This window comes from Orcinus orca, chromosome 4 (genome assembly GCF_937001465.1).
Source record: "Orcinus orca chromosome 4, mOrcOrc1.1, whole genome shotgun sequence".
Taxonomy (NCBI): Eukaryota; Metazoa; Chordata; class Mammalia; order Artiodactyla; family Delphinidae; genus Orcinus; species Orcinus orca.
Window position 1 is genome coordinate 50,616,309 of NC_064562.1, and position 576,716 is coordinate 51,193,024.

At 37.0% G+C, this 576,716-nt stretch overlaps 4 protein-coding genes, 1 non-coding gene and 1 pseudogene across 18 annotated transcripts; 3 read left to right on the plus strand and 3 right to left on the minus strand.

Annotated features, from left to right (window-relative positions):
• Positions 1-7,931: 7,931 nt before the first annotated feature.
• AFP (alpha fetoprotein) lies at positions 7,932-26,501 on the minus strand. Its single transcript, XM_004283558.3, has 13 exons — positions 26,351-26,501; positions 24,142-24,353; positions 22,917-23,049; positions 21,619-21,716; positions 18,221-18,350; positions 16,191-16,408; positions 14,472-14,604; positions 13,838-13,935; positions 13,120-13,258; positions 11,272-11,495; positions 10,012-10,144; positions 8,433-8,487; positions 7,932-8,061 (listed from the first exon to the last, which is right to left on the minus strand). Exons 1-12 carry the CDS (start codon positions 26,498-26,500, stop codon positions 8,443-8,445), a joined length of 1,713 nt encoding a protein of 570 aa, XP_004283606.2. The 5' UTR covers position 26,501; the 3' UTR covers positions 7,932-8,061; positions 8,433-8,442.
• Positions 26,502-38,618: 12,117 nt separating this feature from the next.
• On the minus strand, positions 38,619-55,614 carry ALB (albumin). The gene is made up of 15 exons (XM_004283559.4): positions 55,472-55,614; positions 54,709-54,766; positions 53,729-53,861; positions 52,188-52,396; positions 51,501-51,633; positions 50,569-50,666; positions 48,941-49,070; positions 47,688-47,902; positions 46,237-46,369; positions 44,807-44,904; positions 43,280-43,418; positions 42,176-42,399; positions 40,863-40,995; positions 40,154-40,221; positions 38,619-38,794 (listed from the first exon to the last, which is right to left on the minus strand). Exons 1-14 carry the CDS (start codon positions 55,548-55,550, stop codon positions 40,180-40,182), a joined length of 1,824 nt encoding a protein of 607 aa, XP_004283607.1. The 5' UTR covers positions 55,551-55,614; the 3' UTR covers positions 38,619-38,794; positions 40,154-40,179.
• Positions 55,615-181,954: 126,340 nt separating this feature from the next.
• On the plus strand, positions 181,955-341,827 carry ANKRD17 (ankyrin repeat domain 17). Of its 11 annotated transcripts, none has more exons than XM_033412517.2 (34): positions 182,005-182,908; positions 254,503-254,656; positions 260,038-260,194; positions 263,385-263,532; positions 263,795-263,942; positions 265,099-265,332; positions 268,496-268,590; positions 270,529-270,766; positions 272,127-272,318; positions 272,671-272,804; positions 275,017-275,104; positions 276,410-276,537; positions 276,790-276,933; positions 277,472-277,574; positions 279,069-279,821; positions 284,092-284,240; positions 291,259-291,370; positions 291,502-291,647; positions 294,947-295,089; positions 295,855-296,068; positions 296,571-296,746; positions 297,835-297,997; positions 300,301-300,396; positions 301,920-302,036; positions 312,723-312,894; positions 314,038-314,485; positions 315,144-315,299; positions 317,155-317,304; positions 318,661-320,297; positions 326,776-326,973; positions 339,014-339,262; positions 339,770-339,948; positions 340,351-340,515; positions 341,224-341,827. In XM_033412517.2, exons 1-34 carry the CDS (start codon positions 182,498-182,500, stop codon positions 341,281-341,283), a joined length of 7,857 nt encoding a protein of 2,618 aa, XP_033268408.1. In that variant the 5' UTR covers positions 182,005-182,497; the 3' UTR covers positions 341,284-341,827. The 11 variants fall into 11 exon arrangements, with proteins under 11 accessions (XP_049565548.1, XP_033268411.1, XP_033268408.1 ...); XM_033412518.2 differs by having other exon boundaries at positions 284,095-284,240; XM_004283561.3 differs by having other exon boundaries at positions 272,695-272,804.
• Positions 320,566-320,638, plus strand: TRNAV-CAC (transfer RNA valine (anticodon CAC)). Its single transcript has one exon. It is a non-coding gene; the product is annotated as a tRNA-Val (tRNA).
• Positions 341,828-347,131: 5,304 nt separating the features above from the next.
• On the plus strand, positions 347,132-437,187 carry LOC101280361 (cytochrome c oxidase assembly protein COX18, mitochondrial). 4 transcript variants are annotated; one of them, XR_007477306.1, is made up of 9 exons: positions 347,132-347,632; positions 348,230-348,330; positions 350,415-350,578; positions 351,487-351,608; positions 353,186-353,293; positions 357,779-360,434; positions 361,239-361,347; positions 401,318-401,476; positions 432,952-437,187. XR_007477306.1 is itself a non-coding variant. In XM_004283563.4 (6 exons), the coding sequence occupies exons 1-6, from the start codon at positions 347,213-347,215 to the stop codon at positions 357,950-357,952; spliced, it is 1,089 nt and encodes a 362-aa protein (XP_004283611.2). In that variant the 5' UTR covers positions 347,132-347,212; the 3' UTR covers positions 357,953-360,889. The 4 variants fall into 4 exon arrangements, 3 of the variants coding, with proteins under 3 accessions (XP_004283611.2, XP_049565558.1, XP_049565557.1); XM_004283563.4 differs by lacking the exons at positions 361,239-361,347; positions 401,318-401,476; positions 432,952-437,187 and having other exon boundaries at positions 357,779-360,889; XM_049709601.1 differs by lacking the exons at positions 361,239-361,347; positions 401,318-401,476; positions 432,952-437,187 and having other exon boundaries at positions 347,467-347,670; positions 357,779-360,889.
• Positions 354,306-355,387, minus strand: LOC101280618 (heterogeneous nuclear ribonucleoprotein A1-like; annotated as a pseudogene).
• Positions 437,188-576,716: the final 139,529 nt, after the last annotated feature.

A 576,716-nucleotide genomic window follows, 5' to 3' on the forward strand; every position in this document is an offset into this window, starting at 1 on the left:
GGATGCTAAAGTCACTGGTGAGAAATTATCAGGCTATGGCATATTTACAGTTTCAAAGTATAACTCCATAGATTACTTATTAATTACCAAGGAGAAAAGACATCTTTACAGATGGATAAGTAAACAGCGGTATAGAGAAAGAGAAGAGGTGGGGAGAGAAAGAGAGAGATACAGGTAGAGATAAAGGTGGAGAGAGGGGGAGAGAGATAGAGACTGAGATTTAGGCAGCTGGTTTGGTCAGCATCTTTGGTTGCAGCCAGTGAATGTTACTGATCTTGCTGACCTCTAATTGGCCTTTTGTCAGGGTATAAAACCTGTTTCTGGGTATATTTCAACTATTAGATCAGCTTGCTGTTAATTTTCTTCTCAGATATGTTACTTATTACTTCTGATATCCATTTCATGCCTGACAATTGTGGGAGGACAGCTCCAATTCATCCATTTCACAAATCTCATCCCATATCACTGATAAGAATGTGATTTTTTGTGATTATATGAAATAAAATAGCAGTCTGTGCCTAGTTAAAAACTTAATGTATTTAAACCAGTTTTCTTCCTGTCATTTTGAATTTGCCTGGAATTATCTAACTGCTAATCCCTCATTAATGAGTAATAAACTTTGAAACTTACTCAGATAAATATGCCTAAGAAGTTTTGCTTCAAGAATACAGACACATACATGTACATAAGGACACTGGGGGAAAAAAAGAGGGAGACAGCCAGCAGAACATTCAAAATCCTGAGAAAATCCTAGAAACTAACACAGATGGGATCAAGCTGACGGAGAAAATAAATAAGTGGGAAGCAGCCACATAGCACAGGGAGATCAGCTCAGTGCTTTGTGACCACCTAGAGGGGTGGGATAGGGAGGGTGGGAGGGAGACACAAGAGGGATGGGATATGGAGATATATGTATACTTATAGCTGATTCACTTTGTGCTACAGCAGAAACTAACACACCATTGTAAAGCAATGATACTCCAATAAAGATGTTAAAAAAAAAAAAAGGAACTTGAGTTCAAAATATGGAAGATGAGACCAACGCTTCCCAAGGGCATTTCAGAGAAGCTCTAAGTCTAAAGATCAGATATAGGCTACAGGGCAATAATCCAGAGAACAAGCTACAAAGCAACATTCTGAACAGTTAAATTAGAAGCCACCACTTCTCCCTCCCCTTCTGTACCACCACATACACCTATATAGCATACTCAGGTCTCCGTGGTTGGTATCTTTTACATCTAGGTCAAAATCTAAAAATGATTCTTTCTTAATTTGGGTTCCTCAAATGCAGAACTCCAGGCAAAGACTTTTAATTTATTTGGAAGGTGATTCGAGGAGGCACAAGTGAGGAAGTGAGACCAAGAAGAGAAAAAACTAATAAAGGAGGTGTTAATGAGAAGAGTAACAGTGTAGGCAACTGGATGTAATCCTATCTGAGAAGTGGAAGATGATTTCCTAGAATTGTCCTGCCAGAGACTGGGAAGCTGGGGCATTTATGCGCTGACTGAGGTATATGTGACCAAGAAGAATAATCATGAAAACCCTAAGGAGAAAAAAAAACTACTGGGGTGAGGGGTTGTACAAAGCAGCACTACCAGATAATAAAACACATTCTAAAACAGTGTGGTAATGGCAATCAAGAGAAACACACATACAACTAAAAATCTAAAATTAGATTCAAATGCCTATCCGTGCACAAGGAAAATTCCAAATAGATCAGAGGTCCCAATGCAAGAAGGGGGAAAAAACGGTAAATGTACTGGATGAAACCCAAGTGAAGTGGGGAACTTTTTCCTATGATGCAAAATTCAGAGGTAGTAATAAATTCAACTACACACAAAGAAATTTTAAGGCTCTACATCGAAAAATACTGTAGGCAAAGGAAAAAATGCTGAAGAAAAATGAGAAAAGATAGCTGCGATCTATACCAGAATATACAAAGAGCTCCTGGAAATCTGAAGGGGAAAAAAAGACCAACAGGGCTTCCCTGGTGGCGCTGTGGTTGGGAATCCGCCTGCCAATGCAGGGGACACAGGTTTGTGTACCGGTCTGGGAGGATCCCATGTCCCGCGGAGCGGCTGGGCCCGTGAGCCACGGCCGCTGAGCCTGCGCGTCTGGAGCCTGTGCTCCGCAACGGGAGAGGCCACAACAGTGAGAGGCCCGCGTACCGAAAAAAAAAAAAAAAACAAAAAAACAACAATCTGATAGAAAAATAGTAAAATGATATAAACAGATATTACACAAAAAGGAAAAACATTAAAAAGGGCCTTAAACCTAAAAAAGATGCTCATAACAGGAGAAACAAACATCTATAAAACACCACAGCACCATTCCTCACCTATCTGACTGGCAAAACTCTAAGTTTGACAAAATACTTTGAGGATAAAACTGTGGGAAATACGTCCTCTCATCCACTGCTGGTGGGAATGCAAAATGGTGTTGTAATACCTACTGAGGAGAATTTGGCAATATCTAAAAAAATTATGTATTTGTCTTTTGAGCCAACAAATTTCTAATAGGTACCTATGCTAAAAATACACTACCAATATTACTAAATGATTAAAGCACTAGGTTATTCATTGTGGCATTATTTGCAATAGCAAAGGATTAGAAATGATCCAAATGTCAATAAAAGGTCAATTAATAAGCTATAACATAATCACACAAAGAAATTCTGTTAAGCTGTTAAAAAAAATTGAGGGAAAAACTTGTGCATAATATGGACTAATCACCAAGATTGCATTTTTAAGTGTAAAAAGGTATAGAACAATATATGTAAGTATGTAACCCCTTGTGTAATATAGGTAGAATGGTGCAATAGAAATATATATATATATTTGCTTAGCTGTTAAAAATAAAGGCGAGAATGGATAACCAAGAGTTGAGATAAGCTGTTATCTATAGAAGAAAGGGAGAACAGAACAGAAGGAATAGTGTCTAAGTCAGTTCAGGCTGTTATAACAAAATGCCATTAAGTGGGGAGCTTATCAACAACAGAAATTCATTGCTCACAGTTCTGGGGGCCAAGGGTCTGAGATCAGGGTGCCAGCCTGGTCAGGTTCTGGTGAGAGCCCTCCTCTGGGTTGCAGACTGCCAATTTCTGGTCGTGTCCTCACATGGCAGAAAGAGGGTATCAGGGTAATGCTGGCCTCACAGAATGAACTGGACAATATTCCCTTCTCTTCAATTTTTTGGAAGAATTTGTGTAGAGTTAGTATGATTTCTTCCTTAAATGTTTATTTAGTAGAATTCACCAGTTTTCTGGAGTTTTCTTTATGGTAATGATCTTAACTAAATGTTCCATTTCTTTAATGGATATAGAAATCATCAGATTATCTATTTTTTTCTTGAATGAGCTTTGGTAGTTTGTGTCTTTCAAGGCATTTGCCCATTTCATCTAAGTTGTCAAATTTATTGGCAAAATATTTTTCAAAATATTCCCTTATCATTTTGATATCTGAGATGATGTCACCTCTCTCATTCCTGATACTAATAATTTGTTTTTTTCTCTTTCTTTCCCTAAAATCCAGCTAGAGGTTTATCAATAGTATTGATCTTCTCAAAGAACCAGGATTTGGTTTCATTGACTTTTATCTATGTTTTTTCTCTTTTCTATTTTATTAATTTCTATTAGTTCCTTTCTTTAGCTTGCTTTGTTTTAATTTGCTCTTTACCCCTTAAGGTGAAAGCTGAGTTCATTGTTTTGAGAACTTCCTTCTTTTCTAATCTATGTTAAGTGAAGATAACAGAGTGTTATAAATTATAAAACAGAGTGACTTTGGTGCTATAAATTTTCTTTAAGTACTGTTTTAATGGTATCCCACAAATTCTGACATGCTGTGTTTTCATTTTAATTCAATTTAAAATATTTTTTAAGTGTCCTTTTAATTTCTCCTTTGATTCATGAGTTCTTTAGAAGTGTGTTATTTAGTTCATGAACACTTGGGGATTTCCAGATATCTTACTATTATGTATTACCAATTTAATATTATACCATCAAGCAATTCTCTGGACTCTCCCTTAACTCTTCGAAAGTAGCATCATTGGGAGGAGACAAATTCTTTCTATGGTAATCTACCAGTCTGGGGGCAGCAGGGCATGGCAAGGGAGAGGTTGGAAGAGTAATTTTCAAGAGTGGCTGGTCTATATTCACCTGCTTTCAACAGTTTGTTACCGCAGCAGGAGTTTAGTCCTGTCCTAATACTATCCTGTAGACACCAGGCTTTTTGGGTTTTGCAGATGTAATTAAGGATCTTGAGATGAGGATTATCCAGGCGGGCCCTTAATCCAATGACAAATGGATTTAAGAGAAGGGCAGGGGGAGATTTGAGACAGAGAAGAGGGAGGAGAAGATGCAGACACACAGAGAGAAGGTGATGTGAATATGGAAGCAGAGACCAGAGTAAAGCAGCTCCAGGCCCAGGAATGCTGGGACAGCCACCAGAAGCTGGAAGAGGCAGGGAATGGACTCTCCGCTAGAGCCCCAAGGGGAGCAATACCCTGGTAGATTTCAGACAGCTGGCCTCCAGAACTGTGAAAGAGAGAGAAAACTGTTTTTTTAAGCAACCAAGTTTGCAGTAGTTTGTTACAGTAGCCACAAGACCACAAGACACCAACACATACTCATTACACACACACACACACACACACACACACACACACACACACCAAACCTGAAGTCTTGAACCTCCTCAGTGGTTTCTTATGTTTTTGATGTTAATTTCTCAGACCCATGCTTCTTCTCCCCAGTGTGGCTTTTAGAAGATGAAGTTAACAACCCCTCTAGATCACCAGCTTATAATAAAACACAGCCTGTGGCATGTGTATTCATTTACTTATCCGTCAAATATTCATATAATGCCTATTATGTTCCAGACACTGTTCTTATGTTGAGGATAACAGAAGTGAACAAAACAGAAAAAAAAATCCCTCTCCTCATGGGTTTTACAGTAGTGGAGGTAGACAGAAAATAAACAAAATCTACTATATAAGAGATGGTGATAACTGGTGGGGGGATAAGGATAGGTGTACGATTTAAAATAGGACAGTCGGGGCTTCCCTGGTGGCGCAGTGGTTGAAAGTCTGCCTGCCGGTGCAGGGGACGCAGGTTCGAGCCCTGGTCTGGGAGGATCCCACATGCTGCGGAGCAACTGGGCCCGTGAGCCACAGCTACTGAGCCTGCGCGTCTGAAGCCTGTCCTCCGCAACAAGAGAGGCCGCGACAGTGAGAGGCCCGCGCACCGCGATGAAGAGTGGCCCCTGCTAGCCGCAACTAGAGAAAGCCCTCGCACAGAAACAAAGACCCAACACAGCCATAAATAAATTTAAAAAATAAAATAAGACAGTCAAGGAAGACTTTTCATTTAGCAAATGATAACAAGTAGAAGCCTGAGGAGGTGATGGAGTGAGCCCCACACGTATCTGAGCGCACAATTTCCAAGCAAGAAGAATCTCAAAGGCAAAACTCTGAGCAGGAAATTAATTGGTAACTTGAAGAATATCAAGGAGGCCACTGTGCCTAAGCAAAGAGACCCAGTGGAAAAGAAGAAAGAGAAAAGGGTGGAAAGCTATCATCATGTAGAGTCAGTGTAGAGACTTTACTCTGAGTGAGATGTGGAAAAAGTAGTATAATGTACTTAGATGTAAAGGAGTGTCTCAATTACTGTGTTGAGCCTAGAGCAGGGGGTGAGGCAAGGGTACCTGTAAGAAGACCAGTTAAGCTATTGCAATAATCCCTATGTTGTATGATTGTGGCTTGTACTAGTGGTACTGGGAAAGAGTCAAATTCTGGATGTACACTGAAGGTAGAGCCAACAGGTTTTGCTCATAGATTGAATGTAGGGGTGATATGGAAGAGAGGAACCATAGATGACTCTAAGGTTTCTGGCTTGAGTAAGCAGAAGGAAGAACAAGACAGAGGGAGACACAAATTTGGGATGGGGTGGAGTTCAGTTTAAAAGGTGCTAAGTTTGGATTGTCTCTGCATTATCAACATGGAGACGTCAGGGAGGAAGCTGACCCGAGAGCCTGGAAATTAAAGGGAAAAAAAATCCAGGCTGGAGATATAAATACGTGTTTTCAACATCTAGATGGTATTACTGCATCAAGTCTATATGAGATCACCTAGAGGTAAGTTTAGATTCAGGAAGAGCAGCCCTGGGACACTGCAACATTTAGTGGTCAAAGAATTGCAGAAAATGCAGTGAAGAAGATTGAGGAGATTCAGCCAATAAGGTTGGAGGAAAATCCAGAAGCCAAGTAGAAAAATACTTCAAGGAAAGGGGAGTGATCAATTGTGTCAAGTTCTCCCGAGAGAAATCAGGCAAACTAAACATTGAGAATTGACTACTGGATTTTGCAGCATAGAAGCCACTGGTAACTTTGACTAGAGAAGTTTCTACCTTGAGTTTTTATTTATTGTTTGCTTAACTTATTTTTTCTGAGAAGTAGAAATGTTCTACAATCTCCAATTTACTATTGTATTTGTGTCAATTTGTCCTAGTGTTTCCAATCATTTTTTCTTTATATATGTCAATGAAATATCATTTGGCTCATAAATTTTCCAAACAGTTTTATCTTACTTGAACTCTCCTCTTAACAGTAAAAGATTATTTTTCCTGTTAAATGCTTTATGTTGAATTCTACTTTATCTTACTGTGATCTCTAAGTTAATACTTCTTATAATTACACCACAATCAGGCAAAGTCCACAGATGTTCCATCAAAATTGAAAGAAAAATATAAAGGACAAAGTAACTGAGTTAGAACTGAAAGCCCATTTTATTGCTCTGAGCAAATGTTTTCTCCTGCAGCAGACGCCAAAGCATGAATGTGATTTTTAGATTTCTGTTCAAAGCTAATACAATAAACAGCCTCCCTACTGGTGGATTGATCTTTTTGTCACCACTTACTGACCTTGCCCCTCTCTACTCTTTCCCCTGCCCCTACTTCCCATCCTCCATATCTCATGAGTTATCTCCTTAAAAGCTAATCACTCTGCTTAGATATTACTCTGGTCCCCTGTTACCTATAAGACATCATCCAAACCCTTTGGAATAAAACCCATGAGAATCCACTCAATCCTATATAGCTTGAATGTCTTGCTTGATCTTCCATGTCTATAGCCTTCTTCCCCATCCTATACTCCCCTAAAATCATTCATCATCATTTGTCATAGGCCATGTTTTCCTCTTTCATGTGTTTGCCTTCTCCTTTACTTGAATGGATGAATGCCCACTCATCTTCTAAGATGCTTCTTAAATGTTTGTCTCTGCCAATGTGACTTTCCCCAGTCACAATTGGTCTCACCCACCCTTTGATTCTCTCAACATGTTGTTGCCTCTATAATGGCCATAATCTTGTTGCATTGCTCTTAGTTTCTTCCTTCTTTACTGGAGCAACTAGAGGACAGTGACTGCACCCAGAACAGGACCTGGGACACAGTGAATGCTCAATAAGTACTTGCAGAAAAAAAATAATAATAATTGATGAAAGTGTTAATTATATTCAATCAAAACAACTACAGTACAGTTAACATTTATGTTTTAAAAGGTTTATGAACAAGACTAAGAAAAAAGTAGATGTTAAATTTTGAGTAATATCATTCTTGATGGATCCTATAAAAACAATAATTTCTTTTCTCATCTCCAACTTATGTGTTAGAATACTTAAATGATCATTTAATGAACAGTGTGCCCTAGAAGCACCAAAAAGTGCTTCACTTGGGAACATGTTTTTAGTTCACCACGTAATATAGCCTTCAAGGTCGTAAATCCATCCTTGAGGGGCTTTAATCTCCTACAATGACCAATATTCAGTACTTTGTGACCAGAATCTGCTTCAGACAATGGTATACAAAACTCTTTGAAGAAATTATTTATAAGTGTTCATAAATAAGCAGGCTAGGAAAAAAGAAACATTTGGAGATACTTTATTTTTATGATAAGGAAATTTCACATAAAAGTCTTCATCGTTTCTTTAATTCACAAAAAGCACAAATCAGTTAGAATTAAAGGGAAAAGTTCACACCAAACAATAAAGACTTTTGGTTTTTTCTCTTCCCCCTGTAACAAGAACAAAAATATAAGTACTAATTTAATTAATAGATGCAGGATGTAACTGGTTTTATTATTTTATATTATATATATACATATATTGGATCTATATCAGATAAACTGATAGGAAGGCCTTCTAATGACATTCTCTGAAGCCTTTGAAATAACCTTAAAGAATTTTGAGTTAGTTGAATCACTAATATAACATTGAGGGCATTATTTTGTTCCAGGGTTTTTAAAGAAGTTTTTTTTTTTTTTTATTGAATTGCATTTATTTTTAAGAAAAGTATTTAATGTTAGCTCTTAGGATGTATTTAACTATGGATCAATATTTGGGGAGAATCAACATTATAGTTAGCCTTATCTGAATTTTTTGTTACCTGAAGTAATTTAAACTCCCAAAGCAGCACGAGTTTTTGAAATCAGTGCTGGACCCTGCAAATTAAAAAGAATCATCAACAAACTAGTGAATATATAAAAAAAAAAGAAGCAGACTCACAGATATAGAGAACTAGTGGCTACCGGTGGGGAGAGGGAAGGGGGGAGGGGTAATATAGAGGTAAGGGAGCAAGAGGTACAAACTATTAGGTATAAAATAAGCTACAAGGATATATTGTACAACAGAGAATGCAGGCCATATTTTATAATAACTATAAATGGAGTATAATCTTTAAAAATTTGTGAATCACTATATTATAGAGCTGTAACATATAATATTGTACATCCACTCTACTTCAATTAAAAAAAGAGATAAATAAAAATAAAATAAATCAGTCAATAAGAATCATCAGATAAAAAAGTAGACCACTGTGCCAGTTGTACAGTTAACTCTCCACTACCTATGGGTGAATTCATTGGTTTATAGATTAACCAAGTTAAAAATAAAGATATACAACTCTGATGTCAACAAGCTAGGACAATAGAAGGCAGAAGGAAAACAACTCCACTCTTATCAACAGGAGGTATTGTTTTTCCTATACCAATCTCCCAACTTTTACAAAGCCTCATCCCATCTCTCCCCTTTCTCTACAAATCAGTCACAGAAATTAAAAGGTTTGCAGAGAAAATACTGCTATGCTACTATTTGTTAATGTTCTCTGCATGTAAATGAACGTGTTCTCAAAACAGAGGACATTAATCTTTTTGTACCATATTTATCAGAAATGGTTTACATAAAATCTATTTTACCAGTTTTGTTTTATCTTATTTCATTATCTGTGTCCCACCCCCTCCTACCAAAAACAGACACATACTAATAAGTACACACACTCAAACCCATGTAATTATATTATCTATTGAAAAACTCAACATTTCTAAATATTATCAAATAACAAAATATCTAAACTTCTACATCATGAGATAGTCAAATAAAATTGGCAAAAAGGCTGAATTATAGAATATCTTTTTAAAATATAGTGATGCTGTATTCAAATATATTTAGTAATACAAGCTAGAGGCTTACAAAATGTAGTCAATTTACAAATCCAGCTAAAATTGCTAAATAATTATATTAAGATAATACCTAATTACTACTCTGTTAATATTCAAAGGCTTGCTCCTGAGTTGAATATATTTCCTATAAATATTCCCCCAATATCCTATGTGTACAATTCATTTGCTATTAAATCCTTTTAATCCATTTAGCTCAATTGATAAATTTTAAGCCAGAAGCTGTCTAAATTATCAGCAGTTAATTATATATTCATTTTTTAGTTTTCTCCACTAGAAAATAAATCAAAATTACTAATTCTCATAATACACTCTAAAATTACACTTCTCCTAATATTTAGTGAGAAAACTGTGATTATTTTTAAATATTATAAAGTCCTTTAATTTATTTCTAAATTAAATATTTCTGGCATTATTTTAAAATTATAAATTAGTGGGATACTCTTTTCATTATTCGCTACAAAAAATTCCATACCAAATATTCTGAGTGTAAACATGAGCTGCACATACCTCTTCCTCAAAGCAGACTTCCTGCCCTTGGCCTTGGCAGCACTTTTCCAGGAGGCCAGAGAAATCTGCAATGACGGCCTCAAGTTGTTCCTCTGTGATTTGTGGCTTTTGCTTCACAAGGTTAATGAGAAACCTATGATTTAAAACAAAACAATATAAAAGAGAAGTCTGCTATGCAATGGTCTTTTTCTAAAGCCTTCCTAGGAGAGAACTTTCAGAGCTCTGGCAACCCTTACCCTAAACCCTCATTCCATTAACCCATCACCAGACTCACCACATATATCTTGGCTAATACTTTATTAGAAAGACTGAGGCGAGAAACATGCTAAATGTTCCATTGGTCTGGATTTGTGCAGGTTATAGATGAAACACTATTTCACAGTTCCACCTTACTTATATGTAGTGAAGTAGTCTTTTTCTTATTTGCCTAAAAAATTCTTTCCAGTTCTCTCTTCTAAAATATGTCTTATCCATACTCAAAGGCTCCAACTTCCAAACCCTTGTCATTCACATTATCACACCCCTAACCTGAGCACTGTCTGTCCTAATTGCCTGTAATACTCATTTGGTAATACATTCACGCTGGAATTAATGTTGATCCAGGGAATAGGGGAGGCTTGCCAGGCGGCATTCTTACTGTACCTAGAAACATGCCTCAGATTGTGACAGAGAAAAAAGGGATGAACAAGTTTTCCAAAATGAAGGAAGACCTTTTACAAAGTATGGGAGTATGAAAATGCATGGGAATTTGGAGAACGTGAGTTACATTGACTTGCATTACTATCATCATTACAGAATGCCTCCCACAATGAACTGAAATGTGTATTCCACTTCATAACACCCATATTGCATGGTTGAATCAAATGTTATGATTATTCTCTTCAAAGAGTAAATAGTATGGAAAAAAATTCAAAAGTGTTTATTCATTGCTTGGAATGGAAGTACCCAAGACTTACTGCAAAGATATATCCTAATTACCTGAAATAGATTGCCCCTTTTCCCTCGATCCCAAGATGCATCACAACAATAGTTTAAAAGGAGACTATTGTTACAAACAGGAAATTATCTGCCCCAGTGAATTTTTCCAGACTAGAGGCTATGAAGACTCTGAGACAAGACTATTCTGAAAGTCACTTTAAGTGCTTTGGAGTAATAATTTTCTCCTGGTGAGCCCAAGGGTGTTGGGTGTGTGAAGTAGAAATCTCCACCACTATTTAGTGTTGTCAGTCTTCTCCATGCTAGCAAATACCCATTTCTTACTGTTGCTTCATTGTTTGCAGTGCTACACCCTGAGCTTGGCACAGATCCTTATGGAAGATGAACTTGTCATCAGAGAATGGCGGAGAAACGTATGTCTCATCCACCACCAAGCTGCTGAAACATGGCCTCCTGTTGGCGTATGAAGAGGTGCAGCACTGGCCAACCCCAGGGTTTACAGGAGTCTCTTCATGTCTGATACATAAAAGTCCAATAATAAGGTCAGCCTAATTAGGAGAATGAGAAAGAAGAAAGCAAGGAGAGGGAGCATCAGTCATAGAATTGATTCAGGAAAATTGTTGCAATAGTGTTTAATGTCCAGTAACTTATAATTAATTTACAGGAAAATTTGCTGTGTGTGTAGGGATCATATGCTGCCATATTGTAGATTCTTATTTACCCATTTGTTTGGGATAAACTTCAGCATTTAGTGACCAATGTTCCGCAAGTGATGTGGAAGAGAGCCACTTCAGCTATTTGTGTCAGCGATTTAAAACACATTTTCAGTTACATACAGACTTCTGAAGGGGAAAAGTCTCTGAAATCAATACGTGGCCTACATTTTCCATGTATATTTAGTTGAGCTTTCCATTTTATTTTTGGGATTCAGAGAATCACTTTCTGAAGTAAAAATAGCACAAACCTAACCCTTTCACATATGTACATACATACATACATACAGCTAACATGTAGTTCTAATTGTAAAGAAATAAGATGTGTGTGTGTGTGTGTGTGTGTGTGAGTCTGTGTGTCCTTACGGCTTTCCTAATGTAGAATTGGCCTACCTTCCACACTTCAGAGATATTTCTTAAACGCCTAACAATAACTTGTAACAAGGGCCAACATATTTTGTGGGCATACTATGTATCAGGCTAGTACTGAGTGAGTCACACGGATTACCTCGTTTAAGACGGCCACCCTAACTTTATTCTCAAATGTCAGATGAAAAGTCTCAAGCTTAGTGAGATAACTAGCTTTCCCAGAGTGACAAGACTCACAAGTGGTGACAGTGGGCTGGGAATGTAGGCAGGAGGCCGCCAGAACCTATACTCCTGAACCATTACACCATCCTGTGCCCCTGCATCCTCCCAACATGTGGGAGTCAATAAATGACAAAGATGATGCTTAATCACAGGAAAGTTTCTTTTCACTTCTAACCTTTGACAAAAAATTCCAGGACATGAAGACTGACTAGCAAATGACTCCTCATCATCAAAAAGAGGAAAAGTGAAAAAAAAAAAAGATACACAATTTTATTCACAATTGTGACTTCAAGGGAAAAAATAATAAAAAAAATTCAACCTGTAATCATATGTATGACATTAAGAAGTAAAGATTATTGGCATTACCAACCGGAAAGTCATTTTACTATTCAGAACGTGGACCTACCTGTTCTGTATGCTGCACCCTGTCAAGGGGAATAAATTGTCCCTAATATCATCATAAAAAATTAAACTATAAAAGACAAAAACATAGGTATGGCTAAAAACAAAATAGCATATTTTAATCTGTCAAAGTTGAAGCTTTTTCTGTTTTAATATTAAAGTAGGTATTTGGTGAAATTATGAACTGAGTGATGTGTCAGTCTTTCTGTCTCCCCTGTACATAAAGCTTGCTTGTTTGTTGAATAGACTCACTGCACTTCTACCAGCCATTCTAGAAGGACAGGAAGCTTGCCCACATGCCAACCATTCAGAGCTGGGTTCTTACACCCCTTCAACTGCAAGTAATCCAACAAGTCCAGGAAAGCCATCTCCACATTGGTTTTTCCCATTTCCCCTAAATGGGAATTATAAGGCTATTTCAAGCCCAACAGGGCAGAAACAGGATGGGACTAAACAAAACACTCACCGCTCCCTCACCACAGGCCAATTGTTTGTCCTCACTGAGATGGCAACAAGTGGCTCCCGTGGTCGCCATTTTCCTGGTCAAGGTCATCAGCTCAGCTGAGGTCAGCTGAGGGGCCTTCTTGGTGTAAGCAACAAGAAACCTGAAAGAAGTATTTTTCACCAAATCTTACTGAGTCCTTCAGGAGTCTCTGGACTCTCATTCCTTCTCAAAGACCCTCTTTTGGCATCAGGGGACATGAAATTAGCTCATTTGTTTCACCCACATGTACCTGGACCGACGCTGGAGGTGCATTTACTCTGATAAGCATTCCCTACCCTCTTCTTACACCAACAGATCACAACGGGAAAATAAACTCTGGGCAGCAGGCTGACTCCTATTCCCAACCTCAGAATTTCCTCGATATGCACTTTGATCTTTTGGCGCTTTAACTACGACAGGCTATGATACAATGGGTATCTTTACTGCAAAACTCTGCACGGTTTGGGGAACCCAAAGCCAGTACCACAGATCAGGCTTCACAGGCCATCTGTTGCTCCTAAAGAGAGAGAACTGGGGAAGGCCACCTTCTGGAACTGGAAACTGGGTGATCAGATTACAAGACCTCCAGTCCAACATAGGGGCTGGAATTAGGGTAGCCATGGGTGATTAATTGAGATGGGTCTTTCCCTCACTAGTTAATGATCTTAAATCACTCAAAATACTGTTTAAAAAAGCATACGCATTTTGTAAGTAATATTCTCCTAATTTCTGGAAGAGGCCGCAGCTTCGCTTTGCCAGCGCTTGGCTCTCCTGGATATATTTCTCTAACTCTTCTTCCTGAAAATACAAGCGTTATTACATACATTTTTTTCTCTTTCTTCACACATAACTTTGTATGTAAAAATTGGCCAGTAATAGTTTATTCTATTTTGATACCAATCTTAGAGAAACCACTTTTAGGGGGTTTTTTAATATTAAAGATGAATTGTGAGAATTAAGGCAAATGAACTTTAGGGAGAATAAGTTTAAAACTTTGTGAATCACCAAGTTATTTGATGGCAGAACTCAAACTTTGGGTAAAAAGTTACAATTCTTTCTGTACAAGATTCTTGCCTTTCTGGAGTGGAGCTATTCAAAAATGAATATTATTTTTATTCTGTGCATCAAAGAACTGTTGGTTAAAACATTCTTATTTCTAAAATAAGCCAATAGCTGTTGACTACTAGTTAATCACTACTTAACAGCTAGATAGCTAGTTAGTAGATATAACTAACTGCTCATTAGTAATTAGATGCTTTCAAACAAACAGCACTTTTAATGCATGATATCCATCTAGTTTTCCAGATTTTCCTTAAAAAGCTAGAGCATTTTACCCCTTTATCCTGGCATTCAGGAGGGTTTCCAGACTGTGAACATTTCTCCAATAACTCCTGATATCCTCTAGCAACTCTTAGAATTATTGGGACAGCAAGCTTAGTATGTCTTCTTGAATATTCATAAGTAAATCTGAAATATGGGTGAAAAAAATCATGTTATGGGAATTAAGAGACAAATTATTCCTGTGTTATATGTCATGCAGAAGTTAAAATGCAAATAAATAAACCTAGAAATCAAATATTATTTCAACTATACGCATGGCAAAGCTATTAATAAAAATTATAATCCCTCAAATTGTTCTAAAACGGTATTTTGTTTTCTTTTGCACTATTCACTTTCAATAATGGACATGAAATCTATCCATACAACAAATATTTTTCCACTGCCAAGTCTGTGCAAACAATTTCTTTAAGCAGTATGGATTCAATAATGTATAAGATAAAATGTCTGACCTCTCAAAAGCAGGCATTATAGGGAGACAGAAACCAATAAGAAATAAGTCATCCAATCTTAGGTAGTGATAAATCAATGAAGAGAAATAAACCAAGGTAGACAAGAAGGAAAGGGGTGACAATTTAGAGTGTGTGGTCAAGAAAAGTCTCTTTGAGTAGCTCTTTCAGGAGAAAAACCTGGGTGAAGGAAGCCACACAAAGTGTCTGGGGGAAGATCATTCTCGGCTGAGAAAATTTCTACTGCAAAGAACCTTTCCAATTGAAGAACTGCTTCTATTAAATAAACAATTAGCTTCAGAATGTATGAATGGGTAAATTTAAAGAGAATTCTTGACTTTATTAATTGTATTCCCAGGTTGTAGAAATAGGTCATATTAGTTCTTCCTCCAATAATGTCAGTACGGGTTTCTGAAATCTGGACTTTGTTCTTGTTTGCATAATTTAATTTAGTGGTGCAAACAATGTGTGCATGTCTAATTTTAATCAACAATAGAGTAATATCCTCCAGGAATATTAAAAAGAAAATTGCACCATTCTTTTCATTACTACATTAAAAGCAGACTCAGATTTAGAAGGACCTTTGGAGATCACTAAGTATAGTGTCCTAAGAGCTGCACAAATCCCTCCTCTAATAGTGTCCACTGATACACACTGTACAATAAAGGAAAATGTGTGAACTGCTTGCTCCCCTTAAAGGCAAATAGAATGAGAACATGTCTTGTCAGTTATAACTACCATACTGCAAATGTCTCTAAATGTGTTTTCACTTCCTTAAAAAAATAAAACATGTATTCAATAAATAGCAAATAAACTGCTACAATGAAAGCCCTTCTATCTACCATTATCTATTAAGTTATATTTGGGGGAAAAAGTTTTTAAAACATGCACAGTGAAAAAGCACATTCTTAATTATGAGCCCTTCTTATTACAAAAATATCCATATCCTATTCGGAAGTCCAATGGTGGTCTTTACATGAGTAATTCATACAGGGATGACAATGCTTCTGATGCCAGAGAAACTGATACAAAACAAAATGCATCCTCATAAGCAAGCCAGTTAATAACAGCAGTGGTGAAAGTCTCATCAGTATAAGATAGACCCTATTCCTTATTTCCTAGTTATTTCCTCCTAACTATATTTTGGCTTAGAACATTCTAACATTATCCTCATATACTGAGTTCAGAAACTATTTCAACAACACAAAGCTGTCAGTCACATCATAATTTTTACTTGTGTGAACAGACATGTACAGAGTGTGTTACCTTGCCATGTAGAGATCTTTTTCCCTTGAAGAAAGTTGGTTGAAATCTGTCTCTCCTAAAAACCTATTTAGAGTTGGAGATAAGCCTTCAGGTTTGTCATCATTTTCTGCATGAATTATGCAATGACCAAGTTCAAGTGCGGTGGGTAATTTGCAGCATTCTGCTATTTTGCTTGACAGAATATCTTGCTGAGAACATATGTAGGACATAATTTTTTCCTGTAATAGAAAAATAAAGTCTAAGTTTTAAACATTTGTTCTTTAATTCAGGACCTCGTGGCCAGTCCTAGGAAGGAAAGAAGGAAGGAAGAAGACATTTACCTTGTCTCCCATTTTAGTGCTTTCTCCCTACTCTACCTTTCCTCACTCCTTTCCACCTAGCCTTGTTTGTTCAATTCTTCTTTTCATAGTTGTCACCTAAAATCTACTATTTTATTCTAATAGCAAGCTTTTAAAAACAAAAGACAAATGTACTCCTCAAACGAAATGACATGCACGTTGATGCATATCTTTCTATTAGTACTGAAATTTGGTAGTAAACATTTGTTTATATAACCCTGCAGTAACCGATTATGACCTCCAGAGGGCAGTCTATAGATAATGAAATGCACGTAAGTGGCCAGAAAGAAGCCGAGCTTACACGTAACTGTCAAAGGACTGAAAATTCTGTGCATTCTCACCAGAAACAATTAGAACCCATTATTCAGCCATTAAAATCCAACTTATATACCATACTTTTAATTTTTTTTTTCACTTTAATGGAAAAGGGTGGTTTGAAGTCCAAAAATTGAAAAAACTAAACTTTAAAAAATGAGTATACAAATTAGTAAAATAGTCAACTGAAACTGATACAACTCACATCAAAGAAAAATAAAATCATTCTTATTACCATTCCTAATATGAAGGTAAATGCTTCTAAAAGGAAAAATAAATGATATAGGAAAATTTGTCTTAGAGGCAGCCCCAACTACTGACAACAGGATTCTCTGCCTGGGCCCAAAGACTCACCCTCAGGTCTCCCCTACAGCCTTGGCTTCTTGCTGGTTTTCAAGTGTATCTCAGCCAAATTGCCGTGGACTGGCTGAAAGGAGCATTCTATCCTCACTTTCAACCTTCTGGAAACCATATTCCAGCCCTGGTTTCAAGACACCGAAATATCTAGGAGCAATGATTCTAAGCCTCCTTGAAGAAGAAGGTGTATCACAGGGGACCAGAGAGGGAATAATTTGGGGATAGACAGGCCTCCAACATCTAGGAAGCCTAGGGTGGCCCGAAATAGACCAATGCCACACTGCTTAAACCGCAACTGACTATGGCATGCTTGAGGATTCTGTTTTGGGGGTATTTGGTTTTGGTTTTTAATTCCCCTAGAGCCCTTAGTCACACCTCTCCACGATGGCTAGCTTTTTACCGTATAGAACAATATCTTGTGTTATTTTTTATGTTTCTTTTATTATTTTGTTGTATTCATGTAATAGCTCTATGTATATGATATAGAGTGCCTTCCATGTGCCGGGCATGGCGCTGATGGCCTCTGGAAATAACAGTAAACCAAAGACAGTCTCTAACCCCAATGAGGTCACATGTCTTATCTCTCTTATCAAACTATACATTTCTTAAAACCAGCTTGTGCCTTCCTAACAGGTATGCCTCACAGTGGCTAGCACATAGAAAGTATTCAATATATATTTATCAAATGAAAGCACAAATGGGTGAAAAAACAAATATATTAAAAATAGAGTTTTCCCCAAAAAATTCTGTGTGGAGACCTCCAGAGAGGTTACCATCTCCTTTAGAAGTAAGAATGAATGGGCACTGGTCTAGGAAGACGGGCGCATCCCTTAAGTGAAAAGCAGAGTCAACAAAAGAGATTCAAGTTTTACTGTTAAGAAGTCTGTAACTTCACTCAGTCAGCTAGTTTCCACATTCTATGACCAACTCATGGCAGACACCCTTCTCCCATTTAGAATGAGAGCAAAAGAAAGAAAAGGGAGTGGGAATATCTCTTTTATAGGAGGCAAGACTCTTCACCCCATCCTGCAGACACTCCAGCACATTTCCTCTGCAGCATTCCTCGTGTACGTGGGCCACATCCACGACCAGTCTCTGAATTTCAGTAAAATTAGCTTTGGGAAACTTTTGACTCAGTTTAGTAACAGTTCTAAGGGGAAAAAAAAATTAGAATCAATCTTGGTTATCTATCAAAATTAAATAACGACAGGAATAAAGACGCAGACGCAGGGAATGGACTTGTGGACGTGGGAGGGGGAAGGGTAAGCTGGGACGAAGTGAGAGAGTGGCATGGACATATATACACTACCAAATGTAAAATAGATAGCTAGTGGGAAGCAGCCGCATAGCACAGGGAGATCAGCTGGGTGCTTTGTGACCACCTAGAGGGGTGGGATAGGGAGGGTGGGAGGGAAACGCAAGAGGGAGGAAATATGGGGATATATGTATATGTATAGCTGATTCATTTTGTTATACAGCAGAAGCTACCACAACATTGTAAAGCAATTATACTCCACAATAAAGATGTTAAAAAAACTTAAATAACATTTATAGAGTATTAGTATAGTTACAGCTCCAAGGATAAAAGACCAATATGTTCTCGTTTAAAAAGAAAAGGAAAAGTGTTATGTCTTGTTAATTCTAGCCCAGTCTTTCAAGGCAGTGGCTCTATAAACTGTGATCTGGCCCTACAAAAGGTTTAGAAGTGATTTATCTTTTCCTAAAACCTTTCCTGTGAATTTTAATGATATCTATCTTTTTGCTGTTCAACCCTGATGCTGAGTATTGGGGGTCATTGCTGTGAGAGGGTGGGAAAAAATTTAAAAGGATAAACAATTAAGAAATGGAAAATTCTATGAGAACGATAATCATTCTTTTACCTGGGAGAAAAAATTACTTCTTAGAATATAGGGAAGGATGCATATGTGCATATCAACGGGACAAGAAAGTGAAGCAGACTAAGCACTCAAATGTGTCATCATGCCAAGACATGTAGTGTGACCCAAAAAGGAGGTAAGAAACAAAAATTCTTATTTCTTCTGCATAGTTCATACAAATTTTAAGAGATGTCTTGGTGAGACCACTGTGGCCTAGAGCAACTGGTATTTTTGCTGCTACTGATAAAGACGGATTTTCTTTTTAAATTGAGAACATTTAAATTTAACTACTTATGGATAGCAAATGATAAATAATGTCATTATAATAAAATCTTAACTTACATTGTATTACTAAGGTAAATTTAACTAAAGCAAATCATGAATCAATCTTTAAGTTTCTAATAGAGTTGGAGGGTGATTAAAGCATAATCTGACCTCTTCAAAGAAGAATCAGTCAGTCTTGGAACTAAATCCATGACTAAAAACTTTAATCTGTCTTCACTATGTACAATATTTTTAAATGTGTCATTTAACAAGCAAACAAATAAATAAACTTTAAATGCATGCACTTAATACTCTTCAATTAGCAGGTCAGATGTTTTTCTAGGCTAGAAATGTCTCAGCATAAAAGTTGAAGAGTACTTTAATTACAGTTATGTAATTTAAAATTTCCTAGTAACCATATTAAAATGTAAAAAGGAACAGGTTAAATTTACTTTAATAATATGTTTTTTAACCCAATATATCAAAAATAATATCATTTCAATATGTAATCAACATTAAAACTTTTTTTAACCATTTTTTATTGAAGTATAGTTAATTTACAGTGTTGTGTTAGTTTCAGGTGTGCAGCAAAGTGATTCAGTTATATATATATATATATATATATATATCTGAATATATATATTCTTTTTCAGATTCTTTTCCATTATAGGTTATTAAAAGACACTGAATATAGTTTCCTGTGTTATACAGCAGGTCCTTGTTGTTTATAACATTCAAACCTATTAATGAGATATTGTACATTTTGTTTTTCATACTAAGTCTTTGAAATCAGGTTTTACACTTAGAACACAGTTCCTCATTTGCACTAGCCACATTTCAAATGCTCAGGAGCTTCGTGTGGCTAGTGGCTGCCATACTGGCTAGTGGGGCTCTAAACCACTGCTAATTCTGATTCCTATGCTTGACCTCAAAGTCTCAGTTGTCAGGACACAGACAATTAGAGATCACTGACATAGCAGACAAGTAGGTGTAAGGGAAATAAATGATGACAAGGATCATCAGCTGTATAAAAATAAATAAATAAAATAAAATGAAAAAAAAAAGAAAGAAAAATAATGAAAAGGATCTAGAAAAACTTTGTTCTGATGACCAGTAGTGTGGTCTTGGGTAAACTGTTTTAATCTGTCTGGACTTCGGGTTACTCGTGTAAAAATGAAGAGGTTGAACTACCTGATTCAATTGTTTGGGCTTTTTTTTTAATATTCCTCTCATCCTAACAACAAAGATAGATAGATGAGATAGGGATAAATTAGATAGATGAAAGATAGATAGATGATAGATTAGATAGATAGAGTCAAGGGAAAAGAGAAAAGGCAAATATGCTGAGTGTAAGAGTTAATGCAGTCAGTTGAAAAACTCCAAATTTGCCTCTGAGCTTTTTAGCAGCTGGGACAAGAAAACAGACTTCAGTGAGTTACATGCTTTCATCAGTTAGGAAAATACATGCCAGTTCTTCAGAAATGACTATTTTGTTTTCCTCTGGACAATGGATTCTAATATTATTGCCTCAAGTGAATAGTTTCATAAAAAGCAACAATTGGCACAATGGACTTTTATAGGAAGATTAGGAAGCAGAGTTAATGGAAAGAATTTCTTGTTAAGCCAGAAATTTTAAATGATACTTAGAGAAGGCTAATCTACCTTGTAGAGAATCTAGGAAAATGTGGTATATCTGCTTAAGATCATTCCATCAACTTAAAAAAAAACAGTTTAATAACATCTGGAGATCATAGATCAAAACCATTGTGTCGGGTACTGGGAAGAAAGCAAACTTGTTACAAGAACCTTAAAATCTCTTACAGATACAAAGCATACAAACAAGCACAAATGAAAAGAGAAACAACTGGAATTTTTGAGCACTTCTTTTAGACCATAACACACATCAAAAAGCATATATCTCAATGAACTAATGCATAAAAAATAATAAACGGTAATACTTCTCTAAAAAAAAAAAGTGTAGTATAATTATGAGGTGTAAATTGATTGCAGTCCAGAACTTGAGTATCTAGAAGAATAGGTAAAAAGCATAAATCTCCAAAGTCTTCTCAAGTGTTATCTCATGTAGACTTTAATAAGTGTTAAGCAGCAGACTGATCTGTTCCTCCCAATCCTAGGATTTCATGATTCTAATCACATTAGCTCTCATCAAAGGAGACTTCATTCTCTACAACAGTAACAATGTGAAAAATGGACTCAAACTGCAAAATGGGAGTTTTGCAGATCTCACCTTCTTCCCTAGATAGACCTTAAACTTACATGGCTCGGAAGGTTCGGGGTCCAAACTTTCTCATTACTGCACAGATATGTTGATTTAACAAGCTGCTTTCTCTTAATTCTTTTGTAATTGATGCTGCCTAGATAGAAAAATGAGGTGTCAAGAAAGGATGTATTTTCCCTTATAGGCTCTAATAATTAGAAAAACAACAGATACAACTAAAACATGAAACTCTAAAAATTTTTGCTAAAACTTATAAATGCAATATATCTTTAACTTTATTCATTTTTAACTTTATTCATTTTTAACTTTATTCATTTTTAACTTTATTCATATTTAACTTTATTCATTCTTTCTTTTAGATGGGTTTATATACATCTATGCCAGGTAGAATTATTAAAAATATCTTGAGGGCTTCCCTGGTGGCGCAGTGGTTGAGAGTCCGCCTGCCGATGCAGGGGACATGGGTTCGTGCCCCGGTCTGGGAAGATCCCACATGCCGCGGAGCGGCTAGGCCCGTGAGCCATGGCCGCTGAGCTTGCGCGTCCGGAGCCTGTGCTCCGCAACGGGAGAGGCCACAACAGTGAGAGGCCCGCGTACCGCAAAAAAAAAAAAAAAAAAAAATCTTGAAACAGAAACACTTGTAACTTTCATACTTGAGATAATGAATAAACAACTGTAATTTTGAACAAATCGAAGCCTGATAATTTCTTAAATGTCTTCTCAGTAACAAAACGTAAGATTGCATCACAGCCTGACATTCTGGGAATAGTCACAGTTCTTAGGAATTTTGTTATAGGACTTCAGGCAGCAAGTAATTAATCGTGGATGTTGTTCCAGCTCTCCAAAACCTAAGAAAACTATTTGCATCTCTAAGTTTCCTTGTTTGTTAAATGACAATAACACTTACACCTCAAATTTGTTCTAAGGTTTAAAAGAAATGATTAATATAAAGCACTTATCATACTTCTCGTTCACCTTTTTTCTCTTCTTCTGCTCTTTTTCCTTCTGCCCCATCTTCTTTCACTTGCTTCCTTCACCTCTTACTCTTCTCTCTTTCATTTATGTTATCACCTCTACCTCTGTCTTTCTTTATCGCACCAAACTCACTTCCTTAATAATAAAATGATTGTTGGCTGAATGAATGGATAAAGGAATGAATAAAAAAAGAGCAAACCCAGCGTTTTTAGCCCAAAGAATAGCAGAGTGCTGAAATATACTCTATTCTGAAAATGATACTCTGCCCACAAAGCATATTTCCATTTTTAACTTTGTTTGGTTTTAGTAAGTCATAGCCAGATTGAAGTTATTGGTTCAGATATCCACCCAAATACAATACCTTTGTTTGGAAGCATTCAACTGCATTTTCGGCTTTGCAGCAAGGTAGAATTACTTTGTCATATTGAGCAGCCAAAGAAAGAATTGTAGGTGCATATAGGAAGGGGTGCCTTCTTGCTATCTCATAGACGTATCTGTGAAATGAAAAGGATCAGTAAGATTTACAAACACGTTAAAATAGGACTGCTACTGCTTGGCACTGGACTCTGGAATTGTTTAAAGGTTCAGAAAATAGTCATATTTTTTTCCACTTGCTGTCAAAATTTTCCTCACTAAAGATCCTCCAAGAAAAGGAAAAATATATTATGAGATTATAAGAGCAAACTAGGCAAAAACACTGACTATGATTCTTACAAAAGTATCCTTTTCAATAAGCCTACACAGATATGTTTCGGGGGTCAACAAGGCCACACCTCCACTAAGTAAAAGAGAAAGGTGGAATCTTTTTTCTCATCAGTGCAGAACGAGATTATCCACCCTGGCAGTCAACATAGCAGAGATGTTCTAAGGGCAGCCTCTATATTTCTCTGGATTAGGCAGCAACGTGGAAGGTAGAAGTGATTAAGAGTTAAACACAGGCTTCCCCAACAGAGAACCTGGGTTCAAATCCCAGCTTGGGAATGTACTAGTGGTCTGCCCTCATCCAATTGTCCTAACCATCTAAGCTTCAATTTCTTCATCTGCAAAGTAGGAAGAAGAAAAGGAATGAAGAGAAAGACGACAAGGAGATGATAGGCTGTTTGTGAGCATTAATATGCTCATACATGCCAAGCACACATGTTCCTAAAACATCCTAAATGCTCAATAAATGTTAGACATGCTTATGTACCTTAAACATTCCTGGATCACTAACATTTTCTATTTTCAGGCAATTTGGTGAACACAAAACACCAAATATTTGGCTCTAGAAGGAGTCATTTTGTGCCACACTGATATATTCTTGGGCAAGCTAAAATTAGCGAGAAAAAATAAGGTGTATCTAAGAGACTAAAGGAAAAACTGGTGGGTCTCCTGTGTGGTCTATACCCATCTATCTACGTGCTGTGGAGACAAAGTTACACTTAATGTTTCTCACCTAATCTCGTAGGTCAGGAGCTCAGCAGATGCCACACCAAACATTATTTCTCCATGTTTTAGAATACAGCCACAAATTGCAGAATTTGTAGATTCTGCTCAGTACTGCACTCTTTCTGGGGTCTTATCTGCCTTTAAAATCGGATCCTTACCGGTTCATAAATAGCTCCCTGTCTTCTTCATATGCTTTACAACTTGTGACAGGTTCTGGAACTTGGAAAGGTGGGATGGATGCTGGAATAGCCTTTTTGTGTGCTAGGAAACAGTCATGTCTTTCCTCTCCACTTTGGCTGCAGCAGTCCGAAAGCCCATACTTTCCAGGAATTTCCTTTTCATGGCAAATTTCTTCCAGAAAGGCAGATACCTATAAGATTTATTTTTAATGAAAGACAACTAACTTTACCTCAAAATGCTGTAAAACACATGAAAAGTTTTCTAATATTTAAAGTCAGAACGGTAGATTAGGAAAATAATTCCCCCTACAAATTCCAATATATTTAGTTTCAGCCTGATGGGATACCTTTCTTTTTTTTTTTTTTTTTTTTTTTTTGATACCTTTCTTTTATGTGTTTGGAAAACGGAATTTAGTTTTCAACCTTAAATAATACACATGCCTATTAGACAAAATTATTTTATCTTAAAAGGAGGACATAGATACTCCATCTGGCATTCTTATTATGAGACACTAATATAAAATTGGATATTATTTTCCCATAAAAATCGAAGTATTTTGAAACTGAATAAAAATAGCTTCCAATACTTTTAATGGGTCTAATTATAGATTTAGCTAAAATGTTTTAGGGAATTCCCTGGCAGTCCAGTGGTTAGGACTTGGAGCTTTCACTGCTGTGGCCTGGGTTCAATCCCTGGTTGGGGAACTAAGATCAAAAAAAAAAAAGAGAGAGTTTTAAAATGTACACTGTAAATGCTTAAAATCTTTCTTGTTTGCCTTAGCTTTACCAAAATCAGGTGATGACACCACTAGTCTGATGAATGCCTCTGAGGAATACGTGTGTTTCATTCATCTCAGGAAACTTTTAATTTAGCTTTTATAACTGCTAATATTTAGAGAATCCTGGAAATCTTAACTAAGACTTCCAGTTCCCAATCCACCTAAAAAATCATGCCTTTAAGTTTACAATGGTACATCACTAATCTGTAACATCACCTTGGCTGTCTCATTGGATGTAAAGTTGCAATATAAAATGTATTTTGCTTACTTCACATGTCAGGCTAAAAATAGAGATGCCTATAAGGGATTTTTATTTAAGTCATCAATTTCAGAGTTGTGAAGTACTTTATATCTTTAAAAGGGCGTCTCCTTTGCAATATTGCAGATAGATCATTTTTTGGCTACTTCACGAGCTCCATCATGACAGAGGATTCTCTGGGCATTTTGTCCCAGAACTGGTAGCTCTAATCATTTTAAAGTTCTTAATTCTTTTCTATATTGAGATAATAATAAACACTAATAACTGTTATTTATTAATCTGTTACATTAGGATATCCTATAATAAAAAAAGTAGTCACTGTTTATCTGAAATTCAAATTTAAGAGGGCTTCATATTTTGTTTTCGTTTGTTTGTTAAATCTGTCAACCCTAATCTATGCTATGCACCTCACATTCACTATAGTGTACAGTATAATGAAGTCACTAAGGGTGTTAGTTCTGGAGTCAGATGACATAATTTAAATCCTGGTTCTGGACTCCCTTAAGAAAGTTGTTTAACCTCTCTGTGCCTCATCTTCTCCAACTGGAATATTAGCATCTATCTCCTAGGATTATGATAAAGATTTAATAAATTAATATTTGCAAACAAAGCTGATATTCTACCAGTGAGCCCCAGCCAGGGTCTCTTGGCTCACTGGACATTGATTCTGATTCATCAATGCTATGCTCCATGTCACAAAGTATTTTGATTATCAATGGATATGTAACACTCCTGAGAATAATGCCTGTCACATTGTGTGCTTAATAAAAATTAACCCCTGCTACCATTATCATATCAATCTCCATGACAACCCAGAAATGGAAGCTATTATTATTCCTCACTTTATATATAAGGAAACTAAAGCTCAATGAAGTTAAGTAATACGCCCATGGTCACCCAGATACTCTGATTTCAGAACCTTAGCTCTTAGTCACCATGCTTATATTGTCTCTTTACAATAGACACCCATTGTTTTCTCCTCTGCTCTCTCCAGCAAATCAGAATTAACCTAAACCTCCTTTCATAAAACAGGTCTTGAGATATTTAAATGTATTTATTTCTTATGCAGTCCCTGCATCTTCTCTTCTGCATGCTGAGTTTTGGTCAAATATCACAGTGCTTTTTAAAAAAATTATTATTATTCACTCACCTGGTTTTCTAAACACCCTGCAGGCTGCTCACTGCCAGTGGATTTCTCTATTACAGTCAATACATCTTTCACCATTTGACTTACTTCCTTGTAAGTGGCCTCTTGAACAAACTGGGCAAAAAATATGGTAGCTCTGAAACAAAAATACATATGAATGCTTAAGGAACAGACATATCAATCTTTTTCTCAAGGTTAGTTTTTGTTTGTTTTTATTGTCTGTTATGTTGTGACCTGTTTAGGGGATGACTTTTGCTAAAAAAGTATGTGAAATTTTAGCCATCCAGGAAGAAATGTCTGTCTTCTTGTCCCCTTCCCCCATAAATATACATATATCTGTTAACAATGAAAATAAGTGGATTTCCCCTAAGAGTGGTTCCTCCTTTTGTGGTCATCCACCCACTGCAATATCTCCATAATTGAAGGTATTTATATCCTTTGTAGTTTTTTGTTTTTTGTTTTTTTTAAGCAAAGAATTGGTCATTAGACCTCTACCTGTGTCTACTACCAGCGTGATCAAGGTCTGATCATGGATTGACCCAAAGCAATGCTTCTGCAGGTTTCTGTGTGCAACCAGTATCTGTAACACACGACTTTAAATTCCTTATTAGAAACTTCAGAAGTGTGGAACAGAAAGATATCATTCAAGAGAACAACATACCTTCTACAAATAACCAAAAATAGAACATTTTACCTCCAACTATTTGCTACTAGGATTAAATAGTATTCAGAATAGAGAATATGGTAATGTCATCCTATTGGTATTGATGAGAAAAATTCCTGAATTCATACATAGTTGCCATCAATCAGACATTATTCTTCAGTTTCTAAAATCTGATTTTGTTTGTCCCATCTCTTTACAAGGAATCTAGAGTTTGGGGTTAACATCTAAGGCATGGAGTAACAGTCCAACTTCTTCAATATCAATTTGATATTCAATAAATAACTTTTCTTAGCATTGTCTAGTTTGCTTTCACACTTTTAAAACCTCATAGGGCTATCCAACTTTATTCAATTACCTAACTAAAATTTTCATTGCTTTGCATATTTAAAGTGCATTTATACAAGCAAAACTTACAGGTCAACTAAATTCATCTCTGCAGAGCATGGGGAAGAATCCAATATGGAAGCTGGAAAGCAAGATAAACTTCATGAGAAATGATATTTTCAACGGCAATCAGGAAAGTAATCGTTTTTAGATGTAAATGTTTGTGTCTAAGTTAAAACTATACAACTTTAGAACTGAGAGGACATTAGGAATCATGTATCCAAGCATCTTAATTTTGTACTTGAGAAAACTAAGAAACTAAGGAATAAGGTTAATGAGAATGATTTATAATAGACTTAACACTAAAATTCAGATTTTATATCTTCCAATTTCTTGGAACCATTGAACCATTCACAGGTAACGTTAAGCACTGCCATGATTTTGTAAAACTCTTGTACTCTTATAAATATACAAGTTTATCATTCATTTAATGATATTCACCAATTAAATATTTTTCCTCTGTGTCGAACAGTAAGTATGATAAATAAATCAAGGCAAATGAATAAAAGCAAATTTAAGAATTTTCATATAGGAAAAAGACAAAAGAAAAGCACAAAATATCTTACCTATTCCATATGCATTTTTTTGCATTGTTCTGGATTCAGTAAAATTTAGTAGAAAAATTAAAAAAATTGATACCTCCCACTTCATGGTTGCTAGCTATTTCGTTGTTGGTGATGATGATGGGGGCAGAATATTGAAAATCATGCTGAAATTCTTTTATAGTCTTCTCTAGCAATGCCTGTTAACTAGTAATCTTCTGTTGGTATATCTGTTACTTTATTTCCTTATGTTCCAAATGGGATGACTTGCTAATAATTAACAGCACAGGGATTATTTGTGTTTTATGTTCAAGGACACAGACCTCTTTTGGGTGGAAAAAGGGGGAAAAACTTGCAAATTCATTCCACTTTGCAAATATAACAAATATTCTTCTCAAACTACAGAGTATTCAAGGAGGTGACTTTTCCCTAAATTGCACAACAGAAGTTAACAGGGCCATAGACAAAAGACGTCAGACTTTGTATGAAATTCAACTAAATGCACTAACTCATTACTGCCATATTATCAGTAGGGCAGTACAGTGTCATGGTGCAACATGAGGGCTTGGGGACCAGGGTTGAATTTTTGCGCTACCACTTATTAGCTACATAACTTTGGATGAGTTGTTTAATTTTTCTGAACTTTATTTTCATCATCTATAAAATAATGAGAGTGAAAGAATTCTTTCATGATTAAATAAATTAATGAGTTGAAATGGCTAAGAATAGGGCCTTTTGCAGAATGACACTTAATAGATGGGAGTTTTATTTATTCACTCAACAAAAAGAGGAAGTCTGCATACCAGGCACTGTTCTTTGATGGAAATAATCAGCAACAAGAAACAGGCACCACCCCTGTTCTCACTGAGTTTACGATATAACAGGAGAGACAGACAGTTATTATCAGCAATCACAACATGGTGTGATAGATGCAGTGATAAGTAGAGTAAGAAGAGGAACACCTGACATCCTTGGACGGAGTCACGGTAGGCTTCCTGGAGGAAGCAACCTCTTAGTGGGGACCAGTAGAAAAACTGAAGGTGGGCCAAACAAAGAGGGAGGGAAGTGTCCAAAGCAAATTTAGAAAGCCGTGGAAAGGCCCACTAGTGAGGGCCAGCACAGTGTATTTAAGGAACTGGAAGAAATGCAACTGCAATGAGATACAAAGTTTAAAGATGAGGAAACTTACTCTATAAAGGGAATTTCTGGCAAAGTGAGTGGGGCCACATCTCAAAGACCTTTTAAATCAAGTTTACACTTCATTCTAAAATAACAGAGACTACAAAAGGGAGCTAATAAAAATCACATTTGTGCTTTGAAACCATCTCTTTGTTATAAAAGGAGACAAGATTGTGATAAGGAGAACTGTTAGGAAGTTTTTAGAATAATATGGTCCAGTAAGTGCCCTGGATGAGGGTAGTGTTAACAGGAATGAGAGCTGTGGATGAATGTAAGTGATATGAATGAGTTAAAATCAAAAGGACGTACTTACTGAACGTGTGTTTAGTTTTAAATATATCGAAGCTTAAGGCAGAGTGACCAGTCCACTCTGGTTTATGCCTGTTAACTTAGTGTAATTATTAAGCAGAACACCCTGGTTTGCAAGTTTGAAGTAAGACCTCCACTAGAGAAGCTGATAGGCCGTTGAATAGTACTTCTTAACCTCTGCAACAAGATCAAAGCTGGAGATGGAGATTCAGGAATCATCAGCTTTTAGATAGTTATTATAGCCATGTGATGGGATGAGAAAGAGAGATGGTAGTGAAAAGAGGTACCCTGAGGAACACCCAGTTTTAAAAGACAAGCAATAAAGAGGAGCTGTGAACCAGGGTTTGTCTACTAACTGCAAACAACCCATGATGTATATGTGTCATTGCTCAAAGTGTTGTCCAAAGTGCACAGTTTACATCAAATGTGTTTCCATTGCTCTAATTCTGATGGTTTACTTTTTAATAAATCTATGAAACTGCTCAGAAACAGCTTAGCATGGTAAACTGGACTTTTGTATCAGGCAGATGCTAATCTTGGCTGTAACAATTATTAGCCATATGACTTTGGGCAAATAATTTAATCTCTTTGATTCTTAATTTTCTCACGTATATAATGAAAATGATAATGTTCACCTGAAGTTTTTTGTGTATAGATGGAGTAATGTATTTAAAACGTTTGATACCTAACATTTTTAAAAGATAATTTTTATTATCATGTTAGCATTGCTATTAGTGTTAAATATTAGAGGTACTTTTCTTCAAAGCAACTAAGCTATACATGTGGTTGCTAGAAAATGCCTTCTCTTCAGACGATACTGGACTACTTATTCCTTCTGGGCTCTATTTTGTTCTTTGTTGGATTGAGTGGTTGGTTGTTTGAAAGCTTGGCGGGGAGGGGGACTGTGGTTAATCCCTCTTCCCCTTTCTCAACAATGCTTGTAAAACTTTTATCCATCCTTTAAGGTCTATATCAGGTAATTTTCCATGACTGTATCTCTGATTACTCCCTAATTAGAGAAGAATGCTCTCACTTTTGGCGACCTATAACACCTTTTAGATTTTTTTCTCTTGGTACTTTTCATTTGACCTTACATCACAGTCATTTGCAAGCTTAGGCAGTTCTTCCTGAATAGTTGACTTCTTGGATTCAAGGACTCACCTTCACGACTCCTGCAGTGCCTAGCACAATGTCTGGCACAAGGCAGAACCTTTATAAGTAGAAATTGAGTGGCACTGAATCAGATTTTTGCAGTCAGGATTTAGGCACTCACCGTCCTCACTCACTCATTTGACGTATATGAATGACACATCTCTCATACCCTTCTATCCAGAGATCACTGCTGAAATGTTTACATTCATATTTTCTCTGATAGTCAGGGTCTAGAGGCCCTGAGATAGATATGAGAAGAGGACAGTACCTAGGATCATGGTTAGGTGAAGATCCTCATGGAAGATGACGAGTCTGTTTGCAAGCCATAATGCTTAAAAACACACTCCATAGAGCGAGCACATATAAGCCAAATTCTAGCAGGAAGAATGTTTCCAAAGTCCTCCAGTCCAACAGAGTCTTCTTGTCACCTAAGATTTAATTACATTTAGCCCAATACTGATGCCGCCTACAGAAAGCCACCAGAATTACCACCACCACCCTCTCCAGATTTCTAAGAATTAAGGAGTAGGGAAGGACTACTTGCATTTATCCTGGGCACCTCTAGCTCTTATTTTCTTGTCCTGCTGGGTTCTCTTTACCTGTGCTTTATCTTCTCTCCTACATATGCTATCTCTTATCCTGAACCTTATGTTGGATACCACTCCGTCGCTTTTGTAAAGAACCCCCCAACACAAGTGTGTATCAAGATATTTGAAATCAAACATGAAAAGTCCTTTTCAGGTTGTCGCAACACCACCTGACATCTCATGTAGAGTGCTGACCAACCCCTTCCTTTCCTGGTTTCTCTTCCCTCCTCCTTTCTTATCTTTTCTCAGCTGGCCTCAGCCCCTCCCCTCCTCTTCCCATTACTGTTTTCAGGCAGAGAAAACCATCTCTCCCTTTGTTTAACGTGAGCCTATCTAAATCATACTCCAGGGCAGAAGTCACTTTTCACATTTGCTGGCCTCCAAAAGTTATCGACGTATTTTGCAAAGGAAGGAAGGAAGTAAAGAAGGAAGGAAGGGAGGGAGGGAGGGAGGAAGGAAGAGGGAACAGTTTTCCTTCATCAAAGGGATTTTGCCTCTTTGGGCAGGGGGAGGCATTTTTTCCTCTCATCCACACCAGGAACAGAATGAGAGGGATCAAAGTCAGAGAAGACAACAACCTGCCTGCCAAACTTGAAAAGACAGAGTGCCTCAAAGTCAACAAGGTGAAGTAAAACATCAGTATAAGTCAAGCAGAGATACAGCAAAGTAAGTCAGGGGCCAATCATAAATTAATGTCACAAAAATCTATGTTCTGTTTACATCATCTCTCCTTATATGGGTGGACTGCTCCTGCTAGCTTAAGCAAGGGTCCTTAAAACAGCAGAACTGGTCCACATACCTAAATAGATTATAAACTATTTCAGGGAAACATACTTTGAGAGCATCTCCCAAAAGTCCTAGAACAATAAATTACACAGAAAAAAAAGCACTTTCTAAATAATTTGTTGTAATGACATATACTTTCTCTGATGAGGAAATACTTACACGACTCCCCTCTTCCCAGGTGCTATAGTCAAGGCAGAATATGAGAAATAACAAAGGGGTTCTCTGGCCTTATGCCATCATCAGCATAACTGCTGGACACTCCCTTTCCTTAGCAAGGTCGAGAGATGGCTGATCCTCATAGGAGATTCAGAAAAATCCCCTACATGGTCCAGAGGTTTCACACACTCTTATGGACTGAATGTTTGTGTCCATATGTTGAAGGCCTAACCCCCAGTGTGATGGTATTTGGAGACTGGGCCTTTGGCAAGTAATTAGGCATAGATGAGGTCATGAACAAGGGGCCCCAGGATGGAATTAGTGTCCTTATAAGAAGAGACACCAGAGAGCACTCTTGCATTTGTGTTTTCTCTCTCTTTCTCTCTCTCTCTCTCTCTCACCTGTGAGGACACAGTGAGAAGGTGGCCATCTGCAAGCCACCTAGTGAACACTCACCCGAAACTGAACCCTACTAGATACTTATCTTGGACTTTCCAGCATCCGGAACTAAGAGAAGAATAAATTTCTGTTGTTTAAGCCACCGAGTCTACAGTATTTTGTTATGGCAGCCCAAGCTGACTAAAGCACACACACACACTCGCACACCTGTAAACATGCATTATTTTCATGAGAAATATATAGAATAAAAAATAGAATTATTATCTATTGTTCTTAAGCCAATCATACTGCACCCCAGAACATAAACTACCTCATTCTAAACAGGTTCTGTTTATTTAGAGAAACATGGCTTGCTTTTGATGTTCCTGAAAAAGAATGAGAACATATGTGCTCTCCAGTATTCTGTGGGAGGAAAGAAATTTGTGAGTGGATTGTGCTGTGGCCTCACAATTTCTGTCATGAGAAAGGTAATAAAATGGGTCAGAGCACATCTCCATTCCCATCCTCAATCCCTCATAATCGTTCTTGCACTGAATCAGTTTTACCTCAAGCAATGCGTCTGTCGTTCACCCCATCACAAAGTTAGGGAGGCCAGCTCTCTTGTCCAAGACGGTTCTGAACGTCGTTCTGAACGTAGAAGAGCCGATCCTTCAGCACTGGGAAGAAGCAGTGGAGTGAATATCTGAATATGGCTGCGGAGTTCTACATTTTTTTCCTTGTTGCAATTTACAATAAAAAAGAAATCAAGGGAGCATCTTTCCCACAGTGCAGAGGCATTCTTAGTTTGGGCACACATTCTTCTTACCAGATGCTGGAGCTAACTCTGCGCTCTGCTTCCTTACAAGTTCTGCTTCAGTGCCCTGGAGCTGAGCCCAATGACATGGGCTAAACTTATCTGAAACTTTAGGGTGTTCATCTGCCTTGTTGATGCCCCTTCCTTCACTGGAAGATGTTTGTGACTCCTGATACTCAACTGTGTGGCTTCTCAAATCACCAACCGAATAATTCCATCTGAGGTGGGTGAGGATCCAGCCCACCCAAAAAGGATGGACTTCCTCTGTCTGTCACTTACAACACCCTCAGTGGTCCTACTCTTTGTTCTCCATTCATAGTGCTCCTTAATTCAATTCTTCTCTTGAGATTCTTTTTTTTTTTTTTGCGGTACGCGGGCCTCTCATTCTGTGGCCTCTCCCGTTGTGGAGCACAGGCTCCGGACGCTCAGGCTCAGTGGCCATGGCTCACGGGCCCAGCCGTTCCGTGGCATGTGGGATCCTCCCAGACCGGGGCACGAACCCGTGTCCCCTGCATTGGCAGGCGGACTCTCAACCATTGCGCCACCAGGGCAGCCCTTCTCTTGAGAATCTTAAGTTCAGCTTTTTTAAGAAACCAGTTCCTAGAGTCCAGGTATCAACTGAATGAATGAAGAAATTTGCAACAAACTCAACTGAGTAAGACCTGGGAGGAGATAAAGAATAAATATTCTAAAAGTGATCTGTTCATTTGATGCAGCATTTTTCAGAAATTTTCCAAGTAATTGCTTATAGTCTAGTGCTGAAGAAATTACACAAGTTTCACACGAATTAAATAAAATGGAAAAAAATGGTTATTAATCCACATATATATCAACCATCATATGTAACATTTTATGGATATAAAATTTTTCATTAGTCAGAAAAAGATCTTACCCTTCCCAAAAGATAGATCTCAAAGTGCTAAAGCACTTTGTTTGGTGTCATCAAATATTCATGTATTTATTCAACAGTTACTCACATAAGAGAGATAATTAGGATACTTTTGGATTAGTTGGACTGATGCAAAAGTGACACCATCATATGGAACATTACCAGGTCTATCAGTTTTAAATATGCAGTTCTTGATTATTTTAATTTGAGGGAATTTTCATTATTTAACATTTTACAAATAAAATGTATCACTATTATTATATTAAAACATAAACTTTCATGATTCAAATTAACATAAAGTTCAATTTACTATATCTACTATTTTGGAAGCCCAGGAAATTGCTGTAAGTCAGGATTCTGTGATTTGTAGTTTAGAATATTTACACCCCATAGCATGTCAATTTATTCATGTAATTTTTATTGAATATCCATTATATATCAGGTTATGCTTAGTGCCAAGGGAGATGCATGGACTTCTAATTCATGGTCCCCTCTGGTGAGAAACAATATCTAGTTGAAGAGAGAGACATATAAATGAATTGATACTATTAAATGGGCCTGCTCCCAGGAGTCAGAACCATGTGTGTTTAAATTCCAGCTCTAGGACTCAGATTTCACATATTTAAAATGGATATAAAATCTACTGTTATTATAATAAAATATAAATCCTGTAATAAGTCAAGTTCAAAGAATGAATGGGGCATCAGAGAAGGAAATAACTAACTCTATGCAGGGAAATTTCCTCAAAGAAGGTGACCTTTGAGTTGAATTAAGTGGATAAACAAGAGAGGGAAAGACATACCAGGTAGAAGGGAAAAGCATGCATGAAAAAGCATGGTGTGTTCATGAATACTATGAAGTGGAAACTGATTAGAGTATCAAAGGAAAGGTGAAAAAAATATTGAAACGATAGTGAGTCACTTAATAAAGTGACTAAGAGGAACAAAAAGAGTTGTTAGATGAGACGATAAGGTAGAAATGATGTGATTCATGTGTAATTCCCATATATCCAACACATCAGTTATAAAACAGCAGTCTTATCACACTCTCAGCTGCCCCTTCATAAACCAAATCTCTAAAATGTTAACAATAGTAATAAAAATAACTGAGCTCATGTTGTTCAACTCTGGAAGGCACCCTTCACATTTTATTCTATGGTAATGATGTCCTCTGGACTTATGCAGCACCAGCATGGGTCTATGTGAAGTATACTAATTTATCAATTAAGATTTAGAATAATGAGTAGAGAAGTGATACTTACATACTTCCTCATTGTCTGCTCAGTGAACATGAAGATTCTTCCTAATGTCCTGGCACCATATCTTCCTGTTCAGGTCCAGGTACCACCTCTGTTTTGGTACTATCTTCTGTATTGTCAAAGGCATCTCCTTCCTGGCTAATTTTACATCTACCGTCTCAACAAAAAAGGTAAATATGTTGTTATTTCTCATGATGTGATGGCTCCTTGGAGCTTATTTGCATTGAAACAAATAAATCCTCTTGCCACTATAGTTCTCAATTCATTTCTTTAATTTAATCTGGTTACATTGTTATTCATGATGATTTAGCATCCAGCATATCACCATGAATTCTGGCTTCCAATGACTCTCTTAAATGTTATTATTGTGCTTCACTGACGATAACCACAAAGGCAAGTCTCTGGTTATCTTAGACTCACCATTACAACTTTCTTAGCGTACATATAGATCAACACATCTTCCAACCATGTTTTTTCCTGAACTCTTAGATCATAATCACTGCATTTTTAGAACGTGATCTCTTTCAATGTTAACTGCACTCCTGGCTTCCACACACAACCATCAACTGGGAGGATGGGTGAGAGACCTGGGGTGAAGCAAGGAGAGTGATCCTATCCTTGCAAGGGGTGTTTGGCAGGGCTCAAGAGCAACCCAGGGGAGCACAATGTAACCACGGTGATGAAGGCAAGAGAGGATGTTGACTGGCAGGGTCCAGGGGCATTATGGAGGAATGATCTCCAAAGCCCTTGGAAGAGATAAATATATCCACCCCTAAAGACTATAGGAGGCTTTATGTGGAGATTGTGGAGGAATTGGAGTGACCACCCTGGGTGCCAGCATCAGGGAGCACATTGAATAAAGGACACCTGCCAGACCCCTGCCACCTTTGTGTACTGTAAACAGAGGCTGCCCTATGGGGACACAAACAACAAAGAGCTGCTGGATGGGACCACACATGCAGCTCAAGCCTAAGGGTCAGTTAACAGCCCAGACCCCAAACTCCTCTTGTGTCCAATGTGAGTCACACAAAACTCATCAGTCATAACCTTACTTAAGTGGGTAGAGGGGGAATGGAGTTGACCTAAGTAACGCTGGCAAATGATATTTTGACTGGAAATTGTGCTTGCCTGGCCAACCTCTCAGAACTACAGAGGGCCTTGGGCTCCTGGATCACTCTTAGACTCAAGTGTCTGAATTCCCCTCAGGAATCTGATTGACCCTGTGTGCAGCGGGGAAGCAAGGCTCTTGGAGTTCTGCATTCTGGAGAGTCTTTCTCCAAAATTTTCAAGTCCGCTTTCAGTGCCTGGGCTGCAATGCCATCCAGACAGGGCATGTAGATCCTGGTCCCATGTGGATCCAGTTCTGTGGAAATGTCTTAATCAAAATTTTCAAGGTCTGACTCCAGGATTTTCCAGGAGCCCACCATCTCCATTTCTCTCCTTAAAGGCTCTCTTTGAGCTTTTTGATGATAGCAACAGATGTGGAAAAACATTTGATACAGTCAACATCAGGTCAAAACAGGGGTTGAGGGCCAATAGGGAGGGAGTGTGGAGCTTTTTTTAACTTGGTACAAAAATCTTTGTAAGCATCATACTTAAAACTGTAAAGCATTATTATTAGAGACAAAATAAGCAAGTTGTGAATAATGTACAGTATGAAACCAACTTTATAAAAATTTTAAAAATACACAAACCAGTAAGGTTATAAATGATTTTTAAGTATGTAATTGATAGACAATGATCTAATATCAGTGGCAACCTCTAGGAACAGGGAAAACAGGCTCAGTGTTGAGTATAACATCTTAATTTTTTATAAGAAAATTTCACCTTCTAACTGTTGCACTTCCTCAGTTCAAGATATCTTAATTATCCATTAGTGTACCTTTGTCCAGACTTCTTAATCCTCTCTTCCAATAATGCTTCTCCAAACTTCTTAAACTTCTTATATTCTTCTTGTATTGTCATCCTAAACTGTCTTAAATTTCTTCTAGGATCATTTTTTTTCCTAATTCAGTTAACTACCCTAGTCCTCCTTATCCATGGCTTCACTTTCTGCCATTTCAGTTTCTCAGGTCAACACGGTCCAAAAACATTTAATAGAAAATTCCAGAAATAAATTATTCATAAGTTTTAAATTGCACACTGTTCCAAATAGCATGATGGGATCTCATGCTGTCTGCCCTGGACATGAATTATCTCTGTGTCCAGCATATCCCACCTGTTAGTCACTTAGTAACCCTCTCAGTTATCAGGTCAACTGTCATGGGATCACAGTGCTTGTGTTCAAGTCGCCCTTATTTTACTTAATAATCGCCCCAAAGTACAAGGGTAATGATGCTGGCAATTCACGTCTGCCAAAGAGAAGCCATAAAGTGCTCCTTTTAAGTGAAAAGGTGAAAATTCTCAACTTAATATGGAAAGAAAAAGAATTGTATACCGAGCGTGTTAAGATCTATGTTAAGGACATATCTTTTATCTGTGAAATTGTGAAGAAGGAAAAAGATATTCATACTAGTCTTGCTCTCACACTGCAAACTGCAAAAGTTATGGCCACAGTGCGTGATAAGTGCTTAGTTAAGATGGAAAAGGCATTAAAATTGTACGATAAGGTATTTTGAGAGAGTGACGACACCACATTCACATAACTTTTATTACAGTATATTGTAATCATTGTTCTATCTTATTATTAGTTGTTGATAATCTCTTATTGTGCCTAATTTATAAATTAAGCTTTATCATAGGTAGGTATGTACAGGAAAAAAACATAGTATATATAAGATTTGGTACTCTCTGCAGTTTCAGGCATCCACTGGGAGTCTTGGGACTTATACCCTGCAGATAAGGGAGGACTACTATATCCTTACAATCCTCTCTATCTTTTTGGTCCCCCACCTTTATAGTTGAGTCTTAGTAGTAAGAAGAAGCCATGTTTTGTATGCCTTACCTATACCACAGTTTCTATTCTTTTATCCAGAATTATCATAATGTTAAAATATTACATTGAATGCTTATAATCCATAACTCAGAATAGTATTAATGTTTCTTTTACATAATTAACCCATAAGGAACTAGAAGTCCTCCACTGAAATGGGGAGAGAACAGTGGAACTTTCATAGCACCTACAAAATTTTCAGGATGGCAACACATCTTTGAAAAATAACAGTCATGGACAATTATGTTAGATTCTTTTTATTTTTTTATTAATTGTAGCACAGAGAAAAGAGGCAAAATATTTAAAGAAATTTGTGTTCTTAAGACAGGGTGTTGGTTAACACCAACAGAAAAGAAAAACAGATGAATAAGCTCTGAGTTTTCATTTCTCTTTCTTTCCTCTTACTCTCAGGGTAGGCTGAAAAACAAAAAGATAAATATAATTACTGTTTATAAAATGGCATGTGTTTTTTCAAATCTCTTCAAATGAATGCCAAATTGCTTAGATTGCCTTTCCGCAATTTCCACCAATGAAAACAATTCAAGCCTGTCCTAGACTCATGGCAGTTGAATTCTTCTGTTGGACTAGGGGAGAGGACACAGCAATAAGGATTGTAAAGTCCTCTCTTCATCACACAGGCTTTTCATCATTAACTCTCAGGGTCATTTACTTAACTCCTACTTTTTTTTTTTTTTTTTTGCCACAACACACAGTGCGGCTTGTGGGATCTTCGTTCCCAGACCAGGAATCAAACTCGTGTCCCCTGAAGTGGAAGCATGGAGTCCTAACCCTGGACTGCCAGGGAATTCCCGACACCTACTTCTTACTTAAGTTAATTACAAACAAAAAAGTTGTCTTCTCAAAGTTAGACCTCTAGGAAGAAATCTTGCCATTTAGGACTAAAACAAATCACATTTTGAAATGCCCAAATTTGCAAAGATATGAAGCTGGTTCCTTTCCTGCATGCACAATATGAAGGTTTTACCATATAGGCAAAGAGCAAGTTAAAATCTAATAGTGGAATAAACATCACAGTTTAAAAAATATGAAAATAATTCATGCTAAAAAATAATTGGACAAATTGTTTCAAAAAGGAAGTTCATTCTATTTTTTATTATAATTTCCCCCAAAATACTACACCAAAATGGGTAAAACATGTTTATGTTCAAACACCTAAATTTTAAAGTGGGCCTTTTTGTCATAGAAGAGAAATTCTCTTAAAGCTCAGCATGTTGACACATTGGAAACTTAGTAGCAAATTATTTACTTGTAATAAAAGTTCACATAAGGTAGACCTATCATATTCTCCAATGAAATGAATTTGTTCTTGAGCTATATGGTTGAACCATATGAAATCATTGATATTGAACTGTTTTTGTACATACAAAAATGCACTTTCATATGGTCCAGCCTATTGCCTAAAGTTTCCCACTCCTGAGCCAGTACGTAGTAGAATGACTCTGTCTTCTGTGTCACATTGGGTCAGAACAGGCCAGTGGTTAACTCTCAAGCCCTGGTTTGAATCTTTAATTTTGGCTCCGTGGTTGGGTAGTCCTTGGGTAAATTATTTAACCTATTTCTTGATCTATGCCTTCATTTTCTCATCTGCAAAATGGGAATAATAATGGTACTCAACTCAGGCAACTATTTTGAGAAGTAAAGAAGTTAGTATATATAATCAGTTTAGAACAGTGGTTAGCACTGGTCAGTTGATCTTTGCTATTTTAATAACAACTATTAAAATTAGTTTTTTAAAAAAATCTAAAGTGTAGTTACCTGAGATGCTTGTGGTTGTGTTCTTTTTAGGCTATGGCTTCTCGAGTTGTAACAACAAGTTTTGGACCCTAAATACAAAGAAACGACAGACGTGGGGAAAATATTAGCACCACTATTAGGGTAAAAAAGTAACATTTATACAGCCATTGGTGATTACAAAGTAATTTTATGTACATCACATCCCTTAATAACAGTTTAGTACTAGAATCTCTAGAAGGAAGCTCACCAGCATCATTGCCCCCAAAGGAATAAAAAAATTACTGTCCAGTCATAGGGGGAATAGTAAATGATTCAGACATCTAAATATAAATTTCCACACTAACCTGTAAAATAAACATTCAGATTCAACCAAATCACAAACAAGCATTTTCAAGAAAATGTTTAAATAAATTAATGCTTTGGTTTGATGATGTCTCTACCAAAACATCTCAGGCTTTAGAAATATTTCTATCTATATTCATAAACATCACAACTTTGGAAACAGAACAAACATTACAAACACTTAGTAATAAACTACAGTGCAGCAGGAGATTTAAAAGAAAAAAGAGCTATTTCAGTCATTTGGTAAGACAATTGTATGAAGAATAAGATTCCTGTTCTACATGCACATGATGTCTTTCAGATACTTCAACCACTAACCCCTAGCTTGATCAAATGCAACAGCAAAGGAAATTAGACATGTGAAAATGAAGGCAAACAACTCCAGTACCTCCAGAGCAAAGCAGGCCTCTTTGTCATCGGCTGCACAGCACTTGTCTACAAAAGCTGCAAAATCCCCCATAACAGTTTTCAGTTGTTCCTCTGTTACCTTGGGTTTGTGTTTTACCAGCTCAACGAGTGCACTGCATTTGAATGAAAACAAAAAACAAACAAACAAAAAAAACCGGAAAAAAAGTTTACTCTCTACAGAAAAATGGAGATGGTAAAAATGGTATCGCTGCTACTTAAGATGCTAAGTCTTAGAGCCAGACAACTCTGAACCTGAGGCCCAGGCTTACCATTATAAGCTTCAATATTCTTATTTGCATAATGAGGATAATAAAATCCACCTTCGCAGGGTCAGTGGAAGGATCAAATTAAGTAATCAATGTAAATTGCTCAACATTTGTAGTGTCAGTAAATCTCAACAAATCATTCTTCAGTAAATCACTGGAAAGGATGATGTCATTGCATTTATATGGTTATTCAGATTTTGGAAGTAATGCCATATGGAAGTTTTAAAATTTGAGAGTTAAAAATGATCCTGAAAAACTTACTTATCTTGGGCTCCATTTAAAAAGTTTCTAATCTGAGAATCTTTATATTTGGTTATTGTAATCTGCCCATTCAAAGTTAATAATGGAGCGGCCATAGGAAATAAAACTATCCAATTCATGGGAGTGGGTGGTTCTCTTTCACTGACATCTACAGAGACAATAGTGCTAGAGAAAGAGTCATATGGGCATGACAGGTTTTGCAATATGACTTTTAAGTCTATGTCCATGATCAGAATCCACCAGAGATAGTAGCAAATTTATGTTGCTAAATTTCATGCAATTATAACCCCTTGTGACAGCAATAGGGAGTCATGCCTCAGAACTTTAAATCCCAGATATTTTTAATCCAAGTTCCATTCTCAAAAGTCAGGTCTTGAGGGGTTGCCTTGTCTGTGCGTTGCCATAGAACAAACTGAAAATAACCATTCATGCCTAGAATTAAATTTTCATATGATTTCTACTAACTAATTTGCTATCTGCAAAAATGCATCAGTTCAGTTTTTTCTGCTGGACCTAGCCTAAGCTGTTATTCTACTGCAGCTTTTATCATAACACAAGATTATTCTGAATAGTACTGTTTTTTTTTTTCTTTTGCTAAGAAAACAAAATGCTATCCATTCTATTCTTGACACTTTTATCTGCTTAATAAGGTCAATATTTAAGTATTTAAGGTATATAATCACTACTTAAGGAAAAGTTGCTCATTTTAATTTACAATTCTCACTATCAAGACTACCAACACATGCAGTAATGAAGTACTCCTCACATTTGTTTCTTGATTTGTTTCTCATTCTCGGGAAGTGTGCATAAATCTGCATGGAAGGTGAATGTTTTCTCATCAAAGGCTTTGGGTTCATATGTTTCATCAACTGTCAGAGCAGAAAAGCATGGCCGTCTGTTCACCAAGGACTCCGTGCAGCATTTGGTAACTCTTTCGCTAACTGGTGTCTTCTCGTGCAACACGCACAACCGGTTCAGGACCAAGGACAGCTAAAATCAGGCAGGAGAGCAGAAGTTCAAAGGAAGCATAATGAAAAGTTTTCCATGAAATTCCTACCTTCCAAAGGACCAAAACAAATGTTATATTTTAACTAGCAACATTGAATCCTAGGTTGATTTGAGAAAACGATTTGCTTATTTTTAGAACTACAAATAATAAGGGACTTTGAAGTCTTCTCTTTTAATTAAATTGTCTACATTTTAAGAATAATTTATTGAGAAAATAATTGATTAAATAATTTGAGGTGAATCCTGATATATGTCTTGGAGTAGGGAAGAAATAGTGTTATACTGATACATTAAAGATCCAATGATGCAAAGCAAAAATAGAGGGTAGGGCTTCCCTGGTGGCGCAGTGGTTAAGAGTCCGCCTGCCGATGCAGGGGACATGGGTTCGTGCCCCAGTCCGAGAAGATCCCACATGCCGCGGAGCGCCTGGGCCCGTGAGCCATGGCCGCTGAGCCTACACGTCCGGAGCCTGTGCTCCGCAACGGGAGAGGCCACAACAGTGAGAGGCCCGCGTACCGCAAAAAAAAAAAATTTAAAAAAAGATCCAAAGAAAGTAAAAATTTAGAAAATTCCAGGATGGAACATTAAAAGTTCACAGAATTTTTTCAAAACAGTTTATCATTTTTGGAATCTTATCTAAAACCTCTTTCTGATGGTCAGGATAATACAGGTGACCAAATCCTGGCTGCCATTACCATATACACAAAACACACACACACACACACACACACACACACACACACACACACACACACACAAACACACACACATTAGCCCACCCTTGCTTCTGAAAGTTAGCTTTGTCAATATCTAAAAGCAAAAGTTCATCATTATTAATTTTATTATGTTCTAAAAGACTCACATAGTCTTCAGCACAGGACATTCTTTCTGATTCAGGATTCTTACAACACTTAGAGCCCACTCTTCCTAGGTTTCTTGAGACCTCCACGAGAGTTGGAGTTGACACTTGGGGTACTTTCTTGGTGTAACGAACTATGAGCCTATAACAACATAATCCATGTGTTTTCAGCCAGGCAAGAAACTGTCTTTTTCTAACACGTCAGGTCAAGCAGAGATCACTTAGCCAAAATCCACTAAGATGGTTTTCCATTCATAAAATTATCATCTCCAGGTTGGCGGGGTAATGTGGGAGAAGACCTTGTCCTGAGCAACTAATTAAGCCTAGCTTTGAATCCACCTGTGCTGTATAATCTTAGGAAAGTGGCTTACCTTATTGTAATTCAGTGACATTAAGATATTTATTAATTGCTTCTTTCTTTCAATAAAACCTACTGAGAGCTTAACATACATCAGCACTGTACTAAATTTGAAAGACATGGATGAAATTTCTCACCCATGAAATGGAAGGAAATATACCTGACTCAAAAGGGATAGTGCAAGGATTAAATTAAAAGGAACAAAGCATGCAATCAACCTGATGTGGTATCTAGCATGTAATAATCATTTACTAAGAATGCTAATCACCATTGAAAGCCAATGTATGACCATAATCTACTCAAGGGAAGAGACTATGTCTTGTTCATTGTTGTTATTCCTAGCACCTATAGGTAGAAGAGTGTTAACATGTGTAAGCTGAACAACAAATAACTAAATGATGTGTCCCTTCCTGTCTTAACTTCCACAGATAAGGCTCTATTTAATTGGGACATTAATCCATCATCTTATTAAGCTACTGCTACTGAAGATCTACTATTTTCTGCTCTGTGAAGCATTGCTATATTTTGTTTGCTCATAAACTATTTCTTAACTTTCAAATGGCATCCTCAGTTCCTATATCCCAAGATTTGATATTTTTCCTCCCAGACTTAAGAGCCCAATTTTTTAAAGTGCACTCAAATATAGGCCTCTTCATCCCATCAACTATTTTATTTCATTTTCTCTGGTCTTTCTTGATGGAGAGTGATTAGAAATGATACTTTATTTTCAAGATTAAAAGTTCTATGATAGGGCTTCCCTGGTGGTGCAGTGGTTAAGAGTCCACCTGCCAGTGCAGGGGACATGGGTTCGAGCCCTGGTCTGGGAGATCCCACACGCCGCGGAACAACTAAGCCCATGCACCACAACTACTGAGCCTGCGCTCTAGAGCCTGCAAGCCATAACTACTGAAGCCTGCATGCCTAGAGTTCGTGCTCTGCAACAAGAGAAGCCACCACAATGAGAAGCCCGCACACTGCAACGAAGAGTAGCCCCTGCTCTCTGCAACTAGAGAAAGCCCATGTGCAGCAAGGAAGACCCAAAGCAGCCAAAAATAAATAAATAAAATAAATAAATTTATTTTAAAAAAAAGTTCTGATAGGTGGTCTATAAATTGGCTTAAATATTTATTAAATGAACATGAAAAATTTAGTCAATAAGCAAAAATACTTACGCATTTTGGAATTGATACTCTCCAAGTTTTTCAAAAAGTTCACAGTTTTGTTTAATTAAATTCTTAGGCTCCTCCACAAGAGGCTGAAGTTTCTCAAACTGAAAAATAAAAGAATAGTGTTTACAACATTCTCCCTGAGGACCAGATGCAGGTTGTGTTTCATCCTTCTAGGCATAATGAGATCCTTCCTCCTTTCTGCCCAAAGCCATGAAAATAGATTTTTGATGTCAAATCTATTATAATATGTCCAAACCGTTTATTTGATGAGACCGTATGAGATAAGCGATTAAGAACATTCAGACTCTGGAGTGCAGCTGCGGATGTTTGAGCCAGGCCAACCTGACTCATGTTCTAGTTGTGCAACTTTACTTCCCATCTCAAAGCTTTAGAACCCTCATTTCTAAGATGGAGACGAACATGGTACTCACCTCAGAGAATTGCTCTTGTAGACTACCTGAGCTAATGAAATTAAAACATAGCCTGGAATATAGTAAAAACTCAGTAAATGATGGCTATGATTGTAAGTATCATCATTATTAAGCCATCTCTCCAGTTGGACCCTGAGCTTTCTGAGATAAGAGATTTTACCTTGGTCATCAGTTCCTGTGTGGCACTTGGCATATAACCAGTTTCTTGGTAGAGGAAAAAAATGACTTTCCTCTGATTCTTAAGTTTGCGCACCACTATATGTGCTAGGAGTACTAAATATCTCAAACATGATAAAATTCTATTTTAGCATAGCTAAATATGCTAAATATTCTCAAAACAGATTTCCTCTCCGCACTTAATTTCTTGTAAAACCATTCTTAAACTGTCTCAAAAAAGGATTTGAAAATATTCTAAAGTACTAGATTTCACAATCTTTCTTATGATACTAATTCTTGATACTTAATAAAATTGGAATCAGGTTAACTTTCTTTATATCTAAGTTAAATCTCTTAACATTTAAATTTACTTTATTTTGTTCTCAGGAGTGTAAAAAGGAGAAAAAGCATGGTCAAGATTTTGTGAAATTAGGGCTTCCCTGATGGCGTAGTGGTTGAGAGTCCGCCTGCCGATGCAGGGCACACGGGTTCGTGCCCCGAAGAAAGATCCCACATGCCGCGGAGCGGCTGGGCCCGTGAGCCATGGCCGCTGAGCCTGCGCGTCCGGAGCCTGTGCTCCGCAATGGGAGAGGCCACAACAGTGAGAGGCCAGCGTACCGCAAAAAAAAAAAAAAAAAAAAAAAAAGATTTTGTGGAATTAGAGATTGCTCTCTTTGATCTTTCTATTTAAGGCTATTATTCCTATAATGTTTAAAAGCACAGAGTTGAAACCATCTTAAGAAAAAATCTAAATTGCACTATGTAACATTCTTGCGTTATTTTTCTTTCCTGTTATTAGAATCATCAGTTAAAGAGCTATATATTTTTTTCCTTCCAGAAACCTACCACTGTGGCATAGCATGCAGGAGGATCATCTTTGGCGCAGCAATCCTCCAGTGTGGCTTCATATCCCTTGGCAATTCTCAGCAGCAATGAGACAGAGTACTCAGGATGCCTTCTCGCATACTCATACAAAAACCTAATTAAGATGACAATAAAATAGATTTAGTTGGACAAATGAGCAAGACAAACTACATAATTGGGACTTCCCTGGTGGCCCAGTGGCTAAGTCTCCGCACTCCCAATGCAGGGGGCCCGGGTTCGATCCCTGGTCAGGGAACTAGATCCCATATGCATGCTGCAACTAAGAGCCAGTGCAGACAAATAAATAAGTAAATAAAACGTCAAAAAAAAACACCCCATAATTAACCACAAAATTAACTCATATCATAAAGGTCTGAATTTGACTAAACGCCATGCAGTAAAGCTTAGTGGCTAAGGACTTGGGAGTTCAGAGTTAAAGCTATCAAATCCTGGCTCTGCCACTTATTTTATTATATCACCTTAGGCAACTTATTAAAACTATCAAGACTTTGTTTCCTCCTCTGTGGAATGGGGATAATAATAGTACCTATCTCATAAGGTAAACTGTAGGAAATAGATGACGTAATCTATGTGAAACACATGCGGTCTGGCACATATTAAATGTCTGAGGAATGACACCCGTTACTATTAGGTATAATTTGTTTGATTCGGACTATACCTCAAAAAGGTTCTGATAGATTAATAGAGATATTTTCTTAATTTTTTTCCTCTCTGTATGAGTAAATTCTTAATGGTTACATAATTTTATGAAATATTATTTAATGCACAGAATACTATTATAATTGAGCAATAAAAATGCAAAGTTTATCACTACACTTACTGACTTTATATAATCATCGATTTTGTCATTTAATTGCTGTCATTTAACGCTGCCTTGCCATGCTACCAGACTTCAGGTCTTTTTAACCAAATATAAAGCACCTGGTAACATTCTACTTCTCTTTATAGTTCTTTGCTGACATCAGATATATCAATAGATAGGTAGATAGATAGATATAGAGACATAAAGATGTATTACATATATTCACAGATATATAAGTTCAAGAAATATTCTTTGAATGAATGCATGAATGGATAATATGTATATAATTTATGTATACACAAAATATTTCTACAGGTATTTCCAGAAATATTCCTAAGGAGTAAGGAATGAAATGGGGGTGTAAAAATGAACTTTTATTATTACTTTGTACTCTTCTCTATTAATTGAGCATCTGCTATATGCATGTATAATTTTACAACAATTTTTAAAATTAATTTTTTCCAAAAATGTTTAAAGACTGGGAGAAGAAAGAATAAAGAAACATTGTAGGCAACATGAAGATTGTAGCAATTCCAAAGGAAAGCCTAGAATAATTTCCTAAATCCTGAGACCATATAAAACTATGAAAGATCATTCCTTATCCACTTACGTGCCCAGGAAGACATCTTTTGCTTCATTATAGTTTTTGCAAACTTCCTTATCTTCAGCAAAATCAGCAGCTAATGGGGACAGGTTTTCAGGCAACTCATCTTTTTCCACCTCTGAAATGCAGTGGGATTTTTCCAACAGAGGCTTATCACAGCACTTCTGCAGTTTACTGGAGATTGTAGCTTGATTTTCACATATATACTTGGCAAGATCCGCCTACAAGCAAGTTGATGGAAACTGTTCAACGTAAATTGACTTTGCTGTGCTTCCTCCCTAGACTTTTACTATGTTGGCAGAACAAGTTCACTTTATTCTAAGACCATACATATACCAACCTGCGTTCTGTGAATATTTTCAGTCTGTGCTGCTAAGTCTAGAGACACAGATAGAACTACTAAAACATTTCCACTTGATTTGAAAAAAACTAGTCAGTAATAAGGTCTCATATCTGTTATTTATTAATTTTATATTTCTACTGTTAAAGCATTTAAATTTTAAACTAAAACTCAGTACTGTTTTGCCAAATACTCCCCACAAATTAAGTGCAGGCATCTTGAAACCAAAACACTAAAGTGTTACAGATTTTTGAAAAATTAGTCAAGATCATAGTCACAGACCCTACTTACACATGTAAAATATCTGCCTTAAATTTTCCAGAAAGTGTACTAAGAGATTAGTATTCTGGTATTTGGTCATATTTTTCAGTTTGAGAAAAAGATATGCTAAATATTTGTATTTTTAACACGGACAGTTGAGAGAATATAGAGCAAAAAGTTACATAATTTCCAAAGGTCTCTTCAGATTCTAGCCTTTCTCCAACTCCTCCCACCTCCTTAAAAAATCTTCTTACAAATCTACCTTTGTAACTGTCTTACTTCAGTTTTAAGCTTTTGTTCTCAGAATATGAATGAAAGGGATTACAAATTACTGAATGAGTTTATCAGATCACTTACTGAGTAGGAGAAAGAAAGAAAGAAAGAGAGAGAGAGAGAGGAAAGAAAGAAAGAAAGAAAGAAGGAAAGAAAGAGAGAAAGAAAGAAAGAAAGAAAGAGGAGAGAGAGAGAGAAAGGAAGGAAGGAAGGAAGGAAGGAGAGAGAAACAAAGAAGGAAAGAACCGCAAGGCAAGGCAAGTATTGAGCAGATTAGAGCATAGAAAACTATCTCAAACCACTCTCAGTTGTTCTGATGCTAAACAAATTGATTCTACCAACTTAAGCAAGTAAGTTACCAAAAGGTATACTGAGGATTCTTTACCCTGTCATCTGCACATTCAAGCAGGTCACCATGGCAGCATTCCTTGTGGACTTTCGTAAGATCTGTCACTATCTTGGAAACCTCTGCAAAATCAGCCTTGGGAAATTTTTGGCTCAGGCGAGCTACTGACCTAAAGAAGAAAATTCTCCCATCAGAATATTAACAGGCAACATTTTATATCAAAGTACTAGGAAAATACTACGTATAACAAGAAAATTTAGGATAAAATAACATAGAGAAATAATTTGTAAGATTTATTAGTTCTTATTTTAATGCTAATTCTGAACCAAATTGTTCTCTTAGGGCAAAATGTTTCCTTAGGGCCTACTTATCCATCGTAGGAGTGTGTATGGTTGTTAGAAGTCCAGCAATTCATGAAAGCAGAAATCAAAGAGGGATTCTAAAAATGGCAACATGCTGAGAGGCATCAGGTTTGGAGCCCAGAGCTGACTTCCAGATCTGGCTTTATAGCTTATTGACAGTGTGACCCTAGGCAAGTTACTTAGCCTTTCTGAGCTTCAGTCTCTACAGAGTCACAACAACATGCTAAACCAAAGGATTGTTGTGAGGATTAAATTAGATAATACATATGAAAGCATTTTATGAACTGGGAAGTGCCATACAAATTCCAGTTATCCTTTTTTTTATTAACTAAAACACATTCTTCCTGACTTCCAAAGGTCTCTGAGAAAAGAAATTTCATAACTTCTACAAAATTAGAGAGTTTTGATTCAGCATATTCTTACCAAGAAATTGATTCAGCATAATCTCTCAGCTCACTGACAAGATGTAAAAGGCTAACATCCACAAGCTTTCCCAAATCATTTCGGAGTTGCCTAAATCTGATAAAAGACACTTCTTCCCCCAAACTAATCATAGCCTGTTTAACTATGTATCATTTCATGTTGAGGTTGTTTCGTTTATTGATTTGGTTGCTTTTGGTGGTATAGATGGTAGGGATGACAGGCAAAGATAGTTCGTTCAAGTGCCAGTTTCTAGAGAGTTTGCAAAATATCTATTTTCATTTTATTTCCTGTTCGTGTTGACTAGAAGGGAGGGATTGGTGACGGGGGTGTGGGAGATGGAGAAGGGGAGTTCCTTGGCTCAGATACTGAAGGATGATGCTTCTAGAGCTAGCTAATAATATAAAAACAGAGGCCCAGGAAAAAACAAGACATTAAGCGCAGAACTGGTGCTACAAGAAAGTGAGAAGAAAACCTGATGGCTGAAATTAATTATCAGAACATAAAAAGACAAGCAGACACTTCAGATAATTGGGTGGAGGGGAGATAAAATTAAATAAAAGACCCTGACTACAGCTTTATAAAAACAGTGGACCATTATACTAAGATCACAGTCATTATAAATACATGGGAGTTTAAACACCTGTCCTAGAAGAACAAAAAAGTCCTCTAGATTCTTTGACTACTTAGAAAAGATATGATAAAAAAATAATGACAAATTGTTACTGATGCTCTGGTTTTCACCTCTGTCAAATTTCTACCTTTTAGACAACCAAAAAGATATATGCGAAAGCACTGCGTAAAATGACATGCAAGTGTACAGTTTTGTCAACTGAACCATCATCATTTGCATCATTATAAAAATGCAAACTAAGTTTAACATACCATGCTTTTAGAGCTCTTTCTCCGAATTTTTGGATACTGGTACACTTGAGTCTCTGTCTGGCAGATGAAGCCAGTACTTCTTCTCTCACAGTTTCAATCTGCAAAAAGAAACAATTTTGGAAAAATTAGAAAAGAAAAATTTTACGCAGACCACCCCTTCATAAGCTCAGATGAGACTATGCCAAATTGAATTTTAAAGAGAGAATTTACTCCTAAATTCCCAAGTATCGCTATTGGCAAATAACTATTTTGTTCTGTAGGAAGAGGAAAAGTCAGTCTGCTCATAGTGGAAACTTCCAGGTAGTTAAGAACCAGCATGGAGCCATTGTTAGGGAAAAGGGAACGGAAAGGAAAAGTGGAAGGACAGAGTACGCTAATATCCCAGGGAACAGAACTTTGCTGACTTCTTAATTTTGCATATAACCCCTTTCAATGCCTCCTCCACCAACTCTCATAACATCAATAAACTCCCTATAAAAGAGAATGCAGTGTAAATATTCATGGAATGAATGAATAAACCCAGGCTTCTAGATGCAGTTAAATTCTCCCTTACTTTAAGTTCCCTTCCGAATAAAAAAGTCTCATGAAAAGAGAAACAAAAACTGTGTTCCCTTGCTGTGTAATTTTAAACATGATTTTCCGTATTTCACTACAGCAACTTGCACTATTAAAAGAGGCAGGATATTTAGACACATACACAGCGATTCCCTCTACCAGATCCACTTAGGCAAATCTTAGAAGGAGGAAGGTGGAAGACATAGGCCTTCAAAAAAGGTGAAAGATCTTTAAGGGGGAAAAGACGGAGGAAGGCTTTTTTGACCACGTAAAGAAGTTTCTATTGGAGGGTTAGGTTTCCGAAATCTAACCATAAGATGTCCCCAAACTGAGATTTGATTATGAATTGATTCTTCTATTCTTCTTCTGGGGAATACCTTTGGTATCAGGCAGGCACCTTTATCAGCAGCTTGGCAGCATTCTGCAAAAACTCCTTTATATTGATGAGCAAAGTAAAGGAGTTCTGGGGCATAAAAGTAGGGGTGTCTTCTGGCAATTTCATATAGGTATCTAAATTTTTAAACAAAAAACAGACAGCCATTTTTCTATAGCAGACAGTATTGCAGGAAGACTTGTAATCTACATTCGCCCCAGAACCTCCAAAATCTGAAGACATCTAATTTACCAGTTAAGCTCAATTTGCACATAATGAACTTGCTTTTGTCACTCTTTGAGTCAGTGAAAATGTTAAACTCATACATATATATACATATAAATATACACACATGCATAAATTAAATATCAGTGATACGTTATTGACTAAAATGAACTAAATTCTGAGAATACTAAATATATATATATCTTTATAATATTTTAATACATGTCATCTTCAAATATTTTCATACAGATAATATCCTGTTTTGATGAACTCCAAAAGATCTTTGATCGACTTTTTCAACGTGTAGAATTTTGTAGTATCATATATTATTTCTTTGAAAATTGTCATTAGAACAGAAGCTTCAAGTCTTACTGTTGATAATATTTTTCAAAATAGTAATTGTTATAATGAGTCTTGACCTATTCCATAATTTTTAATTTTGAAGCTTAAAAATCTGATTACTTACTTTCCCCAAAACTTCTGTTCGTTTTCCTTAAACTCGGTACACAAAGTCTCAGGGTCTGGTTTCAACTTAGGGAGGTCTGGATTATCATCTTTGTGTTTCAGGAGGCATTCATTTCTCTCAGGCTCTTGTTTCCCACAGCAGTCGGCCATTTCACCATAGGTTTCACGAAGGGATGCAACTGCACACAGTTTATCTCCAAAGAGAGTGTGCTAAGTGAAAGAGAGCAGGTGTCAAATTGCTGGGCAGACTTTTGTTTTCCTTATACCCAAAGAATAGTATAAGGAATTAATATCTTGGTAAGCCTTGGTTAGTAAATCATATAAAAATCCACATTTTTCTCAGATTTAGAGACCTTCCCTTGATTTGACCATCTAGGGTCAAATCTAGGGAAATCATGTGTGATTTCCATAAGAATTAACTGTCACACTATCACTTATAGTGGATAAAACAGAAGGGCAAAAAGGCAATGACCTTAATGAATGAGCATAACTCCTATTTCCACCTGAGGCTAAAGGCTAGGAGAACAATCATTATAATAAAAACTCAAGGAAAAATATCCTCTAAGTAGCAAGTGAATTCACATTAGGGAGGGAAGTGTTCATATAGTTTCTCATTTGATCTGCTCCTTTTTGAGAGGTTCAACTTTTTAGTAGATACCATTCAAAACTGAGGAGTAACATAATCTACCATGCATTAGTTGTTATTGTATTAAAATATAGATTTTTTTTATTCTAGAAATATTTGCCTCAATGCATATTCCATTAAATGAATCCTTTCTGTCCCCATTAATTTTTATTATGAAAGTAACTATAACTTTAGGGAAAATATGCTGCTCAAGACAGAATTTATTAATTTTTTTAAAAAGACACACTTTTTAAAATTCATATTTAGAGCAATATTATTGTGTGTAGCTAAAGAACTGATTCTGCCTTGAGGCAGAAGTACATATAGAGAAAAATAAGAGGAAGAAAGGCTTTAGTGATAAATAAAAAACTGCCTTGTCCCCAGAAAGGTATATATAGATTAAGTGGTGAGAGAAACATAAAGCTATCCTTATATTAAAGACCTATCTGAAAATATCACAAGTTCAAAGTTCTCATTTTTTATTGTATGTAAAAATATGAATATCCCTAAAATGAGGAATACATAGCTGTACTATTATTTCACCCGGGTAACAAAGTTAGCACAGAGATCAGGTGAGTACTTTCTGAAGATAAAAACTATACTATCATTATTAGCCTCTATGAAAAGAAATCTAACTTCAAAGTTTAAAAAGAAACTTCTACAAATAAAAAATTTCCATTTAAAAACACTATGACTCTTGTGTGTGGTTTCAACAAAGAAATGTTTTTAAAATTGTGGGTATACTAGAATATATCTATCATTGAAGAAACAGTGGCTATACCCACTTTTGAGCGTTGCTTACAAATACGGTCGTTTAGTAATAATTGAGAAAACTAAAGTGGTATTTGTTTTCTTTGTAAACATTCAAGATTACGTAAAGGAAGAAGAAATACTATTCAAAATCAGAATATACTTACAAGTGACTTGTCACAATTTGCAGCTGACTCATCAGCAACGCATGTTTTTGCAAAGTCAGTTATTTCATTCACTAATTTTACATGCTCATCAAACGGGCTCTGCTGAAGATACTGAGAAAAGGCAATCAGCACCCTGAAACGAAGGACATAGAAAAATGTAGCATAATAAAATTTTAATATACAGTAGGTTGCTATGCTAGAAAACAAAGTGTGTCTGTATATGTTCTATATTTTACACATCTTTCTTACTATTATCCAGAAAGCCTGTTCACATCAGCTATTATCTGAGGCCTAACCAGGTATGTGTGGCTTTCTAAGCAAAGATGATTATATTGCCACCACGTATAAAAATATGTGTGTGCATGTCAGTAGATGCATACACATAGAGCAAGCAAGCAAAATGTATTCTAAATAGACCTAATTGTTAAGACTGGGGCATTACATAGGCCTTTTGACTATTTAAAACAAAAAACAAAAACCACACACATATCTTATTTAATCAGGCTGTAGAATAAGGTAGACCTTGAAAAATAAACTATTTTCTCAACTTTTACTAGATTAAAAAATATTAAAATCATCTCAAGAAACCACAGAACTATTTGCTAGGTAAAAGAATTTAGTAAGCAAGTTGTGAAAGGAACTTTCCACCATGCAGTTTATATAAGAGTTCCAGGGCTACACTGTCCAAATAGTTGCCATTAGCCATAAGTGACAATATATATTTAAATAAATTAAAATTAAATACTGTTTAAATTTTTGATCCACAGATGCACTTGTCATATTTAAAGTACTCAATAGCCACATGTGGCCAATGGCAGCTATATTGGACTACACTGATATAGAATATTTGCATTAATGCAGAAATCCTATTGGACAGTACTGTTCTAGAATCTTTGATGACAGTGGAATATAAGGACTTCAAAATTATAACCAATACTATTAGAAACGTTAAATGTTCATTCTTAAATATTTTAACTTACAGGCCTTTGAAATTTTCTTCTCCCAAATCATTAAACCGATGAGCAATCTCACTCTTGTCTGGAGGAAAAAAAGGGAAAAAAAGATTTGCTTTAAATTCTAAAGAAACAACTGGTTAAGATATTATTTTTTATGTTTCTCTCCATTTGACTTAGGTATTCATTTGCTCCAAGATATTGAGCTCTGACTCCCAACAGAAAATCTTAGGATGATGGTGAACTATTGCTTCTGCATTTAAGCAGAAGAGTTATTTAATCTCAAATGATACTATTTGAAAAATCATTAAATATTTATAGCTTCATATTCAAACCTGGATAAGATCTAATGCCTTTGCAGTGTCTATTAACAGCCACTGAGAGGACAGTCTGAAATGAAAAATATAAATACAAGTTCTATTTATAAGATTAAAAACACAGGTTTTATATTTTTCTGTATAAATTAAGGTACAGTGGATAGACCTTTGGGAATCTGGAGTTTTGAATTCTATCTTCAACTATATTCTGTGAAGTTTAATTCACTCTGCCTAAGTTCCCTCATGTGCAATAGCAAATAACAGTTACTAAACAATTCTCACTATTCGTTTCACCTAGGATGTTAGAAATGTAAGATAACTTCTTAAGGGTTCACAAATACAAAATATCATAACAGTCTAGAAAATAAATGCTAAAGGAAAACTTACTTCATTAAAGATTCAAGGTTTACTGAAACCTTCTTTTACTAGGAAAATAAAATAAAAGTTGAACAGTAGAAAAATAGAATTCTTACGTGTATCTCGACGAAACACACCCCTGGAATAAGCAGAGCTGAAGAGAAAGATAAGGGAAATAAAAGTCACCCACTTCATTGTGCCAAAGCCTTGTGGGGTTGATAGAAGAGAAAAGGTAGGATGAATAGAGGGAGATCAGCACTAATATACTTCTTTAGCCAATAATTGTAGATTATTAACTAGACTCATCTTTGTATTTCATTGGCTCACAACTGATTACAAAAGTAATAGTATTCTTGCCAAAAAAATTGTTTGACTAAATCCGTTGCGTATGTTTGCGATCTGGAACTGTTTTCTCCACAAGACCTTGTCAATTCATTAGTTATGTAAAACACCTTATCAAATTTTACATAAGAGTTTAAACAATTTGATTACCGTGTTCTCTGTGATTTACCATTTGAACATTTGAGTTTTCAGTATTTGCAAAAATTTAACCAAACCAGTAACTTAAATAGACATGGGGAAGAAAATGGACACAATGGCAGTAATGATGATCTTTGCCATCATAATATACACAGGACAGGCTGAGCCTGATTACACCTTTAGTGGTTATAAGAATACTAGATCTTCTTTACTAGGCATCATATTTTTTCCATCCCTATTTCACGCTTTTTTCCTTTCTCTCTTTTAATAAAAAGAGAAGTCACATGCTCTTTTTTAATGTTATTTTAAATTTCAAAATAAATTTAACTTCATGTCTAAAAACAAAGCAAAACAAAGATAATTTTTTTTAAATGTTTTTTCAAACTTCCTTTCTTATTCTCCCCACCCAAGATTCTGATCTCTACCTCTGAATGACTATTCTCTCTCTGCCCTTTTGCTCTAAAAGATGAACTATGCATTTCAATCAGTGGGAAAATTGACCCTCTCTGATACTACAGAACAATAATTAGTACCAAGCCAGTCATTTCATTTAATTAAATAACCGAGTTAATTAAAACTGTCAGTCATTTTGCCCTATGGCACATATAGACTCAGAGACTAGTAAATACTCAAGAGAAGAATTATTTTTCCTATTCAGTTATATGGTGAACGAAACAGACTTTCTATGATCTTATTTTATTTTATTTCATTTTCAGGGTACTAATTAAATAATCAAGCACAGAAGAGGAGATAATAGAAAAACAGGTGATAGATTTTTAGATAGGTGACCGAGATAGGTAATATACATACAGACGATAGCTAGCTAGCTAGAGCTGATAAGAGTTTTTTTAATGGCTCGAGGGAGTCCGAATCAGGGAGCCAGACTTGTCTTTCCAGCCATAGATGAACAGAAGTAAACGAATATCTGCCTATGGAATTATTTCCATTGGAGACAACCATTTCTTTGAAGCCTGATATTGTATACTGTAAAAGAATGAAGGAAACTATGCTGATTTTCTGAATAAAAAAATAATTCCTTTTTGGGTAAATGAAGTCAACTTTTCTTTTAGCCTCCAAGAAAAAGTAGGCACTTTTATTTGAAGTCAGTATTCAACCCTGGCCTTTTCCTTAAAATGAGTCTTCTGGGAAAGCTTGATCAAACACACAATCCTTATCATTGGACTTAATTGTATGACTAATTCACAAAATCAGGCCTTTACCATTCACACATATACTTTGTGCATATTTTTTTATTTAACAAATGAAGAGAATAATATTAGTTTTTCCACCTACTTTGCACTGTAATATTATACAGTACTATAATAGTAATATAGAAAACCAAAAGAAAATCAAATTCATTATGATTCTAGAAACCTAAAATTGATATTCCTATATTTAATGAAGATTGCATAATTTTCAAATATAAAACTGAAACACCTGAAAGAATCTTACTAAGAGTATCAATAATGCATTTTCCATATGTGTATCCTTTTTAAAGACTAGCAGATGGTTGAGAAATTAAAATATTTAATTCTTAACACTATCTGTTTAAAATTTATCTTAATTAATAAGTATCCCTTGAATATTTGCATTTTGTGGGTTCCCAAAGTAAGGATACCTACAGTTTTCTTCGATTAATTCTGCATGCACATTATAAACTGAAAGAAAAATGAAACTACATAATTGTTGGTTATTTCTAAATATTCTCTTCTTCAAGCTTTTAAAGTCATATTTAGTTAATCATCAAAGGAGTCTGGCATGGGAGTAAATGCAAATATTTAAACCAAGAGTTAAAAATACGTCTTACAGATTCTAGTTTCTTTTTATGGAAAAAGTTTAAAGAGAGAGTGGTTAAGATGATTACTTCATATGCAAAGGTTAATAACGTACTGATCATTTAGAAGAGAAAAAAAATACCTCAGTTGAAATATAACTGGGAATTAAACCTGAGCCTTTATCCCTTTCGTCCTTTATTTGTGCATTCATTTTGACAGGATAGAAAAGGCACAGTTTTGAAGCAAATGAAATCTTTCTTGAGACCAGTCCCCTACTTCTTTGCCCTGCTAATCATAACCTTAAACCTACAGCCTCCTACCACACTCTGAATTCCTGAAGTTTCTCACCAAGTCATCCAAACCAGCTTTCCTTCCAACTGTCCATCTTCTTGGTCCAGCCCTTATGCCATCTCCTTCTGTGATAGATTATTACTTCTGGGTTGTCTTCTCTTAGAAAAAAAGTGAAACATATGCATTAAAATGTGACAACAATGTCGGATAATAGCCTCAGTATTTTAATAGAGACTTTCTAGAAACACTTAACCCAAAGTCATTCCAAAATAAGGGAAATTTGGATCTTTTTGGAGAGAAATTCAAGAACAAAAAAATCTCTTCTTAGCATTTTTCCTATGATACTATGGACATATGTGTGGATAGGTAGGGTAGATCCTACCTATCATGAAGGCTCTGGACTGCTTTCTAAAAAATACGAAGGGTAGAAAAGTAAAAGACCATTAAGCATCAAACTAACTAATTGAAACATGGTAAGCAATTTAATTTCTTGTTCACTTGTGAAGATATATTTCCCATTAATAAATAAGAAAATAAATTGTCCAAATTGTATGAACTTATATAGGCATCTAATGCAAACAAAAAATTGTAATGTAATCCAAATATCAATTGTCCCCTCATGTCCCTCCATAAACAGTTGCATTAGTGAGAAAATTCTTTGCTGAAAATTTCATAGGAAACAAAGAAAAGAAAGTTCACATTATGAAAACCACACTAGATCACCATTGTTGGCTTGTCCCATCCCTTAAGTTCTCTCTCCGAAGCTCCCATGGCAGGAGGGTCCCTTTTCCACCTTTCTTCATGTTACTCTGGGCCTCTAGAAATTGCATGTACCTTCTCTCAGATTTCCTAACCATTTACTTCAAACTTCTCAACTCTTTACTATGCAGTTTAATTCAGCTCAGTGTCAATTTCTAGCTCCAAACTTGAACACGCAGATCTAGTTATATCTTTATGCTATATGGGTCAAGTTGAATTAAATCATCTTTAAGGACCCTTCTACCTTGAACATTCTGTGATTTCATATTCCCAATGAAACAGTCATAGCATGAGAAAAGGGTCTGACTGTTAGAATGAATATAACAAATTAGGAAATTGGGATACAAATCTGAGAATTGGTCCATTGCTAAGCTGCCCAGTGGCTCATCAGGCATTACTCTCTATCCAATTCAGGTTAACATTTTTAAGAAATGAAAAGATCATTTAACTTGTCTAAATTATGGAAATAAAATGACACTTTCTCATATCTTTCTAGCATTTTTCCAATCCAAGAAAAATATAGCTAATGCCTGAAATCCATGTTTATCCATTCTTTGTATAAGTTAACAACAAATAGTCTATAAACATAGAAATTGAAATTAATACTAGTGACTCCTATCTCATAATAGTAGCTACAGATGGACATCAAACAGAAATTAATACATTGCTGAGAGTTTAATAGTGCTTAGTCTCTTCATATTCTATATATTTTTTCAAATATAATTCAAGAGACTTACCACCTAAAAAGATTAGTTTAAAGGTACAAAATGGAACTATTTTTAACCTCTTGTAAAACAATAAAGGTTGTGTAGCTAAAATATTCTTATGTTAAAATGTCAGTGGATCAAATTTAGGAAGTTTTCATTAAAGGATAAAAATTGTTTTCTCCTTCATGTCTTCTAAAGCTTAAAATTAATCAAATGTTTTGTAATCTTACAGTGCTGGACTTTAGCTGAAACTTCTCTGGCTGGCCACCCAACTGAGCCATGAAATTTAAGTCTTGAAATTCTCGTTACCTTTTTAAGCATCCATATATGGGTTAACATCAAGAAATGAATTATTTGATCCAAAAAAACTTGTAACTTTTAAGAAATATATCAAATAAATAATTGGCCTAATCTTTTTTAAAGAGAAATTCATCTCTAGCCTAATTATAATAAACTATACAATGTAAATATTTTGAAAATGATTTTAAATATAATTATTGCACATATAAGCAATGAATTGTTCAAAATTAGTTTTTCGTGATATAGACATTGAAAAGAACAAAATTCTTTTATTAGAATAGTATTTATAGGTTTGAAGTTTCTGTTTGCAAAAATAGCTATTTGATAATAATATGTTGCTATAAAAATATGCATTCAAATAGCATAAAGAAGTAATTTCAGTAACGTATGATGTTGACAATGGCAATTTCTTTCCAAAATACTTTTGATTCACAGTTGTGAGATATGCAGTATATTTAATACATGTAGCTTAATTATTAGATGAAATATATACAATTACTATTTTAATTTTTATATTTATATTAGATATTCATTCATTCATTAAAATTATATAAATTGGCCTCTCAGCATTTAATGTCTTGAAGGCAAATGCTGTTATTGATGAGTTCAAATTTCTCTTTGTTATTACATGGAAAATTGGCAAAAATTGCACATCGAGAAGCATGGTATCTAAAAGCAAACATTGTCCTAGCATCAACAAACCCATTATTTATTTAGGAACACCAGTGTTCTTGCTGACGGCACAATTCTGAAAATAATGTTTCAGACTTATTTTATTACTTATTATTTTAAGCAGTACCACCTAGTCTTTCATTCATGTGAAAGAAATGTATCAAATGCTCACTAAATGCTCAAAATGTATTGAATGCTCACTAAATGCCACGCATTTCCTAGGCTATGAGGATACAAAAGATTAATAAGATACAGTCCCTGACTTTGAAGTTCTTGAAGACCTCCCTAGGTCTTGAAGCCCACAGTTTAATAGGGAAGGTAGAACCAAAGAAAGATAATTACACTGCAACATTGTAAAGTGCTGTGCATGTAGAACACAAAGTACTCCTGAGGTGCTAAAGAAGTATCAGAGGAGAAGCTCTAAATTTAAGGGCAATCCTGTCCATAAATAAGAGGTGTGGGCTCTAACCTCTTCAGGTAACTATGCAACTCAACAGACTGCAAAGCTTCAAATTTGCATTCTCTGGGTTCAATTTTGTCTATGAAGGAAACTTTGCCTGAAGAAATGGAATGAGTAGGTAGAGGGCTGAGGGAAGTAAGGAGGGTAAGAATATGTGTAATTTCTAAATGTTTGATAAAATACCAAAATGCAGAAAGCAAAGAGTTAGACCTGAATTTAAAAGACAATGAAATTTCCTGTAGGAGTAAGAAAGAAAAGAAAGGCAGGCTGGTAATCAGAAAAAATAAAGCAGAATTTTCAATTATTTGGATTTGCAGGCAAAGCTAAGGATGAGATTGGTCATTATAATATTATAAACCCCAAAGAAATGTATTGTTCTGGTAGAAAGCTACAAAACTTCTATGGGGAAATAATTCATCTAAGATGACTGACAAAGTCAGTAGACCACCCAAATATTTAGTGATAAAACAGTGTTCTTGATTCAAGCCATATTTATTTAATAATACCATGTGCCTGGAAGTCTGAGAGGGCTTTCCCAGCGATGTGAGTGTTAAACTGAGAGTTTTTTAAATGGGCATAAAGAAAGATGAAAGAAAATAGCCTTCCAGGCACAGGGGACAAAATATGCTTGAGAAAAGAAAGAGCATGAAAGAAACTGAGAAAGGCTAGAGTTGAGGGGAAGCACAATGTGAGATGAGATATGAGAGTAGATGGTTTGTATGTCATCTTAGCTACAGTAGTATATTTGGTTTTCATTCTAAAAGCAATGAGAAGTTGAATGATTTTATTAGCCCAATGATATAATCTGATTTATGCTTCAGAAAATTACCCTGGTTGCAGTGTAGGGAAGAGACTAGAGAAGGCAAGAGTATATCTATGAAGACTAGTCAGGGGATTAATGCAATAGTCCCAGCAACAGATGGTGAGATCTTGGCCTATAGCAGTGGTATAGAAATGGAGAGAAACGGACAGATTGAAGAGATATTTAGGAGCAGTACTTGTCTTGGACCCAAAAAAGAGACCGCCTTCTATAAAATCCAGGCTTTAGAAGGCCTCCTCCAGCTTCTTCCAGCTATGTTCTGCCCCAGCTATGTTCTGCTTCCAGCTATGCTCTGCTCACAAAACCGAGGGTATGTCTTCCTCCTATTCTAGACCATGATTCAGGCACCCTAACCCTGGAACTCCCAGTCCAAACAGCTCTGAACCTCTTCTAGGGCCAGAGAGTTCCCTTACATGAGTATATCTTTCCATGGGCAGACCATATTACTGATGTATTTACTCCTAGGTCTGAGAAATGGCCAAGAGGCAGCTTTTGAAGGTGGTATATAATAAGTTGGGATATAATAAGTGGAATTTCCACATGCACATAAATAACGTCCCTTCATAGTATAGGATAAAGCCAGGGATAAGCAGAAAAGAGAGGTGGGCGAGGGGTGGGGGGTGGTTCTCTCCAGCACAAAACTCCAAGGAGAAAAAATCAGCAGGACTGGATGGATTGAAAATGGTTGGTAAGAAAAGTAGAGGTGTCATGATGATTTCTAGCTTTCTGCCTTGTACAATTCAATGTTTGTGGCATGACTCACAGGTCTAAGGAGCACTGGACAAAGACCAGAACTATGTAGGAATATCATTGGTATGATTTGGACATGTTTGATTTCAGGCATGTTTGAGACATCTAAGAAGAGATGTCAAAGACAAGAAAAAGAAATATAAGGAATCCAAATTGGAAAGTAAGAAGTAAAGCTGTTACGGTTTGCAGACACCAGGATACTATACATAGAAAATCCTTAAAATGCTACCAAAAAAACTACTAGAGCTCAACAATCAATTTGGTAAAGTTGCAGAATACAAGATTAATATACAGAAATCTGTTGCATTTCTATACACTAACAATGAACTACCAGAAAGAGAAATTAAGGAAACAATCACATTTACAATTGCATCAAAAAGAATAAAATACTTAGGAATAAAGTTACCTAAGGAGGTGAAAAACCTGTGCTTGGAAAACTATAAGACACTGATGAAAGAAATTGAAGATGACACAAACAGATGGAAAGATATACCATGTTCATAGATTGGAAGACTTAATATTGTTAAAATGATCATACTACTCAATGCAATCTACAGACAATGCAATCCTTACCAAAATACCAATGGCATTTTTCACAAAACTAGAACAAATAATTTTAAAATTCATATGGAACCACAAAAGACCCCGAATAGCCAAAACAATCTTGAGAAAGATGAACAGAGCTGGAAGAATCACACTCCTAGACTTCAGACTATACTACAAAGCCACAGTAATCAAAACAGCATGGTACTGGCACAAAAACAGACACACAGACCAATGAAACAGAGTAGAGAGTGCAGTAATAAACCCATGCACTCATGGTCAATTAATCTATGACAAAGGAGGCAAGAATATACAGTGGAGAAAAGACAGTCTCTTCAATAAGTGGTATTGGGAAAACTGAACAGCTGCATGTAAAAGAATGAAATAAGAACATCATCTAACATCATATACAAAAATAAACTCAAAATTGATTAAAACCTAAATGTAAGACAAGATACTATAAAACTCTTAGAGGAAAACATAGGCAGAACACCCTTGGCATAAATTTTAGCAATATTTTTTGAATCTGTCTCCTAAGGCAAAGAAAACAGAATCAAAAATAAAGAAGTGGGGCCTAATTAAGCTTAAAAGCTTTTGCACAGCAAAGGAAATTATCAATAAAACAAAAAGACAACCTACTGAGTGGGAGAAAATACTTGCAAATGATATGACCAATGAGGGATTAATATCCAAAGTACATAAATAGCTCATACAACTCAATATCAAAAAAAAACCCAATTAAAAATGGGCAGAATATCTGAATAGACATTTTTCCAAAGAATACATACAGATGGGCAACAGGCACATGAAAAGATGCTCAACATCACCAATCATCAGGGAAATGCAAATCAAAACCACAGTGAGATATTACCTCACACCTGTCAGAATAAATGTCATCAAAAAGACCACAAAAAAAAATGTTGGCAAGAATGTGGAGAAAAGGGAATACTTGTACATTGTTGGCTACACATTGTTGGGTGCAGCTACTGAAAAACATTATGGAAGTTTTTCAAAAAACTAAAAATAGAACTACGATGATCCAGCAATTCCACTCCTGTGTGTCTATCCAATAAAAAAAAAAAATTTAAAAAAACCACTAATGTGAAAAGGTACATGCACCTCAATGTTCAGAGCAGCATTATTTACAATTGCCAAGATATGGAAGCAACCTAAGAGTCCATCAACAGACAAATTAATAAAGAAGATATGGTATACATATACAATGTAATATTACTCAGCCATAAAAAAAATTTTGCCATTTGCAGCAACATGGATAGAACTGGAGGGTATTATGCTTAGTGAAATAAGTCAGACAGAGAAAGACAAATACTGTAGGATATCACTTATATGTGTAATCTAAAAAATAAAACAAACTAGTGAATATAACAAAAAAAGAAACTGACAAATATAGAGAACAAACTAATGGTTACCAGTGGCAGGAGGGAAGAGAGGAGGGACAAGATAGGGATAGGGAATTAAGAGGTACAAACTACTATGTAATAAAATAAATAAGCTATAAGGACATATTGTACAGCACAGGGAATATAGTCAATATTTTATAGTAACTATAAATGGAGTACAACTTTTTAAAATTGTGAATCACTATGTTGTACACCTGAAACTTGTATAATATTGTAAATCAACTATACCTCAATAAATAAAAAAATATTAAAAATTAAAAGAACACTGAAAAAAAAAAAGATGTCAAGCAAGATAGTTATAGAGTTTGGAGGGCAGAGGCAAGGCCTAAGCTTGGAATATTACTTGTGAGTCACAAAGCAGTACAAGATTGAGATAGGCTAGGAAGAGAGTAACATGAGACAAGGAGAGGCCCATTATGGAGTGGAAAGATCAAAGATCAAATAACAGGTGGCCAGAGAAGAGGAAACAAGTCAAGGCATTGTTATACCAGGGAATGTAAGGGAAGAGAATGTCTACTAAAGAGTTACAAATGTTACTGACAGGGATAGTAAACAAGAATTGAAATAATATCTATTGCAAGAGCATTACCAACGTCCTTAATAGAGCTGTTTGATGGAATGATGAGCCCAAAAACCACACTGGAGTGGCTGGAAAGGTAGATGGGAGGAGAGGAATAAATAACTACAGTATAGATAACTCTTCCAAGAAATCTGGATGTTAAGGGGGGCAATTGGAGAAGGTTGAGGGTGAAAGAAAATTTTCACTGATGAGCATTTGGAAGCCAATGACAAGGGTTTTACTGATTGTGGCTTTTATTTACTCTGTAAGGAAGGGATTGCTAAGAATGAATGGCTTGGAATTGAATATTTGAGGGAAATTGAGAAGTTGAAGTAGTCATTAAAAAAAGAGGGCATGCACTAAACAGAGAGACGTATTACATGGGGCTAAATTGAAAAGTAAGAAAGTGTATTTGTGGCACTCATCTCCCTCTGCAACCCCTTACTAGGGCTCATGATAAACCCTCTCTCCCATTCCACAGCCCTCTGCACATCTCAAATGCATGTCTTAGATGCACCCCAGCATTACTGTTCTCTTAGGTTCACCAAGCCCCCCACTGGCACCCCACCTCTACTCTGTGTGCCTTCTCTCTAACGAACACCCCGTGCCAAAACTATCATTTCTGATTTTGTAGGCAAATTCAGGTGGGTGTTAAAGATCAACAATCTTAGTAAACTATAACTCCACAAAATCTAGAAGTCTCTCCTTTATCTCAACCCCATGCTCCCAATCTCCTCAGCACTCTATTTCCTCCCCAAAACCACCCCTAAACTTCTTTGAAACAAAGGCATTTTAGAAGTACTGCTGTTCTGTTGGTTAATTCCTGAGTGGAATCTCAGATAGGCAACCAAGTGAAGAGCAGAACCTGAGGCAGAGGTTCCATGGTTCTTCAACTCTCACCATGTAGGTCGTATCCCACTAGGACAGAGGTTAATTGACCCTTGTAAATAGCCTGTAAGGCCTGAACTTTGGTGCTTGAACTTTGGAATATCTATTTGGTTGTTCAGAAACTTATTTTTCCCTTTTTCTTTTTTGGATCATTAAGGTTGTTAGATCAGTGTTTCCTTACAATTGAAACGCTGCAATTTATATCCTACATGCCCAGTATAATATATAATAAGGTCTTTGAAGGGATACCCCATGTATTATTATGTTCACTATATCTAACACCAGATCCAGTGCATACTTTGGATATGGAAGCCATTCAAAACTTTCACTGACTGTCAGTTTAACTTGACTGAGCAAGAGTCAATTGCACTCCTGTGGTAAGAGGCCATGAGCAACTTGATATTGATACCGTATGTCCTCCCACATTTTGTGTTTCTCATTGGAATGCAATCTGGGAATTAGTTTGGTTACAGGGATAAAATGGAGGCAAACATGTTAGCAAACGCTGACTTACTTCAATCCTGGCCAACTAGAAAAGCTAACACATTCTGCCATTAGGCATATGGAGATGTATTTACATAGCCTGATGATATATCCCATTGGTCCAGCAGCCACATTCACTGTCCAGAGTGTTGCTCAATTCTTAACCTGTTGCCGTATGGCTGAAACTTCTTTGTACTCCCCACCCAAATCCAAGTCCCAAGCCAATACTAATTCCCATTTATAATCTTTTGTGTGCAGTTTAGGTGAGTAAACAAAAGGGGTGCTAGAAAAGTTCAAATATGAAACTCTTTCCAATTATTCAACCACCTTGTTACGCAAGACCACCTGTAGAGAACTTGCTCAAGGCCACTTACTACACTGGTGCTATTGCTTCTTCATTAGCCATATTAAACTGATAGCTACAATAACCTAAATCAGTCCATTCAGAGGTTGTTCTTTGGTTCATTTTGACTATACCTTAAAATTGTGAGCACATTTCTGGGAAATATCAAATATGGAATGTGTCTGCAAGGATGAGGAGAAGAAGGTATGAGTAATATTCCTTTACTCAGTAGGAAAAATCTGGTGTAGTCAGACATTAATACAGATATCCTTTTTTTAAATTAAAAAATATTTTTATAGCAAAAAAAAGATTAGATTGCATGGTATTTCTAATATTCTTTGCTATCCACACACTGGGGTACATCTAACCAACTTGTGCATATGTTGGAGTCTCTCCATCTGTAGCCATGATCATCTAAGAAGGATTTCTATACCCTGTGAACTTGAAATTATTTCCTAATGCCTGATGGCACAATCCAAAATCTATATTAGCTTCCTCCTTATTGCCAAAAGGCTCTACAACCCATCAACTAAAATAAGATTCTTATTTTCAACTATCTTTAGAACAGTTTTTCAAACAGGGTCACAAAATACATTTCGTGCCATGACCAATATTTTTTAGTAAAATAAAATGAACAGAAATGATCAGGGTGAATTACATAGAGTAGGATAAATATCATTTTGTGAAATGTTTGCTATATATGTCATTAGTTCATTATGTAAAATGCATGTCTTACTACAGTCACTGTAAAAACACTTGAAGATCTATTCCTCCCCTTAAAATCCACTTGACATAAGCTCAGTGTGTATGTTCAAAATCAATTTGTCATCTTCCCACCACAACCCTCATTTAATTTTCTTCCAAATTTACCCACTTGACTTATTATTCCCTAATTCTCCATGTCACTCATTTTTATAACCTTATAGTAATTTTAATGCCTCCTTCTCCTTAACCTCAAGTATCCAATCTGTCCCTAAATAGTTCTGATCCATTCTTTAAAATCTCACATTTATCCTTATCCCCCAAACACTGACACAACTCTGGTTCAGGCTTTCACCAAACCATGCCAGAGTTATTATAATAAACTCTTAATTAATGTTCATACCTGGAGTCCTTATATGCTCTGATTAATCCTAAAACTTTTCTCTCCTTAAAGTCTTTTTACATTACATTGCATTTTAAATAAATTCCAGGCTCCTTACCCTGGTAGTTAAAATGTTCAGGAATCTGATTCCACTAGTTTATAACATCCGTGAAAGCAGAGGCTTTATCTTTCTCCATCACTGCAGTATCCCTAGTGGATAGCACATGATTGGCATATAACATGTGTTCAATAATATTTGTTAAATGGATGAGTAAATGAGTGAACAAATAAAAGAAGGATCTCTGTAGCATAATCTTTTATTTCTCTTGCACATATAAGTTCCCCTATTAAGACAGTGATATTCAGTGTAATATTTTTGGCAACCCTATAAAATATATAACACCATAATGGGTGAGAAGATTGTGCAAGGTGCTGCAAGGTCATCTTCATCTTACCCAGCATACCAAGCTCATTTCCAGACCAGGTCTCTGTTTATTAGGCAGTCTCCCACCATGATGACTTTCCTCTGCTTTCTATTTATATAAATCCTCCTCTTCAGAGCACACCTCAGAACTTTCTCTCCCCCAGTCTTACAGTCTTCTCACTCTCTTCTGATAATTTCTATTACTTTTATTAGTTCTTAGTCATACCTCTTGAATTTTATGGTTTTACTAAATTGTAATTATTTTATAAGAGTAAAGATTTGCCCTATTGTATTTATTGTATTTATTGTATTCTCCACAAAATCTCGGTCCAGTACTAGACGAGAGTTGTTAAACCCATTAATTAAATTTAATTAGTAAAAATGTGCAAAATGATTGTATTGTGGAAAAAAACTAAGGAATGTTATTAAATATCCATCTCTAGCAAATTTAAGAGACACACAAGAAATCACATACATTCCTGGCATGTAGTATTTATGAGTATTCATTCACAAATGTTTGTTGAGTGAATGAATGAGTAAAAAAACAAATAAACAGTTTCTAGTCTAGTGTCCATAAACTCTTTGATATCCATGAAAGCATAATGAAAGTCCATGGGCTTATTGTCAATATTGCAAATAATAATAATAGAAATTTTGTGTTTACTCACGATGAGACTGCAAATACTAACTAAAATCTCAAGTGCTTTTACGTTAGATTAGAGGTATATCAACTGTACCGAAGCACTGATGAGTGTGTCAGGAGAAAAATGCAGCAGTTTATTTAACAAACATTTATAAAGTGCCTACAATGTGCCAATGTTGTAGCAGTGCTCAGATTAGCTCATTTCCCTCCTCAGAAGAACGCTGTAAGGGCAACACTGTTATTATCTCTATTTTTCAACTGAAGAAACTGAGATTGAGTTAAAGTAACTGAGGTTAAGTAACCTGCCCAAGGTCAACAGTTAGTGAGCAACAGAGCAAGAATTATGAACTCATGCAGCATGGGGTCAGGAGGGTATAGATCTAATCTATGTATAGATCTAATCGATGATGGCTTTCAAAAAATTAGAGCAGTTGTTCTCCACTGATAGTCCCTAAAAGCTTTCATTATATATGCAAAGCTACATCCATTGCCATTGGCAGTAGAAATACTTTTCCTTGAGTTTGAGCTGCAGAAGCTGGCATGAGGATCTACCCTTTGTGTTTTATGCTTTATTCTTTGTTCTCCTAAAATAAGGTCTCTGTCATAGAGGCCTTGCTTTTTACCTTTCCTGTAACAATCCCAGTGGCTGCAGCAGCAAGATAGGCAGTTGGTAGAGGTGGCAGTGCAAGATAAAGAGGAAAACAGACACCGGCCACCACATTGGAAATTAGACAGTAAAGTATCCATGAATATTTCAAATTTCAGATAATCTGGCAATAAATTAAAGCTAGAATCTACTCTTTCATATTATTTTACTTTACTATGTTAAAAACAGGCATATAATCTTTATCTTAAAATATTTTAATTCACATTCTTTTCAATCATTGCTTTTCCACTTCTAGAAGACCTGTAGAAAGAATACTCTTTCATAACTCTGAAAGCAAAGTCCTCTAAGCCACAAAGTCTTGCTCATCCTAGGAAGATTAGATTTGAGGTTGTTTTCAGTTTAGTTGTACTAACGATTGCCTTTCAAGCCCAGTAGGTTAGATAAGACATCTGTGGAATTTGTTTGGAGACAAATGGGTGCTCAGATACAAAACTGCTGGATTAAGCAGAGGCAGTGTGGAATGGGATGATAAATACAAATGCAAGCCATGTAAAGGTGGCAACCAGAAAAAACAAGGTATTCATGGTAATGCGCATCCTTTCAGTAATAATTATTTGGGAGGTTTCTGGATGAGATAATACAGCCACTGCATAGAACTGTTATTGCACATTTCTTTCTCTTTGTTATTCATTCATTCAGTTCATTCGAATGAATATCTAGTGTCGGCTATATTTCCCACATATTTCTAGTGTCTATGCCAGGTACTGTATGAGGCATTATCATGTGTTCATTAAGAGCAGACTTGGGAACAGACTTCCCAAGTTTAAATGCCAGCCCCACTACTGGCTATGTAGAATTGGGCAAGTTACTCCAACTCTCTGCGCCTTGATTTTTTCTCTTCCAAATTGGGATAATGTTAATTCATGGGATCACTATGAGGATTAAATTAGTTAATGCATGTCAAGTGTAAACAGTGCCTGGCACATATAGGCACTCAGTGAATTTTAGGAAAAGCAGGTTGGAACCAGCACAGGCTCATACCTTGAGTGTGTTCAAATGAAATTGCACCTATAGATGTACATGCAAGAGCACTTTAGCTAAGAAGGCAAAATAGCATATGGCTAACTGTAGACTGGCCTTTAGAGACTCTGAAATTGTCCACATAGGGAAGGTCGCAGAAAGTTCTGTAGGGCAGTGTGGTCAGAGGTGTGACTTAATCTAGGTCTTAGAGTATGGGTTCAACCTGGACATTTTGCTATCCTCATTATTCAGACCAATACAGTTTTAAGAGACTAAAGCAAAATCTTAGGACTAGAAAAGTCCTTATAGATAATTGGTTCCATGTCTTTTGTTTTACAGAAAAGAATATAAAGGCCAGTTAGCCAGCTCATCAACAAATTTGTTGATGACCTACTATGTGCCAGCCTCTACTCTAGGTGCTGGAGATTCACCATTGAGCAAAACATACATATTCCTTGACCTCAAGGAGCTTACATTCCAGTAGAAAAGACAGCAAGTAAACAAGTAAATAAATAAATAGCTAATTTTATGTACTGATAAGTTGAAGATAATAAAATCAGATACTGAGAAAGAATGTGATTAGTGAAGGGCTATGGTTTTTCCAAAGGATGTCAGAGAAGACCTGTCTGAGGAGGTGACGTTTCAGTTGAGATCTGAATGATGACAACGAGACGGGCACGGTGAGATTAGGGCTGGGGGCAAGGGGCATTCAAAGTAAAAGACACTGTAAGTGAAAAGGCTCTAAGAGGGGACAAAAAGTAGGCCAGGATAGCTATAGTGCAGTGAACAAGGAGAGAGTAGGAGATGAGGTCCAGAAAGAGGCAGAAGCTGATGCTCTAGACCTCAGTAAGGAGCCTGAACTTTATTCTGGAGGTTGTTCAAAGTCATAGGTCAATTCTTAAGCAGCAGCATGACAAGATCTAATCTAAGCTTTAGAAAGATCACCGTCTAGGTGTAATAGACCACACTGGGCAAGAATGGAGGTAGGGAAACCAGCAGGCTTGGTAGTAGCCCAGCAAGAGATGATGGTGGTTTAGGTTAGGATTATAGCAAAGGAAATGGTGACCAGTGGTCAGATTCTGAATACATTTGGGGAGTAGAGCTACCAGTTCTTACTGATAAATTGGATGTGCGGTGAAAAAAAGACCCAATGACTCGTAGGTTTTGACCTCAAGAACTGAAGAATGCTGGAGCCATTTGTGGAGATGGGGAGGGTTTGGGGGACAGATGGGGGAGAAGAAGGTGGGAGAAGACATACAGGTTTAAGGAAGGTAATTGATAGTTCTGTTTGGCCTTGTTAAGTTTGAAATATCTGTTAGACATCCTGGTAGAAATGTCACCAACAGTACTTAATACAGCTAAATATATGGTGAGAATTCATTAATTGTTGATAGATTATACATATATGTGACAATCAAAACCAGGCTTACCTTGATAGAAAAGATAATAAATTTCTACTTTTACTTATCTGCAGTCCCACTGAGTTGCAAATGGATATTTCTAAGCAATATCACTTGGTTATTCTCATGAACAATTATTGGTTAGTCACATACACTCTCTGATTTAATGATACAATATCTACCTTGGTGACCATACCGATATATCTTGACCCTACAATTTGAATATTCTTGTGCAAATAATGAGATAGATTTATAGTTGTATTTAATTTGGACAAATAATTAATTCAAAATCTTTCTTGAGAATATACATTGTATTAGAAACAATATTGGTACTTTATGATATGCACAAAAATATCAATATGCACAGTAATTTCTCCCAAGGATTTTACAAATTAAAAAGCCAAGGCAAGCCAAAAAAAAAACTATAATATAAGGCATTCAGCCATGAATGCTAAATAAAGATACAAGCAAAAAGCACTTCTATTCAATCACAGTACTTTAAAATTTTAATATATAGAACTATCCGACCCCTTAAACTTTAGAATCATCTCTGACTGTAGTGAATTTCTTTTGCATACAAAAATCATCCTGTAGAAATCCTTCAATATATTAAAGAATGAATTCATTTAAAGATTTTTTAAATTATAACATCAGGCCATTCATCACGTTGAAGGCCAACGACCTGATGTTTATACTTTAATCCTTTGCCACAGATAATTTGCAAAACCTAGGCAGACAGCAAATACTTTACAACTCTGATCAACAAAGAGTGAACTATGTCCATTGAAAAGTATACTCTGGGCAAATGAATTACAGAAAGTCCACACAAAGAAATGACCTCCAGGGAGTAGCCTAGCTTTGCGGAGAAGGAGAAATGCTGAGTCCAGCATCTGTGTTATCAATCAGGGAAATCTTACCTGGTAGAGATTCAACAAACAAGTCCCATTATTCTATAATGTGGGTGACAGCTAACAGCTCTGAAAAGCTCCAATGGTAAATACAATAAAACAATCACTAACTTAGATATGACAGTGATCTAATTTGGGGAAATATTTTTTTTTTTACATCTTTATTGGAGTATAATTGCTTTACAATGATGTGTTAGTTTCTGCTTTATAACAAAGTGAATCAGTTATACATATACATATGTTCCCATATCTCCTCCCTCCTGCGTCTCCCTCCCTCCCACCCTCCCCATCCCACCCATCCAGGTGGTCACAAAGCACCGAGCTGATCTCCCTGTGCTATGCGGCTGCTTCCCACTAGCTATCTACCTTACGTTTGGTAGTGTATATATGTCCATGCCACTCTCTCACATTGTCACAGCTTACCCTTCCCCCTCCCCCTATCCTCAAGTCCATTCTCTAGTAGGTCCGCGTCTCCATTCCTGTCTTACCCCTAGGTTCTTCATGACATTTTTTTTCTTATATTCCATATATATGTGTCAGCATACAGCATTTTAAAATATTTGTTATGTCTCACATGTTCTGCCAAGCCCCCTTAACACATAAGTGAAGAGGCATTTGTAAGGGACTACATGATGAAGTAAAACTAGGGATTATAATATCAGTTTTCTACAATACCTCACATCACTTTACCTCTTCCAATATGAAAAGTCTTAAAAATATGGCAGTGGGTGCCATACTACACACAAATTAGCAAAATGATCTCAGAGACATTAAACTTAGTTTGTAGAAGTTCTTTCTCCCTCTGACCTGCTGTCAAAACCTCATGATGTACAAGGAGAACACACAACTCTTATATGACACTCCTATGTTCAGAGAGAAGCGACTAAGCCCACAGACTGCTTGGGTGTGATCATCCCTCTGCCATTTACTAGTTTTTGCCATTGGACAAGTTACTTCTTTATGCCTCAATCTCCTCAACTATAAATTGGGGATGTGAATTTGTTTTAAAGGATTCAGTGATTTAATACGTGTAAAGTGCCTAGAAAGTACCAGGCACATAGCAAGTGCTCAATAAATGTTGGCTATTATTACTATAGCTTTTATTATCACTATTATATGTTGTAAATACACAAGTACATGTATATGTGGAAATTATGGTGTCCAAAAAAAAAAAGTCAAGCAAACAAATGGGAGTGAAGAGTCCAAGATATTTAGCAAAGAGGATATGCTTTAGGTGGAGAGACAGAAAGAATACACACAGCTACTCACATATATCTTATTCATTACTGATGTCTGCTGAGGTGATTCTAGGAAATATTTGTAAGGTTAACCTACACAATCCTTGTAAAGAACCTTTACATTTTCCCTGTTTCAAAGTCTTAATACAGTTAAAAGCAGCCAAGGTTAATCTGGAATCCCTAAGGGGAAAAAAATTAAAAACCGCTAGAAAATGTTTATTTTATTTCATTTTAGGTATGCATGTTACATGCCTAGAATAGTACCAGGCACCTAGCAGAATCCTGATATAAGATGAGTGTTAAAACAGGAGTCAGAGTCAGTTCTGAACTCTGCCACTAACAGGCTGTGACCTTGAAGTGAATTACTTTCCTGTCTCAATTTTACAGCTACAAATGCAAGAGATAATAGTTACTATGTATATTCATAAGTTTCCTCTGGTCTTCAGCACTTAAAAACTTCCCATTTAAAAAATTTTTAAATGAATTAAGTCTCACTATTAAATAGTCCTACTTTATCATTCTCCAAAACATCACAGGAGAGATTTCTCTAAAGATCCTTACCTTCTATCTTAATTTGACAAACAAACAAACAAAAAATGCCTCAGGATGCCCTTATTTTATATGAAAATTCCCAAAATTTGGGGTGTTGGCACTACTATCACTGGATATTTACCTAATACTCACACACTGAAGATGACGTGTCCCCATAAAATAAAATATCAGTACCTATGTGGTGGGATAGCATTTGATCTAGTAAATTCTCCTCCTTTTTTCAGAAAATGTTGATTTTTGTCATAAGTAGTTAGGATATTCTGTGCTAAATGCTTTAGAGGAGGATGTAAAAGGATGAAAAGCATGGACAAAGAGTTCTCTTTAATGTTGGCTTCTAAAACTTAAGCTCTTAGAGGAGCTGAAAGTATTACTGAAGTAGACAAAATGTTTGGGGGAAGTACTTGGGGAAGAGCAAAGGACATGAGAAGAGACAAGAAATAATCTATCAGGCTGGGGAGAGGAGACAGACGTGGAGGGAAGTAATAAGAATATGGTCCCTGGTAAATATCATATGATATCACTTACATGTGGAAACTAAAATATGATACAAATGAAGTTATTTACAAAACAGAAACAGGCTCACAGACATAGACTTACGGTTATCAAAGGGGAAGGGGAGAGGGGATAAATTAAGAGTTTGGGATTAACAGATAAAAACTACTAGGTATAAAATAGATAAACAACAAGGTCCTACTGTATAGCACAGGAAACTATATTCAATATCCTGTAATAAACCGTAATGGAGAAGAATATGAAAAGGAATATATATACGCATATATATGTACATATATCACTGAATCACTTTGCTGTACACCAGAAACTAACACAACATTGTAAATCAGCTATACTTCAATTAAAAAAGAAAAAAAAGAATATGGTCCCTCAAAGTCAGAGAGAAAGGCTTGTCTTAAAGGCTCTCTTTTTCTCCAAGAGTGTAGGAAAGCTTTAGAAAAATTAGTATCTTGAGAGAAAGACAGACCCTGTATTCTATTCAGAAAGGGTTTGGGAGGGAGTAAGACCCCAGAGAGGAAATAACTGTGAGACGTGTCTTAAGCAACCCCAAAGTGATGGAGATGAAAAGTACTCTACTTGAGCAGGTTCAAAACTGAAATACATTTGACTTAGAAAAAATTCAGGAAAGTTACATTCTTACACAGCTGCTTTACTTACAAACACACACATGTATTAAGTAAATTAAAACTAATTTTTCTTTGAAAATTGATCTATATCTCCCCAAATTTTTAGCAAATGTCAGGGATATCACAAGTGCATTATAAACCTAAGAACCTAAAGTAACATGTATAATTTTAAAAATCACTTAAATAGATTAATTATTCAGGTTCATTTTTGCTGTTATTTATAAATCATATAATTTTATGAAAATAAGTTATATTACAAAGATTTTCAGAAGAAACTGGATGTAAGTGCCATGTTCAAAAGGTCATTCATTTTGCTTAAATTATCAATATCTCTAAATACACATATTTTTCAATATATAGTGACAATATTGCATATAATTGCACGTATTCAATATCTACACATACAATTTTTCAATAGTTTCTACTAGTTATTTTCTTTAAACAACGGGAGTCAGATTTCTGATTCAATCTGATGACCTGGATTTGCTACATGTCTTTCTGTTTTTATGTCACTGTTAATTGTCAATATATTCATAGAATTTAATCATATACCCTAGTAGGGATTTTTAGAGAAATCTGTAACTAATTTTGAAATATATTAAGCATTCATTGTTTTAGTCAATCATTCCACAAATATTTACTGCACGCCTATAGAGTACCAGGAATTATGCTAAGGTATAAACAAAGCACCTTGTTCCCAATACACCACTATTGAATAAAGTCAGTAATAAATATTTTCAACATGTAGTTTTTAACATGTTTTCATAAAATCCAGTGTGAGTGGAGACTATAGTAACGTGATTACACTACTAGAATTCTGTAGTTTACAAAAATCTTGGGAAATTAGAAATGTTAGTGAAATTTCATTAATTTGAAAAATCTGTAGGAATAGCTGCTTAATTTACCTTTTCAATTACATATCTTACATGAAATTGAAATGAAACAAAAACTGATCCTCTCATATTCCATTTGATTTACATTATTCATCCATTTTAATATGCCATTATTTATAGACATGATTTAACAATTTAGTAATAACTTTCCAGAGGAGAGGAAAGAAGAAAAAAAGAAAGCACCATTAAAAAACACATATCATACACTAGCAAAAGTAAAATAGATAGCTAGTGGGAAGCAGCCGCATAGCACAGGGAGATCAGCTCGGTGCTTTGTGAAAACCTAGAGGGGTGGGATAGGAAGGGTGGGAGGGAGATACAAGAGGGAGGAGATATGGGGATATATGTATATGTATAGCTGATTCACTTTGTTATAAAGCAGAAATTAACACACACAAATTAAGTAAAGCAATTACACTTCAATAAAGATGTTAAAAAAAAAACACATATCAGTTCCAAGATGCTCCCTAATTTTAGATATGTTACAACAATAAAACAAGTAATCATCTTAGATTAGGAAACTAAGGTATTTTAAAGGCCATTTTTGAAGTTAGAATCTTATTTCCATTCAACAGGATTTTTTGTACTACTCAGAGTGCAGAATACAAATTTAAATGGACTGTTCCTTGAAAATTAATAGACTTAACTTTTGTCAAGGAAATATCTAAAAATGCAGGAAGTGTCACTGCTTCAAATAACAAATTTATTTGAACCTATGAATTGCTATCAGAGTTGGTCAGCTGATTTTAATACCTAAGAGGTCACACATACCTCCTCATACACTCTTACCAATTCTGAATATACATCAAATTCATAGATCATTGTAGTATTTGATGTTCTGGTCTCAAATTTTTAAAATTTAAGAAAATTTTATAATCAATTGTAGCAAATTTTATGTTTATAAGCACATATGATAGCAAATTTGCTACACCAACAGAGAAATTACAGAGCTAATGAATTCACACGTTTAAACAGAATTTAATTTAATTTTATTCAAATTAACACAAAAGATGGTATTCTGGGTGCTGGGAAAAATAAACCAAGCAGTATGTGATATCAGCCAAATAATTAGAGAATCAATCAAAGTAGAAAAGTATATCAGACCTGATTCATCAAACCTAGTCACAATGACCCTTCCATGTTAAATACCCTTTTAAAGATCAAAATTATATGAGAGAACATATAGTAGATCCTCAAAACTGTCTTAACTCTGAATTTGCTAATATCACAGTAATGAGTTACTGGACAAAGAAACTAGAAACCCAAAAAGCAATATTGAAATATATATGGGGCTGGCTAGACCTTTTAGGTGATAGGCTGGCATATAGTAAATGCACAACAAATATTTGACTTATTCAGTAAATAAGAGAATAAGTGAGTGACTCACTCAACATCCCAACACCCTCAATTAAAATGTATGTCTTAGCACAAGTATAAACTTGTACATGCAAAGGACCTTCAGAGTTGTTTGAAAGCAATCAAAACTGTGAATGTTAAATCTGCAATTTCTAAATATCTATCATTACAGATATGTATTAAATTTAGGAGTGACATAACTGAGAACTAAAATATTGCCTGCCAAATCAGTAAACAAAGGATGTTGCAGCCATCAAGCCACTATATTACAGCCTCCTGGGGGGTGAGCCCTGAAGGAATTCAGGATGGAGACAAACAGGGCAGTCCACTGCCAAGCCCATCTAGCAGTCACCTGCTACAACCACCACCAATGATGCACCTGAGGAAACCCAGGATACTGGCCCAGATAGCTGAGGTGCCTATCAAAGGAATTATTTCAATGAGCCGAGACTCTTGCATCTTCCCATACATAGAAAAGCACTAAATTCTTCAACTCAAGATATCTGGTTTTCTTTTATTAACAGTAATATTTTGATGTTCCACCTACCTGGTCCTTGTTGCAAAAACTCCTATTTATCCTGGCTCCCCCCTTGTCTCTTCGGAGCAGTCTCTCAGAGCTATCTGAGATGCTGTGTCCCAGGCTTAAGACCTCAGATTTGTTCACCGAATAAAATATAACTCTAAACTTTAAGTTGTGCATTATGTTTTAAGTCGACATAACAGTAAATTCATTATCTGAGGGTCAACAAGAGACTCAATTGGCTCCAAAAAAGAACTAACATAAATCAAAATCTCAGGGAAAAAAATACTTTTATAGAAATGCTCCTTATAAGTAATAGCTCTCCCTTAATACAACATAACCGTTGCTGCCTATCCCCCAGTGTGGCACGCAAGATTTTGCATGGTAAATTGAATTATACTGAATTAGTTAATTTACACACTTAGAAGTTTTCATGGTGAAGCAAGCATTGCAATAAAATTACTTTTCTAGTGTTTTATCTAATAGAGTGAGATATTCTTTTTTATAGATATTGCTATAAATTGAGACTTTGATAACATGTATTCCTGTTGCAAAATGCCTTCGACTGCTACTGCTCTATCCCCAGTATTCTGTGTTTTCCATAATCCACCAATCTTTTTCCTTTTCTTTTTGTCAAAGAGAGTAGAAATATTTCATTTAGTTGGATCCATCTTAAGCATCTGTAGCTTTACACTGTTCTCCCTCTTAACAAGAATTTTTATTTTGGCGCTCAGACAACTCACACACAATACCAGAAAGCAAAATTCAAAGTAAGCCTAAGGCAGCATCACAAAGCTAGAGGCTTTGAAATCTGGAATTTTGAAACTGCACATTAATAAGATTTTCTGCATACATAAAAATCTAAATGCATAAAAATAGAGCACCTTGAATCAGAGAAAGACAATAAATGCAAATCAGGGAACTCGAGTTTTACTTAGGTTTTCTTTTTTTTTCCTTTATTTTTATTTTTTGTAATTGAAGTATAGTTGATTTACAATGTTGTGGCAATCTCTGCTATACAGTAAAGTGACCCAATTATATACATATAGACATTCTTTTTTTATATTCTTTTCCATTATGGTTTATCACAGGGTATTGAATATAGTTCCCTGTGCTATACATTAGGACCTTGTTGTTTATCCATTCTAAATATAATAGTTTGCATCTACCAACCCCAAACTCCCACTCCATCCCTCTCCCTTCCCGCCTCTGCCTTGGCAACCACAAGTCTGTTCTCTATGTCTATGAGTCTGTTTATGTTTTATAGATAGGTTCATTTGTGCCATATTTTAGAGTCCACATACCAGCGATATGATATGATATTTGTCTCTCTCTTTCTGACTTACTTCACTTAGTATGATAATCTCTAGTTGCATCCATGTTGCTGCAAATGGCATTATTTTGTTCTTTTTTATGGCTGAGTAGTATTTCATTGCATGTATGTACCACATCTTCTTTATCCATTCATCTGTCGATAGACATTTAGGTTGTTTCCATGTTTTGGCTATTGTGAATAGTGCTGCTATACATGAACATAGGGGTGCATGTATCGTTTTGAATTATAGTTTTGTCTGAGTATATTCCTAGGAGTGGGATTGCTGGATCATATGGTAATTCTATTTTTAGTTTTCTGAGGAAACTCCATACTGTTTTCCATAGTGTCTGTACCAACTTACATTCCCACCAACAGTGTAAGAGGGTTCACTTTTCTCTACACCCTCTCCAGCATTTATTTAAATAATAGACTTTTTAATGATGGCCATTCTGACTGGTGTGAGGTGTTATCTCATTGTAGTTTTGATTTACGTTTCTCTAATAATTAGTGATGTTGAGCATCTTTTCATGTGCCTACTGGCCATCTGTATGTCTTCTTTGGAGAAATGTCTATTAAGGTGTTCACCTTGGGTCAGTTGAAGCTCTTAGATCTCAGTTCAACTTGGTGGGTCTTTGTAATCCAAGGGACTCAAGCAATCTGGATATTTCATGATCCCAGCTAGATGAGAGTATACCCATCAGTAACAAATCTGTAATGGATTTACCTGCCTAATAGGAGTTTATTTAAAGTGATGTTGGACAAGTAATTCAACTTCTTTGGGTCTCAATTTCCTCATCTATAAAATGGAGCGATGGGGCTGGATGATTTATAAAGTTCCTTCTACAATTTCGATTCCTCTGAAACCACTATAAAGTGCAGATTTTTCTCTCTATGTCTAAAAATGAACAAGTCCCTAAGAGTAAGTCTGTGTAGCATCAGGCACAGGAAATGAGTGTTTACTCCCAAAAAGAAACACTTAAATAGCACTTATGATGGACCTTGCTCCGATCATTTTACACATAAGCACTCATTTAATCCTCACAACTGAGGCAGGTATTATTTTTATGCCCAGTTAACAGGTAAGGAGCATGGAGCATCAGGTTAAGTAGTTCACCTTGTTCCAGAGTGCACAGCTAGTAAGTAGTGGGGTCAGGATGCAAACCCAGGCATTTTGACTTCAGAATCAGTGCTCTTTGCCATTCACTCTGCTGCATGCCTGAGACTCACAGAGCCCACAAACTTTATCCATATACTTAACACTGATTATTACAGAATTCTTCCAGATTCCCTACACATTAACTAAGGTCAGGGGACAGGGCTGACCACATGTGTGTTGTAGGAGCTCTGGAAGGAAATGTGACTTAAAACTCCTGATGTTGCAAATTTAATTTAACAGTGGTTAAAAGTAACCTATTCTTGAAAAAAAATATTATAACCCTGAAGTTCCACTCAACATTATAATGACATTTGCTATTAATTCCATTCAATATTATCTTTAGTTAGAAGCATAAATGAATATGGTTTAATTTTATATACTTTAAGCCTTGCTATTTAAACTCACAAATAAAAAAAATTACTTGTTAGACCATGAGTATTTATTTTTAGTTTGAAATATGATCCACACAACTTAATTGAACAGGCACTAGTCTTTTATTCCAGGACCTTATAATAGTAATAATGCTATATATCAATGCAACATAATTTCTTGTATAATGTTAAACATAACTATTTCAGTAGCTCTGGGAGACCATGAAAATAGTACAGAGAGAAGAACAAACATGTCTAAGGTTCAAATTCGAGTAAGTGGTACCAAGACACAAAGCCTCGTTCTTCTAAGTTGAGGTCTAGTAGCATTCCATTATCCTAGTCCTCATTTAAAATACCTAAAATAGATAATCAATGAAAGAATAGAAAGATTTACCAACTACTACCCAAACATCTAAGAAATACATATGTCAAAAAAAATATTTTCAGGGCTTCCCTGGTGGCGCAGTGGTTGACAGTCCGCCTGCCGATGCGGACACAGGTTCGTGTCCCGGGCCGGGAGGATCCTGCGTGCCGCGGAGCGGCTGGGCCCGTGAGCCATGGCCGCTGAGCCTGCGCGTCCAGAGCCTGTGCTCCGCAACGGGAGAGGCCACAACAGTGAGAGACCCACGTACCGCAAAAAAAAAAAAAAAAAAAAAAAAAATTTCAGAGCAACATTTCCCAAAGAAAACAAACAAACAAAAACAACATGTTTTATTTTTGTGGCAGGTGAAAGAATAAAATCAGAAAATAACAATAACAATTATGGTTTGTTTATGCATTGTAAAGTAGAAAGGCAAGTCTGTCCTTTTAGAAACTTTAAAAGAAAACTGAGAACCTATCACAATAAAACTGGGAAAGGGGAACCTGAATGAGCTTTAGGAGTTACTTACTAAGTTAATGTGCTTGCACACTAAGCATCTATTAAATGAGTTTTCATGAAGTTCAATCTCAACCAATTATTGTTTATATGGTCTCATTGAAAGAGCAGTCATTGTTAGCCAGTGCATAAAAGATCTCTTCAATTAAAAGCAAGATATCTGATTTATAGATATTTCCACTTCAGCAACTAAGACACTAAACAGGAAAAAGTCTAAAGTTGAGTTTAGCAATCAAGTTGCAAGCCTAATCCTGTTGTTTGGACAGAGACCTTTGAAGACCCCTAATAACTGTGTTAGGCCACCTGACATTGAGTTGAATAAACTGAATTAAAATTAAACTCCAAAAAGAGCAATTTAAAATTGCGGGGCATGGGAAAAAGCAAACATAAAATACAGTCACCCATCTGTAGAACCAAGTAATCTATAGTGGAACATGATTACCTGAATCTTGAGATAAACATTAATGATTAAAATGTGGATGATGGGTCTCAGATTTATAAACTCTTGTTTCCACTGAAAGAGAGTCAAGGTTATCGCTGCGTCTCTCTAAACAAATTCTAAAGCCCACGCATGGTAACCTTTGAAATTTTAACAGAGCATCACCAGGCTTGCACTGATTGCTTCAGTTTACATGCCACTGGTCATAGAACTTTGAACTGGCCATTTTTGTTTGGAAAACTTGAAGATACTGTATCTCTTTAAGTTAAACAAACCCTTGGACATACACACACGCTGTTTAATGAGCGTTGTCCCTTACAAGTGGAAAATTGCCCTGGTAAGGAATTGAATGGAATAGTACAAACCAAATGGAATAGTCCCCAAGCTGCAAAAATACTCAAATTTTCTATCTTCTCTCTCACCTACACTCTATATGAAAAAAATCTTTGCCTTTCTTTTTTATTTTTCAAGAGAATGGTCCTATATGATCTGGAGTTACACCTATTTGAATTTAACCTTAAAGGATCTTATTATATCATAGATATTATAAAACTTCATTCTTTTTGCTTTACAATATCCTTTATTCAGACACAGAGGTGTTTCTAAGCAAATTGCTGGTAGTGTAATTCTATTTTTCTGTTGAATTTCACAAAAATATCATAGGCATATTTTTAGAGGAAAAGATATAACCCCACGGTAAACTAAAGCTACATTTAATTCTTTAGCAAAGAAAGTTTAAATTATTTAATTAAATAAATGAAATTAATTTCCCACAGTGACAAAAATGTTCAGAATATTAATAATATTATTGCTACGTAATTACTACACCTCAGAATAAAAATATCAAACAGAAAATAAACAGCTGTGTTAAACTCTGACAGTATTCATTTATTTTTCTTTTATTGAGGTTTTAAACACATTGGCTTTTGCTTTTTGTCTAGATTTTTCTACTGCTTCAGACTAGGCTAGAAGTTGGTAGAGGTTAGAATATGTTCAAGTACTGTCAATGCAAAAATCACCCAATCCAAGCCCTACAATGACACTGTGGCCAATCATAGTGACAATTCAATGAATTACACTTATTGCCTTTTCGTTTCCTAAACTTTTAACTCAATCATGAGCAAAGATAATATATGAAATCTGAAGTTCAGCCTATGCATCCATTTGATATAGGGCAAGTTGTGTGACTAGCCCATAATGCGAAAGGAGCAGAAACTCAGTGGGAGATCTTTCTCTCTATACCTCAATCTAACAGAAGCATTCTCAAAACATGTTGTTCAAATGATATATACTCACGTTGCTTATCCTGCAGTAAAGAGCTTTTTAAAGGCATTTCAATTTGCATGCCACTGGGTGGAGCACACCCTATCTAGTGTACTACAGGAACGTCACTCCCAATAGTCTTATACCTAGCCTAATTCATATGTTTGTGTTATACCTGCCTGGTCTTTGTTGACAGTTGATTTTCTAACTCTCTTTTAAGCCGGTTCGTACTCCATTAGAGCAAAGAGAACTTCAGGAAGATCCTTTTTTATCATAACAACTAAGGAGAAAATGATTGCTTTAAAATCTAGGAATATTTACAATTTCATAATTCCCCCAATTAAAAAAAAATAAGTATAGTCAAGTTGATCAGGGAGTGTCAGGAAGCCTGGAGCTCTGCAAGCCTCATTCCTACTCTGGCAAAGGAGTCCTTGGAGTACAGGATGCCTGGATAGTAGCAGAGGTAGGCCTCCCTGTGGGTAACAGAAAGATAAAAAATAATGGAAGTCCTGAGGCCTCCCACCCCTGTAAGTCACATGAATTATCATGTAGAGCTCAGTTCTTAACAGGAATTTTCAGCACATCTTGTAGTCAGATCCAACCTAAAGAAAAGTGTGTCATAGCCATGGTTCTCCCATGCACAGTTACCTGATAATGACTCCTGTGTGAAAACTACTCATTTCCTCTTCGGTTTCCTCCAAATGCGTTCTACCTCCACCACTGCTCTGAACTGCCTCTCAAGTAGAGTATTCAACCTCAGTAGGAAAATACTTGCTACATGTTTCATGCATATGAAAGGGCCCAGTCAATGGCACTTGACTCGCCTCTTTCACATTGACTTCCATAAAATTACATTATTTTAGTTCCTCATCTTCTTCTTGAGCCAATTGTTCTTTCTTATTTGCTTACAACTCTTCTTTTATCATCTAACAAAGGGCTCCTTCGTCTTCTATTGAATCAGTCAGAAGTCATTTAGTTCTTTCTTTTTTGGTCTCTATTTACTCTCTCTATCTCAGTTTTATTGTAGTAAGTATTAATGGACACACATACTTCAAACCACACGCAATCCTGCACATTACTCCCACAAATATCGTCCTAGAATATCACGTGCAATCATTGCTCTCCTTCCACTCAAAGATTTGTAATGATTCTCTATTGCTGAAAAAATTAAATCCAAACTAATACTGTGCTGGACCCTGTGCTTGGTACACAAAGGGGAGTGGGGACAAAGAATGTCACCTGCAATATCAGTAAACAAAGGATGTCATGGCCATTAAGCTATCAGCCAGTGCAGCCGCAAACCCATCCCAAAGGTGCACCCTGAGGGGATTCATGATGGAGAAAACAGGATACTGGCCCTAGACATTTAAGGTACATATGAAAAGAATGATTTCAATGAGCCCAGACTTTGCATTTTCCGTACATAGAAAAGTGCTAACTTCAGATGTCCTGTTTTTCTTTAATTAACAGCATTTTTTTGATGTTCTGACTACCTGGTTTTTGTTGCAAAAACTCCTAAATATCCTGGTTCCTCCCTTACCTCTTCAGAACAGTCCCAGAGCCTGTCTCCCAGGCTCAAGTCCTCAGAATGTACACTGAATAAAACATAATTATCAACTTTTAGGCTGTGCTTTTTTTTTTTCAGTCGACAGAAGCAGCAACTCTTCAGCCTAGAAATGAGAGCCTCTCAGAATCTGAATCACTCCACCAACTTGGGATGAAAAATGCAGGCTCTCTTAGGGCATTGAAAATTCAATGGATTGGTGAAATACAAGGTGCCAAAAAAAGAAGATTGTACATAACTGGTGTTCAGTAAATGCTTGTCAATGAACTAGAGAGCCAGGTTTCAATTAGGGGAAGGAAGTATATAGAAGAGAAAAGAAATAGGATTAAAAGATTGGAGATCCAAATATGCCAAATGGATAAAAGGGGTCAATAAGAGGAAATAGTGAACTTAGAGAGGGCGTGAGCTAGACGAAGGTAAAAGAAGTAATATCCATAAACAGCTGGATACCAGTAGTGATCCACAAGGATCTCCTACAGGCAAGGAGAGGAGAACCTTAGAATGAGAGAATACAATTATTTCTGAAGCAAATGTTAAAAAATAAAGCCAATTTACTAAAGGCAAGAAGGTAGAAGCAGATAAATAGACATAGACATGAAAATACAGACATATTTAATGACAATTTAAAAAAATACTTTCTTTCTGGCTTCCTTGTATATGATCTTCTCCCTATTTAATGTCTTGAGAAGGATTAAAACTGTTATATCAGGAATGCAAAGAAAAGCAGTGTTAATATTCACCTATCATTATAGGATTTTCAGGAGACACAATAATCTTGAGAAATTTTTTCCAGAGAGAAGGATTTACTCTTTAAGCTTGTTCATCCACATATTAAAAACAAAACTTGTATGATTTCAATCTACATTGTCTTCCCCCTCCCTTTTATAAGCTTTAGATAGAAAGAACTCTGAATGTGAATAAGGGACATTCCATTCTACCCAGGAATGAAATGGAGAGTCTTTCCAGAGGAAGAATAGGAAAAGCAAAAGGGAAATTCATGGCTAATGTCACTCTGATTACCTGTAACAGAGAAGTGATGTAAATTCAGATACATTGAGGAGTAAGCCAAAAGCAGTTTGTACTGCTTCCCATTTGGAACTCTTAAAAAAAAATTTCCCTCACAAAGTATCTATGGAGCAAACATGAGGGGACCCTCACAGAGCAGAAATTAACATAATTGCATAATGATAGAGTTCTTTAATATGATCTACAACATTGTTTCTTACTAATTTTTAATCATATGTTCATGGATAAAGGAGAGATAGTGCACTAAGCTCATGGGTTTGAAGTCGGGGTAGGACAACCATCTGCTTTGTATCCGAGTGTAGCCAAACATGGTCCTCGCAGAGCTCTATCATAGTTAGGTGCAGACAGCTGAATTTTAGCATTTTCTCCACTGTGTAGATAGTATGCTGTAGAATCTTGTGGAATAGGAGAGTTAAATGCAGGAATATTGGAAAGAGGATTAACAGCACTCCAGAGCAGTAAAATTTAAACACATATACGTGGCAGATTTGGAAAGCTAAATTTAATCATTTCTTTAGGTCAGCTTTAAATCAGAAAAGAAATGAAGTGTGGAACAGTGACCATCACACTGACTTTCTTGGTCTGTCTAGTGATAAGAACATGGTGTTCTAGATAGGTCTCAAGCAGAGGGGCCCAAAACATTAGTGGTAACAGTCCCTTTGGCAACTGTTTAATCAGTAAGTTCAATGTCACATGGAAAAGTTACCTAGAACATTCACAGTGTGTCTTATTCCAGAGAACCCACCCACACATGTTTGTCTACTATGTGCTCTGCCACAAAATTTTACCACTCCTACCAAGAGCCTGTTGACCCAGCCATGAAGTACTAAGCACGGGATTAGAGGTCACACATTACCAAGATAGAGCTCACTTCCACAACAAAAAATAACCTAGGATAAACATCCCTTCCTTCTACTTTTTCCATTCTTATTCCTAATATTGTCTCATCACTCTGAACAAAACACCATGTCTCCTTTATTTCAAACAGACCATTGGCATTTACTTACAGACAAGATACAAAATTTACTAACTTCCTTTTTTTCTGATATGAGCCTCTTTCTCACTTGCATGGAGAGAATTTCCTCTCTCTGACCCTTTAGCTACTGCTAAGTTCGATGTTCAATGGGATTTTAAAATATCTGGCCTTGCAGGAAAGAGCATAAATGGGGAATAACCAGTATCATTTGCCATTCTGAAGCCACCAGGTAAATGTGAACCCAAGTAACCATGTGTGATCCCACTACCATTCTAGGGGAGTAGGTCTCAATCTTTCATGTGTTTAAAATCATCAGTGGGGTAGTAGGATGTCTCTTACTAAATCATATTCTTCCAACAACATTCCACACTAAGAATGATTTAATCCCAATTTTCAAATGATCTTCCAAAATGTACAACTGTCATTCTATGCAGATGATATGATACTATATAAAGAAAAACCTAAAGACTCCACACAAAAACTACTAGAACTGATAAACAAATTCAGTAAGGTAGCAGGATACAAGATTATACAACATACAAAAATTATACAAGATTATACAACATACAAAAATCAGCTGCATTTCTTTACACTAACAATGAAATACCAGAAAGGGAATGTAAACAACTAATCCCCTTTACAATTACATCAAAAAAATAAAATATTTACTTAGGAATAAACCTCACCAAGGAGGTGAAAAGCTTATATGCTGAGAACTAAAAAACATTAATAAAGGGAACTGAAGACGATTCAAAGAAATGGAAAGATATCCCATGCTCGTGGATTGGAAGAATTAATATTGTTAAAATCTCCATACTACCCAAAGCAATCTACAGATTTAATGTGATCCCTCTCAAATTACCCATGACATATTTCACAGAACTAGAACAAATAATCTAAAATTTATATGGAACCATAAAGGAACCAGAATTGCCAAAGCAATCCTGAGGAAAAAGAACAAAGCAGGAGGACTAACCCTCCAGACTTCAGACAATACTAAAAAAGCTACAGTAATCAAAACAGATTTGGGTTTTGGCACAAAAACAGACATATGGATCAATGGAACAGAACAGAGAGTCCAGAAGTAAACCCACACACCTATGGTCAATTAATCTGCAGCAAAGGAGGCAAGAATATACAATGGGGAAAGGACAGTCTCTTCAACAAGTGGTGTTGGGAAAGTTGGACAGCCGCATGCAAATCAATGAAGTTAGACAACTCCCTCACACCACACACAAAAATCAACTCAAAATGGTTTAAAGACTTAAATATAAGACATGACACCATAAAACTCCTACAGGAGAACATAGGTATAACATTCTCTGACATAAATCAAACCAATGTTTTCTTAGGTCAGTCTCCCAAGGCAATAGAAATAAAAGCAAAAATAAACAAATGGGACCTAATCAAACATATAAACTTTTGCACAGCAAAGGAAACCATAAACAAAATGAAAAGACAACGTACAGACTGGGAAAAAAATATTTGCAAATGATGCAACCGACAAGGGCTAATTTCCAAAATATACAAACAGCTCATACAATTCAATAACAAAAAAAACCCAACAAGCCAATTGAAAAAATGGGCAGAAGACCTAAATAGACATTTCTCCAAAGAAAACATACAGATGGCCAATAGGCACATGAAAAGATGCTCAGCATCTCTAATTATTAGAGAAAAGGAAATCAAAGCTACAATGAGGCACCACCTCACACTAGTCAGAATGGCCATCATTAAAAATTCTACAGGGACTTCTCTGGTGGCGCAATGGTTAAGAATCTGCCTGCCAATGCAGGGGACACAGGTTCGAGCCCTGGTCTGGGAAGATCCCACATGCTGCGGAGTAACTAAGCCTATGTGCCACAACTACTGAAGCCTGTGCGCCTAGAGCCTGTGCTCCACAACAAGAGAAGCCACCTCAATGAGAAGCCCACACACTGCAACGAAGAGTAGCCCCTGCTCGCCGCAACTAGAGAAAGCCCGTGTGCAGCAACAAAGACCAAACACAGCCAAAAATAAATAAATAAGAAAAGAGTCTACAACTAGTAAATGTTGGTGTGGAGAAAAGGGAACCCTTCTACACTGTTGGTGGGAATGTAAATTGGTGCAGCCACTATGGAAAACAGTATGGATGTTCCTCAAAAAACTAAAAACAGAGCTACCATATGATCCAGCAATCCCACTCCCAGGCGTATATCCAGACAAGACTATAATTTGAAAAGATACCTTCTCCCCTATGTTCACTGCAGCACTATTTACAATAGCCAGGACATGGGAGCAACCTAAATGTCCATCAGCAGATGAATGGATAAAGATGTGGTACATATATATAATGGAATATTATTCAGCCATAAAAAGAAATGAAATTGGGTCACTTGTAGAGATGTGGATGGACCTAGAGAGTGTCATACAGAGTGAAGTAAGCCAGAAAGAGAAAAAAATATATCATATATTAACACATATATGTGAAATCTAGAAAAATGATATAGATGACCTTATTTGCCAAACAGAAATAGAGACATAGATGTGGAGAACAAATGTATGGATACCACGGGGGAAAGAGGTGGGGTGGGAGGAATTGGGAGATTGGGATTGACACATATACACTACTGATACTGTGTATAAAATAGACAACTGATGGGAATATACTGTATAGCACAGGAGACTCTACTAATGCACTGTGGTGTCCTAAGTGGGAGGGAAATCCAAAAGGGAGGAGATATATGTATATGTATGGCTGATTCATTTTGATGTGCAGTAGAAGCTAATACAACATTGTAAAGCAACTATACTCCAATAAAAGTTAATTTAAAAATAAAATAAAATAGAAAAATTAAAAGTCTACAACTAGTAAATGTTGGCATGGAGAAAAGGGAACACTCTTACACTGTTGGTGGGAATGTTAATTGGTGCAACCACTATGGAAAACAGTATGGAAATTCCTCAAAAAACTAAAAATAGAACTACCATATGATCCAGCAATCCCACTCCTGGGCATATATCCAGACAAAACTATAATTCGAAAAGATACATGCACCCCTATGTTCATAGCAGCACTATTCACAACAGCCACGAAATGGAAACAACCTAAATGTCCATCAACAGATGAATGGATAAAGAAGATGTGGTGTATATATATATAATGGAATATTAGTCAGCCATAAAAAAGAATGAAATAATGCCATTTGCAGCAACATAGATGGACCGAGAGGTTATCATACTAAGCTAAGCAAGTCAGAAAGACAAATACCATGTGATATCACTTATATGTGGAATCGAAAATATGACACAAATTTGAAACAGAAACAGATTCACAGACATAGAGAACAGACTTGTGGTTGCCAAGGGAGAGTGGGTGTGGGGGAGGGATGTATTGGGAGTTTGGGATTAGCAGATGCAAACTACTATATACAGAATGGATAAACAACAAGGTCCTATTGTGTAGCATAGGGAACTATATTCAATATCCTGTGACAAACCATAATGAAAAAGAATATTAAAAAGAATATATATATATATATATATATACAACTGAATCACTTTGCTGTACAGCAGAAATTGACACAACAATGTAAATCAACTATATTTCAATAAACTTTTTAAAAAAACGATCTTCCACATCTAAATGCAATATTGCATCAATTCAATGGGATACCATGCCCTATACAAAGAAAGAAAAAACTCTTATAAATGCATATAAAATTATCTCTAAGGTGTACTGTTTAGGAAAAATCACAGTGTATAATAAAATAAAATAAGAACAACAGTTTTTAAAAGTAGTGTGTCAGGAGGGACATACAGGTATTGACTCATTCATTGTAAAAACCATGTGGCTTGACTCAAGTGATCTGGAAGGATATGCAAGAAAATGGTAACACTAGTTAACTCCTGGGATGCTGGAGCTGGATGACTATGGAATGGTTATAGAATGGATACTTTTCACTGAACATTTGCTTATGCCTTTGTAAAAATGTGAATCATGTTAGTGAATTATTCATTCAAAAATAATTGAAACTAAAACTGAATAAATATTTAAGACTTGAAGTAGTCTTGTGAATCTTAGTACTGGTATATTTTATTGTATCATCATAGTAATCCTAGGAAAGTATAGACGACATTCGAAATCACATATTTCATAGACCTTCTCATATAGTTGTCACAACTGACTATAGCAGCTGAGTAGAAGGCGAAACTGCAGGAGCATCCTTCAGAAATTACATCTAGCTTTAAAGTTTTAAAATCCAACATTAACTCTCAATCATTGCACATAATATTTTTCATTTTATAAGCACTGGAGAAAGGTAGAATTGATATTAAAGAAATTAAAGAAAAACAAACAGAAAATTTACCCTTTGCAAAAGGAATCATTTTCATTCTAGTTGGAAACTAGACAATAAGCTATATTAATGTACATCTTATTGGACAGCCCCTCTAAGATTATGTGGTTCTCTCAAGCACACACCATCTCTTACTTATCCTTGTAGCACCCAGTAACTAGAAGAGTGATTTTTAAGTTATGGTCTATGGGCCCTGCGGTGCTTCAGATATTCTGCAAATATTTGATTTTATTTACTTCTTTTTAAATACATATATAGCTTAAACTATGTGTGTGTATACACACACACACATAGATATGTGTGTGTGTTATATACATAATATATAAAATATATATTATATATATAAACACATTTTATTTAATGTTTTATATCCAAATTGGAGACTTTGGAGACAATGAAAATATTAACTTCTGGGGACTTGTCTGGTGGTCCAGTGGTTAAGACTCCATGCTTCCACTGCTCGGGGCATGGATTCGATCCCTGGTCTGGGAACTAAGATGCCACATGCTGCACGGTGCAGCCAAAAAAAAAAGAAAAAGAAAGAAAATATTAACTTCTATGGCTAGGCCAGCTTATTTTTATATAAATCTAGGAAAAAATCTTCTCTATGCATATATTAGAACTTTTTGAAAATGTCAATGCTTAGGAAGGTCAAAACTTTACAACTGGTGTTTTTCTAAAATTCAGAACTGGACATATCCATGGTATGTAAAATTCTATGGAAGATTCATTCTGTTCTGCTGCTCTCCAAGCTGGATGGGCAATTTCAAACTGATTCTATCTAGTCGCTCTTGGGTCAAGGAAAATATTTAACTTCAAGTCACTTCAACCCTTAAAGTGGCTAAAGTCTTCACCCTTTGGGGAGTGTGTGCATTACAGGTATCCTGGGTCACTGTCAGGCAGAAGATTATCTGATGGGGGGCTAAGCAGAACTTCAAGGTACAGAGGATGTTACTCCAAAGGGGATAAATGTTGGAGAACTGACTGTTTTGACGGCTGGTTTTGACCAGCGACAACAATAGAACATGGAACTCATCCAGGTTCCATGAAGCTTCCTGATGCTAGAACATATGAGGGAGACCTGCTTTGGCTGGTTGGTGTGAGGGGGTGGAGCATGACATTCCTTCTCTTACCTCTTCCCTAGTTATGAATAATTACCTCCTAAAGGTAGGGAAATTTGCTCTTCAGCTATGCATCCATGTCTTTACATACTTTTGTACCTCTCCTCCCCCTCAAAACTAGCATACAGGCAAAAAAGCAAAATATCCTTGAGTTACAAGTTAAATAAGGCTGTGAGCCCTAATTGAGGAATTTCAGGGGAAGGAAGATATAATTAATACTCAGAAATGCATGTGCCATGCTCAGATAAATGTCAATAAAGCTTTAGGATATCTGCCTACTTTTCTCGAATCATAATAATCACATGTGTGGAGACCAGTGAACTTCCAACAGGAAGCATCATGAGAGTATCATAGTTTTATCACTTACTGTAAACGTGGTATGTTTCTTGTCTGTTATATTCATGATAAATAAGGTAAGTAATTGTTAGATATTGTTAGTGATGTAGTTATAAAATGAAGTTATTCTCTTATTCCTATTAACCACAGTTATTTTGAGGTTGCAAATCATGCTGTTTCTCTTTTTGCTTTATTTTTAACTATTACCATTTGCAACTATTTTTCCTTTTTCCCCAGCTTTACTGAAGTACAATTGACAAATAAAATTGCAATATATTTAAAGTGTACAATGTGATGATGTGATGTATGTATACATTGTGGAAGGATTTCCGCAAAAAGTTAATTAACACAACACTTCACATAGTTACCTTTATTCTGATAAGAATGCTTAAGATCTACTCTCTGCAAATTTCAATTATATAATAGAGTGTTATCAGCTGTTACCAGTATTATACCCACTGTGCTGTACATTAGATTCTCAGAACTTATTCATCTTATAATTGAAAGTTTGTATCCTTTGAACAACCTCTCCCCATTTCCCCACCGCACCCCAACACTGACAACCACCATTCTATTCTCTCTATGAATTTGACGTTTGTTTTTTTTTTAGTTTTCACCTCTAAGTGATACCAGGAAGTATATCTTTCTCGGTGTGGCTTATTTCACTTAGCCTAAGGCTCACCAGGTTTATCCCTGTCATTGCAAATGGCAGGATTTCCTTTTTTATTAAGGCTGAATAATATTCCATTTTATATATATACATATATATATATATGTATATATATATACACACCACATCTTTATCCATTTATCTTTCAGTAGGCACTTAGGTTGTTTCCATGTTTTGGCTATTGTAAACAATGCTGCAATGAACGTAGAAGTACAGACATCTCTTCAAGATAGTGATTTCCTTTCCTTTGGATATATAGCCAGAAGTGGGATTGCTGAGTCATATGGTAGTTCTATTTTTAATTTCTTGTAGAACCTCCATATTGTTTTCCATACTGACTGTACTAGTTTACATTCTCACCAGTAGTGTACAAGGGTTCCTTTTTGCCACATCCTCACCAGCATTAATCTCTTGTCCTTTTGATAACAGATATCCTAACAGGTATTAGTTGATATCCGACTGTTGTTTTGATTTGCATTTCCCTGATGATTAGTGATGTTGAGCACTTTTCATGTACTCGGTGGTTATTTGTATGTATTATTGAAAAAATGTACATTCAGGTCATTTGCTCATTTTTTAATTGGGTTGTTTGGTTTTTTGCTATGTAGTTGTATGAGTTCCTTGGATATTTCGGGTGTTAACCTCTTATCAGATATGTGCTTTGAAAATATTTTCTCCCATTCAATAGGTCACCTTTTCATTTTGTTGATGGTTTCTTTTGCTGTACAGGAGTGTTTAAGTTTGAGGTAGTCCAACTTGTTTATTTTTGCTTTTAGTGTCAACTCCAAAAAATTATTGCCGAGACCAATGTCAAGAAGCTTATTCCGTATGTTTTCTTCTAAGAGTTTTAAGGTTTCTGGTGTTACATTCAAGTCTTTAATCCATTTTGAGTTGATTTTTGTGTGTGGTGTAAGATAGGGGTCTAATTTAATTCTTTTGCATGTGGCTATCCAGTTTTCCCAACACCATTTGTTGAAAAGATTATCCTTTCCCCATGGTTGTATACTTGGTGGCTTTGTGGTAAATTAATTGATTATATACATGTGGCTTTATTTCTGGGCTCTCTATTCTGTTCCATTGATCTATGTTCCTGTTTTTAATGCCAATACCATACTGTTTTGATTACTATAGCTTTGTAATATACTTTGAAAACAGGAACTGTTTGTCTTACTCAAGATTGCTTTAAGTATTCAGGATCTTTTGTGGTTCCATACCAATTTTAGGATTTTTTTTTCTATTTCTGTGAAAAAATGTCATTGGAATTTTGATACAGATTGCATTGAATCTGTATGTAGATCATTTTAGGTCATATGGCAATTTTAACAATATTAATTCTTCCCATCCATGAACATGCCTCCACAGAGAATGCTTGCTCTTCCACTTAACAACTGCTTCTTTGTTTGTTATGGTTCTGTGGGACTCACAAATGCAAACCCTATTGGCTCTCAGGGCTAGGTGGTTTGGGGGCATATCTCTTGGGTGGCAACCTTAAAAGTTGAGGCACTAGATATGTGACCTAGACCCTCAGCTCCTCAGGGAGAGGCTGAGAATTAGGGGTCCGCTCCTGATTGTTGTGCCAGGTGGGGTTTATGGTGAAAATGTGTCTTAGCCTTTCCTACTCCTGTGTGTAGCTGTATATTCAGTGTATCCATGGGAAAGTCAGATCTTGCCATCTTGGTGATGTCACTCCAGATACTTGTAACTATTTTTCTTGAAACCTTGCAACAAAAGCCCTTCTAGACATAAATCAAGGACGAAGCTAAAAAAGACTGCAACTGGGCTTCCCTGGTGGCTCAGGGGTTGAGAATCTGCCTGCTAATGCAGGGGACACGGGTTCGAGTCCTGGTCTGGGAGGATCCCACATGGCGCAGAGCAACTAGGCCCGTGAGCCACAACTACTGAGCTTGCGCTTTTGGAGCCTGTGCTCCGCAACAAGAGAGGCCGCCATAGTGAGAAGCCCGCACACCGCAATGAAGAGTGGCCCCCGCTTGCCACAACTAGAGAAAACCCTCGCACAGAAACGAAGATGCAACACAACAAAAATAAAATAAATTAATTAATAAACTCCTACCCCCAACATAAAAAAATTAAAAAAAAAGACTGCAACTGACATTCATGAGCTCCATTACCCAGGCTTATGTTGGATCAAAACAGCCTTATTGCTCTCATCAATTGACTTTATATTATTAAATATTTTAATGTGAATCTGCAAAACAAATTTATACTAGGAGAAAACTGCTTTTGTCTGTGTGTAAATTGGGGTTTCAATATACAAAGTACATTATATTCATATATTGTTGTCAAAAACATTTGAAAAACACTGGCCTAGGTCAATAACCATGACAAAAAACAGGTTCAAAATAAATTTAAAATTCCCTTCTTATCTAAGTAAGACCAGTTTAGCCTCAACAAAATTCACAGTCATGCAGTATGGTTAAAAAACAAAATCTGAGAATTTATAGGTTGAAGAGTAGTCTTGCAAATATTGTTACTTCTACCTTTAAGTAAGGAGATAATATAAGAATTACAAGAGTCCTTGTGAAATAATTTGATTTCAAGAACTTGATTTTAATAACCATGGATGTACAGAAAGAACTTATCTTGTTCATGTACAGGTTAGCTGTGATAATCAAGTCATAAATAATAGTCTTAGTTATATTCAGTAGCCCTTAATGTTACTGCAAATTTGGTAGAACATATTTTACCATTTTTAAATATATGGCACTTACCTATAAATGAGAAAATGTTGACATATGGTATTAATAAACTGGGCTCTATAAATATAAATTCTCATAAAGGAAATAACTTTCTCAGGTTATTTCACAACTGTCATTCATTCATTCAATGAATATTATTGCTGCATATTAATTAAAAAAACACTCCTACTGTCATGAAATTTACAGTCTAGCACAGGTAGACAGACAATATTAATGTAATAAATAAGTAAATTACATAATATTTTAGAGGGTGCATAGTACTATGGAAAAATTAAAATTAGAGCAGGTAAAGGGAGATTGGGAGTGCAGGCAACATAAGATTGCTTGCAATTTTAAACAAGACAGTCAGAGTAGACTTCACTGAGAATGTGTTATCTGAGAAAATACCTGAAAGAGATAAGGTAGGTGCCACATACGTATGTGGGGAATGAGTGTTCAAGACGAAGGGAACAACTAGTGCAAAGGCTCTTGAGACAGGAGCACCCCTGATGTGTGGGAGGAATATTAAGACAGTCAGTGTGTCTGAAACAGGGTGACCAAAGAGACAGGGACTAGAAGGAGAGGAAGTCAGACAGGTAATGACAGCAGATAATATAGCATTCCACTGGCCATTGAAAGGATTTCAAGTTTCACCCTGAGTGAAATGGAAAGGCAATGTAAGGTTTTGAGCAGAAAATATAGCAAACAATATTACTCCTTCACAATAAATATTACATAATAGTATATGTAATAGCAAATTATGAGGTTCTATATGAATAAAATGCCTTATAAAATTCTTCCTCTAAAATCTTAAATTCTGGGGAGCTTTTATTCTAGACACTATTATAAAAACTATTGAGTAGTCACTGTGTTCTAGGTGATGTTCATTAATTAATTCAACAAATATTTATTACGTGCCTACTGTGTGTCAGGTGCTACTCAGGCCCAAAGATAGGCATCATGGACATAAACACAAAAGCGTATAAGCGCACAGGGGTGGGGAGAGGGAAGGATGCTCCAGAAAAGCATCAAGGTTTAAATTCTAGTTTCACCATTTACTGGCTGTGTGACCTTGGCTAAGTTCCTTAACCATTTTCAGATCCAGTTTTCTCATATGTAAAAGAGAGTAATAAAAATATTTCTCACACTATAGGGTTTTGTCAACATTATTCTGGTTGCTATACAGAAAGCAGCTATTAGGGAGAGTTGTTAGGAGATATTGCAGTTGTTTAAGGGAGAGTCCAGGGTAGTGGTAGAAGTGGTGAGAAATCATCAAATTCAGGACATATTTTGGAATTAAAACCAACATGACTTGATTGATGGATTTGATGTGGCATGTAAGGGAAAGCAATGAATCAAGGATAATTGCTATGTTTTGGCCAAAGCTACTGAGTAAATGATGGGTCCATTTCATTGGGTTGTTGAGACTGGAGATTTGGGAGAAGGAACTGAGTTCTATTTTGGATATGTTATATCTCAGTTACCTGTTAGGCATCCAAGAAGATTTCAAGTAGGCATTTGGATATATAAATTTAAACTCAAAGGAGAAGCCAAGGCTGAAGATTTAAATATGGGATATGCCAGATGGTAATTATACCATGAGATAAAATTAATTGCTTAGATAGAGAAAAAGAAGAAGACCAAGGACTGAGCTCTGCGTTACACCAATAATCCAAGTTCAGATATAAGGGGGGAGTCAGCAGAGGAAAGAGAAGTGGTCGATGAAGTAGGAGGAAAACTAGAAGAGTGTGATGTCCCATAAAAAACATTAAGGATAAAGAAATGAACAGTTATCTCAAATCCCCCTGAAATTTTCAGGAAAATGAGGCCCGAGATTTGACCATTAGTTTTGAAAAGATGGGGTCATTGTTGATTAGTAGTACTTCCAGTGGAGTCATGTGGCTATCAGCCTGACTGAAGAGAGAACTGGAGCGGGAGTTAAGAAGTAAATGTGGAATAATAAGTAAAGACAACTCTTTTTTCCTGAATTTTGCTATAAAGGGGAGCCAAGAAATGACGCTGTAGCTAGAAGTCTTGGGCCAAGTGAGACTTTTTAAAGATAGTGGTGATATTTATATTCTGATGCGAATGATCCAAAAGAAAGGCAAAAACGAATGGTGCAGGAGAAAGGATCTAAATGAAGGAGAAAATCCTTGAATAGGCCAGATGTTATGGGATCCAGCACACAAGCTGAAGAACAGTCTTTAGACAGGAGCTAGGATAGTTCAGCCACTGAATAAGAGAATGCAAAGTTTAAGAACAGGTGAAGACAAGATGGTAATTTTGGGGTTGGAAAGATGAGGTAGTTGTCTTCTGATTGCTTCTATATCCTGAGTGAAGTAAGAATCACGGCCATAGCTTAGAATGATGGGGAAGAGGGAAGTATTTGTTCTGATTCCCTGATATTTTTTTCTTCTTGGAATCTTTGGCCACTTCATATGCATGTGGCCTGAGCAATCATACAGGACCCTGCACCCAGAAGGAATCCACACTTGGTTTAATGCTCTGCTGCTGCAGTCTTGAAATTCTTAATAATTTTTTAACAAGGAGCCCCATAAGTATTTTGATTTTTCACTGAGCTGCAGAAATTAAATAGCTATCCTTGCTGGGAGCTTTTGAATCTTTGTCACCAGTGTTCTAGAATTTCATGAAGTATCATGGTATGAGTTTTTTTCAGCCATTGAACTGGATCATAATTTGGCCTTTTCAAAACAGTAATTACAGTTGACTCTTCAAGAACACAGGGGTCAGGGATGCTGACCTTTGGCAAAAATCTGTGTATAACTTTACAGTCGTTTCTTTTTATCCGTGGTTCCTCATCTGCACATGAACATCAACCAACCATGGATCGTGTAGTATTGTACCATCACTACTGAAAAAAATCAAATGTAAGTGGACCTGCACAGTTCTAACCTGTATTCTTCAAGGGTCAGTTATAATGTCCTTCAGGTCTAAGGAACTTCCTTGCATTGCTTCAGTGGCAATTTCCTCTTTTCCTTTTTCCCTTTATGCAAATCTTATAGTTTGAATATTGAACCTCTTGTACAAATGCTCTAGTTTTCTCATCATTTCCCTCCCATTTTGTATGTCCTTGTAGTTTTGTTCTACTTTATGGGCTACTTCCTCAACTTTGTTTTCCAATCTAAATTCTGGTTTTTCTTTTTCCTTCTATCATATTTTAAATTTATTTCTAGTTTTTCAGTTCATGTTTTGATAGTCTCTTGTCTCATAGTCTCTGTGTTATCTTTTCTAACTATAGATTTTTGCTTTGTTTTGTTTTCTTCTGCTACTAGTATTTTCTGTATCCTCTCATTGTGTTTGTTTGTTTGTTTGTTTTCTCATCTCCCATGTAAGAGACTCCTCTCAAATGTCTAGTGAATTTTGGTTTTCCATACATATTTTAAAATTAGACAATAAATATTATTTGGAGATTTTGTAGTCTTTGTGGAAAGTATTGACTCTGCGCTTTGCTTCAGGGTGATCATATAATCCAGACATTTTGTTGTCCTTAACTCTTGGGTCTGTTTGCTTCTTCAGAGAGAAATTTTCCTAATTTCCTGCTTAGATATAGAAGTTTGGCAACCAGTCTTCTAGCCATCAGCGGAGAAAAGGGAGTTGGGATCTCACTACTTAAAATGCTGACTTTCATTTATGTTCCCTATTTTCAATACGGCATCTCATCCTTGCTTCTATCTGAGTTCAGAGATTTTCTGGTTCAGCAACTTTATTGACTAAATTTTCAGTAATTTAGTATAATAAGGGAAGGTTTGTCACCTGGATGCATAGAGAGAAGGGGGATCTGAAGAGATAAGTGCTCTCTAATTTCATTTAATTCTTCAGTTAAACCAACCATCTTTCATATCTACCTTTAAAGTTACTAGTTTCTTCCATTTATGATGATAGCCTAAATTCTGTAGCATATATCAGCTTGATTTTTATTGGCCTGTATACAAGTTTGCTGGGGCTGCTGTAACAAAATGCCAAAAAGTGGGTAACTTAAAGCAAGTAAAATTTATTGTCTCACAGTTCTGGAGGAGGACAGAAGTCCAAAATTAATGTATCAGCAGGGTCATGCTCTCCAAGAAGGCCCTAGGAAAACATCTGTTCCAGGCTTCTCTCCTAGCTTCTGGTAGCCTCAGCAATTCCTTGGCTTGTAGATATATTACTCCAGTTCTCTACATTCCCCAACACATTCTCCCTATGTGTTTTCCCTCTGTATGTGTATGCCTTTGTGTTCAAATTTCTCTTTTTTATAAGGACACCAGTCATGTTGGATTAGGGTCCATACTAATGAACTCCTCCTAATTTGGTTAAATCTGCAAAGATCCTATTTCAAAATATGATCACATTCTGAGGTATTAGGGGTTAGGACTTCAAGATGTCATTTATTTATTTATTTATTTATGGCTGCATTGGGTCTTTGTTGTTGCGTGCAGGCTTTTCTCTAAGTGGCGAGCGGGGGCTACTCCTCCTTGTGGTGCGTGGGCTTCTCATTGCAGTGGCTTCTCTTGTTGCAGAGCATGGGCTCTAGGCGCAAGGGCTTCAGTAGTTGTGGCATGCAGGCTCAGTAGTTGTGGTGCACGGGCTTAGTTGCTCTGCGGCATGTGGGATCTTCCCAGACCAGTGATCGAACCCGTATCTCCTGCATTGGCAGGCGGATTCTTAACCACTGAGCCACCAGGGAAGCCCCAATATGTCATTTTTTTAACAGACACAGTTCAACCCTTAACAGCCTCTCTCCCCATTTTTCTTAAATTTCAGCTTTTGCCCGTCTGTTAAATGTTACATCTTTTCTATCCACTTTCCAGATCTCAAAATTTTGTTGCCTATTTCTTATGCACTGTTACTTACTTCCCAGTTCTCTTTGTCCTTATGAATTTATGTTTTTGTTATTTCTTTACTGTTTTGATAGAGTAGAGATAAATGTGTGTGCTCAATATTCTACATGTAACCAGAATCTCCAGAATAATCTTTTTGAAACTTAAATCATATTATATTGTTAGCCAGCTTACACCACCCAAAGGCTTCTTGTGACTTATCATACTCCACAAGGATCAGCCCCAGATAATCCTCCCAAGGCATCTCCTACCACTCTCCCCTCACATGCTCCACTCCAGCCATACAGTGTCCTTGCTATTCTTCAAAATGGCCAAGAATGTTCCCACCTCCAGCTCATTCCCACCTCCCACCTCCTTTAGATTTGCTCATTTCTCTTCTGTCAGATATTCACAAGGCTTGCTCCATCACAGGACATTTCTATTATTCAAGTCTCCTTCTGAGAAATAAACCCTCCTGGACCACTGTCTCAGTTTGGTTTCTCCCAAAACAGATTCTGAGACCAAGACCGGATGCACAGAGTTTATTTGGAAGGTGATCCCTGAAGGCAGAGTGAGGAAATCAGAAAGTAGACAGGGAAGAGAGAAAAACCAGTGAAGGACATGTTGATGGGTAGGTTACTACTGTGGGCACATGGGGCTCAGTCCCACTGGAGCCCCCTTGAGGGCCTGAGTGGAGCACACTTCAGAATTGTCACCAGCTCTATCCCTCATTAAATGATGATTGTCTCTGGGGACGTTAACCTCTAGTCTGTCCCCATGTACTCTCACAGCATGTACTTGAGGGTGCAGCACATATTAGGTTCCCAATAAACACTGACTGAATGAATAAATGGGATGTGTATAATTTTATGGAGAACCTGGATAGAATAAGAACAGAAAAGAGATCTAAAAAGATTTTAAAAGCATATTAATAATTTTTAAAACAAGATACAAACTAGTGTTAGAGTGTGCTTCTGTTTGTTTTTCTTTAGAAAAGATAATACGTATACTATTATTTAGGGCACTAATCTTCTATAACAAAGAGACCTCAAAATACAGTGGCTCAGCTAAAATATAAACTTAATTCCTCTAAAGTAACATTCAGATATAAGCAGTCTGGGACTGATAAGGTAGCCATCCTTGACATGATACCACCCAACTCTGGACTCAAAGCAATTGTTCTACTCTCCATCCTCCAACTAGTGGAAAATGGGGAAAGAGCTGGGGGGAAATAGGCTCATCCCTTTGAAAGATGTATCTAGAAAAGGCACACTTTATCTTTTACTCACATCCCGCTGACATATAGTCACATGGACAAACCTAGTCCCAAGGAAGGATGGAAATGCAGTCATTAGCTAGGTGCTCTCAGCTAAACTTGAGAGTCTATTATTACAGGAAGAAAGGAGAATGGGTACTGATGTACAATTGGCAGTTTCTCACAAAGAAAAATATATTTACATATGAACAGAATGTTTCTGGAAGAATAATAATTTCTGGGATGGTGAAATGGAATCCCAGAAGCTAGGTTAGAGACAAGCTTACTTGTTTGGTAAACAATTTTACGTGATTTGGAATAATTACCATATATGTATATTTCTGTAGCAGCATGAAAACTTTATTTTCACTATACTCAGATGTGTGATAAAAATATAGCTTTTTTGTTTTCTGTAAGTATCATGAGTTCTTTGCCCAATGAGTAGTAGGAAAAGGGATAAATTTTTAATTTTTGAATTACAGTATCTGTATTAGTCAGACCAGGCTGCCATAACAAAATACCATAGACGAGGAGGCTTAAAGAACATAAATCTGTTTCCCCACAGTTCTGGAGGCTGCAAGTCCTAGATCAGAGTTCCAACATGATCAGGGGCTTGTGAGAGCTCTTTGTGGCTTGCCAGTGGTCATCTCCCTGTGTTCTCACATGGCAGAGAGAGGGAGGCACTAAGTGTACTGATGTCATTATGAGGATCCCTCCTTCATAACCTCATCTAAACCAAATTACCTCCCAAATGTCCCATCTGTAAATATAAGCACATTGACGGTTAGGGCTTCAAGAAATGAATTTTGGTGGGGGACACAATTCAGTCCATAGCGGTGTTTTTATTTCTCCTACTTTAAATAATCTGCTTCAGAACTCAGTCTGTTTTGTTTTGTTTAAATGGCTAGTCTTTCAAGTTGCCCTCACCCCAGCATCTTCCCTAAATGGCATCAAGCTGTATGAATGAAGAGGTTCATGTGCCCTTGTGGCATTGAGGAAAGTGGGAGGTCTGCACATGTACTGTAGACGTGCACTGCCCCTGAGGTGTGGTCGGTAAGAACCCATCTCTGGACCCCTTGCTGTCTGTTCCTGAGTCTACAGCTATGGAGAGGGAGGATTAGAATTGTGCAGCATACCACATTTTGGCCCGTCCATACTGTTCCACCCATTTACTCTGTTAGGGCTGCCCCATGTGGAGCAGGGCCTCCCTGCAGACCAGTGGACACCCAGCTGACCAGAGGAATGGAGCAAAAACCCCTCTGCTCTCAACACCCACGCACCAGAATAAATGTCCCTATGCCCTCAAATGATCTAACACATCTCCCCTCCAGGATTTCAGCCTGGAGAGGGGAGGTCAGGACAAATGTTATCTCGTGGCTCTCTTGATATCTACTTCTCACAATCTCCTGGGGACTGAATAGGCAGATTCAGGCTTTCCTCTTTCTTCAAATCCCTCTTTGACTCTAGAATAGTAAGCCTCATGGTATAGCCATCATCATTAGAGGCAGTATCATTTCAAAGCTGGGAAGAACCTCTATGATCAGAGTCCGTCAGATCTGGTTCTTGTTATTCATGGGGACTAAGAACTTGGAAAACTCTTTTTTCTTTCTCAGCCAAACCTAGATTTCAAACCATTCTAAGAATTCTTCCTGGCAGAAAAAAGTTGTACCACTCTATTTTGTTTTTACATGTTATTTAAAATGTGCAAAATTACATAACAGTAAAGAAAATAATAAAATGTATGCATCACCCAGGTTCAGAAATTATCAATATTTTTGGTGTTGTTTAATCTGTAACTCACCTTTTTCTAATGAATTATTTTAAAACAAATTTTACATATCATATCATATCATTTTTTCTTTCCCTTTACATTCTTTCCATAAGTCCAAATTCCACCAACCCCCTAAAAATAGTAGTTAGGTGTTTTAGGCTAACTAGGAAAAAATGTTTGCATGTGGAAATGCACAAGAAAAAACTTTCCTGGCAAATTAGAGAATTGCCAAATTAAAAGACACATGGTTTACATTGTTAAGTTCTTTACATTAAAAATATGTTTTATTTCATTTTTAATAGTAAGCCCTATTTTATAATTATCTTCTCACTTTGGTTTAATAACTTTCACTTAAAAGGCTTTCATGTTTAAAACTTAATCCTTTCAGTGACCAATTTATAACTGACTCACAGTTAAAGTATTTGAAAATTTAACTTTTCCTTTTGGATTTTCTCACTTGAAAGTATAACGCATGTTATGACATTAAGTAAAGTCAGAATGGAAATTATATGTGTACTGTGAGTATAATTTTTTTTTTTTAAGTAGATATATGGGGGGAGAGAGTGTAAACTAGAAAGCAAAGGAGTGATGTGATTACATTTCTAGAACTGAACCATAATTTTTCTCCCATTGAAGTATCCAGATATTCTATAATGTAGTTATAGCACTTCTATAGAAAAATTATACATTCTAAGGATTTTCTTTATATAAATTCCTAATATCTTGCTTTTCATTTTATCTGTTGTCTCATCAATTTACAAATTATTTCCAATGTTTACCCAGTTACACTGTGTATACCAAGAGCTCCAGATGGCTTCTTACAACAGTTAAAGCAATCTTGTTTCTATTAAACACACTCCATGAAAATTTTCAAAAGATAAATGATGCAAATGCATTTTGACAGGGCGACCAAACACTAGAATACTTAAATCTCTCATTTGCTCTTTGGGGTATGTGGGAAGGCTCTGCAACATTATTTAAATGGTGACAAAATTCTGTTGAATATACAAAGGGGATTGAACAGGGAGTTAGGGAGCCTGAGTTCTAATCTCTGGTCTGCTTTAAACTGCTCTGCAATTTGATGGTTTTCTAACCTATCTGATCCTCAGTCATCATCTGTAAAACCTGAAGATTACCAGCCTCTCCCACATCACAGTGCTGGTAGGCAGACAAAGTTAGAGTACATTAATGTTACTTTAACTTAATTGGTTGTGAATCACAATCCAAAGGCAACTGAAATTATAATTGTGGCAAGTGTCTGACTAGCAGCAGTATTAAACAGGCCTAATTTAATTCTACAAGCTTAATGCAAATCAGAGTTTGAGAGGAAAAAGAACAAGTTTAGCAAGAAAGCAATAAAAAGAAGAAAATAAGTTGGAAAATACCAGAGTACTCAAAAGAAAGGCATGGAATTTTCAGAAACATTATCTTTAATTAACCAAAAAGTTCTACATTAATTACTATTAGTAAATTGTTTCCCCAGATGTCTGGTCCTTTAGTAAATGGTTGCCCCTAATGGTGGTTTCAATTTGTGTGCTCTGCTATCTTCTTCCAGCAATACATGCACATGTAGCCTTTTGGTTCATGGACAACAGTCCTGTTTGCAAACCCCTTTGGCCTATTTCAGGTGCTCAGATCAAGTTTGTGGAACAGAACTGAATTAATTACACAGGTCTTTGACTGCTACTTAGCATATAGGCTTGTGCAAAGAAAGCTACCCAGTTTCAATAGGGGCCAGGAGTCCAACAGAATTACTGCTGCTTCTTGCAGAGTTACTTAAATGCCTAATGCATTTTAAATGATCCATAAATTATAAGGCAAGAAATTTGCAAGTAATGTATTCATATAAAAGAAAAAATAACACTGTAAAAATTTTTTTTCTTTGACTTCTAGGAATCAAAAATCTCTCAAGGTGAGTATAACTCATGCACTTATAATATAAAAATATCTTATTTCCCTAATTCTTAGATACCTTAGAAAGAACTTAAAGGTAAAAATATTACACATCTAAAGAGTATTTTTGCATTGCCTTTGTACACCATTAAGCAACTTGAATTATTTTGTCAGCCAGCTAATATTTTAACCACCTGTGGCTTTCTTGGTGTTTATCCAAATATTTGTTTTTTCACGTAATGTTCACTCCATGGCCATGGTAGCTTTTAAACATTAAGTTCTTCTACCTTTGGACTTCAGGGCATTAATAGATGATAGGCATTTCTGCTGTGTTTTCTATGAGGGGAAAATTATTCCACAGTGGTTGGTATGTATAATTATAATAAAAAACTAGCATTTACTGAGCCCTTATCATGTGCCAAGAACTGACTTTTACAAGTATTATTTCACTTAACCCTCACAGCAAAGAAAGGAAATTGAGGCTTAGAGGAGTTAGGTAAATTACCCAAGGCCATAGCCCCTGTTAGTAAGTTAGTCAGAATTCAAATGGAGATCTGACTTAAGCACCATGCTGTTAGTTCAAGAGCAGTTCACTAAATCTTGCAGCAAATTCAGTTTTAAGAATATAATATATACTAAGAAAGACTTGAATAGTATAGCCTTTCTAATCCTTCTATATATAATTATTATTTTACCTGTGCCTAGAGCTATAACAAAAGAAGGAAGAGGAAGAGGCGGAGGAGAGAAAAGTGGGGAGGGCCGGTGGCGGGGAATAATTTTTTAATTTTTCTCCACTGGAAAATAAAAGTTAAATTCCAAAAATGGATGATTTGGATCATATTAGTTGGTTCTCAAACGATTAGCTCTCAACTCCAAATCCATTCTTTTTTCCTGTATTTTGTAAAGCTGGGACTGAGACTCTGAAAATTGCATTTCTCTCTCGTCAGCTAATTCCTGCTAAAATCTGCCAAAGGGAGCATTAGAAGGAAATTAGAAAGCAGAAGGAGGTCTAATATATGTAATGTGGATAAGAGCAGAAGTTGCTGGAATATGAAAGATGCAACAGATAAATTCATTAAACACAAAACATGGTTCTTTAACAATATTAACAAAATGTCCAAATCTCTGACATAATTGATCAAGAAAAAAGAGAGAGAAAGTGAATGTCAAATTTTTATGTAGCATACCTTAAACTAAACTAATATTGTATGTCAACTATATTTCAATTAAAGAGAGAGACAGAGAGAGCAAAAAAATATGAATTTAAAAAAGAACACATAACCAAAGTTAAAACAGAGATTAAAATAATAATAATGGAGATTTCTGACTCTGGGCATGACAGACCAGGTGATTTAGCTCTTAATCAACAAAAACTCTAACGTCAGTGGAAAATGGACAAAGGGAAAATATGAGATCATCAGAACATATGATAGAAAACTTCAAACATACACAGAATAGAAGAATAGTATGGGACCTAGACTTCTGAGCAGTGGGTAGCGCTACAGCTTCTCATATTTCTGAAGCAGCACAATAATGTTACTTCTGGGAATATATAAAGAAAGTGGGAACCGGAACGGATTGCTGTTGTCAGGATAAAAGGCCACTGCTATAGCAAAGCTGCCATGAACAGCCAGCTAACAAGAAGGAGCAAGCAAAATTATAAAATATCAAAAATATATCATTCACAGTGATAGTGAAAGCATGTGACATTTGTGTACAATAGTGTACAAACTTTCTGAATACAATATGGCAATATGAATCAAGAAACATAAAAATATTCACACCGGGGGCTTCCCTGGTGGCGCAGTGGTTGAGAGTTCGCCTGCCGATGCAGAGGACACGGGTTCGTGCCCTGGTCTGGGAAGATCCCACATGCCGCGGAGCGGCTGGGCCCGTGAGCCATGGCTGCTGAGCCTGCGCGTCCAGAGCCTGTGCTCCGCAACGGGAGAGGCCACAACAGTGAGAGGCCCGCGTACCGCAAAAAAAAAAAAAAAAAAAAAAAAAAAAATTCACACCGTTTGACGTGGTAATCCATACTTTGCAGTTTATCTAAAGACAGGATTCAGAGATGTGCCCCCAAATTTATGTTCATGGTGGTTCAAAACAGTATTAAAACTTTACTACATGAACATACATGTCCTATGCAGATAGGGTCCTCCTTTTCACCAGAGTTACACGAATACTTGCATAAGTAAATTACATTTACATAGAATGTCTTTAGCCCAGCTTTTAATTAAGAAATCCAAAAACACTAAAATTCCCTGCTCCCTCCCAAAATCAGTCAAATAAAATGGTATCACAATGGTCATTCCAAATGCAAGATGATAAAAATAGTTCCAGAGATTGGTCCAGCAATTTGTATTTCACAAAATATCCATTTTAAGCAGCCTAATAAAGTATAATTAAAAATTAGAAGGTGATAACTGGTCAGAATAGCCATCGTTAAAAAGTCCACAAACAATAAATGCTAGAGAGGATGTGGAGAAAAGGGAACCCTCCTACACTGTTGGTGGGAATGTAAATTGGTACAACCACTATGGAGAACAGTATGGAGGTTCCTTAAGAAAATAAAAAGAGAATTACCATATGATCCAGCAATCCCACTCCTGGGCATATATCTGGAAAAGGCGAAAACTCTAAATCAAAAATATACATGCACCCCAATGTTCACTGCAGCAGTACTTACAAAAGCCAAGACATGGAAGCAACCTAAATACCCATCAACAAATGAATGGATCAGGAAGATGTGGCATATGTACACAACGGAACATTACTCACCCATAAAAAAGAATGAAATAATGCCATTTGCAACAACATGGATGGACCTAGAGATTATCATTCTAAGTGAAGTAAGTCAGACAGAGAAAGACAAATATCATATGATATCACTTATATGTGGAATCTAAAATATGATACAAATGGACTTATTTACAAAACAGAAACAGACTCACAGTCACAGAGAACAAACTTAGAGTTACCAAAGAGGAAAGGGGGGGGTATAAATTAGGAGTTTGGGATTAGCAGATACATACCACTGTACATACAACAGATGAACAACAAGGTTCTATTGTATGGCACAGGGTACTATACTCAATATCTTGTAATAACATATAATGAAAAAGAATATATATATATATATATATACACACACACATATATATGTGTGTGTGTAACTGAATCACTTTGCTGTATACCAGAAACTAACACAACATTGTAAATTAACTATACTTCAATTAAAAAACTAAAAATTTAAATGAATAAATAAAAACAATGGGAAATATTCAAGTAGTTGCTCCTAGTAAACAGGATCATGACTTAATATTGTTCTGCTTTATATTTTTCTGTACTTAATAATAATCTATTATGTTTTCTTTTTTATTGTACTAAAATGCACATAACATAAAATTTATCATCTTAACCATTAAAAAAAATAATTAGGAAGGTGAAATTGGAAAAGCAGCAAGAAAAGAAAACGCATAGTCACATAATCAACCATAGATCTTAGACTAAAGATCTAAGAATTAAATAAATACAGGGAAAAAAGAGAAACTAAATAATTAAACTTGACCAAGGAGTCTGCCTAAATCACCTCCTCCAGGAAACCTTCCCAGACAATTTGTAATTTGAGGTAGTGACCTTGTGAGTTCCCATTGCCCTTGTGCTTTCCCCTAATTCATCATGCTTACAGTGCTCATAAGGTGATGGTTTATTTATTTCTCTTAACCCCCATCCAATGGTGTGACCCTGAGATTGAACACTGTTTCTTTATTTCTGTGCTACCAATACCTGCCCAAAGAAGAATTTGATAAATGTTGACTGAATGAACTGGGGATAGAAAAAGTAGGGAGAGAGGATACTTTTTCATGAAAAGAGGACTGATTTACAGAAATGATAACAAAGTTTAGGGATAAATTCATATTTCTTTTAATAAAAAATATGAATTGCTAGGTTTCTCGGTTTATGAACAAGTTAAGGCCTGTGCTGAGTTTCTTCCGCTTGCTTCTCCAGATCCACACTATGCCCTTCTCCACCCTCATCTGTGTCACACGAGACTGACGTGCATGAACTGCAGCAGCTGAATTGCTTGTCCTCTAGATTCCAGGGGATTCTGTCAATAGAAAGCCCTGGTGGCAGATTGGGGTTGGTAAGAGAATGAGGTGAGGATATTAATTTCCCAGGCTCCCTGCCTGCTGGTCACCATGAATGGGCTGTATCTCTCTGTAGAAGCTTTAGCCCTGGTCAGGCAGTCCTCTCCCTATAGGTGCCCTCTCTCATTCCTGGTATCTGCTCCCTCTTCTTGCTTCTTGAAGCCTAGGAGAAGTACCATCCCCCCATTTTGCTAAACCAGGGATAGTTTGCTTTTCTAAACTCTCCCCACACCTTTGTAAGCAGTCCTATTCTCAATTGCCTACTTTGAGGTGTCTGCTGATTCTTGCCAGGACCGTGACTATTCAAAGGCCTTAGTTCACAATTCTCCACAAGATCTCAAAAAAGGGACAAACTTTATGGTTGACATTAAGATCGTCTAATGAGTTTGGGGACTTTTTTTAATCCAAAGATATAATAATAAATATCAAGAGGATTTTTTGAGGCAGTGTTAATTAGCAGAGGAGTTTTACTGTGGGCAATAGTTAATCCATCTGGGAATTACTAATATAAACCATAGTTAGAAAATAGCAGAAAACAATCTATCGGTTATAATCCAGGAAAATCATCATTATTACCAAGATACCATTATAAAAATGATGCAATTTAATCTTGAAATTTTGAAGAATAACTAAGAATCACTATACAATAAATTCTCCATTATGCTATCCATTTTTATATCTTATACTCTCAGTGCTTAGAAACAGCACCTTGTACATAGAAACTGAGAAATCATTTATTGGATGAATTAATCAGAAACAACACTGAAAACAAAACAGGAAATGTCATCTTACACTTGCATAAAGGGGAAAATTCCACACTGGAAATATTGAGGCATTCTGGTAATTACCTAACAATAAAAACATAATGGACCTGAAAATGGACCCTGAAAATAGTAAATACTCATGAACAAATAAATGAAAATGATTGACTGGATTTGTACGATGACAATAGATGCCATTTGTTAGACATCTATACCCTGTTAAGTAATTCACGTATGTTAGCTTCAATTGTCACATTACTGCCCAGTGGAGGTGGTCAAGGAAGCCTTCTAGGAGGTAAAATTTGTGTTGACTCAGAAAGGTGGAGCAGGAATCATCCATGAAGATGAAAGGACAAAGAATGTTCTAGGTAGAATGCCATCATACACAAAATCACAGAGACAAAGAGAGTAGGATGCATTTCAGGAACTTCATATATTTCAGTAATGAAGAAAGGGTGAAGACTGGAGACAAAGTGGGATTTTATCATGAGGACCACAGGGATCCATTATTTTTACATAGCAGTGTCATTATCTAATGTTTGTTTTAGGCTTGTGTTTGGAGCAGCAGTGAAAAGATGATTGTTATAAAGATTAAATAAATAGTAAAGGTAACTAATCAGTGTACTATAAAGCACTGTCCAGACACTAGTTATTTTTCTCAGGTGGTTGCTATACTACTTTCTGCCCTCTGCCCAACTGTACCAGCGTACTTTCTCAATCTCACCTATGGCTCTGTGCCCCATTAGCTGTTCAGTCTGTCAGGCAGTCACCCAAGGCGTTGGGTGGTAGGCGTTCAGACCTACCAGTCTCCTGAAGCTGTGTATCCTTTATCTGACACGTTGCTCTACAACACTCACTGGGATGAGAGTGCCACCTCGTGTTGCATCGCTGACTGTTCAAAATCCCCAACAGGCTTTCTTTTCACTTGAACTTCTTGTGGGTAAGGGTACTGAAGCTTCCTCCCAGGAGTAATTTGGAAAACAAAATTGCTAACAAATAGTTTCCCAAAAATAACAGAAAAAGAGCCCAAGACCTTTTCAATACAGTAATAGTGTTAATGCCTGAATTTAGTAGATTTGTCCCTACATGCTGGAAAATGCTTAACCTATGTCCTTTGAACTCTTGCTATATTTGTTTTTTAAAGATTTATGGGTTTTTAAAAAAATTATGTTTTAAAATACAGCTGAAATTATGATCTGAGAGCTGACATAGGTTAAGTAGAAACCTACCCTGCTCTCTCATACTCATTAATAAGTTCTGAGAAGGGATTCCAAGAGGTTGTTTGAAAGTACATTCCTTGATGCCCGCAAAAGAGGCTACAAGCCTTTGCAGGCAGACCAACTATTTAAACTATTTTAAAAGAATTATTAGAGAAAAAAATTTTCTTAAATTCCTGGAGAATGACCATGCCTAGATTCTTTTTGCCTCCTCCTCCCCACAGTTCTCCACAGGCACTTTTGCTTTACTTTTCTCCTCTTCTGGAGAAATGAGCTCCCATTTTTTTCTCATATTTGTTGAAAAATGAGCTCCCAACATCTGGGAGCTTATTTCTATTTTCTTAATCAAAGTATAAACCAATATACTGTCACTGTACACACATGATAAACATGTAATGCAAATTGACATTCTGTCCAAGAAAATAAAGCCTATATTTACTGAGCATTTTCTATATATTAACTCATTTAATCCTCACAAAAATCTACTAATGTAAGTATTATTGTTCCCATCTTAAGATTGAAAACTGAAGCTCAGAGAGGATTATACAAGTTTCCACATCGGGAAGTGGTACAATCATTTCAAATTCGGGTCTCTCTGATTCTAAACTCCTATGTCCATAATCATTATGCTTTATTGCCTCTAACCATAAAACTCCATAATTATAAGGATATACTAGTGCTGACTACCTCTTAAGTACAACCCAAGATAAACAAATTATGTGTAAATGTCAAAACTAATATAAATTTGGAAGTAAGATGATCATTCCAAACTTACCACAGGACTTCCCTGGTGACGCAGTGATTAAGAATCCGCCTGCCAATGCAGAGGACACAGGTTCGAGCCCTGGTCCGGGAAGATCCCACATGCCACGGAATAACTAAGCCTGCGAGCCACAACTACCGAGCCTGCGCTCTAGAGCCCGTGAGCCACAACTCTGAAGCCTGTGCGCCTAGAGCCCGTGCTCTGCAACAAGAGAAGCCACCGCAATGAGAAGCCCACGCACTGCAACGAAGAGCGGCCCCCGCTAGCCAAAACTAGAGAAATCCTGTGCACAGCAAAGAAGACTCAACACAGCCAAAATTTAATTAATTAATTAATTAAAAAAAAAAACTTACCACAAAGTTTCAGTATCAGGACTATGTGGTACTGGCATAAAGGTAAACATATAAATTAAGGTAATAGAAATGAGAGTCCAGAAATGAAGCCACACAGCCATGATCAACAGATTTTAGGCAAGGGTGCCAAGACCACTAATAGGGAAAGAACAGTATTATAAACAAATAGTGTTGGGACAAATGAATAGCTGTATACAAAACAATGAGGTTGGACCCTTACCTCACACTAAACACAAAAACTAACTCAAAATATATCAAAGACCTAAATGTGAAAATTTAGGTCTTTAACCTAAAACTGTTAACCTAAAACTGTTAAATTTTTAGAAGAAAATAGGCATAATCGTTTTTGTGCTTTTTTTCTTAAACATCTTTATTAGAGTATAATTTCTTTACAATGGTGTGTTAGTTTCTGCTTTATAACAAAGTGAATCAGTTATACATATACATATGTCCCCATATCTCTTCCCTCTTGCGTCTCCATCCCTCCCACCCTCCCTATCCCACCCCTCTAGGTGGTCACAAAGCACGGAGCTGATCTCCCTGTGCTATGCGGCTGCTTCCCACTAGCTATCTATTTTACGTTTGGTAGTGTATATATGTCCAAAAAAATAGGCAAAATCTTCATGACCTTGGATTAGGCCATGGTTTCTTCAATACGACACTAAAAGCATAAGTGACAAAAGAAAAAATAGATAAACTGGACTTTATCAAATTAAAAACATTTGTGCTCCAATGGACACCCTTAAGAAAGTAAAAAGTCAACCCACAGAATGAGATAAAATTTTGTAAATCGCATATCTGAGTTGTACTGAAATATAAAAGGAACTATTACAACTTAATAGTAAGAAGATAAATAACCCAGTTCTAAAAGAAGCAAAGGATCCAAATAGATGGTTCTCCGAAAAAGATATACAAATGGTCAATAAGCATATGAAAAGCTGCTCAATATCATTAGCCAATTGAATTCAGTTATTAGTTCTAATAGTTTTTTGGTGGAGACTTTAAGGTTTTCTACGTATAGTATCATGTCATCTTAATTTTTCAAATTCTTGATTGCAGCACTGGCAGTATCTACTTTGATGACCCAGTTCTGCAATATGGATTTGGGTGTAGTTCCTGGAAATTCAGATAAAATCTCTCTTTCAGCACTAGCAATGTATCTCTAAGTAAGCCATTAATATCCTATAGGATAATTCCCTTTTTACATAGTGTGTATTCTGTTGCCTCAAACTGAACCCTGACTAATATACTACCTAATTTACCTTCAAAATCAAACCGGACAAGGACAATACAAGAATGGAAAATTGTATTAGGATGCCATTTATAAGTATAGATGCAAAATCCTAAATAGAAAATTAACAAATCAAATTCAGCACTGAAGAGCTAGAGCTAGAGGTGACCAAGTAGGGTTTATTCCAGGAATTCCAGAATGGTTCAAGCTCAGAAAACCAATTGGTGTGATTTACCACATTAATAGATTAAAAGAATAACATGACTATTTCCATTGAGGAAAAACTGCATTGAAAAAGTCAATATGCATTCATGATTCTTTTTTAAATAGCAAACAAACAATAGAAGAAAATGGGCTTAACTGAAGGTCATTTAATAAAAACCTTCCATAAGCATCATACTTCATGACCAAAAAACTAGAAATATTCTCTTTAGGGTCACAATACACAGATGCCCACTAAAGCCCCTGCTTTTCAATAATGTACCAGAGCTCTCAGATAATGAAATCAGAAAAGAAAAATAAATAAGAATTATAAAAATTGTGAAGAAAGGATTTCATCAATATTCTTCTTTACTCTCATTGTGCAGCAACAAGCCTATTACCCTTCAAAAATAGAATAAATCATCTCTGCAACATCCAACCACCTTTTTTCCTTCTTTGTCAAGTGGAATGAATTGTGGCCAGTTAACTCTTTCCACCTTCAGTTCAATTAAACTTTACTTTTCCCCCTGGTATAACCATTTATTTTAGATATTAAGACCTCTAAACCATTAAAAATTAGTGTTCTGAAGACAGGATGCAAAAAATGTATAAGTAGGGCATTAGGTATCTTTTTGTGAACCATCACTTATAGTCATTGATTCTCAGACCCATGCATTCTGACTCTCAGAAAAACTGTACCACGTATTTTTTGCTGGTGTCAAGCATACAATACATTATGCAAAACAACATTCTGACCTCTCAAGATATTGCATTCCCACCTAACACCATAAGTTAGGCTTCAGTAGTAATTTCTAACAACCTATAAGGCAGATGGTAAGGAATAAACTGTAAACTATAAAATCAATTCCTTGGAGGCAATGCTGTGTGGGATAAAATGACAGTAAATAAGATAGTCAGAAACTCCACGCAATCAGGGTGCTACCAAAATCATGGCAGAGAGAAATACAATCTATATCCTTTCTAGCTACCTGCTCTCCACCTACTCTACTCGTTTATGGTACTATTGCAGGAAGACCCTAAGTGGAGGGCTCTTGGGATTCCTACCTCCTGGTATTCATGCTGTTGTATAATCCTCTCCTCTTGAGTGTGGGCAGAGTCTGTGACTTGGCTCTAGCCAGCAGATTATGGCAAAGGTAATGGAATGGCACTCCTGTTACTACATTATATTATATGGCAAAAGATATCATTTTCATGATTACATCATGTTATAAAAATCTCTACCTTAACACACTGGAGCAATGGACTCTCCTTGCAGGTAGGACTGGCTACATAATTTGTGGGGTCCAGTGCAAAAGCAAAATGTGAGACCCCTTGTTTAAAAATTATTAAGGATTTCAAAACAGCTACAGAAGAGCATTAAACCAAGTGTGGGCCTTCTAAGCACAGGACCTTAAGTGACAGCATAGAACACATGCCCAAAAAAGCCAGTTTTGTTTGTGGATTTGATGAAGTAAGTGGCCATGTTCATGAAGACTACATGCCAAGGAAATGTGGATAGCCTCCAGACAATAACCAGCAAAAAGCCAGGGCCTTCAGTCATACAGCCAACAACCTGAATAAGCTTAGAATTGGATTCTTCCCCAGTCAAGCCTCCAAATAAAAATGTAGTCTGGCCAACACCTTGATTGCTGCCTTGTGAGACGCTGAGTAAAGGACTCAGCTAAGCCATGTGTAAAATTCTGACCTATGGAAACTGTGAAATAATAACTATGTTGTTATAAGCCGCTAATTTTGTGATAATTTTTATGTGGCAATAAAAAACTAATGGATTTATCACATAAAACGTTGAGAATAAGTGCTGCTGTTGGCAAGTTAGGCATTCAGCAATGGTAACCAAATCAGCCTTCAGAAGTAAACACTGATGTTGCTACATCCATGCATAGCCTCTTTTCCTGAAGGATTGGGTCCATTAGAAGAGGTCTATCCATGTATTTTTCTTCTCAAACCTCCTTGTCTCTAAGATTCCTATCTTCCTCCTTCCAGGTCCATTAGCCAATGATGTTGAATGAGTATAGGTTCATTACCCAGGCCACACCTGCCATGAAGTCTGGAGATTTACCTGAAATACTCAACATTCCACCCATTAGGAGGAATTCCTTCTTATGTTCCTTTAGTGTCAACTTTAAGTGGAGTTGTAAGGCAGTAGCAGTTTACTTCCACTTGGTGCCAGAAAATCATGTAGACTAATCTGTTAACCAGAGTCAAATATTTAGGTATTAAGAAACTCCCCACAAGAACTTAAATGAGATTGAGGGGAAAATGACAGTGTGGCAGATAGCTGGCTAAGAATGTGGGTTATCCGCTTGTGCAACTTACTTGTGTCTTGGATATTCTCAGGCTTGGTTCCTTTTATATCACTTCCATTTGATGATAGAATACTTCTGGACATGACCAACTGTTGGGTTACTTTGATTTGATAACACATGGTTCATAATGGGAAGCTCTGATCAAGTAGTCACTTTGCCTTATGATCAAGGATTTACTATTTACCTTTATGGTAATCATGCCCATTTGCCTCTATTGATTAAGTGCTTCTAATTAACTTTTGCTAACCTAGAATCTTTTCATCCTCACTGAAATGGAGGGAGTATATAAGATGCTGGCATTCTCCTGCTCATGTATTTCTCAAGGATTTGGTAAAGAAATTGTCTCTGGACCCACTTTAGGAATACAGTTAGGAGTGAGGAGAGTAAGATGCATATAACAAATTAATCCAACACGTCTACCTCCCAAATCTTTAATTCTTTTTTCTTTTGTTCTTTATGGTATGTCAATTTATTTTAATATGAACTATAGTCTAGATTTAAGTCAACTAAAACAGAAAACAGTTAAAACCACTCCCAGACGTTTAAGCTAGTGAATTAGAAATCAAATTTCTGAATAGGGTACCCTTATAGGTAAATTGCTAAATCTTAAATTATATTCTTCCTTTTTATTGGTCTAGCATGCTCAGATTCCATTATCATATGTACTGGTCAGATTTCTTTTAGCTAATTTTCAGTCTATGCCCTAAGTTAAAAATTTGAGAATGTCATTTCTTTTTTTTTAAACTCTTTAGCATATTTAGAAACAACACTCCCTGCCCACTCCTGGTGCTCATCTATAACAGTCAGCATTTTTAGTTGGAAACTAAAAATAACCAAGTTCAACTGATTTATGCAAAATAGGAAACTATTAAAAGGATTTGTGGTAGCTCATAGAATCATTAGGAAGCCTAGACAATTAGAGACAGGGCTTTGCACCAAAAACAGTGCCAAAAATCACATCATACAACAGGTTTAATGAGAACCCCACTGTGATTTCACCAAACAACAGTTGTTGAAGCCTACATAGTAAACAGAGCTATCTTTGTATACTAAATGCCACCCAATAGCATGGGTGCCACTACTGCTATAAAATTTAATCTTGTGCAGTGACCTACACAGTGATCCAGAGTTCCTCTCACCTGATTCATTAACTCCCAATTCCAAGTACCCGGGCAAGATCATGTGTCCACACCCTAGGTGCAAGGGAAGCTGAGATAGCAAGTATTTGACATTTTTAGTGTTTATAGTGGAAAGTAGGCTCTGCCTCCCACCATATTAACAAAATAGGAAGTTCCCAAAGTATAGGAGGGTATGAGTACCAAATGTCAACTATGATTGAAATTACACATATTATATGTACTCTGTGATCCACAAATTCTGCCCCTAGAACTCCTAAAGAAATTCTCACGCACATACAAGACAGGAACAAGGATGTTTTCTGAAGCATTGTATGTAATAACAAAAAAGTGTGTGGGGGGACACAAATGCCATTGGTAGCGGATTAGATAAATAGGTCGTGATATGTTAAAATATTATGTCATTTTTTAAAAAATTCAGGTATTGTAAAACTACCGTGTCAGATACAATACTAAGCACTATGGACAGAGACTGGGGTGGGATGGGGAGAGGTTTACAAATATGAATTTCAAAAGACTGCTTATGAGATGTTCCCAATGAAGTGGAAGTATAGACACATCAGTATATCACTGGTACATATGTAATGTATCAAAGGATCAAATGGATCATGCTGTGATGATGCAGAATCTGTCTGCATTAGTAGGAGAGGCATCACAGAGGAAGAAGATACATATATAAGTTAGGCCTTAAAATATGTACAAGAGTGTATGATGTAAAGGAGGAGAGTTCCATTCCAGGCAGTACAAATTTTACTTGTAAAGTCACTAAAGTTTGTTTTTCTGAAAAGTGCTTTTAAAGTACTTGACACTGTTCAGGAGATCTAAATAGACATTTCTCCAAAGAAGACATACAGATGGCCAACAAGCACATGAAAAGATGCTAAATATTGCTAATTATTAGAGAAATGCAAGTCAAAGCTACAATGAGGTATCACTTCACACCATTCAGAATGGCCATCATCAAAAAGTCTATTATTTAAATAAATGCTGGAGAGGATGTGGAGAAAAGAGAACCCTCCTACACTGTTGGTAGGAATGTAAATTGGTATGAGCCATTATGGAAAACAGTATGGAGCTTCCTTTATAAACTAAAAATAGAGTTAACATATGATCTAACAATCCCACTTCTAGGCATATATCCAGACAAAACTCAATCCTAAAAGATACATGCACCCCAATGCTCATAGTAGCACTATTTACAGTAGCCAAGACATGGAATCAACCTAAATGTCCATCAACAGATGAATGGATAAAGGTGATGTGGTATTTATATATATATAATGGAATATTACTCACCCATAAAAAAGAATGAAATAATGCCATTTGCAGCAACATGGATGGACCTAGAGATAATCATATTAAGGGAAGTAAGTCAGACAAAGAGAAATATCATATGATATCACTTATATGTGGAATCTAAAAAAATGATACAAATGAACTTATTTATAGAATAGGAACAGACTCACAGACATAGAAAGCAATCTTCTGGTTACCAAAGGGGAAGGAGGGGGGTGTATATCTTAGGAGTATGGGATTAGCAGATACAAACTACTATATATAAAATAAATAGACAACAAGGTCCAACTGTCAAGCACAGGAAATTATATTCAATATCTTGTAATAAACTATAAGGGAAAGGATCTGAAAAAGAATAAAGATATATATAACCCCTTCCAGCTACTCACCAGCTTCACCCAGCTACTTTCCTACCTTGCCCAGCTACCCGCCTACATCACCAAGCAGCTACTCACCAGCTTCCCGAAGCTACTTGCCCACCAGCCCTAACTATTCTCCAACCAGTCCTAATTACACCCAGATGTCACCCAGCTATAGCCCAACATCCCTCAGTTACTCACCTACTAGTCCCAACTACACACTGAGGAGCCCCAACTACAGCCCAACTGCTCCAAGCTACTCTCCGACTTCACTCAGCTTCTCCCCGACCTCGCCAAGCTACTCCCCTTTGAGCCCACGATACACATTACAGTCTCCCATCTATACCCCAAGTTCGCCCAGCTACAGCCCCAGCCCTCCCAGCTACAGCCCGACCTCTGGCAAAGTACACCCCAACCAGTCCTTCCTACAGCCACAGCTCACCAGAGTACACCCGACCTCTCCCAAGTACTCACCTACAAGCCCAAAATATTTGTCCACCTCCCCCAAGTACTCTCCTACCCCCCAAGTACTCACCCACCAGCCCCACCTACTCTCCTGCTTCCCCCAAAGGCTCGACCTACTTGCCCACCTCCCCTAGCTACTCGCCCACCAGCCCCCCCATAGCCTCACCAGCCCAGCCATCAGCCCAGATGACAATGATGAGGAGAACTGAGGGTGAGCAGTGGGCAGTGGCACCTGGCAAGGTAAAGGGCGGCTTCAGGATGCTCTGCATTCCTCCCCTTCCCCACGGGGTGCAGGCCCCAGTCCGGCTCCTTTGTACATAGCTCCTTGTGACAGAGTTTCCTGTTGAAGTTCTGGTTCCATTTCTGCCAGGGCTTTTGTCTTGCTCTCCACTTGTGCTGTCTCAGAACCCACTCACCCGCTGTGGTGTTTTCCTTCCTGCCCCACCGACACCAGACCTGTCCCCAAATCCAGGATCCTTCTTGCATGTGGCTTGATTTGGGGTAAAGGGTATTTTAACTTCTTAGGGGTAGTTCCTACTGTGGGTTGTTACATCTGATCCTCCTGAAGAGCAAAGCAAAAGCTACTCTTTTTATTATTTTATTTTTTGAAGTTTAAGTAAAGTTTACTAATTTTGACCAAAAAAACCCACACAAACACTACACATAACACTCCAATTTTTGTCCACTTAAATCTCTGCCATTTTATATTACACCATTGAAAATGTTTCCTACAAGTAAAGCAATTATAATTTGGCCAATCAAAGATAAATAATTCATTCATAGAAAACCAATCAATAATAAAATTGATGCCAAAAAATTAAACAACCTATAAAAAAATGGATAAAGTCCTAGAAATATACAGTGTACCAAAACTGAGACATGAAGAAATGGAAAATCTGAACAGACCAATTACTAGTTAGGAAATTGAATCAGTAATCAAAAGCCTCCCAACAAAGAAAAGTTCAGGACAAAATGGCTTCACTGGTGAGTTCTACCAAACATTTAAAGGAGAACTAATAGACTTCCCTGGTGGCACAGTGGTTAAGAATCTGCCTGCCAATGCAGGGGACATGGGTTCGATCCCTGGTCCAGAAAGATCCCACATGCTGCGGAGCAACTAATTCTGTGTGACACAACTACTGAGCCTGCGCTCTAGAGCCTGTGAGCCACAACTACTGAAGCCTGCACGCCTAGAGCCTGAGCTCTGCAACGAGAAGCCACCGCAATGAGAAGCCCACGCACCACAACAAAGAGTAGCCCCCCCCTTGCCGAAATTAAAGAAAGCCCGCACGCAGCAATGAAGACCCAATGCAGCAAAAAATTAATAAATAAATTTATTTTTTAAAAAAAGAAGAACTGGGCTTCCCTGGTGGGGCAGTGTTTGAGAGTCCGCCTGCCGATGCAGGGGACATGGGTTTGTGCCCCGGTCTGGGAAGATCCCACATGCCGTGGAGCGGCTGGGCCCGTGAGCCATGGCCGCTGAGCCTGCGCGTCCGGAGCCTGTGCTCCGCAACGGGAGAGGCCACAACAGTGAGAGGCCCGCGTACTGCAAAAAAAAAAAAAAAAAAAAAAAGAAGAACTAATACCAATTCTTCTCAAACTCTTTCAAAAAATAGAAAGCGAGGGGACACTTCCAAACTCATTTTATAAGGCCAGCATCACCCTGATATCAAAACCAGACAAGGATATTACAAGAAAAGAAAATTGACCAATATCACTGATGAATATAGATGCAAAAATCCTCAGCAAAATATTAGCAAATTTAATTCAACAGAACAGTTAAAGGATCATACACCATGATCAGATGGCATTTTTTCCTGGGATTCAAGGATGGTTCAACATACACAAATCAATCAGTGTAATACATCACATTAATAAAATGAAGAATGAAAATCATAATGATCATCTCAATAGACGCTGAAAAAGTATTTGACAAAATTCAACATCTATTTATGATAAAAACTCTCAACAAAGTAGCTATAGAGGGAATGTACCTCAAAATAATAAGGGCCATATATGACAAGCCACAGTTAACACCATATTCAACAGTGAAAAGCTGAAAGCTTTTCCTCTAAGATCAGGAAAAGGACAAGGATTCTCACTCTCACTACTCTTATTCAGCATAGTACTGGGAGTCCTAGCCATAGCAGTTAGGCACAAAAAAGAAATAAAAGGGAACCAGGGAAAAAATAAAATTGTCTCTATTTGCAAATGACACGATAGTATATATAGAAAAGAATATATATATATATATGTATATATACACACACACACATATATAAAGAACAAAGCTGGAGACATCATGCATCCTGCTTTCAAACTATATTACAAAACTAGAGTAATCCAAACAGTATGGTATTGGCATAAAAACAGACACATGGATCAGTGGAACAGAATAGAGAGCCCAGAAATAAACCCATGCATATATGGTCATTTAATTTATGACAAAGGGAGCCAAGAATATACAAGGGGGAAAGGCTAATCTCATCAATAAATGTTGGGAAAACTGGACAGACTAATGCAAAAAAAAAAAAAAGAACCTATATTTCTATCTTACACCATTCACAAAAATTAACTCAAAATGAATTAAAGATTGGCTTGGTGCTTTGTGACAGCCTGGAGGGGTGGGATAGGGAGGGTGGGAGGGAGGGAGACGCAAGAGGGAAGAGATATAGGAACATATGTATATGTATAACTGATTCACTTTGTTATAAAGCAGAAACTAACACACCATTGTAAAGCAATTATACCCCAATAAAGATGTTAAAAAAAAAAAAAAGATTTGAATTTAAAACCTGAAACCATAAAATTCCTAGGCAAAAGCATAGGGGGTAATTTCCTTGACACTGGTCTTGGTAATAATTTTTTAGATTTGACATCAAAAGGAAAGACAATGATAGCAAAAATAAACAAGTGGGATACATCAAACTAAAAAACTTCTGCATAGCAAAAGAAAACATCAACAATATAAAAAGACAACCTATGGAATGGGAGAAAATATTTGCAAATCACACATCTGATAAAGCATTAATGTCCAAAATATATATAAAGTCATACAACTTAATAGCTTAAAACCAAACAATCCAATTTAAAAACAAGCAGAGGAACTGAGTAGACATTTTTCCAAAGAAGATATATAAATGGCCAACAGGAACATGAAAAGGTACTCAACATCACTAATTATCATAAAAGTACAAATCAAAGCTACAATGAAGTACCACCTCACACCTGTTAGAATGGCTATCATCAAAGAAATCAAGAGATGGACAGTATTGGTGATGATATGGAGAAAAGAGAACATTTGTACACTGTTTATGGGAATGTAAATTGGTGCAGCCACTATGGAAAACAGTAGAGAAGCTCCATAAAAGATGAAAAATAGAACTACCATATGATCCAACAATCCCACTTTTGGGTGTATATTGAAAAGAAATGAAAACAGAATATTGAAGTGATGCCTGCACTCTCATGTTCATTGTAGCATTACTCACAATAGCCAAAATATGGAAACAACCTAAGTGTCCATCAACAAATAAACGGATAAAGAAAATGTAATATATATAGAATATATGCATTGTTTATATACACACACACACACACACACACACACACACACACACACAATGGAATACTATTCAGCCATGAGAAAGGAAATCTCTCCACTTGTGATAACATAGATAGAACTTAAAGGTCTTATACTAAGTGAAATAAGCTAGACAAAGACAGACAAATAACTGCATGACTGCATGGCATCACTCATGTGGATCATGTGGAATCTTTTTTTTAAAAAAAGTCAAATTCATAGAAACAGAAAGTAGAAAAGTGGTTGCCAGGAGCTGGGGGGTGGGGTAAATGAGGAGAAGTTGGTAAAAAGGTACAGAATTTCAGCTATAAGATGAGTAAAGCCTGAGGATCTAATGTAAAACATGGTGACTATATAGTTGATAACACTGGATTGTATAAATGAAATTTGCTAAGGGAGTAGAAATGAAATATTCCAGAAAAAATATTAAAAATAAATCTGTGTGGTCAGGGCTAGATTAATTAACTAAAAGGGGGGGAATCCTTTCACAATGTATATGTATATCAATTCATCACAATATACAATTTAGATATCTTACAATTTTATTTGTCAATTATACTTCAATAAAGCTGAATTTTTTAAATGGTAATAAAGTTGAGTTACTTTTCCACCTTAAGCAATAAAAACTTTTGAAAATGTTGCCATCTAGTGGTGTCAAACAAAAAAAATAATTAATAACTAGTAAATCGTTCAACCACGTTTCCTAGGAAAACTTTCCTTAGCAGTTTTCAAATAAGCAAATGCTACTCTTGTGCCTCTGCTTTAAGAAGTACTCTGGACTTAGGCTATTGGACTTTAAAATTTGGCTTCATCATTTACCAGCTGAATGGTAAATGCCACAGGCAAGATGCTTAATTTCTCTGTAAAATGCACATAATAGTAGTACCTACCTCCCAGAATTAAGAAAAATTAATAAGAAAATCCATATAAACTTGTTTAGCACTCTGTTTGGCTCATAGTATGCACCCAGTAAGTAGTCATTATTATATTACTTGATGGGGAAAGAGTCGCGAACTATTTGGGTTGTCGGTGAGAATGAAGTTTGAGTGATACAGCACTTAAAACTATGGCACTTTATATTGTCAAATCTGGTTAGAGTATTATACTTCTTTCTTGAAGCAGTAGAAACATTGGTATATCGTTGCTATCTAGATGGCAGGTGTTAATGACTGGTATTCTCTAATTTTAAAAGGTCCCTGGGGTTTCCCTGGTGGCTCAGTGGTTAAGAATCTGCCTGCCAATGCAGGGGACACGGGTTCGAGCCCTGGTCTGGAAAGATCCCACATGCCACGGAGCAGCTAAGCTTGTGAACCACAACTACTGAGCCCATGTGCCACAACTACTGAAGCCCACGCGCATAGAGCCCATGCTCCACAACAAGAGAAGCCACTGCAATGAGAAGCCCGTGCACTGCAATGAACAGTAGCCCTGCTCGTCACAACTAGAGAAAGCCCGCGCAGCAACGAAGACCCAACGCAGCCAAAAATAAATAAATTAAATAAATTAATTTTAAAAAAAAAGAAAAAAAGGTCCCTGAATCTGACCATAATTGTGACTTACTGTCAAAATATTTATAAACTATAATTTATCCCTGATTTGGTCTGTTGGCTATTTTTTTAAAAAATGTAAATCTTTCTAGGAGAGCACAAATGGAAGTGGAAGAAAGGCAGCTTCACTAGTTGGTTAAAAAAATCGAGGCTCGGACTTCCCTGGTGGCGCAGTGGTTGAGAGTCCGCCTGCCGATGCAGGGGACACGGGTTCGTGCCCCGGTCTGGGAAGATCCCACATGCCGTGGAGTGGCTGGGCCCGTGAGCCATGGCCGCTGAGCCTGCGCGTCCGGAGCCTGTGCTCCGCAGTGGGAGAGGCCACAACAGTGAGAGGCCCGCGTACCGCAAAAACCAAAACAAAAAAAATCGAGGCTCATATAAGATGCAATCATCTCTAAACCTGCCTGTCATGAAGGTAAGGCTGATGGAACTGGTCCTCTCTTTATTATATCCTTTGAGCTATAGTATTGCAATGACTTATTTTATTCTTCAAGACAGTCCTTACAGCTTATTTTAACTTGATTTCACCTATCCAGTAATGCATAGTGTGATTTTTAAAATATATTTGACTAAAATGTCCCCTGAGATCTCCAAGGATATGACGACAAAATAGTTAGATCACACCACAATTGAGAATTTACAGGTATGCAACCAACAATATTCATAGTATTAGTTAGTGGATTGGAGTCAATCTGAGAGGTAAAAATCATGCCACGAGACTCTGTCATGAACACTTTTTTCTCAATATTTTTATCAAAAGCCTGATGAATAAAGCATGCTTTGTTTAAGTTGCAGAAAACTCTGGGTGGATAGATGTGGCAGGCAGCCTCTAAGGTGACCCCAATTATTCCTGCCTCCTGGTAGTCACACCTTTGTGGGATCCCCTGCCCTTGTGTGCAAACTGGTCCTAATAACTCACTTCTAATGAATATAATACAGCAAAAGTGATGGGAGTTGCTTCTGAAATTAGGTTACGAAGAGATTATGGCCTCCATTTTGCATGCTTTTTTCTTGCTCTCTCTTGCTAACTTGCTATGATAGAATCCAGCTGCCCTATGAAGAGGCCTCCCTGACGAGGAACTGAGAGAGACCTCTGACCAACAGCCCTGGAGGAAATGAATTCTGCCAAAAACCACACGAGTGAGCTCAGAAACATATCTTCTCTTAGTTGAGGTTTCACATGTGACTGCACCCCAGACACCTTCATTACAGCCTGTTAAGGGACTTCTAGTCAGAGGTAACCAGACAAGCCATGCCCTGGATTCCTGACCCACAGAAACTCTGAGATAATATTGTTTTGTATTTTAAGACATTAAATTGTGGGAATAATTTGTTATACAGCAATAGATAACCAATTCACTTGATCAGGGGTCAGCAAACTACAGCCTGCAGGCCAAATCTGGTCTGACGCCTGCCATTGTATGGCCCTTGGGCTAAGAATGGTCTTTACATTTAGAAGAGTTTGGTTTTTTGTTAATGAAAGAAAAAAATGATATGTAACAAAGACCCATGGCCCACAAAGCCTAAAATATTCACTAGGTTTTTCAGAAAAAGCTTGCCAACAGTAAATAATATGACCCATAGCAGAATCAAGATTCAAAATGATTACCTTAACTCACTAAAATAAAGAAGTGAAGGTAATGAGATAAAATTTAGCAGTCATTAATAAAAAGTTCCGTCCTTAAATTCAAAAGCTCAATCTCAGAAATATAGGATAGTGATCATGTGAATAGAATTAGAATATTTTAGTGGATCCCGGTCTCACAAAAAGCAAAAATATGGTGTGGATACTTCAAGTTAATATAATCCAAGATTGCATTAACATAAATATAAATCTAGTTCACAGAGAAATATAACCTCAAGACTACTCAACTCAACACATGTGGTGTATTTTAACATGGATCATTTTTAAATTGATTAGAGACAGTGGAGAAGGCATTTGTATTTATTTTGGTGGAAAAGCCTTTTAAATTTACTTTCTTAAATAATTGCAAGATTTTTTTTTCATCAACATGATAGGTGGAACTACTAGTATCCAAATTTATGTATTTTATCTGTATTAATCTCTCTCCATATTTTTTTTTACTTGAATCTTCCTTTGATGCCTATTTGTAGTTTATGTTGAATAACATGTTTATAATTTTCATGGATGTCTTTCCCTTCCTCTTACATACCTGTGTTTGACTATGGAGGTGGCCGATGTTTGGTGTATTTAAGAGTATTATGTCCTATATATCTTTTATAACCTCTTAAAATTGGTCTATCACTGTCTATCTGTTTTCATATCCTGTATACATCTGTGCCCACAAATGTATCCCAGAGCTTTGAGGTAAGAGTCACTGCAGAATAAAATCCATCTAGAAACAAACAAAAAGCAGATCATTCATTTAAAACTAACTCTAAATTCACATTTATACTCATCATGAATGAGAAACATAGAGACAAACCAAATATGTTTCAACTTACTTGAATTCAGTTTTGAAGACTGACTGGAGATATGACGTACCCAGAGTCACAATTAACTCCACTCATTCCATTTTTACAGTAAAATCTACTCTCTCCTGGTTTTTCTACCAGTGTAGTTTATTTTAACATCATAGTCCACGATTCCTTGTTTTCTGTTATTCCTGAGAAATTGCTCTGAACTGATAGGGAGTCACTGACTCAGATCCAATGGCTCCTTCAGCTTCCATACCAGCCAGTGGTAGGACAATCAAGGAGGACTGGGGATTAGAGCCTTTGACGCTGAACCCTGGAAAGCAGAATGTGGAGGCACTACGAGAGTTCCTCTTTATTTTTTATTTTATTTTATTTTTAGCTGCTTTGGGTCTTTGTTGCTGCAAGCGGTCTTTTCTCTAGTTGCGGTGAGTGGGGGCTACTCTCCGTTGTGGTGTGCGGGCTTCTCATTGCGGTGGCTTCTCTTGTTGCGGTGGCTTCTCTTGTTGTGGAGCAGGGCTCTAGCCTCGTGGGCTTCAGTAGTTGTGGCTTGTGGGCTCTAGAGCACAGGCTCAGTAGTTGTGGTGCACGAGCTTAGTTGCTCTGCGGCATGGGGGATCTTCCCGGACCAGGGCTCGAACCAGTGTCCCCTGCATTGGCGGGTGGATTCTTAACCACTGAGCTACCAGGGAAGCCTGAGGGTTCCTCTTGAGAAGAGTATTTCTCCCTCAGAATGAGTGAAAAGTGACTGCCATTTTCATATTCTAGAGGGAGGTGCAGACTTTCACTAAGCTGACTCAATGATGAAAAGACAGAGATTAAAAGAAAGAAAACACAGAAGAGAGAATTGTAGTGATAACACTTCTGCTTATACTGAATCACTATTTGAATAAAATTTTACTTAAGTACTTAAGGTTAAAATTTAAATCTCAAACATATATTTGGGTAATGCTCATATTTGACTCTATTTTGTTCTACAAGTCCATAACTGGTAGCCTTCCACAATAAACTTCACTTAATATTTAAGTCAAAGATCATGATAATCTATAAAAACTTCTCACTGTTAAGGAGGTGGATGGAAATCATTGTGTTAAGCCTCTTAATAATGAGTGTCTCCATAAAAAATTTATTTCTTATAAATTTTAACTTGACTATGAGAAACTAGGAGATGCAAAAAAATTTATTTTAAGTTGTTTCAATAACTTGGGAAAAAGAAAGGGAAAATCAAGAATGAAGTAAACCAGCAGAATAACTTGCTTGTTAAAAAGGAAATTACAAGCATATATAACCAGACTTTCTATTTGTATATTAGTTACCAAGTAATTTACCAGAGATTATTCAAAGTCTTTAGTATGGTTTAGAAGGTGACTTTCAATGCGCAATATGTTTTCACTTGTCTGAGGATTAGAAAGTCACAGGTCCAGAAAAGACTCTTTTTGGTATGCGATATATAGTTATGTGGTTATTGCATCTTTATTTTGTTTTTTGTTTCTTTTAATATTTATTTATTTGGCTCCTCCAGGCCTTAGTTGCAGCACGTGGGATCTTCATGGCCCCATGTGGGATCTTTAGTTGCGGCATATGAGCTCTTAGTTGCGGCATGTGGGATCTAGTGGGAGTGTGGAGTCTTAACCCCCGGACCACCAGGGAAGTCCCTGCACCTTTATTTTGAATTACAATTTTCTCTGTTACTGTGTATTGGCCTTAACAGATTCATAGGTCAATTAGAAATGAAAATGACTCTAAAATTAGTATTGCTTAATATACATTTTATCATTTAATTATTATTAAATATGCTATTATTTGTATTACGAATATCATTATTATTATAACATTTTATATTTATATAATGCAGAAATTTTTCTCCTGATTTTTATTAAGTAAACAAACAAAATGGCAGTAGAAAAAAATGTATATTATTGGCATGTCCCTCTAACACAGTCACTGTTTCTTTTTCCTTGTTCCCTTATTATTGTGCCCATATTCATCTATATTTTAAATTGTTGCTTTTGTGATAGACAAAATGTTACGCTTTAACTTTTTATTTAAAATTATAGCAAAACAGCTTTTCTCCCTGCTGCATGGATTCATAATGATCTTCTTAATGTGGTGATGTTCAAAGATTTCATAAAATGAAATAGGGTGTCACTTGTGGAACTCCAGGTGATTAGTCATGTCCACAAGGTGCCACTTACCTTGGTAAATTCTTCACTATCCCCTCATTTTACAGACTGGGACACCCAATTTGTTCCCTGTCCCAGAAATTGATTGAGTACGGGGCCTCATTCATTCTAACAAACATTAAAGAGACTGACATATGATGAAACTAGAATAGCCATTTATTAATTTACAATGAGAAGTAAAGAAGTAAAGATGCAAGCCTACCTTCCTGTGTTTGCTTTGACCTGCCTGTCACATTCTATCCGTCTAGGCAAACTCCATGAGATGTCTAATGATAGGGAGGTAGTCTGATTAGAATGGACTACAGACAGAAAAAGAATCCCTGAGTAATTTGAATGCCTGTCCCCATAACTGCTTTAAGTACTTCTAAGCAAGATAATAATGTCCTAATCAGTGCTGAATGGGCATGCTCCTGTTTTGTCTTCAAGACCTCTCCTTTTTTGTTGTTGTTTCCATTGCTGAACAACCTTATCCTCAGTTGGCACATTCTTTCATTAAATGTGCCAGTAAGTTCATTCAGGTTACAATTATATACTTTGGACTTGAAAGCCATTCTCCTTCTTCTGCCCTGATCTATTATGCTTTGATTTTACTGCCTACCTCTTGCAAACAACTTATTTTTCTTTAATATTAGTTATTGAGAAACACCTATTGTTCCCATATACCCCAAATATCCCTTATAAATGGCAACATAGTATTCCATTGAGTTCCTGCACCATAATTTATTTAAGCAATTCTCTATCAATGGCCATTTTGTATTTTTCCCTTCCCCACCCTATGAAATCATAATGCACATCCCTTTTTCTTCTTTGGCATTGTTCACAAGAATAAATTCCTATGAGAATTAGAGAATCAAAGGGAGAATACATTGCATACCTTTTTACATTTATTGCCTAATAACTTCACAAAATGGTTTGAGTAATTTATGCTGATACCAGCAAAATATAACAATTTCAAAATAATCTCACCATTTTTATTTCTCTGAAATTAAACATAGGAATAAAATTATAATATGTTGCTATTTCAAATCGCATTTTAATTACTACTGAAACTGGTCATTTTTCATGTCTCATTATTAATCTTTTCTTGTTAACTGAGTCAAATTATACTTTTTGTTCTTTTTTTGAGAAGTTGGTATTTAGCTTATCACTTTGTATAAACAGTTTATATGACATATTGTTTCTGTCAATATAGAGCCTAATATTTTCCCAATTATTATTTTAATTTAAGATGTCCAGATATGCTTTTCTGTGTTTTATAAATCTCTTCAAATTGTGTTCAGCCCATTTAATGTATTTTGATATTTATTTTTTGATAAAATCTTCCTCATTCACTTCCCTATTGTTTCAAAATACCTCATTTGTCATATGTTAAAATAAATGATTACATATAGCTAGTTTTGCTTTTCAACATTGCTTACAAGATTTATCAACTATCTTTAATAATGAATAAATCCCAGGAGCCTCACATTTCACCCTGCACTACATAGAGTTGCCCATGAAAGAAACAGCTCAATCGCAAATCAATGCCAAAAATCAAAACTTCTTCCTTGGTGAATTTTGATTGAGGCTCATATTAAAAACTCCTGTTTTCTTTATTCATTATGTTTTAATATTTATGACTTGTCTCTCACAATTGAAGTAGTATGGGCCTCAATTTCAGTTGTTCCAAAGAATTACTGCCTATCTTTTCGAAGTGCTCTCCACAAGACCTCTAAAGTGATTTACTTAGATTGAGTCTTCCTGGGTTTCTTTTTCTGACTACATATCATATCATAATATATTATTATATCACATTATAGTATATATTACATTACATTTCCAGTCACTTAAATTCTTTTGCATTTTGATTTGCAACTCAGTAGTCTAAGTGTGTCCTGATAGTTACACATATTGAAATAAGTTAAAGATAATATTCTTCAAAGTATGGTAAATTCTCTCTGTTACTTACATCAGCTATCAAACTCTACAGATAGAAAAATGAAGGGAAGGAGGGAAGAAGAGAGGGAGCAAAAGAGAATGAGAATAGAATTTACAGTTATAGTCATATAATTTTTTACAGCATATAAATGGAAACGTTCCTTTATTATTTGTAAATGACTGCAGTTTTCACTTCCAAGATGCAAGGCTCTCTACCATTCTTGATAATAAATACTATGCTATGTTCTGATCCCACTTAGACATTCTGTGATGTAAGGTATGACTATATATCTTCCAACCTTTGTATTCCCAAATTCTAAAAACAGGAATGTACAGATTTAGATATATGCTGCCAAAGGCAAAAAAGAGAGCCTTTCAACTATGCAAAGACAAGTCCTCTCCTGTTAGTCTAGTCATGTCTGTTTCACTAAAACTCTAATGTGTATCTCTAGATTGTCACAATGTACATCGGTAACATAGTACATGTATGGGGAAACAAAATAAAAATTTAGAACAGAAGACCCTGGATTAACAACTTTGAAATAATCAAGGCATTTTGGAGGGAGAATAACTAGAATTATAAGAAGGAAATATTGTTACAATTTCTCACTCTGTAATATGAATAAAAATAGGGGTGGGGTAATGGGGATGGGGTGGAGAAAAAGTGGAATGTTATGATACTTACACTATTCCTGGGTAAGCCCCATGACTATGTTTAAATGATCACTGGTATTCATCCAATGTAGTCAGATCACTTTGGAGGACAATGATATTTAAGTCTTTACCACCCTCAACAAACATACTTGAGGGTGGAATTTCACACTTAGAGATTAACAGCAAAGTTTTCTAGTTAAGACACTTGGTCCAATAGTTGCCTTTGTTTGCAACAAAAAGTATTATTTACCATGTGAACATGGAACGAACAGAAAGTATTAAAAGTTATAGATTGTCACAGTTGATTTTAATATTTTGGGTTTAACATGAACCCTAAAATCCTAACTGGAAAAAAAACTTTTTTTAAAAAAAAGGAATCTGTCAAAAAATATACATATATATGTATATAATACGAGCTTTGGTAAAGACATATAACTTAATTCTCAAAAAAATATGGTTTTCCCCTAAACATCCTATAGAAAGTAACTGATTTTTCAAAAATCTATTCATGTTTTTAAAATATAAAATCTTAATAGTCATGCCATAAAATTATCTGAAAAAGATACTTTCTGCTTCTTTAAATATATATGACCTTCAGTTAAAGAAAACAGAAAATTCAGCCTTTAGATCTTATGCACTATTGAATTTTTTCATTAATGCTTCATCATACCCCTTTCTACTTGTTCTAATTTCAAGTTGAAGGTTGAGGTAGAAGGCAGAGAGTAGAAGTTGCATAAACTGTTGCCAACTGAATCTCCTTTTTAAAGTGATTTCAACAGTAAGTCCTTATTCCCAACCACCTAAGATCTAAACTATATCTCAGGGTCCTAGAGCTTCCATAATCTGGACCTAACTTTCCTGCTTTATTCCCAATAATCCTGAGTATTCTTCTTCTTTTCTGGTTGGGCCTATTAAACTCATTCATTCAATAAATATTTGTTTAGTGTTTACCATGTAGTAGACACCAAACCACAATGTAGTGGTGGCACAGGCTCCAGAACCAGACAGATCAAGTTAAAACACAGGTTAAAATACCACTTGCTGTGAGGTTTCTTACTGTGTGAGGTTCCTTAACCTCCATTTGCCTCTATTTCCTTATCTGTCAAAAAGGGGTAATATAGTATCATAATTTTATTGTAAAGATTAAAGGAAATAATACATATCAAGTGCATAGAACAGTTCCTGACACATAGTAAGCCCTCAAAAAACATTATGTGTTATTAGGTAGTGTATAGTGTTTAAGGAAAACAAAAATTAAAACAAAATTTTCTAAGTGTTATTCCCGGGGAAGTACAGGGTGTTCGGGGCGGGGGGGGGGGCAAAAAAGGCAACTGCATTGACAGGAAAGGTTTCCCAGGGAAGTGACATTGAAGTTGAGTCCTGAAATATAAGTTGGAGTCAGCTTGGTAATAGAAGAAAGCAGTACTCTAAGCAAGAAGAACTATATGTGAAAAGGCCCAGGAACGCATTAACATGGTACTTTGGTGAAACTAAATGAAATTCAGTAGGGCTGAGGAATGAGAGATGAGGTCAGAGAAATGAGGGAGGATCCGGGTCACAGATTCTTTGAGTTTCAACTCCATACCAAGAATAATAAAAGGAATTTGGGGATTTTAAGAAGAAAGGCAATATGACCCTATTTGTGCATCAAAATAGGTAGCAGCAGAGTGAAGAATAAATTGGAGAGGAAAAGGAGAACAGGATAGTCCGTTGTGTCTTACTGTCATGACATGCTCTATCGTCTTTCATAGGCCATATGAACACCATAGTCTTTGGAAAGCCTTTCTTCACTTCTTGAACTCTCACTGATCATTTTCTTCCTTCTAAACTCCAGTAGCACTTTTTTTTACTGTGACAATGCACCTTTAATCCATAACCTAACTACAAGGCTATTATCTGAGGGGAGGAAGGCAAAGGGGAGGACTAGTCATCTGTCTTTTCAAGCACAGCTCCAAGAAAGACTCACAAGCTCTTCAGGTCTTGCAGTTTGGATTCCTAGAAAGCAGATTCTGAGTTTAGTGGACAGTGAGTACTCGTGGGACTAAGGAGTACCCATGGGGTTGACACCTGTGGAAGGGAGAAGAGGAAGCAGGAGAGGGGAGAGGGAGAAGCGAGTAAAGCTCCACCCAACCCCATTGGAAGCTTTGGAGCTAGAATGGTCTTTCAGATGGCAAGGCCTTTATACTCAATCCACTATTGGATATAGGACTTCCCAGGTGGGTCTCTGGAACTGAGGCAATCTCTGAAGGTGCTGAAACATGATGGTTATCTGTAGATAGCCCCTTCAGTAGCTGAGGCATCAGGCCTTCATTGAAGGGATATAGGTGGTGTATCACAATGTCACCACACTGGGATAAGATAGCCTGGACTGCTTATCCAAGAAACTTGACCAAAAATCTTCACCAGACTTCCATACATAGTTGCCTAATTATACCTCCTTGTAGCTATGCCCTCCTTCCCAGAAGAAGGATGAGTTTTCAGTGTAGACAGACAAGTGGAGAGGAAGACTGTGGAAGAGAAGAAAAAGACAAAGAAGAAGCTAGAACATTAGGGGGAACATGCCCAGGCATATATGTTAGCTAGGTATATGCTGTTAGAGGGCTATTGTCATCAACTAACTAGAGACACACAATGCTGTGAATTCCTGGAGCACTTAGACACTGAACTTCACTTGAGTGTAGCATTCCCACGGGCCATTGAACAGTTTTACCTGATGCTCTCATTCTTGAGGATATATAGAAATATAAAATATTTGGTCTATTAAATGGTGCGCTTGAAACAGGGAGCAGATAATAACTGTGAATTTACAGTTGACTGCATGATCTATTTTGCATCTGTGGCTCAAATCCAAAAGCGTAAAGGGAATGTACTTCACTCTTAGAAGATTTCTGCCCTTTAGAATTCCATAGATGAAATCTTTATGGCAATCTCTCAACTCTCTTTATTCCTTTGTTGGGGCCCTGGTACTCTTTAAAGAGAATAATGAGAAACCCCAATTCTGCCAGGGTCTATTGCAACTCCAAAGCTGCGCCGGTATGAGGCTGTCCACCCCCAAGGCTTTAGACCAACTCAGAAGGAGCATGAAATCTAATCCACATTCAAGAGAGCATTATTAGGGAAATGGTCTTTTGTATACACTTGGAGGAATTTAAGTATTTGGTGATACTCTTTAGCCATTAGAATACTCTGGTGTTTTATTTTGTTTTGATTCTCCATGATCTAGATATGTCAAAAAATATGGCCTTATATGATTGCCTGGGTTTTGTGGCCCTAGGACCACTATACCATCTTCACCTCTGAGGAAACGCCAGTAAATGTATCTCTGAGACCTTTGGGTTTGAATGTCTATGTTGGATTGTGTGAATTTAGCTAATGCTGAAAACTACATTACTCAAAATTCTTTTCTCTCTGTGTTACTAGGTTAGAGTTGACCAAAAGAGGAACTGCATGCGATTTAAAAGGCAAAAGTGAAGCAGAGGCCATTGCTGTCAGAAAGTCATTGTTGTCAGACATGGTGACAACAGACACAGAATATTAGCAAGTCCCACCTTATCCTCCCCTGTATTTGGTTCATCCTCACAGCTGCTGGCCCTGCTGGCCAACAGTGACCCCAGGCTCTCCACCAGGTATTTGACTGTGGACCCACAGAGGCAGTAGGTACATGAAGGCAATAACTTCCCAAAGGCAGCAATTTCCATAGATCCCACCTCAAGTTTCCCCTTCACTGCTGCACTTTGGCAGCCTGAAGTACTTGGCTTCTTGCTTTTCCCTGCAAACTTCAACTTGTCTACCAGACAGATATTTAGAAGGTTCTGACTGGTGATGATTTCTCTGGGTCTCTGACTCCCCTCTTCCTAAATTTCATTTCCACAGCTCCTTTCACTTTTAATAAATCCCTTATTCCCCCAAATTTATAGAAATTCTATTATCCTGAAAGAACCCTGAATGATACCCTTTCTAGCCATGTAAGTTAGAGGAAAGAGAGATGTCAGTGATGTACAAAGGGAAATTACCTTTCAAGAGTGGAAGAGCCTCTTCACCTCAGTCTCAATCACACCCTACCATCCGTCTCCTCCTCTCATCATAAAGAGAGGCCTCCATCATCTCCATGGAGGAATCCCTGCCTTAAGGGTACCTCAGGCTGAGATGAACTCTGCCTGTTCTTAACTTTCTAGAGAAAGTTATCTGTGACAATAATTAATTACTCAACATATGAAACTGATTCGCTCACTGTAAACACTGTCTTTAAGATGTGAATACACTTATTGAGAGGGCATAAAATTGCTCCATAACCTGATGTTCTTAACAAAGAACAGCACAAATGAAAAGAGAGCTAAGCATATGTCAGGTGCTGTGTGTGATATTCTTCTGGGAAGTCAAACTTTATATCATGTATATATCAGGTACATATAAGGCAAAAGAAATCTATGAATTTATTGATGGACAAGGTTAATCATGTCTGAGACTCTTTGCTCAAAGGTTGACATGGCCCTAGAACCACAGCTAGAAGAGAAAGACTTTATCAGAGGGCAGCAAGAGGCAGACATTTGGGCCAAACAGCATCCGAGGGATCTCCAGAATGACTAGAAGCAGCCTTGAAGAATCAAGGTGTTGTTTTTACAAAAGTGAATCAAAGACAAATGTTGACCTGGCTAGATGCTGGGGTCCATTCAAGACCCCAAACATGACCCATAAGTATATATGGTAATCCTCTTTTCTGACAAAATGTTCTGATGTGTACCACTGCTTATAAGATTTGCATCTAGAATCAAAGCAGGCTCAAAATACCCTAGGAAAAATTACACCTGATCCTCAGAGCTCATTAAAAAACTGTTACCATGGTCCATCATAACCCTTCCCCTTCATATAGATTTAGTATAATTCTTAGTGCTTCCACCAAGATGGGGCACAAAGTATCCTTTACATTAATCACATTCTTCTTCAGAGCCTGTGGCCTTGCTAATTAAGGAGGTGTTCCAAATCCATAAACTACCTGACAATTTAGAGGGATACCATGTATTGCAATTATCGTGTTTCTAGGGTGCAACGTCTGAATTCATCCCTCTCCTACTCATTATCCACAGATGAAGATGAAAAAGAATGATCCACCAGATACAGAAAGAAAGAAAATTTCCATGGCTACATATCAAATAAGCAATATGACTAGGCCACTCATCTCATAACAGAGAAGTTGGCCTTTGACAGTTTTTATATCCTTTCTTCAACAAATATGGGTTTCATGCCCACTGCTTTCCTTTAGGCCTAGCATCACCATAACCTTTGCTGCAAGTCAATTCCTGGAAGAAATCCAAAATACCCAAATGAGTTATGGACATCTCCTGACACAAGAGAGATGGTTTTAATACCCACCATTACCCAGTCACTAAAGCATGTGAATCTTCAGTTTCTACAGCCAGCATTGTCCAGACATAACATGTGGGTTGGCAATTGCTATGTTTATGACAACCCTGGTCAAATCCTCTGGTCCACTTCCCACTGTCCATCTGCCTCAAAGAAATTCACCATGCCTTGCATTATAAGACAAATTGTACGGTCATCCATCCTCTATTTCATCATCATAACCATAACACTTTTCACCTCCTTTCTTCAGATAAGTCCTCACCTTTTACTCCAATTCCAAACTTTAGTAAAGAGCCCAATACAATAACCAGGACTTATCCAGAAAACTCCTCTGTATCCTTAGAAGCTTCTCTTGAGCTCTCACTTTATTCCCTTTCTTTAATTGAAATTTGTCCCCTGAAGATACCCCTTCCTCTAAGACCCTCTCTAGTACATGTTTGTTGGCAGGTATAAGAGAGAGTTCTTGTTTAATGGCTTCTATTTTCTTCGTAAAATAGGAGATGAGATCATCAAATAGATGATCTTCTAAAAGATCAAGGAACAATTGGAGGGGTCAGAGATTGGACCAATTCATCAGCAAGTCCTATTGGCTCTGACTTCAAAATCTATCTTAAATCCAACTCCTTCCAGTTACCTCCACCACTAACATGGCAGTCTAAGTAGTATTGTATCTTGCTGAACCTACCAAATCAGCATTCTGACCAGTCTCCCTATATCTTTTTGGTCTCCTCCACATAAGCAAGTAGGATGATCTTTTCAAAACACAAATCATTGCACTCTCTGGCTTAATACACTTCAATGGCAACCCATCGTTCTTTGGTTAAAGACAAATTCTTACCATAGCCCTCCTTTACTTCCTTGGACATTACCTGCTTCTTAGACTCATCTGGCAAAATGTTTTTCATAGCTTTCTGACACAATGGTAACAATAGCCTTCTTTCAACTACTTGAAGCCACAATAATTCCTTTTACCACAGGGACTAAGATTGGATGTACTTCATCCTTCCTTTACCTGGTTAATTCCTCTTTTCCCTTAAGATCTCAGATCAGCCATAATTTCTCAGGGAAGCACTTTTATACTCTCTTATAGTGTTATGTACTTCATCCTCATAGCACTAAACATAGTTATAGCTTTCCATTAATTATAGTTATAGTATTATATTTATATTTGTTTAAATGGGATAGTTGTATTATTATGTTATATCTAGCATTAATTTCCATTATTTAATTTTTGGGTTAATGTATGATGTCTTTCTCCCACTTAGCTTGTAAGCTTAATAACAATAGGGACCATGTCTGTTTTTGTTCACTATTGTATCCTCAAGCTCTAGCCTGCTGCCTAATACATATATGGTAGGTGCTCAATGAGTATCTTTTAAATAAATGAAAGCTTAAATTGACAGTCTTGAACACTAAGGGAGGCAATACAAAGAGAAGACTCTGTGGCTCTTCTCATAACAGATGTGTGCCACCTATTACTCCTATTACTACTTTCTAACCTACACAAGAACAAGCTTCCTGACCCATAAAATGGGGGTCTTCCACTTCCAGGTTTCCCACCCCTGCATCCCAAATTCATTTTCACTAATCCCTGTGCACATGTCCCTAGAACTTCACTCAGAACCCAATTCCTTTGCAACTTATCCCAACTGCCAGAGATAAGGAGCCAAAATACACAGTAGGGAATGATCTGGACTTTGCCATTATTATAGCTAGTCCTGGTACTTTGTTTGGTATATAGTAGAGGAAAACACAAATGAACAACCACTGATGTGAATCCCTCATGTAAGGTCCAGTGATTTGGGTTGAGGCATTACTCCATGATCAAAAATGGGGGGTATGGTCCCTACAGAAATGGGGATTGAATCCTTACAGAAAAATTAAAGTGAAGCAGTTTGAAGTGGGAATGATTATTAGAACACTCTTTTGAGAGCAGGCCAAGAATCAAAAAGAAGAAACCAAACACCAAAGTCTAGTTCAAAGGACAGGAGCAGAACTATAAATTGGGAATGGAGCCACAGTCAAAGGCCAGATGGACTATGGAATGAATGATTGCACATCAGGAACCTGGGAGGTGTCTACACAATAATTATAGTGAACAGATCAGAGCAGGCAAATGGCTGGGGCCATAAGGCACAGAGATGGAATAGAACCTCCTACTAAAGAAAATTGACTCCTTCAAAGGCAATCCTTGGAAAGTCTTCCCTTCCTTGAAAGGCCAAGCCTGGGTGTTTGTGTAGTAGTCAGAAGGAAAGTCACCTCGTAATCAGTTTCCTTTAATTCAGGCCCCCTCACATATTCAGCATGTGACCCACACCCAATAACAATTAAGCTTCAGAAATAGGTAAACTTCTCTGGTAACTAACAGGGAGCTTCAAGTAATCCAGCCCTTCTCACACTGAGAGTGACAAATCCATTAACCTCATTGCCATGTTACTCCTTTCTCCCACTGTTTTCTTGTGTTGACAAAATCATGACCTCTGATTTGTCTTCTGGCTTTTAGCTAAACATTCATTCCTTGCATCTGACAACAGATTCAGTTTCAGTAACTTTTCTCCAGGTTTTTGACTTAGACAATGCTTTATACTTATTTTTTATTTTTTATCTCTTATTTCTTCTAGCTACTCCAGATAATTAATTAACCTACTTGATACTGTCTCTGGAGTCCTTTATCTGGCTTAAAATTTAATGGCTGATGTCTCTATCCAACCTGTCCTAAACCTTCCCACTCTCAGAGTAGCAAGAACAAGATTTATAGAATATACAACTTAATGTGCATTTAGTTATTATCTTATAAATAATTGTGCAATTCCTTGCTGTTTCCTGTATATAGGCCATATCTCACTAAATAAATTTCTTGAGGAATAGGATTGATTTTATACTACCTCTCTAGTGCTTATAATGCTGAGCACCTAATCAATATACTGAGGTTGCAAATAAAAACTAAGTGTCCATCATCGGATGAATGGATAAAGAAGATGTGGCACATATATACAATGGAATATTACTCAGCCATAAAAAGAAATGAAATTGAGCTATTTGTAATGAGGTGGATGGACCTGGAGTCTGTCATACAGGGTGAAGTAAGTCAGAAAGAGAAAGACAAATACCGTATGCTAACACATATATATGGAATTGAAGAAAAAAAAATGTCATAAAGAACCTAGGGGTAAGACAGGAATAAAGACACAGACCTACGAGAGAATGGACTTGAGGATATCGGGAGGGGGAAGGGTAAGCTGTGACAAAGCGAGAGAGAGGCATGGACATATATACACTACCAAATGTAAAGTAGATAGCTAGTGGGAAGCAGCCGCATGGCACAGGGAGATCAGCTCGGTGCTTTGTGACCACCTAGAAGGGTGGGATAGGGAGGGTGGGAGGGAGGGAGACGCAACAGGGAAGAGATATGGGAACATATGTATATGTATACCTGATTCACTTTGTTATAGAGCAGAAACTGACACACCATTGTAAACCAATTATACTCCAATAAAGATATAAAAAAAAAAGAAATTAAGATTTCAAAAAAACACAACAAAAACAAATTGTAGATGAGGTACAATGGGTATGGCAATGTTTAGCCTCATTCAAAGAAGCCATCCTGAGAAGTTAAATGTTACCAGATCCCATTTAACATTTCTACAAACAAACTTGATAAAATACTAATAGTCTTAATAAGTAAGATAGTTTTAAAAATAATGTGTTCATTTGTTTTTAAAGAATGTGTGTTATATTCGGGAGTGGTCAAGATGGTGGAGTAGGAAGACCCTGAGCTCACCTCCTCCTATGGGCACACCAAAATTACAACTAATTACAGAGAAACTATCAATAAGAATGACCTAAAGTTTAGCACACACACATAAAAAAGATTTTTCACAATAAAAATGTAAAGAAGGAACCACAATGAGACAGGTAGGAGGGGTGGAGATACTATATAGTCAAGACCCACATTCCTGGGTAGGTGAGCCACAAATGGGAGGATAATAACAGTTGCAGAGTTTCTCCCCAAGGAGTGAGGGGACTGAGCCCCACATTGGGATGCTCAGAAGGGGGTCCTAGACCAAGAACATGAGCCACCAGAACATCTGGTTTTGAAGGCCAGCAGGGCTTTCATACAGGAGAGCCAGAGGGCTGTAGGAAACAGACTCTGCTTTTAAAGGGCTCATACAAATTCTCACATGCTCTGAGACCTAGTGTAGAGACAGTAATTTGAAAGTATCCTGAGTTAGATCCACTTGCTGATCTTGGAGAGCCTCCCAGAGAGGCAACAGGAAACTGGGACTACACCTGGGGACACAGACACTGGTGACATCCATTTGGGGATGCTCATTCTACCATGAGGACTGGTGCTAGCAAATGCCATTTTTGAGTCTTCCCTCTAGGCTATTAGTGACAGGTGCTTACCCACTTACCAGTGGGCTGGCAAGAGTCATGGGACAGCCAGGTATGCCATGGGTTTGCCCACCAGTAGCTGGCAGCCTCCACATGAGGCAGGCCTGGCAACCAACAGAGCCAAGGACCAGCCTTGCCTACCAGCCTGCCCACAATAGGCAGCCTCACCACAACAGAAGGATCCACTCAACTCACATAGGAGGCACCCCTACAGCATATAGCTCTGGTGACAAGAAGGGAGTATGTTGTTGGGCCTCATAAGATGTCTCCTATATAAGGCCACTTCCACAAGATTGGGAAATGTAACTGACTTACCTAATATACACAAATAAACACAGAGAATTAGGCTAAACGAGGTGACAAAGGAATATGTAACAAATGAAAGAACAAGATAAAACCACAGAGGAAGAACTAAGTGAAGTGGAGATAATCTACCCAATAAACAATTCAAGGTAATGATAATAAAGACACTCGTCAAACTTGGGAGAAGAATGGATGAACACAGTGAGAAGTTTAACAAAGAGTTAGAAAATGTAAAGAAGAACCAAACAGAACTGAAGAGTACAATAACTGAAATTAAAAATATGCTAGAAGGAATCACAGTAGATTAGATGATACAAAGGAACAAATCAGTGAACTGGATGATGGAACAGTGAAAATCACCCAAGCTGAAGAGAAAAAAGAAAATAATAATTTTTAAAAATGAAGGCAGTTTAAGAGACCTCTTGAGAACATCAAGTGTACTAACATTCACATTATAGGGTTCCCAGAAGGAGAAGAGAGAGAGAAAGGGGCAGAGAACATATTTGAAGAGATAATACCTGAAAAATTCCCTTACCTGCAAAATGAAACAGACATTCAGGTACAGGAAGCAAATAAGATCAGAGAGTCCCAGATAAGATCAACTCAAAGAGGTCCACACCAAGACACATTGTAATTAAAATAGCAAAAATTAAAGAGAGAATCCCAAAAGCATCAAAGGCAAAGCAACTAGTAATGTACAAGGGAATTCCCATAAGATTGTCATCTGACTTTTCAGCAGAAATTTTGCAGTCCAAAAGGGAGTTGCACGATATATTTAAAGTAATAAAAGGAAAAACTACAACCAAGAATACTCTACCCAGCAAGGCTATCATTCAGATTTGAAGGAGAGATAGTTTTACAGACAGCAAAAGCTAAAAGAGTCCAGCACTACCAAACTAGCTTTACAAGAAAAGTTAAAAGTACTTCTCTAATTGGAAAAGATCATAACTAGAAATATAAAAATTATGAAATAAGAAATCTCATTAGTAAAAGCAAATATGCAGTAAAGGTAGTGGATCAACCACGTACAAATCTAGTAGGAAGGTTAAAGACAAAAGTAGTAAAATCATCTGTATCCACAGTAAGTAGTTAAGGTAGTAAAAAAATAAAAATATGTAAAATATGATGTCAAAAACATTAAACATGTAGGGGGCAAAAAAATTCAGGGTTGTTAGAATGTGTTTGAACTTAAGTGATCATCAACTTAAGTTTGATCATCATCATCATCAAAATAATCACGTATATATATAGACTGCTATATATCAACCTCATAGTAACTACAAATCAAAAATCTGTAACAGATTCACACACACAAAAGAGAAAGAAATCCAAACACAGCACTAAAGATAGTCATCAAATAACAAGGCAAGACACCAAAAGAAGACAGGAGCAGAAAAGAACTACAAAAACAACCCCAAAACAATTAACAAGATGATAACAAGTTCATACCTATCTATAATTATTATAAATGTAAATGGACTAAATGCTCCAGTCAAAAGACATAGAGTGGCTGAATGGATTTAAAAAACAAACAAAAAACAAGACCCACATATATGCTGCTTTCAAGTCTAAACACACACACAGGCTAAAACTGAGGGGAAACAAAAGGAAAGGAAAGCTTGAGTAGCAATACTTACATCAGATGAAACTGACTTTAAAACAAAGAGTGTAAGTGTAACACGAGACAAAGAAAAACATTACATAATGATAAAGAGATCTATCCAACAAGAAGATATAACAATTATGAATGTAAATGAACCCCACATAGGAGCACCTAAATACATACAGCAAATATTAACAAATATAAAGGGAAAAATTGAGAGTAATCTAATAATAGTAGGGGACATTACTACTCCACTTACCTCAATGGACAGACCATCCAGACAGAAAATCAATAAGGAAACACTGGCCTTAAATGACCCATTAGACCAGATGGACTTCATAGATATATATAGAACATTCTATCCAAAATCAGTGAGACAGACATTCTTTCCAAGTGCACAGGGCATATTCACCAGGATAGATCATGTCCTAGACCACAAAACAAGTCTCAGTAACTGTAAGGAGACTGAAATAATATGAAACAACTCTTCTGACCACAAAGATATGAGACTAGAAATCACTACAAGAAAATGCAAAAACAAAAAAACAAAAAAAAAATGTGGAGGCTAAACAATACACTGCTAAACAACAAATAGGTCACTAAATAAATCAAAGAAGAGATTAAGTAATACCTGGAGACAAATGAAAATGAAAATACAACAGTCTAAAATCTATGGAATGCAACAAAAGCAGTTCTAAGAGGGAAGTTTATAGTGACATAAGCCTACTTTGGGAAATAAGAAAAATCTCAAACACACAACCTAGGCTTACACTTAAAGAAACCAGTAAAAAAAAAAAAAAAAAAAAATAGAAAAGGCCAAAAAACTAAGAGTTGGTTCTTTAAAAAGATACAAACATTGATAAACCTTTACCCAGACTGATCAAGAAAAAGAGAGGACCCAAATTAATAAAATCAGAATTTAAAAGAAGTTACCACAGCCTGCCATGTCCTGCCCACTGCCTGCTGCAAACAGTGGAGTGTTGCTCTGTGGCAGGAGAGGGAGATGCCATGTCCTGAGACCTGCAAGAGTCCTTAGGATGGACTGACTGCCAAGTGAGGGTTCTTGGCTTCACGATGCAGGAAAGAATCCAAGAGCTGGCCAAAGAAAAGTGAAGGTACCATTTTAAGCACTAAGATGTCATTTGATCTTCATAAAATCAACTTTGAGATCTCCTTTTGTGAAATGTCAGTTCAAGTCATTTGACCCATTTTTTCCATCTCACCACATTTGGAAAAGCAGAGCTCTGGAGACTCCCTCTTGTGAGAGCACCAGAATCACAACTAACTGCTGAACAATCAACGACAGGAAGACACTGGAATTCACCAAAAAACATACCCCACATCCAAAGACAAAGGAGAAGCCACAATGAGATGGTAGGAGGGAGTCAATCACAATAAAATCAAATCCCATAACCGCTGGGTGGCTAACTCACAAACTGGAGAACAATTATACCACAGAAGTCCACCCAATGGAGTGAAGGTTCTGAGTCCCACTTCAGGCTTCCCAACCTGGGGGTCCGGCAACAGGAGGAGGAATTCCGAGAGAATAAGACTTTGAAGGCTAGTGGGATTTGATTGCAGGACTTCAACAGGACTGGGGGAAACAGAGCCTCCACTCTTGGAGGGCACACACAAAGTAGTGTGTTTATCAGGACTCAGGGGGAAGGAGCAGTGACCCCATAGGAGACTGAACCAGACCTACCACCTAGTGTTGGAGGGTCTCCTGCAGAGGTGGGGGGTGGCTGTGGCTCACTGCAGGGACAAGGACACTGGCAGCAGAAGCTCTGGGAAGTATCCTTGCCATGAGCCCTCCCAGAGTTTGCCATTAGCTCCACCAAAGAGCCTGTACCCTCCAGTGCTGAGTCACCTCAGGCCAAACAACCAACAGGGAGGGAACTCAGCCCCACCTATCAGCAGACAAGCAGATTAAAGTTTAACTGAGCTCTACCCACCAGAGCAACTTCCAGCTCTACCCACCACCAGTCCCTCCAATCAGGAAGCTTGCACAAACCTCTTAGATAGCCTCATCCAGCAGAGGGCAGACAGCAGAATCAAGAAGAACTACAGTACTGCAGCCTGTGGAATGAAAACCACATTCACAGAAAGACAGACAAAATAAAAAGGCAGAGGACTATGTACCAGATGAAGGAACAAGATAAAACCCCAGAAAAACAACTAAATCAAGTGGAGATAGACAACTTTCCAGAAAAAGAATTCAGAATAATGACAGTGAAGATGATCCAGGACCTCGGAAAAACAATGGAGGCAAAGACTGAGAAGATGCAATAAATGTTTAAGAAAAACCAAGAAGAATTAAAGAACAAACACCTCAAAGAATTAAAGAACAAACAAAAAGAGATGAACAATACAATAACTGAAATGAAAAATACACTAGAAGGAATCAATAGAATAACTGAGGCACTCCATAAGTGACCTGGAGCACAGAATGGTGGAATTCACTGCTGTGGAACAGAATAAAGAAAAAAGAATGAAAATAAATGAAGACAGCCTAAGAGACCTCTGGGACAACATTAAATGCGCCAACATTTGCATTATAGGTGTCCCAGAAGGAGAAGACAGAGAGAGAAATGACCCGAGAAAATATTTGAAGAGATTATAGTTGAAAACTTCCCTAACATGGGAAAGGAAATAGCCACCCAACTCCAGGAATCACAGAGAGTCCCAGGCAGGATAAACCCAAGGAGAAACACGCCAAGACACATAGTAATCCAATTGACAAAAATTAAAGACAAAGAAAAATTATTAAAAGCAGCAAAGGAAAAAATGACAAATAACATACAAGGGAACTCCCATAAGGTTAACAGCTGATTTCTCAGCAGAAACTCTATAAGCCAGATGGAAGTGGCACAATATATTTAAAGTGATGAAAGGGAAGAAACTACAGCCAAGATTACTCCACCCAGCAAGGGTCTCATTCAGATTTGACGGAGAAATCAAAACTTTAAAGATAAGCAAAAGCTAAGAGAATTCAGCACAATCAAACCAGCTCTGCAACAAATGCTAAAGGAACTTCTCTAAGCAGGAAACACAAGAGAAGAAAAGGACCTACAAAAACAAACCCAAAACAATAGAGAAAATGGTAATAGGAACATACATATTGATAATTACCTTAAATGTGAATGGATTAAATACCCCAACCAAAAGATAAAGGCTTGCTGAATGGATACAAAAACAAGACCCATATATATGCTATCTACAAGAAACCCTCTTCAGACCTAGGACACATACAGACTGAAAGTGAGGGGATAGAAAAAGATATTCCATGCAAATGGAAATCAAAAGAAAGCTCGAGTAGCAATACTCATATCAGATAAAATAGATTTTAAAATAAAGAATGTTACAAGAGTCAAGGAAGGACACTACATAATGATCAAGGGATCAATCCGAGGATATAACAATTATAAATATATATGCATCCAACATATGAGCACCTCAATACATAAGGCAAATGCTACCAGTTATAAAAGAGGAAATCAATGGTAACACAGTAATAATGGGGGACTTTAACACCTCACTTACACCAATGGACAGATCATCCAGACAGTAATTTAATAAGGAAACACAAGCTTTAAATGACACAAGAGACCAGATAGATTTAATTGATATTTATAGGACATTCCATCTGAAAACACCAGATTACACTTAATTCTCAAGTGCACACAAAACATTCTCCAGGATAGATCACATCTTGGGTCACAGATCAAGCCTCAGTAAATTTCAGAAAACTGAAATCATATCAAGCATCTTTTATGACCACAACGCTATGAGATTAGAAATAATTCACAGGGAAAAAATGTAAAAAACACAAACACATGGAGGCTAAACATACATTACTAAATTACTAAGAGATCATTGAAGGAAATCAAAAAATACCTAGAGACAAATGACAATGGAAACATGACGATCCAAAACTATGGGATGCAGCAAAAGGAGTTCTAAAAGGGAAGTTTATAGCAATACAATCCTACCTCAAGAAACAAGAAAAATCTCAAATAAACAATCTAACCTTACACCTAAAGGAACTAGAGAAAGAAAAATAAACAAAACACAAAGTTAGTAGAAAGAAAGAAATCATAAAGATCAGAGCACAAGTAAATGAAATAGAAACAAACAATAGCAAAGATCAATAAAACTAAAAGCTGGTTCTTTGAGAAAATAAACAAAACTGATAAACCTTTAGCCAGACTCATGAAGAAAAAGAGGGAGAGGACTCAAATCAATAAAATTAGAAATGAAAATGGAGAAGTCACAATGGACACTGCAGAAATACAAAGCACCATAAGAGACTACTACAACTCTATGCCAATAAAATGGACAACCTGGAAGAAATGGACAAATTCTTAGAAAGGTATAATCTTCCAAGACTGAACCAGGAAGAAATAGAAAATATGAAGAGACAAATCACAAGTAATGAACTTGAAACTGTGATTAAAAATCTTCTAACAAACAAGAGTCCAGGACTAGATGGCTTCACAGGTGAATTCTAACAAACATTTAGAGAAGAGCTAACACCCATCATTCTCAAACTCTTCCAAAAAATTTCAGAGGAAGGAACACTCCCAATCTCATTTTATAAGAACATCATCACCCTTACACCAAAACCAGACAAAGATACTACAGAAAGAGAAGATTACAGACCAATATCCCTGATGAATATAGATGCAAAAATCCTCAACAAAATACTAGCAAACAGAATCCAACAACACATTAAAAGGATCATACACCATGATCAAGTGAGATTTATCCCAGGGATGCAAGGATTCTTCAGTATACACAAATCAATCAATGTGATACACCATATTAATAAATTGAAGAATAAAAACCATAAGATCATCTCAATAGATGCAGGAAAAGCTTTTGACAAAATTCAACACCCATTTATGATAAAAACTCTCCAGAAAGTGGGCATAGAGGGAACCTACCTTAACATAATAAATACCCACGGCAAACATCATTCTCAATGGCGAAAAACTGAAAGCATTTCCTCTAAGATCAGGAACAAGACAAGGATGTCTACTCTCACCACTATTATTCAACATAGTTTTGGAAGTCCTAGCCATGGCAATCAGAAAAGAAAAAGAAATAAAAGGAATACAAATTGGAAAAGAAGAAGTAAAACTGTCACTATTAACAGATGACATGACACTATACATAGACAATCCTAAAGATGCCACCAGAAAACTACTAGAGCTAATCAATGAATTTGGTAAAGTTGCAGGATACAGAATTAATGCACAGAAATCTCTTGCATTCCTATACACTAAAAATGAAAGACCAGAAACAGAAATTAAGAAAACAATCCCATTCACCATTGCAACAAAAAGAATAATATACCTAGGAATAAACCTACCTAAGGAAGTAAAAGAACTGTACTCTGAAAACTATAAGACACCGATGAAAGAAATCAAAGATGACACAAACAGATGGAGAGACATACCATGTTCTTGGATTGGAAGAATAAATATTGTGAGAATGACTATGCTCCCCAAAGCAATCTACAGATTCAATGCAATCCCTATCAAATTACCAGTGGCATTTTTTACAGAACTAGAACAAAAAAATCTTAAAATTTGTATGGAGACACAAAAGACCCCAAATAGCCAAAGCAATGTTGAGGGGAAAAAATGGAGCTGGAAGAATAAGCCTCCCAGACATCAGACTATACTACAAAGCTACAGTAATCAAGACAATATGCTACAGGCACAAAAACAGAAATATAGATCAATGGAATAGGATAGAAAGCCCAGAGATAAACCTGCACACCTATGGTCAACTAAACTATGACAAAGGAAGCAAGGATATACAATAGAGAAAAGATAGTCTCTTCAATAAGTGGTACTGGGAAAACTGGACAACTACATGTAAAAGAATGAAATTAGAACACTCTCTAACACCATACTCAAAAATAAACTCAAAATGGATTAAAGACCTAAATGTAAGACTGGACACTATAAAACTCTTAGATGAAAACATAGGAAGAACACTCTTTGACATAAATCACAGCAAGATCTCTTTTGACTCACCTCCTAGAGTAATGGAAATAAAAACAAAAACAAACAAATGGGACCTAATGAAACTTAAAAGCTTTTGCACAGCAAAGGAAACTATACAAAGATGAAAAGACAGCCCTCAGAATGGGATAAAACATTTGCAAACAAATCAACAGACAAAGGATTAATCTCCAAAATATATAAACAGCTCATGCAGCTCAATATTAAAAAAAAACAACCCAATCAAAAAAATGGGCAGAAGACCTAAACAGACATTTCTCCAAAGACATACAGATGGCCAAAAGGCACAAGAATAGCTGCTCAACATCACTAATTATTAGAGAAATGCAAATCAAAACTATAATGAGGTATCACCTCACACCGGGTAGAATGGGCATCATCAGAAAATCTACAAACAACAAGTGCTTGAGAGGGTGTGGAGAAAAGGGAACCCTCTTGCACTGTTGGCGGGAATGTAAATTGATACAGCCACTATGGAGAACAGTATGGATGTTCCTTAAAAAACTAAAAATAGAATTATCATATGACCCAGCAATCCCACTACTGGGCCTATACCCAGAGAAAACCATAATTCAAAAAGACACATGCACCCCAATGTTCATTGCATCACTCTTTACAATTGCCAGGTCATGGAAACAACCTAAATGCCCACTGACAGATGAATGGATAAAGAAGATATGGTACATATATACAATGGAATATTACTCAGCCATAAAAAGGAACGAAAGTGGGTCATTTGTAGAGACGTAGATGGACCTAGAGACTGTCATACAGAGTGAAGTAAGTGGAAAGAGAAAAACAAATACTGTATATTAACACATATTGTGGAATGTAGAAAAATGGTACAAATGAACCGGTTTGCAAGGCAGAAATAGAGACACAAATGTAGAGAACAAACATATGGACACCAAAGGGGGAGAGAGGGGGGCGGGGGGCAGTGGTGGTGGTGGTGGGATGAATTGGGAGATTGGGATTGACATATATACACTAATATGTATAAAATAGATAACTTATAAGAACATGCTGTGTAAAAAAGAAAAAATAAATTAAAAAAAAATAAAAGAAGTTACAGCACAGAAATACAAAGGCTCATAAGAGATTACTATGAACAATTACAAGCCATTAAAATGGATAACCTAGAGAAAAATGGATGAATTCCTAGCAACATAAAATCTCCCAAGACTGAATCAGAAAGAAATACAAGATACAAACAAATTACCAGTAATGATATTGAATCAGTAATCAAAAAACTGCCAACAAACATAAGTCCAGAATGAGATGGCTCTACAGGTGAGTTTTACCAATTTTTTAAAAAATAAATTTATCTATTTTATTTATTTATTTATTTATTTATTTATTTATTTATTTATGGCTGCATTGGGTCTTTGTTGCTGTGCACGGCCTTTCTCTAGTTGTGTCGAGCAGGGGTTACTCTTCATTGCGATGCATGGGCTTCTTTTTGTGGTGGCTTTTTTTTTGTTGGAGCACAGGCTTTAAGGTGCGTGGGCTTCAGTAGTTGTGGCATGTGGGCTCAGTAGTTGTGGCTCATGGGCTTTAGAGCACAGGCTCAGTAGTTGTGGCGCACGGGCTTAGTTACTCCACAGCATGTGGGATCTTCCCGGACCAGGGTTCAAACCCATGTCCCCTGCATTGGGAGGCGAATTCTTAACCACTGTTCCACCAGGGCAGTCCGAGTTCTACCAAATATTTACAAAAGATTTCACACCTATTTTTCCAAACTATTCCAAAAAAATCGAAGAGAAAGGAACACTTCCAAACTTATTCTATAAAGCGAGCATCACCCTGATACCAAAACCAAAGTCACCACAAAAAATAAAATTACAGCCCAATGACACTGATGAACATAGATTCAAAAATCCTAAACAAAATATTAGCAAATTGAATTCAACCATACATTGAAAGTATTACACACAATGATCAATATCCAAAAATCAGTCAATGTGATAAAGCACATTAACAAATTGAGGAATAAAAATCATATGATCACCTCAATAAATGTAGGAAAACCTTTTGACAAAATTCAATGTCCGTTTATGATAAAAACTCTCATAAAAGTTGGTATAGAGGGAATATAATATAATAAAGGCCATATTTGACAAACCTACGGCCAACATCATACTCAGTGGTGAAAAAGAAAGAATTTCCTCTAAGATCAGGCACAAGACAAGGATGCCTACTCTTGCCATTTTCATTCAACATAGTATTGGAAGTCCTAGCCGCAGCAATTGGACAAGAAAAAACAAACAAACAAACGAAAGGAATCCAAATTGGAAAGGAAGAATGTAGACTGTCACTGTTTGCAGGTGACATGATACTGTATATAGAAAATCCTAAACCAACTCCAAAAAACTATTAGAACTAATAAATGAATTCAGTAAAGTTACAGGATACAAAATTTACATATTCAAAAATCTGTTGCCTTTCTGTACACTAACAATGAACGGTCTGAAAGAGAAATTAAGAAAAGAATCACATTTACTATTGCATCAAAAAGAATAAAATATCTTGGGATAAACTTAACAAAGGAGTCAGAAGACCTATATTCTGAAAATTGTAAGATACTAATGAAAGAAATTATAGACAACACAAACAAATGGAAAGATATACCATGAACATGGATTGGAAGAATTAATATTGTCAAAATGACCGTAATACTCAAGGCAATCTACAGATTCAGTGCAATCTCTACCAAAATGCTAATGACGTTTTTCACAGAACTAGAACAAGTAATTCTAAAATTTGTACAGAACCACAAAAGACCTCCAGATAGACAAAACAATCTTGAGAAAGAACAAAGCTGGAGGTAATCATGCACCCTGATTTCAAACCATACAACAAAGCCACAGTAATCAAAACAGTATGATACTGGCACAAAAACAGACACATAGATGAATAGAGAGGCCAGAAATAAACCCACAGTTATATGGGTGATTAATCTATGACAAAGCAAGCAAGAATATGCAATGGGGAATAGACAGCCTCTTCAGTAAGTGGTGTTGGGAAAACTGCACAGCTACATGCAAAAGAATCAAACTGGACTACTTTCTCACATCATATAGAAAAATAAATTCAAAACAAATTAAAGTCTTAAATTTAAGACCGGAAACTATAAAACTCCTAAAGGAAAACATAGGCATTACATACTCTGACATGAATTTTAGGGATACATTTTTTTTGGATTTGTTTCCTCAGGCAAGGGACACAAAACAAATGGTACTACATCAAACTAAAACACTTTTGCACAACAAAGGAAAATATCAACAAAATGAAAAGGTCACCTACTGAATGGGACAAGATATTTGCAAACAGTGCTGTCTAGTAAGGAGTTAATATCCAAGATATAAAAGAACTCATTCAACTCAACATCAAAAAAACAAACAATTTGATTAAAAAATAAGCAGAGGACCTGATAGTCATTTTTCCAAAGAAGACAAACAGTTGGCCAACAGACATGTGAAAAAATGCTCAACACTGCTAATCATTAGGGAAATGCAAATCAAACCACAATAAGATATCACCTCACACCTGTCAGAATGGGTATTATCAAAAAGACAACAAATTACAAGTGTTGGCATGGATGTTGAAAAAAGGGAACCCTTGTACACTGTTGGTGGGAATGTAAATTGGTACATTCACTATGGAAAACAGTATATAGCTTCCTCAAAAAATTAAAAATAGAACTAACATACAATACAGCAATTCCCCTTCTGGGTATTTTTTTGAAGAAAACAAAAATACTAATTCAAAAAGATATATGCATCCCTATGTTCATTGCATTATTTTCAATAGCCAAGATATGGAAGACATCTAAGTGCCCACTGATAGATGAATGGATAAAGAAGATGTGGTATCTATATACAATGGAATATTACTCAGACATTAAAAAATGAATTATGCCATTCGCAACAAGATAGATGGACCTGGAGGGTATTTTGCTTAGTGGAATAAGTCAGTCAAATAAAGGCAAATATGGTATGTTATCGCTTATATGTGGAATCTAAAAAACAAAATAAATGGACCAATAACCAAAAAGAAACAGAGTCATAGATACAGAGGACAAACAGAGAGGCTGAGGGGATGAGTGAAATAAGTGAGGGAGATTGAATGGTACAAACTTCCACTTATAAAATAAATGAGTGATGGGGCTGAAATGGGCAGTGTGGGGAATATAGTCAATTATAATACAATATTTTTGTATGGTGACAGATGGTAACTCGGCTTATCATGGTGATCATGTTGTAATGTATAGAAATACTGAATCACTATGTGTGCATCAGGAGCTAACACAGTGTCAATTATACTTCACAAAGAAAACAAACAAACAAGCCCAGAAAAAGTGATTAGATTTATAGTTACTAGGGGCAGAGGGGGAGGGGAAATTGAATGAAGATGGTCAAAGTTACAAGCTCCCAGTCATAAGACAGACAAGTACCAGGGATGCAATGTCAACATGATTAATATAATTAACACTGCTGTATGTGATATATGAAAAGTTGTCAAGAGAGTAAATCCTAAGAATTCTTATCACAAGGAAAATTTTTTTCTTTATCTTTTATTTTGTATCTATGTGAGATAATGGATGTTCACTAGACTTAACTGTGGTAATCATTTCATGATGTATGCAAGTCAAATCATCGTGCTGAACACCTTAAGTGTATATAGTGTTGTATGTTAATTATATTTCAATAAAACTGGAAGAAATAAAGAACATGTGTTATATCCAATCATAGAAACTTACAATTAGAAACACCCTCAGAAGTAATTTAACATACACCTTGATGAATTACAGACTATCTCCTTGATATTAATCTTGATCTCTAAGCCTATGGGGACAACAATAAAAACATAACTAACTGATAGAAGCCAAGAACAGTTTCCCTGAAAAAAATGACATTCAAAGCAAATTTTGAACTACACATATGAATTAGCTAGGTGAAAAAGGGGTGCACAAAATATAGGGTAAAGCCTGGGGGAGGAGAGACAGAAGCAGCTGCTGAGTTTCCACAACGGAAAGAAGGCTTGTGTGGTTGAAACAGAAAGAGTAAGGAGATGGCACAAGATGAGCTAGAAGCAGCCAGATTTTGAAGACCTTGCCAAGGATTGTGGACTTTATCCTATGAACAGAGAGCAGTTATTGACAGATTTTGTGAGGAACATAATATGAAAGCTTTCTGCTTTTTAAAAAAGTCACTTTGGAATTTTGCTCCTTGGCAAGACAAGTAACCAGTATTAGATTTACCCTTCTGCCTGAAGTAAGCATAGAAATTGCATTGTAGTAACATGGATGAACCTGGAGGACATTATGCTAAGTGAAATAAGCCAGACACAGATAGACAAATATTGCATGATCTTACTTATAGAAGGAATCTAAAAAAATGTTGAACTCATAGTAATAAAGAGTAGAATGGTAGTTAGCAGGTGTTGGGGGAAAAGGGAAGATGTTTGTCAAAGGATACAAACTTTTAGTTATAAGACAAATAAGTCCTGGAGACCTAATGTTCAGCATGGTGACTAGAGTTAATGTATTACATACTTGAAATTTGCTAATAGAGTAGTTCTTTTTTTTAACATCTTTATTGGAGTATAATTGCTTTACAACAATGTGTTAGTTTCTGCTTTATAACAAAGTGAATCAGTTATACATATACATACGTTCCCATATCTCTTCCCTCTTGCATCTCCCTCCCTCCCCCCTCCACCCTCCCTATCCCACCCCTCTAGGTGGTCACAGATTAGCACAGCTAATCTCCCTGTGCTATGCGGCTGCTTCCAACTAGCTATCTATTTTACGTTTGGTAGTGTATATATGTCCATGCCACTCTCTCACTTTGTCACAGCTTACCCTACCCCCTCCCCAAATCCTCAAGTCCATTCTCTAGTAGCTCTGTGTCTTCATTCACATCTTACCCCTAGGGTCTTCATGAACTTTTTTTTTTTTTCTTAGATTCCATACATATGTGTTAGCATACGGTATTTGTTTCTCTCCTTCTGACTTACTTCACTCTGTATGACAGACTCTAGGTCCATCCAACTCACTACAAATAACTCAACTTCGTTTCTTCTCATGGCTGAGTAATATTCCATTGTATATATGTGCCACATCTTCTTTATCCATTCATCTGTTGATGGACACTTAGGTTGCTTCCATGTCCTGGCTATTGTAAATAGAGCTGCAATTAACATATTGGTACATGACTCTTTTTGAATTATGGTTTGCTCAGGGTCTAAGCCCAGTAGTGGAATTGCTGGGTCATATGGTAGTTCTACTTGTAGTTTTTTAAGGAAGCTCCATAATGTTCTCCATAGTGGCTGTATCAATTTACATTCCCACCAACAGTGCAAGAGTGTTCCCTTTTCTACACACTCTCTCCAGCATTTATTGTTTCTAGATTTTTTGATGATGGCCATTCTGACTGGTGTGAGATGATATCTCATTGCAGTTTTGATTTGCATTTCTCTAATGATTAATGATGTTGAGAATTCTTTCATGCATTTGTTGGCAATCTGTATATCTTCTTTGGCGAAATGTCTATTTAGGTCTTCTGCCCATTTTTGGATTGGGTTGTTTGTTTTTTTGTTACTGAGCTGCATGAGCTGCTTGTAAATTTTGGAGATTAATCCTTTGTCAGTTGCTTCATTTGCAAATATTTTCTTCCATTCTGAGGGTTCTCTTTTGGTTTTGTTTATGGTTTCCTTTGCTGTGCAGAAGCTTTTAAGTTTCATTAGGTCCCATTTGTTTATTTTTGTTTTTATTTCCATTACCCTAGGAGGTGGATCAAAAAGGATCTTGCTGTGATTTATGTCATAGAGTGTTCTGCCTATGTTTTCCTCTAAGAGTTTGATAGTTTCTGGCTTTACATTTAGGTCTTTAATCCATTTTGAGCTTATTTTTGTGTATGGTGTTAGGGAGTGTTCTAATCTCACACTTTTACATGTACCTGTCCAGTTTTCCCAGCACCATTTATTGAAGAGGCTGTCTTTTCTCCACTGTATATTCTGGCCTCCTTTATCAAAGATAAGGTGACCATATGTGCATGGGTTTATCTCTGGGCTTTCTATCCTGTTCCATTGATCTATATTTCTGTTTTTGTGCCAGTACCATACTGTCTTAATTACTGTAGCTTTGTAGTATAGTCTGAAGTCAGGGAGCCTGATTCCTCCAGCTCCATATTTTGTTCTCAAGATTACTTTGGCTATTCGGGGTCTTTTGTGTTTCCATACAAATTGTGAAATTATTTGTTCTAGTTCTGTGAAAAATGCCAGTGGTAGTTTGATAGGGATTGCATTGAACCTGTAGATTGCTTTCGGTAGTAGAGTCATTTTCACAATGTTGATTCTTCCAATCCAAGAACATGGTATATCTCTCCATTTGTTTGTATCATCTTTAATTTCTTTCATCAGTGTCTTATAATTTTCTGCATACAGGTCTTTTGTCTCCTTAGGTAGGTTTATTCCTAGATATTTTATTCTTATTCTTGCAATGGTAAATGGGAGTGTTTTCTTTTTTTTTGCGATACGCGGGCCTCTCACTGTTGTGGCCTCTCCCACTGCAGAGCACAGGCTCCGGACGCGCAGGCTTAGCAGCTATGGCTCACAGGCCCAGCCGCTCCGTGGCATATGGGATCCTCCCTGACCGGGGCAAAAACCCGTGTCCTCTGCATCGGCAGGCGGACTCTCAACCACTGCACCACCAGGGAAGCCTGGGAGTGTTTTCTTAATTTCACTTTCAGATTTTTCATCATTAGTGTATAGGAATGCCAGAGATTTCTGTGCATTAATTTTGTATCCTGCTACTTTACCAAATTCATTGATTAGCTCTAGTAGTTTTCTCGTAGCATCTTTAGGATTCTCTATGTAGAGTATCATGTCATCTGCAAACAGTGGCAGCTTTACTTCTTCTTTTCCAATTTGGATTCCTTTTATCTTTTCCGACCACAATGCTATGAGACTAGATATCAATTACAGGAAAAGATCTGTAAAAAAGTACAAACACAGGGAGGCTAAACAATACACTACTTAATAACCAAGTGATCACTGAAGAAATCAAAGAGGAAATCAAAAAATACCTGGAAACAACTGACAATGGAGACACGGTGACCCAAAACCTATGGGATGCAGCAAAAGCAGTTCTAAGAGGGAAGTTTATAGCAATACAATCCTACCTTAAGAAACAGGAAACATCTCAAATAAACAACCTAACCTTGCACCTAAAGCAATTAGAGAAAGAAGAACAAAAAAAACCCCAAAGTTAGCAGAAGGAAAGAAATCATAAAGATCAGATCAGAAATAAATGAAAAAGAAATGAAGGAAACGATAGCGAAGATCAATAAAACTAAAAGCTGGTTCTTTGAGAAGATAAACAAAATTGATAAACCATTAGCCAGACTCATCAAGACAAAAAGGGAGAAGATTCAAATCAATAGAATTAGAAATGAAAAAGGAGAAGTAACAACTGACACTGCAGAAATACAGAGGATCATGAGAGATTACTACAAGCAACTCTATGCCAATAAAATGGACAACCTGGGAAGAAATGGACAAATTCTTAGAAATGCACAACCTGCTGATACTGAACCAGGAAGAAATAGAAAATATGAACAGACCAATCATAAGCACTGAAATTGAAACGGTGATTAAAAATCTTCCAACAAACAAAAGTCCAGGACCAGATGGCTTCACAGGCAAATTCTATCACACATTTAGAGAAGAGCTAACACCTATCCTTCTCAAACTCTTCCAAAATATAGCAGAGGGAGGAACACTCCCAAACTCATTCTACGAGGCCACCATCACCCTGATACCAAAACCAGACAAAGATGTCACAAAGAAGAAAACTACAGGCCAATATCACTGATAAACATAGATGCAAAAATCCTCAACAAAATACTAGCAAACAGAATCCAACAGCACAATAAAACGATCATACACCATGATCAAGTGGGGTTTATTCCAGGAATGCAAGATTCTTCAATATACGCAAATCAATCAACGTGATACACCATATTAACAAACTGAAGGAGAAAAACCACAGGATCTTCTCAATAGATGCAGAGAAAGCTTTCAACAAAATTCAACACCCATTTATGATAAAAACCCTGCAGAAAGTAGGCATAGGGGGAACTTTTCTCAACATAATAAAGGCCATATATGACAAGCCCACAGCGAACATCATCCTCAATGGTGAAAAACTGAAACCATTTCCACTAAGATCAGGAACAAGACAAGGTTGCCCACTCTCACCACTATTATTCAACATAGTTTTGGAAGGCTTAGCCACAGCAATCAGAGAAGAAAAAGAAATAGAGTAGTTCTTAAGTGTTCTCAGCACACACAAAAAAAGATACCTGTGTGAGTTAATTGATATGTTAATTAGCTTGATTGTGGTAATCATCTTTCAATGTAAGTGTTTATAAAAACATATTGTACATCTTAAGGATATTAAATTTTTGTTAATCATACTTCAGTAAAGCTGAAAAAAAGAAAACAAGAATTTTCTTATTTAAATGCCTTTAATAGATAACTGACTCCTTAAAAAAACATATTGTGAGGTTTATTTGTTTATTTATTTATTTACTTATTTTTGGCCACACCGTATGATATGCGGGATCTTTGTTCCCCGACCAGGGATTGAACCCATGCCCCGTACAGTGGAAGTGTGGAGTCTTAACCAGTGGACTGCTAGGGAAGTCCCTGTGAGGTTTATAAAATATGTAGAAGTAAAATGTAAGGCAAAAATTGTAAAAAGTCCAGAAAGGGAAAATACAACTATACTTCTATTACACCTATTATCTATTACTTCTATTAAAGATTTTTACACTATACATTAAAGAATATAATAACATTTGAAGGTACAATGTGTTAAGTTAAAGACGTATAATATAAACCCTATATCAACAACTAAAACTCTGTATCTCTTTATTGTGAATAATAAAGAGTTACAGCTAATAAGCTGACAAAGGATATAAAATGAAATAAAAATTGTATAATTGCTCTAAAAAAGTAGAAAAATAGGAAAATGGGAAGAAAGAACAGATGGGACTAACAGAAAACAGATACCCAGACCATATATTTAAATTCAAACATTCCAATGATCACATTAAATGTAAATGGTCTAAATAGTCTCATTTAAAAACTGGAGATTGTAAGGTTGGGTAAAAAGCAAGATTCAGCTATGTTAACATATAGGTTTAAAATAAAAGGATGAAAAAACCACACCATGCTAAGACTAATCAAAAGAAAGCTGGGATGGTTATATAAATATCAAACAAAATAGATTTCAGAGCAAATATTACCAGAGTTGAAGAAGGACAAAAAATGAACAAATTCCTTGAAATACATAAACTACCAAAGCTCATTGAAGAGGAAACAGATAGGGGGCTTCCCTGGTGGTGCAGTGGTTAGGGATCTGCCTGCCAATGCAGGGGACACAGGTTCAAGCTCTGGTCTGGGAAGATCCCACACGCCACGGAGCAACTAAGCCCGTGTGCTACAACTACTGAGCCTGTGCTCTAGAGCCTGAGAGCCACAACTACTGAGCCAGCATGCCACAACTGCTGAAGCCTGTGCGCCTAGAGCCTGTACTCCACAACAAGAGAAGCCACTACAATGAGAAGCCCGCGCACCGCAACGAAGAGTAGCCCGCTTGCCTCAACTAGAGAAAGCCCACATGCAGCAATGAAGACCCAACGCAGCCAAAAATAAATAAACAAAAATAAATTTTAAAAAAAGAAACAGATAATCTAAATAACTCTATAGCTATTAAAGACATTGAATTTTTAGTTAAAAACCTCCCCACAAAGAAAACCCTAGGGTCATATAGTTTCACTGGCAAATTCTACCAAATATTTAAACAAGAAATAATACCAATTCTACGAAACTCTTCCAGAAAATTGATGAGGGAATACTTCCCAAATCATTCTGTGAGGACCACATTACTCAATACCAAAACCATAAAATTACATTATAAGAAAAGAAAACTACAGACCAATATATCTCATGCTTATATGTGCAAAGCTTCTTAACAAAATGTTATCAAACAAAATACAATAATATACAAACGGATAATACATCATAAATGGGGTTTATCCCAGGAATGTAAAATTGTTTTAATATTCAAAAACCAACCTATATAATTCTGGGTAATAACTGACTAAGAAAGAAAAACTACATGATCATTTCAATAAATACAGAAAAAAACATTTGAGAAATACAAAATACATGCCTGGTAAAAACTCTCGTAAAACCAGAAACAGAAGGGAACTTCCTTAAACTCATAGACAAAATATATGAGAAACCTACAGTTAACATTATACTTATATATAACATTATACTATATATAATATATATAGTGAAAGACTGAATACTTTCTTTCTAAAATCAGGAACAGGGAAAGGATGTTTATCTTACCACTTTTAATCAACATTGTACTGCTGGTTCTAGCCAGTGAATTAGGAAAGAAAAAGAATTTTAAAACATCTAGACTGGAAAAGAAGTATAACTCCCTTTATTCACAGACAACATGATTTCTGTGAAGTAAATCCTATGATGTGTACAAATAAGTTACTAGAATTAATAAGGAAGTTTAGCAATGTTTCAGGATATCAGATTCATATACAAAAATCAATTCTATTTCTATATAGAGCAGAGCATCATTTCATGCACTTATTTGCCACTCATGTATCTTACTTAGTGAATTGTTTATTCAATTATTTCACCCATTATTAGAAGGTAAACATACACCTACAATATGACCCAGCCATTTCCGTGTCCTATGAAAATATTCCTGGTCATGCCCTAATCTCAGGAAACTGTACATGGCAATACGTAACCTTACATGGCAAAGGGGACTTGACAGGTGTGATTAAGTTAAGGCTCTTGAGATGGAGAGACAATCCTGCCTTATCCAGGTGAGCCCAATGTAATCTAAGGGTTATTTTTTATTTATTTATTTTTTTGCGGTACGCGGGCCTCTCACTGTTGTGGCCTCTCCTGTTGCGAAGCATAGGCTCCGGACGCGCAGGCTCAGTGGCCATGGCTCACGGGCCCAGCCGCTCCGCGGCATGTGGGATCTTCCCGGACCGGGGCACGAACCCATGTCCCCTACATCGGCAGGCGGACTCTCAACCACTGCGCCACCAGGGAAGCCCAATCTAAGGGTTCTTAGAAGATGAAAGAGGAAGGCAGAACAGTCCCAGAAGATGTGATGATGGAAACAGAAGTTGGAGGAATGCACTTTAAGGTGGAGGAAGAGGCCACATGCCAAAGAATGTAGGCAAACTCTAGAAGCTAGAAAAGCCAAATAAACAGAATTTCTCCTAGAGCATGCAAAAAGAATGCAATCCTGACAACATCTTCACATTTTAGCCCAGAGAAATCCATTTCAGATTTCTGACCCCCAGAATTATAAGATGATAAATCTGTGTTGTTTTAAGCCACTATGTTTGTGGTAATTTAATACAACAGCAGTAAGAAACAAATACCCTTGACTTTCGAGGAGATGCTTTCGTGGAGCTTCTATTTTTACTTGAATAAATTTATATACTGTAGAAGAACAGAATGAAATTGAGAATTTACCTATTATTGTGCAACATCTATATTTGATATTACATTCAAAGAATCATGAATAGAGATCATTTATTTGATGAGATTTGTCTTAAAAAGGATACAATGAGTGGAAGCAGGGAAGACAGTATCTGAAAACATTTGGGCTGAAATATTTACACATATAATAAAACAAAATCCAACTCGAGAATATAGTCCATTTGGCATAATTTGCTCTGAGTTTATCAGATACTTATATTAACCTATATAAAGAGCATATAAAATACTGAGAGCATCCCAAATAAAAATAGTGAGGTGAACAGAAGAGTCAAATAAAAATACTGAGGTCAACAGAAGAGTCAACTGAGAGCATCAATAATTTAAAATTCATTAACTGTAAAATACAATGTTGAAGAAGTTTAGAGATATTTTTATTAAAAATTACAAACATAATGCCATGTTAAAATACATTCTTCACTAGGGCTGGGTGCCAGGGGAAATCGGCAGATGTTGGTTTAAGGATACAAACGTCCAGTTATAAGATGAATAATTTATTCGAATCTAAGGTACAGTATGGTGACTATAATTAACAATAGTGTGTTCTATACTTGAAAGTTGCTAAAGAGAGTAGATCTTAAATGCTATCACCACAAAAGGGAAGGTAATTATGTGAGGTGACAGAAGTGTTAACTAACTTTATTGTGGCAATCATTTCACAGTATAAATGTGCATCAAATCATTCCATTGTACACCTTAAATTCACAAAATATTATATGTCAATTATATCTCAGTGAATCTGGAAAAAAATACATTTTTCAGAAGTGAAAAAATACATGGTATGAGACAGATATAGTTGAGAAACTGATTAAAATACATAAATATTATAGAATAATTATTGGTTGCTATTATTATTATTTTTTTTTTTGCGGTACGCGGGCCTCTCACTGTTGTGGCCTCTCCTGTTGTGGAGCACAGGCTCTGGACGCGCGGGCTCAGTGGCCACGGCTCACGGGCCCAGCCGCTCCATGGCATGTGGGATCTTCCCGGACCGGGGCACGAACCCGTGTCCCCTGCATCGGCAAGCGGATGGTTTTTATTTTTAATGCACTAATAATCAGTATTAAGCAGTTTTTAATTTTCTCTAGTGTATCCAGATTTATTTTTGAAAATAGTTTTCAAACAGACTATTTTATAGGCCCAACAATATAACAAAATCAATTTGTTGTTTAATACATATTTTTAAATATTATGTAAGTTTAACTGTTTAATGCTCTATTTCAATTTTCTTAAAAGATTTTTTTGATGTGGACAATTTTAAAGTCTTTATTGAATTAGTTACAATATTGCTTCTGTTTTATGTTTTGGTTTTTTGGTCGTGAGGCATGCGGGATCTCATCTCCCCGACCAGGGATTGAATCGGCACCCCCTGCATTGGAAGGCGAAGTCTTAACCACTGGACCACCGGGGAAGTCCCTCCATTTCAATTATTAAAAGTGTCTCAGTCTGGACAACATAAATTTGTTGTTGTTAGGTCTAAGAGTGACTTGTGCCATTCCACTGCCACCACTTTGTTCTCAGACCAATGTGTTCTGTTATTAGAATGAGTATCTGAATCCTTTAAGACAGTACTTCCCAACTTGCTTCTTACATCATAACTGAGTTCTTCAATAGACCATCCCACCATTCTATAAAGTCATTGCTTTATAGTTCAGTAATCACATGGATTTATAAACCATTTAAAACCAGTGGCCACATGGTTGTTAATGGTTGTTATTCTTTTGCTTTAGTTCATCTACATTAAAATTAGTTCTTTGGACAGATGCAATGTTGTATGAGATTCTCTAATGCTGAATAAGCCATTCTATCATTTTATAAATAGCATTGCTACAGGAAGTATGGCAGGCAAGAAAAACAAATATAGCTGCACAATAGTGATCCATTCTATGAAGACAAATTGATTCCACCTATATATAGACAAAGTCTAATATAATCAACCTGCCACCAGGTGGCTGACTGGTCCCCCTGGTGTATGGTGTTGTTTCAAGTGCTCAGCATTGGCTTTCTGCTCCTGGAAGATTAGGCTCTCAACTATAGCAGTAGATAGATCAGCCCTCTGGAAGAGAAGTCCATGTTTTTCTGAGATCATAAATGACTTCTATCTCTGTCATCATACTTTGTTCAGGGAACCATTGACCAAGCAATGACTAGCTGGAGAAAGAGGCTAACTAGTAGCCACGTAAGAGGTCACATTGGCTACCTGATTAATGATAAGCCTCCCCTGCAGAGGTGACCTCTTTTGCTGCTGCTGCTGCTACTGTTGTTAGCATTTACATGAGATATAAATATGCTCACACTCTGTTAACATTACAGGAGGTCCATCTACGTACTTACCATCTACGTACGTACAAATGTACTTATCCCTTAATCCTTCGGTCTTATTTTTCCCATGTCCCTGTATGTCCAGCCAGACCACTAACCACTACCCATAAATAGACAGAGTACACTGCTTTTCCAGATTGAAAATGACAAACACTGATTAAAGTTCTTCCCCCTTGGAGTTACCTTTGAGTGAGATTTTAATGCTATAGCAATCTGCTTCTGGCAGGGGCCAGCTCATTTTCCAGAACCATCTGCAAACCAGGATTGAATTTTTTCTTCCTGAGTCAACTAGTCATAGAGAATTCCCTATGTGGTCACAAGTGTGGGTTGATAGAATGGTGGCAATGTAGACAGAGTAGGCATCTGGTAATGTGAGGCACCTACTTGGTCATGTCATTTACCAGTGGCTTCAGTGACTCCAATCTTCTATATGTCATTTCCAGTTGATGTTAAAGTGATTCTGGTTATATACAGCTTTATGGTTTGGGTTTGTTAGGTTAGATAAAACCCAGTTGGTGATGGTCATCCCAGACTTCACGGGCTTAAATTCTCATGGTAAGGTGTTTAGTCTCTACTAAGGCTCACAGGACAAGCCCAGGAATATTCCAAAAGGAGAATAGTTGATTATATGGCACTGATTCAAAGCCCTAGTAGGCTACACCATGATTCTTCTCCTGGCTCCAAACAGCATCTTGATCTGTTATAGACTCTAAATCTGTTATAGAACCTTAATCTACAGCCTAGACCAGCTAGAAAGTTCTCTTGCTTTGAGGATATTTCAAAGTTGGTAACTCATTAAATAGATTGGAGTAGCACATCCAAATGTAGTATACTGTACTTATAAAACTCAAAGAGGCTCATCAAGTGCTTTCTTAGTTATATGGGGAAAAGGTGCACCACTCTTCCTATTGTGCTGGAGGGAATATCCTGAGATGCTGAGACCACCTGACCCTCAGAAATTTCAGTGAGGTCACAGTTACCTGTATTTTCACTGGAGTTTACCTCCCACTCCCTGAAATCCAGTCACCCATTACTATGAGTATATTATCAAAGTAGTTGGCCAGTGTGTTGTTATGTAGGATTATGAGATGGTGAGATAGTAAAGGTCTGTGCAGGCTAGAATGTAACCCAGAGCTAGAGAGCTGAAACAGATCAATGAAAGTATATTTGTGCTCCTTCAAGGTAAAACCAAACACTCTTTTGGAGTCCTCTTCTTACTGAGATAGAAGGAAAAAAACAATTGCCAGATTAATAGTTATATTATAACTGATAGAGGCTATGTTGATTTGCTTCATTAAAGAGAGCATGTCTGGGGCTTCCCTGGTGGCGCAGTGGTCGAGAGTCCACCTGCCAATTCAGGGGACGCAGGTTTGTGCCCCGGTCCGGGAAGATCCCACATGCCGCGGAGTGCCTGGGCCCGTGAGCCATGGCCGCTGAGCCTGCGTGTCCAGAGCCTGTGCTCCGCAATGGGAGAGGCCACAACAGTGAGAGGCCCGTGTACCGCAAAAAAAACACCAAAAACCAAAACAAAACAAAACAAAACAAAGAGAGCATGTCTGGAACAGCAGCTGTAACTAGAGTCACTACCTGATTATATTTACAGTAATCCACTGCTATTCTCCAAGACTCATCTGTTCTACATAGGCAAAAGAGGACACATAAATGTGAATAGAAAGAAATCATTGCCACTACATCTTTCAAGTCTTTTATGGTAGCACTAATCATGCAATTTTCCCAGGAATGCAGCTTTACTTTACTTCCATAAGTAACAATTCTAATTGGTGGATCACAGTGGCACTCCAAGTCCTGGGGATTCAAGTATGCTAAGAGTCAGTGTCCTGGGTATTCCCTTTTCTCAATGAATAGCTTCCAAGTATTGATCAGCTATTGCTACATAACAAAATTTCCCCAAAGTCAGTGGTTAACAACAATTATTTGTTCTTGTTCACATTGGTGGGTCAGCTTCCCTAGACTGGATTAGATAGGTTGAAGAAGTATACACAAATGCCATTATGTTATCCTTAAAAACCCAAAGAGGCCCCCTGGGTTTGCTCTTCATTTTTACTGGTAGCTCTGTTCATCTCAGCTGGGCTTATTTACATATCTTAAGTTTAGCTGAGGTGCAAGTTTGCTGGTGTGGGTCTGTTCCACTATCTCTTTTTCCTTGAATATGTGAACTAGCTAGGATGTGTTCTCATGACAGCAATAGAGAGGCAAGAAGTCAAGCAGACATGTACAAATGACACAACGTTACTTCCATCTATATGACCTGGCTAAAACAAATCATATTGCTGGGCCCAAAGTGAGGAAGCAGGAAAATACACTCTGGCTATGGTAAGGACATAGCAAGGATGTGGCTAGAGATAGGGTTAAAGAAATGGGGCCAAGCATCAGTAAATATCCATGGGTCCCTTATAGAAAGTAAGGAGAAACATTTGCAGCATGTACCTGTGATGCGTTTATCTTCTTCATGTGACCATTTCTTGGGGTTCTTAGGGACTGTAAAATGACTCAGGTTTGGAGATTAGGTAAGAAGCTTCAATTTTCAGTATGTTTTAAGTTATATCCAGGCCACCATTTTGCACAATTCAAGGGTGCACAATTCTCACTGTAGTAGGTCTTGTACTCCAGGAGATACCATCTATATAGACTACAATGTAAATGTTGCTAAGAGCTACGTGCAATGTGGTAACCCTGACTATTCTTGTAAGCTGCCTATCTATTTAAGTCCTAAGGAGCTTCATGGTCAATTTGCCATTACCAAAGGCCTTTCATTCTGAATTCCACTGTAGTCTTACAGTTACGGCAATCACACCTACCTTGCCTCTGTTGCTTAAATGCAATAAATTGGTCTGTACTACTATAGGATTACACCATTTCTATTAAAATCAGAGAGCCTTTTTCAATAGTATTTGTAACCCCCCACTTTATCCCCAGACTTTAGATGATGGAAACTAGAGTGTTGAGCTTTTCAAGACTACTGACACTTCTGTCACTACCTTCTCAATATCTTGATGAAGGGAGTATCCTCTGGGCTCTTCTGGGAGACAATGGAAAGTAGGAGAAAGAGTGAACATGATAAATCACTCAAGTTTTCCTTTCTCCTTAAATCTTTCTATCCCTTACTCTACGTTTTGCTAAGGAACTTCTGATATCTCAAATCCACTTAACATTGTCCACCAGCAAAAATACATTTCAGTCACTCAAGCAAACAAATGATTATAATCACTCCAAAGTGACTACATCTAAAATAGTTATAACCACATGGAATTGAGAATCCTGTATCAATAAGTTTGACTCTATCTAAACTTGTATTCTTTTTTCATCTTTATATGTATTTCCAGTTTTCTGGAGCATATCAAAAGCTTGCCACTGTTACACATAGACCTCTTAATGGATTATGACTCTAGTTATAGATCTGGTCTGGATCCAAGAAGTGGTAGAGATATGGCATGTGGTAGCTCCCTCAAGTGGGGTTGCTACAGAGATTTTAGGCACGGAGAGGACAGTCTTAACATAAAGGGAAGAGGGCCTGCTGGTAAAGAATACATGGTGAGGTTTGATGTTTTATGAACCTCAGGGTTATCTCAGTTCACCCAAATGTTCTTAGGGTCTCACTGTATCCCAAATAGTCCCTGATTTTTATATATAAGCCCCAGAAATACTGTAAATCCAACCTTCATTTTAATCCTGCAATTTGGAAGATGAGACTCTACATCTTATTTTCAGATATGATTGCTCTGGACCTAAAGATGCAAGTTTCTTTTAGGGCAATTATAGAAGCTCCCTAAAACTCTAATCATGCCTGGAGCCTGGAATTTAAAATCCTGGATTTGTCACGGTCTTCATTTAAGCTTTGTTTGGTATAGTTAAAAGCAGACAATCCACTCCACAAACCTGTATTCCTCATTCTCATTATATTCACATGGTTTGCCAAAGTCTTGACATCAGTAGGCACTACATTCCAGGCAATCACAAGTGAGCATCTAAGCAACAGATTTCCTGAGTCCCACCTACTGACGCCAAAAGGATTCTTGCCTGTTTAAAACCCACTCAGGTCAGATAACCAATCACAAGTTCACATTCTCTTGAGGATGTTGTCTATAGCCACTCTGGTACTACTCTATTGGTCAGAGTTAAGTTGAAGAGAGTAGAATATACTGTGCTTTAAGCAGAAAGGGATATATTATAGGACATTAAATAGCTTATAGAATTATTTTGATGGACAGATGAAATGGATTTTAGGTGAGCTTCCAGAATTACAACCTAAAGCCACACCTCAGAATAAGGCCACCAGAGGAGCTACTGGTCCTCCCAAAACCAGAAAGGTGCCTGCCTGTCAAGTTGAAGTCACCTATATTATTAACTTATATTATTTTCCTTCTCTCTGAAGAACTTTTTAAAACAATTCTTACAAGGCAGGTCTACTGGCCACAAATTCCCTCAATTTTTGTTTGTCTAAGAAAGTGTTTCTCCTTCACTTCAATGATAATTTTGTGGGGTACAGAATTCTAGGTTGGTGTTTTTTTCCTCTCAATGCTTTAAATATTTAACTTCACTCTCCTTTTGCTTGCATGGTTTCTGAGGAGAAGTTAAATGCAATTCTTATCTTTGCTCCTCTATGGGTAAGCTATTTTTTCCCTCTGGCTTCTTTCAAGATTTTTTCTTTAACCTCTGATTTTCTTAAGTTTGAATATGATATGCTTAAGTGTAATTTTTTTGTTTTGTTTTTGGTTTTGTGTGTGTGTGTATGTGTGTGTGTACGTTTTGTTTTGGCATTTATCTGCTTAGTGTTCTCTGAATGTTTCGGATCTGTAGTTTGGTGTCTGACATTAATTTGGGGGAAGTCCTCAGTCATTATTGCTTCAAATATTGTTTCTGTTGCCTGCTTTCTTTTCCTTCTGGTATTCCCATTACATTCATATTACACTTTTGTAGTTCTCCCACAGTTCTTGGATAGTCTGGGATGGTTTTTTTTTTCAGTTTTTTTCTCTTTGCTTTTCAGTTTTGGAAGTTTCTATTGTTATATCCTCAGGTTCAGAGATTCTCTCCTCAGCTGTGTCCAGTCTCCTACTGAGTCCAACAAAGACATTCTTTATTTCTGTTAGAGTTTCTGATCTCTTCTGTTTGTTTTTGATTCTTTCTTAGAATTTTCATCTCTCTGTTTACATTATCCATCTGTTCTCATGTGTTGTCTACTTTGCCCAAGAAAGCCTTTAGCACATTCATCATAGATTTTTATTTTTATTTATTTTTAATTAATTTTTATTGGAATATAGTTGCTTTACAAAGTTGTGTTAGTTTCTACTGTACAGCAAAATGAATCAGCTACACAAATACATATATCCCCTCTTTTTTGGATTTTCTTTCCATTTAGGTCACCACAGTACATTAAGTTCCCTGTGCTATACAGTATGTTCTTATTAGTTGTGTATTTTATATGTAGTATCGATAGTGTATATGTGTCAATCCCAATCTCCCAATTCCTCCCACCCCACCGTTTCCACCTTGGTATCCATACATTTGTGCTCTACGTCTGTGTCTGTATTTCTGCTTTGCAAATAAGATCATCTATACCATTTTTCTAGATTCCACATATATGTGTTAATATACAATATTTGTTTTTCTCTGATTTACTTCACTCTGTATGACACTCTGTAGGTCCATCCACATCTCTACAAATGACCCAATTTCGTTCCTTTTTATGGCTGAGTAATATTCCATTGTATATATGTGCCACATCTTCTTTATCCATTCATCTGCTGATGGACATCTAGGCTGCTTCTGTGTCCTGGCTATTGTAAATAGTGCTGCAATGAACATTGGGGTGCATGTGTCTTTTTGAATTATGGTTTTCTCAGGGTATATGCCCAGTAGTGGGATTGCTGGGTGATATGGTAGTTCTATTTTTAGTTTGTGAAGGAACATCCATACTGTTTTCCATAGTGGCTGTATCAATTTCTTCATAGATTTTTTAAATTCCTGGTCTGATAATTTCAACATTCCTGCAAGGACTCTAGTTCTGATAACTGTTTAGTCTCTTCAAACTATGTTTTTTGCCTTTTAGTATGCCTTCTAATTTTTCATTGAAAGGTGGACATGATGTACCAGGTAAAAGGAATTTTTCTTCCTCAGGAAAGCTCTGCCCTCCCAAACAAAACACAAGTCCCTAGGTCAGGTTTCCCTTGTAGCAGTTATTTTATTTGTATATCTCTCACACCACACTAGACTATATTTTTCAAGGTATAAGGGCCCATGTTTGTGTTGCTCACCATTTTCTTGCCTAACATAGTGCATGGTGCATAGTGGGTAGGCAACAAATACTTGGTGAATGAATGAAAATCCATTCTAATTTTGCATAAATTGTCCGTTTTCAACTCAAATTCAAAAAAAAAACACACACAGAAACAATAGCAACAACAAAATAAAAACAGGTTAGGGACAAGTATAACGGAATAATACTGTGCATAAGAGAAAAAAATTTGTGGAAACTATGAGGAATTGGAAGACAGCATTATCTTGTGTAAAGGCATTCAAAATTCAAATAACTTTGTAATGCTGTGAGGACAAAAAAAAGTATGTCCATATACCAGTTTTGATTATAGGCTGTCAGTTTGCAGTGCTTGCCTTAAATAAATTGATATATCCATTATATATTCACTATTGGTTATAGGCTGCCAGTTTGCAATGCTTAAGTTGATATATCCATTATATATTCAATACAAATGGCATTTAATGCCCTGAGAATATGCTCACATATACTAAGTAAAACAAAAACAAAAGCACGCTAAACAAGCAGCAGCAGCATTCTCGTTTTATTTAAAAATACACCTAGGGCTTCCCTGGTGGCGCAGTGGTTGAGAATCTGCCTGCTAATGCAGGGGACACGGGTTCGAGCCCTGGTCTGGGAGGATCCCACATGCCACAGAGCAACTGGGCCCGTGAGCCACAACTACTGAGCCTGCGTGTCTGGAGCCTGTGCTCCTCAACAGGAGAGGCCGCGATAGTGAGAGGCCCCCGCTTGCCACAACTAGAGAAAGCCCTCGTGCAGAAATGAAGACCCAACACAGCAAAAATAAATAAATTAATAAACTCCTACCCCCAACATCTAAAAAAAAAAAAAATACACCTAAAAAACACTGAGAAGAGTTCGATTAAAATGTCATCAGTGGCTATCTCTAGCTGATGGAATTAAATGTTCCTGTGTGTGTGCTTTTCTATATTTTGTTAACGCTCTACAATGAATATGCATTGTTTTTGTATCCAGAATTAAATTGTTTTTACAAGGTAGAGAATTAACTTGGGTGGCAATGTAGAGGATAAAATGGAGTAGAGTAGGATCAGAGGCAGAGAGATTAATAGACTTTTGCAATAGAATGGATGAAAGATGGTAGAAGCCAAATTAAGGCAGTGGTTGTGAGGCAAAGAAAGTAATTAGGTAGTAAGAACATAGAACATAGAACGAATGAATAGGATTTGGTAACCTTGGATCCATTTAGGTTGGAGATAAAGGCTAAGGAAACATTAGTTTAAACACTGTAATTCCATTGGTAACCCTGGATCTATATGGGTTGGGGTGGAGATAAGGGATATGAATTCATTAGTCTTATATATGGTAAATGAAATTGTGAACTTAAATGAGATTACTTAGGGACAGTATATAAAATAGAAATAGGGCAATGGCCAGAATCATGGGGAACTCTTAATATTTAAGAACCAGATAGAGGAAGAAAGGCCTATAAAGAATAAGCAGGATTGATTAAAAAGGTAAAGCAACTAGGTTATCATGGAAACTAAGGAAGGAAGGAAGGAAGGAAGGAAGGTTCAAGTAGGAATTGGTCAATGATGCTAGTGGAGAAAGCAACGTGCTTGCTTCTGAAGTTTGCTCCCTGTGAAAGGACCTCAATTAGTTCTGGGTCTTCCTCTACACTTGGGGAGATTGAGTGACTTATAAAATTAGTAAATTTGTGAAGAATGTCTGATTTAGCTTTGTCTTCCAACCTCAAAGAACAAGGTTGTCCAGAGACCAAATTCCCATTTGATCCTCCATGCTGTCCCTGTCAAGTGTTGTTGCTAGGAATTGGAAGTATAAATCTGCCTAATTCTGGGGATCAGTTGGCAGGCCGATTTGGTTTTCCCACTACGCAACATCAACCAACTTAACTTTATCTGTAATAAAGTGATATTTTGGCCCCCATTTCTATCCTTTGCTTTATTTCCCAAATTGTTCAGAACCTAGGCAAGAAGAGGGGGATTAGTTTACTGGGACCCACTTGGAAACTGCAACAATTGATGCCAAATTCCACACCAGGTAAGGTAGGGACTGGGAGAGGCTAATGTCTTTGGCAATTAGGAAGTAATCATAAATCACTATCTTCTTAATAAAGTCAAACAATTTTTCAAGGAAGGCAATTGAGGAAATGTCTCCATGGAGATTTTGGTGGGACAATGTTAACTACTGCCCCAATCCTTGTTTTGTAAGATTCTCTAAGAATGGGACTATGCCACCCAGGGGACTATATTAGTCAGGGATATTTTAGTTGCACATGTATAAAACGTACCTTGAAATAGCTTAAATGAGAGCAGCAGGTGTGGGAGGGAAAAAAGACAGAACTTAGTGGCCACTTAATTAATGGACAATGGGTTAGTCTACGATCCTGGATTTCAAATGCTATCTGGACTCTAGTCTCTATTGCTTATAATGCCTTGGTCTGTTTTTTCTACAGGCATACATTGCTTTGTTACATTTCACTTTACTGCATTTTGCAGATACTGCATTTTTTAAATAAAAGGTTTGTGGCAACTCTGCACTGAGCATACCTATTGGCACCACTTTTCCAATAGCATTTGTTCCCTTTGTATCTCTGTGTCACATTTTGTAATTCTCACATTTCAAACTTTTTCATTATTACTATATATGATTTGGTTATCTGTGAAACTACTTTGATGTTACTACTATGACTTGCTGAAGACTCAGACGATGGTAGCATTTTTTAGCAGTATTTTTATTTAAGGTATAATGCTTAAACATGCTTAAGACATAATGCTTTAATATGTTTAACACATAATGCTATTGCATACTTAATAGACTAGAGTATGGTGTAAAAATAACTTTTGTAAACACTGGGAAATCAACAAATTCGTGACTCGCTTTATTGATATTTGCTTTCTTGTGGTAGTCTGGAACCGAACCTGCAATACCTCCAAGGAACACCTGTATGTGGTTAGGTAGGTTTGCTCCCTGTTGTGCCAAAGATGGTAAGTGGCAGCTCTAGCCTCAGTAAAATTGTCATATATTACTCTGGAGATTGGCTTGGCTCATGTACCTATCTTTATGACAGGGGAAGTCATATAACATATACATTACATAAAGGATAGGAATCTCCTGAAAAGATGGACATACAAATGTGTTGTTCACTACGTTCTACCCTTGGCTACCCGGCACCTATACTTGTGCTTTCTTCAGTACACAGAATTTTAAAAATGCCCTAGTCTAAGATAATATAATTATACCATGGACAACTGAAATACTCTCTTCTCCAACAGGAGACATGCCAAACTCTCATCCAATTTTTCCATCTTGCTCTTGGAAACCAAGAGTTCTAGGTGATATGCATTTCTTAAACCAGGTTTGAATGTAGCACATCATGGTACAGCATGATAAAGATAACTTTATTAGATATTGGTATACACTTAAGGAAAGTAAGGGCACTCTAATTAGCCAGTAGATGAGGTTCTTGGTTAGTTAATACGTCCTTTTTTTTTTTGGCTGTGTTGGGTCTTTGTTGCTGCGTGCAGGCTGTCTCTAGTTGAGGTGAGTGGGGGCTACTTTTTATTGCGGTGCACAGGCTTCTCATTGTGGTGGCTTCCCTTGTTGCAGAGCAGGGGCTCTAGGTGCACAGGCTTCAGTATTTGCGGCATGTGGGCTCAGTAGCTGTGGCTTGTGGGCTCTAGAGCGCAGGCTCAGTAGTTGTGGCGCATGGGCTTAGTTGCTCCGCGGCATGTGGGATCTTCCCGGACCAGGGCTCGAACCCGTGCCCCATGCATTGGCAGGCGGATTCTTAACTACTGCGCCACCAGGGAAGTCCAGTTAATATGTCTTGAGTTTGTGCTCTGGAAGGTGCTCCCTGATCCCTTGCCCATACATAAGAGGGTACTGGAATTAAGCAATCATAGGCCTTTGTTTGCAAGACTTGGTATTTTTTGTCTATACAAGTCTCTTACAATCTTAGTTGGTTGCTGGCCACCTTGCTTTTTGGTAACTCTGGTTTAGAAACCAAAAACAGAGATGGTGTGTTAATCTGTTTTCTGTCCCTTAGCAATGTGTTACAAGTTTGGAATGCAATGTCTATCCTCCAGTCAACTAAATTAACTATGTATTTCTAATTTGGCCTTTGCATCCAAAATCATAAGCTGAGCAATGAGTTTAGGGATAATGCAGCTAGGATTTATCTCTGTCCACTTGCCTCCAAGTTGCATCTCAGGGAATGGTTCCTCACAATGGGACTAATTTGTCAAACTTTGTCAGATAGGATATACACAGCAAGAGATGCATGAGGTGATCAAGAATCAGGCTTTTTTCAGGGTTCCAATTATATCTTTTACTGAGTTTTCAACTCCTTAGCTGTTTGCACTAACTTTAGCTCAGGACAGAGAATATGGGTTTTCCAAACCTGTACATTGCAGGTTTAGTTGATTCTCAGTCACATGGATTACTGAGTACATGCAGAAAGGGGGTGTCTTAGAAATATACAGTTGTTCCTCAGTACTCAAAGGTGACTGGTTCCAGGACCTGCCACAGATAGCAAAATCTGCGGATGCTTGGGTCCAGTAGTCAACCCTCCAGATCTGTGGATTCTGCATTTGCAGATTTAACCATGTATGTGGAGTCCCCCAATACTGAGGGCCACTGTATTTATTTTTAAAAATTCGCACAGTTTAAGGGTTAACTGTATTCTTTCTTCTGCATTCATATAGGCAGCTTGAACTGAAATGTATCCCTTTCTTGTAGGACCTTGCTAATGGATACACTGCAAAATCCTGACATTTTTCTACCAATTCCCCTAAAACGTTAACCTTGATATAGATACTGTCTAAGATCTAAAATTTAACAATTTGCTTGCTTGCTACAACATAGTAAATATTAACGAACCTCCTAAGCCAAGGAATCATTATCACTGTGCATGCCACCTAGACTTACCAGTTTTACATTTCAGGGTGTGTCATTTGTTGACACTGGTATTATTTTATATACTAGTCAGGAATAAAAACCCAAACCTTGCCATTTTGAGATTTCTTACTCTTTTCCAGTTTAACAGTCCGTTTGAATTTCACATCAATTTTGGATGCAAGTTCAGGGAATTCAAAGTTTAACATATTATTAGGCTTTTCTCTCTCTCTAAGATTTTATCTGGTTGCTGGAGGTAAGTCCTTCACTACCATGGCATTGCTGGAGGGGCATCTGGCCTGCTTGCTGTCTAAATTTGTTGCTGTAAGGTCTATTGTTGATACAATTTGCAATCTATTCTCTCAAAATGTGATTGTTTTTCCTCTGCCCTTACTTTAGAATTTATGGGTGTTAGTGTCTTTTCAATAGGATCCTCTATCCAACCCATGGCTTCATACCACAGCCTGTGCCATGAGTTTCAATCACCCTGTACTGCAGCAAGCCTGTGTAAAGCAATTGCGCTCTTACTGTGAATCAAATTTACATACCTCTTAAGGAATTCTGTATCTCCTTTTCAGTTCAGTGTAGTCAAGGAACATGCAGGAGTGGGAGTGGTTATCAATGCTGCCTGGCCATCTGCTTAAACATATTATGTTGCCATTTCTACTTGATTGTAGTTGCCTGTGTTGGGCAAAGTTCCAGGTGGGAAACAGGGCCCAAGCAACAAGCTCCCTGTTTTTGAATTCCGAAGTCTTCCTGGCAGTGTCTATCCCTTACCCCTTAGGGTTTCAACTCTGAGGAGAGAGCCAAGAAATATGTCTCAATTCATGAGCACTTTTTTCCTCTTGCAATACCATCAAGACTGCCTCTACTGTCTTGTAATGATTTCTTTCTCAGACATGTTCGTGCCACATGGCGACCAAAGGCCACAGATAATTTAAGCTTTTGCTTAACTTCAGCCAGAGTGAGGTGCCTCCTTCTTAATAATGCTAGCCAAAATGGTGAGGTTGTCTCTGATTGGCTCCTTTTGTTAACCTGCCCATTCCTAAACAAATCCCTATGACTGAGGAATTATGGTACTTTGGTTGGCTTGATTCATGGGCCCACTCCTGTGGTATGGGAGTTAAGACCAGGAAATGGATGGTTGCACCTGGAGAAACAAGGGTAGATCTATATTAGTTAGGACAAATTCTCAAATATCAGTGGGTCACACAAAAGAATGCATAAGAGGGGCTTCCCTGGTGGCACAGTGGTTGAGAATCTGCCTGCCAATGCAGGGGACACGGGTTCGAGCCCTGGTCTGGGAATATCCCACATGCCACGGAGCAACTAGGCCCATGAGCCACAATTACTGAGCTTGCGTGTCTGGAGCCTGTGCTCCGCAACAAGAGAGGCCATGGTAGTGAGAGGCCCACGCACTGCGATGAAGAGTGGCCCCCACTTGCCGCAACTAGAGAAAGCCCTTGCACAGAAACGAAGACCAAACACAGCCATAAAATAATTAATTAATTAATTAAAAAAAAAAAAAAGAATGCATAAGAACTCTAACACAAGTTAATAGGGAGGCAGCTATCCTCCAAGTGAAGATTCAGGAAACCAGAGTCCTTCCACCTTGTGGCTTCGCCATCTTCTACACATGGCTTCCAATACAAATGCCTTAAGTTGCTGGGGAATGGGAGATGCTGGAGAACTTTTCATGTGATATCTTTTATGGACCAGAGATGCAATAGGAGCTCATCACTTATACTCACATTCCACTAGTTAGAATCTAATTGGCACATCTAACTGGGAAGCCTAATTGCAAAGGAGGCTGGGAAATGTAATCTAACTCTGTGCCCAGAAGAAGAATCTAGTGACTGCAAGAGTCCACTATTCTGATCACTAAATATCCATTTTACCTCTCTTCCCAAACAAAGAACACATCCTACTCCAATAAAGACAACCTAGAAGTTCTATCCAGTTACTAGGTCGGGCTTAAAGTCTAGTTTTTAGGTAATGTGCAGTCCTCTTCATTAGGTCCAGATACAACCTATGAATTAAAAAACACAAGTTATCTCTAATATCACCCCAAATTCCAGGAAACATATTGTACAGTGGTAGATCAGAAACAGGTAACTACAATATGCTCTCATTAGGAAAAGAGAAAACTGTCAGACACTAGGCAATATAGATACATAACAATGATGAAATACTGAGCAGGCATTTTGTGGTCCATCTGCTGTGAGTGGAGGAAATTTTGATGAGATCGCAATTTAGTTTTGGAGAGGAATTTGTCCTCTGTCTTCTGTATGGCCCAATACTGGCCTCTGAAATGTTTTCTGCCCATTATTACCCATGGCCACGTCCTATGTGAGTATTGGGGAGTTGTAAAGCATTTATGCTCTATTTTCTAGTTATGCAAGTTTGGGATGGAACAGCTGCCTCAAGGTTTTAACACTTGAACAATATTTGAATCAAGTTCATAATTTGATCAGTAATAAAATTCCTTCAAAAATTTAGTCCTATGATCTATTTGCCTCCAGTAACTACACCCAAAGTTCTTACATAATTCTCTAACCCAATTTATTCCTTTGCTTCCTTGCCCCCGTGTCAGTTTCTCAAGAACTTCATCCCAGCCTCCTTGAGGCCATCGAAAATAACAGCCTTGGATGGGAAGGCCAAAGCCTTGATCTGATTTTTGTTCCGGCACTAAATCTTGGGAGGACTGTACTCAAGGCCTCTTCTAGTTTCATTTTTTTACTGTTCCAGGTCAAGAATTCCAAATATTCCTATGCACTTTCATTTCTGCAACTGTTTCCTGAGCTTATCTCTTTAGCAAAGTCTTGCTAAAAGTAAAATGCTAAAATGCAAAATACAGTATTACTTATACTCTTTTGAACTATTTCCTCTTATTATTGAGATTGTACTGAGCTACAGTCTCAATAGGTAGGTAATAGTTTTACTCCCCATTTTGCCACTGCGAAACATGGGTCTCCTTCCAGCCTCTGATACCAGTTTCTCCAACATCTGCTGCATCATCAGTAAGCCAATACAGCATATTTTATAGCATAAAAATATGGGGTACTGTCTAAGCAGTACCCCACTTCCAGCACCAATTTCTAGGTTAGTCATAGTCATTCTAGCTCCTGTAACATGAATTCTCAAATCTCAATTTTCTCTCTTACAGGAAGTCCAAAAAGCAGTGTTTCTAATTTGGAGGTGTCTGTCTTCCAAGTAGTAATTTAGCCATTCATGCTCCTTCTCTCCTCTGGCCATCTTCAAAATACAGTTTTTAAGATCACCATACTCACTAGCTTCAAGTTGATGGACAAAGAGTGAAGATGGAAGGACTTCATTAAGCCTGAAAATGAGCATGTCACTTCCTTTTACACTTCACTGGCTAAAAGTCATTCAAATGACCACAAATAACTAAAGGGAAGTTGGGATATTTAGTCTAGCTGTTTGCCTAGGAAGAAGAAATAAGTTTTATGAATGACTAATCAAGTCTCTGTTACAAGGTTCTAAAAGGAAAAAAAATGCTACATAAAAAGAACAGAAAGTCACTCCAGGGGCTTTGTCCATTCTAATAGGTGTGACCTTATTCTAATAGTTCCAACAAAATAATCATTTCCCTATTATATAAAAGAGTAAGAATTCACTTTGTTGTAAATAATGGGATTACTTCAAACAGAGTATTTGTGATAGTGTGATAGGTACATAAGTCAGACTGCAGAGGGTTAATAAGTGAAATTCAGATAACAAAAAGAGACATTGAATGTAGAATACTCTTTAAAGCTTGGTTGTGAAGGAAAGCAAACACAGTGGAACCACAAATGTAGAGGATTGAAGACAGAAAAGATAATTGAAGAGAACTCAGGGATTGGAACTAGAGTACAGACGGATAATTCATCTTATATAAGAGCTGGGAGTGTCTCATTCCTGATATTGGAGGAAAGGAAGGATCCAGAAGTACCTAAGTTTCTAGCATTTGGAAAATTGAAGGAGTTTGTGACTAATAGCATCGATCTTCTTGTGAAGTTTGAAGTAAAGTCACATAATGAAATGTGGTTGGGATTTAAAGACTGCAAAAGTATTCTGGTGGGAAGGGAGAAAAAGGTACTGAAGAATATATAAGTAGGAGGTTAAGACCTAAATCTGTAGTGTTAAGATACATAAGGTAGTGTACTGTTCTGCACAGAACTTAGCAACCGCTGTAGGAGAGGAACAGGCAGATGATTAGCACTTCGTGTGTATATTTACTATAACACTTATTACACTGTAAAGCCCCAGGAAGCAGAGACTTAGATTTTACAAACTATGCACACAGTAGGCACATGATGAATTTTTGCTTCATTTTATAAACTATGCACACAGTAGGCACATGATGAATTTTTGCTTGAATGAATTGATTCAATCATTGCCAATTCTGCCATAGTACTCTGTAGAGTACTGGCAACTGCCCACATTTCATATGGTATGCCAATGCTAAAAAGAAAAAAAAAAGGCTAAAAAAATTCAGGCATACTCAGCTAAACTTAGCAGTCTTAAAACGGCAACTATGTCAGCTGAGACATACTTTTTATCTTGTGCCAGTACATCTTTCTTTGATGTTTCCTTCATTTTCCTTATGCTACTGTGTTATTGAACCTGAAAGGGATAAATCTAAGTTCAATAAGCTACGTTATTATTCCAAAAGTCCTGAAAGTTCTTCAGACACCTACAACTGAACTCACAACCCCCATCACAATATTCCTTTCAAGAGATTCACAGACAAGGATGACTACTTATGATGCTTACTTCACAGATAAAAAGCTGAGTAGGTGAGGGGTGGAAGGACAAAATCGGGGTCATTCACTGAATCGTCAGCAGAGTCTGGCACAGATTCTGCTTCCTTCTCCTGTCTTCTCCCCTTGGAAACTTCAGAGCTATAGTGATCTCAGACTTCACTTAGTCGAACTCCTTTATGTTACACAGGTGTAAACTCAGGTTCAGGAAGTCTGACCCAAGACTTAGTCAAAGTGGGCTCTTTCCTTTACACGACGCCATCTCTCAAGATCCACAGCCCTAACTCACCATTTGGCGGTAGAAAAAAATGGCCAGAAACGAAACTACGTACAAGAGTCCAGAACCAGGCTCCACCTCCCGGATCAGGCAGTCCGGGCCTCCAGCTAACAAAGCGTCTGGTCCGTGCTTCGGTATGGGTTCCCCACCCGGCCCAGGCTGCTCCTCTCCAGCCTGCCCGCCCGCCCCCAGCACCGCAACACTGCCCGCCCGCGGGGGCCCAGGACCCGACCCTCGAAATCTCACTTTCGTGTTTCGGCCACCCGCGCGCCACCGCTCAGGCGACGACTGATGGCGTCATCCGTACTTCCGCCTGCGGCTGCGTTCTAGTCATCAGCGAGGAAGGAAGAAGGGAGGTCTGAAGGGCTGTGTGCGGGGGAAATAGCGAGGAAAGAGAAGCAATCCGGGTGTAGCGGGCGCTACGGCAGTAACCGCGGCCCTCCTCTGTCCCCGGCGTCCCCCCATCGGAAGTCGCCCTAGGCACACTTCCCCCGACTCTGGGTAGTCTCCCCTCCGCTTGATCTCCCGACACCCCGGTCTCCCTCTTCGCCTCTAACCACCCCCTCCTAGCTCCCTCACGCTCCCTCCCTCTCCCTCCCTCCCATCGTCAGGCTCCCCGCCCTTAGTATCGCGAGACGAGGTGAGAGCTGGCGGAGCGGCGGCGGCGGCGGCAGCAGTAGAGGTGACCGAGGCGGTGGCGGCGGAGGCGGCACCAAGCGCTGTGTTGGTCCCGGTGCGGCCGAAATCGCGGTAGAGCGTAGCCCCCACGCCCCTCCCCCGTCCGCGCCCTCCCTCTTTCCCCGGAGATGGAGAAGGCTACGGTTCCGGTGGCGGCGGCGGCGGCGGCGGCAGCTGAGGGAGAAGGGAGCCCCCCGGCGGTGGCGGCTGTGGCGGGCCCCCCCGCGGCTGCACCGGCGGCGGAGGTCGGCAGCGGCGTTGGCGGCGGCGGCGGCAGCGGGGCTTGCTCGGCCTCGTCTCCTCGTGGGATGGTGCGAGTCTGCGACCTGCTCCTGAAGAAGAAGCCGCTGCCGCAGCAACACCACAAGGCCAAGCGTAACCGGACTTGCCGACCCCCCAGCAGCAGCGAAAGCAGCAGCGACAGCGACAACAGCGGCGGCGGTGGAGGCGGCGGCGGAGGCGGCGGCGGCGGCGGCACCAGCAGCAACAACAGCGAGGAAGAAGAGGACGACGACGACGAGGAAGAGGAGGTTTCTGAGGCAAGGGCCTGGTTTCAAGGGAAGGAGGGAGGAAGGGAGCGTAAAGGGTAGGGGCCAAAGGTGGGAGGGGACTTGCGGTGGGACAGATTCCTGTGGGCTTGATCTGTCTTAGGGGCCAGGCTTTCCACTGCCCCCTTTCTTTCCCCGGCCGAAATTGTGAGGTGTGGACATGTGGGGGAGGGTAGCTGACACGTGGGGGTGGGAGGACCACGGAGTGCACAGAGTTGGTGAACAGCACGTTACCCTGGCATGGTTCACTCGGTTTAGGATGGAGGGAATCGCTTAGATTCCCTCTTTGCCCAGCCGGCGGGGTCGGCCTTGGGCCAGTAAGGCCGTGTTACTCCTGGGGCGGGGGCGGGACCAAAGCTGGAGGGGTAAGATAATAGGTAGATGAGTCTCGTGAGGAACGACTAGGAGGTTGGTACATTTCTCCCACTTGTGAGGTGGAGGGGAGCAGTTTTGGGGGGAGGCAAGGTTGTAATGGACTCAGTGCTAGGTATTTGTGTACGTGAGAGACACGTGAGAAGCTGTACTTTTCCATACTGTTCTGCTGCAGGTTTTTTTTTTTTTTTCATAACTATTGTGGCTGCTGAAGTAACCTTCACTTCCTCAATCTCTCAAGGATTTTGGATGAACTGATCTTATGTCCATATACATTTATATGTAACTCGGTGGATGAAAAATATGTTTGATCCTTACATGTACATACTCTTATATTTTCAAATGCTTCCTTGGTGAGGAAGAATTAAGCTAGGCCCTGTTGCTTTCCACATAACGTCAGGCAGCTGAAGAGTCTGCTTTGGAGCCAGGCTTGGTTGTGGTGAGTTGGAATAGGAAGGCCTCTTGGTTTGTCCTAGTGATCTGGTTTCATAATAACTGTTTATAATTTTTCCTGGGTCCACAGACAGGCGGCGTTGCAGGACCTCATTCTTCAAAGAAGACCATTTAACCAAAACTCAGTAAAACATACCAACCATACTGAGAACAAGCGAAGAAGAGTTAGCCTTACTAGTTAGCAGCTCTTTTGTAACTCTTTTGTCCACTCCCTGAAATGGAAGCTTGAAAATCTTGATCTGAAGAAAGAAGTTGTAACTTAAGGCAGCAGAAGGAAAGCAGCTTTAAAGGCTGATTATAAATTAACTTATAAGAGAGAACAACTGAATTATCTAGAAGTACCACTTGCCATTTATTCTTTTCCACGAGCACAGCTAATTTTGGTAAAAGGCTGGTTTTTCGAAAATTGCATTATTGGAACTTGGGTTCCCTAATTTCAAATAGGGAAATACCTTTTAAAGAATTTGAGACTTGTCTGTTAGTAGAAGACCAGATTCTCTTTGACCTCAGACTGGATGAAGTTATATCGGTAGAGATGTAATAAATAGTTCGTGCGTGTATACCAAAAAGATGGACACTCCCTGCTATTTCATTTAGCCTACTGAATTCTAAGGGTAGGTTTGTAGTGATAGATTTTGTGTTGACCTAGTTGGGTGTTTCAGGATAGTGTGTTGCTCAGCCTGCATATGAAACAGTGAAGAGAAGGATGTGACAGGATCCTTATTTTCAGTAAAATCTATTATATGGTAGTTAGAATCATTCAATTGTATTATTTTTACAGAGATGAGAAACATTTTAGAGGTAATCTCATCTAACCCTTTTATTTTAAAAATGAGACTTTTTTTTTTTTAAGGAAACTGGTTGTGGTGGTAACAGCAAAAATGATTCAGACCAGTATACTTTTCATGACAATTTATTCCCTGTATCTCCCTCCTGACCTTTTTCAAAAACTAGGCGGTCAATTGCAAGGTAACACAATCATGCAGCTATGGGCAAAATACCAATATTTTATTAAGATTTTAAATTCTCAGATAAAGTATCAAGCTCTGGTTTGGAACTTAATATGAAGTTGAGTGCAGTACTTACTGAAATATTATTCTCTAAACTTCACATACCTAGATAGTTCTGTCAATTGGAATTGAGCCAAATAAGCAAAACTTTTAGTAATTCATTAAATCATGTAGAATAGGCTTAAGTTTGTAGGTGTGTTAGTTGTGTGAGTTGGGTTTGTTTTCCTTGGAAGATAGGAATGATATATGTTGACTGATCAACTAGGGGAGTGTTTTCTTTGTTTTTAATATGCTTTATTCTGTCTTCTGTACAGTGGTGTAAACAGTGGGTTTGTCATTTGTTATGGAGCTGAGTCAGGAGAAATAAGTGGAAGAAAGCACAACCATTTGTATAAATCTATACAGGTACATGATGAGAGATAAGCATGCAGGAGGACAGTATGTCTCTGCACCTGCCTCCATCCTTGACCAGAATAGAGAAATAAATAAACGTAATTGTCACTGTACACTATAAGCTAAATGGATGAGTTGTGCAGTGTTTTTCATTTCATTACCATTTTATTGACATGTTAGCAGAAGTTTAACTTTCTAGAGCTAGGAAATCTTGTGGCTAATACTTAATTGTACTTACTTCCTTTCTGTTATTGGCTACACAATGAAAAATATGGATAACGTCTTTGAGATTATTCTTCCAATAAAAAAATCATTGAAAGGTTAAGAAGGAGTAAGAAAGGTTATAGTTTTGGGATATTTATCCTACAAAAGTGGAGGATAATTTAACAAGAATATATATGTTTACTTTGATGAAACGCTAGCTGGATATTTTGTATATCTGATGAAAGAGGGAACACTGGAAGGAAAGGAGATTCAATTTAAATAAAAGCTTTATTTGAATGTTCAAGAACAAGAATCTAATTTTTACTAAACGTTAGCGTAGGTTATTGAGAATTGGATTTTCTCTTCAGTATTTCAGAATAAGGATAATCATGTTTTAGATAATTTGTGTAACTTCAGATATTCCTTTACCCACCTCCCCAATCTGATGCAAAACCTTAGATCAAAAACTGAAAATTGCAGTAATTTTCTCAGCTTTCAATGGGTGACTAACCAATATGGAAAATAGAAATGTATTTCCTAACATAAAAGTTGTGATGCACATCTTTTCCAATTAGTGGATTTCCGATTAGATGGAGCTTGGATTCATATCTTTGGTCCATCACACACTACGTTTGTGATCTTGGGCAAGTTACATAACCTCTCTCCTGTTTCCTTATATGTTAATGGTGATAATAGTAGATTCTATCTTATAGCATTGTTTTGAGAATTAAATGAGTTAATACAGTTTTCATGTATTCCCATTTTCACCCTTAGGTGTTGTCATATTTGTTTCATTATTCATAAATGTTTGGAGTTTCTACTATATGGTAGGAGTTTTACTGTACTGAGTAAGCAACGGTGAGCAAAACTATTTTAAGACATTGATTTAAAAATATACCAATGATTAAATATAAGTTTGAGGAAGTATGAGAGTGAAAGCAAATGGTTAAATGTATATCCTGAATAAAGTATATGAGAAGTATACAGATGTTCGGAGGGGATATTCATACTCATTTTAAAGGCAAAGATACTGCGTTAGAAGGGTTTTATTTAGGTAACTTCATTAGGGTCACGTAGCTGATAAGTGGCAGAGTGGACTTAACCTGTGTTTGTTTGATTCAAAGCAAAGCCTGCCTATTCATTCACTCATTCACATACTCTGGTATGCCGTATGATGTTGAGTACGACATCAGTGATGTTGGCATTTCAGATGAGTTAAAACAAATTCAGATGGCATAGGGGAAGATACTTTTTGGCAGTAGGACAACCACTGAAGACAAATTAGCTACCCTGAGCTTTGCTTTTCTTGTTCTGAAAAGCTCATTAAAAAAAAAAATACAGAGAAGTACAGATAAATATATTCATATTTCCACCATTTAGAATTAACAGTTGCTAACAGAATGAAACTTTATAGTGAAAACCACCTTGTTTAGAGGCAATCTTTTTGCTTCTCCCTGCCTTTCAAGACTTGCGCTTTTTAAGGTTATCTTAGAAAAAAAAAATTTCCTTTTAAATAGGAGATGTTAATTTAGGGTCTGGATAGGCTGTGAATACCCTGGAGTTAAACTCAAGATTTTGTTGAAGGTGCTTATAAGTTGTTGTTGTTTTTCTTCTTTTCTTCCCTTAACCTGTAGTATGTGTGTAAAACTTTCATTAGATACCATACTCAGAAGTATATGACCACCTCCTCCCTCCTTCCTACCTTGTTATTTTGAAACATTCTCACTGCGTGGTTGTGGGAAATCAGGCGAGCATTTATATGGATTGTTTAGAATTGGGAAACTTGCTTCTAAGGTAATGTGGTAATGAAGAAGGCATATTTATGTTGTGAAGTAGGGGGTCGCAGATTTATCTGTTCTTTCTGGTAAATTAGCCCTATGCCTACTCTCTCTTCTCTTAAATTCTCATATTTTGCCTTTTAATCGATGAAGCATTTTCATCTAGTCTGCTATGTTCTGTCAGATCCAAAGACAGAAAACTTGTCTTACATATCTCTCTATCTCCTACTGCACTGTACCATGTGTGTTATTAATAAGTCATAGCGTCTTACCTTTGCTAGGATTTGGTGAAGTCAGATCTCCGAAGTAAAAATAGTTTATAAATATATCTTATTTGGTTACTTTGGACATATTTGGTACCTCAAGTCTTTTTTATTTTTTTAAAGATTTCTTCTTTTTTCAAAATATTTATGTATTTATTTATTTGGTTGCATTGGGTCTTAGTTGCGGCAGGCGGGCCCCTTAGTTGTGGCTTGCGGGCTCCTTAATTGCGGCTCGCCGGCTCCTTAGTTGTAGCACGTAGGCTCCTTAGTTGTAGCATGCGAACTCTTAGTTGCAGTGTGCATGTGGGATCTAGTTCCCTGACCAGGGATCGGACCCCGGGGCCCCTGCACTGGGAGCGCAGAGTCTTATCCACTTGCGCCACCAGGGAAGTCCCTGGACCTCAAGTCTTAAGGTAACAGAACTTGGTTGCAGCTATTTATGGTGGACCCCTGTCAGATGCTTTTATGGGATTCTAATTACTCAGTTTAGTCTAGTCATTAACCTCACCAACCTAATTGGAATTAGTATTGTGAAAGTTTTAACTGTTGAATAATCATCAAAGCAGTACATTTTGACTCCCAGAAATTCACTAGACTATTTGCTAGACTGCTTCTACTAGCATCCAGATTAGACCATCAGTTGACTAGGAGGTTGATTTTTAGGCCCTTGAGAGTATTTGCACTTATGACAGTATATTCTGTATTTTTTAAGGATAATTTAGTGGCTTAGGAAATGTGGATATAATGAGCTTCCTTATAATTTTTCCGTACTTGACCATAGACAAAAAGGAATTTTTACTTCCTAATGGTATGTGAATTAGTGCCTGCTGATACCACTTATATTTTTGTTAGGACCGATAGGGGGCACCAACATCCATGGTAACCTATTCCAAATCTGACTAACTTCCTTCAGCTTTCGCCTTTTGAAAAAAAAAAGTCATTAGGGAATAGAAGGTGATGGGTAGATATGAATACTCCTTCGAGTGCTTGGAACCTTACCTTCCTGGTAGAGTTATGCCTATCCATTTGCCACCCAGAAGCAAAATACCCTTCCTGACTTAACGTTGTTTTTACTTCTTAACTTTTTTTTTCTTTTGTCTTTAGAAACTATTCTTATCCAATCATGAGGGGAAGTGGAATTGTAGAGCATTATAGGTATCATTTTATCATGATTTGTAATTTAGGGTTTTAATTATTGAAAAGGGACATGCTGGAAATTTTATCTTCCCCAAGAATGCTATGAAAAAATCAATATAGACTTAATTATTGAAAGCATAACTTAGGTTGACTTCTGTCATCCTGCGAAACTCATAAACATTACCTGATCTTTTTAGAGTTGACTTTTTACGTTTACTTCAGGGTGAAACTAGAGATAAAAGAGGGTCAGGTGGAAAAACATGTAAATATCACAGTACTTTAGGAATTCCTTTTGGAGCCAATATTATTAGTGTTCTTATAGATAATTTTGATATATAATAAAATCTCTCAAAGTATGCAGATAGATCATATTGAATTGTACTGATGGGAATGGACAACAAGATTATTGAGAATAGATTGAAAATTTTAAATAGGTTTATATGAGTCATGGGTAAAAAAATGTGCTTTTTTGATTAAATGGTCTGAAACAAAGCATGCTTTTTCAGTAAAAGTTCAACATAACGTTAAACAAGATTAAATAAGGTATTAGAGATAACCAAAGTCATAATTCTAATTTTAAATAATGCTAAGATACATCTGCAAAAAATAGATTTTATATATTTCTGCCTGCTGTACCGTGAAAATGATTACTAAAACTAAGGAAGTTCTAGAGAGAGAGTTTAAAAATGATTGGAGGGTGAGGGATGGAAGCCATGATCAAGGAGGACTGCTGATTATCCTTAATTATATTCTCATTGCTCTTATTATTTAATGTTCAAATTAACCAGTTACTCAAACTGAGTCACAACATGTATTAGTGTTATTTCAATTTTGAAAATAAGTAAACTCATTTCTCATTTCTTGAGATTATTTGAAAGTATAGACTAGACATGGCAAATTTATGAAACTAGTTTATAGCTGTACATCTCCAGTAGGGTGTATTCCCCTCCCGAGCTATCATTTGGTCTCATTTAATCTTTAATTTTTTAATCCTCCCTGCCCCCCAGTAAAAAAGAAAGGAACAGAAAAGAAAAAAAGAAAAGTGGAGAAATAAAAGACCTATCCTAAAATTAATTCTTGGCTTGGTCTTTCCTCGTGGAGTGTTTTTTAATTAAAGAACATTTGAATGAAAAATATTTCAGAGAGATCTGTGGAAAAATTGGTTTCATCAGTTTTGAATTTGGAATAAAAAAACATTAACATGAAGTTCTGTTTTCCTTTTCTTCTTTCCTATTGCCCTAAATCTGAAACCTGAGAAGAAAAGGAAGTCTTCCTGTTTGTGTTATACCAAATCTGTTTTCAGTTTAGTCTTTAACCCCGTTATTGTCTTTTCCCTTCTCTGTGCCACATTTCCCTCTTGTTTTTTATATGAAGTTAATAACAAAAATAGTCCTGTTGCAAAGCCTCTAGTGTAGTTCTTACTAGTGTGAGATTTGGTATAGGAGTTGATTCTTTTACTTGCCAAACATTTATTGTGTATCTACTATGTGTGGCTGTTTTTACTATATAATAATCTCAACCATTTCCTTCTCAGGGAATATGAAAAAGTTAGCTATATTTAAAATCATAGCTCTATATAGTTAGTAAAACTTTTAAACTTGCACACGTGAAAACTTAACACAGTGATGGAATTCTGTTTTTTATGATTTTTAGAAGATAAGTATCACTATTAGTATATTTTTCTAACTAAGTTTATTTAAGAGGCATTATTGAGACCTAGCATAATCACTTCGGAATTTTGAGGGTTTTGAAGAAATTGAGACATTATTCCCAGCTTCATAAAATTTAAATCTTGTTGAGACAAAATTAATAATAATTTAAAACTGTGAGGATGATTTTAATCCTGTATGATTACTTTACTTGGGAGTCTAACAGTTTTCAGTGTATCTGTGTGCCTTTAGAATTGGTCTCATTATAGGGATTGTTCTGTTTTTGCATACTGATAGTGTAGACTTTACATCTTTTATGAGTGTCTCTTGGAATACTCACTAATTTGGTGTATTTTTTTTTATTTAAAAATTTTTTTTAAGATGAGGCCTGTTATGTGATACTTTTATAGAGTGTCCTTGACTACTAAGTTACACCAAAGAAACATTCATTCTAATTTTACCCTGAAGATTTTGTAGTAAGAAAAGAGGTAGCTATACTAGTATACTTATGGTTGCTGCAGGTAGAGATGGGTTAAAATATGAAAAATTGAGTTACAGGGCAATGTCAAATGCAATGTTAAATATCTTTTAAATTAGATCTTAAATACAGTGTTTCTATAATTAAACATTATTAATTAATTAAGCATACATATTTATAGAAACTTACACATATTTGTAGAAAATTTGACAAAATCAAAAAATATCTAAGGAATACAAAAATCACCTAATCTTTTTTCCAGAATTAATCATTATTATTTGAAATCATCTTTGCATTCTTTTTTTCCTCAGATAATGATTACATATTTATTTAACTATAAAAACTAGTGATGCTTGTTTTGTAAAAAAAAAAAAAAGAGTCTTCTAATACATGAAGTTTTTATCCAACTCTTAGAGTAAATGCTGCTAACAGCTTGGTGTATATCAAATGGTCTAGTTTCTTCGTTGGTGAGAGTGAGTTGAATGAGAGAGATGGTGTGGGTGTGGGTATGTGTGTGTGGCGGGGGGTGTCTGAGAGAGTATGTTAGGATTTGGCTCATTCTTATTTACTTATGAATGTTTCACAGTATGATGTTCATAATTTATTTGATCTTTTATGTTGGTAGACAGATTGTTTTCAGGACATTGCTATCACATACACATTGCTGAAGTGAACATCCTTTTACAGTTATTTTTGAGACAAAAGTATTTCTTTGGAATGGATTCCTGGAAATGGAATTTAAGGGCCAGAGGTTATTCACGTGTTAATTTGATAAATGCTCCCAAGTTTTACTTCCATCAGCAGTGTGTAAGAATGCCACTGGATTTGATCATCTTAGTTTTTAAAATCTGTTAAACAAAAAATAGTGTTTTGTTTTTGTTTTCCTTATTACTGTTGACATTGAGCAAATTTTCCTGTTTATTTTTTAATTGGAATTCTTTTGAAAATTTCCTGTTTTATCTATTATTACAGTTGTTACTTATTCTATTAGAGTTTTTTTTTCTTAGTGATTTGTGATGCTGTTTATATTTATGGGTATTAATCCTTCATGGTGTTGTTGCAACATATTCTCTGTTTACATTATTTTCACAACATAGAAAATTTTTTATTTTTTTGTAGTAAGATGAATTATTCTTTTATGACTCCTTCTTTACCCCAGTATTTAAACAAAATTTCTTAGATATTTTCTTTTGATACTTCTATACTTTTTTTCCCAAAGATACATGGATATCTTTTTGGATATAGTATTTAATTGTTTATCCATTTCTTATTTACTCTTTTCATCAGCATTTGACCTTGCTGACCAATCCTTGCCTCTTAAAAAGTGCTATTCTATTTGCTAATGTAATACCACCCTCTCCTCTTTTTACATTACTAGCTGCTTTTTTTGGTCTTCTTCCTTCCTCCCACCCCCTTCACTGTACATCCTTTGGTTATTTAGTACATCATTGCTCATTCCTGGGCCCTTTTTGGTCTTTTATCTGCTTACTTCTTAGGTGATTTTATCTAGTTTTGTGTCTTTATATATGCATTTGCTAATGACTCTCAAGTTTATATCTCCAATATAAACCTTTCTTCTTGAGTACCGGGCTAAAACTTCTGGCCACCCAACAGTTGTACAAACCTTTCTTCTAACACATAGTCTTCTTTCTTCCTCAAGAGAATCAATCCAAAGTCCCATCTGGATACTACATATAGCTCACAGTGTAGGATATCTACATAATGCTTGTCCTCTTAATTCAGTCCAGTAATCTGTAAAATAATAAAAAACGTATCTATCCTTCCTTTGCCCAACCCATTGTACAGTGGTGAATAGGAATAGGATAATCATAATGACAGCTTCTTTGGAGAAGGAAGGAGTAAGTAGACAGCAGTCATTGGTCCATAGTAACGATGAAATCCTTCTGGACAGGAGAAGACTGCCCTGGCAACTATGTAAAATCCTTGTTAAACTCTGATTTTGCTCTCTGGGAGGAATGCCCTTTTGAATATTGTGTGTGTCCTTGGCTTTGTTCTTTGGTGATTATTCCTTGTTATCTTCCTTTGCCACATCCGAAGTAGTAGGCATTTGAGATTGAAAAACTTTTATAGCACTGTACCAGTTGGCATACATTTAGGGGCTGCAGGGTTACTTAAAGTTCAGTTATAGAGTTTTATAGGCCAGTAATGTGGTTTGATGGTAAATCTGTCTCAAACATTTAATAGATTTCTGTTCTGTTTTCTTTAAGTCAGTACCATGTGATATTAACTACAGCAGGTCTCTTTTTGTCATATTTATTTTGAAATCAACTCATTCTCTTACTTCTCTCTCTACTAGGCCTTTTCCTTTCTCCCTGTGTTACCTGGCTACCTTGAGGGCATCTGAAATAATAGGCTTGGGTGACATATCAGTCAAGATTTAACCAGAGAGGCAGAACAAGTAGGAGGTTTATATATGCTAGATAGATAGATAGGTAGAAAGATAGATAGATAGGTATATATTAAGAAATTTATTACAAGGAATTGGCTTACACAATTCTGGGGGCTGGCTAACAAATCTAAAATTTGTAAGGTAAGCAGTTGAAAAGGTAAGAGCTCAGGCAGGCTGGAACACATGGGCATATGCTGAAGCTGTTCTCCATAGGCAATTAGAAAAGGAAGGTCCGGTGAAGGGATAGCAGCTATAGACTCAGCTGGTATTTGGAGTCACATTTGTCAGGAAGAATCCAGTCTCTTTTAAGAGCTCAGCTGACTAGGTCCAGCTCACTAAGGATGATCTCGCCCCCCACCTCTAACAGCAGCACCTAGATTAGTGTCTGAATAACTGAGAGAAAGTATTTACCAAATGGCTGTTGCCCTTCTTTCCTCTTAGTTTACCCTAACCAACTTGACACATCAAAAATCATCATAGGTGGGAAAGAAACACCCTGTACCTGATCTTTGCTACTGTCTGACAAAGAATCTTTGAGGTCAGAAAGTTAACTCCTTGTGTTTGGAATGCAGAAACAACTGCCTTTCCCAAACCTGAGAGACCCCAAATTAGACTGTTATAGAGTAGGGTTTGCTACTGAGAGATCTTCTCAGAGAGGTCTCTGCTTACAAACTGCCTTATTCATAGTTGAGTTGATCTTTCTAGTTATTCTTTAAACAGCTAACACATCAATATTTTGAGTTTTTCTAATTGCTTTTCTTGGAGCTCCATACCTGGTAGTCTTGTGATGTGCCCTACTCGTTATTGCAGGCAAGAGTTTTACAAGATGCTTTGCTACTGCATAAGACTTGCTGGCTTCCCAGCCTGATATGCTTCCTTGCTACCTGTCTTCTAAGCCTTATCAGAATTTTTAGGAATTTGTTATTGCAGCATTCCACTACTAACTTACTGTATTAGTTACGGTATAGGATGGGTTATTTGAACAAAGAGACTCCAAAATACATGAAGTTCAAACAGGGTAGATTATGTGATAATCTGGGGGTAGTCCTTCATGTCATTCGTAGATCTAAGTTTCTACTGTTTTGTTACACCATCCCTTAACCTGTGCTGTCTAATATGGTAGTAACTAGCCATATATGGCTACTGAGCACTTGAAATGTGGCTCTGGATTTTTAATTTTATTTAATTTTAAATTAATGTAATTTAAATAATCATATGTGGCTAGTGGCTACCATATTGGAGAATGAAGATACAGAATGTTTCCATCATCACAGAAAGTTTTATTGAATAGCTGTGCCTTAGAGTGTTGACTTCATCTACAAGTTCTAATGTGGTTTACCAGCATTATGTCCATGTTCACCCTATTGTGGGCTGAATTGTGTTTCCTCACAATTCATGCTGAAGCCCTAACCCCCAGTATCTCAGGATGTGACAGGTTAAATCAGGTCATGTAGGGTGTGCTCTAATCCAGTCTGACAGGCATCCTTATAAGAAGAACAAATTTGGACATAAAAAGAGACACCAGGGATGTGTACACAGAGAGAAAAGGCCATGTGAGGGCACAGTGAGAAGACGGCTATCTGTAAACCAAGGAGAGAGGCCTTAGAAGAAACCACACCTGCTGACACCTTGATCTTGGACTTCTAGCCTCAGTAACTGTGAGAAAATAAATTGCTGTTGTTTAAGCCACCCGGTCTATGTATTTTGCAAGGCAGCCCTTGCAAACTAATACACAACCCATGAGAAATAAGAACTAGAAAAGTGAGCACAGATAGCTTCCTTTTAAGGAGTTGACCAAGAAATTGCAAACATTACTTCCTGTTATATCCTGTTGGCCAGAACTTAGTTATATGTCCATACCTAGGACCTAGCTCTTGCTCTATGGCCATTATACCCAGATACAACTTGTGGGAGAAGTGTTTTACTAAAAGAAAAAGGGGAGTGTGGATATTGGGGGATAATTAAAGACTTACACCAATATAATTCTAGGATTACATTGTCCTTATGGCTAGCAATATAAGAAAAAAAGTCACTTCTGGCTCCTGAAATATTCTTTTTGGCCTAGTTTGGGTCATGTGTCCATTCCTGAACCAGCAACTTCTACTACGGAAGAAGATTTCTTTGTTCAGGCCTACATCATGTCTTTCCACTCCATCTTGGAGGTGGACTAGGAGAGGTCATTCCCACCTGAGCCATCTCTCTCCATCTTTGCTGCCATTACCCTAGTGCTGGCTATTATCTTACTTAGACTTCATAGCAGCCTCCTAATTTGATCTCCTAGCTTTCTCTTCTGGTCTCACCATACTCCATTTATTATTCATGCAACAACTAAGCTAATCTCTCTGAAATGTAAATTGTTATTTGACTTCTCATCTCTCTTAGAATAAAGCCCAAACTTCTAACTTGGCCTTAGGATGTTATATTGACTCCAATAAATGATTGTCTTTTGTCTCTTTTTCAGTATTTATATCTGTCGTTTGTTTTTCTTCTCTTATTGCATCAGATTTGAACAGGCCCAAAATGTTGAATAAAAGTGGTAATATAGGCTATCCTTGTCTTTCCCTTGTTTTAATGGGAGTGCTGTTGGGTCACTATTAAGTATAATCCTTTATCAATTTAGTATATCTCTTTCTTTTACCCTACTAAATATTAGCAGAAATGTATACTGAATTTTATCAAATGCTTTTTTGGCATCTATTGAAAAGATCATTTCTTCCTCTCCCTCCAATCTCTTCATATAATGAATTGCGATAATAAATTTCCTAATTACCTGTGTTTGAGATACTTATTATGATGTAGTTTTCTTTTAACATACTGTTGGGTTTGATTTCATTAAGCTTTTGATTTATATTTTCTATGGAGATTATTCATTTCATATTAGATTTTCAAATTTATTGGGAGAAACTATAGATAATTTCCTTCTTACATCAGTCTTATAAAATTTGTGCTTTATAGATTTAATTTATATGCATCCTTTTTCCTTTCAATCTTATATGTTGTATTTTTAACTGTTTTTGCCATTGAGTTGTTAGAAGCTTGATCAAGTGCTTTATTTGATCTCTTTATAGTCAAGTAATTTTTTAAGTGGCTTAAGTAATTTAGTGTGTACTTCTTAATTGTGTATAATTTAAACAATTTAATAACAATACAACAAACATTTTATTGTTTTAAGCACTTAAGTGTACAGTTCAGTAATGTTAAGTATATTCACATTGTTGTATAACAGATCTTCAGAACTTTTTCATCTGGTAAAACTGAAATTCTCTACTCATTAGACAGCAACTTTCCATTCTCCTTTCCGCCAACTCCTGGCAGCCAACATTCTACTTTCTGTTTCTATGAATTTGACTACTTTAGATACTTCATATAAGTAGAATCATATACTACTTGTCTTTTTGTGACTGGCTTATTTCACTTAACATGACGTCCTGAGGTTCATACATGTTGTATCATGTAACAGGATTTCCTTCCCTTCTAAGACTGAATATCCCATTGTATGTATATATACCACATTTTGTTTTATCCATATATCCATCGATGGACATTTGGGTTGCTTCCACCTCTTGGCTTATTGTGCCTGTTAATTTTTACACTCAATTCTTGTAATTCGAATTTATACTGGCTTTGGAGGAAGACATGAACTTAGTCTTATGTTTCCAAATAGTTAATCAGTTGATTTAGCTATTTCATCATCTATCCTTTCCCACTATTTGAAGTACTACCTTTATTTCATATATTTAGACAATAGAACAATAGACTGGGTTATATCTGCTCAGTATGGATATCTTTATATGTATTGTATTTGTATAACCTTAAGGCCCACGTACTAAAATTAGTTGTTTGTACTAAGCAATTTCCTGTGCTTTTTGACAAGTAGCTAACATCTGTAGGGTTTTATGGTTAACAAAGTAATGTTCCATATTTTTCATCTTACTTAGTGGTCTTTTGAAAAAAAAAATATATATATATATTTTTTTACTGCCTGTTAAGCCTGTAAGCAGGGTTGGCTTCTTTCCTTCCTTTCTTCCCTCCCTCTCTTCCAGATTTCTACTAAAGAAGTAAAGGTGCCTTCAGCACCAGCATCTGTACCATGTTCTTATTGATTTGTGATGTCATTAGCCTTAACTAGGCTGCCTTTGGACTTGAACACCTCCATAACACTATTAGGGCAGGATCTACAAACTATGAATGTGTTTTAGTTCTCTTGCATTATCATTCTGGTGTTCTTTAGTTTTGTTTCAATATTTTAAAAATATATTTCAAATAAACCAGGAATAATTTAATACTTATGCAGCTGCTATTCAGGAAATGCCAAAATAGCAGAGCTGCTATATGACCTGAGATAGATGTTTTAATTCTATTGAAGAGATGATACATCTTTTAAACTGAACCTATGCTAAAGTATGTAGCAAAGTTACTAAACTATGACTGATGTTTGTTTATTTAATGTTGGTGGAGTCTTAAAGGGAGATTGCATTATCTTTTTTTTGTTATTAAATCATGTAGTAAATGTAAATTGTGTACTTGTGTAAACAAATTTTTGTTTTGCATAAATGGGGTCATTATAAAAATATTACGAAAATTTCTTTTTAAAATTAATGGTCTTATCATAGACTTTTCCCATATAAATACACTTATCGTTTATCTTATTCTTCTTAATGGCTGTGGAGTGTTCCCTTGTCAGGTATCATGACTTCCCTGGTTTTATTGAGTGTTTTGGCTGTGTCCAGTGTTCTACTACAAACAATACTGCAGTGGACTCTTTTTGATATGTATCTCTGTGTATGTGTGTCTGTATTTTGGTAGGATGTATTCCAATGGTGAAAGTGCTAGACCAAGGGTACATGGGTCTCTTCCTGTAACTCCCATTTTGTTATGTGTATGAGCACTGTATTTTTAAAACTACAGTGGTTTTGTAGTGGTTTAGTATGTTTTAGGATGTGCTATGTCAGATGTCAGCTTTCAAGCCCCATTAATATCTATTCTCTGTGGATGTCACTCTGTTAGCTGCTTTACCCATTAAGAGCCAGATAAAATATCACCTCTTCCCTGAAAGTATTCATAACACTTAGAACATTGGGTAATTATAACCTCAATAACTAGTATTTTAATAACTAGTATTTTAATGAGTGCTTACTATATACCAGGCACAGTTCTAATTGCTTTATGTATAGTATCTCATTTAACCCTCACAACTCTAAGAGGTAGATAATAATATTATCCACAGTTTGTAGTTGAAAAATATTCAGGGAAAAGAATAACTTGCTCAAGGTCACAGTAAATGATGGAAATAAGATATAAACATGGGCAGTCTCACATAAAAGTCTGCTTTTTTTAACTTCTATAGTTCACTGCCTCCCTACTACTCTTTCATGGTCTCCCTAGTAATTGCTCAAGAGATGTTTTGTATAAATTGTAGAACTCACTAGCTTATTTCATGTTGCATTTTGGTCATCTTTACAGATCTGTGTGAATGACATCTTTTTCTAGTTTATGACTTACCCCTGGGTCATTATACATAAGCAGTAATAGTCCTGGTACGTTTAAGAGTCGGTTAGAACACCATATTATAAAACTGCGCCCCACACCCTTCAAAAAAAAGACTTTATAGGAGTGTAGTTAATGTTGCTCTGTTCTGTTACATCTTGTTGTTTCCCTAACTCCATCTTGGGAAAAATTCATGTGATTGATCTTGAGATGGATTTCATAGATTGTGAGTGAATCGTATACTATTCTTCCCCTTTTCTGGAACGTCAAGTGAAAATAGATACCTTGTAGGTGACCTCTTTTATAGTAAGTTCTTAAAATGTGAAGTGAGAAGAATGCTGTCTTAGACCCTACTACATCTCTCAATTCATGCTGTCAAGTAAGTGTGATGTGCAAGCTAAATCTCTCAGAGCCTCACCTAAGAGGGACATCATAATACCTTCCTTTGCTGGGGGTCAGATGAGCTAAGTGTGTGCAAACATTTGTGAACTATAACAGTCTCCGTAAATATTAGTTTTTAAAACTGAAGTTTGAGGAAGAATGGAGAGTGTTGTAAAAATGGGGTTACTGACTAGTAATATGTTTGGTTGTTTTTAAAAAATACAATTTAAAATCTGTAAGTTAGAAAAATCTGACTCTTTTATTTTCTTTCCTGACTCCATTTAATTTGATTATTTTATTGAATTCATAGACTGCCAATAAAACTCTTCAGCTGTAATTGTGCATGTGGGTTAATTTATTTTAGGTGGAGCCAGTGTTAGCATAGGAAGTGGGATTCTGTAATGAAGATTCCACAAATAATAGTTGTGTGGGTTAAATGATCTTTTAGGATTATATCCTGGATTCATTAGATCTTTAGTATTTAAATAGAATATATTATTAAATTCCCCCAGAATTTAAAGTTTTTTTACTACTTAATTATACTGTTAATAAAGAGGGACAGATAAGAGTAATGGGAAAGTCAACATCCTTTTCTTACTCTTTTATCTCCTTTTCTGGGAATGATGAGGCAAGCCGTATTCGGTGACTTCTCTGCTGTAGGCTTAGCAGGTGATTCAGTGGTTCTAGATAAAATGGCCAGGTATCAAAGCAAAGATCTGACCATGCTGTTTTCTTAAGTCTCAGAACTTTTTTTTTTTAATAAATTTATTTATTTTATTTATTTATTTTTGGCTGCATTGGGTCTTCGTTGCTGTGCACGGGTTTTCTCTACTTGTGGCGAGTGGGGGCTACTCTTCGTTGTGGTGTGCGGGCTTCTCATTGCGGTGGCTTCTCGTTGTGGAGCATGGGCTCTAGGCGCGTGGGCTTCAGTATTTGTGGCACGTGGGCTCAGTAGTTGTGGTTCGCAGGCCCTAGAGTGCAGGCTCAGTAATTGTGGCGTGCTGGCTTAGTTGCTCCACGGCATGTGGGATCTTCCCGGACCAGGGCTTGAACCCGTGTCCCCTGCATTGGCAGGCGGATTCTTAATCACTGCGCCACCAGGGAAGCCCCTTAAGTCTCAGAACTTTGAAAACATATCCCTAACTTACTTTGTGGATTGTTCTTTCACTTGTACCTTTCCTTCCTTTTTTTTTCTTACTCTGCCCAGTATTACCACCTCTCAGTTCAAGATCCACTCCACTATTCGACCCAGTTTGCTGGCTCCAACCCAAACTCTGGTACTGAGTTCTCTTAGCCAGAGCCGTGTTCTGGAATATATTTTAAGTTGTTAATGTGTTTTAGGTATGTGGGAGGTGTTTTGATACGTAGAAGTTCTTGCCTACTTTATCCTTATCACCAGATCCTCTTATCTTGTATGCCAAGACGTAAAAAACATGGGCTTGGTATTGCAGCTTTTTGTCTCCATGCATGAGCAACTTCGTTTTGTTTCCCATGGAGCCCAGAAGAATAGCAAGGGTAGCCATTCATTGGCTTAGACAGCCTTGAATGTTAAGATTCATAAATCTTAATCAAATACTAAGGGCTTCTGACCTTAGTACTAGAAGCAGAAGTTTCCCTGAAAATCTTAATTGAAGGGTCAGATTCCAGTTTCATTAAACCCCAGGCATGTGAATACTTGGCAATTTCTGTGCCTGACATAAAATTACATTCCATTATAAAATAACCCATTGCCTTTGTATTTGTTTTCCAATATTTCTCCTGGAAAAAAAACATTATATGGAAAAAGTTTAAAATCAAGTTGGGAAACTTTTGCATCCTGCTTTAATACTTTGTGACTTTGGGAAAATTACTGTTTAACCTCATTTTCTTCATCCATGTTGGGACTAATAATTTTTTCTAACAGAGTTTTTCTAAAGAATGGAGATAATCTCTATATCTAGTACACTGTCTTATATGTTGGAGGTATTCATTACTTAGTTTTTTTGTATTTAATTGTTAAATGTAATTCTTGAATGAAGTTGTCATTGTTCTTTTCCAGTCAGGAGCAGTTTTCTTTACCTTTTTTAGGTCATGGATTTTAGTTAGATTCTGATGAAAACTGTGGACCCCTTCTCCCTCATATGTACTTAAATATATACATACAGCATTTTGCAAATTTCAGGAGGCTAGAACTTTTGAGGCATAGGTCTATGAACCGTGAATTATTTACCGTAGGTGATGAGTACTGGATTTCATCTTTCATCCACTGAGGAGTTCAATGACCTTCTGTGCTTTTTATCACCTCTAAAATTAAAAAGTAAACAACCCCTTCCATACCTCTCCTCAAATAATCATATCAAAGCTAAAGAATTTTTCTTCCAGAAGTTGACACTATATAACCTTTCAGAGAGTTTTCTTTGGATATATAATAGATTAGAACATTTTAAATCACTACCAGTCTTTCCTCCTTTGTTCTTTTTGAAACCATTGGAATCTTGACTCAGAAAAAACTAGTTAAGAGATAATTGGTTTCTATATATGCTTTTCTTTCCCTAGAGGTATGAAGGATGTCTTAGGAAATGATAGGATGCACTTAATAAAGTTTATAGCTATTTCCTCATTCTGTGTTTAACACCAAACTATAAAGCTTTAATTTTATTTCTTCTGGCTTATTTTACAATTTTTGTCTTAACTTTTCTTTTAAATATGGTGCATTGAGTACATTCCTTTAACTTTCTTTCTTCCCAACATCCCACTTATATGGTTTAAAGATTGAACTAAACCACAGTTTTGAAAAGCAAGGGACAGATGTTATTACACTGGTCAAACTACCTTAAAGAGGAGTAAAAGGACTTCATTAGCTCTGTAGCGTTATATGTGCTCGGATGTGTGTGGGGAAGGAGGGAAGATCCATCTTTAGGAATGGATAAGTCCATATTTGAATAATATCATCAGTACTGGTTTTCTTTCAACATTTTAGTCTCTCTTTTCTTCTGTATTAGTTTTATTTTCAGCCAGGCAAAGATGGCTGCCAGAGGAGAGGGGGGATGGGATATTATTCTAGCCAGACCTGGGTCATATGGCCACCCCAGTGGTAGCTGGGAAGACTCACCTCCACCCAAATCACATGTAATATTTTCCCCACGGACAAGAGGGATTATATTACTAGAAAAAGGGACTGGGGAGAATGTGTGTTGAACAGTAAAATTGCAGTTGACAGTCCACTACAGGTACCATCAGAGGACAAGAAATTATGAAGAAGATAGGAAGTTCATGGGATTGGCTTGACAGCAAAATCTCAAAGGAAACTGGAACTCAAGATACCAGAGGTAAGCTCAGGATTTCCTAGGGGAACCTCAGAAAGACTCCAAGCTTGGAGTCAACAAGTACAGAGAACAGTAGTGGGCAATTGGGTAATAATCAAGAATCTTTTAAAGAATTATTTTCCAAAGTGCTGCATTAGTTGGACCTCCTTCCTGCCCTTTCTCCAGTCTTAACAGCCCTGGTGGCAGTCATGCCTGCCCTCAGGCCAGAAGTCTAAGAACTGCTCTCTTTTAAGAAAGTAGATTAGCAATTCAGTAGGACATCTGAGGTGTTGGAACCTGAGAGAGAAGCAGAGGCACTGAAGCATGCCTCTTCAGAGAATAGCAGTTTTGGCGGATCCCAGCAAGTTTAACTTCCTGTCTAGGTACCTTTCTGGGATACCTGCTTAAATAGTACTACCCTCCCATTTAAGGGAGACACCATTTGGGAAAACAAATTCGAACAACCTCAGAGAGAGCCAAAAATAATCTTTTTTATGCCAATATAAACAGACAGACAGTTGAGGAGAATAAAGATGGAAGAGGATTAAGATGAAAGAAAGAACAGCTGACCTCAGATAAAATTCAGAAGAAAACTTCAAAGAAAAAAAAGTGTAATATGTATTTTACTAAGATTCAAGAACATGTTGCAATGATTAATCATAGTTTCATTGAAAAAGTGGCAGAGAACCAGGACAGAGTTTGAAAATTATGAAGATAAATTTTAATGGATGGGTTAAATAACAATTTAGCATGAATCAAGACTGAGTTGTTGATTTGGAGCCAAAGAGGAGGAACTCTGTGTATGTGAAGAAAAAAAAAAAAAGAAAGAAAAAAAATCTGGAAAAATTGAGAGAAAAAGTGTACGGAAAGTACATCACAAAGTTTTCATATCTGTAAATATGAGTTCTAGAAGTAAAGAACAGGAAGGTGGAAAGGAGAAAAATATTGAAAGAAATCATTGAAGAAATATCATGAGCCAGAGAAAGATAATGAATTTCAGATTAAAGGAACCCATCTAGCACCACACAGGATGAATGGAAAAAGACCTATATCTAGACACGTCTGGCAAAATTTCAGAACTCTAAGGATAAAAAGAAAATCCTCAGTTACTGCCAGAGACAGGGAATAAAAAATGGAAAATCAGGTCTTCCCTGGTGGCGCAGTGGTTGAGAGTCCACCTGCCAGTGCAGGGGACACGGGTTCGTGCCCCGGTCCGGGAGGATCCCACATGCCGCGGAGCAGCTGGGCCCGTGAGCCACGGCCGCTGAGCCTGCGCGTCCGGAGCCTGTGCTCTGCAACGGGAGAAGCCACAGCAGTGAGAGGCCCGCGTACCGCAAAAAAAAAAAAAGGAAAATCAAATAACTGAGTTCTTAGCAGCCGTGCTGAACGCTTGAAGATAGTGAAGCAGTATTTTCATCATTTGGGGGAAAATACTGAACTTAAATTTTTTATAGTTAACCACATTATTTATCATATGAGGACAAGTATATTTTTATATTTAGAAAAACTATGTACTTTATATGAAAATATTTGAGACACATAATACAGTGGAAAATATAATCCAAGATAGAGGATATGGTGGTAGGGCAGTGTCGGGGGGAGGAAACTGGTAGCTACAGTGGCAGTCTTGGACCTTCAAAAAGAGCCAAAGAGAGGGCTTCCCTGGTGGCGCAGTTGTTGAGAGTCCACCTGCCGATGCAGTGGACATGGGTTCGTGCCCCGGTCCGGGAAGATCCCACATGCCGTGGAGCGGCTGGGCCCGTGAGTCACGGCCGCTGAGCCTGCGCGTCCGGAGCCTGTGCTCCGCAACGGGAGAGGCCACAACAGTGAGAGGCTCACACACCACAAAAAAAAAAAAAAAAGAAAAAAAGGACCAAAGAGAGCTAGAAGAAAATTCAAGTGCTGCCACTCTTAGAAAACATGGACAATTCTATTTCAACCAGTAATGTCTAAATGATATAAAATTACATTCTCTTCAGTGATTAGTATTTACTTAGTCACATTATAAATGTAGTTAATTAATTTTTAGTTTTTAGAATCAACCTAGAAAATATATAAGATAGACTTGATTATAGTTATGGAATAGTTAAGGAGTATAGTTATAAACCTTTATAATATAAAAATAATATAACCTATAAAATTGCGAGATAGAGGGCAACAAAGGAAGGGTTAGTGCTCATTTCTTCAATGGACAGTCAATAGATAGCACATAAAAATTGGTAAATCAAGAAACAGAAGTAAAATGATGTTAAAGTTAAGCTTGTAACCGCACTGGAAGTCAGTTAACAGCGTTAACAGTGTATTGCCATTTTGTTTCAGGCCAGTAACAAAAAGATTTACTGTTCATCTTGTGCCTTTGTGGCCTTTGAATTTTTTAAAAATCGCACTTTCATGCATCATATTTATAATACTAAAAAGATTGCAGATGTGTTTCATTTATCTACTTAAATAATAATACTTTTATTTATAAAGTGCCATTCCAGGACCACATGGTTTTTAGAAATTCTGTGAGGTAGGTAGAAATGGAGGACATACGGAAATTAATTCCAAGAAATTGGAAAGTTGCATAGAATACAAATATGAATACTTTTATGTAAGATGCATAATTATTTCTTGACTGGCTTACACTCTTTATTTTGTATGTCAATTCCGGAGTCCTTTCCATGATTCTTTTTTTTTTTTTTTTTTTAATTTTATTTATCTATGGCTGTGTTGGGTCTTCGTTTCTGTGCGAGGGCTTTCTCTAGCTGCGGCAAGTGGGGGCCACTCTTCATCACGGTGCGCGGGCCTCTCACTATCGCGGTCTCTCTTGTTGTGGAGCACAGGTTCCAGACACGCAGGCTCAGTAATTGTGGCTCACGGGCCCAGTTGCTCCGTGGCATGTGGGATCTTCCCAGATCAGGGCTCGAACCCGTGTCCCCTGCATTGGCAGGCAGATTCTCAACCACTGCGTCACCAGGGAAGCCCTTCCATGATTCTTTTAAAAAAAAAAGTTTGTTAAAAATTTGGATGTATGGGAAAATTCTGAGTCCTTCTTCCCACCAGTGCCTTTAAATAAGATGACATTTTCTCTGACATACTGAAGACTGGGATTAGAAGCCTGGTTTTTCCATAAGAAGAAAGTCATGTGATCAAGGAGAGCTACAGCTACTGGCGGCAGGGTATATCTTCTGGAAAAACTGGAAGAAAAGATGGGAATAGAGATGGCCTTTTTTATCTTTCTGAAGATAGAGCTTATCTTATGTCCCTAGCTGGACAATATTTGTTGAATGAAAGAATTTATTTTGATGCCACTTCAACTTAAAGATAGGTTGGCATCCTGTTCCTACTGTACATAGGTAAAATGTTTTTTGAAAGCCTAATTTTAGGAGTGTTGCATCAGAAACGTCTTTTGGGAAGCACATTTCTAATTGTATGTTTGTCATATTTGATTTTAAAAATCATGAAATATTATGCTGTTATATGCATTTAAGTACTGAAAGTGTAAACTGCCAAGACCCTAAGACCTAAGTACACTATCTATAATGATTCTACTTAAATTATACAGTTTTCTAGGCAAGCTGGAGTGCTTAAAAAGAAATCAAATTATGCAAATATATACCCTTAAAATAACTTATGAGAAATACTTTAAAAACTAAGCATTTTACTGGAAATTGTGGAATTTGTGTTAGAGAGAGATGGTTTACCTGAGCGTACAAAAACGAATATTAAAGTATAAAATTATATTTGGCAATTCAGTTATGCTTTTAAACATTTTGTAAGCTATTGGTTTTTCAGTGGCTACCCTTTAAAGAATATTAACTGCCTTCACTGAGAGACATTGGCATATATGTTCTTGAAGAGGATGGGAATTCTCAAGTAATTGTAAATATAGTTGACTCTGTTAAGAAATTGATGAAAGAGCTATTGAAAGATATGAATGTGGGTTAAATTTGGTTTCATAAAACATAGTAGTGATTTCATAAAACATGCTAGTGTTTATCTGTTACACACATAAAAGTTGTTATATGTTAACTTCTGTTTTCTTATCTGGCGTTAGTTTTTATTAGATTTGGTAGTAAAACTGAATATCTGAAATTTGTGGGGGAAGTTGAAAGTAATGGTAGTAACATTGCTTCTAACATAGCTGGGTTGTGAGATATCTTCATGATGACCAAAGAGTCACAGTTACATTGACTGAAATCAGTATTTCTTTATATATATATATATATATATATATATATATATATATGGGGTTTGTGTTGGGATCTCTGGTCAGGATCAAGTTAGTGGAAAAGGGACCACATTTTGCAATTTTTGGCCTAGTTTTTTGAGGATATAGACCATTTAATGTAATACATTTCCTAGGAGATGGAATTATGAGTCTGAAAGAGTACTTGCAATAATTGCTTGCAGGCAAACCATTCCAGATTTGTTATGAATAGACTAGGCTAGAAACAGCAGAGTGGTCATTGGCATCATGAGAAACCAGACTGATTGGAGCTTGCTGCCAGCAACTCTAGGCCATCAAGCAACCAGAGAAGGAGTTGAGATTCCAAGTTTCCTTGGGTAGTTTTTGCATCCTGATTATTTTCCATGCCTTTGATACTGTCTTAAGTGACCTGGAGCTGTTTCTTGTGTCCCCTAGAGCAGGGGTCCCCAATTCCCGGGCTGTTAAGAACGCAGGCCGCACAGCAGGAGGTCAGTGGCGATGAAGCGGAGCTTCATCTGCCACTTCCCTTCACTCCCCATGGCTGGCATTACCGCCTGAACCATCCCCCCGCTCACCGCCAGGTCCTCGGAAAAATAGTCTTCCACGAAACCGGTCCCTGGTTCCAAAAAGATTGGGGACCGCTGCCCTAGAGTAGGACAGTCGTCCTTCCAGAAGGGTGGTAGAAATTGGTTAACTCAAAAAAATTGGCTTTGGACTTGTCTCTTGTTGTAATTTGCATTTTTATCCCCAGGCTCTCTACTCTCCCCACCACTGTGCTTGTGGGGTTGGGGTAGGGAGGTAGGCTCTGTGTGTGTGTGTGTGTGTGTGTGTGTGTGTGTGTGTGTGTGTGGTATATTTATTTTTGTTGGTAGATACTTGTTGCTTTGGAACAGAAGAAATTGAGAGCACTGTACTATCAGTAGATTTAGCCTATTTGAAACAAAACCAAAAAATGTTGAAGGAAGTTATTCCTATTATATATGTACTTGTTTATTCTTATTTGAAATGTTGTACAGACAAATTTGGGAGGTGAATGTTCTCCAAAAACAATAAAAATCTTGTCAATTTTGTATACATAGAACCTATTGTGAAATACTAGGAAAAGAATGAATTCATGGTGTGACCTAGCATCGGTAGAGACAACAAGTGCAAGTGTCCAGCAGGCACAACTGTAATTGCAGATGTGAAAGGAGGGAAAGCTGTTTTGTTTCTTACTTTGCTTAGTCTGTTACTTATATTTGGACAAGACTGTGGTTGTATTTAATTCTATACATGGGACACATCTGGATGAAATATTTGTTTAAATATAATAATACTTTCTGTACTGTTCTGAATGGAGTTTTGAGTTTTATTTATTAGTTAGATTAAAGAAAAATGGAAAGGGACTATATATCAGAGAAGATGAAAAAATCATTGAAGATTTTGATTTTAGACTTTGTTGAAAATCAGGATCAAGTTTTTCTAGATTATAGACTCTTGAAGGTGCAGTAACTATTTGTCATTCTATATCCATTGTGTAGTATAAAGCCTGTCACCTAGTAAGCACTCAGTAAATATTTGTATAAATGAATGATCAAAATAGTAATGATCTTTCAAAAGAAAGTTTACTAGGGCCTTTTTATAGCATTAGCCTTGAGAAAAATTTTATTTAAGCAATAAATATCCTTCCTCACATTTAGAATATACTAATGGATGGCCTTTTCATGATTTATATATTAGGTTATAATTTTATATATCCTTACTTAATCCTTTGTTACCTAAGCCTTTTAGGTGTTCCTCACACATCTAGAAGCCTGTCCAACTATTAACATTTATTTTGGAGGTTCTGGTGAAGTTTTAATCATTCTTATTTTTAAACATTATCATCAAAATTTGACCTGGGGGCTTCCCTGGTGGCGCAGTGGTTGAGAGTCCGCCTGCCAATGCAGGGGACGCAGGTTCGTGCCCCGGTCCGGGAAGATCCCACGTGCCGCGGGGCGGCTGTGCCCGTGAGCCATGGCCGCTGGGCCTGTGTGTCCAGAGCCTGTGCTCCGCGACGGGAGAGGCCACAACAGTGAGAGGCCCGTGTACCGCAAAAAGAAAAAAAAAAATTTGACCTGGGATACATGTCAAGAAACTGTGATAGAAGCTGTTTAGTGCTCTTTGTGTTAATAAAAACCTATCTTCTTCATCTTAGTTTGCGTTCGATTTTTTTTCCAAGAATGATGGAAGGATTACTTTAGAAATTTATGCTTTAGAAATGAATAGTTTGAAATAAATGTGGAAGGCAAACAAATGAATACCCAACAGTATTTTATTAATTTAGTTTAGTAAGAACATACCCAAAGAATTCTGGATCTTTATGATACTGAATTCCGGCAGAAACTTCACAACTTAAAGAGTCCATTAAACCTGGGTGGAATTTGTATTTAACCGAAGTGGATTTTTTAAAAGTGTCATTTGATTCACCATTCTTCTCTGTTCTCCCAAGTACGTACATATAGACAGAATCTGCATTGTGGCTCCTTATTTTGTTTTTTGGGGTTTTTTTGTGGTAAATAAATTCTTAATCTGTCAGGGAATTAATGTATTTTTTTTGTTAAGGGAACAGAAGTTAGATGAGAGGAGATGTAATTTTCATTTGCATTTCCTTAAAAAGTGGAAATGATGAGGGAGTAAGGATAAATCTAGAATCATGTTTTAAAACATGCTTATTTCTGATCTGGGTTTCACTTAATAGACTTTGTATCATTAATACTTACTATTTGTAGGGAAGCAGGCAGTCTCATTCACTGTCAGAGTGTAAATTCAACCTTAGAGGGCAATTTGGTAACATAAAGTTTTAAATACATGTACCCATCAAGAAATTTACAGTACAGTTATATTCAGGTATGTGCAGAGTATGTGTGCCCTTTTTTTGGGGCATGTTCATTGCAGTATTGTGAAATGTTGAAGCAACACAAATGCCCACCAAAAGGGAACTGATTAAATAAATTATAGTATAGTTTTTTAGTGAAAATTTGAGCAACTATCACAATCAAAGAGAGAGATACATGTACTAATCTGAAACAGTTATGGAGTATTACATTTTTAAAATGGAGATGAAGAAAAGTATGTACAATATGCTTCCATTTGTATAAAAAATAATCTACACTAAGATAAGCTTTATATATGTAGGTTATTTCTGGAAGAATACACTAGTTGTGCTTTTAGGAGTTGGTGAGAGATAGGTTTACTTTTCCCTATGTTCTCTTTTATATAGGAATGTTTTCCATGTACATGTATTACTTTGCAGATAAAAACCATAGTTTTTTTTAAAAAAGAAAGTAATCTGTGGTGGTAATGAAAAGAATATTACTGTGCTACATTAGACATATATCGAGGGCTTCCCTAGTGGCGCAGTGGTTAAGAATCCGCCTGCCAATGCAGGGGACATGGGTTCGAGTCCTGGTCCGGGAAGATCCCACATGCCATGGAGCAACTAAGCCCGTGTACTGCAACTACTGAGTCTGCACTTTAGAGCCTGTGAGCCACAACTACTGAAGCCCACGTGCCTAGAGCCTGTGCCCATGCACCTCAACGAAGACCCAACGCAGCCAAAACTAAAAAAAATAAAATAAATAAGTTAAAAAAAAAAGACATATATCGAGAACCCCCAGTCATATTGTGGCATGATTTGGTTTAGGAGAAATATAAGGTAAATTCATGGTGATAGAGTTATTTTAATAATGTATATAGGGTATCAGAAATTTGACCATATTTTGTTATCCTTTTAATTTAAATTCTGTTTAACTCTTTAATGTATGTATGTCACTTATGCTTGGTCCAGGCTATTTTACATTTCTGCTGAAATATAACTTACGGAGTAGAAAAGAGAAAAAGAGAGATGTTATAAAGTAATGACTACATTTCACACATTTTGAGAGGTGAAGTTGGTTCAGATTTTGTTTTCCTAGTAGTTTGTTTTTATGTAGGCGGGTGAAATAATTATATTTATGCTGCAACCAATTATTTGTCCTTGTTTTGTTTGAAAATGTGGATTTTGATAAGTCTCGCCCTTCCCTAAATAGAAAAAAATATTTGATGGGAGCAGAACTTCTTTACAAGGAATATTTGATTGAAAAAAAAATGTTTTATGTGGAGGAACAAACATCAACAAAATGTTAAACCATACAAAATAGGGTTGCTTGCTTGTCAACATATTTCTCTGTGTGTGTGTGTGTGTGTGTGTGTGTGTGTGTGTTTGGTTTCTTTGCTCCTCGTTCAAAGAAATCAGTGCTGGTCCTAAATAAAATTGTAACTTTCAGAAGATTCCTTTATGCAGTCTTGGTATTTATTAAGCTTCTTCTGTCCTTTTCCCCCACTTTTTATGGGAGGCTTTTCTCTTCACTTTGGACGTTTGAATCTTCTTATTGTAGTAAGTATTTTCCTTTATGATTTAAGTCACTTACATCTGTTAGTTTGTATTTGTTTGCGTAACTGTAAGTAGGTTAACTATCATTTACGCTTTAATGCTTTTGCCATAGGTGAAAATTAAAGATTTTGAAATCCATTTTAGGCAAATGGGAAAACAGGTTTTTTTGCCTACAAATTGAGGTTGAACTAGAAGGAAAGTGGCTTACTATTAGGATGTAGGGTCTTATAGCAGATGTATATGAATCTCCTTTCACACACCCTTTTGCCCAAAGTATCCTATGCTGTGGCATAGGTCCTCATATTAACAAAAGAACCAGAAAATAAAATTAAGAATAAATAATTACTTTGCTGTATAACAAAGAATTACAGGGACTTCCCTAGTGGCGCAGTGGTTAAGAATCCGCCTGCCAGTGCAGGGGATACGGGTTCAATCCCTGGTCTGTGAAGATCCCACATGCTGTGGAGCAGCGAAGCCCGTGCGCCACAACTACTGAGCCTGTGCTCTAGAGCCCGCGAGCCACAACTACTGAGTCTGCGTGCCACAACTACTGAAGCCCGTGTGCCTAGAGCCCGTGCTCCTCCACAAGAGAAGCCACGGCAATGAGAAGCCCACCCACCACAATGAAGAGTAGCCCCCATCACTGCAACTAGAGAAAGCCCGCGCTCAACAACGAAAACCCAATGCAGCCAAAAATAAATAAATAAATATATTAAAAAAAAAAGAATTACAGAAATTCTCAAATACAGATTCTGTTTATATTCAACATTTCTAATATCTTATTTCAGTGACCTAAAGATAATAGTCACAGAACACATGTTCTTGTCATCAGAAATAATTCCTAGTGGTAGCAATAATTTAAAAGGGATTAGGATACAAATCTGGATATCAGATGATTCCTATATTCATGCATTTGTTATTTAATCAACAAATACTTAAGTCCTTGCTCTATGCCAGAGACTGTGCTGGCCCTGGGTATACCTTGGCAAACAGAGCATTGCCTGCTTTCATCAAGCTTGTGATCCGTAAGGGAGAGACATGATAAATGATATATAAATATCTGTAATTCTGTAAGAAAGCCATAATCACATCTTTATTACTAAAAACTTAACAGTATATGTCAGAAAACATAAGGGAAGCACTGTATAATCCTAGAACAGGAGGGAAGGAGACAGTGAATGGTTTGATTGACTTGAATCTTAGGGGGCCCGATTTCTTGTCAAAGTTGGAAAGCCTGTTCTTGGCTTATGGGAAATAAGAATGTATGAACATATGAGTTCCTTGAATTCAAATCTACCATTACTTGCTTCTGTTGGAAGAAGGTTTGAGAAACAGAAACTTCGTTGATGACTTCTTCTAATCTAAGGATGAAGCAGTTTATTTGAAGTATGGAACGGATTGAGCTGGAAGGAGGAAAATAGTAAGATCAGTTTTCTGGTTCTTCATAAGCTGTGTCTTAACAATGGATATTATTTTGTTTGAGAACCTCCAAATACCAGACACACTTATATATAAATGAAAGCGCTGTATATGGTCTGAGGGAAAACATTTTTAATATCATTTGTTTTCCATTAATTTCACACATCCTTTGAAGTCAGACCCTTCTGGGTTTGAATCTCAACTCTGCTATATAACTATGTACTGTCTGTGGCTTGATTTTCTCATCCGTAAAATGAGGGTCATATCATCTGGAGGAAGTATAGTAGATGGTTCAGAGGACAGACTCTGGAGTCAAGTACCTGGGTCCATATCTTAGCTTCTTAATTAGCTTAGTTGCGAGTAAGTTGGGGAAGTTGCTTAACTTCTGTGTACCTCAGTTTCCAGAATGGAGATAATAGTAGCTACCTTTCTTTTAGGATTATTGTGAGATTTAATGAGTTAATATATACAAGGCACTTAAAGTGGTGTATCACATATAGTAAGCACAAGGTAATTATTAATGTTATTATTTTGAATTATTATCACCTAGGGTATTGTGAGGGTTAAATAACATGTTTATTTGAAAAACAATGACTTGTATATTGCCTGACACAGTGAGGATGTCTCCTAAATATCAGAAACTGAGTAGTAGATACTTTATCTCATTTAATCTTCTCATAAACCTGTTTAGAAGAAATTTTATCTGTTTTGTTGACTGTACCCAGGACAGTTTCTGATATACAATAGAAAATCCATTGTTGAGTGAATGTTATCCCTTTTTACAGATAAGTAAACTAAGGCCCAAGAGAATTACAAAATCTTTCTACTAAAACATGGCATCACTTTGAGGAGACATTACTGGAAAGGCCATTCATATCATCACTGAGATTTGACCATATGTGAATGGTCTTCCCTGTCGTTTTCCTTTCCTTTAAAAAATTCACTTTCTCTAGTTAGGTTAGGAAAATTTAGACTAGAAGAACTGTTCACCTTAGAGTTATAATTAGATTGGTTAACCTAATTGAGGGATCACTTCAAGTTCAGTTTGTATGGTACTCTCACAAGTACAGGGTTATTTTGTTAATACTGCAGAGCACAAAACATTGTTCCTCTCCCATTGCATTTTGTATATTATATATTATATAAGGAAGAAATTTGACAAAGTAAAAAATTTTACTAAAGTGAGGGTCAATTACAGTGATAAATATAAAATTAGCTCTACTGTTACTCACCCGCTTTATTTGCTATTAAATGATACAGAAACAGTGTTTCTGAATTTCATTCATCTGAAATATTTTAGTCTCTTGTAGTATTTATGATAAGGTGGGGGGGAGGCCATTTCTTTGGTTAGTAAATGAGGTTAAAGACATTCCTAGAAAATGCATATAACCGTGATGTGTTATGGTTTGCTTCAGTGATTGTAAATCTGTTGAATGTTAATCTCATTTCTCTTAGATATTTCCAAACAGATTAGTTTATAGAAAACCAGTTTACCATTAAAAAACTACATTAAATTATTACTTTCGGCACCCTCAAGTCAGCACCTGTAATATATGTGTTACATAATACATATGGCTGATGTAACAAATTCCTGATTTGGTATTACCTTGCATCCTTCTTTGCGTATTTGATACAGCCATTAATCTTACTACAAGGCTTTACTAAGGATAAATTGCTACGTAACCCACTTCAACTTCTTTTGTTCAACCAGGAAGCCAGACGTGTTTAAATAGGTTTTAAAAAAATGTTATTATTTCTTTTTTGAAATTTTAGAGTTTTAAAATTTGAAATGGTAAAATAAGAGACTTTATTTTGCCTGTTGAAATTACTTGACAGAAGTTTGCTTTGGAATAGAGCTTCTGTATCTTTAAAAAATACACAGTGAGTCACCCCCTGCTCTTTTGGTAGATGCCTGGCTAGTGAACAGCTAAGCTGCTTTAGGCATGTAATAGAACATTCCATTTCCTGTTCCCTTGCTGACACAGAGGAGTGTTCCTGCTGGCAATGATCTAATCATAGTGCAGTAAGAAACATGGCAGTTTGATAAAACATGGTGGAGACAGCGGCTGAAATGGAAGCATATGTTCTAGAAGACATTCTTGAGGTAGGGCTAGGTTTGTAAATGAAATGAAAGTTGAAATCTGAACAAAGAAATCTTATCTGCCAGAATTATTTTACAGATGAATAGATTAGAGGAGAGAGCAAAGAGAGGCAGAGCATAAAAGCAAGATACGGTCAGACCTTATTCTGTGTGAGAATGTGCCAATCTAGTTCACATGATTACTAAAACCTTATTTTGTTTAAACCTAATGTTTTGTAAATTGTAGATATATGTTTGATAGGGGAAAAAAGAAAAAGAAAGGAAGGGCCTCGGACTTAATAAAAAGCCTTGTGCTGGTGGTGACCTTTAGATTAACTCATTAGAAGGTGGGGTCTGCAAAGCAGCTTTGAGTAGGTTTAGTATCGTATGTCTTAGAATTCATTTACATATCTAAGCCCAAAACTCTGCTTGCAGTTAACTATTAAAAACAGCTGGTTATTTTAGTTTCTAGGGTAAAATTAAGCATATATATTAATCTAATTGCTTAATTTAGCTGGTACATTCTGCTTCTAGGTTTTTCATGTGACTTCATTATAAAATTATTAAATTAAAAATTAAAAGACTGTAAAATTTAACTAATGCTTGAGAGCTCACAAAAATCTGCATTTTGAGTCATGAGAATTTTAAATTATGTTTTCTTTTTTTTCCTGTTTGTGTCAGTGTTATAGAACCTATTTGCGTATAAATCAGTTCAAGAAAATACATGTCAAAGTGAAACTATAATTGGTTTTGGCCTTGGATGTAATATACCATCAAATATTTGTATTTATAGATATATAGATATTTAAATCCCATTTTCTTATTTTGGGGGTTGTAGGGTTCCCCCCCATTAAAAAAAAGTCTAATTTTCATGATGGTGAGTGGTATTCCTAATACTTAGACTGTTAAGATAATTCGTTAAATATTTTACTATCTTCAGGAAGAGAATTTGTTAGGGGGAGAGGGCTTGGGAGAATAAGCTGCAAAGGGAAGCTAGGCGGGGTTAACAAGAGAAAAAAGCCTATGCGCATTATAAAGTGCTGCATGATCAATGAGCATTTTCTGGAGTCCCTCAGTGTATGCTTGGAGCTGACATTGCAGCAAGTCTCATGGTTGTTCTGCAGAATGAAAACTGATTCCATTGTATTATCTAGCTCCTTGCAGACACCTGCCAACATACTCTTTACCCCTCTCCTAAGAGCTATTGTCTGAGTTGAATTCTCTGGTTAATTTCCATTCTTTTCATTTCTTTTTCTTTTTTATATTTTGATAGAATTAGTGAGTCTCCTTAGAAGTGGTATGGTGTATCTTATAAATAGTGATATATACTTTCATCAAGGCACTTCAATAATTAGCAGTGGTCACATGACTATTAGTGGTTCAGATTAAACAAGTCTAATTATAAAGTTCTAGTGGGACATATTTATTTGCTTTTTAAAAATTTTGCTTTGGATTTTAAAAGAAGCGTACCTTATAGATTTCAGTAAATTTATATATTTTCTTTGGTCATTTAAAATTTCAGCATATGACAGATTTTAGAAGTCTTACTTATTTTCTGGGAAAACCCACTTGGGCATAGTTTTATGCCTTAAGTATAGGTTTTTTCTAATACTATCTTAAAAATTGGCTTTTCATTATTCCCACTAAACACAGAAGTGTTTAATGTCATGTTAAGATTTTATGTTGCCTAATTTGTTCATAGTCACTAGTTAGTTACAGAGGTTATTTTACCTCTGTAATTTTTATTGTTTGTCCTAGTTTTCAGTTTCTCTTAATTTGGTTCCTATACACCTGTCGCATTAAACCATACTAAGTGAGTTTTCTCTTTATTTAATATTATTTTATTTAACTGAGTATTTGTCAGTTACTGGCAGACTAGAAGTGAAAATTTTCCAACTAGTAATAAAATATTCTTTTCCAAAATTAAAAGTGCTCATAATGACCTAACGCTAAAAATAAAAGTTTAAAAAGAATAGACTTGCTAACTCTGAAGCTAAATATACCATATTCTAAAGTACCTCATATTGCAAGTGGATAGATATATTTTATACAGTGAACTTCCTAGAAAAAAATTTTTAATGGGTTAGCTCCTTGTGTAAATATCTAATAATGAAGTTCATCTATATGTCACATTGACAGTTTTATTATTGTATCTAATATTGAGCCAAACAAACTTCTAATATGTGAAGTTTGTCACCATAATTTTCATCTTTATGACTGTTTATTGAGCATCTGGAATTTTATATAGATTTTTGATTATTTATATTAAACATTGAATTCCTGCTATTTTTTTCTTCTTTGAATGTAACTTGGTCTTTTGAATCTTACATTTTTAAAAGGTGCTTTTATTTAAGTTTTAATAAAAGGAAAACAAAATCAATATCAGTGAATTAGTGCAGATTAATTCTCATAATGCTATGGTTTACCTTTTAAATTGTGATTGTTTATTATATATACCCCTGTGTATTTAACCTCAATTTTTAGATGATCATCAAAATCTTGAGTAAAATACTGTAAGTTTCTAAAACTTATAGTAAAACTGGAAAAGCTTGATTTCAACTTATATCATTGCTTCTCAGCTCTCCAAGATAATGGATTTAATAGAATAACTTGTTTGTTTTAATTATGCAAATAATCCAGTCAGTAATTTTCTTCTCCAAACCAAAGTAGTCAAAGTGTTTCTGTTCCTTTTGCCCACCTTAACTAATACTCAGGAAAATAGCCAAATACAGATGATGGAAAAGGGCTGGGAGCCTACGTAAATATCTCTTTTTTTGTATTGCTTATGTTATTTTTGCTGATTATAATTTTAGAATTTTGATGTTCTTCCTCTAAGTCATATATAATAATGAATCTTAGTACTCAGAAAGATCAGTAAGAAGAAAAAGTCCTCCAAACTTTTTTTGGAAGGGTATATTCCAAATTTGTGTGACCAAGTGCTGTGTATATAAACCTTAAGTTTATACATAAGCTTTTTAAATATGAAAACATAAAACATATGAAAGTTCATTTCAGAATCTTGATTACTATATATTCTGGTTTCATTGTTTCTATTTGAACCATGTTTAGTGGTTTTTCTATAAGAATTGCTTTAGAAATGAGAAATTTTCACAAATCTTTTAATTTTAATCAAATTCAAAATACTTTCTTCAGGTTGTAGCACTTGATGTATTTTTCCTTTAAAAAAGTAGCAAGTTTTTGAAAATAAAAATATTTACAGGGCTTCCCTGGTGGCGCAGTGGTTGAGAGTCCGCCTGCCTATGCAGGGGACATGGGTTCGTGTCCCGGTCCGGGAGGATCCCACATGCCGCGGAGCAGCTGGGCCCATGAGCCATGGCCGCTGAGCCTGCGCGTCCGGAGCCTGTGCTCCACAACGGGAGAGGCCACAACAGTGAGAGGCCCGTGTACCCCCCAAAAAAAAATATTTACAGTGTTAAGTATAATAACTCTCATGCCCAATCTTGTTCCTTTGTCAGCTAGAGCCAGTTTCTAGCTTCATCTGTACTTGATTTGACAGGTTGTAATGCATAATCTAAAAGCCTTAAATCTCTATCGTTGTTCCTTAGAGATTCAGTGGTTGAGGATTTGGCTGAACTGTTTAGGGTGTAACTAAATTAAGGGGCAGATTTAAACATATTAAGTAGGTTTATTATGGAACCATTTCTTTCTCTGTATTTATCTTGACATCAGAGGGTTTTTAATAAAATAAGCTTGAAAGAGTCACAGGGACACTATTGTTTCCTTTTGATTTGTCACCATTATGGACTAGTGGTAAATAGTGTATTTTCGTCTAAACAGGGGAAGTCCATTTGCTATTTATCATAAAAATTATTTTTAGTAATGATATAAAATCTCTGTGAAGTAGACTCTTTTGACAGTTACTTCCTATATTTCTTTTTAGTCTATAAAATAGATTGGCTTATGTAATGCACATCATTTATATATTTTATCAGTAAGTCTTCCATGGATTTCTAAAGTTCTGTATCTATATAGTTAGTATAATACTGGTGACATTTTTCACTAGGAATAGTTGGAGTTACTCTTAGGACATAAATATAATTTGATCTGGAGACAGAAAAGTTTAGCTAAATATGTAAATTATTTGAATTAATGTAAGTAACATTTTCCATTCATTAAGAGTCTTTGGAAAGATTAGACATTTGGGGCAGATTGAATCTTATAATTTCGCTCCAGCATTGAGCATCTTTAACATGCTAGGCACTTGAAATTCAATGAGCTTATTAGTCCAGCTAACTTTGCTTCATAAAAGTAAAAATTCGGAAGATAGAATGTCTGTCATTGGTATTTAAACATTCTTGGATTCAGGATGTGTATAGATTTGTATTCGAATACTAGTATTTTACTTCATTTGTTCATCTGAATAGTTTGAAACCCATGTTTTTAGCATTCTGAATTTTTTAGTACGCAAATATCTTTCTTTAAGCACCTTTACGTTATCTTTTTTGTGCTTATCTAATTGTTATGCCTATTTATGAATGTCAGGCTGTCTGGAAAGTCCCCTAGATCCCATTTTCATCTTTTTATCTGTAAAGATTTTTCTATTACCAATTCAGTCAGTATGTTGCTATACATAATGTGCATGTATGTATGTGTATGTTCATGCAACACACTCACATATATGCTTACATATACTCTGTATACACACATCCATGTTCATGCTACATTATGCTTTATGAATACTCTTATGTATATATGTGTATTTTCATGCAACACACTCAGATATATGCTTACATATACTCTGCATACACACATTCATGTCCCTGCTATATTATGCTTTATGAATACTCTTATTTGAAAGTCGAGTCTATCTTGAACAGAGGGGCAGAAGTTGCAGCATTGCTTTCACACACCAACTTTGGGAGAATGCATATAGGAGTAGTAGAAGATGACTAAGAGATACACTTATGTTAGTTAATAATCCCTCTAAAGAAGACTGATATTTTAGTGGAGTATAAAGGCTTCAAACAGCTTGCAAAAAGATAGTATAACTAGAGGTATGTGAATTAATCTGTTATTACTCTCACATGAGAGTAAAGGCAGGGTCATCCAAATGCCACTGGTCCCACATTAATCCAACATAGTCCAGTGGTTAATGTGGAGGATGCTGTGCAGCTTGCATTAGGAAAAGTCTACATCATGTATTACCTGCATATACATGTAGCAACATTGGCACTTTTCCTGGTTCTGAATTGTTGGGGGCCCTGTTCTGACCCTTGACTGAAGAACTCAGTCTGATGTGAAATGACTTGATCACTACAAACTTGCTGAGTATCAAAGTCCTGCTTAATCATTGGTTCGGTTTTAATATATAGCTTCCAGATTTGCCAAGACAAACGTCTTTCAGGAGGTGTTTGTAAATGTATGTGAGATAACTTTTGGTTTAATGAGTGGTTAGATTAATATTGGCCATTAATATTGGTCTTGGATGGAATCACGCTTCTAACTAACTGGCTATATGTCAATAGATAGGTATATGTTGTACGTAGGATGCCCACATAATTTTATGGTGGCAATAGAAATTGACCACATTAGTTACAATTTGTTGAAAATTTAAGTTATTATACAGAGGGATTGTGTCATTACATGTTAACATAATTTTATTAAAAAAAGCCTGTTATCCAAAAGAAAAACAACTGAGAAGAATGGCCTTATTTTACATTTTTACAAATATCTTTTAAGTCTGGCTTAATAGAAGATAACGGGACTCATATATCTGCTTTTATATTCAGTCTGTTGCAATGCATTATTTTGGAGGAAGTCTAAGAAGAAAATGTCACGTTTATATGAGGGTTAAAAAAGGGGAAGAATATTTTAATAACCCTTTTGATAATTGTGGATATTCTTCTTTGATACCACTCCTAAAACTACTCAAATGGGGGTTTCCTGGAGGTCAGTTGCAGTGTGTAATCTGAAACATTATCAATGAATTTTCTGAACTCTGTTCAATTAAAACCCACTGTTTTTTTGTGTGTTTTGAATAGATCTCTTGGTGCATGATTTTGTAGCGCCATACATTGGCAATTGGAAAATACTGATTTACTGACTTCCAAATATTGCTGCATTTTATTCTGCAGTAATAACATTTGCTAATATCATCACCACTGTTGTCCTTAGAAAAGTAAAAAAGTGGGAAGCTGTCACATTTGATGACAGATATGTTTTCCAAAATTGTAATGTATACTTGAAAGCTTATCACTGATGACAAAGAAAGTGAGTTGTTTTCCTTGAAATGATATTGGTGTTCGTGAAAAAAACTATTGGTTTAGCTCACATTTATATGTGTTTTCTTGAGACAACTACAGTACCTTGGTATGCAGCAGAAATGTTTCCCATTTTGTTACACAGAATATTAAAAAGTAATATACTCAAGGTTGAAAATTTAAAAATTAGTACTTTTTACTGCTTCATAATGGAAACTCACCTTTTTTTTTCCTTCATTTAATTATGAGTGCATGACAGAAGAATATGATGATTCATGATATGGCCATGATTTGTGTAAAGGAAACAGCAGTTTTACCCACCATTACTTTTGTATCATCAGTACAAGTGTCAACACAGTGAAACAGGCAAATAACATTTTAGTACTGTATTATAAAAATAGTTTTAACTTCAGAGACCCTCTGAAAGAGTCTTGAGGATCCCCATGGATCCTGTGGACCATACCTGAATAACTGCTGGTTTAGAATATTGCCCAACTTTACAGTCAGTAATGGCATAAAACTAAGATTTAGATTTAAGTCTATTTGATTAAAATGTTTTCTTTTACCATTTTATCAAATTTCTTAATTTATCACATAGTCCCAACTTCTCTAATCACTTTGTCACTCTTTCTAGGTTTCTTTTTCCTTCAACTACAATGTAGCAGATTTAAGACATGGGAAACATTTTGTAGAAAAAAATTTAAATACTGCTTTACAATTATAAGCCCTAGATTAGTCATTCAGAATTTATGAAAAAGGATTTTGAGGATTCCCGAGTCAAATAGTGAGTGAAAGAAGCTAGACATAAGTAGAAAGTGGTTTTGCTTGAGGAATAACATTCTGTAAGTAACACTTTTGATTTTGGTAAGGATAATTAAAAACTTGAATGGGTTATAAATTTCATCAAATGTCATATGTTACAGTTCTAAATGATTAGGAAAGGACTTTATCAATTATAACTATTTGAATATTCCTATCTTAGCTAGTAGAAACAAGTATATGAAGTATTTGTCAAATTTGAATATTTTTCTTTTTGAAGGTTTTAGGCTTCTTTTCTATATTCTGTCACAGGGGCCAGCTGGTTTTCATGCAGTCACAGAAGTTCTTTCTTTGAGACTAGTTCTATTTTATATTGTCTATGAAAATGAAAAATGAGATTAAGATAATATATATCTTGGTTATCCAAAGACTAAGCTGTTTCAAATTCCTTTGCATAGTAGCAAATTAAGTCATTTAAAATCTACTTCATACTTTCCTCTTGTATTTATATGTACTGTGTTTTTGCCACAATTTAATTTTGAAATTGGCACTGAAATCATGTGGTCCCATAGGAAAAGATGGTCAGTTACATCTGCACATCTCTGTCTTTACGCTTCTTAAGTGCTGCAACTCTTCTCCCAAACTCCAAATTCCAAGGGACTGTTGAGATGAGGAACAATGTTGAGCCAGTGTTAAACTGCTTGTTGGTGTTTTCTGCTCTCTGAATTCCTTCTTTAGTCTCAGACCTTTTATCATTTAGCCTCTTTCTCTTAGTTTTGATACCTGCTGCCCACTTTATTTTGATTTCTTATTCCTGCTACAGATGGTCTAGATTCTGCTCTTCTACTTGATGTTTGAATAAGCCTAGCTCCTTGATTACAGACCTTCTCATTTGTTGACCTTCTCCTTTGTCTAACTAGTGTTTATCCTTAACTGGTTTTAACCTTGAATTTGTCCTGTTGCCATTTCCCTAGTCTTTGTCACATGTTCTACATTTGTAATTTATGCACTGTCATCATAAAAAGATCAACATGTATTTGTATGAACTGTTTAAGCAAGTTTGAGAAATACAGTTTCTGAATTCTTATGTTCCATAGGAAATACTGGTTAAGATTTTCCAAAAACTTGTGCTGGTGTTTAAGTGTTCACAGACATTGGAAAGTTTTCCTTTGTATTATTTTGTCACATTTGTACAATATTTGTTATCTTCCCAAAATATCTTTCTCAGTTTCTTTTTCCTGATTTTCTTGGTTTTATCTATGAAATAAAGTAAATGGTGATAATAGTAGATGGAAAATTGCTTTCTTCTATGAAATTTTATTTATTTAAAAAAACAAAAGATTAAGCCCTATAAATGTCATTTGAAAAAAATCTTGTCAGGTGGATCATCATTCTGTAAATATTTTATGAATTACAAAGAATATATCTTTTATAAAGTGTGATAGGTAAGTGAGAATGCTGAATTATATTGACATTGATTTTTAAGTATTTCTAGAGTATATTTAATAGGCTTCCTTTTTCATTGTCTTGAGCTTATAGTGTTATTATATGATTTTCTGTGTATAGTTTTATTCTTGGTGTCTTCCGTGACTTAACATTGTATCTTGAACACAGTAAATGCTTGTTTCTTTTTTTTTTTTTTTTTAAGAAGATGTTGGGGGTAGGAGTTTACTAATTAATTTATTTATTTTTTCTGTGTTGGGTCTTCGTTTCTGTGCCAGGGCTTTCTCTAGTTGTGGCAAGCGGGGGCCACTCTTCATCTGGGTGCGCGGGCCTCTCACTATCGCGGCCTCTCTTGTTGCGGAGCATAGGCGCCAGACGTGCAGGCTCAGTAGTTGTGGCTCACGGGCCCAGTTGCTCCGCGGTATGTGGGATCCTCCCAGACCAGGGCTCGAACCCGTGTCCCCTGCATTAGCAGGCAGATTCTCAACCACTGTACCACCAGGGAAGCCCTGTCATTTTAATTTGAGTTATACAGTGAAGGAATTACCCTCCTATCTTTTTCTCTTGGGAAGTTCTTTGAACTCTTAGCTTTGGTTAGGTATATACATGGAATGAGGAAGAAGAACTAAAAGTTAATCACATTACTGAAATCAACCCAGGTGATCAGTAGGTTGGAGTTCTAAGACTTAGAGTCTTCGTATATTACTTGAAATAATTTTTTTTTTGTTCTCGCGCTTCTTAATTTCTAAAGTTAAATTGTACCATATAGTTTCTCTAAGATCCCTTCTAGATATAAAAGTCTTAACTAGAACTCTAAAGACAGTGGCTTCAGTAACGTCTAAACAAAAAGTTTGAGATGATGGTGTGTATCTCTCATGTAACTATCTTTTATTTGACATTCTTATACCCACCCAACTTTATCTTTACCATACTTAATATGAATTGTTTGCCTTTACATTGTATTCTAATATTCTGTTAGTACTTACATTGTTTACCTGCTACCCTCTTCAACATCTATTCATTATTCAAAGTCCTACTCCTTCCCTAGGGTTTTCTCTCTCTAGCTTTCCTTTCAAGTTGATTGTCTACTACCCTTTTCTGCTCTTAAAAAGTAATGCGAAACTGTGTACATTTAAAATATTTTAATGTCTCTGTAATGTCCTTGGTAAATGTTAAATTCTTTAATATGGATACCTTGGCTCTTTTTAAATTAAAAAAATTACTTCTGTATTTATGTAAAAGATATTTCATCCCACAAAAGAATTTGAAGTAGCTTATAAAAGTATATATTATAAAAAATAAAAATACAAAAGGCAGAAATAGTAAATGAAGACCAGAGGTAAAAGTAGTACACAGAAAAGCATATACAATATATAATTACTAGACTTAGATTGAATTTACTAGCAACCAGAGCCAAATTAGAAACTTGATGAGTTTTGAGGTTTATGTTATTCATAAACTGCACAACCATACTACATGATCTGGATAACTGGTATATTTCGTGCAATTTAGGTCTCAAAAAATTTTTTTCTTTGGGCCCCTGTATTGGAGGAACTGCTTGTTGTAATAAATAACTTCATCATTCCAAAAGTAAACAAGCTTTATATTGTTTCTACAGAATGTAAGCGAAGGGTTTTCTGTTAAAATTCAGTTGGGTTAAAAAAAAATAGTACTGTAGCCTGAGTACTCAGTTTTCTGGTGGTCTGGTTTGTTTCAAGGATAAAATTTAGAACATCCGGAGCAGAGGTTGCAAACTCATGGTTTCTTGGCTATATCAGGTTTAGAAATGTATTTTGTATAATGTTGGCCCACATGATGGCCATTTATTTACATTTTCTTTAATTATCTCATAACTTTTGTGTAGTTTTCACTGTTCAGGCCTTGCAGATGTTCTGTTAAATTTGTCCCTGTAGGGGAGGAAAAACTTCTCTACCCTCTTAGATTCAGTGACTGAGACCTGCAAATTAAACTGATAGCAGATTAGCAGGAGAGAAGATTTATTACACATGCACATGGGGGGGCCTCATAGAAAAGAAGTGAAAACCCAAAGAAGCAGTTAGGCTTGGGAGCTTATATGCCATTTTAACAAAGGGTGATAAATTGTGTCCTGACTAGCCAAAGGAAAAAGAATTTGGGCTTCTAGGGTGGTAAATTGTAGGAAGGTAACTATATGGGAAAACTAATTGGTAGATAAGGATTATTTATTGAAGTTTCTTATGCAGACTTAAGTTGGAGCCATCACCAGTGAAGAGTCATCTCCAGTGATTGAGTCTTTCTCCTCTTCCTGGTTTGGGAGAGGGCAGGAGGGTATGCTTCACAAAGGGGACATTTGTGTTCTTTTAGGCAGAAAAGGGTAGGGCATAGAGTTCCTTCTGCATCTGCCTCTCAGTTGCCTTCAGTCAAAATAATCCTTATGCCAAAGTGGTATATTTTGGGGTGGCATATTCTAATGTCCTTTATCCCCTAAGTGTTTTATGTTTTGTTAAATTATTGTGAATGATAATTCTTTATATTTTATTTGGCAGTTGCTTATATATAGAAATGCAATGGACATTTGTATATTGACCTTGTATCCTACTGGCTTGCTAAATTCACTAGTTCTACCAGGATTGTTTGATGGTAGGATTTTCTACATACATGGTCACCACTGCAAATTAAGTCAGTTTTTTCTCCCCTATTTTTATGCCTTTAATTTTTTATTTCTTCCTTTATTGCCCTAGGTAGGACCTCCAATAAAATGCTGAATAGAATTGGTGGTCTGTGGACAACACTGCCTTGTTCCTGATGTTAGGGGCAAAAGTTTAGTTTTTCCTAATTAAGTATGATGTTATCTATACTCATTTTTTGATTCTCTTATCTGGTTGAGATGTTCCCTTCTATCCCTAGTTTGCTGGGAATTTTTATTATCAAAAATAATATATATATATTTTTTTAGTTGACGCATTTCAGTTTATTTCACTGAATAAGGTATTTTACATTTATTGATAACTCTCTGCTTTGTTCCAAGTTACTTATGTGGCTTACAAAAATACATATGAAATAAAAGAATCAATGGAGACAAAAAAAAGAGCATGTTAAAATGTAACTATAATACAGTTGACCCTTGAACAACACAGGCTTGAACTGGGCAGGTCCACTTATACATAGATTTTTTTTCAATAAATCCATACTAAAGTATTGATACTACATGATCTGCAGGCAGTTGAACAGTTGGTTCTCAGATGCAGAACTATGGATACAGAGGGCCTACTGTAAGGCTTCTGACTTTCAGCTGCGTGGGAGTCAGCGCAGCTAACCGCCCGCCGCCCCACCGTGTTGTTCAAGGGTCAACTGTACTCAAAACATGTACTGTGAGCACCTCTAAGGTGGGTTAGTGAGAGCTGAACTTGGCACCTAGGTTCAAAAGATATTGAATTGTCGGGCGTTCTATCTGTTTCTATTAAGATGATCCTATGATTTTCCTCTTTTATTCTGTTATTGTGTGAATTATATTAATTGACTCTTGGATTTTAAGCCAACTTTGTATTCTTGGGATAAACTTCATTTGGTCATGATGTATGACCCCTTTTGGATATGGCTGGCTTTGGTTTACTAGTATATTATTAAAGATTATTGTTCTTCACAAGGCATAGTGGTCTTTAGTTTTCTTTTCTTAAAAAACCTTTGACCATTTTTGTATTAGAGAAATGTTAGCCTCATAAAGTGATTGGAAGTATATCTTTCTCTTCTATTTTCTGAACGCTTGTTTGAATTGACCAGTGAAGCCATCTATACCTAGTGTTTTATTTGTGGGAAAATTTTTAATGAAAAGTTCAGTTTCTTTGATAGAAATATAGCTGTTTAGCTTTTCATTGTCAGTTTTGATAGTTCTAAGTATTGTAAGGAGTTTGTCTATTTCAATCTACGTTGTTGAATTAATTGACATAGAGTTGTTCATAACAGTCTTGTACTCTTTAAATGACGGTAAGATCTGTAATAATCTTCCCTCTTTCAATCCTGATATTGATAATTTGCATTTTTAATGTTTCTTCTTTTCTACTGTGAGTATCAAAAGCTATAAATTTCCTTTTCATACACTGGTTATACCACACATTTTTATGTGTTGTGTTTTCATTATTACTTAGTTCTAAATGTTTTATAATTTTCCTTGTGATTTCCTATTTGACTCATTCTTTTCTCAGCTGGGGTTTCATGGGAGAATTACACTTTAATGCTTAAGACATCTCTTTTCTCCTGTGCCTGTATAATGATACTGTTTATATAACATACTTGGGAGAATTGAGAAAATAGTCATTCAAGTCGTTTTTGGTCATCTGTGGTTCAGATGAGGAACTATTTTTGAGAACGGTTCTGTGGATTATGTAAAAGTGTTTTATTTCTAAAATGTTGGGGTGTTGTAGGTTTCCAGTTATGTGTGGCCAGAGAATATACTGCACTCTGATTTCAGTTCTTTTAAATGTATTGAAACTTGTTTTATGGTCCAAAATATGGTTCATTTTGGTAAATATTCCATGCATACCTAAAAAGAATATATTCTCTGCAGTTGTTGGGGTGAGTGTACCATAAATGTTAATTCGATTATGTTAATTAATAATGTTCAAGTCTTTTATATCCTGACTGATTTTCTGTCTACTTGTCTACCAACTACTAAGACATGAGTTTTGAAATTTTCAACTATAATTATGGAGAGTCTCGTGTTTTCTTTCTGATCTGTCAGTTTTTGCTCCATTATATTTTGGAGGTTGGTTATGAGGTACATAAACATTTAGGATTATTATGTCTTCTTGCTAAATTGATCCTTTTATGTAATTAAATGTTCCTCTTTATCTTTGTTAGTATCCCTTGTTTTGTCTAGATTCTACTTTGTTGGTATATCTTTCTCCATTCTTTTAACCTCTCTCTGTCTTTATATTTAAAGTGTGTTTCTTATAGACAGCATATAGTTATCTCTTGCCTTTTTATCCAGACTGTCAATTTTGCCTTTTAGTCAGTGTATTTGGTCCATTTTCACTAAATGTAATTATCAATATTTTATGTTTGAGTCTACCATCTTGCTAATTGTTTTCTACTTGTCCCATTTGTTATTGCCCCTTTTTCCATTGTTAATGTATTTTATTAGATTGAGTATTTTTAGTATTCCACTTTATTACCTCTGTTGCCTTAATACCTCTTTTTATTATTTTTAGGTGGTTGTTTTAGAGTTTGCAGTATACGTATTTTAACCCATAGCTGCCTTCACATAATAATATGCCACTTAACACATAATGTTAGGAATATTATACCAGTTTATTTTATTTCTCTCCTGTGTCTCTTGTGGAATTATTGCCATATATTTTATTTCTACATATGTTGTGAATCTCCAGAATAGATTATTATTATTTAAAGATTTTTTTTAATGAGGAAAAGATACGCATTTTTGTATCACTCTGGTGTTCTTCATTACTTTGCACGAATTCAGTTTTATTGGGTATCTACTTGAATAATTTACATCCACTTGAATAATTTTCCTTAATGTTTCTTATGGTGCAGGTCTGCTGGCAACAAACTTTCTAAGGTTTTGTCTGTAAATATCTATTTCCCCTTAGGTTTGAAGGATATTTTCACTGCATGTAGCATTGTAGGTGTTGTAAGATTTTTTCCTTTATTATTGATTTTCAGTGGGTTTATTGTTACATGCCTTGGTGCAGTTTGCTTTGTGTTTATCCTGCTTGAAATTTGTTGAGTTTATCCTGCTTGATATTTGTTGAGCTTATTGAATTTGTGAGCTTATATTTTTCTCATTTCAAGAATTTCTCAGCAATATTTCTTTAAGTATTCTTTTTTTTCTGTCCTCTTCCTCTCTCTTCCTCGGAATTACACACTGTTACATCCTGCTAAAGGTAGCATTGCCTCTGTACATTTTTTCAGTCTTCTTCTCTTTGAGCTTTAGTTTGGATAGTTTCTATTGCTCTGTCTCAGGTTCATTGGTGCTTTACTCTGCAGTGTGATTCAGTTAATTTTCAGTAACAAATACTGTGTTTTTCAGCTATGGAAATTCTGTGTGATCTTTCAATTTTATATTTTTTATTTCTGTCTTCAATATGTTCACATTTTTCTTTGTGTCTTTGAGCATATTTTAAAGAGCTTAAGAGTCTTGTTCGCTAATTCTATGCCTGTCATTTTAAGGTCTGTTTCTGTTTATCTGTTTTCTTTTCCCCCAGTTATAGGACATACTTTCTTGCTTCTTTGCAAGTCTAGTAATTTTTATTTGGTGTTGGACAGTGTGATATAACATTGTCAAATGTCTAAATATTATTGTCCTTTAAAAAGTATTGAATTTAATTTTGGCTAGCAGGTTACTTGCAAATAAGCTTCATTCTTTTGAGGCTTGTTTTGAAGCATTCTTATCTAGTATTCTATACTCTAAAGTTAGAGAAGCCCTACTCATTCGTATGTGTGACCTTTCTGGATTCTCTACCGAGTACCCCAAGTGTTCAGTGAAATCCCTCTCCTCTGTCTGGTTGAATCTTTTGTATCCCAGCTCTGTGGGAGCCCCTGTGGTTGTTAGATTACAGGTCCGTAGTGGTTCTGTTCCCGGTTCTTCTCTCCAGTTTTCTGCCTTACAAATTTTAGTTTTCTCAGCTTCTCCAACCTCTGGTCTTTGTCTCCTGAACTAAATAGGACTTAAGTTCTCTGCTTTGTTTTCCTCAAATACTGCTGGATATAGCGGAAAGATGGAGAAGTAGTGTTCACTTCTTTCTTTTCAGTTATCATACCCCTCTTTGCCTGTTGTCCATTGTCTTAAAAGAGATGGGAATCTTAGTCAAGTGCCAGTTATTTTGTTGTAACTGTAAACCGTATAGTCACTATATTTAAACTTCTGGGTTGTGGAGAGAATTATACTAAAATAGACTAAGTTATGGCAAATTTGCAATGAAATATCTTTCATGGCTAATAGAGTGCCACATCTTATAGTCTTTCTAGCCCTCATCTGTTTAGTTGTAAAGTCATTTCATATTTTATACATGCAATATTTACTCAGTGTCGAGCAGTTCCATTGCAGGTACTTGTGAAACAATTGACTGCCAATGTTAACTGTTGATAGAGTACTGTGTTTATATACCAGCATCTAATATGCTTATGTTTCATAGTACATTTTAAGGAGGCCTAAACATACTTAGTGAAAAATTCCAAAAATTGCTCTCAGCTGCATTTTGAAGCAATTTAAAATAAACTGTTTCAGGTTATTACTAATGGCAAACACTCTATTGTCAGGTCTTTAGGAATGAGGTGGAAAACTTTATTAATTATAAAATCGTATAGAAAACTTGGAAATTGTAAAATGGTTCAAAGAAAGTTAAAATGAACAATGTTATATTTTGGTATGTTTCCTTTCAGTCCATTCTTTATGCAAATACAGATATATGCACCTTTTTAACAAATTGGGACCATGTTATTTAAAAATATTATATGTCTTGATTATTTTTTTCCCCTCACACCTTATTTATATTTTGCTGTGTCCTTAAATATTTGCTGAAAATATCAAATAAATATGTCAAATTGACTTTTATTTCTTCTTTTGCTATTATAAATAATACTGCAATGAGTATTTTCCTGTGTTTTCCTTTAGATTTCGGAAAACTTATTGTACATTTCTAGATCAAGGGGTATGGATTTTGAAACTTTTTTGTTAATTACATTAATATGTATTTAGTGTAAAAATTTTGAAGCATAAAGGAAAAACATAAATATTTGAATATTTGTATCTGTCTTTTTGCTCACATCTGGTTTATTTTTACTAGACTTTAGAATTTTATGTCCTTTTAATATATATACCTTGAGCTTTATTCTATTTTATTACTTTTTCTTGAAAATAATTCTTTTGGTGATTGCATAATATTCTAGCCTGAGAATATAACTTACTGTGCATTTATATTGTTGGATATCTGGGTTAGTTTTTCTACTGGAAATAAATTTTTTAAATGTCCTTTGGCCATTTTGCTAAGGAAATGTGGCTTTATTTTTTGAGAGAATCTTTATGTATTGATGTGAATCTTTGTCAAATGTGATGAATTTTTTCTGAGTTATTTACATTTTTTTGGTATGGTTTTTCTTTTTTTTGCGATACGCGGGCCTCTCACTGTTGTGGCCTCTCCCATTGTGGAGCACAGGCTCTGGGCGCGCAGGCTCAGCGGCCATGGCTCACAGGCCTAGCTGCTCCACAGCACGTGGGATCTTCCCAGACCGGGGCACGAACCCGTGTCCCCTGCATCAGCAGGCGGACTCTCAACCACTGCACCACCAGGGAAGCCCTCTTTTTATTTTTTTGCAAAACTTTTATATAAGTGTATCTTTTTCTTTGAATAATTTCTCTTATTTTATATTTAAAAACATCTTTCCTCTTCTGGAGATCAGATAATATTTGTCTATATGGTTTTTAATCCAGTCTTAGTAGAATTTATTTTATATTGTGATACATGATGTGATGAGATAAGAATCTTAACTTTTTACCCTAGCACCATTTAAACAGATGAGTAGTGAGGTCATTTTATATTCCAAAATACCTGTTCTTTACAGAATCAATTTCTTTTTTACTAGGACTGACTAAATCCTATGAGTAATCCTTGAGTAAAAACAGCTTGACATTCAACAAACCTGTAGTTAAACTTGAACACTAGTTCCCCAAAGGTATACATTTGGCATTACAGTTGTATTCCTGATACAGTCCAACCTCTGATGGAAAGGAGAGAGTGATCATGGTGTTGGTTGAGGTGGGGGCATCTGAAAGGTAGAGGTGAATGCCTGATTACAAGACTACTGTGATCCAGTTTTATTCATCAGTGCCTAGCATAGTGCTGAGTACATTAGAGGTATTTTGATGTGTTTATTTAATAACTGAGCTTCACCCTTAACACACCTCCCAGGACACCAACCCTGCTTTCCTGAGAGTGCAACAGGGAAGAGCAAAATCTGACTCTGTGTTAGATCTGTTTCTTTTACTTTAACCCTTGCTTTTCATTGCTTTCATTATTATAGTCATACATAATGGCCTGCCTCAGAGAACCCTGCCCCTCTGCCTGAATGTTAAACTAAAGTGCCTTTGTTCAGCTCACAGGGAGACAGTCTGACCCTGCCCACCTGTGAATGGAGAGAAAGCATGAGAAAGAAAGGTTCTGATGTCTTTTATGTGATTTATAAAATGTTTGGCTGTTTTTGAATGTAAACAAAAGCTAATGGCAGTTAGAACAACTAAATGCCTTTCAATTAAGGGAAGTTATTTTTGTCTTCATATAGTAAACTACTTTCATGATGGAGTTATTAATCTTTATCTTTTAAGCAGTGGTTTAACCTTGGTCTTGCATTTGTATTACCTAGAGAGCTTTTCAAAATTTTTATGCCCAAGCCAATACCCCCGAATGATTAAATCAGAATATCTGAGGATGTGGCCCAGGCATTAGTACTTTATCTGTTAATTCTAGTGTACAGCTAAAGTTGAGAACCACTGCTCTAAGAGTGTGGATAAAGAAAATATGAAGTGATATGCCCCCAAACTCTCCAAATGTCTTAGTCAATTCAGGCTGCTATAAGAAAGTACCATAGACTGAGTGTTTTGTAAACAGCAGAAATTTACATCTCATAGTTCTGGAGGCTGGAAGTCTGAGATCTCAGGGTACCAGTGTGGTGTCAGGTTCTAGTGAGGACCCTCTTCCAGGTTGCAGACAGCCGATTTCTTGTACTCATGTGGTGGAGAGCAAAAAGAGGAAGCAAGTTCCCTTATGACTCTTATAAGGGCACTAATCCCATTCATGAGGGCTCCATTCTCATGACATATAATCCTGATTACTTCCCAAAGGCCTCACCTCTTAATACCATTACATTGTGAGGTAGATTTCAACATATGATTTTGTAGGGACACAAGCATTTTAGTCCATAGCATCGAGGAACTAAAGTTGCTTCTTTATTAAATGTTGAATGGAAGCAGACCTTTGAATTGGCTGGCACTTTCTAAAAAAATTCAGGTGGGGAGATTCTGTAGTCTATTATGATAGACTTTTTCAATATTTAAATAATCTGGACAAAAATGTTCCTCCTGTCTTTATTTTATTTTATAATATAAGCCTATTTTGTTCTGTAATCAATGCAGACAAGAGACAAAAGCTCTTCTGTGTTCTTTTTTAGGATTCTGAAATTCATGATGGATTAAAAATATAAGTAAATCTTTGTTAGCACAAGAACATTTTTAGTGTTTAATGTTTTTCTAGCTTCAAAAAAGGATATATACTAACTGTATGAGTTTTCATTACAATAATACTCCTCTAGGTGAAAAAGATAGACTTCATGGATATACTCTGTTCTCAGAAATTTTTTTAAGGCAATGAAAAAATATGAAAAGCATAGAGACATATTTCAGAGTCTCAAAATAAAGGACTTGTCAAAGTTAAATATATTTAATGATATAATAGTCATTCAACAAACATTATTGACTGCCTCCTAGGTGTACTGCTCTTGGCTATAGCAGTGAAAAAGACAGATGAAGGTCCTACTTTCTTGGGACTTATATAAAAGACTGGCAGTATATAATTTAACTAGAAAATAAATAATACAATTTAATATTATCATTAATACTATTAAAAAATGAAGTCAAGGTGATGGGGGTAGACCATGACAGAGAGGAGGAGGGTTCATAGGGTCAAAAAGTACTGCTCTAAGGAATGACAAATTTAAATAGAAACCTGAATGTTCAGAAGAAACTAGGCATTTGAAAATCTCAGTGAATTCCAGGCAGAGGGAACTGTAATTGTAAATTTCTGGGGTATGCCTCTACAGTTAATGGGATTTTTTTTGTTGTTTTGTTTGTTTGTTTGTTTTGCTGTACGCGGGCCTCTCACTGTTGTGGCCTCTCCCGTTGCGGAGCACAGGCTCCGGATGCGAAGGCTCAGCGGCCATGGCTCACGGGCCTAGCCGCTCCGCGGCATCTTCCCGTCTTCCCGGACCGGGGCACAAACCCGTGTCCCCTGCATCGGCAGGCGGACTCTCAACCACTGCGCCACCAGGGAAGCCCTACAGTTAATGTTTTGAAGGGGATTAGAAGAGGTAAAATTAATGAGGATATTTATATAAGGTAATGGAAAATTGAGAAAGTGTTTTCTTCAGGTAAATAGATGACTTCTTGCTGAAAAGTGCCTGGGAGCCTATTTCTTTGTCCTGCTGGAGTTCCCCCTGCCCTTTTCTTTTCCTCCCACTTTTCTTGTCTCCCTCTCCTTCTGCCCCCCCCCCCTTCCTGCCCTACGAACATGCATGGGCACCTGCAGAGGGAGGCTACATTTTTTAGCGGCCTACGGGGAAGGGCCCGGGGCAAGTGTGGAAATAATTTCTATAGCTGTAGTATAATTGCTGATGTCCTGTTGCCATAATTTGAGGCAAATGGAGCCATGAATAGAAGGGGATGTGTTGGGAAGAGAATGGGGAATTTTTAGAATGTACTATAGCTACTTTCTCTTGGATTTGCTCACAGAAGAGTTTGTTAAGTTTTTGATAGCAGACTCTTCAAATTCTTATATATCTTTTTATGTAAGTTTTAGGTCACCTTCCTTAGCTAGTATATTTTACCTTCACAGTTTTAAAACTTTGTAATTTGTTTTGTTCCTGACTCATCTCATTTATTATGTAATTCATTGGAGAATGTATTGGGGTATCATTTTGGGAAAGGATGGCTTTGATTTTGTTGGGGGATATGTGGTGGGGGCCGGATGTCCAGTGAAAGGAATTTTATAATTTTGGTTTAATCTCCTTTGTGATTTGGGGTGAAGCTGTAGTATGCTAAAGTAAATTATCTTAATTTTTTTTCTTTCTCTGATATTAGACTATTTATACTAAGGAATTACGTCTGAAGTTATTAATTATAAATCATGTGCCTTTCAACATTCAAATTGTCTTTTTTCTTTTACAAAAATATGGATTTGGGATGAGATTTTGCATATGCATATATTTCAAAGCCATTTTGCCAGCATATCTTATAGACAACTTAGACACATTTCTTAGGAAGTCTTGAGCTTTTGAGTGTCAAGTAGACATATTCTTAAATAATCTAACGTTTTATCAAATGGAACATAGTGCCCATAACTATTGAGTTAATTTGTTGGGTGTACATTTGCAGTGCAACAAATGGGATTTTCATTTGCAAAGAGAAACTAAAGTAAATGATGTGTTTGGGTAATTTAAGGAGTTCGGTGTATAGACTTAAATATTTTATTGCTACTTAAATAATAATTTATATTACTTTATTATCATGACTCTGTAATGGATCAAAGTCAGTGATATTTTAGTAAAACTGTTCTGCTCCATTGAATGTTTATTTAAAGCAAATGAATGCTCACGTACAATTATTAAATAGATGCAATGACCATGTTTCAGTTTGCTTGGGACAATTCTAGTCTATATTTGTTTTCCTGGGGTAATTTCAAAAATGTGTTGATTTAGATCATACATATGGATATCTAAGGTGAATGATGGCAGTAATATAAGGCTGAGGGTACTTTGGTTCATACATGGTTTTTCCAATATTTTTAGGTTTTGTACCACTGGATAATAGAAGCTGAATGTAAAGTATACTAACACACTTGAATACCCCAAGCCAAAGAGTAAATAATGTATTTAATGTGATTCTCATCCACCTGAATTTCTTTGTCTTGGCTTAGTTTGGCTAAATGTTCTTTCTTGAAAGTGCTGTAACAGGGTTCTCTTTTCTTTTAAAAGTTAAGACATATTTCTTTATTTGTAGCGTTCTGATTAGAGTTGCTTAAGTTTTGAGTGGAACGTCCCTAGTCCTATTTTTTCCCTAAATCATATTATTTTTAATGTGCTATTTTGCAGAATGTGAGGTTCGTCAGGATGCATTTATTGTGTTATAGCACAATTGTCTATGCCATAAACATTGCATAAACCTTGATTTCCATAATGTAAACGGTATTTACTATATGACTATAAGAATATAAGACCAGTGGTATTTGCATAATAACTGCTTTTCCATCTTCTACCACAAGAACCCTTCTTACTGTGGGTAGGATATATTAGCAACAGAAGAGCTAACTATTTCAGAGCTGCTCAGTTTAGATTGTTTGTTGGGGAGTTGGAGGCTAAAAGGGTGCTATTCAGAATGCATCCTGAGTTCTTGATAACCAGCAGAGAAATAGAACATTTTAGTTAGAGAACGCTTACAAAGCTTTTTCTGAAAATTGAATGTATTAGTTTCTTTCAAACATTTTAAATGTTGTAAATAAAATATGCTATGTTTGTGACATTTGATGTGTGAAGTGCTATGGTAGAAATAGATTAGTAAAGACATAGATCCTATCAACCAGGAGTTACGGATCTCATTATTAAGACTCACATCCAAATTAATTAGCTAAGAAAATCTAGTGAGTTGAATTGGCCGTGAAGATTCTTTTAATAATGTAAACGATAATTAATTTTTAATCTTTGTAATTTAAGATATTTAAATTTCATATTTGCGTTAACTCACTGCAAAATAGTCCTATTCCGAGGATGGAAACAAAACTTTTGTGGAAACACTATGTGACACAAACTGGCATGCCTGCTACTTCTTGTCTGCCAGCAGACAACAAAATCAGTGAACTTAAAAAGTAAGATTTCACTGAGGAAACCAAGATAGGACAAAGTTTGAGTTTTTTTTCCTAGGCATGTATTTTCATGATTGTGATTTTATGTATGTCTAGTAAAATTATTCCAGAGTAAGAGTTACTTAATGACAGCTTGAAAAGAGCAGTATAATTTCCAGAGGCCATTTGAGTAATTTTGTGAACCTTTTATCAGGTCATGCCAAAAAATCCTCACAAACTTAGTTAGGGAGAGCTCTTAGTACATTTCAGTCCTTTGAAATGGTTCTTGAGGTCGGTGCTAAGCAAGGAATTTAGTTACTTGAAACAGCTACATAAGTATAAACTTTAGGATATAGAGGATCTACTTAAATGTCTACTTACTTTATGAAGTAATTTTGAAAAATATTGATTCTTGTCCACACTAACATTTTATGAAATAATTTTATTCATTATTCTTCACATATACCTTGACATACATGTCTTTAACACAATGTTTTGGGTCATTAGCACAGCTTGCCAAAATACATCTTTCTTTCAGTTTAAGATTAGTGAGATAAAGTACTTTCACAGCTGTCTATAATGACTGAATCTAAAGCCACAAACACCTATTCTTATAGCTTAAGACAGTTGGGGTTTTCATTTTTCCTCTATGTAGCTATGTATTCTTGATTGCTACAGTGAAATCATTTACTGAGTAGTTTAAAATGTGCTCTTTGAAAGGTTTCTTTATAATAACATCCATCCAGCATTTAGAATTGAAGACTGGGAATAAAGTTTTAACCTTGTTATATTTCTTTGCCTTAAAAAATTATCATGTGAATTTTGTATATATTTATATCTTAGTCTTGCACTGTTTTGGACTAATGTGTCTTCCCCAAACAAGGAAGCATGACAAGGTGATTGACCGTTTTTTTGAAGCATTTTTTGGTGTGGGTGGAGGAGGGTTAAGCATTGCTTTACCCTTTATTTGGTTGTATAGTCTATTTGGCTTCTAATATAAATTCAGATTTTTAGGACTCATTTCTATGCAAAATACAATTAATTTTAAAATTAAAAGGTATCTTTTTGTAAGTTCATTGAGATTGATAATACAGATGTTCTAAAGCCTCACCTATGAAAGGGTTACCATTTTTTCTAGTTTCAGGATTTTAAAATTTAGTGAAAATCACAAGCGAGCAGAAGTAGTGGCTTTATTCTTATTACATGGCATAAAAAATGTACCTCCTTTTAAATACTACCTCGACTCAAATAAAGTAAAATTAATAAAGTAAAGTAAATAAAGTAAAATTAATGGATAACGGAAAGTATTATAATAGGTAGCAGTGATCTGTTCCAGTTATTACTGAAATTTATCAAATATGGTACAGAAATATTTATGAATTTAAGTGAGCAAGTATCTAGTGTCCTAATGTTGCTGCTGCTCACCATTGTTTGATATGCCAAGAATATTCTTTTTTTTAGATCTTACCCAAATATTGGAAATTATTCATTTAGCAATTATTTTATTGAGTACCTATTGTGTTCTTAGAGCTTTGGTTACATAAGTCAGTGAAATATAATAATTTTTCCTACCTTGGGACATTGTAAAGACTTTGGCATTGCTTTAAGTGAAATGGGAGCCATTGGCCAGTTTTTAACAAAAAAGTCATAAATCTGATTTACATTTTAAAAGGAATTGGCATACTTAGAAATCTGACTTTTAATTATTTGTGCTTGATTAAGTTTTAGGTTTTATATATATATTATTTATTTAAATTATATGTATAAAACCTAAAACATATATAACTTAGATAGGGTTCAGTCATTTATTTGGATGATAGTCTGTCCCCTCCTCTGTTGCTGTCCATTGTAGAGTATTATCTCTGAGCAGTGGAGGCAGTGAGACAGTGAAGATAGTAAAGGCAAGGCTCTGTACGTTCCTCTGAGAAAAAATACAGGAGGAAGAAGAGCTTTCTTTTCTTGGAGATGGGGAATACAGAAAGATGTCAATTTAAGATATATTTAATTGAGGTGCCTGTAGCACATCCAGATCAGTGGAAACTGATATTTGAAATTATCAGTTAAAACGTGTTTGTAGGGCTTCCCTGGTGGCACAGTGGTTGAGAGTCCGCCTGCCGATGCAGGGGACACGGGTTCGTGCCCCGGTCCGGGAAGATCCCACATGCTGTGGAGCGGCTAGGCCCGTGAGCCATGGCCGCTGAGCCTGCGCGTCTGGAGCCTGTGCTCTGCGGCGGGAGAGGCCGCGGCAGTGAGAGGCCCGCGTACCGCAAAAAAAAAAAAAACAACAAAAACGTGTTTATAGATGACGTTACCTTGTTAACTTACCTAACTTAAACATAACTTAAACAAACAAAAAGACTCATGATGAAACAAAGGGGACATATTAGTATTTAAATGAGTTAGTCAAGGAAGAGAAGCTCAGAAGGGCGTGATTAGAAAATACTTGAGATGGTGGGCACATTTATTTGTGAATTGGTCGGGAAAGAAATGATCCAGAAGGGAACAGATAGACTAAACGAAAGAGGAAAGGTTTAGGATCCTAGAATGCAGTTAAATACAGATTTAATAGATAATAGCAAAATGATAGAATTATAGAGGCTAGATATTAAAATGTAAAACTTCAGAGTTAGAAAAAGGTGTAAGTGTTCAATGTATAACCATGAGAATAGGTTATCATTGATTAGGTGATGTTTAAGATCCTTTCCACCTTCAAAAATTTAGGATTCTTAGAATGGAGCATTCTTTTTTTTGTTAAATATAAAAGAAATATTGATACTAGAAATCTTTCTTTTTAATTGACTTTTTAACCTTCTCATATTTGATGTTTATTGAATAGTAAAATTTTATCATTTTTAAGCATACAGCTTTGGTACAGTATGACTTTCTGTCAATTATCATTCCATTAACTTTATTTAAAATTCCTATGAAACTTCAAACTTATTTTGACTTTGATTAAAAGTTTCTGTGTTCTTTGACTAATGGAATTAAACTAAAAATAAAAAAATGGAAAGATCTCTGGAAAACCCCCAAATATCTAGAAATTAAATAACATACCTTAAAACTAATACATAGGTCAAAGAGGAAGCCACATGGAAAATTAGAAAATATTTTGAATTGAATGAAATAAATCAGAATTTGTGGTATGCAGCTAAAGCAATGCTTAGAGGGAAATTTATAACATTAAATGCTTATATTAAAAAAGAGTAAAGTCAGTGACCTCAAGCTCTTCATTAAGAAATTGAAGGACTTCCCTGGTGGTGCAGTGGTTAAGAATCCACCTGCCAATGCAGGGGACATGGGTTTGAGCCCTGGTCTGGGAAGATCCCACATGCCATGGAGCAGCTAAGCCCATGCACCACAACTACTGAGCCTGCTCTCTACAGCCTGTGAGCCACAACTACTGAGCCCGTATGCCATAACTACTGAAACCCACACGCTTAGAGCCCATGCTCCAAAACAAGAGAAGCCATCACAATGGGAAGCCCGCACACCACAGCAAAGAACAGCCCCCGCTCGACGCAACTAGAGAAAGTACGCACGCAGCAATGAAGACCCAATGCAACCAGAAGTAAATAAATAATTAATTTAAAATAAATTTAAAGAAAAGAAATTGAAAAAAGAAGAGCAAATTAAACCAAAGCAGGCAGAATGCAAGCAATAATAAACATAACAGTAGAATATAAATTAACTAAATAAATAAACATAATAGTAGAAATTAATGAAATTGAAAATAAAAACAACAAAGAAAATAAAACTGAAAGTTGGAAGTAGGTTCTCTGAAAGAATCATTAAAAGTGATTGAGAGAAAGAGAGAGAGAAAAGACAAGCTATCCCATCCATATACATTAAAAGGTTAATAAGGGAGTATTATGAATTACTTTGCCAGCTAATTTAACTTAGATGAAATGAACAATTCTGTGAAAAACACAAAATATCAAATTTCACTCAAGATAAATAACCAGAATAATATTATATCTAACCAGAATAATATTATATCTAACAGAGAAATAGTATTTCTAATTAAAAACCCTCCAGCAAAGAAAACTCCACATCTGAATGGCTTCATCTGTGAATTATATGAAACATTAAAGGAAGACATAGTTCAAATTCTGCAGAAACTTTTCCAGAAAATAGATGATGAGGAGTCACTTCCCAACTCATAAGACCTGCATTATTACCCTAATACCAAAACGCAAGCAAAGATATTATAAGAAAAGAAAATTATAGACCAGTATGCAATGAACCTAGATGTAAAATCCTAACAAAATATTAGCAAACAGAATCTAGCAATATATAAACAAGATTATACATCATGAACAAATGGTGTATATTCTAGGAATGCAAAGTTGATTTAACATTTGCTAATCAATCAGTGTAATTCACTACATTTATATACTCAAGAAAAATTATTTTATAATCTCACTATATATACAGAAAGAATTTGGGAAAATTCAACATGCATTGTTGAAAAAATTTTCAGCAAAAATTTTCAGCAAAATTTTCAGAGAATTCTTGTGTTTGCTGAGAATTTTTTTAACCTCATAAAGGGTATTTATGAAAAACCTGGAACTAACGTCATACTTAACGATGAGAATGAATGCTTTTCCCCTAAGGTTGAGAACAAGGCAGAGTTGCCCATTCTCATCATTCCTACTCAACATAGTGCTAGAGATCCTAGTCAGGTAAGTTTAAAAAAACTTTTATTCAGCAATAAAAAGGAATGAACTGCTAACGCATGCTGTAGGGTAGATGAATCTTAAAGCCATTGTGCATTTGTGAAAGAAGCTGCACTCAAAACTCTGGATGATTCCATTTCATTCTGTAAAAGAGAAAATGAAAGTAACAGAAAACATGATCACTAGGGGCAGAGGGTAATGGTAAGAGATTGCCTATAAAGGAACAAGAGAAATTTTTGAATATAAGAAATATTGTCTATCTTGTTTATGGTGGCAATTACGTAACTAGTTGTCAAAATTCACAGATTTATACAACTAAACATGGGTGAATATATTCGAAATTATACTTCAATAAACCTGACTTTCAAAAAAATTTAATTGGGTACAGAAGGGAAAAAAATGAAGGGAAAGAATATAATATTCTCCTGATTTTTCTTCTCTTGGGAAACCAAGCAGTTGCTTTAACTGAATCTTACAATGACTGACTTTGATGCCAAGGCTTTTTTCATTCATTTAAAAATAATTGGGTTGCATGTGTGTTTCAGACTGAATTACATATACCATCAAGTTAATCCTATATACCTCAAAATAATACAAATTATTATGGTAGTTCTTTTGGAATTTTTGTTAGAAATATGGAAATGTTATTCTTGATATTTTTCTTTGAAGATCTAAAGGTTGTTTTTAAATTATTTGCGAAGATTACATAATAGGAAACTACGTGGTCTTTTTTATTGTTGTTTTTAAAGGTAAGCAATATAGAAGGGTACAGACAAGTAAAACTGTAAAATTCTCATTGATTTCACTCTTTGATTACACTGTTAATCGCTTGGGTTTATATATCTTGAAATGTTTTGTTTGTGTTCTTGTACACATACATTTTGTTTTTAAAATCAACTTAAGCAGATGCGTACCATGCCTGCTTTACTGAGGCATTTTTCACCTGATGTAATGTTGATATCTTTCTACATCAGTATTCATGTATTTATTCAGGAAATATTTTTATGTTTACGACTCTGTTCTAGTTGCAAAGGACAGAGCAAGGAACAAAATGTGGTCCTTGCCTAAGTGAATTTATATTCAAGTAAGAAGAAGATAATAAACAAGTTGGGGGGAAAATGTCACTATATTGTTAAGTTTCATAAAGATAAATAATGAAGTGTAAAGAGATGAAAAGTGAAGGGACAGAATGAGCAGGATATGTACCTTAGATAGTCGTGGTGTAGGCTTTTATATGAGACCTACTTTATTCTTTAGATGGTTATTTATTATTTCATAGTATAATTTATTTAACTTATTCTGTTGATGGGCATATGGATTACTTAGATTTTTTTCTGTTATAATCAATACTTTAATGAACATCCTTGTACATATTTTTTCTTACATGTACAAGTATTTCTGTACACTAAATTCTTAGAAGGAAAACTGCATTTTAAAATGTCTATTATAGATTCTGCCAAATTATTCTCCAAAATAGGCATTATCTGTCAATGGATAAAGAATAATACCACATTTTAATTTGTATTTACCTGATTCCCAGTGAAGTTGAGCATATTTATTGGTCATTTGTTATGTCTTGTGTAATTGCCTACTCATATCATTTTGCCCATTGCGGGATTTGCCTTTTTCTTACTGAAATTTTAGGATTTCTTTATAATTCTGTTTATAATATACTCATCATATTTTATAACATTTTCTCCTAACCTGTCTATTGTCTTACTTTATGGAATCTTTGGATTTTTCATTTTTATACTGTCAAAGTCTATCAGTCTTTTCCTTCCTAGCTTCTAGGTTTTGTGTCTTTCCAGAAAAGCCTTCTTATAGTAATTTAGTCTCTTATATTTTCTTCCACTACTTCTTTAGTTTTATTTATGTTTCTAGTAGATTTTAATTCATCTGGAATTTTTAGAATATATATTCTGTGGTTGGGACCTAACTAATTTTTTCAGTTTTGTAACCATTCTCCCAAAATAATTTATTGAACGATATGTCTTTTTTTCCACTGACTTGATATACAATCTCTATCATATTTTAAAAGTCCAAAATATATTTGTTCTGGATTTAATACCTCATTGTTTTGATGATTGTCATTTTATATTTGACATCTGGTAGGGCACCCCTCCCCATTGTCTTTTTCAAAAAAATTTTGGCAATTTCTGTGTATTTTCTCTTCCAGATGAACTTTAGAATCAACATGTCAAGTTCCATTAAAAATCCCTTTGGGATTTTGATTGGAAGTGCATTGAATTTACAGATTAATTTGGGGAGAATTGACATCTTTACACTATTGAATCTTCCCATCCAGGAACATGGTATGCCTCTCCATTTCTTCAGGTGTTCTTTTATGTCCTTTAGTAAAGTTTTATCGTTTTTTTTCATGTAGGTCTTACATTTTTCTTGTTAGGTTTACTCCTGGGTATTTTGTAGTTTTTGTTGTTATTGTGAATTACATCTTTTCTTCCATTTTGCACTTTATTTTTCAATTGGTTATTGCTACTATATAGGAAATCTATTGATTTTTGTACGTTGATCTTACCATTTACTTAATTTTCAATTGATTCTCTTGAAATTTCTAGAAGGATTATTATGTTTTCTGCAAATGATGGCATTTTGTTGTCCTTTTTTCAGTATTTACTTCACTATTTTGTTTTTTTGTTCGTTTTGTTTTGTTTTCTGGTCTTATTGCATTGGTTAGGTTTCCAGATCTTTTCCCTACTAGTTCTGATTTGGGCATCTTTTCTGATTTAAATGGAATGCTTCTAATATTTAAACTTCTACATTTATATATGCCTTAGATTTCTGATAGAAAACATTGTCAAGAACAAAAGTGTCCTTCTTGGCTTACCAGGTATTTCCATGGTAATAGATATTGTGTTTTATCATGTGTTTTTGTTGAGATGATACATTATTCTTTTCACGTCTAACATTTTAATGTAGTGAATTACATTAATACATTGACCTAATATTGGTAATGGTGTTTCTCATTTTTAGTATTTATTCAGCAAGTATTTGGATACTTGCAATATTGGATATTGCATTGTGCCAGGAACTTTGCCACAAACTTGGTGATAGCACTAAGTCTGAATGGTTCCTCTCTTTTTTATATGGAGAAGAGAGATAATAAGCAAGTACCCAAGGACAAGATAATTTTAGACTGTGGTAGTACTGTGGAGGAAATAAAGAGAATGGTATGGTAGAGAGATGAGGAGAGTACCTCCTTTGATATTATTATCATCTGAGAAGGTAAAATATAAACTTAAGACCTGAAGAATGATGAAAGCATTGGGAAAAGCATTCCAGGTAGGGGAAGATCACACATTAATTGTATTTCTTAATGTCTTCTTGATCCCCTTTCATATATGTGTGTGCTGTACTTTTTACACAACTGCTGAATTTTCTAATGGTGTTTTATTTAAGTTTTTGTTTTGTTTAGTTTTTTTTTTTCTGTTTAGGTTTGCTAATAGGGTTATTTATGCTTATGAGCTAGGGAGTTTCACCATCTGATTTCTGGACTTCGTAAATAAGATAATAATGTTCTGTTCCTTCTTAAAGGACTACCCTTAAGATTTCTTCTATGGATATATTCTATTACATTTCTACCTTTTCTTGAGGTAATTTTGATGATTTCTTTTCTTAGAAAACCATCCATTTTGTTTAGACTTTCACATTTATTGATGTATAGTTGTGCTCAGTTTTCTCCTTATATTTTTTTCTTTCTCTGATTTTCTGTAATCAGACTTGTCAAAGGCTTGTTTCTTTCTTGTTAGACTTACCCAAGAAGCAATTTTTGGGTTTATTAATTACTTTTGTATCTCTCTGAATTACTTCATTTCTATATTTATCACTATAAATTATATTGATATATTTTGATTTGTATTTTATTTTTGAAGCTTTTTATGTATTTTAAACCTTTCTTGTGCTCTTCTGAATACATTTATGCTCTAAATTTTTCTGTAAGGATTGCTATGACCAAATTCCATTGGAAATAATATGCTCACAATTTTAATTTTCTTTTCCTCCGTATTCTGAGAGTTCACGAGTAGGCTTTTTTTCTTTTCTTTTTAAATTTTCAAGTACAGTGTTATTCTTTTATTGATAATATTTAGTTTCTTTTAGCTTAATGGACCAAGAATGTAATTAATTTAAAAAATGTATTAAAAAAATCTGTTGAGATTTTCCTTTGCTTAAGATATGATCAGGTCTATTTTACTATGAAATATAAGTATAGTTCATTAATTCTATTTCTGAATTGTCCATATCTTTGCATAATCTACTTGATTTCCTCATTTTCTGAGAAAGATGTGTGTAAAGTTTCCCACTAAGTTGTGTGAATTTTCAAGTTGCTTACATTTCCAGTATTTTTACTTTATATGTTTCTGTTATATTGTTAGGGTACAAAGAAGTTGAGCTATCACACACTCCTGGTGTATTGTATCTATTATCATGATGAAATGTTTTTTTTCTATATAATGCTTTTTGCCTTAAATTCTTCTTTGACTGATATTAATAATGGCACCTTGGACTGGGATTGCTTTTTCACACCTCTGTTTTCAACTTTTATGACAAAATTTAGATCTCTCTCGTAATAGCATATAGTTGAGTTTTTTCCTTTTTTTTTTTTTTTTAAATCCTAATCTACATGTCAGTTTTAAAATAAGAGGAATTTTCCCATTCACTTTTATATTAACGTGGTCTTTTGGTCTTTGTTCTTTTTCCTAACATTGAAGATTATGGTGAAGATGTATTTTCTTATTATCCCACACCCCACCCCCTTGTCTTTAACTGAATTGGAGTTTTTAAAATTCTATTTCCCTCCCAGTTTGAAAAATATGTTTTCTTCCTGTTCTTCAGCAGGCATTGGATTGCATTAAACACTGTTTGTAACTAGTTGCTCCCTTTCCCTTAACATAGGCTTTTGACATTATTTCATTCAAACTTGACTTTACTGTTTTTTAAATAATTTGAAATTTTAGTAATATATTTGTTTTAATATGCTTTTACTTTTTTAACTTTAAGGAATTATTTATTAACAACTACCTGAAATGTTAATGAAAGATTATATTCTACTAATTTCTTTTCTAACTCCTTAGTCTTATGATTCCAAGGCTGTCCTTTTCTTGGATTCATTTTTGTTGTTAAGGCATACATTCTCTAAATTCAGAAATGTTTGTGGCTTTTAAATTTTCAGAGTGCTTACATCTCTAAAAAAATTACCTTGTTCTACAGTTTAGACTTTTTAGAAATAATTGTGCTTCATTTCTTTTCGTTGTAAATTGTCTTCTAGCATCTAGTTTTGTATCTGGAAACTCTAATATCAATCTGAGTTTTAATTCTCTTATTAACAACACCCCCCTGGAATCTTTCTAGGCTTTATATCCTTGGAATTCTCAAATTTTACCAGGTCATGACTCTGTGTGTAGGTGTGTAATCTGTATGTGTGTGTATATCTGCATGTGCATTTTAATGCCATCCTACAGGAAATTGTTTTATTTTGAGGCTCTTTTTATGATAATTGATGAATAATGATAAATAACAGAAGTAGGCTAAATTTATAATTACATTACATTGTATTATTGATATCGAACTTAAGGAAACCCTTGAAATAATCTATAACTAATTCTGTTAGCAAAAAATCTACTTAAAAACTCTAGATTTGAGAATTCCATACAATTTTTACTTATTTTAAACATTAATAATTTGTTCACTTTATAAAGTTTATAATTAATGTCAAAAATTTCATATTGTATTGATGATTTAATACTGAGTTGTTGCAGGCAGGTAAGTACTTTGAAGCGTAAGAAAAGACGTCATGTCTTGTATTAGCTCTGTGAGAACACTGCTGTGTTTTGCAGTATACCGCTGATGCTTAGCACATTCCTAGATCTTAACTAAAATTTATTAGATGGATAGATGAGTATTAATGAAAGAATATAGGTATAAATCAGTGTTTTCTTAATGAATAGACTTCTGAAAGCTAAATTTATTTTAGTCAGGTTCACTTTAGTTTTATTTGCTTTAATCGCAGGATACTAATACCATAATGTCAGACTATTAATTGATACTCTTTTTACAAGGACTTTAAGTGGGCTTTTATTTTATTTTCTTATTTTATTTTAATGTATACATAAATCAGTGTTCAGGGACTGCAGTAGTACAGAAAAATTATACCCCAAGTGTATTAATTTTGGAATAATTTACTCTTTATTAAGAGTTGCAGTATTTTAGCTGAATTTTACCCTATTTAAGACTATAGAGTGGGGTGAATTGGGAGACTGGGATTCACATATATACACTAATATGTATAAAATAGATAACTAATGAGAACCTGCTGTATAACACAGGGAACTCTACTTCACTTTGCTGTGCAGTAGAAACTAATACAACATTGTAAAACAACTATACCCACTCCCCCAAAGAAAGACTATAAAAAATACAGAGCAAAGAAATTTTTATTAGATTTTAGGACCATGTACAGAAGAAAATAATTATGATGTACAGAAGAAAATAATTATGATGACTATGATGATGACTGTTTCTTATAATAAATATGTGTTTGTATTCAAAGAACTTGGAAGAACACATACCATATTTTTCTGGGCTTGTTTGAGAGACATAGTGTAAACTATTAAGAATTTATTCAATCAGTGTTATAAAATTATCATAGATTCAAATTAATCTCTTTTTTAATATTTACCTTTCTATATACAGCCTTTTAATATTATTATCATCTTGAAGTTCAGATTACCAGCTTGACATTCAATGATAAGTGGAGGGTGGTTTCCAGAACAACAAAAGCAGTAATAAATTGGTGGATAGTGATGAGATGGGAGGATGGGGAGTGTTAAAGGTTAAGAAATCCAAATTCTGTAGTTGCTAGCATTCTCGTTTTTTAAAGTATGTTTACTCTGGAAGACTGACCCTTTTTCCTATCCCCACCTTGCATAATCTTTCATTTGATATATTGATCAAATGATTGATAATTCCTAATTGGTTTCTTTGTCTCTGTTGTCCTGTCTATCCAAAACCATCTTTCACGTGGCCTCTATCTTTCTAGAACGCTGAGTATTTATTTTAATGCTTAAACCCTTCAGTAAGCTACCATATAAATTCTGAACTTCTCAGCATGATACTGAAAGACCCCATCTTACTCAAGCATTATTCTTTTTACTATTTTCATTCAGAATTGTCTTTTCCTTCCTCTGTACAATCACTGTATTAGTATCTATTTTGTACTGTTTTCCAGTCTTGTTTGATATAGTTAGCTATTTGTACATAGAGTTGCCTTTCTATATTTATATTTGTGGAAGGCATTGATTATTAAAAAAATCATTTTGGATTACCATTCTCCTGTGGCTGTCCTACTGCTTTGCACATAGTATGTAATTGGCAGTGAACATTTGTTAAATTGAATAGAGTTTGTATATATGATGTCTAGTTAATCAGAATATACTGTATCCTTATTCTTTGGAGTGAATACCAGTTTATTATACTACCAAATGGACTGCTCTTCTCTTATATAGCAGTGATAATACATTTGTTCTGAAGAGGAGTTAATTTGAAATGTTACGCTAATTTTCACAGTTGGTCCAAATGACGCTACATTTCCACATTTTCATGTGACTTTGTGTTTTGAATATACAAGGATTGGGAATGCCATTAATAGCATAAACAAATTCATTCAGCTCTGACCATTGTTAAAAGACCTTGCTTTTTATTGTTAAGCATTTGTGTTAAGTTTATTTTGGGGAGAAAGCAAAAAGTACTTTTTTGGGGGGGCTTCCCTGGTGGCTCAGTGGTTGAGAGTCCGCCTGCCGATGCAGGGGACACGTGTTCGTGCCCCGGTCCGGGAAGATCCCACATGCCGCGGAGCGGCTAGGACCCTGAGCCATGGCTGCTGAGCCTGCGTGTCCGGAGCCTGTGCTCTGCAATGGGAGAGGCCACAAGAGTGAGAGGCCTGCGTACCGCAAAAAAAAAAACAAAAAAAACTTTTTTTGAATTTTATTTTTTTTATATATACAGCAGGTTCTTATTAGTTATCTGTTTTTTACGTATTAGTGTATACATGTCAATCCCAATCTCCCAATTCATCCCACCACCACCCCATCCCTACTTTCCCCCCTTGGTGTCCATATGTTTGTTCTCTACATCTGTGTCTCTATTTCTGCCCTGCAAACTGGTTAAAAAATACTTTGTTAATTGAATAGTATTACCATTAAATAATTTTTTTAAACAAAAGCAACCTCTGCAGTAAAACATCACCTTTAATCTTTAAAAACTAAAAGGATTTAATGTGCACAAAAGTATAGAGACTAGTAAAATAAAGCCTCTATAAATCTCTTTTTCAGATCACCAGTATCAAGAATTCGCCACACCACTTTGTTTTAAATTCCTGACAATATTTCTGTATACTACAGTATGCATCTCTAAAAGATAAGGGCATTTTCTTACCTAACCAGAGTAATTCCTTTATACTATTTAATGCACAGTTCATATTCAGATTTCTTCATTTTCCTTGAAAATTTCAAATAAGGTCTATATTATTTTGATGGTTATGTCTCTGGAATTTCTTTAATTTAGAACGGTTCTTCCCTTTTACTGTCTCTGTCTCTGTCTCTCTTTTAAAACATGTTCTAGATTTTAGTTTAGTCTGTGTGCTTCTGTTTAACTCAGTGGTTCCCAGTTTCCCACCCCCAGGGTTTTGTTTTTTTTTTCCTCCAGGGGGACATTTGGCAATGTCTGGAGGTATTTTTAGTATCACAACCTGTGATAGGGTTGCTACTGGCATCTAGTGGGTAGAGGCCAGGGATGCTGCTGAACATCCTGAAGTGTATGTATAGGACAGCTCCCAAAAACGAAGAATTATCTGGCTCAAAATGTCAATGGTGCCAAGATTGAGGAGCCCTGATTTAAATTTTTCCTGATATTTGCCTTAATAATTTTTATAAACTGGAAGTTATTTCAGGGAGGCAAGAGTACTTCATAGGAGGTACTGTGTATTTTATGTTGCATAAATCAGGGGCATATAATGTTTAGTTGTCTCACTTTTAGTAATTAAACATTGGGTTCAGGTATTAACAGCTTTATCCCTTAAATATAGAATTTAAAGTCAGCTTTTCTAGAGCAGAGTCAAACAACAGCCTCTTTTTCTGGTGGAAAGAATATTGAACTTGTTAATTGGATAACTGATCTCTTGGTGTTAGATATTTAGAAACTTGCTATTTATATACAGATCCTGTGCTTTGTTTTTTCATCTGTAGCAATGAATTGAACGTGGTGATATCTAAGACCCTTGCATTTTGATGGTTGTTTGTATTAGACCAGAATTTGATGCACAAACACCATTTCATAAAATATCCAGCTAGTCAAAACAGCACATCCAAAATAGTTTAGATATAACTTAAATTGTCATGCTTTGAATATTGATAACTTTGACATTATTTCCCTTAAGGATGAATAAACTTAATAAGGACATCCCTTTCCTTCTGTCTCTCCACTCTTCAGGAAAGTTATTTATACATTTCATTTAAGGAAAATGTTTCAGAATATTTATGTGAATTTCTTATTCAGACCATTTTTAATGTTCCGGAACTTGGCCATTATTCAAAATGAATTTTTTTCTATAGAAATAATATGATAAAAATGAGTTAGGTTTCAATGGGAAAATGCATTTTAGTTTTCAATCTGAATTTCCTCAACTAAGGACATGTTAAAGAGGTATATGCCCATAACTTAGTTGACATTTGAATAAAGGATTACTTATTTTTGTATTTTTATAAGACTGCATCTCCTTATATCAGTCTCTCTACTTGTTCTGTAATGTAGCACAAGAACTTTTCCAGGTGGGAAAAGAGGAATTGGTGTTAAAGGAGGAAGTCCTCTTCTGCTACCTCTTCAGAACTCCTATGGCTCTTTTTTTTTCTCCTTTCTTCATCTTATGCACTTTCTACCTTGTATTATTGTTATTGTATAATTTTACTCTCACATTAAAGAAACAAGCTCCTAGGTAGTAGGCTTAATTTTACACATCTCATAGTAGTAAACATCAGTATCTCTTGTACAAAGACTGTTTGTAATAAAGGTTTAATAAATCAATGAAGATAGCATTTTTCCCTACCTGCTACCTAATATTTGATTTTTCTATATCTATAAAATATACCTTTAAATTTATTTTTTGTAACTACCTCTCCCTTCTCCAAATACACTGCAACATTTTAGAATCTGAAAGGGAAGGGTCCCCAAATCATCTTTTATTTATTCAAGAGTTATTTGAGTCCTGACAATGCGATGAGCATAGTTCTAGTTGCTGTATATATATCAGTGCTCCAAAGTGCCTATTTCCATGGAGTTTAGAAAGACAGTAAATATATATAATAAGTCATGTGAAAAATTCATGAAAAAATTACGCAGAATAAGCATCTAGAGATGGCTGAGAGACTTGCTTAGGTCTCACAGGTAGCAGATGAAGCAGAAATGGTACCTAGGTCTTTAGATCCTAACAGTATCCTTGAAATTAGTTTATTCTTCATTAATCTTAAACTGGGGGGGGGGTGGGAGAGAATATAATAGACATCCATTCCTATTCTTTTCTTTCATCCTAATGTCTTTTTAAAAATCTATATATAGTATTTCATAGTCACTTGAATCTACTGATTTTTAAGTTATCAAGTTTTTCACATATCAAGAATAGTGGGCTTTAAAAATCAATATGAAAACTTTTATGGATGGGAATTCCCTGGCGGTCCAGTGGTTAGGACTGCGGGCTTTCACTGCTGAGAGCACGGGTTGGATCTCTGATCAGGGATCTAAGATCCCACAAGTTGTGCTGTGTGGCCAAAAAAAAAGAACTTTTATGGAGACGTTTTAAATCCATAAGAAAACATATTTCTTCTGCACTTAGTATCCCTCATGAAAAGATAGAGATGCATTTTTCTTAGTAAATTTTCACCAAACTTAGTTAAGATACAATGTGGCATAAGGGGACCTTGTGTCAGCAAATCACTTTTGATTGAAATTTAATACCTTCTGTGATCTAACTTGTAGCTTTCCGACTTTTCCTATAGTAAACCCTGTATTCTAGCATATAGAAATTTTATGCTTGTCTACCAGTGCTACATTCCTTCTTCTCCTTTTTTCTTATATCAATTAGTTATTTTGGTCAAAATCCTTTCATATTCTTTCTGCATGCATTGTCTCCTTCAAACAGTCTTAGTACCTTTGATCTGTACTTTTGGTTTGGCACTTTGCACTGCTCTTTGATATCTTTTGTTTTCTAAAACCTTAATCTGAAACATTTAATTTTTCACCTGTTCATTTTAACCTGTGTTCATTTTTCCATGATTATTTCCTCTCTCTTTTTTTTTTTTTTTTGTCTTCTCCCATTGGATTGAAAAATTGTAGATATTTTAACAGAGAAAATTTCATTGGGATGCAACTTTTTCTCTAGAAAGACTCATCGTCTGGACCATGGTTAAAGATAGGAGGACATAGTTTTTACCAGGCTATAATATTGAATCACATGTGTCTATGACCAAACCATGCTGAAAAGTCCCCTTCCTAATGTATAACACTTAGGCTTTCACTACTGCCTTTAAAAATAAAGTTTAAAAAACATTATTGTTTTTTTCTTAACTCCTTCCTATCATATAGATTTTTAAGGTTAATATATAGCAAAATTCTTGAAAATTTTCAAATATTTACGGAGATTATTTTCAGAGTATTCGGTGTCTATTTATATTTGAAATATTAGAAATCTGAAATGTTATTTCATATTAAACTGCATTAGCTTAATGGAAATTTAGAAAGAAGCATATTATTTCCCCCTAAATTTAACATTCAGTATTAAATATGTATTGATATAGGATTTATGCCTGGTTGCTAGACAGGTGACTTTTAAAGATGGAACAATAGAGTTCTGGTGTTACGTTGGTTAAGAATTTATTTCTGAAGTTTTTAAATCTTATTTCTGACAGCTAGATACTAGGCATGAGGGTAATTGTATTCTAGGTTATTAATAACTTTTATATCTATTTTAGTTATTACAGTGTTAGAAGTACTTTAGACTTGTGAAATAAATTTCACCTGATCATGTTAGTGATATTTTATATAATAATTATCAACTTTTTATCAGCAAACTGTAAAGAATTATATCTTTATACCTATTTGTAAGTAGCACTATGACAAGGGATGTCAAAACAAAACTTTTCCCCATGTCTTAAGAGTTGCTATTTTCTAATTCTTTACATTTCTTTTAATTGAATCTGGTGTATGTTACTGTATCAGTGGTTCTCAGTGTATGGTCTGCAGCCCTCTCAAGTTCCCAGAAATCATTTCAGGATGTTCAAGAGGTCAAAAATGTTTTCATCACAATACTAATATGTTACTTGCCTTTTTACTGGGTTGATATTTGCACTGATGATACAAAAGCAATGGTAGGTAAAACTGCTGGCCGCTTAAGGCCATGGCACAAAATTGTGCTAGTATCATTGTAGTTATCACTGCCATATATACTCACAGTTAAAAAAATAAAATGAAAAGCCAGTTTCACCTGAAGAATAATCTTGATAGAGCAATAAATATTAATTTTTTGAAATTTCCACTTTTGAATACATGTCCTTTTAATGTTATTGTGTGACAAAATGGGAGGAACACATAAAGCACTTATGCATATGAAAGTATGGTGGTGTTTGAGGGAAAAGCACTTGGGCTTTTTTGAGATGTGAGGTGAACAGTCCACTTTTTTTTTTCATGAAATGTCTTTTTTTGCTGGAAAAATATAAAAGACAGACACACTATGCCTATCAAACTTGGGCATTTGGCAAATGTTCTCAGAAATGATCGAAGTGAGCCTTTAAGGGAAACAATCAACAGTATTTGTCACCAAAGATAAAATTAAGCTTTCAAGCACAAACTAGAATTTTGGAAATTTTATTTGCCTGGGCTTGACAGCGTTCCAGTACTTAAAAACTTTTGTAATGAAACCAGTAGTGATATTAATGTTTTGATTTTTTGATATTGTAGTTTGATTTCAAATACAGTAAATATTAATAAATATAACCCTTATATGACGTCCTTGGGAGCAGCACTACTTTATAGGTGTATAAAGGTGTCCTGAGAACAAAAGATTTAAGAACAGCTAATTTAGGCCCTCTACCAAAGTCAAAGGTTTCATGTCTAAGTATTAACCTCATAACCTCTCCCATACACTACCCTTCCCCCATGAAATTAGAATAGAAAAGAATACATATGATTTCAGTAAGAAAAGAAAATAGACTACATATGATATGAATAATATATTCTTAAATTATTCTACAAATGTAATTTTCTCCTTTAAACTGTGGGCTTATCTATCCCATTGAAATTATTCAGGATTGCATTGTATTTATCATTGATTTTGATGTTAAAATATTTTTCTCTTCTCTTCCTTTTTCTTCTGTTTATTTCTCTTCCCACTTTCCTTTTCTTCTTTCATTCCTCCCTTTCTTCTTTTTTTGGTATTTGTTTTCTAGGTGGAGTCTTTCATTTTGGATCAGGATGATTTGGAAAATCCAATGCTGGAAACGGCTTCCAAGTTACTCTTGTCAGGTACTGCTGATGGTGCAGACCTCAGGACAGTAGATCCAGAAACACAAGCTAGACTGGAAGCTTTACTAGAAGCTGCAGGTAAGTCTGCAAACTCTACATATATAATAAGCCTAATTTTCCAAAGTTCTACATAACTCTTAAAAACTCCGGTTATTATAAATGTCTGATGTTGGATATTTAGTATAAGACTATTAATAAAGGTTAATGGATTACTTTCTAGAGCATAACATGCAACATTTCATACAAGCATAGTTTCATTACCAGAATAACATTGACAGGTTGTTGTAAACCTTATAAACAGAGACTTCTTTTTTTATTTTTTTGGCTTCATTGGGTCTTCGTTGCTGCGCGTGGGCTCTCTCTAGTTGCGGCGAGCAGGGCTACTGTGTTGCGGTGTGGGGGCTTCTCATTGCGGTGGCTTCTCTTGTTGCGGAACACGGGCTCTAGGCGCGTGGGCTTCAGTAGTTGTGGCACATGGGCTCAGTAGTTGTGGCTGATGGACTGTAGAGCACAGGCTCAGTAGTTGTGGTGCACAGGCTTAGTTGCTCCGTGGCATGTGGGATCTTCCTGGACCAGGGCTCGAACCCGTGTCCCCTGCATTGGCAGGCGGATTCTTAACCACTGCGCCACCAGGGAAGTCCAAACAGAGACTTCTTATACAGTTAGTTTTCATTAGTCCTGAGTTCCATCTTTGAAAATTCACCTACTTTATAAAATGTATTTATACCCCCAAATTATAGTGCTTTCTCAGTCTTTCATAGAAATGCACAGAACGGTGAAAATTTTGAGTTGTTCTGCGTGCATGTTTTCCGCTGAGGTGATGCTCTCTGCCTTCTTGTTTCAGCTCTCATACTGTAAACAAGTGTCCTTTCCATGGTCTACTTAGTGCCACATTTTCCACATTTTTGTGCCTTTTGTTGGTGATTTCAAATGGCCCCCAAGTATAATGCTTAAGTGCTATCTAGTGTTCCTAAATGTGAAAAGGCTGTGATGTGCCTTTTGTAGAATATACGTGTATTATTAGGTAAGCCTTTTCAGCATGAGTTATAGTGCTGTTGGCTGTGAGTTCAATGTTAATAAATCAAGTATAATATATTAAATAAGATTGTATTTAAATAAAAACACACAAAACAAGCTTATGTATTGACTGGTTAATGCAAATGCTGTGGCCAGAGACTTCAGGCACCTAGCCCTGTATTTCCCCTTGGAGCAGTGGTTCAGTATTCATTAGTTCAGTGCTCCCAGTGACTTTACAGAACATAACTACCATGAATAATAAGAATTGACTATGTGTAATTCCCTCCACTTTTTTGTCACAGATTGTCTTTTAAAACCTTGTAAAGTGAATCATCATTATATTTTTGTAAAGTGGATCATCATTATATTGTCTTCATAAGAAGTGTTTTAATTAGAGTTTATATACATAACCAAGAGTAAACATCATAATATATAATATGCCTTAAATATAAGGGAATAGTAACTCTAAATCTCTATGATCATTTAAAATAACCATATTTTCTTAACTTTCCTAAAGTGGACATAAATATATGGTGAACATTAATTGTTCATGGCTTGAGCACCCTGAACCAATGCTAGATTTTGTACATTCAATGCATATAAACTGATTTCATTATAGCATAAAACTGACCTATTGCTGTTTGATAATGCTTTCAATAAATATCTCATAACACAGCATCTAAATATTTGAAGGACTCATGGTTAAGTTTGATTTCTATCCTGGGTAAAATTCTAGAATGGATTATTAAGGGAATGTTGACCAAATACAGATGAAAACATAGTAGGGGCACATGCAAGGTTCTTTCCTTGAGTATGGAAAACTGTACAGGGTAGCAGTGATATAATTTAGCATTTGCCTGAAATTTGATGTTGCTTTAGGAGTTTACCTGAGAGAAATGAGGATTGTGAAATTATTTGAAAACATGTCATAAGAGGAACAGGGAATATTTTTCCTGAAGATGAGAAGACTCAAGTTGAATATAAGGGATATTTGTTTTCTGTGGTTCGAAGAGGCAGAACCACGCTTAAAGATGCTACATGAAGGTAGATTTCAGCTGAAAGGAGCTACTTTTGGAGGTAGAGTTCCTTTTTATAGGATGCTAATAGTTGCTTCATTTTTCTCATTTCTGTGTTTATTCCCTTTTTTTTTTCCGTTTTCTTTATAATAGCTAACAATCAATCAAGATGTCAGCTAAGCTGAGTTCTCATCTGTAGGCTGTAGAAGAAAATCCATTTCCAAGTTTATTATTGTTGGCAGCAGAATTTAATTCCTTGGAATTGTGGAACTGAGATCCTGATATTCATACAGACTGTCAGCTGAAACTGCTCTCACCTCTTTGAGGTCGCCCACATTCCCCCCATCTTCACATCAGCATGGCATTGTGGAATCCTTGTGCTTTGAATCTCTGATTTCCTTTTCTCCAACCAGCCAAAGAAATCTCTTTGGTCTTCCTGGGGTCATGTGATAAGGTCAGGCCCACCCAGATAACCTTCTTATCTTCAGGTCAACTATGCTATATAGCATAACCTAATCATGGGGATAAAATCTATCAAATTCACAGTCCCAAAGATTATATAGAGTGTGTACACCAGAGCTGGGTAATCTTGGGAACATTTTAGAATTCCTAGTATACCAGTGATTGGACAGAAGCCTCTCCATTTCTTTGAGAACCCCCAAATGTCAATATCTTTAAGTCTTTTCTCTGTGGCTGTTTAATTTCTTGAGAGACACATCTGCCTGTTTCTGTCTAGTGAATTATAAATGCTGGCTGCCAGCATTTTGGGAGCTGAGAGTAGAAAAGGGGCTAAGGATCTCACTGTTTATCATGCATATGTTCACTTAATCCTCATTTTCAATTTAGTGTTATCTCTTCCTCATCTATACCCAATATCTTCTAGCCCAGGGTCTTTCTGGTTTAGTCTCTTTAGAGAATAATTATCTGGCTGTGCAGTTTGGGATGGAGTCTTAAATGTCTGACTGCTCCTCACAGGTGTTCAGCCAGTCTCTGTTTTCCAACCCAAGCCTCACCCCTGAACCTGGAACCTATATGTAACTCCTGAGTCCTATTGGGTTGATCACTTTGTTTCTCGCTTATTTCTATGTTTCTGCTTATTCTGTTCTGCTAAGTCAGTTAATCTCCTCTTTACTATGTCTTCATGAATATTAGCTTTGATTTACAAATTTCTTCTAGTTTTATCAAAGATGGAGTTCCTATTGTATTTTAGTTCTCCTTTGAGTAAGTTCTGAGAAGAAAAAAGGGGGAAATAATTGTCTTGAAATCAAAAATCTAGATAATCATTTAATACACCTTTTCTCTGAAATTATATGGTTCTGTTCAATTGATTAAATGTCATAACTTGGAAAGAATAATTTGGTCATCGTTATCATTTCTGTTATTTGATCTTCACTGATTAATATCTGATAATTGAATAAGACCAGTAAAAAAGATCACCATAATCCAGAGTAGCTAGATAAATTAATTTCCAATCACTGTTTATTTATTTGAAAGGTTACTATGTATTTCTTAGGTTACTTCCTAGTTATTTTTACTAAAATAGTTATCTTTACTTATGAAGATATGAGAAGTTCATAAAAATTTAATATGGAATATTTTATTTTAAATGTTATTTTTTTAAAAAACAGGGATTACTTTCTTCTGATCTGGACATATCCTCTTGTTTAGTTCTTTTTTGTCACTGACAAATAGTTGTTACATAGCCAATCTGAGTTGGCTAAAATATTGGAGCTAATTCTCTCATGTGAGAATGCATCTGTGATATCTCAATAATGTTAGGATACTTAACTAACCACAGATATCTTATTGAATAAATACTACTATAGCATGTTCAGACTACAGTTGGCTTTTAATATTAGTGACACAAATTATGCAGTAGGTATCAGTCTTACCAGATTAAGACTGTTTTTATCCTTTGTATGTCTTGATTGTAGCAGACACTAAATTTGACTGCTCTGAACATTTGTTATATCTAAATATCTAAAATCAGAAATGCTTTTTGCAATATTTATTCCGTAAGATGTAATATTTCATATCTTGGATTTGTCAGAAGGAAAAGCAAATGCGTATAAAGTTGTTTTAAAATAAACTTCAAACACAAACTTATATGATATTATTGAGCCCTTCCACTATTAAAAGAAATCTGTACAGATATGTTTATTATCATTTGGGAGATCTTTTTGGTCTTTGTCTTAGTTAAATAGTTTGTTTTAAAACCTCTTTAAAATAGTGTTTCTTAAACATTAATTGCGTTTGAATCACTTGGGGATCTTTTTTTAAAATGCAGGTTATTGATCAGTAAATTTTAGGGTCTCAGATTCTGCATTTCTGACAAGCTCCCAAGTGACAGTAATGCTTCTATCAGTAGTTCATGAACCACATGTTGAGTAGTGGGGTTCTGTAATATCCATTATAACATTAGTTGTTTTATCTTCAAGTTAGAGCAAAGGTTCTTAATCCTGGCTGTGCATCAGAATCTCCTTAGAGCCTTTAAAGTATGTAGATCCCTAGGCCTTCCTTTTACTTACTGAATTATATCTTTAGATATAGGAGAGTTCAGCATCTGTACTTCTGAAAGGCTCCACTGATGGGCAGCCTGGATTAAGCAGCACTGAGTTTAGAATGTTAGAGATCAGCTTTCTTTATAGTGATATGTAGAGTAGCAACAAGTTGTGTTTCATGTACATGGTAACTAACCATTTCTGCTTTTGAAATTTTAAAAAAAATTTGTCTATTCTGAATATTTTTTAGATATGGTGTTTTTAGACATGATTTTGGGTGTATGTAATAAATTGTAGTCGTAATTTGAAGCAAATAGGTACTCATAGATAGGTTATCTTTTATATAGCCTATAATGTCTTATATGGCCATTTTTTGGTCACAAGTGGTAGTAGCCCAACTAAACATTCTTAAATGAAAATGGGCATTTACCAAAGGTATAGGTATGGTGCTGGCTTCTGGCACTACTAGTGCCAATGAGTCAAATATAACTTTATCAGAACTGTCTCCTTCCTATTTCTCTGCTCTCCTCTCCTCTATGTTGACTTACTTTGGGCAGTCTTTTTCTCTTTGTGGTGATAAAAGTGACCAAATAGCTCATGACCCACGATTTAGCAACCTTTGAGCATACGTTCTTCTTGCAAACATATGGCAGAAGTCTGAGTGAGGACACCCGACTGTCCCAGCATAGACCAACGACCCATTTCTAGAACCAGAGAGTCACAGAGTTGAGCACTTATGGACCACATGGAAGGAATAAGACTAATAGAAAATTGGAGAACAGTGATTTCCCAGAAGATTCTGGCCAGGCAATATATATGTCCAGTGTATCATTTGGAGTTTAACATAAATAGAGTTAAGTAACTTGAATTTTGCTTTGTTTCTCCTTTTGGGTATATCTGAATTGGTGTGAAAATAATATAATAGGAATAGGCAAATTATCTACGGCTGATGGTAAAGCCTTTGCAGATCCTGAAGTGCTTCGGAGGTTGACATCATCTGTTAGTTGTGCGTTGGATGAAGCTGCTGCTGCACTTACCCGTATGAGAGCTGAAAGCACAGCAAATGCAGGGCAGTCGGACAAGTAAGTGTATTTCCACTGTGATCAGTATAAAAACATTTTCTTAAAAATAATTAAAATAGCTAACATTTACTGAGTATGTATTTTGTGCCTGGCAGTATGCTAACCACTTTACCTGTGATATCTTATTTATACTCACAAAAAGCCTTAGGCATGGATTTTGTTTTTATTCCCGTTTTACTCATGAAAAGCAGAAAAGAAGTAATTTAAGATTGAATAGGTAACAAGTAGCAGAGGTAGGACGTCAGTGTCTGTCTGACTACAAGGCTGACTTCTTAGCCAATATGTTATAAAAGACCTTTTGCTTATTTAGATTTTGTTTTCTTTTAATGTTTTGGTGACAAAGAAGTAAATGATTTCTAATTAGTCATGCCATTTTCTACTTCATGTGCATAGTTCTGACCATTTTAAAGGGCAGGGTTTTTATTTGTTTATTTGTTTTATGAATGTTCAAAAATGTCAGAGATCTAGTTTCCATAACTTGAATGTAAGTGAGTTCCAGGGATGTTATTTTTATTTGTCCTATAATTCCTTTTATATAACATTTCACATTTAGTAAGAACTCAGTAAATATTTTCTGACTTGGCCTTTAAAGTTTTTCTGATGATGTTATGCAATAAAAAACAATCACACCATCTTGTATATAAAACAGTTATGGGTAGTATAATGAAAAATACAATGCCAAGGAAGCAGCTGGAAAAGAACCATTAATACATGTTACTACTGTCTTCACCCTTCAGAGGCTTCTTTTTTTTTCCATTAACTGAAAAGAAGCCATTAAGCCATTTTATTTACAGCTGACTCGAACAACACAGGTCTGAACTGCACAGGTCCACTTATACACAGGGTTTTTTTCTTTCTCTTCTTCTTTCTTTCTTTTTTTTTCCTTTTGGCCATGCCACATGGCTTGTGGATCTCAGTTTCCCGACCAGGGATTAAGCCCAGGCCACAGCAGTGAAAGCCAAATCCTAACCAGAGAGCTCCCAGCACAGGTTTTTTTCAGTAGTGAATACTACATTGCTGCACAGTCTGTGGTTGGTTGAATCCATGGATGCAGAAACGTGGATATAAAGATATGGAGGAACTGCATTTATGGAGCGCAGACTGATTAGTTATTTGCAGATTTTCAGCTGAGTGGAGTGTGGTTACCCCTAACCCCTGTGATGTTCAAGGGTCAACTGTATTTTAGCAGTTACCTTTAAATAGTTGAAAAAAATGAGAATACTCTTTTATATATGAGTTTAGAGAATAAAAAATAGCATTCAAGAATTGTCTTATATAATAGTGTTTTTATGCAACATCTTTTAGTATTAACAAGAATGTGAATTTGCTGTTTCTCTTAACTCTGTTTGTCTTCATTCATCTAAGTTTTCTGTTTTTATTAATTTATTTTACCATCCTTCTCATAGATTGACTCTCCTTCTTTAGTTAACTTCCAGTTCTATTCCTTAGTTAATGTTCAGTTTTACTAGCCTATGATATTATTGATATTCTCCAGATATTTTTTAATGTGCCTTCTGGGACTGGCAAGACACCTTGAAGAGTATATTAAAGCTAGTTCAGCAGGAAATAGAATAGAAAAATAAAGAGTCATAGATTCTTTGGCACTGACACTACTAAAAGTGATCAGCAAAACACTAGGCCATGTTTGTGACAGTCATGTTTGTTCAGCAAAGCTTGAGAAACAGTGGAGCGCGGTGGGTGTTTTGTGACAGTACAGTTAACAAGTAGACAAAATATATAGTATGGCATACAATGATACGATTATGGGCAGAAGAAATTGAATGCGGAAGTGCTAAGGCAGTGTTTGGGGTTAGGGATCATGTTGCATTTTTAATACGGTAGTCAGGGAAACCCTCATTTAAAAGGTGGCTTTTTAGCAAAGACCTGAAATAGATAAGGCAGTGAGCTGCGTCTGGGAGAAGCTTTTTTGTCAGAGGGATAGCAGATACATAAATCTTGGAGTTACAGCTTAATTAGCATTTTTGATGAAAAACGGGAAAGCCAATTTGGCTAAAGCGGAAAGAGTAAGTGAGAATAGTAGGTGTTGAAACCAGAGAAGTAAAAGGAGGAGTTTGAGATCCTACCACTGGACAGGTCTTATAAGGATTCTGACTTTTACTGTGGGTAAGATTAAAGGCCAGTGGAGGATTCTGAGCAGAAGAGTGACAGGTCTACTTCCTTTTAAGCAAGATCTCTCTGGCTCCTTCACTGAAAAAAGCCTGAAGGAGAGCAAGGGTAAAAGCAGGGAGACTGCTTAGGAGACTTCACCATAATCTTGGCTAAGGATGATATTCTTAAAACTGGGGGATAGTGATAATATAGGTATAGAAAACAGGTTATCCATGGATGATGGCTTTAGTACCTGAAGTGACAGGGCCATGTTTTAAGAGGAGGTTGTAAGAATTGAGGTATATTTGAAATAAAGAGAATATTAATGAAGAGACTCGGAATTAGTGTTTTTCTAAGAATGGATTTTAGCCGCAAGTGAAGGGATCTTTAGAAATGTCCATAGTTGAAATTCTTTTGGAAGATTTACAGGGCAAATGCTTTACTCTAAGTATAATTTTCTGTTGTTCCACCACTTTTTCCACTCTCCTTTTGCTTGAATTAAGCCTTTGCCTTACCTGGATATTTTTCATACTTCCCCAAAACATGATGGCATAAGTAAATACTTCAAAAAAAAGAATCTCCTTCTCAGTTATTCATAGATTAGTCAAAATTACATGCTCACAACTTTCATATCTGATTTCCCTTTACTTGATTGAAGAACTTAGGCATTTATAATTAGTAAAAGTTTTACCCATTTCATTAAACCTTATAAAATTTTTCTAGTGACTAAACAAACAGAAGTGTAATTATAACTTGTATTTCCTTCATGTGATTTTTCTATACAATTTTATGTTTTAAAATTTTGAATTTTTTCCCTACTTATAGTAAATTAGACTTTATCTTTCAGTTACATGATTGAAAACATTTTGTAATTGGGATAATTTTAATTCAGTGACTTTTATATGTAGATTTTAAAAACTCAGTGAACTGAATCATTTAATTTTCTTTTTGTTATGAGTCATATTGAAATAATCATTCTTTTTAGCACTACTGTCCAGATTAATTTGAAAAAATCAACACTTATGCTGGGCAATTTTTTATATTCTTATATCCTGATATTACAATATTCTTCCCCCAATAGCCGCAGTTTGGCAGAAGCCTGTTCAGAAGGGGATGTAAATGCTGTGCGAAAGTTACTCATTGAAGGGCGAAGTGTAAATGAACACACTGAGGAAGGGGAGAGCCTCCTTTGTTTAGCTTGTTCTGCTGGATATTATGAGCTTGCACAGGTTTGTATTATCAAAATAAAGCTCACAGTTTTTTGATTGTTTTGTTTTAATTTGGCCTGTGTATTAAGGGAATAATAAACTAAAATCAACCATCAGGCTCATTTCAAGAAATAGTTTTGTTAGATACATTTTTTTTGTTTATTGGCTCTTTTGTTTATTGGCTCTCTAACATGACTAGGTAGGTGTTAACATAAATATATGTTCAAAAACTTCTGATGAAAATATCATTTTCTAATATCCTTTAAACTTTTTCTTTCATAAGGTTTTGTTGGCAATGCATGCCAACGTGGAAGATAGGGGGATCAAAGGTGACATTACACCTTTAATGGCTGCTGCTAATGGAGGACATGTCAAAATTGTGAAGTTGCTGCTAGCTCATAAAGCTGATGTCAATGCACAGTCTTCAACAGGTTATGCATACTTCTTTTTCAGTTTTTAAAATTAACACCCTCTGATAGTAATTAATTCACATGAAAGTGATCATTAGTGATGCTTTCACAATTATCAGTGCTGCACATTTGTATATATCTGTGCATTAGGCTTAAAGTACATAGAATGTATCTTGAATGAAATTTCTCCTGTTTTGTGTATGAGTGCTATTAACTGGCCTTGGTTCTTTTATATTAAACACTGGCCCAGTTAAAAGGACCATCCTCTTGGAAGTGGAGAGGATGGTCTCCACCTCTCAAACCCAAGTTTCCTATTTATCAGGGGAAAATGGAAGGGAAGATAGGGAGAATAAGAAGGATACGCAACAGAAGGCAGGTCTGTCTAGTGTTAATAAATTGCGGCCTATAGGAAAAGAAAGTATTATGAAAACATTATGTTACACAAGAGACAATGTTAATCTAAATCAGTTTTTTTTTCTTTCAAATTTGGGCATAAATGGATTTGTGTAAAAGCTCTAAAATATATGAAAATATATTTTGTGCATTTCCTTCATGCAAGATTTTTAAATTTATTAAATATTTTAAATAATTTTAAAGGTCTGCATGTTCTGGTTTGCGGGGGTTTTAGGAATTCTTATTTTACCCAGAAGTTAACTTTTTTTCCCATGTAAAATGGGAGATTTTTATCATTAAGAGGGAATGTTTTTGAAATTATTTTAACTTTGGCCACCAGTTAACTGATGTGTAAAGTTGTGGTGAAAACAGTACGTGATTAAAAGGAACGGTAGGAGGTATATCTATATATGATGAATAATTATAATCCAAAGAAAAAATAAAGCTTCGGAACCATTTCTCTGATTAAAGTTAGAATCAGTGTAACTTTTCCCTCATGTGGGAGGTTAGTTTCAGAATTGCTCAGTTCTTTTATAACTCTACAATTGTGATAAGTGTATCTGATTTTCCACATGTGTTTGACCCTGATTTTTAAATGGAAAGAATAGGGAGTTGATTTCAGTAAGATAAAATGTAATGAAGAAAAGAATTATATATATAAGTGTAATAGCTAAATTTATTAAGATTATAGTCTCTCATTTCATTTTTGTCTTTGATACTAAATAAACCTCTGTTTTATTTTGGTATTTTATGTTAATGTCTTTGTTTTTCTTCATTCAAATAGGCAATACAGCACTTACATATGCTTGTGCTGGAGGTTATGTAGATGTTGTAAAGGTGCTCTTGGAATCCGGTGCTAGTATTGAGGACCATAATGAAAATGGTCATACTCCTCTTATGGAAGCTGGAAGTGCTGGACATGTGGAAGTAGCCAGATTGCTGCTAGAAAATGGGGCTGGCATTAATACGCATTCCAATGAATTTAAAGAGAGTGCCCTTACGTTAGCTTGTTACAAAGGTACAGTAAAGAACTTTTTTTTTTAAACAAAGTTTTTAAATTCATGAAATGACAGTTACTTCATATAGAATGGTTAGTCACTTAAAATAAAAAATAAAATATGGTAATAGTATATAGTACGTTATAAATAAGTGTTTAAAGTGTTTTAGAGTTTAAAAGTTTAATATATAAAGTTTATATATTAAACTTTTACAATATACACTCAATATTATAAATATTGTCAGTGAAAAATGACTGTTGATCCAGTTGTTTTATTAGAAACATTATTTAATTTTAATATGCACTGTACTTTTTAATGATTTTGCTTCTCAGAGTATTTTGCCTGGTTTACACAAAAGAATCCTATTGAATCCAGAAGTGTTTAGCCTGTAAATTTAAAGTAAATGCAATAAAAGCTAGAATGAGAGGCTTCCCTGGGAGTCCAGTGGTTAAGACTCCACACTTCCACTGCAGGCGGCGTGGGTTAGATCCCTGGTAGGGGAACTAAGATCCCACGTGCCGTGCGATATGGCCAGTAAATAAATAAATAGAAGCTAGAATGATTTATTAACAAGAAGATGCTTAAGCTATTTCTCATGATACCAAGAAGAAAGGAAAAGAATTGAAGAGAAAGGAGGATATATGAAAAGGAAAATAAAAAGTGGTGTGGAGGGAGTTTGTATTCAAAAGAACAATTTTAGAGTATCATTAACACGTTTAATAAAGTTAGAGGGAAGAGCTGGTTGAAATTGAGAATACCTACCAATATATAGCTGTACAAAGGGGGTACATAGTGTTCTAAATGATGTCAATCAACCTGAAAATATTGATAATAGAGTAAAATATCTTCTTTGGGGGGGGCAAGATAATTGTCTGGAAAGATACTTGGTCCTCAGCTAGTTAATCTAGATTCTAAAAAGACAGCCACAGAGCCAGACATTTTTCAGGATCAACCTTTTTGACAGATAAATTGCTATAAACTAAGAAACTTTTTTTTTTTTAAAGAAGATGTTGCAGATAGGAGTTTATTAATTTATTTTATTTATTTTTGCTGTGTTGGGTCTTCGTTTCTGTGCCAGGGCTTTCTCTAGTTATGGTAAGCGGGGGACACTCTTCATCGCGGTGCATGGGCCTCTCACTATCGCAGCCTCTCTTGTTGCAGAGCACAGGCTCCAGATGCTCAGGCTCAGTAGTTGTGGCTCACGGGCCCAGTTACTCCGCGGCATGTGGGATCCTCCCAGTCCAGGGCTCAAAACCGTGTCCCCTGCATTAGCAGGCAGATTCTCAACCACTGCGCCACCAGGGAAGCCCTAAACTAAGAAACTTTTTAAAAATAAAATTTCATGAAATTTTATACCTGCATAGCCCATTCACTTCAATGTTTTCTACCATCTGCAGCTGTGTCATGATTGTATCATAAAATAAGTGATACATTTTTGACCCAGAGGCATCAAGAAAAAGCTCTTGCAAGGCAAGGTATAAAAGTTAAGGAGGAAAAAAAAAAAAGTTAAGGAGGCACTCACTCTCGATGGCTGAATCTTCACGTACACTAGCTTGTGAGTGAATGTCTCCTTAAATTTTGCGCCCAGGGCTTTGATACCTTCACCCTTGTGTTGGACCTCCTGTTGTTTTGTTTCATTCTATCAGTACTTCAGAGTGGCCAGGGTTTTGTGAGGTCTTTTGGAATAACTTCACTTAAAAAACATGGCTAAAATACTCCTTAGACACATAAGTGACTAAAATTTAAGTTAAATGTAAAAATGTGCTCTAAAGGACTTTTGATTTTTTTCGTGTTACAGATAATTCAGATTAAGGGTACTTAGGAAGCACAGCTGAGGTCTCTTACTTCTCCAGTTCTGTTTAGTAGTTACGCAGAGGTTGATCTTCATTGGGAGGGGAGAAATTAAGCCTTGGGGCAGCCTCTCCAGGGCAGGCCGATTGGGTGGCTCTGTCTTACCTTTCCATCAAATACTTTTGAAACGGGAACTAGCTCCATTTTACTACTGAGACCCAGCTGGCCAGTGAGCTTTGAGATGGGGCTATATATAACTACTCTTCCCTCTCTCCTATGCTTGTAGCCCCACCCTGCTGAGGTTGGGGCTTGCAGGCTTTCCTTAGAGAAACTGGATATAGAACTGAGCTGGTGGAGAACATCTCTACTACTTCCAAGGATCCATGGACACTCTTACTTTCCCCTATTTCTGGTGAGGTCTCTTAGGATACAGATTGACAAGGAGGAGATGGGGAAGGGATAGAATTCAGGCTGAGACTTAAACATTGATGTGGATCTTTGGGAAGGGAGAATGACAGAGAGGAAGGAGAGATAGTTTGTTAGCAAAAACAAGGTATGGCAGGTGCTACACTTATTCACCAGAGTTAATTTTAACTGTTCGTGATTCTGCCATCCACTCCTTCCTCCATTTCCAGTTGACTGAAAATTGACTGCAGCTCATTTCCAGATGAAGTTGGAAAAAAATTAGTCACTTTTCTACTGTTTCTTACATAGTATCTGAAGTCCTTTTTAAAATATAATTATGTTCATTGTAACTACTCACAAGGTAATCTTTATCTGAACTGAAGCATATGGTTTATTTGAAACTACATAAATATATGTGTGTGTATATATATGTGTATGTATATATATGTATGTGTATGTTTATATCTAAATAAATGAATAAATATAAATGGTGTTGTTTCAAGAATATTTTTATATATATGGTTTCCAACTTACAAGCAGGTTGTTCCTAAAATGTCTGTGAGTTAGTTATGGAAACTTAAAGCTCATTTCCTCATAGAAATAACTTCAATGATGATTATCATCCCAGGCTACTAGTTCACAAAAGCTAGTTTAGTCTATAGTATAAATAAAATAACTACGGCATGCCTGGGCCCTAAAAAGGTTGTAGAGGGGATATTCTGGGTGTTGCATTTTAGGGCCACCTTTGCTCACCTACAGCAAGGATTTTAGTAGTAGCAGTTTCTAGGGTAACAGGGTAAGGAGTAGAACAGCACAGATCACTTATATAATTTGTGTTGGGCAGTTGAGGGTGGCTTGTAGCTGACTTTAGTATTATGGTAATAAATGTATTGCTGTAAGTTAAATACAACTTTTCAAAATACTGTTAATTTTATTTTTGGGGAATAATAAAATATTTTTAAGTAATCTTATAAACTTTTGGTTTAGGACATCTAGAGATGGTGCGATTTCTTTTGGAAGCAGGCGCAGATCAAGAGCATAAAACAGATGAAATGCACACTGCTTTAATGGAGGCTTGCATGGTAAGATTGGTGAAATACATACATGAAATATATTTATATATTAGGTAGAGACAGAGTCAGTGTATAGTGAGTGCCGTTTCCTTGGGTTCAAAGATTCTGTTTATCATGACTTCTGGATCAGAACCTCAGCTATCTGAGTTATAAGAGCCAGTCGTGCAGTATTAACTTCTACCAGAGGTGCTTTCTGAAGCTTTGTAGCACTACCTTCATTTTCTTAGTCTCCCATAGTTATACTGGTTTTATGTAATTGGCACAAAAAGTGACTTTTTAAAAGTTGATCAAGGATATTAAAAATGAGAACATAATCCACAGAGTATGCACATAATACTAAGTAAAACATGTTCATCAAACCCATAATTTAAAATTTATGAAAAATTTGAAATTAGAATATTATCTGCATTACATAATTCTCCCTCTGTCATTCTCCTTTCCCAAAGATCCCTTTCCAGAGACTTTCCCTTCCCAAAGATCCTCTATCATGCTCTTTTCTCAGCCTTGAATTCCTTTTTTTAAGAACTTTTTTTTAATTTGTACTTGAGAATGCGTAATAATAGTACTCTTAAACTTTTGTATCTCAGTCTATGACTTGTGGCACAGAAATGAATCAGAATAACATTATAGGCAGATTTATGAGAAAAACACACCAAAGATAAAGCAGACCCCAAATTTTAAGTTTCTTGTCTCAACTTCCCTTCAGAGAATGATTATTGAAAGGATGTTAAATTTTAATTACTAATTTTAAAAAAATTAGGTAGCCATTTAAGACGAGTTATTTTTTGTTTTTCTTATTGCCATACCAGTGTTTGCTTTAGTAAATTATTCTTTTGATTAAACAAATTTTCTGGGAGGGTTTTGAGTTCCCCATCTGTTAAAATAATATCCTTCTCTAGGGTTGTTGTGAGTATTAAATGACATAATGTGTGTAAGGAACTTAAAACATCCTTGCCACCGCCATTAGAGAAACAAACTATATGTAGATTAAAAAATTAAACTGGAATATTCTGTAGACCTACTTTGCATGCAATATAAGTAAGTGTTATAAGTAGATGAAAGACACTAGTAGGGGCCATACGTTTTGGAGACATGCTAAGAGACTGAGGTTTTAAACTGGACTTTAAAGGAAATGTAGGAGTTGACTACTTATGGAAGGAGAAAATTCTGAGCTAAAGGAACAGCAAAGTAACCACAGGGATAAGACATTAAAGTTGTGTAATATGGCAAGTACCAAGGCAAAAATGGGCATGACATGTTCAAAAGAAGATGAAATGTCTGTGAGGTAATACAGAAGGAAAAAATGTATCAAAGGAAGAAAGAATGGAAAAGTGAGCCTTGGGGTTGCCAATATTTAGGAAAACTGTGAGAAAGGGAGACTGGTAAAGAAGACAGAAGATATTAAGAGAGAACTTCTTTTTCTTTTTCTTAATTTTCACTGGCATTTGATTGTCAAACAACAAAGGAATTACCATGTACATGTTGTGTTCCCTTTTCCCATCATGCTCAATTCCCCCACTCCTCTAAAAAGTATTGGATTTTTCTTTCTCTACCTAGCCAAAACTTTGCTTATCCTTAAAGTTTCTATAAAAATCCTACTTTCCCTTTCTAAACTTTATACTTTTAGCATTTAAGCTTATACTATGCAGTGTTGATGTTATCTCACAGTAATCTCTTATCTTATGTGCTTACTGTTTTTTTTTTCTGATGGTTAATAAGCTTTTTGATTGAAGATATTTTTCTACATATTTTATATCCTCAATTGCTATTTACTACTAGAGTAAACTGTAGATATGTCTTAATTAATGCTTGCTTACTCACCTGTTAAATGTAGATTTATTCTTATTTGAATTGAGATCAGTAAACTTCATTGTATAGCAATTGAGAAGTATTTTTAAAGATTTTTTAATGGTGCTGATTCAGTTTTTTTAATTGCATTGTAATCAGGATGGCCACGTTGAAGTAGCTAGGTTACTTCTTGACAGTGGTGCCCAAGTGAACATGCCTGCTGATTCATTTGAATCACCATTGACTTTGGCTGCATGTGGTGGGCACGTGGAACTTGCGGCTTTACTTATTGAAAGAGGAGCTAGCCTGGAAGAGGTCAATGATGAAGGTTATACACCATTGATGGAAGCTGCTCGTGAAGGACATGAAGAAATGGTGGCGTTACTTTTAGGCCAAGGTAACCAATACCAATCAAGACACTAACGCATAAATGTGTAAAATGTAAGATTATGATTTTATAAAATTGAATTTATTTCATTTTTCTAGTAGATTTGTAATGAGGTGCTATCACAAAAACTAAAGATGAAATATTTTCTTTGAAAACAGCTCTCATACTGTACTAAATAAAATCAAATGGACTTCTTTACTATTTAAGAGCTTTCAGAACCATTTTGTGCTGTGTGAATAAAAATAGAGAGAAGTGGGGGTGGGATAGGGTTGTAGGTTATGTAGGGGCATGTATGAGATTCAGCATTTCTGCAGCTAATATATTGAGAGAATGCCTCTTAGGGCAGAATACCTATTAATAAATATTTGATGTTTCTAGTGTTTCATAAAGTACACTATGGGAAATCTTGCCATAAGGACTAACTTGATGAGAATGCAACAATGCATGTATAAGAAGCTGTCAAGGAGCTCAGTACACTGTGGGCTTCTCTTTTGGGGAAAGTGAAACAGTTACTTGACTGTATTAAGATACCTTAACTTTAGAAGTAATCTCGCATCTCTATCCATATTGGTAGCCTGGTTTTATATCTCTTTTAGTAGTAAAGGTTTTGTTTGTACAAATTTAGGAGGAATGGCACATTTTTAAAAAACCTTTTACTGAGAGGTAATATTGACTAGAATTTTAAAAGCATAGTTTTTGGAGCAGACTTTTTAGTTTGAATCACAAATCCACTGCTTGCCGATTTTGTAACTTTAGGCAAGTTTCTAACCTTCTGTGTCTCACTTTTGTTGTCTGTAGGGTTGTTGTGAGAATTTATAGATGTGTTTAAAGCTTTTAGAACACTGTTTGTCATATAGTGTCTGTTAAGTGTTAACTGTGGTGATGGTGGTTGTAGTGATGATGATAATGTTGTTGTGACCTTGGGCAAGTTAGTTAATCTCAATTTCCTTAGCTGTAAAAATGGAGCTAACAATAATATGTAAAATGCTTTAAATATTACCTGACAAATAACAGCATATTGAATATTATCTATTATTATTTTCATCAACATCTTTATCATCATTATTTTGAACCTTTATAACTAGGGGATGTGGTTTATTTTCTAAGGCCTTAAATCACATGACTTGTACCTTCTAGCTGAATAAATCTTATTCCAGCAGTGTACATCAAATATGGACTAGTGGATGTGGTTTTGATAGTTTTCTTTATTTTTAACTGCCTCCTAGAATAGGGGAGAGGTACTTCATCATTTAGTAAATTAATATAAATGTTCATTTTTGAAGTATAGTTTACTAGGAAATAATAATGTTTTGCTTATCTCTGGAATAAGTTAATGACTTTCTTTAAATAATTAGAATCTTTATTTTAGGAGCAAATATCAATGCACAGACAGAAGAAACTCAAGAAACTGCCTTGACTTTGGCTTGCTGTGGAGGCTTTCTGGAAGTGGCAGACTTTCTAATTAAGGCAGGAGCTGATATAGAACTAGGGTGTTCTACCCCTTTAATGGAAGCTGCTCAAGAGGGTCATTTGGAGTTAGTTAAATACTTATTAGCTGCAGGTAGGCATTTTTGCATTTGGGAGTTTTTTTACATGATTTATTTAAGTAAAAATATTACAATGCAAATAGCTTTTTTTTGATGTATGATGCACTGAATGTGTATAGAAAAATAATGTGATAAATTTTTTAGTGTATTTTGAATAATTTACCTTATTGCTGTTTGAAATATCTGCAGTTTTAATTTTAAGCAGTAATCTATTTCTAATTTTTTTTCTTTTTTGCTTTTAAAGATGCTGACAGTATTCTCTATTTCTAGAAATGGATAAGGCTGTTTTGTCTAATTTGAGGAGATATGGCTTATCTAGAAGAAATTTCAGTATCCACATTTGTGTCTTATGATTCTTTTATTAAGGCTGTGTATCTAACACTACTGCAGGAGCTAATGTTCATGCAACAACAGCAACAGGGGATACAGCACTAACATACGCCTGTGAAAATGGTCATACCGATGTAGCTGATGTCTTACTTCAGGCAGGAGCAGATCTGGTAAGCTATGTCACTTTCTAAATCTTAATATTTAAAGCTAAGACAAGAAATTAATTGAAAGGAGATTATAGACAAAAGGTGTTTCTTTACTTCTGATTTTATGTTGGCCTTTTTGCCATTCTTTATCTCATTTAGTCATATTTTTTTCCTATGCTGTTTGGTGTCCATTCTTATTTTCCTTGTTAGCAGGACTATCCAGTCTACTACTCCTTTTCCCCTACAAAAAAGGGAAAATTTTGTGTTTGATATGTTAACAATTAATCATAATAATTAATACAGATCTTCTCTTAAGTACTTAGCTATTTTTAGAAGCTTTTCTGATCTGTCATAAAAAGGCAAATATGGCTTAGAGGCATTTCACTGTAGTTTAGGAAATAAATTGTACCTATACCATCAAAGCATTATTAAGTAAAGGAGTTAAAAAGATAAGTATTCAGTAAATAATATTTTCCCTCAAATAACTTTTTATTTAGTGAGAAGGATGAAATACTGAGGTCATTTTTTAAAATATTTATTTATTTATTTATTTTGGGCCGCATTGGGTCTTCGTTGCTGCGCACAGGCTTTCTCTAGTTGCGGCGAGTGGGGGTTACTCTTCGTTGTGGTGCGCAGTCTTCTCATTGCATTGGCTTCTCTTGTTGCTGAGCACAGGCTCTAGGTGCGTGGGCTTCAGTAGTTGTGGCACTCAGGCTCAGTAGTTGTGGCGCACGGGCTTAGTTGCTCCATGGCATGTGGGGTCTTCCTGGACCAGGGCTCGAACCCGTGTCCCCTGCATTGGCAGGCGGATTCTTAACCACTGCGCCAGCAGGGAAGTCCCTACTGAGGTCATTTTAAGGTAGATTACAAAGAGATGTCATAGGGAAAGGACAGACAGTAAAAAAGCTCAGAAGAGGTGAAGACGTCATCTGAGATGTTATGTTTGGGGCTGGGTAGGGTTTAGAAAGGTAGATACTGCGCTGTTGTTACAAAAGAGATACTCCAGTTGGAGGAAATAGTATGAGTACAGCCTGAGACGTAGGGAAGAAAAAAGCAATTGTGTGTGGGGAAAATAGTCATTCTTCCAGTTTAGCCTGTGAGGGAGTAAGAAAGGTAGGTTTTAGTTAAAACATAAGCACCCGTGTGTTCATGGGGCTGAGATTAATAAGCAAATGTGTTTTCCTGTAGAAGTTCATAGTTTATGACAGAAACTCACATGCAGGCAGAAACAGGCTCCTCAATTAACTGATTTCTTAACTTAAACTTTACTTAACTTCTCTTTCCTCATTTAAAAAGGAGAGGGTTAAATTAGATTACTATTGTGGCCTCCTTCAGCTCTGTCTGTGTTGGTACAACTCTTGGAGAACTTATGACGCACGTTATATTCTAGCTAGTCATGCGTATATTCTTCTTATTAGGTTTTGAGCTTCTTCAGCTTAGGAACTAAATTTCCAGTGTTTACTACAGTGACTGTGAAACATACAGCAATGTAATCTTGCTTAGTTAATTGCAATGAAAACAACTTAGTGTATGACTTAAGAGAAGAATCATCCGATGTAAGTGTAAAAAATATTGGCATGTAAAATGCTTTATAAAAGGTGTTTTTTTCTCAAACCTTTATACTGTAAGATCTGAAAATTTTTCCTATGCTGATATTCTGAATTGCAAAAATGCAGCTGGTTCTCCATCCTTTTGAAACCCAGAAATCTCTAGTAATATCTTATAATTGATGGTATTAAATATCACTAGCCTTGTTATTTTTATGTAAGATAAAATAGAGTTAATGGGAAGTCTGTAAAGACAGAGAGTGATATACTTAGAGAAATTCATACACGTAGGATACAAACTTATAAAAAGAAAATCACTTGTAGTGGATTAGGATAATGTTGATAATGTTGATTGTTTGGAGAGGGCTGTGCTAAAGTGCCATTCATTGTTCAAGTTCCACAGTCCTTTTTGTAGAGAGAAGGAAAAATTACCCAGGTGGATTTAGATGAGGGTGTAACAATCACATGAATATAACCCCAGTTCTTAATTTATCTATATTTCCATAGAACATGTTTCTAATTTGAGATTGTTTAAATTAAAGAATGTATTCCTAGATTTACTTCAAAGCATGTTATTTAATATATTTAGATTCTGAAATTAGTTCAGTTCTCTTCCTTTTGATTTTCATGAAAGGGAATAATTGTTCATTAGAAATTAAATATCAAGTAAGTCTGTGGTTTTTAAACAGGAGCATGAATCTGAAGGTGGAAGAACTCCTTTAATGAAAGCTGCAAGAGCTGGTCATGTTTGTACCGTTCAGTTCCTAATTAGTAAAGGTAGGTTTGTGTAAGGCAGTAATTTTTTTCCACAGGTATCTATCCCCTGCCCTTGGGTATTAAGAGATTTACAGGTAAAGAACATTTTGGAGGTGTCACATGGTGGAGGGATGCTACTGAGATTTTTGTGAGTGGGTAGTTGATAAACATCCTGCAACACATAGAACCATTCCAAACTGTGAAGAGTTCTGATACCGAATACCACCCTTGTTAAAAAAAGTTCAGTACAGAAAAATTTCTCTGTGTAAAAAACTTTGAGGGTTTAGATACCTTGAAGTCTTTTCTGTTTATGTAATAATATATCTCGAAACCTGGATTTTTATGTTGTTTCTGCCACTGATTAATTTGAAGGCAAGTCACTTTTCTTCTTTATATTTCCTTGGGCCTAAGTTTCCTTCTTTGTAAAATATAGAGAGGTGTTCATAAATATAGCATCCCCCCAAAAAATCAAAATTGAAATGGAACAAATATGCCAAAAATGCATTTTCATTCATGGTCATTTATTCTACTTTGAATACCAAAATCCTTAATAACAAAGGTAGCCTAAAGTTTGAAATCGTTTGTAGGTAAAGAAAATAAATCAGAAATAACTTACTGGTCAAAGTATTTTAGGCAATTTGAACACTTCCTTGTGTTATATGTTTATGAATAAGACATAGTATTCTCAAGAATGAAATTATTTTCAGTTATTATCTCCTCTCTTCTTTAATTTTAATGAGTTTGATTCCAGTTTCTTCCTGGTATTTTATTTCCATTTCCCACATGCATAGCACAGTGCTCCAAATCAAGGATGAATTCATATTAAGGGGAAAATATACCTGTTTTCATTCTCAGATATTTCCCAATGAAAAAAGATTATACTACTATTACTTACTATTTTTTGTTAATTCCTTCCATATTTGGCCCATAGAGGGCAGTGTGGTTTATTTTTTAATTGGTTTTTAGTCATCTTTCCCACTGAAGATATTAAAATGTAGATAAAATTTTATATTTTACTTTTTTAAAACAGTGATTATATTAGGAATAATATATACTTTTATCATTTAATGGTTCATACTGAAACATTTATGGATGAAATTATATCATGTTTGTCTGGGATTTGTTTTAGAATAATTCAAGATGGGAGAGGAGAATGGATGTGGGTATATGTGAAATGAGATTGACCATGTTTATAATCATTGAAGCTGGGTAATGGGTATGTGGGGCTTCATTATACTCTTCTCTCTACTCTTCGATTTTGAAGTTTACCATAATTTAAGAAACAACACTCTATTAACATGATTTTTCATGCCTTGTCTGTTTTAGGAGCAAATGTGAATAGAACCACAGCTAACAATGACCATACTGTACTGTCCCTGGCTTGTGCAGGGGGTCATCTGGCAGTGGTGGAACTACTTTTGGCTCATGGGGCAGATCCTACTCACCGTTTAAAAGTATGTAACTCAAATGTTTCAGGTAGCATTGTGAATTAATTTTCACTCTTGAGCATAACAAATTATTATCTATAAGTTCCACTCGTATTGGCATTCTAAATGTGTTCATTTTCTTCTGTTTTTAGAGAAAAGTGTTCTTTACTAAACCTAAAACTTTAATGTGTCTGGGGCCTGTTGGCTATATCTTCCTTAATGTTTCTGTAAATTAACTTTAAAAAAAATTTTTTTCCCCTTCCATATTCACTTTTTTAGGATGGCTCGACTATGTTGATAGAAGCAGCAAAAGGTGGTCATACAAGCGTTGTTTGCTATCTTTTGGACTATCCTAATAACTTGCTTTCAGCCCCTCCACCAGATGTCACTCAGTTAACGCCCCCATCCCACGATTTAAATAGGGTAAGCTTCTAAACTAAAGCATTTTATGTTATATCATCCTTTTCCCTTTTTCGGTCATAGTTCAAGATTAAACTAGATTGTTTTTTGTTACAATATGTAGTTCTTTTTATAGATAACATACTTGATATGGTTAATGAACCTCTGATGTAATATTCAGATTCTAGATTGATATGATTTTGCTTTGCTTTCTTACTGTGGCCAGAATAATCTTTTGATTTCAAAGTTCATTAAAAAAATGTCATGGAGGGAATTCCCTGGTGTCCAGTGGTTGGGACTCAGCGCTTTCACTGCTGGGTCCCGGGTTCAGTCCTTGGTCGGGGAACTAAGATCCCATCCCGCAAGCTGTGCAGCATGGCCGGAAAAAAAAAAGTCATGGAAAATAATTTGATACCAACACATTTTAAGTAAATATGTCGCCTGAGATTGTCATATGAAAAAATATTTTGAATGGATCTTTGTAACTTATTCTTCATTTAAAGCAAATTATGTAATGGAAGGTGAGGAAAAGCAGATATATAATCAGTTTCATTTGTCTTAGGCTCCTCGTGTACCAGTTCAAGCACTGCCCATGGTTGTCCCACCTCAGGAGCCTGACAAACCACCTGCCAATGTTGCCACTACTCTTCCCATCAGGAATAAAGGTCAGTTATACTTCTAAAGACTTAACAAGTTGTCCAAGTAAAAATGATAAGATTGAAAAAAAAAACCAAAAACTGGCCATTTAAAATTATTATTCCACAAAAAATGAATTTTACTAGGTCGGCATAATTGAAGATTTTTTTTTTAACAATGAAAAAAGCATGTTATTGGGAGAGAACATAGTTAAGAACACTAATTTGTGCTGGAATCAGAAGTATTAGCAGTAGAAATTCAGATGCTCATCTTTGATGCAATTCTGATTATCCATGATTTCCTCTAATAACTAGTCATTTCTATTCATGTTAAAATGTTAGGCTGCGTATAATTGGGTGACATTTTTGTAAATTACTAAAATTTCTGTAGTGATATGAGGCATAATATTAATAAGCTAGATCAAAATTAAATTTTATTTTAGAATAACTGGTTTTAATATAGATTTTATATCTGGAATACCTTTTCTCAACCAAGAATTCAAAGTTACTTCAGATATGGTTGTTTGTTGCTCTAGAACTCTGAGGTCCATATTTGGTTTGTGGAAGTTACATCATGCATGTTCATAAGTTATGTCCCAAAAGATTACAGCTACCAGTTTTAATCAGTTTTTCCTTTTAGAAAGTTTTACCTGAGGAACCAATGTGGTTTTAATTTTTTGGTTTTTGGCTACCTATATTATTTTACCAACAAGAATACTAAGTATTTCCACCAGTTGTTTTCAATCACCACTACCAATCTAGAGCCTTGGCACCTTTTTCAGTTGGTATAGCAAGCAAATGATTGCTATACCAATAGCCAGATATGTTTATTCACCTGGCTGTCAGAAGATACAGTGGATGTCATAGTTCAGCATCTTTTCTTCCAGGGAAACTGAATCCCATTTCTCTACTGGCCAGGTAGCTTTGTGAATATGTGAATTTCTATCTTACCTTTATCAGTCTTGAAGATGGTAGGCCCCAACAAAGACATATATTTTAGTTGGATTTTAATTTCCTGGTACTTCTCAGTGGTTTGAGTACTCTTTGTGTGTATGTGTGTGTGTTTAAAAGGCACAGACTATTAAATGTAGAAAAACCTTGACTTAGAGGTTTAAGTTTTCCCTACATCTTAATAATTTAGCATTATTTTTCTGTTCTTATGATAAGTTTTTACATCTTTATGACCAGATGAGGTATCTATCTACACATAGCCTTAGATTTTACTTTAATTGTACCACTTAGGTATCACAAACCTGCATCCCTCTATTGTCTAATTGTAACCATGTGATATTTTTAAAATTCTGAAATTAATTTCCCAAAGATTACTCTATGCACATAAAATACATTCATTTTATATTTATGATAAAGAAGGTGGATTTGTTTTTAACTCCTTAACAGTGCATTTTCACCTTCTATGGATATATTAACTTGGTGCATAACTGTTGGCACTAAACCTCCCAACAGTAACTCTGTAATGAGGATGCCATTCATGTGCACTTCTGAGGGGGTTTCTTTTTCACACAGCTGCTTCTAAACAAAAGTCCAGCAGCCATTTGCCAGCAAACAGCCAGGATGTACAGGGTTACATCACCAATCAGTCTCCAGAGAGCATTGTAGAAGAGGCTCAGGGAAAGTTAACAGAACTGGAACAGAGGATAAAAGAAGCCATAGAAAAGAATGCACAGCTGCAGTCCTTGGAACTGGCTCATGCTGACCAACTTACCAAGGAGAAGATCGAGGAGCTGAACAAAACAAGGGAGGAACAAATTCAGAAGAAACAAAAGATTTTGGAGGAACTACAGAAAGTAGAACGAGAATTACAACTGAAAACTCAGCAGCAGCTAAAAAAGCAGTATCTAGAGGTTAAAGCTCAAAGAATTCAACTTCAGCAGCAGCAGCAACAGTCTTGCCAACATCTGGGACTGCTAACTCCTGTTGGGGTTGGAGAACAGCTTTCCGAGGGAGACTATGCACGGTTACAGCAAGTGGATCCCGTTTTGCTTAAAGATGAACCCCAGCAAACTGCTGCTCAGATGGGTTTTGCACCAGTCCAGCCTCTGGCCATGCCTCAAGCTTTGCCTCTGGCGGCAGGTCCCTTGCCTCCAGGGTCCATCGCAAATCTTACAGAACTGCAAGGAGTGATAGTTGGACAGCCAGTACTGGGCCAAGCACAGTTGGCAGGGCTGGGGCAAGGAATTCTGACAGAAACACAACAAGGGTTAATGGTAGCCAGCCCTGCTCAGACCCTCAATGACACGCTGGATGACATCATGGCAGGTGGGTTATATTGTTATGAGCAGGTATCAAATATGATTTGCTTAAGGCGAGTAAGAGTGTGCCAGAATTTTTTGCCGTTACCCAACTTGAGAACTATTTCTGGACTCTTGAACCATGTATATCTTTAGAAATATTAGTTCAATCTCAGACGTTCTCAGATGGATACAGGTCAAATTAAAGATTAGCTTATTCAATGCAAGTGGCTGAAACTTTCTGACTCAGGTGGGTAGGCTGGGAATCTAGGTTTTTCGGTAGTCAGGTTGATGTTTGATTTTTTTGTTTGTTTTTGGTTTTGTTTTTTCTCTTTAAGTTCAGAATACTGATAAAATTTTGGCTTTTTTGCTTCTGTATTCACACCAATAAACTGGGAAATTGGTAGAAGTTGAAGTGCAAAACTAGTAGGATATATCAGAAAGCTTATTTGTGAACAGAAATACTTTATATCCTAATGGATCAGACTTCAAACCTGATGGATATTAAAAAAAAAAAAGTAAATACTTTTACAACAATAATAAAGTACCAAACCAAATAAGGTTTGATTATACTGTATGTCAGTGATTTATCCCCTGTGAATGTTCATGTGTAGTTTCTTTCTAATTGTATTATGAGCAGGTGTGGTCCCTTGATAGTATCATAAATGATATATCTTTAAATGGGTAGGCAGAGAAATTTTTTTCCATTTTAATTAGATTCATTGGCAAAAAGAAATATTTTAGGGGTTGTTTTAATGGTTCTAGTTTGGGGTACTTAGTTTTTGTGAGTTCTGTAACAAAGTAGTAGAATGAGATTTTACAGGATTATAAGCCATAAGAATACTGTACTGAAAAGAATAATTTTCTTCATTTAAAAAAAAAGTAAAGAAAAAAAACAGAAAAAGAAGGAACAGGGGAAAACAAAGGGAGTAAATAGGTGAATTTTGGTAATTTTCATCTGCTCTCTTCCCCCCTTTTAATTCTTTGGTCTATACTTAAAGGATGATTGAATTTTTTCTAATTTTGAAACTGTGTTTAAGTAGCATTATATATTATGATGAGATTATACATAATTTAACTTTAATCTTTTAAAAGAATAAAAGAAAATGAAATTGTATAGTGTTCAGATATTTAGCTAACATTCAGAAACTAAGAAACCAGCTAATGAGACAGACTTTATACTTAGAAATTGCTCTAAAGTTTCCTAGTCTTCTTTTAGTATCACCTCAACAATAGTATGTGGAATGAAAGTCTCTGCTAATCTTAGAGGGTACAGTAACTACATCGGAAAAAATGCTATTAATTGTTAGTAAGAACTACAAAGCTTCTTATATTAAGAAGTATACATTTTTCCTATAGATTTGAAAGTTACTACTAATCACCATTAGTGGGTTATAATAATTGGGAATGTAATTTTAAAAACAGTATATATCTTATGAAAATTGAAGCACAGTAGCTCCAAATGCCAAATTTGATATTACCTTCATGGCCATTAATCTAGATCATAATGGTGTTCTTTATAATATGTCAATTCAACTACCAAAGAATGTGTAGAATTGAGTGTTATTTATTCAATTAAATGAAGAATGGACATTCCATACCAATGAATATTAAAAATTTTTTGATATGCTATCAGAATTTACCTGATGTTCTTGGGCATAGTTCAATAATGATTTGCCAGTTGTATAATTTTTATGCTGATCAGAATTATCGGAGGTTTGTAAAGTAGTTTTTCTGTCGATTTGTTTACCAAACGAAAACAATTAAATTCTCCCTATGTGTTCCAGGTGTTTTCATATAAAATTATTTTTTAAAGCTTATAACTTCTTAGGAAATATGACAGATACTTGTCATATTATAAAAATACTTTACCTGTTTATTCTCATTTATATGGGGAGAGGAGAGATGGCCACAAGAAAGAACAGGATTAAAAACATCCAGCTACCTCCCTGCAACCCATTCCTGCATCATGCATGTGCACGTGCACAAACATACACATATACACTCACTTCCACAGCCTTTAAACTTCTTCTCTAGTAATTGTTATTTCAGTTGACTAATGACCATTTCCATTTCTTTCTTTGGGTTTTTTAATATCTTACAACTTCATTAGGCTCAGTCTTCCTTCTCTCCTTCAGCATAATGTCTGTTCTTTATTCCTTAGTCCCCATTTATTAGACTGCTTTTATAAGATTCAGTCTCTTTTTCTCTAGTACTTGGCTGGTCAGAATCTTCTATCTTCCTTGGTTTCTGTACTAGCCAAACCAAAATCAGTTCCCTATTTAACCAGTCTTAACAACTTGCCTTTGCTGTGCTGTCAAGTTCCCTCTTTCCTTACCTGACGTTAAAATTTCTTTGAGCATCTGGTTTTCCCTCTCTGACCCTAAAATGAAGTTCCACACGTAAAGATCTGGTCTGTACCATGGTTCCTTCAGGTACCTACATATTTACAATTGTTACTTTTAATTTTAGAGAATGGATGAGTGACGGGCAGCTATTTAGTTTTAGTAAACCAATATCATAGGTACCCCAAGGGAATTAAATGAGAGAATTGATTTTTCCTATCTCCTTCTAGAAGAGGTGATAAGAAAAACCAGTTTGACCAAAAATAAGAAAACTAATATGTTCTTTAAAAGAACTTATTCAAATTGAAATGTAAATTATAATTTAGTCATTTAACAATAAACTTAGATTTTTTTGTTCAGTATCATGAAATAAAATTCAGTTTTTTGGACAGATTGGTGTTCATTCTGTTTAAGCTAATTTTGTGTTTAGCATTTTCATTTGTGAAAATCAGTCTAATCAGAGGAGAATATGGAACCCATTTTAAGAGCCATAGATTTTATATGGTTTTGAAATTTATATCTAGAATGTGTACATTTGAATTGTCTTGATCTTTTTCTTAACATACAAAACTATCAACGTGGAGTAACAATATCAAGGTCATTAGATGATTAACATGTTAGTGTTGAATACATGCCCTTTTCTATTGATCTGGATCCCTAAGGATTCAAATAGTGTGTTTTGTTTTGTTTTGTTTTGTTTCCTCCTTTGTTCTTCCTTTGGCTTTTAAGTGGACTTAAAAATGTATAATTTTAGAATGTGTGTTGCTATAATGTATAGTGTATGTTTGTGCCTGAACTAAGGATTTCATGTAAAATAGATTTCTTAATTGACAATTGTGTTTATAATTGTTATGATAAGGTCTATTTCAGTTTTGTTCTTGGTAGGAGCATAACCTCTTTTGCCTGGTTTCAGATCCAGTTGTGAATCATGATTGTTTTCTGTCTCATGTAGTTGATAACTACATTGGTAACATACATCCACACTACTGTTGATCATTCAAAGATTAATGCCCAGACTCTAGTGCTATAGCATTTTTAATAAGGGGGAAAAAGGATTGATGTTCACATGGCAACTCCAGAAGTGAGTTGATGAGGGAATAAAGTACCCTCAACTGCTACCACCTTTGGAATTCTCCCATCTCAAGTACTGACCTAATTAGCCCCTTCTTAATTTGCTTATTTTGATGAAAATAATATCATGGCAAAATTATACTTAGAAGAACTAACAGTAATCTATATTTGAAGGCTGATTGCATGCATACATTTTTTTCTACCCTAATATTTTAATTTTGTCCTCCTAAGTCAGTGTGATTGCTAGATTGATTGGTGAGCATTTTACGCCCTTCAGAATAATTCTGTATGTGAGAAACTGTTTCTGTGTGAGGATCAAATTTTTATATATATATATGCTGTCATACTGAGGGCCACCCCCTGTCTGCAGTTAATAAAAGAATAGGAAGTATTTTAAATATTCAATAGCGAATGTCCCCAAACAGTGATATTACTTTCATTAGTTATAGAAAATAAGGTGTGAAACTGGCAGGTAAAAGACACATTTTCTCCTTCTTAACTTGACTATTTTAACTTTTATTCCTTTTCTGATTAAGAAGATATAATGGATAACCATTTGCATATATATTTAATTTTAATTCATAAAAATAGTTTTGTTTTCAGGGTTATTTTGAATTAAGGTTTTGTGATTACATACCATAAGAGGGGAATTTGTTTTTCATATGGTTTATTGTTTAGCAAATGGGTTACTCTCAATATATATTTAAATTTTGGTCTGTTGTCCAGTGTCAGAAATAACCAGGAAAATGAGTTATTAGTGCTATAGCAGTCTACCTGTAGATATTTTGTTTTTAAAGATATTTAAATATTTTCTGACAACTATTTCTTGCTGTTACCTAACAATGTTTCATCCTCATTAAGTACAGTTATTTTGTTCAACAGCAGTCAGTGGAAGAGCATCTGCAATGTCAAACACTCCTACCCACAGTATCGCTGCTTCCATTTCCCAACCTCAGACTCCAACTCCAAGTCCTATCATCTCTCCTTCAGCCATGCTTCCTATCTACCCTGCCATTGATATTGATGCACAGGTAAGCTCCAAACTCAGGAGTGATAGTTTTTAGCTGGAATTATATCATCATTAGAAACATTAATCAGTTATTTAAATCATCTTAGACTGCTTTGTCTCTGGGCAAAGACCTGAGCCACAGTTATAAATTAGAATCCACATTTAAAGAAATAAAATACCAAATACAGATTATTACTGATAATTATTGTGAAGATCTGGTTTCTGATATCATCAAGTAATCTTTTTTTCTTAAACTTTAGTTTAAAAAGGGATGTAAAAAGAAAGAACTTATTTAAGATTATGTATTTTCTTCTAAACTTAAATTAGAAGATGTGTCTTAAAATTCATATTGGATTCCATCTATATAGCATATATACTCAGTTACATTTATATTGTCTTTGAAAATTCTGATCTTGCTGACTGAAATATGTAGTAAGTCTATGTGTCTGTTTCTATAACACTGTTAAGTTTAAAAAACAAGTTTTTTAAAAGAATTAGTTTACCATGAAATGTCAGAGCAAAGTGAGGTTGGAAAAGAGAAGGTAGCTTGTGTTGTGTCCTGAAGAAATGCCAAGCAGCCTAGCTTAGAAGACTGCTGAATGAGGTAAGGGTATGTGGCTTTCTTCAGGACTGAGAAATGTTTGAAGTTTATTTAGTTTTGTGTTTTGATTAATGCCTGATGGAGAGACTAATGTGAGGGTGGTGGTGTACGTTATAAAACTTGCAGTTTTATAAATGATCACTTCTTTATAAGCATCAATTTTACGGAGGGGGATGGGGGGGAGAGAGAGAGAGAGAGAGAGTGTGTGTTTGTGTGTGTGTGTGTGTGTTTGTATTATTGCATCCTTAAGGGCCTGTACTATTAAGCTATTGAAATAAAGCCTCCTTTTCATTAAGATGTTTCTTGGTAATACTATGAAAAAGGAATTTCATTTCTGTTCTTATTTGCTTTCCTTATTTTATATGAGCTAACTTTTTTTTGAGCACCTAAAATAGTTAGGGGCTTTCTTTAAGGAATAACTTTATTCAATCTTCAGATTACACATACAAGGTAGCTACTCTTAAACACCCATTTTCCTGCTGAAGAAACCTAGACTAAGAGAGAGATTAAACATTTGGCTTACAGTCACTTCATTTAACTAAGAAATGGTGGGGCTGGAGTCAAACTTAGGTTGGTTTGACTTCAAAGGCACCCTTCCAAATACCATACTATAGGACTTCATTTTTAGTCTCATAAAAAAAAGTAGACATTCATTTGGTGAACCACAATGGTTTACATTTCATATTGATAGCATTGTAGAATTGGATTGAACTTTTTATTGAATTTGCATTATTTTCCTCTAATCTGTTTTGCTCTGAGTCTGTTAATGTTTTAACCAGAAGTATATTTTCTAATTTTGTGAGATCAAAAATTGATCCATAAGCAAAAGTAAAACTTCACCAAAATATAAAGTGTTTCTTCTTTTTTTTTTTTAATGCTTTAAAATAAAACAGCCACAGGGACTTCCCTGGTGGTCCCGTGGTTAAGACTCTGCACTTCCACTGCAGCGGGGCAGGTTTGATCTCTGGTTGGGGAACTAAGATCCCGCGTGCTGCACGGTGCAGCCAAAATTAAATCAATTAATCAATCAGCTACAGAAAAGGTTCCATCAAGTATGATCATGATTTTATTGAATTTGAGATTATAGTGATAATGAAATTTTACCTGACTATACCACTCAACCAACCATAAATTAATTTCTGAGAAGTTACATATAAATACTTTTAAAAAGTTAATTTGAACAAACAATGTACATTTTAAATGTAGTAGACATACTTATGTAAAAAGATTTGACTATGGCTCCTTAAAAATCTGCTTCTTTATCTGGTCTTTACATTGAGGCTTTTCAGTTGGGTTAGCCTAATATGAGTTACAATACTTTTCATGGAGTTTACCATAACTGCTTAGTTAGAAATTTCCTGTTTTGGAACACATAATACAAAATAATTATTTGGAAATAATTGTTCACCATTTTTTCTTTAACCTTCAGTGTTAGTTTTTTTAACTTACTAGTTTTTATGATACCAAGAAGGTACTTAAAGTGATAAATAGAAAGATTCTTTTATGCTTAATCCACCTGAAGTTTTTTCTAGATTCTCAATACAAATTCCATGACATTTTACGTAATGGATATTTTGGTTTATGTGTGACAATGCTGTGCCATTACAGACAGGTGATATGATGAAGATTCTTCCTCTATTTTGAAAGATTAAAATTCCTCTAATAATTGGATTTTCCAGTTGTTTATTTAACAAAACTTAACATGTACATTCTTTTTTTTGTTTTTTTTTGCGGTACGCGGGCCTCTCGCTCTTGTGGCCTCTCCCGTTGCGGAGCACAGGCTCCGGACACGCAGGCTCAGCGGCCATGGCTCACGGGCCCAGCTGCTCCGCGGCACGTGGGATCTTCCCAGACCGCGGCACGAACCCGTGTCCCCTGCATCAGCAGGCGGACCCTCAACTACTGTGCCACCAGGGAAGCCCAACATGTACATTCTTACTCTTTACAGATACTTACTTCTTTAACTTAATCTCTGTAACAATTCCATGAAGTAGGTACTGTTGCTATTACCATTTTACAGGTAAGGAAAGAGGCCTTGCCTAACAGCCAATTTTTTAGTGGAGCCAGCTTTCAAAGAAACAAAAAAAAGACTCTGGGTCTAAAATCTAGAAAATGGGTCTGCCTAGATAGCAAAGGGTCATGTGTGTTTAATCTTTACATCTGTTTAGCATATTTCCTTGGCCATACAGCATATTTACCACAAATCTTAAGGAAGAACAAAAGAAGTGTGATTTTTTTAATGCCTCAGTATATAAGTCTCTTTTTTTAAATGCTAATGATTCTTGAAAAATGGTCCTTTAGTTGATCATTATAGTAGGGAACTAATATTTTAAACAAGGATTAGCTGGAATCGTACGTGTAATTTCTGGCCCTTAAAGAATGCTGACGATAAGAGTTTGCATTCTTTATAACATTCCTCAGATCTTACGTTCTATAACTAGAAATCACCCTTGGTTTGTGTGCCACAGGCTCTCCGCCTCTCATGTAATGGTCTTATTGAATTAAGTTTGGATACTATCAAAACTTTTAAGATTAATGCTACACACTGTGCTGTTACCAAAATTTATTTTAGGAAACATCAATAAATGATAGTTTGAAGTAATTATTTGGGACTGTTTTACTATGCATTCTGATAACATAGCTCTAATCTCTTTTTATTTTGCTTGAGTGGTGTAATAAAACTTATACCTGGGTACTCTAGATATGGAAATTAGGAATCACATATAGATTTTTAAGAACTGTGGTTTTATATGAAACAATAAATCTGGTTGAAGGTTAGAGCTGAATCCCCTGAATTAATTAAATATTTTCTGTATTTTATAGTGTGAACTTTTTATTAACTCTGCTAGCCGAAAGTGAGAAAGAATTAGTTGTTCTCTTCATAGGTTCTAAAACCTGTGTTCTGGCATGAACTGAACTTGTGTTCCAGTTCTGAACTGCTTGACATTTTATTCTCAAATTTCTAAAGGCTTTCCTTAAACTTGGAATAACTTATTCTAGCACATCTCAAAAATGAGAAAAATAAATACCTCCTCATGTAATTTTGCCTTTTTTTCCTGTTTTTAATAATTAACATGTATCCATTATCTTTTAAAGAGGTAGATGTTAAATTTAACCTACATATCAAGACTGAAATTGTAGAGTATGTAAAATTATGTTTTACCTTTAATGGTATAAATGTCATTGGTATTTCTCTTTTCTTCTGTTTTTGCAACATGGAAAACAGTTTCACCACGATTTAATGAGAAATTAAGGAGCCCAGGAAAAAACTCATTTAACTCATAATAGTAATATGAAATACTCTGCCATTAAAGCATTCTACTTTAAAATGCATGCGTTCGACTTGTTTATATGAAGTGTTTTAAATAGGTTATTTACTGTCTTACTGATTTTTCTCATTTATTGAATGCCCTAAAGTGCCATCCTTTTTAATCTTATACATGACCCCTAACGTGGTTAGAGAATGAGATATTTGGGACTATGGAGGTCTAAAAAATATTCAGCCCTTTAAATCCTAATAGTTTTCAAAGTAATTTATTTAATTACTTTAAATGAAATGAATAGATATACTTTTTTATAGTTCAGATATTTTTTTTCACTTATATTCTAGCTCATTAAAAGCTGCCTTTTCCTTTGATATTTCATTTGTCTTATGATTCTTGCTTTTTTTTTTAATCTTATAAAATTGAATAGTCATGCTGGTAATTTACAGAATATTTTTACATTGAATATAATTTTATCATTTTTTATAAGCCTGAATCATCATAACATGTTATGATACAGAATGGTATATTTTATGATATTGTGAGCTAAATGGAAATTTTCTTTAGAATATAAACCTGGAAAGCTCTTAACAAAGCTCTGGGCATCTTTTTCCTTTCCAGGTTTCTCTTAGATATATGACCAAGAATGTGACTTGGTAACCAGTATAATAACATAACTTTAGTGTTACTTTGCCTTCTAGAAAGTCATCACCTACATTTCATTTCCTTGATTAGAAATATTCAAAACACCTGTTTTCTTTAATTCAAAACTACCTGTATCTTATCAGTAGTTAATTTTAACCCAAACTCCTACTTCAGTTAAATTGTTTCTTGATATATTGCAAATCAGGATATTTCTTACCATTTTGGGAATGTGTAGTATATATTTGGGGGGGCGGTGAAAGTCTCACTTCAGAATCTTTAAATTCTTTCATTATTGTCTTAAAAAGATTGTTGTAAAATATTAATTGCTTTAATTTCACCTTAATGCAGAAATATAGTGAAGTTACCTACTTTTAAGTTGCCCAGGGAATTTGACTAACCTCCCCCTCTTCTTCAGCTTTAAATATCTTTTCCTTCAACTCTCACATTGTTCATATTTCTCTCTTAGTTTCAACCTAAATTTGCCCTGTACAGTAACCTGTAAACTCCTAGTGAGCAGAGACTGTATTTACTTACCTTTGTCAGCGCTAGAGTATCTAGCAGAGTACTTTGAATATAAAAGGTGCTTAATAAATGTCAATTGAATTGATGTTTTATAATGTGGAAAAAACCCAAATTTTACTGATCCTCTAAAATTTTCCATGCTTACCTTTTCCAAATTTTGTTTGTCTCTTCATTCTCTATTACGATTGGCACCAGTTTCCTAAATTACTCTTTAACCCCTAGAAGACTTCTAGAAACCTCATAAACTTTATCATAAAGTTGACTCTTTGTAATAAAGATTACTCTTCTACTGATTGTCTATACTAACATAGAGAACACATAATACAGATAGACTTAGCATTCTGTTCACCTCAGTCAGCTGTGCCTTAGGGCTGCTCTCTGATGTAAGAGGGTAAGCAGCATTTTGTTATCGATGATCTTCTTGGTTTTTTTTACACCAGTCTTTACCCATTGTTAGCATGTGTGACCATCGGAAGGTTATTTCTCTGACCTTTGTCTCCTTTTCTCTGAAATCAGATTCCTTCCTTATAAACCTGAAATAAATATAATATTATATAACACAGTAAATATATATTTCATTTATGTAATCCTTTGTTTTATTAGTGATAGCTTTTATTCTATGACCCTTACAGCTACTGTCATTCATTCAACTTAACTATCTTTTATTGTTTCCTAGGCAAGACATCACTAATAGGTAGAGAATGCAAACATAAATAAGACATGTTTATTACCTTCCAGGAATTTATAGTCCCCTGAGGGTGATAGACACATAAGTAATATTAACATAAGGAAGATTGGTGATAAATGCTGTAATAGAGGTGAATATGTAAAAGCGGGAAGATGGCTTAGACAGAGCTATACAATAAAAAAATAATGCAAGACTCATATAATTTTATGTTTTCTGGTAGCCACATACTATGATAGAGTGTGACCACTGGTTAAATCTATTATTGGTCACTATCACTGGCATAAGTCAGAAGTAAACTGTATATAAACAGTGTCATGTCTCAATTATAATTGTGTTTGTCTTTCAAAATGCATTGTATATTATATTTTTTTGTTCCTTTAAATTTTTAGGGGCCTTGTTCCTCGAATGCAGTTAAGTTACTTGGAAATAATTTTTTCATTTCAAGACTTGTTTTTCAGCTTTGTTAGATGGGTCCAGAGTAGCTAATTTGGCCTAATGGCTAAGGATTTTTCTTGATATTCTGTGTGTTTTGAGGGTCTTTCTGCTCTGGCTGTGGGAACCAAACTATTCCCAGTTCTGTGTAAGCTCTAGGTGTTGTTCAGTCCCTTCTGGTAGTCTTTCCCTGGCCTCCAGTAATTTTTCTTATGCATGTATGTTGATCAGAGCTCAGCTGAAGACTCAAGGGGAGCCCTCTGCAGATCTCTGGAGTGCTCTCTGTATGTAGTGCCTTCCTCTCCAGTAGTCTACCCCATGAATTCTAGCCACCTTCACTTCTCCAAACTCTCTTTTCAATGCAGGGAGAATGCCAGGCTCTATTTGGGTACCCTCTTCCTGCACTTTAGCCTGGAAACTCTTCAGGCTATACAATAAGTTAATCATTTCTGTCCTCAGTGATCACTGTCATGTGTTGCCTGTCTAACTAACATAATTTCAAATAGTTTGTCTTTTTTTGTCGTTTGGGATGGGAAGATAAATCTTGTCTATGCTACTCCATTTATGGGTAGAAGGGAAAGTGAGTCCACTGTAGTATTTCTTAAAACATGTAGTTGAAAATAGCATATGGTTGAAAATCATACATTTTTTTCTTCTTGCTTGCTTTAAGAATTGCCCATAAAGTTCAAATATTATTTGTAGTTTAAAAAAATCACAAGTTGACCATTAGTGGGGAAAAAAAAAGAGGTTACTATCCAAATGTTTGATACAGTAGAATGGTATATATGTGTGTGTATGTGTGTGTGTGTGTATTTGGTATATGTACATATTATGTAATTGATGTTAACATTTTTAATTGTCTAATGAGCTAATCAACAATTTTTTACAGACTGAGAGTAATCATGACACAGCGCTAACGCTTGCCTGTGCTGGTGGTCATGAGGAACTGGTACAGACATTGCTAGAGAGAGGAGCTAGTATTGAGCACAGAGACAAGAAAGGTAAGGCCTACTTTTGTTAACTTTTCTTCTGATTATTTGTGTTCTGTGACGAAATACTACTTGTAGCCCTATTTTGATGGACAACAGCACTGTTTCTTTGCTTAGCTAAGAAGATCTTTATTTTACTCCAGGTTTTACTCCGCTCATCTTGGCTGCTACAGCTGGTCATGTTGGTGTTGTGGAAATATTGCTGGACAATGGTGCAGACATTGAAGCCCAGTCAGAAAGAACCAAGGACACACCGCTATCTTTGGCTTGTTCTGGGGGAAGACAGGAGGTATTGTCCCCAAGTGTAATTTTTTTTTTTTCTCTCTGTTTAACAGATGTGCACTTTAATTTATATGACTTTGTGGTAACAGTGGACAGACATTAAGATTTATCACAGTAACTGAGACTATAATCTTTTAGCAAAAGGATAAGAATTAGTGTTATAAACTGTCTTGCCAGAAAAATTATACATTGTTTATTATCCTACTCATCTGAAAGTACGAACTGCCATAGGAATCCCTCTATATTGCATTCAGGCTAAGAGAATGATTAAGACATCCCAAATCAAATCAGCAAGCTCCTGATAAGTGGGGCCTATATTCACTCATCTTTTCCGGTCCCAGAGTACTTAGTGTGAAAGGTACTTAAGCTCAGCCTCTGTTTGCTCCATTGTGTGTCTTCTTCGGACATTTAATAATCAGTTGGATAACCTCATTCTTCTGGCATTTAATAATTAGTTGGATAACCTCATTTTAAATCACTTTTTTAAATCCAATTCTATTCACCAGTCGTGCTGTCTCTATGGATTGGTAACTTCTCAGTTAGGGAGTTGTTGAATCTTATATTTAGGAAGCACTCTAGGTCATTCCAGGTGAGTTTCCTACCCTCAGCTTAAAAATCTTTTTCTTTTTTATTTCACCATTCTAATTATTTTCTGTATTCCACAGTGGAGGTGATTCTGTCAGTCGGAAATGTAAATGTTCTGTTTTTGATATATAATGAAAGTAAAATTTTGACTTAACTGAAATTTTCAATCACTGTGTGGTTTGAAATCATACTTATCTCATAACATTTTTCAATATTGAATCAAAAAGAAATCAGTTGATTTTCTTCCTTTCAAAGCGATGTTAAAGCCTATAGTCTACTGTAATCTTTATGTATTCTTACTAAAATGTAACAGATGCGGTAATGATAATTATAGAAGTCTTTTAGGGTAATAATTTTGCCTATAACACTCTTGCTTTTATTTGGTGTCATTAGAACAGTAAAGTATTTTGCAGTAATTAATAAAATATTAGAAAGTCATTTTACTATAAAATCAAAAAATAATTCTTTTATATTGAATGTTTATTACTTTTGGGGAATAGACCATTCCCTCTGAGAGATAACTAGGGTCAGTTATCTTTGCATAAAAGAACTAAGAAAACTTTAGAAATTTGATTAGGGTTTTCTACTTTATTGCTTAAGGGACTCTTTGTAAAATAAAATAGCCTAATGCCAGTTTGGGGGCTTGTTTTTATGATGTTGTTACATAAGCCAGTTAGTCTTACTGGCTCTAAAAGCAAAAATGTGATAGAAAGTCATCTAAAATTAGTCATAGCTTCAGAGAAAGATAAGAATCATATCGCTTATACATGGAATCTTAAAAAAAAAAATACAAATGAACTTATATACAAAACAGAAATAGACCCACAGACACAGAAAACAAATTTATGGTTACCAAAGGATAAAGGAGTGGGAGAGGGATAAATTAGGAGTTTGGGATTAACATATACACACTGCTGCGTATGGAATAGATGACCAACAAGGACCTACTGTATAGCACAGGGAACTATACTCAATATTTTATAGTAACCTCTAAGTAAAAGAATCTGGAAAAAAAAAGTATGTATATGTATGTATAATTGAATCACTTTGCTGTACACCTGAAACTAACACAACTTTGTAAATCAATTACACTTCAATAAAAAAAATTTTTTAAATGAAATTTAAAATAGAAAATGCTTATGAATGTGAACGTAAAAAAAGACAAAAATAAAATAAAATTGGTCATAGCTTTATTCAAACGAGTAAAGTTTTAGCTGGTAGTAAGGCAAAGCACTGTTCATTAACATTTATTTATTTCCCAGTTAGATATATTATTAACAGTAAGAGCAAGGATAAGTGCTATGAGCTTGAGCAATCCTTAACTTCCTTATGCCTCATTTGTAAAATGAAGATAAGATGCTAGTACCTGTGTCAAAGAGTTTTTTTGTGCATTAAATGGCATAATAGACAAAAGATCTATGAATGGCACTTAAATAAATGCTAAATATTCTCAGCAATCAGGGAATGCAAATTAAGACCCCAGTGAGATACCACCAGCTACATCCACTAGAATGGCTAAAATTATAAAGATTGACAATACCAAATTTTGCTGAGGATGTGGAGTAACCAGAACTCCTTGTTGATGAGAGTGTAAATAGTACAACCACTTTAGGAACAGGTTTGGCAATTTCTTAACTAAACATGCACCCAGAAATTCTGCTGCTAGGTGGAGCCCATGAGCAATGAAAATATATTTCCACAAGAAATGTTCATGGAAACTTTATTCAGAATTGCCCAAAACTAGAAACAGTAGAGATGTTTATCAGTAGAAGGGATAAAGCAGCACATTCACATAATGGAATGCTACGCAATACACACAGTTGACTTTCAAACACTCTGTGATTCATTTATATGAAGATCTATGGTAAATGAAACTAATCTTTGGGTAGGATTGACTGAGAAAGAACATGAGTAAATAACAGATTTAAATTAGGTTTATGCGTTTCTCGATACAAATTAGGTTTATGCGTTTCTCGATACTCAGTGAATATACACTTAAGTTTTGTGCATTTATTGAAAGTTACAAATTTCACCTAAAAAAAACCTAAAAAGCCTAAAAGCAAGTAAGAGTTTAGTTCATGGTACACATGCTGATGTGTTTAAGGGAAATTGCAGGTGTCTACAATTTACTTAGAAATGAAATGCATCAAAAAATGATGGACAGACGAATAAATGTGATAAAGTAAGTAGAGGAGAATGTTAATGGTAGAATCTAGGTGATGATTGTATGTAAATTTTTTTCAACTTTTCTGTGTGCTTAAAAATTTTTATGGTAAAATGTTGGGGGAAGATAAGTGTTAGCTTTATTCCAAAAATGTTTTTAACATTTAGTTTTTGATTTTAAGTTTAAAAAATATTTTAAGGACATTTACATGTATAAATGAAAAAATCTTATTCTGTTTTACCACTGTGTGGTGGAATAATACAGAAATACTAATTTCCAAAACAGCATTGCACAAGAACACATGAGGTCAAGATCTTTCAATGAAAACACTGTGCCATTTCAACAGATTCCAAAATGGATTTTACTTGAGAAACGATTCCTTTATCGGCCTCTAAGACCTTTTGCTTTCATTTGAGACTGATTTTGTGCAAAGGATGAATGACTTTCCCCTTCTTTTGTTATACAATAAAGCAGAAAAAAAGAGAAATCAGAAATATACACCTTGCAAGTTGTCTCACCATAAGAAGAAAACACATTTTTTCCTTTTCTTTTTCCAGGTGGTGGAGCTATTGTTAGCTCGAGGGGCAAATAAAGAGCACAGGAATGTTTCTGATTACACACCTCTAAGCCTGGCTGCTTCTGGTGGCTATGTGAACATTATCAAAATATTACTAAATGCAGGAGCTGAGATTAATTCTAGGCAAGTTTTATTCTCTCTCTCCAAGTCCCTTAAGAGTGTTATGTTAAAGATATTTGTAGCACACTTTTTAATGCCATATTTAGGAAATGCCTTCATTACAAATTTAGAATTCAAATTTAAGTGTTTAAAATTGTTGACATAGAACTTGAAAAAATTATCACTTTATTTCTTATGATAAACGTAAACACATCTGTCTTATGTTTTTATTAGCAAGCAAGTATATACTTTAGAATGGAAAGTTCATTTTAATAATGACTTAATAATTTATCACTTTCAGCCCAAGTCATTATGTTGAATGAGATACAGAAAGTATTCTAGTTCTGGGTAGTAAAAGATTTGTAGTGTAGTCTTGGTAATATCTCAAAGATTTAGTAGGGCTGAGAAGAATGATTATTTTAAATAATTCTGCAGAATAAAGAATCTTAAATCCTAAGATAGAGTTCTGTATTATCATCTAGTTTTTCTGGGACATTTAAAAAATATATTGGGCTTCCCTGGTGGCGCAGTGGTTGAGAGTCCGTCTACCGATGCAGGGGACATGGGTTCGTGCCCCGGTCCGGGAGGATCCCACATGCCGCGGAGCGGCTGGGCCCGTGAGCCATGGCCGCTGAGCCTGTGCATCCGGAGCCTGTGCTCCGCAACGGGAGAGGCCACAACAGTGAGAGGCCCGTGTACCGCAAAAAATAAAAAAAAATTTTTTTAAATAAATAAATAAAAATAAAAAATATATTTTTCCCTTTGTTCTCCCCATACTTCCACCCCCAGAACTGGTAGCAAATTGGGCATTTCTCCTCTGATGTTAGCAGCTATGAATGGGCACACAGCTGCCGTTAAGCTCCTGTTAGACATGGGCTCTGACATAAATGCTCAAATAGAAACCAATCGGAACACTGCCCTTACCTTAGCCTGCTTCCAAGGAAGAACTGAAGTGGTTAGTCTTCTGCTTGATAGAAAAGCAAATGTGGAACACAGAGCTAAGGTAAGAAAAAGTCTGAGATTTACCCATGGGTTTATTGCTTTGACATTTAAGGTGTACATTGGCAATATGCTAATTATACTTCTAGTACTTTGTAGTAACATTTATCTCTTACATATATAAACAAATCATTCTGTATGACTCAGTTAAGCATTAACTCTTGAAATACCTCAGCAATAGATTTTTATAGGTAATAATGACATTGGGGTTATCAGCTGAAAACTATGTAGTATAATGAAAGAGAAGAGAGGGAGCATTTATTAAGTGCCAGTTATATGCCAAGTACATGTGTCTTAAAATTTTTACCAACAAATGGACATTAGGTAGAATCATCTGCTTTCAGTAGACCTCACTGTAACTGAGAGAGGTTAGCAGTGTCAGTGCTGAAATTTAGTCGTGAATTTTGTAACAGCTGTACCGTATTGCTCCCCCAGATCGTTGTTCTTTAACATTTTAGTACTTTCTGGTCTCTTACGTGTTGTTTTTTATTTTTCACCAAACCTAGACTGGCCTCACACCGCTAATGGAAGCTGCCTCTGGTGGATATGCAGAGGTGGGCCGAGTTCTTTTGGATAAAGGTGCTGATGTTAATGCCCCTCCAGTGCCCTCCTCGAGAGATACAGCTTTAACCATAGCAGCAGATAAAGGGCATTATAAATTCTGTGAGCTTCTCATTGGCAGGTATGATGCTACCATACCCTTCATATATGAACATGGTATTACTAGTGATTACTACTCTCTGTGCAAATTGAACTATTAAAAAATCAAATGTGATTACTTCTATAAACTGCAGTGTATTTTTTTATGTTTTAAACCTATCTCTATTATTTTCCACCCATCCAGAGCTATGCTGCATTATTTAATATATTTCAGTGCAATCTAGAAATACTTTTCTTCCTTTTTTGTCTGTGTATACACTTTTAAAGTACTATAATAAGCTATTTGAACATCCATCTATTGTCATCCATATTCACATCTCCCACACAGTTTTGCAAAGATATCACCTTAAGTCTTGTAAGTCTGGCAATAATCTAAGGCTTCATTGTTGATTTTCTTGTTCTGTAATTAGGGCTTTTAAGAGACAGTTATGGAACTGTTCAAGATATGAGATAGAGTCCAGGATATTTTTTGTTTTCAGTCACTTAGGAGTTACTTGCCAGTCTTTCAAAGTTGCTTGTCTGCTAAATTAGATTTCCTACTTTAACAGTCTGAAAGACTTTTGCATGGTGTCCTAACAGTAGTAATTAGTAGTAGCTACTATCAACTAGTTATTTACCATGAGTCTTATCTACCATGATGCCCACTGAGTGCTAAACCTTCATGTTATTTTAAGATTCATTCTTTTACGAAGCCACATAATATAAATACATGAATACAAATAATCTGAAAGATATAATCACCTCATAGGATACTGTTTGTGCTCTAGGATACTGTTTAATATATTATGATATTAACAGGATGTACCATTATTTTTCACTAAAGAAAATTTTACATTTTCTCAGCATTTTAAGCTCAGAATTATGCACAAAGAGTCATTATTTTTAAAATAAGAAAAGCAATTATTGATATATCATTAGTTTTGATTCAATGGCTTTTAATTTGATGACTGGAAATTCTTTGTAATGTAATTCTGTTAGAGAAATATATTTTAGTCCTATATATTTTAAACAATTTTTTCCTTTACAAAATATTTTCACAAAATTCATAGTTGATTTTTATTATTATCTGTGTCATTTCATTTAAAAGTGATATTTGTGTCATTCATTTAGGGGTGCTCACATTGATGTACGTAACAAGAAGGGGAACACTCCATTGTGGCTGGCAGCAAATGGTGGACACCTTGATGTGGTTCAGTTACTGGTGCAAGCAGGTGCAGATGTGGATGCAGCTGATAACCGCAAGATAACTCCTCTTATGGCAGCATTTAGAAAGGTAGAAGTCTTTCATTCTCAGTCACTTGGATATTTTTCACTTAGGCTAGGAAGTGCATAATTTAATTAGCACTAAAGACTCTCATTTTACGATCTAACAGTAGTGATGAAAGCAGTAAAATAATAAGCAAATAATCACTCTGATGGCAACATTGAAAGGTAGATACAGGTATGCCAGAAAAGCCATTAATAGTATCCATATTGGATGTCAAAGCTAAGTAAACTTTTAAAAAGTTGTTCGAATAGTATTTTCAAAATCTAGTTGCAATCTTAATCTTTCACAAAATATAAATCCAACTAAGTAATTAATTACTTGTTTATGAATGAGTGTTTTCTTGTATTAGCACAGCAGAGAAAAGTTTAGCTTAAATTGATTTCATTTTTAATTATTCACTTTAATTTCTAGGAAAAAAGGAAAAATGAAAATTCAGCTGCCAGTATTTGAAACCTTCAGAAGTAGAAATAAATTTTGTAAAACTGAAACTTTCTGTAATGCATAGCACAGAACTGTGTATAAGTAATTTGATTTAATATTTTGGTTGATCTCTTAAATGCAGGTCTGATTTGTTATTGGGGAAGCCAGACTACTATTCCAGGGATTATAATTTTGAGTTTTGTCATTCTGTAGGTATAATTTTGAGTTTTGTCATTCACGTAGGTAAAATCTCATAGATTCCAAATTACTTTGTTGTATTGAAAATTTTTAATATATAAATTGTAAAAAAATCATCTTTTCCTTTTTCTCTTATTATTCTCTCTGACTCTTGTTCTTTATACCACCTCCTCCCTGGGTGTTCTAGACTAGCTTCCCACTGACTCTCTGAATTTTTTTTTCCTTGCTAATCAAACTTATTCTCAGTGGCTACCTACCTCTTCTCCAAGCAAGCTAGCATATAAAGTTTATCATCCAAACCATTTCACTATGTTAGTATCCTCTTCAAGTACCTTTTCATGTCTCCCCAGTCTCTGTAATCCTTTGAAATCCAATCTTAGTTTGTTATTCAAAGCCCAATCTAGTGCTTTTAGAACTCATCTCCCATTGAGTCCCTAATGCTTGGTCTTTTGTCATTGTCTCCCATAGCACCTTTGTTCTCATCTTGGGAATGCCCATGTCCTTCCTCATTCTTCCAAAATTACTCATTCTTTGGGTACAGTGTAAATCTCCCCTTCTATAGAAACTCTTCCCATTCCATTTGAGCTCACATTGAGATATCTGATCTCTTAAAGGTTGTAGAAATTCTACAATTCATTATTATCTTTATCATTTATTTTGACAAATATATATTGTTATTACCTTAACATCTAACATGCATGTATCTCATCTTTCCAAATAGACTTAGCTCCTTAAGAAAGGCACTTATCTTTTATACTCTTTGTATTCATTCCATTATTTTTCTTAGTACCTACCATGTACAACTGTAATTGTTGGCATATTACATTGTACAGATTCCAACTGTTGCTTTTTGTACAAAATGTAATAATCGGGGATCCACACACAAAGTCAGGTAACTGTATGAGTTGTCCCATATAAATAGTTTAAATACTGTAGAAGTGTTGGTGAGATATCAAGGAAAGGTGCAAATGGCATTTAAGCTATTCATTAAAAGATAGGGATAGTTCAAAAGGATGCAGATGAGAAGGAAGAAATAAATGCAATAGAGGAAATGTACTAAATATAAACAGATGTTTATTCATCCGTTTATATGTGTTGTGTCAGTAATAGTGTGGATTAGAGAAAGTAGAAAGCCTCTTGAAGGCTGGTCTAAAGATTTTGAACTTAGTGAACTGTGTTACAGTGAATAATATAATCATCGCTGAAGCCTTAGGAAAGTGTATGTTATTTCTTTTGCACTACCTAGTATAGTGCTATGCATTCAGTTTTTATCTCAAAGAAAGATCAAAATTGTTATTTCTACTCTTTTAATGCTTAAAATTGAAACACGATACTCAGTTCTAATGAATTAGCTAGGAAAAAAAAGATGAGGTTTTTCTTTTCTTTCACACATAACCTGCATTTCTTCATACTGACTTTATTGTTTTTTTAAATTCAGAATGGTTTAGAATTTTAGGTCAGGTTATTCTGTATTTTTTTTTTTTGGAGGGTAGGATGAAAATGAACAATGTAGATTTATCTAACTTATTAGAACCGAAGCCTGTCTCTTTTTCATTTAAAGTGTGAATAATACCCAATTTAAGTCTTTATTTTGTGGCACTAATGTTAATGGAATCTTAGTTAAGACAGACTAGATTTACTGAATCCTGATAGAGTCTGTTTTCAGTCTGACACTGGTATCTATTTTTTAGGGTCATGTGAAGGTGGTGCGCTACTTAGTCAAAGAAGTCAATCAGTTTCCATCAGATTCTGAATGTATGAGATACATAGCAACGATCACTGATAAGGTAATATACTGATTAAATTCATCCCCATTATATGAGCTTGGGATCCCATTTGGCTTTTCATATATATGTATATTCCACACTAAGATAAAAAAAGTCTTAGTTTGAACAATAATGTGTGGTACATAGCACTTTTCATTTATCTAGGATTTGGGAATGAAGTATGATATTTAAGAATCTCTTCAGATGATTTACTTACCTCATGAAGTAATAAAACATTTTCTGGTTTAGAATTACTTTATCTTTTTAAATAGTACTTAAGCTAATTTAATTTTAATGTAAATACTAAACAATCTAAAGCAAATTATTGTTACTATTCATTAGTGCTGTAATCTATTCAGACAGATACCTCTTCTGAGAGGAACAAGTCAGTGGATTTTTTTTATACCTAAACAAAAATTAACACAGTACTTTTTTTTTTTTTTTTTTTTTTTTTTTTTGCGGTACGCGGGCCTCTCACTGTTGTGGCCTCTCCCGTTGCGGAGCACAGGCTCCGGACGTGCAGGCTCAGCGGCCATGGCTCACGGGCCCAGCCGCTCTGCGGCATGTGGGATCCTCCCGGACCGGGGCACGAACCCGTGTCCCCTGCATCGGCAGGCGGACTCTCAACCACTGCGCCACCAGGGAAGCCCCAACACAGTACTTTTAATTATGGTCAAGAAAACTCTTAACATGTTCAACATAATATAAAAGTTGGAGTAACTGTCAGTTTAAGAATGAATTTGCTAGGATTTTTGCAGGGAAAGTAAGGAAAAATAAATCCCTTTAGAATTCTAATTGAGATCAAAATATTTGAATAAAATCCTAAGACATGCCTCTGAAAATCTAAAAATGTCTTTAATTTTCTCAGCAGTTATCACATGATAGTGAACAGCTTTTTCCCATAAGTTTTATTTAACATAGCTAATCCACTGTCTTGCCTGCCTCTAGATTCATTTATGACAATTAATGTTCCTAGATACCCCTTATGGAAGGGGGGCAGAGATTTAAAATAAAGCTTTTGTCTTAATAGGGAAATATCCCTTTCCTGTCAAAAACTGTATGTTCTAAGAATGAAATCACTGAGATGTCTATAAATACATGCTTTTTATGAATTATTCCAGCACAAGAAGTTATAGCAACAAAGCTTAAATATTTGAGAACAGTTCTTGCCAAATAAGTATTTTAAATTGTTTTAAACCTATTTTTTTTGTTGATGTTGACCTTTTCCTTTAGCCCATTAACCAGCTGACAGATTATTGCAGCTCTATTTATAGTATGATTTCTTATATTTAAATAACAGGAGTAAATAATTTTAGTACCAGTCAAATGGATATTATTTTGAAGAACAATAGAGGCTCTTTGCTAATGTATTTTTAAAAATATACCATTTAAATTATGTTTTTATTTGCATTCTTTTTTTGCCTTACTACTGATCTTTATTGCTTATGTTCATTCAAGTACCTTAATTAATATTTTCATGTTTTCAGGAATCTCTCTAAATGTTAATTTTTTGAGTCTGGAAACATCTTAATTTTTCATTTTAGGAGATGCTGAAGAAGTGCCACCTTTGTATGGAGTCGATAGTACAAGCCAAAGATAGACAGGCTGCTGAAGCAAACAAAAATGCCAGCATTTTATTAGAGGAGTTAGACTTGGAAAAGGTAATGGTAACCTTTACATATGAAAAATACCTACTTTTTTCCTTTCAGCTTCTCTTCCTCCTAATTTGTAATCTGTGGTTTTTTGTTTTGGTTTGGTTTTGCTTTAAATTATGTACATGATTTTTCTCTCCAAGTTTGGCTCAAATAGTGGAGAGGATTATGAGTATTTTAAACATCATTATATCATTAAAATAGTTTTCTTTATAATCGAATTAACAAAATTATTGTAGGAATTGCATTGATCTGCAAGTCAGGGAACCTAGCCTCTAATGCTCAATTATCTCAACTAATGTTCTCTTAATCCCCATCCAACTCTGTACTTCATTGATCCTAGACCTTGTAATTTGTTGCCAACGGATTTATCAGAAGTACCAAATACACTAGGAAGGCATACACTACCAAGCCATGACCAACTAGTGAAATACGACCAGTTGATGGAATGTTTAATGCGCACCTTTTTATTTTATTTTATTTTTATAAAATTGTACGATTTAAATGCATGAAATGTATATCTATTATTTTTTTAACATCTTTATTAGAGTAGAATTGCTTTACAATAGTGTGTTAGTTTCTGCTTTATAACAAAGTGAATCAGCGATACATATACATATATCCCCATATCTCCTCCCTCTTGTATCTCCCTCCCACCCTCCCTATCCCACCCCTCTAGGTGGTCACAAAGCAACGGAGCTGATCTCCCTGTGCTATGCGACTGCTTCCCACTAGCTATCTATTTTACATTTGGTAGTATATATAAGTCCATGCCACTCTCTCACTTCGTCCCAGCTTACCTTTCCCCCTCCCCGTGTCCTCAAGTGCATTCTCTACGTCTGTGTCTTTATTCCTCTTTATTCCTTTCCTGCCCTTTAATGCGTACCTTTTTAAATGGATGATTTCTCTTGTATTTTTCTCTTTCAGGCACACTACAGTATCATTCCCATTTATTCCCATGGGGAGTAAAACACTCCGAACAATGTACAGTTTGGGCAGTCCCATAGCTGCTTCTTTACTCTCTGTTCCTATCAATAACTGTACTCTATAATGTAATAGTAGGAAAAGAATTGGTTGGTATTGAATATTATGGAATATATATTCTGCCATATTTCATCTTTTTAAAAAAGGTTAAAAATGCTATGAAATTTAACATATACTTTTTAGATTTATAAAGGATATGCAGTGATAGTGGGGGCTGGGGCACCCACCCCCCATGCAGTTGAAAAGCAATGTGTAACTTTATACTTGGGCCCTCCATATCTTCAGTTTCAAGTCCCTGGATTTCAACCAACCACAGATTATGTAGTACTGTAGTACTTATTCATTTTAAAGAATCCGCATAAAGTGGGCCTGCACAGTGTTGTTCACAGGTCAATTGTATATATAACATTTTTCATTTGAGTCAAGTCCATTCTTTTTAATTAGACTTACTGACTTTGTTAAGCTATATATTTCATCTCACATAAAGAAAGTATGAATTATTTTAAACATTTTATTCTAAAGTCAATGTGAAAATACAGTATTCTGAAAAATATATTTAAAATCAGAGGTTCTTTTTTTTTTTTTTTTTTTTCCCGGTACGCGGGCCTCTCACTGTTGTGGCCTCTCCCGTTGCGGAGCACAGGCTCCGGACACGCAGGCTCAGCGGCCATGGCCACGGGCCCAGCCACTCCGCGGCATGTGGGATCTTCCCAGACTGGGGCACGAACCAGTGTCCCCTGCATCAGCAGGCGGACTCTCAACCACTGCGCCACCAGGGAAGCCCCAGAGGTTCTTCATTTTTAAAACTTTCTAGTTTAGATTCTGATCAAATGAAAATTAGCTTTTTTGGCCACTTTGAAGTTTTAATTGAACACATTGAGAACAGATATGGTTATAATTATTGTAACTATACCTATTTTTAATATTCAGTTTCATCAAATATTTATTTAATGTTCACTAAATACCAGGCGATATAATAGGGCCAAGTTGTATGACAGAATATGTATTATTTGAGTCTTCTCTGTAAGAAATATTATTACCCTCATATTACAGATGGAGAAACTGAATCTATGGAAGTTAAGTAACTTGCCGAAGCTAGGCTAAGATTTAAATCCACTTTTTTTAATTCTAAATTCCCTGCTTTCCTCTCCTCCCTTAATTGAAGTCAACCTACATTTTAGTGCTTTCTCCTTATAATATTATAATATCCTGTTTTTGCATTACTCTCTCATTTTTATATGTTAGAATCGCTAATTTATTTCATAATATTGTTTCTTTTTGCATTTTTATAAATCTTAGAAGACATCCTTTCTATAGCTGAGACATAGATATCTGTTTTTAAATAAAATCTTTAATTGTTTCATACCTTTGTTGTTTATACGTTACATGAAATACATTTAGAGATTTACTGCATACCTGTGGATCAAAGTCAAGAAGCAGCTTTTAGGAATGTCCTATTGTGCATGTCTTCAATGATTTATTTTCTTTTTTCTTTATTACAATAATGTGTTCAGTTTAAACTGTGAACTATGCAAAGATAACTAAAAGAACAGCATACGCCATCATTGTAAGGTAACTGAAGTTCAAAACCTGGTATGGTAATTAACTAAAAGTCCTCACTTCTGACCTTTAAAACCTTTAAAGACCTTACATGTTCTGCCCACTCACACCACTTCTTACTCCTGTCTGATCTTATTTTACTACTTTCTCTTGGTCACTTTGCTCTATCCATAATGACCATCCTTTTTGCTCTTGCTATGCCTTCTGCCTTGAATGTCACTTCACTTGCCTCATATTTTAGTCTCCCTTTCACATTCTTCCTACTCTTCTTCCCTTCTTTATTTTCATGTTCTAATATTCTAAATACTGTATTTTACTTAGTTAGCTTGTTTGTCTCTCTCTACCACTAGATTGTATGAACTACAAAATGGTGCCTAGCATGTTAGTAAACATTTGTTGAACAAATAAATATCCATGTATATGAAAACTGTACTTTTTAAAAATTAGAATCATGCGAACATATTACTCTAATACTTGCTTTTCCCTCTCTCAATAAGTGAAGAATATTGTCAACTGATAGTGATTTATAACTGCATAATATACTCCATAGTAGGTTTGTTTCCAGTTTTGTCACTACAAATAATGTTGCAATAAACATCATTATACATGTTTCTTTATATTTTGGTGCTTTTATTTTTATGGAGTAAGTTTCTTCACTTAGGTCAGTATATTTTAAATTTGATACTTTCAGAATATTTTCCTACTACCATCAGCAATACATAAGTGTTTTTTCCTTGAATTCTTGCCAGTCTTTCTTAACCTAGATGGTCATGCTTTCAGAGCCTCAGATTTAAAGCAATTCAAAAGGAATTTCTTTCAATGTCATTGCATATTTTCCAGTTTGTTTTTTTTTTTCTTTTTCGGTACGTGGGCCTCTCACTGTTGTGGCCTCTCCTGTTGCAGAGCACAGGCTCTGGACGCGCAGGCTCAGCGGCCATGGCTCACAGGCCCAGCTGCTCCGCGGCATGTGGGATCCTCCCGGACCGCGGCACGAACCCGTGTCCCCTGCATCAGCAGGCAGACTCTCAACCACTGCGCCACCAGGGAAGCCCTATTTTCCAGTATTAATTGTTAATCAAAAATTAATTAGATGCAAATTCTTCTGCATGGACTGATACTTTATAAACAGTTTTGAATGGGGATGGTACATAGATAGAATTCTAGACTGTGGATGAGACTGTTCTTTCCTGAACTCCAGCCCCTTTCTATTTCTATTTGAAAAATTATCAGATTGAGATGTGTTAGGGTTTGGTTCACTATTTTTAATGTATGATTTACATCTGGAAAAATACACCGTTTTGCCTTTTGAGGCTCAGTACATTCTGGCGCCACCATTTCTGATTTAGAAATATCATTGGAGTGGTCTTGTCTGGTTTAACTTGGATGTTCTGCATGGGTAACTTGTGTAAAAATGCTCCTTTGATCAACCTTTCTAATTTGAAAATGTTGGTTAATAGGTTTATAAAAATTGCTGCTGAGAATACTGCTCATTATATTTACCAGATTCCCTTATCCTTATGCAGCAAACACTATGTGGAAGAGTCCATGCTCTAGAGCAGTTCATCTGGTCTAACTGTGGAATACTCTGGCAGTTAATTTCTTGTTCTCTTAGGACATGAACAACTAGGTTATGTTTTGGGCTGTTAGAATCCATAGTGGGTATTATTGGTCTGCATTTTTAATGTTTTACCCCTCTACTTTATCACTTACTGTTTTTTCTCTTTGTAAACTTTCATAATCTTTTAGGGAGCTATGTACAGTATATTTTTAAAATATTCCTAATAGATGTTTTCAGTTGGGTTTTTTGCCACCACTGAAGCTATTAATATGCCCACCTCACAATTTCAGTTTCATACATTTCATTCTCTGATTATCACCTCATGTCTTTTCAGCTTTACTCCCTCTAGAATTCTACCTCCAGCAAGCCTAAAAACATTCTGTCTACCAATAAATTGTAAGATCCATTTATCGTACCACCCTTCACTGGCCTTACTCTTTTCTTTCTCCTTTTTCTTTATTGAAGCCTAGTAATTAAAGGTGTCTAAGGAAAAAAAGCATTCAACCTTGATGACTAATTTTACTTTAAATGTGTGACAGTGAACCCTTTAATGCCTCCCAGTAGTCATACTATATATTTCCCTAGTTTAATTTACTCTCCCACTCTCCTAGACCATTAGTTCTTTCTCCTTTATCCTGCGACTTCTGGTACATCCTCTTCTTCAACCTCTGATGACCTTGCATGCTACTTCAGTAAGAAAACTGAAGCGCCAGAAGAAAACTGCCAGAGACTTCCCCTACCCCATCTCCCCAACCCACCAAGCCCTGTACCCATATATTTCCTACCAATTACTAGATAAACTTGTTGTAACCAATCCCTCCATTTGTGAACTACATCATATTTTCTGTCTGCCATCCCTTACTCAAAAACATTGTTTTGGGGCTTCCCTGGTGGCGCAGTGGTTGAGAGTCCGCCTGCCGATGCGGGGGACACAGGTTCGTGCCCTGGTCCGGGAAGATCCCACATGCCGCGGAGCGGCTGGGCCTGTGAGCCATGGCCGCTGAGCCTGCGCGTCCGGAGCCTGTGCTCCGCAATGGGAGAGGCCGCAGCGATGAGAGGCCTGCGTACCGCAAAAAAAAAAAAAAACAAAAACATTGTTGTGGCAGTTTTCTTTTCTTCTATATCATTTTCCCTCCTCTCCTGGATCATCCTCATCATCATATAAGCTTCTTTGTCCAATCTTAAAAAAAACTTCTGATTTTTCCAACACGTACCTCCCCGCCCCCCCATTTTCAGCTACAAGCCCATTTCTGCTCCCATTTGCAGCAAAACTTGTCTATTTTGGGTATTCCAATTCTTTTTTGTCTTGAATTTACTCCTACCAGGCTCTCACTCCTACAGCTCCACCAAAACTATGCCTTTACGGTCTTTGGGGACTCTCACTAGCTAACTCCAGTGATTACTTCTCTATCCTTATCTTACTAAGCCTAATAACACCTGACATACTCTATTTATCTGGCCTTCATTACACTACACAGTCTTGGTTTTTCTCTTATCTTTCTGAATGTTCCTTCTGTATCTCTAGTTCCTCCTCTTCTCTCCTCTTAGTTGGCAAGTCATTTAGCTTATTACATGATCTTCTTTATCCACTGGTCATCTCATCCTGCTTCTTACCTTTAAATATATACTAGCTGATCCCAAATTTATATCTTTAGTCCAAACCTCTTCCCTACATTCCAGTCTCTTATATCTAGCTAGCTACTCAACATGTCCTTTTGGATACTTAATTAGACATCTCATACTTACGTTCAAATGTGAACTCCTGATCTTTGCCCACTCCAAACCCACAACTCTGTCTTGTAATTTGCTCAGGCTAAAGATATCGATATCATGCTTGATTTCTCTCTGTCCTCCATTGTGTTGGAAAATCTAGTTACCTTTGCCTTAGAACTATATCAAGGATCCTAGTCACTATTTATCACTTCTCACCCTGATTCAAGTCATTAATATCATCTTTTACCTGTATTTCCACAGTAGTCATTTAACTGGTCTCCCTGATTCCATCATTGCTCTGCCGTCTGTTCTCTATTTAACACTTAGAGTGATCCTATATATCAGTTAAATCAAATCACTCTTTTGCTCAAAACCCTACAGTGCCATTTCCCTCAGAGTAAAAGATAAAAAGTCTTTAAAATGCCCCGTGGGACCTTAGGTGATGAAGTCTCCTGATATGTTCTCTGAAAGTCATTTTCTATTATTCTCAACCAGACTGACCTACTTAAACATTCCAGGCCTACCTGAACATACAGCTTATATACTGACTGTTCTCTTTGCCTGCTATACTTCAAATCTTTTAAATGTTTACTTAAACTTCACCTTCATGTTCCCCTATATGTCCCCATATACACACTTCTCTTCCTCTGCTCCAGTATTCCTGTTTTACATTGTACTTAACACCTTTTTAAAAAACTGTATAATGTATTACGTTTGCTGTCTGTGTGCCTCCCCCAGCAACTAAATGTAAGCTTCATAAGCTTCATGAGGGCAGGGATATTTTGTCTTCTGCTTAGTCCTAAGAGACTAGAACCATGCTTAGTACATAGTTATCAAAAAAATTTTGCTGGATCCTGCCCTTCCCTTCCCCTGTACTCCTTGACCTCTTTTTCTGTTATTGATACCACTACTGAATTCAGAAATAATTGAAATCTTGATGTAGTTTTCAGATTCTCAATTATCTTTGCTCCGCATTCTCTATATCCATCAAATAAGTTAGTGTAGTAAATTAACTTAATCCAGTATCTGGCACATATTAACCCCCTAAATATTAATGGTATCAGTATCATCATCATGACCTTTAATTGAGCTTTGGCAGTCTCTTTATGTCTTCTGTTCCATCCTCTCCTAAATTATCACTTCTCACCTGAAGTATTGCAGTAGGCTTCTTAACAGTCTGTCTATAAATAAATACCTTTGCCTCTGTCATCTTTTGCCTTCAGTTTAATCCTTTATTCCAGTGTAACTTTTCCAGTTCCCATAGTTTCTGATACACAGATATGATTGCCTTTACTCCCTACTCGAAATCCTTCAGTCTTCATTGTCTGCATGGGAAATTTAAAACATTTGGCTCTTCCTGTCTTCTCTAGGCTCATCACTCACTATGGTTTTCTACTCCTCACATATCTCATTCACATAACTGTATCCAAATATGCACATGGGGGACTTCCCTGGCGGTCCAGTGGTTAAGACTCCGCACTTCCAATGCAGGGGGTGTGGGTTCTATCTCTGGTCAGGGAGCTAAGATCCCACGTGGCTCGAGGTGCGGCCAAAAAAAGAAAAAAACAGATTTGCACATGGTATTTCTTTAGTCTGGACTGCCTTTCCCTGAATCCTTAAATTCTCATCTTAAAAAGCTTAACTCTCAAACATCAATTTGTTTCCTGAATCTATAATTAGAAATCACCAGTTAGGGAATTCCCTGGCAGTCCAGTGATTAGGACTCAGTGTTTTCGCTACTGCTGGGGCCTGGGTTGGGGAACTAAGATCCTGCAGACAAAAGAAAAAATCAGTTGGACTAGTGCCCTTTCTTTCCTTTTCCACAATGAGGTTATTTATTCTGCAATTTGACTCTTTTCTTCAAAACCTCTACCCTCCCCCACATATGCTCACAAACATGTAGCAGTTCCCCGGTAAGTGAAATGAGGTCTAGGGCATGTACCTTGTGAGAAAATATAGAATGTAGGCTGAATTTCTAACCCTGTTTACCTGCACCTCCAGACTTACTCGAGTCTCATGGTTTAAATACTCTGTTTTCATCTTTTCTCCTTCGGATCTTGTATCAGTTATTACCACCTCTCCCATACTTTAGTGCCTGCTATTTCATTAACTCCTACCCTCTTTCTACAACTTCATGAAGTTAACTATCCTAATGAAACCTTACCACAAATTTAGTATTTTGTTTCCTTATCTAAATATTTTAAGGGAATAATCTATGTCTTGTTGACTCTACTTTTCTTTTTTCTTTTTTCTTTTTTTTTACTTTTCTTTGTAATTCTCCATCCAGGACCATTTGCTGCTTACTTCTCCACTAATTCAGTGAACTAACTATGGCAGAGGTCACCAATGGCATCTTATTGCCAAATCCAGAATAAGATTAGACATCTCATACTTGTGTCCTTACTGATACTTTGTGATACTTACCAGTGTTGATTTGCCTTCCTTTATGAAACTCTTCTCCCATTGAAGCTGCTTTCTCCTGATTGTCGTCTTCTGCCTGATATATGCCTTTCTAAAAGTCTCATTTGGTCTTCCTTTTTTTTTTTTTTTTTTTTGTGGTACGCGGGCCTCTCACTGTTGTGGCCTCTCCCGTTGCGGAGCACAGGCTCTGGACGCGCAGGCTCAGCGGCCATGGCTCACGCGGCATGTGGGATCCTCCCAGACCAGGACACGAACCTGTGTCCCCTGCATCAGCAGGTGGACTCTCAACCACTGTGCCACCAGGGAAGCCCTAGTTTTTCTATTTTTAAAAGTTCTTCCCCCCTCTTGAATACCAATCACAATTATTTCTTACCACTGGACACATTTTAAAAATCAAGCAAAATTAATAATTCATCTGGCCGAGCCAAAAGTCTTAAAGCTCACTTGTTATTTTTATCCCCCCAAATCTATTTCCTGGCTTTTTTTCCATACAGATGTAATATAGATGAAATATCAGTTTTATTATTCCTGATTCTAAATTGGAGAGGCTTAGTATCTATCTGTAGCCACAGTTGCTTTGAAAATGTTTCTTTGGCACACCCTTCACCCCCCTTTCTACTCCTTCTCTTCCCTTTACACTTAGCTATTTATTTCTTGAAAGTCAGCAAAACAGATCAACCCCAGGCCTCCCTCACTGGAGCTCAGGCAGAGATGTAGAAAGTATAAGGGATCCTGAGGACAGGCAGCTTAGCTACATTAAAGCAAGGCTGAATGAGCTGAGTCATACACGCTCAGTTCCTTCTTTCAAACTCACCAGTCAGGTAGTACTCCTTCCTTGTAGTGAACTAGGGTGTGAAGGTCACCAATTACTGTTTTCTTCTCAGTCCTTTGGAAAGGTCAAAAGCTCCTCCCTTACTGGTCTTCAGAGGAAACTTGGGTCCTTCTGGAAGACCAGCAAAAATTTCTAGGGGGTAGGTACTATGCAGACCATTTTTATATCTCCAGTTTCCATTTGTGTTCTTTCCTAAAATCCATCTGCTTGAGAAAGTATCTGTTGTTCTATAGATTCTCCTTAATTATTTACCTTTTCGGAAACAAAAGTCATATCTCTTACCCAAGAGAATGTAATTATGGTGCGTTGCCCCAGGGTGTGAAAACTTTCAAGGTGGGCAAGACCTTTTAGTCACCCAACAAGGATTATTTCAAAAGGGAGGAGGGGTGTCTAGCAAAAGCTAGAGACTTAAAAAGTCAGACTTTTTCTCAAGAAAAGTAAGTCTGATTTGGCTTATAAGTTTGTCTTTAAGGGCTGCTTTCATTAGTTAGGATATTGTGACATTTTCCATAAACTAAGTATCATTGTTTTGACACATATTTAAAATATACATAAAATGTATAGAAAGCTAGATTATATCAAGGAATATGTACTTTGAAAATGTCATTTAGAGAACATGCAAACAAAAGAGTTTGTAGATGATTTTACCATTTTATGAGCCAAAGAGGAAAATTTAATAGTTAAAATAGCTTATTAAGAGATGTTATTGGACTTTAAAACTTATTCCTAGTTTTTTTGACTGTGAAAGTAATATGTATCCAGTTTAACAAATAGAAACAATGTACAGTTATATAAAGTAAAATTGAAAGTCACCATCTTTCTGCTACTTCTTGTCCAAGCCCATGCTCTAGAGGTAATCACTAGTAAACCTTTGATTTGTATCCTGGATAGATTCACATAAAGCACCGCCCCCCCACACACACCAAATGAGATCATTGGTTTGCAATTTGCCTTTTTTTTCCTAGCAAATGTAAATTGTGAACATTTTCCCAGGTATACATTTATAACTTTTAATGGCTGCCTAGTATTCTGTGAATATATACTGTTGTTAACTTCTCCCCACCCCATGGATTTACCTAGCTTCCATTTACTAGTATTGTAATCAACTTTGCAATGGAAAGTATTAAGCCTATATTTTTCCACTAGAGGTAGTCATTTTATAGAATATATTCTTAGGATAAGCACTTTGTAATTTTCATAGGAGGCTTTCAAATTACCTTTCTAAAAATGTTAATGTTTATACTGACAGCGGTGTAGGGAAGAATTCATTTTCCCAAACTTTTGCTAGCTGATATCTTTTTTAATTTTCCCAAATTAATGAACAAAACATGGTAGCTTGTTATTTTAATTTATATTTCCATAGTGATTATGAAGTTATGTATATCTTTATCATTCATCCATTTTGAAATTAGGTTGTCTTTATCATTAATTTGATCTTGACATTTAAAAATATTATTTTCTCTTTACAGTGATTTGAGTATGATCTTGATCAAACAATGAATTGAACTAAGATGACTTTGAATTGTATGGTATCCCAGTACCCTTAATGATAAAATGACATTATGTGACAACTTTTTTCCAAGGTAAATTCCAGTGTTATAATTCTGTTTTATTGATTCTTTAACAGTTAAGGGAAGAAAGCCGGAGGCTGGCTTTGGCTGCAAAAAGAGAAAAGAGAAAGGAGAAGAGAAGAAAGAAAAAAGAAGAACAAAGAAGAAAACTAGAAGAGATTGAAGCCAAAAATAAAGAAAACTTTGAACTCCAAGCTGCTCAAGAAAAAGAAAAGCATAAAGTTGAAGGTATTTTCTCTAAACCATCTAATTTGTTTCATGTAATACATTCTACTCAAAATTATATTTCCTTAAATATCAGTAACTTTAGGTGAAAAAAGATCTCTACGTTATTAAGGCCTAAAGTATTCATATGCTATTTTCATTTTTTGACTTCTTCCCAGCTTTTTATTATAAAGAATTTCAAACCTACACACAAGTTGAAAGAATAATGAAACAAACACCTGAAATACCCTTCACCTAATTTAAAAATAAACATTTTACTATATTTGTTTTATCTTTTTCTCTAAATATACATACATAGTTTTTTCCTAAGCCGTCTGAAAGTAAATTGCAGACATCTGACATTGCACCTATAAAACATCAGCACACATCCAAGGAATGACATTTGCTTACATAATTGCAATAGCATTTATAATACCTTAAAAAATTAACAGTAATTCCATAATTTCATCTACAGCCAAGACCATATTCAGATTTTTCTTAAATGAGGGAATTATTTTTAACTAGGTTCTAAATAAAAAATTATTTGAGATGAGGATATTGTTAGAAAGGACCATTGTCATTAAACCACCAAATATTTATGCTGTGTGTGTGTGTTAATTTCCCCCTCCTCCAGCCTTTTATTTTGAAAAATTTCAAACTACAGAAAAGTTTAAGGATTAGTATAATGAACGCCTGTAAGTCACCTAGATTCATATAACATTTTGGCACATTTGTTTATCTTTTTTCCTCTCTCTTTTTTTGAATAGTCTTATATATGTTGTACACATCATACGAAATTACCCCTAAATACTTGAGCAGTGTTTCCCAGAAAAAGAACATTATTTTACATAACTACAATAACATTATTACACTTAAGAAATTTAATAATTATGTAATAATATGTAATATACGGTACATATTCATATTTCCCAAAGTGTCCCCAAAATATTTTTTATAACTGCCTACTATGCGTTGTTTAGAACTTAGGGACAGAGAGAATAGATCAGTCATATCCATCTCATTACCAGTGAATGCTGGAATGACTGATAACTTTATATCTAATAGTAGTAGTAAAGTAAATTCAGCATTTATTTTTGTCGAGTGCTTAAATCTAAATATATGCCAAGAACACCAGAACTTGCTAATTCAGTATTGCTACTTCTACAGATGAACCTGAAGTCTTGACAGAGCCTCCAAGTGCCACAACCACTACTACCATAGGTATATCTGCAACCTGGACCACTTTGGCAGGTTCCCATGGTAAAAGAAACAATACCATAACTACAACCAGTTCAAAGAGGAAAAACAGGAAAAATAAAATTACTCCAGAAAATGTTCAAATTATATTTGATGATCCACTACCAATCTCATACAGTCAGCCAGAGAAGGTGAATGGAGAGTCCAAGAGCAGCAGTACCAGCGAGAGTGGAGACAGTGATAACATGAGAATTTCCAGTTGCAGTGATGAAAGTAGTAACAGCAACAGCAGCCGAAAGAGTGACAATCATTCACCTGCTATGGTCACCACCACTGTGACCAGCAAGAAGCAGCCATCAGTTCTGGTTACCTTTCCAAAGGAGGAGAGAAAATCTGTTTCTGGCAAGGCTTCAATAAAGTTAGTTCCAATTTTCATTTTCATGATTTATAGTATCATTATGAAACACTTTCTTGCTGAATTGTTTAGTAAAGCAGGCAGATGAACAACTGACAAAATAAGGGTTTGTCTTTGTTCTAAAGAAGGCATGATTTCATTTGAATTAAAGAATTACTGTAGGGCTTCCCTGGTGGCACAGTGGTTGAGAGTCTGCCTGCCAATGCAGGGGACACGGGTTCGTGCCCCGGTCCGGGAAGATTCCACATGCCGCAGAGTGGCTGGGCCTGTGAGCCATGGCCACTGAGCCTGCGCGTCCGGAGCCTGTGCTCTGCAGTGGGAGAGGCCACAACAGTGAGAGGCCCGTGTACCACAAAAAAAAAAAAGAATTACTGTGTAATTTCTTCATTTTGGTTGTTAAACTTAACCCATGAAAAGTATTAATTATGGTTTCTCAGGGATTATTATTGTATTTCAGTTCTGCTAAATTTGACCTCTAGATAATATCTTCTTAAAATTGGCCCTTCATATTATGCTAAGTATTGAAAAGTGAAAAATAAATTTCTCATTTATTCATCATAGTATTCTTAAAATAAAGAATATAATCATGTAGTAGATTGCCTTTATCATTAAAAATTCTACATCTCTTCTATATTTAATGTGTTTTTCCTCCCTGTTAAAGATTGTCAGAGACTATCAGTGAAGTGACCAGTAATTCTCTTTCCACTTGCACAAAATCTGGTCCATCTCCCCTTTCCTCTCCAAATGGGAAATTAACAGTAGCAAGTCCTAAGCGTGGACAAAAGAGGGAAGAAGGATGGAAAGAAGTTGTAAGAAGGTGACTGATTATTTCTTTTATTGTTTTTCTCATTTTTATATGTGCTCTATTTCACAATGAAGCATAGTTTACCTTACAGTTAAATTCCCCTAACTCTTCCAGAGGTTGCAAACAAACTGGTGGCCCAAGGCTGCATCTGGCCAACAGAGACGACCTATACTATATTTTAGATGGAAAAAAAAAGTGTATGTTAACACTTTTAAAATTGAGAAATTTTACATAAAAAGTTAGATCATTGTGGTGTCTGCTTGACCCCATAGGTATTGGTATTTGGTAGTGAGCTAATTTATTCAAGGTGATAGATTGTCTTGTTCGGCTTTGTAACCTCAGAGCCCACTATGTAGTGTCTACTGCATACTTGTAAATATTTGGAGAATGAATTAAGTATTGGTTTTAAACTATTCTTCAAATCATAGGATACCTTTATTTCAGGGGTTTTAGGACTAAAATATTTTGCTTGGAATTTTTAAATAATATGTATTAAAAAGTAAAACAACATCCCAGAAACTAAAAGGTGGTAAGATACCACAGACCTAGAAAGGATGTGATCCATTATAAATCTTTGATAACCTATTTTAAGGAACTCTCCAGAAATTCCATCAAAAAAATTAAACTTTTGATTGTTTTAAAACAAAATCTGTAGTGAACCAAGCTTATTACTGTTAATCTCAAGATGTACTGTACATTTTTTATCTTATTTTGGGCCAACACTTCCCCTCAACCCCCATCTCTATCTTTATCTCTTTCTCTGTCTCACACACATTCTTTTGAACTAACTGAAATCACAACATCAGAATACTTTCTGTACAAAAATAAGAGAATTCAGTTTTCCTGCATGTATTTTATATTGTAGTATGCAAGCAAATTCTTAACTAACTTAAAATAATGATCACTGACTGATTATTATGTTCTTTAGGGAAAAAGGAATTATCAAGTAACTTAGTTATGTATACAAAAGGGCAGGGATCATACCTTACCATTTAAAAAACGTATAATTTCATATTTAATCTATTCTAAATAAATAATTTACTTATTCATTGAAGCACAGTTGGCTCCTTCTTTTTATTGAGAGTTATACTGTTTTTCTTTTAGAAGTATTCTTTAATTTAGACTTGTCAGAAATTTATATCTACCTTTCCTGAATCTGAATGTTTAAAATTGTAATGTAATTTTGTAGGTGTTAGGTGGGTTTTGCTTTTTTGGAATTCCAGCAGGCTTTTCTCTTTCCTCACACAACTAAACATCCATTAGCAAGTTTCCATATTTGTGGATAATCATTTTAATGACTCTAGAAGAATGCAGGGCAACAATGAATTTTTAGTATCATCCTTTCAGTTATATATTAGGGAATAAAAACAAGAATATGAGTCAAACACCCAAAGGTACCCACAAGAAGCCTTTCTTGACTCCTTGGGGTAGATTAGATGCCCCAACCAATGTGTCTTTATGATACCCTATTAGAGCTCTTACAACATCGTGTTGTAGTTTTCTTACTTGGTTTCTACATAGTCAGTATATGTAGGCAGGAACCCCTGTCTTTTATTTGCCATTAGTATTTGCATTAACACAGCGTATATCTACATGTATGTGCGTCACAGATATTAATGAAGGACGAAAGTCAAAAAAGCAAAGTTTTTGGTAATGAGATGAGAAGCTGTGGTAAAGCTCACTCTCTCTCTTTCTCTTTTCTGTGGCTCTTAGTTGCCTTTTATCACTTAGAGTGAGAGTAGGTAGAAGAGGCTTATTCAACAATATTCTGCATTTACAGAAACATATTTTAGTAATAATTCTTATTTTAATTACAACCACTGATAATTATGATTTATCTTAATTTATTTTTGCAACTGTTAAACAGGTCAAAGAAAGTGTCTGTTCCATCAACTGTGATATCCAGAGTGATTGGAAGAGGAGGCTGTAACATTAATGCTATTCGGGAGTTCACTGGTGCACACATAGATATTGATAAGCAGAAAGACAAGACAGGAGACCGGATAATAACTATAAGGCAAAATTTTGTCTCTTACGATTTTTTTCTTTTGTATTTTATTGCACTAGAGCTTAATTATCAATATATATAAGCATTTGAGTTTTCAATGGAACTTTGTATTTAATAGCATACTTTTTTAAATGGGAATTTGATTCGTGTTTAAGATAACCTTTACAGTTTTTTTTTTCTTATTTATATGCTCTTGTGAAGTATTTCAAAGGGCTTTAAAGGAATTTTTCTTTTGTGTGTGTATGGCAAAGGTTTGAATAATCTTTTCCTTATATAAACTTGTAATATGACATTCTTAAACACTTTTTAAGAAGGAGTAGGTTTCTAACACATTCTAATCTGTAGTTTTCCATCTTTCTCTTAAATTAGCATTTGAGATTTGTTATTCTGAGATTGTATCTTTAGAATATGAGCTCAGTAATAGGTTTAAATCTGAAGTGGATATTTGTTTTAAATTGAATACTTGAACATGTCTGTGCCTGAATACCCTTAGAGTTAAGATGATATTCTAAGAAATCATAAATTTGGTTGTGAGAGACAGGTGCCCTTCCCAGTAATAGAAGGACAGATAGTTTTTTAGCCTGCCTCAAGAGGAAGGAAGCAATTAACCAGCTCTGTTTTGCACTTATCCCCTTCTCCTATCTTGTTTATCCCTCCCCTGGGATAGGTGTAGTCACAACTTGCCTTATCCAGAGAAGAGGGGAAGTAGATACCCTTTATAAGTAATTTTCCCCTTAGGGTCTCCATAAGGCTTTCCTTTCAATCAAATATTTTCCTGAACATCCAAGACTGGGGTTTGACCTTATGGCCATTGTTGTAATTATCAGGATTCTTCTCTCATTTTGAGACATCTGTCCAAAAGAGTTACAATAATCACTCTACTAATAGAGAAACCACTAATAAATATAAATGGGGTCATCTTAGCTACCAGGATTTAAAATAAAATACTATTTTCTTACTCAGTGGTATTATTTTTCTTGCTTATTTGTACTGCTTTTAATATTGATCAGCTGTTCAACTTCATGGTAACAATATGGATTACGTAGGATTTTAAGTGCAGTGCTTTTCCTGTCTAGAATGTATTTCACAGTTGGAAGATGATTGTTTAGTCTGAGGAAACAATAGTGAAATTAAATTTTGGGGAAAAGAAGTCATTTACTTTTCCTTTGAAAAATATAGTGGTGTGTCAGGACAGTTTATTGCTTTGTTTGCATAATACCTCAAAAATAGTCAGAAAATTGCTTCTTAACTTTTATCTGTTCTCTGTATGTGTGTACATACACATACACACATGAATTAATTTAGGCTTTACATATTAAAGAGGGGAAATTGGACCTAATTTTTTTTTTTTTTGTCAACTTATAGGGGTGGCACTGAATCAACAAGACAAGCAACTCAGTTGATCAATGCTCTGATCAAGGATCCAGACAAAGAAATTGATGAACTTATTCCAAAGAATCGTTTGAAAAGCTCCTCAGCAAATTCCAAAATTGGGTCATCAGCACCTACCACCACTGCTGCTAACAGTTCCTTAATGGGAATTAAAATGACGACTGTAGCTCTGTCATCAACATCTCAAACTGCCACAGCACTCACTGTGCCTGCAATTTCTTCTGCATCTACTCACAAAACCATTAAGAACCCAGTGAATAATGTGAGGCCTGGTTTTCCAGTTTCTCTTCCATTAGCATATCCTCCTCCACAGTTTGCACATGCTTTGCTTGCTGCTCAGACTTTCCAGCAGATCCGTCCACCAAGGTTGCCCATGACACACTTTGGAGGTACTTTTCCACCAGCTCAATCCACTTGGGGTCCTTTTCCTGTCAGGCCTTTGAGCCCTGCCAGAGCTACTAACTCGCCTAAGCCTCACATGGTGCCTCGCCATAGCAATCAGAATAGCAGTGGTTCTCAGGTGAATTCAGCAGGTTCTTTAACTTCAAGTCCAACAACTACAACCAGTTCATCAGCTTCAACGGTGCCTGGTACATCTACAAATGGCAGTCCAAGTTCACCTTCTGTTAGAAGGCAGCTTTTCGTCACAGTTGTGAAGACATCCAATGCCACCACAACAACAGTCACAACCACAGCAAGTAACAACAGCACTGCACCCACAAATGCCACATATCCTATGCCTACTGCCAAAGAACACTACCCAGTATCATCCCCATCTTCCCCATCACCACCAGCCCAGCCAGGAGGGGTTTCTAGAAACAGCCCTTTGGATTGTGGAACAGCATCTCCAAATAAAGGGGCATCTTCCTCTGAACAGGAAGCAGGTAGTCCACCAGTAGTAGAAACAACAAACAGTAGACCTCCAAACAGCAGCAGTTCTTCTGGGAGTTCATCAGTTCATTCTACTCAGCAGCAACCTCCGGGATCTGTTTCTCAGGAGCCAAGACCACCTCTTCAGCAGTCTCAGGTTCCTCCCCCGGAAGTTAGAATGACTGTTCCTCCTTTAGTAACAACAAGTTCTGCTCCAGTGGCGGTGCCTTCTACTGCCCCAGTGACTTACCCTATGCCTCAGACACAAATGGGATGCTCCCAGCCTCCGCCTAAAATGGAACCCCCTGCTATTAGACCACCCTCTCATGGCACAGCTGCCCCTCACAAGAATCCAGCTCCTGTGCAAAATTCATCTGTTGCAGTCCTCAGTGTCAATCACATTAAAAGACCTCACAGTGTTCCCTCTTCTGTCCAGCTACCTTCGACCTTAAGTACACAAAGTGCTTGTCAAAATTCAATACATCCAGCAAATAAGCCTATTGCTCCCAATTTCAGTGCCCCCTTACCATTTGGGCCCTTTAGCACATTGTTTGAAAATAGCCCTACTTCTGCTCATGCCTTCTGGGGAGGATCTGTTGTTTCATCTCAGTCAACACCAGAATCTATGCTATCAGGAAAATCCTCATATTTGCCAAATTCAGATCCTTTACATCAGTCTGATACTTCCAAAGCTCCAGGTTTTAGACCACCATTACAGAGACCTGCTCCAAGTCCCTCAGGTAAATTTGTATTTTCTGACATTCTGCAGCTGCTCGTTTATACAAATGATTTTGAAACTCTGGGTTATTTTCTAATACTTTTACTCTGTGACTGGGTCAGATAGACAGTAGTACTAATTCAAATGCTATTGTATTGACTGTGTCTAGAATGGCATTATTATTTTTTAAATCTTTTTAGAAGCTGTAATGGATTTTTATCTTAAATTTACTATAAATAAGTTTATTCATCAGGTATATTTTTCTCTCTCAAAGTAAAGAAAAGGGGACTTCCCTGGTAGTCCAGTGGTTAAGACTCTACACTCACAATGCAGGGGGGCCAGGTTCCATCCCTGGTCAGGGAAATAAATCCCACATGCCACAACTAAGACCAGGCGCAGCCAAATAAATAAATAAAAATATTTTAAAAATAAATAAATTTAAAAAGTCTCTTTTTTTTTTTTTTTTTTTTTTTTTGCGGTACGCGGGTCTCTCACTGTTGTGGCCTCTCCCATTGCGGAGCACAGGCTCCGGATGCGCAGGCTTAGTGGCCATGGCTTGAGGGCCCAGCCGCTCCATGGCATGTGGGATCTTCCCAGACCGGGGCACGAACCCGTATCCCCTGCATCAGCAGGCGGACTCTCAACCACTGCGCCACCAGGGAAGCCCCTCATATTTTAATTTAATAAGATAATGCCATCAAAAGTTTGCTTTTAGTTCAAATAAAAAATTATTACCAAAGATTTTTAAAATTTGATTTCACTTCCGACTGTCTTTTTTGTTTTAAAAATAATGAGAAAAATGTAGAGATACATAGTTCAAAAGGGTAGGCACTAACTATATGTGCTATTTAAATTTAATAAAATTAAAAATTCATCTCAGTCAAACTGCCCATTTTTAAAATTTTTTCCCAGTTTTGTTGAGATGTAATTGATGTACATCACTGTATATGAGTTTAAGGTGTAGAGCATAATGGTTTGACTTACATACATTGTGAGATAATTGCGGCAGTAAATTTAGTTAGCATTCATCATCTCCTATAGATACAATTTTTTAAAAAAAAGAAAAAGGAAAAAATATTTTTCCTTGTGATGAGAGCTCTTAGGATTTAGTCTCTCTTAACAGCTTTCCTATGTATCATACAACAGTGTTAACTACCGTTACTATGTTGCACATTACATCCCTAATACTTACTTATCTTGTAACTGGAAGTTTGTACCTTTTGACCACCTTCCTCCAATTCCCCCACCCCACCCCACCTCCACCTCTAGTAACCACAAATCTGATCTCTTTTTCTATGAGTTTGTTTGTTTGAGATTCCACATATAAGTGAGATCATACAGTTTTTGTCTTTCTCTGTCTGACTTATTTTACTTAGCATAATGCCCTCATGGCCCATCCATTTTGTCAGAAATGGCAGGATTTCCTCGTGTTTTTTTGTGGTTTTTTTATGACTAAATAATATCCCATTGTGTGTGTGTATGTGTGTGGTATGTATACATATATGTATACATACCACAGCTTCTTTATCCATTCATCCATGGATGGATACTTAGGTTTTTTCCATGTCTTAGCTATCGTATATAATGCTGTTACGAACATGGAAGTGTAGGTATCTTTTTGAGTTAGTGTTTGTGTTTCTTTTGGATATAGTTCCAGAAGTGGAATTGCTGGATCATGTGGTAGTTCTATTTTTAGTTTTCTGAGTATCCCCCTTATTGTTTTCCATTGTGGCTGTAGGCTGGTCATATTTCAAGTGCTTCCTTGTTAAGCACATAATGGCTGGTAGCTGCAATATTGGAGAGCCCAGATACTGAACACATCTGTTAATATAAAAAGTGCTGTTAGACAGTGCTGATATCTAAAGAGGATCTAAAGATCTGGTTTTGAGTGACTGCTTTTTCTTTTTTAACTTTTTACTTTGAAATATTTTTAGATTTATAGAAGACTTCTTCTATAATTACCCCAATTTCCCCTAAGTAAACATTCTTACACCATATATTTATTAAAACTAAGAAATTAATATTGGTACAGTACAATTAACTGGACTACAGACTTTATTCAGATTCCACAGTTTTTCCAATAATGTTCTTTTTCTGTTGCAGTGTCCAGGATACCAAGTTGCATTTTGAGCTTTGTGGTTTTGTTGGTTTTTTTGGTTTTTTTTTTGCGGTACGCGGGCCTCTCACTGTTGTGGCCTCTCCCGTTGCGGAGCACAGGCTCCGGACACGCAGGCTCAGCGGCCATGGCTCACAGGCCCAGCCGCTCCGCGGCATGTGGGATCTTCCTGGACTGGGGCACGAACCCGTGTCCCCTGCATCGGTAGGCGGACTCTCAACCACTGCGCCACCAGGGAAGCCCAAGCTTTGTGTTTTAATGTGAATATTTCAAATAATTAAAGATAATTTCATTGAGTTATTTGTAGTGAGGTGGATGGACCTAGAGTCTGTCCTACAGAGTGAAGAAATTAGAAAGAGAAAAACAAATACTGTATGCTAAAAACAAATACTGTATGCACGTATATATAGAATTGGGAAAAAAATGTGGTTCTGTAGAACCTAGGGGCAGGACAGGAATAGAGACGTAGATGTAGAGAATGGACTTGAGGACACGGGGCGGGGGAAGGGTAAGCTAGGACTAAGTGAGAGAGTGGCATGGACATATATACACTACCAAATGTAAAATAGATAGTGGGAAGCAGCCGCATAGCACAGGGAGATCAGCTCGGTGCTTTGTGACCACCTAGAGGGGTGGGATAGGGAGGGTGGGAGGGAGATGCAAGAGGAAAGAGATATGGGGAAATATGTATATGTATAGCTGATTCACTTGTTATAAAGCAGAAACTAACACACCATTGTAAAGCAGTTATACTCCGATAAAGATGTTAAGAAAAAGTCTACCATTAAAGCAGTAATAAAATAAAAATAAAGATAATTTCATGCTAGAGATAGACAAACTATGGTCCATGTGCCAAGTATGGCATACTACCTGATTTTACATTTGTGGGTTTTTTTAATTGAGTTATAACAATTATGTAATATTTTAAAAAATTTTTTTTAATTTTTAAGAAGAATAATATGTGACACAAAAAATAGTACATTCGGAACTTCCCTGGTTGTCTCGTGGTTAAGAATCCGCCTTCCAGTGCAGGGAATGTGGGTTCAGTCCCTGGTCGGGGAACTAAGATCCCACATGCCACGGGGCAACTAAGTCCTGGTGCTGCAGCTAGAGAGCCCACGCACTCTGGAGCCCGTGCGCCACAACTACAGAGAAGCCCACGTGCCACAGCTAAGACTCGATGCAGCCAAAAATAAATAAATAAATAAATCTTAAAAAATAAAATAGTGCATTCAAATTTCAGTGTTCATAAATAAAAGTTTTATTGAAATACATCTATGCCCATTCATTTACATATTGTGTTATGGCTGCTTCCATGCTCTGCTGACAGCCTAAAAATATTTATTATTTAGCCCTTTACAGAAAGGTTGCCAACTTGTTATGTGTTATTGAAGAGATGACATTCTGGGACTAAAAATTTCTAAATAGAATGGAAACTGATTGTTATTTTTACCTATTTGTATAACACATAAATATAATGTAAAGAACATGGTCAGTAAATATTTCCTTGCTGGGGGTTGATTGAAATATTTTCATGTACTTTCAAAAACACTTTCTCTTAATACTAAATAGAATCAATATAATTTGGTTGTAAAAGCTTCATATGCTAATTAGTACATTGGAAATGCTTTTACTTTTTTCATTTTTTTATTTTTAAAAAAGTTTTATTGGAGTGTGGTTGATTTACAGTGTTATGTTAGTTTCAGGTTACAGCAAAGTGAATCAGTTATACATATATCCACTCTTTTTTGGATTCTTTTCCCATATAGGCCATAACAGAGCATTGAATAGAGTTCCCTGTGCTATATAGTAGGTTCTTATTAGTTATCTATTTTATGTCTAATAGTGTGTATATGTCAATTCCAATCTCCCAATTTGTCCCTCCCTGCCCCTTACCCCCTGGTAACTGTAAGTTTGTTCTCTACATCTGTAACTCTATTTCTGTTTCATAGATAAGTTCATTTGTACTCTTTTTTTTAGATTCCACATATAAGCAGTATATGATATTTGTCTTTCTCTGTCTGACTTCACTCAGTATGACAATCTCTAGGTTCATTGATGTTGCTGCAAATGGCATTATTTCGTTCTTTTTTATGGCTGGGTAATATTCCATTGTATATATGTACCACATCTTTGCCCATTCCTCCATTGATGGACATTTAGGTTGCTTCCATATCCTGGCTGTTGTAAACAGTGCTGCAGTGAACATTGGGGTGTGTGTATCTTTTCAAATTACGGTTTTCTCTGGATATATGCCCAGGAGTGGGATTGCTGAATCATATGGTAGCTCTGCTTTTAGTTTTTTAAGGAACCTCCATACTGTTCTCCGTAGTGGCTGTACCAATTTACATTCCCACCAACAGCATAGGCCAGTTCCATTTTCTCCACACCCTCTCCAGCATTTATTGTTCGTAGATTTTTTGATGATGACCATTCTGACCGGTATGAGGTGATACCACATTGTAGTTTTGATTTACATTTCTCTAATAATTAGTGATGTTGAGCATTTTTCATGTGATTTTAGCCATCTGTATGTCTTCTTTGAAGAAATGTCTATTTAGATCTTCTGCCCATTTTTCGATTGGGTTGTTTGTTTTTTTTGATATTGAGCTGCATGAGCTGTTTGTATATTTTGGGGATTAATTGGAAATGCTTTTATATTTCATTTTTGTAGAGTTGGAATTTAGTGAAAATACTTCACTTTTCAAAAAATGTGAAATCTAGGTAATGTGTTAAGAAAGACTAAAATTAAGATTTAGAGAAAAATAAATTCTTGTTTTGTGGAAAAGTATAGAAAAAAGCCGTGCTATATCGGGAGGTAAGGTTTTGGGGTGTACAGTTGATTGGAGCCAAAATTAGCAATGAAGTTTAACTTAAGAGTCTATCAGAGGGAAGTATTAGATTCAGGTCAACATAGGCATGTTTGCCTTTACAGCTATACCACTATTTCTACACCCTAGAAATTAACATTAATTCAGTAATAGCACCCAATATGTAGTACCATCATCCCAAATATACCCTTTATGCCTGTATGTTTCTTTTTTTTCTCCTTTTGATCCAACCAATCAAGATTCACACATTGCTTTTGGCTATTATGTCTCTTTGATCTCCCACAGTCTAAAACATCTCACCACCTTCTTTTGTTCTTCTTGACATTGAATCCTTTGAAGAGTCCAGTTGTACTGAAGAATGTCCTGCATTTCAGATTCACCTGTTTTCTCAATCTGTGGTTACATTCTGGTTAAACATTTCTAGCAGGAACATCAGATAGGTAATGTTTGAATCTCACACTGCATTGTATCAGGAGGCACTCAGTGACAGATTGTCCTTCTCTTATCTATGGAAAGCATGGCCACTTAGTTAAGATGCTGATTGTCAGATCTCTCTATTATAAAAGTATAGCTACAGGGGCTTCCCTGGTGGCACAGTGGTTGAGAGCCCACCTGCCGATGCAGGGGACACGGGTTCGTGCCCCGGTCCGGGAAGATCCCACATGCCGCGGAGCGGCTGGGCCTGTGAGCCATGGCCACTGAGCCTGCACGTCCAGAGCCTGTGCTCCGCAACAGGAGAGGCCACAACAGTGAGAGGCCCGCGTACCACCAAAAAAAAAAAAAAAAAAGTATAGCTACAATCTTTTTTTTTCTCCTATAGTTTTTTTGTTGGTTTGTTTTTAGTTTTGTGGGGTTTTTTCGGTTTTGTTTTTGTTTTTTTATTTTAGTAGCACTCTTAAGTTCACAGCAAAATTGAGAGAAAAGTACAGGGGTTTTCCATATACCCCCTGCCTTCACACAGGCACAGCCTCCTTTATTACTACATCCCACTTCAGAATGGTATTTTTGTTACAGTTGATGAACCTACAGTCACACATCCTTATCAAAGTCTGTAGTTTACATGGGGTTCATTCTTGGTGCTGTACATTCTGTGGGTTTGAACAAAAGTCTAGTATAGTAACCATTATACTATCATCCAGAGTATTTTCAGTGCCTTAAAAATCCTTTGTGGTTTGCCTACTCATCCCTCCCTTCCCCATACGTTTTTAAAGGTAAAATTTTATACAACTCCTTGGCCACTAAACCTATTTAAATTCTAGTGTTAATATTAAATCTATATGTATTCTATAATAAGTAATAAAATGTCAGAATTAAAATTAAATGTAAAATGTTTTCCTTGGTAATTTCTTTTTCATAGCTATATTTAGGAAATAAAGGGGGAAATAATGAGTGGAATAATGAGTGGAATGACTGGAAGAAGTAAGCAAGGAGAAATTTTTTTAATAATCTAAAATATTTTTGGATATATTAGGGACCTCTTGGAATTTTAGGTTTTTCTAATTATATCTCCTAGGGGTAACTATTATAAATTATGATTATCTTCTACATTATAGGTATTGTCAATATGGACTCACCATATGGTTCTGTAACACCTTCTTCTACACATTTGGGAAACTTTGCCTCAAACCTTTCAGGAGGTCAAATGTATGGACCTGGGGCACCCCTTGGAGGAGCACCCACAGCTGCTAACTTTAACAGACAACATTTTTCCCCACTTAGTTTGTTGACTCCATGTTCATCAGCATCAAATGGTGAGTAATATACACTGTAGTTCCAGAGGAAGAGTTTGTCTGTATGTTCCCTTAGAAAACAAAAGGTTTTGGGTTTCCCTAATGGCACAGTGGTTGAGAGTCCGCCTGCCGATGCAGGGGACACGGGTTCGTGCCCCGGTCCGGGAAGATCCCACATGCCGCGGAGCGGCTGGGCCCGTGAGCCATGGCCGCTGAACCTACGCGTCCGGAGCCTGTGCTCCGCAACGGGAGAGGCCACAACAGTGAGAGGCCCGCATACCACAAAAAAATCCCCAAAAAAACAAAAGGTTTTAAGTTTTTCAAAGTTTGGAGTCTTTAAGTTTTAAATCTCTTAATAATTTAATTTCTATAAAAATGTAATTTGTATTCATGGCAATCTGAAATCAGGAGGAATTTAAATAGAATTTCCAGGTTTCTAACGTATTAGAATCAACTTCGACTCTATCAAACCTAGCATATTATATTGAAGTTAATTTCTAAGAGGGATCATTTTTTGAGAATAAAAAATCTTGTTGTATCATCTATTGATACACATTTACTTTCAGGTTTGAGAATATAGCTTCCAAGAAGAAAGATTTGTAGCCTTAAAAGTAGTATAAATATAATGTTCTTTTGGTCTACCTTTAAATCTCATCTATTACATAAATAATACAACTGATTTCACATTACCAGATATGTGATTTTAACTGTAGTCAGACTTTGAAGCAGTGATCAGATTTTTCAGACCAAGGAAGATCATTCATCATTAGGGAGTTCAACTCACATTAAGAGAATTCCATAGTGAGGCTATTATTTGTGGTTATTTATTTATTTAGCAAGGATAAAGGCATCAAATTGCTTTCACCTTGAGGAAATTTTAATAAGAATCCATTTTTTTTTAAACTACCAAATTTCTTCTAACAGTGTTAGAGCCCAGTTAATAGAGACTGGTTAACTGAATGAAAGAGTAAAAAAATATTAGTATTTGAGAGATGCGTATCAAAGTACATTGCCAGTGAAAGCATGAACTAAGGTGTAGCATATAGTGAATTTACATATTTATAGTTTTTCTTGTGTTTGTCAAATAACAAGGACTGTCACTTGGAATATTAATTATCCTTGTACAGGTGTCCCTAAGTGAAAAGAAGTGGTTTAAGAAAGAATTCAAAGTGACTGTGATAAAAACATGCCAGAAACAAAGTGAGAAGTATGAAAATAAAGTACGAATGTAAGAAGAAAGAAAGTTTACAGCAGTTCTCATTGAGGATACTTTACCCATCTTTGAAGATAAAGTGAATATACTATAACATAGCTACTTAGCCTGGCTTATCTAAACTAAGCTATTAACAGAACACTGAAACTAAATATAACTCTAAGGAATAACTGATTATGACATTTAAGTCTTAACTATCTGGCTTATAAGGAAAGGTTATAGCCTCAGTTATTTAAAGCTGTATTCAATGCAACATAAATTTCTGTGTACTAGAGGAATATGGATATTTGTTTTATTTATTTAGTTTATTATAAGGAATATTGATAGGTATATATTGAATGGAAGGTAATTCACTCTGTATTAAAAATTGGCCTGGGCCTTCCTGGTGGCACAGTGATTAAGAATCCGCCTGCCAATGCAGGGGACACGGGTTCGAGCTCTGGTCCGGGAAGATCCCACATGCTGCGGAGCAACTAAGCCCGTGCACCACAAGTACTGAGCCTGTGCTCTAGAGCCCGTGAGCCACAACTACTGAAGTCCACGTGCCTAGAGCCCATGCTCTGCAACAAGAGAAGCCAACGCAATGAGAAGCCTGCACACTGCAACCAAGAGTAGCCTTGCTTGCCGCAGCTAGAGAAATAGAGAAAGCCTGCACACAGCAATGAAGACCCAACACAGCCAAAAATAAATAAATAAATAAATTTATTTATTTATTTAAAAAGTTGGCCAAAAAAGGGGGGGGGGGAATTCCCTGGCAGTCCAGTGGCTAGGACTCCGAGCTTCCATTGCCAGGGGCACGGGTTCGATTCCTGGTCAGGGAACTGAGATCCCGCAAGCCGCGCCACGTGGTGCAGCAAAAAAAAGAAAAAATTGGTACTTTATCCTAATTCAGGGTTCTCTCCCTTTAGGGAGGTGAATTTGAAGAGATTTTAGGGCAAGTTACAACAATTAAGGAAAAAAAAAAAGTAAAGTAAAATATTGAGGATTACCGATGAACTCTGTTTGTAGTATAGCTAATAACCATATGTTACATGATAATAACAATAACAACAGTTAATTTACTGAGGTTTAGATACTTTTCAAGGTAATTTCCCCCCCAGATTGCCTTTGTCAGCAAAATCCTAATATAGACAGGTAGGTGAGCTTAGACAAGTCATTTCAGTGAACCTCAATTTTCTGATCTGTTAATATCCACCACACTGGATTAGTTTAAGGAGTAAATGGGATAATCTACTATTACTATTGGTCTACTATTATCTACTATTACTACTATTATCTACTATTACTGTTGGTCTTTCTTCTTTTTGATGATAATGAACAGTAAGTGTTAGTCCTGTTTTCTAATAGTTTTAGAAATGTACTAATGGAATGGTAAGAGAAGAGCAAACATATTTATAAGTACCCAGTGATTAAAAAGTCTGAAACATAATTTTTGAATGATTTTACCTGCTTAGTTTTTTCTTTGACTCCTCTTAAAATTAGTTTTTATTCCTAAGTATAGAACAGATCTGAATCAGTGTCTTCTGAGTATGTTGAGCTGAAACTAAACCGTTATAGGAATAAAAACATCTTCCTTAAAATATCTACATATGGGTGATTCATATTCACCTATTTTTATATAAAAATAAGGATAGTCTTTGATTTTCATGTTCATAAAGAAATAGGAATTGGGAGAAAAGGTGTTAAAATGGTAACATCATTGCTATTGAAATGTGTTACCTGAAATTTTTTGGTACTTAATCCTTAAAATAGAATGGATTCTCAGAAGCAGAGAATGTTTTAATATAAAATAAAACATACTTACTGATACTAATGTTTATTACTTTAGGAAATACATTAGAAATTTTTTTTCCCCTTTTGAACCATGAACCACTCAAGGTAAACATGTTGCATTTGATTATATCTCTAGGGTCTTTAAAGAGTAGCACAAAGAACCCGTGTATATCCCCCCACCCCCACTCACTAATTGTTAACATGTTGCCACATTCCTCCCTTTCCCCACCATGTATCCCTGTGTGTATGAGTGAGTGAGTGTGTGTCTGTGTACATGTGTGTATGTAGAGTATGTGTAGGGATTGTAGGGGTTTTTTTTCCTGAATCATTTTAGAGTTAGTTGCACATATCAAGCTGATTTCCCCTAAATACTCCAAATTATAATATTTTGGAAGAACAAGAACATTCTCTTCCACAACTACAATGCAGTTGTCAATTTCAGCAAATTTTACATTGATACATTATTATTATCTAATGTATAGTCCATATTCACATTTCATCACTTGTCCCAATAATGCCGTTATTACTTCCTCTCATTCAAGATTCAAATCAGTATCACAGATTGCATTTAATTCCCATGTCTTTTTAGTCTCAGAAAATCTGGAACTGTTTCCTTAGCCTTTCTGTATCTTTCAAAGAAAGCTTTTTTTTTTTTTTTTTTCAGATTATAGGTTAGTTGTTTGGTAAAATGCCTGAGTTTGTTTTTCTGATATTTCTTCATGATTAAGTTTAAGTTATATATTTTTGACACGAATATTAGTATTAGTCAACATTGCACCCTTCTCACTGACATTAGAAGGTATAAAATGTCAGTTTGTGCTATTATTGGTGCTATTAACTTTCATCTCTTGGTTTCACAGATTTCTACACTGTCATATTGTCATTTTTCCCTTTGTAATTTATAATTAATATGTGGGGAGTTGCTTTGAGACAATTCTTATTCCTCATCAGACTTTCAGGCAGAATATAAGGGAAGGGGGGTGGAGAAGTAGCACTTATCTCAGTAGAAATAATAGTTTTATCTTTGTAACCATGATAATATTTATAAATTTAAAACAAAACCAACCTTGATAAAGGGAAAAACACTAAAATTGAATGTAAATAGAAACAAGTAAACCTATCTGTATTTTAGATTATTAACATAAACCTACTAAAAGAAAAAGAAACAATCCAAAAAACTCTTAAAGACAGTAGTATTTTGTATACCCTTCAGTCTAAAGACAAATAAACTTCAGACAAATCTGCAATTCTACTTAGGACATTTGTTTTTTTATAATATTATAGATAAACAATTTTAAAACTATATGGGGTATATTGTAAGGTTGAGCAAATGAATAAGTAAAAATATTGATGATGATGTGATCCAGGATTCTCACTGTAAGAAGAGAGAAATATAGAGTAGAGTAAGGCAAGGAAAAACCCCATGGAATTGGATTGGAATTAGAGGATCAATATGAACTCATGATTTTATTTTTTCTTTTATTATTATGTTTTAAAATAAATTTATTTATTTTTGGCTGCGATGGGTCTTGCTGTGAGCGGGCTTTCTCTAGTTGCAGCAAGTACGGGCTACTTTTCGTTGAGGTGCACGGGCTTCTCATTGTAGTGGCTTCTCGTATTGCGGAGCATGGGCTCTAGAGCGCAGGCTCAGTAGTTGTGGCGCACGGGCTTAGTAGCTCTGCGGCATGTGGGATCTTCCCGGACCAGGGCTTGAACCCGTGTCCCCTGCTTTGGCAGGCGGATTCTTAACCACTGTGCCACCAGGGAAGTCCATGAACTCATAATTTTAAAATGATGTTATGTGTTGCATTGAATCATATAAAATTGCCATTTCGCCACCCCCCCAGCACTGCCTACTGAAAGGGCCTAGAAGCAATGAATTTTCAGTAGCACTAAGCGTATTCAGTGTCCAGATCTGTCTGTTAAATATTTTAGTTTACTAAAAGAAACTAGGTCTTCTTGGGGAAATAGCTGCTTGGAGAGCTGGGGCAGGGAAAGTATAAGGGGAGCCTGCAAAAGTCTTAGAGTGTCAGAAAGTAATTCAGTGCTCAGATGATTGGGACATGTCAAAAGGACACAGGAGGCGGCTTGAAAGGGGCTCCCACTAGCCAAATTCAGGACAATTTGACCATCAAAATGAATAATGTCAGCTCATTGAATAAAACAAAAACCCATGTTTACATAATGATTGTAAATAAAATTTTAAAATGCAGAAGAGGGAATGTTGCTCCTTACAGTATAATGACAACTCATAAATGTAGAGGAATTATAATTTGAGTCATCATTTTGCAACTGTTAGAATGATTGATTCAGGCAAGACTCTCAGACTTTTTTACCTTTAATACTGAGCTTTTAACTAGTTTTCATTTTCCTTACCTAATGTAAATCTTAATACTTTTTAATGACCATTTAGTTTGTTTCATCTGACTTCTAACTCTTCTTTAGGTAATCTGTGCACATGAGTGTAATTTCATGTTTTTGTTTATTTCTGGTAGTCTTTTAAAATTTTGTTTTTAGTATTTATATTTGTCTTAAAAATTGCCATTCTGGGTGCTGTTGTAGAACTAACCACAGAAGCATGACTTATTTTTCACAATATATGTATCTGGTTTATGTACTTGAACAGGTTTTATCACCACTTCTCCATACATTCCACTTTTCTTTTCCCTCCCCCTCTTTAGGACATCAGGACATGGTATTAGGACTCTGGCAAATTAAGTTGGGATGTGGGGGACATGGGTCCCTTCCTTCAAAAAAAAAAAAAAGAAAGAAAGCAAAGAACCTTCCTTGAGGCCCCCAAACAGCAGATTGGTGATGCCGGAGACCCTTCTGCATACAGTCTGGGCAGAGATCACTTCAGCCCTTATTCCACTCAAACTGCTAAGGTCTATCCTACCAACATTCAACCAGTCCATGCATTGAGTACTGATCACTGGCTCTGGTCTGTGAGTTTCAGGCCTTGGCAAATTTAGTCAGTGGGCCATTTTGACATTCAGTCTTACAAAGCTGTTGTCGGATCAAAAAGCAGTAAAAAAGCATTAACAGTTTTTTAAGGAAAAAACTAATTTTATATCGTGACTTAGTACACATGTACCTCTGTGTGATTGAAATATATTTACAAAACAATACTTATCCTTACAATATATGTTGCATGCTGGTATTTTCTATTCTGTTTTCTTTAACCTTTAAAACAATTTTTTACGTTAGTCATGACCAACCACATTCATCTCATGATCTACTATAGTTTAATCAACACTGAACTGAAGCATGAAAGTACAGTGTAATTTTCCTGCAGGAGCACTTTTTCCATTTGTAAGTCACATTGCTCTTTCAATTTGAATTCAGGACCTGTTGTCATTTCAGAACTGAGGTGGATTTACTGAAGCTTCAGTTTCAGGATAATCTTATTTGCAGGGGGCCCTGCCAAGGTCCTGTACCTGATTTTGTATTTGTAGTTTCACATTCTTTTTCTAAAACAGATTCCCAAGATTATATAGGATCCCACAAAACCTCTAAAACCTTTTTTTTCTCTAATATATGTTAGCATATTTAATAACATGACTCTGATTTAGATTTTGCTTCTTTTTTTCTAATTAAAGAAATTATAATAATTAGAGATGAGAAGAGAAGTTATAATTATGCTCTTTTCGTAGCAAGGAATATAGACCGACCCAAGCAATCTCAAGGAAAATGGTATTTACTTTAAGGCTGTACAGGGCGATCTTCAGAACTGTCCAGGATTTAGTACAGCAACTCTCTATCTCTTTCTATAGTGGATTTATGATCTCTCACTCATGGTCTGTTTCTTATCTTGCTTACTCTCTTTACACCTAGGCTTCTTCGTAATCTCATCTTATATACGGTCCTCAAAGATTCAATTCAGAGTTAATTAAGCCAGTTTTTCTCTGTTTACCAATTGCACCTTTCTGATTGAGAAATATGGTTGGCTCAGCTCATATGTTCAAGTAAGGTCGTAAGTCATAGATTACCAGCTAGCCTGAAGTAGATCATTGTTCAGTCAGATGCCTGCTGTTAGTCCAGTTAAGCCATCAGGAAGGAAGCAGAAAACAGTCATCTGATAAACTTTAAAAAAATAAAATAAAAAAACAACGAACTATGGCTAGTGAGGTGGCAGAATCTGTGAAAAGGGCAAATTTTTATTTTTTCAGGCTTTCTCTAGTTGTGGTGAGCAGGGGCTACTCTTTGTTGCGGTGCACGGGCTTCTCATTGCGGTGGCTTCTCTTGTTGTGGACTACGGGCTCTAGGCGCACGGGCTTCAGTAGTTGTGGCATGCGGGCTCAGTAGTTGTGACTTGCGGGCTCTAGAGCGCAGGTCAATAGTTGTGGTGCATGGGCTTAGGTGCTCCACGGCATGTGGGATCTTCCTGGACCAGGGAACGAACCAGTGTCCCCTGTATTATCAGGTGGATTCTTATGTACTGTGCCACCAGGGAAGTCCCAGGGCAAATTTCTTAAATGAGGTGGGTTAGCAGGCAAGCCTCGTTATTCTGCTCATTTAAACAGAATATGGAGGGTTTCTTGGGACCTCCCTAGTGGCACAGTGATTAAGAATCCACCTGCCAATGCAGGGCACACAGGTTCGATCCCTGGTCTGGGAAGATCCCACATGCCACAGAGCAACTAATCCTGTGCACCACAACTACTGAGCCCGCATGCCACAACTACTGAAGCCTGCATGCCTGGAGCCTGTGCTCCACAGCAAGAGAAGCCACCGCATTGAGAAGCCCGGGCACCGCAACAAAGAGTAGCCCTTGCTCGCTGCAACTAGAAAAAGCCCGCTTGCAGCAGTGAAGACGCAAGCAGCCAAAAATAAAAAAATAAATTAAAAAAACAGAATATGGAGGGTTTCTGTTATTTTGCTTTGCTTTTGTTTTTTGAAGGATACAGTAAAAGAGTGAAAAACTAGCTCTAGCGTAGAAGTTAGGGCAGGCTCCCAGAGATGAGTCTGAGGAAAGGTAGGATTCATTCGTTCTCCTTCCATCAGTCCTTCCTGCTTGCCTTCCATCTCTGCTTCCTTCCTCCCTGTCACCTTTGACTGTGCCTTCGTGTTAGTTTTCTGGGTTGATTTTTCTCAGGTATATAATTGTGCCCTTTCAATATATAGTTTAAAAAACAAAAAATAGAACTTTGTGTATCATATTTACAACTGCTTGTGTTCCTTGCAGTTCGATTTAGTCTTTTCTGGAATATTCTTTCATTTCTAATCCTTTCCTGAGTTTTGTCATCTTGTTTCTAGTTTTACTAATTCTGAATTATGCTGTTCTTTCAAATCTTTTATTTCTTTAAGCTCACTTTGGAATTTTAGATTATAGTCTCTTTCTGATGTGCCTTTAGAATGTTAGACTAAACTATAGCACTGGTTTTGTTTTTGTTTTGTTTGTTTTGTTTGTTTTGTTTTGTTTTGTTTTGCGGTACGCGGGCCTCTCACCGTTGCGGCCCCTCCCGCTGCGGAGCACAGGCTCCGGATGCACAGGCTCAGCGGCCATGGCTCACGGGCCCAGCCGCTCCGCGGCATGTGGGATCTTCCCGGACCCGGGCACGAACCCGCGTCCCCTGCATCGGCAGGCGGACTCTCAACCACTGCGCCACCAGGGAAGCCCAGGGACTGGTTTTTTTGGCAGCAGGAACTGGTTTCGTGGAAGACAGTTTTTCTATGGATGGGGGTAATGGGAGTGATGGGGAGTGGCAGATGAAGCTTTGCTCGCTTGCCCGCCGCTCACCTCGTGCTGTGCGGCCCGGTTCCTAACAGGCCGAGGACCAGTACCGGTCTGCGGCCCAGGGGTTGGGGACCTCTGGTCTACAAGTTATTATGGGTCCATATCTCCTTTAGTTAATAGAATAGCTTTGCATGGAATTCGACTGCAGTTCTATTTTGTTTTGAATTTTTTAATGAAGTGAGTTTTCCTGAACATTTAGAAGGAGTAAGTGGATCCAGATATCTTCTCTAGCTTAAAGACTCTAGAATTTCCTCTTATAAGGAAGTGTGCAAAAATATGGTCTTATACTTTGTTAAATCTCTTGGTTTTGTTGTCCTTACCCAACCATCCAGCCTACCCACCTCTTCCACCTCTGCCCTACTCTTGACTGGATATTTTCTTCACTTTGCTTTTGTTGTCGCTTTCCTGTTCAGTTTAGAATCTGTTCCCAGAAGTTTCTTGTCAGTGTAGGACTTTATCAGCAGGTACTTTTAAGAAGTCATAGCGAGGACTTCCTTGATGGTCCAGTGGTTAAGAATCTGCCTTCCAGTGCAGGGGACGTGGGTTCGATCCCTGATCGGGGAACTAAGATCCCACATGCTGTGGGGCAACTAAGCCTGCACGCTCTAGAGCAGGGGTTCCCAGCCCTCCGTCTGAACCGGGCCTCACAGCAGGAGGTGAGTGGCAGGTGAGCGAGCAAAGCTTCATCTGCCGCTCCCCATCGCTCCACATAGCTCACATTACCACCTGAATCATCACCCCCATTACCACCTGAACCATTTCCCACCCCCCACACACATCCCCCACCCTGTGGAAAAATTGTCTTCCACAAAACTGGTCCCTGGTGCCAAAAAGGTTGGGGACCACTGCCCTGGAGCCCACGTGCCACAACTAGAGAGAAGCCCGTGCACCGCAATGAAAGATCCCACATGCTGCAACGAAGATCCTGTCTGCTGCAACTGAGACCCAATGCAGCCGAATAAATAAATAAATAAATAAATAAATATTTTTTTAAAGTCATAGGGGCCAAGTTGCTCCAGCTTTTTCAGACCTTACTGTGAATCCCTTACAATCACCCATGCATAGGCAGAACTCTCCCACTTTCACCTGCTGTTCTCAGATTGGCCTGCCCTGCTTTCCTTTGAATACCTTTGACTGTTTTGTGGCTCTTCTGTTCTCAGGTCTAGAGAATTGCTTCCTTCCACACAGATGCTGCTACTACATGAGTCTTACAGCTGTTGGTGATTTGTCCCCATTCACTTGTATCTTTGGATTCATTTGGATATCTTGTCTGTTTTGTTATAGATGTTATCCATGGGCATGGGTTTTGGGCTTAGCTAATAACTTAGTGGCTTTTTTTAATGGGAAGAATCAAAACCTGTGCTACTGTTACTTCCATCATCCTAGAATTCCTTCTTATACCACTGTAAGATGAATTTTTAAATATTTATAATTTTTTTGAAGACACATGTGGCTTTTCCATTTTCTTATCATTTGTTAAAAGTAAATGCTGTCAAGTAATGCTAATGGATCCATGACCGCAGGAAATATATTTTAATTTTTCATTAGAAGGTAATAGTTTTCTTGGTTTACTTTTACAGTTAAGTCCATGTTTCATGTTTTTGTTCCCCAGTGAAATCAGTATCCATACAATAAATTATAATTTATAAGGTACTTTAGCATTCATTCCTTTTAGTTAATAGTCACTACATCTCATTGAGTGGCGGTACTATCAATTTAACCAAAATAGACTTCTGCAAGTACTAGTAAGATGGAATTGATCCCTACAGTACTTTCCAATTTTGTATGATTCTAAAATATATGTGAGAAGTCTTCTAAAAAACATGTTCAGGCCAATAATATTATTGAATTTTCTTTGTCTTCCAAGTTCCCTGAAAAGTACCTCAGGATATAGAAGCACTATGTTTGTGTATACAGATAGATTGATTGATTTTGTAAATTTATTAGCTACCTGAGTCCTTTTGGATAGATACATGCACACACACACACATTCCCACGCACACACACATACATATAGAAAACTTAAATGCAAACATAAATGAAAAAATATTAAATGACTATCACTAGGGCATAGAGTCAGTTATGAATAAGTTGTATCTATGCAGGTAACTCTTTTGATTTTTTAAATATTTATTTATTTATTTATTTTTGGCTACGTTGGGTTTTCGTTGCTGCACACAGGCTTTCTCTAGTTGTGGCTAGCGGGGACTACTCTGGTTGCGGTGCACAGGCTTCTCATTGCGGTGGCTTCTCTTGTTGCAGAGCACAGGCTCTAGGCTCGTGGGCTTCAGTGGTTGTGGCACACGGGCTCAGTACTTGTGGCTCGTGGGCTCTAGAGCACAGGCTTCAGTAGTTGTGGCGCATGGGCTAGTTGCTCCGTGGCATGTGGGATCTTCCCGGACCAGGGCTCTACCCCGTGTCTCCTGCACTGGCAGGCGCATTCTTAACCACTGCGCCACCAGGGAAGCCCAACTGTTTTGACTTTTAAGCTTCAAGCTCCTCCACAGTTCAGACTCTATTTAAATTTGAATGTGCTTGAGATTTGAACTTTTCATAAGAAATACAGTTTTGGTTATTTTTGTTTATCCTTCTTCTCTGTAGTGTGTAAAGAGATTAAATCACTAATGAATGCTCCCAAATTGCCTATATTAAGAACTAGCTTTGTTTTGATAAGTAGAGCTTAAACCGCCATTTCTAAAAGTTTTCTGTGGAATACCCACAAGATAGAATGAAACAGTTGGGTTATGAAGCATAGCCTTCTGTTGGTATTTTATCAGCATATTAAAGTTCTGTGAAGTCCTGATTTAAAGAAACTTATTTTTTTCTTAAGCTTGATCTTCCAAATTTGTTAGATACCTGAATATCTTTGTTTTTTCATCATAACATACCAAGGGACAAATGTTCCCAAGGAAAATAGTTTGAGAATTGCCAGTACAGGCAGTGGTTTTCCCCACCTCTATTTTGTTGTTGTCATTGTTGTTTGTCTTTTTAATTTAAACATTGTCTTCTCATTGCTCTGGTGTTCTATTTTACCCACTGTCAAGGGTAAATTTATTTAAATATTAATTAGTGTGTAGTTGCAGCATTCACACCTTCACATTCTACTATCATGAAACTAAATGGGAAAATTGTGAGCCGAATTAAAAGCTGACTGCAGAGTCATAGAACTTTAACCAAATTTTAATATACATAACTTATTATCTAAGCATTATACTCAAATTTCATTTTTTCCTCAAAGAATGCATATTTAAGATATCTTCAGAATTTAAGATTCTGTTTTACAAAAGTACAGGCTGTATAGTTGACATGTATATTATTTGAAAATATCTTTTCTTTAGATTCTCCTGCACAGTCGGTATCCTCCGGAGTTCGTGCACCTTCTCCTGCCCCATCATCAGTACCTTTAGGGTCAGAAAAGCCCAGCAACGTCTCTCAGGATAGAAAAGTTCCAGTCCCTATTGGGACGGAACGTTCTGCACGTATCAGGCAAACTGGAACTTCAGCTCCATCTGTTATTGGGAGTAATTTGTCCACATCAGTAGGGCATAGTGGCATCTGGTCCTTTGAAGGGATTGGTGGCAATCAAGGTATGATATGCTATTCTGCTTACTGGAAAGTAAGTTTATGCATTTAACTAAAATATTGTAAGCAGTATTTAATTATCATAGGCATTCTTTAAAAATCTGTATTCATGTCTTTTTCTTTTGACTAATCAATTTATTTAAGAGTTTGAAACATTTTTTTGTTCCCATGTGAGCTCTTACTGAATTTATCATTGCTTTCTGAAGATAGTTTAATGCAAGCATATTATTTTCTTCATATTAAGGAAATATTAATATTTCTTTTGGGTCTCTTAAGCTTTTATCTTAGCTTTTTTTGTTTTGTAACACAAAGTGTTTATATTACTTTGTTAGGCTATTATGTCACTACCTACAAACATGGAAATACTGTGATAAATATATAAAAGTAGGTCATGATTCTGAAGGAATTCACAATTCAATATGGAAAATATTCAAAATATATAAATTTTTTTTGCTGCTTTCTGATTTTAAATATCACCAATTATTTTTTTCTGCCTCTTCATTTTCCCTCAGACAAAGTAGACTGGTGTAACCCTGGGATGGGAAATCCTATGATGCACAGGCCAATGTCTGATCCAGGAGTGTTTTCACAGCATCAAGCAATGGAGCGAGAGAGTACAGGAATTGTAACTCCTTCTGGTACATTCCATCAGCATGTTCCTGCAGGATACATGGACTTTCCTAAAGTTGGGGTAATGGTGATTTAAAAGCATTTTCATTATTTTGAAATGATTTTCTGATTATTAGCCTTATTTCACTTACCAGAGTATAAGCGTTTCTGAAATGATGCTGGAGCTTTGGCTTGGAATTATAGGTCAAAAGCTGGCTAAAATATAAACATTTATAAATCCTGATTTTGTCCCAGTTTAGAGAAATGTTTTTTGACAAAATATTTTATATACTAGGATTATAGTATCTTCTGTTTAGTGCTAGAAGAAATCATATTATGGAAAATAATTTTTACATCACCTAGATAACTTATACTTTTCCAAAATGAGGTGAAGTTTCAATATCAGTTTTAAGGCTATTGATTATACTGGGAAAAGTAACCAGTGACTTGAATGTCCATAATCTTTGCTTTCTCCTCTTTTAAGGGTATGCCTTTTTCTGTGTATGGGAATGCAATGATTCCTCCAGTAGCACCTATTCCTGATGGTGCTGGAGGACCCATATTTAATGGCCCTCATGCTGCGGACCCCTCTTGGAATTCCCTGATAAAGATGGTTTCAAGCTCCACAGAAAATAATGGCCCTCAAACGGTAAGGCTGATCATTCAGTGAACTTTTATTTAGTGTTTATGAGCTGCCAAGACAAATGGGATAAAGATAAATCATTGTTGTGAGAGAGTATGGTGAATTTGAGCAGTTGAGGAAATTGAGGGAAGTTTAATGTAGCTGAAATACAGCAGAATGATATGGAAAATGGTACCAAAGGTAGTGGTTTGGGGCTAAAATTATGAAAGGCATAATTAATATATTCTGTTGGGTGGTAAGTAAAACATTTTAAGTTGCAAAGTGTTGTAATGTAATCTTATGTATCAGAATTTACTAGTGGTGTGAAAAGGGCCATCTAGAGGTTATTTATTAAAAGTATTATAAATGTCAAAACAGTATATAACTGTGAAAATGCACAGAAATGGTTGTATATTTTAGCTTATTATGGTATATGTTTAATACCTGATTCATTTTCCTTCCACAGTCATCAACCTGTATGTACTCACATGGTTTTTAAAAAACAATGATAATTCAGATCCTGTTTGAGAGATAAGAGGAGAGGCAGGAAAACAACAGATAAAAGTGGTTTATCACTGCTTTTCTTCATTGTTTCCCAGCATGTTGCAAACTGATTGAGACTTAGCTATTTTAGTTCATAAATATTAGGAGCACTTCCCTAGTGTTGAAGAGTTTTGTTTTAATCAAATATACGTTCAATACATATGTAATAAAATGTGTGCTCTATATTCATAGGTGTGGACTGGACCCTGGGCACCTCACATGAACAGTGTGCATATGAACCAGCTTGGCTGATGAGGATCAGCTTGTTAGCCTGCAGATTCCTTTTCATTCAGAGGAAATCACAAGTGGCCGAAAAAAAATTTATGCTCCCAAATCATTCTACTGATGTGCTTGACTGAAGTGTGTAGGCTTTTTGCAGAAGAACTTACTAACTGACCTACTTTCTGTGAACATTTGTGACTGCCCATTCCCCATCATCATCTGTTTTACCTTAGTTAGCATTTTTCTTATCATTTTTCTTTTTTTCTTTCCCTCTTCCCCTTTGGACATAACTTTCTGTTGAAGCTGTTCTTTGGCTGGTTGGTTTTAGTACTGTAAACTGCTTCTGAGCAAACACGGAAATTTAGCAAAATTATGTAAACTTGATCCTGAAGTTTTAGAATGGCAAATAAATGTACAATTGTTTACATAACAGAAAAGGCTAAGCAGAAAGTAAATTTCAATATGTCAGTATAGAGGCTCTACTTTATGTAGACTTAAATTAATGTGAGATATGTACCTTCATATTCAGAAATCTGGATGTTTCCTTCATACATTAAACTATTAATAAGTACAACTTTTTTGCTTGTGTAATTTAAGTATAAAGTAAAACAATGGGCATTATCAGTGAATGCTTCCCGACGTTGGCTTTTAAAATACCCATGCTTTTCTCTTTTGAGTTTGTTTGCAGCAAGGCACATATAGAATAAGAAATTTATCACTTTTTCATGTCTCTTTATTACCTTGTCACACTTTTAAAACTAATACACACTTCTCTCTTCATTCTTTTTTTCTCTCTTCACCCTTACCACTAATACCGGTAAAACTTTCTTGCTGATAGTGAAATAATTCTGTAAAGATTTTTACTCTAATGGCTGCTACGAAGAGGTGGAGAATCTTCATCATCACTTGTCGTTTCTTCTAACCATAAAACATACAGTCTTTTTGAGAATTTAAAAAGCCACCACTGGTTCCCAGTCAGCATATATAAGCCCTTAATATACTGTTTATTATTAAACAATTCAATGTACTATTTTATATTGGATAATATTGATTCTTAACATTGGCTTTCTGGTCACCAGGAGTCAACATAAAAATTCCAATTTTCAGTAATTTAGTGGAAGGTGTTTGGTTTTTTGGGGTTTTATTTTTCAATTTTAAAGGCTTCTTAATTTCTACACTTGTATATTAAAAGTGAAAGGGATCAACAGCTAACTTGGGGCAAGTAATAAAATACATTTTGCATTTTTCATTAAGACAATTTATGGTAGACATGAATACACAGGTTACAAAATGAAGTCTCCATTTAACCTGTTTATATAAGACACAGGGCCACACTAAACTACTCAGTGGAATTTATCTATTCAGTTCACTTGGAACAATAAACAGTAACATATCCAAGAAGAATATGTGTCCTACCGTCTCATGTGGAAAAATAAATTATATGGTTGAAATGTAAAAGAAAGTAAGCATAAAAGTAAAGTGATGTATATATCAATCTGTCTTTTTTAAAAAAAAATTAGACCTAAATTCCTCACTGTTGAAACATAAACATTAACGAAGATTCAGATAGATCACCCACAGTTGACAATATTAATATGGTTCCTTGGCTGTTCAAGTAAATGAAATGATTTCTTTATTCTGGTAGCCTGAGTAAAGAGTAGAAAAGAGGATTTCTCAAACATATCCAGAAGTTTGTAAACAACACATTTATATCTTTTATTTTAGGAGGTGGTCTTAAAATATATAAATTTGTTTTCCTACCTGTCCTTGATTGATATGACCAAATTTAAAGGAAAAGCTAAATGAAAACCTACAAATAAATATACTTATGACATAAAATTATTGCACTTTACTAAGAAAGGGGTATAATGCTATTTAACAGAGTATTTTATGTATGACTTTTGCCACCATCCTATAATTTTTTGCTTGATTTCTTTGCTGTGTTTACTAGAGTTTATTTTCTAATTAAAATAATCTTGCTAGATAACAGATACTAGCCAGTATTTATCAAAACACATGACTTGTGTTGACTCACAAAAGTGAATTTCTTAAGATAGGGTGTCTTACTAAAAAAGAAAAGGAAAAAAAAACCCTATATATATATTTTTTACTTTAAAGCTACAGGACAGGGGAGTATTGATTGGAATGTTCCTTATTTAGTTTTGGGGATCAGGCTTGTTAAATACAATACCATGGTTTTAGAAGTCTGTAGTAGGAACATTTTTCAAATACATTTTTTATATTTCAGATGTAATGCAGTGCACTTTTATTTGAACAATAAAAAACATAATCTTTTGAGACCATGCAGGTCTTTTTTTTCCCCCTTTTTGAAAGTAATGTGGTATGTATAATTGCAGACTATGTAAGGTATTTCTTTTCTCTTATTTTTTTAAGAAGCAGCTTAACTCTTGGACATAACGGTTAGGTTAGTTCACACCTTAAATCCCAAAATAGTTAATATCCCAATTATTGTGTAATCTGTTTATACCAACCATTCCATTTTAGAGATAATTTTGTTTACTTGTGCCAAGAGAATCCCCATTTCATGCCTTTTCAACATATATTTCAACATATACCAATATATTCAAAAAAAGTAATTTTAGTATTCATGTGAAAGGTATTTTCCCCTTCTGTTCCCTGTTACTGTAAAGTTAAATCATTTTATTTTATTAATAATTGAAAATTAATTTTTTTGGGTAATTACTATACTTACAGTCATTTTTCTTCTCAGGAAAAAGGAGGAGGTAAATAGTTCACTAACTGTTCCTGTCTTGTTTTTCATGAAAATATTATTCCATTTTTCTTTTGATTCAAATGACCTAATACACATTTCATAAAAACTATTTTGCACAATAGTTTGCACAATAGTGAATACATTATTCACTTTAGTTTTAAAACAATACAAAGTGTTAGATTAAACTGGAAATCTCGCATTAGAGAACAGAACATTTAAAGAATGACAAAACTTTCAAATAACAAATTTTTAAATCAGGATTATTTCAAAATGATTAAAATATCAAAGGAAAACCATTACACTGTTTTTCATTACTAATATGGAGATTCAGTATTCCAGTACTCAATGTATTTTTACTTTAGATAAATGTATTCAGATGTCTTTTAATATTAATGTTTGGGACACTTACATTATACTTTGTAAATTCTGGATGCTCCTGAATCTCTTTGGAAATATATATATCCTATTGATAAATGCTTAAACAAGTCACAACACTCAATTAACTGGTGTTATTGTGAATTAACTGGTGTTATTGTGAATCAACTGGTGTTAATTCCAGGTGACTGGAATTTAGGGTGAGCGCATCATTAGTGCTTTAATACTTAATCTACTGTGTTACACACCTTGATTGCAAAAATACCATCACTTACCATTTTGGGTTAAGTGAATATAGAGAAAAATGTGCCACTGTAGCTTAGAAATTCTTAGAAGTAAGAATTTCTTTACGTGACACTTGGAATGTAGGACTAATAGATGTGTTACAAGGGGTCTCATATTAGACTTCTACCTTTAAATGAATTCACACTTTTGAAAAGTAAAAGCCAATTTTGCATGCTCAATACTTAAAAATCAATGATAAGATAATACGAGAGGATATTTTTTAATGAGAGAAAAAAGCTAATTCTACATTAGGTATCTTTGGTTTTAAAAAGTAATGTATTAAATAGGAAAAAGAGAAGAAATTAAATCTGATTCCCAGGGAACACTAACAATTCCTTGTGAAAATATCCTTTAAAGTCAAACATTTCAGAAGGCATATATGGGAAATGAGAAATTTAAATGACTGTACATATATACAGTTTATGTATAATAGCCTACATTAATATTTTGACCTCCATTCCTATGTTCAGCACAGCGATGGATAAGAATTTCAGAAACTTTAGAAAGTAAATATATAGTCTTTGTTTTTAAGGAGTTTAAATAAAATTAAGAAAAAAGTGTGTTGTAGTAAGAATAAAAGACAGGAATAGGCTAATAATGTTGAACTTTAAAAAAATGTTTAGTATGTCCATTTGCAAAGTACATGATTCCAGTTGGTTGGTTTGCCCGATATTTGCATGGTCATTTTGTACTGTACTCTGCAACTCAAAAGATACAAGGTATCACAATGTTACCAGTACATACATATACATGAGTGCTGACACTTCTTTTGCATTGGGCTTTATAATTGACAAATACTTTTCCCAACATTCTCTACCAAGTAGACAGCCAGTTCTGATCATCCCCATTATCCAAACTTTAAAATGTATGTTTATGTATATGAAGTTATCAAGTTAAATATTCATAAATTTTATTTACATCACAATATTCAAGCTTAAAACAATGGAACATTTGTAAATGAGAATGTAATTTGTGACCCCAAAATGTAGCAGAAAGGGTGGACCTACACTGGTTGAAAAGGTCCCAGTCCCGACTCCTGATACAGCTTAACAAAAGGAAGTCTTAGGAGTTTGAGGAATAGCTTGACAAACCTTTGTTTTAAATTATATGAACAGTGAATGCATAAATATGAATTTTTCACTTTAGGATCTTTATCCTTTAATCTCCTTTTCTCCTGGATATCAAAAGATCAGATTCCCTAAGCTTATGTGCCACTGTGGAAGGACCAACTCCTAATGTCATCAGTTCTCTGGGAGGAGAGGAATGCAGCAGCATAGAAGTTGCTTCTTTACTCACAATCTTTCGGCCAAGATATTTCCCTCTAAAATTCCTTTCCACTTTAAATCAGTAGTCAGTAGCAACAGGTTGCTTGTTTTAACTTGACAAACGGATAGGGAGATAGATTGATAGGTTTTTACCTTTAAAAAGGAAATTCTGTGTATAACAGATATTGGAATGTGTGTATTAACATTCAAAAATTCATGCATGGATTTATCAGCCAATTTGAAGGAAGATGACTTCCAGAATCCAGAGGAAAGGGTATATCTGGTACCCTTGGGTAGGTGCATAATGAAGCAAGAACAGTAGCTTCAGTTTGACATTACCCCAACATTGGTTGGAGCCTTCGTTTTAATCAACGTTTTATTCCTCACAACACAATTTGGCCTCTAGGTGTAGGGGTGACTCTTCTTTTAGGAAACTCCTTCATGTTATTCCCGTGTTTGCTTTTGCCAGGAGCAAAAAACCCAAAATTAGCCCATATACATTTAGCCTATTCCTTTTAACCAGAAGACACCTAATGTTGCTGTTCAGGCTCTTGAAAGCTTATATAGGATATATGTTAAGCCCCAGTAAAGAATTCACCGCGCTGCCAGTGATAATTCCCCTTAACTCAGGAGATGGTACTTTACCCTTAACATAAGGTGTTTTGCTGCTCTTTATGATGAAAGAAAACACTTAAGTTGGGTCTGAAAATGTCTATTATGACAGATGAGCCAATTAAACATACCACAGACTAAACTAAGCCTAGTGCATAAAGGTTGTTGATTAAAACAACCCAGAAACACACGCCTGTCTCCAAACTGGCATTTCAGCAACATGTTGACACCTGGGTAGTATAATCTATCTCGATCTCTAGCGGAAGCAATTGGGGCGCACAAAAAGACGTGGGGGACTACCTCCTGATCACATAAGGTAAAACTTAAACCGTGACCCGATTAGTTTAAGTGAAAAAGAACGGAAAGGCACAACCCGAACACCAACTTTACAAGGTGAGCTCTTCCCAGAAAACACCTCTCCCGGCCCAGTGCAGCAAGCCCCGCCCCGGGCAGCAAGCCCCACCTCCGACTCTGCAATTCCGGTCGAGCCTCTGAGAAGCTCCACCGCAGCACCGCGGAAGTTTCGTGTGTGCGCAGTAGGCTTGATTAGTGCCGCGTGGGAAAGGCGGGACTTCCCTACGTCTTGCGTCATCTCTAGTGCGACGCAATACGTCACTGGTGTGACTGGGAAAGTCAATTATGGCTGCCGGCGGGCTGCCGCCATCTTTACGCCCGGCGTCGCCAGCGCATGCGCGTAGCGGCCTCGGTGAGCGGTGCGCGCAGTTACCCCGTGTCGTACGCGTGTTGGATACAGTCGTGTGCAGAGATGCTGTGCCGGTTGAGCGTTAGGTGGCTGCAGCCGCGACCTGCCCTGCAGCTCCGGGGCTTGGGCCCACCGGTCGTACCGGCCCCCACCGGCGGCGCCAAGCCCTCCGCTCTGCCATTGTGGGCGGTGGCATCAGTCTCTGCAGTTGGCCCGAGCGGCGCGGGTGGCTGGTATGAAGCCCTGGCTACGTCGGCGCCGGTGCAGGGCGCCGAGGACGTACTGCTCTTTGCGCACACCGCCTCGGGCCTACCCTGGTGGGGCAGCATTCTTCTCACCACCGTGGCCCTGCGCGGCGCTGTCACGCTGCCCTTGGCCGCCTACCAGCACTACATCCTGGCCAAGGTGAGGGGCGCCGAGCCGCGCATGGACGCGCTTCCGTGGTGAGGACTGGCCGACGTCTACCCGGGGCTTAAGGTCCCCAGGTACCCCCGGAGTGCTTAGTGTTAGTCATCAGTACCAGTAAGGCAGTGAGCTACTTTACAAAAAGGAATTAACACAGGGCAGAAGTAAATGCAATTTTTGGTGGCTCTGTGACTGCCGCAGAGTATATTAAAGATTCTTAATAGACTTCTGTTTCCTCAGTTGCCATTACTGGGAAATCCAGGAATTGAAACATTAAAGTGCAGAGTGTAGTTCTTATATAATCCTTATAATAACCCTGTGAAGTAGGTGCTGATATACATTTTATATATGAGAGAATAGGACTTTAGAGGTTAAATAATTTGTCCAAGATCATACTGATGTACAAGCTGGAGTTTGAATTTGGTTGCAACTGAGGAAATCTTAAATTAACATCCTATACGCAGACTTAGGGTTTCTTGACATGACCAGTAAACCACATTTTTAAATGAGCTGAGGGAATAGAGAGTGAAATTATGAATGGTTATGAATAAAGATCTTTTATGTTCCCATAACAAAGCCTACTTTTTCTTTAGCTAGGTGGAAAATTTGCAGCCAGAAATAAAAAGCATTGCAAGGCACCTTAACCAAGACGTTGCAGTTCGTGCAAATCAGTTGGGGTGGTCCAAAAGAGCTGCCAGGTAAGCTAATTCTGTGCATATAACACCATGAAAATATATATACGTGTATATAATGTGTAAGTGATTTTTATTATAGGTTTTGGTATTCTGTAGCTTTAGCAGCAAAGTAGTTCTTTTTTCTCTTTAATATTTTAATAAAGTTTATGTGGCATGGTAGTTTTATATACTGGACCGAAAGCAAAAAAAATAGGGAAACAAGAAGAGAGAGTTCCTTGTCCTTAAGGGACTTCAGGCTACTGAAAAAGACAGACATGTAGTCAAATAATGACTGAACTAAGTACTGTACAAAAGATTATGTACAAGGAGTTGGGTCATCACGGAAAGTCAGGAAAGCCTTCACAGGATGAAGATACTGTGACAGTTGTTGGGATTTTTGTCAACAAATGATACAGGTTATTTACAAACTTGACCTTTTGACAACATACAGCAGGTAGTAGCCCAAAGGAATGGGGAGGTAGAAAGTATGAATGACATGGTAAAGGCAACTGGATAGGCAAGGTGTTGTCATTCTGCTCTGGTTACCCTATGTAGTTGTCTGCCTGGGTTCTTAGAAAGCCCTTGCCCAAGGGTGCTCGACCATGGCACAGTTCTATGCCTACAGTCATCCACTAGGAACTTCTAAGTCCACCTCCTTCTATCAGCCTAAGCTAGTTCTGCTTAGTCAGTTTCCCAAATTCTGATCCTTACTTGACTGTGACAAAGTGTTCACCAGTTCACAGCAATGAGAAAAATAAGTTTTTTTTAATATGAATATGTAATATATATATATATATAGCTTTCCATATATTTTTATCTATATAGGTGTAAATTTGCCAACTATCTTTGGTATGAAATTGTGTCCCTCTTTATATAGAGTTAAAAAGACCTGACATTTTAAAAAAATCATTTTTACAGCTTAACATCTTTATTTGCTAAAATAGGAAGTTGGTAAACCTATAGTTTTGAAGTTTTACTGATCAGGGAAATCTGAGGACTACAGCTCTAGGCCAGAAGAACAAATTAGTAGCTGCTCACCTGGGTTATAAATGCAGCCTAGACAAGACTGTGGCACCTTGCTTATGCAGCACTGGCAGGATGATTGTCCAGACACATCCTTAGACAGATGAGTGGCTTTCTAGGAAGACATATCTGAGGTTTCCTGCATTTTCAATGGAGCTGGGTTTTGAAGCGTGACGGGGAAGTTGTCAGGTGAACAGCCAGGAAACTGGGCAGTCCACACAGATGATATAATAACTTCCAAAGGCATGCTGATGTGGAAGTCTGATTTGTTGGATGACCCCAGTCATTCAAGGGGCCAGAATATACAGAAGAGTAAAGTAAAGAGAGTAACTCTTCTAAAGAAGAGCAACAGGAAATATAGTTGGAAAAGCAGGCAGAGGCTGAATTACAAAGAGCCTGTAATGTCTCCGTATACTGTCTTAATTCAGTACATTATAATTAGATTAAATTCAGCAAACCTATTGAAAACCAACCTTGTACAAAACATGCTATGAGAGATTTAAAGATGAAGACCCAATACCATAGTATAGAAAGTGGGACTTAACAGAAATAACTAATATGGTTAATAGAGAAACAGAGTAGGAAAGCCTTTATGAAAGAGTAGATTGAAGAGTGAAGACCATTTTGACGGGCCAAGAGCATACACAGTACAGAAGCACATTGCAAGGTATATTCGGGGATCAAGTGATTGAGCTTGGCTGGAGTGGAGAGATATGAGTAAAATGGGCTTTCACCTCTAGTATTTGTGATTTAAATTGTGGTCATACCATGTTAGTAGTGAAATTTCCCTCCTCAAAGCCTAGTTTGCCAGAGATCACCAGAATCAAAGACTGTAGTCTGACAGTGTCAGATTTATGAAATTGTTAATGTAATTTGCGTACATTGCTAAAGAACTTTGAGTAAAAGGCTTTATTTGCCTTTTGTTTAGGCAGCCCCGTGGTATAGCTTTTACAACAACCAAAAATCCTGCATAAATCCTTTAGCCAGTAACCACAGCACAGGTGTGTTTGTGCTGTGGGGATGAAACACTGCTAGTAGCAAATGACATTTTCTCCTTTCCCTTTTTCCCTCTTCCCTCAAACTAGGCTCACTTATCTAAAGACTATGCGGAGGCTTGTTTCAGAACTGTATGTTCGGGATAACTGCCACCCTTTCAAAGCCACTGTGTTGGTCTGGATTCAGCTTCCAATGTGGATATTCGTGTCTGTTGCTCTCCGGAATTTTAGCACAGGGGCAACACATTCAGAAGGTAGTTATTATTGAAGTCTGTTTCCCCCAAATAAGTTTTCTAACGTTGTCTTTGTACTCTTCTTTTTTTTTTTTTGCGGTACACGGGCCTCTCACTGTTGGGGCCTCTCCCGTTGCGGAGCACAGGCTCCGGACGCGCAGGCTCAGTGGCCATGGCTCACGGGCCCAGCTGCTCTGTGGCATGTGAGATCTTCCCGGACCAGGGCACGAACCCGCGTCCCCTGCATCGGCAGGCAGACTCTCAACCACTGCGCCACCAGGGAAGCCCTGTCTTTGTACTCTTAAAAAAAAGAAAAAGCCAAGCAAAAAATAAAAAACATCCATACTTTTCATAACTAGAATACACTTTTATCATCTCACTTACAAGGATATAGAATTTAAAATATTAAGTGTAAAGCAAACTAGCTGTGTTGAGAAAACAAAGCAATCTAGGAAGGACGTCACTAGTACTGCTTCTTGGAGGTCATGGTTATAATTCCATAATACGGTTTCCTGGCCAAGAATTTTTTCTATTAATAAATTTAAGAAGCCAGAAAAGCTTTCACAGTTATAAGTGTAAACATTAATTAAGAAAGGTTATAAACTAAAGGGCTTGTTTTTTACTTTCATTTAAAGGCATTTCTAACCAGAAAGTAATCTAAATAGACTTGAAAGAAAGTCTAATTTTTTAAATTTTTTAAATTTAAGTCTGAAAAGATTACTGCTACATATCTTTATTGTCTCTACATCTATTTACTACAGAAAGCTTCTTGCCTCTTTCTCAGTACAGGAAGAACTAACTTATGTTGTGGAGTGAAAATAACCTGAATAAAAAGTGCAAATCTTTAGTGTGAGGAACACCTTATTGCAATTACTTCCCTCTGCTATTTTAGAAATTCTTTTGTTTTACTTATAAAAATGTTTCAGCAGGTTTTTCTGTTCAGGAGCAGTTAGCTACTGGTGGGGTCCTATGGTTTCCTGACCTCACTGCCCTGGATTCCACTTGGATTCTGCCTGTCTCCATTGGTGTCATCAACTTATTAATAGTGGAGGTCAGTGGTTTTAAATGAGATTTGCTTGCCATTTAAATCATTGGGGGTTTTGTTGCTGTTCTGACCTCAAATGTAAATTGTATTTGAGTTGGTGGTGATAGCTCTGAGCTAAAATTGAGACTCCTTAGTTTTGGTAGCTGATCAGCTGTTGATAAATTGTCTTAGGCCAGTTCTTTAACACCTCTGGGGGTCAGAATGCTCATAATTAAGAGAGCTGAATTTGAACATTTCCAAAATGTCTTTTAGCTTTAAAATTATATGATTCTAATACATACAGTTTTGTGATTTGCTTGTTGCTAAAGACAACAATTAAAATGCCTAATGAATCTGGTTTTCTTCCCACAATATATTGATGTTTTGTGTATATGTTTAATATGTCAATTTGTAGGTGGTCAGTACCTGACTGCCATTTTTAAGTTACACAACCTTAGAAAAGCCATAGAACTTCTTTATAAGATGGAATGGAGAAACATACATATAAAATATGACCCCTATTCCATAAAGAACTGTCCATAAGAACATAGACTCTTTGAGCTAGAAGAAACCTTAGAAAAGACCTAACTCAGTTGAGATTTCACAGACCTCATATCCACAGCTCTCTGTTTGGGAAATCTAATACACCCCTTATTTTTTCAGACGAGAAAAGTGAGGATGATACTCTGAGGTCTTGCGTGAAGTTTTCCTGAGGAAAGACTATGTGTAGTCTAAGTGTGTTAGCCTAAGAGCATCTACCACAGTGCTGTTAACATGGTTGGTAATTAGTGAATATTTCTTAGAAAGAAAGAATCGATAACACAGGGTCACAGTGAATAATGTCAGTCCTCTAGTCTTTCTTTTATTCCATCTGAAGACCCAGCATGCATAAGTTTAATAAAAGCCTGTTCTTACTTAACATTCACCATGTGCCAGGCACTATTGTAAGCAATGTACATGAATTAACTCATTTAATTCTTAAAATAATCCTGTGATGTCAGTGGTACTATTATCCCCATTTTAAGGTGCAGAAGGTAAGGCACAGAAAGGTTGAGTAACTTGTGCAAGGTCACATAACCACTGAATGCAGGGCTGCCTTGTGAATCTAGGTAGTTTGAGTGTAGAATCTGTGCTCGTAATCATTAAGTTATGCTGCCTCTTAAATAAGTAATTCATAAACCATAACTGCCTTTCCTAGCCTTGGTTCTTTTCTGTACTCCACGTAGCCAGGTCACAAACCTTTGAGATACCTGTTAAGTTCCTTCTTTATGCCAGGTCCTGTGTTTAGATGTTAAAAAACAAGGACAGTGCTTCATACATAATACTTATCTTGAAGGGACTTCAGTTTTACAGACAATCTTTAAAAAACATTGACTTGTAAAAATTATGCTGTGATACTGTTTAGTATAGATGAATCTCTTTATTGCTGTTATTTAAAGTTCCATTTAAGAATTTTACATAAATTTATCAGTTTTATTTTAAATTTTTATTGCTTTTCTTAAAATATAGGTAGAGGCCAATCAAAAATCAGTTTGTATTTTAAAGCTTGTCTCATTTAATGTGCATTTCATAATCAGCATATGTTATATATTCTACCCCTTCAGATTTTTGCTCTGCAAAAAGTTGGAATGTCTCGTTTCCAGACATATATTACGTACTTTGTTCGTGCACTATCAGTGTTGATGATTCCAATTGCAGCGACAGTACCTTCAGTGAGTAAGCACCAGTGTTGCGTGAAGCATGTGCTAAATATAAATCTTCTGTTTCTAGCTTAGACTGGCTGGGATTCTGCCTCTTCTATTGAGCTTCCTCTGACTACTCAATCCCTTATTGGTTTCTGGGTTTCTGTAGTAACGAATCTACTGTCTCTATCACCAAGTGACATCTGAATATTTCTTGGGGGATTGGTTAATCTTCCTTTACGTGAATGTGTCTTAACCCTCCTATTAAACCAAACTCCTTTTCCTCTTTTTCTTTTTCTTTTTTTTTTTTAATCTTGCAAAGTACCTGATGCAGTACTATGAACATAGTATTTGCTCTGTTTGATTAACTGATATATTGAATTCCTTCTGTCTTCATAGACTGGTCCAAGGAGTTTTAGCATTGAAAAAAGAAACAAAACTTTGTGCTAGGTTTGTATGGGTTCATATGTAATATTGTTTAATCTCATAACAGTTTTATGAGATACATATACTTGTCCCTATTTATATGTAATTAAACTTTTATAGAAATAGAAAAAGAAATGTTATATTTGCAGTTATTTCATATTTTTAGCCTTTTGCTTCCATGGATACTTTAGTGCTAAGATGGGTAAAGCTATGTCAGGTATAGAGCTGTCTTAGCTCTGAGCCAACACATAGACCGTAAAGTAGTAGTCATTTGTTGCTGGTAGTTAGAGTTATATCATTTATATAAAAGTACTTTATAGGACTTGTCTTAGGAATCTGAAATAGTATGTTTTCATCGTAAAAAATGTGAATTAAATGTTTGTTTTTTTTAAGACATATTTATTCTGCATCATGATCAGACTATTACATTTAGCAGTCAATAGCATGGGTGCAAAAAAAAAAAAAAGTCACAGTGAAAACCTTTGTTGGAATGCTTTACACTTTCCACAGAACAGAAACTGAAATAACCTGTTATACACTTAGTCACAAATACAGTCCTCGAGTTTTTTGGCCCATACACATGAGTATTGTCTAAAACATGTCTTCTTTGTAGCATCTAGGCCCTGCTACCACTGTGCTTGGCTGAGCTCACAAATCTGTTGTACCCTGTAGCTTCCCTGTCACTTCTCTGGCTCTCCTCTCCTGCTAAGCTTTGTTTCCTGGCAGTAATTAAAACCTTCTGCCACTGCCATAGCTCCTGCTGCTGCTGGAGCCACCATAGCCACCTTGGTTTTATCGTTTGACAAAGTATTGGCCTCCACCACCATAGAGGCGAGAACTTTTGCCTCCAAAGTTTCCTCCTTTCATCAGTCCAGAATTTGAAGATTGACTGTTGTAAATGCCAAAATCATTGTAGCTTCTGCCACCTCTGAAATTGCTTCCGTCTTTACCAAATCCATTATAGCCATCCCCACTGCCACCATAGCCACCACCACCATGGCTGCCACCAAAGGCATCTCGACCACTGAAGTTTCCTCCACCACCAAAGTTGTCATTCCCACCAAAACCACCGCCACGACCACCACCAAAGTTTCCAGAACCACTTCGACCTCTTTGGCTGAATGAAGCACTAGCCATCTCTTGCTGAGATAGGGCTTTCCTTACTTCACAGTTGTGGCCATTCACAATGTGGTGTTTCTGAATGACAGTCTTGTCTGTGGGGTCATGGTCACCAAAGGTTATGAAAAGTAGTCTCTGTTGTTGCCGCTGCCTTGGTTAGTCATGGTTTCAATCACTTCAGTTTTCCCATACTGTTCAGAATAATCTCTTAGGTGATGTTCTTCAGTGTCTTCTTTAATGCCACCAACAAAAATCTTTTTCACAGTTAAGTGGGCACCAGGTCTTTGAGAATCTTCTCTTGAGACGGCCCTCTTTGGTTCCCCAACTCTCCCATCCACCTTGTGTGGCCTTGCCTTCATGGCCGCATCCGCCTCCTCCACAGTGGCATACATGACAAACCCGAAGCCTCTGGAGCGCTTGGTGTTTGGATCCCTCGTTACCACACAGTCTGTGAGCATTCCCCTTTGTTGAAAATGGCTCCCCAGACTCTAATCGGTTGTTTCAAAGCTCAAAGCTCAAACCTCCGATGAAGAGCTTCTGCAGATGTTCGGGCTCTTTGGGAGACTCCGACTTACACATGATGGCAGTAGATGGGGGAGACTTCAACGACGCTTACTTGGCGGTGTCCATGGGCTCAATTAAATGTTAAATGTTTTTAAGCTGTCACTTAGACATAGTACCATCATTAATCCTGTGTAAAATAAGTTTCCTTGTTTCTAAAATAGACACCATAATGTCTGTGAGAATTAGTGAAATGACAAGTGTCTATTATAGTACTTTTCATGTAATAATAATATTATTATAAAATACTCTGTAAAAACAGAACAATACAAACTCACTACATTTCTAAGGAGAAATAATACCTGTTATAACTGAGGAAACCCCCAGATCAAGTGAAATAGGAGCAGTAAAGTTGTAGTGAGAGGTTGGATTCAAAGTGAGTAACAGAGATCTGAAAAACAGTGTCTTTTTTTTTAAGCTTTTTTTTTTTTTTTTACTTATTTATTTTATCTTATTTATTTTTGTCTGTGTTGGGTCTTTGTTTCTGTGGGCGGGCTTTCTCTAGTTGCAGCGAGCGGGGGCTACTCTTCGTTGCGATGCGCAGACTTCTCATTGTGACTGCAGTGGCTTCTCTTGTTGTGGAGCATGGGCTGTAGGCGTGCGGGCTCAGTAGTTGTGGCTCGCGGGCTTAGTTGCTTCCCGGCATGTGGGATCTTCCCGGACCAGGGCTCGAACCCAGGTGCCCTGCACTGGCAGGTAGATTCTTAACCACTGCGCCACCAGGGAAGCCCTGAAAAACAGTGTCTTAAGTACCCAAAAATCCATTCTCTCAAATACAGGAAATTCTGAATTAGGTAATTCAGTGTAGAGCTGATGGAGCGTCCCTGTGAAGACTTGAGAAAGGCAGCCTGCTTCTCTCTCAGTGCTGCATCATCCACAGCCTGTAATGGTCTTGAAGGCCGCAGGATAGTCACGATGGCCACTGGAGCTTGTTACCTTGCGAGAATAGTAAAAAGGTTCCTCAAGCACAGTCAGCCCCTTTCAGGACCCTGGCCAGGTGCCCCACCAAACACTGAGCTTCCATCTTAAATATGTGGCTGTACCTAACTGCAGAAGAGGTTGGGAAGGATAGTCTTCTTTTTCTTTTGTTTAGATGGCAGTATACCCTGCTGAAAATTAGTATTTTTCTTACTAAGGAAGAAGAATGATACTTAGTAGGCAGTTTTTAGTCTGACGTAGTTGAGGCTCAGGATACTGTTCGCTTCATGGATAAGTTTGATGATGATGGTAGTTAATATTTATTCAACATTAACATTGTACCAGGCCCTTTTTAAAATCATTTACATATATTAGTATACATAGTTCTCCCAACAGTGCACTGAAGTAGGAGCTATTATAATCTCTACTTTACTGCTGAGGAAACTGAGGCACAGAGAGGTTAAGTAACTCATCAAGGTTACTCATCTTTTAAGTGGCAGAGTCTAACACACATCCAGGCAGTTTGGCTCTTACTCTTAACTACTGTGCTAACCTGCCTTTAAGGATGTATTGCTTACTGCCCTTAAAAACTTGCTCTGGAACAAATGCAAGTGCTTAATATGGGTGACATTACTGTGCTTACCACTCTACCTAAATTTTCTCATTTATTCCTCACAGCATCTCTTTGAGGTGGGTACAGTTCTGTCCCCATTTTATAGAAGAGAAAACTGAAACAAGAAAAATAATGTACCCAAAGTTAGATAAATAGATTTCAAACTCAGGCAGTTTGACTCCAGGACCTGGATTCAACCATCACGTGGTCTTGCCTCTGGGGACTGATTACCTTCTGATGCCAAAGAAAGGTTTGGGAAAGATGTATGTATGTATGTATGGGAATGTTTTGAGAGGCCGCAGAACTTAGTCTTTGACCTAAATAGTCAATCTGAATGGTAGTAAAAAAGAAAGTTGAAGATAATACTGAGACTCTTTGTCTCAGGAAAAGGCAAAGATAATGCAGTCCTGACTACACTTAGAAACTGGTTGGTGGGAAAAATTTGGAAGATAGGTGACTGTATATAGGTCTAGGGGAGCTAAGTTTGCCATGATAAATGGCTGTGCCCCCAGTAGCGTACCTTCAGTTTAGCAGCCTGTCGAGACTCTTGGTGGGGAAAAAGTATGCTTAACTGCCAGAGATGGAGGTGAGATCTCTCTTGGACCTCTGCTTGGGAGCTGTTCTCTGTCATCCACTTTCTGTCATGAATACCTCTCCTTTTTGTTTCTTTTTGCTTTTGAGTCTTCCTTTCAACTTTCTTACCTACCTATCTGATCTGTCACAGGTATCTAATAGCTACTGAAAGTCTTGGTCAGTCCTGGTGTACTTACATTTACAGAGATTGTAATTTTTTTTTTTATTGCCTACCTATTTCTAGACCTTGGTGTCCTTGGAGAATGGAGAGATGCTAACTTTCATGTCCTTTCTTCTCTTTACAGTCGATTGTTCTCTACTGGTTATGCTCCAGCCTCATGGGCCTTTCACAGAACTTGCTGCTGCGTTCTCCTAGATTTCGCCAACTTTGTCGAATACCGTTGACCAAGTCAGATTCAGACACTCCTTATAAAGACCTCTTTGCTGCCTTTTACGCCAAGTTTATTTCAAGAAAATGACATACTTTCTAGTGATTTTGAAACAATTACAAGTTTCACTGTTAATGTATTTAGAAGATTTAGAAATTCAGATATGGTTTAATTTGCTTTTTAAAATCATGAGCTCTGTGAAGTACTGTGGATTAAGATATAATCCAGATATATTTGATAGTACTTAAAATCTTTTAAGTGCTAAAAATGTAGTATGTTCAGTTATATAAAAGTGGGATCAAAGTGTCGGGCCCTGTTTATAAAATTACAACTTGCGAGAGGTGCTAGAACTTTGGAGAACAGGACTAGAGAAGTTTTATAAAATAAAAGAATCCAGTGAAGTGATTTTTAAAATTTTGAGGGTGTGGAGGATCATAGACCCGGTTGATCATTTAATAAAGCCATGGTTTTCTCTTCAGAAAAGTCCTGGAACTCACAACATGGAGGCCTTTATTGACCCCCCTTCTGGTAATTCCTGGTTAATAAGTATTATTCTAATGGAACATACATCGATGATGAGTTAATGTGTGATTTTAAAATGAAAAGGACTTGAGGTACATGCAGTGGAGTAGTCCACGCATGTAAGAAAGTACCTAATAGGGTAGGTAGTGTTGCTTCTCAACCTTGCTCTGAAGGAATACAAAAATTGTACATTTCCTTTCTCTGTAATTTAAGGAGTCTAGAATACAGAGCATAGAACTAAGTACTGCTAGAGCCCAAAGTAGAAAATCTTAAGCTAATCATATAGAATATGAAGGAACCCAATATCTCGGATAATCCTTTAAGAAAGTGAAAAACTGGTACTAGGGTCAAGGTTATGCTAATTGGGAGACTCCTTTAGACCTGTACACCTTGGTATGATAATGCATAACATTAAATTGGTCTGAGGATCTTATATTTTACAAAATTCTTAATTTCATAGCTTGGAAAAAAGGATCAAAGTAAATTTTAAAAGCTCAAAAGATCAGGATAGTATTTAGCAAGTTTTAAAAATAATGACTGAATACATGAAGTTACATTAGTTACACTATTACTAGAAATTAAATAGTAGGTGAAGAATCATCTCATTCAGCCAGAGAGCATGCATATGAACATTGTGTATTCAGTCATTAGAGAATATAGGTAGATCACATAATTGTGAAATAAGCTTGTTGTGCAGAATTCTGGAGACAGAGCTGTTTGAGTCTTTCCTGTCATCTCAAAGTACAGTAGACCCTTCTGTCTTCCTAGCCCCAAAGCCACAACCATTAAGAGCTTCAAACTGTCAGCAGCTAGAATCCCAACAAACAGCTGAACCAGACTTCATTAGATAAGGACTAACATAGCCACAGGGAATGATTCTGTGACTCTTGAACATATTAACTTGACTGTAGTCGTTTGTGGAATACAGTTTCAAAGTAAAAGGGACTATTAGAAAACTTTGAACTTTATTTGGTAATTGTATTGCTCTTGTTAATATTGCATTGCTGTTTTGGAACTCTTATTGTCAGGTAAAATATATAATGATGTTTACTGGTATATTTGTTTTCTGTGGATGCTGTTAACAAAATCTTTATGCTGCTTATGCACCAGGAGGAAGATGCTATTGAATGTATTTGATATTATAAGATATATCTCTTTCAAATTTTTCTTTTAAGAGAGAGATTTAGGGATTGCCCCTGAGGTCCTACAAAAGAGGGTCCTCCCCACAGTTCTCCACCGGTATACTCAGAAAGCCTAGCCTTCATATCTGTTTCACCTAAGACCTTCCACAATCTCAGTTAAGAACTGATGAAATAAAATTCATGTTTTACGGCAAGATGAGAAAAGTTTAAACATAAATTTTTTCTTTGTCCCTTTGGGCCTCCTCCCTCCCCTTTAGCAGGTATTGTGCATCTGCATTAACCAGAGCTCTTTAGGAGATGACATTCCTTAATCTCATTAAGGGACACTGACTCTTAGGAGATAACCTTCCTTCTTGTAAGGGACCATGATGACTCATGACCCACTGTTTGCTTTGTACCTGTAGGTCTGGATTGTGTAAACTGTTAATAATATGTCGTATGACATAAACCCTTTGTCTCAAAAACGTACATAACTGTGCTTTGACCCCTAATTGGCAGAACAGTCCCCAGAGCTTTCTGAAAGTCTACCTCTCAGAATATAATCCTCAAATTGGCTTGAAATTTTTGCATTTTTTTCCTTAAACTGTTGATGAATTTTTCTGTTGACAGAGCTGTACATAAAAGCACTTTGATCCTGGTTGATTCCTGTCCATAGGAACCACAAGGCCTGGCAGTTACCACAAAAAAAAGAAAAAAAAATACCAGCTGAGGAATGGCAGCAGAAGAGATTAAACCAAGAAAGCACTTTTACACAGAAGCCTTGCCTAGTTCTTAGAGCAGTAACTTTTGCTTTGCTGTAACTTGAACATGAGAGAGATCCGACACAACTGTCCCAAAGGAATATGTAACAAGAGAACCCTGTTCCCTTGTATTCTCACTGACTACCTTCTTGACTGCCCAGTTTTTACGTAAGTTTTGCAAGATAGTTTTACCTTTAATTGCCTAGGCCTACACTGCTGATTTTCTTCTGTAAAATGAGGACTTCCGGGTGTTTGAGAACAAAAACCTTGATGGAAAGACCTTAAAATCAAAATAAATGCTTTAAGAAAGCAGCCCGGCTTCCCTGGCGGCGCAGTGGTTAAGAATCCACCTGCCAGTGCAGGGGACACGGGTTTGAGCCCTGGTCCGGGAAGATCCCACATGCTGCGGAGCAGCTAAGCCTGTGCGCCACAACTTAGGGCCCGCGAGCCACAACTACTGAAGCCCGCATGCCTAGAGCCCGTGCTCCACAACAAGAGAAGCCACCGCAATGAGAAGCCTGTGCATCACAACGAACAGTAGACCCCGCTCAACGCAGCTAGCGAAAGCCTGTGCGCAGCAACGAAGATCCAGTGCAGCCAAAAATAAATAAATAATTAATTTTTTGAAAAAAAGCAGCCACTGTTAATGAGTTTTTCTGTCTACGGCAACAAAAAAGAAATTTCTATCCTTGAAAGTCCCTGCTAGACTCCAGAGGGCCAAGAATTACTTGAAAAAGAAACCTGTGGGGAAAATGCCCCATTTCTATCTTTTCTATTTTGAGAAAATTTTACGGTCATGCTCCTCTTCCGTTGTGTCACTGATGTGGCAGTTATATTTGTTTTTCCTTAGTTGAAAAGGCAGCATTGTATTTAATTTAGCTTTGGTTTTTGTCTTCTGGCTAAATTGTAGCTCTCCGGGAAAACTTAAAACTGGAATATGAAATATACCTAACTATCTCCCTTTCATTGCAGCTGCATTTCTGCATGTTCCAACGGTAGTACAATTGATAATTTGAGGAATTTCTTCTAATTATAACCTCAAACTTCCTGGCTTTTCTGTGAGTGATGGATGCTTCTGAGGGTAAGGAGTATTAAAAATATGAATTCTGTATCTGAGAATTAACAGCTGCTTATTCCATGTTATTCATAATGTGTCCCATGTGTTGCTATAGGTAGGAAACTCTCCTTTTGTGGTTTCCTTATAGAAGCTTCAGTTGTGCTTATATGAGTTTTCAAATACAGATGTTCCATTTTGGGATACAAGTGAAAACCAGAAATTCCCATTTAAAATTACAGTCACAACCAAGTAGAGATTTTAAAATGAAATATTTTCTTCCTTTAACTCTCACCTATCTACATCACAGTGTGTTACTTTACTTTAAAATACAGTCAATCCTCATTCACAGTTTCATATTTGTGAATTCACCTACTCACTAAAATTTATTTGTAAAATGCTCGTGATATTTTTTTTTTTTGCGGTACGCGGGCCTCTCACCGCTGTGGCCTCTCCCGTTGCGGGGCACAGGCTCCGGACGCGCAGGCTCAGCGGCCATGGCTCATGGGCCCAGCCGCTCCGCGGCGTGCGGCGGGATCCTCCCGGACTGGGGCACGAACCCGTGCCCCCTGCATCGGCAGGCGGACTCCCAACCACTGCGCCACCTGGGAAGCCCGCTTGTGATATTTTTGCTGTTACTAGCAGACATGTGGCTGCACGCTCAGAGCAGCAAAAAATTTGAGACCAGTGCACACATTCCCAGCAGCAGTCAAATCAAGTGACACTGCGTTTTGTTTCAGCTCTCATACTGTAAACGTGTCCTTCTTGTGGTCTATTTAGTGGCATGTTTTTCTCATTTTTACACTTTTTGGTGATGATTTCTCTGTTTAAGGTGGCCCCCGAGCACTAAGTACAAGAAGACTGTGATGTCCTCACAGAGAAAATATGTGTTAGGTAAGCCTTTTTCCAGTGTGAGTTACAGTGCTACTGGCCATGAGTTCACTGTTAATGAATCAACAATATATATTAAATAAGATGTCTTTAAACAGAAACACACATAGGACGTGATTATGTCTTGATTGGTTGATGAAATTGGTTGTTGTGACCAAAAGCTTGAAGGAGCCTAACTCTGAATTTCCTCTAGGAGTGATGGGTGGCTTTATAGAACAAAACTACCGTGAATAATGAGAATTGAATGTATTTCAGCCTATGCCGCACAGTTTTATAGTCATATGGTGGTTTAAATCAGGCATCCTTAAATTGAGGACCAATGGGCCACAAATCTAGCTCACGGCCCTTTTTTGTACAGCCTGAAAGCCAACAGTAGTTTTTACATTCTTATATGATTGAAAAAGAATGAAAAGATAATATTTTGTGACACATAAAAATTATGTGAAGTTCACATTTCAGTGTTTTGCTGGTGCACAGCCATGTTTGTTTATGTATTATCTGTGGCTTTCATGCTTCAACTGCAGAGCTGAGTGGTTGTGACAGATTTTATGTCACAGTGCTTCATACTGTGCTCAGCACACAGATCTTGGTGATGCGGTTATAACTCCACAGCATTTCGTGTGTACTGCCCTACTGCGACATTTTATTTTTTATTACCAGTTCATATCCAGTCAAAATAAGAAAAGTGGATTTTATATGTCATACTTTTAAAGCACAGTAGAGTATGGATTATTTTGTTATTGAATTAGATGGCAAAACATTGTGTTTATTATGCAGTGACACTATCGCTGTGCTGAAAGAACACGATGTATGTTGACATTTCCAGACATCATGATATTCCCAACTTGCAGGAAAGCGATGGTCAGAAAAAGTAGAAAATTTAAAGTGGAATATCTCATCACAGCAGAATGGATTTGAAAGAAAAACTCACAACTAATGGAAAATTCTGTTTCCTCTATACACTACCCACAGAACCCTTCTGGCCACCAAATGTGTGTGTGTGTTCTCCATACCAGGCAGTTCTCCAGTTCTTTGCAGGCACCAACTGAGTGTCCTACAATTTAGTTCAGTTCTGATACTACCTGGAGTTTTCACCTGAAAACTGGGTTTGCCTCTTGGTGGGTGTCCAGCCAAGAGACACAAACAAGCCAAAGATCAGGAGAAGAAAGGATTTATAACTTGCAGCAAGTAAGGAGGACACGGGGGATTTTCCAAAAGGAATGTCTCCCCGAACTGCAAAATTGGGGAAGTTTTAAGCTAAGGATATGTGCACATTCAGGAAGGGGCTAGAGCAGAGGAGAATTCAGCACAGAATTGGGGCAAAAGTCAACAGAGTCCAAGTTCCCAAGGGTCAGAAAAGGTTAACATCATCATTCCTTAGGTTCTGACCTATCTGAGGTCTCAGTGTGTAGTTACCATCCTCCACCTGGGTGGGGGCCTTAGTGCTTTCAGAACTCAAAGATAATGTATCAGATTGTTATGTGTATCCCTTGAGGAGGAACTAGAACTCTCATCTCTGAACTGTTGTTTCTTGACTGCATTTCCTTTGTTCCTGCATTCCCTTATGATCATTGATTATAGAGACCTATTCAAGGGCAAGCATCCTAGGCAGGCTTAGATCACAAAATGGCTTAGGGCAAAAATGGCTTCTCTCACATCAAGGAAGCCATGCCTGGTTCACCCCCTACCTTATCTGCTTACAGAGTCAGTACAGATTGCACAGTCCCACAAGACTGCCCTCTGTCCCCGCCCCCCACTTCAGACACCAATCTGAAGTATTACCTACAACCTCTGCCCGACTTGGTTGCAAATCTGGGGTTCCCATAACCCTTTCCTTGGGTTTGATAATTTGCTAGAACAGTTCACAAAACTTAGGAAGGCATTTAACTATTATCCATTTATTATAAAGGATGCAACTCAGGAACAGCTAAATGGAAGGATTGCCTGGGTCAATGTATAGGGCTGGGCACAAAGAGCTCCTATACTCTGCAGGCTTCATTACGTAGGCAATAGTGATTACATCATTGGTCATTGGTGATTGGATTCGGTCTCCAGCCCCTTTCCCCACCTGAGAGGTCAAGGGATGGGGCTGAAAGTTTCCATTTCAACCCTCTGATCTTGTGGTTGGTTCCTCTGGCAAAAAGAAGCTGGGATTGAGAGATCTCATAGACTCCACCACCTTAAGAGATGGAGCAGTTAGCCACAATTCCAAATTTTGAAGTTCAAGCCACGTGTTATTTTCCTGTTGCTGCTGTAGTGAATTACCACAAACTTAGTGACTTAAAACAAAACACACACACACACAAAAACAAACAAAAAAAACCACATTTATTATCTTACAACTCTGGGGGTCAGATGTCTGAAATGGATCCACAGGGCTGCGTTCCTTCTGGAGGCTCTAGGAGAGACTCTAGTTTCACACACACCCAGTCTCTCTCTCTTGTCTTATCTCTTTCTTTCACTATGACTCTCCTGCCTCCCTCTTACAAGGACTCTTGTAATTATATTGGGCTGCTCTGATAATCCAGGATTATCTTCCCATCTCAAGATCCTTAATTTAGGCACATTTTTTGACCTTGTTTCTCATGTCTAAGCACTACCACTTCTTTTTTTTTTTTTTCATCTTTATTGGAGTATAATTGCTTTACAATGGTATGTTAGTTTCAGCTTCACAACAAAATGAATCAGTTATATATATACATATGTTCCCATATCTCTTCCCACGTGCCTCTCCCTCCCTCCCACCCTCCCTATCCCACCCCTCCAGGCGGTCACAAAGCACCGAGCTGATCTCCCTGTGCTATGCGGCTGCTTCCCACTAGCTATCTACCTTACGTTTGGTAGTGTATATATGTCCATGCCTCTCTCTCGCATTGTCACCATTTACCCTTCCCCCTCCCCATAGCCTCAAGTCCATTCTCTAGTAAGTCTGTGTCTATTCCTGTTTCACCCCTAGGTTTTTAATGACATTTTTTTTTCTTAAATTCCATATATATGTGTTAGCATACGGAATTTGTCTCTCTCTTTCTGACTGACATCACTCTGTATGACAGACTCTAGGTCTATCCACCTCATTACAAATAGCTCAATTTCGTTTCTTTTTATGGCTGAGTAATATTCCATTGTATATATGTGCCACATCTTCTTTATCCATTCATCCGATGATGGACACTTAGGTTGTTTCCATCTCTGGGCTATTGTAAATAGAGCTGCAATGAACATTTTGGTACATGACTCTTTTTGAATTATGGTTTTCTCAGGGTATATGCCCAGTAGTGGGATTGCTGGGTCATATGGTAGTTCTATTTGTAGTTTTTTAAGGAACCTCCATACTGTTCTCCACAGTGGCTGTATCAATTTACATTCCCACCAACAGTGTAAGAGGGTTCCCTTTTCTCCACACCCTCTCCAGCATTTATTGTTTCTAGATTTTTTGATGATGGCCATTCTGACTGGTGTGAGATGATATCTCATTGTAGTTTTGATTTGCGTTTCTCTAATGATTAGTGATGTTGAGCATTCTTTCATGTGTTTGTTGGCACTCTGTATATCTTCTTTGGAGAAATGTCTATTAGGTCTTCTGCCCATTTTTGGATTGGGTTGTTTGTTTTTTTGTTATTAAGCTGCATGAGCTGCTTATAAATTTTGGAGATTAATCCCTTGTCAGTTGCTTCATTTGCAAATATTTTCTCCCATTCTGAGGGTTGTCTTTTGGTCTTCTTTATGGTTTCCTTTGCTGCGCAAAAGCTTTTAAGTTTCATTAGGTCCCATTTGTTTACTTTTGTTTTTATTTCCATTTCTCTAGGAGGTGGGTCAAAAAGGACCTTGCTGTGATTTATGTCACAGAGTGTCCTGCCTATATTTTCCTCTAAGAGTTTGATAGTTTCTGGCCTTACATTTAGGTCTTTAATCCATTTTGAGCTTATTTTTGTGTATGGTGTTAGGGAGTGATCTAATCTCATACTTTTACATGTAGCTGTCCAGTTTTCCCAGCACCACTTATTGAAGAGGCTGTCCTTTCTCCACTGTACATTCCTGCCTCCTTTGTCAAAGATAAGGTGACCATATGTGCGTGGGTTTATCTCTGGGCTTTCTATCCTGTTCCATTGATCTATCTTTCTGTTTTTGTGCCAGTACCATACTGTCTTGATTACTGTAGCTTTGTAGTATAGTCTGAAGTCAGGAAGCCTGATTCCTCCAACTCCGTTTTTCGTTCTCAAGATTGCTTTGGCTATTCGGGGTCTTTTGTGTTTCCATACAAATTGTGAAATTTTTTGTTCTAGTTCTGTGAAAAATGCCAGTGGTAGTTTGATAGGGATTGCATTGAATCTGTAGATTGCTTTGGGTAGTAGAGTCATTTTCACAATGTTGATTCTTCCAATCCAAGAACATGGTATATCTCTCCATCTATTTGTATCATCTTTAATTTCTTTCATCAGTGTCTTATAATTTTCTGCATACAGGTCTTTTGTCTCCTTAGGTAGGTTTATTCCTAGATATTTTATTCTTTTTGTTGCACTGGTAAATGGGAGTGTTTTCTTGATTTCACTTTCAGATTTTTCATCATTAGTGTATAGGAATGCCAGAGATTTCTGTGCATTAATTTTGTATCCTGCTACTTTACCAAATTCATTGATTAGCTTTAGTAGCTTTCTGGTAGCATCTTTAGGATTCTCTATGTATAGTATCATGTCATCTGCAAAGAGTGACAGCTTTACTTCTTCTTTTCCGATTTGGATTCCTTTTATTTCCTTTTCTTCTCTGATTGCTGTGGCTAAAACTTCTGAAACTATGTTGAATAAGAGTGGTGAGAGTGGGCAACCTTGTCTTGTTCCTGATCTTAGTGGAAATGCTTTCAGTTTTTCACCATTGAGGACGATGTTGGCTGTGGGTTTGTCATATATGGCCTTTATTATGTTGAGGAAAGTTCCCTCTATGCCTACTTTCTGCAGGGTTTTTATCATAAATGGGTGTTGAATTTTGTCAAAAGCTTTCTCTGCATCTATTGAGATGATCATATGGTTTTTCTCCTTCAATTTGTTAATATGGTGTATCACGTTGATTGATTTGCGTATATTGAAGAATCCTTGCATTCCTGGAATAAACCCCACTTGATCATGGTGTATGATCCGTTTAATGTGCTGTTGGATTCTGTTTGCTAGTATTTTGTTGAGGATTTTTGCATCTATGTTCATCAGTGATATTGGCCTGTAGTTTTCTTTCTTTGTGACATCCTTGTCTGGTTTTGGTATCAGGGTGATGGTGGCCTCGTAGAATGAGTTTGGGAGTGTTCCTCCCTCTGCTATATTTTGGAAGAGTTTGAGAAGGATAGGTGATAGCTCTTCTCTAAATGTTTGATAGAATTCGCCTGTGAAGCCATCTGGTCCTGGGCTTTTGCTTGTTGGAAGATTTTTAATCACAGTTTCAATTTCAGTGCTTGTGATTGGTCTGTTCATATTTTCTATTTCTTCCTGATTCAGTCATGGCAGGTTGTGCCTTTCTAAGAATTTGTCCATTTCTTCCAGGTTGTCCATTTTATTGGCATAGAGTTGCTTGTAGTAATCTCTCATGATCTTTTGTATTTCTGCAGTGTCAGCTGTTACTTCTCCTTTTTCATTTCTAATTCTATTGATTTGAGTCTTCTCCCTTTTTTTCTTGATGAGTCTGGCTAATGGTTTATCAATTTTGTTTATCCTTTCAAAGAACCAGCTTTTAGTTTTATTGATCTTTGCTATCGTTTCTTTCATTTCTTTTTCATTTATTTCTGATCTGATTTTTATGATTTCTTTCCTTCTGCTAACTTTGGGGTTTTTTTGTTCTTCTTTCTCTAATTGCTTTAGGTGCAAGGTTAGGTTGTTTATTCGAGATGTTTCCTGTTTCTTAAGGTAGGATTGTATTAAGCACTACCACTTCTAAATCAAGATCTGTGGAGATGAATGTACTCCTCTGTCTTCCATGTTGCCACTGCACTATCTAGATCTAAGGAGTCACTCCATCTCCCATCATCTCCCTTTTTGTTCCTATCTGTAGCCCCCTGTTTCTTTTAGATGGTGGTGGGGAGAGCAGGGTCACTTTCTGACAGTATTTAGAGTAATCCCTCCAGGTTGTGTCTTGGACGTTAATGTCAGTGCCTTGGGCAGGGTGTGTTTTCTCCCTACCATCTTCCTGTGGGCAGGAGCTTACTAAAATGCCTTACCAAGATAATCCTGACCATGGTCTCTGACATCATCCACCTCAGGGAACCTAACTGGTCCACCACTACATATGATAAGCTTCCAGTAGTCAGTTGTTTATATGTCTGGAATGCACAAGTGACATTTCTGGAACCAATATCTGGCTTGCCATTCCTGTTGCTGCACATGAGTAACTTGTCTTTTCTGTATGTCAGTGATGTGCTGAACTGCCCAAGGGGTAAGATGTTCATTCCCCCAACTCAGCTCCAGCTTGACAGCTCTGACACCTTGTCACTTACCCTAAAATTGTTTAATGGAAGCAGGGCACATATTCAGAAATCAAAAAAGGTGAGTCCATCATGCAGCTGGTAATTCCTGGTGGTCTTGTAGGCGTGGCAACCCACACATTGGCTCCATTGTTATTTTCTATATGCAGAGTGGCTCACGTTCCTTGTCGATGGAAGTTCTATTAAAATTCTCAGGATTGGGGGTTTTCTGAGGATAAAAGGGAATAGACATTTTTTTTAAAAAGCCCTGCCAAATGAGACATTTCTTTAGTAACCACCTCTCAGTCTTTCCCCCTTGACCACATAGAGTAAAGCAGAGATATTTTTCCCCATAATGTCTAGGCTAGAATTTGGCCTTCTTGAGGGTAGGAAGTAAAGTGATTGATCCACCAACAAAAGTGTGTATACAGATATTACTCTCTGATTTTATGAAAAAGCTTTATGGGTATGAATTCTGTGAGTTTGTTCATTAAAATTATCCTGGATAGCCCACTGTGGTGGGTAATGTGCTCAAATGAATGCACTGGCCACCAGAGTCACATTTTAGTCAAGACACTCAGCTCTCTTTGTCCTGGAGAAGAAGCATTTCTACATGAGCTCTCGGGGTGCCTCTGTTCCCCAGGTGTACAAGGTTAAGATGCATAGACCTCAGCCTCCCATGGGCAGCATTTCTGAGGAGGTGCCAGCTGCACCCACAGCCATTTTTTTCAAGAATGCTTTTATTCCCATTTCATCCTCACAAGTAGGACTCAGTTCTCCCTTCACCCCATCTGAAGCTGCAGATGTTCCAGACAGACTTTCACCAGTCCTCAACCTCCATCTGAGATACAGTAGGGTTAGGTTTATATGATTTAGGGCTTTATACGTGCCCAGGTACAGAGGCGTGGGTTGTCGGGTACCTGTCTACTCGCCACTTTCTCTCTCCTCCAGTATTCCGTACTGTTCTGATGCCCTTGCTGGTGGGACACATGAATCTCCATGGTTACCCCAGACTGAAAATAGATGCTGAAATCATAGTTTGAGAATACCACCTTACAGTAGTCCTGGGAAGCATCCAGTTTACACAGAATAGGAAGATAAGGGAGTAATTATGAGCTCACACTTGAAATGGTACCTCTTCATTCTGTAAATTTATATCTAATAGCCCATTCCAGTGCTAAAGATTCTAGTTTGTACTTTGTTTTTTTTTTTTTTTGGCTGTACCACGTGTCTTACAAAATCTTGATTCACCAACTAGGGATTGAACTTGGGCCCATGGCAGTGGAAGCAAGAGGTCCTAACTACTGGACCACCAGGGAATTCCCTAAAAATTCTGGTTTGTAAGTGGAGTACAAAGCTCTGTAATTCCATAGTCCCTCAACTAGCAAAGGCAACCAGCTGTTCCTGTTCTTTTGTTCTCTGGAATCATCTTATATTGCACTGCCCCTAAGCCTTCCAAACAGATGTGAGTGTGTCATATGTAGGTCAGATGTTGGTACAGTGACACTGAGAAGTCAATCTACTTATGCATAGAATGCTTGCCTGCTGGCTTCTTCTCCCAGTGGGACCAGGATAGAATGACTCCACTCCTCTCTCAGTGCCCAAGACTGCTGGGGGTCATCAGAGGAGAGAGAAGACAAGGTGGTAACCTAGTGAAAGTGTAGCCTCAAGTCAAAATAGTGAGAGGAATTGGAAATCCAAATCCTTAAAAAACAACAACAGCCCACTGATAACTCCCAGGTATAAGGTCTCTAGTTCTCTAAAGTGCATGAGACAGGGCCAGTGTTTGAGCAAGTCTTCCAAGGGATTTTGTGTTTGCTTTTGGCTGAGATAACAGGTGCCCCACATATTTGACAGGGATACAGTAGATACAGTACAATTGACGAGTACCATGAAGTTTCAGATTCGCCTTTTTGAGATGGTCTACTGCTTTATTTTTATTTATTTATTAATAAATTATTTTTGGCTGCATTGGGTCTTCGTTGCTGCATGTGGGCTTTCTCTAGCTGCAGCGAGCGGGGGCTACTCTTCGTTGTGGGGCGTGGGCTTCTCATTGTGGTGGCTTCTCTTGTTGCAGAGCATGGACTCTAGAGCGCAGGCTCAGTAGTTGTGGCGCACGGGCTTAGTTGCTCCGCAGCATGTGGGATCTTCCTAGACCAGGGCTCAAACCCCTGTCCCCTGCACTGGCAGGTGGATTCTTAACTATTGTGCCAGCAGGGAAACCCTGGTCTACTGCTTTAAAGTCTCTTCTCTTGTTCTTCCAAAGAGTTACCAAATATAATGAGATTGTCTAGATGCACCATTATGTCCAGGGAATTTGCGTTCCCAAGCACTTTCTCTAGATCAGCTGCTGAAAGGTAGTTGGAATCCCAGAGGTTTGGTGTTTTTGTTCCCTAAAATGTAGGATTAACTTTTTTTTTCTTTTTCCTGAGCTAGACCTTTCCTTTGTTTCATCTAACTTTTCCTTTCTTGCCATAAGACTGCTTTTGACTCGTCTACAAGGTTTTTCTTCTCTTTTATTCCCAGGTATATTCAGATATTATGTGCACACTCGCCTCTCTCTGAGGCCAAATGGGTTTAAAGTCTTCAAATGGGTTTAAAATGGTATCAGTTCAATTGGTCTGAGGGGTCAGATTGCAGTTCTGCTGCAATCAGACAAGACTTAGCCTGCTCTGGAAGGAAGTATTCTTTCTTGCTTTCTTTGGGAAAGAAATTGTGGACCTGGGGTGATATTAAATCAAAACTTTCTTATCTCATGCAGTATATTGAAGGGAAAGGGATTGTTTCCCCCTATCTTTTGTTCTAGACAGTAACCACCCAGACCACCATTAGCATAAATCTTTATTCTAAAATACTGGCCCTGAGAAGTTCCAATGGAACATTCTGACATGGGGGAGGAGGGCAAAATTGTATAGAGTTTAGCACGAAGGGTCACTTAACATTTAGATGATTTGGAAAATTAGTCAAGGGTGTTCTCCTTAGAGTGAGGAATAGTTTGTGCTGATTCATAGCCGTGGTTTGGGCATGGATTTTATCAAGAGCAGTGGAGAACAACAAGGGGCTAAGGTCATATGTAGAAGGGAGTAGAGAGGAACAGTTGCAGGGACCCAGTGGAAGATTCTCGGGTCTCTTACACTGTTTTTTTCTCTTACACTATTTTTAATGTATATATAAAGACCAAGCATGTTTTGCAGACAGAAAGAAGGCTATTTCATAATAATTTCACAAGCATTGTACATTCACTTTCTTTGTAGCATTATGTACCCTCAGAAGGGACAGACAGATAATTGCAGTACGTAGTTGGAAGAACAAGAGAGAGTTTTCACGATCTACCAATTCATCTGATTTCCATGAGAACTAAGATCATTATGTGGTAATAGCAGAGGGTCCCAGGGTTTCCCACAACAACAGGGTGAGTCCTCTGGGAAAATACCCATTTCTTAAATTTAGGAAACCTGTTACCACGGACCACCACCACCGAGCACTGGCTCAGCAGTTTCAGCATTTTGAAGTCCCAGCGTGGGATATTGATGTGTTTTAGCCCATTTGTCCCATACCATACTCCACATATGTCTTAATTTTGTTGCACTCCAATATCCAGGCACTCTGACATTAATATGATGCTTAAGTTAGTCATTTTCTCTAATAAACCATTTTTTTCTAGGATACTCCCTAAAAAGTAGAGGGCTTCATATTGCCAGTGTTTTTTCTGTCTGGCATATTTACATCCCATTCAATGATAAAGAACACCTAAATCCTGATTTATAGTTTACTTTTCCATTACTTAGTTTGATTATAAGACCTCTTTTGATCACAGTAAGTGGCACCCTAATTCAATCTAACTTCAGAAAAAAGAGGTTATATTTATTCATATAACTACAAAGTTTATTGGTAATGTTGGGTTTAGGCATGGGTGGTCCTAGAAGTTTAAACAGTGTCCTCAGGACCATTTTCTTTTATTTTTCAACTTTGCTTTCCTTTGGGTTGGCCTGATTTTTGAAGCTCAAGTGGCAAATATGGCCACTAGTAGCTCTAGGCTCACAATATCTCTTCAGTTAGTGCTTCCTGTACTTCTAGAAAATGTTCTAGGGAAGACCTTGATTGGCTTGTGTGGGTGTAGTATATTGTTTGGCCAGATATGGGTTACGTTTACCACTCCCAGATCCAGTGTTGGGGTAACTCCAACCTAAACCATGTGAATGGAGTGTTGGGAAGGAATGGATTTTCAAAGGATACAGGACTTCTCCATCCAGCTCCTTAGCTGCTCAGCAGCATATGTATATATAATATAATTTATTATAATGTAATTAATTTTAATATATAATTATGTAGAATTAATATCTTAATATAATTTGAACGTTACATTTGTTATATATAAATATGTAATTTATATAAATATATAACTTAAAACATAATGTAACTATTTCTCCTTAACAGAAGACAGCCCAAATTTTCATATAATTCCTGCATTTGCTTTTATTTTATTTTTTAATAAATTTATTTATTTATTTAGTTTTGGCTGCGTTGGGTCTTTGCTGCTGTGCACGGGCTTTCTCTAGTTGTGGCAAGCAGGGGTTACTCTTCATTGTGGTGTGCGGGCTTCTCATTGCGGTGGCTTCTCTTGTTGCAGAGCACAGGCTCTAGGCGCACGGGCTCAGTAGCTGTGGCTCACGGGCTGTAGAGCGCAGGCTCAGTAGTTGTGGCGTGCGGGCTTAGTTCCTCCGCGGCATGTGGGATCTTCCCGGACCAGGGCTCGAACCCGTGTCCCCTTCATTGGCAGGTGTATTCTCAACCGCTGCGCCACCAGGGAAGCCCTGCATTTACTTTTAGATCCAAGGTCTTTGAATAATTTATATGCCTCTCAGTTAGGTTCATGAGATTCTACATGGTAAGAAATATACTTACGTGTACAATAATAAGTAGTGGAAGGGAAAGAAAACAGGAAAAGTTCCCATTTGAGGTAGGGAAGAAGGGAAATCACCGCGTGGCTGCAGGTTCCTAGTGCATGCACACACACAGCCCCTGGGGCTCCCTGACGGGGAAGTAAAGCCGTTTTAGTTTGTCTTGCCCACAGCCGCAGGTGAGATGAGCACTGGGAGGGCTTCCCTTCTGGAGCTGCACCAGTTCCCTTTTGGTACTGCTTTTCCTGCCTGGGAGGCACCTTGGGAGTTAACAGGCTTGTGGTTCTGCTGGCAAAATATTTACTTTGAAACCGTTCCAGCCTTCCCCTTGACTTGCTTTCTCACAGTTCCATGGTCTAGCAAGCAACGCCAGAGAGCTTGTTGATGTGTGGTCTGTGAGTCCTGACCCTGTTTAGGGGCAGGCCTTACTGCACTGCCCATCTTCTGGTTCTCTGCTTACTGCTTCTTATGGACCTGTTTTTCAGAAACTATAGGCTGGGTGTCGTTCTGCAGAGCAAACCTCCTCCTCACTGCTAGGCTGCATCCCAGTGCATTGCTGTTTAGAATGGCAGTACTTATTATCATTGCTCGGCAGAAAGAGGACTGAAGGAGGTAATGCTGGGGAGAGGCAGTGCAGTGGGGAAAGATTTTCCTGTTGGGACCTGTAGGTGACACTGGGCCATACCTCTCCTATAGTGACAGGAAAACAATAGAGAGTGTCCAACTCCACCTGGCAAGCTCCTGCTTTGATTTTTACTTTCCTTTAGTTCTTCTAAGTCCTAGGGAGAAGGGCCTGGGCCAGCCAGACTGCACTGTCACAAACAGTATGGAGGACGGGCCTCTGGGGTATAACACTAAACGCTATGGCCAGTCAGTCCCAGCATTCCTGGGTCTTTTCCGGTACTCAGAAGGGATTCCCCAGGAGTTTGCCATCACAGGGCCAGCTCAGCAGAAGCAGAAAAATGTGGCACCTTGAAGAAAAAGGCCCTGAACTCGTGAATAAGAGCCTGTTTTTAAAACACAGCTGAGCTTCTGGTAGTGTCTAATCAAATAACTAATTCGTTCTTCTTCGTGGTCCTGAACCCAGGCCATGGCAGTGAAAGTGCCAGGTCCTAACCACTGGAGCACGAGGGAACTCCCTAGCCATTTTATTTTTAAGTTGTCTGTACTGGCTATCTTCAGTCTCTCATTCTTCTCTCCCTCCCACTCTCCATTACTTTGACCTTTTGCATTGTGCTCTAGTTCACTAATTTGTTCTTCATCTGTGTCTATTCTGCAGTTATGTCTACTCGGTGTTCTTAGTTTCATTTTGTTGCAGGAAGGGGGACCCCTTCCAGGGCCCAAGAGTGGGCCCTTGTCTAACACTTGGAAATGAATTGTCCAAGGAGACACACGTGCTGACAAAGCAAGAGACTTTATTGGGAAGGGGCGCCCGGGCGGAGAGCAGGAGAATAAGGGAACCCCGGATAACTGCTCTGCCACATGGCTCACAGTCTCAGGTTTTATGGTGATGGGATTAGTTTCCGGGTTATCTCTGGCCAATCACTCTGACTCAGGGTCCTTCCCGGTGGCACATGCATGGCTCAGCCAAGATCAATTCCAGTGAGAAGGATTCTGGGAGGACATGTGGACTGGCTTCTCCTGCCTCCTTTTGACCTTTCCTGAATTATTCCGGCTGGTGGTGCCTTGTTAATTTTGTGTTCCTTACCAGGACCTCCTGTTTAAGATAACTCATGCTAGTAGCTACTATTGGGCCTGGCCAGGGTGGGCAGTTTGAGTCAGTGGTTCCGCTGACAATTTCAGTTACAATATTTAAAAGTTTATTTGTTCTAATCAATTCTTTTTTTACAAAAGCCGTCGTTTGCTACATGGGTAAGCCTACTCTTGCTACATGGATCTTTCTGTTTAATGATTCTGAAGGTATTAATTATACTTCTTTTAAAAGAACTTTCAGTTTTATTTCCTCGGGAGTTAGTTCTTTTGCGTATTTAGGTCGATGCTTATATTTCAGGGCACGATTTTACTTAACTATTTGGTCATTCTTGGTTGTATTTTTGTCTTTGATTTAACTTTCTTCTGCTAGCATCTGTTATTGTAGCAGCCTCCAGTAATTCTGAGGAAAGGCTGCAAGGCAAAAGGTGTCAATAATGTCTTCTTCTATGAGGAGTGCTCCTTGTTCCTCTCAAGTGTAGCTGGCCACTCAGGGCATTACATTGCCCCCTAATTCAAGGACTTACAGTCATTTTTCTTATAGCTGTTAGATGACTCTGCTGGCTGTTATTTGACATAAGCAAGATCAAATGGTTGAAGGGCTCTCAAAACAAGCGGACAGTTGCCCTTTCCCTTGTCTATCTTCAAATTTGCCAAATTTCCAAGCTTAGAGTACCCTCAGAACTGCGTCCACCTTTCATGTAACTCCTTCCCTGCATACGTTTTCTTCATCATTTCTTCATCATTTCTATTCCATTAATGATTGCCTCGTTTTTCATTGCTGCTATAGACTTTTTTTTAATATCTTTTTTTTTCCTTTGGTAATTTCTAGAGGTTTGAGCAGTCAGACAGGTATCCCCAGTCTGCTATGTGGATTCCTCCTTTCTCTTCAAATACTGTGCCACCGCAATAAACATCCACATTCCTCCTGAAACTTTTTTCAATCCTTATTTTGCTTCACTTCTTGATTTCTACCTTTTTGGCAGCATTTGGTATGCTTAACCACTTTTTTCTTCTTTAAACACCCTTTTTAATTTCCATGGCAAAGCATGCTTTGAGTCTTCCTCTCCTATTTCCGATACCTCCCTTGTGGTCTCCTGTTCCTCTTAAGTCTTGACCATTAGAGTTTTTTCTAGGTCTTATCTTCTCATGCTCATCCTCCTCTAGGAGGTTCTTTTGGCCACAGTACCATCTATGCACTTACGTATTCAAAATCTGCACCTCCAGTTCTTTGGCTCTCTAGAGCTTGAGACTAATAACGTTACCTGACTATTGGACATTTACACGTGGCTGTCTGTAGGCAGTAAATTCAATATACCTAAAGTTCAACTCATTATCACCCTCTGACCAAACCCCTTCCTTTTTCTATATTCTCTACCGAGTTGCCCGGGTTAGAGAAATAAATATCCTGAATTCACCCTCTCCTGTAACCTTCCTTTCTTGCCTCATACTCTAAATTATAAAATTCTTTTGCATGTGTCTGCTTCTGTAAGTCCCCATTGCTGGAACCTGTGAGCCACCATTATTTCACTTGGATTTCTACAACATCTTTCTAACTGCTCTCTACCTGCAGTCTTGTCTTTTCAGCCTATTCTTCATTCTGTAGCTATAGACCTTTCTCAAAAGGAAATAGAATCTTGCCGTTTGCTGCCTAAAATGCTTTACTAATCACTGTTTTTTAAAAATAGAATACAAAGTCTTCAACATGGTGACTCATATACTCAGCTTTAATTTATGCAGTCACTCTATTCCTGATTTTTCCCCCCAGGACTTTTCACATTCCTAGCAACACTGCTTCGCACTTCAACCATCCTGCAGTTGAAGTGTCGTTTCTTCTGGGAACTTTCCCTTGCCTCACACATTAGTGTTGAGTGGTCCTCTTCTTTGCATCCATAGCTCTTGCCTGATTCTACATGGCCCTTATTACCCTGTATTGTAACTGACTTGAATGTGTATCCTCATTAGCACATACCCAGTATGAGGGCAGAAAGAGTGTCAGGTACAGGGTTTTACCCCTTAGACCTAGCACACGAACAGGCGCTTGATAAATTCTGAATGAACAAAATAACAACAATATTTACCACATATTTCATAGTACTTGTGTCAGACCCTGTCCTGAGTGCTTTTCATGCTTTAGCTTATTTACTCCTTGCAAGAACCTGGTAAGTTATAGACTGTTATCATTCCCAGTTGACAAATGAAGACATTAAGGTTTAAAAGGTTAAATCTCAGGCTCAATGGTGCATAGTACATAGTAATAAATAATTCAATCTGGATTTAAATCCAAGTCTCTACTGAGTCCTAAAATGTGAATGCAAGGAAGGAGGGTATTGGCTGGAGAGGAGTATTAACCAGATTTGTATGGGAATAGTGGATAGGGGTACATGGATCCAAGACATTTACTTTATAATTCTTTTACAGTAACTTAAACCAAAGCATCTGCTATAGGCTGAATGTTTGTGTCCCCCCACTTCCAAATTAACCCCCAAGATGATATTATTTGGAGGTGGGGCCCTTGGGAGGTGATTAGGCATGAGTGTGAAGCTCCTGCAAATGAGACTAGTACCCTTAAAAAAAAAGACCCTAGAGGGCTCCTGCCCCCTTCTGCCATGTGAGGATACAGCAAGAAAATGGCCATCTATGAACCAGGGAGTGGACCTCACCAGACCTTGAATCTTCTGGCACCCTGCTTTTGGACTTCCCAGCCTTCAGAACTATGAGAAATAAATGTTCGTTGTTTAAGCCACCCAGTCTATGTATTCTATTATAGCATCCCAAATGGACTAAGACAGTATCCGAGTTGGTAAAAATCAAGATTAGAAAACAGTTACCCCAAGCCTTCTTCAGATACCCAGGAATCTACTTAAAACAGGCTGTCTGAAATGTCTTCAAATGAAGACATCTGAACATTGAAACATCTGTAATTGTTGCCTGATTTTTTAAACCTTACATTATGCTTAGGTATCAAAAATGTGTATAGAAATTTATCAATAAGAATATTCATTTCAGTGTTGTGAAATCAGAAAGAACCTTAAGTTTCTAAATAGGCAGTTGACTCAGTTTTTTCCTATGACCGTGATGTAATACTGTGTAGACATTAATGAAGATGATGGGGAAGGTAATTAATGACGTAGATATTCATGACATAATTAATGGGGGATGAGCAAATTATAGAACAATATGTATAGAGGTTCTTTCAGATGAAATTGAATCAGTAATTAAACAACAACAACAGAAACTCCCAACAAACAAAAGCCTAGGACCGGATGGCTTCACAGGTGAATTCTACCAAACATTTAGAGAAGAGTTAACAACTCTCCTTCTCAAGCTATTCCAAAAAGTTGCAGAGGAAGGAATGGTTCTACACTCATTCTTTGAGGCCAACATCACTCTGATACCAAAACCAGACAAAGCTATCATTAAAAGAATTACAGAATAGTGTCACTTATGAACGTAGATGCAAAACTCAACAAAATGTTAGCAAGCCAAATCCAACAATACATTAAAGGGATAGTATCCCATGATCAAGTGGGACTTGTCCCAGGGATGCAAGGATGGTTTGGTATCCACAGATCAATTAATGTGATACACATTAACAAGTTAAAGAATAAAAAACATATGATCATCTCAGTAGATGCAGAAAAAGCTTTTGACAAAATTCAACATTCATTTATAAAAACTTTCCAAAAAGTGGGTATAGAGGGAACACACTTCAACATAATAAAGGCCATGTATGTTAAGCCCACAGCTAACATCATACTCAATGGTGAAAAACTGAAAGCATTCCCTGTAAGATCAGGAGCAAAACAAGGATGCCCACTCTTGCCACTTTTATTCAACATAGTATTGGAAGTCTTAGCCACAGTAATCAGGGAAGAAAGAGAAATAAAAGGAATCCAAATTGGAAAGGAAGAAGTAAAACTGTCACACAGTTTGCAGATGGCATCATACTATACATAGAAAATCCTAAAGACACTACCAAAACCTTACTAGAGCTCATTAATGAATTCGGTAAAGTTGTAGGATACAGAATTAATATACGGAAATCTGTTGCATTTCTATGCAGTAACAACAAACTATCAGAGAAATTAAGGAAACCATCCCATTTACCGTCACATAAAAAAGAATAAAATACCTAGAAATAAACCTACCTAAGGAGACAAAAGACCTGTACTCAGAAAACTATAAGACACTGATGAAAGGAATTGAATATGACACAAACAGATGGGAAGATATATTATGTTCTAGGATTGGAAGAATTAATATTGTTAAAATGACCATACTATCCAAGGCAATCTCCAGATTCAGTGCAATCCCTATCAAAATACCAATGACGTTTTTCTCAGAACGAGAACAAATAATTTAAAAATATGTATGAAAACATAAAAGACCCTGAATATCCAAAACAATCTTGAAAAAGAAGAACAGAGCTGGAAGAATCATGCCCCCTGACTTCAAACTATACTACAAGGCTACAGTAATCAAAACAGTATGGCACTGGCACAAAAACGGAAACATAGACCAATGGAACTGAATAGAGAGCCCAGAAATAAACCCATGCACTTATGGTCAATTAATTTAGGACAAAGGAGGCAAGAATATACAATGGAGAAAGACTCTTCTGTAAGTGGTATTGTGAAAACTGGACAGCTACATGTAAAAGAATGAAATTAGAGCATTTTTTCACACCATACACAAAAATAAACTCAAAATGTATTAAAGACCTAAATGTAAGATCATAAACTATAAAACTCCTAGAAGAAAACATAGGCAGGACACTCTTTGACATAACTTGTAGCAGTATTTTTTTGGATCTGTCCCCTAAGGCAAAGGAAACAAAAGCAGACATTAAAAAATGGGACCTAATTAAACTTAAAAGCTTTTGCACAGCAAAGGAAACCATTGGCAAAATGAAAAGCAACCTATGGAATGGAATGGGAGAAAATATTTGCAAATGATATGACCAACAAAGAGTTAATATCCAAACTATATAAATAACTCTTAGAACTCAACATCAGAAAACACACAGCCCAATTTAAAAAATAGGCAGAAGACGTGAATAAACATTTTTCCAAAGGAGACATGCAGATGACCAAAAGGCACATGAAAAAATGCTCAGCATGGCTAAACATCAGAGAAACGCAAATCAAAGCCATGAGGAGACGGCACTTCACACCTGTCAGAATGGCTATCATCAGAAAGACCACAAATAACAAATGTTGACAAGGTTGTGGAAATAAGGGAACCCTTGTACACTGTTGGTGGGAATGTAAATTGATGCAGCCACTATGGAAAACAGTAATGGAGGTTCCTCAAAAAACTAAAAATAGAACTACCATATAATCCAGCAATTCCACTCCTAGGTATATATCCTAAGAAAACAAAAATAGTCATCTGAAAAGATACATGCACCCCAATGTTTATAGCAGCATTGTTTACAATAGCCAAGATAAGGAAGCAAGCTAAGTGTCCATCAACAGATGAATTGATAAAGATGTGTGTCTGTGTGTATATATACACACACACACACATATACATACATATACACACAATAGAATACTAAGCCATAAAAAATGAAATTTAGCCATTTGCAACAACATGGATGAACTTGGAGAGTGTTACGCTTAGTGAAATAAGTCAGAGAAAGATAAATACTGTATGTTATCACTTACATGTAAAATAAAAAAAAATAAACTAGTGAATATAACAAAACATAAACAGACTCACAGATACAGAGAACAAACTAGTGGTTACCAGTAGGGAGAGAGAAGAGGAAAGGGGCAATGTAAGTATAGGGGATTAAGAAGTACAAACTATTATGTATGAAACAAACTACAAGGATGTATTGTACAGCACAAGGAATATAACCAACATTTTATAATAAGTATAAATGAAGTATAATCTTTAAAAATTGTGAATCACTGTGTTGTACACCTGAAACTTATTTAGTATTATAAATCAACTATACCTCAATAAAAAGTAAATTTAAAAAAGAAGTTAAATGCTTACACAAAGGATAAGCCACAAAATATAAACAGTGATATTTTCAAAACATTAATATTTGAGGGGCTTCTTGCTTTTTTGTGATTTTCCTGAATAATTTCTGAAGTTAAAAAGTGAAACATTTCTTTTGTCATCATAAAAAATGTAGTTACATCTTTTCAGAAACATTTATTTGGATAAAGCAAAAATTTATATAATTGTTCTTATTAAATGAGATCTTAAGTCTTTTGAAAAATTATGATTTTAATGAATTAATATGGTAATTGAAGTGATTAATTAAAGATTAAACTTAAAATATCAGAGTGGGGCCTAATGATTAACTTACAGTGAAAATAAAATGAAATCTAATGTTGAGCCTTTTCTTCAAACTTTTCTTGATCTACTTGATTGGTGTGTCTTATAGCACAGGTGAGGTAATGATGGTAGCAATGGGCAGGTGGCCTGCTGACAGTTCTGAGAAAAGTTGCAGAGGCAGTTCTTCTGTGCTAAAGGAATCTCTTCGCCCACCCTGCAGGTTGTGTCTTAACCAGATAGCCCAACACTGCCCACTAGTGGTTTGTAGAAAAAGTATCGATGCTAATAAAGGGCAGGTGTTTTTTATAGGCTTTATTACACCTAAGACTTTCAAATTATAATGAAATATTTTTCTGCCTGTAGAGCTTTATAATTCATAAGAAGCAGCCTCTTCATTTTACAGATGCGAAAACTGAGAGGTTAAATGAATAGCTATAGATCCCAAAGCTAGATAGTGATATAGATGCTAGAACATGGGACTCCAGTGTCTATAGCCAACATCATTTCTGCCAAGCAGAGCTGCCATCTAAGTTAGATTGCTGATATCCTAAAAGTTTGAGGTATTTGTAAAACAGTGTCCTGAGTTGTGGACTCAGTTATGCATAGGAAGCTCATAGCTCCTCATTATTTTAAACTATCTCCTAACTTTGCATGATGATTTGTGGTACCTTGGGTTTAGATTAGCCTTTGAATCTTGGGGACTCTGTTTATGTATTCCAGTTAGACAAGATGTGCAGATGATTAAAACAGCACTCAGATGTCTTGTTATTGCTGATGAGGTAAAGCTGGCACATGAAAGATGAACTTTCTGGAAATGGACTCCTTGTCCCTAATAGCAACGGTAACTGGAGGATCTAATATCATTTCTTGCAGACACATTTTCACTCTTAAAAGGGCATGTTATTTCTTGAGTTAAGGCTTGTGTGGAATTATTGTGGTTCCAGTTTCATAATCTCCTGATCCCCCAAAGGTAGAATTGTGGCCTTTGTGTTGTACAACTTTTTTTTGGAATAGGCAGCAAGTGAAACCACAAAGTGTTAACGAATGAGATGGTGAGACAGATAAGTCAACAATTTGACAGGATGTGTCTATTTGCACATCATTTCATTTAGTCTTACTCATTTCCCCTGACAGCATTTAGAAATGGGAGCACTTTACTTGATTAACTAATTTGCAAGTCTGTGACTAGAGGGAGAACTCATCTGGATTTTGAACTGTCTTGTATCAGTTCACAGAAATGAGAGTCAGATTTGGGATTAATGCCTCTAGGTGGTGCCTGTGACCTACATTTGGATTTGGCAACTTTGTCAGAGGCAGAGGAAAAACACTGCAGGGGAGAAGGGGCTTTCGTGGGTGAGTGTGTGTGTGTGTGTGTGTGTGTGTGTGTGTGTGTGTCCTACTTTGCAAGCTCTGTGGGGAGGCAGTGTTAAAGACCAAAAGGAGCTTGGGGACCCTATATAGTTATTCAGTTCTCATTTTGCCAGTTCCCTTTGTTTTCTCCAGTTTTAGAGAGTTCACAAAACTGATACAAATAAGAGTATGAAATTCAGGAAGAAAATCTGGAATTTTAAAATCTCATGACAAACAGTTTATGTTTTCAGGAGGAGTGATGAAATGACTCTTTCATGTGTATATTAGCGTATAATAGTTGTGTAACAAGCATATACAGAAGGCATTCTGTTAGAATTCTAATCTTTCTCTCTGATGTTTATGCACAGCCTGTTTTTTCCTCTTCTTTTGTATTTCAGCCCTGGAGTATATAGAATATCCACTGTTTTTGGCTTGTCAAGGTTAATTTGATCACTCAAGTGTATTTTTCCAGTTGACATCCATGTATTAGTTTAGAAAGCAGAGCTGCAAGGACCTTTAGAGATCAGCAAGGAACTGAGTTTCCAGATTTTTGGTTTTCAAGATCAATAACCTTTTCAAGCAGAGACAGTCTATTCACATCCTGGGTCACATAATCTGTAATTAACAGAGCCTGGATTGAAGCCTGGGTCAACCAGTCTCCAAACTGAACTATCTTTTTGCTATTATACACTCAGAAAAAAAATTTTTTTTCAGTGGATTTTCAATGATTTCATAGACCCCAAATTTGGAGGTCAGTTTTGGGTTGGCAATGTATTAATTAGTGAGGACATTCAAGCCACCCCTAAAATCATGTCACCACTGCTTCATAGAGGGAGAAATATTTTAACACCAGATGGGTAAGAAGATTTGATCTCAGAATCAATGGCAATCTTTTATTTTAGTAACTTAATTTCATGTAAGAAATTAAATTTCTTGGGACTTCCCTGGTGGCACACTGGTTAAGAATCCACCTGCCAATGCAGGGGACATGGGTTTGAGCCCTGGTCCAGGAAGATCCCACATGCCGCAGAGCAACTAAGCCCACGAGCCACAACTACTGAGCCCACGTGCCACAGCTACTGAAGCCTGTGTGCCTAGAGCCCGTGCTCTGCAACAAGAGAAGCCACCACAATGAGAAGCCCGTGCACCACAACAAAGAGTAGCCCCTGCTCGCAGCAACTAGAGAAAGCCTGCTCGCAGGAACAAAGACCCAACGCAGCCAAGAATAAATAAAATTAAATAAATAAATTTATTAAAAAAAAAAACTAAATTTCTTACATGATTTCTACATTGTTCATTTCGCCTAGGACAGATGAGCCCCTCTTAGTTTGTTGGTGGTCCAAGAGCTGCATTAGAGAATCACTGATCTATGACAATCTCTTCCATTTTTCAAAAGGAGAAACTGAGGCCCAAATAAATTGATATGTTTCAGGTCATATGTCCAGTGAGTAGCAGAGAACTGAGTCTTCCTTGTTAGTTTAAATAGTTAGGAACATGGTTAGTTTTCTCACACTCTTCTCTTTTCAGCTGTTGCTGAGTGAAGGACACACACAAAAGCAAAGAAGAAACAGTATATGGCAGGCAGAAAGTAGGTCCCATAATGAAATTTTCAATTCTATGTCATTATGGCACTTTGATTTTCTGTCAGATCCATTTCATTTCTTTCTTTCCTTCGTTGTGTTTTGTTTTTATTTTTCCCCCAGCTTTTTTTTTGTTTTTTGTTGTTTTTGGCTGTGTTGAGTCTTCGTTGCCGCGCACGGGCTTTCTCTAGTTGTGGTGAGCGGGGACTACTCCTCGTTGCAGGGCATGGGCTTCTCATTGCAATGCCTTCTCTTGTTGCGGAGCATGGGCTCTAGGTGCATGGGCTTCAGTAGTTGCAGCGCGTGGGGTCAGTAGTTGTGGTGCATGGGCTTATTTGCTCCACAGCATGTGGGATCTTCCCAGAACGGGGATCGAACCTGTGTTCCCTTCATTGGCAGGCAGATTCTTAACCACTGCTCCACCAGGGAAGTCCCTCGTGTATATCTTAATTATCAGATATATTCATTATTAATCAGATATATGAATTATCTGACCACAACCTGTCTGCAAGGGAGATTAGAAAGTGGTCTTCTAGTTGAGTATATGGTCTTCAAGAAAGCAAGAGAAACTGAAATCAGATTGGCAACTAGCAGTTTCTCTTACATATAAGAACTACGGAATGCAACTTTTATATCTGAAGTAGGCATACAGTAAATGAGTCAAGCTCAAATTGTGTCATGATAATAGCAGAAAATGAGATGGACATAGGGACGTATTTACTTGACAGTTATGTTGTAACCTGCTATTAAATCTTGCCATTGGGACTACGTAATAATGATTAAAAAACAGACTTCTTATTGCATTTGTTTTTGAAACAAATACTTGAATGTCTCCTATATGCCAGGCAATGTTTAGATGCTTGAGATATACCAGTAAACCAAGATTCTTGCCTTTGTGGAGCTTATATTCTAACAGGGGTATATAGACAATGAACAATAAATAAAATACCTTCCAGAAATCTTAGAGAAATAGGTATTTAGTGCTTGGCACCCCTGTATACTCCTTCCTTTAATGAAAAGCCATCTTTTAAACTTGTTTCCAATTTACAAAATTTGCTCTTATTTTACTTTGACCTTTCAAATCCACATAGGTGAGATTTACAGCTTTTGTATTTCATTTTTAAAAATATTTATTTATTTATTTATTTTTGGCGGCACCATGTCTTAGTGTGGCACGTGGGACCTTTGTTGTGGGATGAGGGATCTTTTTTGTTTTTTGGTATTTTTAGCTGCAGCATGTGGACTTCTTAGTTGTGGCATGCGGACTCTTAATTGCAGCATGCATGCAGGATCTATTTCCCCGACCAGGGGTAGAACCTGGGCCCCCTGCATTGGGAGCATGGAGTCTTACCCACTGGACCACCAGGGAAGTCCCCAGCTTTTGTATTTTAGACCCTCTTTGGTCACCTCTGCTATTTTGGTTATGCTAGCTTAATAAAATGAACTGAATTACCTGCCAGCAAAATTGTCTGGTTCTAAAATCTTTTATTAGAGGTAATTAGTTGATAACGTTCAATTTCTTCCAAGCTTATTGATCTTTTCATGTTTGGTATTTTTCTTGAGTTTTTGTTATATATATACTTCCTATCAACCTTTTATTTCATTGAGATTTTGGAATTTATCAGCACAGACTTATAGATAGTAATTATTTAATTTCAGAAAAATCCCTATCTCTTTTTTCATTGTAAGCCCTTCCTGTCCCTGGGACTTAAGTATGAGACCATAGGGGCAGGATTGGAAGACAGTCTCAGAGACTGACGTTGGGCTCTACTCATATGCTCTTCTTTCATCATCTGTGAACAAATGCATGATAAAAGTAGGTTACTTTATTAGTCAGAAATTAAGTTATTATAGAAAAGAAGTGGTTTGCTTGTTCTCCTGTATTTGTAGACTATGGCTTCTATCTGCTACTGTTCCACAGCTAGTTTTTGATTAGATGAATGACTTCTTTTCCAGGAAGCTCTCCAGTTCCTCCTACAAATAATACCCTAGACCAGATCCAGGTTCCCTCTTTTCAGACAATCCCAGGTATGTCTGAGTCCTAGAATGTGATCTTTCAAGCTGAGCTCTATATGACATATATTGGAGCTCCTCAGTGTGGCTCCAGATTGAAAAATTATCAGTATGCAGAAGCTGGATTGGAATCAGTGTAAAGAAGAATTTTTAATAAATCTTGTCCCAAGTTAGAATGGGCTTCTTTGGATGGTTACACTCTCGTCACTGGAGGTATCGGAAAATTGATCAAATGTTCATTCAGTGAATGTTTAGAAGGGACTCAAGCCTTTGAGGGAAGCAGTTCAACAGGGTAGTAGTCTCATCCTGTCCTGAGAGTCTGTGATTGTATTCCTTGGAATCTCCCACAGTGCACAGTTAGGTGCCTTGTCACTGAGTGAACAGGGAGTCAAAATTAATAAACTAAAAGTAATGTCCAACAATACTTCAGTGTTACGGGAAGCAGAGAAACAAACCTGCATGATGAAATCTGGCCCAGGCTGTTTGTTGGGTATAGAGAGCCCATAGAAACTGTAAGTAAATGCTACTGCTGATGTTAATAGTGTTAAAAAATAAAATTCACCTGAGTAATTTAAAGATCAAATTGGCTTGATTCAACAATTCATGAATTGGGCAGCATCCCACCTAGCAAAGAGAAAGGAACTCCCGGGAGCTGTACAAAATGGAAGGTTTTTAAAGACAGAAAGGGGGTGGGACAAGGAAGTCATAAACAAAAGAAAGGATTTTTTCAGGTAAGATCACCTTCCTTTGGGGGAAGAGCGGGGTCTGTCATGCAGATTACCTTACTAGTGTTGATCAGGTGATTCCAGATTGACTGCTAAAGGTCACATTCCTGGGAGAGGTTGAAACTGCAATTAAGTCTTGGTTTGCTGAAGTGGGGCTCAGCACAAGTGATCTATTTGGGACCTGTTATTTCTTTTTAAACAATACTAATCATAGTAACCATGATGATAACTGCAGTCAACTGAGCACCTACATATTGATAGTCTATAGCAAGCATTTTGTCTATGATGTTTTATTTATAGTTCACAAGGGCTCTGTGAAATAGACATCATTTGCCCCATTTAATGAACTGGTGCCCCATTTTTTTTTTTTTTTTTGCTGTACGCGGGCCTCTCACTGTTGTGGCCTCTCCCGTTGCGGAGCACAGGCTCCGGACGCGCAGGCTCAGCGGCCATGGCTCACGGGCCCAGCCGCTCCGCGGCATGTGGGATCTTCCCGGACCAGGGCACGAACCCGTGTCCCCTGCATCGGCAGGTTGACTCTCAACCACTGCGCCACCAGGGAAGCCCCCCATTTTTAAAGGTAAGGAAACTGGGTAAATTAGAGCATTTCAAGAGTTGTGTATGCAAATCAATTGTAGGAGTGCCCCCCTATGATCATCTTAGCCCTAGTGGTGGGTAGGAAGAGCATGAGGCGCCTGGATTTCCAGGCCAGTCACCTTTGACCAAGTGCACCTAGCCCCAGTGTGCTGTAGAAATATTATAATTCTCTATGCCTACCATGATGTGAAAATTGGGAAGCACATCAAGTTACCTATCCAAGGTGACAAGCCTCAGATAGGGCCCAATTAGAGATCGAAACCGAGGTCTGTATGACACTAGAGCTCATTTTCTTTCCACTATACCTCACTGTCTTTGAAGATCTGAGAAGCGATGGCTCAGAAATGTCAAGTCCTTCAGATGGAAGCAGAGGGAGGCAGTAGAAGATGGCTAATTCTGTAACATGGGTTTCAGACAGAAGATGTAGATTTGAACACTTCAGCACCTCTAGGGCTGGTACATGATGTACACTAGCATGAGGTTAAGATTGAGAGCGCTGTTGTCAGCCTGCCAGGATTTAAAACCAGACTCCATCACTTACTGGCTGTTTGACTTTGGGAAAATTACTCCGCTTCTCTGTGCTTCAGGCTTTTCATTTGCAAAATAAAGAATAATTTATTGAATGATTCAACAAATATTTGCTGAGAGACTTCTATGTGTTAGGCACTGTTTTAGGGTCTGAAAATGCAGCAGTGAATAAAGTACTTGATCTTTGAGTTTATCTTACTTGGAGTTCTTCAGCTTCTTGGGTGAATAGATTAATTTTTTCCTCAACTTTATTAAGATATAATTGAATATAACATTGTGTAATTTTAAGATGTACAATACAATGTGTTGATTTGATAAACTTATATATGACAATGTGGTCACCATGGTAGCATTAGCTAACACCTCCATTACATCACATAATTACCATTTCTTTTTTGTGGTGACAACATTTAAGATCTATTCTCTTAGCAACTTTAAAGTGTATAGTACAGTATTATATTACACTTATGGTACAATATGTATAAGTGATATCCATATATGTGACATCATGCAGTATTTGTCTTTCTCTCTCTGACTTATTTCACTTAGCTAATGTCCTCAAGGACTATCCATGTGTTCACAAATGCCAGGATTTTCTTTCTCATGACTGAATAATATTTTATTGCATATATGTAAATACCATATCTTCTTTAACCATTCATCCATTGATAGACACTTAGGTTGCTTCCATAGCTTGGCTATTGTAAACAATGTTGCAATGAACATGAGGGTTCATATATCTCTTTGGAATCTTGTTTTTATTTCCTTTGGATATACTCAGAAGAGGGATTGCTAGATCGTATGGTAGTTCTTTTTTTAATTTTTTGAGGAAGCTCCATACTGTTTTCCATAGTGTCTGTGCCAATTTACATTCCTGTCAACAGTGTGTGTTTTGTTTTCTCCACATCCTCAACAATACTTGTTATCTCTTGTCTTTTTGATGATATCCATTCTAACACATGTGAGGTAATATTTTACTGTGGTTTTGATTTGCATTGCCCTGATGATTATTGATGGTGAGCATCTTTACAGGTATCTGTTAGTCATTTGTATGTGTTCTTTGGAAAAATGTTTAGTTTCTCTACTCATTTTTATTTGTTATTTATTTATTTATTTTTGGCTGTGTTGGGTCTTTGCTGTGCACGGGCTTTCTCTAATTGCGGTGAGTGGGGGCTACTCTTCGTTGCGGCGCAGGGGCTTCTCATTGTGGTGGCTTCTCTTGTTGCAGAGCACAGGCTCTAGGCGCGCGGGCTTCAGTAGTTGTGGCATGTGGGCTCAGTAGTCATGGCTTGTGAGCTCTAGAGCTCAGGCTCAGTAGTTGTGGTGCACGGGCTTAGTTGCTCCGTGGCATGTGGGATCTTCCTGGGCCCTGGCTCGCAGAATTGCATTGGCAGGCAGATTCTTAACCACTGCGCCACCAGGGAAGCCCCATCTACTCATTTTTAAATTGGATTTTTTTGATGTTATTGATTTGTATAAATTCTTTACATATTTTGGTTATTAACCCCTTATCTGATATATGGATTGCAAATATTTTCTCCTGTTTCATAGATTGCCTTTTCCTTTTGTTGATTGTTTCTTTTGCTGTGCAGAAGCTTTTTAGTGTGAAGTAGTCCCACATGTTTATTTTTGCTCTTGTTACTTGTGTTTTTTGTGTCGTATTAAAAAAAATCATTGCAAAGAGCTATGTCAAGGAGCTTTTCCCCTATGTTTTCTTCTAGGAGTTTTACAGTTTCAGGTCTTACATTTATGTTTTTAACCCATTTTGAGTTAATTTTGGGGTTATAAGGTAGAGGTCCAATTTCTTTTTTTTTTGTAAGTGGTTATCCAGTTTTCCCAACAACATTTATTGGAGAAACTTTTTTTTTTCCATATGAGTGAGTGTTCTTTGGCTCCCTTGTCAAATATTAGTCGACTGTTAGATGAATTTTTTATATCATATTTGCTAAGTTGTTAAGTTGTTGTGCTAAGTTGTGCTTAGCAACAATGTGCTAAGTTGTTGGCCACTATTTATTCACACTTTTTTTCTGCCACTTCCTCTTTATTCTCTCCTTCTGTGACTTCCACTGTGCATATATTTGATAGCTTGGTGGTTTTCCACAGGTATCTGAGGCTCTGTTCATTTTCTTCATTCCTTTTTCTTTCTGTTTCTTGCCTAGTTAATCTCAATTGACCTGTTTTCTGATTCTTTCTTCTGCCAGTTCTGTTATGAAAAAGCAGCAGAGAGTAATGTTGGAGTGGGCACTACTTTAGCTAGAGTACATATGGAAGGCCTCTGAGGAGGTGACATTTGAGTTGAGACTTGGTCATGGTTAAAGAACTGTTTCCTAAAGATGGTGGGTTGTTCTCAGACTGAATTGTAGACTCTGCTTCCATAAGTTGGAGCAGGGGATTGATCCTTCCCTGAGGATCTCCATAGATGAATGCATTTGATGGAAATTTCTGTGTTCCTACTTGAGCTCTCCAGATATGCAATACAAATAAATGTTGTAGTTCTGAGGGCTTTATTTTTTTTAAATAACTCATTGCCAGTTGTTCTAAAACACCTTGCATTTGCAAAGGAACCTTTATTATTTAGACAGGCTTGAATTTTCTTCATGGAGAAGTGGGAGGACTTAATTACAGTTTCAACACACATTGGCATGCTTGGAGCAATTCAGAAGGAAGTCAAAGAATTTTGAGAATTTAAGCCAAGGTGCTTATTCCATCTTAATAATGTTGTGACTTGATGTTTATTTACCCCTAAATATTCTCATAAGTATCAGGTAATTGGGCTCTATTCTATGTCCTGAAGGCCAATATTCCTGAACTTGGTGAAACCAACTGAAAAAATGAATTCCAAAAATGGAATCTCTCCATGGAAAATGTGTTGCTTCCAGCCCTTGGTATTTTCACCTAAGGCCTTTTGGCACCTGTTCTCTGGCCAGCTGAAACAAGCATGCTGTGCTACATAAAGGCAGTTTCTATGGAAACCTGAACCCGAAAGATATTGGGGCTTTGAAGATCAAGGCAACACCCTGAATTGCTTGGAGAGCCCAGTGAAAGTTTCAGAACTTTATTGTTCTCCACAGAAAACATTACAGCTAAGACTTTAAAATGTTTTCTTCTCCAGGTTCATTAGAGATATGTGTACAAGATAGAAGTTTCTAGTTTGCTTGTGAATTTATCTGTTCTAATTATTTTACCAGCTATTTTACAACATGTATCTCTGCCATAAAGAAAATTATCATCTTCCATTTTCCCTTCTTATCTTTATTTTAATAAATATGTGAAGCCGTAAGACACAAAGAATATGCTGAGCTTGTAAATTTGGAAGCAGATAATGATTCCTCCTTTTCATAACTCATGGATAACCTATTCAGTATATCATTTCTTTCACACACCTTAAAAAATATGTACAAATGACCACATTGCCAGATGCACACACAGCTGAATTGCAGTTGTGCCTGTAAAGCTTCTTTTTTTTAATTAATTAATTTATTTTTGGCTGTGTTTGGTCTTCATTGCTGTGTGCTGGCGGCGAGCGGGGGCCACTCTTTGCTGCGGTGCGCGGTCCTCTCACTGCGGTGACTTCTCCCGCTGCAGAGCACGGGCTCTAGGCACGTGGGCTTCAGTAGTTGTGGCACACGGGCTCAGTAATTGTGGCTCTCGGGCTCTAGAGCTCAGGCCCAGCAGTTGTGGCGCACAGGCCTAGCTGCTCCGAGGCATGTGGGATCCTCCCAGGCCAGGGCTCCAACCCGCGTCCCCTGCATTGGCAGGCGGACTCTCAACCACTGCGCCACCAGGGAAGCCCTGAAGCTTTTGACTTACAGTAGTGTTCCCTCACATAAGTGTAATCTTTAAACTGATTCCTTGTTTAGTACTTATAACACAAACCCTGTTATCACAACCTTAGCAGAAATTAAAGTACAAGAAAATATTTTCCCATGAATGTGTCTTCCCAAGAGTACATTTTGTGTTTATTTTAGGCATGTTTAGACATGTTTCTTCAAGTTCCTATTTTATAAAAGCTCTGATGAATAACAGTGCTGCATATTCTTCCTGGTTGTTGGATATTGTCAAGAAAAAATATCTGAATTTACATTTATCTGTGGGCATTTGTATTCTTGATTTCAAGGGCCATTGTAGAGTTGGCTAGATATGTTATGATTAGTTATTCAAATGCATCATATTCACCATGAAGTAATGAAATGAAGACTAGGTATGTTACACCAGATTTACAATTAATCTGTACACATGAAATATGGAGAAAGGGAATGGTACAATTTAACCTTTCATGACCTTTACCTCTCAGAGATGTCCAGAACCAAAGTAGTAAAGCTACCTTGACTGTATTTACTGGAGTCTAGTTTTTTCAACATTCCTGTAGGGAGAAGTTGCTTTTTTCCACCTTGCAGAAACATTCCTTCTCTGTTCCTTCTCTTTGGGACAGTTCCACTTTGTCCCAGCTCCATTTCCAGGCAAGTTCTACATGTTTCCTTTACTTCTCACTCTTGCTTTTATCCTTCATCGTAGAGAATCAGTTGCCCATTTGCCAGAATCTTCTCTCATTATAACTCTACTTTTTCCTTCCCCTACCACGAAGTAAGGACATTTGACTCAGCATTGTGGTATACCTTTATCTGGAATTTTAACTTCTCTCTATGTAAAGCATTATATTTCAATAGTGAGCTATAACTAGGGTTTAAATCAAACTGGCAAACAGTCTGTCATTTAATACACGGAATCATAGGATGAAAAGGTATAGAAGGGACTTTTGGAGAGTGTTTATCAGTATTTTGCCTTAATTTTCCAATAAGGGATTTCTAACACAGAGAAAAAGGACCCTATTCACCAGATGTCTGGAGGTATAGAGATAGTTCCCCTCAGAATGAGCATAATATGTCTTTGATCCTGCAACTTTGAAACTGACTCCAAGTTATATCTTTACTTATTTTCTAATAAATGTTCTAAATTACTTACCAATGAGTACAGTGGTCCCTATTTATCTTTCCCCTTTATGTAGCACTTAGTACATGTCCAATATAAAATATGTAGACTGGACAATTATATCCTATAGTAAATGAGTGAAGTGACACCATGAAATGTAAGGAGATTTGCTTACAATCACCGTGGTAGAATCAGCAGAGAATTCAGGGCCAGTGACTTCCAGCCCAGTGGGTTTCCCATCAATCTCTGACAGATGTTTCAGCCTGATGTCTTTTCCACATGGGTTCCTGGAAACTAGGGCTTCTGGAAGTTAGGAAAATCTGGAACATGACTGACCCCATTTAACCTGGTTTCTGTGCTATTTAAGTAAACCTAGAAAACTGCTCTAAGAGTAATGTACCTCTACATATGCCTCTGACAGGGGCTCAAAGGGGGAGTTGTGAGGATGTGTGTGTGTGTGTGTGTGTGTGTGTATGAGACAGTGGATAAATGAGGGGTGAGTGGTAGTAGTGGGAGCAGTGGTGGGTAGCTTTCAACAGTAGATCGTCATATTTTCCCATTTCCTGAAACCACAGCTGTTTCCTGAAGCCCATTAGTCCGGTTTAGGCTTCAGGCGGCTGGAGGAAAGCATTATTTAGTGAGTGCTGTAGAAGTTGATTCTTGTGGAACCCATGAGAGTCAGATCTTGCTGTTGTGAAAATTTTCATAGGATTTTGAATTTTCAGAGACATTTTGTACTTTGCTTGTGAGCTTGATATAGTCTCGTTCTCTGTCTCCCAGATAAAATCCATGGATAAAAAGAACTTCATCTCTTCCCTATGGAAGATACAAAATATATTTGAGGGACTGAATGGATAAATCTTTGTAAATGATCATTACTCAAATTTACATTGCCATTTTCATGAAAAAGGGGGAAATTTTGCTATTTTAAACTAAATTGAAGAGTAGAGGAAGGTAATACTATGTCCATTGAAAGACTATAACAGAAATAAAATGTACATACTCTAATCAGTCAAGCAGAAATAAGAGAAAACCTGTGTTACTTCCTCTCATTGGTGAGATTAGAAAATTCTGACTCCTCTCTTTGGTCAGGTGAACTATTCCTGGTTATTAAGTGAATGCATTCACCAAACAGTCACTTCACAGGACACCTTCTTGGTGCCAGCCACTCAGGTGAAAGTCGGAAATACAAAAATGACGAAGGTCATTTGAGTCCCAAGTTTCTTACAGTCCAGTGGAAAGACAACCACATGAATAATTAACCAGAGTATAATTAACGAATTTTATGCTAGTGATATAAACCAGAAGAGGGATTGTGTTGATATTATCTTGGGATGTTAAGGAGGGTTTCACTGAGAAGATAAGTTGAAATGCAAGGACGTATAAACATTTTTTTCCAGTCATAGAAGGGGAAAAGGCATTGTAGAAGGAGGAAAGCAAAGGCCAGGCAATGGATGGATGTGGGAAAGTGCCATGTGTGATCTCTTGGGAAAATGAAAGGAGACAAGGTAAGTGCAGGTCAGATTGAGAAGGGCGTTCATGGTATGGCATGCCCACGTGGACATGGGAGCCAACCCAACTTTCAACCAAGAAATCGCTGACTGGATAAGGGCTCTTTGAAATGACATCTCTGATAGGAGCTCATAGAATTGATTGGGTGGTGGGTGGTATGAGAAGATGGGAGAGAAGGAGTGCCATCTAACTCTGTAAGTCCTTTCTTCATACAGATTCAAAAAAATGTTGGTAAAAATACAGCCAGGTTTCAGAAAAGCTAATTACATCTCTGATTGGTGGCCAAGGCAACAGTAAATACAGATAAAAAGAAGTTGCATGCAATGAGAAAACGAAGGGTAGTTCCAGGAATTGTGTGAGGAAAGAATAAAAAGCTCTTTAAAAGGAGACATTCAGAAAGCAATTTGTCTGACGTTGTAGGGATGTTGGAAGCAGTTAAAATATTATCTTTAGCCCAGTAGAGAGGAATGAGAGAGCACAGAGAAGGAATATCCATATTATGTATTTATTTATTTATTCCACATGATTTAATTTAAATGAAAAAATATCTTGATAAGAAACTTAAAAAAAATACACATACCCCCTGCCCCCACACACTCACACTCCTCAACTGCCAGCATCCTGCACCAGAATGGTACATTTGTTAAACTGATGAACCTACATTGAAGTCTTATTAGCACCCAAAGCCCATATTACAGTTTAGTCTTGGTGTTGTATCTTCTATGGGTTTGGACAAATGTGTGATGTCATGTATCCACCATTATAGTGTCTTACGGAATAGTTTCACTGCCCTAAAAATCCTCTGCACTTTTTAAAACATTTTAGTAATTACATTTTTAAAGAAACATGTGATATACATGTTACATGTATATAAAAGATTAGAATTAAATTCAACAGCATGTTTTAAGAGTGCTGACTGTGTCTTACAGATTCAGATTTCCTGCTTGCTCACAGGGTGTACTACCATCCTTTCCTGTCATCTGGCCTTTTACTAGATTACTCCAGGCCCACTGGGCATGTTTCATTTCATCATTAGACCTAAATAATGGTGAAATAAGATTACTTGTGTCAGGAGACAGTTCCTTTTTTCATGAAAATTTACAATAAAATATGTGGGTGAAGAGGCTTCACTTAACTCCACCCAGGAGCAGTGAAATAAACATGTGAGGGACGTCTACATATTTCAACATGTCCATATTCCTGTTGGAAGAGGACAGTCATTTAGAGCCCCAGGTGCTCATATCACCCATACTTTCAGACCCTGCAGCAGTAGTGTGAATAAGTTAAGAAATTCCAGCACAACCAACTGCAGCAAAGCAGCTGCAGTAGGGTGGTGTGTGTGTTTGGTTATGAATGGGAGAAAAAGTAATTTTCATAGCATTCTTTAAATAGGAGTTCTAGTTCTGTCTGAAGATAGATGGACAATTGTAGGATTATAGATAAGATAGACCAAGTTCATGGATAGTTTTGGAAAATGAAAAGCTGATGTTTTAATAAAATCCAAAATTGGAGTATTAAAAAAGAGGAAAATGATTTGTGGGATGAAAGAATAATTCTAAGGATGCTTTTTCTTTTGTCCATTACCCCCACTTTCCTGTGAATTAAATGTGAGCACAGTTTTCTTCTTAAGAACATTGGAATGCCACCTTTTGAAATAATTTCCATTTTCTTATGGCATTTAAATAACATGTTTTGGATATGCTTGAGAATGCAGGAAAGATTTGATTATATGGAAATTTATATCCAGGTATAAATCCAGTATGTTTACGTCCTTTGATTTTTGAAGCTGGTGGTGAGAGGGAGCACAGCATGTGGTGAATATGTGGATAGAGACGTGAAAAGATTTTTTTTTCTTTTAATATATTTATTTATTTATTTATTTTTGACTGCGTTGGGTCTTCGTTGCTGCGCATGGGCTTTCTCTAGTTACAGCGAGCAGGGGATACTCTCCGTTGTGGTGCACGGGTTTCTCATTGTGGTGGCTTCTCTTGTGGAGGAGCACAGGCTCTAGGCACGCGGGCTTCAGTAGTTGTGGCCCACGGGCTCTGTAGTTGTGGCTTGTGGGTTCTAGAGCACAGGCTCAGTAGTTGTGGCGCACGGGCTTTGTTGCTCCGCAGCATGTAGGATCTTCCCAAACCAGGGCTCGAACCCGTGTGCCCTGAATTGGCAGGCGGATTCTTAACCACTGCCCCACCAGGGAAGTCTCGAAAGGATTTCTTGGTCTGATGTGAGGCCAGTTTCTCCACTCCTCACCTTCCCCCACCATTTCTAGAGTTGTCTAGAATCCATCATAAATATGACTCCAGTGAAGCATGCAGATCTCTCTTCTTCAGAGTATTGTTCACGGTGTCAATACGTATTCCATCCCTGAGATGCTTTTGTGTAAATAAGAAGTACTACTTTATCAAAATCAATATATGCAAGGGTGTAAACTAGATATCAAACCTTCAGATTTTCTTCATGACATATTACCAGTGCTAACTCTAGTTTATTATTTATGTAGCAAAACCATGTAGGAGTATGTGTGAGCGGCAGTAGACAAGGGTGGAGGAATCTTCCTGCTCACATCAAAGATGTTAGGATATCAGGGACTGTTATCAAAATTCCTTTTTGCAGAGGGTTCTCTAAGGCTTCTGGGAAAAGCCAACTAAGTGGCCTACTGACTAACAGCAGCGAAGAGACTCATTGAATTGGACACTTGTGCTGTGTGTATCTTTCTGAATATATGATATACTTAACAAAATTTACATTAAGAAAGAGTGGGAAGAGTATTTAGGGATTAACAGGTACCCAGGCCACTGGCATTAGGGCATTTAAACAGTAAAGAGAGACAGATACTGACTGCTGGTTTCTGGTGAAAATATCACCTCTAGGTAGGAAATTCACCTGAGGATAGCTGACAACTGGGCCTAAAACTTGGAATACGGTTTGATTGTTATGGGGGAGAGATGTTTTTGAGAATGTCAGTTAAAAAACATTCTCCAGTGTAGCTATGGGGGAATGTGTCCCACGTTCCATCAGGGAGGGGACCATAAAAATTGAACTAGCAATCTGTACTTTAGTTGTCAAACAAATACTTGTACACTTGCAGGTGGATGCTTGTGTGATGGAAAGAGAAATTCATCAAAGGTGAGATATGAGAATTTGTTAAAAAGTGGGCCAGCAGTGGTACAAGCAAGTCTGCTGGAAGAAAGAATGGAAGTAACAGTAGCAGTAACAGAATTGGTTGGAGACTATAATCCAAGGAGAAAATGACCTCTGACCCCTCCAGGACTCAGTGAGACAGGGAAGTGTTAGGGATTTCGAATATCAGAGCTTACTATTCAAACACAACTAAGATTCTTACGTATTCACTTGATTGTCCCTATAACTTCCTCCTTCCTATGCTAGCCCTCCTCTTATAAGTGACCTGGAGAAACAGGGGTATATTCTAATTGCCATTTTAATTGTCATCATATCTTGATTGTTTCCTAAACTGGAATGATTTCAGGAAATAAGCTTTATATTTTAAATTAAAATAGCTACAGTGTGCAGGGTGGACTTTATTTAAAATATGTGTATGTGTAAGTGTAAATATATAAGTATATTTAATCCTATCTTGTGGCAGTACTTAATTCACACATAGATAATAAGCAACTGATTTATTTAGGGCATTGTGCTAAGTGTCGAGTAGGGTACCAAGAAGTTAAGACCCAGTCTCAGCTCTCAAATTTAGTGAGAGAACTGATAAACTATTAATCTGTTTCCAGGTTTTCAGTTCTAGGACTGAGAGGTGGTTTGTGTGATGAATTATTCAAGATAGGCTAACTGCTGTAAAAACAAAACAACTCCTACACTGAGCAGTTTACATGTCATACATTTTTGCAGTTCATTAGGGGTGAAGGGTCTAGTCCACGCAGTAATTTAGAGCCCTAGGTTCCTTCTTTTCCATGCCTCTATATCATGTAAGGTATTGGAGTCCTCCTTTGGATTCTCTGCATCTGGGCTTCAGTTAGGGGCCAGGCCTGGAAGATTTGTTTAGGCACTACATCTGGAGGTGGGTGAATGTCACTTTTGCTACATTCTAATGGCCACATAACCCACTGACTAAAAGGTGGTCTGAGAACTGAAGTCTTTCTGTGTTCACAGAGGGAAACAAAGTGGAGTCTCAGTGATATATAGCATAGTCTGTGCCATTGGAAGGAATCTCTCAGGCTGACCTTTTCTAATTTCTGGGAGCTTAAATGGAATTTGCTCATCAGTCATTAAATTTCCCACCTTTTAGTAGGAAATGGAAGCATGGAAGACAATGAACACTTATCAATTGCCTACTATATACATATATGATCTCAATTGGCCCTCAAACAATCTACTTCAATGGGTATGATTCTAGATAACATATGTAGTTGCTGAGGCTGGGAGAGGTTAGGCAGCTTGCTCGAAGACACTTAAGAGATTGATGGAATAAGTGTAGGTCCATATGTTTGTTTCCAAGGCATTTACTCTTTCATTATCTCTGAAGTAGGAAGTTGGGCTCAGGATGAACAAATATTTGTTGGATGAATGAAAAGATAAAAGAATTAAGTTATGCAAAAAGATAAAAGTAAGCAGTTCAGAAAATAATTCAAGAAACATTTATGGAGTTTAATAATGAAAAAAAAGAAAAAAGTAAAATATGTGTGCTTAGAATGATAAGAAATAGGTGCTCAGCACTTAGCTGTAGTCCCACTCTGAACCTAGGGAACAGTTATTAGTTCTTTTGTTTTTGAACCATTCATTCATTCAACAACCATTTACTGAAAGCCAACCACGTATACATAAGATACAGGGATACAGAAGACATAGTTCTTTCCCTCATGAAGCAAGCTTACACACACGGGATATGAATAACCATTCTTTTTTTTTTTTTTATTCATTCATTCATTTACTTTTGGCTGCGTTGGGTCTCGTTGCTACGTGCGGTCTTTCTCTAGTTGCCGTGAGTCGGGGCTACTCTTTGTTGCAGTGCACGGGCTTCTCATTGTGGTGGCTTCTCTTGTTGCAGAGCACAGGCTCTAGGCGCGCGGGCTTCAGTAGTTGTGGCACGTGGGCTCAATAGTTGTGGCTCGCAGGCTGCAGAGCACAGGCTCAGTAGTTGTGGCTCACGGGCTTTGTTGCTCCGCAGTGTGTGGGATCTTCCCAGACCAGGGATCGAACCCGTGTATCCAGCATTGGCAGGTGGATCCTTAACCACCGCACCTCCAGGGAAGTCCCTGAATAACCACTCTTTTTTTTTTTTTTTTTTTTTGCTGTACGGGGACCTCTCACTGTTGTGGCCTCTCCTGTTGCGGAGCACAGGCTCCAGACGCGCGGGCTCAGCGGCCGTGGCTCATGGCCCTAGCCGCTCCGCGGCATGTGGGATCTTCCCGGACTGGGGCACGAACCCGTGTCCACTGCATCGGCAGGCAGACTCTCAACCACTGCGCCACCAGGGAAGCCCATGAATAACCACTCTTGTATAGCTTTCTTTGGATTTGGGCAGCCCTTTCTCTGCATGCTGTAGTTGAACCTGCCGAATGATAGTTTTGTTCTCTCCAGGCAGAGGAAGAACTCCTTCTAAAGCAGGGAAGAGGAAGTACAGTAATAAGAAAATTGTTTCTTATTACTGAAGCCTTCCAACCACCAGTCTGCTTTTCTAGAAATTGTTGTATGGCTTTTCCCAGACACAGAGGGGAGCTCAACATTTAACTGTAGTATCCGAAAGCTTCTTTGGAGCAGTGTGGTTAAATAGGTTCTTAAAGGTTGAGGACCTTTTCAGCTCTGCAAAATCAGCCTCCATCATGCTTATGTGTATCCTTCTTAACTAAATGTGGTGATTTTGCACTTCCTAAATTGATCTGTCATAGAAAGATCCCAACATCTGGGGATATGAAGAGGAAATGTCAAGTGACGGGCAAGACTTTTTGACTAATTCTGCAGCTAGTGAGTCCCTGAGTGAAAACCCTGCAAGTAAAATACAGCATTATAAAAGAATCATGATTATTTCTTTAAAAAGAAGATTCTAATTATAATTTTAACACATATTGAGGTGCTAAAGTAATCTATAATGCAATTATTTTTAAGTCAGATTAAGTTAAATATATTCAAAAGCTAATGTAGATAACCTCTCTCGATATATACCATCTCTTTCTGAAGTTCTCTGATGTCAGTTTAGAAAAGCACCTTTCTCCTGTTGAAGTGTTAATCAGATGTACTTAATTTTTCTGTCACTTGAAAAAAGTATTAAATCACATCAATATTTCTTGAATTTTTCCTTCCAGATTACTCACTTTGATCTTTTTATATGGTTAAATTAAATTTGCTTTTTCAAGTATTCAACAGTATATCATCCAGTATTTTCTATGTATCAGGCCCTGTACTAGGTGATTAGGAATAATCTGTGAACCAGCTGGAAAAAGTCCCCGTCTTTGACCTTGGCTCTAGCAGAGGGAGATGGACAATAAACACTAACTAACAAATTATGTGGTAAACGCTAACTGTAACAAATTATGTGGTTTATGTTTTTAGGGTAGGTCTCCTTGAGAAGGTGACTTTAGAGTGAAAACTTGAAGATGAGGGAGCAACCCTGTGTACACCTTGAGGAAGAGACTTCCAGACAGCAGGAGCGCTCTTTGCAAAGGCCCTGAGGCAGGAGCATGCTTGGCATATTTGAGGAACAGTGAGGAGGTGAGTGCCTGGAGCAGAGAGGAGGGGAGGGGAGCTCAGAGTGGTAAAGTGGGCCAGATGGCGGGGGTGGGGGGGGGCGGTGTAGGCCACTGTAAAGATCTAGGCTTTTATTCTGAAGGGAATACGGAACAGGTTTTTGACCATCGTGGGAACATGATCTTTCCCTCTGTCTTCCTCTGTTCTAATGCTCCTTTGCTGTTGGACATTTTTGTAATATTTATAATGGTGTTATTAGTAGTCTAATCATGAATAAATTCAGATTTTTATCTGTTATCTGTTGCCTACAGAATGCAAAATCAGATACTGCTACAGCTTAGTTATGTCAACAGACAATTTTCTTTGTCGATTCCAAGTGGTCAGGAGATTTCTCCATTCTGTTGGCTGACTGCTTGTGACCCAGTCGGTCCAAATATCAGCCTGGTTGTACATTTACAGAGTGCAGATTTTAGTAACCAATCTTGCAGTGAAGCAATATTTACATATTTTATAACTTACCTGATTCTACTTCTTCTAGATGGATCTCTGAACATTTACATTTTAATAAACTTCCCCAGATGAAAGCTTTCTCCATGTACGCAATGACTCCCTTATGTGTTTGAAAATACGAGGAAGCTTATATTTTATAGTTTACACCCACTACCCTGCTGTGATTGAAGGGTGGTACCCTTCACATGCTATGACAGAGTGTTCTGTATTTTCCAGTTAGGTTCGGAAGGTGTTTTTAGGTCTTGCCCCAGGCCCATAGCCTGGAGAGGTTGTTGTCCAGGTTGCCCAGGTCACCTCGGTAATGGCTAGGTAGTAATGTGTGTGAACTCATGGAGTGATGTGCTTCTGATTTCAAGCACTGGGTCCACCTGAGGAGAAAAGTTGTGATTATTGAAGAGTCTTCACACAGATTTGCCAGCTTCATACTGTTTCACATAGAAACCTTGAGAGTGGAATAAGATGTATCTGAGTTTGATCATCATTGCATATAAAAAGTGTAAGCAATCTTTAAAATTCCTAGAAGATAGCATAGGATAATAAGTTTAAGATCCCCTTTTTTTTTTGGTCCCAAATATGTTTTTAACACTCAGGCCTTTCTCCTTTGTGTCAGCTCTCTTAGAAAACAACCAACCATTACTTTTCAGAGTCAGTAATTTAAATTGCATACTCTTCTCAAACCAATTTCTGTCAACATTAAATTGCTTCCTTCAGCCCAAGAAAAAGAATGCTTTAGTACACAAATATTTTAGGACTCAAAATAATCTTTTTGAAATGTGAAATATCATTAGCAAATGAAAGGCAGGATAACCATAATCATTAGCACTACTTTAATTAGCTATTATTTGTATTTGCTGTTTTGTACTATATTGAAGAATTACAGCTATTTCATGGTCATTCTTCATTTTCATTCAAAGCTTGAATATTGAAAGAATCATTAAAATGCCTTCTTAAGGGCTTCCCTGGTGGCGCAGTGGTTGAGAGTCCGCCTGCCGATGCAGGGGACACGGGTTCGTGCCCCGGTCCGGGAAGATCCCACATGCCACGGAGCGGCTGTGCCCGTGAGCCGTGGCCGCTGAGCCTGCGCGTTCGGAGCCTGTTGCTCCGCAACGGGAGAGGCCACAGCGGTGAGAGAGGCCCGCGTACTGCAAAACAAAACAAAAAAATGCCTTCTTAATTTCTTTGCCAATTTATAGACATCATGACTCATATTTAAAAGTTCACCGCTTTGTTTATGAAATTTAGATTTGTTTACATATCTGAGACTTCCAAACCAGTGAAGTACCACGCTCAGCTGGAACTTAGCACTCCTCATTTTCCGTTCAATAAGTTTACGATCTTGATGTAGGGAAAGGTTTCTTAAACAACACACACACATGTTCTGGAGAATTTAATGAACACCCTGGATGTTCTTCATGAGCTTCCTAAATTTTGTTTACAATATGAGGGAGTTTATGGACGTTAAAAACTATTGAAGTAGGTGTCTCAGAATGAAGGCACTAAACAGGAGCCTCTAATGATAAGATCTTAAAAGTAAAATATATCAGTCAGGATAGCTTAAAGTATGTCTCAGTAACAAGCAAAGCCAAAAATTTCAGTGGTCTAAGACTACAAAGGTTATTTTTTACTCACCCTACATTTTCATTGTGAGTCAGCTGGAGGTCTCTAATGCAAGTCACCCTCCCTCTGGGATCAAAGTTGAAATAGCAGCTAGAATGTGGAAGGTTGCTAGTTGCTCTTTGGGGTCTCAGCAGTAATTCAGCATTCTTCCTGGAAGTGACATACATCATGTCTGCCCACAACTCTTTGGTTAGAACTAGTTATTTGGCCCTACCCAAGCAGAATGGGTCTGAGAAGTGCAATTGTACTACATACCTGGAAGGGGGAACTGGAGCATTTCAGGAACAACACTGCTGACTGCTATATGGGACCACTCCTACCTCAATTAGGAAGTGATTATGTACTTTCTGAAATCCTACTTCTCCTTCCTACATACAGTGCCTTTAAAATCCTTCTCCACCTTCTAACACAATATCTTTCTTCCTATGAAGGGAATATCTAAACTAATTTTTTTAAATTATCATAACTATGAATTGACATAAAAGTCACGGATGAATTTCACATCAAATTCTTATTCAGTTGTATGTGATGGTGGACAATTAGGACATTAAGTATACAGTAACTGGTCAGAGGAGAAGTCTATTTGATAGCAGGAAGGAAAGGTATCAAGTTTAGTTATAGACTGGACCAGTTGGTGACTAGTATGCTCTGGTTCAGTTCCTGTTTACAGCTAGTATACATTCTGATTTGGTGAATACATCCATTCTGATGTATTTTTCATGCCATGTCTGCTTTAAATACTTTGAATATCATCTCTGGTTAGTAGAAATAAATGAGTTAAGTTAATGAATTCAGGAGAAGAGACAGGTCAGCAGGATCTTATGAAGATATAGATGAAACATATGTCAGAGGAATTATGAAATATTTTACCTACTTATGTCTATAAAATTGAGATGAGTCAAGAGCATAGTTGGAATTTGATCAGTTAGAATAGAGGATCCAACTGAGACTGAACTTATGCACTACTGGTTGCCCTGGCAACAGGGCCCCCTTCCCATGCTAGCAATATCATAGGGTGAGTGAAGTAAGAATTGGAGAGAAATATGTGTTCAAGTCACCTCCTACTTCTGGGAAAGTTAGGGGAGGAGTTTGCTAAAGGCAAAGACGAGGTCATGGAAGGGAAAGGATTTCAATTAAAAAAAAAATTAAGTATTCCTGAGCTTGAAAGCTTCTGGGTATAGCACTGCACATAGCAATGTTTCTTTCCTGACTCTGGTTGAAGGCAGGCTAGGTAGTAAATCATGTGGTTGCACATCTACATTATCTCTTCCATCATAGCCCAGAAAAAGCACTGGACTGGGAAATTGTGACCTGTGTAAATTGGCTTGGACTGGAGCCATTTGCTGTGTGGATTGCTCTGCCTGCTCTTACTGTTACCCAGGAAGTTCTCATTTGCCTAGAAGGGTCAAGAGGGAGTCAAGACAGGCTTGCCCATCATATACCCAGAGAAAACCATAATTCAAAAAGACACATGCACCCCAATGTTCATTGCAGCACTATTTACAATAGCCAGGTCATGGAAGCAACCTAAATGCCCATTGACAGACGAATGGATAAAGAAGATGTGGTACATATATACAATATTACTCAGCCATAAAAAGGAATGAAATTGGGTCATTTGTAGAGACATGGATGAATCTAGAGACTGCCATACAGAGTGAAGTAAGTCAGAAAGAGAAAAACACATATCGTATATTAACGCATATATGTGGAACCTAGAAAAATGGTACAGATGAACCAGTTTGCAGGGCAGAAATAGAGACACAGATGTAGAGAACAAACGTTTGGACACCAGGGGGAGAAAGTGACAGGGGTGTTGGTGTTGGTGTGATGAATTGGGAGATTGGGATTGACATATATACACTAATATGTATAAAATGGATAACTAATAAGAACCTGCTGTATAAAAAAATAAATAAAATTCAAAAACAATTTATTAAAAAAAAAAAAGACAGGCTTGCCCATATTTTCTGTGAATTTAGTTTACTTTGTTTTTAATGTTGCCCTTAGGTGCATTTTATTCTTGCTAAATACTTTTCACATTTTGAAAAAAGAATTTTTGTGTTAAAGAGGCATATTTGGGGGCAACATATTCTAGTTTCCTTTGGTGGATTGCCTATAGTCCCTGTAAAAACCTAAGAAAAAGGGTGAGAGAAACCTCAGTTGGCTCATCATACAGGTCAGAGGCACAGGAGCAATCCTTGAATCTTCCATAGGATTCAACCTTCTCACCAAGACTAAGGGCTCCATCAAGGCTCCAAGATAGTGAGATGATTTTGATTCCTTAGCCTTGTCTTCTGTGCACATATAATTTTCTAGGCACTTAGCAGGACTAAAGTTATGATTTTCATGGGTATTTGGCACTGTTGATTTAATTTACCCCCTTCCTCCATAAAAAGTATTGAAAATTATGATTTATGTTGGTATAAAGATAAATATTATATTTTAAGATACTTTTTTGACCTATAAGTTTATTTTCCTTCTGCTTCTAAAATAAATTAAAACATTTTCATGAGCTTCTAAACCTATTGTGGACCCTAGGCATGGGGTTACTGCTGGGTCTAATGGGTAAGTTGGTCCTGAACCTCTAGGGATGGCTGTGGTTATGGAAGGAGTTTGAGGATTCAGGAATTCTGGTCCAACGAACTGTGATCTTTTATCACTAACAATTTCAGCTTGAGAAGAGTCTAAAGCAAGGATCAAGCCTCCATAACTTGTTAAAAAATTATCTGAGTAGGGAAGTAAGTGTTTTTGTTGGTGGTGTTCATCTTTTATCCCACAGTTGCTTTTTATGCAGTGAAAGGCAGAAAAGGCAATGAATTTGCCTTCTGCCAAAGTATAACCACAAGGATTAAATAGGAAGACTTGGGAAGCAATGCATGAGCCAAAGACTTTTCTTACCTCCACCACTGCAGCATGGAATATTTTAATTGACTGACTGATTGAATCACTTATAATGTGCTCTCTGTGTGGTGCTAGGGTCATGGTGAGCAAAACAGACATGCTCCTTGATCTTGGGGGTATGTAGTCCTGGGTTGGGGGGCAGGTGGGGAGGATAGGAGAGAGATGAGTGACCAAGCAATTATAATATAGAATGTTATACTCTATCGAAGGAGAAAGTGACAGTTCTGAGAAAGCTTATGGGAAGAGCACTTAACACAGATTTGCAAGGCACAGGGACAAATAAATTTTTACAGATGAAGTGAAATCACAATTGAAGACTATAGGGTAAGTAGGAGTTAGCAAATGATGAAAATAAGAGAAGAGGAGGAGAAAGAAGAGGAGAAGGAAGAAGAGGAGGAGGAGTGGGGAAGGAGAAGAAGGAGGGGAGGATGGGAAGATCTCAAGAGGCCAGAAGAGAACTTAAAGCGTGGGTGGGAGGCAAGGAGGGGCACAGGGGAGAAACAGGGTGCATTAGAGGAACCTCAAGGAGTTTGGTATGGATGGAGCATAGAGCACGTGGAGGAAAAAGAGGAGAAGCTAGAGAGTAGGGCAGAAGCCATGGAGGCAGGGTCTTGAAAGTCATGATGAAAGTTCCAACTTTAGTATAAAAGCAGGGAGCCATGAAGAGTTTTAAGCAGTGGAGTGACATGTTTGTGTTTGCATTTAAGAAACATCATCCTGATTACAGGATAGATTGGAAAGAGAAGGGTATGTGTGGGGGGAGAGGGAGAGATAAGAATCCATTGCCATATTAATCCAGGCAGAGGAGATGGTGATGACTTGAGCTATACTAGTGGCAGTGGCTATGCGGAAAAACAAATGTGTCTGAAAGATACCTATCTAGGAGCTCTCATTGGCAAGACTTGTGATAGACTGTGGAAGCTGAGAGAGAGGCTAATTATACCCTAATTATATTTGGGGTGAATACAATTTATTCATGGTACCATTCAACCAAAGGGAGGGAGTAGGAAGAGAATTGAAATAAAAATCACAGGGAAGATCTTCTTTGCAGATTAATAATGAATTCAGCCTGTTCTCATCTGGGTATGATAATCCTGTAAATCTGATGCCCAATTTGACCTCTGTTATGACCACATTCATGGGAGCACCACATTGTACAGTTACTTTCTTCTTGTCTTCCTCCTCTTCCCTTTACCCTATAACCATACAATTTTTTGCCCCAACTCCCATCCCTTTCTAGAAGAAACCACCGCAGAATGCCAATCTCATGGTAGGACTGTTTCAGCAGGAGACTCAGGCAAGACCAGCAGCCTCTGGCCGCACCTTGCTTTGGCTACTGGGTAAAAGGCCTAGACAAGAATGTGCTGTAGTTTATTTGGGCATCACTTGATTTTTGAATTGGCTAAGGAACACCGTTGCCTTAGCAATTTGCAGAGAAAAGCAGATTGTTACTAAATTTTCACCATTCAACCCTTGAAGCTGCCAAACTTGCCTCAGCCTGGACTAGAGGTGATTCCATCTCAGGTTAAATTTGGGGAAAAGAATCCTGGAGTGGTGAGTAGGTGGGTGGAAGTTTAAGGTGAAAGTCCTATCAGACGTTTTCTCTGAAGATGGTGTTCTTCTTTGAAAAAGATTTTTGTTTCTTTTTGGTTTTTTGTTTCTCCTTCTCCCCCTCCTTCTCCCTTTCTCAACTCCCTCTCCTCTTCCTCTTCCTCCTTGTTCTTCAACCCCCATCTCCTCTAACTGTTAAGTCTTGCCGTCCACAGAGGCTAGCCTGGCAAGTGTGATGAAGGCAGTCAGAAAGATGAAACAACAGGGTGTTCGGTGTGCCAGGCACTGGGCATGAGCTTTAAAGGAAGAATACCTTCCCCGTCCACTGGTGAATAGTGAGGATGTTTTACTGTCTATTCGCCTTTTTGTTTTGGCGGGGGGAGGTGGTATTAGAAAAGGTTGGGTGGGAAAGTTGGGTTGGACTGGGAAAAGGAAAGAAGAACTGCAAAAGTGTTTTTCTGTAGAACAGCCAAGGTCTTTGTACTATATCTTTTGTTTGGTTTAGTTTTCATGGGCCCATCCTTTAAATACATACAAGCTAGGTGTCAGAAGGATGGAAAAGTCATCTGGAATAACTATGGGAGCTGTACATGACTTCATGGGAAGAATATTGCTCAGGGGAGACAAGTGGGAAACTTACATAGATGTGGGAGGTTGACACGTTGTTCACTTTCCAGAGGAGGCTTGGTGGGGGACAGCAGGCCAAATGCTGGTAAAATGTTCTGAAGGGCAAACCTTACATGGCCTGAGCATTTGGAATTTTTTTGTTGGCTTCTTTCTGTTGCCTCATTTTCCAACTCCTTCTTGGGCTTAGGAAAGCTCTCTTCATTTTCTTGTAGGTTGTTAATTCCTTAATATGTAAGCCTTTGTCTCATTGACTAAATCCAAGCCAAAGGGGAGCAAATGAGAAATTTATGGTCTCACAGTTCTGTGAAAATTGGAGTTATGCTACTAAAAGCCAAAGATCTAGCAGAAGTTAGGAGAGAGGCCTGGAACAGATCCTTCTCTAGCACCTTTGGAGGGCGTGTGGTCCTGCTGACACCTTGATCTCAAACTTCTAGCCTCCAGAACTGCAGGACAATACATTTTTGTTTTTTCAGCCATTCATTTTGTGGTACTTTGTTATGGCAGCCCTAGGAAACTAATACACACCATCTAAAACCCTTAACACAGTAAGTGCCAGAATCTATGCTTCAAGTGCCTTCTCTCTCTGTCTCTTTTGCAAACTTTTTTTTTTCTATAGCATGAAGATAGCTAGCTCACAGATGGCGTCTGTTTGCAGTATTGTTACAAGTGGTTATGTTTCTATGTCCTTTCTGTATATGTGGTTGAGGTGAGCTTTGCTGATTTATGTGAATCTAAGTGTTTCAAAATAGACCTCAACATGAGCTCTGGATGAATATGTCCTTTATTTTTGATAGTTCTTAAAAATATTTGAAAAAAATACTTTTACATTTTTAGATGGATTTCAAGGACAATTAACTATTTCCTACATGTAAATAACTGTTAGAATGAGTGAAATTGGACAACCTCAGGTAAGTCATTTATTTCTCTGAGTCATGCTTATATTTTAAACAATGGTGGTAACATTTCCTGCTTATATCAAAGGGTTGCTTTAAAAAAGCAAACTAAAGAGTGTGAAAGGCCTTTATGAACTGTAAAATACCATACAGTCTTGTTGACATTCACCAACTATATGATTTTTGCTTTATTTATAGTTTTCACTATGCATTTTTTTAAATGAATTTGAGCTATCTTATAATGAAATACACAAACTCTAAGATGATTAAAATAGAAAATAAAACCATCTAGGGGAAAGGGAACACAAATGTACCCCAAATTCTAAGCTAGAATAGTGTGGTAAAGACTGCCTTAGCAAACAGCTAGACTACAATTCCCAGCCTTCTTTGCAGTTAGAGTGGCCACGTGATTTGGTTCTAGCCAGTGAGTCCTACTGAATGGAAGTGATCTGTGCCAGTTCCAGACCTGACTCATAAAGCCTCCTATAGGGTGCTTCTCATGCCATAACCCATTCACAAAGGATGAAATGGTGATGTGAAGACCAGCGTGAGCTTGGAAGCCATGCATTGAATATGGCAGAGTTTTGTTAGCCTAGAATGACTGTTAGGAGCAGATCCTATCTTTCCTCCGCAAGGTACTCAAAGCACCTGCCCTCGGCTGCCATCTGAGCATGTAATGAACTTCTGCTGTCCATACATTTTGAGTCTGCTTGTTACAGAAGTTTAGTCTATCCTAATACATACAGTTACTGTATTTGAGTATTAAATTTAGCATTCAAAATTTATGAATTGGGCTTCCCTGGTGGCGCAGTGGTTGAGAGTCCGCCTGCCGATGCAGGGGACACAGGTTCGTGCCCCAGTCCGGGAAGATCCCACATGCCGCGGGGCGGCTAGGCCTGTGAGCCATGGCCGCTGGGCCTGCGCGTCCAGAGCCTGTGCTCCGCAATGGGAGAGGCCACGACAGTGAGAGGCCCGCGTACCGCAAAAAAAAAAAAAAAAAAAATTCTGAATCACAGATTTCTACAACCAGAAGACACTTTAGAGACCTAGCCCAGTCCACTCATTTTTCAAGTTACCATCTCTCTCTGTTTCAAATCCTCCAGTGTCTCCAGATTGCCTTCATAATTAAATTCAAAATCCTTAACATGGTTCACAACACATGTTCTCATTTCTCCCTACTTCTGCTTCTTGTTTCTTGCCACTCTTTTCTTGCAGATCCTTCTCCAATTAAACAGAAAAACTTGCCTTTCCTCTTTCTCATTTCTATGCTTCTTGCTCTCCTTGGACTGCTCTTTGTCTTTTTCTTGAATATTATGAGATTATCTTAACTGTCACATCCTCTTGAAACCTTTTCCTAACTCCCCATTTCCTGACTGGTTAGATGCCCCTCTTATATTTTCCCACAGCCCTCCATGTGAACAATTCTCATAACACGTACTTTGCTCCATTATAAGCATCGGTTTGATTTAGGGACTTGTTGACTAGATTAGAGTTCATTGATGGCAGAAGACTTTCTCTGAGACATTTTGTCTCCCAAATTTCTAGCGTAGTACCTGGAATGTTTTCAAATAATTGAACAACTTATTTCAGCAAATATTTATCAAGTGCTTCCCATGTGCCAGGCCCTTTGTTAAGTGCTGGGGATCCAAGGACAACCAAAAATTGACAAGGCTCAATTGTAATTGGAGAATACAGTCTAGTGAGGGAGACAGATATGAATCAAATAATCACACGAACAAAAATACAACCTTGATAAGTGCTGTGCATATACATATTTTAGCTACTAGTTCCTTTCCAGTCTGAATTCCCAGCACTTGAGCAGAAGACATTTATGATTTGGCACTCAAAATTATTGCAGTTTCAGAACATGCGAAATTATTGAATCCCATAAATAATAATCATAACTATTACATTTGAGCCCTTATTGTGGGTGAGGCGCTGTGCTAAACACTTTGAAAGGATTAGCACATTAAGATCTCATTGAATCCTCATGAAAATCCTATCAGTTATAGACTACTATTGTAGAGAAATTAATTTATATTTAGGGTCTGCAGACCAAATTCAGAATTAGAACCATCCATGTAAAAGTGTAGTCAGGCATAGATTGGGGAATTGGTTTTCAGGTATGTCTCAGACCCAAGTTCTGATCGAACACCCAGGGTTATCTGGGAATTGACCTACAACACACCTTTCTTCACAGATGGAATTAAAAAGTGGGATGCTTCTTAGATCTGGTGAAACTTCACTCTAAATCAGTAGTATCATTGGCGTCTGTGTATTCCCAGGATCACCTGGGGAGGCCTGGAAAAGTATCAATACCTCCATCTGAGGATTTACTGCATGCTTCCTTTTTCCCTCACTCCCCACCTCTCTCTCTCTCTTCCTTCCTTCCTTCCTTCTTCCCTCCCTCCTTCTCTCTCTCTCTCTCTCTCTCTCTCTCTCTCTTTCTTTCCCTTTTCCACCATTTCCTGCTTCCACACAATTATCCCCATTTTTCAGATGGGAAAGTTGGGACTTAGAGGGATTGTGTTACAGGGATAATAAGTGATAAATCTAGAGATGTGATGTTATTTGCCTAAATTCAGTTAGGAAAAATAAAGAAAGCTCTGTTTTCATACATATGAAAATAGATGACTTATAGAGATAAGAAAAAGTTATAGGTTTATAATTTCAGCTATCTGAAAAAAGGAAGCACTCAAGTTTTTCAGGTGATACACTTTTGGCCTTTAATTATAGAAGGAATTGTTTGAAATTTTATTATTCATTCACTCACTCATTCACATATGAGAGTGAAAATGTTCCATAGAACATTGTCCTTACTCTGGAGGAAAAAGAAACAGATATACAAACAAATATAGGAAGGAGGTGGCATTTGATCTGGTCCCTTTAGTTTAGGTAAAAATCCATGGAACTGAGAGAGAGAGTGAGAGAGAGTATAAACTATGTAGAAGTACAGAGTGTAAACAAGCTTGGAAGTATTACTGGGCTTGTAAGGAAAGAGCAAAGAGCTGAGTATGCTTGTTATAGAGGGTGCTGGGAGAGTGGTGTGGATGAGAGTGGCTGGGGGACCAGATCATGGAAGTCTTTATAGGCTACAACTAGAAGTTCAGATATTATCTTATATAAAATATAAAATGTGAGGTTGAGCATCCCTGGTGGCACAGTGGTTGAGAGTCCACCTGCCAATGCAGGGAACACGGGTTCGTGCCCCGGTCCGGGAAGATCCCACATACCGCAGAGCGGCTGGGCCCGTGAGCCATGGCCACTGAGCCTGCATGTCCGGAGCCTGCGCTCCACAATAGGAGAGGCCACAACAGTGAGAGGCCTGCGTACCGCAAAAAAAAAAAAAAAGTGAGGTTAGTGAAGACATTTGGGACAGGGAAAAGACATAATCAGGTTGATGTTTTCAAATGGTAGTGGTGGAGATAGAAAAGAGGGATTGCTTTGAGAAGGATCTTTTCAAGGTAAATTTAAGGGATAGAATCTATGTGTCCTGATGGCAAACGTAATTTAGGTGAGATGAAGGGCTAGAGCTGTGCTTTCCAATAGGACAGCCACACATGGCTATTTAAATCAATCAACATTAAATGCAGTAAAAATTCATTTCCTCAGTCATACTAGCCACATTTCAAGTGCTCTGTAGCTACAAGTGGTTAGTATTACCATATTGGACAGCATAGACACAGAGTATTTCCATCATCACACAATGTTCTGGATAGCACCAGACTAGAGAATTACTCTGTTTTAAATGTGAACAGTGAATGACAGTGGTACTTATCAAAATAGGGAATATAAGAGAAAGAGAAAGTTTGAAAGAAAAAGAAAAGGACTTGGACACAGTGAGTTTGAGGTGCTATCGGGCAGTCAGCTGAATATGTCAAACATGCTACTAGAAATTAGGTCTGTGCTCAAGATGGAGGCAAGGGTTAGAGAGAGACATTTCAGAGTCTTCACTTTATAAGTACTAGCTGAAGACATGGAAATGGGTATGAGAAGAGGACCAGGAATACCCCATAGTTCTCCTCCATTTAAAGAGGAGTAGAGGAATAGTGGTACAGTATGAAAAGTAATCCAAGGAGGAGGAATCTGAAAAGCCAGAGAAGAATTCTGAGAGAGTGATAATCCTAAAGTCAATAATGACAAATCAGGCAAAGATGTCCAAAGGCTTAGAGCATCCAAATAGGATTGGTTACAAAAAAACTCCTTTGGCTTTAGAGGTCAGGAAGTTATTAGTAGTTTTGCCTGGAGAGGTTTCAGTGAGTGGTGCTAGAAGAAGCTTAATTGCGGCAGAGCCAGGATGACATTGGTGTGTATGGGGGTGGGGGTGGGGGGGGTATAAGAGAGCTCTCCCTCCTTTTTGAAGTTTGGCTGTGAGGGTGACAAATAGAGGTTATTAGCTGGAGGGACGAGAAAGAATAAGGGAAAGTTTTTATTTTTTAGAAAATGTGAAACTTGAAATTTCTTTACCTGCAAAAAAATGAGTGGGTGGAATGGAAAAGACTTAAATGAGCTTGGAGTGAAGGTATAATTACTGAGCCAAGTGTCAGAGATAGTGGAAGAAAAGGTGGGTGAACCTTGGAAAGGGAAAGATTCTTCTGTTTCTCAGAGCCAGGATGGAAGGAGAGAATGATTAATATCTGAGGGTTGAGGTAGAGAAGTTTGGAACTGTTAACCTCTTAGTTTTATATATATTGTTTTCAACTCTGATTTATAGACAGTACAAAAACATTATATATATATGGATAATGTTGAACCTTGATAACATCCAAAAGCATGTAACCAGCATGTAACTTAATTCACATAATTTTGCAGTGTGGAAAGCTAATGAGGTCTAAATAGACAATATTCCAGAGAGGAATGACTTGATAGTACATTCATTAAACTACCTCTTCATATGTCAGTGGTTTTTTTTTTTCGCGGTACGCGGGCCTATCACGGTTGTGGCCTCTCCCGTTGCGGAGCACAAGCTCCGGATGCGCAGGCTCAGTGGCCATGGCTCACGGGCCTAGCCGCTACGCGGCATGTGGGATCTTCCCAGACCGGGGCACGAACCCGTGTCCCCTGCATCCGCAGGCAGACTCCCAACCACTGCACCACCAGGGAAGCCCTATGTCAGTGTTTTAATTGGACTTCTGTAGAGCAGGTTAATAATCAGCTCAACCTTGAATTTTGTGGTTAACTTAGATCCAAGGAAGACTAAGTAAATAAATAACTAAATCTACACTTGGACACATCATAATTAAACTGCATAACACTAAAGACAGAACATAAAAGAAAACCTGAAACACTAACAGGGAGGAAAAAGCATTATTTACAAAGGTAGATAATTAGGTTAGATTTGCAACAGACTTCACAGTGGCAACAATGGAGAATAGAAGAAAAAAGGAAAATATTTTTCAAGAAAACAGTTGACAATCTAGTATACCCAACTAAACTATAATTTAAGGGCAAAGGTAAAATGAAGACATTTAACAATAATCTTGAAAGAATTTACTAGTTATTCATTCTCATTGAAAAAAATTACTCAAGGACACACTTTATTTTTTTTCCTGTATTTACGTTTATTGATTCAATCCTTTAATCATTTATTCAACACATAGTTACTACATGCCAGGTTCTGTTCCAAGCACTAGAAATACAGCAATGAACAAAACAAAATCCCTGCCTAAATGGAGTGTAGTTCACCTACTGCAACTACTAGTGTAGTTAACAGTACTGAGCATTTGGCCAGGTAGCAGTTTCAAAAATAAAGAAAATGGGTAACATGGGGTGTGGTCATCTACAAACAGTGGCATTAACATCCTGTCCTGGGAGAAGCAAAAGAAATGAGAGATAGGGAAGAGCAGACAATAGAGGGTCTTGGTGCTAAGTCACAGAGTTTGAATTTCATTCTGTAATAGGTAAGAGAAGGACACACTTTAAAGGAATTAAAGCATTGAGAGTAGAAGGAAGGAATGAGAAGCAAGAAGCAATGTGACAAAAAGAAATTGGTAAATATAAGAATATTTAAATAATCACTGACTCTGTAAAATAATAAAAGTAATGCTGACTACTTTGAAGGTAAAACACAAGTGGAAATAAAATACCAGACAATAATAATATGTAAAATAGAATATGATTGGAATGAAAAATTCTGAAAACCTTTTATTATTCAGGAGGAAGAGATAAATTGTTTTAGATTTTAAGTCAAATTACGCATGTGGAAATTATAAGGGTAACCACTAAAGTTATAGCAATGGAATAAATAAATTCAAATAGTTCAAAATCTGAAAACAAAAAAAAATAAAACTTAAGCCAAGCAACAGAAAAAGAATTGCAGACAATTTTTCACATTGTGGCAACTAGCTCTTTTTTATTTTAATTAAAAAATTTCTCACTATCAATTATGAATGACTTTGAGTGTATGGGCAGAGGAAAAAGGGAGAATATTCCTCTGTGCCTACTATGTGCCAATCAATATAGTGCTAAATGTTAGTGTTATGTAGTATTAGTTTGGTGGTGAAATAATCATATGCATAGAAATTCCAGCAGAGTTAACAGAAGACTATTAGCACTACAAAGAGAACTTAGGAAAGTTTTGGGGACAAGACCAACTTGTAAAAGTCAATAATATTTTCCTATACCAGCAACTATCAACTAGAAAATATAATTGAAATAAGATACTATGTATAATATCAATCAAAATGAATAAATTTCTAGGAACAAACCTAAAAAGGAAAGCCAATATCTTTGTGGAGAAATATTTAAAACTGTTAAAGACATAAGAAAAGTTTTGAATAAATAGATAGGCCAATTTAATGTAGTAAAGATGTCAATTTTCCTCAAATGCATCTATAAATGCAATACAATTCCAGTCAAAATTCCATCTATATTTTCTGAAAAACTTGAAAAACTCTTCTAAAATTTGTTTGGGAAAATGAAAATCCATTTATAGGTAAGCCACAATTGAAAAAGAAGAGAAAAGACAAAGTTTATTATATGAGATATTAAGACATTTGACAATTATATGGTTTAAAAAACACATAATTGGTTATGGAACAGACAAATAGATCAGTGGAATAGAATAAAGACTCAGAAATTAGACTGTATATATGGGAGACTTACACAGCTGACAGATAAAGTGACGTATTAGAAAATGAAAGCACAGATCATTTTTGTGGCATTGGGAAAATTTTCACTCGAAGAGAAATTTGGATCCCTACTTTACACTGTATACAGAGGCAATTCTGCATGAGTTAAAGACATCATTGTGAAAGTTAAATCTTATAAATCTAATAGAAAAATATTCATACAAAAAGGTCAACAACATCAACAAAAAAAAAGACAAGAAACCCAGGGGAAAAAATGGGTTGACAATATGTAAAGGCAATGTAGAGAGGGAAGTCTGAATGGCTAACAAGTTCATAAAGAGAGTCCTCAAATGCTGTAATCAGAGAAATTAAATTAAACACTGAGGCACCATGTTAAAGCTATCAGAGTACAAACATCAGAAATGCACATGCGAAGTGTTGGTCAGGATATGTAGTGATAAATACTATGTTCTCTTGTGGGTCTGTGAAGTGGCATGTTCATTGTTGTTACACCCTGTGGCCTAGTGTATTCTTGGGTATTTGTCCCAGAGAATTTCTTGCACATATCTATGAAGTTACATATAATGTTAAAATATGAAATAATATGTGTTAGAGCTCATGAAAGTATGAAATATTTGAAGAGAGGAGAAAGTAGGGCAAGTTGGTCAAATGCTAGTAAACTTGTTATCCTCTCCTTTGGGTCTGAGTCTTGAGGGATGCCCATAAAGCCATCTGGATAGGTATGAGGGAATCACAGAGTGTCTGGCTTATTTGTACAGGTCTTTATGCAAAGCATTGCTTTTGGCTTGAGCCACATCTAACATGGTGAGAGAAGGAAAGAAACCCAAGTAGAGAATGGTGTCTAGAGAAATGAACCAGAGGTATTGTGCCTGGTTCCACAGTGCAGAAGATATGAAGGCAATGAAAGGAATGGAGACTGGGCTCAGGACAAAGAGGCAGCAACATGTGGGGACTTGCTAAGAACAAACCAATGGCTGTGTCCACTGACTTCACTAGCAGTGACCAGCCACATTTCAGGAGACGTCATCATAAAATACCCAGGGGCCAAACCATATCCAGCTACATCACAAACCCAGGTACCAAGAAAAGGCATAAAGACCTACAGGTGAGGAATGTAAGCCCGCTTTCCTCTAGGGTTTAAAATCACATGATTTCCCTTATACTTTCAGACATTGGAGAGGAGAGAGGGGAAGATGAAATATTCTAAAAAGGCAGAAAACTTACCCAAAAGAGAGTTAACCTGATAGAAATAGTTAAACAGGAAGAGATGCAGATGCCTTTAAATGGCATGGGAGATTAGATCAGTTTCAAAATAAGACAAAGCTGCATTTCTCCCCTGTATACCTGAATGTAAAGTCTGTGGCATGTCTTTGCTACACTGCCATATGCGTTTTCATTGAACCAAATTAAGTATGTGATTCAGGCAGTTCTTTTTCACACTTGATCTAAACAGATGGAAACCCTGTGGAGCAAATTACAGGATGATTCAGTGCAGGAAACACTTTCACAAGGAAACAAGAATCATGAAGCCATGGTATTCATGTGTAATGGGTTCACCCACAACCTATTAAACAGAAGTCCTTGTGGAATAAAAGCAGCTTCCATAAATCTTAATAGTTTTGACAAGCTGAGAAGCTTGAGTCAGCCTCACTCAGATGACTTCAGGGCTCCAGAAGAGTTCCCCTTGTCCCCACTTTTAAGAAAAAAAATCTCCTGACAGATGCTATAGTTTGCTTTTCAATCCTAAGTTAAAGCCTTTATTTTCCATTAAAATGCATGCAACTTGACTTAATATTGACTTAAAGCAATTTTCTCCAACTGTATTTTGAGTAATAATGTCTGCCAACAGCGAGAATTTACTGTAAGATACTTGTTTCTTAATCTTAATTATTCAAAGATATGGAACCGTTCAAATTAGAACTTCCGGTTAGCATCTCGAGCTAGCTCTGACCACTTCACTGCCTTGGTATTTTCCAGGCTAAAGTTACCCCCACCACACACATTTATCACTTCCAAAGCCTCCAAAATGGAGACAGAGTGAACTAAAAAGCTAGTACCATGCAGTTCAGGGGAAAGGACACGATTAGTTATTGAATCAGGTCACATCCTAGTGTTGTTTTTCACTTAGCCAAAACCTTAAACTGAGTCTCATTCATGTAAAGGAGATAATAGGACTTCCTGCACTGTTGTAGGGAAATTTAATTGGTTCAATATGTGTAAAAGTTCCCTGTATTTCATACAGTTTGTCATAGTTATTCTAATTTCAGGAATTGTTTATAAGAAAGTTATCTAATATATGGAAACACTTAGGTACACAGACCTATTTGGTGCAGCATTATTTATGTATAAGTACAAATAAAATAAGAAAAAGAGAGGGGACTTCCCTGGTGACGCAGTGGTTAAGAATACACCTGCCAATGCAGGGGACACGGGTTTGAGTCCTGGTCCGGGAAGATCCCACATGCCGATGAGCAACTAAGCCCGTGCGCCACAACTACTAAGCCTGCGTGCTGCGACTACTGAAGCCCGCGTGCCTAGAGCCCGTGCTCTGCAACGAGAGAAGCCACCACGATGAGAAGCCCATGCACCTCAACGAAGAGTAGCCCTCGCTCACCGCAACTAGAGAAAGGTGGCTTGCAGCAACGAAGACCCAACGCAGCCAAAAATAAATAAATACATAAATAAATTTTAAAAATACATTTATTAAAAAAAAGAGAAAGAGGAAAAGACGTAGTTAGCTCTTTGTCTGGTAACTTTTTTTTTTTTTTTTTTTTTGTGGTACGCAGGCCTCTCACTGTTGTGGCCTCTCCCGCTGTGGAGCACAGGCTCCGGACGTGTAGGCTCAGTGGCCGTGGCTCACGGGCCCAGCCGCTCCGCCGCATGTGGGATCTACCCGGACTGGGGTATGAACCCGTGTCCCCTGCATCGGCAGGCGGACTCTCAACCACTGCGCCACCAGGGAAGCCCTGTCTGGTAACTCTTGACCTTGCTTTCTAAGTATCCAGGTTTGACAATTATCAGTCCACAAAACAGAGTTCACCCACAAATTTGAAAAAGTGTTTTTGGAGTAGCTATATTTTCCCTTGAGATCTTATACTTCTTCCTTGTCTATCCCCATGTGTCTTTATATATCTGTGTCTGTCTGTATTTTCTGTGCTAAATTCTATGTGCCAGGTACTCACATGGGAAGCAACATAGAAATGCTGTTTGTTGACTGTTAAGCCTGAGAATAGAAAGATACTGAGTAATTAATTGCCCTCCTCTTTCCTCCTCCCCTCCATTTCTGTCTCTGTCTTCATCGCTTCCCTCTCAAATGCACACAATCAAGAAAGCCTCACCCGGCCCTTTACTCTTGTCCTTATGTTCCCTGTCCTCTGTCCCTACCATCCTATACTTAACAGTTTTCTCCTGCTTCATGTACAAGCTAAAGGGTCTTTGAACTTCATTTCCAGTGCTCCTTATTTCTGGCACCCATATACTTGGTGTCCAAGCTTCCAAAGGGCAGAAATTAGGTCATAAATTTGTGGATTTCTTACTCAGAACAGGAATCATTGCCTTTGAACAACACATTGCCTTTTTACAACACTTAGTTCTAGAAAACTGATGGTGATTCCTGTTCAAATGCAAAGAAATTTTGGCCAGTGAAGATATGATTGATTCCACTGTATGCATCTATTAGCAAATCCATTTTAGTGTCTATTTGAATTCTCTTTTGAAGTATTTTTTTACATATTATTGGTGCCCTCATTAATCAGTTTAATAAAATTTTTGACGTGTGTTAACTTTATATTTGTGTGAGTCATGATATTAGTCTTTAAATAATTATACCTTAACATAGCCAGTGGGGAGGGGAAACTAAACCATTTAATTTCTAATATTTAGGGTTGGTTTTGCCCTAGTTTTTTGGGGGATGGGGGGTGGGGGAGACAGGCTCTGTTCATCACTAGTTGTTTAACAGTAGATAAGGGCCTTGCTTCATCTGAGCCTTAGTTTCCTCATCACCTTCCCATTCTTAAAATGGGGGACTCTCCCTCAAAATGACCAGGAAAACCGTTCTGTGTCTACTCAGCTTTCTCCAGGTAAAATGTTCTTTTCATTTTTTTTTCCCCTAGTTTTATCTAACTTTAGTGCTGTAAACAAGGAGGCTCTAAGAAAGAGTAAAAGGTAAAGTTAATGGTTATTTGAGAAGTTTTGGTGAGTCTTTGTTGGAATTCCTCCCAGAAATTGAGACAGTGGATGACTCTAAAGTGGGTAACAAATGTTTTCCAAAGTGAGCTACTTTCCAATTCTTTGTTTAACTAATCAGTTGATAGATCATTAAACAAATTTTGGTTACAGAACCCTGTATTAGTTTCCTGGGTCTGCTATAACAAAGTACTACAAACTGGGTAGCTTAAAACAACAGAAATTGATTGTCTTACAGTTCTAGAGGCTAGAAATCTGGTACCAAGGTGTCAGCAGGGCTGTATTCTCTCTTAAATCTATAATGGAGAATCCTTAGTCTCTTCTAGCTTCTGTTGTTTGCCAGCAAGCCTTGGTATTCCTTGACTTGCAGATGCATCACTCCAATCTGTTATCAGATGGCTATTCCTTGTGTGTGTTTACCTCATCTTCCCTCTGTCAGTCTCTCAATTTCCCCTTTTTATAAGGGCACCAGTCATATTGGAATAGAGGCCTGCCCTGTTCCAGCATGACCTCATCTTAACCTAACTAACTGCACCTGCAACAACCCTATTTCCAAATAAGGTCACATACTAACATATTGGGAGTTAGAACTTCAACATATGAGTTTGCGGGGGTGGGGTGGGGGGCGGGAGAGGGGTGACAATTCAACCCATAACAAGGAGAAAGTTAGAATTCTAGAGGAAAGAAATTGCCAACTCCAAGCCAGATAATTGACCAAGAACCTTGATAATTCTGTATGTTCTCTGGGTTTTTTTTTGTTTTGTTTTTTTCAGGCTCTAAGTCAATAAAATTTGGGAGTTCAGCTGAGTCCCTGGGTATTCATCTTTGGTTGGAGAACTGTTTGGAGGCTGGGTAGGGTCCATCAGAAGCATAATTCTCTTCCAAGGTGGCTTGGCATATGGAGCTCACCATGGGTAAAGGTAGTGGTAATGTGTGGGTGAGCCAGCGGGAGAGGTAGGTGAGTCCAGACACAAGTTGAAAAGGACATTTCTAATCTGGATTCACTTCCCAGCACATCATAGAAAGCAATTCCTACTGGACCTGGGGAAAGTACCTGTCTTCTCAGTAGAGTGGTGACCCTCTCCTTCCAGAGTCACAGATTTATGAGTTTTCCTGTTGATTTCTTTATTTTCATCCCCCTAGTTGCTTAGAGGAAAATCAGGATAATTTTGAATGTAGAGCTTTCAACCTAAGGTCTTTTATTGCTCCTGAGTTTGTGGTTTTGGGTATTACTCATACCTTTACATGCACAAAGTAAGCTTGAGTTGTTATGTGGTCATTAATTAATCAATTAATCTAAGTAAAACCTTCCCTGTTAGGCATTTCTTGTATCATCTTTCCAGTGAGTTTGAAACCAGGTTTCCAAATAATTTCTGACCATGAAAGATCCTTTGGCTTAGGATTCATGGTAGAAAAGTTCATGGAAAGCCTAGGGGTGTTAACTTCTTTCCCGGCTGTTTTCCAGCTGGTTTTAAATCCCTCTGCTTGCTTTGGCTTTCCCACATTACCTCTTTATGTGGGTGTTATAGGAACCTTCCTCTCAGTGTCCAATAAAACTCACCCCTTCCCTCCTAATCTTGCTACAAAAAGTTGGAAAAGACCCGATGGTAATCTTACCTTAAAATTAAGGCCAGAGGATAGACAGAGGCAACTAAGAGGATGAAGTTAGGAGTGGTTGTAATTTTTCACGTTGAACTGTTTGTGAGCAACAGTCAGGAAAGAGCCCTACAGAGGGGATGGCCCTTTATGAGTTCCTTGGAGGAAATATGTGTCTCATGAGAATTAGAAGTTTGCCTAGAGATTTAAGAAAGGATTAGCAGTTCATATGTGCTACCAGCCAAAGGCAAAAAGGAAGTTGTTCTTGTGGGTGGTCAGAGGTCCATGGAGCCATGGGATTGTCTGACAGAGGTAAATATCAATGAGGAAAAATAAAGAAGGGATTTCTTCTAAGCAGACAGCTGGACTGTTAAGTCATCCAAGCACTGAGCACTGATGGGGATGTTCAAATGTGGAGAGCACCACACTCTCCCAGCAACCCCAGAGATTAGGGTTCTTGTCTCTGTTCTGCCATTAACTAGTTGGAGGATCGAGTACAATCCCTTCATGTCTTTGAATCTCTCCTTCCAAACTTAACACTCTTTACCATTGGTTCTGGTTCAAATAACTTTTTCATGGGTCTGTCCTTTTGCTTGAAAGCCCTTTTGACCAAAACTTTCTTTAAATGCATATATATGCATTTGGGAGGAATACTATTAGTGCTGTTACGAATACTGCTATTGGTGTTGTGCAATGGGGGCAACTCTGTGACAGGCACCACAATTTGAGTGATTTATATGTCACCTTCTTTAATCCTAACAGTGATCCTAAGAAGAGATATGACCATCCTTTACAGCTGGGGAACTGAATCTCACGTAGGTTATTAAAGTGTTCAAGTGGAAATGGACAGTTTAAAAGCACCCAACCAGTAAATAGGGCCAATGGAAATGGGACTCAGACAGGCTGATGAGATTTTGAAGGTGGGAAAGGCCTGTGATGAGGGGTGAGCCAGTGGGGGCTCCCTTGTTCAGGGAAGTGGCCGAGGGAGGCATTTGGGAGACAGAGGAGGTTGCTGAGCATCTCAACGAAGAACCAAAAGACAGGGAAAAGTACAGAAAAGGAAGGTGCTAGGAGACAAGATTCTCACTAAAAATTATCTTTACTCCCCTTTATATAATTGTGAAAATAACACATGCACATTGAAGAATAATCAGACAGTACAGAAAAAATTAAGCAACCGAAGAAAAATATACTATAGACCCTTTTCCACAATTATTTTCATTACTGCGTATTACCTTCTAATTTTTCTCTAATGTTCCCATTTTCCTCAGGCTGCAGTCTGCTTGATATTAAATCATAAACATTTCCCCATGTTGTAACATAGTCTTTTTTATTTTTAATTTTACTTTTTAAAAATAAATTTATTTATTTATTTTTGGCTGCATTGGGTCTTCATTGCTGTGCGTGGGCTTTCTCTAGTTGCAGTGAGCGGGGGCTACTCTTCGTTGCAGTGCGTGGGATCCTCATTTCAGAGGCTTCTCTTGTTGCAGAGCACGGGCTCTGGGCGTGCGGGCTCAGTAGCTGTGGCTCACGGGCTCTAGAGTGCAGGCTCAGTAGTTGTGGCACACGGGCTTAGTTGCTCTGTGGCATGTGGTATCCTCCCGGACCAGGGCTCAAACTCGTGTCCTCTGCATTGGCAGGCAGATTCTTAACCACTGCGCCACCAGGGAAGTCCCACATAGTCTTTATTATTATCATTTTACATGGTAACATACTATTTCATCATATTATGTATAAAAAACCATTTCTCCATGGTTGGATATTGGGAACTATGCGGTTTTATGGGTAACTTAAAATAGATTTTTCATAGGTGGTATTTCAGTTCATTACATCTGGAGGAATCTGGTTTCTAGGAACCCTCTTGGGTTCAACGGACCTATAGATTTATTAAAAATGAGAGTTACCCAGTATCTATTCCACCAGCCGTTTGTAGAAGATAAATATTAGAAAGTTGGTAACATGGAATTAGTATTCTAAAAAATAGAAAAAGATAAAAAAGGAATAAAGGAATGGAAAGTGCTCTTTGGGTGTCAAGGAGAGTCAACGAGGAATTCAAGACATCAATAGAGAGATTAGTGACTATAATAATGTATTTCTGTGTTCCGTATTAGAAGACATTCGGCATAGTCTGTGCGAAATGAAGCCAGAATTCCAAGTAGAAATGGAATAACTTTAAGAAAACTTTTCTTGGCACTGTAAGCTCACACATGTACTTTTATATGCTACAAAGTTGAAAAAAAAAAAAAAGAAAATTCTGAAGTCCTGAGGCCATAGCTATAAAAAAAAATTAAGGTTTTAAAGTAGATTTGTGAGAGTAAGAAAACGTGTTACGGTACGCTGCTGTTCTATACGGTGCTTTTGCATGCTGGCAAATGTTCTGCTTCTGCTAATGTGAACAATTATTTTTGCTGGCAGAAATAGTTCAAATAAAAGTAGAAGCAAGCCACCATTTCTTAACATAGTAAAGCTGAAAATTTCAAACATTTAATGAAAATTTTTTACACATTTATTTCATCGCTATTCAAGGGAAGTAGTAGGCATTCCATGAAAGTTTGTGTTTATGACAAAAGTAAATTGCTAGTGTAAAGGTATTTGGAGGCTAAAAGTATGATAAATAGGAGATGATGTAGAAAGAAACAAGTGTATCTATTTAAAAAAATTATTATTATTAGCTTCAGCCTTCTCTGACTGTGACAAAACTAGGTGAGTCTGGAAAAGACAGGGCGAGTAGACTACCAAATATTCATTCATTTCTTCTTTGTGTTTAACGGAAACTGAATTTTGCTCAGTGCGTCCATGGGTCCAGATAAAATACTTTCCCAGACCTGCTTGCAGTTAGGGGTGACTACATGACATTTTCAGCTGATGAAATAATTAACAAAACCTTCTAGGTTCTTTCCCTTTGCTCTTTCTTCCTTCTCATTTTTGCCTGGAAAGCAGGTAGTGAGGGTGAAGGTAATGGCCAACCTGAGAACATCTCACAGCAAGGATGAGGAATTAAGCTTCATAATGAGAATGGGGGAGTGAAAAAGAAGTAGGATCTTGGGGCACCGATGACACCATGGAACCACTGGACCACTCTTCTCTGTACTTCGTTTTATGTGAGGCAAATTATGTGAGGCTGTTTGGTTAAGCCACTGTCATCAGATTTCTGTTACATCCAGTGCACACAAATCCTAAATGATGCAAAGCCCTTGATATAGTCTCTTTTTGTAACCTATATTTTTATTTATAAAGTATCCATTATGATAATGATGTGTTTAAGGATTTTTGTTCTCAAACCCTCTCAGCTATTAATTACATTAATGAGTTAACATTTGTAAAGTATTTCCTCTTGCTCATCACTGTATTTAATGCCAAAGTGTCTGACACATTGTGTGCACTTAATAAATATATATTTACAGGCAATTTGGAAAGTTGTTTTGGCAAATTATGTGTATATATACACACACACATTTGCACACATATCTTTACATAAATGTATATATGAGCAAACATTGTATATAGTTATAATTATAAATTATGTGTTTAAAAATACTTGTAGGACTTTAAAATACTCAGATATGAAAGAATTACTCTATGAGAATAATTGCCACTATTTATTTACTTTCCAATTAGGATTTGTATATGGCTGTGATAATGGACATTTTTGTGTTGCGTGAACTCTAAGGTTTTAGACAAACATAAGAGAACTGATTGGCTGAAAGGGAGTTAAGGAAACAGTGACTTTGGATTCCCTCCAGCAACATTTGTCAGACCACCTGAATAAGCATTCTGCACAAATCAGACAAAACAAAACACACAGGATTTTAAACTCAGGTACTTTTGGAAATACAGAGTGTTATACCATTCTTTTCCTGGTGGTTCAAGGTCCATTAAAGTTGCCTGCAGTAGAGAAATCTGTTCAACTTTGTTTAATCCAGCATTTCCCAATCTTTTGTGTGATTATGAAACCCTTCTTCCAAGTTACGTCAATTAATACCCATTGGAAATATGTGACGGATACTCTGGGAAACCCTATAATACAGGGACCAGAAACATGTAAAATTACCACTAGTATTTAGTATTGACCTAGAAAGTCTAATGCAATTAAATAATAATCAGAAATAAGACATATGATTTTTGGAAAAGGGGAAAAAAATTAAGACTTTTTACAGAAGACAGAAATTCCTATTTTACCGTGAGAGTGGGATATTTACTTTGTTCTCTACTTTATCTCTGATGGCCAGAGTACCTGTGTAACACATAGGTGCTCAATAAATACTTGTTGGTGGAAGGAAGGCTTAATGAAGAGAGGAAATCTCATGAGAAACCAGTACGCCAGAGAAACACCCTGGGAGATCTGTCCAAGAGCCATGGCTCTATGAGCTTTCTGAAGATTTGAACATGCCTCACATACTCCTTTTTCTCCAAATTTTCATTGTTTGGAATTTTGAGATTTATAAAAATCCAGTGATAGAAAATATGTGGACTTGATAGCTATCAATCAGATTCCTTCTCAACATAGTACTCCAGGAAAAACAAAACAAAACATAGTACTCCAGGTAACTACTACCAATTGATTGGAGTAGACAAGAGACCTTATTGCCACCTATAATGTAAGACTTAATATTCTTTTTTTTTTTTTTTTTTTTTTTTTTTTTTGCGGTACACGGGCCTCTCACTGCCGTGACCTCTCCCGTTGCAGAGCACAGGCTCCGGGACGCGCAGGCTCAGCGGCCACGGCTCACGGGCCCAGCCGCTCCGCGGCATGTGGGATATTCCCGGACCGGGGCACGAACCCACGTCCCCTGCATCAGCAGGTGGACTCCCAACCACTGCGCCACCAGGGAAGCCCAAGACTTCATATTCCTTTTTTCCTGGTCAAATAACTTCAATTATTTTATAATCAGCAGACTCACCTCCCTAGCATTGGCTGAAGACAGGTGATTTTTTCCCCCTCAAATACTGTTGTGGTAGTTTTAAAATAATCACAATTTCTTTGACATTTCTCTCTTTGATGGAGGGAAACTAGTTCCCCTTCCACTGAGTATAGACTGGAGTGGACTTAGTGAATCTCTTCTAATAAAAAGAATATAATGGGAGTGACAGTGTGAAATTTTGAAGACTAGCTATAAAAGGCACTGTGACTTACTGCTAATTCTTTCTCTCTCTCTCTGTTTCTGTCTCTCTCTCAGATGATTCACTGTGGGAAAGTTAGCTGCCACATGGCAAGAAACCAAGGCCTCCTGCAGATGGACATATGTGAGCCATCCAGCAGGGCTCCTCCAGCCCCAGTCAGGCCTTCAGGTGAGACTGCAGCATCTGCCAATGTTGTAACTACAACCTAATGAGGGGCTCTGAGCCAGAGCCACCCAGATAAGCCGCTTCTGAATTCCTGACCCTGAATAGAAACTGAATAATACATGTTTACTGTTTAAACCACTACGTTTCAGAGTAATGTTTAATGTGTAAAAGGATAACAATACAATTATATTAAAGTTTTTTAAAGAAATAAAACTCATTTACAGCCTCTTTTAAAACACCTTCTCCTGTATTCCCAATTTCACCACGTTGGTGTTGCCGACTTTGCTACTTATGCAGCAATACCTGCTTTTTTCTTTCTTCCAAAGCAGGGTCAGAAAACCCTTTTTATAGAGGGCCAGATAGTAAATAGTTTAGGCCTTGTAGGCCGTGTGGTCTCTGGCGCAATTACTCAACTCTGCCCTTGTAGCATGAAAGCAGCTGTAGACAATATTTGAATGAGTGTGGCTACGTTCTAATAAAAGTTTATTTATGGGCGTTGAAATTTGAATTTCACATAATTTTCACATCACGAAATGTCATTTTTCTTTTGGCTTTTTTCACCCACTCAAAAATGTAAAAGCCATTCTTAACTTGTAGGTCACTTAAAACCAGGCAGTGGGCCAGATTTGGCCCATGGTGTAGTTTGCCAATTCCTGTACTAAAGTAATAGAATTCTTGATATTTAGCTGGCACATGGATGCCCAAAATAAAGACAACATTTTTTTCAGACAGTAGCCATGTAGCCACACTATGGTTAATGGGAATTAGGTATAAATGATATGTAAAAAATTTGAGTTATGCTCTTAAAGGGAGGTGGTGGATTCTCCCCTTTTACTCCCCCCCTTTCACTTCCCACTTGCTAGAATGAAGGTCACCTTGGACCGTGTGGATGGCAGAAATGTCCTTGATATAACAAAGAGAAAGAGCCAGAATTCCTGCCTCTGGGCCATGTGCAGTCACACTGTTATGAGAATGACAAGTCAGACTACAATTGTTTTGTACAGGGGCCTCTGTTTTTAATTCCTTTTCACACTTTGCCAAATCTATATTCTAACTAATTCAGCTGGTTAGACTTTGGCTAACATCTCTAAATGTAACGACAGGTTAATGTGTAGTACTTTCAAGAAGCACTGCAGACAGTGATTAACAGCTATGTGTGGAGTTAAAAAATTCATTCTTGGTTCCTTATCAAGTCAGGATAGTCTGGATATAGGACAGCTTTGACGTTTCTAAAACCAGAATTTCTAAATAATTGCAGGTGTTTGCCTTTTCTTCTGATTGTTGATTTCCTGTAGTTTGGAAGTGAATATGTCTTTGTATTCCTTTTCTCCTCCGTCTATCACACTTATGGCCAAGGCAGGAACATTATTAATTGGGAGAAACATAAACAATTTACTCCTTATAATCTCTGAGGAATAATTAATGCACATTCTCTTTTGTGGAGCTTATTTATATAAATGAATAGGTCTAAAAGTTCACCCTCCCGCCGCCCCCGTGGTCCTATGGATTTTCTCAGTTATATGATAGCTGAAAGAAATTGTAGGTATAAGAGACATACTTATCTTGTGAGCATATTATATTTTCCCCAGCAGAACTTGGGGGGTCCCAGGCTGTGAACAACAGTGGAAAAATGATCCCACAGTCTCAAAGTCTGGAAACCACTCTGAGACTCATCAGCCACCACTTGGCAGCACCAAAGGATCAGGCATTGTCCAAACACAATTGTTGTGAGCTCTCGTGCTGACGTACAGTATTTCCCATTCATCTCTTTCCCCCTTTTCTCTCCTTTTTCTTCTCTCCCCGCCAGAAACCAAACTAGCTTGGACTAGTCTTCCAAGTGCTGGCTGCTGGTGTCCCCGAGAGATTTCAGGGAGAAGCAGTCTTGGCCGAGGGTTAGAGCCAGAGGCCGACCGGGGAAGGGAACAATGTCTGGGTTTTGAGAACAGCTGGAGCTTCGGAGGGAGAAAAGCAGCTTGGCAAATGAGGAAAGAATGTGCTTGTCACTTCAAGAGGCAAGAAACTTCGATTTCCCTCCTGCCTCTGCCAACAAGTGTTTATTGGAAAGGACAGAGTGGTGGTGATGGCAGGTGACTTTGGTTTGGATTTTATGGAATTTTTCGTGTTTATTTTACCTTTTCAAAGAAAAGATAAATGTACAAATCCCACAGTTAACTATTCTGAATTCTGCTTGTGTTTTTATTGGAGAAGTGAGTGTTGTTCCTCAGAGTTATTTTTAAGAATGCCACCCCTGGCCCATTTTGAAACTCTGCTTGCTTTCCTTGCATGTAAGCTAATATATGTGATAGGGATTTTGGAGAAAAGTAGCAGAGTGTATTTAAATGGAAAGTGAAGGCCCAAGGGAGAAAAGATCCTGTTCTGAGAACACGAGAGAATTTACAGTTGGAGGAATCAGATGGGCCCATTTAGACAAAATAGGAAAGTTTTAGCTGAAACCAAAGGTGAGCTTATGAGAAGTTTGACATAGTTGGGGGGAAGAATTTTTAAGATGTCATACTCTTTGGTCATGTTTTGATTTCTCTCTGATTTTCTTGGATTCTTATGGAAATGGATAGAACAACAGAGACTGTTTTCCCATTCTGAATTCCATTCGTTAGACTTGGAAAGTGTGACCTGATTTTAAGTATCCCTTTTAAAATGAACAAAAAGACAATCCAATATTAATATTTGAAAAATAATGTTACCATTTTAAAATCTCTTTCCTCCCTTTCTGAACTCTCAACATTTTTGCCTACTTTCAGAATTCTCCCTTTAATTGTACTTAACTGCTGTTTTTTTAAATTTGGCAGTGGGAATGTTGGTTAGTTGGATCTTGGGACATAAATACATCTAAAAGTTAAAATGGGGAATAAATGGGAGTATTGGGAAGGGAAAAACTATTTCTTGAGTTCTACCTGTGTGACAGACCCCTTTACTAGGTCCTTTCCTTGTTAGAATCTGTAAAGTAAGAATTATTATGACCATTTTAAAGAAGGGAGACTGAGGCTCAGTGAGGGTCTTTATAACTTGTCTAATATTACCTGATATTTTGTTTGTTGGAAGATTTAAATCACAGTTTCAATTTCAGTGCTTTTGATTGGTCTGTTCATATTTTCTATTTCTTCCTGATTCAGTCTTGGCAGGTTATGCATTTCTAAGAATTTGTCCATTTCTTCCAGGTTGTCCATTTTATTGGCATAGAGTTGCTTGTAGTAATCTCTCATGATCTTTTGTATTTCTGCAGTGTCAGTTGTTACTTCTCCTTTTTCATTTCTAATTCTATTGATTTGAGTCTTCTTCCTTTTTTTCTTGATGAGTCTGGCTAATGGTTTATCAATTTTGTTTATCTTCTCAAAGAACCAGCTTTTAGTTTTATTGATCTTTGCTATTGTTTCCTTCATTTCTTTTTCATTTATTTCTGATCTGATTTTTATGATTTCTTTCCTTCTGCTAACTTTGGGGTTTTTTTGTTCTTCTTTCTCTAATTGCTTTAGGTGCAAGGTTAGGTTGTTTATTCGAGATGTTTCCTGTTTCTTAAGGTAGGATTGTATTGCTATAAACTTCCCTCTTAGAACTGCTTTTGCTGCATCCCATAGATTTTGGGTCGTCGTGTCTCCATTGTCATATGTGTCTAGGTATTTTTTATGGCTGAGTAATATTCCATTGTATGTATATGCCATATTCTGTTTATCCACTCATCTGCTGATTGTCTTTGATTAATTTTTAAAATGGAAAATTACTTAATAAATACAGCCCAATAAAAAATACTTTCAACATGGGATTCAAAAGGGAAAATATTAAGATTATGAGATATAAACTCTGTATAGCAACCACTGGATCTCCAATGACTAGTATATTTTATGGCACATAGTAGATACTCAACAGATATTTATTGCATGAGTGAATGAATAAACCACTGTAATATGTTAAAAACTGACTTAAACATAGAATAAATGCTCTCTATTGCACAAACCCAAGTAAAAGACAGAGCGCAAGGGAGCTCAATAGCATCTACCGAGGTCAATCATAAGGGCACAAAGCAGAACGGAGAAGGGTGGATCTGGAGGGGCGAACTGAGAAAGCCAACATATGCATCAAGAGTCACTCAAGTCGTAAGTGGGCAAGTGGCTGCATCTCTTATTCAGGGCTGTGTAAGCATGAGTGTGCTTCCCCTCATTAAACCTCTTATATTCTGGCTATTAATGTAAGGAGTTAAAAATAGCATATAAAAACTAATTATTTTGATTAATATACAGTTACATTTTTGGAAACTGGGGAAATTTAAGACCCACAGAGTGACAGTAATGTGAAACTTTAGAAAAATTGAAACTTACCACACAATGTACATCATATGCCCTAGATCTGATTGCAAAGAAGCAAAATGAAATTAATAGAAATTTTGCCAGTTTAAGGACTCTGGGAAAAGATCTTGTGCTGAAAGAACTCACTAAACTTTTGCAAACATAAATCAACTTTAAGACATAATTTTCCTCGAATGGTTAAAGAATGAATGTCCTTGTTAACCTATTTTATGGACATAATCAGAACACTTTCACCACCCAAAGCACTGTTTCGTTATTCTGCAGATTGTAATGAATTTGCTCTGCTTTAGAATTGCCTTATGTCCCATATGCTATAATTTTTTAAGCTGGGAGTAATTTCATGATGCTTTTATTTAGCTAGCTTAAGATTTAAACATAAATGGTTATAAATAATTTTTTGACAATACTTTTGTGATTTATGGACTTGCCAGGAAATAGATGTAGTCTATATACAGAGCAGTTTGACATATTTTATTGAGAGAGAGAAAATTAAGAGGTTGGGAGAAAGAAACATATGTGAGTAAAAAACATGTAAATCATATATGGGAAATGGCTAAAGAAATGGATGTAATTTAACTTAAATAAGGGGTGTTTGAAGACTAATTAATATGGAATTAGTATGCTGACTAGATCTTTCTCTTTACTAAGGGCACAGGATAATGAACTTAAAAAATATAAGTTAAGGATATGATTACTGGATTCAAATAGACTTGGGTAAGAGTCCCATCTCCAAACACTTGCTAGCAGATTATAACTTTGGCAGATTCCTTAATTATCTGACCTTCAGTTTTCCCATATGAAAATACAGATAATAACAATAATTACCTTATCACATTGTGGGGAGGATTGAATGGGCTCAAATCTGCCCCCTGATGCACAGCAAACATCCAATAAACGTAAGCTACTTTTATTGTTCAAAGTCAAGGACAAGTTAAATATTGGAGAGGATCATCAAAGGAGTAAGTCCTTCCCTTGAGAGCAGTTGAGGATACGAGAGGGTCATCTCTGTCTGCAAGCAACATTCTTCTCCAGGTGATCCATTTATGTATTTTTCTAGTCCACAATCCTAGAAGTAAACTATAAATAAGGAGCAACTGTTGTAAAAATACTTTTTATACTCTTTCAGTGTTGGCTTGTTATCTCTGGGAAGGAAAATTTTGCTACTGAAATTTCATGTTTGTCACTCTGAAAGTGGGTTGGAATCAGCCTGGCTGCTGATGGGACTATACCGACGTTTCCAGTTGGGAGTCAGTGTCTGAGGCATATGCTGCTCTTCATGCCCTGCTCTTATCTCTCGGGCAAGCCTCACTATTTCAGTGAGACCAGCCATATCTGCCAGTATTTTCTCCAAAGACAAGGATGTCTACTTTGCCTGGGCATATGGCAGGTGGAAGGGCCAGGGGATTGACACTCCAGGAGTAGCCCTCACCAATGACTGTTGGAGTTGGTGGATGAGTTCTTGAACTTCTTTACTCCTTGGGTGAGAAGATATTCATTTACACTCTTTTCCCATGGGAACCATCCCAGTCACTCACATGGGACTGGCTTGATAATTCACCTTTATTGGCTGACTTATCTTCCTTGGCTCCTTTCCCCTACTCCCCCTCCAGTGTTTGGGGTCACCTCTCAAGTAAATGGCTTGCATTAAAAATTCTTGTTTCAGAGTCTGCTTTGGGGGGAGCCAAACTGAGGCAGGGTGTCAGTGGCTTTCTTTTGTAATTTATTTATTTTCCAGCTTAATTGACATATAATTGACACACAATTGTGTAAGTTTAAGGTGAAAAATGTATTGATTTGATAACACATATATATTGCATCTTTCATGTTTTCATCACAATACAGATCATAAGAGATTTGATGCAAATGGGAAAGGATGGGATTTATGGGGGAACTGGAAAGAAGAATGTCCATTCATTTTAATTACAAACATGTTATTTAATACAGGCATACCTTGGAGATATGGCAGGTTTGGTTCCAGACCACCGCAATAAAGTGAATACAGCAGTAAAGCAAGTCACACGAATTTTTTGTATTCCCAGTACATATATAAAAGTTATGTTACATTGTACTGTAGTGTATTAAGTGTGCAACAGCATTATGTCTAAAAAAATAATATACAGACCTTAATTAGAAAATACTTTATTGCTAAAAAATGCCAACCATATTCTGAGCCCTCAGTGAGTCCTAATCTTTTTGCTGGTGGAGGCTCTTGCCTCGATGCTGACGGCTGCTCACTGATGAGGGTGGTGGCTGCTGAAGCTTGGGGTGGCCGTGACAGCTTCATAAAATAAGACACCAGTGAAGTTTGCTGCACTGATTGACACTTCCTTCCACAGACAATTTCTCTGCAGCATGTAATGCTGTTTGACAGCATTTTACCCATAGTAGAACTTCTTTAAAAATTAGAGTCAATCCTTTCAAACCCTGCTGCTGCTTTATCAACTAAGTTTATGTAATACTGTAAATCCTCTGTTGGCATGTCAATAATTTTCACAGCATCTTCACCAGGAGTAGATTTTAGCTCAAGAAACTACTTTCTTTGCTCATCCTCATTCATTAAAATTTTATCGTGAGATTGCAGCAATTCAGCCACATCTTCAGGCTCCACTTCTAATTCTAGTTCTCTTGCTATTTCTGCCACATCTGCAGTCACTTCCTCCACTGAAGTCTTGAACCCCTTAAAGTCATCAATGAGGGTTGGAATCAACTTCTAAACTCTTGTTAATGTTGGTATATTGACCTCTTCCCAGGAATCACAAATGTTGTTAATGGCATCCAGAATGATGAATCCTTATCAGAAGGTTTTCAGTTGACTTTGTCCAGATCCATCAGAGGAATCACTATGGCAGCTATAGCCTTATGAAATTTACTACTTAAATAATAAGACTTGAAGTTGAAATAACTTGTTGATCCATGGGATGCAGAGTGGATTTTTATTTGTTAATAGACATGGAAACAGCATTAATCTGTTGTAACACCTCCATCAGAGCTGTTGGGTGATCAGGTGCATTGTCATTGAGCAGTAGTATTTTGAAAGGAATTTTTTCTGAGCAGTAGATCTCAACAGTGGGCTTAAAATATTCAGTAAATCATGTTGTCAACAGATGTGCTGTCATCCAGGCTTTGTTATTCCATTTATAGAGTACAGGCAGAGTAGATTTAGCATAAATCTTTTTTTTTCTTTAGCATAATTCTTAAGGGCAGTAAAGTTTTCAGAATGGTAAATGAACATGGGCTTCTACTTAAAGACACCAGCTGCATTAGCCCCTAATAAGAGAGTCAGCCTGTCTTTGAAGCCAGGCATTGACTTCTCCTCTTTAGCTATGAAAGTCCTAGATGGCATCTTATTCCGATAGAAGGCTGTTTTATCTACATCGAAAATCTGTTGTTTAGTGTAGCCACCCTCATTTATGATCTTAGCTAGATCTCCTTGATAACTTGCTGCAGCTTCTACATCAGCACCTGCTGTTTCACTTTGCACTTCTATCTTACGGAGACAGCTTCTTCCCTTAAACCTCATGAACCAACCTCTGCTAGCTTCAAACCTTTCCTCTGCAGCTTCCTCACCTCTCTCAGCCTTCACAGAATTGAAGAGAGTTAGGGCTTTGCTCTGGATCAGGCTTTGGCTTAAAGAAATGTTCATGGCACCCCAAAACAATTACAATAGTAACATCAAAGTCACTGATCACAGATCATCATAACAAATATAATAATAATGAAAAAGTTTGAAATATTTAGAGAATTACCAAAATGTGATACAGAGACACAAAGTGAGCAAATGCTGTTTAAAAAAAAATGGCACTGATAGACTTGCTTGATGCATAGTTGCCACAAACATTCAATTTGTTAAAACACGGCATCTGTGAAACAATAAAGCAAAGGGCAATAAAATGAGGCATACCTTTACTAGGTGCCAGACACTGGGCTAAACACTGGTGGCATAAGACATGGGTCCTGCCCTGGAGAGACTCACATTCTATTAGGAAACACAGACATAGCAATCCTTCATTAAAATCCAAGGTGACCCATGACTTATTTAAGCAAACTGAGTGCAAAGTACTTATGGGAGTACAGATGGGAAAGAAGTCCAGAAGGCTGGTGGAGGTGTACTTCAAATTCTGTGATATTTCTACTAAAGGATGAGTAGGACTTTGGTAGAATAAGGTTGAGAAGAGCCTTCTAAGCAGGGAAAACATCTTGCGTAGAGCTTGAAGATGCGTGAAGTGTTTGAACAGTTGGAGAAAAGTTTATTGTGGGGTAGAAAAGTGGCAGGAGATAAGGCTGAGAGAGTGGAAGAGCCTGAACATGTAAGTTGTAGAACAGATGATAGCATGGGGAAGGACTTGATGCATCAGAAAAAGCAAGTGCCATCATGCCTTGTTCCAACACTGCCTTTTCTGTATGTCTCCAGGGCAAGAGAAAAGGGAGAGAAGAAGAAAATTCACAAGAGAGGCTGTGTATTTTCAGCTACCATTCATGAATGATGATCAGTTGCCAGGCCCTTCCCAAACCTTATCCCATTTTATCCTCTTGAGAAGCCTTTGAGATAGGACTATTAAGACCTTTCACTGGTGAGGACATTGAGGATCAGAAGAGGTCTAGAGAATTTTAAAGTTCAGAGTTCATGATTGCCTGATTCCAAAGCCATTAACCACTGCATTATACTACTTCTCTTTTCGAAGAAGCAAATGTGGGGTGGACAGAAGTTGCTGTGATTGTTATTGTCTGGATTGGTGCAACAGCTAGGTGGAGGCCACTGAAAGGAGAGGCCCAGTTGCTGACTTCTGCTTATCTGGGGCAACAAAGAAACCAGAAGGAGTAGCCATCATGTTGAAAGTCATTTGTTTTTATTATTTACTTTGGTGAAGTCTCCAAGAAGTATTTTGGATTTGGAGTATTTGTTTGTTCAATAAATTCATTCTTAGCAATTGCTAAAATCATCCAACGGAGGAAGAAAGAATAAAAAATTAACTTAAGTCACAACAATGGCAATGCCAGTGCTATAGAGCAAGTGAGTTTTGGCCTGTGGTTAATCACTTCCTCTAAGAGCCCTCATACAGTACCACCGTTAATTCTACAGCACTTCAAAGTTTATCTTTTCTTTTGTAAAAGCCTTAAATAAACAAAATCATAGCTTTTCTGCTATGTTCCCAGCACTTTTGAACTATTTGATTTCTTTTGAAGTTTAATGGTTGTCTTCAGAATCTAGTTACTTGAATGAAAATGTTTGCCATTAAATTGTCAGTTAACAACAGCTCAGGAGAAAGTTGACCTAATTGGCATGACTTTTAAGTTTTTTTCTATTAGCACCATTCTTAAATCGAGATAGACAAAAAGATAAAATGGACCATATCTTTTCATAAATAATGAAAAAACAGACATTTAAATGCTTTTGAAAATGCTAAGCACCATGCATTCTCATGCTACACTATAGTAGAACAGGGAAGGAGTACAGAGACAATCTAGGAAATGGGATGCTCCCTTTTAAGCATGTGATCAAAGCATTAATGAAAAAGCTCTGCAAATTCCACAATAATTGATTCTCAATCTTCTTCTAGACTAGTAAATAGTCTTATAACAACAATCTACTATAGTCAGTGCAACTTAAAAAATTTTTTTTAACATTAAAAAAAATTTTTTTGAACATTCCATTTCTATAATGTATTTTAAAATACCCACATCATCAGGGGCCCTAAAATCTACACTCCAGAGTTATAAGAACATCATGGAATGTGGGGGCTGGACGTTTTGAGCAGTAATTGTTTCAGGTAGCAATCTTATAGTCAGCTTTAAGTCATTTTCCCATCAGCCACTTGAAACCCTTTAGAACTAGGACAGTGTTCACTCTATATCACAGACTCCCAGTGGTCTTTGAGAAACAACCTGGAAGTTAACTTGCTGCTTGTGATGATGGGTGATTCCTCTTTAGGCTGAAGAGGAAAAAATCTGATGCATTCATCTAAAAACTTTATTTGCTATGGGAATTGCTTTGGCTAATGCAACTTTTAAGATCTGTTGGTTCACTCAAAGGTCAAGGAACATTTATATAAGGAATCTTCAATAGCATTCTTTCAGCTTGGCAAGCCGTGAATGCCCTGATGCCAGTTTTTCCCTCTTTTGAGTATTAAATTTGCGTACGCCTTCATTTGAATTCCCACCAAATAGTGAAATTGTTTTCAAAATATGCAGATAACTTCGTGTAAAGCTAGAGCCTTTTCTTCTACTTTTATGTCCTTATGTCCTGACCCTCCTGAATAAGTCCGCAATAAGGGTCCCTCTGCCCAGTATCGTTTGAGGCAATAGAATGAGACTGAGTTTGGTCAGAAGCAAAGGAAAGCTTTATTCTTTGGTAAGAGACTGGAGAGGTGTGAGCTTGCGCTGCACATTGCCCTCCCGCTGCTCTAGCCGACAAGCCCTGGGCAGGGCTGCTTTATGTGGATCTCATCAGCGGGGAGGGGCGAGAGTGGAGTTCTCGCGCGAGCGAGGAGTTCTCGCGCGAGCGAGGCAGGCACAGCTGTGCTGCTCAGGTTCCATATTGCAGTGCCGGGTGCAGCGTCTGTGCGCACGGCCCGCCGCAGCCATCTTGGATTGTGGTGTGACGCAGCACTTTTGCGTATGGCCCGCTGAGCTGCAGTGTCGGGCACAATGGTTTTGCGCTAGGAACTCTGGTTTGAGGGGTCGGGGCAAGGCCTCTGCCCACGGCCCACTACGAGCAAGTGAAACTAGACGAAATACAAAAGAAAAGGAAAAAAAAGGTAAGATTTTATTACTCAGATTCTGTTGTTATTTCCCGGGAATTGTTAATGGGCTTTGCCGGTGACAAATCCCCCCTCTGTCTTTTGTCCTGCTCCTCATTCTTGAGTGGTGCAGGTCCGTAAGTATTTCCTGCAGGTTTGGGACATCGTCATAACCGCGGGGAGAGGAACAGAGCTTCTCCCCAGCCGCCTTTAGACGTTTGTCCCCAGGCCTCAGCCCAGACTGCCTGCATCCCTGAGCGACCACCATTTGTTTAACCTTTTGGAGACAGAGAACACCGGACTATTTAAAATTCATGGCCCAGGTCTTCCCTGGTGGCGCAGTGGTTAAGAATCCTGCCAATGCAGGAGAAACGGGTTCTGTAAGGTCGGATCTTGATAAACGGCACCGCGAAACAGAGGAAAGCTTCAAGTGAGCTTTATTAGGGAGCGCTCCCGAGCAAGGTTCACTGGTCCGAGAGAAAGGGGCCAGAGAAGTCGCACCCGGGCGAGGGTTGGGCAAGATTTTATAGGGGAAGAAGGGAAAGGGGTGTGGTGAATCTGGGAGGGCGCAAGGTATTCCTTATTTGGTGGTCTCTTCGGGTATCGTGGCAATATCTGGTGCCGGTTGCATCAGTCTTGGGACCGTTAGTCCCGCCCCTCGAAAGGCGGGAAGGCTGGGCCGTATGGAAAGTCCCCAGGTCAGTTCCTGGAACTGGGTGGTCCGGCGAGTTTCGGTCTGATGCAACCTGTGAATCTGATTGCGTTCCCCTGCCTCGGGCCAGTTGGCCTTACAGGTTCAAGCCCTGGTCCGGGAAGATCTCACATGCCGCGGAGCAACTAAGCCCTTGAGCCATAACTACTGAGCCTGTGCTCTAGAGCCCGCGTGCCACAACTACTGAAACCCACACACCTATAGTCTGTGCTCTGCAGCAAGAGATGCCACTGCAGTGAGAAATCCCGTGCACTGCCACAAATAGTAGCCCCATGCTCGCCACAACTAGAGAAAGCCTGTGTGCAGCAACAAAGACCCAACGCAGCCAAAAATAAATAAAATTAAATTAAAAAATACATGGCCCAAATATTAGCAAGCCAATAATGGTCAAGTGACAAATTATTCTAAAAATAAAGGTGTCTAGGTCTTTTGCCTGCAGGCACAAGACCTGTGTGGCCTGATGTGAAGGCTCACTGTCATGGCCTGAGTATCCCTAGTCACACTTTTGTTGTTTTTCGGAAGCAGAGAAAGGTTCATAGGGAGTAGTCCGGGGGGGTCTGTTGCTGTGTTTTTTTTTTTTTTTTTGCAGTACATGGGTCTCTCACTGCTGTGGCCTCTCCCGTTGCGGAGCACTGGCTCCGGACGTGCAGACTCAGCGGCCATGGCTCATGGGCCTAGCCGCTCCGCGGCATGTGGGATCCTCCTAGACCGGGGCACGAACCCGCATCCTGCCGCCGCATCGGCAGGCGGACTCTCAACCACTGCGCCACTAGGGAAGCCCTCTGTTGCTGTTTTTTAACCTCTTCTGAAAGTTTGGTGGTCCGAATGGTCAGGTCCACACTACATCAATGTATATTAAAGATACTACATTGATCTAAGAAGGAACTAGCTTTGTGGAGTTATAGACGCTTGTAATTATACACACAAAAACATACTTGGGGGACATCTTGGGGCATGGTTTCAGTAATTTTTCCCCTTGTGTAAGTAAGTTACTCTGGTTTGCAGTACAACATTCTATAGAATGTTAAGTGGAAGTAGATGCTCCCTACTTTTCATGTGGAAGTGGACCAATGTCCATAAAGAGTGGCAAATAAAATGAATAATGATTCCACACACAAAAAAGGAGTAGTCCAGGGGGTCTTTTGCCCCAGGTTGTCTCTCTGCTGGTTGGGACTTAGGGTCTCTCTTTACTGGAGTGTGATGTACCCACAAAGTGATCCCCTGCAGCTTCAGGGCAGAATGGGTGGTTGGGATCACCAAGTGGGGTCAGTTCCCCTTAGGAGTGAGCTGATCTTGCAGGCTGCCGGTTTTCCAGGTTTTTAGGTTCACCCAGTCTCCTGACCAGAAAGAGTGGAAAGCCAGGTCAGTGGGTGTGGGCAGCACGTGGTTACCATATTCCATGAGGGCTTTCATGGTTTCTCCTACCTGGAGGGCACACTTGAGTTGTTCCACTTTGAGGGGGTTAAGGTGTCCCTTCTCTTGGGCTTGGGGAATGGGTCTGCCATACCTGAATTCAAACACTTTAATTTTTCCCTTAGGGCAATCAAAAGCAACTTAATCCAATTTTCTTGAGTCTCCTGATACAGTTTGTCTAAGGCCAGTTTCAAGGTCTGATTGAATCTCCCTACTTTCCCCGATGATTGGGGTCACCAGGATGAGTGCAAGGTTCATTTTATGCCTAGGACACTTGTTATCCCCTTCATCACTTGAGACACAAATGCTGGACCATTATCGCTTTGTAGGGATCCTAAGAGCCCAGACCTGGGGATTATTTCTTTTAGCAACTTCAGCTGCCATTTCAGTTCTAGCAGGGAATGCTTCTGTCCACCCAGAAAATGTGTCTACTAGCACCAGGAGATATCTGAAATTGCCTGATACTCTCAGTATCACAGTGAAATCAGTCTGCAAACCTTCCCCAGGATATGTCCCCCTGGTCTGAATGGACCTTATCTGGGGGCTTCTAGGGGGTTTGGTGTTGGAGTGGTTTATTTTGCATATGGGGACTGTCTCAACTATGTGACCAATTATACTTTTCATGCCAGGAGTTACCATGACCACAACTAACCACTCTCTCACTTCATCCTAGCTTACCCTTCCCCCTGTTGGTGTCCTCAAGTCCATTCTCTATGTCTGTGTCTTTTCCTGTCCTGCCCGTAGGTTCATCAGAACCATTTTTTTTTTTTTAGATTTTGAGATTGTTCTAGAAAAAACATTCACTTACTGACAGAGGCTAAAAGAGAAAGGGCAGATTTTAAAAACTTGAATATATAGTGTTCTATAGTTGAGTTAGTATTTGTCTCTCCACAGGAACATTTTCTTCACCCCTGCTTCCCCAGATTTATTAAGACAAGGACTGTGTTTTATTTATTGTTGTATATCTGGAACCTCACATCTGTCTTGTAATAAGATTGGATGCTAAAGAAATATTTGTTAAATTGAGCAAACTAAACTGATTTCTTACTTTTTATATGCTATTTATTCTAGATTTGCTTATTCAACTGTATTGAGGGATCATAGAGTTACTATGATTGTTATTCTTTTAAGACTTAGAAGCAACTAAGCAGCAGTGGCATAAATAGTAACATCATCTGTTTTTATGAATCAACATGCAGAAGAAGACTTAGAGGCAAATTTCAGGCTTAAATATAGAATGTCCATTTCTATATTAAGTCTACAGAAAACTTGTCATTTTTCCAGTGTCTACCCAAAGAAGATAAAATGTTAATTTCCAGTGAGTTCAGTCCAATTATTCTTCAGAATTTCTTTCCTAAACTTTCTCTTAAAGCCAAACAATGAATAGCTATGACCCTCTGTACCTACTCATACATTAGTGTCTTCCTTTATCACCTGCACTTGGTTGTTTCTAACACTGGCCTTGTGAGGGGTTAGAACTAGAATCAGAAGTTGCAAACTGATGGTCTGCACCCAAATATGGCTCACATAGTTGGTTTTGTTTGGTATTTTTAAAATTAGTATTTGTATTTGTGGGTCCCTAAAGCCACCCTCAGGTTCAATGTGTGATTTACTAGAAGGACTTATAGGACAAAGAAAAACTGTTTTACTCATGGTTACAGTTTATTACATCAAAAGGATAAAGACTAAAATCAGCAATGAAAAAAGGTGCATAGGGCAAAGTTCAGGAGACATCAGGCAGAAGCTTCCAGTTGTCCTATCCCAGTAGTCCTGGGGAGAGTGCTCATTCTTCCAGCAACAATGTATGACAGCCTGCTTGGAATATTGCCAACCAGCAAAATTACCTGAACCTTGGCTTCTAGTGTTTTTCTTGGTTGGTCACATAGGTGTGACTGACTGCCTATGTGGCTGGCCTTATTCTCCATTCTCTCCAGAGGTCAAGCTGATATCACATGACACTAGGTCCATATCATAAATCACGTTGTTAGCATAGACTATCTGATGTGGTCCAAGGCCCTTAGGTAAACAAAGCAGTCTTATCCGGTGGGATATTCCAAGGGCTTAGAGGTTGCCTTCTTGGAACCAAGCAAAGGCCAATCTTTCTTAGGAATGTAAAGAGCCAATCTAGACCTGTTGAGTGAATACTCTACTGCACAGTATTAATTGTAAAACCTATGAGGTTTAAGAGATTTCACATTAAATATGGATTTTTTGGATTCTCTTGAAAATCTGTCCTACATGTTACCCTGGCTGCCACTGATGGGAGCTGAGCAACTTTTTTACTTTGAATAAGGCATGTGCTTTCTAGCTCACCAAAGTCCTTCAATATTACACCTAGTTTGTTTCACACAATTACATGACTTACTTGATTCTTATAAGTGTTAGATTATAGATGGTTTGGAAACTAAGAGATATGTTGAAGATTGAGAATAAAATAAAAAAAATCAGCCTTTTACCTACTGGATTTGTCATGTGACTCCTCACGTTGTTTTTCTGTGTTACTCTGTTCACCATTTCTTTGCTTAACTCATGGGATAAATTGTTATTCTGAGAATATCATAATTATCCAAATAAAAGGATCAGAAGTTTACTCTAGAGTAATAGTTTAAATTTTTTAAAAATCTGGGGTCTAAAAAGAATTTTTTTGCAGTAAAGTAACTATATATTGTCTACTTTTTCTAAACTCATTCATCCCTTTTTCTTCCTAAACTACTTTCACCAGAAATAAAGGAATCAATATTGTTCCTTATTTTAGTCAGTATCACATAGAAGGTTTAGTTTGGGAACCAGGACATAAACGTTTTGATCGCATATGACCACTTGCACTTTTTACTGGGACCTGTTCTAAGTTACTCCCCTACAATCTGGCTACTAGGTTATAATGAAAGCAATTCGCAGAAAAAAAAATTGCCACACATTCAAGTATTTGTTAAATAGACACTCTTTAGAAAATAGGCACAAAACAATTGATAATCTTTGTTTGGTAAGCTTGTCTTCTCAGATGCTTTGGCCGCCTTATCGCAAGAATGTTTTGCTCAAAGCACACATCCATTAGTACAGAGACAGGAATAAGGCAAATGAATTCCTTCTGATCCAAGGGATCAAAGCATGTCCTTTAGGAACCAAGCCTGAGTATTACCCATAAAGGCACAGGCCAGAAGCTTCCAAGATTCTCAGTCTCTGTTCAAGTATGTTTGAAGGGTCATGAAAATATTTTAGCTAATCCACATCTTGAATACCTTGAACATATTTCTAACATTTGTATCACTAATTAACAAACCAGTAATTTCTCCAATAAAACCCATTTCTGATGCTTACTTCACTAGTTAACGAAGTCTCAGCTGTTGACTGAGATGTGGCTAACCAAATTGCCTGCAGTGGCCACCTTGGAGTGTGGCCTTTCTGAAATAATACCAGCTAACTCTCTTGTAGTCTGAATTTTACAGAGTGATTGCTTACCTTAGAGTTGAAGCTTAAACTAGCTGGCACATTCATAATACCAAATTGTCTCTGCTGAATTATTTAAAAATAAATTACAAATATCTTAACACCTTTCCAGATTTCTAGTGGTAATGATTTCCACGTTACTCCTTGAGAGAGTAGATATCATATGATCTGTTCCCTACTCCAAAGCAGGAGATGCACTTAAAAATATCCACATATATAGATATCTGTCACATTCTTAAATTCTGTGGTCATTGTGAGAAAGGAGAGACTTTGTTTGTGAGTTGATGGTTTTTATACTTTAACTCTTTTGCTGATACTTATTTTGAGAAAAAATGCCAGTTTTTTTTAAACTTAAAAGGTAATGATGAATAAAGGAATAAGATTTATATAGAGCATAAGTTTATAAAGCAATAAATCATAATAAAAACTAGCACCCAGAATGTATGGGTAAAAAAACCTCTTGGTGTGCAGCAGCTTATCTGACTGGCTTTGAGATTTGTTCTTTATAACAGTGGGCAATCAATTATAAAAGTCTAAGAAATATTGTGTTCATCTTAGTACAATAATGTTAAAGCAAGTTGGTAATTACCAAGAATCGCAAGTTCCATTTGTAGCTATGTCCTTAGAGCCATTAAAAAGTCAGCTTTATTACTGAAAGTCCTGCAGGAAAGCTAAATTTGTTATTAAGGCTCTGGAATTTTCTAGCTCCCAATCTCTTTTTCCCTCCACTAAAACAGTTGTTTTCACAGCATGGATTTGGATAACTAAAGTTTCTTAGGAACCTAAGGATCATATTATAGCAGAATAGATGGTATTTAATACAACACTAATAGTATGTATGGGACTAGAAAGAGACAGGTAAGAGGATTTGTGAATATTTGAGTCATTTCCTTTAAACCTTGTGATTTTGTCTTACAAGCAGACTTTTAGCTTATTAATGGTTCATTCTTTTGATGTTTAAGAGCAGAATAATGATTTTTCTTTCTTTAAAATTTATGTCAAACAATGGATACCTGAGCTTACTCTTTGCTATCAACACAAAATTAAATATTACATTTTGTATATTTGTATACTCAATTGTGTATAATACACATATAGTTATACCCTTGCATATACCAGTTATGAATCTAATTTTCTTCTCCAAAGAGTTTTTCCGTCACATGTTCAAACTATACCCATCTTAGAGTTTCTTCTCTTTGCCTGCTCACTCAGCAGCACTCACACTGAAAGACAAAAGTGATTGGGAACATATATAAAATACAGTTGGTAAAGGAGCAGGGAGAAAAAGATGGAAAGAAATTCTGTGTCAGGAAAAGGGATGTTTTATGTGCAGGAACTATAGAAGGCAATAAGATGTTGGGTAGTATTTCTCCAACATTTGAAGGAATATCGTAAAATGTGTTAATCATTAAGGGAACCAAACCTTTTCAGATACCTCATTCATGTGTTATCTTGAAGTAAATCTGAAGCTGGTGCTTGTTCTGCTAGTGATTTCCTGTCCACAATGGGGGAAAGAGTTACTATTTTTAATTATAGTGAAACCCTTGTTGGTTGGGCACATTACCTTCTTTTGAGAACCACTTTACTGTTTTTATTTCAGGGATGTTAATAGCATATTTTATCAGTTTTGAAAGGTTTCTAGTTAAATGTTTAATAAGCATGAGGAGTGTGAGCTGAGGGGTGAAAGGGACAAAATAGAATAGGTCCCAAAATTCTCTTTCTAGCGCGAGCTAGAAAGTTCTTTGAGTTCTCCCTTTAGACACAAAAATCAGAGGAACTGTGATACGTATTTTTAAAAAATATTTGTTAGCTGAATAGGAAAAAAAAATCACAGAATGCCAGTTTTTTTTTTTTTAATGTAAAGCAGCAAAGTCCCAGCATTTAAATTTTTTTTTATTTTTTTACTTTTGACTGCACTGGATCTTCTTTGCGGTGTGCAGGCTTCTCATTGTGATGGCTTATCTTGTTGCAGAGCACGGGCTGTAGGCATGCAGGCTTCAGTAGTTGTGGCTCGCGGGCTCCAGAGCACAGGCTCGGTAGTTGTGGTGCGCGGGCCTAGGTGCTCCACAGTATGTGGGATCTTCCCGGGCCAAGAATCTAACCCGTGTCCCCTACATTGGAAGGCGGATTCTTAACCACTGCGCCACCAGGGAAGCCCAGTCCCAGCATTTAGAAAAAGACTCTTAAGTTCATATTTAGATTAAGCCCAATCAGTGTGTATCCACTGTTTTGTTTTGTCTTTTTTCCCCCCCGGTATGCGGGCCACTCACTACCGCGGCCTCTCCCGCTGTGGAGCACATGCTCCAGGCGCGCAGGCTCAGCGGCCATGGCCCACGGGCCCAGCCGCTCCGCGGCATGTGGGATCCTCCCGGACCGGGGCACGAACCTGCGTCCCCTGCATCGGCAGGCGGACTCTCAACCACTGTGCCACCAGGGAAGCCCCACTGTTTTTATATTAAACTTTATTACTCTCTCAAGTATGTTCCTTTATGTAACTAAATACATTTCCTGAAAACTTCTGGCACATACATATAACTGGCAGTCATTTGTAGGATGATGATGATTATTATCTGAAATTTATTTTTATAGGTGATCCACTATAGAGTCTGGTGGTTATTAAGCTACCTATCAGTATCATAGAGGTTGTGGAGAAGAGAGCAATGCTGTGAGCTCAGAGATCTGCATCTTCATCTCTGTATGATGAAGGTACCCTGGTATGGTGCCTGGGATTTATATAATAGGAATTCAATAAATGTTTTACCTTGAGTAACTGGAAAAGAGGAGTGCATAAACTGTGATTGCCACAGTGCATTTTCTCCATTAATTCGCAAACCCCTCAAGTATAATAGATACCATTTTTTATCTCTGTTTTATTAATGAGGAAATGTTGACTGGTGAGTTTTTGTATCTTGCCCAGGGTCATATAATAAATGGTGGATCTGAAATTTGAAGGCAAGTTCTTTAACCGCCCGTTACACTAACTTGCTTTTGCCACAGCGTTCTGAATATTTAAACTTTTTTAGAAGGAAAGGAGAAGTTCAAAGTTTTCAGTGAGAGTGCTTTTGAGACCTAGTGGTTTTGCACAGTGACTGGTGCATAAAGATTTTATTTTATTTTATTATTATTTTTTTGCGTTACGCGGGCCTCTCATTCTTGTGGCCTCTCCCGTTGCGGAGCACAGGCTCCGGACGCGCAGGCTCAGCGGCCATGGCTCACGGGCCCAGCCGCTCCACGGCATGTGGGATCTTCCCAGACCGGGGCACGAACCCGTGTCCCCTGCATCGGCAGGCGGACTCTCAACCACTGTGCCACCAGGGAAGCCCGGTGCATAAAGATTTTAAATGGATGTTATGAGTGCTCTGAGTTTCTGCTTTGGGCAGGAGATTTTTTTTTTTTTTTTTTAATGCAAACATTTCCAAATGGGAAAGGCAGAAAAAAAAGTCTTAGAAATCTTTATTCTTTCACATACATGGGGAAAAAATCCCAGCAATATGAGGTGGTGGCTTGTATGCAGATGCCAGTGACTGTTGCTAGATCCAGTTGAAGCATTTATTCTGATAAGGACATCAACTTACTGTCTTTTAATTTTCTACTCAATTTTCAGGCTCAGTTTAGATTTTTGTAATATTAAACTGTTTCTAAAGCAGCTTTTAAGGAAACCTCCCATGTGAGGCACTTTAGTTAATTATTTACCTAATTTTTTAGTTAATAATTAGAAAGTCATGATGTATAAATTAAGTGAAACAGGCTGTGTGCCTAGAGGAACAGGTGGGAAGGGGCAGTTTCAGAGATATCAGCTAGAATGGCCCCCATGTTTTATTCCTTTTCCAACAGCACCCCACCCCTGCACCCCGGGAAACAAGTTTTCCAAGGTCCCCATGGATGTTTATTGTCAAAACTTAAGAACAATTTTTCAGTTATCAAAATTTGAGTACCATGTCTGACTCCCAGTGATCTTGGAGGCTCGCACCATTCCTGATCCCTCTCTCTTTCTGCACCCTACTGTACAAGTGTGATTTCACCAATGAGAGTGGGGAAGCAGTGAGAGTGTCCATGCTTGAATATTCTCCAAGTACTCCAGCTCTCCAGGATTATTTTACCTGTTAGATTTCACTGAAATTGACACAACCCCCTTCCTCTAACCTCACATTATATTTGATGAGAACGCAAAACAATTTCTAATATTTTGGGCAAAGAAATTTTTTTTGGTGCTGGGCAGGGTGGTAGAGATTATGATTTCCCTGAACGTCTCTGGCTCTGAATTCCTGCCTCTGCCTCTCTGAACTCTCTCTCTCTGCTCTGCATTTTACTTCTCTCCTTTCTATTCTTTGCTGACTCTCCCCAGATCAAAAAATTCATCCTATTGTGTCATTCACAGCAATTCAGTTTTCTGCAGCCATGACTGCAAACTTATCTGCAGATCTACTTTTATATATTCAAAACAAATCAACAAAAAGCTTGCTAAACATGGGCTTCCCTGGTGGCACAGTGGTTAAGAGTCCGCCTGCCGATGCAGGGGACACGGGTTCGTGCCCCGGTCTCGGAAGATCCTACATGCCGTGGAGCGGCTGGGTCCGTGAGCCATGGCCGCTGAGCCTGCGCGTCCAGAGCCTGTGCTCCGCAACGGGAGAGGCCACAACAGTGAGAGGCCCCTGTACCCCTAAAAAAAAAAAAAGCTTGCTAAACATAACTTCTGTACTGTTAGCAGCATGAAGCACCATCAGAAGCTTTGAAATGAGTTTTTCTTTTATCTTGGGCCAGCTCAATTTCTTGGGTAGGACTTTCTCCTCCTTACTAAAGCAAAAGGCTACAGTCAGTATTGTTTGTTTTGTTAATAGAGAATACTTATTTCCCAGGTTTCTTGTTTCCAGGAAGAGAAACATTCATTACTGCAGGGGAGGAATATCTTTTCCTCTACCCTTCTTTGCCTGATCTAATAATCATATTATCATAGGACAAAAACAAAGTTAATTACATACGTACAGGGGCCTCATAAGAATATGAGACCCACAGGCAGTCAGACAGCTGAGGCTTATATGCCATCCTGAGCTAAGGAGAAGCGGGTAGGGGTGTGGGACTTCAAAGGGGAAGAAGACAGTTCACAGGAAGATGGGAAGAGCAAATGTTTGGTAAACAAATATTGGCCATGCCATGCAGAGACAGTGGAACACAGGAATTTGGTTTCCAGACCCAGCCGAGCTCCCCTCCAGCTAACCACACCTGGCCCGTATTCTTTGTAGTTATCTCTGGTGATAGTGCTTTTCCTGGACCAGGCCTTCTATCTAAATTCTTCTTGGCAGTTAAGGGAGAGATTAAAGTTTTTCTTGAATCTGCTGGGTCTTGATTGCCTTCAGCTCAAAATAGTCTACATGCTAAAGTGGCACATTTTGGGGAGACTTGTTCTGATCCCCTTCATTGCGGTAACACATGTGACCTCTCCTTGTCCCTTTGTTCTGTTCTTTGGTGAATTGGGGACAAGAGACTGGGCATGTATGGTTCACATCTTCCCTCCGCCTGAGTCTTGGTGTCTGCCTGCCTAGAAGGAGTGTACAGTCTGCATTGCTATTCTGTGATGTCAGTCTTAAGGGGCAGGTCCTTCTCTCCAGGCTGCCTGTGACTGGATGGGTAGACCTAATTCTGAGATTCTAGGTATTATGAAGCTTTTTTTTTCCATTCTACTGATCTAAGGCATATTCTTTCATAGCTCCCAAAGTAATAAAGCAAACATTTTGATCTCCATTTATTTGACTTTTACGTGTCAATTTCTCAGTTATTTTCAAACTTATATGTAGATAGGAGGGGCTCTTTGCTGGTTTCCTCAAACCCCAACTACTTTATTTTTATTTTATTTTATTTTGTGGTGAAGGAGAGTACATCTTTATTGTAAAGGCACTAATACAAGGAGTACAGGTGGCTCATGCTCTAAATCCCCGAGCTCCAAACCCCATCTGATTTAAGTAGCACACCCCCCCACACCACCGATGTCATGTTCCATTATTACCAGTATCCTAAATCCCTAATGCCTGCTCCTCTCACCCTTCAGTCTCAGAAGACAATCTAATCTCCTATTTCAAAGGGAAAATCAAGCCAGCTGTCTCTTCCTTTGCCTTAAATCATGAAGATCCTTCCCCTCTTTCCTCTAGCCTTCAAAAAAGGAGGTGTTCCACTCTTGGGGTAACCACTTTACATTGCTTTTAATCTCATGCCGTCAAGCCACATATAGGACATTACTCCATCTGTTAGCACCTTCTCTGTTGAACCTCTAGTTTCTCTCCTGCTGTCTCCTTTTTCTGCCTGTAAATATACTTAGGTGTCCTTCATCTTAGAATTCCTTCCCATTACCCTGTCTCCTCATGACGTTATCCCACTTTCTTCCCTTCACAAACAAGATAAAGAGTAGTCTATCCTCACTGATTTCTTCATTATGTCCATTTTTTTCTTAACTCATTAAAGTCAGGCTTCAACACCACCAGTCTAATGAATTTATTCTGATAAAGGTCTCCATTGAATTCTTTTTTTTTTTTTAATTTAGTATTTATTTTGTGGCTGTGTTGGGTCATTGTTGCTGCACACCCGCTTTCTCTAGTTGTGGCGAGTGGGGGCTATTCTTTCTCTAGTTGTGGTGTGTGGACTTTTCATTGCAGTGGCTTCTCTTGTTGCAGAGCACGGGCTTTAGGCATGCGGACTTCAGTAGTTGCGGCACGTGGGCTCAGTAGTTGTGGTGCGCAGGCTTAAGTAGTTGTGGCATGTGGGCTCAGTAGTTGTGGCTCGCAGGCTCTAGAGTGCATGCTCAGTAGTTGTGGTGCACGGGCTTAGTTGGTCCACGGCATGTGGGATCTTCCCGGACCAGGGCTCGAACCCATGTCCCCTGCATTGGCATGTGGGTTCTTAACCACTGTGCCACCAGGGAAGTCCTCTATTGAATTCTTAATTACTAAGTCCAGTGACTCTTTTTCATTTATCATTCAACTTTCCTTGCTGCATCACTTAACTCATTTACCGACTCTTTCTTGAAATCCCTTCTTGGGTTTCATGGCATTACTCCATCGTGCAGTCTCTGGAATCTACTAGACTGGGGTTTGCATTCTACTTCTACCACTTACTGTGAGGCTTAACCTTTCAAAACCTCAGTTTTGCCATTTGTGAAATAGTGGTAATAATAGTATCCTCCTAATAGGGTAGATGTGAGAATAAAATAGAAAACAGTACCTGCTAAGCTCTCACTCTAGTCCATGGCATTAAAAATCTTCAGTCCTACTGCCCCACTGAAGTGGCTCTCCTAGTACAATGTGAAGCTCTGTGTCATTAAATCCCACACATTTTTCATTCTCATCTTTTTGAACTCACAGCATTCAATACTCTTGCCTATCTTTAAAACATTCTCTTCTCTTCGTTTCCTGGATACCATACCCTCTTGGTTTTTCTCCTATCTCTCTGCCGCCCCCCCTTTCAATCACCTTTTCTGACTCATCCTTATTTATTAAATATTGAAGGGGTTAGAGTGTCTTGAAACCATCTTGTCTTCTCATCCTCTATTCTTTACCATAGTCATGAATTTAGTCCTCATCTATCTACTGATGATTTTAAAATTTATTTTTGTAGCTGGAACTGTCCTCTGGGCTGCACAGTTATATATCCATCCATCTACTCCTGTATATCACAGGGAATCCACAGACTCTCTGTGCCTTAAAAACTGAAGTTGTTCTCTTCCTTCACCAAACCCTGATTTATCCAGAGTTTTCTAATATCACTTCTTTCCAGAAATGTTTCCCATACTTATTAGATTAGGTCAAGCTCCCTATTTCAGTGTTCATATCATCCTCTATTTCTCTATCATAATGTTATCACAGTTATAATTGTATAAATAGTTACTTGATACCTTCTTTCCCAGATAGTACAAGCTCCACGACAGCTAATGTGTCTGCTTGTTAACTAAGTAAACAGCATGTAGCACTTTACCTTACGTAAGTAAACATTTAATAAAGAGATAAAGTAATATGTGAAAAGAAATTTATTGTTTCCTGGCATATAGCTATTACTCAAAAATGTTAGCTATTACAGTTTTGGCCCCCAGTCTTTAACTTCTGTTTTCCTCTCTACCCCTTTAAATATTGGTGTTTTCCAAGGTTTTTCTCTCTCTCTTATGTCATACTTTACATATCCTTTCTAAGCAATATAATCTACTCTGCGGTTTTATCTGTCCCCACTGTGCTGACATTACGGCGAGGCGCTCAATTTATATTGAAAGACCAGAGAAAAGATCTCTGAGGAGTTACATTAAGTGCTGAGACCTACAGGATGCGTATGGGCCTGACCTCTATAGGCCAGAGGGCTGTACAACCACTATAGGGAATGAGTAGCCCTGGAAAAGGGCCTGAAGGTATCTGAAGCAGGGCATTCCAGATAAATCCCCCACTTACTGCTGCTGTTTCTTCTTGCATTAAATTCTCATCCTCTCCGCTTTGCTGAAGCAATGTCGCTGGGCTTGACTCTGGCTACATCTTCTATTGCCATTCATGCAGGTCATTCACTAAATTGCAGTAATTCTTCAAGATGTTGAGAGGAAAATTGCATCTCACCCATGCTTAGTGCTATAAACTGTTATGGTGGGACACATCCATATGGTTCTGGGCTTCCACTCTTAAATCTCTTTAATTGACAGTCATTCACACAACCACTTTTTTTTTTTTTTGCGGTACGCGGGCCTCTCACTGTTGTGGCCTCTCCCGTTGCAGAGCACAGGCTCCGGACGTGTAGGCTCAGCGGCCATGGCTCACGTGCCCAACCACTCCGCAGCATGTGGGATCTTCCCGGACCGGGGCACAAACCCGTGTCCCCTGCATCGGCAGGCGGACTCTCAACCACTGCACCACCAGGGAAGCCCCACACAACCACTTTTAACAAAGCAAAAATTGTTAATACTATTCCCTTTCACTCTAAAAATGTCTAGATTTGAATGATAAATTATATGACCACCCTCCTTAAAGTCCACCCAACCTAGAGTGGTTGGGTGATTGGAGAGAGAGAAGGGTTTCTAATTTCAGCCACTTAATATGCCCAAATCTAGCCTCTCCCATGACAACTGAGGTCCCATCATTGAGCCAAGTTCATCAATCTTTGACTGTCTCTTTTGTCAACTTGAATGACTTCTTCAGAACCCTTAGTTTACATTACAGATAGATGGCCTCAGCTGGGACCTTAACGGTGCTGCTGAGATACTCTATTTGCACTGAATCCTAAAAGATGGGGAATAAATTTCAATCTCTTTCATATATGGAAGCTCTCAATCTCCTAATGTGAATTCAAGCACCTTTTCTCTGATATCCTTGAATTTTGCATACCTGGAGTATTATTTAGTCAAGCCTAGAAACTCTAGTTTTACCTTCTACTTATAAAACATGATTAAAGCAATTTACTCCAATAAAGATGTTAAAAAAATGATTAAAATAGTCCACTGATAAGATTCAGCTAAGAATGAAGATCTGTCTAAAGTTATAGATCATCATCACTGAGAGACTTAGAAGCAGCTCACAACTTTTAAATGGCAGCTTCTTGAGCTTTTATTTATGCATATATATGCACATATCATATGTGCACACATTCATGTATATAAACATAGAAAGAAGTCTAAAGGTTATTCATGAACTGATAAACTGTAAAAGCTGTTTTCAGATCAAACTAAAGAGTATAGGAACACATAGAAATCAACCTGGTTACATTTTCATCAGCAAACATTTTTTGAACACCAGCTATATGCTAGGCATTGTGTAAAGAACTGTATTTTTAAATAGCATAAGCAATAAAATGATGTGATTTGGGGAAAAGTTGATCTTTTTTGTAGTTTGTAGTTCTCTGACCAAATTAATTACACATTTATCCTTCTCCCATAGAACATCATACTCATGTCCTGTATAGCATACATCACACTATATTACAGCTATTTGCTTCCATTTTTATTGCCTTATATTGTCTATGATCTCCTTGAGCAGAAACTCTCTCTCTTCATCTTTATAATGCCAACTACTGGCCCAGTTCCTGGACTATAATAGGTGCTATTTTTTTCTCTTGATGCTAGATTCTTAACTTTTCTTTATATAACTCAATTTAGAGCTAAAACAACTGAGTGGAGTTGAAGTCTGTGTGGAATAACTTTAGCAGCAGACTGAGAAAAAAGACAGTTACAGAAATAATTTACTAAGTTAACTGAATTGAAAATAAACTTCCAGACCTTGATGTAAAATTAGTTTAGAGGACAGTGTGTAAGTTTCAGAATGATGATAGGTTCCAGCAAATTTAGTAGAGTTGGCATATGATGAACTTTATTTTGAGTAAGAACCATGTTTTATCATATCTGTCTAGTCCACCTAGATAATACCTTAAGGCCGGTGCTAAAAAAATGCTCATGAAATAAATGAGTCTACATTTGTCATAGATTTGTATTACATGTTCTAGTAGAAGTAGCATTTGTTTTAATGTTTAATACTTATCTAATGATAAGGAAAGCTAATGCTGATTATAAATGAAGCATATGCTTAGGAGTTAATATTTCCTTATGAGCAGAGCAGTTATTAAGTACTAAACAAATATTTGGCAAAATAACAAAATCAAGTGGCCACACTGCTCTTCTCTGTGACTGGTCTAGCAAAATTGGGCATTTTCCCTACTGTCATTCCTTAGTCTGTATCTGTTGTAGTTCTTATTTTTATGGCTGATATTGCTTATACAGTAGTCCCCCCCCCCTTATCCATGGGAGATATATTCCAAGACCTCCGCTGGATGCCTGAAACCTTGGGTAATACCAAACCCTATATATATACTTATGTTTTTTCCTATACATCCATACTTAAAGTTTAATTTATAAATTAGGCACAGTAACAGATTAACAGCTAATAATAAAATAGAAATTAGAACAATATACTATAATAAAAGTTTTGTGAATGTGGTCTTCCTCAAAATATTATACTGTACTCACCCTTCTCCTTGTGATGATGAGGTGATAAAATACCTATGTGCTAAGATGAAGTGAGGTGAATGGTATAGGCATGGTGACTAGTGTTAGGCTACTACTGACCTTCTGAAAATGTGTCAGAAAGAGGATCATCTGCTTTGAGTAATCCTGGATCATTGAGCCATGACAGTGTAGTTGGCTGGATGTCAGGAGCAGACAATGTTGATGGTGGGGGACCCTGGGAAAAAAAAGTGGGAGAGCAAGAGACTTCATCACTTGCACTTTGCTGGTGGTGCAGTGGTTAAGAATCCACCTGCCAATGCAGGGGACATGGGTTTGAGCTCTGGTCGGGGAAGATCCCACATGCTTCAGAACAGCTAAGCCCTTGAGTCACAACTACTGAGCCTGCACTCTAGAGCCTGCGAGCCACAACTACTGAGCCCACGTGCCACAACTACTAAAGCCCGTGTGCCTAGAGCCCGTGCTCCAAAGCAAAGAGAAACCACCGCAATGAGAAGCCCGCGAACCACAACAAAGAGTAGCCCCTGCTAGCTGCAACTAGAGAAAGCCCGCATGCAGCAACAAAGACCCTCCACAGCCAAAAATAAATAAATACATTTATTAAAAAAAAGAGAGAGACTTAATCACTCTACTCAGAATGGCATGCAGTTTAAAATTTATAAATTGATTATTTCTGGAATTTTCCATTTAATATTTTTGGACTGCAGTAGTTGACTACAAGTAACTGAAGCCTCGGAAAGTGAAACCAGTGGATAAGGGGGGACTGCTATAGTTATTTATTTACCTGTTGATTTCACTCACTGTGGACCCTTCAAGGGGCCAGTGTGTGGCAGCCTGAGATTGTGGCACAGCTACATCCTGGCTCTATGTCCTTTGATTCATTACTCAGCCTCTGAGAATGTCAGTTTCCTTGTCTATAAAGTAGAGAAAATAATACTTTGCCTCATAGGACGATTGTGAAGATTTAATGAGATTGTGCGAATAAGCTACTTTATGTCACCTAGTATTCCAGATATGTGAAGTCATGCCTTCTATCAAAAAAAAGTCCTTAGACTCCTGTCAGATAAAGTAGGAAACCCAATGCCTTCCTAACATTTTTGTGGATTCTCAAGGAAGGTTTGGGGGGCGCTTCCATTCTCCTCCTGACACTTGAACTCTCTGCTCCAAGCTTTTTCTCCATCTTAACTTCAGTTAATGTTCCCTGTCTATCCTTTTTCTCAATGTTGCTGCCCTCTCTCCACCCATGTGAACATCTCCCTTTTTCTCCAAAGCACCATTCATATGTCAGTATTGTGAATAACAGATTTTCAGTGGTTTTGTTGGTGATTCTGGGGTAAGGCGGCTGGGGTGTTAATTTCCATGCAGAAAAGGAAACAGCAAATTCAATATCAGTCCTCACTTCCTAGACTTTCATCACTTTAGTCCACCCTAGGGAATATCTGATAGACTCTTCATGCCTCTCCTTAGGCCCCGATCTTTCACCAAGTTGCAGAATCCACAGTTAGGTTGTGTGTGTGTCTGTGTATGTGTGTGTTGGTGTTGTGGGGTGAAGGAAGGAAAGGATGACTTGTAATCTTTTAATGACCTCAGACTTGGAATTTACCTCTGCCTTTGCATGACCTTTCAAATGCAAATTATTGTTCTTCAATGTGTAGTCTCACATACTGTTTATTCAGTCTTCCTAGGTATTCTGTGAGCTCCAGATGTCTGTTTACAAAAATACTTTATTGAGGTGTAATTTACATTCAGTACAATTTACACGTCTTAAGCTCATAGTTGATGAGTTTTGATGGCTATGTACCTGTGTGTAATCACCATCACAACTAAGCTATAGAATAGTTCTGCACTCCTAAAGATTCCCTTGTGCCCCTTTGCAGACAGCCCTCCTCCACCAGCCCCCAACTCCAGACAACCACTAATCTGCTTTCTGTCATTATAGATTAGATTTCCCTTTGCTTGACATTTATGTGAATGGATTTTTCTGGCTTCTTTCTCTCATCATATTATTTTTGAAATTAATCCACAGTGTTGTATGTATCAGGAGAGCATTCCTTTTTATTACTGCATGGCATTACACCATATGGATTTACTAAATTTGATCTTTTCAATCACTCGCTGATGGACATTTGAGTTGCCAGTTTTGGACTATTATGAACAAAGCTGCTATGAACATAAACAAGTACAAGTCTTTACATAGTGGTATGTTTTTATTTCTCTTTGTTAAATATCTAGGAGTAGAATGACCGAGCTATATGGTAAGTCTATGAGAAACTGGCAGACTGTTTTCCACAATGGTGATACCATTTTAAATCCTCACTAGCAATTTATGAGAGTACTGGTTGCTCTACCTCTACCACCGATCGTTGATATTGTTAGGTTTTAAAATTTTAAATATTCCAGTGGGTGTGTAGTGGTATCTCATTTAGTGGTTTTAATTTGCATTATCCTGACAACCAAAGATGCGGAGCATTTTTTTATATAGTTATTGGTGATTCATGCATATTCTGTTGTGAAGTGGCTACAGAATCTCTGTAAATACCAATTGGGTCCTTTTTATATCTTCTGTTTCTCTCCTCCTAGTGTTTATGTTTTTCCTCTATATTCCTGAGCATATGGAACAAATTTAAAATAACTGTTATGTAACTGTTATAATGTATCTGTCTGCTAATTCCATTAACTCTCTTATTTTTGGATTTGTTTCTACTGATTTGTATTTTTCCTGCTTATGGGCTGTATTTTTCTGCTTTTTTTCATGCCTGGTAATTTTTGTTCTAATGTCAGACATTGTGCATTTTTTGTTGTTGGCTGCTGGATTTTGTTGTATTCTTTTAAATATTTTGGGGCTTTGTTCTGGAAGGCAGGTAAGTACTTGGAATCTGTTTGACCCAGTTAAGTCTTGCTTTTAAGCTTTGTTTGGACATGTCTAAGAGTAATCTTTAAACAAATAGAGTAGTCTATAGACTAAAGCTATAAAGATATACTTCTGAGGACTCTACCAATGGCCCCCATTATTATGAAATCTTTCCAGTTTGTCTTGTGAGCCAAAAATCATTCCTAGTGCTGGGTGAGATCTGGGAATTGTTTGATTGTTTGGCGCACTGCTTTTTGGTGGTTCTTCTCTTTTTTTTAAAATCTTTTTTAAAAATTAATTAATTTTTGGCTGCGTTGGGTCTTCATTGCTGTGCATGGGCTTCTCTAGTTGTGGCGAGCAGGGTCTACTCTTTGCGGTGTGCGAGCTTCTCATTGTGGTGGCTTCTCTTGTTGCAGAGCACAGGCTCTAGGCATGTGGGCTTCAGTAGTTGTGGCATGGGGGCTCAGTAGTTGTGGCTTGCAGGCTCTAGAGTGCAGGCTCAGTAGTTGTGGTGCATGGGCTTAGTTGCTCCGCGGCATGTGGGATCCTTCCAGATCAGGGCTCGAACACGTGTCCTTTGCGCTGGCAGGCAGACTCAACCACTGCACCACCAGAGAAGTCCCCTTTTTGGTGGTCCTTTACCCCACATTGTGGAGTGTGACTCCTTGTGGGCACAGACCTATACTCAACAAAAGATTCAAAAGGAACTCCCTCCTCTTATGTGCTGTGCCCCACACATTCTAAATACTTTTACCTTCTCATATTCTGATCTCTATTTCCTCAACTTAGTGAGATGGTGGGACTCTGTTTGTGCTTTCCTCTCCCTATGCTGAGGCAGGAAACTAGGACTTATTTAAGTCATTTCTATTCTATCAGAGGCCACAGTCCTGCACTGTCTGTTGTCCAGTGTCTGAAGGCATTTGTTGATATATTTTGTCTAGTTTTCTAGTTGTTTTATGTGGGAGGGTAAATTCAGTCACTGCTATTTCTTCAGCTAGAAGCAGAGGTTCATGTATGAATATCATTTATAAAATTGAGGACTGTAATAGGATTAAGAACTTTTAATTTTCTAATTAAGAAAATAAAAGGAAAATTTATACTTACTATAGCCATCATTTCATAAAAGAAGTTGCATGGTAAAAAATTAAGAAATATATATTATCACTATGTAGGATAATCCTTTCTATTAAATAAGTTTTGTTCATGAAAAATTACATTATTAATTTTCCCCTCATTTTGTCACGAGTAGAGTTTACTTATCAGGCACTTGTAATCTGTTGATTAGTGTTCAGAAAAGACTGATCCAGGCCATGTCATCCCTTTCTTACGCCCATACTATAGAAAAAAGTACTGAGATTCAGGTAAATTAATGCTAAAGTGATAAATGTTTAGCAATATAGCCAAGTCTAAGACTCAGATTTCCTGACTCCTAGTTTCCTTCTTTTCCTCCATCACAATGAAGTTTTCTGTGTGTGTGAAGATAGTAAAATTGAGCTACTGAACACTTTAGACATTATCTTCCCACTGAGGTATAACATTTCATAAAGTTATCTTGGCCCTTTTTTACTATTCTTTATTCTGAGTTAAGTACAATTATTATTATTATAAAAATGCTATTTACTATTTGTGTAGCACTTTATACTGTTTATACTGAGAGCATGTTAGTTTTTAGCTTCTAGAAAGTAGAAAGTATGCTCAATGAAGCAATTAAAATAAGAGCCCCGGGGCTTCCCTGGTGGCGCAGTGGTCGAGAGTCCGCCTGCCGATGCTGGGGACACGGGTTCGTGCCCCGGTCCGGGAAGATCCCACATGCTGTGGAGCGGCTGGGCCCGTGAGCCATGGCCGCTGAGCCTGCGCGTCCAGAGCGTGTGCTCCACAACGGGAGAGGCCACAACAGTGAGAGGCCTGCGTACAGCAAAAAAAAAAAAAAAAAAAAAAAAAAAGAGTCCCAAGATTTCATAGAATACTTAAACATATTCAGATAATATTTATTGAATTGATTGCATTTGAAAAATACCAAATTCAAGACCATTAATCTTAAAGAAAATAATTTACTAAACATATATTCTATTTAATAAATTAATGAGAAGTTACCTAAAGAGATGACTTTATCTTATAAAGAACTTGACACTTTTACTTGGATGTCTCCAGGCAATTAAGATTTACATTTTCTGAAACTAATTCATTTTACCCCTCAAAAATCTCTCTTCTAACACTTATCTTACTCAGTTGCTCATTTCAGGAACTTACAAGTTATACTTGGTTCTTCCCTGTCCCTCAACTTCTACAATCAAGTCTCCAAGTTTTATCAACTTTACATCCAAAATGTATATCAAATCTTTGTATTTTTCTTCACCTTCATTACAAACCACTCTCATTTCTCACTCTTTTTGGACCTCAACGATTGTCTGGTTTCCTCACATCTATGTTGGTTCCTAGTCTTTACTCAGCAGACAAGGGATCTTTAAAAAATTCAAATCTGTTCATGTGACTTGTGGGAGAGACAAGGATGCTCACCAAACCCTCCATCTTTTCCCTAACATTTATCAGCCTCCTGGAGTTAGGAAGGCTGTGGGACTAGTTCTGGCCAATTGACTGTGGGCAGAAGTGACATGTCAGTTTTAGGCAAAAGAAGAGAGAAACTAGAGTCTAACTCACCAAATGCCTTTACTCTGCTGTGAGGTCGGTGCTGTGAGCACATTCCCCATGGTGAAGTTACAAGTCAGTCAAGTTTCCTTCAGCCTGGATTTTTGAGTGGCTTTGGGGAGAAGAGTCCCTGTCAACCCGCAATAGACATATAGCATGAATGAAAAATAAAGTTTTTTCCTTAAGCCACTGGGATTTGGGGGTTACTACAGTATAATTCAGCCTATACTGCATTCTCATTGGTTGTAGGATACAGTCCTGAATTACTAATGAAGCTTTGAATGATTCTTAACACACCTGCCACTCTCCATCTTCATCACAGTTTGGTCATATTGGTTTTTCTCTTTTTGTTAAATGTTCTTTCCTCCTTAAACCACTGCGTATCCTGGCAACTTTGAGGGTAACTGAGTGTCATCTTTTGTATACTGCCAGTCACTGATCGTGCTAATGGATTGGGTTAATTATAGCATGTCAGCACGTATTGGGTGGAATTTCTACTAAAGTGCATTTTTTTGTAGCTGATACAGAAGTGGCCTTGTTAGGCCATGAATTGACATAAATAGTCTTTAGGGGTAAATTGGAAACACAGTATTACATTCATTTTTAATGAAAAAAGAAACTAATTTGAGGTAATTTAAAAAGTCAGCAACATCAAGAAAAAGTATTTGTTGGAAAGATATTTAGGTATCTCATGGAACCCCAAAATATCTGAATTTATAGCCTGCTGGGATAGGAATTAAAAAATAAATCTCTGTCCCAGGCAACAGTTTTTTCTCTTCAGTCTCTAGTCTCTGATTTGCTCACCATACTGCTTTATTCTTTTCTATCAACTGGAATTATCTGCTTCTTTGTGTGCATGGGGGTAGATGGCTACCCCCAGTTCTCAAGCTGGAATTATCTTGGTTCTGGTCATATGGTAGAAGCTAATTAGCTGTCTCTGAACCTTTATTCCAAATTGCTAAGAAAAATATATTTAGCCTAGTCAAGGTCACTTGTGTGTGCATGGGAGGGGTGGGGTGTGTGTATGGTGAGCAGTTCTTAAAGAAATGGGATCATTGTGAAGTGAGCAGAGACCCTGAAGTTATTTCCATTTATTTGAAATCTGGGAAGCAGTGTCAAGAGCAAATCAAGGAGTTGGTAGGTGAAATTCACCAAGTTTTATCTCAAAAAAATTTTAAAAATCTTAAAACCAGGAAGTTTATCTAAGAATCAAGAGAATTATTGATTAAAGATACGAACAGAGGATGAGAAAAATGACAGATTTTGCTTAATTTATAAAGGCTTGTTTTGATTGGCCAAATACCTATGAAATTAATGAGTTATAATAAACAAAATGGACAGCATTCAGGAAGCATTGGTTAGTTCCACCTCCCCTCTCACACTTCTCCAAGTTGGGTTTTTTTAAAGGAAATGCATAAATGCTGGAAGGGTTTTGGTTATATGAATAGTAAAAATCAAGGAGAGAATTAAAAAACTAAAATGTTTCAGAGTTTCCAAAACAGGAATTCAAGGAATTTCACAGGTGGCAAGAGTGTTGTGGAGATGAAGATGGGCCAGATATCTTAGCCAGAGGACTCCAGAAGGGGTGCATGCTCCCAAGGATAAAATGATGGAGTACAGAAAGAAAATATTTAATTTCTGCTTATACTTATTCTTTATCTAAAAATTAAGAAGGAAATGAAACTTTGCTGATATTTCATATACAGATCAAAGCTGGTAGCCTAACTTGGATTATATGTTAGACTAGAGCTACCATGTGTGGTACATGATAGAAAGGGAATATGCAGTATGGCTAATATCATATACTTTGCAACCATACTCCCTGGGTTGAGTCTCATCTCTTATACAAACTATCTGTGTGACTTACATGAATTACTTAACCTCTCTGTGCCTCTTTTGCCTCACATGTGAAATAGGAATGAAAATAATTTATCTCATAGAATTGTTCTGAAGATAAATGAGCTGATAGATGTAAAGTGTTTGGAAGAGTTGTTGATATACAGAAGCATGATGTGAGTGTTAGGAACAACTATGAATCTGAGAGAAGAATGGGGTTCTAAACCATGGAGGAGCTGACAGTGGTGCCTTCCCTCTTTTGTTCAATTTCAGCCTTATGTAATGTATTACCATTCAGATGAATTTTATCCAATGGAATCATACAGATTGCATCATTTACATTTAGTGAGAGCAGAAAGGCTTCTTGGTATCATTAATATATAGAAATAAGCAACAAACTTTTTTTTTCATGTAAATGTAGAATAAGAACTCTTGATTTTGGTTCTTGGTGACTCTAAGTTCTTTTCTTTCTCAAAATGATAATTTCTAGGCTATTGTTTGTTATTCATATCCTATTTATTTGAGACATTTAAAGGCATTTCACTTAATGCAAGAAAATTGATCAGAAAAGCACTATTAGATTAATTGTATTAGGCATCAGCACTATGGTGGAATCTTTAATTTGGGGGCAAATTAAAGAATAGATATATCTTTGACTATAAAAATAAAAACAGACCCCAAAGGTAGAATGTGTGCACATAATCGTTATAATTATTAGGAGGCCCTGAATGGGTTGGATTGTTCAGATTGTTCTGCTTGGTTGGGAACAAGAGGAGATAATTGAGCGAGTCTTCATAGAGGCTGGTAAAATCAGCTCAAGGAACCAATCGTGTAATGAAACTTATGCAGGTCAAACCCTCTGGGTGCCTATGCCATTGGTGGCGTAAATGGGTAGGTGAGGAAGCATTTTATGTTCTGTAGAAAAGGCAAAAACTCAGCAGAAATGATATTGAGAATGTTTAAAAATGGTGGAAACTGTTTTCACATGGTTTCCTAAGATTAAGGACCAGGAAGACCATCCTGAGTTGTGGTTCCTGTGTGGCCCCCTTCCATTTTCCTTCCCTATGCCCGGAGAGTCAGAATTTGGAGAAGAAAAATAGCCAAACTAAAGGATATGCTCAAATTATGTTATGGTTAATTTTGTGTGTCAACTTGACTGGGCCACAAGGGTACCCAGATATTTGGTCAAACATATTCTGTTTGTATCTGTGAGGGTGTTTTTTTTTGATGAGATTAACAATTGAAGTCAGTAGACTGAATAAAGCATGTTGCCCTCCCTAATGTGGGTGGCCCTCGTTCAGTCTAAAGGCCTGAATAGAATAAAAAGACTGACCTTCCCAAGAATAACAGGGAACTTTTCCTGCCTGAGTGCTGAGCTGGGACATTGGTCTTTTTTCCTTTCTTAGTCTTTGTACTTGAATTGAAAGATCGGCTCCTCTTGGTCTCAAGTCTACCAGATTTCAGACTGGAACTAACACCATCAGCTCTTTTGAGTTTCCGGCTGACTGCAGATCTTGGGACTTCTTAACCTTTGTAATCATGTGAATCAATTCCTTATAATAAATCTCTTTATGCAATAAAAATACAAATATAAATTTAAAAAATGTCTCCTGTTGGTTTTGTTTCTCTGGAAAACATTGACTAGTACAAGTTTCAATAGTATTAGGAATGATTTTTCTCATTCTAATACATTCTAATAGTATTAGAATGAAGAAAAATGACCCACATGGTGGCTCAGGCAGTACAGCCTTAAGAAATTGAATTCAATGTGGAGATCTGAAAAAAAAAAACTAAACAAAAATAGTTCTGAATTAAAGCACTCAAAAATACTACATTTTATGCTAATAGTACATCTTCTTTGGGATTAAAAGCAGTATATGGCTGCTTAAATCATTATGTAGTACAGTATATTGACAAGTAAAGGAAAGAAATGTAAGTCAGGCTTAAAAAGAATTCACATGTTTATAAAAACTGAACAACTGAATCTTAATTAAGACAGTCTACTCTTCAGAATCATCCCTTATATTTCTGATGTATTTTATGGAGTTGAACATTAACAATAATATTATTGAGGATTTTTAGTTTGTCTTTTAACCATTAATTAATATGGATTTCACCATTCACTTAACAATATGACATTGTGATTCGTCAGTGCAGGAAATAAACATTTGTAGCATGGCTTTTTTTTATTCCCTAGGCAGCCATGAAACCAAATAAAGAAGAGACCCAGTGTTTTGAATTACACTTCTTTTTCTGTGTGCAAAATGGTCCGAGTTTAGTGAGAAAATGTTCCCCTAAAACCTTAGAACATGTTTACTTGGATTGAACTTTAAGAAAAATTAGAGTTGGAAAGAGGAGAAAGGTGCATTTTAATAATCTGAGTGAAAAAATGTATATGTATGATAAGTTCTCTAATGCATGTTTTTGATGAATGCTGTTATCTTGGCCTTTGAAATAAAATGGGTAGGTGCCTTGATAAACAGGAAGACAATGGTATTAGTGAAATTGATCAAGTGACACTAAACCTAACTCTGGCTTTACCAGTCTGTACTTGCCTAGGCTTTTCCACCCATTTCAGGTATGCTTATAATAGTTGGAGATTCTGGGATTGATTTCCCTAGGCTTCAATTAGCCAAAAATCAAATACTATTCATATTTCATTCCCAGTTTCACCACAAGTCCAAGCTTTTGCCAAATATCCCAGTACCTGAATCCAGAATATATTCCTTACAGACTTTCTTTCTCATAAGGTGTTATTTATGTGACTGTCTTGGGATTGGATAACATGATTTTTGATTTAACCAAAAGGCAAAAGCAATGGACTAGGTGCTACTTGTGAGACAGTGTGTGTATGAGAACAGTAGTCTTTTGAGGTAAAATTAGACCTGCAAGTGTGGGATAGCCTGCCAATTTCTAACAATAAAATCAGACGTCTTGGCAAATGAGTTCTGGGTAGTATGTAGCTTTTACTTACAGATTGGAGGGGTCCAGCTCTTGAATACTAAGGAAAATAAATCCAGGAAGGTGGAGTACGGGGGAGATGTTGCTGTTTCCCCAGATAAGCAATTTTCGGTGCTAATGGGAACGCACAGGTCTGAGAACTGCTTTGGTTTCTTGGTGGTGGCTAAGAGAAGAAGGTTAGATAATATATTGTATGTCAAAGACGGAAGTTTAACAGAGAGTGAACCTTATGGGGAAGGGCTTTCAATTTCATATGTTACAGAATTTCAGCCCTGTCTTGAGACACATAATAATTATATGAAACCAGAAACAATAAAGTCATGGGTAAAATAATTTTCCTAAGCTTGTTTCTCTTTTGCCAAGCTCTTCTCTCCTTTCCTGTTACCCAGAGTCTTTATTATCGTTCATCATCATAACTCCTCCTGTGTCATTTCACCTGAGGCTCTTTCAGACTCTGATGATAAAACTAAAAATTCTATTTTAGCAATAATTTCAGTGGCCAATTTTTGTTCAATGTGTTATCCCTCTTAGGTAATATTTGTAATTTAAATCATAGTTTTCTGCACCTCTATCCAAAGGAGCAACCCATGATAAGGCAGTTTAGGCTCCTTCTTGCTGTTATTCTAAATATCACCCTTTGACCCCAAAAGGCATATAGATTAAAATATTATTCTATGTCTTAAAACTAATTCAACACATATTTAATAAAACCTACTATTTGTCAGGGGCTGTTCTGGACATATGGAAACAAAGATCATAAAATACAAACTGTATTCTCAGTGAGCCACTGAAGATGTTAGTGAAAGGAGAATGTTAGAGGGGGAGGAGGTCATTCACTGTGAGTGTGAAGCACCTAAGTTAGAGGGAAGAGTTGTGAGATTCCAAGTTATATGCTAATCACTCCTCTGTTTCCCGTTGTACCCCCCATGTCTTGTCTTCCCCATTCTACTGTGAGGTCCTCGCTCAGGAGACAAGTCTATCGGTACTTGCAGTCAGGGAGCCATTCTGACAGTTTCAGATTTTGGCTCTACAACCTACCAACTGTGACCTCGAGCACATTTATTTACCCCCTCGAGCCCCAATTTCCTCATCTGTGAAAATGAGGGAAGAATAATCCCTAAATTGCTTATTTGGGGGAGGATTTCTTTTTTTAAGATTTAATTTTATTTATTTTTGGCTGCGTTGGGTCTTTGTTGCTGCGCGCGGGCTTTTCTCTAGTTGTGGCAAGTGGCGGCTACTCTTCGTTGAGGTGCGCGGGCTTCTCCTTGCGGTGGCTTCTCTCGTTGCGGAGCACAGGCTCTAGGCACACGGGCTTCAGTAATTGTGGCACGTGAGCTCAGTAGTTGTGGCTCGTGGGCTGTAGAGTGCAGGCTCAGTAGTTGTGGTGCACAGGCTTAGTTGCTCCACGGCATGTGGGATCTTCCCAGACCAGGGCTCAAACCCATGTCCCCTGCATTGGCAGGCGGATTCTTAACCACTGCGCCACCAGGGAAGTCCCTTGGTGGGGAGGATTTAATTGGATAATTCATGCAAAGCACATAGTACAGTTCCCAGCACATAGTAAGCCTTCAAAAAATGTTGGCAAATATAAATAAAAATGGATGTACCACGTGGCCCAATCTTTATATGGAATTAAAGGGAACAGAAATCCAATTCCAGAAGCCTTGATGAATAATGTAGAGCTTTGGTGTCATTTTCTTAAAGAAGATGGCCCAGAGATTTTATAGAGTCTAACACATAAGAAGCTTCCGAGAAACACTCTAGAGTAATTTCTAGTTATTTGTTCCACTGTCTCCACAAATTCCATGGCATTCATGACACCTGCTAAAACCTCAGTTACTTTCTTGGGTAAATTTGTCTTCCCATTAATTCCCCCCTCCCCTCTTCCCTGAATAGCCAACTCCCTGTTGAAGTTCATGCTCACACTTCCCATGTACTTCCCCACCCCTGAAGTATGACCGGCCCCACTATGTGCAGCCCCTGAGAAGCCTAGGTTTTCTCTCATTTGGATTTATTTTCTCATAAGCATTAGTTATCCTGAAATTGTGATGAATCAAAAGCTATATCTTGTTGCATAGTACTAATAACATTATCAGTAAATGAATAACCAACTCATGACTGCTGTTGTAGCATGAAAAGAGCCACAGACAGTATGGAAATGGATGGGATGTGGCTGTGTACCAAGTAGAAAACAACACTTTTTTAAAAAACAAAACCAGGTGGATTATAATTTGCTGATACCAGATGTAGAGGTTTGTCAACCATTGTAAGGACTTTGGCTTTTACTCTGAGGACAAATGATGCTGTTAGAGGGTTCAGGGCAGAAGGTTGGCATAGTCTTACATTTGAAAAGGATCACTCTGGATCGTTCTAGTATAGATTTTTTTATAAAAAAGCAAATGCCATGCATTTAATTTGTATATTTACTTATGTTATTTACAGGGATGACGAATTGGGTTACAACTAAGTTTAATAAAGTATGACCTTTACTTTTTTCCCATAGTGAGTATATTTATAAGTCCCACTAATGTATATAATTCTGTCAGCTTTATCCAAGGCTGCCTTACATTATGAAAATTGAATGTTCCTTCAACTTTATCCTCATACCCTTTGATTTGTGATCACCAGTGAGGATTTTCATTTTCTAGAACTCCTCGTCAGCACAATCTTTCTTCAAACTGCGGTTCGGTGTGACTTCTATATTTTCTTCCTTCTTGAGTTTTCTTCCTTGCTTCGATGTGTTGTCAGCGCTCTGGATGAACACTGCCTGGTAGTGTATTCTGCCAGCTCAGGGTTTGGAGGCTTAAGTGGGGGAGGAGCATATAGGGAGGAAGTTGGTGTAATAACTGTAAATGGAAAGTAACCTTTAAAAACTGTATAAGAATTTAAAATTAAAAGATATCCTTCTAATGTTAAAAACAAGAAAAGGATCACCCTGGTCTGTGTTGAGAATTAACTACAGGGAAACAAATATAGAAGGAGGAGAAAAGGTAGAGGGATTATTGCAACAGAGAATGATGGCATGAAAATGAGAAGTTATGGCATTCTGGAGATATTTTGAAGATAAATATTACAGGGTTTGCTGATGGATTGCATGTGGGTTAGGAGTAGTAAAAGTTAGGCAGTGGGATGGCTGGTTAGAAAGCAGTTCAGTAGTCCAGACAAGGGGTGATGCTGGTGGGAACTAAGGCAGTGGCTTATTGATTTTATGTAAAAAGCTGGCTGTGTAGTAGTGAAGGGGTGTGGCTGGGGCAGGGAGTTATTCCCTAATACTCTTTTCATGTGGGAAAACTATTGCTCTGCCTCATTTCATGTCAGTGTGTTTCTTCTGGGCTGCAACTTAAGAAACTTAAGAGAAAATGTGAGGGGTTGCTGATAACATCTCTCCCAGCTCTGTGCCTGAGTGGCGAGAATCCTCTTAGCCTCTAGGGGGAGATGCTTGCATGCCTAATGCAATGGCAGTAGGCTAATGTTGACTTGGCTTCTTGTCTTTATTTCACAATTTAGTATGTGAGAATCTGAACCTTAGTTATAGTCGTAAGAAGTTATATTATCAAGTTTATAATCATCTGATTATATAATGTACCTTCATTTTTATGTTTATTATTTTATATAACACCTTTATTTTTATAGTTTTATTTTGTCATACACTGTAATAGAAAAAAAAATCACTGCCAATTGAAACACCATGCTTCTTCTCACCTAAGTTGTGAGACACATCCTGAGTTTAGAGCTGTCAGCATGTTAAAAATATGTGTCTTAAAAATCAGTGAAATACAGCAAAATAGCAATGTAAGCTGAAAACCAAATGAGTTATTCTTTTGCACTTTTGAGCTTTTTTCCTGGGTGCCCGTAGTGCATCAGAATGCTCTTTGGAAACTCCAGTATTACCATACCTGAATTTTAAAAATAACTAGTGTAACTTATAAAGCCTATTTAAATTATATTTTAGTGAATATCTTTAAAAAATATTACGCATTTTAGCTAACTTAACTGCCATATCTTAAAAAGAACATACTGACTAATATTCTACCTTTTATAAATGATGTGAAGTCATGATTATAAATGCCATTTGTGTCCAAGATACCACTCTCTTTGTTTTACTCCTACTCTAGTGGCTCCTCTTGTCTCCTTTGTTGGTTCCCTCTTGTTTTCCCTAATCCCTAACTTTTCAGGTGCCCTGGGCTCAGTCCTTGCATATCCAGTCTTCTCTTTCCATACGTGGTCCTCAGGTGAGCTCCCTAACTTCCTGGTTTTAAATACTTTAATTATCACCATCATAACCTCCCTCTGGACTTCTTGCTTATATCCAATTATACACTTGTCTCTTTCACTTGGATGCCTATAGAGCATCTCAAACCTGACATCTCCAAATGAACCCCTCATTTTCCTTCTAAAAGTTCTTCCTCCTGCAGTCATTTTATTTCAGCAAGTGACATTTCCATTTTTCCATTTGCTTAGGCCAAAAAATTTGGTGTCATCTTTTGCTTCTCTCTTTCTCTCATCCCACATATCCAAGCCCTCAGTAAGCTCTTTTCACTCTACCTTCAGAATATATTCAGAAACCCACCATGTCTCTCCACCTCTACCGTGACTACCATTGCCTCTCACTCCAAGTTCAACAGCCTCTCCCTGCTTCTACCCTTGCCTACCTAGCACCCATTCTCTACCTAGTGGTTATTGGTGATTGAGCCTTTAAAAATGTGATCAGACTATGTCACTTCTCTGGTCAAAACCCTCCAATGGCTTTGCAACTCCTTCAGAGTAAGATCCAAAGTCCTTACCTTGATCTATAAGGTCCCCCACGGCCTTGGCCTCTACCTCCTCTCTGACTTCATCTTCTCTTTCTCTTCTACTGACTCACTGTTTTATCACTGGTTTCCTCTGTGTGCTCCTAATACAGAGTTTCTCAGTCTCGAGGCTACTGGCGTATGTTTTGTTATGGGGGGGTTGTCCTGTACATTGTAAGATGTTTGGTAGCATCCCTGGCCTCTACTCAGTAGATGACAGTATCTTTCCTGCGTTGTGACAATAAAGAATATCCCCAGACCTTGCCAAATGTCCTCTGGGCATGGGGGAGCAAAACAGACCCTGGTCAAAAACCACTGCTGTAATGTATCAAGCATGCTTCTTCCTCAGGAACTTTTCTTCTTTTGTTCTCTCTGCCTTTTCCCAGATACCACATAGCTTGCTCCCTCACTTGGTCAGGTCTGTTTCAAATACCATCTTAAGATAAACTAGCTGTCCCAGTCTTATACCCTCTCAACCTTACACGGTTTTATTTTTCTCTGTTCCATTTACTGTTGGCTGGTTTTAGTCACTTACTATATCCAGGTGTTTCCTTCAATGTGGAGGGAGCACAGTTAGGGTAAAACTCTTGGTCTCTTTTTTCACTCCACCCCCGGAAAGTGGATTGACTTATCTGATTGGCATATTTGGTAAGAAAAAAACTGGGTGTTTTTGGCTCAGTCAGTGCTCATTGTATTTTTTTTTTTTTTTTTCCTCCTGGAGGTATGTTTCCCTCCAAGGGCAAGTGAGGGGATCTGTTCCATTTCATGCTATCTGTGACTGCATGGGTAAGTTTTCCTCAATCTGAGGTACAATGACGTTTTGGCCTTTTTAGCCAGACTCTCCTATTTAGTCTTTATCAGTAACAAAGGTGCTATTTTGTGCTCTTTATGTTATGTCATCTTATATCTCAGTTCAGAACTTAGGGAAAAGGAGTGATATTTACCAGACACCTTGAGACCCTAATGATTGATGCACTGAGAAATGAAGAAAGGACTGGATGTTGGGGAAGTATAATAATTTGTGAACAATTGAGGATTCTGGTATGGTGAGAGCATGCAGCTTTTTGGTTTGGGATTTTATTGTGAGGGTAGGGGGTACTGACTTTAGCTATTTGTAGAGGGTTATACTTGGGCAGTTTTTAATTACTGTGGCCTGGACAAGAGGCTTTAGGCCTTAGGCCATGCACTAGTTTACCCTTGGTGATGACTACATTGTGGACAGATGTCTCCATAGTCCACTTTATTTCTACAGGGTCAAGACTGTGGATTCTGGGCCTCAGAGAACCAGGGCTACTTGGGCCTTAGCAAGGGCACGGGGGTCTCTTGGGCCTTGGCAAATGCTGACTTGTGTGGGCAGCCCTCACAAAAGCAGGAACACACAGGTGCAGGGTGAGCAGGCCTTGGCAAGTGTAAGGACCTTCAGATTGGTGGATGCAGCTTTGCCTGGGATATTGCTGAGGCAAAGATTTGACAGTAGGCTGAAGGGACTTTCCATATACAGCCCTTTGACACTAGGGGAAGGCAAGATATTCATTACCATTCAACATCAAGGCAACTAAGTCTTATGTATACTACAGAGCATTACTGGGATCTTGTTTTAATTGTTAGTGCCAGGCCTGGTAGGCAGAAGCAAATTCATGGCCCCATACTCCATTCAGAATTCCTGAGGAAGGGACTGTGGAGAGTTCAATTTGGATTTATGTGCTCTTTCCGTAGGCTCAAGAGTTCCTTCTCACCACATGGTCTCAAGTTGGTTCTTGACCTGGTTAGTTTTGTAAGAGGGAGAAATTGACAGGAGGCAGGGTTTTTAGGTCTAAATACTCTCTTGATGAGTAGAAGAAACAGCCATTGTAGCCTAGAACCAAGAGATACCTGATTTCAAAGGAGTGTGAACATGATGATCCTGGATAGAGACCACACTCCTTTTCGAATGGGGTGCTGTAATTTGTAGCTCAAAAGGGATACAGAATGAAGTAAGTCAGAAAGAGAAAGACAAATACCGTATGCTAACACATATATATGGAATTTAAGAAAAAAAAATGTCATGAAGAACCTAGGGGTAAGACAGGAATAAAGACACAGACCTACTAGAGAACGGACTTGAGGATATGGGGAGGGGGAAGAGTGAGCTGTGACAGGGCGAGAGAGAGGCATGGACATATATACACTACCAAACGTAAGGTAGATAGCTAGTGGGAAGCAGCTGCATAGCACAGGGAGATCAGCTCAGTGCTTTGTGACCGCCTGGAGGGGTGGGATAGGGAGGGTGTGAGGGAGGGAGACGCAAGAGGGAAGAGATATGGGAACATATGTATATGTATAACTGATTCACTTTGTTATAAAGCAGAAACTAACACACCATTGTAAAGCAATTATACCCCAATAAAGATGTTAAAAAAAATAAAATATATATCAATCATAAAAAAAAAAGGAAACAGAAATCGGATAAGCACACTGGAAATGTAAGGATCCTTGACAAAGAACTGGTGATTGGTGCTCTCACCAGTGTAAAATTTCAGTTTTGTGAGAAGACAGCAACTTAACAATGCAACATACTGAAAAGAGAGACAGAATACAGGAGGGAAGTGGATTCTTCCCTCCTCCGCATGTTAAATGTTTAATGCCAAAATTAACTTCTTACTGGAGTAATTCTCTCAATCTAAGGTAAATCCCCAGGTCTTGGGCTTCAGGCACCAGGTTAAGCTGACTGACATTCTGGCAAAACTATCTATCCTCATTTTTTAAAAAAGACAACATTGAGTCTCTGCAACACTTAAATATTTGGTTTAAGAAACATAGTTTTTCCTGAGGTAATAGTATTGGAGGGATATGTTTATTTTCCAACTTAGTGGGTACTGGCTGGTGCTGTGACATACTTATGTGTCCAATTAACTTTTTGGACTCTATAATAAGGGAAGTGCATCAAAGTCTTGGCATTGCACTTATGTAGCCCCTAGGCAACCACTCCCTTCTTGTAAGAGACAGCGCACACTGCCGCTGATTAAAAGACCCCCAACTTCACCCTGGCAACATGAACCCTTTTGCATCAGAGTAAGAGACTTTGGTGGAAAAATTTTGGATCTGAATTTTATTGAACTTTTAACATACATAGGCATGCGTATTTGGTTCCATTGAATTTTAATCCTTTTGGACATAAAATTGCAGAGATTTAATCTTTGAACTTCTAATTTTTCTCTGAAATTACCAAATAGAAGAGAGTTTATATCTAATTGTGGATGATCTTTTTTTTTTTAATGTCTTTATTGGAGTATAATTGCTTTACAATGTTGTGTTAATTTCTGCTGTATAACAAAGTGAATCAGCTATATGTATACATATATCCCCATTTCCCCTCCCTCTTGAGCCTCCCTCCCACCCTCCCTATCCCACCTCTTTAAGTGGTCACAAAGCACTGAGCTGATTAATTGTGGATCATCTTTATGTAGGCCTGTTATTATAGAGTGTCTTAAATTGTTTACTTTTTTTTTTTTTTTTTTTGGCCTCGCCGAGTGGCATGTGGGATGTGGGATCTTACTTCCTTGACTAGGGATTGAACCCACGCCCCTTGCAGTAGAAGTGCAGAGTCTTAACCACTGGATGGCCAGGGAAGTCCTTTAAATTATTTACTTTTACTGAAGAATCTCTGATGTGCTCTTTTGGACAACGTGGCTTATCACAATTGGGCAGGAGAAATAGGTTGCCAACCTTGGCACAGTGACCTTGGAGTTGCTTTAAATATTTTAGGGTTTTCTGGCAGCAAAGTCTAAACCTCCCAAGAATATACTCCCCAAAGAAGTGACTGGTATTGGAGGAGTTGCCTCAAGAAGACAACAGCAGGATTATTCTAATAAATTGCTTTCTTCTACTCTGTGAGGGATAGCAAAACCCATAGTTAATCATAGACTTAATGGTTAAGCCCAGTGGATTAAAAGATCAAAAAGCTGGTAAATGTTTGAAGAAGCGGGTAGAAGTGCTTCTTAAATGCTGATGTCTCCTTCCAGGTCGAAGGAGTTAAGTAAGTGTAATACTAATGGTATCTCTTCAATCCTTTGCTCAGAGCACATCTAAGGAGGAGAAACTAACTTATTTAAACATTTGGGAAGAATAAATTGTGCACACTTGGTGTTCAGCTCCTTCATTTCTCTCCTGAGCAGTCAGTGACATCCTGGTTCTACATGCCATAAGTCTTAGCCCAGGCTGTTCCCATAAGAGAATGTCCTATCTTTTCTAGGCTTGCCTATGACTGGGTGGGAAAACTTGTCCAATTTGGGGGTTCAGAATTACTGGCTAACTTACTTGTTAGGCACATCCCCCAACTTAGCCTTTGTCAGTAGTAAAGTTGATATTTGATCTATTGTCAGTCTTTCACTTTTGTCTTATTTTTCAGTTTGCTTGGAACCAGAGCAGAGAGATGTTATTGTTGAACTCCCTTGTAAATACCTACTTACCACTCTCTGATATATTCTTTCTTTCTTTCTTTAATGTCCCTCTACCCTGGAATACAAGTTCCAGGGTAGGAACGTGTTTAAGTATCTGCCATATCCACAGTGCCCAGGGTTAACACGAGGTACGTGCTCAATAAATATTTATTGATGAGGACATTGATTATTATGCCATAATGAACTAGGGTGATGACCTCAGGGATGATCGAGGTTTTTCTGAATTAAATTTCTCCATGTATTTTGTGGATTATTGATTTCCTGTCTCTGCTCTTTCTTAGGAGTACTATAAAGATACATTCTTTTGCTTGCTCTCTACCATCTTCTTACTTTCTAAACTTCTATGTAGTTAGGGCAAATAATTTTAAAATAATAGCCTAAGAGTCTTTCTTTAGTAAAGTACATGGACCTTGTATATGAATTGAGGCTGTTCTGTAGTATTTCTCTTTCTGGTGTTTAGCTGTTTCAATAACTTCAATTTGCTGGATACATGATATCTGGATAAGTGAGTAGTTACATTTTATTATTATGAAATTGAGAATAGTGCATATACGTTTTGAAGTTGACAAGAAAGAGATTCTGTTTTGCTTCCATCAAGGCCAACAAGCAGTCATATTATCACATTTACATATTTGGCTTCAGTTCGTGTTGAGTTTTGTCTTTCAAATGTCCTCTTAAAACCCTCTTTATTCATAGGACTCATTTCTTCCTTTGTTTTCTGGATTTAGGCATGTATAAATTTGGGCACTCTCATGTTTATTCTCAGGCACTTTCATCTCTTTAGTTTCCTTTATTCCTATGTGGCCAGCCCTTAGTAATGTTAGGGTTTTGAATTAGGAATGATTATGAGGCAAACCACAGGCTTAAACTTAATTTTGTGTATGTGTGTGTATGGGTTTCAGTTCAAGTTCGGTTAAGTAAAAAGGTTTGCATTGCCTTTTTATTGTTGTTATTGTCCCTCATGTATTAAAATTCCATTTGGAACCTCAGGAAAGGGGTGGCTTTGTTAGAATTCCGGTACTCCTGCATTTCAATGGTCATAATACCAACTTAATATCATTAAAACTTCACAGCAAACTCAATTAGAACTGTTTCTGTTAAAAGCAACAGAAACCAATTTGAGGTAGGCAGCCATTGAGATAGACGGTCCCGCTGACCCCCACCTCCTGGCACTTACACCCTTCTCTGGTCTCTTCCTCTTAAGAGCAGGCTAGACCGAGTTACTTGCTCGTAATGAGTAGAATGACAAAAGTAATGGGAATCACTTCTGAGATTAGGTTATAAAAGACTGTGACTTCCATCTGACACTTTCCTACTCTCGCCTGCTCACTCTGATGAAGCCAGTTGCCATGCTAAGAGCTGTTCTGTGGAGAGGCTCACATAACAAGGAACTGAAGCAGCCTCTGGCTGACAGCCAATGAGGAACAGAGGCCTTCAGTCCAAGAGCCTGCAAGAAACTAAATCTTGCCAATAACCACTAATTGCGCATGGAAGTGGATTCTACCCCAGTTGAATTTTGAAATGACATTAGCACTGCTGATACCTTCATTGCAGCTTCTTGACATACCCCTACCTGGAGGACCTAAATAAGCCATGCTTGGACTCCTGAACCATAGAAACTATGAGCTAAGAAATGTGTGCTGTCTTAAGCTACTAAGTTTTGAGGAAATCTATCACTCAGCAATAGATAACATACACATTCTAAATCTATCATGAAAGATTATATTTAATAATTTAGTAACTTACATCTTCAATTGTAGTTAAAAGCAAAGAAAAGGAAATCATCTGACTTGTAAAAGCATTTGTTAATCATTAGAATAACTTACTTTCTCAGTTTCTGGGAATCATATCCAAAATGGCTTTACCAAGACTTAACAGATAATTACAGGTAATATGTGCTTCTTTTAAACTTATATGCTCCTTGTTTAATTCAATATACTAAAAAAGTGGGAAATTTGGAATGGTGATTTTTTAATCTTTGCCAACCTAACATTTTTGATATATTTTAATCTTTTAATATTGCCTTAAATATATTTTTCTCAAAAATTTTGAAGTTGCAAATTTAGCTCATTCAACTTATAGAACATATTGGCCAAAAACCTAATTTACAAAGTTATCTTTGTGTTCAAATTAATTAAGCAAATAGGATTTACGTTCTGTTGGAAAAAGCCTGACTTTATTTTAAAATTTTAAACATGATAACACACATTTTAAGAATATTATATAAACCGTTGAGAAATAAATTGTGGTACACATCTTGTAATATTCAATTGAAGAACCAACTAGAGAGTGTTGGGTTTATTTTTGCCTTCAACAGCAGACAGCCTCTGATGGAAGAAGGAGAAGAAAGTGTGTGTTTGCCAGGTGTTTACCTGGGAAAATGAGTCTTGGGAAGAATTTCTCAGTCGGGTAATAGAGAATATTAAGCTTCCTTCCTTATCACCAGTGTCACAATATATGACTTTCATAGTGAAGCTCAAGTCTCATTTCTGTCTTTGGGGAAAATAAAGTTGTTGTGTGAAAAATAATGTTACTAATCTTATTAATAAAATAATTTATTAGCGCTATTCTATGGAGAAAAATATCCTCCATAGAATAGAAAGACGTTCTCCAAAGAACACATATAATAACATTTTTTTCACCTTAGGTTGGAATTAGGTGGGATGCTCAAGGTAAAGATGCGTCATGTAAGTCTTAACACTTTGTAGGTACCAGTTTTGTTTTGTTTTTAATGTGTTGATTTAAAGGCCATTAGTCTGTGTTCTGCAGGTGAAGGTGATGACAGCAAGTGGTTAGGATATCTAGAGATCAAGGGTTTTGAGCACAGCTTTGAAGTTGCTGAGGATATTTCAACTTTCATAATATATATATGTTTATGTTTATATATAAACATAAAAATATATGTATAAATATATATAAACATTCTCTATCTATCTATCCATCTATCTATCTATCGGTCTATATGATGTCAGGAGCCTAGAATTGCTTTTCTAGAAAGAACAAAATATCAGCCCTTAAGGCAACGTGGGGGACTTCCCTGGTGGTCCAGTGGTGAAGAATCTGCCTCATAATGCAGGGGACGCAGGTTCCATCTCTGGTCAGTGAACTAAGATCCCACGTGGCATGAGGCAAATAAGCCTGCGTGCCACAACTACTGAGCTTGTGCACCTCAACTAGAGAGCTTGCGTGCCAAAACTACAAAGCCCACGTGCCCTGGAGCCTGCGTGCCACAACAAGAGAGAGAAAACCCACATGCCACAACTAGAGAGAAGCCTGCGCGCTGCAACAAAAAGATCCTGCATGCTTCAACGAAGATCCTGCGTGCCGCAACTAAGACCCGATGCAGCCAAAAATAAGTAAAATAAATAAATAAAAATAAATAAATCTTAAAAAAAAAGACAACATGGAAGGGAAAGCTGGCTGACTGCTATAAGGGACTGCTTAACTTTGGAATGGGCTACTAAGCGAGACTGTGAAATCCCATCCTCTGGCTGCCTACAGAAGTAGTGTTTTCTCATCTGTCTGGTGTGTTAAGACAAAGATGGGATATGGTTGCAGGAGAATGGAGATGACCTCTCAAGGTCCATCCAGTCCTAAAAGTGACTAATTTTTGCAAAGGAATGCATAGTGTCGGGTAATAGGGAAATAAAACCGTCTATCTAGAAGGCATGTTACGAATTAGAATTTGTAATTCTTGGGAATTTTCTCAAGAACTGATCAGTAACATATTTTTTTGTAATCTTAATTTTAAAATGATGGTGCCTAATGAGAACCTACTGTATAACAGGGAACTCTACTCAATGCTCTGTGGTGACCTAAATTAGAAGGAAATCCAAAAAAAGGGGATATATGTATATGCATAGATGATTCACTTTGCTGTACAGTATAAACTAACACAATATTGTAAAGCAACTATACTCCAATAAAAATAAAATAAAATGATGGTGCCTACTTTTACACGTTGCACATTCTGTATTTATATATGATTTGTGTAATGCATGCTTTTGTAAGTAGTATATACACAGATCCCTTTTCTCTACTAGCTTGTGTGCTCTTCTAGGCAGGTACCACCATATCTTCTTGATCTTCATATGCCTAGAACCTGGCACAGTGCTGAAACTTAGCAGGGGCTAAATGAACTTTTGATGGACCAAACTACCCTGATTCTGCCCCTGTAACACACTGTACCTTTCCTTGTAGCATTTATTTCACTCATGTTGGGGCATTGTCATTTCTATTTACTTTACCTTCAACATTAAGTTTTGCTCTTTTGCTTTTCTTTGTTTTAGAGAAACAGTGTATTTTAGTGGCAAAGTCGCATACTCTGCCAGACTAAAAATCTGTTCAGGTAACCTGCTGTGTAACCATATGCAAATGCCTTAATCTCTCTATGCCTCAGTGTCTTCGTCTGTAAAACGAGTGTATTGACAATATCCATTTCATAGGGTTTCTTTTTCTTCTTCCAGTTTTATTGTGATATAATTTACATAGAGCACTGTATAAGATTATGGTGTACATTATAATAATTTGACTTACGTATGTCATGAAATGATTCCTACAATAAGTTCAGTAAGCATCAATCATATCATATAGATATAACATTAAAGAAATCGAAAAAATTTGTTTTCCTAGTAATGAGAACTCTTAGGATTTACTCTCTTAACAATTTTTGTATATAACATAGAGCAGTGTTAATTATAGTTATCATGTTGTACATTACATCCATAGTACTTACTTACCTTGTAACTGGAAGTTTGTATCTTTTGACTGCCTTCATCCAGTGCCCCCTCCCCTTAATCCTCACCTCTGGTAACCACCAACCTGATCCCTTTTTTCTGTGAGTTTTTGCTTGCTTGTTTGTTTTTGTAGTATAACTGACCTATAACACTGTTAGTTCCTGGTATACAATGTAGTGATTCAATATTTCTATACGTTTCAAAATGATCCTCATGATAAGTCTAGTTGTCATCTGTCACACTACAAGGATATTACATTATTATTGACTATATTCCCACATGGTACACTTCACACCTGTGACTCATTTATTCTGTAACTGAATCATAGGATTTTGTGGAGGACTAAATGCGATGCAGTATGTAATGTGTTTAGCACAATACCTGCAGATGGTATCAACAAATGATACCTAATTTTACCTTACTGTGTAGACTCATAAGCATCTAATTCTCTGTGGGTGAGAGACATGCAATCCAGGTTGAGTTGAAGTAAGTCAGGATTTGGGGGAGAAATGGTCAAAGGCTGTAGTGGGTGGAGATTGTAAGAGATGATTAGTAAGTTAACGTTTGACTTAGTCAATATATTTTAATTAAATATATTTTAATTATTATCATCATAGTTATTATTTTTTTAAAAGATGCTCTTACCTAAATCCTCATCAATCCTCTCTACATTCTACAAGTTATGTGCAACCTTACTTTAATGCCATGTGTTTCCATGTGAGTTTTATGAAGTTAGTACCATATGCTTTCATAGGGAACCCATTCTCAAAGGCTGTCATGGGATGCAAGGATTTCATTTCAGAGAAGCATAATTGCTGTAACATGTGGGATACATTTATGATGCTATATAAATAAAAAGTGCTAGTGTATATGTTCTCATGGCTGCACTCTGGGAACAGCTTTAAAACAGTTTTTGTTTCTAAGTTAGAAATAGTTCACGTAGAAGAACTGCTACTATTCATTCATTAATCTTCAAAAGTTAAACAGTGACAGCTCTATATGTCTCATTGCATTTTATTGTCCCAATAAGCATTAAAAACAAAAACTAGGATGGTAGGTGAGATGATTTATACCATGGGAATGTTATCAATAATGAGCTACTCAGAGTGGCCTATTTGCTCTCAGATCTGTTTCCTAACTCCCCTCCACCCACTCTGTTTTTTTAAAAAATAAATTTATTTATTTTTGGCGGTGTTGGGTCTTTGTTGCTGTGTGCAGGCTTCTCACTGCAGTGGCTTCTCTTGTTGTGGAGCACATGCTCTAGGCGTGCAGGCTTCAGTAGTTGTGGCACACTGGCTCAGTAGTTGTGGCTCACGGGCTGTAGAGCACAGGCTCAGTAGTTGTGGCACACGGGCTTAGTTGCTCCGTGGCATGTGGGATCCTTCCAGACCAGTGATCGAACCCATGTCCCCTGCATTGGCAGGTGGATTCTCAACCACTGTGCCACCAGGGAAGCCCTTTTGTATCCTCTTAAAAATGCTTTCTGGCTAGGTTTGGCTAATGAAAGATCTTGGTGGGAGATCAGGGGACAAGACGCCCTTCATTTGCTTGGGTTGGGAAGAGTCCTCTTTGGCACTGGCTGTGTGTCTCATCAGGGTTATAGCTTTTGCGGGACTGGCCCTCTATCATTGTTCCTACTAACCCTGATAGTCCAGCTCTTGCTGCACAGCTTGGTTTTTGGGATTGGCCCCCTCGTCTCCTCCTCTTGTTCTGAATCTTTTTTTTCTTTTTTTTTTGCGGTGCGCGGGCTTCTCACCGTTGTGGCCTCTTCCGTTGCAGAGCACAGGCTCCGGACGCGCAGGCTCAGCGGCCATGGCTCATGGGCCCAGCCGCTCCGCGGCATGTGGGATCTTCCTGGACCGGGGCACGAACCCGTGTCCCCTGCATCGGCAGGCGGATTCTCAACCACTGGGCCACCAGGAAAGCCCTCCTCCTCATTTAGTCAGTTCAGACCTAAATGTGGTTAAAGATTTTGTTACTAATTTCTGGGTTGCCTCAAGGACCCACCTTCAGTTTCTCAGCTCTTCCAGACACCTTTCAAGTCTTTCTGTTGCATTATCTGACATGGACCTTGGTGCTTACAGGAGGCTATTTAGGGATTTTAGCAATTTGGATAGATAAACAGAGACCTTTGAGTTTTTATCTATATGTAGCAGATCTATTAACATACATAGTAGATGTCATAGTCCATTTGAGCTACTCTAACAAAATACCACAGCTTGGGTGGTTTATAAACAGCAGAAATTTATTTCTCACAGTTTTGGAATCTGGGAAGTCTGAGATCAGGATGCCTGCATAGTCATGTTCTGGTCAGGGCATTTTTCTTGTTTCTAGGTAACAGCTTCTCACTGTGTCCTCATGTGGTGGAAGGGGCTAGGGAGCTCTGTGGCGTCTCTTTTATATGAATACTAATCCCATTCATGAGGGTTCCACCTTCATGACCCCAGCACTTCCCAAAGGTCCCACATCCTAATACCATTGGGCATTAGGATTTCAACATATGAATTTTGGGGGTACACAAACATTTATACCATAGCGGTAGGCAATGCAGAGGTTTCTGGAATCTTGTTCGTTTGATTGCAGGGAGTAAAACTTTGTTTCTTAATCCCTTCTAAGGACTTGAATGCTTTAGACAAAGATTTATTAGTCTGTAGCTCTTCTCTTATCAAAATTCCTGTATTATTTCTCTGTAGCTGAAATTTGCATGACCATTTTTTTTTTTTAGTTGATAAGCAGAAAGACAGAGGAAGGAGAACGTGGAGGCTCTGTACTTCCCTCTTGCCAGCTCAGAAAGTTTACCTCAACCTCAGGTGCTTCTGTGTTGATATTTAACTTTCATGGAACAAAGAGTAGCTCTTTTCATAAAGGGATAGGAAGTGTTGATGGATTGGTTGGTGCTGGTGGGTATAATACATTCTAGAGAGGAGGCTCATCATAGGTATGAAAGACCTTTCTCCTCCTGCTCTGATCTTCTCTTTCAGGGCGGAATATTAAAAGTGTTGATTTATACCAGGGGAATGTTATCAGTAATGAACTGCTCATAGTATTCTGGATATATGTACTAGTCTTAAGCAAAGAAAGTGCCAGAAGCAGTGTTCAAGAATGCTAGGTTATTACTTGGTCAAATAATTTCCTTATTTACTATTACTTGGTTAATGTAATACCAGGGATTGAATTGAGAGCATTTGCTGCTTTCAGGCTCGCAAGACGGAGGAGATATGGGGATATATGTATATGTATAGATGATTCACTTTGTTATAAAGCAGAAACTAACACACCATTGTAAAGCAATTATACTCCAATAAAGATGTTAAAAAAATTAAAAGAAAAGTTTTTTATTAAAAATTTTTTGTTGTTGAAATTTATTTTTTTCCTTCCAGTTTTATTGAGATATAATTGATCTTCAGCACTGTTTAAGGTGTACAGAATAATAATTTGACTTACATACATCATGAAATGATTACCGCAATAAGTTTAGTGAACATCCATTATCTCATATAAATACAAAATAAAAGAAAAAGAAAAAATATTTTTTCCTTGTGATGAGAACTCAGGATTACTCTCTTAATAACTTTCATATGTCACATACAGCAGTGTTAATTATGTTAGTCATCTTGTGCCTTACATCCGTAGTACTTATTTGTCTTATAACTGGGAGTTTGTACCTTTTGACCACCTTCATACAATCCACTCCCTGCCTGCCCTCCCTGCCCCCACCTCTGGTAATCACAAATCTATGTCTTTTTCTAGGAGTTTGTTTGTTTCTTTTTGAAGTATAAGACTATGTTAGTTCCTGGTGCACAATGTAGTGATTCGATATTTCTGTGCATTTCAAAATGATCACCATAAGTCTAGTTACCATCTGTCCCCATATAAAGATAGTACATTCTTATTGACTATGTTCCCCATGCTGTACATTTCATCTCTGTGACTCGTTTGTTTTGTAACTGGAAGTTTGTACCTCTTAATCTCCCTCACCTATTTCACTTATCCCCCACCCCCTTTGGCAACTACCTGTTGTTCTCTGTGTCTATGGCTGTTTCTGTTCTGTTATGTTGGTTCATTCCAGGCTCTACTTTTGATTGCTTCTAATTCCTTTAGGCTCCTTTGGAAAAACACAATGTCAGATTAACTAGGCAATGGTGATTTCAACCAGAAGAGAATTAATTTCTTTCATTTAATAGTATCATTCTTGTTAGAATAGGATGCTATTTGGAGGTAAATGGCGAGAGACACAGCATTTCTTAATTCCCTAGATGCCTAAGATTCATAGCTCAGCACATAATTTCTTGTGGTAAAGAGAAACTCACAACAACTACTACAACAACCAAATTCTATGTTTCAATGAGAGACTATTCCTGCCAACAACTTCATGACCCTCACATAACTTAAATTTATGGTTAGAGACAATTTTTTTAAAGGAAAAAATAAATTGGCACTAAATTCTGTCATTGGTCCCATGTTTTTTGGACATATTCTGTAAATATTCTTATAAAGATTATTTGGAAAAGGTCATCACAACTTGATATATGTATATATTTTTTACTAGTTTCATTGCCAAAATAAATTAGTTCAGGGTCAATAATTATCTTTCAAATCTCTTTTTTTTTTTTAAAACATTTGAGAATCTTATCTGAGGAAGTCATCCAGAAGACTAGTGATGTTTGTACTAAATTAAAGGCTTAGAAGCTAAAGTTCAGCTCAATAAACATTTGCTTATTATCTACTTTGTGCTATGAGTAAGGATATGAATAAGGCAAGTCCTTAGGACAGTAGGTTCTCAAATTTTATCGGAATCATCTGAAGAGCTTGCTTAACCTCCCCCACCCGCAAATTTTCTGATTCAGCAGCTCTGAGGTGGGAACCCAAAATTTAAACAGTTCTCAAGTGATGCTGATAGTGTTGGTCTATGGATCACAAAAAGAACATAAAAATGTATGATTAAAGTGTGATTTATGTGCTAAAGAATTCGGAAGGATACACAAAGTGGGATTAATTAGAGAATAATTAAACCCATTGTAGGATGGAGGTAGTGATCAGGAAAAGCTTCAGCAAAGGATGACACTTGAGCAGGATTTGGTAGCATGAATGAGAATTCAAAGAGAAACAATAGGCACTAGAGTGAGAATTTCTGTTAAGTACCAACATAATAGAAATGTACAGAGGTAGGTCAGAACATAAGTTATTCATTCATTTAACACATTCTAGTAATATCCATTACATCCTGAGAATAAAACGGTAAAAAATAGTGTGCTTACAGAAACACTCATTGGTATATCATTTGGCTAGAGCATGAGTACCAGAGTGCCATGACAGGAAATGGGCCTGGAAAAATAGTTGAAGACCATTAGGGATTCATGGATAACATGTGCCATGCTAAGGAGTTTGGATTTCACCCTCTCGGTAGTAGGGAGTATTAGGGGGAAGATCACTCTGGCAACAGTGTAGGGAATGGATTGGAGGGAGACAGAACAAGATTGGAGTAAAAGAGACCAGTAAGAAGGCTATTGGGATAATCTGGTTAAGAGATGATGAAAAATCCAGCAAAGTTTTATTTCAGTTATGAATCATGTGACATTTAAACATAAATTTGTGCATTTTCCCCTCCATAAGCCCACCACCAGTCACCCTTTCCCATTAGCGTGTTAATTGTTTAGAGCCTACATGATTAGTTTTTTATCAAATGTGGTATACACATGGGCTCAGTCAAGTATGCATGAAAGTATATTCTTGTGTAACCACCTCAGCAAGTAACAGGGAGTAATTTAGACAATTGGGAAAATGAAATTGGGTATTTTTTGAATATCTGAAAAACCATCTTTAAATTGTTATTTCTTGTTACGTTCTTGGCTCTAAGTTTAGCCAGTGGCTCTATTGCTGTTCCAAATTTAAACTGTCTTCAAATATTATGGACTAGCTTAGAGCATTGGTAAAATTCTATGTAGAGTACAGAACACAGAGCTTGTTTTTCCGTCTGCTAACTTCAAGGAATATCCAATGAAGGTGATGAGAATCACACAGGAGAACTTCCTCATACCCACATTCTTTTAGGCCAGTTCATGTCTTTCATTATATATTTAATTCTTGCCATGCCAAAATGACCCATTTGTTGAAAATGTAACTTCAATATTTGTGGTAAGCAGAATTTCTAATATGGCCTTCCAAAGATGTCCTGCGCTAATCCCTGGAACCTGTGAGTTTGAGTTGCCTCTGCCACAATTATATTATTCGGCACAGTTGACCTTAAAATAGGGAGGTTTTCTTTCTGGACCTAATCTAATCACATGAGCCCTTAAAAGCAGAGAGTTTTCTCCAGCTGATAGCAGAAGGGAACGTCAGGGAGATTTGAGGTATAAATATTCAAGGACCGGAGGCTGGTTTGAGGACTAAGGGAATCAGGTGAAAAGGAACATGGGTGGCCTCGAGAGCCATGAGTTGTACCCTGTTGACAGCCATTTAAAAAAAAGGGGGCCTCAGACCTACAACTGCAAAGAACTGAATTCTATCAGCAACCTGATTTAGCTTTGTTATAGACTAAATAGTGTCCCATAAAATTATATGCTGAAGCCCTAACAGCCAGTACCTCAGAATGTGACTGTATTTAGAGATAGGGTGATTAAAGAAGTAATTTAATTAGAATGAGAGGTCATTAGGGTGGGCCCTAATCTGATACAGTAAGAAAAGGAAATTAGGACACAAACATGCACAGAAGGAAGACAAATTGAAGACAAAGATGGCTATCTGCAAGCCAAAGAGAGAAGCCTCAGAAGAAATCACGGCTCCTGGCAGCAAATCTTGACTTCTGGCTTCCAGAACTGTGAGAAAATAAATTTCCATTGTTTAAAGACACTTAGTCTTTATTATTGCAGCCCTAATAAACTTGGAAATGGATTTTTTTCCCTAGCCAGGCTGACACCATGGTTTTGGTTTTGGGATACTATAAGCAGAGATCCTAGGGGAGCCCATCTGAACTTCTGACTTATGGAACTGTGAGATAATACATGGATATTTTAAACCACTGAATTTGTGGTAAACTGTTACACAGCAATAGAAAACTAATGTAATATCCTAAATTATTCATGAATACGTCATTTAAATATTTTTATTTTTTTAAGTCTTGAAAATGTCAATAAAAGTATTTACTTCAAGTGGAAACTTAGCTGGTTTTAGATTAATGGACTTTATCAAATTCAAAATTATGTTGACATTTTTCTCTTTGGTGAGAACAAAGGGGATATATCATGCAACCTTTGTTGCTATAAACCAAGCTTGTTCAGGCTTCTTATGGAAGGTGGTGATGAACCTGAATCCAGGTTGAATTGAAATAAGTCAGGATTTGAGGGAGAAAGAGTCAATGGCTATGGTTGGTAGAGATTTGTACTACATGATTGCTAAACTAATATTTAACACTCCATAATTCAACATATTTTAATTACTCTTATCATCTAATTATTACTTTTTAAAAATGGAACTCAGAAAATCACAAACTGCTGGATAAATTTAAAACATGTAATTGATACCCTGGAGTGAACATCTTTCCCAGGGCCCATGAACCCTAGGAATAGTTCAGTAAAGTCATACAATGAAATGTATCACCAGTGACCTATAGCTTTCTGAGAATTTCCTTCCGTAATGTATCACAGCCATGAGGGCTAAATTGGTCCCTCCTAAGTGATTGACCGACCACACCAAGTTAAAGATAAATTTGTAGTTTTAGAAATGAAAATCAACAATCAAGGCATACTTTTATTTCCAGCATAAATCACCACTGCAGAGAAGATAAATGAGGTCAAGTACAGAGTTTGTAGGACTGTGGGGAATATTTGAGTGTTTGTCACATACTGCAATTTCCTCTGAATAATTTTGGAGTCTGAGTAAGCAAGTCATAGACATAAATTAAAATAGCATGTCTGCCTCATTTTTTTCCTAGAAAATGACTGACTTTTTGACTTATATTTGGGAGTAACTAATTTTTTCACCTCCTGACCATTGTTCGCTTACTCATTAGGTTGATAAATTTTATGTAACTATTCCCATATGTTTATCCGCTTTGTAGATTATTATGTGTAATTGCTCATTTCTCATTCTCTGCCTTTTGAGTACTTTCCTGATCATTAAATTTTCTCACCAGATTTTAGGCAAGAAAAAAAGTAAGAGTGAAAAATACAACTGGCTATTGTGATGATTAATGACAACCCTAGAGGAGGTTTGAGGTGATAGCAGAACAGTATCACTGACTTATCTTTGGTCACTGATGTGTTATTGTCACTTAAAATAGCACACAGAAGGCACATGGTATTTGTTGCACAAATGAATGGGAATTCTGGGTTACTTGTGGGTTTTTATCATTATTGAGTGAGCTTGAATAGTTTCTCCTATGTATATTGGCTCATATTTTTTCTTTTGTTAGTTTTCTATTCATATCCTTTGTCATTTTACTGATTGATGTTTATATTCTTAACTTGTAAAACATTATATATATATATTATATGATAGTATAACTGTACCATAAAGGTTGCATATGTTTCTTTTAGCTTATTTATATAATTATTCTTTAAATTATAAAACTCTTTTATTCATGCAAAATTTTTTTACTTGAAATGCCACAAAGAACTTTCCCATTCAGATATATTCACCTACATTTTCTTCATTTTAGATATATTATTTTTTAAACAGTTAATCCGTTCATTCATTTGGCATTTATTTTGGTGTATACTTTGACATTAGGATCTAAATTGATTCTCTTTTGGTAAATCAGCTAATGTTTTCAGTTAGCAAGAAATTCACTGTGGCTGTATGAGCAGAAAAGACACTTATTAAATGGGTATTGTGTAAGTCACAGAATCACCAAGAGGTTTAGGGAAACAGTGTGGAGGCTATGCAGACAGCATAATCTAATATCATGCTTCATATTTGCTCTTGAGGACCCACTGCTACTCTGACTGAGCACTGAAGCCTGCAGTTTACACATTTGAAACCAATGGCTTTGGACATTGGACAAGGCACATGCAGCCCAGGACACTCAACCTTGCTGCAAAAACCACTGCCACCAGGGAGAATTGTTCACGTTCCTTGCTTCTTTGGTCTACTGGTCCTCAATTCCATATCTGGGGCAAATGTGTTATATGCTAGAGTGTAGGGCATAGCTCAAGCCCTAGCTCAAGGGAAATTGAGGAAGTAAACACTTGCATTTTTAATCACGATAGTGGAAAGCAGATTTTTCTCCCTCCAAAACTCATAAAGTAGAGAGATTCAGATGCTGAGATTGTATACTTTTCTTTCTTGAAACTATAGAGGAGTACATCATTATGTATTTACATTAACGATGCTTGCAATAAACTCTTTGTGGTTTTGTGGGAAATACTGGGTTGTGGGGAATGGGGTCATGGATATGAGTACAGACTGCCCCTGGTGTAGAATTAAAAATATGATCTTTGTGGTGTAAGTGCTGGGTTTGAATTCCGTATTCTAGCTCTGTGATCTTAATCAAAATAATTAACATCTTTCTTAGCCTTAGTTGATCTTTAAACTGAAGATATCAATATTTACTATGTTGTGATGATCATAATTGAAATGAGGTAAAGTACATAGCACAGTGCCCAGCACAGAATATGCACTTAATAAATGTTATCATTATTGGTAACAGTCATTATGGGTTCAATTTATTTCTGCTGTAGCTGGGCTGTTGTCTCTGGTCATTTACTTTGGCCCCTTAAATTTCAGTGAAAAATGCAATTCTTATTGTTGGCTGGTGCCAACTCCAATAAATATCAGATTAAAAAATCATCCCTCTCATAATGTTTTAGGGTCTGGTTAGCCTCTGTATACCACTAAGGGGCAATATTTTGGGGGTTTAAGATATATAAGAATGTAACATCCTAATTCTGTTAAATGGTTATTTTCAATTATAAAGGTTTTAAATATACACAAAATTAGGAAAAATAGATCATTGACTCCCTCTGTACTTTACACCCAGATTCAGTAATTATCATGATTTTGCTACATTTGCTTCATCCAAGTTAAGTTAACGTATTACATTTGATTGGAAGTTAGCTCTGGGAGTTTTAATAGATGACTGTTTAACTTTATTGGTAAAAGTATTTCAAAGGTAGAATTGGATGCTTCATATTATATCACAGCAGGAAGCATACAACATCTGGTTGTCCCACTTTTATGATGCTAGGATTGATCGAGTTCCGGTGGCGACAAGCTGATGCCTCCATTATAAAATTCCTCATAAACCCTTTCATCTAATGCTTTCATCCACTGATGATCTTTTCCTGGCCCAAATATTGCATTAGGAGTTACAAAATGATGATTTTTCTAATGCTATGATTTCTTGCACATTTTTTTTTTTTTTTTTTTTTTCCGGTACACGGGCCTGTCACTGTTGTGGCCTCTCCCGTTGTGGAGCACAGGCTCCGGACGCGCAGGCTCAGCGGCCATGGCTCACGGGCCTAGCTGCTCCGCGGCATGTGGGATCTTCCCAGACCGGGGCATGAACCCATGTCCCCTGCATCGGCAGGTGGACTCTCAACCACTGCGCCACCAGGGAAGCCCTTCTTGCACATTTAATAGTCAGAATTTTCTTATCTTTTACGGCTATTTGTCTGCTCTGATGTAAAGGAAAGCCAGGAATAAGGCAAAATAAATGCTCAATATTTTATTTTAATAGCTAATATTCAGAATAAGGAGTTGGGTTGGCATCCTTGTTACTTTTTTTTCTTTGAGCTGGGATCTTTATTATTTATTTATCTTTGACTGTGTTGGGTCTTCATTGTGGTGCGCGGGCTTCTCATTGCAGTGGCTTCTTTTGTGGCGGAGCACCGGCTCTAGTTGTGCAGGCTTCAGTAGTTGTAGCACGCTGGCTCAGTAGTTGTGGCTTGCGGACTCTAGAGGGCAGGCTCAGCAGTTGTGGCACATGGGCTTAGTTGCTCCGTGGCATGTGGGATCTTCCTGGATCAGGGCTTGAACCCGTGTCCCCTGTACTGGCAGGTGGATTCTTAACTGCTGCGCCACCAGGGAAGTCCCCTGATTACTTTCAGTGGTGTCTGGTATGTTTTTTTTTTTTTTTTTTTAATTTTAGTAGAATACAAAAAGGAATCTATTTGCAAACCAAATAAAAACACTGATACACTACGAAATGTAATGTGGATGGCTAGTGGCAAGCTGCTGCATAGCACAGGGAGATCAGCTCAATGCTTTGTGACCACCTAGAGGGGTGGGATAGGGAAGGTAGGAGGGAGGCCCAAGAGGGAGGGGATATGGGGATATATGTATACGTATAGCTGATTCACTTTGCTGTACAACAGAAACTAACACAACATTGTAAAGCAATTATACTCCAATAAATATATAAAAAATAATAAAAACACTGAACAAATTATTTTATTTTTCCTTTTCCTGGTTTTTGTGTTACTTCCAATCTTATGTTTATTCATATACTTATATACATACATATTCATATACATACTATAAATCTTTTTTATTGAGACACAATTAACATATTAGTTTCAGGTGTACAACTTAATGATTCAATATATGTGTATATTGTGAAATGATCACCATAGTAAATCTAGTTAACATCCATCATCACACGTATTTGCAAATTCTTTTCCCTTGTGATAAGAACTTTAAAAAAATCTACTCTTTTAGCAACTTTCAAACATAAAATACAGTATCATTAACTATAGTTACCATGGTGTACATTACATCCTCAGGACTTATTTTATAAATCGAAGTTCGTACATTTTGACTACCTTCACCCATTTTGCCAACCCTCCACACACGCACTTTCACCCCACTCCCACCCCCAGCAACCACCAATCTGTTCTCTGTATCTGTGAGTTTGGTTGTTGTTTTTTTTTAATTCCACATATAAGTGAGATCATATGGTATTTGTCTTTGTCTGACTTATTTCACTAAGCATAATATCCTCAAGGTCCTTCCATGTTGTTGAAACTGGCAGGATTTTCTTCTTTTTATGGCTGAATAATATTCCATTGTATGTATGTGTGTATATATATATATATACATATATATACATATATATATATGTGTATATATATATATATATATATATACACACACACCACATTTTCTCTATCCATTCATCCATCTGTAGTCACTTAGGTTGTTTCCATGTCTTGGCTGTTGTACATAATGCCACAATGAACAAGGGGGAGCAGATATTTTTTCAAATTAGTGTTTTGATTTCCTTTGGATAAATACCCAGAAGTAAAATTGTTGGATCATATGGTAGTTCTATTTTCAATTTTTTGAGGAATCTTCATACTGTTTTCCATAGTGGCTACATCAATTTACATTTCCACCAACAGTGCACGAGGGTTCCTTTATTTCCACATCCTTGCCAACACTTGTTATTTGTGTTCTTTTTGGTAATAGCCATTCTAACAGTAATTTGCATTTCCTTGATGATTAGTGATGTTGAGCACCTTTTTATGTACCTGTTGGCCATCTGTATGTCCTCTTTGAAAAAATGACTGTTCAGATCCTCTGCACATTTTAAAATCAGATTGTGTTTTTTTTTCCTGTTGAGTTATATGAGTTCTTTATATATTTTGGATAATAACCCTTTATCAGATATATGATTTGCAAATATTTTCTCCCATTCTATAGGTTGCCTTTTTATTTGGTTGATGGTTTCCTTTGCTATGCAGAAGCTTTTTAGTTTGATATAGTCCCACTTGTTTATTTTTGCTTTTATTGCCTTTGCTTTTGTTGTCAAATCCAAAAAATCATCATCAAGACCAATATCAAGGAGCTTACCTCATATATTTTCTTCTAGGTAGTAGTTTTATGGTTTCAGCTCTTCTTATGTTCAAGTCTTTAATCCATTTTGAGTTGATTTTTATGTATGGTCTAAGATAGTGGTCCAGTTTCATTCTTTTGCATCTGGCTGTCCACTTTTCCCAGCACCATTTATTGAAGAGATTGTCCTTTCTCCATTGTATATTTTTGGCTCTTTCGTTGTAAATTAATTGACCATATATGTTTAGACCATGTATGTGTGGGCTTATTTCTGAGCTCTCTATTCTGTTCCATTCATCTATGTGTCTGTTTTTAATGCCAATGTCCTACTGTTCTGATTACTATAGCTTTGTAATATAGTTTGAACTTAGGAAGTGTGATGCCTCCAGCTGTGTCCTTTTCCTCAAGAACTGCTTTGGCTAATTGGGGTCTTTTGTGGTTCCATACAAATCTGGGGACTGTTCTGTTTTTTGAGGGGAGAAGGAGAGAGGGAGTAGCTTTCTCTCCTTTACATGAGTTTTATATAGTTGATATGTTTAGTCATTAGCATTCAAAAATTTTTTTGTGCTCAGATTGTTTCATCTTTAGTTGATGGGAGCCTCTTCATACTGGCTCTGTGTTCTTTTGATGTTCTTTTGGTCATAAGCCACATTGTGCAGTATACCAGAACTCAGTAGGAAGTTGTAAATTCTGAGTATACAGTAATTTTCAATAAATTATACAAAAGTATAAAATCATATAGCTGAAAAGAAATATATTCATAGTGACACATAACAGCCAATAAAATATAAATTTACTGGTAAATTGAATTCCATACCACATATAGAACACATACTAGCACTGTATCTCAACGAATATTGGGGACTAAAAAGCAATCCACAAGATAAAATAAATGTGGAAAAATTTACACAGAACATGCAGGGGAGAAAATATCTCAGTAAACATTGGTAGAAATTAAAATAGTAAAGTAAAATTAATTTACATGAATTCCTACACAGGTAACAAAACTATGTGAAAATAAATCATTTGATGAAATAACTGGTACAAAATATAAAGCAAAAACTAATATTGAAGGAATTACAATGCCATTCTTATGCATACACTAAAGACAGATTTTCCAAGATATATCAGAATATTTCATTGAGTATTAGTATGCAGCCAAAAGAGAAAAAACATAAGAATTCTAATGGAAATTTATGTTCAATGAAGACCATACTGTGTAACAAACACAAACAATAAAGATTTTAATTATCTTCAAAACCTAGAACACAATAATCTTCAAAACTGTATATAATATCAATCATAAAGCTTGATAATCCATCATCTTTATAGAAATTCAGCATTTATTTTATTAGACACTAAGTCATTACTATCTTCAAACTACTGTTTTGTAAGTACTCTTACTGTGTTCATTTGAAAACTCTATCACCAATAAACTTGAACCTAATTTTATACTAGTATCTCATTGCTTTTGAGAGATGGATTATAGGGTTAATAAATAATAACCCTAAATACAGGGGAATAAACCAAAATCTAATTTTGGTGAGTTGTTTGGTTTGTGGCATGCCACTTTTGATGAAAACAGTAATACAAACCTCTGTTAAAGAGTGTGAATTTCTTTCTTTGCTGTGATGTTTTCCATTGCTCTGCTCCACTTCTAGTGGTAACATTATTACTACTGTTATTTTGGAATTAGTGGATTAATAGTCTTAAATAACCATCCTAGACCTGTCAGCAATGTATGGCCATCCGACCATAATATAGAATTTTCATATGCAGGTAAATTTGCAATTTTTGTTGTTGAAAAAGCTGTGTATGTAAGCTGGAAGATAGAATTTTCTTCATAGTATCCAGATATACATTATGTCAGGTGTAGTCATATATACCCTAGGAGCATACAGATTAGCTCCGTATGCTGCAGTGAGTTCAAAAGTCAATGTGCCCCCAGAAGAGTTTTTAAAACACCTTTTTTTTTTTGCGTACGCGGGCCTCTTACTGTTGTGGCCTCTCCCGTTGCGGAGCACAGGCTCTGGACGCGCAGGCTCAGTGGCCATGGCTCATGGGCCTAGCCGCTCCACGGCATGTGGGATCCTCCCGGACTGGGGCACGAACCCGTGTCCACTGCATTGGCAGGCGGACTCTCAACCACTGCTCCACCAGGGAAGCCCTAAAACACCTTCTTTAAACTTATGAAGAAGGTTTAAAAAATATTATTACACAATCAGGGCACTGATGAGACTCAGCTTTAAACCATTTTTGATACTTCAGTGAATGCCTATTCACTTTGGTTTAGGATAGTTAATGTATTAGTAAGGATTCTCCAGAGAAATAGACCAATGGGGTACATTTATTAAAAGATTTATTATGGGGAATTGGCTCACAGGATTATGGAGGCTAAGAAGTTCCATGCTCTGCCATCAGCAAGCTAGAAACCCAGAAAAGTCAGTAGTGTAGTTCCAGACCAAGTCTGAAGGCTTGAGAACCAGGAGGTGCTGATGATGTAAGTTCCAGTTCAAGGTCAGGCGACTTACCCATCGTAAGTCCCAGCTTATGCAGTGAGGCTCAGAGTGAATTCTTTCTTCCTCTGCTTTTTTGTTTTATTCAGGCCCTCAATGGATTGGATGATGCCTACCCACATTGGGGATAGCAATCTGCTTTACTTAGTCTACCATTTCAAATGCTGATCTTATTTAGAAATACCTTCAAACCCAAAATATTGTTTAACCAAATATTTGAGTACTCTGTGACCCAGTCAGGTTGACACATAAAATTAATCATCAGAATTAGGTTTGTTAAGTTAAAGATAGTAATATGTATGTGTTCTTCACATGATATTTTCCATGTCCAGGCTATCCTGAGGATTTTTAAGCTCTGGGATATTTGCTAATAGATTCTGAAACTGCAACATGTCCTAACATTCAGGACTTCTTTGTTCTCTGTGTATCTTTGAAAACATGGTATTCTAGGGAAATATGGTGATTCATCAACTTTGATGCAAGTTGACTGTTCTCAAATTACCAGTCTATATAGTGGTAATTTTTATATATGTATCAGAAATAGTGGATTAAGGCATTTCATCAATTTAATCTTCATGAAGCTTACATCACTTTGGTTCTCTATTTTATTTTGCATTCCAGACACACAGAATCTAAAAAGATATAACTTTTTTCCTAGAGATTATTTTCGTATATGTATAAAGTCAAGTTACAAAGCAATTCAATAGCTTTGTGGGAGTATATGTTCATATGCATTCTTCTGGGGATGGGGGGACATCATGTAAAAATTGACGACTTCTGAGGGGAAAAAATGGAAAGAAGTTCAAATTTTGCAAATAAAACCAAAATAAATTTTCATTCTTAGTAGTACATTTCCAAAATTAGGCTGATGCTGTTTTGGTTTAGTGGAATGGACTTTGACATACAACATATAAGTCATCTTTGGCCTTGAATTGATTATGAATATTTGTGTTAAAGCCAACATTTCTGAAAATCCTGACTCACAGATACATATAAAAGCAAAATGAATCAAAGCTCCTCAGAATTGCTTTGCTTGATTAGAGTGAGCTAGCGTTGGAGCATGCAAACTGAATAAGGTACTTCACGTTGAATTTGGGTCACTTCATTTCCTTAGTTCTCAAGGCAATGGGATCATCTTTGATAAAATTTTCACTACCAATGCCCCCTGTCAGCAAGGAATGGATTTCAAATGCCTATTTTATTATTAAGGTCCAAGAAGCTGAGGAAACCCTCAGAAAATGTCTGTAGGATTTCCAACTCTGCCAGCTGAGAAATCGACAGTGATTTGTCAGTCTCAACCTTATCCTGTGAAGCACTTCCTTTGGCATCTTGGTAAGAAATTGCTTATGGTTTTTTAGCAGCAGGGCCTTGGATCAGAAGATTTACCTTTTGCACATGGCCAAAAATACTTGCCAAGTAAGCCAAGCAATGAATGAATATCTCCCTTTCAAATTGTTCTGAGTGGGTTTTCTTTTTCTCTTTTTCTCTGCAGTTTAATCATGTGCATTGACTTGTCCCCTGGAATGCCAGTGAGTGTCCATACAGTAGAAAAAAGATTATAATCTTATTCCACTTTTTGACCAAATTTCTTAAAGTGGTGACTCAAGGATCTGGCTCTGACAACTTTCACAGCAGCAGAAAAGACTTCTTTCATTGTTATTGGCCGAGTCTTTGATAACAACACACACCAGTCTGTACAGCAATGCATTCCAATGTCATGGGTTGCTTCTCTCTTCACTAGAGCAACAAAACTAGATATATTTCCAAGCATCAAAGGTGCTCTATTTTGCACAAAATACCAGAATTTTCTTTCAGTTGAAGTGTTTCTTGGCAAAGAAATGATGTTCACAGCCCCTAAGAGTTTCTAAAAGGGGCTCACAAAATAGGAATTCTTATAAGAGCTCATTTGCCCTTACATTTGTGAGTAGTTTTATCCAGTTGAGTGCTGAAGGAAAGTGATTTTTTTCCACCATGACTGGATTCAAAACATTAGAAGAAATGTCAGTGATTTTGTACTAGATAATAAAGTTTTATAGCAACACACTTCTTTTTTTTTTTGTTTTGTTTTGCGGTACGCGGGCCTCTCACTGTTGTGGCCTCTCCTGTTGCAGAGCACAGGCTCCGGACGCGCAGGCTCAGTGGCCATGGCTCACGGGCCTAGCCGCTCCGCGGCATGTGGGATCTTCCCGGACTGGGGCACGAACCCGTGTCCCCTGCATCGGCAGGCGGACTCTCAACCACTGTGCCACCAGGGAAGCCCGCAACACACTTCTGATTTTAATTCTTTTGTCCACAGATAGGCTCAACAATTTGTGTGGCATATGTGTCAACACAGTCTCTCGAATCATATTGTGTTGCTATTACCTGTCGGCATGATCAGTGACCTTTAGATTTCTTCAAGGCAAGCTTTAGGTAGTATAATTTACTTTAGAAGATTTTTTCTAACAAAACAAATTTTAAAGTAACAGGTGGGGAAAAATATTTTTCCTTTTTTGTGGAGATCTCTATAGATGGCAGATTAAAAATTTAATGCCATAGAATTTTTCTTTTGGAATAGTCTTTCTTGTTAATTAGCTGATGCAGAGGTACTGGAGCCATGCACTGTTTTGAGATATAGCTGTGATCTTCCAAAAATCATAATTACCAACACATTCCCACTGCTTGCAATACATGTTTTGTAATATTGCTTTTCTGACATTCTGTGATTCTCTTTCAAATGTTTTCATTTATTTAGAAAAAGGCAGTCCTAGAATTCCTAGGGAGAACCCAGACATGTCTCCATCCTAGAGTGAGATAGTGTTTGAGCCTATTTGATAAGCATGAATGCATACAGCTGTCTCTTCCTCTATCTGTCTAATAAGAAATGCCAATGTACCTTCACAGCCTTGTTGTATTTTTGTCATAGTTCCCACAGTTGATTTGACTCAATCTGGAATAGAACCCTATAAATAAGTAATGTTCCATGGAAATGTTTTTGTTTTATTGTAACGATGATGACATGCATTCATCCTAGGGTTATTTTAATAAATTAAATAAATCTTCATAAATAAATTACTTCTACATTGAGAGAGGCCTCAATATCTCCTGCTTCTTCTAAATTTCTTAAATTAGGCAATACCAAGGTTGATAATGATCCTTCATGAGTTTCATTCAGCTTGGTATAACTCTATTTTTTTAAACAATATTTTGTCATTTTCTCTATAGGGGTTCCTTCATTTAGCGACTACATTTTCAGTGTTTGGCCATTAAACAAGAAGAAATAAAGTGTCCATGTTGATTTTGCCACATGCTTGCTCCTCCTGTGGTCTTGCCCATCTTAGCTGATGGCAGTTGGGTCTTCTCTCACAACCTACATCTAGCTCGTTAGCAAATCCTGCTGCCTCCATGTTTCAAGCTGTATCCAGAATTTGACCATTTCTGACTGTCTTTCCCACTACCACCTTGAACTATGTCACCAGCATATCTTGCTTGATTTAAATTATTAAACTCTTAAAACGGTGTTCCTTCTTCTACCTTTACACCTTAGTCCCTTCACCCAGCAGTAGAATTATACTGTTATAGCATAAACCATATCATGTCATTCCTTTGCTCAAAACCCTCCAATGGCTTCAGACGCATTTTAGGATAAAGTCCAACATTCTTGGCAAGGAGTCATATATGGTCTTGCCCCTGGTTACTTGTTTTAGTCAAGTTTCCACTTCGGTGTTACTGCATAACAAACAACAAAATCTCTGTAGCCCAACGATGTGTATTAGTTTTTCTCCTTCACAGGGCTGCAGGTCTGCTGAGGCAGTTCTATTGCAGGCTATGGGGTGAATTCGGCTCTGACCTGTATCCTTCATTTGGAGACTAGTGGCTCCCCAGGCCCTGAACTTTTCATGGTAGATGTAAAGTAAAGAGCACTAGAGGCCAAAGCCAACCTTGAAAGCCTCTCAAAGCCTCTGCTTCAGGCTTTCTGGCTAATGCTCTATGACTTCACCTCTAAAACTTTTCTCTCCTTTTAATTGTCTCAACTAATTGTTTTAATTAATGTAGCTATATAGTAAGTCTTAAAAATCAAATAGTGTGATCCCTCCCACTTTATTCATTTTCAGAATGTTTGGGCTATTCTAGTTCCTTTGGCTTTTCATATAAACATTAAGATAAACTTTTGGTAGGGATTGCATTGAACCCATAGATCAGTTAGGGGAGAAGTGACATCTTTATTTTGTATTAATGTGTTATGTACTAAGATATCCAATCCATGATAAAGGTCACTGATATCTTCAGAATTTTGTAATTTCCAGCATTTTGTGATTTCCAGCATTCATACTCTGCTTTTGTTTGGTTACATATATGTCTAAGTATTTTGTTTTCTTTGGAGCGATTGTAAATGGTATTGTTTGTAGTTTTATTTCAGTTGTTTAGGAGCTTGTTTCTTAAAATTTTGCTATACACTCAGGGTTTAAAAAATACATGTGTTTATATATAGTGATATATAAATATCACTACATATACATAGTGGTCATACCAAGAAGGCCATAGCTTTTTTTTACTCTTTTGAATTTAGTCAGATAACTTTTCTGGTCAAGTACCTACAGCTATGTATATTCTCTGGAGGTTTGCAAAGAAGGTATAATTCTGTTTATAGTATATAAGATTGAACCTGATCATTTTTATTTATTTATTTTTTCTGCGGTACGCGGGCCTCTCACTGCTGTGGCCTCTCCCGCTGCGGAGCACAGGCTCCGGACGTGCAGGCTCAGCGGCCGTGGCTCACGGGCCCAGCCGCTCCGCGGCATGTGGGATCTTCCCGGACCTGGGCACGAACCCGTGTCCCCTGCATCGGCAGGCGAACTCTCAACCACTGCACCACCAGGGAAGCCCGAACCTGATCATTTTTTAATCTGACATTATCACTTATATTATTACAATCCTTTGTGGTCTTATTTTTTTCTATGCAACCTATAAAACAGTAAGAGTGATAGGTTCAAATACCTAATTAAAATTAGTTTTGTTTTATCAATTTATTTTGTACATCATTCTTTTGCTTTCTACCTGACTTCTTTTTCACATGGTAATGATACCTATATTTCAGCCAGTGAGTATCATTTAGTTTGTGCATGTTTCTTTTAAACACATATATTTGAATTTTGTTCCTTCTTTTCTCTCGAGTCTATGTCATTTACCTAGGAGTTTAAGTTCTTTATGTTAATAGATTTATATTTATTATCAACATTTACACTTAAAATTTTTTTTCTTTGTATTTAATGCTTTTTCTCTACTGTATTACCTTTCTGATTGCCAAGTTTCCTGGCTTTTTATGTAGGAACAATAGTTTGCTTCTTTATTTTTGAGTGATTTGAAAGATGTCTACTTGTAATTCTCTCTATGGTCACCATTAAGTTTTGTAAAAATATAATTAAATTTACATTTTTCTAAATCTACAAGTGAAGACATCCCTATAAGACAAGGTATTTATTCACTCCATCTACCTCTCTTTCTACTTTCTTTTTCCCTCTGTTTCCTGGTCATTGTTAAGATAATCTGTAAAAATAAATCTAGATTATTATTAATAAACTAATATTTTATTTTATGCATATTATCTTTAAAAATATTTTACATTTTCATTTATTGTGTAACCATTTTAACTGTAGTAACCCAACTATTTCAAACTAACTTCATGGCTAAGACATTATTGTTCAGCACCAGCCCTTTGTAACATGAATTACTCATTTTCAAATCCTTCATTTTAATTCATCCTTTGATTGGCTAGAAGTACATCTTTGAGTAATTTATTTAAAAAGTATACATATCTGGTCTGTTTATAAAGGTAAAAGGAATTTTTTTCTATTCACTCCACACAATTGATATCTCACTGAATAGATCTTTTTTACAGCTCTGTAAATAACAGCTTTATTATCTTCTAAAGTTATTAAAGGAGACAGTGTTACAAAGTCTAGGGTGAAATTAATTTTGTTGCCTTTTCTGTCTGGCTGTCGTGTGTGTGTGTGTGTGTGTGTGTGTGTGTGTGTGTGTGTGTGTGTGTGTGTAAAGAGAGAGAGGGGGAGACTTTATTTTATTTTTGTAAACTTTTATAAAAATTATTTTGCTAAAATTTGTCTAGTAATAGGTCACTTTCCGTCACCAGTTTTTGCTGGTAAGTGGATAAAATTCTAATCTGGCCTCTCTTTTTCTTCTAAGGAGTTTTATTGTTGTTGTTTACCTATAATAACTTTAATCATTCTATTTCATTAATTTCTGGGGTCTTCTTTAAGATTCAGTAATACCTCACAGGTTGGTACTTTGCTCTCCTTTTTTCATCTTCTCTCTCAAGTAATTTTCTCCCTTCACTCTTGTCTTCTCTGTCCTCGTATAAGCTTTATATCCACATTGTATTTGACTTTTAACATATATAGTTTGTAGTCTTTGGTCCCTCTCATGAAGATTTTAATTATTGAGTGTACTTTTTTTCCTTGTGGAAATTCTTTATGTCATCTATCTTCTTTTTCATCTCTATTTCCATTTTTGTATCTGAGCCAGTGATCTCATCTTCATTTTTCTGTGTAAACACTTCCTATTGTTTTAGAAGGTATGCTTTTCTTTTCCTTAATTAGATATGAAGCAGTTTCTAAAAACTATTTTTTCTGGGTTTTATAACAAATTTTTAAAAGTAATTTTTTTGGTCTGAACCCTTACTTTATTTTCAATCCACGCTAGATTGTTTTCTGTACACTCATTCTTCTTTTTAAATAGATTCTCTGCAATTTAAAGTTATTATAAAACAATGGCTATATTTCCCTGTGCTGTACAATATATTCTTTTTTTTTTTTTTTTTTTTTTTTTTTTGCGGTACACGGGCCTCTCACTGTTGTGACCTCTCCCCTTGCAGAGCACAGGCTCCGGACGCGCAGGCTCAGCAGCCATGGCTCACGGGCCTAGCCGCTCTGCAGCATGTGGGATCTTCCCAGACCAGGGCACGAACCCGTGTCCCCTGCATCAGCAGGTCGACTCTTAACCACTGCGCCACCAGGGAAGCCCTACAATATATTCTTGTTGCTTATCTTTTTTATACATAGTAATTTGTACCTCTTAATCCCATAGTCATATCTTGCCACTCCCTGCTTCCTTCTTTCCACTGGTAACCACTAGTTTGTTCTCTATATCTGTAAGTCTGTTTCTGTTTCGTTACATACATTCATTTGTTTTATTTCTTTAGATTCCACATACAAGTGATCACATGCAGTATTTGTTTTTCTCTGTGTACACTTCTTAATTTTCTATGAATGAGGAAAGATTTACACAGACTCAGTGTTTGTCAAAACACAGGGTTTGTAGCTATTTTTTTTAATATATATTATTTGTGTGCTTTTATAAGGATTTATTTATTTTGCCCGTGCCATGCGGCATGCGGGATCTTAGTTCCCTGACCATGGATCGAACCTGTGCCCCCAGCAGAGGAAGCGTGGAGTCCTAACCACTGGACCGCCAGGGAATTCTTATAGCTATTTCAAGATGGCCTGCTGCCTAGGTTAATGTGCATAACTTCTAGGCCAATTTCTTTTGCCCATCAAATTTTCAACCTTTGCAGATCTGCAGGACTGAGATAGGTAACCTCTCTAATTCCCACTGTATAATTCTCTTAATCTGTGAGAAGATGAAGTATGTTAAACACCTTAGCCTGCAGCATGCATTGCTCTAAATACTCTCCCAGTCTATTCCCCAGGCTACTGTGCTTTCCATGTGGGGATTACAAGTTGCAGATTGGCACCACCCATCATTTTCCTTCACCTTTGGCCAATAATGCCAGGAATGCAATCTCTGAATGTGTGTAAAAGAGATGCTGAAGGAACATGGAAAGGAAGAGGAATATGGCATGGAATGTCCCACTAGTATAATTTTGATACAGTAAAGTAATGGCTTTTCATTTTCCTGTTTGGAACAGACCCAGCAGCTGAGTTGTGATTAGGTGGTAGTAGGAGGGTGATGATGGGGTTTGGGTAGAGGATGTGAACTGCTTATAGCTTCCTTCAGCCTTACTCTAGGAGAGCCAGGCTCCACTTTTTGACCTTGTAAAGCATGCATAGGCCGTTTATTGTGTTTCTCAACCTTGATACACCAGCCTTCTAGTTAGAAATTTTTCCCAACTTCTGGATTAGTGTCTTCTTTCCTTACATTTCATTGATGTAGTAAGTATTCTTCCCTGTATTTTCTTAAGTATTTTATTGGAAATTTGGAATAGGGGCAGTTAATGAAATGCAATTTTTGTTGAGATGTCTTCAGTAGTTTAAAACATTTTCTCTACTTCTGAACTGAGACTTCTTTCTAAGAGCTTCTAGGTTCATTTCATCTTCATGACAAAGATTTATATCATTTTCTCTTAAAAAATTTCATCCTTGGATTACAGTGTAATTGAATTTAAATCTACTAGTTCTGGGCTTACACAAAGCCTGCATATCCATCTGACACTTCTTTTTTTTAATTAAAAAATTTTTAAATTTAATTTTATTTTTTTATACAGCAGTTTCTTATTAGTTACCTATTTTATACATATTAATGTATATGTGTCAATCCCAATCTCCCAATTCACTGGCACTTAACTTCTGCCCTTTCTCAAGGGCCATGGGGCTGACTCCACAGTGACTTTGCCAGACTTGACCTTAGAGTTGGCTCCCATTGGAAGCTTGGCAGTAGCTAATTCAACCATGCCTTAGGTCCCTGCTTCCCTTGCTCATTGCCCAAAATGTAATCTCATCTGTTATCTCTTTTCTCCTATTGGCTTCTCTTCATATTACCTGATGCTCTGATGCTTTTTCTTTCCATGGGGCTATTCCCCTAATTCCTATACAACTTTATTTCTGAAAGCATTGTTTCTTAGTAGGAAATTTTCGTCTGTGTGCAACCACTTCCCTGAATGGTAGAAAGAGGATAGTTTTTTATTTTCTTGCTTTAGTTCTTTAGTAGTGAACAAGGCTATTAAATTAAATTTTTAAATTTAATTTTATCTATTTTTCCATGTGGGGATTACAAGTTGCAGATTGGCACCACCCATCATTTTCCTCCACCTTTGACCAATAATGCCAGGAATGCAGTCTCTGAATGTGTGTAAAAGAGATGCTGAAGGAACATGGAAAGGAAGAGGAATACGGCATGGAATATCCCACTAGTATAATTTTGATACAGTCAACACATATCCTACACACACACACACACACACACACACACACACACACGTTCTTCATGTTAGCCATTTATGGAGTTATGGGATGGTCCATTCACCCTAGCAATTTCCATTATGAGGAATGAGCTTTTATAATCAGAGAAATGGGCCTGTTTCTCAGCATAAAGAGATGTTAAAGAGATACACAGCAAAAGTTAAACAGGCCATATGATTCATTCATACTCTTCTGTTTCGAATGTTCTGTTCTTATCTACTTTAGTCCCGTCTTGGTACACTAGTCAGTGTGCAGTGTGGCACTGGCAACAGCAGAGAAAGTTAAGCCCAAGTCCTCCATTATTTATGTGTTACTTAGCAATTACAAGAACAGTTAATTGGACTGACTAAGTGAAAAGTGGCCAGGGACCAGACTGATACCCCTCACCCCCAACTATGATTATAATTGGGACCTATTTTTTCTTTTTTTTTTAAATTGAAGTATAGTTGATTTACAGTATTATATTAGTTTCAGGTGTATGACTAGTGATTCAATATTTTTGTAGATTATATTCCATTTAAGTTTGTTACAAAATAATGGCTGTATTTCTCTACACTGTACAATATATCCTTGTTGCTTATTTACTTCAAACGGTGTAGTTTGTATTAATCTCATACCCCTGTCTTGCCGCTCCCCACTTCCCTCTCCCCACTGGTAACCACTAGTTTGTTCTCTATACCTGTGAGTCTGTTTCTGTTTTGTTATATAAGTTTATTTGCTTTTAATCCTTATACCATCTTACTTTAGAGCATCTGCATGATACTGTGATTTATAAGAAATTTATATTAGGGTTTTCGTCATTTCTGGCATTGGAAATGACGAAAACCCTTGGAATTTTTTAAATGAAGAGAGCAATGTATGTATCTTTTGTTAGGTTAATGAGGTGACTTTGGGGGAAAACACCTAAGGATGGAAGCTGGTTGATAGTGGAGCCAACCAGATGATTAGAGGGTTGGAACTTTCAGTCCCACCCCACAACCTCTGAGAAGGAGGGGAGAGGGGCTGGAGGTTGAATCAATCACCAATGGACGGTTATTTAATCAAACCGTATCTATGTATTGAAGCCTCCATGAAAACCAAAAAGGACGAGTTCAGTGAACTTCCCAGTTGATAAACACAAGGAGTTATGGGCAGAGTAGTGCACTTGGAGGGGGTGTGGAAGCTCAGTGCCTCTTCTTTGTATGTTGCCCTATGCATCTCTTCAACCTGACTATTCCTGAGTTATATCCTTTTGTAATAAACTGGTGATCTAGTAAGTAAAATGTTTCTCTGAGTTCTGTGAGCCATTCTAGCAAACTAATTGAATCCAAGGAGGGGACCATAGGAACATTTGATTTATAGCCAGTTTGTCAGAGGTACAGGTGACGACCTGGATGTGTGCCTGTTGTGTGAAATTCAAGGAAGAGGGTCACTGGAATCTACAATCTATAGCTTGTCAGTCAGATGCAGTGATAACCTGGGCTTTCGATTGGTGTCTGAAGAGGGGAGGGACTAAACCCTTAACCTGTGAGGTCTGATGTTATCTCTAGGCAGATAGCATCAAAATTGAGTTAAACTGTAGGACACCCAGCTGGTGTCAGCATTGCTTGCTTGCTGGTCTGGTGGGAAAACCCCCACCTCCACACACTTGAATTGGTGACCAGAACCTTTTTAACCTGCCTTTGCATTCTCTTTCTTCGCTGGAATCTGGTGGCTGAATGCTGATTAGCTGGCAATTTTAGTAAGGATGAAGTCTGATCGGACTCCCTACACCTCACTTGGACATCCTCATCCTGGCTGAAATGGAAGTCTCTGTTAACTTGATGGTTAACCACCCCCTCCTTCTTGAAACTCGACTCTTCTGGTTTCCACGACACTGCATTCTCATGGTACACCACTCACCAGTAAGACTGTTTTTTCCATGTCTCCTTCCTTAAACATTGGTGGTTATTGGAGCTTGGGGAGTGATAATCATGTCTCTTTCCAATGTGGCTTCTGAACCAAAGGAGAAGTAGACACAGGATGCAGATGGAGAATAACATACCAGTTTTATTACAGTAACGCTGAATTGAAGAATGCAGCCTGAGACCACAATTGGATGACTCAGTCTTTTGAGAGAAATGGATGGACTTTTTTACCCAGTTGTAGACAGTGAAGCAGGAAACCCTTAGGCCTCCCCGCTCAGGGCAAAGCCTGTCTCTGTAGCTTCCTGTAGTAGAAGTAAAGATATGTATCCATGCAGTAGGCCAACTAGTCTGAAGGTGAACGAAGATTGGACCCTGGATCACACTTGTGCAGACACATTTTTTTTGTTGTTTTACCAATCTAATAAATCGCTCTTCTTTCCTTAGAGACCTCTCTGAGTGTTTGAGAAATACATTTTTTTACTTTGTAGGCTGTCCAGCCTGATATGCAGATATCCTCCCAATATCTGATTAATTCCCCTCCTTGTTCCACAAAGAATGTCATCAGTTCCTCATATGCTATTAAAGATGGTGACTGCCCCCACCCTAACTCTTCATGTTTACACCTAAGCCTTCATGACTATTTAGATTGTTTTTTTAAAATAGATCTTTATTGGAGTATAATTGCTTCACAATACTGTGTTAGTTTCTGTTGCACAACAAAGTGAATCAGCCATATGCATACACATGTCCCCATATCCCCTCCCTCTTGAGCCTCCCTCCCATCCTCTCTATCCCACCCCTCTAGGTCATTGCAAAGCACCGAGCCGATCTCCCTGTGCTATGCTGCCGCTTCCCAAAAGCCAACTATTTCACATTCAGTAGTGTATATACGTCAATGCTACTCTCACTTCGCCCCAGCTTCACCCTCCCACCCCATGTAATCAAGTCCATTTTCTATGTCTACCTCTTTATTCCTGCCCTGCAACTACGTTCATCAGTACCTTTTTTTTAAGATTCCATATTATATATGCGTTAGCATATGGTATTTCTTTTTCTCTTTCTGACTGACTCTGTATGACAGACTCTAGGTCCATCCACCTCACTACAAATAACTAATTTTGTTTCTTTTTATGGCCGAGTAATATTCCCTTGTATATATGTGCCACATCTTCTTTATCCATTCATCTGTCGATGGACATTTAGGTTGCTTCCATGTCCTGGCTATTGTAAATGGTGCTGCACTGAACATTGTGGTACATGTCTCTTTTTGAATTACGGTTTTCTCAGGATATATGCCCAGTAGTGGGATTGCTGGGTCATACAGTAGTTCTATTTTTTGTTTTTTTGGAGCCTCCGTACTGTTTTCCATAGTGGTTGTATCATTTACATTCCCACCAACAGTGTAGGAGGGTTCCCTTTTCACCACCCACTTTCCAGCATTTATTGTTTCTAGATTTTTTGTATAATGGCCATTCTGAATGGGGTGAGGTGATACCTCATTGTAGTTTTGATTTGCATTTTTCTAATAATTAGTGATTTTGAGCATCTTTTCATGTGCCTCTTGGCCATCAGTATGTCTTCCTTGGTGAAATGTCTATTTAGGTCTTCCGCCCATTTTTTAACTGGATTGTTTGTTTGTTGTGAGCTCCATAAGCTGTTAGTATATTTTGGAGATTAATCCCTTGTCTGTTGTTTCACTGGCAAATATTTTCTCCCATTCTGAGGGTTGTCTTTTTGTCTTGTTTATGGTTGTCTTTGCTGTGGAAAAGCTTTTAAGCTTAATTAAGTCCAATTTGTTTATTTTTGTTTCCATTACTCTAGGAGGTGGATCAAAAAAGATCTTGCTGTGGTTTATGTCAAAGAGTGTTTTTCCTGTGTTTTCCTGTAGGAGTTTTATAGTGTCTGGTCTTACATTTAAGTCTTTATTTAATCTATTTGGAGTTTATTTTTGTGTATGGAATTAGGTAGTGTTCTAATTTCATTCTTTTACATGTAGCTGTCCAGTTTTCACAGCACCACTTATTGAAGAGGCTGTCTCTTCTCCATTGTATATTCTTGCCTCCTTTGTCATAAATTAGGTGTCCATATGTGCGTGGGTTTGTCTCTGGGCATTCTATACTGTACCATTGATCTATATTTCCGTTTTTGTGCCAGTACCATACTGTCTTGATTACTGTAGCTTTGTGATATAGTTTGACATCAGGGAGCCTGATTCCTCCAGCTCTGTTTTTCTTTTTCAAGATTGCTTTGGCTATTCAGGATCTTTTGTGTTTCCATACAAATTGTGAAATTTTTTGTTCTAGTTCTGTGAAAAATGCCATTGGTAGTTTGATAGAGATTGCATTGAATCTGTAGATTGCTTTGGGTAGTAGTGTCATTTTCACAATGTTGATTCTTCCAATCCAAGAACATGGTATATCCCTCCATCTGTTTGTATCGTCTTTAATTTCTTTCATCAGTTTCTTATAGTGTTCTGCAAACAGGTCTTTTGTCTCCTTAGGAAGGTTTATTCCTAGCTATCTTATTCTTTTTGTTGCAGTGGTGAATAGGTGTGGTTCCTTAATTTCTCTTTCTGATTTTTTGTTGTTGGTGTATAGGAATGCAAGAGATTTCTGTGCATTAATTTTGTATCTTGCAACCTTACCAAATTCATTGATTAGTTCTACTAGTTTTCTGGTGGAATCGTCAAGATTTTCTATGTATAGTATCATGTCACTGTACCTCAACATAACAAAGGCCATATATGACAAACTCACAGCAAGCATCATACTCAAAGGTGAAAAACTGAAAGCATTTCCACTAAGAGCCGGAATAAGACAAGGATGCCCACTCTCACCACTCTTATTAAACATAGTTCTGGCAGTCCTAGCCACAGCAATCAGGGAAGAAAAAGAAATAAAAGGAATACAAATTGGAAAAGAAGAAGTGAAACTCACTGTTCGCGTTTCCCTCTATGCCCATTATCTACAGAGTTTTTATCATAAGTGGGTGCTGAATTTTGTCAAAAGCTTTTTCTGCATTTTTGAGAAGATCATATGGTTTTTATCCTTAGTTTGTTAATATGGTGTATCACATTGATTGATTTGCATATATTGAAGAATCCTTGCATCCCTGGGATAAATCCCACTTGATTATGGTGCATGATCCTTTTAATGTGCCATTGGATTCTGTTTGCTTGTATTTTGTTGAGGATTTTTGCATCTATGTTCATCAGTGATATTGGCCTGTAATTTTCTTTTTTTGTGATATCGTTTCTGGTTTTGGTATCAGGGTGATGGTGGCTTCGTAGAATGAATTTGGGAGTGTTTCTCCCTCTGCAGTATTTTGGAAGAGTTTGAGAAGGATGGGTGTCAGCTCTTCTATAAATGTTTGATAGAATTCACCTGTGAAGCCATCTGGTCCTGGACTTTTGTTTGTTGGAAGATTTTTCATTAGAGTTTCAATTTCATTACTTGTGATAGGTCTGTTTATATTTTCTAATTATTCCTGGTTCAGTCTTGGAAAATTGTACCTTTCCAAGAATTTGTCCATTTTTTCGTGGTTGTCCATTTTATTGACATATAGTTGTTTGTAGTAGTCTCTTACAATCCTTTGTATTTCTACAGTGTCAGTTGTGATTTCTCCTTTTTCATTTCTAATTTTATTGATTTGCGTCCTCTCCCTTTTTTTCTTGATGAGTCTGGCTAAGGGTTATCAGTTTTGTTTATCTTCTCAAAGAACCAGCTTTTAGTTTTATTGATTTTTGCTATTGTTTTCTTCGTTTCTATTTCATTTATTTCTGCTCTGTTCCTTATGATTTCTTTCCTTCTACTGACTTTGGGTTTTCTTTGTTCTTTTTTCTCTAGTTGTTTCAAGTGTAGTGTTATATTGTTTATTTCAGGTTTTTCTTGTTTCTTGAGGTGAGGTTGTATTGCTATAAATTTCCCTCTTAGAACTGCTTTTGCTGCATCCCATAAGTATTGGGTCATTGTGTTTTCATTGTCATTTGCTTCTATGTATTTTTTTATTTCCTCTTTGGTTTCTTCAGTGATCTCTTGGTTATTTATTTGTGCACTGTTTAGCCTCCATGTATTTTTTTTTTACAGTTTTTTTCCTGTAATTGATTTCCAATCTCATAGCGTTGTGGTCAAGAAAAGATGCTTGATGCAATTTCAATTTTCTTAAATTTTCCGAGGCTTGATTTGTGACCCAAGATGTGATCTCTCCTGTAGAATGTTCCATGTGCACTTGAGAAGAAAGTGTATTCTGCCACTTTTGGGTGGAATGTTCTATAAATATCAATTACATCTATCTGGTCCATTTGTCATTTAAAGCTTTTGTTCCCTTATTTATTTTCTGCTTGGATGATCTGTCCATTGGTTTAAGTGGGGTGTTAAAATTCCCTACTATTGTGTTACTGTCAATTTCTCCTTTCATGGTTAATAGCATTTGCCTTATGAATTGAGATGCTCCTATACTGGGTGCATAAGCATTTATAATTGTTATATTTTCTTCTTGGATTGATCCTTTGATCATTATGTAGTGTCCCTCCTTATCTCTTGTAACAGAGTTTATTTTAAGGTCTATTTTATCTGATACAAGTATTGCTACTCCAGCTTTCTTTTGATTTCCCTTTGCATGGAATATCTTTTTTCATCCCTTCAGTTGCAGTCTGTATATGTCCCTAGATCTGAAGTGGGTCTCTTGTAGACAGCATATATATGGGTCTCGTGTTTGTATCCATTCAGCCAGTCTGTGTCTTCTGGTTGGAGCATTCAAGGTTATTATCTATATGTATGTTCTTATTACCATTTTCTTAATTGTTTTGCGTTTGTTTTTGTAGGTCTTTTCCTTCTCTTGTGTTTCCTGCCTAGAGAAGTTCCTTTAGCATTTATTGTATATCTGGTTTGGTGGTACTGAATTCTCTTACCTTTGTTTGTCTGAAAAGCTTTTGACTTCTCCATGAAATCTGAATGAGATCCTTGCTGGGTAGAGTAATCTTGGTTGTACGTTCTTCTGTTTCATCACTTTAAGTATATCCTGCCACTCCCTCCTAGCCTGCAGAGTGTCCGCTGAAAAATCAGCTGATAACCTTATGGGGATTCCTTTGTATGTTATTTTTTGTTTTTACCTTGCTGCTTTTAATATCTTTTCTTTTAATTTAATTTTTGTTAGTTTGATTAATATGTGTCTTGGTGTGTTTTTCCTAGGGATTATCTTGTATGGGACTCTCTGTGCTTCCTGGACTTGGGTGACTATTTCCTTTCTCATGTTAGGCTAGTTTTCAACTATAATCTCTTCAAATATCTTCTCAGACCCTTTTTTTCTCTTCTTCTTCTGGGACCTCTGTTATTCAAATGTTGATGTGTTTAGTGTTGTCCCAGAGGTCTCTGAGATTGTCTTCAGTTCTTTTCATTCTTTTTTCTTTGTTCTGCTCCTTGGCAGTTATTTCCACCATTTTGTCTTCCAGGTCACTTATTCGTTCTTTTGCCTCAGTTATTCTGTTATTGATTCTTCCTAGTGTATTTTTCATTTCAGTGATTGTGTTATCTCTGTTTGTTTGTTCTTTAGTTCTTCTAGGTCTTTTTTAAACATTTCTTATATTTTCTCAATCTGTGCCTCCAATCTATTTCTGAGATTCTAGATCATCTTTACTAACATTATTCTGAATTCTTTTTCAGGTAGACTGCTTATTTCCTCTTCATTTATTTGGTCTTGTAGGTTTTTACCTCGCTCCTTCATCTGTGACATATTATTTTGCCATCTCTTTTTTTTTTTTTTTTTAAATGAGTGGGATTGTGTTCCTGTCTTATTGGTTATTTGGCCTGAGGCTTCCAACACTGGAGTTTGTAGGCTATTGTGTAGAGCTGGGTCTTGGTGCTGAGATGAGGAACTCTGTGAGACCTCACTCTGATGAATATTCCCTGGGGTTCTCTGTTAGTACAGTTGTTTGGACTCAGAGCTCCCACCACAGGAGCTTCCACCCAACCCCGGGCTCATGAACCAAGATCCCACAAGCTGCCGGTTCACTTGTTGGTCCCTCCCATCTCCTTGGGCATCAGAGTCCCCCACCAGCAGCTGACAGGTCCCCTAGTTGTGGGCTCTTTAGTTCTTTCATGCTTATGTAGTTCCCATTCCAGACTTTAGAAAAAATAATTACAAATACTCATTCTATAGGAATTTTTAGGCTTAGAAAATTTTTTAGGCTTAGAAAACAGATACCTTGTGAAAATATTTCTTAAACTTAGGAAGCATGCATTCTTTAAAGTTGCACATATACTTAGAGGTGTCATCATGATAATGTTTTCTTGTAAAATACTGCCATATTTTCCTCGTGACCCTTGTTCTAGTATTTCTAATGGAAATAGAATCTCATCAGGCCTCAGAATATTGGCATTGATGGGGCCTTGTATTTTACATGAGTCTGAAGCTTGGTTTGGGAAAAATATTCTGAAATCTGGAAAGAGTTGTGACTCTGAGGAAGAGAGTGATAAAATATCTAAGATATTTTTTAGTACACTATTCCCAAATGAGTGTCAGCTGAGTTGGGGAAGGAATTCCAAATGGCCCGTTTCTCCAAGACTGAGAAACTGCATTAAATTTTAACCTGTTTGACTATAAGACATTTTGTTTGTTTGTTTGTTTGTTTTTTTAACCTCCAAACCTGATCTCATCCATGTGTGTATTGGACTTGAGCTTTTTCCTCCATGTTGGAAATGCCCTTCCCAGTGTGAGATGCTTCTCTTGACATGCATGAAGGTAAAGACGTGCTTTGACTTGGGCAAAAAGCAAGGGACAATGAACACTTTACAGGCAGTTCAGGCCTGGAAGGCAGGAAATTACTTAGTGCATGAATCAATATTTAAGTAGCTCCTTCTGTGTTCGGAGAATGATTCAAGCTCTAAGGAGAATAAAGAACGTTCTATTAGTTCACGTTATCTTCTTGTTGTATGCCTATTTTCTGATTGAAAGCTTAACATATAAAAAGAAATTCCTGTGGGTCACTCTATTAGTCTGTTTGATAATGTTCTCAGATTTGGGTTAATATTTCTAACTCCCAGAACATATAAGTCATCTACCCAATCTACAACACCACTCAACTGGTAGTACTCAGGATTTCCCCTTCTAGATTTATGGATGCTTTCTAGATGAGCCATAAGAACAGATAACCCATATGAGTGTCTCTTTTTCAGACAGAAAAATATCTACAATCATTAGGACTGAGTTTGACTTTCCAGTGCCTGCCTAAATCCAAAGTGTGCATTTCACTCAGTTGCTAGATACTATACTGGTTGTACAACTCCTCTTTCAGTTACAGAATGCAAGGTCTTGTGCCCAATGCACAGTGAGGCCAAATAAACTGAAACATCAGTGTTTGGTGCAGAGAAAGGTTTACTGCTGGGCCAAGAAAGAAGAACAGGTGGCTCATGCTCAAAAACTCAAACTCGCTGATGGTTTTTGGGGAGAAATTTTTATATGCAAAATTTGGGGTGAACGCTGCAGGGTGTTTGACTTTCTTCTGATTGTTTGATGATGAGGTAACAGGGCAGTGTTCCAGGAATCTTGTGCTCAGCCTACTGTTACCATTCTCCTCCTGGGTGGGGGCCTTAGTTACTGTAGAAGAACTCAAAGATATTGTTATGTATATTCCTTCCAGAGGAACCAGTACCTTGCTTCTTCCCTGCTCTATTAATTCACTGCTCCCCCTTTGTTTCTGTATTCCCTCACTTCACTGTTTAAACAAGCAGTCGTTTGAATCTGCCCTTTGGAAATCAGGGAAGGTCTAGGAGGCTGGATGAAGACTTTCCTACAGACAAGAAACCAGAAACAGGGGAGATGGAAAGAATTTGTATGGAGGTGGGTAGGAGGGGGTCCCCACAAAGTCCAGCTTGGTTTCATTTCCCATTCTTTTCCCAAGAAATCCATTAGAATATTGACATACATGCCAAACCATTTACTGATTTTTTCATTCATTTATTCAACAGTACTTATTGAGTACCTTTTGTGTCTGAGCACCAGGGTTACAAAGATGAGTAATATAGGTTTCCTGACTTTGAGACACCAAATATCTAGTGAGGAAAACAGACATAGAAACCAGCATGATAGGACTATATGATGTGTGAGTTAACAGTGTTACCGAGCTCAGTTTTGGCTTCTCACTGCTTAAAGCCAATAATTGAGAGGCAAATGTCAGTAGGAAGGAAGGATGCTTTAATCAGAAAAGTCAGCAATCTGGGGAGAAGGTGGACTTTTGTCCCGAGACCAGCTCCAAAGATTCTGCTCAGCCATGATAGTTTTTAAAGGGAAAAAGGGAGAAATAATCTCAGTGAATCATTGAGGCAGGAGGTTGTATTCTGCATCACTTTCCATTGCCAGCAGACTGGCTGATATTATCTTGCACGAGTGATCTGCCTGCAGGATTGCTAAGGGGGGGTGTTGAGGGTAGAGAGCTAGTCATTCTTTAACTACTTAATTCTTTATTCTTCTTTTATCTAGGAAAAAAGTCAACAGGTTAGGCAAGGCATGACGTGTGTTCAGGAGAGCATAAGTCAGGAGTTAGTTTAAATTGCCTAGTGATCTCATTTTTTTTTTTTTATTTTTTTTTTTGCGGTACGCGGGCCTCTCACTGTTGTGGCCTCTTCCATTGCGGAGCACAGGCTCCGGATGCACAGGCTCAGCAGCCATGGCTCATGGGCCCAACCGCTCCGCGGAATGTGGGATCTTCCTAGACCGGGGCACGAAACCGTGTCCCCTGCATCAGCAGGCGGACTCTCAACCACTGTGCCACCAGGGAAGCCCTGATCTCATTCTTATAATTAGGTTTTTTCAAGTTAGAGGGGGACAGAAGTGTGCAAACAGGAAAGGGGCAAAAGAGCTGCTTTCAACAGAAGTATGTACAAAGCTGGAGGAGTCAGTTGCCTTGGGATGAGAAGGGGAAAGTGGAACGTTTTGGCTTCATCTTTGATCACCCATGGGGAGTTTCCCAGGTAGAAGGGAAACCTAGAGAGAAAAATATGTGCTCAGAAATTGTAATTATTTAGCCTGTAAGAGCACTGTTTCTTTGGGGATAGATAAACAACGAAGTTTAATGTAGAAACTGGTAAACATTGAATGGCTGGTTTTCTTCCCAGTGGAGTGAGATTCCTGGAGCAAAAGAGAGGAGGATGGTTCTTATCCAGAGAAACATTGCAAAATCAAGTGGGCTAAAGACAGTTTGATATTTATACATTTGGATACTTGCTTTTTGCATTAAGTTTGTTTATCAAGCTCTAATTTAAAATTACTTCAAACCCAAATATTCCTTTGGTTGTACATATATTATTGAACTGAGACAGCATGACTAGAATAATCTTGGTTTGACCGTATCTTTATTTGATTTTTCTCCTTTTCTTCCAGGATTATACACTGATTGTGAGCAGCCAGACGAAAACCTCTGTGGCCAAGAACAAGGACTGGGTGAGCCAAGGGTGAAGGGGCAAAGGATGTTAGATGACTCCATGGTCAAGTAAACAGCATGTTTGGCCTCATTGCCATGAATAATTGCTGAATTCTTTAGAATAGGGGAACTCAGGTAAATGAGTGCTCTTGTCCTCAACTGACCACATTGGAGGTCTGTGTGGCCACTAGCCCCCGCCCTATTTTGGATAGGCTGTGCAACCCAGGGAATAGAGGAAGCTAGAACTAAGTCTTGTTTTGGCTTTCTTTAGATTGAATTTGTTATTGTTGTTTAAATTTGTGTTTAATTTTTTTTTTCATTCCTGAGATTTCCCTTCATTTTCCTATTCAAAAGGAAATCCTCAACATAAGTGTGTAGGTCTTTGGATGCCGCTGAGGGGAAAAGAATGGAGAGCTTACTTTTTAATGCTTGTTATCATAAAATATATTATAGTTAATATTTTGGGTGGTGAATGAAGTAGATCGACTAACCATGTGTGAACATCTTCTTTGCTCTTAATGTGTTAGTTGAGATAGGAACATAGTATGTCAGAGTATTTATGAGTTGCTTTTACCCTGGAAAATGTGCTGGTGCACTGCATTGGTAATATCAAAAACAAACATTTCTGTATAAGGTGTTTTCTAGTCCTTCCATCCTCTGTATCTCTAAACACACTTTTGTTTACCCTGCATGATTGTAGTGGTACTCCATAATCCCCCTTTGTTTCCATAAGCCATAGGTAAAAATTGCTCTCAATAATCCATGGTAGCTTTCATTTAATAAATCATATCTTCTAGACATTTTTTTCTCTTCTCTTTATTAGGGCAGCCATCATTTCTACCTCCCTAAGAAAAACTGACATAGAGAATGAGAAATAGGAATCAAGGCACTAAAGTACTTTGAAAGACCTACAGTGTGAATATGTACTTCTTAGGAAGCAGGATCAGATGATACTGTTAGAAGAACTCTACATTTATTAATTCAATACCCATAACAACCCTAATCCCCAATTTATAACTCCCAGTTTTCAGTTTCAGCCTAGAGGTTATAAATAACTTGCCCCAAGGCACGGTTGAGTTGCTGGAGCCTGAATTCAGGTACTGTGGGCTCTCAAACATTATGCTACAAATAACTTGTGATTTTTTTTTTAATTTAGCTTTTTTTTTTTACATCTTTATTGGAGTATAATTTTACAATGGTGTGTTAGTTTCTGCTTTATAACAAAGTGAATCAGTTATACATATAAATGTGTTCCCATATCTCTTCCCTCTTGCATCTCCCTCCCACCCTCCCTATCCCCCCCTTCTAGGTGTTCTTTAGTGCAAAAGAAAATCAGTTTTCTTGATTGAGTTTAATTGGTAAAGTTGACTGAGTTTAATTACCTTATAAAATCTATTTTAATTTTTCTGATTTTATGAAGAGGACTGATTTAAGTATACTTACAGCTACTGTACTTAGTTTCAAAGATATGAAATCAGGTGGCTGTACTCTGGCACACTAAGCAGCTGTATTGAGACTCACATGACTAACACTTGGCTGGACCCAACATCTGGTACTGGGCCACAGTAAGCACGCCCCGCTGGCTGAACTCAGAGATTCAAAACATTCAGTCTTTGCACATTAGCAGGCTTCTGCTTCGTTCATACAAGTGTGGATTTTGCATAAAGTACAAGGCAAATATGCATGAAACTTTTCAGAGGAAGATGGTATTTGGAGAGGTATTTCATCTTCAAATTATTTAAATTGGACATTGTTAAGTAGTTAGAACAAACGAAAACTTTCATATGTTATGTAAATTAGAAATCACGCAAAACAATATGATAAGAGTGGCTATTGCAACTCCCATAAAAAGAGAATAATGAACAGTACATAATAAAAGATGCTATGATTGGATGCTTAGGTTCAAAGATCATCTGACATTTACTAGCTATGTGATATTAAAGTCATTTAACCTCTCTGTGACTTAGTTTCCTCATGTGTAAAATGAGGATAATAATGGCACCAATATCATATAGTTATTTTGAGTATTAAATCAGACAATATATAAAAAGCATGTACAGAGTGCCTGGTACAGAGTAAGCCCTCAATATTAGGAATTACTTCATTCCTGAGAATGTGTATTATGGATTGCTGTTTGTCTTAATTGGACCTCAACCAATGAGTGACTTCAACCAATAAGAACTTACTAATGAGCCATTTGTTTATACCAGCTATCAATACCCAAGCTATTAAACTGAGGTGATAGTTGATGTTGTATAGGTTTGTTTACAGAGTGACTTACCATGGTGGGTGGCTTATGATACAATTAAAAGAATATAAACTTCTATGAATGGGTGAGTCTGTGACAAGGCCAGAAAAAAATTGAGAATCAATATATGCATAATGGCAAAGTAAAATGACTTTGGGAAAATACAGTTTGTCTCATGTCAAACTCTAGCCCAGGGCCAGGCTAGTTCTAGAGTCACCTCCAGCTTTGATGATTTTAGTTTATGTTCTACTGCATAGGCAGGCATTTTGAACTCAAAGATATTTTGGTTTAGATGATGATAATTATAGGACTTAAATCGTCTCTAAACTGTCACCCTAAAATATACTTCCAGTAGTTCTGATGCTGGTAATATATCAGCAGTCTATGAGAAATATAATGGTTTATTTGTCAGTTAAATCCCTTAATTAAAAGTGGATTAGAGAGGAGATTGGTTCAGGATGGCAGAGCAGAAGGATGTGCTCTCATTCCCTCTTGCACAAGCACCAGAATCACAACTAACTGCTGAACAGTCATCGACAGGAAGACACTGAAACTCCCCAAAAAAGATACCCCACATCTAAAGACAAAGGAGAAGCCAAAATGAGATGGTAGGAGGGGGGCAATCACAATAAAATCAAAGCCCATAACCACTGGGTGGGTGACTCACAAACTGGAGAACAGTTATACCACAGAAGTCCACCAACTGGAGTGACAGTTCTGAGCCCCACATCAGGCTTCCCAACCTAGGGGTCCACCATTGGGAAGAGGAATTCCCAGAGATTCAGACTTTGAAGGCTAGCAGGATTTGATTGCAGGATTTCAAAAGGACTGGGGGAAACAGAGACTCCACTCTTAGAGGGGACACACAAAGTAGTGTGAGCATCAGGACCCAGGTGAAGGAGCAGTGACCCCATAGGAGACTGAACTAGACCTACCTGCTAGTGTTGGAGGGTCTCCTGCAGAGGCGGGGGGTGGTGGTGGCTGTGTCTCACCGTGAGGACAAGGAGACTGGCAGCAGAAGCTCTGGGAAGTACTCCTTGGCGTGAGCCCTCCTGAAGTCTGTCATTAGCCCCACCGAAGAGCCTGTAGGTGCTAGTGCTGGGTCGCCTCAGGTGAAAAAACCAACAGGGAGGGAACTCATCTGTTGGATACAACTCATCTGTTGGATGCCCCACCCATCAGCAGACAAGCAGATTAAAATTTTACTGAGCTCTGCCCAGCAGAGCAGCAGCCAGCTCTACCCATCAGTAGTCCCTCCCATCAGGAAACTTGCACAAGCCTCTTAGATAGCGTAATCCACAAGAGGGAAGACAGCAGAAACAAGAAGAACTACAATCCTACAGCCTGTGGAACTAAAACCACATTTACAGATAGACAAGATGAAAAGGGCCATGTACCAAATTAAGGAACAAGACAAAACCCTAGAAAAACAACTAAATGAAGTGGAGATAGGCAACCTTCCAGAAAAAGAATTCAGAATAATGATAGTGAAGGTGATCCAGGACCTCGGAAAAAGAATGGAGGCAAAGATCGAGAAGGTGCAAGAAATGATTACTGAAGACCTAGAAGAATGACAGAACAAACAAACAGAGATGGACAATACAATAACTGAAGTGAAAAATACACTAGAAGGAATCAATAGCAGAATAAGTGAGGCAGAAGAACGGATAAATGATCTGGAAGACAGAATGGTGGAATTCACTGCTGTGGAACAGAATGAAGAAAAAAGAATGAAAAGAAATGAAGACAGCCTAAGAGACCTCTGGGACAACATTAAATGCAACAGCATTCACATTATAGGGGTCCCAGAAGGAGAAGAGAGAGAGAAAGGACCCGAGAAAATATTTGAAGAGATTATAGTCAAAAACTTCCCTAACATGGGAAAGGAAATAGCCCCCAAGGCCAGGAAGTACAGAGCGTCCCGTACAGGATAAACCCAAGGAGAAACACGCCAAGACACATAGAAATCAAACTGGCAAAAATTAAAGACAAAAATTATTGAAAGCAGCAAGGGAAAAATGACAAATAACATACAAGAGAACTCCCATAAAGTTAACAGCTGATATCTCAACAGAAACTCTACAGAAGGGAGTGGTATGACATATTTAACGTGTTGAAAGGGAAGAACCTACAACCAAGTTTACTCTACCCAGCAAGGATCATATTCAGATTTGATGGAGAAATCAAAAGATTTACAGACAAGCAAAAGCTGAGAGAATTCAGCACCACCAAACCAGCTCTACAACAAATGCTAAAGGAACTTCTCTAAGTGGGAAACACAAGAGAAGAAAAGGGCCTACAAAAACAAACCCAAAACAATGAAGAAAAAGATATAGCATGCAAATGGAAATCAGAAGAAGGCTGGAGTAGCAAAACTCACATCAGATAAAATAGACTTTAAAATAAAGAATGTTACAAGAGACAAGGAAGGACACTACATAATGATCAAGGGATCAATCCAAGAAGAAGATATAACAATTATAAATATATATGCACCCAACATAGGAGCACCTCAACACATAAGGCAACTGCTAACAGCTCTAAAAGAGGAAATCAACAGTGACACAATAATAGTAGGGGACTTCAACACCTCACTTACACCAATGGACAGATAATCTAAACAGAATATTAATAAGGAAACACAAGCTTTAAATGACACAATAGACCAGATAGATTTAATTGATATTTATAGGACATTCCATCAAAAAACAGCATATTACACTTTTTTCTCAAGTGCACACAGAACATTTTCCAGGATAGATCACATCTTGGGTCACAAATCAAGCCTCAGTAAATTTAAGAAAATTGAGATTGTATCAAGCATCTTTTCTGACCACAACGCCTTGAAATTAGAAATGAATTACAGCGAAAAAAAAGTAAAAAACACAAACACATGGAGGCTAAACTATGTTACTAAATACCAAGAGATCACTGAGGAAATCAAAAAATACCAAGAGACAAATGACAACAAAAACATAATGATCCAAAACCTATAGGATGCAGAAAAAGCAGTTCTAACAGGGAAGTTTATAGCAATACAATCCTACCTCAAGAAACAACAAACATCTCAAATAAACAATCTAACTTTACACCTAAAGGAACTAGAGGAAGAAGAACAAGCAAAACCCGAAGTTAGTAGAAGAAAAAAATCATAAAGATCATAGCAGAAATAAATGAAATAGAAACAAAACAATAGCAAAGATCAATAACACTGAAAGCTGGTTCTTTGAGAACATAAACAAAACTGATAAACCATTAGCCAGCCTCATCAAGAAAAGAGGGAGAGGACTCAAATCAATAAAATTAGGAATGAAAAAGAGGTTACAACAGACACCACAGAAATACAAAGCATCCTAAGAGTACTACAAGCAACTCTATGCCAATAAAATGGACAACCTGGAAGAAATGGACAAATTCTTAGAAAGGTATAACCTTCCAAGACTGAACCTGGAAGAAAAAGAAAATATGAACAGACCAATCACAAGTAAGGAAATTGAAACTCTAATGAAAAATCTTCCAACAAACAAAAGTCCAGGACCAGATGGCTTCACAGGTGAATTCTATCAAACATTTAGAGAAGAGGTAACACCCATCCTTCTCAAACTCTTCCAAAAAATTGCAGAGGAAGGAACACCTCCAAATTCATTCTATGAGGCCACCGTCACCCTGATACTAAAACCAGACAAAGATACTACAAAAAAAGAAAATTACAGACCAGTATCACTGATGAATATAGATGCAGAAGTCCTCAACAAAATACTAGCACACAGAATCCAACAACACATTAAAAGGATCATACACCATGATCAAGTGGGATTTATCCCAGGGATGCAGATTCTTCAACATACGTAAATCAATCAATGTGATACACCATATTAACAAATTGAAGAATAAAATCCATATCTCAATATATGCAGAAAAGCTTTTGACAAAATTCAAAACTCATTTATGATAAAAGCTCTCCAGAAAGTGGGCATAGAGGGAACCTACCTCAACATAATAAATAGCCACTGCAAACATCATTCTCAATGGTGAAAAACTGAAAGCATTTCCTCTAAGATCAGGAAAAAGACAAGGCTGTCCACTCTCACCACTCTTATTCAACATAGTTTTGGAAGTCCTAGCCATGGCAATCAGAGAAGAAAAAGAAATAAAAGGAATACAAATTGGAAAAGAAGAAGTAAAACTATCACTGTTTGCAGATGACATGATACTATACATAGGGAATCCTAAAGATGCCACCAGAAAACTACTAGAGCTAATCAATGAATTTGGTAAAGTTGCAGAATACAAAATTAATGCACAGAAATCTCTTGCACTCCTATGCACTAATGATGAAAAATCTGAATGAGAAATTAAGGAAACACTCCCAATTACCATTGCAACAAAAAGAATAAAATACCTACAAATAAACCTACCAAGGGAGACAAAAGACCTGTTTGTAGAAAACTATAAGACACTGATGAAGGAAATTAAAGATGATACAAACAGATGGAAAGATATACCATGTTCTTGGATTGGAAGAATCAACATTGTGAAAATGACTCTACTACCCAAAGCAATCTACAGATTCAATGCAATCCCTATCAAATTACCAATGGCATTTTTTACAGAACTAGAACAAAAAAATCTTAAAATTTGTATGGAGACACAAAAGACCCCGAATAGCCAAAGCAGTCCTGAGGGAAAAATGTGGAGCTGCAGGAATCAGACTCCCTGACCTCAGACTATACTACAAAGCTACAGTAATCAAGACAATATGGTACTGGCACAAAAACAGAAATATAGATCAATGGAACAGGATAGAAACCCCAGAGATAAACCTACGCATCTGTGGTCAACTAATCTATGACAAAGGAGGCAAGGATACACAATGGAAAAAAGACAGTGGTGTCAGGAAAACTGGACAGCTACGTGTAAAAGAATGAAATTAGAACACTCCCTAACACCATACACAAAAATAAACTCAAAATGGATTCGAGACCTAAATGTAAGACTGGACACTTTAAAACTCTTAGAGGAAAACATAGGCAGAACACTCTTTGACATAAATCACACCAAGATCTTTTTTGATCCAACTCCTTGAATAATGGAAATAATAACAAAAATAAACAAATGGGACTTAATGAAACTTCAGAGCTTTTGCACAGTAAAGGAAACTACAAACAAGACCAAAAGACAGCCCTCAGAATGGGAGAAAATATTTGCAAATGAATCAACGGACAAAGGATTAATCTCCAAAATATATAAACAGCTCATGCACCTCAGTATTAAAAAAAGAAACAACCCAATCCAAAAATGGGCAGAAGACCTAAGAAGACGTTTCTCCAAAGAAGACATACAGATGGCCAAGAAGCACATGAAAAGCTGCTCAACTTCACTAATTATTAGAGAAATACAAATCAAATCTACAATGAGGTATCACCTCGCACCAGTTAGAATGGGCATCATCAGAAAATCTACAAACAACAAATGCTGGAGAGGGTGTGGAGAAAAGGGAACCCTCTTGCACTGTTGGTGGGAATGTAAATTGATACAGCCACTATGGAGAACAGTATGGAGGTTCCTTAAAAAACTAAAAATAGAATTACCATATGACCCAGCAATCCCACTACTGGGCATATACCCAGAGAAAACCATAATTCAAAAAGACACATGCACCCCAATGTTCATTGCAGCACTATTTACAATTGCCAGGTCATGGAAGCAACCTAAATGCCCATTAACAAACGAATGGATAAAGAAGACGTGGTGCATATATACAATGGAATATTACTCACGCATAAAAAGAACGAAATTGAGTCATTTGTAGAGAAGTGGATGGATCTAGAGACTGTCATACAGAGTGAAGTAAAGTCAGAAGGAGAAAAACAATTATTGTATATTAATGCATATATGTGGAAACTAGAAAAATAGTATAGATGGACTGGTTTGCACTGCAGAAATAGAGACACAGATGTAGAGAACAAATGTGTACAACAAGGGGGGAAAGCGGCTGTGGTTGTGTGGTGGTGTGATGAGTTGGGAGATTGGGATTGACATAGATACCCTAATACGTACAAAATGGTTAACTAATGAGAACCTGCTGTATAAAAAAATAAATAAAATGAAATTCAAAAAAAAAATTCAAAGGTACACCCCCCAAAGCTTTTCAGAAAATGTTATTTTTGTTTCAGTGGGAAGTCAGAGGTATGCAGTTGGAATTAGCAAATGATATCTCATTACAGCTTATCCACTGCTTGATACCCAGATCCAGTGCCATTTTTCCATTGTGTGTCTACTTTGCAGACAAAGTTTACCAGTCTTTACTTTCATCAATAAAAATCTGCTAGAAACTGGCACTTCTGATATTCAGTACAGATCTTTAATCTTATTCTGTTGAACAATGCTTAAGTTTAATCAGTGTTAAAATAACCTACAAAATAATTTCTTGAAGTGGTGTCATGTGTACTCTGGAATTTAGAGAGTATATTCTCTAAAATTTCACATATTATCATGTTTTGATAATTTTGAAATTTTGATAATTTACTTTTAGGATTTACTCTCTAAATCTGGAAAACTTTTTTTTCCTCTTTTTTTTTGGTAACAAACTGCAAATGGTTTATTTCTAAAACTAACCAGATAAGGAAGTCTTAAGAGTCCATGCTTTTATGTTATGAATTTTTTATTTTTAGTCTTAGGAAATGAGCATTGGAATATGAATTGACTTTTGTCCATGCAGTCTTCCAGCTATAGCTTTCCTTGCCCTTTCCTTCAAGTCCCTGTTTATATACCCCATCATTCTTAGAAAGGATTCTTATCTTTAAAAATTTGGGTTTTGCCATTAAAATTTATGTAATCTTACTCAAAAAAAAAAAAGTGGGTTAGAGGTGAGTGTACTACAAAAGACTACAATGTTCCATATTTTGTGAATTGGTAATCAGCCTGCTTTAAAACATTAGACTTTTTATTGAATTTTATTTTATTTTATACAGCAGATTCTTATTAGTTACATATTTTATACAAATTATTGTATATATGTCAATCCCAATCTCCCAGTTCATTCCACCACCACCCCCCCCCGCCCCGCTTTCCCCCCTTGGTGTCCATACTAAAACGTTAGACTCATTTTTAAATGCTGCCTATATTATCTGCTATTCATTCCCATTTACAAATGGTTACTAAATAAATTTTTAAATGCATGAAAAGAACAAAAAAAGACTTCATATGCCACAAGTGTATTCTGAAAAATCTGGCCAATTTTCCCAAAAACTCAAACTACTAATAGAAAGTATTAAAAATAATAAATTTTATAGAATTCTTGCTTTATTATACTTCTATGACTTTTTACTGGAATGCTTGCCACACCTAACTTACTAGCATCTTTGGTTTTAGTCAGTATCCTGATTTTTCTCTGTATTAGTAATCTACCCCAACACCCAGGTTGGTGCAACTTCTGTTTACTTGAATGCCCCAGAATTAATTTTATATAAGCTGTGAATTTATAGCTCCTGGCCAGATAGTAGGAAAACATCTGGAATTAAAAAGTAAAGTGATTTCTGTGGTAAAATTGAACCATCTATTAGGAGTGCGAGTGGGCTGGTCCTTTGTAGCACTGCCCAGAGTTGGAATGTGTACCATATGCCCTTCCAGGGTGGGCTTAAACACATCTTTTCCAGGTCTCAATATTGTTGTGTCTGTTCACGTTTTAACTGTTGTCATCTTATGGGTGAGTTGGGAATATGCTAATCTGGAGATGAGAGAAACTAAGAAACCATTCACACCATCTAAGCTAATGCTCCATAAGCATTATTCTTGAAAGGAGAGATGAGGGCTAAGTTGTACCAGATGAAATTTGTAATGGAGAAAGCACCCTGGGATCCAATTGTTTGTGTGTTCCTTAGTAGACAGCACAGAAAAACGAAGACTTTTTCTTCAGTGCCAAACTATTTAATTGCATACATAAAACTGCTGTGAAACATTGACAGCATTAGTTCGAATAGACTCATCTACAAAAGGGATGGAAGCCTGGAGTATGTGATTGAATGAATGGAGAAACTCGTTAAGACTGTTGCTCACTCCCAGGAAGCTAGCAGTATTATCCAGGTTTTTTGGTAAATCTGTATGCCCTTGGTTCTTTTCAAAGAACCAAGTTTTGGTTTTGTTGATTTTCTCTACTGTTTTCTTCTGTATTTTATTAATTTCTTATTTCTGTTTGCTTTAGGTTCAGTTTGCCCTTTTTTCCAGTGTCTTTAAAAGGAAGTTTAGACTGTTGATTTGAGATCTTTCTTGTTTTTTTCTTTTTTCTTTTTCTTTTTGCGGTACGCGGGCCTCTCACTGTTGTGGCCTCGCCTGTTGTGGAGCACAGGCTCCGGATGCGCAGGCTCAGTGGCCATGGCTCATGGGCCCAGCTGCTCCGAGGCACGTGGGATCTTCCCAGACTGGGGTACGAACCCGTGTCCCCTGCGTCAGCAGGCAGACTCTCAACCACTGTGCCACCAGGGAAGCCCGCTTTTTTGTTTTTGACAATGCCCTAGGCATAAATTTTAACATCCTCTGATTCAATTAAGTATGAGAGGGAAGTTTTTGAGGTCGGTCTTTAAGGTTTGTTTTGATGCTAGGAAGGCTCTTCCTAGCTGTATCTTTCCCTGGTTCTTTCTGATAAACTTCTGGCTGATCTATGGTTTAGTTGTTGCTCTATGAAGCTACCGGCTACTCATAATCACTTACCATCAGAACCCCCACTGTGTTTTGAGAGTATCTTTAGGCCTGAACTTCCCATTGTGTATTCCTAGTGAAGTTACTTCCTTTAGGAAGCACTTTTGAACCCTTTGTTCTTATATCCCACCTCTCTCCTTGGCAAAGCCTGTGCACCACTGCCCCAGATCTTGGGAGGAGGAGTTAGTGGCCTGCTCCTCTAGAAGTGACACCCCTGATTTATGAACAGCATGCTGGGCATGGACTGTGCCTCTGAGTCTTCTCAGACTGCCTCACCTGGCATGAAACCTTGTGCTGTGAGTAAGCTGGAAAAATATTATTGGTCTACTGCACCTGGGGAAGAATTTCTGCCCTATGAATGAGTGTCAGGTGGAGAAAGAGAGCCTCTACCCCTCAGCTGTTCTTGTCTGGAATAAGGGGCTTCTGCAACATGGAGTTGAGGGTGTGGGAATGAGAAGTGTCAGAGACCTGCCTCTTCTGAGAGATACTGTAGCGCTTGGCTGGGAGCTTGACTGGGAAGAGAGCCCTGGGTTCCCACCCAAAGTGGATTTTCCATCACACCGAGCTTAGAGGTAGGAATGGAGCACATTGTGTGTTCAGATGTGATAGACTCTCATGGTGTTACTGAGATTTAGTAGATTTGCTTCAATAAATGTTTCTTCATTTGCTGTATGCACTTAAGACAATTTCTAGAGTTTAAATGGTATTAATTTTTTTTTCCTTTTTTTTTTTTTGCCACTTACTGTTGTTTTGCTGTTTGGTTGATTATTCTGTGCAAGTCCTCATCCTACCCTTCTAGATATTCTCCACCTCTAGTCCTTCTTGATTTTTACATTTTGGCAGTCCCATTTTCATTGATTGATCAGTCCTTTTAGGTGCGTTCCCATTATAAGTCCATTGTAAAGTATGTTCACTTGGCTTCTCCCAAGGTAGTCCATCCACCTATAAATTGATATGTAGAAGATTTTGGAAAGACTGAGAATGTAGCTTCATGAAATAAGAATTTATAAGCATATAATAATTAAAATACCTTGCATTATGTCGTCATTTCCTTTTGAGTAATCTGATGTTATTGAGATTTAATTAAATTAATTAATTTGACTAAAGATAGAGCTGAGTAAGTAGAAATCAGATTATTCTGTTATGTGATTTTCAAAGACTTCTTTAGAGAGTAGAAAAAATTTTAAAACCTAAAATGAAACTGAAACTCCTACTCTAACGAAATACTGTTTACATTGTTAATATATTCCTGTGGCTCATGAGCCTGCAAAATGATCAGGAGGAACATTCAAAGAGAAAGAAGAAACGACTGAAAAAAGTTTTGGAGGAAATATCAGGTGTTGCTGAGTAACAAGCTATGCCAAAACCCAGTGGCTTAAAACAATAATTATTTATTATTTTTCATGACACTGTAAGTCAACTTACCTAGGCTAAGCTCAGGTGGACAGTTTTGCCTGAGTTCACTTTCGTGTCTGCAGTTGGCTGTAAGTGGCTCTGCTCAATGTATCTCTTGTTGTCCTCTTCCTATGACCAGCAGATAGCCAGCCCCAAGATGTTCTTATGATGGTGGAAGAGATTCAGGATAGTAATTCGTAGCATGCAAGGCCTCTTGAGGCCTAGGTTTGGAACTGGGCACCATAACTTGTCCTTCATTCTTCTGGCCAAAGCAAGTCACGTTGGGTGTTGGAAATACACTTTATTTTAATGGGAGGAACTCCAAACTCACATAATATAGTAAAGAATTAGGGTCAATAGTGCAGTCAATCTACCACAAGGAATTAGGGAGGAAGTAAAGAGAGTTTTCCCAGTTTAGTTATTCCTGTCAAATGTAAGTTGAATTCCATTTTTGTTACACTTAGAGAAGAAAAGAACAACCTTTTGTAAAATACACTAGTCTGTCTTGTTGAGGGGGAGTGTATGGTATAAAAAACTAGAAAAACCTAGGATGGAGCTCACCAGCTGTTGTATAAGTAAGCAGACTGGCCCTTACAATACCTGCCCTTTCATGATAACGGTGCTTATTTTGTGCTTTCTTATGTGGCTGTCTTTTGTATGGACATACAGCAAATTATTCTGGAAAACAGATAACTAAGCATTTCTAATTCTTGGGAGGTTTAATCTTTACTTTTCTCAGGAATGTGCAGCATCAGCAGGTTTTGTTTGTCTTTAAAATGAGGAGGATTCTAGTGAAGCTGACTTGTTACTCCACAAATATCTTAAAACTGTGGAACTTTCCCTCTGGAATTATTATATGTGAATGGATTCCTACATTTTACAATGGAAAAGCATGAAATCATAGCCGGCTTGGCTACTGCTATTATTCATTTAGCAGGTTTTATTCTTTTAACAGTTAAACTTCCATTATGTTTTACTATTTGTTACATACCATTTTTATGTGTTTCACAGTTTTATGCATTTTGCAGTTAACTATTTGAAAGAACGTTCAGTCCTTGAAAATAAGAGTGATTTACCATTCTTGTGCTTTTGTCTTTATTAATGCTGTGTGTATTTTTTAAAGATAATAAGTTCTCCTATGAAAAAAGTCTAATAACACACTTTATTTTTCTTGCTACCTACAGCAAGTCCTAATGTTTCAAATGTGAGGGTGTATGCTTGGGGATGTATCGATGTACAACATGCATACCTACAAATGTTAGATTCTGTATCAAACACACAGACAAGCACAGCAGAAAAAGGAATAGAAAGCTCTAGTAATAATTACACAGAGTTTTGGAAAACACGTACATATACACACAAACAAAAGGCTAAGTTGAAAATAGTATTCTGTAATGCTAAGTGTTGAAGAAAATATATGTAATTTTGAAGGAATTCTTACCTATTTATCAGGAGTTTTATTCATATTCATAGTTAATGACAATTTTAAAACCAGATTAATTCTGGTATTAGAAAGAGCTTGTTTACTTGGAGAATATATGTTTCTATGCATTTGTAACAATAATTTGCAAAATTATAAGAAAGTGAAATGCTGTTTTCTTCCATTAGATTTATTTCTATATGTTAATATATATAAAGTATGACTCTAAGGTAATGAGAATATTGTACATTAACAAAAAAACCCAAACAGCTTAAAATGTATGGAATGTATTCTTCAAAATATGTGTTGTCCATCAGGTCATCAAAGGAAGAAGTGAAATCTGTTCTGAAAAAATAATTTTTTAATTGTTCCACGAAGAATTAGTCTGACTTTCATAAGAAAAATCACTCTCATTTCCTTATTTTCAGTCTCATCCACAAATATTATTCAGCTTGTTTTTTTACTTTATTCTTCAGACTTCACCTGACTTGTAAAAAAATCTCTTTTGTTAATAGTAAATATATTCACATGATTCTCTGACTCAGAAGCTACGAAAGTTTCCCTTTTGTGGGTATCTTTTCAGACATATTTTAAGAAAATACGGGCTTCCCTGGTGGCGCAGTGGTTGAGAGTCCACCTGCTGATGCAGGGGACACGGGTTTGTGCCCCGGTCTGGGAAGATCCCACATGCCGCAGAGCGGCTGGGCCCATGAGCCGTGGCCGCTGAGCCTGCACGTCTGGAGCCTGTGCTCTGCAACGGGAGAGGCCACAACAGTGAGAGGCCCACATACCACAAAAAAACAAACAAACAAAAAAAAACAACAACAAAAAGAAAATACAATTGCATAAGTGTGTTTATTTCTCTCATATTTTTCAACATAGTAATATGCTCACAAACAACTTGTCAACTTTATTTTATTAAGGAAAGTCTTGGAGATCATCTCATATCCATACATAGTTTCCACATTTATTTTTTTCACAGCTGTAGAGTACTTCAGTGTATAAACCTATCCCCAGTTAATAAACAGGTAGCAGTGAATAACTTTGTATTCAAATGACTTATGACTCTTTTAAAACCAAATTCACCTTCAAAGGATAAGAATTCTTAGCACTGTGGATATTAACAAGAATGTATCACAGACTCTGAAATAAGTGAGCCAAACTATTAAGGAAAATGGTAATATTACAAAGGTACTTTGAAGACTGTAACATTAATTAGGATGTATACATCCGACATGTGTTTGAAAAAGAAGTCTCATTATTTTTCAGTATATCTCTTATTTTGGTGACAGCACAATGACTTGTTTTCCATGTGTCCTATCCCCAAATAATATTGGAGAAAAACTTAACTTTTGTTTTATTTCTTTTTGCTTTTTCTTGGGAAATGCGAATAGTTCCTACCTTATTACAATAGTTTCTTTGCAGTTTATAAAGTGCCAGTGAAACCCTGTGAAGTGGGTTTAGTTATGTTATCTCTTTTCCATTTTGTTGAAGAGCAAACTGAGATTTAGAGAGATCTAAAAACTTGTTTGTGTCATGGAGCTAGAAATTGACAGAGCCAGGGTTTGAATTCTATCATAAACTAAAATAAATTAGTACTATAGTTTCTTTAAGAAGAATGGCTAGAGAATGTGCCTAATGGAATAATGATAATATCTAGATGAATGTAGAATCTAGTGAGATATCATCAGAATTTCACAAAGCATGACAAGAATCCAGAATCCAATTAGGGAGCAATGAGATCTGTTGAATCCAATCAATTGGATTTCAGCTACAGGTGAAAAGGAAGGCATAAAAGTTGCAGTCATTTAATCTAGTGAGGAAAAGGCCAAGAAGGGATAAAACAACAGTCTTTATACAAGTGAAACAATTATGTTTTAGGAATGAAAAGTAATATTCCACCTCCCCCCGCCTTACATTGTGGATTGGATAAGAGGGAAATTCCTAGCCTTTAATCTTCAAATTTTGTCTTGAAATAAGGGATGCGTAGTCCTCTCAGGGCAAGAAGTGTTTAATGAGTTATTGACTGAGTAGGGATGGATGGAGACATATGGAGCCATCAGTTACAAAGGACACTGAGCGGGAAGTTGGGAGGCTCAGACCAAATTCCTTGTCTGGCATAAACTAATTGCATGATCTTTAAGGTGAACCACTTGATCTCCCAATGTCTAAGATTTTTCCTCTGCAAAGCAAGAAAACAGTCCTGTACCCCAATTTGTACAGCATCATTATGGCAGAAAAAAGAGATGACCACAAGGGAATCCCGCTTCTGCCACCTACTAGAAATATAGAAATCCTTCCCTTCCTTGGGACAGACTTTGGATAGGTATCCCAACTCAGAGACTTTTCCAAACTAGGAAGAATGGCAGGGTAGTTAAGTGTATAGGCTCTGAGAGCATACTGCTATAGGCTTACCCAACTTAGCTTCTTATCGGATGAGTATCTTCAGACAAGTTATTTTAGTCTTCCAGAACTTATTTCCCCATCTTTAAAATGAGATCTTTAAAATCATCATCATAATAATGGAGACATGGTAGAATTAAATGAACTAAAAAAAATAATGTACTTAAAACAGGAGCTAGAACATACTAAGTGCTAATAAGCATTATTATTACATTCTGACCTGTGGGACTTCTGCATCTGAACATCCAGAAACCTCTATTGGAATACTTATATTTGTATCAAAGTGGTATTTTGATTCATATTAGAGCTATTTGTTTCCTTGCTTTTTTTTCCACTAGATTTTTTTTATTGGAGTATAATTACTTTACAGTGTTGTGTTAGTTTCTGCTGTACAGTGAAGTGAATCAGCTGTATGTATACATATATCCCCTCCCTCTTAAACCTCTCTCCCTGCCCCCCCCCCTTCTAGGTCATCACAGAGCACTGAGCTGAGCTCCCTGTGCTATACAGCAGGTTTCCCATTAGCTATCTATTTTACACATGGTAGTGTATTTATGTCAAACATACTCTCCCAATTCATCCCACCCTCCCCTTCCCCCACCATGTCCACATGTCCCTTCTCTACCTCTCCATCTCTATTCCTGCCCTGGAACTAGGTTTATCTGTACCATTTTTCTAGATTCCTCATACATGCGTTAATATACCCCTTTGGCAGCAGCAGGCTCTACTTCCAAGGGGTTCTGTCTAAAATGGTCTAAATGACAGTCTTTCCTTTGAAGGAGGGATTGAAGATGGCTGGTATTCCTTTCCCAGACCAGGGGCCTAAGAAAACAGAAGAGATGTGTGAAGCAGGTGTGGGTTGATTGCATTGATGGCAATCTTCTATAGTTGTGCTCCTTATCTGAGGGACAGCCTCCTGATTTGCAAGCAGATGGAGTAGACAGATAACAGCAGCAGAGGTGGGAGTCCTGAATTCCCAATGCTAACAGGGCTAAAAGGGAGACCCAGAACTCCAGGAGTTGAGGTTGTAGAGTGGCTGTAGGTCTAGTTATTCCAAACCACTTCACTTGCAGTTCTGTGAGCAGATTGTGTAATTTCAAACCTCCATACTGTGTACATGGTTCTCCCACTGCCTAAAACTCATTCCCTTCCTTGACCCCCTGGTCAATATCTCCATCATTTTTCAAGGTTCAGTTGATAGGGCACATTCTCTACTGTACCTCAGTAGAATGGGCCAATCTTACATTTGGGTTCCCTTTAAAATAAGTATATGTTTTTATTGTAATACCTATAGTACTTATATGCATTTTCTTTAAAAGTTTGTTTACTTTTATTAAATTGTAAATTCCTCAAGGGTAAAGCAGGGTATTATCTTTTTATCCCTAGTGCTTAGTGCTGGGTCTAGCACATAGTATGTATTCAATAAAAATTTGTTAACTGACTGTATGATTGATCCAGAAGTTGACAATTCACACCCGTAGGTGCCTACAGTGATTTCCTCTATAAACCAGACAGTAACTTAGCCTTGATGACTCACTTTTCTTATTCTAAAAGTTGAGGCGATGTGCTTTTCTTTTCCTCAAAAGTATTTTAAAAACCTGTGAAAGTGCTGCTGAAAGGGATTTTAGTTGCTGGATGAAAGCATCCCCTAAATGCTGAGTATGACCATCAGAAGATGGTCATGGATATGTGTCACATGCCAGTTTTACCATATATTTTAGTATTTGCTGTTTATGTAAGAGCTATTTTATGATGAGAACAAAAAGGTTAGCAGGAAAAAGAAAACATGTTTCAGTGGTGAGCTTATTCATATATTAGGAATTTGAGATGAACCAGTGTAAATAATTGTGGACCTTAAAAAATTAAAAAAATTTTTTTTGAGTTTTTGGTTCCTTAAGTTACTTTCTTTCTCTGTTGTTTTAAATTGTATAATTTGTGGAACCACCATTTGCCTTAATTTAGGATATTTTTTTAAAAACTTCCAAAATATATGAGTTAAACTTTGGTATTTATGAGGAAAGTAATTAATTCAATAAATACTTCATATATACTTATTTTGTAAAAATTGACATTCTGGTTGTGAAAGGAATGCAACGTCCTCATTAAACTCCAACAGGAAGGATAAGACACATTCATAAATTAATGTAATTTAAGGCAGAATACCAGAAGCAACGTAAGCCATGTGCAAGAAGACTGTGTGGGGATCCAGAAAAGGCAGAGCTCACAAGTTACGAATTTACATTTGAGAGGAAGACACTCAAGTTGTATCAGGTTTGGGACCAGCAAGTCAAAATTAATGCAAATCAGAATTAGGGGAATTAGGCCATCTCTTTAATTGTATGTACTTTTTGGCTCTTGAGACATAAGGTTAAATTTGTCCTCTGACTTGAAAGTGGAGCACGAAATAAGAGGTGTGGAGTCATAATTTTTCCCTCTCTAGCTATTCCTAGGGCAGCTGGTTCATTGATCTCATGGAAACCACACAGCAAGAAGTCTTGAGACATCAGCTCACCTTCAGAAATAGCATGTCTAAAAAAATATAGGAAAAATGTTGGCAGTTGTGGAAGCCAAGTGATGGTTCATGAGGGTTCTCTATACTATCCTTCTCTACTTTTGGATATGTTTGAAATTTTCCATTAAAATAAAGGGCAGCCACAGGGAGCCCTGGGTGTTTGTTGTGAGGGAACTCATTTTCTTCTGCTAACTACTATACCAGGCTTGAAGATGCTGTGCCCCTGACAGGGAGAGAACAGCATTTGCTTCTTTTCTCCACACAAGGTACCAGAAGATGGAAGAGTGGTCCTTTGAGAGCTAACTGCAGCCCTGTCTTGCCGTGAAATTAGGAGACTGGCTTGTTGATGCTTCATTATCAGAGTTTATGTTTTATCTGTAGGGTCAGTGTGGTACAGCATATAAAATGTTAGATTGGGAACTGGAAGATTTGACTTTCAGGCACAATTCTGCCACTTGCCAGCAAATTTTGGAGGGCAAGAAACACTTTATTGAATCCTCCCTCTGTGCTCTAGAAAATGGTCATATATTACCTCATATGTAATATCTGTAGAGTAGAAATCACCTCTACCTACATCAGTGGGTTGTTTTGTGGCACAAGCAAGATAATACATGTAAATAATTTGAAAATTTATAAATCTCATAGCTTATAAATATGAGACATTGTAAAGATTAACATTAGCATATATTACTTATTAAAAAATGAATATTAATGAATAGCTTATTAATAGAAATTTGTCAATAAATAGTTCTTCAAAATAGCTGATATCACATACCTAAGTTTCCATGTGGGCTATTGAAAGGACTTTCAAGTCGTGAGCCAGTGAGTATGAATAATAACTGATTAAACCATTATACATTCTAATAAAAGTATCATTACATATATGGTTAGTAAAAAGGCTTAACTAAGAGTTTTCTAAAAATTAATTTCGAAAAATTGTAGCGCATTCTTGATTTGCATGTAATACTTAATTCTCATCCCAGAGACCTTGGCAGAAGCTTTATCCCATTGGTATTACTCAGTGATTGTTTTTTAGTTGAAGGGAAGAGGAGGAAGCCAGCTGCAGCTCTGACACTTATAATTGCACCCCATGCAATAGCAATAGTTATGTATGGGCTGTTTAAGTTGAAAGTAACATCAGCCATGCAAATTTCACATCAATTAAAAATGAAGGGAGAAAATTGTCATGTGGAAAAGGACTAAATTACTAGGATTAAGTGAAAGAAATTATTTCTAATATTCTGTGAAAGTATAGCTAGCAAGTAATGCAAAAAAAATTAAAAAGTGTAACAGTAAAATGATACTTAAGTACTAAATTGGGCTCATTTTCATTTATCAATTCAGAAAAAATCTGGTAACACTCTGGGTGGTGTGTGCAGAAACTCTCAGTGAAAATTTTAATCCCTGTTTGGAAAAATACCAGTTGTAATGATATGTCTCCTCAACTAAATTGTCTGTGGACCATAAGTTTCTGAAGTTGGCTCAGCCTACACTGATGTGGAAGTGATTATTTGGGGACATTCCACTGTGCTCTGGGGGTTGGAGAGTGGTGGGAGCATGAATCTGTGAATCAAGTTTATATGTCCTGGTATGCAATATTTTGTTTCCTTGCTTAGAAAGATAACTGTGTTCTTCCGATCTTATAAGTGCATCTAGTTGGGCTAAAATTATTATACATGTCTGTAATATCAAAGGAATATTCTTAATCTTAAAAGAAATCAGATAATAATAATAAAAATCTGAGACCTAAGTTCAGAGAAACCAAACCTAGTGCGGGTTCATGGCTCACTCAAGGCCACCCAGCTCTTTAGCACCAAAGCTGGGTCTTAAAATGAGAGGATTGGGTTGCAGCCTCCCCAGGGATTTTCTTCTTTGTTACATGAATACTGAAGTCCTTTCTAGCTTTCAAGTACCACAGCTCCCACTCTAAAGGTCTCTTTCTTCTTATTTCTTCAAAATTTTATTTTGAAGGGAAACTTTTGAAAGAAATTTTACTTAGACTGTATTTACTACAAAATAATACTTTATTTTTTATAACTTAGGAAATAGATGGAAAGGCTGGTTATTAATTTTGGAGGACGGAAATTGCAACAAACCAGTGTCTTCTGTATTTAGAATATCATAGCTAATCAGATAATTCAGCATAAACAAGGACATTACTTTACTCGTGCTACCCAATATCTAGGTGATGCTAAACTAAAGAAAACTCTAAATAATTTAGCTTAGAAGCACAATGGCTAGAAATATCCATTCTGGTTCTGCAAACAAAGACTTTGTTTCTTTTGAAAATCATTTAAACTCTTAGGAACTCAGTTTCTTCATTTGTAAAATGAGAATCTCAAATTACTTGGCTTTAACGTTCCTTCCAGATCTGTGATTTTGGACTTTTGGGATTTGTATCAAATTAGAACACTATAATCTAATGATAATTATTAATGATATTTTCTTTCCGCATTATTCTAGGACAACAGATTAGAACTTAATTATTGACACCTTTATATTTAAAGATGACAACAGAATATTTTTAAAAAGTGACTCTAGGATACATCTGAATGTACTCCTTTCACATATGTGTTGTCAAAAGCTTCCACTCTTCTGTTTCCATATGAATCTGTGGGGCAGAGAAGTTCCTCCTGAGCTGTAAGGGATTCCCTTTTTAAATTGGGAACAATGCTAACTCTTCAGCACAAGCTTCCATGTTATATAAGATTTAAAAATAAAGTGAAACAGTGATTTGCATATATTATTTTGGGCAGAAAGAAGCTAATCAAATTTCATAAACTAAGAATTTGAGTTCAGGCAGAAGTCTTTACTTACATCTAGTGGTTTAGAAATAGGAGGCTAATAGAAACAAATGATGAAATAACTCTAGATGACTACAAGAACAGGAGAGGACGACTCAGAAAGATCCAAGGACACAAGTGCATGCACACACATACACACACAGCTTAAAAAATAACAAAAAGGGGAAAACTTACTCTGGCATTTGCCCAAGGCATACATATAAATGTAGGTTTCTGAAGAGAGGGAAATCCATGCAACATATGACCTCTCAGAAGGAAAGAGACAAGGCTGATATCAGTGAGTAAGCACCAGCCAGTATGCCGTAACTGGCTCCTGGCTGGCATCTGCTCTGAGTGTTAGTGCCCATGCTTCACTGGTCTTTATTTTTCATATCACCAAATGATCTATGGAAAGGATTCCCTAGGCTCAAATGGCAAACTATATTCATTCCATAAAATTGTCTTTATTGTTCCTCTCCTACAATCACCAGGGACAGGCTAGAATAAACAGGACTCTTGTCCAGATGAGTAAGATTCTCAAATATAGTGAAGAGCAACAATTGAGAATTGCCATGTATTTAATGAAAACTAGAACAAGAAGAGCTGCCAAAATCAACAAATAGAAAAACAAACACTGAGGAAATGGAGATAAAAGAAGAATAAAGAAAGCTTTATAATAGAACCAATTAATATTCTCAGATTTGAATAGATTTCGCATCAATAAAAGACAAATTTTCCCCCTAAAGGGGAAAAAATCCAGTTAAGCATTCTTGCAAGTAAAAACAGTCATAACCAATAGAAAACATTTCAGTTGAGAGGCTAAATAGCTGAAAGGACAGAGCTGAAAACCAACTCAGTACACTGTAAGATGAAGCCAATAGTTCACAGAGAAAGCAATGCAAAATAACAAAGGGTTAATAAGGAAGTGTATTAGTTTCCTATTGCTGCTGTAACAAATGACCACAAATATAGTGGCTTAAAACAACCCAAATTTATTATCTTATAGTTCTGGATGTCAGAGCCCTAAAATCAAGGTGTCGACAGTCTGTGTTTCTTCTGGGAGCTCTAGAAGAGAATCTTTTCTAGCTTCTAGAGGACATCTGCATTCCTTTGCTTGTGGTCCCTTCCTCTGTCTTGAAAGCCAACAACATATCATCTTCAAATCTTTCTCTCCCTTCATGTCTTACTGCTTCTGTTGTCACATATTCTCGGACTCTGATACTCCTGCCTGCCTCTTTTAAGAACTCTTGTGATTACATTAGGTTCACCCAAATAATCCAGGATAATCTTCCCATTTAAAGATCCTTAATTTAATCACACTGCAAAGTCTCTTTTTTCATGTAAAGAAGGGGTCATGTATTTATAGATTCTGTATGGTAATATGTGGACCTGTTTGGTGAGGCTATGGGGGTGGGACCTTATTATGTCTGCTACAGAGAAAATATGAGAAAAACATTAAAAGGAATAGAATATAGACCTTCAATACCCATATCCATGCAAAAACAATGCCCCAAGAAGGTAAGGAGAGGACAGATGGAGCAAATGATCAGTTAAGGGGAGAAAATTCTCCACACTGAAGAAAGCAGTAAGTCTTTATGTTGAAAGGACCATGCAATACTAAGCGCTTGCATAAAAAGAGACCTACAACTAGACACTAGTGAAGTGTCAGATCTCCAAGGATAAAGAAAAATGCCTAAAAGCTTTCACAGATAGCAGCTTAAACACAAATGAGTGATATCAGATTGTCATCAGGCTTTTATTAAACAATACTGAGACAAAATTATTTTAAACTTAGAATTCTATTCCCAAAATACCATTCGTGAGAATTACTCAAGGCCTTATTCTAGTGAAAACAAAGGGAAGTAAAAGAAGGAGGAAGGCAAGGGATGCAGGTAACACTGGAGAACAAAGGTACCAGTAAAACTAATAAAGTCTGAAAAATTGGTGCATATGTTAAAAAATAATCAAAATCTGAACTATAAACCCCAGATGATTCTAATGTGAATGCTGGCAGAGCTGGTATGGGTAAGGTAGGAGAGAAGTGAAATGAAGCCAACACTTTATTTGTCTTGATGGCGGTGAAAAATCTCTTAATGTAGCTTATTTTTGCGTTTTTTGATTAAAATTTAAAAATAATTGGATTGACAATATTCTATGTTACTATATTTTGAAAGAGATGTTCTCATATGCTGTTGGAAGGTATGTATTTTGTTAGTTTTTTTTCAGAGGACAATTTTGTAGTTTCTTTGATATTTTAAAATGAATATATACTTCACCCCAGCAATTTCATCTCTAATAATTGACCCTATAGAAGCATTTTTATATCTACAAGAAGGTTTTCAAGAAAGTATATATGGCATTATTCTTAATTGTAAAAAATGGAAAATAAGCTAAACCCATATGGACTAATTTGATTAATTATGGACAAGTATGTCCTTGTTAAAAAAGATCAAGTTTATGAATGTTTACAGACTGAGAAATATCTTCAAGTCATATTTTTGTGAAAAGAGTAATAGAATTACAGTTATAATTATATTTATTTTAAATGATCCTGAAAAAAAATATATTTTCACATATGTATGCAATTATAGAGTTGTCTGGAAGAATACAAGCCAAAATGTTAACAATTATTATCTTTAGGGAGGAGAGTTGATTTGGGAGAGGATTTGCTTTCAATTTCAACTTCTGTTATTTTACAGTAAGAATATTTATGTATTATGCATATTACTCATGTGACATTTTAAAATTTCAAAAAGAAAATAGCAAAAATCCTTGAAATGCCACACCAAAGGACAATTACTGTGCATGCATCCAGACCACTTATTATAATATGAATATGCAAATATATTTAATTTTCCATAAATGAAAGCATACATACATAATGCATTTAACTCAGTTTTTAATTAAACTTTTTTATTTTGACATAACTGTAGATTCACTTGCAGTTGTGAGAAATACTACAGAGAGATTTAATGTACACTAAGTTGATTATCCTAATAGTAACATATTGTAAATCTGTACAATATCACAACCATGATACTGACATTGAAGTCAAGATAGAGAACATTTACATCTCCACAAGGATACTTCATACTGTCCTTTCATAGTCACACTCACTTACCTTCTACCTTCCACTTCCTACTTAACCTCTAGCAACCCGTAGGTTGGGTTTTTCACTCAGAATAATTCTCTAGAGATTTATTCAGATTGTTGCATGTATCGATAGTTCATTCCTTTTTATTGCTAAGTAGTATTCCACAATATGGATGTAACAAATTGCTTCATCAATCACTTTTTTTTTTTTTTTTTTTTTTTTTTTTGGCGGTACGCGGGCCTCTCACCGCTGTGGCCTCTCCCGTTGCGGAGCACAAGCTCCGCACGCACAGGCCCAGCGCCCACGGCTCACAGGCCCAGCCGCTCCGCAGCATGTGGGACCCTACCAGATGGGGGCACGAACCCGTGTCCTCCGCATCAGCAGGCGGACTCTCAACTACTGCGCCACCAGGGAAGCCCCATCAATCACTTTTTGAAGGATGCTAATATTGTACATTATGTTGACTGATTTTCAACTATTGAACCAGTCTTGCATGACTGAAATAAACTCTGTTTGAACTTGGTGTATAATCCTTTAACATACTGCTTAATTCTTTTCACTAATATTTTCTTAGTGATCATCTACATTGATGAGAGATATTGGTCTATAGTTTTTTTTTTTTTTTCCTACTATCTTTATCTAGTTTTGGTTTTAGGGCAATACTAGCTTCATGAAATGAATTAGGGAGTATTTCCTCCTATTCTGGAAGAGTTTTTGTTTTTGTTTTCAATTGGAGTTATTTCTTTAAATGACTGGTAGAATTTTATAGTGAAAACATATGAGCCTGGAGGTGGCTTTTTGGGGGAAGTTTTTAAATTATGAATTCACTTTTTAACAGTGTGTATATTCAAAGTATCTTATTTCATATTGGGTAAGGTGTGGTAGTCTGTGTTTTTTAGGAAGTGGTCCATTTTGTTTAAGTCCAGCTTTATTTCCTTGATTATTTTCTTTTTTTTTCTATTCATTCTGCTCTTATTTTTATTATTATTTTCTTCCATTTGCTTACTTTGTGTTCATTTTGCTCTTTTTCTACTTTCTTGCGATGGGAGCATAGATTATTGATTTTTGAGACATTTCTTTTCTAATCTATGAATTTAGTGCTATAAATTTACTTCTCAGTACTGCTTTAGCTATGTCTCACATATTTTGACATACTATATTTTCATTTTCATTCAGTTTTATGTCTGTTTTCAATTTACCTTGAGACTTCCTCTTAATTATGGTTTATTTAGAGATATGTTGTTTAGTTTTCAAGTGTTTGGTGATTCTCTTCTTACCTTTTTGTTATTAGTTTCTAGTTTGATTCCATTGTGATCAGAGAATACACCATGCATGATTTCAATTTTTCTGAATTTGTTTGGGTTTGTTTTATCACCCAGGATATAAATTTGTCTGGATATATGGACCATGGACTCTTGAAAAGAATATATATTTTGTGGTTGTTTATTTATAAGTGCTAATTATATCCTTTTGCTTGATGGTGGAATTGAGTTCTTCTCTATCCTTGCTGATTTTCAGTTTAACTGTTCTATCAATTGTAGAGAGGGGGGATGTTGAGGTTTCCAACTATAATTGTGGATTTTTCTATTCTTCCTTTCATTTCTGCCAGCTGTTAACTTCATAAATTTTGCAACTTTGTATCTGGTGCATTCACATTTAGGAGTGCTGGGTCTTCTTGGTGGACTGACCCTTTTATCATTATATAATGTCCCTTTCTGGCTCTGGTAATTTGTTTTTCTAAAGTCTACTTTATCTAATATTAATATAGGCATTCCTGATTTCCCTTGGTTGATGTTTGCATAATACATCTTTTTCCATCTTTTTCCTTTAAACTTGTCTATATCATTATATTTGAAGTGAGTTTCTTGTAGATAGCATTTCATACACTTTTCCAATCTCTGTCATTGGTAACTGTAGACCATTTACATTTAATGAAATTATTGACCTGTTAGTGCTTAGGTCTGCCGTTTTTTTTCTGTTTGTTCTGTTTTTCATTTTTTGTTTTTTTATTAACTGCTTACATTAATTACAACATTTTCGATTCTGTTTTGATTCACCTATAATTTTTTTAACATCTTTATTGGAGTATAATTGCTTTACAATGTTGTGTTAGTTTCTGCTGTATAACAAAGTGAATCAGTTATATGTATACATGTATCCCCATATCCCCTCCCTCTTGCGCCTCCCTCCCAACCTCCCTACCCCACCCCTCTAGGTGGTCACAAAGCACTGAGCTGATCTTCTGTGCTATTCACCTGCTTCCCACTAGCTATCTATTTTAAATTTGGTAGTGTATATATGTCCATGCTACTCTTTCACTTTGTCCCAGCTTACCCTTCCCCCTCCTTGTGTCCTCAGGTCCATTCTCTACTTCTGCATCTTTATTCCTGTCCTGCCCCTAGGTTCATCAGAACCATTTTTCTTTTGTTTTTAGATTCCATATATATGTGTTAGCATACGGTATTTGCTTTTCTCTTTCTGACTTACTTTACTTTGTATGACAGACTCTAAGTCCATCCACCTCACTACAAATAAATCAATTTCATTTCTTTTTATGGCCGAGTAATATTCCATTGTATATATGTGCCACATCTTCTTTATCCACTCATCTGTCGATAGACACTTGGGTTGCTTCCATGTCCTGGCTATTGTAAATAGTGCTGCAATGAACATTGTGGTACATGACTCTTTTTGAATTATGGTTTTTTCAGGATATATGCCCAGTAGTGGGATTGCTGGGTCTTATGGTAGTTCTATTTGTAGTTTTTTAAGGAACCTCCATACTGTTCTCCATAGTGGCTGTACCAATTCACATTCCCACCAGTAGTGCAAGAGTGTTCCCTTTTTCCACACCCTCTCCAGCATTTATTGTTTCTAGATTTTTTGATGATGGCCATTCTGACCATTGTGAGTTGATAACCTCATTGTAGTTTTGATTTGCATTTCTCTAATAATTAGTGATGTTGAGCATCCTTTCACGTGTTTGTTGGCAATCTGTATATCTTCTTTGGAGAAATGTCTGTTTAGGTCTTCTGCCCATTTTTGGATTGGGTTGTTTGTTTTTTGATATTGCGCTGCATGAGCTGCTTGTAAATTTAGGAGATTAATCCTTCGTCAGTTGCTTCATTAGCAAATATTTTCTCCCGTTATGAGGGTTGTCTTTTGGTCTTGCTTGTGTTCTCCTTTGATGTGCAAAAGCTTTGAAGTTTCATTAGGTCCCATTTGTTTATTTTTGTTTTTATTTCCATTTCTCTAGGAGGTGGGTCAGAAAGGATCTTGCTGTGATTTATGTCATAGAGTGTTCTGCCTAAGTCTTCCTCTAAGAATTTTATAGTGTCTGACCTTACATTTAGGTCTTTAATCCATTTTGAGTTTATTTTTGTGTATGGAGTTAGACAGTGTTCTAATTTCATTCTTCTACATGTAGCTGTCCAGTTTTCCCAGCACCACTTATTGAAGAGACTGTCTTTTCTCCATTGTATATTCTTGCCTCCTTTGTTAAAGATAAGGTGACGATATGTGTGTGGGTTTATCTCTGGGCTTTCTATCCTGTTCCACTGATCTATATTTCTGTTTTTGTGCCAGTACCATATTGTTTTGATTACTATAGCTTTGTAGTATAGTCTGAAGCCAGGGAGCCTCATTCCTTCAGCTCCATTTTTCTTTCTCAAGATTGCTTTGGCTATTCAGGGTCTTTTGTGTTTCCATACAAATTGTGAAATTTTTTTGTTCAAGCTCTGTGGAAAATGCCATTGGTAGTTAGGGATGGCATTGAATCTGTAGATTGTTTTGGGTAGTATAGTCATTTTCACAATATTGATTCTTTCAATCCAAGAACATGGTATATCTCTCCATCTTTTTGTATTGTCTTTAATTTCTTTCATCAGTGTTGTATAGTGTTCTGCAAACAGGTCTTTTGTCTCCTTAGGAAGATTTATTTCCAGGTATTTTATTCTTTTTGTTGCAATGGTGAATGGGATTGTTTCCTTAATTTCTCTTCCTGATCTTTTGTTGTTTTTGTATAGGAATGCCAGAGATTTCTGTGCATTAATTTTGTATCCTGCAACTCTACCAAATTCATTAATTAGCTCTAGTAGTTTTCTGGTGGCATCTTTAGGATTCTCTATGTAAAGCATCATGTCATCTGCAAACAGTGACAGCTTTAGTTTTCTTTTCCAACTTGTATTCCTTTTATTTCTTTTTCTTCTCTGATTGCCATGGCTAGGACTTCCAAAACTATGTTGAATTACAGTGGCAAGAGTGGACATCCTTGTCTTGTTCCTGATCTTAGAGGAAATGCTTTCAGTTTTTCACCATTGAGAATGATGTCTGCTGTAGGTTTGTCATATACGGCCTCTATTATGTTGTGGTAGGTTCCCTCTGTGCCCATGTTCTAGAGAGTTTTTATCATAAATGGGTGTAGAATATTGTCAAAAGCTTTTTCTGCATTTTTGCCATAATCATATTGTTTTTATCCTTCAGTTTGTTAATATGGTGACATTGATTTATTTGCGTATATTGAAGAATCCTTGCATTCCTGGGATAAACTCCACTTGATCATGGTGTGTGGTCCTTTTAATGTGCTGTTGGATTCTGTTTGCTAGTGTTTTGTTGAGGAGTTTTACATCTATGTTCATCAGTGATATTGGCCTATAGTTTTCTTTTTTTGTGACATCTTTGTCTGGTTTTGCTATCAGGGTGATGGTAGCCTCGTAGAATGAGTTTGGGAGTGTTCCTCCCTCTACTATATTTTGGAAGAGTTTGAGAAGGATAGGTGTTAGCTCTTCTATAAATGTTTGTTAGAATTTACCTATGAAGCCATCTGGTCCTGGGCTTTTGTTTGTTGGAAGATTTTTAATCACAGTTTCAATTTCAGTGCTTGTGATTGGTCTGTTCATATTTTCTATTTCTTCCTGGTTCAGTCTCGGAAGATTGTTCTTTTCTAAGAATTTGTCCATTTCTTCCAGGTTGTCCATTTTATTGGCATAGAGTTGCTTGTAGTAATCTCTCATGATCCTTTGTATTTTGCAGTGTCAGTTGTTACTTCTCCTTTTTCATTTCTAATTCTGTTGATTTGCGTCTTCTCACTTTTTTTCTTGATGAGTCTGGCTAATGGTTTATCAATTTTGTTTATCTTCTCAAAGAACCAGCTTTTAGTTTTATTGATCTTTGTTACTGTTTCCTTCTTTTTTTTTCATTTATATCTGATCTGATATTTTTGATTTCTTTTTTTCTGTTAACTTTGGGGTTTTTTTGTTCTTCTTTCTCTAACTGCTTTAGGTGTAAGGTTAGGTTGTTTATTTGAGATGTTTCTTGTTTTATGAGGCAGGATTGTATTGCTGTAAACTTGCCTCTTAGAACTGCCTTTGCTGCGTCATATAGGTCATAGTGTTTTCATTGTCATTTGTTTCTATGTATTCTATAATGTGTTTTTAATGTGTTTGTATGATTTTGAATGTGTTTTTTTAGTGATTGCTCTAAGTATTACACCGTATATATATATTTACCCCACAGACTACTGGTATTGTTGTTTTACCAGTTTGAATGAAGTGTAGCATAGCCTTACCTCCATTTAAGTCCCCTTACTCTCCCCATTTATAACATAATTGTCTTAAATATTGCCTCTGCAGTATTAGAAATACTTCAGACAGTGTTATAATTTTTGTTTCTGCCATCGAATTTAAAAAATTCAAGAGGAGAAGAGTTTATTATATTTACCCACATTTTTTGCTTACTGTATTCTTCCTTCTTTTCAGTTTCTTTTTTTAAAAAAATAATTTCTTTTCTTTTTAGAGAACTTCCTTCAAGCCATTCTTTTAGGGTAGGTCTGATGGTAACAAATTCTCTTTTCCTTCATGTGGAAAATGTGCTGATTTCTCCTTCATTTCTGAAAGATGTTTTCACTGGGTATGAGATTCTGGGTTGCCAGTTATTTTATACAACAAGTAAAAAATATTACATCATTTCCTTCTGGTCTTCATGGTTTCTGTTGAGAAATCTGATGTCATTTTAAATGTTTTTCTCCCTATAGGTAAGGGATCATTTTTCTTTCATTGTTTTCAAGGTTTTTTTTTGTATTTAGTTTTCAGATGTTTAATTATGATATGTCTTGGTGCGGATTTTCTTTGGTTTTTAATGTTTGGGATTCAATCAGCTTCTTAAATCTATAGGTTTATGTTTTTGGCTCAGTTTGGGAAATTTCAGTTATTATTTCTTCAGGTACTTTTCAGCCTTACTTTCTTTCCCCTCTTCTTCTAGAACTTTGTCATATAATTATAACATCTTTGTCATCTCAGGGTTGTCATCTATTGATTTTCTTTTTTATTCAGTTTAAGAAATTTTTGGTTCTTCGTATGATGAGTAATTTTTAGTTGAAACCTGGTCCTTTTCATGTTATGTTGTGTTATATACTGTATGCTGTATCTTACTTAAACCTGTTTTAAATGACCTTTTTTGTTATTGCTCTAGCGTGGAAGGGTGGTTCCACATCATTACAGGCTAGGTGGATATAGAAGCTCAAGTTCCCCACTTGGCCTCTGTTGATAACCAACATTGGTGGTGCTCTTTCTTACTGCCAGGCAGGGGTGGGAGTTATGGTTCCCTGTGGTCTCCACTGACTCCTAGGTGGGGGTGGCCTTGTTAGTGCTGAATGAGTGACAAAGTTCTGAGTCTCTACTAGGCCTCCTCTGACACCCTAGGAGAGGGTGAGGGATGCCTCATTACTTCTGGATGGAGATGGAGGTAGGTTCACCACATGGTACCCACTGTCGTCACATTGGGTGGACCCATTATCAGCTAGCAAGGATGAAAGGCCCAGTTCCTTACTTGGCCTTTTCTGATTCTTGGTCAGGTGTCAGAGTGCTTCATTATAGCCTCATTAGGCTAGAAGTCTAGACTTCCCATTCAACCTTTGCTGACATGAGTAGGGGTGGAACCATAGGTTTTCTTTGGTGTTTGGCTAGAAGAGAACAGTATTGTCTAAAAGCTTTGCTTTGGATTTGCTGCTCCTTTCCTGGTTCTTTGACTAGAGAAAATAGGTGTTTGTTGGAGCTATTTTTGTCTTTAGCCATTGACATTGTTGGATTGCTGCCTTCTTCTGCTCCAAATCTGAGATGAGGCAAAAAGAAAATTTCAGGAGCTCACTAATGTGCCATTTCTTGGGTCTTGATGTCCCAGGTTGTCTGACTACTTCTTTCCATCTCTCAGAATCTTCTTAGATTTGTTTTATTTATAATGCGCACGGGTTTTAGTTGTACTTAGGAGATGGAATAGGGAAAGTATGTCTACTCCATCATCCCAGAAACAAAAATCCTAATGATAAATCCTGATAAAGCAACATCCATTTTGCAACCTACTTGATTTACTCAGTAATGTTTCATGAAGACCTTTCTATTCTGATGAATACTGATTGATATTATCCTTTCAGTAGACAGATATTATTCCATTGTCTGATTATTACCATAGTTTCCTTTTAACTAATCAATTACTAGTATACATTTAGTGACATAATAAATGATTTTGTGGTAGACATAATATAGAGACCACATTCTTTTATCTATACTTCTGAAATCCGAAAAACTATAAAAACAATATATTTTATAATGTTTGGTGTTAATTCACTTTGTGGCAAAAATTTGACTGGAATTCACATGAGGCTGTTTATAGTCTTAATTTATCCAATGTGGTTCAACACTTCATGCTTTCTATAGAAGTATTAAGATGTTAGATTATGGTTTGCTGCCCAGACTTTGCTGGGGTTGTTATGAAACATGTGGTCTATGTAAATATCTTATTACTTTCTAAGATCCAAATGTTCTAAATGCTAACAAACCTTTAAAAATATTCTTAGGAGATTTGAAACATCCCAGGAAAGTTATTGCCAACTTTTGGGTCATACCATCAAATTGCACTCCTAAAATATTACATTGTATGTTCTTCTACAAGCTCTTGACAACACTGGATATTTTCATAAAATAGTTTAAATTTACATTTATTCTTTGTGGGATTATAAATAGAATCTATAAATGTACATTTCAGAAAAACCTAGAAAATACAGAGAAACACTAAAGAAAACTAAAAATATTTACAATGTCTCTTTTCAGAGGTAATGACTTTTAATTTTTTTCAGCTATTTTCATCATATCTACTTTGAAATACAAAATTGGAATCATACCATATGCAATTTTTTTTTTTTTTTTTGCCGTATGCGGGCCTCTTACTGTTGGGGACTCTCCTGTTGCGGAGCACAGGCCCCGGACGTGCAGGCCCAGCGGCCATGGCTCACGGGCCCAGCCGCTCTGCGGCACGTGGGATCCTCCCGGACCGGGGCATGAACCTGTGTCCCCTGCATCGGCAGGCGGATTCTTAACCACTGCGCCACCAGGGAAGCCCGCAGTGTATTTTTATTTCATTTTTTCATTAGTGTTGAACTGTAAACAATTGCCTCTTTCTCTAAATATACTTATATAGTATAATTTAAGTGATTGTATAGATTTTATTGAATAGATATACCATAATTGATATAACTAATTTCTTTCTTTTGGGCAAGTGGATTTTTCCCATTGTAATTACACTGTAATAAATATGGTTATACACATTCCAAAATGTAAGAGTTAAAAAGAAGGAGGCTTGGCCAAAGCCTGATTTATATCTCTTAAAACTGAAATTCCATATTTTCCAAAGGTGTTCCAGTTAACTCTGATTATGGTACTTTTATTTTCATAAGAATGTGACTCTGAATACAAATAGAGAGAAATTAGTTTTAGCTCTGTTCTCCCTCATTTCTTTCTTTCTTTCCCCTATATCTTCCTTTGTCCTTTTTTCTGGAAATGTTTAAATACAAATAATTAATTTCTGTCAAACAAAGAAAAGAAGAAGAGATAGACTTTAGATTGTCACGATAACTCATCTTGAAACCCGGAAAAGGCACGTGAATTTCTTGTCTTCACTTTCTTCAACTATAAAGTGAGAAAGTTGAGTTAGTAGTTATCTAAGGTTATTCCCAGCTGCTAAATTCTTATGTTTTCCTTTCTTCAGGCCATCATAATGTTATTGAAGTGATGTATTCATCATTTTTCCAGTTTTTTCTGTTCTTTTGCATGATTTTTTTGGGCAGCCATTGTTTATCTTTGTTTTTTTTTTTTTGTTTTCAAATTTTCTGGTAGGATTGTTTTGTGTGTGAAGAATATGGGGGTGCATTTTTCAGTCACCATATGAAGATTTTTCTATATTTTACCTTACCTCTGCTGGGTGGGTGGGAGAGTCAATCACCACCCTGAATGTCTCAATACACTGTGTATAGACTGCTTTTCAGGATACAGAATATGTACCAGATATCTGGGTCTTAGTTTCCTTATCTGTAAAACAGAAAATTATCTACCTCACAGCTTTCTCTTGAGAAGTAAGTGAGGTAATAAATGGGAATGTCCTCTGTGAAATGAACAGAAATCAGCCCTGGAGCACCATCTAAGAGACTAGAAGGATCTCTCACCACTAGATGGCAGAGTGGAGCATCACGTTGGTCCATGCTAAATTGAAGCCAGTTGACTTTAGTTATTCTAACCTCTTAGGCCAAACATCTATTTTTTTCGCATTTTCATTAATCTACCCTTCTTATTCTACCTGCTTAGCTCCCAAGACCTTCAAACTGATATTTTGAAGTTCTTCTCCTTTCAAGCTGTCAAGAGAAGTATTTTTTGCCTCACGTTTGCAGTTGTCTATCCCCACTCCCTAGCTACTTGTTGGCTCACTAGCCTTGATTACTCAGAAGACAAGCCAAACATCTTGAGCCGGAGAGTGCGGTTATTATCCTGTCAAGTTAAGAGCCAATAACATAAAACTTTCTTACATATGTCCATATGGCTCTTGTCATTTTTTGGAGGTCTGACATCAAGGACACCCCTGAGGGATTGAGTGTCAAGGTAAAGAACACTGTACCTGGCACCTGGGAAGTCAGTTCACATTCAACTTGATCTCACTGGCGTGTGGGTGATTTAGTACGTTATAATGGGAAACAAAACCCTCTGTAGTTCATGTCTGATTAGGACAGTTACAGACACAGTTTTTCACTGTTTGCTTTTTAGATAAATTTAACATTGGAAATCAACACATAAATAAAGAAATACAGTTGTTTTCTTATTTGCTATGGTTAGAAGATATGCAGTGGTAACTCCAAGTCTTGGAACAGGGCTGAACATTGACAAGAGTACTCCAAATCAAGGGTTTTCCTTCCAAATAGGCAGAGTAGATGGTACTTCAAAGATATTATCTATAAAACAAGTGTTAATAATTTCCTTTCTAAAAATATCTTCCTCATAGTCCATCTGGGATGCTCAAATTTTCCCTGTTTGGGTTTAAGGCATTGTTACTCTTGTGTGCCCCATAAAAGTGCATGTTCCATTGGATTATAATTTCATATGAATTTATTTTTAGATTTACTATGTTAGCATGAGGAGCTGGATCCCATGGATCCAGAAAGCTAAATAAACTAAGCTAAGTAATATCTAAGGTCAAGTTAAGGTTCCTTAAACAGAGTTAAAGACTGTGTTTTGATGGAGTCAGAGTACAGGATATCTTAGAGGAAGAATAGAGATCAGAGCAGCAGGTGGTATCCAAAAGTATTGAATGTCTACATGGAGGAAGAGTAGTGTAGGCTTAAGGGTTATCAGTAGGTTAAATGAATAATGTATGTGAATTCTTTAGCCCAGAGCTTGACACAAGGTAATCCTCAACAGTAAATAAAAGAGGTACTCTTATTTTTTGAAAAGAACAATAAAATCAAGAGAAACTGAAAAAAAAAGTTACTATTACTACAGTGTGTCTTGCAGATTGATGCTAGGGTGACAACAGAGAACAATACAGGCTTGGTTCTTGCGCTCAGGGAGCTACAGTTGGGTAGATGGGCAACTAACTAAAAATTGTAACTGAGGGTAAGGTAAATACTATGCTGGAGGAAAATCAGAGCAGGGTGTTTGAGGAGCATTCAGGGTTTTCTAGAGAAGGTGATTTTCTACTCTGTGACCTGAATGAGGAATGGGTGGTGTGGGGAAGCGAGAAGAGAGGAGGTTCAGAAACAGGAAACACATACATGAAAACCCAGAACTGAGAATGGGCAAGACATGTGTTAAGAGCTGAAAGGAATTTAGTTATTGGAGGGTAGAGTACCAGTGGGTCACTGTTTTGAAATAAGGCTGAAGAGGTTGGCAGCAGAAGGGAGAGTGGAAAGTGGTGGGCATAAAAGACATAGCTATAGTTGTTTGAAGCTGGAACTAGCTCCTCCAAAGTGAGAAAAACCTTAGTCACCAGCGCAAATTGGCTAATTCCTTTTGGAACATCAATGCTGCAACCAACTTTTGTTGAATTTAGGAGAAAACTGAACATTCTTATGACCACTCTCATGCTCTGAATCAAATGCTGCAATTGGAATATTGTTACTTCTCTCCTTACATTCTTCCTATTCTCTTTCCCTCAGAAGCGTCAGAGTGGTGCAAAGGTCACTTCCCTTGCATTTCTCAATGTCTACCGCTGTGTGGCACTATAGAGAACAAGCAAAGGTCACAGGGGGTAGAAGAGGACACAGCTGAATAAACAGGGAGTTCAGAATTGTTACAAATTAAAAAAATAAGTATACAGGACAAGTAAATAATACAATTCATGTCACGTCCACTCCTACCCTCTGCTGAGATAACCAGTGTTAACAGATTGGTGTGTATCCTTTCCTACCTTTTGCCAAGACCAAATACAAGTAAAGCTATACATACATATAGATAGGAGGTGGGTCAAAAAAGATCTTGCTGTGATTTATGTATGAGTGTTCTGCCGATGTTTTCCTCTAAGAGTTTTATAGTGTCTGGTCTTCCATTTAGGTCTTTAATCCATTTTGAGTTTATTTTTGTGTATGGTGTTAGGGAGTGTTCTAATTTCATTCTTTTACATGCAGCTGTCCAGTTTTCCCAGCATCACTTATTGAAGAGACTGTCTTTTCTCCATTGTATATCCTTGCCTCCTTTGTCATAGATTAGTTGACCATGAGTGTGTGGGTTTACCTCTGGGCTTTCTATCCTGTGCCACTGATCTATATTTCTGTTTTTGTGCCAGTACTATATTGTCTTGATTACTGTAGCTTTGTAATATAGTCTGAAGTCCGGGAGTCTGATTCCTCCAGCTCTGTTTTTTTCTGTCAAGATTGCTTTGGCTATTTGGGGTCTTTTGTGTCTCCATAGAAAGTTTAAAATTTTTTGTTCTAGTTCTCTAAAAAATGCCCTTGGTAATTTGATAGGGATTGCATTGAATCTGTAGATTGCTTTGGGTAGTATAGTCATTTTTACAGTATTGATTCTTCCAATCCAAGAACATAGCATTTCTCTCCATCAGTTGGTATCATCTTTAATTTCCTTCATCAGTGTCTTACAGTTTTCTGCAAATAGGTCTTTTGTCTCCGTAGGTAGGTTTATTCCTAGGTATTTTATTCTTTTTGTTGCAATAGTGAATGGGATTGTTCCCTTAATTTCTCTTTCTGATTTCTTGTTGTTAGTATATAGGAATGCCAGAGATTTCTGTGCATTAATGTTGTATCCTGCTACTTTACCAAACTCATGGATTAACTCTAGTAGTTTTCTGGCAGCATCTTTAGTATTCTCTATATATAGTATCATGTCATCTGCAAACAGTGACAGTTTTACTTCTTCTTTTCCAAATTGTCTTCTTTTATTTGTTTTTCTACTCTGATTGCTGTGGCTAGGACTCCCAAAACTATGTTGAATTACAGTGGTGAGAGTGGACACCCTTTTCTTGTTCCTGATCTTCGAGGAAATGCTTTCAGTTTTTCACCATTGAGAATGATGTTTGCTGTGAGTTTGTCATATATGGCCTTTATTAGGTTGAGGTAGGTTCCCTCTGTGCCCATTTTCTGGAGAGATTTTATCATAAATGGGTGTAGAATTTTGTCAAAAGCTTTTTCTGCATTTTTGAGATGATCATATTGTTTTTATTTTTCAGTTTGTTATTATGGTGTATCACATTGATGGATTTGTGTATATTGAAGAATCCTTGCATTCCTGGGATAAACCCCACTTGATCATGGTGTATGATCCTTTTAATGTGCTGTTGCATTTTGTATGATAGTATTTTGTGGAGGAGTTTTGCATCTATTTTCATTAGTGATCTTGGCCTGTAGTTTTCTTTCTTTCTGACATCTTGGTCTGGTTTTGGTATCAGAGTGATGGTGGACTCACAGAATGAGTTTGGAAGTGTTCCTCCCTCTACTATATTTTGGAAGAGTTTGAGAAGGATAGGTGTTAGCTCTCCTGTAAATGTTTGATAGAATTCACTTATGAAGCCATCTGTTCCTGGGCTTTTGTTTGTTGGAAGATTTTTTATCACAATTGCAATTTCAGTGCTTGTGATTGGTCTGTATATATTTTCTGTTTCTTTCTGGTTCAGTCTCGGAAGATTGTCCTTTTCTAAGAATTTGTCCATTTCTTCCAGGTTGTCCATTTTATTGGCATAGGGTTGCTTGTAGTAATCTCTCATGATCCTTTGTATTTCTGCAGTGTCAGTTGTTACTTCGTTTTCATTTCTAATTCTGTTGATTTGAGTCCTCTCCCTATTTTTCTTGATGAGTCTGGCTAATGGTTTATCAATTTTGTTTATCTTCTCAAAGAACCAGCTTTTAGTTTTATTGATCTTTGCTATTGTCTCCTTCATTTCTTTTTCATTTATTTCTGATCTGATCTTTATGATTTCTTTCCTTCTGCTGACTTTGGTATTTTTTTGTTCTCCTTTCTCTAATTGCTTTAGGTGTAAGGTTAGGTTGTTTATTTGAGATGTTTCTTGTTTCTTGATGTAGGAATGTATTGCTATAAACTTCTCTCAGAACTGCTTTTGCTGCATCCCATAGGCTTTGAGTTGTCGTGTTTTCATTGTCATTTGTTTCTAGGTATTTTTTGATTTCCTCTTTGATTTCTTCAGTGATCTCTTGGTTATTTAGTAGTGTATTGTTCAGCCTTCCTGTGTTTGTATTTTTTACAGTTTTTTCCCTGTAATTGATATCTAGTCTCATAGTGTTGTGGTCAGAAAAGATACTTGATATGATTTCAGTTTTGTAAAATTTAACACGGCTTGATTTGTGACTCAAGATATGATCTATTCTAGAGAATGTTCCCAGAGCACTTGAGAAGAAAGTGTATTTATTGTTTTTGGATGGAATGTCCTATAAGTATCAATTAAGTACGTCTAGTTTATTGTATCATTTAAAGCTTGTGTTTCCTTATGTATTTTCATTTTGGATGATCTATTGGTGAAAGTTGGGTGTTAAAGTCCCCTACTATTATTGTGTTACTGTGGATTTCCCCTTCTATGGCTGTTAGTATTTGCCTTATGTATTGAAGTGCTCCTATTTTGGGTGCATAAATATTTACAATTGTTATATCTTCTTGGATTGATTCCTTGATCATTATGTAGTGTCCCTCTTTGTCTCTTGTATTAGTCTTTATTTTAAAGTCTATTTTGTCTGATATGAGAATTGCTAGTCCAGCTTTCTTTAGATTTCCATTTGCATGGAAAATCTTTTTCCATCCCCTTACTTTCAGTCTGTATGTGTCCTTAGGTCTGAACTGGGTCTCTTGTACACAGCATGTATACAGATCTTGTTTTTGTATCCACTCAGCCAGTCTGTGTCTTTTGGTTGGAGCATTTAATCCATTTACATTTAAGGTAGTTATGAATATGTATGTTCCTATTACCAGTTCTTAATTGTTTTGGGTTTGTTTTTGTAAGTGTTTCCTTCTCTTTTGTTTCCTGCCTAGAGAAGTTCCTTTAGCATTTGTTGTAAAGCTGGTTTTGGGGTGCTGAATTATCTTAACTTTTGCTTGTCTGTAAAGGCTTTAATTTCTCCATTGAATCTGAATGAGATCCTTTCTGCATAGAGTAATCTTGGTTGTAGGTTTTTCCTTTCATCACTTTAAATATGTCCTGACACTCCCTTCTGGCTTGCAGCGTTTCTGCTTTAAGATCAGCTGTTAACCTTTTGGGGATTCCCTTGTATGTTATTTGTTGCTTTTCCCTTGCTGCTTTTAATATTTTTTCTTTGTGTTTAATTTTTGATAGTTTGATTAATGTGTCTTGCCGTGTTTCTGCTTGGATTTATGGGACTCTGTGCTTCCTGGACTTGTGTATTTCCTTTCCCATGTTAGGGATGTTTTCAACTATAATCTCTTGAAATATTCTTTCAGTCCCTTTCTTTTTCTTTTCTTCTTCTGGGACCCCTATAATGCAAATGTTGCTGTGTTTAATGTTGTCCCAGAGCTCTCTGATACTGTCCTCAGTTCTTTTCATTCTTTTTTCTTTTCTGCTCTGCAGTAGTTATTTCCACTATTTTATCTTCCGAGTTGCTTATCCATTCTTCTGCCTTAGTAATTCTGCTATTGATTCCTTCTAGAGAATTTTTAATTTCATTTATTGTGTTGCTCATCATTGTTTGTTTGCTCTTTAGTTCTTCTAGGTCCTTTTTAAACTCTTCTTGGATTTTCTCCATTGTATTTCTGAGATTTTGGATCATCTTTACTATTATTACTCTGAATTCTCTTTCAGGTAGACTGCCTATTTCCTCTTCATTTGTTAGCTCTGGTGGGTTTTTACCTTGCTCCTTCATCTGCTGCATATTTCTCTGTCTTCTCATTTTGTTTAATTTACTGTGTTTGGGGTCTCCTTTTTGCAACCTGCATGTTTGTAGTTCCTGTTGTTTTGGGCGTCTGCCCTCAGTAGGTGGTGTTGGTTCACTGGCTTGTGTAGGCTTCCTGGTGGAGGGGATTGGTGCCTGTGTTTTGGTGGGTGGGGCTGTATCTTGTCTTTCTGGTAGGCAAGGCCACCTCTGGTGGTGTGTTTTGGGGTGTCTGTGAACTTACTATGATTTTAGGCAGCCTCTCTTCTATTAGGTGGGGTTGTGTTCCTGTCTTACTAGTGGTTTAGCATGGGGCATCCAGCACTGGAGCTTGCTGGCCGTTGGGTGGAGTTGGGTCTTAGTGTTGAGACGGAGACCTCTGGGAGAGCTTTTGCCAACTGATATTATGTGGGCCGGGAGGTCTCTGGTTGTCCAGTGTCCTGAACTCGGCTCTCCCACCTCAGAGGCTCAGGCCTGACACCAGGCCAGAGCACCAAGACCCTGTCTTCCCCACAGCTCTTTCCTTATACTTCTAACAGGCTCATGAGTAAAAGAGCGTCACCACACCTAAAATGCCATATTGAAATTCCCAGTGATGCTTTATTCTCCTCTCTCAGACTATACACCTCCTTGGTCTGTAGTCCTGCTGCCCTCTAGAAGGACAAGCTCAGCATGGTCACCTTCTTGCCCTCCTCCTCTGTGCTGCCAGGAGTGGCCCCCGCAGCATGGCCCGCCCTGGGATCCCCATACCACCCACAGTAGCTACATGCTCTCCCAGCACCTCATCCTGCTGCTCTTACATTATGATTTATTTCCTTCTACTAACTTTGTGTTTTGTTTGTTCTTCTTTTTCTAGTTCCTTTAGGTGTAAGTCTAGATTGTATATTCGAGATTTTTCTTGTTTTTGAGGTAGGAGTGTATTGATACAAACTTCCCTCTTAGAACTGCTTTTGCTGCATCCCATAGGTTTTGGATTGTTGTGTTTTTGTTGTCATTTGTTTCTAGGTATTTTTAAATTTCCTCTTTGATTTCCTCAGTGATCTCTTGGTTATTTAGTATCGTATTGTTTAGCCTCCATGTGTTTGTGTTTTTTACGTTCTTTTTCCCTGTAATTTATTTCTAATCTCATAGTGTTGTGGTCAGAAAAGACGCTTGATATGATTTCAGTTTTCTTAAATTTACTGAGGTTTGACTTGTGACCCAATATTTGATCTATCCTGGAGAATGTTCCATGCGCACTTGAGAAGAAAGTGTAATCTGCTGTTTTTGGATGGAATGTGCTATAAATATGAACTAAGTCTATCTGGTTTATTGTGTCATTTAAAGCTTTTGTTTCCTTATTCATTTTCTGTTTGGATGAGCTGTCCATTGGTGTAAGTGAGGTGTTAAAGTCCTCCACTATTATTGTGTTACTGTGAATTTCCTCTTTTATAGCTATTAGCATTTGCCTTATATATTGAGGTGCTCCTATGTTGGGTGCATATATATTTATAATTGTTATATCTTTTTCTTGGAGTGATCCCTTGATCATTATGTAGTGTCCTTCCTTGTCTCTTGTAACATTCTTTATTTTAAAGTGTATTTTATCTGAGTATTGCTACTCCAGCTTTCTTTTGATTTCCATTTGCATGGAATATCTTTTTCCATCCCCTCACTTTCAGTCTGTATGTGTCCCTAGGTCTGAAGTGGGTCTCTTGTAGACAGGATATAGTTGGGTCTTGTTTTTGTATCCATTTAGCAAACCTGTATCCTTTGGTTGGATTATTTAATCCATTCACATTTAAAGTAATTATCGATATATATATGTTCCTATTTCTCCTTGTGTTTATCCTGCCTGGGACTCTCCGCGCTTCCTGGACTTGGGTAGTTATTTCCTTTCTCATGTTAGGGAAATTTTTGACTATAATCTCTTCAAATATTTTCTTGAGTCCTTTCTCTCTCTCTTCTCCTTCTGGGACCCTTATAATGTGAATGTTGATGCGTTTAGTGTTGTCCTAGAGGTCTCTTAAGCTGTCTTCATTTCTTCTCATTCTTTTTTCTTTATTCTCTTCCTTGGCCATGAAATCCACCATTCTGTCTTCCAGGTCACTTATATGTTCTTCTGCCTGTGTTATTCTGGTATTGCTTCCTTCTAGTGTATTTTTTCATTTCAGTTATTGTATTGTTCACCTCTGTTTGTTTGTTCCTTAATCCTTGGTGTTTTTCTTTAATTCTTCTAGGTCTTTGTTAAACCTTTCTTGCATCTTCTCGATCTTTGTCTCCATTCTTTTTCTGAGGTCCTGGATCATCTTCATTCATTATTCTGAATTCTTTTTCTGGAAGGTTGCCTATCTCCACTTCATTTAATTGTTTTTCTGGGGTTTTATCCTGTTCCTTCATCTGGTACGTAGTCCTCTGCCTTTTCATTTTGTCTTTCTGTGAATGTGGTTTTCATTCCACAGTCTGCAGGATTGTAGTTCTTTTTGCTTCTTCTGTCTGCCCTCTGGTTGATGAGGCTATCTAAGAGGCTTGTGCAATTTTCCTGATGAGAGGGACTGGTGGTGAGTATAGCTGTGTGTTGCTTTGCTGGGCAGAACTCAGTAAAAGTTTAATCCTCTTGTCTGCTGATGGGTGGGGCTGAGTTCCCTGTTTTTTTCACCTGAGACGACCCAGCACTAGTCCCTACAGGCTCTTTGGTGGGGCTAATGGCAGACTCCAGGAGGGCTTATGCCAAGGAGTGCTTCCCAGAACCTCTGCTGCCAGTGTCCCTGTCCCTGCGGTAAGCCACAGCTGCCCCCCGCCTCTGCAGGAGACCCTCCAACACTAGCAGGTACGTCTGGCTCAGTCTCCTATGGGTCACTTCTTCTCCCACCGGGTCCTGATGCATACACTACTTTGTGTGTCCCCTCCAAGAGTGGAGTCTCTGTTTCCCCCAGTCCTGTTGAAATCCTGCAATCAAATCCCGCTAGCCTTCAAAGTCTGATTCTCTGGGAATTCCTTCTCCCATTGGTGGACCCCCAGGTTGGGAAGTCTGACGTGGGGCTCCGAACCTTCACTCCAGTGGGTGGACTTCTGTGGTATAATTGTTCTCCAGTTTATGAGTCACCCACCCAGCAGTTATGGGATTTGATTTTATTGTGATTGTGCCCCTCCAACTGTCTCACCGTGGCTTCTCCTTTGTCTTTGGATGTGGGGTATCTTTTTTGGTGAGTTCCAGTGTCTTTCTGTCGATGATTGTTCAGCAGATAGTTTTGATTCTGGTGCTCTCGCAAGAGGGAGTGAGTGCATGTCTTTCTACTCCGCCATCTTGAACCAATCTCAAAGCTCTTGGTTTTCTCTGTCCAAAGTGAACAGCTGGACCCATTGTCAATGTCACCATGTCTCTGTTTCCCTGTTTTTAAAAGGGGCTACACTTTACACATTACTTTGAAACTTGCATTCTCATTTAATAATATATCATAGACAACTTTCCAGTTTTAGAAACATAAATAATTAATACAGTCTTTTTAATGTTGCATACTATTCTGTAATATAATGCACTATAATTTGACCAACCACTCTACTCTTGAGGGACCTTCAGATTGTTCTCAGGTCACACTCTAAACATGCTATAATAAATGTGCATATTTATAAATTCTTACAGCGGTGTTCTATGGGTTGTCATAGTGGGTGCCAAGAAGGTGGCTTAAATGAGTCAACACATTTATATAGGAACTCTGCATTTTTTTCTTTTGAAGATGCCAAGTGCTTTCCATTTTTCTGAATGCTTGAAAGCAACCAATTCTCAAGTTTTGGGTGAAGGGAGTGGTGATTCTTAACTTTAATCCTCTTCAGTCTTATCAAGGCATCATATAAACCATCAGCACCCAAACTTGTTGGTCTCAAGAAACTTACACTATCAAAAATGATTGAGAACCCCAGAGAGCTTTTTTGTAATGGAAATAATATCTATCAATATTAACTGTACAAGAAATGAAAACTGAGAACTTTTTTTAAAATTATGATTTCCTTTAAGGATAACAATAATAAGTGCCTTACCTATTAACATAAATAATATATTTTATGAAAAGTATTTATTATTTCCAAAACAAAAAAATTACTGGAAAGAATGGTATTGGCTTTTTTTTTTTTCCCATTTCTTTAATATCCAGATTTATAGAAGATACTGGATTCTGGTATCTGCTTCTGCATTCTGGTAAGTTGTTTTGGTTGAACAATATAAAGAAAATTTGGCCTCACACAAATACATTTGCAAAAGAGGAGTATTTTAATAGAATTTTCAGACAATTGTGGATATTCTTTGATACTATATCAAAACTTGACAAGAGGTAGTTTCGTAACTACGTAACATTTTATGTGCAGTTTGGAATCTAAAACCATATCAATAAATGTGTATTCTTGTTACATTGAAGTTCATTGTTCTATCTTGCTTCTTGAATGGATCTTTTACTCATATGTTGATCATTTAAAAATATGGGTTCTGTGAGTTATGTAGGGCTTCCTTTTTTTTTTTTTTTTGCGGTACGTGGGCCTTTCACTGTTGTGGTTTCTCCCGTTGCGGAGCACAGGCTCCGGACGGGCAGGCTCAGCGGCCATGGCTCATGGGCCTAGCCACTCTGCAGCATGTGGGATCTTCCCGGACCGGGGCACGAACCCGTGTCCCCTGCATCAGCAGGCGGACTCTCAACTACTGTGCCACCAGGGAAGCCCTATGTAGGGCTTTCAAATGCTGGTGGTATTAATTTCACCAGCAATCTAATCAGAAAAGTCTTTTAGTAGTAGGAAAATGTGAGGATCTTAGTGGTAAATTCTAGTTTTCTAAAATCCTAATTTCCACTTTAAACATCAAAGGTTATCATTGGAAACATATACTGTTAATTATTTTCCTTGAAGTGACAGACTTCATTCATTTTGAATAAAGTATTTGCCAAATACCCAATTATGAATAAGCATAGTTTATCTATCATTGGTTCCTTCAAGTAAATGGTGCCTCATGTAAAAGAGGCTAGTTTAAAAAAATAAAAAGAAAGGGCGCTGGTTAACTTATAACTCAGTCTCACAGGTGGTTTTCTTGAGTCAATCTTTACACTTCCTTTTTCAGCAGCAATTCTTTACACATACTTCTTGTTTATTTCTTTCCAAAGTATATTAAAAAGTGTATTTAATGGTCAGGAATTAAGAAAATTAGTATGTATTCCTGCATCATCAAAAACATTCTTAAGTGTAACTGGACTTTTCTTTTTCTTACAAGTGTGTGACAGTGAAGAAATTAACAATTACTTTTGCAGTTTGGTTCCAGTGCCTTGATTCATACTAAGGCCCCTAAAGTTTTATCCTCCATTGCTTTGGAACCATCAGTGAACATGCCAATATAGTAAAAACGATAAAAGATTTTGGTCTTATTTTGAAAATATTTTGACCTTATTAGCCCCCCAAAAGGTTTCAGGTAACTTTAAGGGTACAGCCAATGTTGAGGACTACTCTTTTGGATCAGTACTTCTTAAATATTAATGCACATGTAAATTACCTGGGGATCTTATTGAGGTACAGAGTCAAATTCAGTAGTCTTGAGGTGGGACCTGAAAATTGCATTTGTAAAAAGTTCCCAGGTAAAGATGATGCTTTCTGTAGTTGGCTACACGTTGAGTAACAAGTCTCTAGACCTGCATCATCCAATACAGTAGCCATTAGTTCTATGTGACTACTTTAATTTAAATTTAAAGTAATTAAAATGAAATAAAATTAAATGTTCAGTTAATCAGTCATGTTAGCCACATTTTGATCACTCAAAGCCACCTGAGGCTAGTGTCTATCATACTAGAGAGAGCAAATATAAAACATTTCCATAATCACAGAAAGCCATTGAACAATGATGTTCTAGATTGTTTGCATGGAGTTAATAATGACAGGCTCATGTAACTAAGTTTATTTAAACATTAATCAGAAACTACCCTTCAAAACATGTGGGAATAACTTATTATGAATAACTTCACCATTTTTCTGATAAATGCAAAAAAGGCAAATAATTTAGGATTTAAAATAATGTTTTAAACTCAATAGCTTCAAGTTGCCTGACCAATTTCTTATAAACTCCTTACTGCCATGTCTTTATGAGTTATGTAAACTGATACTGCCAAGGCTGGAGTATGATATTCTATTTTTTGTGGAAGAAAGGTTTCTGTTTAAAAGTTTAAAAGATTAAGAGTGACTGATATGGAGATAGAAAAATTTGTTCTCACTGTAAATGATTTTCATAATCAAAACATAGTCTTCCATACAACTCACGAGGAACAATTTCGGTAAAATAACTCCACTGGGGAGAATAAAAGGTTATGCCTCAAAGGTTAGCAGGAGGGATAGTGTTTTTCCTGGGCACACGCCAGTGCAGACAGCGTGCTGAGAGGCATTCCTTGGAGTTCTTAGGCAGTTCTTACTCCGATGAGAGCTGGCCAAACTCTGCATACCCCACCTGACTCAAGGAAACGTTCCAAGGTAGGCTTTCCAACAGCATTCCTAGTCTGCAAAGTTCGCAAGCTGAGACGAGCCTATTTGGAGTGAAGAGCAAGTAAAAGCTAACAAAAATAAGAGGAAAGTGGGGAGGCTGTTCTAGATTGTACTGTGGGCTCTTCTTTAGGTTGTTTTCAGTCACCTCTCTATCCATAAGCACAGTTTACTATATACTTGTAAAGAATAGGTTGTAAATGTAGCACACCTGAAACAAGGCTTGTTCTTTGGGGCTACAAGAATATCTCAATAGCCATGCACAAAACCTTTTGTCAAGCATTCCAGCTTTAAAAGTGGATGTAGTGCTGGATCTTTTGGGAGAAGTGAAAATTTCCTACCCTGATAATGGTCTCTGTTTATGTACCTAACGTGCTTCCATAAAATTCTTCAGTCAGAAGACAGAGAGAGTGTTCCATCAGTCTTGGCCACTGGTTTGCCACTGCCCAGAAGCACAAGATTAGCAGCTTTTATAATTTCATCCTCCAGGGTAGGTGGAGATGCTGTTCTTGTCAGTTGAATTCTCATTTGAGTCGATGTATCTTGGCTTTGAAACTTCCCAGATATTAGTAAAATACCCCCACGAGGAGCAGACTGATGAACTCCATTGGAATCTCCACCTAAGAAACGTGTTTTCCTGTTGCCAGTTAGCTGTCTATCTGTGGTTGTGTAACTGGACCACCATTGTGTCAGTCTCCCAGCTCCCATGTTCATGTTAGAGCCACATCTTAACTCTGTGCTCTGTCTCGGACCCTGGAGTCAGGTCCCTGTGGTCACCATTATGGTGAGAGGTCAGGCAAGGGGCGTTGTTTTTATTATTTGGTTGAAACAAAAATAGGGACATTTTAGGTAAAAAGTAGGATTTCCTTTTGCTCTTAGATATGGAGGTGGAGCATGAGGGGAGGCAGATTGTTGAATCTAGGGATGCAGAACTGTGGATGTGGAACTGAGGATAGTGTGTGAGGGCCAACTGTAAGTTACAAGCAGGTTTTGGACTGCTGGGAGGGTTGATACCTCCAATCCCCTGCCTTGTTCCAGGGTCAACTGTATGAGGAACCTCAAAAAATAGAAGTGCCCTGAACCCCTCTAGGTCTCTGAGAATGCCTGCTTGCAATCTAAATCACATGGAGTTATTTTTAATTGACAAGTTAGAATATTAGTTTATGTGGTACAATTAGATAATTCAGCCACAGTTAATTACAGTATAATTCTTGCCAGAATTTCTTTTAGAGGCAGCCTAATTAATTAACACATTAACTTTGTTCTCTAGCTTTGGCCCTATTTACCTGAGCAGCTGTGCTAGTTTGCTAGGTTGTTAGCCAGGTTGTTATTCAGGCTCCTGCTGTTACTGTGTTAAAATTTCCTCTTGTCTCTCAGCTTTTGTAGAAGGCTAGAGACTCACACATTCACTTCAGATATCATTTATTCAAGTTCCTTCATTTTAAAAACAAAGAAATTGAGGCCCAGATAAGTTAAAACACTTGTTCAAAAAACACAGAGTCGTGGAACTTCCCTGGTTGTCCAGTGGTTAAGACTTCGCCTTCCAATTTAGGGGGTGTGGGCCTGATCCCTGGTCGGGGAGCTAGGATCCCACATGCCTCACGGCCAGAAAACCAAAACATAAAACAGAAGCAATATTGTGAAAAATTCAATAAAGACTTTAAAAAAGGTTCACATCAAAAAAATCTTTAAAAAAAAACAACAACCAAAAAACACAAAGGTAGTAAGTAGCAGAATCAGTACTAGAAAACCATCTCTCTTTTCCTTTATGTGGCAGTCCATTGGAAATGGCAGTTTCTCTGGCTCTCCTCCAATGTGTGTCATTTCTCCTACAGGCACTTTATCTTTAGCTTCTGGTTTTGACCACCTTGGGTGAGCAGTGATGAGTAGAAAACATTCATTCTGCTGAATATTTAGGAAATTTTTCGAGATGATCCAGACATCCATGTTTGTTCATTGCCAACAGTAGTACTTCCAAAAAGAATCCACGTTTTGTACATTGAGACTTTGGACTGCAGAGTCCTTCTTGGCCAGGTACTATGCAATATGTTTCTTTGTATAGATTCTGAAATTAGTTAAAATTAAACAGAGCATCAAATTTAATATCTCCATTGCTTGTATAATGAAATCATTCTAATATAAGCACTAGGACCAGATTATGTGACTTCAGATACATTCTACCATATCAGTTTTGGGACCTTGAATAAGTAACTTTACCTCTCTGTGTCTCAGTTTCCTCATTCATAAAATGGGGCTAATAATAGTTTTTATCTTACAGAGTTGCTGTAAAGGATAAATGAAATATTACATGCATAGCTTTTGGAATAGTGCCTAAAACTTAGCCATTATTGGTATTTTTATAGTTTAATCCAAGTTTTCTTACTAAAAGGCATACATGATGGGAATTTTTGAGTATGCATCTCAAAGATACATATTTCTTTATATTATATTTGTATCACTGTCCTATTACATATATATAAACTACAAGAATAGAAATTAAAATTGATGAGATAAAGCATTAAAACTTTTTGGTTGCCAAGAGACTGTTGCATATATATCCCCACTGGAAACTCTGGACACTACTGGTCTACTCTCATGCCCTGTATTTTGTGCTATTGCTGCCTTCATTTTTATTTCACAGTCTACCATCAACCACAAAATGAGCAAAGGACAAGCTTCTTTCCTCTCCTAAAGCAATTATTCCTGTGATAACACTGCTAACTTTAATCAAATTTAGTGGTTTAAAGTGCTGGTAAACTTAACAACATATATCTTCAGTAATTAAGGACTTTTCCCCATCTGGCACCAGTGGAATTATTCTGTGGTCATTAGTCATAGGCTGTAACAAATTACACTGTATGCTCAGTAGTTAGAATTTTTTTATTGCTTAAATCTGAAGGCTATCATAGCTTTTCAGTGTCTTTGTTTTTTAAAATATGTTTTGTTCATAGATGGAAGTGCATAAAAATGTTCTCTTTCTTTTCATATTTTTTAGTTTGTCAGTGGAGGATTTTGCATATGGTCCTAGTTACAATAGGGAACCAGAGACATTCCACAGAGGTCTTGGATGTTCCGTATGTCAGAGTCCCATATGGGCTGCAGATGATGTTTAAAATGAAGGTTGTCTTTGGATAGCTTTACACTAAGACATATCAAACACAATTTGTAAGATGATTAATGCTACAGGAATTATTTTTCTCAATTTTTATGTGGTTACAGAAGTTGTTGAGGCATCTCCAAGATGATAAGTAATTATGAAAATTCAAATCAATTTTTTATTTAAGGATTTAAGTTGGTTACCCATTTTCATTTTAGAGGAGGTAGAAGTGCTCATTCAGTTAATAATGACACAATAACCATGAGTATACTGCTGGAATTGTTAGCAAGTTCATTTTATAACTTCTCTCAGATATAATTTTAAGAAGCAATTATTTTGGAGACTAACCTCTTGTCAATTGTTTTGTCTATGGTTTCTCTTGCTGTGCAAAGCTTTTGAGTTTAATTAGGTCCCATTTGTTTATTTTTGTTTTTATTTCCATTACTCTAGGAGATGGCTTGAAAAATATACTGCTGCGGTTTATGTCAAAGAGTGCTCTGCCTATGTTTTCCTCTAAGAATTTTATAGTATCTTGTCTTACAATTAGGTCTTTAATCCATTTTGAGTTTATTTTTGTGTATGGTGTTAGAGAGTGTTCTAATTTCATTCTTTACATGTAGCTGTCCAGTTTTCCCAGCACCATTTATTGAAGAGACTGTCTTTCCTCCATCGTATAGTCTTGGCTCCTTTGTCATAGAAGCACTTTGCTGTACACCTGAAACTAATACAACATTGTTAATCAACTATCGTCCAATATAAAATAAAAATTTAAAAAAGCAGTTATTACATATTATTACATACTGCACTAGAATTAACCTAGAGTTTACCTATATTATTTAATAAATAGTATTCTATCACATGTTACTTTAAAGAAAATTTTATCTTTAGTTAACAAAGATTCATTCTATTTTTGTAATTTTAAATATTTTGGGGTAATGCTGTGGGAATTCATAAAAAGTGTAGAATACATAGTACACAACTTCAAATAAGTAAAAATTATACAGAGAGAAAGTTATTAGAAATACAACTGAACAATCTCAAGACATAAAACTAATTACACGTAATAATAGTAAAGTGCAAAAATCGGAAAGGTGCTTGGTTCAAAGAGAATGAGTTGAGTCTAGTCACTTAAGTGTCTGAATTCAGCTGTGGTAAAACTAGAATGACTTTATGATTGAGGAGGATTTTTAATAAGTATTTTTAAGGTTTAAAGGAAAGGAGGGAACAAATTTTCCCACCCTTTAGAGAGTTAACATAACTTAAAAGGGACAGAAATTAGGGTGTGTCAAAAGGCTTCTTGGTCCAGGTCTTAAATTTGAGGAGGCCTCATGTGTTGGCTATTATTGGGTGCCAACTTGTACAAGAAAGCAGAAGTAAGTTACATCACAAACGTTGATATTAGTCTGGGATATTCTCCATTTAGTCGTCTAGGCCCCATATTGCAAACAATTACGGGGGTTTGCTAAGCATTCATAATTAACCATAAATGGTGAGCCAATTTTGTTGGAGAAGATCAATGTAAGCCTAGGTCCCACTTCAAGAATAGTTTGTGTGGCGATTAGTTTTATGTGTTAACTTGGTTCTCAGTTTTTTGGTCTAACACCAGTCTAGATGTTGCTGTGAAGATATTTTTTAGATGTGATTAATATTCAAATCAGTAGACTTTGAATAAAGCAGATTATTCTCCATGATGTGGATGGGTCTTACCAATAAGTTGAAGACTTTATGAGGAAACACTGAGGTCTCACGAGGAGGAAGGAATTCTGCTTCCATACTTGCCTTTGGACTCAAGACTGCAATGTCAACACTTGCCTGGCTCTCCAGCCTGCCAACCAGCCTGCTAAACTAAATCAACCTCTCCCCTCCTCCCCCTCCCCCATCTCCTTCTCCTCCTCCTCTTTCTCCTCCTCCTCCTTCTCCTCCTTCTTCTCCTCCTCCTCCTCCTTCTCCTCCTCCTCCTCCTTCTTCTCCTCCTCCTCCTCCTTCTTCTCCTCCTCCTCCTCCTCCTTCTTCTCCTCTGACTTCTCCTCCTTCTTCTTCTCCTCCTCATCCTCCTCCTTCTTCTCCTCCCCCCCTCCCCCTCCCCCTCCTCCTCCTCCTCCTCCTCTCTCTGTTAATGCATCATAATCTGTTCTGAATCTCTGAAGGACTTTGACTAACACAGGGTATGAACATTTGCTGTTACTCATAGTGATTGATATTTCCTCAAAGGCACAGTAGGATTTTATCTTTCAGTAACCATACATGTTACCTCTATTTATTCAAGAAACTGTGTCAAAAATGCAATCACATAGTCACCTTTAAAATATATACATATATTTTAATCATATTTTTATATTTATTTGTAGCATAGTCCATAAAAATTCCTGGGAATTTAAAAAATATTTTATATTGTCTGTTTATGTTTTTGATACTTTTAAACTTGTGTCACATAGAGTAGAAGCACATCGTACTCATTTTATTTAACTGTACATAAAACTACATTTTTTTCCTCCTCCCTCCCTCCCTTCCTTGTTTCTTTTCACCAGCTTTGTAATAATATTTTAAGGTCTATTCATAATTTTTCAATATAAGAACAATTTCTCTTGCCATTAATAGAAAACAACATATTTTAATCACACAATGAATTCCCTGATTTTAGGTTGTATTTAAGAAATAGTTTAGTAGAAAAGTGTGGCAATACAGATGATCAAGCTGCAAAAGTTTTATTCTACTAATAATATGCAGGTCTCTGATTTGTTGCTTTATCCTTTAACTTCAAATTTATTATGTTGAACCATATAAAATTGCTGATATTCAACCATTTATGACCTACAAAATCTTTTTTTTTTTTTGCGGTACGCAGGCCTCTCACTGTTGTGGCCTCTCCCGTTGTGGAGCACAGGCTCTGGACGCGCAGGCTCAGTGGCCATGGCTCACGGGCCCAGCCGCTCCGCGGCATGTGGGATCTTCCCGGACCGGGGCACGAACCCGTGTCCCCTGCATCGGCAGGCGGACTCTCAACCACTGCGCCACCAGGGAAGCCCCAAACTCTTTTTTGTTCTTATTACAGAAAACCACTTAATGATCCACAAACATGGCAGTTTTATCATAGAGCCCATCCAAACGTAAGGAAACTTCACTGACACCTAGGATTACCTACACCAGAGCATGGGAAGAGTTAACAGCAAGTGGCCTCAAAATCTAAATGCTGCCCAGGTCTCACTGAACCAATTAGGGAAATCTCCTGCCCTTGGTGGCTCAAATACAAGAGAGGTCAATCCTGTGAGGTGATCAGGAGGATGCTTTGAGCATACTATAAAAAAGATAGCTCAGTAAAACGGGAGATTTATTGATGAATGTTAATGTTATAATGATGGGTTCTATTTCTTAAGGACAATCTTTTGAGTGATAAGGTTAACAAAAATATCAAAACTCCACTGCTAGGAAAAATGATTTCTATATGGAAAGTGAGGAAGACAAAACGATGAAATAAAGGAGGAGAGGCTCTTTTGTAAAATAAATAGAAGTCCAAGACTGGGTCATGGCTCTGAGATGGATGGGAAAAATTATAATCAGGGTCATGAACAAAAACAGCAGTCTATATGATAAAAGTAGGAATAGTGACAAATCAGTGTAATATAATCACAAAGTAATTTGGTACCATTAATGTATTATAAAAATTTTAAGAAAAGATAAAAAATAATGCTTTAGAAAAGTTATAAATGTATGGTTTATTTTGAAAAGCATTTTCAGAATTTTTATAATTCCAAACATTCTGCTCTTGGTTAGTTATCTTCTACTAATTATTATCTTCCTCAACTTAAACCAACATTATTAGTTTACACACAAAAAGAATGGTCTAAAAAACAGAAATGGGTTAGAACTGAAATAAGAAAAAGATGAGTGAAGTATAATGTTTTATTACTTACAATGTAGTATAGTGTAAGTTTTTTGGGGGGGGTTCAGATAGGGCTGCTTCTCTGAGTATATGTGGGTAAGCTACAATATTTGTGTTAAAAAAGCACTCTGAATTTTGCTGCACTAGAACTTGTCATATAACATGTGGTTCACTGAAGGTCATTCCCTCAAGTACATGATGTGCCGTGTGAAGTTTGAAACTAGTAATCTTGACGGTACGTGAAATGGTAGGATTGAAATGTGGTCTGCACAAGATGCCACAAGACAAAATACCAGAAGAAAAACATTACCACAGTGCTGTTTGCCTTGTAATCACTCCTATATTTATTTACTTTAGTTTTTTTTTTTTGTTTGTTTGTTTTCAACTCAACTCTAACCCAGATACTTGAGTTAACTCAGTGGACTCTTAAGGTCATCTGCTTACTTGATTTTTGCAATATAAATAATTATAACATAATTTTAAAATGTTTTAATTAACCAAACAGATACAGATTAAGAAAAGAATATTAGAGGAAGTTTCCTAAATATCTTTAAATTCGAGACCCTCTTGTAGAAGATAGAGAAGGCATCTTCTGTGATGATTTAGACTAGAAATTTATCAACCAACAGTCTTCAAGTGTAGCCATATAGGATTTTTTAAACAGAAACATTTCACATAAAAATCTGTTTTTCAAGCTTCTCTTGAAAACTGAGAACACTTTGGCAACATCAGGCCTGCTTCCTCCATGGCGCCAATCAGCTGTGGAATAGCAGCGACTGCTTTTGGACTAGGCAAGTGCTCTTTCACTTGCTACAGCCCCACCCCCCGCCCCCGTCCTGGCCAACCTCATGTAACTCTTAGCTACCTGATTTCTGTAGGCATCTGCGTCTGTGACTTAGTAAAGAGACACATTTCAGTTCTGCATGACAATTTTTTTTTTTTGAGGTAGAATTGACAAAACACTAGTTTCAGGGTTATGGCATAATGATTCAATATTTGCAAATATTGCAAAGTGTTCACCACAGTAAGTCTAGTTAGCATCTGTCACCACACATAGCTATAGTTTTCTTCCTTGTGATGAGAACTTTTCAGATCTACTCTCTTAGCAACTTTCCAATATGCAGTACAGCATTATAGTCCCCACAGCATGACAACTTTAGCCTTCTAACAGTGAGACAGGCTGACTCATGGGGTAGTGGGTGGCCCTGCTCTGAAGTGTTAAAGACGGTCTAAGTGTAGAGAGAATCAAGAAAAATAGGTGTGAGACTTGGCTAGATGGCCTCTCAAAATTGTTTTCACCTCTAAACTCCTTTGATTTGCTTCATTAATGTAGCGTCATTTTCTGAGAAATGTTAGTCTTTACAAATTTCACTTTTTTTAAATCTTTTTTTTACAAGAAAGGTAATAAGAAGTCAAGACATGCAACTGGCATGTATTAGGAAATGAATGGAAGGTGTCTATCCCTGAACCCAGGGCCTTTCTGTCCAACATATCTGTTTGTTCATTTGGCATTTATTTATTCAGCTCCTTCTTTGTGTTCAGGATCCTGGGAATGTAGGGCTACAGTGAATAGACAAAGTATATGCTTTTATGGGAGTTTGTATCTGGACTTTGGAAATAGAAAATAAATAAGTATATAATTTTAAAGAGTAACAAGTACTATTAAGAAAATGAGGCAGAGTGAGCCAATCTGTGTGCATTCTTTTAGAAAAGGTAGTTGAAAAATATTCCCAAGAAAGTAATATTTAAGCAGCGAATGAATGAGTAGAAAGGGTTAGCTATGCAAGGATATAGGGTTAAGGGCGAGGAGTGAATTTGACTTCTTCAAGGCACAACAAGAAAGCTACTGTAGATGTTGCATAGTGAGCGAGAGAGAGAGGGCAAGAAATGAAGCCAGATCGTAGGGAATGTTCGGAGTACAGTGGGAAGACATGAGACGATTTTAATCTGGGGAATGATGTGATCTGATTTAGGGTTTGAAGGGTTGGTTTGGCAGATCTGTAAAAGACGAACTGCAGGGGGCAGAAGAGGATGCAGGGAGAACAACTGGGAAGCTGCTCCTGTAATCCAGGGTAGGTAGTAAAGGTGAAGTGGTGGGAAGTGATGATATAAGATTTATAGTGAAAAGAGAACTGACAGGATTTGATGCTGGGCTGAATCAAGAAGAGGGGGAGAGAGAGGAATGAGGAATGACTCCTCCGTTTTTGGATTGAGCAATTGGATGAATGATTGCTGGTAACGGAAATAGTGAAGACTGGGAGAAGCAAGTTCTCCCAGCAAAACCCAAGTAGCACATTAAATCTTTCCTGGAAAAGGTAGGACATAAATACACAAGAGAAATATATTGAGTACGAAGCATGAATATACTTATATTCACATGAAATAAATATGACACTCTCCCTCGTCCTGGAGGACTCATAGTCTAGTAGGGGAAACACATGTCAAAAACGTCATAAAAGTTTATATCCAATGTGATAGAGATGTGAACAAAGTGGAAGAGGAGGGCCTTTCCTTATGATCATTTCCTTATGATCAAGAGGTAAATAGACAGTTTTAACAACGGGCTCACTAGTATGTCTCAGGAATGGCTAGCAGCATGACTTGTGAACCTAAAAAAAAAAAAAAAATTTTTTTAAATCACTATTCACCTATTCTTTTATGGGGAAAGGATTGGATTTTATTTAACCTTTTCTCAGAGGTCTTATTTTCTCACATTTCAATCATCCCCACAGTTCTCTGGTAAATTATCCCTTTACATCACATGATGGAGAGAACATGGAACATGAAAGAAATTTCAGTCTGTGCTGCTTTTTTCTACAAATTCTAATCTTGTTTTCACTCCCTTATCTCTTTTCTGTCTCAACAGCAACCAAAGCCTACCAAGTGTTTCTTAAGAGTCTATTATGAGCCAAGTACTTGTTTCTTTCCACATTCTCTTTACTTTCTGGCACTTGAAACTTTGAGTATGCTAAAATTTCCAGCTGTTATTTTAAAAGCATTCTTAGACTTCCTCTCTTCCTGACTCAAAGTTTTATTTTCTTCAGCACCTCCTATCTGTCTCTTTCACCTTGTTCTCCATTTCCCCCTTTTTGCTTAAGTAACCAATAACCTGACAGTCTGCCATGTTTTTGCTTCCTATAATTTAGCTCACTCCCCCCTTCCCCCACCCACGGTTCTTTCCCATTTCTTATTCTTTAATTGGAGCTTCCATATTCTCCTTGATTACCATTTCTCTTTATTTTTCTGAGTTGTTCCCTGTCCATATCACTTAATTCTGTTCTCTCTAACATGGTCTACTGCCTACCATTTCTTTAGTAAATCCATATTAAAACAAATTTAATATATGAACTTTTCTAGGCAGCTTAAAATAGTTTGATAATGTTGATTAGATTAAAGATGTTTCAAACATCATTATGAATGGTTACTCCTGCCAAACAGCAATGCATGTATTTTTTCCTTTCTTGCTGACTGGGGTTTCCATTGATAACGTTTTCTTAAAAGAAAAAAAATTTTACGAACAACTGATCTATTTGTCTACTTGCCTGGTTTTAATTGGGCAGGGACCGAGTAAAGACTGTAATTAAGTATAATCCAATCGTACCAAATAAAAATCCAAATAAAAGGTTAACCAAGTTAGATTTAGAGAAGATAATAAGACATAAATGAAGATACACATGAAGAGAAAAGCAAGGAGTGAAACACATTTCCAAGGTCCGTCCTTGTCAATAGATATTTAAGAGCCCTTTATTGGAAATTCCTGTCATTACAGATTCAGGAGGAATTATACTTCTCCTTTGAAACTGAACAAGATTCCTTTTTTCCTATGCACTGCTAGAAAGACTGAAGGCAAATTCATGGCCTAAAGCAACTTCTCTTTCTTCCTTCTTTGACCCTCTATCAAGAAAGACGTTTTCAGCCCCAAAGCATTTTGTTTCCTTATCGACTGTCTATTTTTAATTTGTTATCTGTGGCATAATATTTATGTAAGCCACCCCAATTGTTCTGATGAGAGATGGCATATAAACACTCTTCCTTAATAAACACCCTTTCTAACCATTTGGTGTCACTGTTCACCCTGTTTCAACCCCAGTCTTAACTGACTAGAATATGAGCCATTTGGTTAGAAAAACTGTCACATTTGGAAAGGAGCAGCCAGTCAGAGAGAAATTAAATTGTTTTTCTTTGTCTGCCTACTGTTCCAAGTTTTTGCTGGCGTTGCCAGTCATTTGGAGAGAGAAGTGTGGGGCTCGTTCAGCTGTCAGTGAGTGTGAAGGAGGTTGGGTGGATGCATGCCAGCCTCTGCTTTTTGCCGTGGAGTCAATAACTGGAGGCTGGGTAGGCACTGGGGGAGGCTCCACCAAGTCACTTTCAGAGGAAACAGCCGAGGCTTCTGAGGAAAGGAAGCTTTGTCACTGTTGTGAAACTGATGGCATTGGTCTGCGAGACAAAGCTCATATTTCCCACTTTGATAATCTCTGGCATTAAGAGTCTTTGTGGGCAAAACAACTTTATACTATTCACCAAAAGCTGAATTTGTCTTAAGGTTAGTCCAGTCATTCAACAGGGGTGAGATGCTGAAATAGTAAGGATCTCTCTGTGTGAATCAGTCTCTTGAGATGGCTCTGGAGTGTTGGGTCAGATCCCATTGTATTTGTCTGAGGAGAGTGATTGGGGAGATATTTAGAGGTGTAGCTCTCAAGTGTGATGAGAATGAGAAAAACATAGATGGAGTGAATCGATGTTTGATTGAGAAAAGTTATCAAGGAAAAAACTAATCCTAAGGAGAATGGTGGAAGATATATAAACCATGGAGCTCACTATAAAATACAGTAAGCTAATATGGCATGTTTAAATTCAGAGGCCAGTTTGTCAGACATTCAGTGTTAATAAGTATATATTGGGTTGGCCAAAAAGGTCGTTCAGGTTTCTCCATAACATCCTTATGGAAAAATGAGGATGAACTTTTTGGCCAATCCAATATTTCCAGAACTATAACAGAAATTAGTGACTCAACTGATGATAAATTAGTCTAGTGACTTTAGGATGGTGATCCGTCCTATAGGAAAAGCATGTGTTAGAAACAATGACAGGAAGAAATTTCCCTTTCCCCAGGTTTTGATGTTTACTTAGTGATTGTGTTACTATGCTAAGGGCTACTTTTTTTAAACATCTTTACTGGAGTATAATTACTTTACAATGGTGTGTTAGTTTCTGCTTTATATCAAAGTGAATCAGCTATACAGATACATATATCTCCATATCTCTTCCCTCTTGTGTCTCCCTTCCATCCTCCCTATCCCACCCCTCTAGATGGTCACAAAGCACCGAGCTGATCTCCCTGTGCTATGCGGCTGCTTCCCACTAGCTATCTATTTTACATTTGGTAGTGTATATATGTCCATACCACTCTCTCACTTTGTCCCAGCTTACCCTTCCCGCTCCCCATGTCGTCAAGTACATTCTCTACGTCTGCATCTTTATTCCTGTCCTGCCCCTAAGTTCTTCAGAACCAATTTTTTGTTTTGTTTTAGATTCCATATATATGTGTTAGTATATGGTATTCGTTTTTCTCTTTCTGACTTACTTCACTCTGTATGACAGACTCTAGGTCCATCCACCTCACTACAAATAACAAATAACTCAATTTTGTTTCTTTTTTTTTTTGCGGTACGCGGGCCTCTCACTGTTGTGGCCTCTCCCGTTGTTGAGCACAGGCTCCAGACGCACAGGATCAGTGGCCATGGCTTACGGGCCCAGCCGCTCCGCGGTATGTGGGATCTTCCCGGGCCGGGGCACAAACCCGTGTCCCCTGCAACGGTAGGCGGACTCTCAACCACTGTACCACCAGGGAAGCGTTTCGTTTCTTTTTATGGCTGAGTAATATTCCATTGTATATATGTGCCAGATCTTCTTTTTTTTTTTTACATCTTTATTGGAGTACAATTGCCCCACAATGGTGTGTTAGCTTCTGCTCCATAACAAAGTGAATCAGTCATACACACACACACACACACACACACACACACACACATGTTCCCACATCTCCTCCCTCTTGCGTCTCCCTCCCTCCCACCCTCCCCATCCCACCCCTCCAGGCTGTCACAAAGCACCCAGCTGATCTCTCTGTGGTGCCAGATCTTCTTTATCCATTCATCTGTTGATGGACATTTAGGTTGCTTCCATGTCCTGGCTATTGTAAATAGAGCTGCAATGAACATTTTGGCTTGACTCTTTTTGAATTATGGTTTTCTCAGGATATATGTATGCCCAGTAGTGGGATTGCTGGGTCGTATGGTAGTTCTATTTTTAGTTTTTTAAGGAACCTCCATACTGTTCTCCATAATGGCTGTATCAATTTACATTCCCACCAACAGTACAAGAGGGTTCCCTTTTTTCTCCACACCCTCTCCAGCATTTATTGTTTGTAGATTTGATGATGGCCATTCTCACTGGTGTGAAGTGATACCACATTGTAGTTTTGATTTGCATTTCTCTAATGATTAGTGACGTTGAGCATCCTTTCATGTGTTTGATGGCAATCTGTGTATCTTCTATGGAGAAATGTCTATTTAGGTCTTCTGCCCATTTTTGGATTGGGTTGTTTGTGTTTTTGGTACTGAGCTGCTTGTAAATTTTGGAGATTAATCCTTTGTCAGTTGCTTCATTTGCAAATATTATCTCCCATTATAAGGGTTGTCTTTTCGTCTTGTTTATGGTTTCCTTTGCTGTGCAAAAGCTTTTAAGTTTCATTAGGTCCCATTTGGGATTTTTGTTTTTGTGATACATTTTTTTTTAATTTTTGAATTTAATTTTTTTATACAGCAGGTTTTTATTAGTCATCTATTTTATACACATCAGTGTATACATGTCAATCCCAATTGCCCAACGCTTCACACCACCACCCCCACTCCCCCACAGCTTTCCACCCTTGGAATTTTTGTTTTTATTTCCATTTCTCTAGGAGGTGGATCAAAAAGGATCTTGCTGTGATTTATATCATAAAGTGTTCTGCCTGTGCTTTCCTCTAAGAGTTTTATAGTCTCTGGCCTTACATTTCATTCTTTAATGCATTTTGAGTTTAGTTTTGTGTATGGGGTTAGGGAGTGATCTAATCTCATTCTTTTACATGTAGCTGTCCAGTTTTCCCAGCACCACTTATTGAAGAGGCTGTCTTTTCTTCATTGTATATTCTTGCCTCCTTTATCAGAAATCAGGTGACCATATGTGTGTGGGTTTATCTCTGGGCTCTCTATCCTGTTCCATTTGTCTATATTTCTGTTTCTGTGCCAGTACCATGCTGTCTTGATTACTGTAGCTCTGTAGTATAGTTGAAGTCCGGGAGCCGGATTTCTCCAGCTCCGTTTTTCTTTCTCACGATTGCTTTGGCTATTCGTGGTCTTTTGAGTTTCCCTACAAATTGTGAAATTTTTTGTTCTAGTTCTGAGAAAAATGCCATTGGTAGTTTCATAAGGATTGCATTGAATCTGTAGATTGCTTTGGGGAGTAGAGTCATTTTCACAGTATTGTTTCTTCCAATCCAAGAACATGGTATATCTCTCCATCTATTTGTATCATCTTTAATTTTTTCATCAGTTTCTTACAGTTTTCTGCATACAGGTCTTTTGTCTCCTTAGATAGGTTTATTCCTAGGTACTTTATTCTTTTTGTTACAGTGGTAAATGGGAGTGTTTCCTTAATT

Bases quoted from the DNA above. Each gene is read 5' to 3' on its own strand.
- AFP (XM_004283558.3), bottom strand. From the start codon at position 26,500: ATGTATTTTTGTTTCAGAGCTACCATATTTTTTGCCCAGTTTGTTCAA. The intron at 24,354-26,350 runs GTGAGTGAATAA...TAAATCTTATAG, and splicing joins CAGGGTGTTTAGAAAACCAG to GTATCTGCCTTTCTGGAAGA. The intron at 16,409-18,220 runs GTGAAGAGTCTT...TTTCTATTACAG, and splicing joins TGGAGTGTCTGCAGGATGGG to GAAAAAATTATGTCCTACAT.
- ALB (XM_004283559.4), bottom strand. From the start codon at position 55,550: ATGAAGTGGGTGACTTTTATTTCCCTTATCTTTCTCTTCAGCTCTGCT. The intron at 42,400-43,279 runs GTGAGTCTTTTA...GCCTGATTTTAG, and splicing joins TGTCCTGTGCTGAAGACTAT to CTGTCCTTGGTCCTGAACCG. The intron at 40,222-40,862 runs GTACTGGAGTTG...CTTTGTATTTAG, and splicing joins AGGCCTGCTTTGCTCTGGAG to GGTCCAAAACTTGTTGTTAC.
- ANKRD17 (XM_033412517.2), top strand. From the start codon at position 182,498: ATGGAGAAGGCTACGGTTCCGGTGGCGGCGGCGGCGGCGGCGGCAGCT. The intron at 276,934-277,471 runs GTAAGCTTCTAA...CATTTGTCTTAG, and splicing joins CATCCCACGATTTAAATAGG to GCTCCTCGTGTACCAGTTCA. The intron at 295,090-295,854 runs GCAAGTTTTATT...TTCCACCCCCAG, and splicing joins GGAGCTGAGATTAATTCTAG to AACTGGTAGCAAATTGGGCA.
- LOC101280361 (XM_004283563.4), top strand. From the start codon at position 347,213: ATGCGCGTAGCGGCCTCGGTGAGCGGTGCGCGCAGTTACCCCGTGTCG. The intron at 350,579-351,486 runs GTAGTTATTATT...ATGTTTCAGCAG, and splicing joins AGGGGCAACACATTCAGAAG to GTTTTTCTGTTCAGGAGCAG. The intron at 353,294-357,778 runs GTGAGTAAGCAC...TTCTCTTTACAG, and splicing joins TTGCAGCGACAGTACCTTCA to TCGATTGTTCTCTACTGGTT.